The sequence below is a fragment of the Pleurodeles waltl genome, chromosome 8 (genome assembly GCF_031143425.1).
Source record: "Pleurodeles waltl isolate 20211129_DDA chromosome 8, aPleWal1.hap1.20221129, whole genome shotgun sequence".
Lineage (NCBI taxonomy): Eukaryota > Metazoa > Chordata > Amphibia > Caudata > Salamandridae > Pleurodeles > Pleurodeles waltl.
In genome coordinates this window covers 743458891-744035606 of record NC_090447.1, presented here as the reverse complement: position 1 = coordinate 744035606, position 576716 = coordinate 743458891, and the positions used below count along the sequence as shown (strand labels likewise).

The following is a 576716-nucleotide window of genomic DNA, read 5'->3' as shown; positions in this document are numbered from 1 at the left end:
GTGTGCAGGTCTGCCCGGAATCCAAACAATCCCTTTTTTCTGTGGTGGATACCAATGTTCTATTCCAGCATAAAGTATGTTCTGCCTGAAGCACTGATATACTGATATGTTCCTACTGAGGGCTATGATTGAGGATCAAGATTAAGATTTTTTCTTTGGGACAGATGTTCTTACGGAGAGTAATCTGTTTTCGGTTACATAGCCAGTAACCATTTTTGCTCATCTCAGGCATAACTCTTGGGTCCTGATGATGATCCTCTTATTTGCATAAGGGTTTGAAACGTCGTTGACATTCGTACTTTAACTCCCTATGACAGTGTATGATTTGATAGGAGCAATAGTACTGTTAAGCTGTGACTTCTTTTGTGGATTGTTTTATCACATGTCGAATGCCTAAGCAATTGTAATTTGTTTTTATTTATTAAGGCTATCTCGTTTTCCAACCACATTGTTTTTTTTAATTTTGCTGAGAATAAATACTGTATATTAATTTATTACATTCTTTTCATAGACTTTATTGTAACTCTATGGTGTATTTAGTATAAAGTTACCTTCCTAAAGGATCTATATTCCTTTGAAAAACAGGATATTAGCAATATGTGAAGACTCCTTGAGTACCTACCTGCAGTAGCTCCCATCACATACCAGTATCATCTATGACAAAAAACACACAACACAACAAATCGAACTCCCCCACCCGCTTCCAGTTAGCATCCGATCAGTACAAGGAAGTGCACATCCAAGAGCATCCCCAGGTCATTTACCTTCATGGCAGACTTTGTGTATCCATTACCTCACCCATCGCAGCAGGCCCAATGCCCACAGCAATTTTACCACATGCCTGTCTATAACTTGCGCAGTACAGTGTGCAATACATGTAGCTGGGCGTGACCTCCTCCAGGGGTCTGCCAACACCTGCATCATAACTCCCCAAGAGAGCAGATCATCGACTAACTTCTCATCCTACTGCAACTGTTGCATGTGTGCTTCTTCTGCCCCAGCCCATTCCAGAAGGTCCCTCCTCCAGTCCCGACACTGGTACTGTGTCGGGACTGGTTTTGGCCAACTAATAGCAATACATCTATTAGCCAATATGAGACCCAATACCCTGAACCGTCTTGACATGTTTTAAACAAAAAGCAAAAAAGCAAAAAAAAATATCCCGGTGGGGAATGCTGCTCTCATCCCACCAATGAAAAGTTATATTAAATACATTTTCAAAAACTGGTGCAAGGGTGTGTGCACGACAAATTACTAAATTTGGCTCTATATTTTCATGTTTACCACATTCGTGGTAGATGTTTGAGAAAGGCTGTATGTTAAAATATTGAATACAAAAATGTGAACCTGCAACCATCTAGAATAATAGCTATCGAAACTGCATAATATCGTGAAGGTAAGAATACAAAGAGGAACGTGAATTTACTGTTCTAACCACATATCACTTTGCCTTGAAAATAATGTGCAAATCTATATATTGCAGTCGATGATGATGGAGGTCGATATTTAAAAGTCTGTGTTGTGGCGCCATACCTTTGAGGGAATGCTTTTGACTTGTAGAGTAAAGAGGTCTCATTAGGCAATAAACCGCTCACAGAGGCAGGGGTGGGGCATTAATCATTGCCAACGGCAGGTGCCAATCTCCTTCTGTCCAGTGCAACCATCTTCAGCCTGCGAGAATGTCTAGAGATGTGAGTGTGTGTCTCAGTATCCTGAGAAAGGCCCAGGCACCGCAGCCCATTTATCAACCCATGCATGCATGCCATAAAATACAAGGGAATTTGTAGTAATTCATTTCAAACCCAGGAACCGAAAATCCATGTCCAGTCAGCAGAGGTGCAAAAAGAAGGATGAAGGGTGGAAAGACGATTAACTCAATCATCTCTCAATACACAATACCTGTTGTAGCAAACACTGCCTTCCTCAAACAGGAGTACAGCAATCAAACACTCATATGTGACAGTAATTTTACCTTACTCGCTTTGGTGTGCATAATTTTATTAACTAAACCCTCTAGCGCTCTGAAACCACTTCAAACTGTCGACATTGACTGACTTCAAGTTATGACTTTCCTCTAGTGTTCATTAAGAAACAACATGCAACTGAGATTCTACTGAGGAAGAAACGTGCAAATTCGGGGCTGGAGGAGTTCAAGAAAGGGAACCTTGAGCGAGAATGCATGGAGGAGCGGTGCTCATACGAAGAAGCCCGAGAAGTCTTTGAGAATGACGATGCCACTGTAAGGTCAAGTAAATAAATAGTAAATAGCCCACAGTGTCCATTTAACAGTTGCCTGCACTAGATGTCTCTATTTAGAGGACAATCAAGTATTTGGTCCTTAGTTCATTCCGTTGTGGGGTGATGGAGGTGATCCCTGTCATGACAGAGGAGGGCACTATTCCTCTGTAATCTGCTGTGGTAGATTTTGCATGTGAAATATGCCTGTCAAGGTCCTCCATCTACCAGTTGTCCCAGTAACAGAAGTCATTTCCAATGGGCGGTACATTATAGCAGTATGACCCAAAAGGCCCCCTAAATGCCGTTTCATTTACTATACCATGCTAGTCATTAATGGACTGAGATGGATTTAACTAGAGTCAAGGTGCATATTTCACTGAGGGCGGATTTTAGCAAATACAAGAGCACGGATTCTCTGGGTTATTACAGTCAGTCATACCTCACAGATGCCCATTTGACTGTAATGGGCAACATTCTAGGTGGCAGATTTACAAGAAAGTGGCACATCGGTCCCGATGTGCCACTTTTCTTGTGTCCTCCTACCAGCAGCACATAACACCCTCGTTGCTCCGTGTTTATGAGACGGCACACCATGGCGGTCGTTAGCACAATTGAGTCAACATTTTTGACACTTTTGTGGCACTTTGCTGCCGTAGTGTCAAAAATTTGGACACTAGTGCAGAAAAGCACAAGGAGGCCCATGTGTTATTATGGGTGCGTCATTTAAACGCCTGCCTTGAGCAGGCATTAAAATTGATGTAAATTTCACTGAACCATTTTTTCAGGCCTGCCTGTGTGGGAATGCCCCCCTTGCATATATTATGCCTGGTGCAGGCATAATGTGGCGCAAGGGGTTACAAAGTGGCACAATGCATGCATTGCTCCGCTTTGTAAATGTGGCGTAGGAGAAAGACCTACTTAGCGCAAATACAAAATGATGCTAAGGCAATGCTAAGAGGCAATAGAGGTTTGTAAATCTGCCCCTAATATTCTAATGTGTAGATTGATGACTAAAATATGGTAGGTGCAGTGGCTGCAAGGGCTGCCTCAAAGTGTTGGTATAAGCTTGGGTCAGCAACTCCTCAAAAAGAAATGGAGCTAAGTGTGATTCACGAATGTAGAACACAACGGAGAAACATTAAAGCAACCAAATGTATGGTTCTGCACAGAGATAGTATTATTTTGTCTGTTGGTGAGAAGTGCGTGTATAACAGCCATGAGCAGCTTTTTCAAGTGTCTGATATTTTAGCTTTGTCCTGAAGATAGCCTTTAAAATATAGGCATTGCTCAAGAGCGTGGTTAGCAAGCAAGAGAAATGCTCACCGTGGTCCTGCTTCATAAATGGCATGGTGGAAATGAAATTGTATTGTAACGTAATTGCATTAATAGAGGGCTGAATAGCCATTGGCGTAACAAAGACCCATGCATCCCCTGCAGTGCGAGGGGGAGCAGGCTACAGGGGGGCCCTTCAGCACAGTACCCTGGCATAGAGCTCCGGAGTGAGTCTGGAGTGGGGACCCACCAAGTACTTTGCAGTGGGCCCTCTTAAGTTTTTTTGTGCCACTGCAAGTAGCACCATCTTACTGGGGACAGGAAGCACAGGGTGATCAGAAAGAAGTACAGGGCATATTTACAAAGAATTGGTGAAGCATGCAGCTGCACCAAAATTGGCAGCGCCGCGCTGCGTCAGTTCTGAAATGCAGGGATGCACAGTATATACAAAAATACAGCGCATCCCTGTGTTTCCCCCATTCAAAATTAGCTGCCTAGTACCAACGCAGCCACCCTTGCGCCATGGTGCAAGGATGGCTGTGTAGCGGAGGAGATTGTTTTTGTGCAGGAAGGGGCACCTTCCTGTACAAAAACAATCTTGAATGGCAATTTGCTCTTTCTATCTGCAGCACAAATAGAAAGAGCAAAAAAGGAAGAGAAACTAAAGCATTTCTTCTCATTGGGCCATGCTAGCCACCCTTGGGGTGGCGTTAGATTTTGTCGCTGCCACAGATTTACGATATCTTGTAATCTGGGACAGTGTCAAAATGCAATTGGTGTGCTGTGGAACGCCCACAGCAACACTCATTGCACGCCCCTTCCACGCAAAGTGCTGCATGTGAAGGAGTCGTATTTACAAGGTGGCGTTAAGCCACATAAAGTAGCTTAACTCCGCCCTGTAAATACGGCACAGTGCGCAGCGCCACCGCTTTGGTGGTGCTAGGGGCTTGTAAATATGCCTCTATGTGTCTCTGGTGTGGCTTATGTCGGTAGTGTTTCAGTGTTGTCCATAACAACCAGAGTATGCTCCTATTGTGTTTTCGTAGCTGCACCTTGAAGATAGTGAAGCAAAATGATTTGGAGGTCTGGGTTGTATACCACTGTTTCTCCTAGCACATTTTCAGATTCCATAATTAAGGATTTTTTATTTCGAATTTACACAGTTTTGGTCTAGTTTTGATATTTTTCCTTCTTAACACAATCATTGTTTTTTTAGCTTTTTTATTTTGTTGACATTTAATATTTTTCAAGTGTTTAAGTGTAACGTTTTAGTATTGTTTAGAAGGATGGTCTGCGGGGCTGCATAGTAAAGTAGATCTTTCTTTTCTGGGATTATCTTTGCAGCTCTAACTTGATAAAAAAAAGGCTTTTGCCAAAGACGGCCCCCATGGTTTACGCAATGTCATGAAAGCTGAGCGTCTGAAACTATGAATCTAGCTGAGCGCTGATTAAAGGTTTCTGACTTATTATGAATTCTAAAAGAATTCCAGGAGTACTCCTGGTAACGTATGACATGTGTAGTTTACACAAGCGCATATTCACATTATTTCTACCTAATTGATACTGCTGCATATAGGAATGCAAAACAAATTTGTGGTAACATAATTAACATTTTTTTCCCTATTGAAAAGTGTTTTTCACCACAGAAAAAACACTTAAATTGTCCTCTTTCCAATAAAATATTGGTGTGACCACACTTCCACTGCAGAATTGCATTTACTCCTGCCTTTGACAAGAGTAACTTTGCAAGTGTTCCCTGGGTGAAAAAAACCTTACTTTGTTGTCTTATAGGTATGAGTGTGAGGGTGTTGACCATTTTACACAATCTGACTACCCAAAAAGACATTCAAACTGAGCCTTAAAACTGATTAGTAAATACAAAATTCTATACTACTGGTGGAATTTCCATATTCATAAATGAGCATCGAATGAGCATCTCCATTATTTTAAAACAAGGGTTGGTAAACTCCACAAGCCAAATCATAATTTTAGTGCACCTAAGTTGAATGTAAGTGCACAGGATCATCTGTAGATTTGGCCAACTTTACACCGTACCAGACTTTGCTATAGCCTTTAGAATCTGGTAGATTCCAGCCATAAAATACTGCCAACATCGTTATGATATTTGTGGCCAAGGTTCCACACCGCCATTCATATCTTTCTGTTGGGCCTCATCTCATTAAAAGGTCGGAATATTACTCACATGCCTCCAACATACATATAATAAGTTGAAGTCCCTTCTCAAAATTAATTGCAAGAGATTTCAATGTGACCCTAAAGTGCATAGAAGGAAATCTAGAGGGTGTGCTTAACTAGGGAAGAACATTTGCCAAATGATGATGCTGCACTGAAAGTGCAAGGAACTTATCAATAGGAATATTCCTACTCAAATAAATTTTCCAGAGTGGAGACTAACAAGAATAGGGAGGCTAAAATCAGGGCAAGCATTGCATATCACGGCGTTCAGTGCAAGGGAGATTCAAAATGGACTTTATTCATTTTTTGTGCAGCAAGAGCACAGCCAGTGACACAGCAAAACATTATCTACAATAGGCATGCCATGGTCAGGCAATTGTATGCAGTTTGTGGACTTCAAAACCATTTGGAGTACTTAATGGTTTCCGTACCCTGTCAGACTGTGATGACTTGTGCCTGCCTATTAGGCCCCAGTCTTCTAAAAAAATACAGTATGAATTTCCGCATCATCAATTTCAGTTCAGGGCAACATCCATATTCAGGTTCAGTGAGAAAATGATTCTTGAGTTACAAAATACCCCAAAGGAACAATCCAGCCAGCTATGCAATTCTATAGTTTCTCATCCTTCATAACTAATATGAAGAGTAAATCCTCCTCCTTGGTGAATTTTGGAACATCATTCTGTCAGCTTTGTCTTTCTTGAAAATCTGGACAGAGCCAATTTATGGTAATTCAACGTTTGTCTAAGAAAATGAAAAGTGTTGCTTTTTTGGAATGAATCAGTAGACAGTAGCCATGATTCACATGTCTTCCGCACTTGATGCCTTGACTTGTAGCAAACTAGTCAATTACCTCTTCTCGCAAACTGACGATCTTGGCACAGTCACACCAGATAGAAGATGGTAGCTTGCACTTTGGCTAAGTACTGTCTTTATTTGGATCATTTTGTGCACAGTATAAACATGATGCAAAAAGTTAAATTATGTAAATGTGCACATACTCACAGCCATATATTAATCTCTGTCAGCTCCAGCGTACAGTCTATCTCTCATTTGCCCTTACAGTCTAAGGTGTCTTAACAATCTTTTGCACCAAATAATAATGGGAAATCCCCCCACTCCAATAGCGGCATACAAAGTATAGGGCATGAGTGTTGGAAATAATTGGACAATCAGGAAATTATTTCCATTTGTACCTAATAACATTTAGCAGTCTGATATATTGCATAAAGTGTTTTGTGAGATGTCAGATATTACCTTTTCATCCCTATAATGTGGAATTCTATGCAGAACATTGATTATTGATCAAACAACAGGACATTTGATATTTCAATAATCCCGTTTAGGTGCGTGCTTCATAATTCCTTGATCCACCAAGTGTGTTTTTGTTGTGATAATCTTTTTTCTGGTGCCACCCTACACTAGGGAAGGGATATTATCTATAATTATCTTAGAGAAGAGATGAATGATGTCCCTAGGAAAAATGACTTGCTGTAGGAGAATTAAAGGATTTGCTTCATACACAGTATCTGTGTTCCATATAATTAATTCCCATTGTACTTTTTGTTTGCACTAAACAATAGCACTCGCAGAGACAATGAACCATAAAAATAACATAACTCAATTCACTTGTAAGGAAATATTAGATGTAATACTTTTTAATTTTTTCTCCAAAACCACAGTGATCCTCGTGGGTCAAATCTAAAATCATCTGATATAGCCTTCTAGCCATTAGTTTCCTCAATATTTTACCACCGAAGTTTAGCATGGAAAGGGATTCATAAACTGTAAAATGTAAGGTTTTTTTTAGGTTTCACCTGCACGCGCGCTTGCTCGCTGTGCTTGCAAACTCTTGTGGATAAAAAAAAGAAAATCTTAAAATTGGCTTAGAACCCGCCCGTTACTTACCTGAACTTACCATTGGCTTAGTCCTACATCTCTGTTATTTACATGCTTCTGATTGGCCCGCACATCATCTACTTTGTCTCCTTTCACTTCCTGATCTCTCCTTTGCCATGCATGCCATCGGACCAAGTATTCCTTCCGATCATGGCTCACTGGCTTTTGCCCAGTGTCCTTCCTCTGACCACATGCTTCGCAAGCTACTTTTTAGAACTTTTATAAATGCACTCTCTAGGAATGCACACATCTTCAGTCCGTCTGCTCTCGTAATACTTTTCTTGTTAGGTTTCACCTGCATGTCCTTGCTACTTTTCCCCCTCAGACTCTTCCCTCTGCAAAACTTGTACTTTTTTGCAGTTTCATGTAGCCTGAGCTGAACCCAACAGTATCAGAGTGTATTGCAGGAACATCAGTTACATTACAGGTGGGCACATTAATTTACATTAAAACCTTTAACTAGAACCCAAGATGTTGAGCCTTGGCCGAGACTCAAACTGGGTGACTGTTGTGACATCATAGGAGGGAATAATCAGAAGAGGAAAATAGTATTTGCGGTGAGTACAAGAACATGTCAGCACTTTACAAATCCCAAAAAGGATTGACACCATTTTCAGTCTTTAAAAGAGCGGAAATCCCAAATAACCACACTTGTAATGCCACTCAAAGGAGGGGCATTTCACGGACACACTCGGAGAACAAGGTTACTTTAACCTTACACAACCCCACATACTCGGAACACAACCGGTAGAATCTTTTGTTGTTAGTGAGTGCAGCAACACAGTGAGAAAGCCACAGCCAGACACCCTTTTGCTTGCTTTTTGATATGCCTGCCAAGACCGTTATCTGTCCTCTCCATAAATATTAGGCTTATCTCAGTGTCACATGCCTTCGCTCGCGAGGGTGCAAGCCAAGTCAGTCGAATGAGGTCACAGTAAAACACATAAAGGAACTAGGAGATATCAGGAAAAATTCAATTGTGAGGCCCAAAGATCCCTGCAAAGTGATGATTTTTTGGGGTTCAATTCCTTGGCATCACTTTAGCATTTTCTGATAAACATCTTATCCGATATGGTAACCGTCTCTGTCATCTTGGAGGCTGTAATATGTTCCTTTTGTAGCAGCTGATGTGAATCACAACCTTTATATATAACCTTGTGCCTCAAATGTAGTGGGCCAGGCAGTGCTCTAATCCTATCCAAACATCTGCTCATATGTGTATAGCCCCTAGAAGCCCCATTCCAGTCCCGCACAAAAAGTAAAAGCTTTTCCAAACAGGTCTAATGTGGAGTGATGACACAGCTTGAAACAGAGATGCCTTCTATAAAGTTCTCATTTGACAAGAGTTTGCCATGCCATTGTAACCATTACAAGACTATGGGGGTCATTACAACCTCGGCGGTCTTTTCACAAGTCCGCCGAGGGACCGCCGTGCTGAAGACCTCCAGTGGTGGCGGTTTTCCGATTGGCGAATTATGATTGCTGGCAGCCCTCCGTCCTTTTCCGGATGGAGAGCCGCCAGCAGCCACACTGGCGGTCGGCGGGGAAGTGGAGGTTGCTCCACCTCCACTGCCCCGTCAACATAACACCAAGCACCGAATCACGTTATGTGATTCGGCGTGGCGGTGTTCTGTTGACGGGGTGCTGGCGGCAGAGCAGCCCCTATGGATCCTGTCCCCTCCTGGAGGATCAACGGACCAGGTAAGTTGATCGTCCGTTAGGGGAGGGGGTTGGGGGGTGTTGTGTGGTGTGTGCATGCATAGGAGTGTGCATATGAGTATGAAGAGGGTGTGTGTGAGTGCGTGTATGGATGCGGGGGTGTAGTGTGTTTGGAAATTTGTGCGTGTCTGCCTGTATGTATGTCTGTATGGATGTGTACATGTATGTCTGAATGTGGCTGTGCATGTATGACTGTGTGTGTGTCTGTTGGCACGTTTGTCGTGTGTGTGCGGGTATGTGTGTTGGTGGTGTCTGCATGTGTGTCCGGTGTGTATCTGTGTAGTGATGTCTGGGTAGGGGTGGGGAGGAGGGTCCTGCCACCTTTGGAGGGTGGTAGGGGGTGTCGGGGAAGGACTTGGGGTGGGGGAGACCCCTATCAGTGCCAGGGAAAGAATTCCCTGGCACTGATAGGGCTTACTGCCATGGATTTCATGGCGGTGCCCAACCCCATGAAATCCATGGCGGTCAGCCGGGTCATGATACTGCTGACGGTCTTGTGACAGCCGCCGGGCTGGAGACCCAAGTCTCCAGCCCAGCGGTCATCTCCGCCCTGGCAGTCGGTTCGGAGAAGTGGCGGATGACCATGGCGGTAACCGCCATGGTCATGATTCCAATTTTTTTACTGCCAGTCTGTTGGCGGTAAGACCGCCACTTCTCCACCAACCGCCAGGGTCGTAATGAGGGCCATTATCTCATGATGGGGCCTATGCAAAATAGGCTAGCTTTATCAATGTTCTTTTTACATGTTGCAGTTGTGCTGCTGTGGAACATGGCTTAAAGTAAATATAATACGCTATGACGTGGTCAAAGCTGGCAACGACATAGCACTTTTGTTTGTAGTTTAAGCCATGTTATACAGCAGGTCAACTGCTGTGCATCATGTTAAAAAACATTGACAAAACCAGTAGATTTTGCATAGGTGCAACCTACTGGCTTTGCCAACGCTTGTTTGGGTTTTGGCATCATCACAATTCCCTCTTCACCTCTGGATTTGAGGAGAATGTCCTTCCATCACCTACTGCAATGCCACTAACAACTTTCATGGATGTGACACAAAATCTTGACAACAGGCTGCCTCCACTAGGATTCTTAGAGGTGGTGAGCCCTTAATACCCTTCAATGCATCCTTACCTACAGGAAGCTTATGAATAACCAGGACATGCTTTCTAAATGTGGGTGTGCCTTTTACAAACTTCACAACTTTAAAACATTTCTAATGGTTACAGCCGTGATTAAATCTCATAAATAAGAATTTCTACAGGTTTTAAATGAGTTTATTGAAACTGGACCAACTACTTATAAGGTTCTAAAGGTGTTAATGCTGTAACTTTATAGTAAACAATGAAAATGTTTTAAAAACAAACTATACACATTATTGTGCATTGAAGAAGATGATTTATTGAAAACGATTAATGTTATGTCCCAGAGAAATAAAAGTAATGTCTATTACTGTAAAAAAAACACAAATACAAGAAGCACAATTTTTTAAAAAGTTGTTTGCTTTCTGCAATGGGAAGAAAGCAGCTACAATTTGCAGTTCTTTATATTTTACTGAACACATCACAAATTCTTGTATTTACTAATGTTTCTCAGTGATCTAGACAAGGCCCAAACTGACTGATCTGAAGTTAGGTGGGGTGAAATTGAATGTTGCCATTGAACTCAGGTCCTCTTCATCTTAGATGGACACCATACAATTACTGTGGAACACCAAATGGCCACTGGCACCAAGTGAACTACATCATCAATAAGCTTATACTTCTTAGTGACAGATTTGTATACATATATAATTTTAAAATGCAACACTTTTACCCACAAACATCAGCTAGCCAATCTACAAACATAAGAACATTTTCTTGGCAAATGAATGCTTTCCATTTAAAAATTAAAGTAAATTTCTGATAGTAAAGGTTGTACTTTTCACGAAAACCACTATTCTGGGGCTTAAATCCCTGACAAAAATTTGACATTTTCATCAGCTGCTCACAGGAATCTGCCTTATATGTCTATGTATCACCATCATATGCGAAGAATGCTCTTCATACTTCACAAACTCTATTCATATGCTAGATGTAAACAACAAACACAAAAATACCCAGGTTCGTCCACTGACGACATTTGCTGTCACACAGTGATGGGAGTTACTGGCTCTGACATTGTCAAGAAAGAACTCCTTTAGGATGCAAACCCTCGCCCACCATTAGGTAGCATGCTTCATCATAGTGTCCCTCCTCACACCACAACACCCTGATGTGTTGTGGGCTACCACTCCTAAAGTAGGTGGAGCTCTTCTAGATAATCAGAATATCCTATGTGAATCAGGAGTGTGGGTGATGGTGCAGAGTGTAAAATGACAAAAAAAAGAAAACATAAGAAAATGCTACATTAAAACTATCTCTGGGAGGGACTCCACTGCTTTATTCTGTCTTCCAAGGATAGGATTAAAAACAACCAGGCAAAAAAAGGAAAAGACCAGTCCCTTATATGAAAAACTGGTCAACCTGTTTCTGCCCTAATATTGGCCTTGATGTGGTGTTGAGGCATTTGTCAGGGCCATAACAAGTTAATCTGCTAGTATAGATTATATGAATTGTAATATGAAATGATACAAATGGTGGTCATTGGAGCAACAATGGAGATCTTTCTTTTGAAGTATATGTCAAATAGGGAAGATATAGAGACAGACCATCACATCATGAGTAGGTATTTATACATATGCATCACTATGCATAACACTCCATTTGTGTATCCATGAATCAACCTCACTCCAGTGAATAGTGAGAAACACACAATTCTTTTAACAAAGAGAAGCATGATAAATGTTTACCCGCTTCCATCGGGTAATGTACCTCCACTTGGGGCTACCTGGCAAGAGAACCACATGCAGAACAATGTTTATCCTGAATTCAAGTAAAAACCATAACAAAAAAAAGGTTGGTATATAAAAAGCAGAAAGATGCCAGCAACTATGTCTGGTTAAGGGGAACTATCAAACTCCAAAAACACATGTGGTTGAGGGACCAATTAGTTGATATATTGGCTTCCATTTTTAAGGAAAAAGGCCATAGTGTGAAAATAGTGACACCCGTTCTTGCACCTAAGGTTTATCTTAAAACAGGCTCAGCCTGTTGTTTCCAAAACCAAAACAACAGCCAAAACACATTATTTAAATGCAGTCTAGACTCTACATGAGCATGTATACAAACACTGGAAAACACAAGTTGACATAACCATTGCCCTTAATAGTGGCATTATTCTTGTAAAAACAAGGAAGTCCTTTGACGCAACTCCCACAACAGTCCCAATCTCACACTCACCTGTGCTTAGCTGCTGTGTGGCAGCCCTTGCTGGGTTAGAGGAATCTGATAAACTGTGTTTCTGCCATTACAAAGCCCATGGGAGCGGCATGGAGAGCGGAATGACATCAAGGCGCGTCAAGTCGGGTTGCTGGGAAATGTAGTGTGGAAAAATGTCTTCTACTTTTGTTACGGGAGCCCAAGTAATGGGTGTTATGAAAATATGACCTTATTATTAATTGTCTTATTAAGCAGGTGCTATCTTCCACACCACTATTACTATATAGACACCTTCATAACATGGATGCCTACAGCATATAAAGAGATATCACTGTTATGCCAAAGCCAGTATTAAACGTGTAGACTCTATTACAAAGTGCCAAGAATCACTGTCATCGTGTCAGCATTAGTATTACTCTAGTAAGCCAAATAGCACAGCTATGCCAAGTGTGAGCACCATCAACTCATGAACACCGACAACATACCACATGTTATCACCATTAATCCGGTAGTGGGCTTCATAAAGCCAAAATGTCCTCTACTTAATGGGGAACACAGTAAGCAACGGGTGACTGCTTGGGGTCAGGTCTGCATCAGGGAGAACTCATTTAGGTAGAATTACACCGCAGATGTGAGTAATTTGCTCTCTCCCTCATACATACACTCTCACAGAAGCACTCACACACATACAGAAAGAAACACATGCAGAGAAGCACATCCTCGCATGCAAGTCCACACAGCAACTGAGATATTTTATTTTCCTGCAGTTGTGTATGCAATATGCCCACGCCCTTTCTGCATGGGATATGTCCATTCCATCTGGTGTACATGCAACTACAAACAACAACTGGATTTACCCTTATTCCAGATGGGAACCTGGATGGACATTCATGGAAGAAAAAAACGATGGTTCCCAAGGGTTCATTCAGATGTCAACTTTCAATACATTGTAGTAAATGCTACTGAATTGTCAAACTACAAAATATACTGAGGAAACGCACTTCCCTTTTATTACAATCGTTTTAACTCAAACAATTGAAACTGCATGAATACAGAAGGCTCACTCAAGGGACAGAAACAAGAAGATGTTTCTGTTTATATTAGATCCCTTATATATTACTATTTTGCATCTTTATAATAATTACTCAAACATCTGTTATTTGGTTCTTTCTTCAGTGCATATAGACTCCTGATAGCTCAGTGACTGGACCCTTTGTAAGTGGGTTAGTGAGTACATGTAAATAGTGCTCATATGACTGGAGATATTTTGCACCTGGTAGCATATTGCTCAAAATTGTCTGGTTTGTTTTCTCAACAAACGTATTCTAAAGCCCTTCAAATGAAACACTACACTCACATCCATACGGGGTGTCTGCTTTGTGTCACCCCATCTTTTGGCATTGATATATAAAAGTTGGGAATGGTTCCAGCTCATATAGAAAAAAAGTCAGCTGTGTCTGGGTGCTGCTGTAAATTGGAGGTGAGTTAAGCGGATGCTCAAGTGTAGTCCCAAACACTAACATTAGAATGTAATAAAATATCATGTAGTAAATAGCGCCTCCACTATTTGAATTAAGGTTATTATTGAAGGCTCTTAGAGACTTATAGACCATTTATAGTACTACACCTGTAAATATTCTGGAGAAACCTGACTGTATCTACAATGTCAAAAGCATCATCAGTAAGGTGTATGTCAAAGAGAAAGGATTACCGATTTTGGAATGGAAATTTCAAACAAGCCTAGCATAATGGTTCACCTAAATTCCCCAAAGCTTGGTGGATGTTTTAGAGGCACAGACAATGCCATTTTAAGCAAGGTGAGTCAGTAGCTATGACGTTTTGTAAGGCTGTCACATAAAAAAGGTTGTAAAGCACAAAAAACAGTGAAGAGTGTCCATCAAAAACATATCACTAATGATGAAATGTCAGCTGAAAGAGGATTTAGAGAATGCATGTAAAGCATATGTTTGAACCCTAAAGACATTTCAGATCGGCTTTCGTCCTTTGTGATCCCAAAAAAACTGGTAGTAAATTAAGAACTTGAAAGTCCTCAATAGACAGTTATGGATGGATGTAAGCTGCTTCCTAAATAAAGTAAGTGATAACTACTTTTTATAAGGTTCAAGCGTCTTGTTAGGTAGCCCTTTTCCTGCATTCTTTCAAGTAGTGTTGTTTGAGAAGTCACATCACACCCTCCATCACTCCTGAGTGTACATACAATTTACAAAAGATGAAATTTAGTCCAACTGTCACGTTGGCGGTTTTCAAAAAATAATTTCTTTAATGGAATGAGCTTTGATTTTTTGGCTTGGCAAAATAATGCCTGTCCAGAAACTGAGCAAGTTCTGAAAATCCTCCAGGATAACGATTTTAGAATGAGACAAAAGAAATACAAATGTATGGTCAGTGACTATTTTGTATAGAAATCCTCAAAATATTGGGTTACTCCTAAGAAAGGAAAGGTTTAATGTGATTAATGTTTGGAAGACTTCATGGAAATAAACTAGAACATGTGTTCATTACTTACATTATTCATGTTTGACATACAGGGGAAGTCTTTTCTGACCACTAATCTGAATGGGTACAGATAGGAGACAACCCTAGTCTCGTAGAGGCAAGACGAAAGAGACAATGTTTTTGCTTGTTAATTATTAACAGAGGCAGGTTGTATTATTGTATAACAGAGAAGGCCCAGTTTGTATGTTGGTTTGCGTATATTACAAGAAGTATGTTTTGAGAATGTCTTTCATGCTGGATCTAAAACTTAGATATACCTAATCTCCATTAAAAGAAGAGAGCTGTAAGAACATGCCAGGTGTTTTCAGGTGGTTGTGTAATTTGCAATGGAACGATGTATGCGAGAAAAGAAAACTGTTACAGTTATCACAGTTATCTATAAAAATATTTACCTGGAGAAGAGGAATAACAGAAGTTCAGTGCTAGGAAATGGGGACCTAAGAAACATTAAATGTTCTGAGAGAAGTGGGGGAAATTGTGGGAATACATTACAGTACTCCAAGATAAGCACATTTACAATGAGGGTTGACAATACATGAGTAAATGCTGAACGAGTTATGTTTTTATACCCTAGTGAGACTGGGTAAAGGAAGCTGAGGAAATTAATAGTGATTCTGGCCAATTAGGGCCCAGACCTACTGTCCTCCGTGCAATGGGAGTGCTGTCTGAAAACATTCAACTCTGCTTTGCACAAAACCGCAGAACCAAGTATAGGAAGAGACTCCTGCCAATGTACCTTCAGGTGCGGTTGCAGTAAATCTGCCTGTCTTAAGTCATGCGGAGCCTTCCGCTGTGGCACATCTCCTTAGTCCTGCATGGGTTTTTCAGTGGCTGGCACTCCCTCCATTACAAATTCCTATAATATATAGACACCAGCATAGGGGTCAGATATGTAAGATGTGTGCATTAGTGTAGCACACACGTTTCATGTTGTTGAGTAGCAAAGATTGTGACAGTTTAAAAAAAAAAAAAAAGTTTCTCGTAGCAAATTGTGACTGCCTTTTGCAACAAGAAAGTTAGTACATCAGTCCCTGTGTTTATTTTACTCATTCATGAATTGGTCAAAGAGATAATCGTTAGTTTCTCCTAAGTGTTTTTTTTTTCTAGATGTCACATACTAACTTAATTCCAACACTTTTTCTTCCAACAGAGACAATTTTGGAATAAATACCAAGGTAAGAAAATATGTTACTACTTAAACTAGTTTGTTAAAAACAAACGCTTTGGTGTGTACTACATTTGGACCTGATAGTGCCATTGTCGTATATGGGTGTCGCCCTGCTTTTGAGAACCATAAGTGCATCTCTTGAAGGAAGTGAAATCCTTCCACTTCCGAGTTGGCCCTCATACATTAAAAGTCTTGTGTATTTCAAGCATGAGCAAGAAAAAGCATGTTACCTACTCATTTTATCATGTCTATAAATAGTTCTGTGTGTATGATAACTATCTTTAAAAGTGTGCTTCTGTAACACTCAAGCGTCCCTTTGGTTTCATTTCAACTATTCTTCTAATCATCAAATATAGATAACAATATTTAAAAAAAATAAGTCTTTTCGCTATCAGCAATAAATATTGGATATCTGTTGTTGTTCATACTTAGAGATGCCATCCAGGGGGCACTCTCAGTGACACTGTGCAACCAATGTTTGTGTTGCGCCAGACTAGCGCTAAACTGCAAAGACTCCATTCTGAATTGACATTCCTTGTTTGGCTGATAACAGAGGAACAGATGTACAGAGCATTTTTGTGGTCACAAATGCTCCAATGCGGAGCTTGTGGCAGCAAAAATGCTTTTTGGTTGGTTCTTTCTTTTTTAACTCAGAAAACTGTTTAGTAATGTATATCACTCCTTGGAATGGATGTTTTATAGGCATCCCTTCCAAACAGTAAACATTTCTTTCTATACGCAGCCCCTTTAAATGTTTACTTTATTGAAAGCCAATCACACTCGTGGTGGTCTGTTGTCCCTAGTAGGCCACCATTCCTGCGATGGCCTTCAAACATAGTGAGTTGCAATTTGTGACCTACCTCAATAATATTCATGAGGTAGATTGCATTGCGACCCATTACAATTCGTTTTTTTAGGAACCATCCTATTTGTACCTAGGTATCTTCTGTAGATCTTTACTGTTTGCGACAGTACTGGTTGCAATTTAGCAGGCAGTATTTTGCAACCAGATAGATATTCGTGCATCTGGCCCAGGGTTTCATGCTGAATTGGAAATTACAGCTCCAGTGGCAATACTGCATTCCCAAGAGTTGCTCTGGGAATATAAAGTAGCCAAAAGCTGGTAACATGACTGAGGGGGTCATTATGACCCCGGTGGTGAGTGTTAATGTGGCGGTAGTACCGCCAAGAGGCTGGTGGAAGATACCACCACAGTATGAGATTGGCGTGTTGGCTGCAGCCAACCCGCCACTTCTTCACTCATACCGCCATGGCGGTATCAGCCGCCCCTGGCTGGAGATATAAATCTACAGCCCGGTGGCCGGCACAGTACCGCCGGCGGCCTTATGAGCCTGCCTACCACCATGGTTTTCGTGCATTAGCAATGCCACAAAAACCATGGTGGTAGGCCCTACCGGTGACAGGGAATTCCTTCCCTATCACAGGGTAGGCGGCTCCCACAACCCCCAACACACACCTGACACCCCTCACCCCCTCTATCCAAAGCACCACCCCTACCCCGATCCAAACCTCCAACCCCAATCCAAACACCCCCACCACGATCCAAACACACACTCCTCACCCCGATCCAAATACACCCCACCCACCCCTGATCCAAACACACCCCTACCCCCGATCCAAACACCCCACCCCCGATCCAAACGCACACCCCCACCCCCGATCCAAACACCCACTCCCACCCCCAATCCAAACACACACATCCCCATACTCGCACACACCCGCAGACTCGCACCATGCATACATCCAATCACTCACACTGGCATACATGCATTCATACACACACTGGCATACACACATTCTTACACGCATATTTCCAGACATGCTTGCACACATTCTTACATAAATCACACTGACATGCAGACATGCACTCACTTCACCATTCTTACACCCATTCACTCACAAGCATACAACCATGCAAACAGCACAACAAACACAGACAAATTCACACACACACACACACTCACACATTCATGCATACACTCAGACGCAAACACACAACACCCCCCACCGACCACCCTCCTCCCCAGTCAGAAGCCTGACTTACCTTGGTTGAGGAGGTCTTCCGGCAGGCAATGGGAAGGGGCACTGCTACCGCCAGCCGCGCCCCAGCAGCAGAACACCACCAGGCCGTATAACTGGTCATAATATGGTTGGCGGTGTTCTAGTGCCATGGCGGTGCTGGTGGTAGCAGCGCCAGCTTACCACCGTCTGCCACCATGAACACTGCCGGATTTCCGCCCTTATTGTGGCGGAGGTCCGGAAGTGCTCATAATATGGCAGATGGATAGTAGCTGCAGTGGTGGTATTTTGGCGGCTGTCACCACGGCGGTAGGCGGTTTTTACCGCCAATGTCGTAATGACCACCTGAGTATTAAACTGCCTGAACATGGGAGGTTTTTGCAGGATTCAGGTGTGGTACCTCCAATTCCCCGCTAAGCCTCAATTCCTAAATGTACACTTACAGTGCAAGTTGCAATACTGTGATATTCTGGCTTTCCCAAATTACTGTTACTCATGGCATGAGTAATTCCAGATGCACAAATACTGATGCAGTCAGAAAGAGCTCTCAGAGACGGTGCTGTTTGCTCCTACCTCTACATCATAATCATTACTTGCTCTGTTTCATATTAAGTGTAATTGCTTACAACTAGCTTCAAATTAGTATGCAAGTCTCTTCATTCACAATGTTCAAAATAATGACATTTCCTCATTATCTATGACTAGAACATTTTTTGCTACTTCTATAACTGATGGAATGTGTTCTTTCCCTTGAAAGGCTTTTCATAACATCCAAGATTTTAAGGTTTTACCTCTACCCTCTCGGGGCAGGGAGTAGTGAGAATCCTGACAAGTAGTTAGGATGGGATGAAGAAAGCACTTGACTAGCTTTTCCACATGGTAGTGGCGGCAGAGTCCTCTAGCCACATCGACAGATTATGGCACTGCTTATTGCCATCCATCATCCTTGGGCACTGCAAACAGGTTATGTTGCTCTGATATTATTGAAGCACTCTTGGTGTTTCCTACTGTCAGATTTCTCCTCTGTCACAATAGGTGAATTCCTTTCAAGACCCTTGTGGCTCTGTGGCCAGGAGTGTAGAGTGGCACTTTCTTAGAGGATCCCTTCTCACATGAAATGACTCTTCAAATGCTTAGTTTCATGAGTGCACTAAGCAACACATTTTTGCCGTGTATAGGTCTGTTGGTACCATATACCTCTTACAAATTTCAATCTCAGACTTTTGCCCTTCATATTGCACTTTGAATACTACTAAGTCACCATTTATTTCACACAGCCATGTTTGTCAATTAAGCTGTACTTAAATATGGACCAGGAGTTCATCATGCTGGCTCTTGAGCCATGCTCATTGTTCCACCTTTAATAGTGAAAAATATCTCTAAATGACATATGTGTATTGATTAAAGATTTTATCTGTAAAAATAAGATCAGAATAGTCAGTTTAGTTCATCCCAGTGAAGCACTCTAACCTCATGCTGACCAATCACCAATATTAAGCCTACAATAATCATATTTGACAAACTACCAGAAAGTAATTTTTCATTAAATGGGACTCAGACAACCACAGCACAGCAATACTAAGGAAAGAGTTCTCCTACAGCAGTTCAACATAAGCTCTTACCAACAATATAAAATTGATAAAAGCTGACCAAGGATGAAGGAAATTAGTCTGGAATGGCAACTTTGCTACAAAGAAGAAGTATATGAGCAATGCATATGTGCAGTGTACAATAGCACTGTGTTGAGGCTTCAAAATTAAGCCAGTTCATATTTTAGAATGTGCACAAGGCCACATGGCCTGTACTTGAAAAGTTGAAAGGGGGAAATGAAGCCACCAGTTATAACATGGCTGCATTTACCGTTCACCTACTATTCTGGCTTTAATTCGGTGACTAGGAATGTATTCAAGCATCGTAAAACGAAGCAGGTTATATTGATTAGCATAGTCATCAAAATGTTTTTTTTACATTTTTACTTATTTATTGAGGTCCAAAACTGAGAGATGTATGCAACAAGAGTAAACACGCCAAAATTAGCTAGGATGAAGTGCAACATAAAGTGTTAGTCAAAGTTTTGTATTAGTGGAATCATACAATGTCATTAGGTAGCAGACCACTGTAAGAAAACTATACTATGTAACTGCACATAATACCTTTTTTCTTCAGGTTGAATGTAGCATTTCCGTGATAGCATGGCTAAGCATAGCATTAATTCATATATTTATATTTAAGTTAGATCTTGTTTTAAAAATTTAGGGAGTACTCCTTTTGCTATAGTAGTCTTTATACTTGATGGTGTTTTTCTGAGCACTTTATTTGTCTCAGTGGTATTTTCAAATACCCCTACAGGACTCAGAAAATTGCTTGGAAGATTCTCAATGTGCTGTGCTGAAAGGGGGCTCAGTATTAGCAAAGCAGAAGCAAAATATAAGGCTATCAACCCGAATAGCACTTCTAATCTATTATCAAGTTTTATAGTGGCTTGCAAGGGTACTTTAATGTATAATCTTGGGTTCAACTCAGCGAAGATATGAAACTGCATAAGCAAGAAAAGAGACGTGTTGTAGCAATGTCTCAAAGAGTAGATGTAAAGTACTTTTCTTCTAGATTTGGGGAACATTAATGATCCCTTCAGTAATTTATTTTATGTTTAAGAATTATATTTTGTATAAGAGCACAACAATAAAACATAACAATATTTGCTGTCAAAAACAACAATAACATTCATTTACATATTCAAATATAAACCTAGATATTGTACATTCATACATATAGGGATATAGGGGTCTTTCTGCACCCGACATGTGGAGAGGACAACAGGTCCCAGACTACATCAGAGCCCCAGGACGCGGTCCCTGCGTGGGAACCAGCGCAAGGACTTGTCCCGCTGAGAAGGAATTTCTGTGCGCGGCGTGTGGGGAGGACTACACTTCCCAGGCTACATCAGGGCACCAGGAGGCTGCACTGGAAGCAGCTGCTGCTTGTTCGGTGCCATGTAGCGGAAGGACTTATCCCGCTGAGCAGGTCTTTCTCTACATGACATGTGGGGAGGACTACAGCTCCCACGCTACATCAGGGCCCCAGGAGGCAGTCCCCGTGCCAGAAGCAGCTGCTGCTTGTTGGGCACTATATAGCGGAAGGACTTGTCCCGCTATGCGAGTCTTTCTGTGTGTGGCATGTGGGGAGGACCACAGCTCTCAGGCTACATCAGGGCCCCAGGAGGCGGTCCTTGCACCGAAACCAGCTGCTACTTGTTGGGCGCTATATAGCGTAAGGACTTGTCCTGTTGCATGGGCCTTGGAATGTGGCACTTGGAGTGTAGTGAAACTGTTAAAGGAGTGCAGAGAGGAAGTTTTTCCAGTTGTGAATCTGACTGCTTTTGGGTTTTTAAGATCCCATGAGGAAGAGGAAAGTAGCTGGGGGCAAGGCCCTCCCTGTCAACAATCAAACTAATGGGTCAACTTCAGACTCTTTTTTAACGCAGGTAGTCAGTGTTATCTCCAACGAGATTGAGCTAGCAGAGTGGCGGCTCTCCTGGGATTTTGGTGTTGTCCCTTGCGAATTGACTTCTTCAGCTAACTCGCCTCACGCTTCGGCTGCTATCCCATTATTGAATGCATTGGAACCACTGTCTGCTTCCGCTGCTGTAAGGTGCTTGCTTGTGGCCAAGCCACCAAAACCCCTTCACTGTGACTCTGATGCTTTGTTTTTCATTGATACCATCCCTTGTAAAAAGCACTAAAGGAAAGTCAAATATGGGGGCTCCGTACGAGCCGGCATTAGGAGCAGGCAGTGCTGTGGCTTGTTGGAGCCGACAACTTTAACCCCGCAACAGCCTTATAAGTCTTACCATATTGACTGGGGCATCATCTAGGACCAGTTTGAATCAATGGTGCGAAAATGTTTACTCCCCCCGAATGAAAGGCTTCATTCTCTTGAGCTTCTTATTAGGCAGGGGGTTACAGAAAGAAGTTCTGTTGGGCCCTCGCATCCTCCTACTGATGGCCAATCACCCATGGACCCAGCAGGGGTGGTGGCTCTAGCCCACCCTGTCGGGTCCCCAGGGACCTGAGTGCACAGCAGGTTTATAGGGTGGGGGAGAGGACTAGCTCTTCTCAGTCAGGAGAGAGGAGCACATTCAAGCATACCAATGGGCAAAATGATCATAGTCAAAGAGTAAACCGTCACAATGGAGGTTACCTGTATGTGGCTGTTCTCATGGGAGCTCCTCCTTCTGAACCCCCTAACAAAGAAAAAGTTTCTGTCTTAAAAAATCAAGTTAGTCACTAGTTGGCGGGTAATACAAATTTTGTCATTTTAGAGTATGATGATGTTCTGTTTGTGTGGAGACTGGGTTGGGTGGGCCCAAGCCCCAAGTCTGTAAATGGAGACTGTGTTGTCATTAGTCTTAGGAGTTTGCAACTAACTAAGCGGCTGCTTACACGTGTTGGAGGGAATGGGGTGAGGAGTTCTGGTATAACTTTGGTCCCCTTGGGTTTTTTTTATAGGCCGTGCAATCGTAGCAGCAAGATTCCCCACGCTTTCAGTCTCACAAGGCCACCAGTTTGTGTAGACCGCAGTTTCTATCTATCAACAGGTGTTCAGCCTTATCTGACTTGGATGGCTTGGATTGATGCCATGAGCCAACTGTAGGCTCCGTTGGCTTTAGTGGTTCTTTAGAAGTCCACTTGTCTGGGGTTGGGAAGCAGCCCATCCGTCCATCTCCCAAGCATACATCTTCAGGGCCATCGCCCAATCCCTGATACCTTTGTTTCCGCTCCATTGCCAGATATTGGCCATACTGCTTCAGCCATTTCCCATCCTGGTTGTCTGAATTCTACGACCTTATTGACGTGGAATGTAGCTGGTCTGGTTTAAAAACTTTCATGCCCTCTGTAGGGTGCCTTAATAGACAGCTTTGACATTTGTGCATTCCAAGAAAACATGGGCTGTGGCCCCACAGTTTCATGCAGGGTTTGTTAGTGGCAGCTACTACCTAAAGGAAAGTTAGGCCCTCGGGGGGGTTTTCCACCTGGGTTAGAACTTTCCTGCGTTGTAGGCTTAAGGACCTAAAGCTGGACAGGCTTGATGACCAATGTGTTGCATTAATCTATCCATCAGGTGGGGTGTTTCATTTGTACAACTATACTGCAGGCCAGGGGGAGTTGCTGTGGAGTTGCAGGGAATTAACCTGCTCAGCTGGCTTTTGTCTGATGTGGCTCCCAGCATTTTTAAAGTCGTTGTTTGGGATTTTAACTGTAAATTTGAACTGCTGACATTGTCTAGAGAGGATTTTAGCAATGATGAAGACCTTGTCTGGGGTGGTCCCTGGAGTTTCCCTCTATCTGGTGAAGAAATGGACCACTGCTGTCTTGCAGTTGATTGGTTTTACTATGGATAATGGGCTTCATGCATGTAATGGGGGATCAAAGTCAGATAAGGAAGGGAACCATACATTCAACTGTCCACATCTCACCACTCTGATTGATTTATTTGGCTTGATATAAAAATTTGGCCTCTAATGGTGGATATAGTGGTTACCCCCAGGCAGGATAGTGACCACAATGCACTGTGCCTTACTCTAATGTTGTTAGGAGATTCCCTTTGCAATGCCCCTAATGAGATCCTCAACAAGATGCTAGTTCCAGCGCGTAACAAGTGCAGGGTGAAATAGAAGGTGGTGGTTGAGTCTGAAGAAACCGTTAAAAGGATTTTAGATGTCCTGGTTGCTGGTTTGGTAGAGGTGGGACCTGTTTTAGTGAAGTAGTCGCCCCGGCCTTATAGTAAACATAAGTGCCATTCACAGCGCCATGTTTGCCTCGTTACTCACAAAGGAAGCATCAACAGCTGTTCTGAGAAGGAAAGCGGCTTCATGGTATACAAAGGCATGCAGGGATACTAGGTCTGCAGTATTAGAATCAGTTAAAGCTGGGGATAGGGCTGCCATCAAAGAGCCAGATAGCTTTATAAAACTACTATCACCCAAGCAAAAGAGTGGAAAGATAACAAATGGGCTTCAATGTTGGCCGCCTTAAGGTGCAAAGATTTTTGCACTTTGTGGCTCCTTGTAGCAGTGGATAATGGGGGGCTCTTGCTGCTTTAGACACAAATATCACAGCAGAGGATTGGATTGACCATTTTTCACGGCGATAAGCGGTGGTAGATGATGTGCAGCATCCGATCTCACTCCTGAATCTAGACACCCTGAAGTTGACTCCTGAGCCTTCCCTTGTCTCAATGCTGCATCAGGCTGAGTTTGTGTCAGCCGCTAAGGTCTCCATGGCTTTGGACACTATCACCTAATAAAGCTCCCTGGCTGGATAAAGTGGCAGGAGACTTGTTCAAAATGTTCAAGGACAACTAGTGTCCCTAATATTGTGTTAGTTTTTAATTCTCTTTTGACTGGTGCCCCTATCCCATCTATGTGGGCAGGGGCAGAAATAATTCCAATCTGTAAGAAGCGTTTCCGGTCTTCTCCAACCAACTATAGACCAATTAGTCTCACAGATACTGCGCAAAAGTTGTTTAGCTGAGTTTTATTAAGTAGGCTACGGGATTGAATGATAGACACCGACGTCCTTACCCCACTTCAGGCTGGGGTTCGTGATGGCATTGGCACCATTGAGCAGGTTTTTTGACTACAATTGTTATACTGGAAGTATGTGACCTTGGGGGTGGTCAGCTTTATGTAATGTTTGTCGATCTCAGAGCCGCTTTTGATCGCATATCTAGAGGATCCTTTTGGAAGGTTTTGGTAAAGTTAGGGGTTTCTGCCCACTTGTTAGAGATGATCATTCAATTACATTTGAATAATTATGCACAAGTAAGGTGTGGTCCACAGGGCAAAACTTAGGCTTGAACAGTATTGTGGTGGTATCTCGAGAGCCAAACGTTCCTCAGCATTTCGACCCCTTTCCCCAGCCCTCAAGATGTTCAAGTGCCGGTGCTGGAAGCTTCTCTTAAATGGTGGTGAATTATAGGATCACTTAGAAGTCAGGCACCTTTAAATAGCGGAAAAACAATTCTTAAGGAGTATGCATAATCTTGCGACCAGTACTCCATTGTACCTGCTAAAGTTAGATCACGCTTTGAGGAAAATAAGCGACAGGGTGAGATTGAAACCTCTGCTGTTTTGGCTGAGATTGTGGACAGCTCCTGAGCTGACCTCATTACATAGGGCTTTTGAAGAGGTGTGAGACTGGTTAGGACAAACAAGATTACCTGGGTAAGGGCAGTGAGAGACTGCTTAGGGCAGATAGAGCTTGACGGTCACTCTCTTAGCCCTGGCGATTTTGTGGCAGTCTCCTAGCAGGCACTAAAGAGTGGTTATTGCCATTTTGTAGATCACTGTGACTTGTGCCTTCCCAGAGTGGGCTCTCTTATTGCCCCCTTTCTGGAGTGTAAAGTGGTGTACTCATGGGAATCCCATCTAGACAAGGTTGCGTCTCCCTGTGCTACATAAAATTCCATCTTGGGATTTTACCCCAAGTTCCTTTACTCCTATATGGGAGCGTTCTAGCCCTACCTCAATTTGAACATATCCTTTCTGCCCAGATGAAGTGAAGGTGCCTGAACATGTTCTACTATGTTGTCCAGCTTACCATGGGAGTATGAAAATATGGATATTGCCATTGTGTTGTAACCTGGGGCTTAGGAATTTTAAAATTGCGTTCAGAATACAAATAAATGATTCCAGGAGATGCATTGTATTTGCTGTTTCTAGGTTTTTGTTGTGCATTTGGAGGCTTAGAGAGAAAAGGATGATTTCAGAATGAACTGAATTCTCTTCCCATTTTATATTTTTATACTATTTTAACCTATTCTTATTATACGTATGACTCTATTTCGACTGTTTTAATTGTTCTCTTTATTATGTTAATTTAGGACCTTGGGCAGAAATAAAGGGTTTCTGACTGACTGACTGGCATATAGGAATAGCATAGAAGACTATCAGGACAACCATAATTATAAATACTCCAAAATTAAAGGGAGGGGAAACGTTTAAGGGTGCCAATAAATAACATATATAATAAATCAAAAGTAATTAATCAATACAGTACATGACATTAAGAGCAATGCAGTGAATCTGCTAGAAACTTTGACCTCAGGAATAAAATCTATAAACAACATTAACAATTTCATCAGGTATGTTTAGTAATTTCATCATTCCTCTTTGCACAATTATATGTCAAAATATATTAAGTAACTTGAAACAGTTAACCTGACTCTATTATTTTTAATGGGCAGTTGAAATGAAGGGCAATCAATTAATAAATTAATACTATTAATTCTATGAACCATTCCAACAAGTGTTGTAAGATAATTTAGAACTATTCTTCCAATTTATCAAGATTTGTTGTAAAGCTACTGCAAAATAATGTTGTTCTGGTTACCTTTAAAATAAATTATTTCAACTCATCCACTAAACTACCAAGCACAACATTTTACAATGAAAGTGGAACATTAGTTTGAAAGTTTTTAATATTCCAGAAGAAAACGTATCAACTATCCAACATCCTGAAGTTGGATTTTGGCAAATTAATAAGTACAATGATTAAAAAACATAAAACTTTTGAAGAGATTATAATTTTAATAGAAAGCAATTACCCCATCAAGATCAGTGGACACCATTTTTTAATGAATAATGATTTTCTTTCTCAGGGTGAATGAAAGCTAAATGTCAATGAAACCTTTACTGACCTAGATATTCAAATACCTAAGTGTTCAATATTTGATTTGCACTTGATTAACTCTTGTCTTTTAAATATACCTTAGAAACATAATTTATTCTAAGGAAGAACCTCTCTTTCTTTTAAACTAGGTTTATAGACAGAAACAAACATTTCACAAAAGAAAGCTAGTACTTAATGTCAGTATAATTACCATATAGCAAAACAGTGTCAGCAAAGGCAGAATATTTTATTGCTTCATTTAGAAAGGAAAACCTTCAGTAGCAACGGTATATTAAATTTAAGTTAGGAAAGGTTTGAGGGATAAGATGTAAAGAAGGAAAAAATGAGACATATTTTACTGTTTCTTCATTAATGGTGAAAAACGAGGAAGTAGTATTGTTAAGAACAATTTATGAAAATTGATATTTGTATAATAGAGAATCCATATTTAAAAACCTGGGGCCCATATGATGCCATCTTAAAGCTAATAACATAAGGTCCTGAATGAACTATTCAAAGGCTTTTTCAGCATCTTAAGGATAAGGTAACAGAAGGTGACTTCATCAAAGTAGCTTTACTAATTATATTTAAAAATATTCTGGGCCTGATTTAAGAGTTTGGAGGTGGGTTACTCTGTAACAAATGTGACAGATCTCCCGTCCACCTTTTTACTAGAGTATCATCTCCTATCCTGTTTGTAGTAAGGCGGACAGGATATTCATTGCATTTGTGACTGAGTACCTGTCCACCAATCTCTAAACTCTAAGTGACCCTATGGCATTATCTGATGCTATTCTACCTTTTACAATACCTAGGTGTTCCATTTTAATGAATTTGTGGATGAAGTTTTCTAAACTAAGAACTAAATTGATTGTAAATATTATGCAATCAATATTGATTAATGACATTGACTGATAATTCTTGCAAAAAGATGCATTATTCCTAGCTTGAGGAATAAGGCATAATCATAGCCTGCAAAAAACCTACTCTGAGTTTTATTAGTAGTATAAGAATGGTTATGTAATAGATTAGGAGCAAATAAATCAGAAAAGTGCAAATAAATACCTAAGTAAAAACCATCTGGACCAAGGGTTTTCCCTTTTGTAAAGGTAGCTGAATTGCCAACTTCTTTTCTTCCAGTTAAGGACTGAACCATACATTTTAAAGCCTTATTTTTATGGACACAGTATTTTTGCCTTACTAATATATAGATTTTCACATGCTCTTTTAGTGATATATATCCTTTAGTGTGAGAGAAATAAACGTTCATCTCTTATTATCCTTTCTTAGAAGTAGGAGATCAAAATCTGAAATAACTGGTGCGTGATCCGAAATCAAGATTGGACGGATTTCAGAATGTAATATATTAGCAGTAAGATTTGAACTTGAAATAAATGTAATGAATCCTTGTTGTACATGGCCCTTAATAGGCGGATTTTCCTGAAACGTTTTGTTTTTTCCTCCAAGTTTTTGCTGACTCCCTTTGTGTGGCTTTAGGACTCTGTGCTCTTTTTCACCTTGCTGCAGCGGGAAAGTGTGTGCACTCTTCCTACACATGCCAGGAAGGGTGTGCTCAGGTGCATGGTTGTGGGGCTGCACCCAAGAGTGCCCTGTAAAAAGGTACACCCTATACCCAAGGCGCGTCCAGCCCTGGCTACTACTGGGACGCTACACTGAGTGTGCCACCACATGAAGAGCCTGTCAACCATGTCTTAGGCGTGACAGTACAGGCCTGTGGGAGGCGCATGTGTGCCTGCACTTAAAGTGGCCTCTCTCATGCCCTGGACAACTGTGAGTGGGCCTTACCCTTGCCAGGGCAGATACACCAAGCTGTGCCCTACCCTGGTAGGGAAGAACCCCCATGTGGGTTTTATCTACCTAGGGGGTCGACCTTTCCAATAGGGTGGCCTGACTCCCTTGTAGTGGCCTTAGTGCCCTGGGCACTATCCCCTGGGTATATAGAGTGGAAGTGCACAGGCCTTCATCCACTGGGTAGGAAGTGGCGCTAACCAGAGTGTCCTGAGTCTGTGAGTGCAGGCTGCTGTGTGTGCACTTGCACAATGGTGTACAATAAGTTGCTGAGCCTGCCATTGTTTCACAGTTGTGCACACTTCAAGAATTGTGTTTCCATATATACTGAACCTAGCCTAGCTTGCCCATATGTACACACTTGCACCCTGGTGTTTTCATATATACTGGGCCTGGCATGACTTGCCATGGTGTGCAGAATTGCCCAGTGGTGTTTTCACCTATCTACTGAGCCTGGCACAGTTAGCCAATATGTGCACACGTCCTGAGCGTCATACAACTTTTCAGTGTGTGCTCACATGCACACAGGTGTTTTCATATATACTGAGCCTGTCACAGCAGGTCTGCATGGGCACATTTGCACCTTTTCAGTGATCCTAAACTTGTATCCAGCCTGCCCTTGCAGGTTTGTGCGTGCACCAGGGCACATGTGCCCAGGGAGTGCAGAATACCCATGTATGTGTTTTCACTGCCCATGAGAGCAGCTGTGCACATAAGTTTATAATTAATCATGGCTGCAATAGTGGGTTGCAGTAGGGCAGCCTCATGATATTTATTATCATTGGATCCTCAATGACAAACCCAATTCTCATGGTGAAGGTGACTTTGGCAATAATACACTAGAAATGCCACTTCTAGAAAATTGGGCATTTCTATGTTCTAAAATTTCTTTGCGTGTGTTTTTAAATTCAACTTCATTCCACTGGAAGTTAGGGCAAAGCACATCTGTGCATTTCCCAGCGACAGATATAAAACTTAGGCAACTGGAACAACAGACCTCTGCCATTTGAGTGCCTGGCTGTATAGATTGGAGGGAGAGATGCTGACACTTAGACTCTCATAACGGGATCATGGCACCACTAAAGTTAAAGATATAAAGATCTGCATTCCATGGCCCCATGGTAGACAGGACTGAAATTTAGGGGAGACATCTGTGGATCAAAGGGGAACTCTTTGAACCACCCCCAACTTCAAAGGCACACTTGAGTATAACTACGAGTACCAGACTTCAGCAACTTAGAGATAAACTAGCAGGGACCTGGGACAGGTACAGCTGGACTTTGCAGTGCACACTGCATGAGGAATCTGTTGTGCACTGGAGTATTTACTGCCCTTAGAAGTAATACGTGCACCCTTCCTGCATCATGGCTGGCCTGGACAGAATACCTCCTGCTGTGTGGCACTCTTAAGTGTGCTCTCCAAGGGCTTGTTGGCTTTCTCCCTTTTCTGTCTTGAGGTCTCAGGGACATCAAAGACCTCCTGTGAGGGACCTACACTGTCTACTGGTGTCATCTGGAGAGCAGTGCCCTCCTCCGTGCCTAAATCGTCTGCTGGACTCCACCTAGTAGCAGCAGTGTGAGCAGAGAATAAGTATTGCACCTGGAGACACTGCATGCCTAAATGTCTTGTTTGTTGTGAGTGGGTACACTGGTTGCAGGACCCCGTGTGGTCTCCTTTTGTCGAACATGTTGTATTTCTCTCGTTTAACACCCAACTGCATTGTGTGTTGTGCCCGAATCATAGTTTGTGACCCTCGGAGGTAGTGGTGCATCTGGAGCAGTGCTCCATTCTAACTTGTGTGGCATCTCTGAACTTGCGTCTTTGTGTGTGACTGGATAGTCTGGTGCAACTCAAGTCATTGTGCACCAGATGGTGTGCCTTATTCCAGGGAGGTATGGGAGTGGAGTTCTTCATGTGTGACCGGATTATTTGGTGCGACTCAAGTTATTGTGCACCAGGCCTTGTGCCTCATTCTGGGGAGATACTAAATTGGAAACATGTGTTGTGTGCATCGAATTGTCTGGGCCGACTGAAGTTATCGCGCCCCAGATGTTGTGCCTCAGTCCTAGAAGACGTGGCTTTGAGCACTTTGCGTGTGGGATCGGCATAATCCGGTGCGACCCAAGCCATCGTGCATCACACACTGTGCATCCTTCGGAGGAAGTGCAGACCTCTTAACTCTGCATGTACAACTGGAATTGTCGGAGCTGCTCAATTCATCACACCCCCATGTGTGCCTCCTTCCCAGGAGGTGCAGAATTAGTAGGTATTGGGATTTTGGAATACCTGGCTGGGCTGGGTGCTGCTGTGACTAGTGTGTGGCCCCAGTGACCCTCCCTCCCCTGTGCTTTGCAGACCTCTGAGTGAACCTCCCAATTGGTGCCCGAACCTCCATTTGTTAACTGTTGTCTGATCAGCCATTATCTCTTTCTTCCCCCACTTTGTCCCTGGGATCCTGAGAAGTGTGACTTCGGCCATCAGTGGGCTATTATCCGGGGAAAAGGTTGCTTTCATCTCCATCTAGTGGTGGGGGCAGGGTAGCAGGAATTGGTTGGCAGGTGGAGGGCAGTTTGGGCCTCGAATGTCTGCGAGCACACTGACTTTAACCGGCCGGATATCAGTGCACTGCATTAGGGTGTTCGGAGTGTGCGTGTGAGAGTGCGTGTGTCTGAGTAGCCTAATATCTGTGGCACCGCATAAGGGTTCAGAGTGAATGTCAGAGAGTGTGTGTGATTGTTGAAACAACACAATGGTGTTGCCGTACACATTATATCTTGACAGGGGACTCTAATGGTTGACATTGAGTTGTCCTTGTGTGGCCCAGGCTGCTGAGCTTATTAAAGTGCTGCAAGTCTTTGTATGTTCATACTGCTACTAACGTTGTGAACTGGTGTGCACCCTGCAACAAAGTGTATTTGAATTGAGGTAATCTCTAAAATGGGTCTTGTGCTGACAATGGTTGGTACCACATGAGGGTGCTGGGGCGGAAAGTGTTATTTTTCTCACGTATACATACTGTTTATCATGTTTAACACAATTGGGCCTAGTACTCCGAGTTATATTTCTAAATGTGATTTGTGCCCAGATTTACATGATAACAATACTGTGTTAATAATGTGTGTTGAGTTTCCCTACACCTCATGTGAAATCTCCTTTGTGACGCTCAGTGTAATTGTTGTATGGAAGTGCTGTTCAATTACTTTACACGTTGATTCTGTGATAAGCCTGACTGCTCTGTGTCAAGCTACCCAAGGGTGAGCGCAGGTCATACAATGAGTGTAATCACTCACCCCATGACGGGAGTGACAGGTTCTGCCTGGCTAGGGCCTAACCTCAGCCAACAAGAACATGCTGCCTCCAATAATCCTACAGTGTCGAGGAGATACAAATTGATTTTGTGTAAGGCAGGATTGCAAATTCTATAAGAATCCTAGAAGACCCTATTCATTAATAATGGTTTTAATCATTGGATTTTATTAGTCAGTAAATGCTCATTTAATGGCCCTATGGCATCTGTCTACTTTAAGAATACCTTAACACCTAGGGTGCCTTGGACGAGGTCACCTCGTCCAAGGCACCGGTTCCCAGGTGCCTTGGACGGGGTCACCTAGAGCCCCCGCCATGTGCACCCCACCCAGCCCCCCCAAGTAAGGGATGGAAGGGGAAGCCCTCCCCCGACCCCCCACCCCACCTGTGACGTCAGCGCACGATTGCGCACTGATTTGTCACAGGGTCTCCTCCGATCGGAAGAGAAATGCTTTGCATTTCTCTTCCGATCACGTGGAGGAGGCCGAGAGAGGCTTCAAAGGGAAAGGGAAAGTTATTTCCTTCCCTTTGAAGTCTCTCTCTGCGTTTTGGCAGCCGGATTGAAAGCAATCCGGCTGTCAAAACGCCCACTAGACACCAGGGATTTTATTTTTTATTTCTGAAAGTGGCATAAGGGAGAGTCCCCTTGGGCAAGGGTCGCTCCCAGGGGGGGCATTTTTTTGAAAAGGCCTCTTCTTCCCCCCCTGGGGGCAGATCGGCCTATTATTAGGCCGATCTGCCCCCAGTGGGGGCAGAAACCTCTAGGCACTAGGGATCATTTTATTTTTTTTCCTTTTTGTTTTGTTCTGTTTTTTAGGAGGTGGGGAGCGACCCCTTAGGCAAGGGTCGCTCCCCTAGGGGGCAAATCATATTTAGGCCATTTCTGCCCCTCTTAGGGGCAGATTGGCCTATTTTTATGAGGCCAATCTCCCCCCAAGGGGGACAGAAACCACTAGACACCAGGGAGCTTTTTTTTTTACGTGAATTTCACCCAAGGGGAGCGGCCCCTTAGGCAAGGGTTGTTCCCCTGGGGGGCAAATTTATTTTAGGCCATTTCTGCCCCCCTCGCGGGCAGATCAGCCTATTTTGATTAGGCCGATCTGCCCCCAAGGGGCGCTGAAACCACTAGGCACCGGGGATTTTTTATTTTTTTTGTTTTACAGATGGGGAGCGACCCCTTGGACAAGGGTCGCTCCCCTGGAGGGGAAAATTGTATTTATTTTAGGCCATTTCTGCCCCCCCGGGGGCAGAAACCTCTAGGCGCCAGAGCAAATTTTTGTTAGTGTTTTTGTTTGTTTGTTTGTTTAATAAGAGATGGGGAGCGACCCATTGGGCAAGGGTCGCTTCCCTGGGGGGCAAATTGTATTTAGACCATTTCTGCCCCCCCTAGGGGCAGATCAGCCGATTTTAGGTCAATCTGCCCCCAAGGGGGCAGAAACCACTAGGCACCGGGGTTTTATTTTTTTGCGCCAATATCACGCAAGGGGAGCGACCCCGTAGGCAAGGGTCGCTCCCAGGGAAGGGGTGGGGGGGCAAATTTATTTTAGGCCATTTCTGCCCCCCTGATGCCGGCTGAGCTAGAGGCCAAAATCCACAGGTAGGCACTTTGCAAAAAGACACCTCTGTTTTCTGTAAAAAAATGTAATGTGTCCACATTGTGTTTTAGGCCATTTCCTTTCGTGGGCGCTAGGCCTACCCACACAAGTGAGGTACCATTTTTATCGGGAGACTTAGGAGAACGCTAGGTGGAAGGAAATTTGTGGCTCCTCTCAGATTCCAGAACTTTCTGTCACCGAAATGAGAGGAAAAAGTGTTTTTTTGGCCAAATTGTGAAGTTTGCAAAGGATTCTGGGTAACAGAACCTGGTCAGAGCCCCACAGGTCACCCCATCTTGGATTCCCCTAGGTTTCTAGTTTTCAAAAATGTGCTGTTTTGCTAGGTTTCCCCAGGTGCCGGTTGAGCTAGAGGCCAAAATCCACAGGTAGGCACTGTTTTCTGTGAAAAAATGTGATGTGTCCACGTTGTGTTTTGGGCCATTTCCTTTCGTGGGCACTAGGCCTTCCCACACAAGTGAGGTACCATTTTTATCGGGAGACTTGGGGGAATGCTGGGTGGAAGGAAATTTGTGGCTCCTCTCAGATTCCAGAACTTTCTGTCACCGAAATGTGAGGAAAATGTGTTTTTTTAGCCAAATTCTTGGCCTCCTTCAGGGGAACCCACGAAGTCTGGGTATCTCTAGAATCCCTATGATGTTGGAAAAAAAGGACGCAAATTTGGCTTGGCTAGCTTATGTGGACAAAAAGTTATGAGGGCCTAAGCGCGAACTGCCCCAAATAGCCAAAAAAAGGCCTGGCACAGGAGGGGGAAAAGGCCTGGCAGCGAAGGGGTTAAATCAAAGCTACATTTCTTCAATATCTTTTAAAATTGCTAAGTGGGGTGCCATGATACAAAAAAAAAAAAATATTTGAGACCTATTGGGCATTGGGATTTGGTCCCTCCAGGAACAAATGTTTCTCAGGATTGTGCTGTCAGAAACACTGACAGTTTATGCCCCCAGACAGTGAAACAATATTGCTTCCCTAATCCGATTTTGTCCGTATTGTGTTCAATTCACAAAAGAACTCACAAATCACTTTTTTTAAACAAACCTCTTCTACCTCACCTAAAATCTACACAGATCTTAACATTCAGCCCTCACATGCCTATGTGCTAGCTGCTTCCAAATCTTAATTTTGTCACTAAAAATGCCTTTCACCTTGGCACCACCATTCCCAGCCCTGTACACATTTGCCTGTCCGTCTACAGTTGTAAAAAAATTGTGAATTACCTTGGTGCACCAAAATGTTTACTTCTTGTATAATGTTTCCTTGGTACCGTTCCTTTGCACAAAATACTCATGGAAGTCATTTAGAGGTCTCAGCAGTGACCCCTAATGTGCCCTTAGCAACCCCTGGCATCAGAGGTGGCAAAATCAGTGACAGAAACACAGGAGCGGCTTGGTTGGGGTTCCACTTCCTTGTTTGCAGTTTTCTTTAAGTACATGAAGAGCGTGTAATAGTATGTTATTCAATATTTATTATAATACAAGTGTAGTACAGTAGCTAGAATATGACCCTCCTTGGAGCTGGGGGAAGTAAAAATACTTAAATGTATGTTGTGTTCATGCTTGGGGGTGAGAGGAGAGTGTGCTTATATAAGAGAGTGTATGGTATGAATGAATGTGGAAACATGTGTGTGTGAGTGAAAGTAAAGATGAAATGGAGTGTGATTGCACTTCTGCTACCCCAGGCATTTTGGTGAATTGACGTCCATAAGTGTACTCTGCTGCAAGCAAGAGGCTTGAGCTGGTATCAAGGCTAGGCAACCTTGGTATTCAACAACTCTGCATTCGGCAGCAGATGGACGTTGTCTCTGCGACCCCCAGCCTCAGAAGCGGCAAATTAAGTGCCAGGAACACAGTGGCAGTTCGTCCTTATCGACGTGATTTCGAGCCTCCGCTGTCCTTGCTTTCTGTCTTTTTTTATTGCACTAATACTGTATAATAATACTAAATAATAACATATTATTCGCTATTAGTGTGATAAAAATGGAGTACAAGTAGATGGCATATGATCTTACATTGCAGCTGAGGTAAATAAAAAATGCTTTAAAATGTATGTTGTTTGTGTGCTTGCTGGTTAGAATGTGTTTATGTGAGAGAGTGCACTTAAGTGTGACTTTGTGTGTATGGGTAAGTATCTGTATGTGAGTAACAGTGAAGGTCAAAAGGCATTTGATGTCACTTCCGCTACTCCTGGCATTTCAGTGAATTGACGTCCATGAATATACCTACCAAATTTTCATCAGATTCTAAATCGGTGTCATTTATGCTTCTGTTTTAGTTGAAAATTCTTAATTTGTGCATACCCACATATTCTATTTAATTATTTTCAAGGTACTTTTGGTAGCCTTTTTTAAAATGTACATTTAGTTTGACACACATTTGCTTATCAGTTTTAAATACCTGCCACCATTCAGTTTTAATTGACTTTAGAACCTTAATATTAGACTTCGCTTAAATGTAACTAAAATAGTTATTGTATATTACTTTTAACACCATTTTTATCACATTAAGTGCACAGCATTGCTTAAGATAGTATTTCTTCACACAAGCCTGAGATCCTTTAAATTTTGACTTAACTTATGCTACTACACATTGTATTTATTTATTTTTATTGACTGTTTAACTTCAATCACACTCCAGTGAACTCATAACATTTATTAACTGCATGATAGTGATAAGCTTCAAAGAAGGAGTTGCACCTGCGATTCGAAAAGCATCTTTTAAGATATTTCTCTTTGCAAAAGTTAAGTGATTCTGCCTTTACAATCAATGGCCCACAAAGAGAATTTGCAGAACCATTGGTTCTATTTTCATTTTAATTCTGAGGAAAACACATATCCCTTAATAAAGGATTACCTGTTCCAGTAATCATTCCCGTTTACTCCATAGAGCTAAAGTTGATTATTCTGGGGATGTATTATGGGGTTTTGGGAAATAAGAGACAGGGATCAGTGGAATCCGTTTTCCAGCTCCTTTTCTCTCATGTTTTTCATGTTAACTCAATGGACATGTAATGCATGTTATTGGTCCAATCGGAATTACCAGGCCACTCATAGACAGGCCTATGAGAGGACATGGTGTGAAATGCCTATGAGTGCAGGAGAACCGAGTTACAAGATGGACCTGCAAATCTCACCAAATGTTGACTAAATATATATTCAGTCTAATTTGTGTTTCTTTCTGTCATTCATAACTGTATGTCCTTGCAGATGGAGACCAGTGTGAGTCAGTCCATTGCAACTATGGGGGCTCATGTGTTGATGGAATCGGCGAATACACATGTCTGTGCTTGGAAGGATACGAGGGAAAAAACTGTGAAATTGGTAAGTTCTCTTTTAATGAAAATCAGTAAATGACTAGTGTATATATCTATGGGCAAGAAAAGCTGATAATAGAGTTTGGAAGGAACACATCCAGGAAGCTAAAAGAGTGTTGATCAACAAAGTGGAAGCCTTTTGTTAGTCAGCAGCCAAAAAGCTATGTAGCAATGGAAGCATCACTCTAGGTTTATGAGAAGGCTAGGTGCTTCCTGCAGGGATAAATGGTGCTGATCTTGTCGAATTGAGGATGCATCAGTTGTTTATAGAGCAGAAGAGATATTTCTAAACACCTATCGTACAACAGCAGAACTGGTAGGCTGAAAAAACGTTCGCACATTTAATGATTTTTTAGGGTCGAGCCTGCGTTGCATGAGCTCGCGCATGCGTATCGCAGCAAGACGCTTTAGTATTTAGAAAAGGGCTCGGAGCACTGCCAACTTCACATCAGTGTTTTTTATTGGTTCGTGGGCTTGCCTAATAAAATCTTCTTGCTTTCATTAGTCGAAGGCATGCATAGAGTCATGCCTTTTCCGGTGGCTAGCCCTCCTCGAGCGCAGCGACCAAGTACAGAAAACATGCGAGGCTCGCTGTTTTCCATCGGGCTCGTGGACTTCTTTTTCTCTAATTTACAAGCGCAATCTTGCTTGGCAGAAGTCGAGCACTTTACATAGTTAATTTCACTTTTTCGGGTTATGTACATAAATGCACTTTTGCCCGATAGGTGAAAAGTCGGGTTAGGAGTTTACAACGCGATCAGCTCTAACATGAGCAAACGCGAGACCCGTTGCATTGTAAATGCTTGTTTTATTTGGTCCAACAAGGTCAAACCAGGATTAAGGTTGCTTTTCTTTCCGTTATGAGGTGACAGCCTGACAGCTTGAACTAGATTGTTCCTACTGGAGCAGGACCGAAAATGATTTCAGATTGAACCCTGTCTGAATTGGCACAATGAGCTAAATATAATACGCTGGAATGTGCCAAACGTCAACATAAACAGTTTTTTTGTATTTGAGGATTTAGGGCCTGATTTAGAACTCAGTGGACGTGTTACTCTGTGACAACGGTGACAGATATCCCTTCTGCCAAAATCGAAATCCCATTGGAAATATTTGGATTTCGATTTTGGCCGACGGGATATCCGTCACCATTGTGATGGAGTAACCTCTTGTCTGAGTTCTAAATCACGCCCTTACTCTTTATTTGATTTGCACCAATAATAATTTGTATTTCATATAGTGTTACCATAAGTCTGACGTTTCTTAGAGGTGTAACCCAATTAAAACGTACTGAGTTTTGTATTTTAGACGGACGGAATTCTGAGCTGGCCTTGCCATGATTGAACTCACCACCTTTAGATAGGTGAATGTTCATCAAATTCTCAATTAACTAAACCATCCTGCTGTCATACCTAAATATTATTGGGAGCCACATCCCGAGTGTAAAAGCGTTTGTAGAACAAATAGCAGCCACTGGCATAAAACGTAGGACATAATGGATCCCTTACAAAGATTAGACAATCTGCATCAAGGAGGGTAGCCAAGAGTGTTTATATATTTAAAATAATTTGCACAGTATTGAGCTTGATGCATTCTCCGTTATTATCAGGAAAAACTGAACTGGAAATCTAAACTAAATTGGTTATATTCTATGAGAAAACGACACCCCAGTAAAATAGACTTGGCAATGGCTTAGGTAGCTGCATAGTACGGGGAAGTTGGCCAAACCTGGAACATGTAATCAGAGAACTCTTGACAGGTGTTTAGATCAGTGTTGTTGGTGTGTGTGGAAATACAGAACATGCAAGGAGAGTGAGGTAAGAAAAACTGTTGTCTGGGCAAGTTACCCAAATCGTCCTTGCTGGAGACACCTGCTGACTGGTTACAAAAGGTTTCTACTGGATCCTATAGCTGGCATACTATTTAAAAATTATTTCGCCATCTAGAATCGATTAGAAGCCATTTCTAACTAGTAAACTCAATTACAAATAACGTCTGGTCTATGAAGAATGAAGTTCTCTCTAGCCGCACGTTCTGCGTGGCTCCACAATCTTCCCCTTTTTGCCACACAAAGACATTTGAAGCCTACACTTCTTTGCTCTCAACTGTTCTGTTATTTAAATTCACAGTCATGTACACCCTTTCCCATCTGAAGTCATTGCCTTTATTTTAGCTTTGTTAAAAGAAATAGTGAAAGAGTATCCGGAATCAAGGTAAGCATGGCTATTTTCAAGAAATAAGCTGGTACAAACATCTTTCCCTCATTTCTGACTTTAACATTGAGTTTTCATGGCTGCACAGGACTTGTGCGATTCATCCTGAAGCTAGTTTCTTTGTAATTTTGATGAAAGTGCATTCCCATTTCTTCGGTATATCATTATATGGAGTTTGGGTCTTTCCAATAAGGACTTCCCGTCTACAGAGGAGCCTTGTTCACTATGCTCCCCTATAAGTCATAGTTATGTCTTTGAAAACGATGCAAGGCCTCTTCAGAAGTGCACGTTCCAATGTACTTGTGACATGACAGGTTCATAAAGTTTATTTTAACTGCAACTGTATTACACTATAAAGGATTCCTTCTGCTTTCTACTATGGTAATTTATCAGTTGGAGAGAGAGAGAGAGAGGGGAGAGAGAGAGAGAGAGAGAGAGAGCTGAAGGAAGACGAGTTTGAAGACTGTTAGGGAGAGTAGGGAGAAGGAGCAGGGGGGTCTGTTTGGTGAATCAGTGTTCTGTATTTAGGAGTGAGCCACCATGGGCATAGGGGCAGCATGTAATTGTCCTACTACATATGGAGAAGGAATGGATTTCTTCTTCTCATGGATATGTGACCTGTTTCGGCATTCTAGCTGCTATATGTTATGCCTGCTTAGATAGAAGGAGAGAGACAAGTACGATGAGCAAGGACAGACATACTGTACTGGGCATCGGGTAGTTTCCTGGGAGGCTGGAAGGTTGGGAGCTGCTTTTGTTACTTTGGTGCCCGTTTTGTAGCAGTACAGCAGTTTTAAAAGCACTGCAGAGTTCTTTGTATAACCAACAGTTTTCAGGCAACAATGAAAGTGCCAAGATAACTATGGTGATTAATGTACCTTCCAGAGAGATTGGAGTTTTGTCTCGTGGCAATTTTGGCTCATCTATGGTAGCACAGAGGGTTAATATGTCTGCTGCAAAGCATGTGTACTGTGCTATTTTATGTGCAATGGTCAGTGGGCTACTGCTTTTGTCACAGAGGTCCTTTTGTTACTGTGCCCTTCATAACTTACAATCATAATCTAGCACAGTTCACTGCCATCAAAGAGAGCAAACTGCATGGTACAGGCTAGAAAGTTATGTCTTGTCCCAGTCTTTGATTATCATAACTTTGCTAAAAAGTTTTATTTGGGTAGAAACATTTTTTATTAGCAAAGTGTTACATTCTGAATCTTGAGTTTATGCTTCTCCAGACCAAGCACTCTCAAAAAATGCCTACCAGTATGGATGACAAGTGGATCCGATCCCTTGTAGTCCTCTTGCCTTCTGTAACATTTTCTATACAACGATTTATACATGTATGATGTACTGTTTCTATGTGTTTGTGATGTAAAGTGCTCCAACACCCTACGCTGGCAAGAGAGGTGCTATAAAACAAATTGAATGCATCTGAGAGAGGGGCGATGGAGAGATGAGAGGCACAATTAGAGGGTGATGGTGAGGGAATCACTGAAGAGCCCCAATAAAGATTGCTGTACCCTGATGAATTGTAAGGTCATCATTTACTATGCTTTAACAACTTATACAATTGCATATATAATAAAAAATGTGATTCCCCCAAACCCATTGAAGTGGTCAGACTCTCTCACTATGCGTCTTTTGGGGCTGGTCCGACAAAATGTGCCAATGCTACTTTGGGTTCTCAGTCCGACCCTGACAAAGTGTGTGTCTAGCATTAATCTGCAGCACCAAAACTCACTTCAAATTCGGGAAGGGATGGCCACCTGACTAACAGATGTTAGTTCCTGGACATAGAGGTCGAACTGGTAGTCCCAGGCCGACCACAGTAGGTACCTGGGCACCGTTCACAGTCCCTCCATGGCCTTCTTCTACCCTGACTAACTGGCTGTCCGAATCAGGACTCCATTTAGCTGTGGTCGCAATGACTGCTGTATGAGGTAGTAATGTCGTTGTGTGCTCATGTACGTGTTTCAGTGTCTTTAGACATTACTTTAAAAATCTAATTCCATTTTCACTTATGCTTTAGGTCAAATCCATCATTTACCACACATTTCAAAAAAATTCCCATAGGGTTAGAAATAAAGTCCCCTGTTAAGCCAAGTATACTTTTTTATATTTTTTTCCCGGTAAATGTGCTTATCTTCTTTTCAGACATTTTCTCAGGCGACAAAGTGCAATCTCCAGTATAGCTGAGTATATAAATGCCATTTAGTTTCCACCTTTATTAATGTTCTGATTTGCCCCAAAATTTGCTGATCATTTCCCTGCCCAATGTCAATGGGCAAGGCCCTTAAAATGTCGTTCACGTGAAGTAATCTCATTATGTTTGACCAAATGTTACAATTCCAGTGTATTCAACATCATTTGCATTATCATTGCACCTCAGTCTTCTTGAAAATCCACCATTTATCAACAATTTTCCCAAATACCCTTTGAAGTAATGCTGATAATGAAAAGTGACAGTAAAATAGACGCACTTTAAAATGTTAAGTTGTTGTTCTATTTTCTACCATATTTCCAATAGGAAATTCATTCACCACCCTCTTTTAGTTTGCAGTAATTACTGGAGATCATGCCCTCCAAAGAGTACACTCCTGTCTATAAGCCTGATTACGCACACAACTGAGTAAAAGAATTCCCAAACATTCACCTGATGAACACAGGCAAAACACATTCTAGGGAACATTGATGGCGAGACACTTAATCGATTTAATACGATTAAATGTATGTATGCTGAATTACTAGCATTTGAAAACGTGCTATTGCAATTTAAGCTAGGACAAATAACATTATGTTAGTTTAGAAGTACTATTGATATGTGTTATTGATATATGTGTTTTTCAAACTACTTCATTCTGATGAGTGATTTATTTGACTCATTTCCAAATAAACCCGAACGACTGAAATTTCATGGTTGGAACTGGGAAGTAAGTCACTGACCTTTTAGTGTCAGTCCGCTTGTACTGTTTCCATTCATACGTATAACATTTGACTTTATCACCGTTGTGATATGCACATTTGATTGGAATTTTTCTTCTGCAGTTACTCCCCAGCTCTGTAGCTTGGACAATGGAGGATGTGAGCAATTCTGCAAGCCCGTTGAAAGGAGTGTTAAATGTTCATGTGCCACTGGATACATCCTAGGTGAAGACCAGAAGTCGTGCGTGCCAACTGGTAAGCCAAAACAGGCACCTTGCATTTTGATTTTTTTTCTAAATAGACTAGTTCCGGTATGTATTAAGTCTTATCAATGTACACAAGGCGAGTTCTACTACAAGACAACTGTACGCTGGTATCAAAGTTCCAACAGAAGTGGGCAGTGGACTACCACTGCACTCATTAAACATGATCACACGTACTTGGTATTATAAGACCTATCACTAAGTAACTGGGATAAATGCATGCATGTTTTTCAGGTGAGCACATGACTAACTCAAAAATAACCACTGGATTAACCACTAACCTTGAGATTCGAAGTAGGATGCTTCTCACTGTAAAGCGATTCAATGCCTCGTCAGGGAAAGTAAGAGTCACATAAATGCAATTCCAATTACAATTAAACATGGTCTCTTTGCTAGAGAAAGGTGCAGCAAAATGTCACTGTGCATAGGGTGAAAAGAATTGTTACACCAACCTTGGCTCCGCCGCATATTAGAAGGTATATTTGCTATCAGACACGTGCATTAAAGTCTACCACTCAATATTCGCATGGCTCTTATTTCTTCTGTACTAGCCTGAACCCCCAGAATATAATAACTCGAGATAACATTATTATTGCTGAATGTAGCTTGTGCCGGGGCTCAAAGGTGTTTCTCAGAAACCCACAGCCTGCTCTGAAGATCGGGGTGCTGAATACCAAGGCTACTTAGTCTTGATTCCATCTGATGACTCTTTGATCCACCACCAGACACTACCTCCCCCTTTATCTCAGTAATACACTTTTTTTTTTATCCCTGCTCTTCCCTTTGCCACTGTTTTTACGTCTTTCTCTTCCTTCTTCTCTCTCCCTTTTGTTTTTTCTCAATAGAAAAAAGAAAAGTAAGTGCCTGGCCCCATAAATTAGTGTTTGCTGGCCCCACCTGCAACCACCGGTTCAAATTAAGCACTTGGATGGATATGCAATCAGCAGTGACAGAACCTTTTTACTTATCCAATTAGGGATGGTCTCGGCGATCTCCATTCCCTGACCCCATCAAGTTAGCATCTGGATAGGGCCAACCCATGATAGCCAGTACATGTAATAATTAGAATAATGTCTGAAGGGGACGTTAATTGGAAATAAAGAAATGTTTGTTAACATGCAACATCTTGAAAAGATGGCAGCAACACAAGTAATTAGGCTCAACATAAACATTCAGTTTATGAGCATTTCACAGAGACTGAGGAGTAGTGCTTTTTACAGGCGAAGGAAACATACACCAATGTGAGATACATTTTGAGGCCTCACACAGTCTAGACAACAATCTAGCAATTTTATTATCATTTTTATTTTTACTGCTTTTCAAAGATGGTGTTCTCTTAACAGTAGACATCATGGAAGTGGTAACAAAGGAGCGACTTCCTTTGCAGGCACAGTTTGTCATGGTTCTCCACTGAATTATTCTCCGATGTTCACAGTTGTGACACAATTTATTCGTATTGTACTCAGTTTGGCCACCTTGAAGCAGTTATTCTGCACCACAAGGACACCCATATCTCTATTTTTGTGCTCTGGACATCTCATATTAGTTTCTAGACACGCTTGGAACTTCTTACCAGACTCCTGCAGGTGCTCTCCCCCTGAAACAGAAAATATATTTTTTCGAAAAAGCTGCCACAACTGGCAGTCTGGTAAATTAACGCTGTTTGTGTACAAATATATGATATGGACCAGTTGCCCTACTTTTAACTATGGGATGCAAGCCTAAATGAGTGCATTTTTTCCACTGGCGCCCAGCAGAGAAACATCTATAAAAGGTAACACACTCAAAAGCCCAGGTTTCTGCAGCTGCCCGAAAAAGTCTGGCTTTGAAAGCGTGACTTGGATGCAAAAACTGATTTCTTTATTTATTTTAGGAAAATTCTACAAAAGTTCGAATATGCTACGAAATCAACAGTAACAGAGTTTATGTCCCTGAAGTCCAGGTTTCTGCAGCTGCCCGAAAAAGTCTGGCTTTGAAAGCGTGACTTGGATGCAAAAGCTGATTTCTTAATTTATTTTAGGGAAATTCTACAAAAGTTCGAATATGCTACGAAATCAACAGTAACAGAGTTTATGTACCTGCAGTATTTGTCCTTGTTTTAAAGTTTTGAATATTGTCTGTCTGTCTTTAGCCACGGTGTTTAGCAAAAGCCTATGCTTATTCCCCTGTCTGGCCTTACCTGTTTCAAATAACATTGTCTCTTCTCGCACACAATCTCGCATGGAGCTGAGGTTCCCAATTGGCTGGCAAGTCACACAAAGGAAAGAATGAGAACTTCCTCAAGTCATGCCCAGTTCAAATTTTCATATGAATGCCAACCAAGGAAACTGGGACCCATTATCTAGGGAGTCGTTCATTAGACAGGTGACATGGTATGGAGAGTGGGTGACGCATGTTGGACTTATATTTCCTTTGATACTTGGCAGAAGTAATTAGAGTTTTGAAGATGGGTTTTGAGAGAGGATGCAATGTATATTTGTGACAGACTTGTGGCCCTCCATGTATCCTTACACCGTGACTAACAAATTCGATAATTTAATAAATTCGTAGGCACAAATTGATGTAAAAAGACTTAGAGTAAAAACACTTGGGCCTTGCTTATGAGATCTGTGGTAATAAGAAAAACCGCCAATCCTACACTTTCAATAAATATAGATTCCAAGGGAGTTGGTAAATAATGTGTGCGAATGACGCAGATTATGACTTTTCCCCTTGCTCCGTAGAATTCAGTATACACCACGTGGAATAAAAAAACAACCTTATGGCATCGCACATGCTAAACATCGAACATGTATTATTTCCAAGTAATAGGAAATACTGTACCCTCAAATGGCACAAGTAAAACATCTGTAAATTCCCGTTTTGGGGCATTGGAAGCCAGGAGAAAGAGGAAAAAAAAACCTAGAGAGCAGAAATGAACAGAACAGAGAAGCATCTCAGCAGACCAACACATACAAATATGTCGCTCCTGGGTGGGAGTGTGCAGACAGTCAACTTGTGTGGTCAAAGTACCTTAAACTAGTCAAACAGAATTCATGGTGTTCTGTTATGTTTGGAGCTGTACCATCAGCAGGGGTCTCGCCGTAGCTCAACCCACGTTTCCCCCTTTTACAATGTATGGACCTGGTAGGCTCCTGACGTAATGAGCAGAGGAAATAAAAGTGTGTGTGGGGTTCGCGCCACACAGCAATATATCACCAGTGCTCAGTGTCCGTGTGATCTTTTCCAGTGGGTTCCATTCCTAGCCGATTCCCAGGGAACCCAACAGTCAACCTCTAACATCAGTCAGTCCTCTCAAGCAGAAACCTGCCTAAAGCTTTGATCTGGAAGTTCTGGATAAGGAAGTAGTAAGACACCATGACCGTTTGAAGGGCCATCTCATGCTGATGACCCTACTGAAAAACAGAATATGGTAGTAAAAATGGAATAACTTACAAAATAAATGACATATCCACATGATGTTGAGGATCTCAAAATGAGTTTCAATGACTAGTCCACTTGGTGGTGTCCGTTGCAAATAATCATAGAACATTTTCTGGAAGGGGAATGGCAGTGTAGATCTGTATCTTGCGCTTCCAGTTATTCCTTAACGATGCAAGAATGTTTTATACAGTGCTTATATCGAGTTTGTATGTCCTCAGTGTGAGCACTGTGGTGTATTATATGGTAAGGGTGTGATACCTTTTTGAGTGATACACTCGTAAAGCTGTTGGGTCCAGTTAGGCTCATTTGTAAAACCTGTAGCTCAACCTGGGTAAACAAAGAAACTAGTTTAAATAATTTAGAAACACCAAACAACAAAATATGGAAGTCGCACAACATAAAAGAAATCCCACACCAATTTATAAAAACAGAGTATATTTTTATGCACTTTTAGACATCAAGATGAGCAACATCCACCAGAGGGTTCCAGAGACATAATAATTTAAGAAAATTAAAATCTTGACTTTTTATTCCAAAGCAAAGACAAGCAATGGTAACTGTAAAGTTTACAAACTTGAAAAGTATGAAAGAGTTGTATTTGACTACTCCAGCCCGAGTGAGTGACACTCCCGGGTTGAGCAGATCAGGGTACAACTTCAAGCCATCCAGAGTTGTTCACTTGGGGTGCCGAGCGGTGGTCAGCAGCAGTTTGAAAAAAGCGGCAACTGACTTGCCAAAATGGGCATCTTCTGTATTGATGTCCTTGGCGCTGGTTCTAATGGGGTCAGCTGACTTACCCTTGGAGTCACTTCTTTGGTCTGGGCTCAAGAGTGACTTTTCCATGAGCCAGGAGCCACAGATACCATCCTCTCTTTCCTAGCCTAAGGTACAGCAGGTGCAGTCCTGCAGACACTGCAGCCTCTCTTGCCAGGTCTAGTGATCAGCAGGGCATTCCTTCTTTTGTAATTTTCCAGTTCTGGCATGATTTGATATTCAGGGTGACAGGGGTGCCATACGTATGCCCAGAAAGAGCCATGGGAGATGATGTTGTCTCTAGCCAGGACCCCTCCGCCCTGTGACAACTTCCAACTATGTGTGGCATCCAGCATTTCCAGGGTGCCCGACTGCGTCCACTCTTAATACGTCTGATCCCTTGTTTGGATGTTAGAAGGTTGGCAGCCTACCTGAAAGGTGCGGCTACTTGGGGGATACATGCCATCAGGAAAACCGGTTTGGGCACTGGTCTCCCCTCTGTTCCCACTGCCAGCATGTCTCCCTGACAAAAGGGCAACATTTCAGGAGAGTGATGGTCATTTACCCATCAAAGACAGCTTTGCCTTTGAAGCTCACCTTTTGGGCCAACACTCTGAGTGGCTTCATGCTAGAGGGAGGTAACACCTCTCCTTGTAGCAGGCTTCCATTGTTCCAGGGTCTGGGAGTCGTTCACACTATTATTCAGGTGGGCAGAAGGCTTCCTGGTGGCCAGTAACTGTGTGAGGTAACTAGACAAACTAGGCAACAGAGTGGCAACTTTCTAAAAGTTGCCTTTCTTTTTAAGTGACATTAAATTCGATTCAGTCATCAAGTCGAGTTTAATGCCATGATTAATTTGATACCTTGAAGTGCCCATTTGCACACTCCCATTCAGAAGCTGAGTGGTCAGCCGATAACTCTGTGTTAGCCAATGTGGCTACTACCTTTACCTTTAGAAGTTTTACTGTCAGGACATATTTCCTTCTTCAGCTCCCTGACTCAGTGCTCTATAGACCTTTTTTAGGGGAGACCTACATAGTCTGTTAAGAGAATTGGGGATTTGCCATTGATTCAAATGGCAAAGTTGAAATAGCAGTTTAAAATTACTCTTCCAGGCTTCTGTGTCAAGCTGGGAGCCATTTCGTACTTAGTCAGACACAGGATAGCACAACCAGTGATGCTGCCCTGGGGAAAACTGTCTTACGTACCCCTTGGTACCATATACTAGGGACTTATAAGTTAGTTACCTTATGCCAATTAGGCATAGCAAATTCAGCATACATTTTGTAAGGGGTTACAACACTGGCACTGAGATCTTGTTAGCAGGCCTTAGTGCACTCTCAGAGGTGAAAAATCACCAGGATCAGTTTAAAACTTTGGGAGTGATCATACAAAAAGCATCATTTCCTCACACTCAGGATCTCAGGTTGACTTGTATTTAGGGGTTTCAGTCTTAATCTGTCAAATATACAGTTGCTATACCCTTTGAGGTTGTGGCTGGGAGGCTTAGTTTTCATCCTCATGCTGCATAGCAGGTTGTAACAGAACATGAATCTAGCATAGCATGATGTAGTGGTCTAGTGGTGCTGCAATCATGATGATATGCTGCGGAGTAAATGTGTGAGCTGCTACAATAAAACTCAGAGTATTTCAGCTGTAAATGTCTTTTTATGCATGTCCAAAACTGGGGTGATTTTTTTCAGCTCAAATAGTACATTTTCCCAACTATTCCTACACTTTAGGCAGTTTAGAACCTACATCTGAATGGAAGTGTTTTTAGGTGGCATTTTTCACTAATATCCAATGACCTTTCATACTTGTAATTGGGTTTTATTTACCATATGTGTTATTTTTCATTTGCAGGTAATATGGCATTGAATTCATAGGGGATGCAATAATTAACACACATGGACAACAGATATGTGATATTTAATGCACACAGTAAACACTGCATGCATTTTTTTAACATACAGGTCTGTAAATTCGTGCACTATTTATTTGGGTGTGCCAAAACTACATGATATTTTAATGTCGAGGTTTCATTATTTTTATTCTGAGGTGTCATAGATTTGAAGTGACTGTTATCCGTGCCAATAATTTGGAATCCTTTCAGATGCACTTTCTTAAACCACCAGGACAAGATTTTGTTATTTAGAATTGCTGTTCTTGGCCCCAGGCTGCAATGAAGGTGACCTTTGTTGTAGTAAAAAAAAAGTGAAGTGAACAACCAATGGATGAATTTCCGAAGTTTTAGTAAAGAATAAGTTGAAGGATAAGACACTTCTGCCCTCATTATGACATTAGCTGTCTTTTTGGAAGACTGTCGTGCTGGCGGCCACAAAAAGACTACCAGTGTCGGCGGTCTCACAACGAGTCAGAGACCGAAGACTGCCAGATTGCAGCCACAGTCCAGCGATTTGCTGCCTCCTAATATGGCCTGCGGTGTTAGGACTGCCGCTGGCCCGGAGGAGCTCACTGCCGGCCGTGCGGTCCGACCGGACCGGTGGGACTGGCGGCGTTGAGGCGGTTTGGCTTCAGCCTCGTGATCAGGCAGTCTTTAGCACCGGGTCTGCGGCGGTTAAAACGCCACCGTGAGTGTGGCGGTTTTAAGACTGACACGCTCATAATGAGGCTCTGAATAATTCATTCTGTGAATATTATCACTGTCTAAAATCTGAGGTCCACATGCATCCAGCATTATTTGCTCATTAATAAATACAATCCTTTATTGGTTGTTTTTGGATGTCTAAGTCATTGGGTACTTGCTTTCTAGTGATCTTGCTTCCTTGGCTGTTTCATTGGACTTCTTACTACAAGAATTTGATTCTTTAATTTGTGGGCTGCTAATTGGACACAGTTCTGATCTCATATTTGGTGTACTTAATGCATGCAGTGTGGCATCACTATGATGGGAAGTCAACTAGTGTGGTTGTATTGTGATTTATGTCACCAATAAAGCGGTGAGGTGGGTTTTAGCCTTTAATGTGTCACACACAAAATCAGTTTAGTCCTGAATGATAAATAAGGGCTCAGTACTTTTGAAATAAATGCACATCACAAACTACCTCTCAGATAATCAGGGCATCAGATAATGATAATTTCGCTGCTCAGCTTCTGAGTCACGAGTTAGCAGCTGAAGTGAGGCTTGGCAGGTGCCACTGCCATCCCCTCTCTCATTCCAGCATTCAAGGCTTAGCTTCTCTAGTGATATATCAGGTTGCAGCAGTCTCATAGAATGAATAGAATGATACATTGATAATGAAATGGTTGGTCCAATTCAGCAGGGCTGCGTCCCTTCCAGGGACACTACCAATCATTATAATTTCATAAGTGCTGTCTTTGAAATTGCTGAAAAATCCAGCACACCTGTCATCTTGGTAGCTTAGAATGTATTTGACAAGATCTCATGGGCATTTCTTTGGGTTACCCTAACATTTGGCATTTGGCCTACATTTTATAAAGTGTTCAGGCACTCTGCTCTGGGTTATTGGCTCAGACTGAGCCACTTTCATCCAAATCCCCCATATCGGGAGGGACTGAACAGGGCTGCCCATTCGCGCCCTAATCTTCACTTTATTCTTAGAGCCATTTTCACTATAGCTATAGTCTATGGATAATATTACCCTATTGACTTATAATGCAGCTGCCTATAGGATTAGTGAGTATGTTGATGATATTGCAAATGTAACTTCCTATCCACATTTTGCTGTAAAGTCTATTGAAGAAGAAGCTCAATAATGTAAAACAGTCTTTGGGTCTTTTTTGAAACAAGTAAGAGACACATATTTTTAATCACCATAGTGATGACTCAGACAATCAATATGTTTGCGCAGCTGCATATTTAGAAGTTAAAATATCTACCCAAGTTGAAAACATATTCAAGCTTTAGTATGATTTTTTTTTCTTCCTTTATTGCCCAGCTACAGAAGAGGAAGTGTCTGCAGCTATGTTCTATGGGTTTATGTAATGATATAATAATGGTAATATTACTGCAACTTCCATATCCATTTTGAGCACTGCCACTAATAATAGCTCCTCATTTTTTTCACAAAGTAGAATCCTCATGGAATCCATCTACCCCCACTACAAAAAAACACGTAGAGCTATTAAGCTACTTCAGTGCCACGAAAGTTACGTGGTTGTACCGCACCATTTTTAAAGTTTTAGAATTGGGGCCCACACAAGATTAATGATGCTAACATGATTTCATTATGTATGAAATTGTGGGTTGCAACATCAACTTAATCAATTGTTATGATCTGTTGATGGTTTGGGTAATCTTCATAAGAAACATATAAGAAACATACATTTTAATTAATTATGGTGTTGGGGCGCGTGCCTCAGTGGGCTAATACATCCATTCCAGACAGCGGGGTTTGGATTCATGGCCATTGGTTCGAATGCCAGCAGGTCTACTCAGTCTTTCACCTGTTCTACATCAATAAATTGAGTACCATTGAGATGAGTAACAATAAACACCTGTTATTCAGTGTGAAGAAGCCATTCGGGGTGAACGTGTGCTTTACAAGTACAGGTATTATATTACGGTATGTGAGACCTGCTTCCACTTCTTTCCCTCTCAACTCTTAAAAAGCATAAAACTACTAATTAAATACTGTATCTATGGAAAAGGACAAAACTATTCATAAACATAAACTGGTTTACTTGCGGTGTTGTGTTTTTTCAGTGAAAAAACAAACAAACTGCTACTACATTGTACAATTTTTTCAAAATACATTCAGACATTCGTCAGAATATTGCATAGAGAAATGATGTGTCAGAAATATTGTGTTGTAAACATTTTGTTTACAAATATAGTCACATGTGTAGATTTTCGATGGTTAACCGCAAAGGGGGAATATTTTGTAGGCGATATTTAGAATGCATGATTCATGTCAGACAATATTTTAGCAACAATGTTCTGGTACCACAGGAACAAATGCATCACATTCCTTTATAGATTTTTCTTTCCTCCTTTTTCAAGGTCTAACTTTTAGCAATACGTATTTCACTTTGTGTTTTCTACTACAACCTTGCATTCCTAAACAACATTTTCTTAATTTAGGGGAAACATGCTTTTAAAATTCCTATGTTTTTACCAACTTGTTTTGAACCTTTTACTTTCTTTATTTTCTTAACTGTTGTTAAACTGATTATATGGCAAAAACATGTTGTTTCTTAAAAAAATATAAACTATTTGTTTAAAAGGAATTTATTCTTTAGAATTAAAAATCTATTCATTAAAAATTAGAATGATGAGATGCAATCAACATACAATTGACAAAGTATATTTACAGCTGGAAGAAGAACCCTGATTTGCTATGTAGAGAATTAATTGATATTCGGTATACATTCAAGTCAAGTCAAGTGAAACTTTATTCAGACGGAATACTTGGCCACAAAAGCACATATATAAAGTTAAAAACAATCATCAGTTAAAAACTTTTCACAGAGATCTTTAAAAAAATAACTAATTTATATGCCTATAATTTTTATAAAACAGGGACTCTCGCTTCTCAATAGTAAATTCCAACATTACAATGCATAAACTTTTCTTATTGTAATAGCAACACTTATATAACTAAGAACTGCGGTACATATATGAACAGACGACATAGAATGCAAATAAATCAACTCATCTTTATGTGATGTAAAATATTTGTGCAACAAAATGGGTTGCAAAAATCTCAGCCTTGGAGAGGCATACAAAATGCAAAATAGGATAAAGTGCAAAGTTGATTGTTTAGTTAGCCTATCACAGGGGCATGGGGGTAGAGATGCGTGCCAGGTACCACAGTCAGGAAAGGCCACTATTTAATGGACTATATTGAGCCTTAACCTTGTTAGATAAAATCTGTGTTCTGGTTTCACTATTCATGCAAGTATGGCTCCTTATTAGATGTTGTGCAAATCTGCATATATCTCATAACTGTAGTCATAGCTAAAACCTCCACAAACCTCGATTCTTCTCTCATTGAGCCATATAGCTGTAATGACTTGATTTATCAATAGCAGGATTATTTCCAGGATTATCAAAAAGAGTTCTACAACCTAGATTATAAAAGGTATGTTTTTACAAAAAACATCAATGGAATTAAGTTCATATTATCCAATCTTAGACAGTTCTAGAAAAATGGGCTTAAGGGTACACAATATTATCAGCTAGAGAAGTAGGGGCTCAAGCTTTATAAGGTCTTCAATAAAACCCAACCCCAATTCCGTGTGATCAATGAAGCTCGCAGTTGCCCTAGGAATCGCCATCAGTCTACACAAAACAGTTTTCAGTGGGTTGGAGTATCCCCACAGATGTATACTCCCAAACTCCAGCTCCATAGGCTCCTATGGCTAGGCACTTGCTCTTATAAAGTTGGATCATCTCCTGCACTGGTTTTTCTGATACATCCATGGTGTGAGTAAAGAGAGTTCCTAGGAATCGCAATCTGTTGATTTAGTATTCTGTCTGGTGTGCAGGTTGGGGCAGGGTCATCACATACTATCTGATCTCACTCATGTTGGTGTTTTATGTCCGGCTATGTGAGCATAGGTGAAAGCTCTCTCAGCCCTGATGTTCCATTTATTGAGGCAACTGGTCCTCCCATTGTATTGTCTGTGAGAGGCGTATGCAAATCTGCTAGTATTGTGTCCTACTAGATTGCTACGTGGTATTTGCGGAGACCTAGTGTATCCTCCCTGCAGAGCGCTACGCTATCCGCTTGCGCCCATGCTGTCGTGGATTGGGACCAGTCCTCATAACATGGCGCCTCAGATTTCTTCCACCTTTGGGTAATTTATCATTTGGCTAGTATAATTCCTAGGTCTAGGAACCTGGAGGTGGCACGGTTATGTTTAGGTCTGTGGATAAGGCCCAATATACATGTTTCCCATGCGTTAGTGATTGAGCGGGCCATACCATGACGCAGTCGGTCCACCACTTCCTCTCAATAGTCCTGCAGAGCAGAGCAGGTCCATTCCATGTGTAAAATGTCAGCATCTAACAAGTGACACTGAGGACAACTCGCATCAGTTCTGTGAAAGAAGCCATTCATTTGCTGTGGTTTCAGGTAAGCCGGTGAATAATATAATATTGGATGAGGCGGAATCTAGCATTATGCTGTACTTTCAATGGGCTCTCCAGTATTTAAGACCATTGCTTATCCGTGTATGGCGCATCTTTAAGGGCCTCCCAATGTTCCCATAGTCATGTGAGCAGACAGGATCTGTGGTGTCTCAGAGATTCTGCTAGCCAGTGTACCACGTGTGTTCCTGCACCAAGCAGATGCAAGTATTGTAGTGTCAGGTGTGTTGGAGGTTGATGAGTTATGTCCCCTCAGGCCAGTCGCAGTGCACCATGGAGGGAGAGGTGTAAAAGGAAGCCGCCAGGGGGTATATCACTGTCTTCCTGAAATGCATCATGAGTAAGAAGAACGTGGCTATCATATAGGTCCCAAAGTGTATGAATCCCAGCTGCTTTCCAAGCAGTCAGTGCTGATGTTGACGTGATGTGTGTTCCTCCCGGTGTTCCCACCAGTGCCATCGTTGACACATAAGGGATCACTCCCTTAGAAAGGTATAGACTTCAGCAATAGCAGTGATACACCTTGTAATGGGGTATCTATACCTGCCTGTTACATCAGCCCCCACAATATGTCTATGTCTACCAAATCGAAGGCACAGGAAAGGTCCAAGAAAGCCATATGGAAAACACCTCTCATGGCCGTCACATATTTACCAAAAAAAAGGGTAAGGTTTTGTGCCTGCTCCACAGTTCCTAAACCTGATTGGAAACCATACAGTACTGGGCTAAAGAATTAAGTTTTCTCCACCCAGGACTCTAATTTCCCCAAACGTACCCAGCCCAATAGCTTCAATCTTGTGTCAATCAAGGAGACTGGGCGATAGCATATTGGCAAGTTCCGAGTGACTTTCTTATGGATAGGGAGAATTATTGCTTCCTTGAAAGATAGAATCAGACCACCTTTTACTGCTGCCCTTAAAACATTTATAACCAAAGGGGCCCAAAGGTCTACATTAGATTTGTACAAGTCATCTGGGACCCCATCTAGGCAGGGAGCTTTACCATTAGTGACAGTCTTTATGGAGCAAGAAACTGATGCTAAATCTACCAATTCAACCACCCATCCATCCTCGAACTCAAACCCACCTTCATTTCTGGTCGATCCTTCCTTATTCTCGGGATTAAAAACTATGGAATAATGGTCAACCCAGTCTTGTTCCGGGATGTGACATGTGATCTCACCAGACAAATCGTCTTTGAAACATGGGCGGTTGACTAAACCCCAAAATTGTTTAGAATCCTTAAGTTGAGCTGCCTTATGTAAATCCTTCCATGCTTTTACTCTGATTTCAAATTTCCTCTGTATACGGGCTTGTTTGTATTTGTGTGCTAGCCTGATATCTGCAGTGTTACATGGAGTACAATTGGTGGTTTATCTGGGTAACTGCAAAGCTGCTGTGCATTCATGAGAAAATCATGAATTACCCATTCTGACTTTAAAAATTGTTTTGTAATTAAGCCCACCAAATATTGATTTACATAGTCCATTACTATTATTCTAAATATTTATAGGGTCCTCTGAAACGGAAAGTCAACCCAACACCTCCTTACAATTTTTGACAACCGAGTTTTCACAAAGCTTCTTTCAATAAATAGAACTTCATTGCAAGTGAACCCCCCCATTTGGGTGTATAAACTATTGGTGCCATAGAATTTCAAGATGAACTAGGCACCCGGTAGAGGCACTACCTTAAAACAACAGGGTTATGGTTCCTAAACAGAAGTGGGAAAACCTCATAACCAAGGGCACACTGGACCAGATCTCTTGATAACAATATAAAATAAATCTTGGGTCCCCTTCCTGTGAAAGTGGGCAAATTTTGAAAAACTTCCTCCTGGATATCTAACACAAAAGGTAAATTTAACTATAAGTCAGAAGGTTTAATGCTTTACCATAGGTTGAGTGCATTCTCATCCTGAAGGTCAGCATATTCACATATATGCTGCCCGTTATGAGGGCATTTGGAAATGTTAAAATCACCAGCCCAAACAGCTGAACTAGAAGAATTCCCTCTTTCAACACACTCAGCTATTTTCTTACCCAAATTCAATAATGCACATTGGGTGTGAGGTAAAAAAATAAAAATAATTAATTAAAAAAAATAAACTGACTAGGAGAAGGGAGCTTTACATTTTGAAAACAAGGCCCTAATTCTATTAATGTAATCTCCACATGCCTAAAGGACATTTTCAAAAACATTAATAATCCCCCCTTGGCTCTACCCACAATACCAGGAGTCACTTTCAAACAGTAACATTTATAACCATTAATGGCTAGGATATCTAAAGACCAGGTTTCTTAACAACAACTCACATCATATTTGCCAATAAAAGTGAGCCAGTCCTCATTTTGCTATTTATTTTGAATCCCTGCATCATTCCAGGACAAAAAGGATACACCTTGTCTGGCCTAGTGGACTCTCACATATTGGGTAATCTCATCCTTCTCTTGCAAACCCAAGTCCCCCATCTATCCCATGACAAAGTCATTTGTTTGTCTCTAAATCAGACAACACAGATAACTGGTTCTCCATTCGGATCAAGGGGTCTGATTGCCTACTGGCCTGAGTGATGTTTGCATGCTTCATCCCACTATCCTGAACGGTGGATGAGTGTAAATACCTGTAAAAATAAAAACAAAACAACGTCAAATCATCAATGGGTCAGATTTGTATCATACCTGTATTAACTTTAAATAAAATGTTCCCTGCAGTCCTAGGCCTGCAGAAATTCACAATCACTGTATCACCAGAATAGCTTTTCTCAAGAAGGCCAATGCCACCCACTCTCATTATGTATAAAATCTCACTGGGAAAATCCCACTGTGAATTTACGAAATCCCACTGAGAATTTACTATACAGTTTAACCAGAATAATACCTTACTCTTAAGAGAGGCTGTTGATTCCAAGGAGCCTAGTGATAAAGGTGTAACATTGGCCAATATTATACCATAAGGGCATGAGGCTGGTGGGAGATCAATGACAGGCAGAGAATTTGAATGAGTAACCTTACTTTGCCTCTTTGGTTTCCTATGTGGTACATATGCTAAAAAGCTATTCCTTTGATGGGGAAGTTAGGATGGGTGCACTATTCCTGCTGACCTAATATGCTGCCTTATATTATTAGATACCCCCTTAGGACCTCTAGTACTTGTATCACCAAAATGTTGCACCTCTTGCGGTGCTTGCTGAGGAACCGTAACTGTAGGGGGACATAAATCTAATGAAACTAAAGTCCCAGGCCCAGATAGGGCTATTGATGTTTATACCGCCTCCTCCTGCCTTACCACAGGTTTCCCAAAAATTGGCAGATTAGATAGATGCATTGCTTTGGTTTCAATACTAGTTAAGCACTCATATACCTTAATGAAGCTTAGTGTCCATAATCTCACTTACACTAGAGTTCAATAGGTTCCCAAAACCACTGGTGATAGACAGAGATCGTGCATCCCACTCGATTCCAGCAGCTGCTTCCCTTTAATTGAATTTGGCTTCAGCACTCTTTTCCGCCACTTAGACGGTCTCTCAGTGTCTACTTCCGAGAGGTTGATGTCAGGGCCAAGGGGGATAATTATAATGTTGCAGTCTTCTTGCTGTTTAACAGCAAAAAAAAACAGTTCACTGTTATTGCACCTTCCATCTCCTAATGCCTCATTAGTAATTACAGGAAGCCTGACTGGTAGAGAGTGCATTACATTGTAAGCAATTTTCCTCCACAGAAACCCCCAGTGGCAATAAAGGGGATATAGGAGATACCAAAAGCACCTCTGCGGTTAATGACAGCCACCGCTCTGCAAGCTTAACTTCATTGGTAACCAAATCAACAGCCATTACCAAAAAGTTATCAATTTGTTGTGCAAGATTGATTTGCTTGTAGGGCTGACTCCCCTGCTTGGGTTATTTTTTGTTTGCCCATTACCAGAAGCCAGGATCCAATGGCCCAGAGAAGGGGCCCAGCCTCTTTTGGGCTATGACAGGCCTGTCTTGGCCCGGTCTTCGCCCAGGCGCGTCCCACATGCATCTACGCTGCAGGGAGCTCAGGCAATTGTTAAAGGACGCACCTCTGGACGCAAAGGAAAGCATTGGTGGCCTTTCCTCCCACAAATACTGACAGGAAATGCAGTCCGGTCCATGCCCGCTCCCACCACTGCAGCCCAAGATTTCTGCGCTTCAGGGAGCTCTCGCAATTCTTAACCCCTTGGGTGCCCCGGACGAGGTGGTCTTGTCAGGACGAGACCACCTCAGCTGGCTGTGGGCCCCCGGAGGGAGCGCTAGCGCTCCCCCAGATGGCAGCACACCCCCCCTCCCCTGGGCAGAGATGGAAGGGGAATCGCTTCCCCTTCCACCCCCGCCCCCTGTGACACCCCTGTGGCATCTGATGACATCAGTGCGCATTCACTCGCTGAGCTCATCAGAGGCCTTCCCCCCGGCGCTGGAAGCTCAGCTTCCAGCACCGATTGAAGGAGAAATGCAAAAGCATTTCTCCTCCGATCACGTGGAGGGGGCAGAGAGGCATGAAAGGAGAGGAAAGGCCATTCCTCTCCTTTCATGTCTTTCGGAGCATTTCTGCTGCATGATCGCGATGCAATCGTGCAGCAGAAATGCCACTAGACACCAGGGAATTTTTTTTATTTTTACATTTACTGATAAGGGGAGCGGGCCCTTGGGCAAGGGCTGCTCCCCAGGGTGGGCAATTTATTTCTAGGCTATTTCTGCCCCCCTGAGGGCATATCGACCTTGCGATCTGCCCCCGGGGGGGGCAGAAACCACTAGACACCAGGGATTTTTTTTATGTACTTGCGCATAAGGGAAGTGGCCCCTTGGGCAAGGGCCACTCCCCAGGGGGGCAAATGACTTTTAGGCAATTTCTGCCCCCTCTCCTAATATTATTAGGCCAATAAGGGCAGAAAACCACTAGACACCAGGGATAATGTTTTTTTTGTTTATTTTTATTTTTTTTATGTTTGGGGAGCGACCCCTTGGGCAAGGGTTGCTCCCGGGGGGGCAAATTATTATTAGGCCATTTCTGCCCCCCCGGGGCAGATCGGCCCTGCGATCTGTCCCCGGGGGGCAGAAACCACTAGACACCAGGGATTTTTTTTTTTGTACTTGCACATAAGGAGAGCACCCCTTTGGGCAAGGGCCACTCCCCAGAGGGGCAAATTACTTTTAGGCCATTTCTGCCCCCCTCGGGGCAGATCAGCCTAAAATTATTAGGCTGATCTGCCCCCAGGGGGTGCTGAAAACCAGGGATAATTTTTTGTTTTTGTTTTTATGTTTGGGGAGTGACGCCTTGGCAAGGGTCGCTCCCGGGGGAGGGGGAAATTATTATTAGGCCATTTCTGCCCCCCCCCGGGGAAGATCGGCCTATTTTTGTTAGGCCAATCTGCCCCCAAAGGAGGCAGAAACCTCTAGACACCAAGGATTGGTGTGTGTGTGTTTTGTTTTGGAGGGGCAGCCCCTTGGGCAAGGGTCACTCCCCATGGTGTCACGTTACTGTTGTCCATAACTGCCCCCCTTTGGGCAGATTGGCCTATTTTTGGAAGGCCCATCTGCCCCCAGGGGGGCAGAAAGCACACCAGAGACCAGGGAAGATTTTTTTGTCAAAATAAGAGGTTGGGGGTATGGCCATACCCCCACCCCAAATAAATGGGGCCAAAGTTGTTCTGCCCACCAGTGGGCAGATTGGACAATTACCCCCGATCCACACCCCGGGGGGACAGAAAGTCTACTAGATGCCGGGGAATAAAAACAATAAAAGAAAATAGTGGGGTGGTGGCTACCAACCAGTATGGGCCTGGTTATGCCCCCACATGAACTGAAGGGGCTAACAGTCATTCAGCTCTCCCCCGCACACCAAAACATCTTATTGCATGGCAAGCAAGAGGACTTTTGATTATTTTTGTTTTTTGTTTTACATTTGAGCCACAAGAGCTTGGTAACTCTCAAAATCGTCCCACTTGGAATGGTGAGGGCTGCACTTTTTTTTTAACTTTAGGAAATTGCCATGTAGAAAAATCCACAAGAACTAGACACATCTGAAAACGAAACATCTAGTTGATTCCAGGGTGGTGTGCTTCACATGCACCCGCACCATTTCCTTACCCACAATGCCTTGCAAACCTGCAACTTTGTTGGATAGCACACATTTTTCCCACATTTTTGTGATGGAACCTTCCAGAATCTGCAGGAATCCACAAAATTCCTACCACCCAGCATTGTCTCATCTATACCGATAACATTTCTGCTGCACTTGTCAGCCTAAAATGTTTTTTTCGAACTGCCCTTTTGTACCCACTTAGGTTCCCCCTCAATTTCGATGTGTTTTTGGCTCTTCCCTGTCACAAACACTTGGCCCACCCACACAAGTGAGGTACCATTGTTATCGGGAGACTTGGGGGAAAACTGGGTGGAAGGAAATTTGTGGCTCCTCTCAGATTTCAGAACTTTCTGTCACCGAAATGTGAGGAAAAAGTGTTTTTTAAGCCACATTTTGAGGTTTGCAAAGGATTCTGGGTAACAGAACGTAGTGCGAGCCCGACAAATCACCCCATCCTGGGTTTCCCTAGGTCTCTAGTTTTAAAAAATGCACAGGTTTGGTAGGTTTCCCTAGGTGGCGGCTGAGCTAGAGGCCAAAATCCACAGGTAGGCACTTTGCAAAAAACACCTCTGTTTTCTTTGAGAAAATGTTATGTGTCCACTTTGTGTTTTAGGGCATTTCCTATCATGGGCACTAGGCCTACCCACACAAGTGAGGTACCATTTTTATCGGGAGACTGGGGGAACACTGAGTGGAAGGAAATTTGTGGCTCCTCTCAGATTCCAGAACTTTCTGTCACTGAAATGTGAGGAAAAAGTGTTTTTTTAGCCAAATTTTGAGGATTGCAAAGGATTCTGGGTAACAGAACCTGCTGAGAGCCCCACAAGTCCCCCCATCTTGGATTCCCCTAGGTCTCTAGTTTTCAAAAATGCACAGGTTTGGTAGGTTTCACCAAGGTGGCGGCTGAGCTAGAGGCCAAAATCCACAGGTGGGCACTTTGCAAAAAACACCTCTGTTTTCTTTGAGAAAATGTTATGTGTCCACTTTGTGTTTTAGGGCATTTCCTGTCATGGGCACTAGGCCTACCCACACAAGTGAGGTACCATTTTTATCGGGAGACTGGGGGAACACTGAGTGGAAGGAAATTTGTGGCTCCTCTCAGATTCCAGAACTTTCTGTCACTGAAATGTGAGGAAAAAGTGTTTTTTTAGCCAAATTTTGAGGATTGCAAAGGATTCTGGGTAACAGAACCTGCTGAGAGCCCCACAAGTCCCCCCATCTTGGATTCCCCTAGGTCTCTAGTTTTCAAAAATGCACAGGTTTGGTAGGTTTCCCTAGGTGGCGGCTGAGCTAGAGGCCAAAATCCACAGGTAGGCACTTTGCAAAAAACACCTCTGTTTTCTTTGAGAAAATGTTATGTGTCCACTTTGTGTTTTAGGGCATTTCCTGTCATGGGCACTAGGCCTACCCACACAAGTGAGGTACCATTTTTATCGGGAGACTGGGGGAACTCTGAGTGGAAGGAAATTTGTGGCTCCTCTCAGATTCCAGAACTTTCTGACACTGAAATGTGAGGAAAAAGTTTTTTTTTAGCCAAATTTTGAGGATTGCAAAGGATTCTGGGTAATAGAACCTGCTGAGAGCCCCACAAGTCCCCCCATCTTGGATTCCCCTAGGTCTCTAGTTTAAAAAAATGCACAGCTTTGGTAGGTTTCCCTATGTGGCGACTGAGCTAGAGGCCAAAATCCACAGGTAGGCACTTTGCAAAAAACACCTCTGTTTTCATTGAGAAAATGTTATGTGTCCACTTTGTGTTTTGGGGCATTTCCTGTCGTGGGCACTAGGCCTACCCACAGAAGTGAGGTACCATTTTCATCGGAAGACTTCGGGAAACGCTGGGTGGAAGGAAATGTGTGGCTCCTTTCAGATTCCAGAACTTTCTGTCACCGAAATGTGAGGAAAAAGTTTTTTTTTAGCCACATTTTGAGGTTTGCAAAGGATTCTGGGTAACAGAACCTGGTGCGAGCCCGACAAGTCACCCCATCCTGGATTTCCCTAGGTCTCTAGTTTTCAAAAATGCACAGGTTTGTTAGGTTTCCCTAGGTGGCGGCTGAGCTAGAGGCCAAAATCCACAGGCAGGCACTTTGCAAAAAAAAAACTTTGTTTTCTGTGAAAAAATTTGATGTGTCCACTTTGTGTTTTGGGGCATTTCCTGTCGCGGGCACTAGGCCTACCCACACAAGTGAGGTACCATTTTTATCGGGAGACTTGAGGGAACATAGAATAGCAAAACAAGTGTTATTGCCCCTTGTCTTTCTCTACATTTTTTCCTTCCAGATATCAGACAGTTTGTAAAAAAGACGTCTATTTGAGAAATGCCCTGTAATTTACATGCTAGTATGGGCACCACAGAATTCAGATATGTGCAAATAACCACTGCTCCTCAACACCTTATCTTGTGCCCATTTTGGAAATACAAAGGTTTTCTTAATACCTATTTTTGACTCTTTATATTTCAACAAATGAATTGCTGTATACCCGGTATAGAATGAAAACCCAATGTAAGGTGCAGCTCATTTATTGGCTCTGGGTACCTAGGGTTCCTGATGAACCTACAAGCCCTAAATATCCCCTCCCCGCCACCAGAAGAGTCCAGCAGATGTAACAGTATATTGTTTTAAGAAATATGACATTGCAGGAAAAAGTTACAGAGTAAGACGTAGAGAAAAATGGCAGTTTTTTTATCTCAATTTCAATATTTTTTTATTTCAAGTGTTATTTTATGTAGGAAATCCTTGTAGGATCTACACAAATTACCCATTGCTGAATTCAGAATTTGGTCTACTTTTCAGAAACTTTAGGTTTCTTGGATCCAACATTGGTTTCACACCAATTTCTGTCACTGACTAGAAGGAAACTGAAAGCACAACAAATCGTAAAAATGGGGTATGTCCCAGTAAAATGCCAAAATTGTGTTGAAAATTTGGATTTTCTGATTCAAGTCTGCCTGTTCCTGAAAGCTGGGAAGCAGGTGATTTTAGCACTGCAAACCCTTTGTTGATGCCAATTTCAGGGGAAAAAAACACAAGCCTTCTTCTGCAGCCCTTTTTTCCACTTTTTAAAAAAAACGAAATTGTCATTGTATTTTGGCTAATTTCTTGGTCTCCTTCAGGGGAACCCACAAAGTCTGGGTACCTCTAGAATCCCTAGGATGTTGGAAAAAAAGGACGCAAATTTGGCGTGGGTAGCTTATGTGGACAAAAAGTTATGAGGGCCTAAGTGCGCCCTGCCCCAAATAGCCAAAAAAAGGCCTGGCACCTGAGGGGGAAAAGGCCTGGCAGCGAAGGGGTTAAAGGGTGCACCACCAGGCATGAAGGAAAGCATTGATGGCCTTTCCTAACGTAAATACCGACAGGAAATGCAGTCTGGGGTGCCTGCTCCCGGTTACTGCAGCACAAGATTCAGTATACATTATGTAAGGCTTAAAAATATAGACAAAAATTAATTAAACCCCTTTTGTTATGTTTGTGTATCCAACTGTCATTTCTAAGATTGGGGAGTGAAAGTTGATAAAACTGGAAAGTTTTGTACGTATCAAAAGCAATATTAGTAGTCAAAAATGAACAACAGTTAACAAAGAAAATTAAAACATTTAACATTGTCATGGTTCCGCTGTTAAATTCATAATGACAAATAGAAAGTATAATAAAAATAAGAATTATATTAATATTAATATGAGGATTATTGTTTATGTTACTGTTATTGTTATGTAAACCTCTATTCAAAACGGACATACACGTTTCAGCATAGCATTTAAGTTTCACATCAACATTTGCTAGACACATAAACAGATGCTCACATGAGTATCCAGATGATTGAAATGAAGTTGATGATATACACTGTTGCCACTATACCATTTGAAATCCACATGGCTCGTCTGCAGCAGAAGCCATATAGCAACCATGAAAAACATCCTGAATAAATTAACACACTCTATGAACTCATCAGAAGTACACCCAACAAACAGAGGTTAAGATGTACTATTTATTTATCGCAAAATAACTGGAACTAGTATTTTTGCAATCAGTAAAGAATACTACGAACTAACCTATATAGCAATAGATCAGTTTAAAAAATACAGATTTGGAGTGGGTCGTAATCCAACCTATTTCTTGAATAGCCCTGAGGCAGGTTCAAAATTGTGACTCATTCCGATTAGTGGCCATCATAGAGATGCGTCAGGTTGCAAGGCAGTAGGAGAAACAGGGGAAAGGGAGCAAGGAAGTAGGTAGAAGGGAAGTGAGGCTAACCTGTATTCCAGTCATTTAAGACCAGGATGTTAGTGGATGTCTCTTTGACAGTGTATGAAAGCCAACTAAACTGGTGTCTAATATGGATGAAGCTCTTTCTTTCTCTTGTAGTGTAGCCATTTTTAATATAGCCTTTGCACGTTTGCTTAAAGCATTAGGCCTCTGTGCACTTTGCCCTAGATGCATTTTATTCAGCCTCGCACTGTTATTTTTCAATAACCAGTTTTACGGTCTTGTTTTATTTTCTTCTATCACACTGTTTAGCCTACTTCAGCACTGGAGTTCTCAAATAATACATTCTTGCTTACTCTGTGCTTTAGTCAAGGATACAGTCTGGTACATTGCCGATAGACGTGGTAGGAGTTTAGTCTTTTGGCGTAGACAATACACATTCTTACGTAGGGACGTTTCTTAGCACATCGACACGTTAGTTATAAAAACACTTCCCAGTCCTAATACACGTAAGAGGGAGATTCCGACCAGGGAACCACCACTAGATGCTGACTGCCCTGTTGCAGATGCTGATCCAGATCACAGGCCTTTGCTCAGGTATGAGGGTTGATGTCCTCCTGGGGAATCTGAAAGGCAAGCTTAGAGCTTAACATGCTGTGCTCAAAATAGAACTTAGTAGAGAGAACGTAATCTGATAACACTATGATAGCGTTATTTCTATGTTTCACTCTCATCGTTACTATTTCAATCCTGCTGTGTTGTATGGTTCTGGTTATTGCGGCTCACGCCTTATTATCTAAAATGCAGTTGTTTAATTAAATCAATCTGTAAAACTTAAACTGCCTTTGTCATTTGTATATGAGACCACACTTGGTATGAGAGAGCTGGTTGAGATTTGAGTGACCACGATTTCCCTGAGAAGCTATAAGATGTCATGCGCTGGGCTGCCCAATCATCCCTTCCCTTTGGGAGAAATGAGGCACTGCTAGTTAGCCGGGGCAAAACCGGATTGAGGGTGACAGGGATCCTTCTACGTGGGTTCGACTTAGTCCCCCACACTGAGAACGACCCTGATACCCAAACATCCAGTAGTCTCATTTAGGATAATGAGAGCCAACGCGACACTCTATCTACCAGCTGGTTGTGTCTGGATGACAGCAGTGGGAGCCAGCTGAGGGTGTCTGTGAGTGCAGAAAAGGTCATTGAGGGCCTGCTGAGGGTGCCTGAGGGGTGTATCAGGGTCTCCCGTGTGTAGCTGCCATGAATAAAGACAAGCAGGAGCTAGCTGAGTGAATGGGAATGGTTTTTGATGGCCAATTGGGAGCATGTAAGGACCAGATGAGTTTAGGTGTCTCTGAGAGCACACTAATGGAGTCTTAAGGGTATGCCAGATGAATCTGAGGGCACACCAAGAGACTTTGAGAGCACAACTGGATTGTTTAAGTAACATTTTGTTATGTCTGAAGGTGAGCTAAGAGACATCTGGCAATTGTGAGAAAAATGGGCTGTTTGTGTAAGCCCCCTCACTATTTGCCCCCATTTTTAACTGATACTGCTGTTTCTGACTCTGATTGTGCCATGGGCACTGCTAGTCAGTCTCAGGGCCAGTACAATGTTTAAAATGGTATATGCAAATTAGGCATAATTATAATTGGCTCTGACAACCTATCTATAGGTCCCTAGTATATGGTAGGGCATGCAGGTTTAGAGACCTCAGTGTAGAAAGGGCACCCAGGGGTGCACTGCTGTGATCTCTGATGTCACTGTAAACGCAATCAACCACAAAATCGACGTTGGAAGTAAAAGTACATCAAAAGTCCTAAACTACCTTATTTCTATTTATAAGTCCCCCCTAAGGTCTGCCCTAGGTGCCTCAAGGGTTGGGTGCAGTGTAAATATAATTAGGGACTTTATAAAAGATGTTTTATAAGCCCTTGTTAAGAAAACAGCCAATTTTGTTTTTCCCCATTGTAGTGCATTAGCTCAATAGGCTAACACTGGGAGGCTTTATTTAAAATTAATAAAGTCTAATTTCCGCTGGAAAAGTGCTAAAGCTGTCATGTGTGGAATCAAATTAAAAGTTAGAATATGTTCAACAACTTGCCAAGTGGCCTTTATTATAACTAGTACAGGGAAAGAGTTTTAGAACTCTTTCTGAAAGTTACAAAATTCAGCCCTGTTTCCTGATTGGTAAGTCTCTGGCAGCCTTAGTGAAGTGTGAAGTGACCTGGGCTGAAAAAAAGGAAGCATCTGGTGGGAACTGCAGCAGATGGCAGAGCAGGTGGGGGAGAGTGGGCAAACTGGTTTTCAAAGGATGGAAAGCCACTTCGGATAAAAAAAAAACTAATAATTAGATTAGGAGAGGGGCTGGAAGGGGTGTGTTAGGGAAACTTAGCCACACCAGTCAGATGTGACCTCTAAAGAGAGATTTTTAAAGAATGTTTCTCTCTCGGATTTATTTTTGCCACACTTTGCAGGAAATGGTCATCCCAGAGGGTTCCCCCACGCCTTCTCCCCTCCTCCCCTGCCAACCGAGGCACAAGGATAAATATGGCAGAGCTGCCCAGCACTTCAGATCCCTGCTGGAAGAAGATACTGGACAAGAAGGACTGCCCTGCTGAACCCCTGGTCTGCACCTGAAGGACTGCACCCACAAAGACTGCACCAGCTGCACATGTTGAACTTCACCAATAACATGACTTTGCCTTGCGTTTGCAACACCAGGAGTGGACTTCCTGTAAGGTACAAAGGAGCTAACCAGATTCCCCTTTATCAAGCCCTGCAGGAAGAGTCCAGCTAACCATTGTCCATTGGCCATTTGAGGATTCTGACCAGATGCACTCTGAAAACTGTAGTCCCAACTTCAAGGAGCAACTCAGAGCTTCTGGAACTTTGGATCAAGTTTGTGGACATTTCAAGGACCAAAAAGGACTGCTGGAAGAAAAGTAAGTGTTTGGAGAAATTTGGATCAACTTTTAAAAAAAGCTCCATAAGTGGACTGACCCAACGTCGTGAGTCAAGCCGACTACCTTTAACCACGAACCTGCCTGAATTTCAGGTTTGACCTGCTGAAAGCTCCGAAGCTCCAGACTTCCAGAATTTGACTGGGGGCCTGTGGAAAGGCAATCCAATGAGGTTGCATTGAAATTGACTTGCTTGAGAAGACGCCAAGGAAAGAAAACTCCAGAAAAGTTTCTAAGTGTGAAGGTAAAACTTTAACCAAGGCCTCCCGCTCAGTGTATCTGACTAGGGCTCCATCATGGTTGGCTTGAACTTCTAACTTTGCCGTGATCAAGCGCGACCAGAATTCCCCGTTTGGCAGTGTAAAGAAATGGCTCCCTGTTGCAGTTACCCCCCCACTTTTTGCCTGATACTGATGCTGACTTGACTGAGAAGTGTGCTGGGACCCTGCTAACCAGGCCCCAGCACCAATGTTCTTTCACCTAAAATGTACCGTTGTCTCCACAATTGGCACAACCCTGGTACCCAGGTAAGCCCCTTGTAACTGGTACCCCTGGTACCAAGGGCCCTGATGCCAGGGAAGGTCTCTAAGGGCTGCAGCATGTCTTATGCCACCCTAGGGACCCCTCACTCAGCACACACACACTGCTTGCCAGTTTGTGTGTGCTGGTGGGGAGAAAATGACTAAGTCGACATGGCACTCCCCTCAGGGTGCCATGCCAACCTCAGACTGCCTGTGGCATAGGTAAGTCACCCCTCTAGCAGGCCTTACAGCCCTAAGGCAGGGTGCACTATACCACAGGTGAGGGCATAGGTGCATGAGCACTATGCCCCTACAGTGTCTAAGCAAAACCTTAGACATTGTAAGTGCAGGGTAGCCATAAGAGTATATGGCCTGGGAGTCTGTCAAAAACGAACTCCACAGCTCCATAATGGCTACACTGAATACTGGGAAGTTTGGTATCAAACTTCTCAGAATAATAAACCCATACGGATGCCAGTGTTGTATTTATTAAAAAATGCACACAGAGGGCATCTTAGAGAGCCCCCTGTATTTTACCCAATTGTTCAGTGCAGGACTGACTGGTCTGTGCCAGCCTGCTGCTGAGAGACGAGTTTCTGACCCCATGCGGTGAGAGCCTTTGTGCTCTCTGAGGACAGAAACAAAGCCTGCTCTGGGTGGAGGTGCTTCACACCTCCCCCCTGCAGGAACTGTAACACCTAGCAGTGAGCTTCAAAGGCTCAGGCTTCGTGTTACAAGGCCCCCGGGCACTCCAGCTAGTGGAGATGCCCGCCCCTTGGACACAGCCCCCACTTTTGGCGGCAAGTCCAGGAGAGATAATGAGAAAAACAAGGAGGAGTCACTGGCCAGTCAGGACAGCCCCTAAGGTGTCCTGAGCTGAGGTGACTCTGACTTTTAGAAATCCTCCATCTTGCAGATGGAGGATTCCCCCAATAGGGATAGGAATGTGACCCCCTCCCCTTGGGAGGAAGCACAAAGAGGGTGTACCCACCCTCAGGGCTAGTAGCCATTGGCTACTAACCCCCCAGACCTAAACACACCCTTAAAGTTAGTATTTAAGGGCTCCCCAGAACCTAGGAACTCAGATTCCTGCAACCTAAGAAGAAGGGGACTGCTAAGCTGAAAAACCCTGCAGAGAAGACGGAGACACCAACTGCTTTGGCCCCAGCTCTACCGGCCTGTCTCCCCACTTCTAAAGACACTGCTCCAGCAACACTTTCCCCAGGGACCAGCGACCTCTGAATCCTCAGAGGACTGCCCTGCTCTAGAAGGACCAAGAAACTCCCGAGGACAGCGGCTCTGTTCACCCAAGACTGCAACTTTGTTTCAAAGAAGCAACTTTAAGACAACTGCGTTTCCCGCCGGAAGCGTGAGACTTGCTACTCTGCACCCGACGCCCCCGGCTCGACTTGTGGAGAAACAACACTTCAGGGAGGACTCCCCGGCGACTACGAGACTGTGAGTAGCCAGAGTTGCCCCTCCCTGAACCCCCACAGCGACGCCTGCAGAGGGAATCCCGAGGCTCCCCCTGACCGCGACTGCCTGCTTCCCAGATCCTGACGCCTGGTAAAGACTCTGCACCCGCAGCCCCCAGGACCTGAAAGATCGGAACTCCAGTGCAGGAGTGACCCTCAGGAGGCCCTCTCCCTTGCCCAGGTGGTGGCTACCCCGAGGAGCCCCCCCCTTGCCTGCCTGCATCGCTGAAGTGACCTCTTGGTCTCCCATTGATTTCCATCGGAAACCCGACGTGTGTTTGCACACTGCACCCGGCCGCCCCCGTGCTGCTGAGGGTGTACTTTCTGTGCTAACTTGTGTCCCCCCCAGTGCCCTACAAAACCCCCCTGGTATGCCCTCCGAAGACGCGGGTACTTACCTGCTGGCAGACTGGAACCGGGGCACCCCCTTCTCCATTGAAGCCTATGTGTTTTGGGCACCACTTTGAACTCTGCACCTGACCGGCCCTGAGCTGCTGGTGTGGTAACTTTGGGGTTGCTCTGAACCCCCAACGGTGGGCTACCTTGGACCTAAACTTGAACCCTGTAGGTGGTTTACTTACCTGCAAAAACTAACTAACTCTTACTCCCCCTAGGAACTGTGAAAATTGCACTGTCTAGTTTTAAAATAGCGATATGTGATTTATTTGAAAAGAATATATGCTATTGTGATTATTCAAAGTTCCTAAAGTACTTGCCTGCAATACCTTTCATTTGAAGTATTACATGTAAAATTTGAACCTGTGGTTCTTAAAAATAAACTAAGAAAATATATTTTTCTAAACAAAAACGTATTGGCCTGGAATTGTCTCTGAGTGTGTGTTCCTCATTTATTGCTTGTGTATGTACAACAAATGCTTAACACTACTCCTTTGATAAGCCTACTGCTCGACCACACTACCACAAAATAGAGCATTAGTATTATCTCTTTTTGCCTCTAAGGGGAACCCTTGGACTCTGTGCATACTATTTCTCATTTTGAAATAGTGCATACAGAGCCAACTTCCTACAGGCACTTATGGGTTTTAGGCACTAGAAAGTTTGAAAACATTTGAAATGTAAAAATTCAGATTTCTGGTTCCCTACATTGGATTTGTGTCGTTTTGGTGTAATTTTAAAGATAAAAATATTTCCAATTTTATAAATGGGTGTCAGATTCTTATTGTGTGTTGTATTATACTTATTCACAGTTTTTTTTATATTAAATTCTTTACACACCTGTCTCTTAAGTTAAGCCTAACTGCTTGTGGGCCAAGCTAACAAGGGTTGGGCAAGGATTAATTTATTGGGACCTTGACTGGACCTAGTGGGGGATTGTGACCTATTGCTAAGTGTAGGTATCTACCTGCCCTTACCAGTCATCCACTTTTCAACAGTAATGTCCAAAGCATGAAATAGAGGGGTCTCAATGGCACACTGAAAGTCTTCTAGGGGATTCTGAGAGCCAGTCAGAGGTTTCTGAGAGTGGTCTGGGATATCTCAACAGAGACAGAGCATGTAGCCTGCATAGTGGCTGGCTAGGGTCTTCAGAAGGCTTGCCAAGGATGTCTGAAGGCAGACCCAATGTCTCTCTGGGACATCAGATGGGATCAAATGGCCACTTTAAGCTGTCTGAAGTTGATCAATGGCTGACTGAGGTAACTAATAATCAAAAAGGAATGTCTGAAGTGTTTCTGAGCCTTAAGGTCCCTGAGGGATTACTGATGGCCAGTTTATGGATTTTGACCATGGGACAGATGTAATTGGGAATGGGCTGGGAGTGTATAAAGGAAGACTGAAGACTTCTAGTGCTGCTGCAAGTATGTGAAGATGCTCTGTCACAGTTTGGGGGCATTCTAAGAGTCTCTAAGTATATTTGGAGGTGTTGAAGAACCATCAGGGAGTGTCTGATAGAAATTGATGACTCACCACGGGTGGCGTGACATTCTTGAAAGTATTTATGTAGTTAACTGATGCTCATTTTGAGGTGTCTGAACATTAATAGTGTCTAAATCTAAAGTACTGGTCTGCCTGCCTGAATCCTGGTGGAGGTTTCCTAAGGGCCAGGAAGTGGTATCTGACTTTGAGCTGACAGCTGGGGAAGAGCCAATTCTGGATCTCCTTATGACACCTGCCTGTAGCCATTCTGCAGCAGCTTGCCCTTTGCCTGGTAGTCCCACCACCAAGATCATCAACATCAACAAATCCTGTGGTATAATGCCTAGAAGGTGGAAAGTAGAAGTAGTCACACTAGTTTTGAAAAATTACAATCTTGTCCCCGGAGACCGAGTAAATTATCAACCAATCACAGGTTTGCCAGCATGGGCAAAGTGAAGGAGGAATCTGTGGCTAAGTAGCTATCTAGTTTTCTTAAACATTCTAATGCCCTCAGTTTTGCATGGTTCAAGTCATTCCCACGTGACTGCACCCTGTTCCGGCCAATCCCCCCAACTCTTAGATCTGACAAATATTTACTCACTGGACAGTAACTCCAAGGATATCTCTATCACTAATGGCTTTAAACATCTAATGAGCATCCCTCATCAGAGCATACCAGAGCCAATGGAGCTTTGTGCTATGTTGACAACACTTATGTCACCAGCAGACTCACTAACCAAGCTCCTATGTTTAATCCTAGTTAGAGAGACTCTTTGGCATCAATTTGGTAGCAGTCACAATTTGTTAAAGCTCAAATCTGAAAAAAACAGATGTTTTCCTCCTTTTCCTCGCTCACACTCACTGGGAAGGTCATTTGTGGCCCTTGATGGTGGGACTTCCTCCAGCTGCTGTCCCAAAAGCCAAGATGTAGGCATGTTAATTGACCAGAGACCTTCCCTAAAATCACAAATTAATTAAGTGAATTTATCCTTTTTCCTTGTCCTTTGAAACCGGGGAAAGATCCTGCCATTTTGTCCCACTGACAATCACTCAGTTGTTATGACTGTCTTCTTTTTATCTAGAATTAATTAATCTTCACACCCAGGTGAGTAAACATTTCCATTGGATTGTGGCAAAGTACATTCCCACCCCCATCCAGGACACTGTGAGACTGATGCAAAGAAGAGTACAAAAGGAAAACAAGGCAACATGTCCAAGATCTCAAACAACAACTCTGTATCCATCAGGATCTAACCGAACCCTGCTCCAGTGTAGGACACAGCTGAAGACTGAATTAAAGAAACCTATATTACAATGCAATATATTTCTACATCTGCTCCCAGAATCCAGCTGCCTCTTCAATTGTTGACAATATCTTTATCTTTGACCCTGTACAGTCATGTGTTGACTTTTGGCTCGGTTTGTTCTACTTGAATACGTCATGCATACATAGACTGGATTATTGCAACATCCTCTGCTTGAGACTGCCCAACTACTTTCTGCTGACACTGCAATGTAATGACAATCTGGCAGTGCATACCGTCCTCAACCTTCACAGGTTTAAACATATTTCAGCTTCTCTACAAGTGCTTCATATGCTGGAGGTTGAGCAAAGGCTGCACCTCAAGTCTCTCTGTCTGACTCACAAGACCTTTAAAGGTGAGAATTATCAGAAATTGAGGGCCCGATTTAGAGTGCATCAGATGGGTTACTCAATCACAAATATGACAGATAGCTTGTCCACCATATTACAAGTACATTATATCCAATGGCACTACTACTACTACTACTACTACAGCTACTGCTACAAATACTACTACTATTACTACTACTACCACTACTACTACAAATAATAACAATAAAATGATGATGAAGAATAAGAGGAAAACATATGTTCTCAATCCGTGTAAATCTGAGGGGCTGATTTAGAGGTTGGAGGAGTGTGTACTCCGTTACAGCGGAGATGGACACTCTCCTCTACACTGAAGGTCTGTCCACCTGGTTTACAGACGGCCAGACCTTATATATGTCAGCTACAGCGACTACTCTGTCTTCATCTCTGACATAATCCTTGACTGCCTGACAGAGTAAGGGCCATCAGAGGTTTGGCGATTTGGGCTGTCAAATGGCCAGTTTTCACTGCCTGTAAACTCCACGTAAAACCTAAAAGTAAGAGGCAATTAAAACCCCAAAATGACCCTCCCCAACCTTTGGGAGACAACTCCCATGTGGGGATTATTAGTTTATATATTTTCAAAAACAAAATTTCTCTGTGGGATTTTGTTATAGAAAATACAGAAACATGTTAAAAGTTTGACAGACAGTACCGTCATTTTGGCTGTATAAATAAATCACGTCCTTTTTGCATGAGAGCACAATAAACCGTAGGCACATATTGCCATTATTTGACCTCATCATTGAGCTGCATGCTCAATCCCTTGTCATTGAAATTGTTGGTGCATCCACGCGGCAGTAAGAAAGATCTATCAAGAAAGAGTTACTGATTCTTAACTGATACTTCAACTTTAAATCAAGCTAACCCATTCTTTTTTACCTTGTCTGGTATGTCACCAACTATATGTACACATTTTAGCTTTAACCCATTTGAGAATTCCAGTCAAAACTGCCATGTATCATTCGCTTTACATTGGCAACACAAACATATCTGTCATAAGAATTTCCTGAAATGCAACATATCGATTAACCACACAAATGCCACTACTAATACAGTACACTCATAAATTCAAGTATCAGTTCCATTCCTAACCAATTGGGAGTCACTTGGACAAAAATTAGTAATAAAATACCATGATACATAAAGGATACCATTGTTTTTCAGTGGCATTTGATTGACATCAAAATGTATCCATTTAGAAAATACAGAGGCCCAGACTTTACAAAGTTCTTGTGTCACTTTTTTGATGCAGTGCGAAGGAAAATCCCTTTTGGGATTTACAAAGCCACACAAATGTTGATTTGTGTGGTTTTGTAAAAAAACAAATGCAAGATAGCAGATTTTGCTGCCTTGCATTACCTTGCAAACAGGAGGCATTCCATGGGTGTGCATGGATGTTTCCCTTCATACATCTAAAGAGTTTGACTCAAACCCATATTTACAAAGAAATGTATAAATGGGTTTGATCCCAAAATGGTGCACCTCCTAGAGGCTGGCATAACAAGAAAAAATATATTTATTTATCCTTGTTGTTCGTCTTTGTATGTGTGCTGCATTACGCAGCACACATCCAAAGAAGAAATAGCCTCCAAGGAAAGTTTATGTGCAGAAAGGGACTTATCACTGCACCAGTGCAGGGAGAGAGCAGAGCTGCACCATTTCTTTGAAAATATGGCAAAGTTCTGCTCTCCCCTTTTCACACAGCTCAATACAGCGACTTCACTTGCTGCTCTGCTTTGCTTGAAATCTTTCTATATATGCCTCATAATGTGTAATTTGGACATTAATGCATTTAATAATAGAGTTACACTTAAAGAGTGAGTAATATGGGAAAGGAAAGAGTGTGAAAAAGCTTAATTTTTTTTTATATTTTACATTTCACACTTTATCATATATGTTGAACAATGAAGAATAATACACTGGGGAGGAACATTGATGGATTCTTGCGTTCTTGCAGACGTATGTGGAATAGTTCATGTTTAAATTTGAAAATTAATTCATGCACAATAATCAGCGACTGTCCAGAGGCTTGCCTTGAAACTTTCTGTTCATTGATGTTTTTTGTTAAGAAGAAAAATAATTACTATTGAATAATACAGAGTTCAACTGAAAACATTAACTGTTCACATTTAAAACTGCATGTGGTTTGGACGGAATAGAGTTCTTTGATATACTGATTGTGTAGACCAACTAAGGATGGAACATCTCATTAAATTCAAACTCAACCAATAAAAATGTATTGTTTTTTTATAACCAAGGGTTAATTAAAACTTTGCCATTTTTAGAATTCATTTCAATAAAGATAATAGTGTCAGAGGCCGAGGACCATGGATTGAGCAAGCCGAAGACATTTTTGAACCGAGACTGTGGCCAAAAAATACTAAAAAGGAGCAAATAGAGTAGAAGGTTTGAAATGAGATGAACATTTAAAGGATTAACAGGAAAATGATAGCAATCGTTGAGTGATAGTTACAGAATTCTTGAGGCCACCCGTAAAGATCAAACTGAAATGGAGTCAATAGTTAGTAGAATATATCAAGACAAAAATTATTTGCACAATAAAGAATCCATCCCATCTAAGATATATGAATGAAAACCAAGAACAATTAAGAAAACACATTAAATGAAAAAAATTACAAACCTACCTCTAAATTGTGGACATTGTAATTCTGTGATTAGAGGGAACATTGTTATATATCCATTGTCAGAACCCCTTTCAGAGGGACACGGAGCACGCAAGGGTTACTGGGCCTAACTGTGGGGGTTGAGGCATTTTACTCCTGATCACCTACTATGGATCCTGAGCAACTGGGCCAAGTACCAGTTCTGCACTTGATTCTCAGAGGTAGCTATAGTCAAGCAGTCAAAGGCTTCCTCATGGAGTGATATAGATTTAGATGAGTGAACAGGACTCATAACTCAAAGTGCAAACAGTGTGAACAATAAATCTGTGTACAGCCAAATACTCAATTTTAAACTACAAAGTAATATTTAATTTTTACTCCCACCCTTCTTTGTGGAATGTGTTCAGAGTTATTCCAGATTCACTGGTGTTGCATCTAGGGAATGCTCACTTTAGGCTGTACTCAAGAGTTCCCCTTTGACTCATTTAGGGTTTAATCATTAGTCCATGGTGCTGCCACACGGTAAGCATCGACTCCCTTGGGGCCCATTCAGCCCAGTTCATGTCCCACAGTATGAATATTTCAGCAATGCAGCTGGTGCCTTCATTGTGAGCAACTGCGAGTACTGCTTAAAGAAGTCAGACTATACATGGCCCACGTGGCAGCATCCGGCAGTGCAGACTTTCTCTTCTGAGCGGCACTGCCATGTTCTCTTGGAGGCTGGAGCAGCTCCATGTTGGCGAAGATGTAGTAAGTTGGCTTTCTTCAATAGGTGTAGGAAGAATATTTCTTTCACTCCCAATTGGAGCCAGCACGGGTGCAACATCATCCATGGCACCCTCAGACGTCCTCAGTAATGACATTGGGACAGTTTCCTCAAAGTGTGTGCATGCCCTGATGAACATGACCTTACTCTCTTTTTCGAGCGGTGTCCTAAATCCTTTGGCAACATTGGTACCAGCAGCCCTTCCAGGCATACAGGGTTGCTGTGATACTCAGTGATATAGGTGCAGGCTCCACCTGCACAAGTGCCCCTGTCCAGACGGTCACACATCTCAGTGGTTTTCAAAGTAGCAACTTTACTGGTGGCCCCTCTGTCACTGCATCATGGCAGTGCAGGCTTAGCAAGACCCGCACAGTGCTTAACATGGCTCAGTCCATGGTGGCACTCTCTTGGAATACTGGGGTTGCCTAGCCAATTCTGTACATGGTAATAACTTTATTGGTGCACAGCTGAAACCCCACATCTTGCATAGGAAGTCCTCACAATAGGGCTCTCCACTGCGATTCGCTCTATCCAACACTCTTTTCCTTCTCACTGGCAAGCAGTCAGGCACTAGTGCTCCAGGCTTTTGAGCAGGTGATCCTGATTTCCCTAGGTGTTGTCTCCTCACCTAGCAGGGAGACTAGCAGGCCTTCGCCCCCAATCCTAGTCAAAGGCAGAAGTCTTGCAGAGCATTCCCTTCTCACAAACCCCTTCTGGCTGCTAGGCAGAGGACAAAGGTTGGGGTCACAACCTTCCCTTCTTGTAGTATATTTCCAGACATAAAAATGTAATTTAGAGTCTGAGTCTTTGACGTTTTTGTTGAAGTTCTCTCCTCATGAAAGGCTTTATGTCACAGCAGGCAAGGATCCGGAGCTGATTGTCCCACAACACAATTCATGGGAGTGACCAGAGTTCACAACTTGATGTCAGCCACAATGATATTTGCATCAAAAGATTAATCCCAGAACACCAAAACACCAACACTACTCTTTAGAATTCCCTTATCAACCCAGTCTCCTTTCCTGGGATGTGTCCAGGCCCCTTCTTGAGCTCTCACACTGAATCAAAGAGCAGTCTTTCGATGTGTAAAGGGAGTCCCTTTCTTTTTTCCCCTCCAGTATGTATGTGTTCTATCCAGCTCACAGGAATGCAGCAAAACACAAATCTGGTCTGGGGTAGGGGGGGATTCCTCTCCTCATCATGTCTTCATGCATCAAACCTGGGCTTCGCAAAATGGTAACCAGGGTCCTCCATTTATCATACCATTTCAGGCACACTTACTCTGTACATTCACAGTGCTCTTACTGTCCAACACTGTTACCTCCATGTGTTGTACATTGTACCCTTTCAAGTACACATGCATTTAGCACCCACACTTTGACTGCATGCACTGTTCAGCACAGAAGCTTTCAATATTTAACCTGGATGTGCTCTTCTAAAAACACACACTATGCCAGCACACACACTCACTATGTGCATGCTGGACAATACTTCACTCTTCATGTATTGTACTTCACGCAACCACACATACACTCAGCACATGCTTTAAGTGCTCATGCAGTGAACAGCATCTCATGTAATATACTCCTCTCAGGCACACCCAATGCATGCATTATATACACATGCACTACACCATACTGATCTATCCCTGTACTGTACCCTTCACAGGCCCACATACATCCAGTTTAGAGTCACTATTCCTGTGCTGCTACTCAGCACTCCATATCTTCCTGATGTGGGCCCAGGATAAGTGAAGCACACAGCAGTAAAACTTTTAAAATGTGGGTGAGGGTGTAGGCTTTTCTCCAGCAATACAGGATAACAAGCATTGGCAATACGAATAGGTCTCGCCTTTAACATGTGATTGATGATGTTATTGTAATGTGGTGGAATGTGTTTGAATGTGTGTGTGTTGTGAGTTTTGTAATTTTTTGTGTTCTGTGTTTTACTAAAATGTTTTGCCCTAGTATTATTTGTTTATTGTTCACAGAAAATATCCAATATTTTTTTTTTAAATAATCTACTCTTCATTTTTAAAAAAAGCAAGTGTTTATTAAAATGTATGTTTGTTATGTTTATTAATTATTTACAAAGTTGTGCATTGTTTTATTATCTTTGTAATATATCTATTACAAAATATAACTTCACAGATAACAAGTAGTTGACTTATTAACTTGTCTGCTAAGTAGTCAATATGTGGACTGATGAGAAACCAGTCCATGATGAGGTCATTACTAATGTCCATTGGTTGAACGTTTTCAGTGTTAATCACCATGTGTGGTTAAAGTTAGTACTTCCTGATTTGCCATAGATGTGAATAGTTATGGTTGCTGGTGGTGGTTGTGTGATCTGTAGAAAATGATAATTGTACAAAAAGGATTCATCTTTTATTTTTATTTTTTATTGTTATTAATCCATGTAGATAATTGGAGTCCTACTTATAGTTGTCTGTGGTTTCTTGAGTTTAATATTTTTTCACCATTGCACTCATGTACAGTTATATGAGTTATTTTAATATAACCTCAAATTAATGGTATATTTAAAACTGGTTGCTTCTCTCCATAGTGTTATTTGTTTACAGTCTGTTGAGTCTTTGAGTGTAATTGATTTTAGAGCAGTTTCTTACTGAGCTAATAATACAACTTTTGGTGCTTCTTCCTATAAAAAAGATAGATTTTGTTTTATTGCGTTGCTGTTTTATGATTGAGTGATTGAATGGAGTTTACATATATTAGTAATTACTATTAGTTAAAGATAGTAGTTCTAAAGAGAAAAGTAGTTTGCTAGGTTGAAGGAGAGGACTGAAGAGAGAAAGTGCAATTGAATGCAGCACATGATCGGTAAAGAAAGCAAAGGAAAGCGACAATGAAGCCAACTAGTGTTAAGCAGCGGCTTTTTTGGAATAATTAAAATGTATGTATTAGCTTTTTTAAATTTGTAAACAACAGGATTTTCTTCATCTTATAACAGTTACTGATACTGTCATAAGCCTTACTGAATCTGTCATTTTGATAGTTGTAATTGGTGATGTTGGTGCAACAGGTGGTTGTAGTAAATATCCAGCTTGTTGTACAATTGTTGATATGTAGATTGGTGGCATCCGTGTGACTTTTCTTTGCTTTGTAAAGATAATATTTTTGTATTTGACACGGTCATTCCACATGAGTATTCCATAACTTTCTTTTGTCCGCCTATAATAGAGTTCACTGTAGCATGTTGCTTTAATACTTCCTGTGTGGTCTGCTAAAGCCAGATGATAGAGTACTTTGCAGTCTAGTTTTTAGGGTCGAGCCTGCGTTGCATGCGCTCGCGCATGCGTATCGCAGCGAGACGCTTTTGTATTTAGAAAAGGGCTCGGAGCCCTGTCAACTTCACGTCAGTGTTTTTTATTGGTTCGTGGGCTTGCCTAATAAAATCTGCTTGCTTTCATTAGTCGAAGGCAAGCATACGTCATGCCTTTTCCGGTGGCTAGCCCTCCTCGAGCGCAGCGACCAAGTACAGAAAACATGCGAGGCTCGCTGTTTTCCATCAGGCTCGTGGACTTCTTTTTCTCTAATTTACGAGCGCGATCTCGCTTGGCAGAAGTCGAGCGCTTTACATAGTTAATTTCACTTTTTCAGGTTGTGTACATAAATGCACTTTTGCCCGATAGGTGAAAAGTCAGGTTAGGAGGTTACAACGTGATCAGCTCTAACATGAGCAAACGCGAGACCCGTTGCATTGTAAATGCTTGTTCTTTTTTGTAGTACATTTTTTCTCAGCATTGTACTGTGTTTGCTTTAATAGGTATTTGATACGGTTTGTTGCTGATGCTTGTGTTGTTGATTATGTCTTTGATTGAAAGCATCAGAAACAAAAGAAAGCAAAACGTTATTTTGAAATGTTACAGTATTTTATAATTTTATGTGTGGAATACATATCCATAATGCTTTGTGGTATGGTTCTAATATTCCACAGTTTGTATTGTATCATTAGAATATAGGTGATCTAAGACAGATTTGTAATTAGTTTTATAGTTATTTATTAATTGAGAATATTGGAGCTTTTGTTTCATACAATCTCGCCACATTGAAGTTTGCTGGCATTTTTTGTTTATATCAATGTTGAAGTCAACTAAAATGATATATGTATAATTGTGGTAAATGTTAATAATGTTTGTAAGTATTTGAAAGACCATTGGTATTGGTGTTTGTGGAAGTGTTTATAGGGTCACTAATAAGTAATGTTTGTGTTGTGTCTGCAATGTAAAATGCAATATATCTATTTCTTCTTGATTTGAATAATTTGGTAGCAGGAACATGTTTTTAAACTAAATGGCCATACCATGTTGAGTATGTTGATTATGGTATTTATGATTATATTCGGGGATCAAAAAGATTGAGTGTTCTGTTATGTTTATTTCTGCTACACAAATAATGTCAGCATTCATCATATTATTATCAGATGCTATGGATTTGAAATGTTTTTGAATTCATCATATATTATTATATTTATATATAAATGTGTTTACTTGGGAAACGGAAATTTGTAAAGGCTTGTTATTTCTTAATCTTATCATTTTTTCTTCTACTTTGAAGGGTATAATGATCTTTTTATTAAAATTGAGAAGGTATATATTATTTATTGGTTTTGCTCTACCTGAGACAACATAGTGTAAATTATGTATTTTGCTATTGTTAAAGTGTATGTAAACTGACTCTGTAGTTTCACCTCAAATTCTGAGCATTATTTGATGTAATGGTAATTGTTTGTGTATAACAGTAATACATTTCTTTGTGTATTGAAATTGTTTTGAAGTAGGTTATATGGGCGTCCAACCTTTAGAAATTGATGTGTGATATAAGTTTTGATTATGCTGCTGTTTAATTTTATCAACTGTATGATTATCATAAGCAATCCAAACAATAGTGCGCGTATTCTTAGTACTTTCTATGAATTGAACTATTCCTGATGTTCCATTAGTTAATCCATCATTGTCTACTACATTACAAGAAAGATCATAGCGTATGTGTACTGCTATGTGTACTGCATGTGGCACAGCCCCATAGTTTTGCCTTGATCTTCTCGTAATTTTGCCAATATTTTTTGTTTGACCTAGTCTGTAATATCTGAACAATTGTATCACTGACTGTTGTAGTAAAGAATGGGTATATTTTTATATGTTGCATTAAAACTGCATTGTTAATTTGATTGACTTCATTGTTAATTGACATTATATATGGACAGTTTTGCTGATGTTGCAGTGTGGTTTGATTTCTCTTTGTTTAATAGTTAAAATATCTTCTTTTGTATGTTTTCCTTCTCGCAATCTGTTTAGTAACTTGGCCAATGGAAGGTCATTTAGTTGGCTCATAATTTTGGGCAATTCGTATAATTTGAAGTATGACCATATTGTGGTCCTTAATGGTCTGGAAGAGTATGTTTCATTTTTCAAAGATATAGGTGTCAAAAACAGGTTTTAATTGGTAAAGATCTCAAATTGCTAAAATTGAAATTCCTCTAAATGGTTAATTAGAACTTTGAACTTTTGTAATCTGTTATGTATAATATTGAACATATTTGCACCTTTTCATCAATTATTAAAACTTTGAGCTGCATTAGCTGATTTTGTAGAATATGTCTTTGTTCATGGGAGTGGTGTGTATTGGTAAACCATTGTGATGCAGGTGCTTTGAATGTGCTGTGTAGTGTTTTCCCATCAATATAACTTTAACTATAACATATGAATTTCTATAGTTTTGTATGAGTAAATTCAGAACCTAATTATAACATCCCTGTAACCTTTGTTTTTTTCAGTGAATTTGTAAGGCTCTTTTCATTCGATTTCCAAACTATAATGTCCCTGTAACCTTTGGTTTTTTCAGTGAATTTCTATGTTTTTTAAAATTCTATTTCCTAACTATAATGTCCCTGTAATCTTTGTTTTTTTCAGGGAATTTCTATTTTTTTTAAAGTATAGTAATTTTCATTATTATACGTTAACCTAACCACCGACACACTCAGCCTTAGGACATGCGCTACAGTGGTTGGCCACAGGCCAATCTCCTATAAGCACCCAACCTTGCATGGCTTTCACCCGTGTGCAGTAGGTGTTGCCCGCAAGGCATGGCCTGCAGTCGGTTCCCTAACCACCCAACCCTTCTCTGCATACAGCCGTTTGGTCATGTGCTGCAGGAGTTGGCCACAGCCTATCTCTCTGGGTGTGTGAAGAGGTGTAGGAGGGTGTATGTGGGGGTGAGAGTGCCTGTGAGAGTCTGGGTGTGAGAGTGTGTGCATCAGTGTCTTAGTGAGTGCGTCAGTGTCCTCGCAGGTCTGTGAGTTTGTGCAAGAGGTTGTCAGTGGGTCTGTGTGTGGGTGTGTGAGAGTCTGAGTGGGTTTGTGAGTGGGTGTGTGAGGGTCTGAGTGGGTCTGTGAGAGGGTGTGTGAGTGTTTGAGTGAGCCTGTGAATGGGTGCGTAAGGGTGTGCGTGAGTGAGTGAGTAAGTGAGAGAAAGAGAGAGAGAGAAAGAGAGTGAGAGGGAGATAAATAGAGGTTTTTTAGGCTTTGATGGATAGTATACTTAGAATAAGATACTTCTGCACAAATTGAAAAGAAAAATGTATTTGTCAAATAAAAACAGTAAGATCACCTTTCAGTATGAGTCTTAAACATTTTGGGTTTAAAAAAAAGAGGAAAATGACCAGGGATACACCTGTACTCGAACCCCTATTCTTTTTATTTTTTTTATTTTGCACTGAATGGGATACCTGGGTCCACTTGGGGAGCCTCAAGTACCTTCCCATGGTTCCCGACCATTTTTTAATGTATTTTATTATATGCCTTTTACTGGCCTCAAGGCTTCTCCTGGGGTCCCATTGCTCCAACAGGCAGGCTCCCTGGTCACTGTAGCAATGCTTTCATCTCTGTTCCCTGAATTCATACCTGCGTGCAGGAAAAAGAGATCAAAACTTTGTTTCTGGCAGCTGGACCTGTTTGATAGGCCCTGCTGTTAGAAAGCACATTGTTTGTTGTGACTTGACTGCAGCAGTCAAAGCTGCAGCAAATCCACAGCAAAAACCTATGTCCTGGGGGTGTCGGTCCCCAGGGCCATCAGTGGCTCCTCAAGGGGGGCTACGCAGCCCCCCTCCAATGTGCATGGCCCCGGGGGTGGTGGTGGTCCCTGGGGAAAAGGAGTTCCAAAACGGACCCCCTTTCTATTTTTTTCAGGTTGCCATGGGGAGATGGAGGTCCCCAAGGCTGCGGGAGAGTCCAACAGGCCTCCCCTACACAATTAAAGCATTTTGCTCTGGGGAGTAGGTGGGCCCTGAGGTGTGGGGGCTGCAGGGGCCGTGGGCCCTCCCATGTATATCACAAAAATCGCCCCCAGACGGTGGTGAGGGTGTGTCCCTGTGGCGGTGAGAGAGACAGACAGGCCTCCCCCACACATTTAAAGCATTTTGCCCCAGGTAGGTGGTGGTGCCCTCTGGGCCATGGGCCCCCCCATATATCACAAAAATGGCCCCAGAAAGGTGGTGATCCCCGGGGCTGTGGGAGAGGCCGGGATGCCCCCCCCAATTATATATTGAAACGAAACACGTTGACAGACATCACACTCAGGACTCTGTGTTACCTGTATAAGAAAATAAATTCATGAACTAAATACGAGCGCATTGGATTTAATCGATTTCGAGATTTGGGAGATACTTGATGGGATCGGTGCAGCCGTCAGATGGCTATCAGTCCATCTGTTGAAGAAATACATATATATATATATATATATATTTACACATATATATATATGTATATATATGTGGTGATATATTTTTACAAAAAGTCAATAACGCAGCACTCACAGGATTCTTGATTATCTTCTTTAATCTGTAACTGATAACACCAACACCATATATATATATGTGTCGTACTCCAAAGTTCGATTCACAACGTCTTTAATAACTTTCAGCAACCACCAACACATTTCAACTCTAGAGTGCAGTGAATTATTTTTGTGAAAATGATATTTCCAGGAACAGTCTCACTTGTCACCAGCAGTAGAGTTTGCTACCAGGACTATTTTGCCCGAATTGATATTCAAATATATAATATATATATATACATATATATATATCTATATATATATTACTTTGAAAGTGATGGCCTGACCAGAAGCATAGCATGCACCTGGACTGCTTATGTGTAAAGAAAATATGTGTTAATTTTGCAGAATGTTACTTGCACTTTAAAGCACAAGTGCTAAAGGTGCATGTTCTCACTTCTTAAGAGTGAGTTAACAGCAGAATGGTCCTGTAGTCTGAAGATTTATTAATGAAAGTTGACAAGTTGACACAGAGACTGAGCTGTGAAGGCCTTAATTTGAAACTTTAACTGCAAATGTAAATCAAAAAGTACATTTTTGCCAGGCAATTGGGTTGACATGCTAGCATGTCAAAAATACAAATATTTTTACTTTATTAATTATGTTTCTAACTATTATATAAGGATGTAGGAGTGTTACAAATAATCATGTTTTGAATACTCTTGTGTTTTAAAATGTATTAGACTTAGGGCCTCATTCCGAGTCTGGCGGTCTTATGACCCCCAGACACGCTGTGGCGGTTGAACCGCTGCCATTGTGGCGGTCCGACTGCCACATTAAGACCGTGGTGGAGACTCCACAGTCGGACCGCGGACAGCCTGCCGGTCTCAATCTAGTAGGGCAGCGCTGCTTGCAACACTCCTCTGGAAATTATGAGTGCCCTTTCCGCCAGCCTTTGCATGGCAGTAGCCATCCACCCGCTGCACCGCCACATATCTACCGGCTCGATTACGACCCAACGTCAATGTTAAGGCCCTGCACACTGCAGAGGTGGTGGGCGGAATCACTGTTTCTGCCTGCCGGCCCTGCGGTGAACTCTTTATAGGGCGGACATTGTTCAGACCGCAAAGGCAGTCTACTGGTGGTTTGAGTTTGGTGGGCAGCCTCTGCCGCCCGCCAAACTCAGAATGATGGCCTTAGTGCCTCATTATAAGTTTGGCGGTCATGAGACCACCAAACTTGCTGTGGCATTCAGACTGCCATGGCTGTGGTGGTCTGACCACCAAATTACGACTTTGGCCGGTGGACCCGTCTGAAGACCTCCATCCCCACCAGGATCATAGTGCCTGAAGGGGTGACGGTGGTCGGGTTTGTGATCAACCATGGCGGCACTGAACTCAGCACCGCCTGACTGATTACAGCCCCACCTTCCACCAGCATTTTCATGGTGTGGAGCCCATCATGAATAGGCTCGTTGGAAAGCCAGTGCGAGGGCAAGAGGGGAACCCTGCACTGCCCAGAACACTTGGAATGCGCACTGTCTGCTTTGGAGACAGTATGCATTCCGAGGGTACTGGAGTGTTAGGACATTGATCAGAGCTCCCTTAATACACTCAGGGGGAACTTTACTGCCATGGCAGTGGCGTCCTCCTTGTGAGTTTAGTAGTCCCGTGGTGGGACCGCCAAACTCATAATGAGGCCCTGAATTAATTGAAGCATGTGACCGGAGTGCTTGCCTGAATAGACCATGGGAGTCAAGTTTCAGACTTTGGTATGTGTCAAACACACGCATACTTTGTATGCACAGAGAAGAAGCATAGCTATCAAACACATTCAGTCACAGACTGTTCTATTAATCCTTGGCTACAGTGTGGCTATAAATAAAGTCTGTAGTTTATTGCCTCAAAAGTGCACTGTCGGGGTTATATCTGTGTTAGTAGAGTCTCTTTTCAAAAGTAAATATATTACGTACACAGTAGTGGTGCCATCAACTGGATGTTGCTTTCCGTAGATTACATTGTAGCATAGGTAAAGTATATGTGAAAGCATTGTTGTAAGTCATTATTTTATTCTTTCAGTAAGGTGCACCGTGCAGGGGGATTTGTTTTATGGAAGTGCACCTTGCAGCTATTAGCAACTTGACCAGACCCTCGAAAAAGTTTAGAAAAATATTGCATCCATAGTAGTATTGCTGTCATCTGGAAGCTCCTCTAAATGATTTCCATGGATACATTGTAACAGAGGCAGAGTACCTATGACAGCACTTTAGGAGGAACCGCAATTGAGTTTTGGTTGTACAGGAGCATTTTTATCCAGACAGCGCTGGACAGCATTTTGGAATGAACTTAATGGAAAGAGATAAACATACTGCACATGAACAGTCTATCTAATTATATTAATTAAATTCATTTGTGTCAGTGGTCCAGGGACTTTAATAGATGTGCTCAGAATCGGAGGATGATTACGCGGCACCGGTTTTTAACCGGGTAGTATATCCTCAAAGTCATTAATTGTAAAATCAAAGGCAACAAACGCAGCCTACAAACAGTTGGAGTCAGATGGACTGTTTTAATAGTAGCAGACTGGCCTGGAGTGGAGCATGTGACTGGACTGCTTGTGTGACAAGAATGTGGTAGGTGAGTTTCAGACTAGTGTACATTTTAAACTCACACATACTTTGTATGCGCAGAGAAAACGCGCAGCTACTAAACACGTGCACTCATGGACCGCACTCTTAGGCCCGTATTTATACTTTGTTTTTGCAGCATTTGCGTCAATTTGTGATGCAAAAGCAGCTCAAACTTACAAAATATAATTATATTTTGCTAGTTTGTGCCGCTTTTGTGTAAAAAAATGGCGCTAATGCGGCACAATAATGTATAAATACGGGCCTTAGGGCCTGATTTATGAAAAGTTAGCGCTGCCTTTACGTCATTTTTTTGACACAAAAGCGGCGCAAACTTACAAAATATAATTATATATGTATATATAAATAGCATCACAAAATGATGTAAACGTGGCACTAACTTTTCATAAATCAGACCCTTAATCCTTGGCTACAGCATGGGAAATAATGTGTGTAGTTTAATGTCTTATTAAAGTGAACCATGCATCTAGGGCCGTATTTATACTCCGTTTGCGCCGAATTTGCGTCGTTTTTTTCGACGCAAATTCGACGCTAAACTAACGCCAACTAACGCCATATTTATACTATGGCGTTAGAGGCGAATAGCGCCAAAGTTCCCGGAATGTGCGTCATTTTTTAGCGTGAACCTCTTCCTTGCGTTAATGATATGCAAGGGAGGCGTTCCCGTCTAAAAAATGACTCCCAGGCCTTTACGTGGTATTTATACTCCCGGGCAAAAGAGACGCCCGGGAGTGGGCGTGGCTAAAAACGGCGCATTTGCGCCGCTTTTTAACGCCTGGGTCAGGCATGGCGTTAAGGGACAAGTGGGCTCAAAATGAGCCCAGAGTGCCCTCCCCTGCCCCCAGGGACCCCCCCTGCCACCCTTGCCCACCCCAGGAGGACACCCAAGGCTGGAGGGACCCACCCCAGGGACATTCAGGTAAGTATTTTTTTAATAATTTTTTTTGGCATAGGGGGGCCTGATTTGTGCCCCCCTACATGCCACTATGCCCAATGACCATGCCCAGGGGACAGAAGTCCCCTGGGCATGGCCATTGGGCAAGGGGGCATGACTCCTATCTTTACAATGATAGGAGTCATGTTGATGGGGGATGGGCGTCGAAAATAAATGGCGCAAGTCGGGTTACGACGATTTTTTCGACGTAACCTGACTTGCCCCATTTTAAGACGCCCATGTGCCATTTTCCCCCTACGCCGGCGCTGCCTGGTGTACGTGGTTTTTCTCGCGCACACCAGGCAGCGCCGGTCTGCTTGCGCCGGCTAACGCCATTCAATAAATACGGCGCCCGCATGGCGCTTCAGAATGGCGTTAGCCGGCGCAAAACTTTTTGACGCTAAACTGCGTTAGCGCAGTTTAGCGTCAAAAAGTATAAATATGGGCCCTAGTGTCTGTGTGAGTAGAGCCTCTTTACCAAGAAAGTATATTGTGTATGTAGTAGTGGTGCTGCCTACTGGATGTTGCGTTAAAGCACTTTCCATGGATTACGTTGTCATAGAGGCAGAGAACATATGAGGCCGCTTTTGCAAGACCAATTTTTGTTCTCTTATTAAAGTGCCCCATGCAAGGGGGACTTGTTATATTAAAGTGCACGATGCACCTACTATCCGTGTGAGTGAGGGCTCTTTACAAAAGTAAATATATTGCGTACCCAATAGCATTGCTGTGAACTGAATGTTGCTTTAAAGCGCTTTCCATGGACTACATTGTACATATAGAAGCACTATAGGAGTATTTTTATTCAGATGGCGCTGAACAGCATTTTGGAATGAACTTTGTGGAAAGAGATAAACATACTATACGTGATCACCAAATTTAATTATGAAAATTAAATTAATTTGTGTCAGAGGTCCATTTGCTCAGAATCAGAGGATAATGGCATGGCATGATAAATACATTTAAAGAAATTAACATCAAGCAAAATGACGATCGGAAAAAAATGCCACTATAAAAAAAGATAGAAAAATAAACAAGTGCAGTCACGCGGACTACTTTAATAATCCATAGCATTGAAAGAAAGTGATGTACAACAAAGTGAAATGTGGAAACATTAAAAATGACGACAATGGCAATTCAATGCTGAGGCAAATAAAATTCTGATTCGAAAGGAAAAAAAAAATTGGCAACAATGAGTTCTCAGAAGCACAGAGCCAGTAGCGGAAGGACACAAATTATACAAAATGTGTTATTACTTTTCCCATTCTCCTGAAAAATAAAAGGAAGGGATGTCAGACATCTGGTAGCCAATTAGGAGGCAGCTGCAAAGGTTGACAATCAAACCTGCATATGGTAAGTGACTTTGGGGCTCCAAGCCTTTTACTGCATACAATGCCCCTTGCAGCAACAGCGCATGCAGGCTATTAGGCAAGACCTAAAAAAAGGACTTGTTCACTACTACTGATCACTACACTGTATGCTGACACCACCACGCTCATGCTTCTTAAATCCTGGTGAAGGCAGTGACCTTCCACCACCTTGAGGGCAGTGCTTTAGGCACCCCTCCTGTTCCAACAGGACTGCAATCCATGAGCAGACCTATGTCATGTCGCATAGTCATGATCTGTGCTCACCTATGGCAAACAAAATCAGCATTAGGGATCCAGAAAACAGTACAGTTGGGCACTAATGGCAGGGGTACAGTCTTTACCATGCAGAGGACTTCTAGGGCCCAACACCCGTGCACTTGAAAAATCATGAAGCAAAAATCTTATGTTACATGTGAATTACAATTTTGTGTCTAGAGGCTTAAATGTCTCAGTGAGAAAGTCTATGTAGCGAATTGTAAACAAAATATAAAACAACAACATTTTACAGATACAAGCCCAATATTAAACAGCAATATTTAAAATCAGTAGTACTGAGACATTTTAAAGAGATGAGTCATAATAGAAGACAATTTCAGTTTCAGAGCTCATAATTTATTAATGATATGAAAAATGAAGGCAAAGAGGCAAGGATTTACTTGAAAGAGAAGCATGCAATACACACTGAATAGACATCTATAAACTAAGAATGTGAACTATTGATATAAATTGGGTTGGTATGCATAATGTGCTTACAATAAAAATGGAGAAAAGGCCAGATTGACCAGCTTGTTACCTTGGATGAAACTACAATAGTCATTAAGGAATGGGCAACATTGAGAATATATATGAGATGGAAGGTTAAAGGCTTGGGCCTAGTTTTGCTAAGATTTTGCGTCAGGGTTGCGTCACTTTTTTGGCATAGCACCAACGCAAAATCAATATTGAGATTTACAAAGCCACCATGCGAATCCTGATTATTGTGGCATTTTTTTTTAAAAGTAACTCAATGCAGCGCATGACACTGCCTTTCTCTACTGTTCATCAGGTAGGTGTTTATATTTATTTTGATGCTAACCCATATTTACAAATTCTTGTAAACATGGGTTTATGCCAGAAATGGTGCACCTATCATGGACAGGGTAACAAGGAGAAATATCTTTGTTTCTCCTCATTATTACCTCTTTGTGTGTTCGCTGCATTCTGCAGCACATATGCAAAGAGAAAATAACCTCAAAAGATAGCATTTGTGTAGGAAGGTACCCGTCTCTGCACTTAAATTAACCTGACCAAAACACAAGCACCCTACTGGCATGAGGCAAGGGTTCCTGCAATGGCGCTAGGCAGCCACAAGTGCGCCAGTACTAGTAGACAGCAGAACTACAGCATATCTTTGAAAATATTGCGCAGTTCAGCTTTATCGCTTTCACACAATGAAGCACAGCAACTTCACTTCCTGGTGCATTGCTTGAAATGTTAGTAAATATGCCCCTTGATTTCCTTCAGGCTACGCTTATCAGGATTTCATGTGCATTCACCCGATGCAAGTTGTATACACAGTCACAGTACGGGTTGTATGGAGTGTACAGCTATCCTATTTATTTAGATTTTCCCTTCATTCATTTTTTCTACTCTGTGTCTTCTCATGTGACTGATAAGTGGATTTGATCCATTGCGTGCCTCGAATAAGGCACTTTCTGTGAAGCCTAAATATGAACCGATGTCTGAAGATGCTACTTGAGCTGTTAAACACGATCTCTGATCCTCGGGATGCTGGTGGCACGTCTGCTGTGGTCATAATGTGGAGCTCGAACCTCATTGGCCGTAGTCCAACCGTCACCGTCAAGTGACCACCAGACTCGTAATGACCCAATAGTGTTATGCCTGGTGTTAATATTTACTTCCTCTGTATTTTCTGTTGCCACATAAACATTTAAATTTAATATTTCAGTGGCTTGTATGAACAGTTGCTTTTGTGTCTATTCAAAAAATGCTTTGATGTCTTAAATTGTATTGTAGCACACAATGTAAAACAAAAATGCACTTCATGGTCATCTTACCTCATAATTACCTGATTTTATTTAAATTTTTTAAGGGGCATTTCCATGTGGAAAACGCCTTGCCATCAGACGAAAGAGATCAGTCACACCTGATGAACACAATGCGATTGTCTCCAAAAAAGGTTCAAAAATTGAAGTTGAAAAGCAGAACATAACAGCTTATGATACCGCTGCTGCATATTATTCAGATGTTGAGGAGGATTCCGACGCTACTGACGTTGATACCAGGATAGTAGGAGGGAGGGCCTGCTCTCCCGGTGAATGTCCCTGGCAGGTATGCTGAAGTGATCTTCAATAGCTTAACTAATAATTTAGTTGTCAAAGTGTGCTGTTGTTCTCTTATTGTCTCAAATGGGCCCTAGGATTTGAGAAAATATCACACATTAATCCAAATGTACGAAACATGTTCTAGTTCTATACATGAAGGGTATCAGTAAAAATTTGTCATCTGTACAACACAAAATGTCACATTTTAAATGTTTCGCAGCAGGAGAACATGTAACAGCAAGAGTAATAGCCAAAAACAGTAACGAAGCTCTCTACAGTCACAGCCAACGTGTCTTGTTGCACTAGGAGCTGCCTTTGAACATCACAAAATTATAATAAATGTCATGTTACTCAATGTTTCCCCATGTGTTACCCTATGGTATCATGTCAATAGGCCTGCAATATTAATAAATCTGCCTGCACATATATTAGCCCATATCCTCATGTTAATAAACCTGTCTGTGAACATCACACAGTTATAACAAAGAACTAGTGTGATAACCTTGTCAAAGAATGTTGCAGTCATAGAGGTATGCTGGTGGTAATACGAGAGTCAAAATCTATACGTGATGGAGCTATTTATTGTAGAAATGTTCATGTATGCTTCTAGATGCTGAAGGAAACCAATTTGACTGTGCACTGAGGTCAGATTGAAAAAGGAGTGCGGTAAAAAGGCCACACCTACTCAATGGAAATCTTAAGAGTCTCAAAAGAAGACATATAAACTACAATAAACTGTAAAATTAGAAGAAATCGCCCAATTGATTGAAAGTCAGCTCAGTCTATAAGAGTGGCTGTGGGAAAGAAGATGCTTTGTTTGAGAGAATGGGGGAAGAATACCAAAATAGCTATGAAGCTGTAAAGTCAATGGTATGTTCTTCAATGGTACCAGAAAGAATATATCCATACATCTAATGAGGGCTATGACATGGATAACAAGCAAATACAGAAACATATCCTGTTGCTGCATTGCCACAGCCGAGACTTTGAGTCAATGACTGGGAAATTAGGCATCCATTATCTTCTCGTGCTTTTCAAAGTAAATTAACAATAAAGGCCAGGAATATAAGATACTCCACACTTTGATAATGCAGAAGATGCCATCATTGCAGTTGGGTGAGTCGACATCATCCCCCATAGCACTCTGCATGAGTCCAGGAGAAAGGTCTCCAATGTGTAAGCATTACTAAAGTGCTGAGGAAAGCCCGCAGTGCGGGACGCCATCATTGCTGTTGGGTAAGGGGATTCCATCCCCTAATGCACACTGCATGAGCCTAGGATGATGGGCTCCAGCGTGGAAATGCTACTAAAGCACTGGTGAAACCCTGCAGCGAGAGATGTGTCCAGGCATGTCCCAGGTCCAGGAGCGGGCCATTATGCGCTCATCGTCAGCCAGAAGGAGGCTGGGCTCAGCCAACCCCCTTGGTTCTAAGAACTGATATGGAAGATAATTTGCCAAACTAATTCTAAGATAGACTATTTTACTTCAAATAACATTGATAGCTGTGACAAGGGCTGATAACAATTCTTATGTCTAAGTAAGCTATAAGTCTGTACCTGCATAAGTAGAGTGAGCGCTAAGCTCTCCAAAATAGCCAATTGATAATTATGGGGAAAAGAAAAGCAATGGAGGCACTTCCAGGAATGACAATGTCCAAAAAGTCAGCTAAAATAATCCTCTAATACTAGCATGCTGAGAGAAATCGGTGGTTTAATTGAGGAAGTGGACACTATTTTGATTCTGACTAGCAACTTGTGCTCCCTCTTCACAAACAAACCAATAGCGAAGTTATTCACTCAGAAGTCCCATAAGGCATCCATTCTACAAAGAAGCTTGCCCTTCTGTTGTCAAAAATAGGATTGTTAATATCGAGCCTCCTCTGTCGGAGTCAGAGCATATACCTCTGTCACTTCCATACAAACCAACTGTACTTTGTGAAAATAGGTTTGACACTCTCTGGAAGCTGTAGAATCTGGCACACAGCTTTGTCATAACAATGTAGTCGTATGCCCGCCCCTCTTTTAGCTCCAACATATCTCTAGCCCCACTGTGATTTACTTCCTTGTAAGTGACCTTAAAGCTGAAATAGTTAAACTCAAGGTCATGGCAGGGATGTGGAATTCCTATTGCCTGACACCTGGGACATCTTGTTTGGGGTCAAGGGCAACAAGTTTTTATATTTACTTTGTCCTTGGGACAAGTAGACCCAACCCTCTGTAGCACAAACCCTTTGGCTGCCTGTTTACAGAGAGGGGAACTCTCTGCAGTTGAGGTAATGTGTATCTAAAAGATAATGCTGTTTGAACTTGTATTTATGGTTCATTATTTGAAAGCCTTCATTATTAGGTTGAGTGCTGTAAATAAATGTTTTAAGGTCACACTTCACTACTGACGTTGGTTCCAGTACAAAAAAAAAAAAAACGTGTATACACATGTTTGAAAAGTTTAGGCTATGAGGCTTAGTATAATGCTCCCAGAATGCTCTCTGATTAGATGCAAATGAAGTGTCATTTAGTAAAATGTGTTGATGCATGCTAGTATTTCCCAAAAATATTTCTAATGGAAAATCAGTGTAACCATTTTCAACACGAATATGGGAAGCATGAAAATAAACAAACACTGACAAAGCCAACTGGTCTGACATATTTTTATAAGTCTTTTGGTTTCATCAATGCGTGTCTTGTTTTGACATGGCTTTTGTAACACTTTATTGTTGTGGGAGCTACCAGGCCCTCAACATTGTAACAAACACTGGCAAAAACCCCACAAAAGGTTTTTGAACTCTAAAAGCACACGTTGCCACCAGTGGCATAACAAAGGCCCCGCAGCCACCCTCCAGGGGGCCCCTTCAGCACAGCACCTGCCTTGAGTAAGTCTGGAGAGGGGGCTCCTCCATGTTCTTTGCAAAGGGGCACCCTCCAGTTTCGTTACGTCACTGATTGCCACTGTAGTTCCTGACACTGAACAAAACTACTTTGTGTGCCAATATGCTCCTTGTGGAAGAGCAGATGCGATCACTCACAGTAAATCCAGCCGAAAGAGAGAGAAATAGAAGTTTAATAAAAACAAAATGTCTTTGTTAACACCAGACCTAATTAGGGACCAAGACCCATATGTAGGTAGCTTTTTGCATGTCGCAAACATGGTTACCGAATCACAAAACGGGTTTGCGACTTGCAATTAGGAAGGGGTGTTCCCTTCTTAATTGCGACTCGCAGTGCAATGTAGGATTGTTTTGTGACCGCGAACGCGGGCGCAAACAAATTGCAGTTTGCACCCATTTCAAATGGGTGCTAACACTTTCGCAAAAGGGAAGGGGTCCCCATGGGACCCCTTCCCCATTGTGAATGTCACTGTAAACATTTTTTCCTGCGGGCCACTGCCTGCTCTGAAAAAATGAAACGAAAACGTTTCATTTTTAATTTTTGTAATGCATCTCGTTTTCCTTCAAGGAAGCAGTCACAGACATGGTGGTCTGCTGTCTCCAGCAGGCCACCATCCCTGTGAGGGCCACTATTCGCAAGGGGGTCGCAAATTGCGACCCACCTCATGATTTTTCACTAGGTGGGCATTTGCGAAGCCCTTGCGAATCACAGATGGTGTCAGGGACACCATCCTACATTCGGATTTGCGACTCGCAAATCTGAACCTACCTACATGTGGCCCCAAATTCTTAAAGAAAGTCAAAAGTGCACCCATGGTATATGTCGTACCCCTATAAAATATTTGTAAACTGTATTTTAGCATGGGTAGATTTGCTCATGTGAAAATCTATTGAGCATTTGCAATTTCATTTTCCCTCCGGCCACTTTCTTCCCAACCCTGGAAGAAGTTCTAATTCTGCCATTGTCGGGAGTAAATGTCCATGCTTTCTTATTATGGGAAAATATAAGAGAGAAGCTGGTGAAAATCTTGAAAACATGCAGGTTAGTAGGTTTGCAGACTCAAAGGCATTCCAGCCCTCGAACTATTGTTTACTGCTTCCTCCAGCCCCAGTATGCAGATCTGCAGAAAGGTGGCAAAATAAGGAAATTGCTACAGTAGGGATTGAAACTGCAAGTATTCAAGCCCTACTATGGTAGCAGCCCTGGCATAATCAAAGAGGCTATTATCAGAGCTCTTACATAATGAGATTGCTGCCATAATTTGTCGCTACACTACATGGCACCAAAGGGACAAGTAGATCTTTTTACAGGACAAGTAGATTTGAGAAGCAACCTGTCCCATGGACAAGTAGATATTTTAATAAATTCCACACCCCTGTCATGGTAAAGATACTTCCCACAAAGCTTACATCAATTGGTTTTCTTTCTCAAGAGAAAATAAGATATGGCTCTACAATGTGGTAGAGCTGTTGGGACGGGCTCTTCAGATAATTGCTGCCATCATTCTCTTGGGAAATGGGGGCTTTTGGAGCAACCCATACTGCACCTGAGGGCCAGGAAGCCAGTGATGAATTGTTTGAGTGAAAGATCCAGCAATTGAAACAGATAAGATGCTCAAAGAAACTACCATACAACATGTAGTGAGAGAGCAAACCAAACTGTCAAAGGAAATTAACCATACTGTCCTCACCTGCCAATATCAGCCACTCAGTCTACCCTCTGACCCCCATATGAGGCTGCCAATGGGGTGCAGCACTTCCTTGTATTCTGGCAGAACGTGTTCAGTAAAGCTCATTGAAGGCCAACTACATTATTGAAAAGGGATTATGTACATGGAGAAAGTGGCAAAGCTTCTTGGGAACACAAGGGAAGACGAAGACTCATTGATTAACATAGTGATCAACTGAATCCATGACACAAGCAAATGTAAATCAGTAACTTGCTCAGATATCATGAAGGCTATGCACCGCCCAGTGCCTGGAGACATGTATGACTATATTGAAATTTCATTACAATCACAAGATTTGTCAGATGTGTTCATAGCTATGGAGATCTGATCCACATCCCTCATATCATTGTATATTTGCTTGAAATATAATCCTCCCTTGCCAAAAGATGGAAGATCAGTAGTTGAAAACGCCATCCACCAAGAGCCCCTAGAGGAATCTCACCAAGCCTTAGAGAGAGTGGACTGATTTGTATGCAGAAACTTAAGGGCCTAATTCACAAAGTGCCTCCGGACTTCGGGCGTAGGCTCCACAGTCATAGGGGAATCTCCACAGTCGGGGTGGAATCTCCTCAATGAGAATTCTCATTGTAGAGATTCCACCCTGAGTGCAGAGATTCCCCCACAACTGCGCTCCCTCCTCCACAAGTCCGGAGGCCCTTTTTTGAATCAGGCACTAAGTGTTATTCCCTGCTGTTCCATGTTAAAATGTATGTTGAAGGGATTATACTCTTATGGAATACTATAGGTTTAAAACTGAAACTAACAGATACCAGCTGGGGGACCTTTATTGACTCTTTTGATATATATCTATTCCAGATGATCTGGTGCATAGGCCAGGTCCATAGATCCTGCTTCACCGATTTTTATATTGAAGCTGTTTCACAGGGAAGAGGGAAAACACCTTGGGGCTTGTGATTTGTAGAATCAAAATACTTCCCATAAATTTTCTTTATATCCTTAGGATAAAGATTAGCTGTCTTGACAGTCATGATCTTCACATCTTTAAAGTTTATAATTGAAATGATGGACGTAATATGGAGTCACAAAAAACATCTCAGGTTGAGCATGTGATAGCCATTCCCCTTCAAATATAGTTGACACACATACTCTCAAGAGGTTAAAGTAATCCTGGAGATTATAGTATATTATGCTAAATCTCCAACTGTCGCCACATATGATGCACATGATAGTCCTTAAGTGGAGTGACGGCGACCATAATGCCCTCCATCTCACAATGAAAGGGCACTTGTTAACTATTCCCATCAAACAAACAACTATATATCATGGTGAGATTAGTGTCCCAAACAATAAGTGGGCACTAAAATGGTGTTCTGTAAAATGTCAACCTCATTTAATGTCCCAAATCTATAATAATGTTGGAGACACTATAAATTAAATGGGAACTAGTGAAAAAACAGATGAGGAAGTTGCAGACATGCTGAAGGCCCACAAAACGATATTCGATTTCTTAAAAGAAATGTTTACTAAAGATTGTAAGTTTACATCTAAACAGGGATCAAACACATTATTTGTATAATAAATAGTTTAGTGTAGCCAAGTCAGCTCTTATAACCTCCATTAAAGATAAAAATGGTGAGTAAATAAAACTCACCAGGAGAAACTATAACCGTATACAAAATGCAGCTAGTTCTAAATGAGAGAATGAATTATGATGGGATCTGGAAGTTGCATCCAGCGCAGGGGATACTAAAATATTCTGCCACATAGTAGCGCCTGAAATCCACCATTCCATGACTAAAATTGACTTCCATGCCCAGCCTAAGGTCTGTGTTAAGCACTGCAAAGGCTTATATGTGGAAGTTGGCAAGGTGCTTATTGAGGTACATTAGGCTTTGCCCCACATGTGATAAAAGATACACCAAGCTTATTAGTGATCACATTAGAGGACTCCTATGATGCCATCAATGGGATAGTTGTGGGAAGGTCCCAGATCGCAGACCAGGAGACGTGGACGCCTCTTGAACCCCTTGTTTGGGCCCTATATCTTAATTAGCTTACTAATTGCATCCTGGAAGGTGCCGAGTTATCAAAATCATGGCATGATGCTTAGATTGTACCAATCCATAAGAAGGGCATCCACGAAAATCCTCATAATTATAAGCCTATTAGTCTTATTGATTGCCTGCAGAAGCTTTTCTGCTGACAAATACTGGGTAAAGTCATAGAGTGGGCCATTGAAAATAAGATCCTGTTAGATTTAATTCCATTAGATAGGATTCCACCCCAAATCAGCACAATCAATCAGATCTTTCGATTGTGTGAAATACTCTGGCAAACTGAATTGCTGGGGAAGAGCCATTTCTATATATGCCATTTGTTGATCTTAGGTCAGCCTTCAATCTCATTCCCCGTCCCAAGGTTTGGGGTGACCTGGGCGCCATGAGTGTTCCTGACAATATTCTATATATATTAATAAGGGTACACAAGACCAACTATGCCCGGGTGAGATGGGGCAATGAGGGTGAGGTGACCAACCACATCAGAATAAAGAAGGGAGTTCAGCAGGGTTGAATCTTAGCCCCAACACTCTAGATTTCCCATGTAATGATGTACCAAAAATAGGAGCTTTAAAAGTACCAGCATTACTGTTTGCTGATGATATGCTCCTTATTTCCAAGAAGATGTCTGGTTTGCAGGCTCTGATTGATCATTTTTTGACATTCTGTGCAGAACGGGAATTGGAGCTAAATACATCAAAACCAAATATATGTCCTTCAACCCCTCTAAATCCACAAAGGTTTATATAAAGGCCCACAATGAAATGATCAAGCATGTTTTAGACTTTGATTACCTTGGATTCAGATTGACAATTACAGGAGTGGCTCACGGGGACACTTGTGGGGGGGAAATAAACATTCAAATAAATTAAATAAAAAAATAAACACTTACCTTCTCCACCGCTGGACCACTCCTCTTGCTCCCATCACTGCTGCAGGCACAGGCTCCCAGCCTGCCCTGCAGCCAATTGTGACGCTGCTCAGAGCAGCATCAGGATTGGTTGGGAGTGCCCTGCCAGGGCACTCCCAGCAGACTGGTAGCCTGTGCAGGCTCTCTCCAGCCCAGCAACTGTATTGCCGGGCTGGAGAGAGCACACTGTGCATGTGCGGTTGGCCAGCCTGAGACAGCCGGCCTAGCATACATGCGCAGTGAGAGGGAGTGCTGTACCCTCCCCTCACTGCTCATCACCCCAGTGGCCCTATCCCATTAAAAGATAAAGATAATAAATAAAGTTTATTATCGTTTTCTTTTAAAGGTTTTGCAGCTGCTGGCAGGGGGCAACGCTCCTCCACCCTAATGGAGGAGCCGCCCCGTACAATTAATACATCATGGACAAAACAGATTAACAAAAGTGCATTAAGATTACAACACAAACCCACGACTGCTTTAAAACTATATAAGAAAACCTAATTGAAAATAGTCTCACCTGCCTCAGAAATTTACAATGTTAAAGCTGAGGATACGACCCTGTATGGTTTCTGAAATATACAGACAAGTCAGGGACACTGGGTTAGTGGAGGTTGAAAATAATTTTTTGCGATGTTTACTAAATCATCCACAGAGACTACTAATTGACCTAGGCATGTATCCTATTAGCTACAATCTAAGACCACTTCTGTACTGGCGCAAACTGTGGCTGAGGCGCTACGTCTATAAAGGCTAGGCTTTGAAAAATACTGCGCTCAAATCATCATGCAGGAATTCCATGGTTAGCATATACCAAAGACATGTTACACAGTTTAGGTCTAACTACCCTTTGGGAGACCCCTCCAGATGCTCATGGGTGTCCAAGTTTGCAATTAAAGAAAAGCTTTAGTACTATCTATGGGAAGAGGGGCTGTGTAAAAGGAAATTGGGCAGTCTGACGGATAAATGTTTTGAACACAAATTCACTCCACCATTTGAGCCCTTCCCTATGGCCAAACATTGATATACCAAATTTAGGTTCGATATCTTGGCCACAACTAGTTTTTGTATGTGTTGGGGCAAATAATACTGCTCTGGCAGTAGATACCCAGTATTTAGAACTGAGACTGAAACGGTTACACACTTGCGTTTATTTTGCTATGTTTATGCTGCCCCTCACAAGGAATGTATCTAGCTTGTGTGTTGTCTGTTATGGGGTCAGACAGTGTGAAAAAGCATTGAGAATTATAAGAACTAGTACAGCTAGAGTAATTGCTTAAAGTGTTGTGAAATATTTAATTTCCACGTGGGTAATGAGAAAGGAATTGTGCCCCTCAGTATAATCTTAATTTGATTGCAATTTGACGAATTGACTGCACATGTTTTAGCATTTTTTACTACGAATGTTTGAAAGGAAAATTTGTTTTTAATTTAATATATCTGGGTGGCGAAACAATGAATTACTTGTCCTGAATATCAATTTAGTCCATGTTAGCTGATATTAGATTTATATATATGTGAAGGTGAATTTTGTTATACTTTATTTTCATTTTACGTACATTAACATACAGGCAAGTATAAATGACATCTCCCGCAGAGACGGGGTACACTGAAGAAATATAACAATGGTGCAGGCGCATGGCATACATGACAATGGATCAAGCAATAAGTTCTGTACAACGTAGTACTCATGTCGAGTTGTGCAAAAACTTTGAACAATAGCTTTGTATGTACACCTCATTGGTCAATGCGGTAAAAAAAGAACTGCAGTCCACAAATGTGTGCATACTACATAACAGTGGTGCTTGTGTCTATGGACAGGTCAGTCGTGGCCCCACACAACAGCCACGATCCCCAAACATCCATCCAGCAAACAAAGCGGATACGTGTGTTCCTTTAGACATCAACATTCATATCCTCACTTGCTTCCTTATCGTTCTGTACACGCACTAGGTATTCCTGATAAGGGCCCTAAATACTCTTGGGGCGACTACATACAGGCATGAGATTGCGGTATACGTCTATTTGAGATTTGCAATATATCATGTCACTGTGCCGCTCTGGCATGGTTGGCAAGTGGCCCTCCATCCACCGCAATGCTATTCTATGCCATGCCAGTAGAAGACCTATTGTTGCGAACCACCAGCACCCCCTCTGGACTTCTTTATCATAAGCCTAGAAGACTATTAATGGGATATGGGTACTGCCTACCTAGTGATCTCCTCCAGGACCTGTAATATCTCAAGCCAAAAATATTGCACTCTGGGGCAGTGCCACGCGACATGGGCAAAATCAGCTTTGTCCGCCCTGCAGTGTAAGCAGCCAGCATCATCGTGTAAGCCATAACAGCATAGCGGGCTAGGGTGTAAAATAGCCTGTTAAGGTAGTTGAAATGTACAAGACAATGACAGTCATTCAAAGACACTGTGCGAATTACAGAAGTGCAGTAGGCCCATTTTGCGTTGCTAATTTCTATACCTGTGTCATCATGCTAACAGCATTGAGCCTTAGTAATACCTGTGCATCGTTGAGTCTCCTGCAAGAAAGTATATAGCGTCGCCTAGGCTGGTAATGATTCCTGTAATATGTATGTCAGAGCTGGTACCTCTGATGGTTCTATCAGCGCATCCACTTACAAAGGTCTCAGCATGTGTCGCGCTCTGTAGGAGTGAAATTGCGCAAGTGTTGAGGGCACTGCTTTCTGGGTGCTAACTTGCGACCAGCCATACTGGGCCTTGTTCTCGAAGAAGTCTCCCATGTATTGTATTCCTAGTTAATGAAGTGCTGTCGCAGCGGCCTGTTCCTGACCCAATGGAAACCATGTGCACAAGTCCAGTGGGAGCTAAGAAGAGTAAAATAAGGATCCAGGGTGCAGGTCCAGCATTTTCTTCGAAAGGTATCTCGTAGTACCTATCTGGTCTATGATACGAAATCAGCGTACCGACCTGCATTAGTGGCGATGATTGTATGCAATTAGTGTAAATGTAACTTGTTTATGCATTTCTATGGATGATTTAATCTGAAATGAACATTTTATGATGATGATAATGCAGATGTACTATAATCGTGTATCATGAGAGTTGTAGACAAACTCGTAGATGCAGCTCTAAACTACATTTACCGAATAGCTGTGGATGACAGTTGAGGCATGAGAATGAAGGTCTTCTTTGAAGATGAAGATCCTGCACATGGATAGCTTCCAAAAAACTTGCCCAGCCCTTCTGAACCATATATTTGTAAATGCAGTAATTTCTATAAATTACCAACCCATTCTCAAAACTAACCATACCATACAGAATTTCTTCATTTGCTTCTGTTGTAGGCAGAATTTCCTTTCCATGTCCATTATTTTTTCTCATTTTCGGTCTCTCATCCTGTACAGTAGTATTTGGGGACTACATTTCTTGGTAAAGAGTAATCTAGCCATTCGCAAACCGAACAAAAGCCAAAGTGGTTGAAGGGATAAACCGAGACAGGCCTAATGCAGATAAATATTGTACACCTAAAACTAACAGCAATGTAATTTGCTAAGTGATACATTTTTTAAAACCACTAATAGCTTTCTTACAAATACCTTTGGTGAATTCTATGCTTATTGTGTTTTCTGTGGTTGCCTCGTTTTAGATATGATTGGGTGCCCCCTTTGAGAAGCTCAATAACAAAAACTCGCAATTTATTTGCTCTTGAAAGTGAGCAGTGAAGCAGTACTCAAGCTTGCAGTTGTTATGGCGTCTGACCCTAATAAGTAAACATACAAGGGGACGCGAATAGGTTGATGAACCTTTTGACTTGCAATTAAGATGTTCTTACCATAACTCCAGTACATGCAGATCAATAATCAATAACCAATACTTGATATAAACAATCAACAATAATCAATAACATTAATAATCAATAGAGTCTATAATTGTCACCAACCATGACGTTTAAGTCATGAATAACCACACATGTTAGTAAAAGTTAGAATATTTTTTCCCTCTAATAACAATGCAAAGGTCATGTAGATTAATCTCAAAATCAAATTAAACTCATACAGGAACAATGCTGGCTGTCCAAAGCGGCAGTGCAAATTAGTAACAAACTCAACTGAGTCAGAGTGATTACATACATTCGATTTCAGCAGAGAAATTCATCAAGGATTTTTCCCTATTAGTACAATTTCCTCAGTGAGGATCCTTAACTAACACCAGATTAGCATCAACATGTTGGGCTTCATGCAAAACAATTTACTGACATGAATTTGAAAAACATCTCACTATGGCTCTATCAAAACAGTGTAGTTTGTATCTAGAAAGAAAAAGCGAATATGCATGGCAATCAATATTCTAATTCATAATACCTATCCTCAATGTGGATCAGCAAGCAGAGTCAGTCTTCGTCCTCAGGACATCAGTCGATAAGCAAGGCATCAGGATTCAGTATCAAAGTTCAGAAAACACAAAGGTGGTCATTACAACCTCGGCGGTCTTTTAAGAAGACCGCAGAGGGACCGCCGTGCGTAAGACCGCCAGTAGTGGCAGTTTGCCGCTCTGCGTATTATGACCGTTGGCTGCTCTCTGTCATTTTTCCGACGGAGAGCCGCCAACAGCCATACTTGCGGGCGGCGGGGAAGTGGATGTTGCTCCACCTCCACCGCCACGCCAACAGAACACCGCCGAGCTTATCACGTCCTGTGATTCTGCGCGGCGGTGTTCTGTTGGCGGTGTGGTGTTGGCGGAGCCGCCCTCATGGCTCCCGTCCCCTCCCGGAGGATCGACGGAACAGGTAAGTCGATCATCCATTAGGGGAGGGGGGTGGAGGGGTGTTGTGTGTTGTGTGGGTGCATGGGGCTGTGCGTGTATGCTTGCAGGGGTGTTGCGTGTTTCGGAAATGTGTGCGTGAATGTGGGTGTCTGACTGTGTGTGTGGATGTTGGCATGTATGTCGGTGTGTGTGCGTGTATGTGTGTTGGTGGTGCCTGCGTGCGTGTCGGGTGTGTATGTGTAAGGTAATGTCGGGGTCGGGGTGGGGAGGGGGGCCCTGCCACCTTTGGGGGGTGGCAGGGGTGGTGGGGGGTGTTGGGGAGTGAGTCGGGTGGGGATGGGGGGTGGGGGAGACCCCTATCAGTGCTAGGGAAGGAATTCCCTGGCACTGATAGTGCTTACCGCCATGGATTTAATGGCGGTTCCTACCGCTGGAAATCCACGGCGGTAAGCCGGGTCACAATACCGGTGGCGGTATTGTCATGGCCACCGGGCTGGAGACCTAGGTCTCCAGCCCTGCGGTCGTCTCCGCCCTGGCGGGCGGAACGGGGAAGCGGCGGATGACCATGGCAGTAACGGCCATGGTCATAATACAAAAAAAAAGACTGCCAGCCTGTTGCCGGTCTTACCGCCGCTTTAACACCGTCCGCCAGGGTTGTAATGACCCTCAAAGTTTCTAAGCAATAAAGTTAAGCTTGTCTCCTGTGAAGACGCAAAATGGGCATGAATGAGCTATGGCAATGCTTAAGGCGAAAATGCTAAATGCTGAATTCTGGGTTCTTCTCAGTGCAGTCCCGTTAAATCAAAACCAGTAAAACTATGTCTCAAATACCTGTTGGTCAATGAATCGCATATTCACACTTTGTCCAATAAAACTAAAACTCTAAATCCATGAATTGTACTACTACTTCGTTCACATGTCATTGATTGGTTGTCCTGCAATGTCCGCATCATCAGGTTCATCAGGTAACAATATTGTTGCAGCTTCTACTCCAGCCAGTACCAGTATCTCCATTGTTCTCCTCCTGAGAAAGTCAGTCTCACACACATCACACACACAGTTATATTAGCATGAACAGCATCTTCTAGCAGTCGGTTCTCATGAGAAACTTTTCAGCTAAGAGATCATTTAAACAAAGCAATGGAAAATCACACTTTAACTCTCTAGGACAGCCATTCATTAAATGTTAAGAAATACAGCTTGACATGAGGCCTGGCAACTAGGCCAAGACCTTTGCTAAATTAAGACCTACAATTAATAAAGCTAATACATTATGCATATCCCTTAATATGGCATATTACTACAATAGTCAAACATATATTCAACATTTTATTGTTTTAGAATATTAATAAGTACACTTTGTGAACATTGGCAGTCACTCACCATAATCACATTTTCAAATGTGTGCATTATTTTTCTACGTTATTATATTTTCGACACAAATCCATTATTCAGAATACATGAATAATCATTAATAATCTTTATTAAAACACCTGCGCTAGCACAGTACATAAACCAAACTACTTCTGGTGTTAAAATATTGGGGCTGATATTGCCTGCTGCATATTGGCTCTCCACAAACAACTGAAAGACTGTGTTTCATTTGTAAATTTCATGGAAAAATGTTCAGGGGACCAAGGGCCATATTTATACTTTTTGACGCAAAACTGCGCCAACGCAGTTTTGCGTAAAAAAAAATTGCGCCGTCTAACGCCATTTGGAAGTGCCATGCGGGCGTCAAATTTATACTTTGACGTACGGCGGCGCAACCAACAGGTGGGAGTCATTATTTCGTGACGCACACAGCGTCGGTCTGTCGTAAAGGAAACGAACGTAAATGCGACGCACATCACTGTGGGTCGATTTACGATAGCGCAATCGTGAAAACGCCGTTTTTTTTCACGCTATTGCGTTACATTTTTGCGCGAAAACTGCCCTTTCAGGAGAGGAGACCCAAAATGGATCCTAGATGCCCCAACAGACCCCAGGAGGATGAGAGCAGACCAGGAACCAGCCAGGAGGAAGCATACAGGAACCAGGACATTTAAAAAAAAAAAGAAAGTGTCGCTTCAGTGCAGAGGAGCAGGAAATCCTGGTGAAAGAGGTGACGGAACACCAGCACCAACTTTTCATCTCCTCAAAATTGCCACTCAGTAGGAGAGAGGCCATCTGGAAACAAATTGTGGACAAGATTAACAGTGTGGCTGAAAAACGCCGGACAGTCACTGAGTGTAAGAAACGCTGGCATGACTGCAAACGAAGGACCAAAGAGAAAATGGCCAGGAACAGGAAGGCAGCAATGTAGACTGGAGGGGGGAGTCCAGCACAACAGGAGGCCCTGGACCACATGGAGGAGATGGTCGCAGCCGTCATCCCGGAGGAGATCGTCACAGGGATTCAAGGACTGGACAGCGCAAACTACCACGACACAACGCACATGCAGGGTAAGTCGCATGGGGAATTCAAATGCAATAATGAGGATTGTAATCGGGGGGGATACCTACTACACAATGCATGTAAGTCAGCACATATATGAAGTGGCATGGGGAAAGGGGCACGGCAGGGAGGCATGCCCAGTACTGACCGAAGCTGGGGCACGACAAAATACAGCAACCACAACAGTCCCACGGGGACATCCTGTAATTACAACAAGAGAGCCAAGGGAAAGCAGTGACAGGTGGGAAGGACACTACCTCAAATCCACATCCAGGCACTTGTCTTGCAAAATCTATTCCCCATCAACTAGGTCCCTACCTGTAATGCTGTAGCAAATACAACAACTGCAACTTAACTGCCACCACAGTTGACAATAACACCTCTCGTCTCTGTGCAGCTATAGCACCAAATGGCAGGAACCCCACCCTGGAACATACATACCTAAAATAGGGGGTGAGGATGACATCTGCAATTACTCCTAGAAATAAGACAAAGGTACCAGTACACTCGAATGCCGAATGTCCATAACTGACACATACATAACCCTAAGTAAACAGCAATAGGAGCCACACAGCACTAACGACACACACATGCTGCATACGTCAGGGTCCCTCACGTGCCTGGCTAACAAGGCTACATCACTAATGTCATACTTATCAGACAACAACATTGAGGAGGGGACACAGGCAACTGGTCACTGAAACACATCTGCACAGTCTTACAAAAAAATAGGACATTCATACGATAAACAGGCCAATCCAGTAAGACACACATTATACCCCATCATATACAAACATCAACAATGTTTACATCCATACCACATCCTAACATTGACATGCATAGGTAATGCCACGTAACATGTACAGTTCATGCAATGTGAATAAAAAGTGTATGGGGCAGGGCCTGAGAGGCAAGTGTGCTGGCAGGGCAGTCACAACACCCACAGTCAGTCAAAGTGTAGTGTGGCAAGTGAAACGTATACTTTGCGCATTAGCCTCAGGCTGGAGGCCTTTGTGCATCTTACCCTGAATGTACTAATACTCATTTGCTCACATCTAAGAGCCTCAGAGCACTTTGCACTAAATGATTCTCATTGCCCTTCCTATCAGTTAATGTAGCAAATAGTCAGTCCTAGGGTGTTGTTAATTAGTCAAATCACCCTGTTTTGCCTACTTCTGCACTGGAGTTTGCCAGAACATATTCACTCTGTGCCCCAGTCAAGGATACCGTCTGGTACGTTGCTGATAGATGTGGTAGGGTTGAAGGTCTGGCATTCCTGCGTAGGGAAACCTTGTCATCACCATGACATATGTCTTTTAAATTCACTTCCTCGTCCCAAGACACGCATGGGGGAGTTTCCAAACATAAATTCACAACTAGATGCTGCCTGCCTTGCTCCAGATGCACAACCAGATCCCAGCCCATTCCTCTGATATGAGGGATGATGTCTCCCCTGTGATTCAGACAGGCAAGCTCCAAACTGAACATGCTGTGCTATACATAGAACAAGCAGAGGGAGAGTAGAAACTGTTAGGCACCATGATAGTTGTGTACTAATGTATTAGTCTCCTGCGGACTATTTCAATTCTAACAGTGTGTATTGTTTGGGTTATTGGGGCTCACACCTAAATTCCTACAAGTCAGTTGTACAATGAAACTTCATATCAAACAAATACTGTCTTTGTCATTTGTGTATGGGAACATACCGGAAAAGATAGAACTGTGTAGGACCTGAGTGACCACCACTTCCCTGAGAAGTTCCAAAGATGTCATGCGCTCGGATGTCTAAACATTCCTTTGATGTGGGAGACCAGAGGCACTGCTAGTTAGTCTGAGCTAAATTGAATATCTGGGTGACAGAGTTATATACAAGTGGGCCAAACTTAGTCCCCCACACCATTAGCTATCCTGCTGCCTAGAAAGCCAAGAATCACATGTAGGATAATGAGAGCCCACCCAACAAAATGTCCCTCCATAACAATAGTGAAACACCGAGTGAGGAGTAGGACAAAAAAACGCCTATTTCTAAATAATTACAAAGCAACACCTAGAGGCGACCTGGCAGACATGTCTGAAAGATCCATATCATACATGTGACACACAGGTGGGCCATAGGCCTACAACAATGCCCTATGACGGACAGCAGATACCAAGACAAACACAGAGTACAAAGTTAAGGCATCCAAAGGCTTGTATCTTAAAGCAAAATTGTCACAACACAGACACACTAATTATACCCTGTTTCATTGCAGAGGAACACGGATCTCCTGCCGATATGCCTGTCCATGAGTTCCCTGATGACATGGATGACGAGACCATCAACCTCCCACAAGAGACCCTTGACATGGTCCTTGAAAGCCTCCAAACCCCACCTTCAGTCACAAGGAGGAGCACAGAAGAAGCAGCCACCACAGTAGAACCACCCGCCACCCCAATTGTAAGACCTGCCAGCTCCAACACAGCTGAGGACTCTGACGACACTGGCACCAGCTTCGAAAGAACTGTCGTTGGGGTCCAGCGGGAGCTGGCCAAGGAGGTGCGGGTGGGGATGCAAACTATGGCAGCCAGCCTTGAGGGGGTGCGTTCGTGCATGTTGTCAACTGCTGATCAGGCAGCTGCAATGCAAGCCAGAACATCGCTCTTGGAGGAACTTTTAAAAACACAGAAGGAAATCTGCACAGCTGTCATCCAGTTGACACAACAACTCCAACTGCAAGCCAGTCAACGTGTGCACGAATGCAACATAGAACCCCTCAGGGCCGACCTGGCTGCCTACCATCGGGATGTGGCTGCCATTCTGAAAAACCAGCAGGCCCTCCTTGCTGCAGTACTGCCCTTCATTACTCGACAGGGATCAGCCCCCGGGATGTCTGCCTCCATGTCTTCTAACACTGAGGTGTGTGTTGCCCCTTCACAACCAACAACAACAAGGATACACCAGGCAACACACACATCAGAAGAAGAAGACATGGAACAGATAACATTCACACGCAAGAGTACCCGGAAGCCCTAGTCCCTGCACCATGGCCTACTCTGACCAAGGTCCTACGTTTGGACACAGGCCAGTCTCACTACAACTACCCTCAATGACTGTTCGGCAATCCACTGTATGACTTGTCCCCATTGCCAGTGAATGTCTCTCTCCTACCATTTGGCAATTCATGTTCCTCTGCACCGTCTGTGACCTCACCCCAGCATGTCAGGAGCATCATCCACACCCCGTCTGTAGGATCACCATGTAAGAATGCACCAGAACGGACTCAGCTAACATTGTGAATGGACATTTTGCATTACACCACCTACAAATAAATATCACTTGCACACCTATTGTGTCTCTGTGTCATTTCACACTTCAACTGTGCAGTAGATAACTCCAAAGTGGCTGTGTGGCAACCATGTAGATACTCTATACTACTGTCCTGATTTCATGTATACTGAAACATCTGTGCAGTGGCCAGGATTGCATCATAGCTTTACTATACTGAGGAAAATAACTGATGAAGGGACAAAGCACACACAATCATGCTGTGTTGGACAGAATGATGCACCATCTACAGCTATTCTAGACAACTAATGGTGGCTGAGAAATGTAGGCACCATGCGATACTAAAATTGGAAATTATGCTGTAAAATGAAAGGAATGATAAACAAATTACACTGCATCAATCACCCTTACGGCGTATACTTCCATGAAGGAAAGTCATGCTGAATCAGTACACACATGATGTAGGTCAGCAATGACAGCAACAAGACAAGAGTGTGAACAAATCCTCATCTACAAAGCTCTCCCAGAACTTCACAATGCTGTCCGACCTATCTATTTACCTACAATAACAAGTCGGGAAGCACTCTTTGTGAAGTAGGATACATACCAACCACAAACCTTGATGATCAATGCACACTACCAATGTTGGCTCTCCCACATGGTGGATACTTACCAAGTTAGCACACGGGTAGCTGGCATGTTAAACCTCATTAGCCTGGGGATAGCGAGCATGGAACACAAATGTCATACTAAAACTTTCTGCTACACTGTTGTCAAGGCTATGAAAAGGTAGCAACTAACGCATCAGGTAAAGGGTTAACAAATTTTTTATTTCAAAGTAGTAATAAAAGAGGCAACTAAGGGAAAGGTAAACCTACACTGATCTAACCTGACTACTACTAACCCACAACTGTCCCTAACTAACCTAAGCTAAACTTACTCTACACATGTAACGAAACGATCTAAACATCAACCCCCCACCCACCATTAAGAGACAAGACACATGCAGGACAACACTTACTAACCTACACACATACTATACTATCCTAAACAAACATATATTTTTTTGTAATATTTTATTTTTTTATTTTTTTTTATTTTTTTTAATTAAACAGGAATCCCAACATTGCCCCCCACCCACCCAGCCACACAAAAATATTAGATAGAAAGAATAAGGACCCCCCACCCTCTTACCTAACACTAACTAAGCTAATTTCCTAATTTCCTATACTTATCCTATAACTAACCCCCCAAACCCAACTAACAGTATGAAAAAGGAAAGAGGTGAGAGGGGAGGGGTAAAAGTTCAGGAGGGCAAAATGACTACTTATTTGCCCTCCGTAGTGTGCGCCGGATGGAGCGCACCTTCTTCTTCACCTCATTCATGTCCTCCGCAAGGTTGTCAACCTTGCGGATCAACCTGTCCAATTTTCTGGACAATGCCTGGAAGGCTGCAGGGTCAATAGGAGGGTCAGTGCTGGTCTGGGTGCCGGTGGAGGTGGAGGTTGTTGCTGGAGTGGAGTGGCCACGGGACAGCCCTGCTCCCAACACACGGCTGGGTCCAGGTCTGGATGAAGATGCCTGGTCCGTTGCTGTGTCCCCTTGGGCAGACCTGGTGGATGTAGTGGCGGTGGTTGTTGGTGGCACCGTTGGGGGAGCCTGTGGTGTGGCATACCACGCCCCGGAGGCCCGATCCGAATTATATCTGCGGGCCATCCTCCGATACCCACACCGCACCTGCCGGATGTGTTTGTACCTCATTGCACGGCGCTCGAAATGGTTGCGCTCTGCGGCACTCAGGTTTGCAGCTGTGAAGAGAAAAGGGAAATATTGAGCATTGAATTTACAGTGGGTTGAATACCACCATGGGTCATTTGTCCATTACTAGGAATGTATTTTTTGCAGCAATTGTTACAACATAGTTCACGGAAAGGCTCAGAGGAAGTACATGTGAATCCTGCATACCTAAGGGCATATCACACCTAGCATATACATGTCTCTACATGATGGATGACATCACCCTAAACTACTCAACCAAATCATACCTAAGGCATGAGACATTATGGCACCAGCTCTTCCGCATACTGACTTCACTACATATGTCATTCTATGTGATAACAATCACACTCCTCACTCAATGGCATTTGGAATTAGTTGTGTGCTAAGATTGAACCCCTGGCCCAGAATCATATGTCCACACTAGGGGTCAGATGTAGGAATCTTGAAATAACAACGAGCAATTATGCAAAGCAGAACGGTGTCTCTGACACCGTCTGCGAGTCGCTATGGGGTCCCGAAAACCCACCTCATGAACATCAATGATGTGGGTTCCAAGTTGCCCCACCGTAGCGACTATGGGCACGCACGGGGATGGACGCCTGCTGGTACCAGCAGAAATCCATAGACGTGACTGCTTTTAAATGAAGCAAGTAATTTTTCCCCAAGTGTAGGCCGTTTACCTGAAAGGAAAATGAGCTGCAATTAGTTTAAAAACACAACAATTCAACTAGGAAATTTTCACGGTAATTATTGGTCCCTTAGACCACTGGCTGTTTTGTGCAGGATTATTTTGGTCCACTCACAAAGGTGAAGGTTTACAATGAGGACCCCTTCCAGTCAGCAAGTTGGTTACCATCCACTTCAAGTGGATGATAACAGCTACTCACTTTGCAACCACGTACTCGGTTGCAAATTGGATTGCCTACCACTGTGATTTGCAAGTAGGTCTGGTAAACCCCTTTATCATTTCCATTTTGAAAAGCATTTTCCTAATATGTACATGACCACCAAATACATTTTGGAATAGGAAACAGACGTTTGCAAATCACAAACATATATTTATGCCATTTGCAACGTGTAGACATTTTTCTCACTCTGGCCCTAGGTACTAACTCAAGTCACAAAAGGTGCTAAGTACGTGTAACATACTGGTTGCTACAGTCCTAGGTACCCTGTTTCACAGTAACATCCCAGTCTTTGTGGGTGGTGTGGGAAGAACAACCAACAATCCCATGTTCAATGCACACCCAGGAGTGTACAGAAAGTTCAACAAGTATGTGCCTTCACACACAACAACTATGAAGGGCTAGCAACACGTTGTAGTCAGCCCAACCTTGTCACATCCCAGGTCCACACATGTCAAAATGATATGACTTAGCCCAACATAACATACTATTAGTGAGGCATGTTTAACAACACACACAGAGGAGGTAGAACACCCATTCACATGATTCAACTGAACACCTAGGCCATTGCACTCAAGGCACATACACTTCGAGTTCACCTTGTGGAAGTACATGGCCCTGGAAGATCCGACCTACAGTGTACACAGTCCATCCTCAACTAGGAAGAAACACTTGTCATCAAAGCCATGTGCCTAAGCTATCTGGGAGACTGTCAGTCTGATATGCAGACTCAGTTGATGGCAAGTCCCTGACCAAGTCTAACATTGACCAGTGTATTCCAAATGAGTCATACCATTCCCAATTGCCGCCCTAATTGAATGGGCTACAACCCCTCAATCTGAGAGATGACTAGGTATTGCTTTACAGAAACATTATTCAAATTTGATATCACACTAAAACAACAAAGCCAATGAACGGCCAGCACATCAAATCATGAATTCTCTTGAACACACAGTAATCCATCATGCTTCATTACCAAACAATGTAAATAGCACTCAGGCGACACTCACTGTAGGTATCGGGGTCGTCAAAATGGGCCACCTCTCCCACGGTGTATGGGGCTGGTCCACCTGTAAAGCATGAAACAAAGATTATACTCAGACTGGGTGAACGGACAAATAATTTCTGTTACAATGACACTGTGTGAATATGACATGGTAATGATAGACTTTCACACATGCTCATCCTGCATGGATGACTTTGTATTCAACATTATCATTGGATGAGTCTCCTGCTCCAGTGTCACACCCTACTACACTCATGCAGTGGCCAGGACAGTCATGTGTCGTCCAAGTTAATCCTCCATTAGTATGCCCCAACAATAATGTTAACCATACATCTCAGCATGTGCATCCCAGAGAGACATTCCAAAACTGGTTCCATGAGGACTGCATGACCACTCACAATCAAACAGGCTATGTGGACAGGTTCAACACACAGCAACCAGACACACATGTGACATATGTGTGAACAACATGACTAACTTCATGTGACGTGAAGGCAACACACATGTATAGCATCATCATGTGTTTCCAATTTTCTGTCTAGCTATGGCGTCTGCATATGTAGGTATGTTGTTTCTACATGACGTACTCACTGGCCATTATGACCAGTGGAGTACAAATAGAGCAGTTCACGTGTTGCTTTTCTGACACAAATGCAACACTACATTACATGCAGCTACAGGCATCTGGTATGTGTTGCAAAAATGAGCCATCGGACTGGTAGCATAGGTCTTCATACACATTCTGCAACAAATACACATTAGGACACATATGTATACCTTTGTAGCGCAGCATTTGCAACATTTTGTGACGCAGAGAGGGGGCGACTTAGCAAAATACAAATAGATGTTGGATTTTAATGCTGTTATTGCGTGTACATGTGTTGCAAAATATGGGGATTTATGTGTATAACCATGGGCCTAGGTTTCCCTAGCATTACACACAGTCAGCTACTTATTTTGCAGATTGGCTAACAATCATCACATGTTCACACATAGATTTCTATCATTCCCATTTAATAGATTTTTACTCACCAACATGGCCACCAATCCGGAGTCCCAGGTGGTCCAGCAGGTCCTGTTCCCTGGTGATCAGATCTGCCCAGCGGTGCTTGAGTTGGTGTACATTTCTCAGACTCCCGTAGACCCGGACCAGGTGATGGTGCACCTTCTCCCACCGGATTTTCCTCGCCTCCGTGTGATACCCCTGTATCACACGGCCCCCAGCTTCCAGCATTAGTGGGAGGAAATGGCTTACTAGCCATATGAACCCCCCCAATTCGTCTTCACCCATCCTGGACAGGCGAGGCCTACCTGACATATTGAGAGGACTAATGCTGGACAAAATAAATATGAAAGTAAAAGTGGGAAATGGGGAAAGGTAGAGGTGTGAAAGAAAAAGAAGAAGGAGAAAAATAGCCCAACTAACCCCCCAAACTATGCTACCCACAACAGACTCCCACTGACAATACAAACTATCACAGGTATAGACAAAATAACACTAAACAGACTGAGACAATGTTATACAACAATAATAGATTGACACTAAGACAAAATACAAGGCACACAGGACACAAAAGCAGTAAAACACAGGACAACACCTTTCACACAACCACACAGTCTAGATAAATCTGAGACTGCAAAGTGACAGTAAAAGTTAACTCCCAGTACAGATTTTGTAAACAGGATATCCTATTACATCACTTCCTGCAGAAAATGGCCGCTGTTTTTATTTTCCCGTTTTGCGTCATATTTTCACGCATACACAGTTGTGCGTCATTTTTTTTGGACGCATTACAGTGCACATGATGCGGAGTGAAAAAATATGATATGAATATTAATATTTTATAATGTACATGAGATGACCAACATATTGTCCATGTAGCGTCAATTTTACCACGCATACAGCATGGGCGTCATTTTTTTTACACGTACAGCAGTGCACATGATGCGGAGTGAAAAAATATGATATGAATATTAATATTTTATAATGTACATGAGATGACCAACATATTGTCCATGTAGCGTCAATTTTACCACGCATACAGCATGGGCGTCATTTTTTTTACACGTACAGTAGTGCACATGATGCGGAGTGAAAAAATATGATATGAATATTAATATTTTATAATGTACATGAGATGACCAACATATTGTCCATGTAGCGTCAATTTTACCACGCATACAGCATGGGCGTCATTTTTTTTACACGTACAGTAGTGCACATGATGCAGAGTCAAAAATATTGTGGATGTAAATTATACTTTGAAGGCGAAATATTAAGACACTTTTGGATACATTTGTATTTGACTCTGCATTGTGTGCACACATGTACGTGAACAAATTATGACGGCCATGCTGTATGCGTAGAATATGGAGCAAATTTATCCTTATGTCTTCATGTTTTTAGCTTTGGAAAGGAGATTTGTCATGGTCAAACGGTGCGATGTGATACACATATGTGTTTGTATATGACACATGTCCGTTGTTTTATGTATAGAAGGCATTCACACTGTAATGTTTGGGATATGTTAACTAATGTATTGACCATATTTGACGACATATTTGGTGTAATTGCTGATGGCTATTTTGAAATGATGGATGGGATACCATTATGTATTCCGTCTCCAAAATGTGTCCACATTTATGATGGTGATGCTTTTATCTGCAGTCCTAACAGGGAGTGGGAGAGTCACTTTCAGTTTTTATGGGGCTGAGCATGTCCCATTATGATTTTGTGTTTCAGATTTGTGTTGGACTTGTGACATGGAGGCCACACATGTGCCTTATGCATGTGTTTAGTTCACAAGTACATGATTCTTGTATGTTTTGGGGGCGGTAGAGGTGGACTTAGGCCCCCAGCACCCTAGGATTTGACCATCCAGAATAGCTACTGTATCCATGGAGTATATTTATTATATCATGGCAAACCTGCAGCAGCGGGCTAATGTAAGGCCATATGGTATGAATGACTGTTGACCATTCATTGATCTCATTAGCCCATTTGACGTTTGCAGTAATGATGAATTGGAGCAAACTTGCATACCATTTTCCTATGACTATGTTTGCAAGACTCTCAGCGTTCCCGATGTGATAATGAGAAGAATATTTTGGTTGTCTGTGTCCCTTTCTGCATAAACTGGTTTAGTGTCATGTTACAATCTTCCTGCTAGGTTCAGACTGGGACACAACTGTGATGGTCTACTTTCAAATATTAGATTGATTGTATGACATATGTGTACATGTGTGTGGGAATGTGGATCCACTATCACCTGTCTGGGTGTATGTTGTCACTGTAACTTCAAGGTCTCCTCCTGAGTTAGTGGCAGCTGATGTTGTAGCTATTGTGTATTGCTCATATCACACACTTGAGAGAAGCCATTGATGACATGGTCACGTACACATGGATGGTCCCACCCAGTCTCTGAACACGTGTAATGTGACTTTCAAATGATCTCCAATTTTGGGCTGGATGAGAGACTGTTTCAGTTGTTTGGATCCCGCATGTGTAATTGTCACATTTGTACTCTTGTTGGGCTCTGTGTATGGTAATGTATCATGTCACATCCTACCCTCTGTGCATACAGTTGTGATGTTTATTTTTGGTGTGATGAATTTTAATGGCATTCTTGATCAATGAGACGACATTCATCTTCAGCTATTTCAAACTAAAGGTGGTCAGAAATGAATAGGCCAAAGCATGATGTGGTGTTTGTTATCTGTGTTTATTTACAAGTGTGGAATACAAGTGATTATAATAACTTAAGTAAAAAAATTGTTCACAAGCTGTTGGCGCCTACGCACTCCTGCTGCCGTGTTAGGTTGTTCCCCCTCCTGTTGCAGGCCAGCATCCTCCTCATCATCATCCTCAGGCATGTCTGGGTCCGGTTCAAGGAGGGGAATGTTCCTTTTTACACAAATATTGTGTAATATGGCACAAGTGAGTATGATCTTACAGACCATCTCTGGGGAGTATAGTAGGCTTCCGCCAGTGATGTCAAGGCAGCGGAACCTTGACTTTAGGATCCCAAAGGTCCGCTCCACAATGCTGCGTGTCCTCTTGTGGGCGTCATTGTATGCCCGCTCAGCAGCAGTATTTGGGTTCCCATATGGTGTCATTATCCAAGTCTGGATGCCATACCCCTGATCAGCTGAAAGAGAAACACAGAATGGTATCAATTAGATGTAGGAGGCACTGTTGTACGTATCTTTGATGGAAGTAGTTGTGTTGTGTTGTCTGTGACTATTTTGTGTACTAATGTGACAACCTATGGTTGTTGGTGGAAACTTTGGCATTGTTTTTTTTCCTTGGCTGAGCAAGTGTTTGTTGGCTAACTGTTTGTCAGCAGGATGTATCGGTTTCTCAAGTACAGTGTGCCCTCCCTTGCATTGTGACTTGTGACACAGGTGTCCGTGTGTCCTCACTGGGGGTGTGATGATAGTTCCATGCAGAGTTGAAACATGAAAGTGTATTAGAAACGTTCAATTGAACATACCCAGGCCATCCCATCCCTTAAAACTTATGCATTGTATTAGTGTACAGGTTATTGTGAGACTTCCAATTTGCAAGGTGACATTTAGGCAACCACAGTCATGAATGTCTTCACACTAAGCTGTAGAGTAAATTCCAGTGTGTGAGAGGTTCAATGGTGACTTGTGAAACATGGCTAGTGATGTGAGTACCTCAGTGTGTTCCTGTCTAGGTGTTGCTATTGTGGTGTATGGGTTGTTTATCCTAGAGGGTTTCTGTGCAGTGAGTATATAAGTAGATTTTTGTCCTTACCAACAAGTAGTCCATTGCCATACCGTCCATCCTGGAAGTGTTGGTTGATGGTGCTGTGACGGAAGATGAATGCGTCATGTACACTCCCAGGATATTTAGCCACAATGTTGCTGATCAGTCCTTGGTGATCGACTATGGCCTGCACGTTGATGGAATGTGTGTGCTTCCTGTTGCGGTAGAGGTGTTCACTCGCAGCAGGTGGCACAAGGCGTACGTGTGTGCAGTCGATTGCACCAAGGACGTGCGGAAAGCCACTGATGGCGTAGAACCCCTGTTTAGTTTCCTGCTGCTTCTGCACTGTGTTAGGGAAGCAGATGTGGCGGGGTGTCAGTCTAATGATGGCATCCAGTACTTTAGGCAGGAATGCGGAGAAAGATGGTTGTGAGATTCCACCAACCAGGGCACCAGTTCGTCTGAAAGGAGCCACTTGCCAGCATGTGAAGTACGGCAAGCAGCTTTGTTTCTGTTGGGATAGTGCGTGGAGTCACTAAAGTGGGGGCCAATTGCTGTTCAATATTTGTCAGCAGCTGCTGAATGGCCTGCCAGTTCAACCGGTACCTCTGGATGATGTCTCGTTCCCTGAGGCCATGCAGGGTTGTTCTTGGGCGGAATATCCTCTCTTGCCTTCTGCGCTGTCTTTGGGGTCCCTGCTGTTGTTGTTGTGGCTGCTGTTGTTGCTGCAGGGCTCTGCGTCTACGTGCACGCTGAAGAAAAAGCACCTCCATGTCTCCCTGTTGCTGCTCTGCTGCTCTGCTGCTCTGTTGTTTGTTCTGTGTGTTCTGATTAAGTACAGGTGTGTTTGCCCCATTTTAACGCCTGCCCTGACCCAGGCGTTAAAATTTCACGATATTCGTGCTTTGCGTGATTTTTTTGCGACGCCTGCCGCGCGGGAGTGATTTTTGCCCGGAAGCATAAATACGACGCACCGCTATGTGCGTCTGTTTTTGGACGGGAACGCCTACCCTGCATGTCATTAACGCAGGGCGGGGTGCCGCTTCCAAAAACTGGCGCACATAGCGCCATTTTCCTGGTGCGCTGGATCGGGCGTCAGGGTTTAAATATGGGGCAACGTTTGCGCTGAAAGTGCGTCAAAATTTTTGACGCACATTCGGCGCAAACGGAATATAAATATGCCCCCAAATGTTTTCTTTTTAACTTGCCGCTGGTGTTGCAGAATTCTGGGGTTTCCCAATGCCAAGCCTGCATAGTCTTGGTTCCGTCTCATGCCTCTTTCTTCCATCACCCTGCACTTCCACTCTCTCTTTATTTCAGTCTTGCATGTTGTTTTTATCCATAGTTTTGCCCTTGCCTCTGTTTGTCTTTTTTTCTTCCCTTCTTCTTTCTTTTCTGCCTTTCCCTGTCTTTTCTTGGTCAAAATCTAATGATGAAAAATATGTTCCGAAATATGAGTGGTGGTGCCCACCACCATAGCCACCAACACCACTACACACTAGTGAAAGACTGTCTAAAGAAGTCGCTCTTTTCATGCCGCATCAAGAAAACAAGCATTCTGATGAAGGGTTTGAGCTTTCACAACTTTCCTTTACCCTTATGTGACCTGATTTCTGTGTGAAACCTAGAATGGCGCTGCAATCTGCAATTGCGCTCCCTCTTTGCCTGACAAAGTGTAATATTAACAGCGGACATGTTTGATTTTTCAGGCTCTCTTAGTGAATGAAAATCAGGAAGGATTCTGCGGTGGGACGATTCTGAACGAATACTTTATACTAACTGCAGCTCACTGCATGAACCAGTCTAAATATTTTGAAGTTGTTGTAGGTAAGTAAAAACACGTATATAACAATGAGCCATACTTTTGTTATTATGTCCAGATGCTGGATTGACCTACATGTATTCTTTGTCCGTTCAATTTCAAGCTTGCATACGAGGTTTCTCCTCAGAGGTACTCGCAGTGCCGGCCTTAAGATATTTCGGGCCCTGTGCAGAGTATACTGTGGGCCTTAACACAAGTCAAATTGTTTTGCATTTCTACTCATTTTATTTTAGTAGATTGTTAACAACTACAACAAGTAAAATTTAACTACATAAGTGCACCTGTAGTAGAATTATATATAATGCTATTTCTTCATAAAAAGAGAACTTTCCTTGCTTTTTGCCCTGCAAATTCTTTTATTAATTCACAGTAGTCGAGAGTTTGCCCAACTTTATGTTCAACTGATATCAGGAGTCTATAGAACATTGACAAAACATTGGAAATGTGGCAGGATCTGAACTACACTGCTCGGCAGCCGAGGATGGGTAAAGCCTACACCACATTTGACAGTTCAAGCTCCTAACCTCAGGCACAAAACAGCTGAACACTTGCAGCCTGCACTTTAAAACAAGTGACACCTCAGGCTACAATTTAAAACAAGATACGTGTCATCTCTGACGCACGTTAAAACAAGTTGCTTGGACTTCTCACAGTGCAGATAATGGGGAAATGTTCTTGCTGGATATGAATTAATTGAGAAATGCATTCACAAATCGCTCTGCCCAGTGACAGGATGCCATACACAGTGTTCGGCGCACACAGCTGCTTTTTTTTCCTGCTGTGCATGCTTGAAAACTCACACAGGGCAATGTAAAGGAGGCTGCTGCCCTTTAGGCTATCCACATATTATGACAATGACGGTAATCCACGGAGGCACGTTCTGACAACACTGTGCCCTTACGTTACCTGCTACTGTTCTGTAAACTCGTAGCAAGCAGTGGCATAGCCTCTGTTTACAGAAACCATGAAAAGTCTCTCACTTTCTGTGGGACGTGTCAGTTTACAGGGCTTCTGAGGTGCAAACTCCCTTCTGCCTCCTTGCCCCATTGTTCTTTTATTGCCTCCATAGCTAACTGCGCCCAGCTCTTCTTCAGCTGACAGCTCTGTCTAATGAGAGCACCAGCACTGAGGGGCAGACACTCTGACTTCGATGGTAAATTTCTGTGAAATTTTCATAGACATTTTTGGGCCCCCCTAAGTCATGGGCCCCTATGGCCTGCATTGGCCTTGTTCCCGTATTCCCAGGTGCTAAAATACTGCAGCAAACAACAGACAACTCAAAATGAGGCACATATTGTAAGAATTGCGACAAAGATGATATGGTCTCTTATTAATGGTTAATCAGGGGATTTGACTTCCTCAAATTTAAGACAAGTCAACATTTGTATAAATCGTATTGGTAGGGTTTCAAAGCCTTTCGGACTCACTTCAAATAAACAGACACAGACCATTTTTTCACTTCATGACCAGCCTAGCCTTTCATATTATTTCCTTTTCGTAGTGTTGTTCTGTTTAGGAACGAAAGCCATTTTGGGTTAAAATAATGCAATTCACACCTGCAAAACAGAGATATAAGTGTGCCTTCAACATGGCTTCAATTGAAAACCAAGGTCTGTCATTGGCTGTATTTATTTATGTATTTACATAGGGCCAGATTTGCAAGAAAGTGGCACATCAGTATTGAAGCGCCACTTTTCTTGCGTCGCCCTTACCCCTCCTAACAACACCATGTGTGTGCCATATTTATAATAAGGCGCACCTTGGTGGTCGTTAGAGCAATAGAGGCAACATTTTTGACAATATTGTAGCTCTTTGTAAGAATTGCGCCAAAAATGTTGACGCTAGTGTAGCAAAGTGCAAGGAGGCCCATTGATTTCAATGGGTGCGCCATTTTAACACCTGATCTGAGCAGACATTAAAAATGATGCCAAAAAGGGTGCAGTGAAATCTTGTAGGTTTCACCGCCCCATTTTGTAGGGCCTCCTGACGCTGGAATGCCCCCCTTGCATACATTATACCTGACGCAACCATAATGTGATGCAAGGGGTTAAATGGGACTCAAAGTGGTGCAATGCATGCATTGCAACACTTTGTAAATATGGTATGGCGAAAATTGCCTCCTTGAGCCACATTAGCGTAAAAAAAATGATGCTAATGTGGCACAAGGAGGCGCTAGGGCCTTGTAAATCTGGCCCATAGTTTTTATGTTTGATAATTCGCTTTTTTCCACTTAAGGTAGCTTGGATGCAGTTAATTTTATCCAGTGGTGTAAACCTCTCTGCTATACTACTGATTTATGAAACTCTGCTGTGATTCCTATGTGTCAATTTGAAGGATATTGTTAGCATGGGTGGGAATGATATTGCTGATAAAGGCATTTATAGGCTGGTTTAAATTTTCTGATTCACATCAAGAAAATCAGATTCCTCACAAGAGAATGTGGATTTTCAATTTTTTTAATGTAGGAAAGTCACAATTGTGTTAACAACACAGCAGTGAATATTATAGATTTTGTGTCTACTTTTAATTAAACAAGCAGCCAGAAAAAACAGTGAAGAAATTGATAGCATGAAGGTAAAGAAACAACAGACAGTATAGAGACAAAAACTACAGGCGAGGACTTTCTCAGTTGTCAAGTGTTACTACTATGCAATATGTAGAGCCCCTGCACCATTTTCAGCCCTCTTTTCTTAATGCAAAAATACATCTTAAAGTCTGTGAAGAAACTAAGCCACCAGAAAGCCAAAGCAAAGTCTGAAGAGGAGGAACACAGACATCCAGTGTTTAACTTCCAAACCATCCTCATGAAAAAAAATGCTAGATAATAGAAGTAGTGACAAAAGAGAAGATAGTGAAGAGCACAAAACAATTTACATAAAACCAAACCTTTCACAAAATCAAACTAGAACGGGACAGAACAGAATCATTACAATGTCATATATAAAGATTTCAGTGCTGGAGGAAGGATCAAATTCACCTTTTAAAAAATTGGACTTTTCTACATTTAAAAACAGGGAAATGCTGCATTTTATGTCAGGACCAGTAGCTCAAATTATGTATCTATGTATCTAGCTCAATGATCACAGGAAAAGACGCTAGGAGGATAGGCTTGTGATAAAATATTTGCAAGGTAGAAACTGAGGACTAGGCTTAAGCTTTTAAAATATCCTCTAGTCTAGCACCAGAGTAAAAACCCTTTGATGGCATTGCACCCCACAAAGAGAGGGCCCCAAAACAGGTAGTATCTATTCCAGCTAGATGCATGACCCACTTCCCCTCCTGGAGAGCGTGGAGGGGGGCAGGGCCTAATATGTTTCCTAAATGAAATGAGCAGCTTAGGCAGATCACAATTCACACTCTTTTAAACCTCTAGTCTAGTTTTGGATGATCAGAAAAACAAGCATACTCTCCACTGGAATAAATAATACTGGTTCTTTTAGAGACAAGAAACAAAACTCCTTTAGGAGTAGAGTATCTGGCAGACTCATTCAGAGCCCCAATAGCCAAAAATATTTCAGTGGAAATCAAACTTAACAACATTGTCAGTTTAGCATACAAAACTTTCAACAAAGGAGAAGAGTCATCAATCCATGATTCAAATATCTGAAAAAACAAAAGAGCATCTATAAAGACTTGCATTTATGCATTTGGAGAAGGAGGAGTACTCAACCTAATTCTGCCAATAAGTATGCAAATTACTTGATGTGCAACCTACTGGCGTGCTGCTCACAAATTAATGTCGTAAAGAAATTGCAGATCTGTAGGTACCTACTGTCATATAACACTTACCTGGCAAAGCAGAGAGGCTAAGAAATTTGCCACACGTGGAGTCTGCCAAAATGGATTATGTTTGATTCTAAACACCAGCTAGATCGAGGTGACCCTGTGATTTGTAAATCTTGTTTGTGCCAGGGGCCCAGGAGATATTAGTAAAAGAGATAGTTTTTTGGAAAAGTGTGGGACTTAGCTATTTGCCCCACCACTTTCAAAGTCATTAGCTTCACGTGTCCCAAAATGAGGTGGCGAAAACCTGTACGATTGGTCAGGCAAGGATGACAAGAAGGAAGGTGAGTGGGTAATCAACAGTGGTGGCCATCACAATTCTCAATGGGTGTGATGGAGTGTTGAGGAACATGGGAAATAATAATAATTTTTAACAAACGTACTTGCCACTGCCGGCCACCTCAGTCCTCTTCTCACTCCTGATGGTGTCCCAGCAGTCCCTGGGGCACTCCACACAATCCTGGTGCTGCTCTCTGCTACACCTTGCATGAGAGCAGTGCCAGGATTGATCTGAGTGAGTTGGTCTGCTGCTCAGATAGTAAAATGGAGTCTGTGCCGTTTCTTCAGCCCAGCTCTGCAACACAGCTGAACTGGAGAAACCTAAGTGCGCATGTCAGTTTGGCCGGCCTGAGATGGCCGACCAAACTGGCATGCGTTCGGACGCTCTTTAGGCCGATGAATCTTTTGACTAAGTGGGAACTCTCCGTACTCTTAATTGATCAATTTCATCAAATCAATAATCAATAACGAACATAAGCAATACCTTGATCAACATAACACTTGACAATTAATCCAGAATACATTTCGGCGGACCCTGACCTTTCAGTCAGGAATAATCACACCAGTTTATTCAAAGTTAGTGAATTTTATTTCCCTATATTAACAAAGCTAGCACAATATAAATGTGTCTCAACACCAAATGATAAACATATATGAACATTAATAGCTGTCCATAGCGGCGAAACAAGTGTAATCTATGTAGCATTTGAATCACAAGGCATTCGATAATAGCTATGCAAATCACTAATACGATAATCTGTAATGAACTAATGGCATACATTTAGTCAGCATAACAAGATCTCAAATTGCATCGTGCGACATATGGGATCCTCATCTAACCTCAAATTAGCATCAGCATGTGGGACTTCATGCAAAACAATTTAGCAACATTAATTTAGAAAAAAACTCCTAACTAGGGATCTTATCAAAATCAGCAGTTGGTTACCTAAAAGAAACACAATGCAATTTTACAATTTCCTTTCATATTTACCAATTACGATCAGCAATCAAGGAAGTCTTCGTCTCAGGTACCGTTTCTCGATCAGCATGGGTACCGTTTCGATCAGCATAGGACGGGGCAAAGGGGCAGGGGTGGACGGGGCAATTGCCTCACGGCGGCAAGGTAAAACTACTATTTCATGCAAGGGATCAAATCAAAGTTAAAGTCTCTAGGGCAAGAATCATTTAAAGTCTCTTTCTCTCGATTAGAGAAAGCATCAAAGTCTCTCAAAATGGCGTCGCAGCAAAGTGGGCCATAATCGCTGCAATGTCCGAATGTTCGTAATCGCGGGCAAAATGGCTGTAATGGCTACCTTCTTCTCGTGCACCTGGTTTAAATAGACAACAGTTCAAATCCAGTAGGGTCTTCCATTGGAGGGTTCATAGGTTAGCTTCAAATTGTCCAATCAAAAACGACAGTTCTCAAGCTTTTACTTAAGCATACATTATCCTTGGAGATGGGTACGCAAGTTGCAACATTTTATGCCAATTAACTCACTTTCAGAGCTTCCATTGTCCGCACCTGCAAATCGACCTTGGAATAAAGAGAAATATGCCAGGCTGGCACGAAACCTTAAGATAAGCATGTGAACGGTTTCTGTGGAAAAGTACAGCTTCAAGCAAAAATACACGTTTATTAGCACAGTGGAAAAATACGAGCATCTAAACCGTGAGACCAGGCAACTAGGCCAAAGCCTGCACTAGAGTAATGCTAAGCTAAAACATTTCAAGCAAGCAAATCGTAGCACACGTTTATGATTATGTCGGATTAGTGCAATTCTAATACACCACGTTATATAAAGCACGCTTATAAATGTTGGCAAACTACTCTGAGGACACATTTTGTCCCCGTACAATCTTTATTAGTTCGGTTAAAGTCACACATGATTATTTCACACTACGTTTACGCTCTAATAAATGTAAAACCTTCATTTTCTGCTTCATCAATCCCTCCTCTGATGACTACTTGTCATCACACCAAACCACGCCCACAAATTTTATTCCATTAAAATTCTGTCAGTTCTCTTTTCCTTTTAATTCCCCTAGTTTGCGCTTTGTATTCTTCTGCCATTCTTTTCATAATTTTCTCTTCTTTTCTTCTCTTAATTCTTTCCATAATCATTATTATTCCCCTTTTTATTCCCCAAATTCCAAATATGCAAATTATAACTATTAAAATTCCCTCTATTATTTTTAACAATATTCCATTCCAAATTCCCCCAATCCAATGTCCCACTGAAGCAAGTCCTTTTCCAACCTTCTCCCACACTCCTGGTTCTTTCAGTTCCTTCAAATCTGCACTTTCTTTTGTTAGATTAGCAAGCATAGTTTTAATTTTCACACTATTGTCTGGAATATAAGTACAACAGTGGCGCGCACCAAGCATTTTGCAAACGCCACCATCCTTTGCTAAAAGAATGTCTAAAGCAAGCCTATTTTGAAGAGTCATAGCTCTTTCCGCTGCAAGTTCAGCATCTATCAGGATTATAGCACCTGAAAACTTCGTCAACATGTTATCCACTATAGTAGACAACTTTCTTATTTTGATGGAATTCAGCACAACTCCCAACGAAGGAATCATGGCTCCAAATATATCTCCTACCACAGCAGCTGCGGTCTCTCTTTTCTGGATACCATGGGATCCAGATGTCTTTTGAATCATCGATAGGTCATCCAGTTGATAAACCTTTGGGAACACTATACCCAAATAACATCTCCCCCACCATCCCTTTGGAAGACGATAATAGGCATTATACCCACAAATGTAATATACACCTGGAATGACAGGGTCAAGTCCGTCCATCATGAATGTCCATTTGGCCTTAAAGATAAACGTATGTTTACACTCACTTGCTCCTTCAAAAATATTGTCATAATAGGATTCTCCTCGATATATACAAAATTTCCCTACATGCCAAGCATCTAAAGCTATTTTCCCTTGTGTCTTTATTGCAGCAAAATCATAATTATCTACTGAAGTCCTCTTATGTAGCTCTTTTTCTAATTTCGCCTTCATTTGTGCCCTTCTATCATCTGTGCGATCTAAAAAGCTTATTTCTATTGCAGAGAGCGAGCAGGTAAGGTTTTCCCTATGAGCGTGAGCCGTTTCAAAAGGTTGCATTGGCTCGAAAAATTCCCTCATTATTTTAGCATCCCAATCTTTAGCAATCTGGCTTAGCTGCGCTATTATAGGAACATATGCAAAGGTAACATCATAATTCGAATAAAAATACTGTATGTTAGTTTGACCATAAAACCTAGACATTACTATACTACATGTAATCCCGTATGTAAGAGGCATGTGGTGATAAGTCACCCCTTCCTTTACTGAGGTCGGTATCTGTGTACACACGTAACAATCCTTCGCATCCATAGTCTCAACATATTCTGTTAGCAAGCGATAGAAAACGTTATACGAAAGCTCTTTCTTATCGTGCAAGAGCCTCTCATCCAATGCTAGTCTTTTCAATGCGGTTAGTTCAGTGACAGTAACAGGAGCAAAAGTAGAAGCCTCAATATTCTCATTCTCACCCTTTCCATGCATTCCAAGCACAATTGCCATTATTATTAGTACACATGTAATTACCAAGCCTATACACACATATTTACAATATTTCTTTCTATTGTTTTGCGTCATGATCTATATAGAATCAGAGAGCTGGAAGCACCTATAAAATAAAACTATTTAGCAATTCAGTTACAAAGCTGAGCGAGCGCAATGTTCACACCGTCTTCTTCAAAAAGGCCAGTCACTGATCGGTTAGCAGCTTTTGTCTCAATTCGGCAATAGTTGGCATTCAGGTTTTCAAAAGTCTTATCAGGTTAGCAAATGTCTCATCCGGTTTAGCAATGTCTCAGCTGGTTGTTTGTTTCACGTTAGATTGAAGCAAGCAATATCATTTATTACCCTTTCAATCAACAGAGTCCATAAAACTTTTCTTTTCTATTGGTATCTCTTCTTCTTCTTCGTTCTCAATGCTTAGAGATACAAACTCGTCAGTCCAATCGTCATTGACTGCATATGCCCATTCAGGACCGGAATATCTTCTGTTCGGTATCCTTTTCCTTTTCAATTTTGCTTCTCTTTTCGATTCTGCTTCGCTGGTACTTTCCTCTTTTGTCGAGTCTTTTTCTTCACTCGGGGATGACGCCCCGACAATTACTTCTTTTCTTTTCTCTTTCACTTTTGGCCTTCCTCCCTCGTTCAAACTTTCTTCAGTCCTTTGTTTTATTGGTGATATGCTTAGTCTTCTCTTTGCACCCTGTCCATTTGATGGACCTGCGATCTTTTCTGTGGAGGCTTGAACCTTTTCGTTCAGTTCTGACTTGTCCCCTCCTTCTGGGGAATCAATCACGTTCTCCTTTTCTTTTTCTGTATCGTCTGCTTCTGGGAAAGCCCTCCTCTGATCAGGCTCTCCAGCTTTTTCACCTTTTTCGAGCCCTTTGTCACCGTTACTTTCGTCAGGCTCTTTATCACTTTCAGCTGCTTCAGGTTCTTTGTCACCTTCAGCTGCTTCAGGCTCTTTGCTACCCTCAGCTGCTTCAGGTTCTCTGTCACCTTCAGCTGCTTCGTCGCTGTCTGAACTTTCTCCTTGATCTCCCCCAAGCAAGTTGGTCTCTTCGTCCTCAGAGAATATCTCTTTCTCTCCTATTTCTGCCCGTTCGCTTTCAGTTCGGTTTTGCTCTGTCTCAGCACTCAGCACTGTTTTGTCAGACACTGGCAGTTTCAGCGCTTCAACTTCCTCCTCTGTGGGACACAACACTTTCTTTGTGTGACTGGCGTGAATCCAGTTGGGAACCCCCGCACACTTCACAGCGGTAGTTGTCGTCAGGATCACTTGGAAAGGGCCTTTCCAACGGGGTTCCAGACACGACTTCCTCACGTGCTTCTTTACCACGACCCAGTCACCTGCTTTCAGTGCGTGTCCTGGACCTTGGATCGGTGGCAAGGTGGTCGCTTCCACCTGGTGAGAGAAAGAGCGAACCACGTCAGCCAGACCCTTGCAGTAGTCTAACACCATATCATCTGTAATATTCAAAAGCGCGTTTGCAGGAACTGCAGGAAGTCTCATAGCCCTGCCCATGAGAATTTCGTGCAGAGACAATCCAGTCTTTCTATCAGGAGTGTTTCTCATTGACATTAGCACTAAGGGCAATGCGTCAGGCCATTTCAAATTTGTCGATGCACATATTTTTGCCATTCTCGATTTCAGTGTACCATTCATCTGCTCCACCAGTCCTGAGGCTTCAGGGCGATAGCTACAGTGCAGCTTTTGCTCAATGTTCAGCGCTTCGCAAAGTAACTTTATCACCTCGTTATTGAAGTGACTTCCCCTATCTGATTCTAAAGAGATCGGGAATCCGAAACGTGGTATCAACTCCCTCAACAATAGCTTCGCAAAGGCTGTCATTTCTACGTGTGGGGTATGCCTCAATCCAGTGACTAAAAATGCACACAATCACCAACACATATTTCAAACCTCCATGCACAGGCATCTCAATGAAGTCCATTTGCATTCGACTAAAAGGCCCGCTTGCCCTACCAATGTGGCTCGCGTTCACAACTGTACCCTTTCCTGGGTTCATCTGCTGGCAAGTGACACATCGATGGCAAACTGCTTCTGCAGCTTGACGAAATCTGGGGTTAAACCAATCAGTTTTGAACAATCTTATCATGGCATCTCTCCCTAGGTGAGCCTGCCCATGATAGAACCGCGCAAGCTGTGATAAGAGACTGTTTGGCAAAACAAATTTTCCCTCATGTGAAACCCATAACTCGTCTGGTCTCTTTATACATTGTGATTTAATCCAGGAATCTCTTTCATCCTCCCTGACATTATTCTGTAGTGCTTTTAGTTCATCTATTGTATCTACGACCTTCAAGGCAAATGCTTCAGCTGGTTCGAGTTCTGGCTCACTTATTGAATTCCATTCATCTCTGAGTAATATACAGTTCAAGGCACAAAATCTTGCGACTTGATCCGCATATGCATTTCCCAGAGAAACATAGTCCTGTCCTTTCGTATGAGCACTACACTTTACCACTGCAACTTCGGCTGGCGCTTGAATGGCGTGTAACAATTCCCTTATCCTCTCCCCGTTCTTCACTGGGGATCCTGAAGAAGTCAGGAAACCTCTCTGTGACCATAGTTGTCCAAAGTCATGCACAATCCCAAACCCGTATTGACTATCAGTGTAAATGGTGACTTTCATCAATGCAGACAGTTGACATGCTCTGGTAAGGGCTACAAGTTCTGCTACTTGTGCAGAATAGACTCCTTGAAGCCATCCCGCTTCCAAGACCCCTGTTACAGTACATACAGCATATCCTGCTTTCAAAATCCCCATCCCGTCTCTTAGACATGAACCATCAACAAAAAGAATTTGGTCATTTTCATCAAGCTTTGTATCCTTAATGTCCGGTCGAGGTTTTGTGCAAAATTCAGTCACCTGAAGGCAGTCATGCTCGACGTCTTCAGCGTTCTCAATTTCGGCATTTTCTCCAGGGAGCAATGTTGCTGGATTCAACGTAGTGCACCTTTTCAGCTGCACGTTCGGTGAGCCCAGAATTATCGTTTCATACCTTGTGAGTCTTGCTCCAGTCATGTGCTGCGTTCGGGAGCGGGTCAAAAGTATCTCGACTGAGTGAGGGACCATGACTGTTACTGGGTGTCCCATCACTATTCCTTCACTCTGAGTGAGGCTGATACCAACTGCTGCTTTGGCGCGCAAACACCCTGGGAGTGCTGCTGCGACCGGATCCAGAGTAGCTGAAAAATACGCTACTGGTCGGTTTACGCCACCATGGGCTTGAGTCAAGACAGACAGAGAACATGCATCACGTTCATGACAAAACAATGTGAAAGGCTTTGTGTAGTCAGGCATACCTAGAGCTGGAGCCCTACACATGCATTCTTTCAATTCAACAAAAGCATCCATCTCATCTCCTTTCAGTTCAATTTGATCCAAGGCATCCTTCTGGGTCAGTTTCAGTAAAGGCTTTGCTAGAGTCGAGAAGTTGGGAATCCACTGGCGACAGTAGCCCACCATTCCCAAAAACTTCCTCACCTCCCTCCTTGTCTTTGGTGGACTCATTTGAAGTACGCTTGTTATTCTTTCCTTCATTATTCTCCGTGACCCTTCCTCTATCTGGTGACCCAAGTATTTCACTTTCTTCTGACAGAACTGCAATTTGGAAGGAGACACTTTGTGTCCATTCCTTCCCAAATGATTCAACAGAGCAATGGTATCGGCTGTGCAGCCACTTTCTGTCTTTGATGCAACCAGTAAGTCATCAATGTACTGTACTAGGGTTGACTCGAATGGCAATTCTAATGCTTCCAAATCTTTCTTTAGAATCTGATTGAAGATTGACGGTGACTCAGAAAACCCTTGAGGAATTCGACACCAACTGTACACCCTGTCTAAGAATTTGAAACAAAAGAGGAATTGGCTGTCCTCATGAAGAGGCACCGAGAAGAATGCTTGTGACAAATCAATGACTGAGAACCATTCAGCATCGCAAGGGACTTGAAACATTATCACAGCTGGATTTGGTACGACAGGGCAGCATTTGACTATGATGTCATTTATTTTCCTCAAGTCCTGTACAAGTCGGACCTTTCCGCTTGGCTTTATTAGTCCCATTATTGGCGAATTACATGGACTGCTTAACACTTCTTTCAGTACCCCCTGTTTTACAAATTCGTCAATAAGTTGAGCAACTTTCATAAGGGTGTCTTGTGGCATGTGGTATTGTGGGGTCTGGGGAAAGATTGCATTGGGCTTTACAGTCACTTTCACTGGTTCCACTCCTTTCATCAATCCCACCTCTTTCCCTGTCATGTCCCACACTTCCTTTCCGACTGTCTCCCGTAATTCGGCTGGAATATCTTCTTCAGTTATCATCGGGAAAAGACAAATCAGAGGATACTCTTCATCTACAGTTTCCATCTCGTCCCCCTCTACACTGTCCTCTTCTTCCCCATCACTGCTCGTCTGTATTGTTTTTCCTTCGTTCGAACACATGATCGAACAACCCAATTTGCACAATAGGTCTCTCCCTAATAGTGCTATCGGGCTTGAGTCACATACCACAAACTGATGTACCCCTTGATAGTTACCGATGCTGACTGGCACCGGATCTGTAATTGGGTTCGTCAGATGTCTGTTTGCTACTCCCACCACTTGAACTGTCCTCCCTGAGAGTGGCAAATTTGGTACTTCACTGCTCTTAACAGTTGAACGTGTGGCTCCCGTGTCAACCAAGAATGAGAGACGATGACCCATTACTCTTCCCTCTACGTACGGACCCCTTTGATCAACTTCCAAGGATGCTGCAAGCACACAATCTCCTTCTTCTTCTGAACTTTCACTCTCCCATACATTGTTTATTCCACTCTCACTGTGTAATGGGAACTGTTGTACGGTGCCATTTGTACTCATTACCTGCCCCGAGACCTGTGGAGGAACCATCACTTGCTGCTGACCCATTGGTGCCAAGGGTATTTGCATTTGCTGATTAGGTACCATAGGTAACTGCTGTTGCATTGGCTGCATTTGCGTCATCTGTATACGAGGCATCTGCATCTGCTGCGGCTGCATAGGTTGTAATCCCTGCAACTGATTTATGGTCTGAAAATTTGGGCTTGGACCTCTCATTTTCGGTCCCCTCATTGTCTGAAATGCATTGACATCATTGTTTTGCTGACCAACACCTGCACCTGCACCTTCCTGCACCACCATCGGGCACTCGCATTTCCAATGACCGACAATTCCGCACACGTGACATGGCATCACCTTCTTCATTGCCTGCACACCCGTCACAACAGTGTTCAAATCCGGACCATTATTCACAAAACCTCCTCTGCCTCTGCCTCTCGCCTGTAGCTGAAACGCCATGTTTCCCTGCAACTGCGGCTGCTGTTGCGGTACCTGCTGTTGGAACCCTTGCATCCCTTGCAAACCTTGCAAACCTGTCTGAGCTGCTTTAAGCTGCATCATCATCACCTTCTCTTTCAGCTTTTTCTGTTTCACTTGAATTTCGTCACTACAGTATTTCGCATAATTCAACACCTCATCAATCGGTTTCGATTGCCAACAAATCAAATGCGACTTTATCATCTGACTTATCTCTGGTCTCAGCCCTTCCACAAATCTGAACACAAAATGAAGCATGTCCTTCGCCTCGATTGTTTCCGTGCCACTGTAATTCTTAAACGCCTTCAACAACCTCTCATAGTAACTATGGATCGACTCTTTAACCTTTTGGGCCGTTCGATCGATCTTCTGCCAATCCACATTTTTCGCGGCTACCTTCGTCTTCAAATGCTCAATCACCTTATAGTACATGCTCATCACCATAGGCGATGGTGCACCCGTCTCCCTGTCTCTCTCTGGTTCACTCGTCGGCCAACCTACAGCTCTTTTGCAATCCTCCCACAAATCTGCCGGAACCACAATCTCAAACAGAGTGTTCAGGTCTTCCCAGAGACATTTTGCAAGCTTCACAAACCTGTCAGTCTGCTGATACCATTCAATCGGTTTCTCTCTCAGTTTGGGAAAATCATCCGTAAAAGACTGAATGTCGCTTCTGTGCCATGGTACATGTATTAACTTTCCCCCTGCTGTCTCCCTCATTGGTAACATAGTTACTGTATCACTACTCTGCGGTCTTTTCTCATTGTGCTCTGTAGCACTGTCCCTCCTCTTTTCCTTTCACTTTACCCACCTGCTTTCCCACTTGTCTAAACACCTCCACACTTGTGCACTCTGTAGCAGTTCTCTAAGGTGCGCCTTCATGCCTGCTGACCTCATGTGTTCAAAATCTGTGGTCCCAAAATCCAACCTGTAGCTTCTGCTCAAGTGTTTCATCTTGTCTATGTCAACCCCGTTTCTGTCAGCTGCTTCCTGCAAACTTTTATGTACCTTGTTCACTTCCTTCGTAATCCTGGGACATAGATACCTCAGCTCTTCTTCCGTGTAGGACTCTAACCTATTCACACCCATAGTCCCTTCCACCAATTCTTGTGCTTCCATGTTCAACCTGACCCTATTCATATAATCTTCTCCCTTCCCACTGGCTGTGCTTTGTGTGGAATTCAGACTGTTGAACCATTGTGTCAGCTGTTGCGCATTCACCCCCATCAGCGTAGCGTTCACATCGACTGCCATTGATGGTTGCGGCAACTTTTCAGTGTTCGATGTTAGAGGTATTATCAGTGGGGGGCTCGACCTCACCAGCGTTGACTGAGCACATATGGGACTAAACTCCATCAAGGACCCAGATCCATTTGGCTGAGCCGCTATCGGAGTTATCCCTGGAGTGTTTTCTATGCACCTCCTTTCGGTCCCATTCTGCAGCATTGATCCCTGACCGCTCATACCTAAGTTAGGCTGACTGTACAGAGGTACCGGTGGACCTACAGTAATGGGTAGCGATATCGCATCTGGGTTCTGTCCATTCCCCATGTTCTGAGGCATGTTCATTCCCACACCATGGGTCATCATTGCCGGCATGCCCATCTGGCTCCCCGTCATCTGAGTATGTGCGTTTCCCCCTTGTATCTGCTTTTGAGGCATCAAAAACTGAGTTGATTCGGCTTGTGACAATATCTGGTTGTAACCATTCTGTACTCCCCTTACGGTTGGATCTAGAATCATTCCTGCACTGTCATCACTGTTGTAGTACCCTGGCATCTGCGGCTGATAATTTTCTGCTGGTTTCAACACGGGCACATCTGGATATATTCTCCTAACCTGCGGTATCTGCGGGGTGAACAATAAACTCGGGTCCTTAGACCCCGATGATGCTCCTGAACTCTGAGTTTCACTGTTCTGTACCGATGCCGGAGGGGCAGAACTGGTACTTGGACCTTGTCCATTCTCCGCATAAGGTGGTGGACGGTCGTTCAGCAATTGCATTATTAACTCCTCATCCTCTAACTCCTCTTCTCTTCTCAACTTTTCCTCGTCCTCTCTATCCTTGGAACACTTCCTGTCTGTCTTACAGGTAGCTTTCTTACCTGTCTCCTCTTCTTCCTTAGTAATTGCTGGAAACAGTTTTATCCCCTGCAATACATCTGACCTCCACACCTTCTGTGCATTATCCCACCTAGCGTCCGCTAGTGTCTTTTCTACCTTCCTCATCCTTGTTTCAAACTTATTTTTCTGTTGCTGTCTAGCCATTAATTCCCAAATCGCTAGAGCCTCAAACTGGGCTGGCCTTGGAGGCACCTTCATGTCATACATCGTAAATCTCAAATTCTCTAGGATCCTTATATTGAATGTCCCATGTATCGGGAATGCTACGCTCCCATGTTTCTCTGTCAACTTGTGCCATTGCTTTAGCCAAAGGCACGGAGCTACCCCCTTCTCTTCCATTACAATGTAAGCTAGTGTACCTTCGGGTGGCGTCTCCTCTCCTACGCTCGCTTTAATGTAAGACTCCCCCTTCATCGCACTCCTAAATGCTTTAAAGAATTTCATTTTCTCGTCTTTTTATTTCACAAAGTTTGTAATCAATAGGTGACTTTAATTCCCGGAATACTCTTCGCTTGCCTTTCCCCCTTCCAATCGAGCCCCACGGACTGCGTCCAATCCGTGCGCGACCCTTCTCGGCAACCAACCTATCCCAGCGCGGCTCCTAGTGACGTCACACTCACACACACTGCGGCTGACAAAGCCTCGCGGCTAGTCCTCCTTCACTCACCTCCTCCCGTAACAACTTCTTGCATGTATCGCGAGCTACCAAAAACTAAAACAGATCTGTCAGTTTACTACAGGAAGGGTAACACAGTCGCTTCAGGACCTTAGGGACCTTTCACTAGCCTCGGCCGCTATTCCGTCTTTCTCGGTCCCCACGTTCGCAAGCAAATCTGACCTGTAGACCTACTCTCAACTTGTCAATGATCTATTCTAGTGCACTTAGAATCTTGTCAAAGCCCGAAGTCGAAGTTTCTTTCACTCCCTAACACACGTACCGACTCGTTGACCACGCCCGATCAACCTACTAAACCGCCCAGACCACAACATGGATCAACATACTCCGGAGTCTCTTGACCTCGCAGGGCCCGTCTCAACAACAACAACCACGTGGACCTTTTTATGCACAAAGCGCCACACGCACATGAAGTTCGACGACTTCCCTACTCTCACACTCGGAGCCGCACCTCCGCTATTTCTATGAAGTTCGACGACTTCTCTACTTCTACACTCGGAGTCGCACCTCCGCTATCCTCTAAAAGAAAAAAATCCCTCGCAACCTTTTCACACACCCTGCGGCAATAAGCTGTGCAAGCGCAAAACCCTAACTTCACTCATACCATCACTAGTACCGCCAACGCTGATCTCACACCTCCATTCTCTTCATTCGCAAGCTCCGAGATCCCGGGAAAGTCGCGGTGGACCTAGCCCATCATCATTCTGTCAATCAGTTTTATCCAAGAAAAATCGAATTCAACTTCTCGAGTGGGGTCTCAAAATGCGTAACCGTTAATTCAACACCATGTACTTTAAGAGTACAGGGTCCCAAAAGACGAACCATCCTCTGCTACCATCTACTGATAGAGCGGTCCGTAGTAATAATTTACCTGTGTTCGGACGCTCTTTAGGCCGATGAATCTTTTGACTAAGTGGGAACTCTCCGTACTCTTAATCGATCAATTTCATCAAATCAATAATCAATAACGAACATAAGCAATACCTTGATCAACATAACACTTGACAATTAATCCAGAATACATTTCGGCGGACCCTGACCTTTCAGTCAGGAATAATCACACCAGTTTATTCAAAGTTAGTGAATTTTATTTCCCTATATTAACAAAGCTAGCACAATATAAATGTGTCTCAACACCAAATGATAAACATATATGAACATTAATAGCTGTCCATAGCGGCGAAACAAGTGTAATCTATGTAGCATTTGAATCACAAGGCATTCGATAATAGCTATGCAAATCACTAATACGATAATCTGTAATGAACTAATGGCATACATTTAGTCAGCATAACAAGATCTCAAATTGCATCGTGCGACATATGGGATCCTCATCTAACCTCAAATTAGCATCAGCATGTGGGACTTCATGCAAAACAATTTAGCAACATTAATTTAGAAAAAAACTCCTAACTAGGGATCTTATCAAAATCAGCAGTTGGTTACCTAAAAGAAACACAATGCAATTTTACAATTTCCTTTCATATTTACCAATTACGATCAGCAATCAAGGAAGTCTTCGTCTCACAGGTACCGTTTCTCGATCAGCATGGGTACCGTTTCGATCAGCATAGGACGGGGCAAAGGGGCCGGGGTGGACGGGGCAATTGCCTCACGGCGGCAAGGTAAAACTACTATTTCATGCAAGGGATCAAATCAAAGTTAAAGTCTCTAGTGCAAGAATCATTTAAAGTCTCTTTCTCTCGATTAGAGAAAGCATCAAAGTCTCTCAAAATGGCGTCGCAGCAAAGTGGGCCATAATCGCTGCAATGTCCGAATGTTCGTAATCGCGGGCAAAATGGCTGTAATGGCTACCTTCTTCTCGTGCACCTGGTTTAAATAGACAACAGTTCAAATCCAGTAGGGTCTTCCATTGGAGGGTTCATAGGTTAGCTTCAAATTGTCCAATCAAAAACGACAGTTCTCAAGCTTTTACTTAAGCATACATTATCCTTGGAGATGGGTACGCAAGTTGCAACATTTTATGCCAATTAACTCACTTTCAGAGCTTCCATTGTCCGCACCTGCAAATCGACCTTGGAATAAAGAGAAATATGCCAGGCTGGCACGAAACCTTAAGATAAGCATGTGAACGGTTTCTGTGGAAAAGTACAGCTTCAAGCAAAAATACACATATATTAGCACAGTGGAAAAATACGAGCATCTAAACCGTGAGACCAGGCAACTAGGCCAAAGCCTGTACTAGAGTAATGCTAAGCTAAAACATTTCAAGCAAGCAAATCGTAGCACACGTTTATGATTATGTCGGATTAGTGCAATTCTAATACACCACGTTATATAAAGCACGCTTATAAATGTTGGCAAACTACTCTGAGGACACATTTTGTCCCCGTACAATCTTTATTAGTTCAGTTAAAGTCACACATGATTATTTCACACTACGTTTACGCTCTAATAAATGTAAAACCTTCATTTTCTGCTTCATCACTCCACTCATCCTTTCCCTTCCCTTGGCCCAGCCTCGCCTCTCCCTGCAATGCTGGCTGAGCCAGCAGCTGAAAAATAAAACAATAATAAAATATTGTTTTATTTTTCAGCTGCTGGCTCTTAGCCAGTGGGGCGACACTCCTTCGCCATTGAACAGGAGCTGCCACTGGTAATCTATGGCCCTTTCCAGAAGGTTCAGGAACCAAGGCCCAGATTACCAAAACTTTCTCATAACTCGGCGCAACACCCAAATTTGCTGTGCCGCATTGCATGAGAGGAAGAGAGCAGAAAAGTGCTATATCTACAAAGATATGACACTGTCCTGCTCTCTTCTAAGCACTAGCTCACAAGGAGGCTGCAGAGTGGCAAACACACACCTTTGCATCACAGTGCAAATGTATCTACGTGAGTCTAGCATAGGTTTAGTACTGGAATGGTGCACTACCATTACAAAATATAGTGCTTTGACTAACTTTAAAACTTTTACTACCTCAGATGTATGCTATACAGTGCAGCACAAATGTTAAGAGAAATACATTAATTTCTCCTTTTTAATGCTGCTTTCAAGGGACATTTTTTGGCACAAAACCATGTCTGCTATTTTGAGTAGATAGGGTTTTGCATAAAAAGCATGGGTGGTTGCATGGGAATGCCCTGGTACCACCCATGGAACAACCCCTTGATGTAGGGTAAATAAGTAAGTGAGTTTAAGCTGCCAAGGTGAGGCGTACCTCACTCCAATGAGGTTGTCCATTTTGAGAAGAATTGGGCCACAGATGTGATTATTTGCATAGGGCTGGATTGCAAAGTAACTATTTCTTATCAATCATAAGAACATTGTCCATGTAGAATAACAATCTAAACAACACTCGGATCTGAAGGAAAACAGGTTTGAGAAGCTTGGTCAAACACCAAGGAGCTGGAGAAAGGCTGAAGGAAAGTATGGAGAATTTACGAGAGGGAGCTCACCAAGGAAACTGAAAGCACTTTCTGTGAGGGTGGAAATGTAAAGCAGAAAGATGTGTGTCTTTCACATCTAAATGAGCCAGCCAATACTGTGTTTGAAGACAATCTCTCATGATGGGAATGATCTTCATTTTGAAAAGACAATTAACTACAAAGGAACTGAATTAGTGAAGATTTATATTTGGACTGTTTTGTTTGTTTTTACGAAAAAAATATTTCCTAAGAAGCTACGAGGATGCAAATTTGTGAGTTTGATAACTCAAATGAGCATGGAAAATATTTTTGTAATTGCCTCTGAGTAGAGTTAAATATGAAAACATAATTTGGTCTGTAAAACCCAATGGCATTTTGAAATTGATCATTAATTTTATAAAAAATGAAGCTTTTCTACCTCCATGAAAGGGAGTACCTGGTTGAACACTAATCTGTATTATTAGAGGCTGTTTATTGGTCCCTGCTCTAATGATGTCTTCACGTTCTGTGTCATTGGGGAAAGAAAGGCAGTTTTGTGCAATAATAGTTGAGGTTGCTTTTGGAGTTATTATTGTTGGTATAGAGGAATTGGGACATGTTGTTGAGTAAATACTGGCTGCCAAATTGGCGCCTGGGTCTACCGGCCTAAGCAAATGCTCAAGGACCTAAAACTTTCCTCAAAGAAACCTAGGTTTTATCTATAGAAATAACCATTGTCACATAATTGGCTATCTCCCAGATAAAACTTTCTCCAAAGAGGAAACCTCCAGCCTTAAGGCTCTCTTCAGATTAAGCCAGCCCATATAGTTTTGGGTCTAACTATAGAAGCATTCTTGTCAACCTGCAAAAGTGGCATTGCCAATAAGAGTGATACCTTTTTGTATCCAGTTTGATAATTATGAAGGATAAGTGGGAAAATGTGTTTCTTTTGAGTGAGCAGCCAATTCAGAAATGTGTAGTACAGAATCCACGGCATCTACCAGCTTGTCTTGGTAAGATAACCAAACTCTATCTAGCCCTTTTTTGTGATATTTGATTTACTTTTATAAAAAAGGTTACCAATTTCGCATCCAATAAAATAATTACCAGCTCTTGGTCCGATATCATAGGGAGAGCACTCTTATTTAAGTTTATTAAGGACAGGCTTATCCAAAGATTAACAAATGTGCGGTCTCTCATACTCAGCAGTATGATTAATGAAATGACATTCTATGTCATTGAGCAAATGATTAATGAAGAGTCAAACACCCAGTCATTGGATTCAAAATCTCTTTGATGTTTGCATCGCCTTTACTTTTCTTTTAATTTTCAAATGTAGATAGCTGTTTTCCTATTTTATGTGCGGTCCAAACCAATTCATAGTAGAATATCACCCATTTCAGAATCAATGTCAGGATTATATTCTTGGGCATCACTAGCAACATCAAGCTGATAATCTATGTCGCCTATGGTCCTTTCTCAAGCCTAAAAGGTCTGCTACTTGGTCTGAACCCAGAATCTTGGGAAGTTGAAAAACACCCATCCATAATGCCTTAATTAGACTATAATTCACAGAAGGAGCCTGGCTCATTGTAGGAATATTTATTTCTTTGGCTGCATCCGTCAAGGAAAATACTTTTGTAATCAACATTGTAGCTTTAGAGCACAAATGAGAACCCAAGTCCTCATCAGAGTCCTGCAGCCAGCTGCAGATATGGTCTGGGAATAATAACATCCATAATGTTCTTGCCAATGCCAGAAACAATGGCATGCATTGAACTGTTTACAGACGTTCTGACAGATGTAGACACAGAATGATCAATATGTAAAACATTTAACGACCTATTGTTCTTGGGCTATATCCAGCTCATACTGTGTTGCCACATCCTCATCATTATTATATTACAACTTCGCTGAGGAAAGTGAAATTAGCAGTACCAAGCAGGAGGAGTCTAAATGCACATCTGAACAAAAAAAGCAATGGCCTTGCCCTTGTCATTTAAAACTGCAAAGGGAACAGAAACAAGGGAGATTAGTGTGAGGCCAAGATGCTGTTACAACCCCTGACAGCAAACGGAGTACCCAGTGAACCAATGGAGAACTTGTGTAAGCGAGAAGGACCGGAGAAAAGGTATCAGAGAACAAATCACTGAGACTATGTGAAACAAATGCACAATTAGTCATAGGTATTGCAACGCAAGCAGTAAATGCAAATTCTAAAATAGCATATAAGTGAAGAAATACATTTATCGGACTGCCATTGAGCAGAAAGAAAAGAGAACCAATTGGATTAATGCTGCATTTAAGTCTGATTTGGGTCCAAACTTTCTTAAGGACTCCAGGGTCACTAACCTGCCATAACAACCTTCTGTGGGGCACATTGTACCAATCCTTCTATCAAGGCTGGTACAGGGTTAGAATTTTCTGAGGTACATGCAGTGCTGGGTCTCTAGTCGAGTATTGTAGTGCTTTGTCAATATGAACTTCAGAAAGTCGTATATGTAATCTACAGATTTGGGAATACCCAGAGATCCAGAAAGGTAATCTTTAGTTTGTCAATAAGGTCCCCAAAGAGCGAAATCTGTAATCTACTGATTAGAACATATGATCCCCAGAGATCCAGATCTGTAAAGTACAGATTCTTCGAAATTGAGCAGTCAGTGTGGTCACAGATCTCCTCATAGATATTACCCATCTATGTAACATCCTGCAGTGAAAGTAGGAATAACATATTATTTTGACACAGAGGACCACATTGCAAGCTGCCCTGGGTTAAGAGGTGGAGAAACCACCACTATCCCTGGGTATTCTTAGTTTTAGTCCCTAGAATTGCAAACATTCTGTTTGACCTGGAATTGACTAATTCCAAGGTCTTTTCTACCCACATTCATCACCTGCTCTAAACAGGTGGTAAATGTGAGCAGTGGAGGCATGGTGTATTTTTGTGTGGGAGCCAAGGGTCAACTGGGTTTAGGAGCAGGGCAGGATCGGAGCTGCTAGTGGGAGCTTGTTCTGATCCCCTGTTGCTGTAGGTGGGGATTAGCCGGGCCCTGTCACTAAGTGCCAGAGCCTGAGAAATGTTACCAGTTGTGTTTCAGGACCAATTAACACTAAACAGGGGTTTTCTGCACCAGTAATCCCATGTGCAGGAAAACTGAGCCATGCAAAAGCAACAGTTAGTATTCCCCTGGGATACTACCCTGGTTTACTGGTAATGAGGGCTACTAAGGCCATCTTTGACTAACTTTTGGGCAACTCAGCACGGTACAGAAATACAACAAAAGCATGGTTGTAAAAAATACTGCAGGGCTGTATTTACTGTGTATTGGGTACCTATGTCATCAGTTGCACTCAAGCATAACATGGCATTGTAGTGCACCACTAAACATGCTTTCACATTGTGCTGGGGTGCAGAGGTAAGGTACACACTCCAGCACAAATCTCTACGTGTAGACAATCGCCAAGTGTTTCTCATATACCATATGCAATTTCACAGAAAATACACATTCTATCCATAGGACAATCACATAATTTTCTTTGCACTAGCGTTAATTTTCAGTGGAAAACATTGTGAGTGCTGAAAGTCATTTCACACTGCCAATTGCACCACTTTGTATCTTAGCTTCTTACGGGTGTTCTCACTTATGTGGTAAGAGCTGCTGTCCTTTGTGTATAGAGCAACAATCTACACCCTGGATTATCACATTCACTCAGCAGAATTAATAAAAAGCAATAAGAAGGAAGACACTCAAACTTCACTAAACAAAACCATGGAACGAACAGGACCAAGGTCTGCAGGGGCCAGATGAGTAGCTTGCATTCAAGCTCATGATCAAAATATATTTTTTCTGATTCATCAAAATTATGAGTGATTGGATGCCCTACACTATTTTTAAAGCCATAGTTTCGACTGGTAATTATAATGTTATGTGGAGTAGGCCATGGTAGTAATCACATTTCAATTGTGTAGACAACTAAATACGCATAATGCTAGATAATGGCTGGTTATTGTTATTTTTAATTTTGAGCAACACGTTCTTCACCAATAACTTCAAAATGGATGGGACTTTTTTCTGCAGGTCTATATAGCGAACACTCAACCACAGGGTTTGTGAGGCTTTACTTGTGCACCACTTTAGTCAACATGCTAGGCTGAGGGGGCCCCTTCCATATCTTGAACCCAGGAATACCAGTGACTCCAAGGTCTAGTTGGCTGGCCTCCTGATCAGATCCTCAGTGACAGAAAATGCTCCAAACATCTAGAACCCGTACCTGGACCCAGCCTGAGTGAGTCCCAACTCTCCAAGTGGTACCTACCACATGACCCTTTGAAGTGGTGTTGAGGGTACCCAGATAGCCAAAATCAAAAACCTGGGACTTAGAAAATGTTTGGCTAAAAACTGCACTGAGAACCGGGAGGAGACAAGAACCTGCGTATTCATCTATCCACACTAGGGGCATTTCCGGTCAGCTTCACTTTACAGCAGCTCCAGCTACATTCTTCTTTGCAGCAGCAAATCTTTTCAGCAGTTCTTCGCAGAAGGGGAATCCGGCCTCGTGGAACCCTCATCTTCTACATGCTCCAGCTCGTCACATTGGAGGTTTTTGAGTTCCAAAAAATAGATGAAGTCCAAATGTAGAAATCTTGACTGCAGCTTCATCCACAGCTCCTCGAGGGTGACGCCTCCTCCTTCGACATTGCTTCCAGCCTTCACCCACTGAACTTTTACCTTCTGAGATAATTTTTGTTGAAATTCCGAAGGTAAGCACCAATCGGGCCCAATCCACTTCTTGTACCTGACTCGTGCTCCATTGTGGTCCCCCATATTTTTTAACTTCGACATGGTGTCGCCGAGCCACAAATGGTGTTAGGCAACCTGCCGCACGAACATGGCAGTCCTGCACTGACAGTCAGCTTGAAAGAGTGTTGCACCAGGGAGGAGCGTGTGGCAGTATCAATGGTCCTCCCACCGGTAATTTGCTGGTGTACAACTAACCTCTATCGTTTGGGAATCAAGATATGGCCTTGGCAGCAGGTGCAGAGTGACCACTGGTGAAGTGAGCCTGCGGTGAGGACTGAGGGAAGGGTGCAACAGCACTGCTGCGAGAAGGCCTGCTTGTGGGTCCAACATGCATTAGGAGGACACAAATAGGACTCTATTGGGCTTTCCTGAGCCCTAACAAGGCCACAGTGAGGTGCTGCATCCCTTAGTCCACAACCACATAGGGGCAGGAGCCCAGCATATCAGGGGGCCGGCTTCCCCCTCACCCCTCTGCTGGAATCTAGGAGGGGTGATGACTTGGGGGCACCATCAGTCTCCAGCAGCAACTGCATCCCCTAATAAGGGTGAGGAATATGTACCGCTGCCAACAGGCAAGGGGCTGCCCATCGCTTCAGAGTGACCAGAGCAAACAAGGGACTCAGTGAGGCCCCATTCTGCATCTGGGGAGTGAATTGCAATGCGGCTGCCCAACGCAGGCTGATAAAATTGTCAGTCAGGTTGTGCTGCTTGAGATTCAGACTGGCCCTGGGAGACGTGGCTCAGCTCCGTAAACTGCATTGAAGGTAGGTGTCATGAGGCCTTTGCAAAAGAGAAGACTCCTATTCAAGGAGGTGCTCGCCAACCTCCGGAGTGACCCAGAGTGGCGCAGATGAGGAGGAGTTTGATAGCGAGGCCAAACATGAGGAAATGCAGCCCATCCCAGATGAGTAGAAATCTTCACTGCAACTTCAACCAGCAGCTTGTCTACAGTGACCCCCCCCCCACCTCGGACACTGCTTCCAGCCTTAACTCGCTAAACCTCCTGTTAGTGCTGCTTGGGACTCGGTCTCATCCTGGGACAAGCCATTCAACACTAAATACTACATTGAAGGTAGGAGTCATGAGGAGGCCTTTGGGAAAAATACCCACTAGAGGGCTCCTGCTCAGCTGGCAGGCACCAGCCAACCTCCCAAGTGGCCCACATTTTCGCAGGTGAGGACGAATTTGATAAACAGGCCAAACATGGGGAAATGCAGCCTGTGCCAGACGCAAATGAAATCAACTAATTTACAAACCCTGATGGGTGCTGCTACTAAACCTAGGGGTGATGAGGAGGCAATACAGTGCACTGGCCCACAAGACACTACATAGATCCTACAGTCCATTCAAGCCTCACGCACCACGCTGGAGACTACGATTGGAGAGGTTGGCATGGTTGCTGCTCTTGGGGGAAGTGCGCAACACCATGGATGGGGTTGCTGGGACTAAAGGGTACATTTCCAAACTTGGGGACTGTGTGACTGTACTCATGAGGGAAGTGGCTGACCTGATCTCTAAGTCCTGAATCCTGGAGAGCATGTAGAGGATGCTAAAAATTGTGCCACAATTAATAACTTGCAACTCATGGGTTTCCCGGAGGGTGCTGAATCCCTGAAACAATGGACTGTTACCTGAGCCCAGAGGGAGAAACTATTACCCTATTTTATAATTGTACAAGCCCACAGATGCCTAGCGGTGAAGGTCCCTCAGGTACACCTCACCACATCATCATAGTCAAGGCGTTAAACTACGGAGACAGCAATGCAATCCTCAGGGTAGCCATAGAGAGTGTTGACATGATTTCAGTCCTCTAATTCCTCATGTTTCCAGAATACACCAGACAAATGCCACAACAGAGTAAAACCTTTTGGTGTGGTTTAACAAAAGTTGAGGACGCTGAAACATCAATATATGCTTGTGTTCCCCTTGAATCTCAGGGTTAGTGATGACTCTAAATCATTCTTTTTTGACATTACAGAAGGAGCCTGAGAAAAGGTGACAGAACAAAGGCCCCTCTGCAGCCACTTTCTCCCATGAGGGGGTAATTGTCTCAGAGGGATGGGAACAGGTCGAGGCCCACCCTCGAGGCCTTAACAGCTACATATGTTTCCATAGGAAGTGGGAACACCCCAAAAGAGCCTCTAACTCCCTGGGACTGGACACTAAATAAGAAGGGCCTAAGCACAAGCCCAAACTCACTATGACCATTAGTGACATGGGCCCTGCACTGGATCATGGATTCAGTGGCTCTGCAGGGGCTCTTTTGAAAGGCCCAGATTGAAAGATGTGCTTACAGACACAAGAGGGAAATCAATGCACAGACCGCCTGGCTGGGGCCAAGGACCACTTAATTTGCTTTGCCACCAACACTGTATTCTGCTTTTAATGATCTTGCATTTGGGAGGTGTCAGAATGGACAAGGTAGCCTTGATTGTAATAGTTTGATATGTGTTGTGTTGGGGCAACAGATGCTTCTGAGTTGGAAGTGGAGGGAGGGGAGGGTGGGGTTTTAGTTGGCGATATTCAGCAGGTGGTTCATACAGCAGGGCAAGCATGGGTCAAGGTACTGCTTAGTTCCTTTCCAGAGTATAGGTACTTAGAGGCATGTGCCAAGGTGAGGTGGCCCAGGTGGAAACCACTGGGGGGGCAGCAAGACTCCCTGCCACTTATTTTGTTTTCACAAGTCTCACTAAGCCTGCCTAAAGATTATGACAAGATTATGTCAATGGTCTGATTGACCACGTTAAATGAGGGGCAGTTCTCATATGTGAGGGGCCGGCGCTGCCAAGCCCGTCTGTGAAGGCAGCATGTGCTGACACTGCCGACTTCAAACCGGAAGACGGAACCACCAGTCCCCTGGAACTTTCGGGACTCAAGGGGCAGCGGTGAATGGTTCGCGCGCCCGAGAGCGTAGAAAAGGAGAAGACCTCGGCAGACATGGGGGAGAGCGCGGAAGCAGCAGGAGAGACGAGCAAGGAAGATGGACGGCGGTCACAGCAACTGCTGAAGATCCAGAACACAAACGGAGGCAGGAACCAGACGGAGAGTGCCCCGGCGATATCTGCAGTTCTGACAGCGGCGCAGGAGGCGCACCGCGAAGTTTCCAGGTTCGTCCATAGTATGGTTTAGGGGAAAACAAGGGTGTTTGGGAGGAGGAGTGGGAAAGAAAGAAGAGGGGGAGTGGGAAGGGAACAAGAGGGGGAGCAGGAAGGAAATAAAGGGGAAACCAAGCGGGGGTAGGTAGGAGATAACAAATGAGGACGACACAAAACAGAAAAGGGACAACAGGAGAATAGAAAGGAAGCCAACAACCAGAGAAGGGCTTACAAGAGACAGGAAGCCAAAACGTGGTTAGAGAGAGAGAGAAAGACTCAAGAGGTTAAAAGATAGAGAAGAAGGATAACTCAAGAGGGTCAAGAAAAAGAAATAAACCACTACAACAGGGAATTGTGAGGAGAGAGACAACCCAGGAACCAGCAACGAAGAACAGACGAGAACAAAATGGATGACAAGGAACAGGAAAGTAGTAAAAAGAAGGCGAGGAAAGCCCTCCAGACAACAGAGATAGAAAATAGGGAAGAGGAGTAAGACAAAGAACAGGGAAGAACTAGAGAAGAAGAAAAGAAACTTACCAATGCTTTATCTTGTTCTTCCCCACATGGAGCCCTGGAAGAAGGAGAAAAAAGGAAAGAGAATTGAAGGCCATTGGATGTCAGATGAAGACTGAATAGTACAGCATATGTAACTTATACGTCACGCCAGAATAAAAAGAATTGATAAAACTCACCTGAACCCATACCCCACTGCCTTCGCGTTGTCACTGACATACCCAGCGACATCGTATTTGCAAAGTGACAAGCCCCTGATGTTCTGCTCATGCAGGGACTTCATTTGTCAGGCACCAAATGCTCGCTGCTACCCAGATATGGGATATGAGAGAACTGTTCATAGAGGCTACTCCAGGGGATCCTGCTGAGTGGCTATTCTCATAAATAAGCGCCTACCCATGGAGATATCTCACACAGAAGCAGTGGCACAAAGTTGATACGTGACAGTGGAAGGGATAATTGCAGGGAAGGCCTATAACCTGATCAGTGTGTATTTTCCCCCACAGCTGATAGTTGCAGCTCTTAATGCACTGAAGTCCATAATGCTGTGACTCTCTCAGGGATGTTTTATTTGGGGGGATGACTGCTTGAATGTAGCTGGGATCACCTGAGGGATGGAATTGTGTTTAATGTCATGAGCTTCTAGCCTCAGTGTTTGTGTCGCATGGCCTTTTGGAACTCATCTGTGTGAAAATATGCTCACACCTCTGCCACTCATAAAATGAGGTCTTGCATTGATCTCTTCTTCTTACCAGCCACAGACTTACTCCTTACGAAGGGTTCACATATTTTGCCCAGGGAGATTTCTGACCATTCGTCTGTAGTGGTCCATGTGAGGGTGGGGCCAGTCCTCCAGAAATTGAACAATCTGGCAGGCCAATGCATGACACCTTGCAAATAGGGATGATACATTCTTCTTGTAACAGGAGTTGGGGAGCCCTCTGGGAGGCTTGTAAGGCCTAAATGTGGGTGGTGGCATGGCCGCTCTTCAAGGAAAGAGAACAACAGACTCTACTTTGGGTAACTGAGTTGAAGGCCCATATAGCTTGTCAATAATGGGAGGCAGGTCAGGACGAAACTGAGAGCTGACAGGTGGCGATTGACAGAACGTCACTGAGGTAGCTCTGCCTCAAGGAATCACAAGTGCTGGATCATCTCTAGTAGTATGAATGGAAGGACAAGTCCAGAAAGCTTCTCTACTGGCTGGCCACCCCTGGCGCATAGGAGAGAGTGGTCCCAAGCATTATGGAGCATTTGCAGAGTATAACTGGGCTCTTTATGCCAAGTGAGAAAGTGAGGTATCTGTGCCCAAGATTTCAGACTTACCTCTGCCATCTCTATCGGCATCAGAGAGAAAGGACTTAGACCAACCCTTCACACTGGAGGAATTTGAAGAGCTGCTCACAGATATGAACCAGGACAAGACACCAGATATGTTCCCAATCAAATATTACCAAAAATTATGGGAAGTCACTTCCACCACCTCTGGTGGCTACGTACAATGAGAATACAAAATAGTGATGGATGGAATGCTTGAACTAATCTCAGCCACTAGTAATTACTCGGGCAGCATCACAATCTGTAATTATTCTGCAGACCGTGCCTTGTTAGTTTGGACCAAGCCATATGCAAATCACTCTTGATCCTGCTCCACACCCAACCTGAATTGCCAAGCCAGGTCCTGCCTGAACCAGAACACAAGCAACCCAGGACCTTTTTTGCCCTAGTTCTCAGCTGGGAACTGCTTGGTTTCAATGATGTAATGTGCACTGGACCCACGTCCTGTCATACCCATCCCACTTATGGTAGGAATCTAAATTATATAAAGAATTGATGGATGGAATGCTAGAATTAATCTCGGCCACTGGTAATTACTTGGGGCCACATCCCAGTACATCATTATTTTGCGCACCTTGCCACCTCAGTTTGGACCCAGTGTTAGAAATTGGGGTCTAGTTGGCTGAGGTATGCATCCTGTCCAAGTAGAAATCACAATCCAGGGTTGGGTAAGACAGATACATGGAAAAATTACCCTGTGCTCACTCTCTGGTAGCTTGGCACAGAGAAGGCAGGCTTAACTTAAAAGGCAATAAGTACGGTATTTGTGCAACACACACCCACAGCAACCCAGTAAAACACCACAAGAAGACTCCACACAGGTTTAGGAAAATAGATGAGGTTTATTTGATTTAAATAAGACCAATATGATAAAAATCCACTTAGTGGTCCATGAAATACAATTGCTACAAAAATAAATGAAAGAGCAGAGTTTAGTTCCCATGGGCTCCTTTTAGTGCCTTTAAAGTAATTTGATTTAGTGGTGAAAACACTGAGAATTGACTACAGGACTGAACACGCCCCTTTTACTCCAGTAACTCTGTAGTTAGTTGCAGCCACGGGGCTGTCAGCGTGCCTCGCACATGGGGCATGTGTTGCAGAGAGCGAGTCGCTCCATGTCAGGCAAGGCACTCTGTTGGTCTGGTGTCCGCCGGCTTCACACATGGACCGCGGTGCGGGGAAGCAAGTCATATTGAGCTGTAGTCAGTGAGCGAAGCACGACAGCACCAGGGTAACCAGGCAGGTGGGACCAGTGCACCTGGAACAAAGTCAGCATGCACGGCACGGGGAAAGCTTGCCACTTCTTGGGTACTCGGCAAAAACTTCAGTCACACTGAGTGCTGGTGGTAGTTGGAGCTAGTGGAGAGGGAAGCGCTGCTTCTCAGGCACTCGGGCAGGGTAACGCTCCTCAACAATCCCCATTCTGACGATCAGTCTGAGTGCGGCTCCTTGGCACTGAGAAGTGAAATGTTGTAATGTGGAATGCATCTGCCAGACTTACGGCTTGGCAAGGTCCTGCTGCATCCACATGGGGAGAAAATCTTTGCTATCTCTCAGTTTTCCAACAGAATAGGGGGACAAGCCATCAAGCCCTTGGAGTCACGTTAGGCGCAGTCTTGTGCAGAGCAGAGATTAGCAGGCAGCTAGGCTGCACAACAAAGCAGAGCAGCAGTTCCTGGGAACAATCAATCCTTGTAGAGTGGCAATTCTGGCAGCACAGCAGTCTTTTCTCCAGCAGAGTGTTGTTTTGGTCCAGAAGTGTACTGTCTGAGTGGGTCAAGACTCCCAGTACTCATATTGACAAGTGCCTTTGATATGGGGGTGTCTACAAAAAAAAGCTCTTGTGAAGTGCACAGGTCCCCATTCTAGGTCATCCTCAGCTCCAGACGGCCAGTGGGAGGTAATCAGCCCCTTTGTGTGGCCTCAAGTCACTACCCTTTCAAATATAAGTGTGAGGCCTTCCCAACCTCCTCATCAGGAAAACCCATGAGTATGTAGATGATTACAGATCTAGCTCAGTATCCTGTGTTGTGGGTGTCTGAAGGGAATGCACAAGTGTAGCTGTCACCTAGCCCAAGCCAGACCTGTATTGGAGATAGGCTGTAGACACACAGGGCAGAGAGAGCAGAGAAATGTCCACTCTCTAAAAGTGGCATTTCTAAAATAGTAATAATAAATCTGACCGTAAAGAGGATTTATTGTTACGATTCCAATGCTACTAAACATGATGCAGCTACTCCTCTCAGATCAGGAATTACAGCTTAAAGATTTCATAAGGAATTCCCAATGCTGGCCTACGAGAGGAGCAGCCCTAACAGTAATGAAAAATTAATTTAGGAGTTTTTCATTACTAGGACATGAAAAACATAAAGGCACATGTCAACATTTTTGCTTACATTGCACCCCGCCCTATAGGTCATGCACCTTGCTGCACTATGACTTATATATTTTACACAGTGGTGAGATTATTATTGGGGCAGGACCCTGTCACACCTTTTCTCTAGTAAATACATTGAAGTAGCTTTTCCCCCCCGATTGCAGTGATAGAGGATAGGCCGTGTATTCAAACTGAAACTTTATGGCCCTAGCTGCTCTCAGTATTTGTTGCCAGTGGCCCAAAGCATCTGTTGCCCTGCATGTGTGGATGAGACACTGCATCGGAATACAGCCTTATGAATGGCCCCTAATATTTGGACACTGAATTCTACTGTGTTCCCATTGGTACTCATATGGTTAATTTACTTTAACATAGTTATGTGATGTGAGGCATACATTGTTTAGTCCTGATGCTGATCCACACATCTTATGTGGATTGAAATGCCATGGACTCTAGCACTCTGACCCCTTTCGTAGGGTATATGTAATGTAGTGATGGGTGGAGTAGTGGTGTTTCATTAAAAGGAAATCGTGGTCATGATTGTTATGGTTTTGTCACTTTTATTTTGCCTGTATTTGTTCTGTACCTGTAGAAAGGTTCCCTTGGGAGGGTAGTACCCCTACTCCTAGAAAAAAAAAATTAATAAATAAATTGATGCTTTTATATACTTGACTTATTGTTTCTTGGGTTAGATTTGTTTTCCTAGTGCATTTGATACTACTTGTCTTTTGCTTAGGACCCTTAAAGCATGTTACTACCCTTGGTCTCTAACTTTCCTTGGGGTTTTCCTTGTTTTTTCACCGCCATGGGCTACGGGCCTACATTAGGGGTGACATATATGTAAGAAAAGGGGAGTTCTGGGCTTGGCAAGAGTTGTTAGAGGCCAAGTCGGGGGCGGGGGGCAGTGAGACTGCACACACAGGCTCTGGAGTGGCAGGCCCGAGACATGTTTACAGAGCTACTTAAGTTGGCGGCTCAATCACTGCTGCAGGCCCACTAGTAGCATTTAACTTACAGGCCCTGGGTATATGGAATACTATTCTACAAGGGCCTTACAGGTAAATTAAATATGCCAGTTGGGATACACCAATGTTACCATGTTTTAGGGGAGAAGCACATGCACCTTATCAGTGATTTGCAATGGTAAAGTGATCAGAGTCCTAACGCAAACAAAAAGATACATCAACAAAACAGGAGGTAAAGGCGAAATGTTTGGGCTAAGACCACCCTAAGTATGCCAGGTCTAACACGTGTCCCCCCAGCTGAAAGCGCAGAGAGCTACCCAGCCTGTAGGGTGTTCTCGTCTCTAAGGCGGAAGAACCTGGACCGTCAGCTTTAGCGTGATCTACCAAAGGTCTGTGTTTCACGCTGAAGTTCCTACCCTGTAAGGAAATGGACCACCTCAACAGTTTTGGATTTCGCCCCTCATTTGCATCAGCCACCCGAGGGGCCTGTGGTCAGTCAGAATGAGGAAGCAAGTGCCAAACAGGAATGACCTCAACTTCTTCAGGGCCAAAACCACAGCAAAAGCTTCTCTTTCTATAGTACTTCACTTTCTGTTACCAGGGAAGTAACCTCCTAGAGTTGAAGGCTACAGGTTGAGCCAGGCCATCTTCATTGAGCTGTGACAATACTGAGGCATCAGTTTGTACAATGAACTCTTTGAAGAAGTCAGGGGCCTTGATCACAGGAGCTGTGCACATGGGTTGCTTCAAGGAGTCAAACGCTTTTTGGCATGCCTCTGCCCAAATCACATTCCTGAGCTTCTTCTTGGAAGTCAGCTCAGTCAAGGGAGCAACAATGGTGCCATATCCCTTGACAAGGCCCAAGAAGTCTCTGACCTCAGCCTGAGTTGTGGGGGCCTTCCAGGCCATAATAGTCTCAATCTTGGCCTGGAGGGGCTGCACCTTACCCCCGCCCACAAGGTGTCCCAAGTACACCTATGACCCCTTCCTTATTTGACACTTACTGGCCTTGATAGTCAGGCCTGCCTGTTCCAGGGCCTGAAGCACTTCCCAGAGGTGGCAGAGGTGTTCCTTCCAGCGGCTACTGAATACAACTATGTCATCCAGGTAGGCAGCAGAGAAGGTCTCCTACCCAGCTGGTTTACCAGCCTCTGGAAGGGGCCAAGAGCATTTGTAGACCAAAGGGCATCACCCTAGTAGTGGTCTTCTGGTGAAGAAGGCTGAGGTCTCCTTGGCTGTTAAGGCAATCTGTCAGTACCCAGAGGTGAAATCAAAGGTACTTAAGTATTAGCAGTCCCTAACAAGTCAGCTCATCCACCCATGGGACGGGATGAGCATCAACCTTAGTTACAGAATTGAGCCATCTGTAGTCCACACAGAACCTTAGTTCAGGCATGGTGCATGGTGGGGAAGGTTTTGGGACCAGGACCACAGGACTGGACCAGGAGCTACTGGAGGGTTTCGTAACTCCCAAATACAGCATTTGAGCAACCTCACTCTTGATGCTGGCCCTCTCCTTGTCTGACAACCTGTAAGACTTGTGCTTGACAGAGAGGTTGTCTTCTGTGTCCGCATTGTGGGTACACAGGTGGGTAATTTCCGGCATAGGCGAGAAAAAAGAGGAAACCTGTTCCAGCATTTAGCAACAATCCCTCTGCTTTTCAGGAGTCAAGGTGTGGGAAAGGATCACTTCTTTCACAGACCCATCCTTCTTAGAGGCTAAGAGGCCAGGCAGAATTTTGCTCTCCTTCTTATCAGCCCCATCAGTCACCAGCAGCATGGTGACCTCTGACCTCTCAAAGTGGTGTTTGAGGAGATTGATATGAAGCACCCAATGGGGTTGCCTAGGAGTCTTAAGGTCCACAACATAAGTGGCCTTACCCTTCTTTTTAACCACCTTATATTGGCCAGACCAGTGATATTGGAGGGCCCCAGGCTCCATCCGTTCCATCACCCACACTTTTTGTCCCTGATGGAATTCTACAGTGGTACAAATTTGGTCATACCACTCCTTCACCACAGCCTGGCTGGCTTCTAGGTTGTCAGAAGCTTGCTTCCACAACTTAGCCATTTGGCTATGGAAGGCCAGCATGTAGTTCACTGCATCCTGAGGGACTTTCTTGGGAGCTTGCTCCCAACCGTGCTTAACCAAGCTAAGAGGTCCCTTGACAGAATGCCCATGCAGAAGTTCGAAGTGGCGGAAGCCCACCCTCTTCTGTGGTACCTCCCTGTAGGCAAAAAACAAACAGGGCAAGAGGCTATCCCACTTTCTCCTGAGGGTCTCAGGAAGACTTCTGATCATGCCTTTGACGGTCTTGTTGAATCTCTCAACAAGCCCGTTGGTTTGGGGGTTTTAAGGAATGGAGAACTTGTAAGATACCCCACACTCTTTCCACATGGCCTGCATATAAGCAGACATAAAGTTGGCGCCCCTATCAGACACCACTTCCTCGGGGAAACCCACCCGGGTGAAAATCCCCATAAGGGCTCTTGCCACTACAGGTGCAATGGTGGTACACAGAGGTATGAACTCTAGGTACTGAGTGGCATGATCCACCAGAATCAGGATGAACCTGTTACCAGAAGTGGTCTGGGGATCCATAGGCCCAACAAAGTCAATGCCTACCATTCAATGGGGGTGCTAATGACTGACAGTGATTCTAAGCGAGGCATCAGTTTCTGTCCTGTCTTTCCATTGGCCTGGCAGGTCACGCAGGTCTGAGGAGGTCCGTATCTTAGGCCAATAAAAGTGAGGGACAAGGCTTACAAAGGGCTTTTTCTGGCCCAAGTGTCCCACCAGAATTATCCAATGAGCCAGCTCCAGTAGGAATGCCTGTAGCATTGGGGGACCACCAGGGTCCTAGTTGTCAAATGCACAGGAGCCATAGGCTCACTATATAGGAGGCCGTCCTCACAGTAAATGTGATAACTCCCAGAGGCATCACCTGATGCTTTGGGTACGGCCTGTCGCGTCATGCCCTTGAGTGTTGGACACTCCCATTGTGCTATACAGAACTCCTCCTTGGCGGGTTCTCCTTTCACCTGCCAACCTGCAGGTGTAGGCAGTACACTTAGGGAGGTAGTGCCCCCCTCGGGGGACTCCGGGGTGGCCTCAGAAGGCATCCCATCCATCTCACATGAGGTTTACTCAGGGGCACCCCTTCTGCCTCTCCTCTTTTTAGCAGCTGGCAGCCGGGCAGCACAGATCTAGTCAGGTAACCCCAACATCTCCACATGAGCCTTGAGTTCTACCTCCTTCCAGGGAGAGGACTCTAGATCATTACCTAACAAGCAGCCCACAGGCATGGAAGGGCAGACAGTAACTCTCAGATGACCTGAAACCCCTCTTCACTCAAATGGAACCAGGCACACTGGATAATGACCCTCTCTATTGTCAGCCACCACAACTTGGTGGAATGCATTGGGAATCCCCTGCTCTGGGTACACCAGTTGATTCCTTACCATATTCATACTGGCACCCGTGTCCCTCAGAGCCTCAACACCTTGCCCATTGGTGGTGACCCATTGCCTATACTTGGTAGTATTTGATGGCACATGGATCTTTGGAATCTCCTCCAGCTCACCCAGGGATACTAGGGTAACCCCACTAAACCCCCCTCCCACATTAACTGAGGCAAACTCCCACCCCCCCATCACTTTGCTAGACACCCCATGGTTCTTCCCTGCAGTGGGAGGGTGTGCTATTTTGGACACTTGAGGTCCCCTTTGCAGTATCCAACTTGCTGCACTTCTAGCACTTGGCCGTTTTGGGCTGCTGACTTTTGTCAGGGGAGTTTGTTTTCTGATGGCCAGATTGGGAATTTGAACCAGACCCTTTCCCTTGTGAGTTTTTTGGGGGCCTTAAGAGAACTACTTCTTTTTTATCTCCCCCCTCTTTCCTTTGGTGGGAACCCTGGCCACCCTTTTGGGAGTCTCCCTTTGTGGACATTCTGGTGCTGACCCAGGTGTCCGCCTCCTAAGCGAGCATCCTGGGATCTGTCAGCTTGCTATCTACCAGGTGTTTGCGCAGCCCTGTAAAACAACTATCAAGCATGTGATCCTTCATAAACAGGTTGTACAGCCCATCAAAATCATTCACATTGCATGTCTTCACCCAGCCCTTCAGCACCTTGCCAGCTTAATCTAGGGAATCCACCCAGATTTGTGTGTTGAGTTTGCGACTAGTCCTGAACTTTTGCCTCTATCTCTCAAGTGTCAGACCAAACCTCGTGGCTAAGTTGGCTTTAATGGCAGGGTAATTAGTCTGGTCCAAAGTGAGAAGGGTGCCCCTGCCTACTGGGGGCATATACTTATACAAATTACCTCCCCAGAACTCTGGGACCTTGTGCACTCTTAAAGCCACTTCATAGACTGCCAACCACATATCTATGCCATGCCCCACACTGAAACTGGGTAGCACATCATTTGAAATGTGGACTCTGGACTCACGTGAGAGCACTGCTGGTATGCTGCCACCATTTCCATTGCTGGACCCTACTTCCAGGGCTATTTTGTCCAGCTCACTCAAACTGAGCTCATGGCCCAAATTCCTCTCCTCAAGAACCAACTTTCTTGCCTTCTCCAATCTAGCAAGGTCTAGTCTGAGTTTTCTCTCCTCCTTCCTGTCTGCTAGCTCCTCTTGTGACATGTTCTTGGAAGAGTCATTACTCCCTGGTCTGAAACCACTCTTGTTCCTTGCAAACTGTTGGCCTTTTCCACTAGTGGTTCCCCTTCCTCACGAGAATCCAAGATCATGTCATCCTACTCAGGGATTTCCTGCTCCTCCTCTTGGATGTGTTCCCCTGCAACCTAGGCCTCTTCCTTGGCCCTCAAAGCTTTCTGCAGTTCCCCCTTCCTGGTGAAACCTATTGTAGACACTTGAAAGTCCTTGCAGAAATCTTTTAGTTGTTGCACAGTATAAGATTCTAACCTGATCAGCTCAAAGTCAACTACTTCTGGTGCAGGTATAGCTACAGCTTAATCTGAAACAAATCCAACTCCAGTGAAAAGCTTCCCACCTCGAGGAATCCAAAGGACACTCAATCCAAGAGGAACAGAGAACACACAAAGAGAAAAAAGAAAAAGATAGAAAAAAAGAAAGAAAAAAAAGAAAAAAATAGCCATGAACGTAAATAACCAATAAACAAAACAAAAAACAAGAAAACAAACAAACAGACAAATGAACCAACAAACTAAGACACTAAAACTAACACTCAAAAACAAAACAAGCAAGACAACATACAAAACAGCCAACAAACCAACACCTAAATACTTTCAATTAATGTATACATTTAGAAAAAACAAATGTTATTCTTCTCAGTAACTCCAAAACTCCAATGATATACAAAAATATAATATAGTAAATAGAACTGATATAACAATATTAATTGATATAAATCCTGGGAACAAAACATAAAATTATTAACCACTCACACTCACCAATCACACATAACACTGCTAAAATATAACCCAGACAGAATAATATTCAACAGGGACAAAGGACAATGTGAATAATAGATGGCCTAGAATACAGGTCATACCCTATATAAACATTCTATAACAAAACAAAACAACAATGGGGATCCAGAAAATAGTGTCCATATGTTGACCTAATTGATATTCTTATGCACCAAGTAAATTCAATGGTGTCTAAAAAGGAAATTCTTTACTTATTCCTTAAATTGGTTATAATGATCGAAACCTCATTGTGTTCAAATAATTGGCTAATAAGGCCATAGGTGGTCATTACAACCCTGGCGGATGGTGTTAAAGAGGCGGTAAGACCGCCAACAGACCGGCGGTAAAAAAATTGGAATTACGACCGTGGCGAAAACCGCCAACAAAGACAGCCACTTTAACACTCCAACCGCCGGCGGAGGACAAAGTACCGCCCACAGTATCACAACCTACCAATCCGCCACCTTTTCCGGGGCGGATTCACCATGGACAAAAAACGGCAGAAACAGGACTTCAAAGGGAAAACGCTTACCTCTACACACCCCACGAGGAATCCAGACGCCATGAAACCAGAGCTGCAGATCCTGCCAGCCTTTGTCTTCTTGCTCCTCTACCAGGAGCACGAACGCCGGCGGTGAAGACCACAGTGAGTACTGCACCTACGACACAGGGGAGGGGGGAGGGAAAAAACAGGGACACAGACACGCAACACCCCCACCCTCACACACCACAACACACACACTAATACAGCATGATACATTACAGTTACACCCCCTAACCCCCCCCAGAAGAATGCAAAGAAAAAAGGAAATGAGTATAACCATTGTAATATATTAAAATCCAGTACGCAAAAATATATATAGACTCCTAACAAATATATACACCAAGAAAGTAGTCCAGGTAATGCTCCATTGAAGTCCGTGGAACACTGGGCCCACACGGTATGGGCGAGGCCCACACAAGATCCCCGACCATGACGGAGCGAACAGATAGCAATAAAACAGGCACCTCAGGGGGAGGGAAAGGGGGGGCACATCAGCCGGTTGAGTGCACGGCGCCAAAGCCACAGTCTCTCAAGTTTCTACAGTGGGTGGTTTGCCCACTGTTCAATCCTGGGGAGTGCAAAGCCACAGACTCTCAAGTGGATGCCTTTTTCCACTGGTTCTGGAGGGGGCTTTGTGCCCAGAGTGCTTCATCCTGACAAGTACTGAGGTAGTGGATGCCTTTCTCCACTGGTTCTGGAGGGGGCTTTGTGCCCAGAGTGCTTCATCCTGCCAAGGACTGAGGTAGTGGATGTAAATCTCCACTGGTTCTGGAGGGGGCTTTGTGCCCAGAGTGCTCCATCCTGCCAAGGACTGAGGTAGTGGATGTAAATCTCCACTGGTTCTGGAGGGGGCTTGGTGCCCAGAGTGCTTCATCCTGCTCGTGACGGACTCAGTAGCGTCAGTGCCCTTGGCGCTCATGGGCCAGCGGTGCATGTGGCTGCGGTGCCCTGTTCAGCGGTGCATGTGGCAGCGGTGCCCTGTTCAGCGGTGCTTATTGCGGCGGTGCCCTGTTCAGCCGTGCTTGTTGTGGTGGTGCCCTGTTCCGCGGTGCTTGTTGCGGCGGTGCCCTGTTCAGCGGTGCTTGTGGCGGCGGGGTCCTTTGCAGTGCCTCAGCTGCTGGTGGTCCTTCATGGCCCAGCGGGGCTGGCGGTCCTTCATGGCCAAGCGGGGCTGGTGCTGGCGGTCGTGTCTGGCCCAGAGGGGCTGGTCCTGGCGGTCGTGTCTGGCCCAGCGGGGCTGGTGCTGGCGGTCCTTCATGGCCCAGTGGGGCTGGTGCTGGCGGTCGTGTCTGGCCCAGCGGGGCTGGTGGCGGTGGCCTCTTGGGCAGCAGGGCTGGTGGTCCTCTCTGGCCCAGCAGGGCTGTTGCTGGCGGTCCTCTCTGGCCCAGTGGGGCTGGTGCTGGCGCTCATGTCTGGCCCAGCAGGGCTGGTGCTGGCGGTCTTGTCTGGCCCAGAGGGGCTGGTGCTGGCGGTCCTCTCTGGCCCAGCGGGGCTTTTGCTGGCGGTCCTGTCTGGCCCAGCGGGGCTGGTGTTGGTGCTCCTCTCTGGCCCAGCGGGGCTGGTGCCGGCGGTCCTGTCTGGCCCAGCAGGGCTGGTTCTGGCGGTCCTCTCTGACCCAGCGGGGCTGGTGCTGGCGGTCCTCTCTGGCCCAGCGGGGCTGGTGGCAGTGGCCTCTTGGGCAGCAGGGCTGGTGCTGGCGGTTGTGTCTGGCCCAGCGGGGCTGGTGCTGGCGGTCGTGTCTGGCCCAGCAGGGCTGCTGCTGGCGGTCCTCTCTGGCCCAGCAGGGCTGGTGCTGGCGGTCGTGTCTGGCCCAGCGCGGCTGGTGCTGGCAGTCCTCTCTGGCCCAGCGGGGCTGGTGGCGGTGGCCTCTTGGGCAGCAGGGCTGGTGCTGGCGGTCCTCTCTTGCCCAGCAGGGCTCCATGCTGGCGGTCCTCTCTGGCCCAGTAGGGCTCGTGCTGGCGGTCGTGTCTGGCCCAGCAGGGCTGGTGCTGGCAGTCCTCTCTGGCCCAGCGGGGCTGGTGCTGGCAGTCCTCTCTGGCCCAGCGGGGCTGGTGGCAGCGGCCTTTTGGGCAGAGGGGATGATGGTGGTGGCCTCCTGGACAGCGGGGATGATGGCGGTGGCCTCCTGGGCAGCGGGGATGATGGCAGTCTTCTCCACCTGCTGACTTTCTTGTGGCCCTTCCCCACCTTGGAGGGTGTCGCAGCAGACGCCACACTCCCACCTGGACCCCTTGGAGCGGCTTTGGTGGCTGGAGTCTTCCCCCTCTCCCGCCGGGTACTGCACAACTTTTGATGTTTCACAGGTGGGGGCTGTCCGTGCTGTGGCTCCGTGCACACTGGCTGCCCTGGTGGCCGGTGCACTCCAGATTCCGGTGACTACAGGCACCACTAGTGGCGGAGATGTTGTGGCTGAGGTGCTAGGTTGGGACCTGGAGAGTCGGGCCCTAGGAGACGGACGGGGTGGGGGAGGTGTGGGAAAGAGGTCAAGGTTGGACATGAAAAGTTTTTGGGAAACACTGGGTCGGGTAGCTGGAGGGGATTTGGGAGTGGAGGAAGAGGTTGTGGTTGTAGGAGGTGTTCGTTTGGTGACTTTGGGTGAAGGTGCAGGTGCTGGAGGCTGTCGTGAGGTGGATGGCTGTTGGGTGGGTGTGTGCCTGCGTTTGTATATCTTGGGAGGTGGCGTCACAGGCACACTGGGAAAGGACACAGGGGACGTGTGAATGGAAGTGGTGGTGGTGACTGCACGTGAGCGGAGTGTGGTGGTGTGTGTGCTGGTGATGGCAGTAGTGGCTGTAGATGTAGTCCATGCAGGTGTGAGTGTAGACGAGACTGGGAGGGAGGAGGGAGACGAGGAGGAGGGGGACACAGTGGAGGCAGTGGATGTTGGTGTGTCTGCATGTGTGTGATGCTTGCGTGAGTGCCTGTGGGATGTGTGGTGCTTATGTTTGCCAGAGCTTCCCTTTTGTGTTGACGTGTGTGCATGCTGGTCTGAAGGTGTGCTTGGGATAGGCTGAGGTAGAGGGGATTGGGTCTGGGTGGAGGAAGTTGGAGGGGGAGGCTAGACACGGAGACAATGGCTGCCATCAGTGCTGAGGCCTGAGTCTGAAAAGCTCGCTGAAGGGCTGCCTGACCAGAATAAATGCCCTCCATGAATGCATTTGTTTGTTGCTACTACCTTTCTACACCATGGATGGCATTCAAAATGGTAGACTGCCCAACAGTGAGTGACCTGAGGAGGTCAATGGCCTCCTCACTGAGGGCTGCAGGGGTGAATGGGGCAGGGCCTGAGGTGCCTGGGGCGAAGGTGATGCCCACCCTCCTGGGTGAGCGGGCACGGGGCAAAGGCTGAGGGGCTGCTGGATGGGCGGTGCTGGTAGGGGGGTGGCGGCTGTACCTGTAGATGCGGGGGACACAGATGTTGCCGCCACCACAAGGGAGCTCCCATCAGAGGACGAGTCTGTGTCGCTGGTGTCAGCTCCTGTCCCCGCCGTGGATCTCCCCTCGCCCTCCGTCCCACTGGTGATCTCCGAGTCCATAGTCTCGCCCTCCAGGGCCATGTGGGATGCAGCTCCCTCCTGCTCCGGTGCCACTGCTCCTCCGCCTGATGATGCTAATGCACACAAGAACAGAGAGACCACAAAGAGGGGGGGGGAACGACAGAAGAAAGACATGTTGAGTGCATGCATTACCTCTACCGTTGGCGGACACGACAGACACAGAAGCCCCCAGCACTACGCCGCGCACTTGGGCTCCACTGTTCAATCCCTGGGACATGGCCTACAAGGCTATGGACGACATCTGCACACATGGATGACACAGGAGCATGACTAGGTGTCCTTGGCACTGTACACAGGTGGGGTGGGGTGCCACATGGCCTGCCTTACGGAGGGACCTTGCCTACTAAACTCGCCCTGGCTTAGGGAAACCCACAGCCCACCTCCCTCACCCAGACACCTCCACTGCACGCAAAATCAGCAGGATGAGATTGTACTCATCACCTTGTGGCTGCTGTGATGCCCCCAAGCGCCCATCCAACTCCGGGTACCCCACCGCCAGGATCCTGAACTTCAGGGGGGTCATGGTGAGACGGGCACCCCTCCCACGTTGGGAGGCCATCCCCATCTGGGCCTCTGCCGTCTTCTTGCTCCAGCGGCGAATGTCCTCCCATCTCTTATGGCAGTGGGTGCTCCGTCTGTGGTAGACCCCCCCAGGGTCTGGGCGTCCTTTGCGATGGCACTCCAAATATCTTTTTTCTGATAGGCGCTGACCTACATGTATTGTACAGGGGGAAAAGAAAAGTTATTACCAAATGCACCGTCACAGTCATTGGCCCCCATCCCTACCCTTGCCATGTGGCACATGCACTCATCGTCATTTCATGCACGCCTCAATCTCCCCCCCACCATCTTTCATCCACCCCACTCCACACAGGCATAGCCCATGCAGCATGCTCCCAGTGTACTTACCTGTTTGTCTGGAGGACCGTAGAGTAGCGTGTACTGGGGAGGACCCCATCCACAAGTTTCTCCAACTCCTCCGATTTGAAGGCAGGGGCCCTTACCCCAGACACTCAAGCCATTGTCTCTTCCAGACCGAGGTCACAGCAGCACTTGCAGTGTAGGTCCTCTCCTGTCGAAGATCAGGTATCGAGTGATTGAACAGATAGAAAATGGCTGTCACGTACGTGGCAGTGCGTACCGTCACCGCCGCCGTACATCATCATTGGCTCCTGGGACCCATAGGGTCCAATGTTAACCAATGCAGCATTGCGCCGCGGTCTTCGACCGCCTAACGCGACGGTGTACAACGCCAGCGCAGTTACCTCACATCCCATTATCCCACTTTACAGGTCAGGCAGCCGCCATTTTAGGGGCCCACATGGCTTAATTTTTTACTGCGTCACACATACCTAGGCCTAGCCTCAACACACATACAGGCCAATTTTCGGATTATGATTAGTGTTCTTTGTAAGTTGTGGGTACGTACCTCTGAGTTGGTTGACTCTGTGCTCGCTGTTGTCCTTCATAGGCACTGTCTGCTGGGGCAGGTGAGGAGATGGCGGCATCCTCCGGTGTACAGACCACTGGTGGACCTGTCGACAATGGAGGAAAGACATGTGATCATCACCTACAGACTTGACCGTGCCACAATCCAGGAACTGTGTGCCCAGCTGGAGCCAGACCTGATGTCAGCTATCCGCCATCCCACAGGAATCCCCCCTCAAGTGCAGGTGCTGTTAGTACTCCATTTCCTTGCAAGTGGGTCATTTCAAACAACAGTGGCCATAGCATCAGGGATGTCCCAGCCTATGTTTTCCAACGTGTTGTCCAGAGTGTTGTCTGTCCTGCTGAAACACATGCAGAGCTACATCGTTTTCCCTCAGGTGGAGGATTTGTCTACCGTGAAAGGTGACTTCTATGCCCTGGGACATATCCCCAACATCGTAGGTGCCATTGATGGGACCCATGTGACTTTGGTACCCCCCCGCAGGAGTGAACAGGAGTACAGAAACTGGAAGAGTTATCATTCCATGAATGTGCAGATGGTGTGTTTGGCAGACCAGTACATCTCCCATGTTAATGCCAAGTTCCCTGGCTCAGTGCAGGACACCTACATCCTGCGGACTAGCAGCATCGCTTATGTGATGGGTCAACTCCAGAGGCACCGTGTGTGGCTATTAGGTGAGCACCTGGAAGCAAGTCAGTGGGAATGGTTGTCTGGGTCTGGGGATATCCCTACAGGTTAGTGTGTGTCTAACAGTTGTCCCTCACCATTTGCAGGTGACTCTGGATACCCCAACCTGTCATGGCTACTGACCCCAGTGAGAATCCCAGGACAAGGGCAGAGGAACGCTACAATGAGGCCCATGGGCGAACTAGGAGGATTATAGAGAGGACCTTCGGCCTCCTGAAGGCCAGGTTCAGGTGCCTCCATATGACAGGTGGATCCCTATTCTACTCACCAAAGAAGGTGTGCCAGATCATCGTGGCCTGCTGTATGCTTCACAACTTAGCTTTGCGACAACAGGTGCCTTTTCTGCAGGAGGATGGTCCAGATGGCAGTGTTGTTGCAGCTGTGGAACCTGTGGACAGTGAAGACAAGGAAGCAGAAGAAGAGGACATGGACAATAGGAACTCGGTGATCCTGCAATATTTCCAGTGAGACACAGGTAAGAACACAGACCTGCCTACTACATGTACTTTAACACTACTACCTCTCTACTGTCTGTCGTTTTCACCCAGTGTATGGTCACTGAGTTGTCACTTTTCCTTACGATTTCACAGATGTGTGTCCCACAGTGTGACATCTGCTTTATTTCCTCATGGACTAGAGCTGTGTGACATAGGTATGTTGACATTACAATTGAAAGAGCATTTTGTCACTGTAATTGCTAATACACTTTTCGAAATCACAGACTGACTCCAGATTGTTTTGTGCTTCTAGGGTGTTTATTTAAGTACTCAATATTGGAGGGGGTTGTAAAATGGTGAGGGGTGATGGTGGAGGAATGTCCGTGGCAGAGTCCAGTCTATTAGTCTCACAGGTGCATTGCCCAAATGGGCATAGGAAGTGGAGCTGGGGCAGTTTGAGGATGGACAGGGTGACAAAGTGGGACAGAAAGATGACATTCAGGGTGGTCTCATTTCTTGGCGGGGGTCTTGGCATTGTTCTCTGTCTTTGTCCTGGATCTCAGGGACCGTTTGCGTGGTGGTTCTACCTCTGCAGGGGGTGGGGTGCTGGTGTGGTGGTCCTGTGGCGGTGCCTCCTGTCCACTAGCGCCGGCGGAGGTGGTGGGCAGTTTATCGTCCAGGCTAGTGTCAGGGGCCCCTTGTTGTGCCACAGTGTCCCTCCTTACGATGGTGCCCAGGGTGGAATTGATGGTTCTGAGTTCCTCCCTGAAGCCCAAATACTGTTCCTCCTGCAGGCGCTGGGTCTCCTGAAACTTGCCAGTACCGTTGCCATCGTCTCCTGGGAGTGGTGGGAGGATCCCATGATGGAGGAGAGGGCCTCGTGGAGAGTGGGTTCCCTTGGCCTGTCCTCCCCCTGTCACACAGCAGCCCTCCCAGTTCCCCTGTGTTCCTGGGCCTCCGTCCCCTGGACCGTGTGCCCACTGTCACTGCCCCCAGGTCCCTGTAGTTGTTGGGTTGTTGGGGTGGTGGGTTAGCCTGGGTTCCCTGTAGTGGTGGACACACTGCTGCTTGACGTGTCCTGGGGACAGAGGTATAGGCCTGCTGGGTGGGTGCTGTGCTGGTGTTTCCAGAGGGGGTAAGGTCTGTAGTGGCCTGTGACTGTGTGAGGGGAACTGACTGTCCCGAGATCCCCGATGGGTAGGGCTGGTCATCTAGATCCAGTTGGACAGAGCTGCTGTCATCACTGTGGGCATCTTCTGTTGGTGGTGTGGACATGTGTGGACCCTCCTGTCCGGTGACGTTGGGTCGGGGTCCTGCAGGGGTATAAAAGGATGTTTATTACCTCTGTGTGTTCCATGGTGTGCAATAGGTTGGTGATCGTGTACCCCAGTGCTTGCATTCCTGTGTGGGACCTTGTGTGATGGTGGTTTAGGGGGGTGTATGGGTATGTGCAGTGGCCATGCTTTGGTGATGGGTGTCCATGCTTTGTTGTTGCATGAAGGGCTTGGTGTTGGGATGGGTGGGTTGTGATAGTGGGACATTTGTGAGGTGTTGGGGTGATGGAGGTGAGGGCAAGGGCGGGGGTATGTGATAGCAGGCAGGTAGGGTGGGGCATGTAAGAGAAAAGATTTGACTTACCAGAGTCCATTCCTCCATCTACTCCTGCGAGGCCCTCAGGATGCAGAATCGCCAAGACCTGCTCCTCCCATGTTGTTAGTTGTGGGGGAGGAGGTGGGGGTCTGCCGCCAGTCCGCTGAACCACAAGGTGGTGTCTTGAGACCACGGAACGCACCTTCCCTCGTAGGTCGTTCCACCTCTTCCTGATGTCATCCCGATTTCTTGGGTGCTGTCCCACTGCGTTAACCCTGTCCACTATTCTTCGCCATAGCTCCATCTTCCTAGCTATCGAGGTGTGCTGCACCTGTGATCCGAATAGCTGTGGCTCTACCCAGACGATTTCCTCCACCATGACCCTGAGCTCCTCCTCCTGGGGTGTCTTTGCAGTGCCATGGGGTGGTGTGGGTGATGTGTGGGGTGGTGTGTATAGTGATAAGTGGGGTGATATTTAGTGGTGTGTTGTGTGAAGTGCGTGGAAGTTATGTGGGTGATGGTATTGTGTGCCTGTGGATGCTTGGTAGTTGTTTGTGGTGTCTCTCTCTGGCCTTCTTTCGGTATTTTTGGTAGCAAGGGTTTGTGGGTGATGTGGGTGTGTGTTTTATATTGTATTGTGTGTGTGGGAGTAGTGTGTGTATGTGTATCAGGTGTGTGTATTTCGAATTGTCCAATGTGGCTGTGTTTTGTAAATGTGTGTGTATTTTGAGCGCGGCGGTGTGTACCGCCAATGGAATACGGCGGTTGAAAGACTGCCGCGTGGATTCGTGTGTCGTGATAGTGTGGGCGTATTTCTGTTGGCGTGATGGTGGAGGTTTTGTTTTCAACAGTTTATCACTGACCTTTGGTGTGGCGGACTTGTGCGGGTGTCTGAATTTTGGCAGATTCCGTGCTGTGGGTCATAATAGATGTGGCGGAATTCCGCGGCCGCGACGGTGTGTTGGCGGTCTTCTGCACGGTGGTAAGCGCCTTTTACCACCAATGTTGTAATGAGGGCCATAATGTCTTGATTGCCAACTTGTCCAAGAACAGGAATATCTTGGTCCGGGTCAATGTATGCCTCTCCAGCACGAGACATAATTTAACAGGAAAAATGCAAAAGGCTAATTAGATAGAATTGAGAAAGAACTAAAAAAGGAAACTTGCCAATCGGTACAGGCCAGGCAAAAATAGGAGTAAGTCTCTAAGTATGGAGTTGTAGTGTGCATTGAGTCAGTATGTGGTATTGCACAAACAGAAGTCCTATCCTCACCGTCATATCCTCAATGCACCATCATATCCTCAATGTTAGAAGTGCCTGCCAGGAGGAAGTGTCGGAAGGGTGCTCAGTGGGCCCAGAGAACCCATTTGGGCCTGTGGTGAGGAGTGGGGTGCCATCATTGTGTGGAAGCTGACTTCTGGTTTCAGTGGAGCAGTCAGCGCAAGCTGCTTGTCGGAGTTGGACTTGCAAGGCCAGCATGAGCGCAGCTGGGAGCATATCAAACCGTAGCGGAGCCAGGGCCTACTCACTGCCCGATGAGCAGTCGCCCAAATGGCTAGTGTGCCTTCTCAAAGAGCAACTGAGCACGACCACCAACGATCTCAAGGTGAGATAGAGAGGGTCCTGTTTCCCCCCTCCACAGTGACAGAGCACTACACGACTGGTGCCCCCGTCTTAAGTAACCAACCCAAGAAGGATGCTTCAACACTGACCCCCGTTGTCTTTTGGGTTTGGGGTACCTGGAAACCTTCCCCAATGCTGTGTGGCCCCCTTAGTGGCGCTTGGGAGTTCGAAATTTGATTGAATGCATATCTGACTCTGGAGGGGATATTAAGAATAATCCTGCTGTCAGTGCACCATTTCAGCTTGGACATCTGGTCGATCAGGCCTAATAGCACAGCAGTTCCCCAGCCTGCTAGCGGGGAAATCGATCCATTGGCATCATCACACCTAAGCTGCAACTGTTGACACACCCTCCCCTTTGGGGTGGGTCTTGTGGTGACTTTAATAATTAACGAGCAGCACCCGCCGGTGTCCTCCTGGTCGAGCCGCTTATGTTGAGGGGCACTGCAGCCACCCATTGCTTGGAGCTGGTGCAATCATGGTGGGCCCAGGCAATATTAGAAGATGTGCTTCCATAAAAGACCTCCTCACCAAGCCTTCAAGCAAAAAAACGGAAACCATGGAGAAACCTAACCCTTGAGGTAATCTGCAGTGGACGGCACCAGCTCTGCATCTGCCTGGGGGACGAACCGGTCACTTGCACCTTTCTAGAGACCCTTTTTGGCACCCTGTGGGCAGATATTGTGACCTTTAAGCAGGATGTGACTGCAGACATCAAGGTCTCACAAAAGAAATGAGTGAGCTGGGTAAAGAGTTGCCAGCATTTAACAAACCAGAGTTGCACATGAAGAGGAACTTGATGCATATAGTCGTGAACTGCTGGAGCTGCAAGATAAGAACGCAGAGCTGTCCTACCAGGTAGAAGACCTTGAACATAGGTTACAGAGGGCCAATATAAGAATCAAAGGTGTCCCGTTGCAGGCGGCAGTGGGAGGCCTGGAAGATTATGGGGGTCATTCTGACCCTGGCGGTCACCGACCACCAGGGCCAACGACCGCGGAAGCACCGCCAACAGGCTGGCGGTGCTTCCATGGGCATTCTGACCGCGGCGGTACAGCCGCGGTCAGAAACGGGAAACCGGCGGTTTCCCGCCGGTTTCCCGCCGGTTTCCCGCTGGTTTCCCGCTGCCCCAGGGAATCCTCCACGGCGGCGCTGCTTGCAGCGCCGCCATGGGGATTCCGACCCCCTTACCGCCATCCTGTTCCTGGCGGTTTTCACAGCTGGGAACAGGATGGCGGTAACGGGTGTCGTTGGGCCCCTGGGGCCCCTGGGGCCCCTGCAGTGCCCATGCCAATCCTGCCAATGGCATGGGCACTGCAGGGGCCCCCTAACAGGGCTCCACATTGATTTTCAGTGTCTGCCAAGCAGACACTGAAAATCGCGACGGGTGTCACTGCACCCACCGCACGCCTTCAACTCCGCCGGCTCCATTCGGAGCCGGCTTCCTCGTTGAAGGCGCTTTCCCGCTGGGCCGGCGGGCGGCCTTCTGGCGGTCGCCCGCCAGCCCAGCGGGAAAGCCAGAATGGCCGCCGAGGTCATTTGACCGCGGTGCGGTCATTCGGCGGCTCCCGCCGGGCGTGCGGTTACCGCCGCCGGCGGGAGTCGGAATGACCCCCTATGTCTGCAGGCTTTTCCGCCATGTTGCATCAGACCTTACACCACAGGATATCCTGTTGAACTGAACACACATAGCAGGCAACCCACTAAATCCCCTGGTCTACCCCAAGACACTTTAAGATGCCTGCACTATTACAACCAAAAGATAACCATTATGGCAGCAGTGCAAGACCGCAACACCTTAGGTTTTGAGAGTATCAAAGTCTGGTTGTACCAGAACTTGTCTAAAATTACCCTACAATTTCGTCATCTGCTCTGACCTATCACTGAATTCTTGCAGGAGAAAGGAATACACGACTGGTGGGGGGCACCCATACTGCCTCACCATTGTGTGGAACAGTGAGACGTGAAGAGTGTGCACCTTGGAGGAAGTAAAATCGGTTTTGAACACTGATAATCAGCAAGAGGCAGAGACCTCTTGATCCACCCCGATGAATCCCTGGCACTCATCACCAACCTCCTGATATTCCACCTGAAATAGGAAGGCAAAATCAGCCATACCCACCGAAATAGAGAGCCGTTAGTAGAGAGCAGCTCTCATTTGCCAGCTTCATACTGCCCCAGAACATGAAAATGATTGACTCACAACATTACTGCAGTATGAGCACCATAGACCCTCTACCCTGGCATGCCCGAAGTTGAAGACTCTCCTGCCATGATGAGTGGACTGATTCAGAACCTAATTCCACTGTGCTGGTTTAACTTGTGGGGCTCTATGCTCTGTGGTTTGATGCATAATGGACCTTGGCTGCTGCAACATGAACCCCACTCAACTTGATTTTTACGATCTCCAGGAGGGACTACCCTGGGTCTGTTGTTTATTATAGTTTTTTCTGTCTCTTTTCTCACTCTCTTTCCTCCTTCTATCTATTTATTGCACAGGATGCAACATGACCTTCACTCACTGTCACCATGCAGGTCGCAATCCAGACCTGCTATAGCTACACCTTATGTTAGCTTCTGGTCCACTAAATTAGTTATAATGTTGCAGACCTCAATGCAACAGCGAAACGCTTGGCATTCCTGTCTATGTTACGGGAGTCTGGGTGTGACATCTGTCTCATCCAGGTGACACATCTCCTGAAGGCAGATTGGAGACGCTTGCCACCTCGATGTTTGATCGCCAATATTTTTCATATGTCACAGGGAAAAGGGCAGGAGCAGCGATTCTCTTAGCCACCCACCTCCCTAGCAGGGTGATTCAGACACAAGCTGACGTCCCTGGTAGACTTTTGTCTCTGCGTATCAAAATGCAGAAATACACATTTATGCTTGCCACTCTATGTGCTCAAAACAACCACCAGGAGGCTTTTTTTCCTCTATGCACTAGATCAGTTGATGGCCACCACAGCTACTGATGTCCTAATTGGAGGGTATATTAACTCAGTTCCATATACCAGCACAGATAGGGCCTTCCAATGGATGAGACAAATAGGTTTGTTTTCTATACAAGGCCAGGAACAACTGACCACACACGGGCTCATGATATATGGCGCAAACATCACACCAAAGAGAGAGACTATACCTTCCTTTTAGCGGCCCACAAAACCTACAGTAAGTTAGACCTTTACCTATCGACCCCAAGACTACTGGCATCCACCACCACAGTTGATATTGGAGAAGTAGCACTATCAGACCACTCTCTACTCACTATCACTATACATCTGCCAGGCTTGACCCCCAACACTGCACTTAGCGCCTTAATTATGTGCTCTTAACATACGTGGCCCATATCATAGAAATAAAGGGAGTATTTAATGACAATGATAACTATGACACACCCATCTCACTGTCAAGGGATACCTTCAAAGCAGTGCTCCACAACTGGCTGATCACTTTAGCAGCACGCTTGAACAGGCATAGAAGGGATGAGAAGACCACACTTGAGGGGCAGGTAAAGGAACTATAGGAAGCACACAAATAAACGGAATCACACAAAACATGCCACTAATTCACTTCGGCGGGCAAACAGCTTAGGGCCCTAGACATGGATAGAGCAGAATATTGCCTAATACGCACCAAACAGAAGTACTATGTAGGGGGGTAACAAAGCAGGATGCCTTTTAGTCCATCGCTTATGGTCCCAAGCTGTTTGAAGATGGGTGACTGAAATCAAAGGGACACAAGGCGAGCGATTACTCCAAGAAGAACATATTGCCCAGTCTTTTGAACACTTTTATGCCACTCTATTCCGCTGAAGACTTGGCAGAGGAACACTTAACACCACAAGATGTCTCACACTTGGACCATGATGTTTAGTTGCACAAGGTGCTGGCAGCAATTTCTCATTTGCAATTTGGCAAGGCTCTGGGTCAGAATGGTTACACTCCTGACTTTTATAAGCTCTTAGCTACCTCCCTTGAACCTAAGTCCTTGCCCTCTCTCATGGAGGAACTGGAGACTTTCGGAAAAGCTTCTGGGTTCAAAGTCAACCTCGAAAAATTGCAGATACGTAGTTTAACAATCCTGACAGCCGACCAACTTACTCTCAAGTACCTCATTCAACTCTAATGGGCCAAACAGGGAGTGATATAATTAAGACTCCAAATTAACTCCACACCAGCACGAACTGTGGAGACCAACGATGGCACCTTTCTGTCAAAAATGCCCTCTGACCTACAGACTTGGAAAGTTCATACACTCTCATGGCTTGGACGCCTTGCAGTTATTAAGATGACCTTGATGCCTAAGATTATGGGGGTGATTCTAACCCTGGCGGTCGGTGATAAAGCGGCGGCCAACCCGCCAACAGGCCGGCGGTCCAAAAAATGAAATTCTGACCCTGGCGGCAACCGCCAACACAGCCCGCCACATTAACACTCCGACCGCCACCGCAATACAGACAAACAGCGCGGCGGTCACCGCCAACAGGCAGGCGGCAGACAATGTACCGCCCACACTATCACAACTCACCAATCCGCCACCTTTTCCGGGGCGGGAGCCCCGCCGATAAAAACACGGCGGAAACAGACTACGGACGGGAAAACGCTCACCAAAACACACTCCACGAGTACGGAGGACAGCATGGAACCCAAATTAAACATCCTACCTGCACTCGTCTACCTGCTCATCTACCACGAGTACGAACTCCGGTGCAGACGACAACGGTGAGTACTGCACCTACGACATACGGGAGGGGGGAGGAGGAAAGGTTACGGGCACACACATATGCGACCCCCACCCCCCCAAACTATGTACACACCAATGCAGAGCAACAATGCACAGTGACACCACCCAAACCCCCCTGAAAAATGCTAAGACATAATTAAATCGGGAACCAAAATTTTATATAAAAAATAGACTCTGAGATGTATCGGCAACTATGCAAAATATCCATAACAAAATAATACTATACACACTGCCATGGAGAACCGAGGCAATTAGTCCGCTACATCAAAGTCAAATGGAACAGTCCGTGGGCTACAGTGTAGCGACACAAGGGCAAAGCCCACACAGGAGACCTGAGTCCTTTGGAGAGAACACTGCAGGGGCATCTGATGAAAATACTACAGGCACCTCAGGGGGAAGGGAAGGGGGGGGCACCACAGCCACATGAGTCCACGACGCAAGATCCACGAAGGGGCCACCATGCCCACTGTGCCATCCTGGGGAGTGCAAAGCCACAGTCTCTCAAGTCTCCACAGTGGGTGGGTTGCCCACTGCTTTATCCTGGGGAGTGCAAAGCCACAGTCTCTCAAGTCTCTACAGTGGGTGGCTTGCCCACTGTGCCATCCTGGGGAGTGCAAAGCCACAGTCTCTCAAGTCTCTACAGTGGGTGGGTTGCCCACTCTGCCATCCTGGGGAGTGCAAAGCCACAGTCTCTCAAGTCTCTACAGTGAGTGGCTTGCCCACTCTGCCATCCTGGGGAGTGCAAAGCCACAGTCTCTCAAGTGGATAACAGTCTCCACTGGTCAAGGAGGAGGCATGGAGGGCACAGTGAACCATAAACAGTGCTTGAGACGGCGGGGCCCAGCGGAGCGGTGCTTGAGACGGCGGGGCCCAGCGGAGCGGTGCTTGAGATGAAGGGGCCCAGCGGAGCGGTGCTTGAGACGGCGGGGCCCAGCGGAGCGGTGCTTGGGATGAAGGGGCCCAGCGGAGCGGTGCTTGAGACGGCGGGGCCCAGCGGAGCGGTGCTTGGGATGAAGGGGCTCAGCGGAGCGATGCTTGGGATGAAGGGGCCCAGCGGAGCGGTGCTTGGGATGAAGGGGCCCAGCGGAGCGGTGCTTGGGATGAAGGGGCCCAGCGGAGCGGTGCTTGAGACGGCGGGGCCCAGCGGAGCGGTGCTTGAGACGGCGGGGCCCAGCGGAGCGGTGCTTGGGATGAAGGGGCCCAGCGAAGCGGTGCTTGGGATGAAGGGGCCCAGCGGAGCGGTGCTTGGGATGAAGGGGCCCAGCGGAGCGGTGCTTGAGACGGCGGGGCCCAGCGGAGCGGTGCTTGGGATGAAGGGGCCCAGCGGAGCGGTGCTTGGGATGAAGGGGCCCAGCGGAGCGGTGCTTGAGACGGCGGGGCCCAGCGGAGCGGTGCCTATCTTCACGGCGGGCCCTCTTCAGCGGTGCTCTTCTGCACGGCGGGGCCCTGTTCAGCGGTGCTCTTCTGCACGGCGGGCCCTGTTCAGCGGTGCCTATCTTCACGGCGGGCCCTGTTCAGCGGTGCCTATCTTCACGGCGGGGCCCTGTTCAGCGGTGCTCTTCTGCACGGCGGGGCCCTGTTCAGCGGTGCCTATCTTCACGGCGGGCCCTGTTCAGCGGTGCTCTTCTGCACGGCGGGGCCCTGTTCAGCGGTGCCTATCTTCACGGCGGGCCCTGTTCAGCGGTGCCTATTTTCACGGCGGGGCCCTGTTCAGCGGTGCTCTTCTGCACGGCGGGCCCTGTTCAGCGGTGCTCTTCTGCACGGCGGGGCCATTGTTCAGCGGTGCCTATCTTCACGGCGGGGCCCTGTTCAGCGGTGCTCTTCTGCACGGCGGGGCCCTGTTCAGCGGTGCCTATCTTCACGGCGGGCCCTGTTCAGCGGTGCCTATCTTCACGGCGGGGCCCTGTTCAGCGGTGCTCTTCTGCACGGCGGGCTCTGTTCAGCGGTGCTCTTCTGCACGGCGGGCCCTGTTCAGCGGTGCACATCCAGTAGGTTCAAGGGAGCCAGACCTGGCCTGGACTCCGTGCTCAGACGCCCTCCGGCCGTGATGTTCCTGGGCCCTTCGGTGACGGAGTCCTGGGCCCTTTGGTGTCCTCCTTTACAGCTGGGATGGGGCATGTGGGGCCCACCTGCTCCGCGCTCCTGCTGGCTGACGTCTCCGCCCTGCTGGCCTTACGCTCCTTAGATGGGGCTCTCGGGCCCTTGCTTCCCCTAGACATTGTGGCTGGTGAAGTGGGCGAACTCTGCTCCTTGGGGGCAGCCATGTCAGTCTTTGCACGGCGGCCCTTGTGTTTCCTGGTCCTCTTGCCGGGGGGGGGGCTGGATGTGTCCTTGCTGCTGATGGAGGTGTAACTGCTGGCAAAGGGTGGGCTCCAGAACCCATGCACAACAGTGACACCCGAAGTTGGGCTGGTGGTGGCTGTGGTGCTCTTGGGACTCTTTGCAGATGGAGGGGGTAGGTCATCGGAGGGGAAGAGGTCAAGATTAGCCAGGAAAACTTTTTTAGGGCCAAGGTAAAAGGTAGGAGAAGTGGAGATGGAAGTGGAGGAAGAGGATGTGGTTGTAGGAGAGGCAGGTGTGCTGTCATTGGGTGAAGGTGCAGGTGCTGTAGGCTGTTGTGAGGTGGATGTCTGTTGGGTGGGTGTCTGCCTGCGTTTGTGTGTCTTGGAAGGGGTGGTGACAGACACAGTGGGAGAGGACACAGGGGACGTGTAAATGGCAGTGGGGGTGGTGACTGCACGCGTGCGGACTGTACAGGAGGGTGTGGTGGTGATGGAAGCACTGGCTGATGTTGGTGTGCATGCAGGTGTGAGTGGAGACGTCACAGGGAGGGAGGAGGGAGACGAGGAGGAGGGGGACACAGGGGTGGTAGTGACTGTTGGGATGTCTGCATCTGTGTGTTGCTTGGGTGAGTGTTTGTGGGATCTGTGGTGCTTGTGTCTGGATGAGCTGCCCTTGGGTGTTGAGGTGTGTGCAGGCTGGTCAGATGGTGTGGATGGGATAGGCTGAGGAACAGGAGACAGAGACAGGGTGGAGGCAGTCAGAAGAGGGAGGCTGGAAACAGGGACAATGGCTGCCGTCAGTGCTGAGGCCAGAGCATTGAACGATCGTTGATGGGCAGCCTGACCCGAATGAATGCCCTCCAGGTAGGCATTGCTCCGATGCACCTCCCTTTCTACCCCCTGGATGGCATTCAAAAGGGTAGTCTGCCCAACAATGAGTGTCCTGAGGAGATCAATGACCTCCTCACTGAGGGCAGCAGGGGTAACAGGGGCAGGGGCTGAGGTGCCTGGGGCGAAGGAGACGCCCGCCTTCCTGGGTGAGCGGGCACGGAGCGTAGGCTGAGGGGCTGCTGGGAGGGCGGGGCTGGTGCACTGGGTGGCGGCTGTACCTGTAGAGGCGGGGGGCCCGGATGTTGCCGCCACCGCTAGGGAGCTCCAATCCGAGGACGTGTCGCTGTCGCTGCTCTCACCAGCGGTCCCCGTCGTGGTGCTCCCCTCGCCCTCCGGCTCACTTGGGCCCTCAGTGTCTGTTCCTGTGCCCACCGGGGCCTTGTGGCTTGCAGCGCCCTCATGCTCCGATGCCAAATCTCCTCCGCCTGATGATGCTAATGCACACATGCACAAAAAGATGAAGAAGAAGGGTGGGGGGAGAAAGAGAAGACCTGGTTGAGTGCATGCAATGTCAACACCGTTGGCGGAGAGGACAGACACAGGAGCCGCATGCACTAAGCCGCGCATTCGGGGCACACTACTCAGTACTTCTGACTTGGACAACAGGTCAGGAGACGACAAACGCGCACATGTGTGAGGCTGGACCATCAATAGCTGGACTTGTCACCCTACGGAGGTGGGGGCCGGGAGCACAGGCCCATGCCTAAGGGAGAGGACTACACTACAGAAAGCGCCCTGGCCTAATGTCACCCCCAACCCTCCTCCCCACCCAGACGCCTCCACTGCCCAGAGAGATAGCTGAATGTGCTGATACTCACCCCCTTGTGGCTGCTGTGATGCTCTCAAGCGCCCATCCAAATCAGGGTAGGCCACCGCCAGGATCCGGGACATCAGGGGGGTCAGGGAACGACTGGCACCCCTCCTAGGTTGGGAGGCCATCCCCAGCAGTGACTCGGCGGTCTTCCTGGTTCCGCGGCGGATGTCCTCCCACCTCTTGCGGCAGTGGGTGCCCCGTCTGACGTGGACCCCCAGGGCCCGGACTTCCTTGGCGATGGCACGCCAAATCGCGACTTTCTGATGGGCGCTGACCTATGTGACATGTACAGGGTGGGAAGGAAACATTCATCAACTTACTGCATGTTAGATGTGATTGGCCCCCCCTCCCCAACCTTGCAATATAGCACATGCTCTCATCTGTCGTGCGTTGCACTCCTCATTCGCCCCCCACCCCACCAACTTACATCCACCCCACTCCACACAGGCATCGCCCATTCCATGTGCACCCGGTGTACTCACCTGTTGGTCTGGAGGACCGTAGAGTAAGGCATACTGGGGGAGGACCCCATCCACGAGCTTCTCCAACTCTTCAGACGTGAAGGCAGGGGCCCTTTCCCCAGTCGCAGCAGCCATTGTCACTTCCAGACCGAGTTCACAGCAGCACTTGCAGTATAGGTCCTCTCCTGTGGATGATCAGGTCTTGAGTGATTAAGCAGATAGAAAATGGCGGTCACGCCCGCGGCGGTGCGTACCGCGGCGGTGCGTACCGCGACCGCCGGCACATCGTCATTGGCTCCTGAAACCCATAGGCTTCAATGTTGTCCAATGCGGCTCCGTATAGCGGTCTTCGACCGCCTACCGCCACGGTGTGCTCCGCCGGCGCAGTGACCTCACATCCCATTGTCCCACTTCACAGGTCGGGCAGCCGCCATTTCAAGGGCCCACATGGCCTAATCTCTACTGCGACACACAGGCCTAGGCCTCGCATTGCCACACATACACGCCTTTCAATACCTAGATAACCGTGTGCCATGCAAGCAGTGGTGAACGTACCAGTGATTATCTTAACTCTGTGCTCCATGTTGTCCTTCCTAGGCACCGTCCGCTGGGATTTGCGAGGAGAAGGATGAATCCTCACGTGTACCGACCGCTGGTGGACCTGTCGACAATGAAAGAACGCCACATCATACTACGATACCGACTTGACCGTGCCACTATCCATGAACTGTGTGCCCAGCTGGAGCCAGCCCTGATGTCCCCCATCCGCCAACCCACAGGAATTCCCCCTCTGGTGCAGGTGCTGTCAGTCCTCCATTTTCTTGCAAGTGGCTCATTCCAGACAACAGTGGCCATGTCATCTGGAATGTCTCAGCCAATGTTTTCTAAGGTTTTGTCTAGAGTGTTGTCTGCCCTGACGAAACACATGCGGAGATACATCATATTCCCAGAGGAGGTTGATTTGCCCACTGTGAAGGGTGATTTTTATGCCCTTGGACATATTCCCAACATAATTGGTGCCATTGATGGGACCCATGTAGCCTTAGTCCCCCCAAAAGACGATGAGCAGGTGTACAGAAACAGGAAGAGTTACCATTCTATGAACGTCCAGGTGGTCTGTTTGGCTGACCAGTACATCTCCCATGTGAATGCAATGTTCCCTGGTTCAGTGCATGACGCGTATGTGATGCGTAATAGCAGCATCCCTTATGTGATGGGACAGCTACAGAGACAACGTGTGTGGCTAATAGGTGACTCTGGTTACCCCAACCTGCCTTGGCTATTGACCCCAGTGAGGAATCCCCGGACCAGGGCTGAGGAATGGTACAATGAGGCCCATGGGCGAACTAGGAGGATCATAGAAAGGACCTTTGGGGTTCTGAAGGCCAGGTTTAGGTGTCTGCATATGACAGGGGGATCCCTGATGTACTCACCAAAGAAGGTGTGCCAGATCATCGTGGCCTGCTGTATGCTTCACAATCTGGCATTGCGACGTCAGGTGCCTTTCCTGCAGGAGGATGGTCCAGATGGTGGTGTTGAAGCAGCTGTGGAGCCTGCGGAGAGTGAAGAGGAGGAAGACTCAGAGGACGACACAGACAACAGGGACAGTATTTTCAGTAGCACACAGGTAAGAATCAAGCACGCCATTTTACTTTTCCTGCAAGCCTCCTGCTTCTCAGCTTTGTCTATGACCCCCCAGTTCTTTAAAACTGATGTTTGATTTTCCCTTCCCTTTTCAGTGCTGTATGACCCACTCTGTGACTACTGCTTGGTTAGCCCATGGACTAATGCTTATTGATCTCGGTATGTGTTCAGCACAAAGTTAACAGAACATAATTGATCGGTAATGTGTTATACATTTGTAAATAATACAGCCTGACTCCTGTTTGATTTAAGTGCATTGAGTGATTTATTTTTTGTGCTAGATAATGTTACATGATATAAACACGGTGATGGGTGGGGGTGGAGTAATGGCCATGGCAGAGTCCAGTTCTCAGTCTCACAGGTGCATTGTCCATATGCCTGTGGAAGGATGGAGCAGGGGCAGTTCAAGGTTGGACAGGGTGGCAATGTGGGACAGTGGGATGACTTCAGGGGGGGTCTCATGCTGGCGGGGGTCTTGACATCCTACTCTGTCGATTTCTTTGATCTCAGGCTCCTCTTGCGGGGTGGTTGTTCTTCAGCAGGAGGTGGGGTTCTGGTGGCCTGTCGTTGTGGTGGGGCCTCCTGTCCACTAGCGCTGGCGGAGGTGGTAGGCTGTTCCTGGCTAGGGACAGGGGCCCTGTGTGGTGCCACACGGTCCCGCAACGTGTCTTCTATACGGTTGAGGGCCTGGACTATGCTCCCCATAGCGGTAGAGATGTTGGTGAGTTGATTGGTGAACCCCATGTAGCGTTCCTCCTGCTGTGCCTGGATCTCCTGGAACCTGGCCAGTACCGTCGCCATCGTCTCTTGGGAGTGGTGGTAGGCTGCCATGATGGTGGTGAGGGCCTCTTGGAGAGTGGGTTCCCTGGGCCTCTCCTCCCCCCCCTGTCGCACAGCAGCCCTCCGAGTTGCCCTGTTTCCCTGGGCCTCTGTCCCCTGGACGGTGTGCCCACTACCACTGCCCCCAGGTCCCTGTTGTTGTTGGGGTGGTGGGTTAGCCTGGGTGCCCTGTAGTGGCAGACACACCGCTGATTGACCTGTCCTAGAGACAGAGGCATGGGCCCGCTGGGTGGGAGCTGTGCTGTTGGTCCCAGAGGGGGTTGGGTCTGCTGTGGCCTGTGTGTGGGGAACCCACTGTCCAGAGGTCCCCGATGGACCGGGCTGGTCGTCAGGTTCCAGGTCGACAGAGCTGCTGTCATCACTGGGGGCCTCTTCCGGGGGGGGATGGACATTTCTGGACCCTCCTGGCCGGTGTGTTGGCGTTCGGGTCCTGCATGGGGTAAGAGAGTATGGTTATTGTTTCTGTGTGTGCTATTGCGTGCCATTGATTGGTGCCCTTGTCCCCCAGTGCTGCCATTCCCTTGGGGGAGGTGTTGTGGGGGTGTTTGGGGGGGGGTATGTGCAGTGGTCATGCTTGGGTGATGGGTGTCCATAGTTTGTGGGGGCATGCAGGGGTTGGTGTTGGGTGGGTTGTGCTGGAGAGACATTCTCAGGGAGGATGTGTGATGGGGGGTTGGGGGTGAGGGTGGTGGTGGGGGTTAGCATGCTGGGGGGGGAAGTAGTTGAGATTGTACTTACCAGAGTCCATTCCTCCGTGTACTCCAGCGAGGCCATCAGGATGCAGGATGTTTAGTACCTCTTGCTCCCATGCTGTGAATTCGGGAGGAGTGGGTGGGGGTCCCCCGCCAGTCTTCTGCACTGCGATGTTGTGTCGCGAGACCATCGAGCGCACCTTTCCCTTTAAGTCGTTCCAGCATTTGCGGATGTCGTCTCGATTTCTGGGATGCTGTCCCACCGCGTTGACCCTGTCCACGATCCGCTGCCATAGCTCCGTCTTCCTGGCTATGGTGGTGTGCTGCACCTGTGAGCCGAAGAGCTGCGGTTCAACTCTTATGATTTCCTCCACCATGACCCGGAGTTCTTGGTCCGAAAAGCGTGGGTGCCTTTGGGGTGCCATGGGGTGGTGTGGATGAGGTGTGGGGTGGTATATATGGTGATGAGTGTGTTGGTGTGTGGTGCTTTGTGCTTCTATGTGGTGTGTGTGATGTTGTAGTGTGCCTCTGTGTGATGTAGCTCTCTATTCTGTGATGTGTCTCTCTCTCCTTCGTCTCAGATCTTCGGTCATAGGGGTTTGTGGGTGATGTGGGTGTGTGTTTTATACTTGTATGGATGTGTGGGAGTGTTGTTGGTATGTGTGTCAGGTGTGTGTATTTCAAATTGCCCAATGTGGCAGTGTTTTGGAGCTGTGTGTGTATTTTGACCGCGGCGGTGTGTACCGCCAATGGAATACCGCGGTTGAAAGAGCGCCGCGTGGATTGGTGGGTCAGAATGGCATGGGCGTATTTCTGTTGGCGTGGCGGTGGAGGTTTGGTCATCTCCAGTTTTCCGCGGACCGCTGATGAGGCGGCCTTCCTTGGATGTCGGGTTTTTGGCGGATTCACAGTTGGTGGTCAGAATGACCGTGGCGGTTTACCGCGGACGCGGCGGTAGTATGGCGGAGTTCTGACCGGCGGTATGGCCCTTTTACCGCCAAGGTCAGAATGACCCCCTATGTATCTTATGCAGACGTTACCCCTGCAACACCCCCCGCATACTCTGAACAAACTACAACATCTTATAGTAGATTACATTTGGGTAGGTAAGAAGCCATGCATAGCCAAAGTCCAAACATACTTATCCCTGACAGGAGGGGGCCTTCGGATCCCCCATCTCATGCATTATTACCAAGCTGCGCAACTGTGGTACACAGTGGAATAAAACAGGCCCCTTACAGAGAATCACTGGTGCGTTCATATTTGGAAGATGCCTTGGCTGCCTAAACACCATAGACACCCTGGGGTATATATTTCACCAGTTAACAGAGCGACACCGAGGATCTGGGACAGGGTGCACATCTCGAGGAAATTATCCACGCGCATCTCACCTCAAACACCGATCATTGGAAATCCTGATTTTCCCCCAGCATGCCAGAGCTACAGGAACATACAATGGCAACAGGCAAACTGCAAAGGAACAGGTAATTTCTTTCATCGCACGGGGCTATTAGAGTTTTCACAGAACCAATGCCATTCAAGGATCCCCCACCACCCACTGGCAGTATTTAGCTATACACCATTTGGTCACTCAGCCCTCCATCCGCCCCCATGCTAGCCTTCTTTGATTAACATTTAAGAAATTGCTTCTTTTTTTTGCTTGCATCTTTTTATTTAATTTTCATAGAGAAAATACAAATACATATCATGTACATCAGTTACTGTATGGGAGCTAGAGTTACAACATCTATTATTTCTGTGTTCCTTTGCTCCCCAGTCATTTTGGTTGGTAGTAAATCCAGCATTTATCAGCAGTTAGGATATACAATCAGGGCTAAGGTGGTGGCATAGTAGGATTACGATATATCAGTGCATCTTTTCAGTGGGTGGAGATAAGATTCATCATAAATTTTATATACAACAATACAGCAACATAACAGGAACCTTGGCTAGAACCCGCTCCCTGGTCACCCGCTCCACCCCGCTCCCTCCATATACCATTGCATCTTTGCTCAGTCATTCAATTGAAGCACACCGGTTCACCACTGCAAGACCCCATGCCGCTTGCTCCAGCAAGCCGTAACCCCCCACAGGGGGGGAGGGCTAGGCATCTCACCCAGTGGGGGCACTATCGATCCACCACGCCTAACCAACGCGGCTCCCTGCCGCCACCATGGTCACCCCATGTGCAGCATCTGTATCAGTTAATTACTCCTGTTCCTGGAGTTCCTGCAACATTACATCCCAGCTGGAGGCCAAGGGAAATTGACATAGTCCCAAGGTGCCTTCCCTCCACAATGCCACCCCCTCTGCCTCCGTTCTTTCGAAGGGGGCTCTGCAGATTTCCCTCTCTTGGTGATGAGTCGCTTAGCCATCAAGAGGCCCAGATCTAGAAATCTCGTGGACGCCTTACGCTTTTTAGCTCTTGGGGAAAGGCCCAAGATACATGCCTCCCACATGATTAGCTGTGGGCGTGTCGTGCAAGTCGATAGTTGCGCCGACACTGCACGCCAATGAGTACCTAAAGAGGGACAGAACCATAACATATGCAACAAATCGGCCGGCACTAATGCGCAGCAATGACATGCTGCATCTGTGTGCTGAAAGTATTAGTTAATCTTCGCTGGCATAAGGTACGCTCTATGAAGGATATAGAATTGGATCAGATGAAAATGTGCATTACAAGGAATATTAATGTGCCTTTTCAAGGCAGCTTCCCATTCCTTATTCGGATAGGGCCTATCCAGGTCATCTTCCTAGCCAGCCTACAGCAAGGCACAAGTGTGTACTGTGTGTGTTCGGAGTGCATCTGTGAGCCATCGTACTAAATGGCTACCACGCCCCATAACATGCAAGTATTGTATCAAGAGGTGCATTGGTGGTTCCGTGGAAATGTCCCCCCAGTGCCAAGACAGCAACACTATCAGGGAGGTATATAATAAAAACTGTCCCAGCGAGATGGCTGCCTCCTCTGCTAGTGTATCAAGTGGGATTAGTACTCCCTCTGTGTATAGGTCTCCCAGCGTATGCAATTCTGCAGCATGCCAAGACTCCAGCTCCACTAAAGTTTTACATTGTGCTCTGCACGGCGTGCCCAGTAGGACCAGAACTGGTGCATAAGGAGTGACTGCATCTACCAGAAGAAAGATTTGTGCTTTAGCTCGTGCAGCCGGGTGGAATATATGCAACACCTCCGAGAGCGACCAGGGCTGTGTCCCCGCTGCTGTGTCTGAAAGCTGAAGTCCAGAAAGCCACTTGGCTATCCATTGCAGCTGGGAGGCCAGATAGAAGGACTCCATGTTAGGTACCGCTAGTCTGCCTTTTTCCAGTGGGGAATATAATTTTATTAGTGCCACCCTGCAGCAGCTTTTGTTCAAAATAAATTCCCTAATTCTGGACTCCAGTTCTCTAAAAAATGTGGCTGGAACATATAATGGTAGGTTGGAGAAATAGTAAAGCATACGGGGAGGCCAACCATTTTCAGAAGCGCTATTTGCCCCATCACAGAGAGCAGCAGCGTCTGACAAAAAGTCATTTGGGCACCAATAGATGACACTGCTCGCTTAAGGTTTCACCCGCAGGTCATCATAAATGTGGTAAACATTAATGCCCAAGTATTGAAACGTCCTGGGCTGCCAAGGGATGAGTACTCCTGATAAAGCGAGACCAGGGTCTATTGGATTGGGACTAAAAGGGAAAAGGCACGACTTCGCCCAATTGACATGCAACCCTGACATCATGACAAAGTGCTGCAGTATATCTGCAACTTCCTCAGGAATATTGGAAATGTCTCTGAAATATAGGAGGAGATCATCTACGCTCAGGGACACAGTAATAGGATAGTCCTGGCAGTTCCTAGTCGGCGGAGTTCTGCCACCAGGGGTTCTATCTCCAGTGTGAACAGCAGCGGGGAAAGGGGGCAACCCTGCTGAGTAACCCTGCCGACCTCAATCGGCTCAGAGATAGTTGAGCCAGTTCTAACCCTGAACTGCGGACGTGTATACAGCAGCTTTACTAGTCTCAAAAAGCCTGGGGCAAAACCCAACTGGCGCAGCACCGCCAACAGGAAAGGCCATTCCAGGGAGTGGTAGGCCTTCTCCAAGTCCAGCACCAGGCAGCCCGCTCTAGGCCAGTCCTGCACGGAGTACTTCATGACCCGGAACAGGCCTCTGATATTCAGGGAAGGGTTTCTCGGCGGCACAATGCCTTTCTGGTCATTGTCGCTCAGGTGAGGTACCAGAGGCAACAGCTGCATCTCTAACAGTTTAGCCAGGATTTTATATCCTGTATTAAGCATTGCTAAGGGTCTGTGTGATCCCAGCACCATTGGGTTTCTGCTCAGTTTAGGGAGGGAAATCAACAGCGCTTCCCGTTGGGATGCTGTCAAGGGTGCCGCTGACAGGGCCTCTTCAAAGAGCCGCAGCAGGCGAGGTGCAATCATAGAGGAGTATGCCTTATAGAATTCCAACGGTAGGCTGTCAGGACCCGGGGTTTTGCCAGTAGCTAATGCACGTATACTATACTGTATCTTTGCTAAAGTTAACGGGTCAACTGATTCCTCCCGCTGCTCCTCTGTGAGGCAGGGCAGCGGAAGCAGGGAAAAGAACTCCATTAAGTTTAAAGACTCCGCCAGCACCCTCGACTGGTACAGGATTGCGTAGTAATGTGGCAGCTTGTTGTGTATCTCGCCCTAGGTGTACAACATATCGCCCGTCGCCGAACGTAGCTCTAGAATAGGGGTGCGCTCATGCTCTTGGTGAATCAACCAGGCCAATAACCTGCCCGATCTATCAGCTGCAGCATGCGTGTGTGCTGAATGAGCTGCATAATTGAGACAGGGAACCCCAGGGACGGATGTGTCCCACCCATTTGTAGGATTTGGGGATTGTGATCGGAGTGTCTGCGGCCAAGGTAATCTGTCTGTAACATCGTGAAGCACAGGTTATCTGAACAAAGTATTCTATTGATTCGCACATGTAGCTGGTTTGGGGGCTGAGAAAAATGAATAGACTCTCGCCTCGGCATTGCGGAGCCGTCATAAGTCCACCAGGCTCCAGTGCTGGAGTCACTCTCACAGTGAACGCGCAGCAGCCACCGTGGACGCAATAGGTAATGGTGGGAAGGACCGGTCAAGATCAGGATCCAGGACACTATTAAAATCTCCTCCCACAAGCCACGGGAGGCTGCTCCAGCAGGAGAGGACTCCAGACAGTCCGTGGAGAAAAGAGGCCTGGTCTGTATTTGGTGCATAAATAGACCCCCAGCAGCAGCACGCACCCTTCTAAGTGCCCACGCACAAACACAAACCAGCCCTCTGTGTCCGCTTCCCATTCCTCCATCACAAATGGGTGCCCGGCCTAATCCGAACAAGGGCTCCTGTGGCATATGAGAAGAAACGAGTTGCAAATAGTTGTCCCCGCCAGCGCCGCTGCAGACTGATGCCCTCCAACAGCGTGTGGGTCTTATGCCTCCTAATGTATGAGCAAATGGAATACCTGCTCACTGGCTTGTGTATACCTCTCACGTTCCATGTGAGAACGTTCGTGGGAGCCATAGTTGGGTAATTGGAAGAAAGTCCCTGAGCCCACGTCTTCTCAAAGCAGCGAGCACTGCAGGATATTCCAGCAAGCCCTCGGTGGGAGGGGCACAGCAGGGACTGGGACCCCAGCCAACAACCAATAAACCCTGTATAAAACAGCTGCAACATTAACACAATGAAATTCCATTTGAGCAGAGGGACAACAGGTATCTATCCAAACCATCTAACTCGCCATTCAGCGTAACTAGTGCGGGGAAATAAGTTGCCCGCAAGCAAAAGGGTGAGAGGGGGGTTTCACTTCATCCAGTATGCTCAGTGGCAAACGCCCTTGGCACTTCTTATGTGCAGACAGAGGCCAGGCCAAAGCACAGCACAGTCCGCAGCCGCACCACAGGCCATCCCCCCACCCCTGCCAAAGGAGGAGGGAGGACCCTGTAGGGCGTATGTTCAGTGGAGGGGCAAGTCTAACCCAAGGACACAGCGCAGTCACAAGCACGCAGCACAACCCAAGTCATCAACCCTCCATGGCAAGGACAGTAAGTATCAGAGAAATTAGCGTGCAGCACCATTATAGGTCTAAATCATGTCATCTGCTGTCTGAGGCGTCACAGTAGGAAGGGTCATGGACCAAGTGTCTGAGACGTTTCCGCCAAAAGAATCACTGTCTGCATCAGTCATCTAGTTCTTTTTCAGTATCTGAAATAGTCATCGACTCCCTGATAGCCGCAGCTGTCTGCAACGCACAACGCTGTTCCTGGATGATCTGCTCTAAATCTGGAGCATGGCCTTGTCGCCTAGGGGATATTTTGCAGCGTCGGCGGCTTCTACGCCTGCAAGGTTTTGGGTTCCATTTTTCCTTCCGCTCTGCTGTTAATTATTGTTGGTTGACCAATCCTGCCAACTTCAGCCATTCCCACGCCGCTTCTGGGGTGTCAAAGAAACGTGTCTTCCCCTGCATTACAATGCTCAATCTGGCAGGGAAGAGGAGGGAGTATGTCAGGCTGAGTGCCCGCAATTTACGCTTCACAGATAATGGTGTAGTCTGGAAACATCATCACTTTAGCATTGTCTACCTGAAGGTCCAGGTGTGGGTGCACCACTCGCAGTATGGATCCGCACATTCGGTCGGGGTGTCATCGGGCCTCGATGAGCACGTTTGACTGAGAGGAATTGCATAAGTGTTTCAGGTGGAACCAGTTCCATTTTTCTACATAGGCGACAGCATAAGCACCTTCTGCTCTTCCGGAAGGCCCACCACGCGAATGTTATTCCTCCTTGTGCGTCCCTCCGTGTCCTCCTCCCGGTGCTCCAGTGCCACGACCCTATCGGCTAATTCCCGTAGTGAGGTGTCCATCTGATTAGTCTTGGGAGTGAGATCACTCAAAGTGCCCTCCAGCAGGCGAGTTTTGTCTAGCAGTTTACAGTGGTCTCTGTGTGACAGATTGAGGTCACTTGTTACTTTATCGATTTTATTCTCCAGCGGCATTAGTGTCTGATCAAGGGCTGCACCAATGCGTTCCACAGCTGCCAGCACCGCATCCAGTTTGTGACCACTGGAGGTTAGGGCATCAGGCCTCGGTGCCTTTGAGATGCTCCCCGTCCCAGAACGAAGGCGACCCAATGCGGGGGCGGCAGGGGTCCGGTTACCTCAGGCCGCAGTACCAGATGAGCAAAATTGCAGCAAAGCTGTTTTAATTCATTGGGCGCACAGCTTCTACCGCTCTTAAACTCTCAGTTTGTCCCTCTGTGGCTACTGCACGGTGGCAGGTGGTTCACAGATATTTTCTCGCTGAAGGTGCACGCCAATAGGGAGGCGGGCCTTACAGCGTGGGAGGTCCAGAGCGTAGGGAGCCCGCTTGTCTGCACTGCACGATCATCAGCAAGTGCAACAGCTTTAGCAGCCCCCCTCTCCAGTTGCCCCAAACTCAGATCGGACCTTGCATTCTCCACGTTGCTCTCTCCAGCCGAAGCAGTCGCAAGGCTAAGGCCCTACTCTGCTGTAATAACAACTGCCCGCTAGAGTCTTCTCCTACAGGAGCCACCCTCGCCAGCCCAGGGGATTTCTTAGGGTCACTGGCTCTTCAGTGGCTTCTTCGCATCTCATCTGCCCCTCAAAATCGTGTAATCAAGAGTTCATTCAGCGGGGGGCAATCGGTGGTGAAAGTCATGCCACTGTAGCCACGACTGCTAACGTCGCAGCCAGCCAATCAGCCCCTGGTGTCCCCCTCACCATCAGTTCACAAAGTAAAGGGTGGGGGGAGGGAGCAGAGGCACAGGGCCTGTGCATGGGAGCCCAGAGCATTCCTCAGCTCCTCAGTCTGACAAGGCCCCAGCACGCAGGCCCCACTTCAGGCCCACACCCGCTGCACACCACCACTCCTCCCAGAGGCCCACTCACTGTCTCTCTGCCATCCACTGGTCACCCGTCCTTCCGCCGCTGGTCCGGATCAGGGTCACAGCGGGACCGCGTCCAGTTACTGCCGCGCACGGGAGCCCAGAGCAGCCTTTAGTGCTGTCCTCGCTGGCTGTGTGCGTGCAGGTCACGCCGCTCCTCACAGTCAGCAGCTCTATCCGGCTCCTCCTGTCTGCAGCTGGCAATGATCCGGTCCCGGGGGTACCACCGCGCCCGATATCGCTCTCACAGTTTCCCACTGCCCTTCGATAAATGTCAGATTAGCAGGGCTGCACCGCGGAGCTGTTCTCAACCACAAACGCCATCTTGGCTGGCCAAGCCACGCCCCCACCATTTAAGAAGTGGCTTCTTACTAGAAATATTGGTAAGCATCGCCTATCTGACATTTATGCCTTTCTCATTGCTCCAGGCCAGACCAAAGACTGATTCCCGCTAACACTGCTACTGAACTCATCTTCAGGATCTGAATAGGTGACACCCCTCGCCCATATGTTGAAGGCCATCGTCTCAACTTAATAAGTAGTTTTCTTCCCCCGTAATTTATATCTCACTTTCTTTATGTCTCTTCTAGTTCCTAACTTTCACCACCTGCTGTTCCACACAGGCCAGTGGTTGTAAGTGAGCTGTTTTTTGTACTGTTTTACTTCAATATTAAAACCAATAAAAAGATGTAAACCTAAAAACTCAGCTACTGATGCGGCCCCTGGGGCAGGGAGGCATTTGCGCATCTATAAATCCTTAGTCACCAGTACACCAGATCTGTACAACCCAGTGATGGCCAAATGGGAATCATGGGTGGCTTTCTTGGAAAACAGCGAGTGTAAGTAGGCCCTGATGGTGCAGATGGACCTGGCAATTTTCTGAACGTTCAGATTGATTCAAATTAATTTCCTGCGTATCTCCCACCTGACCTCAATGCGCTTGTAGAGAGCTCTCAGTGCTCCTATCCTGTTTTCTCCCATTGCAGAGACAAAGGTGCTGACTTCTTTCAAGCGATCTAATCCTGCCCTATTATCCAACACTACTGGTTTGCCATCTTCAACTCCCTTTCACAGATTCTGGAGCAACTGTTAAAACATTACCATGTGTCTCTTCTAAGTTTATTGGAATATCTGGGAGGGAATGGAGGGGAGAACTTCTTAATAGGGCTGGGAACACTGATTGCTAAAAGCTACTTTGCTTAGGCTTGGAGCTTAGCTAACCCACCCACTGGTGCAAGGCAATGGATTGGTGTGCAAAGGTGGAGCAAGTAACATGTTTGGCGCAAGGTTGCCAACACAAACTCAATAAATTTTGGGGCAAGTGGTGGGGCTACTATGGGCTGGAAATATCTTTTGGTTAACAATTATTGTGAGGCTTTTCCATGTGCTGTGCTTGAGTATGCGTGCTGTAAGAATGATTTTCTTTCTGTACAAGATCGATAAAATTTGGTTTATTAAAAATTACTTTTACTCTGAATTTGCTAAATTTTAGTGCATATTAACAATCTTTTTTGGATGCTGTTTTAGAAATTAAATAAATAATATGTTTTAAAACATTTTTTTAAAGTTTCCCTTGAAAATTAAACTATTCTTAATAATATTAAACCTTTTCTTTTAAAGTTCCTTGCTAGTCATAAATCTATGAGCTGATAATACATTTTCTAAATCATTGGTTTTGTGAGGTTTCTGAGCATTTGAGATTGGCCAGAATTAATCTGGACATTGTCCATGAGGATCAAACTAGACATATGCCTAGTCAGTTGTTGCCTAATTGAAGTGATAAATTAAGCAGAGATCAGTAAGACACTCTTGATGCTTCTTTGTTTGATCCTGAGGAGGATTTTGCCCTGGTGAACTAGGACGTCTTGAAAGATGTCCAGATTCTTATGCGTTTCTCCTTCCAGTTCACCAGGTTATTTAGATCTTTGTGTGAGGGTACCAAATCTAGCCCGATCATTGAGGGAAGTATAAGTGATGGTTTTTTGACTGGGCAAGCTATATGGTTGACCTGTCCCTTTTCACCTCTCTTATGTGAATTGAGTACCTAGTCAGTAAAATAAGGGATAATCTTATAATCCTTATTAGTCCCAATTTGGATGACGTGGCTGTCTTTCTAAACCCCCATCAAGAAAACTTACCTAGAGTATTTAGTGTGCTAGATTAATGCTTCTCTGTTGCTGGCTGTAGGATAAATGTGCTGAAAATCAAAGTGACCCTCTTAAACATGCTGAAGGCTGCATTTCTGCTGCCCTCTTATTAGATTACATATCTCCCAGTCTGTCTGATAGTTCAGGTTGTTATGATCAACAATTGATTCAATATTTTTGTACAAATTAAGTCACCACAGCCTCTTGACAGATGTCTCTAAGTAGCTGCAAACTGAGAATACTATTTCAATATCACTAAGAAACAGGATAAATCTGATCAAAATGGCCATTAGACAACAATGCTTGCTTCTCGTCCATGCTCTCTGTCTACATTAATCCTCCTTTTTCTTATACGATGAATCAAATTACATGGAGTTTTTTGGTCAACGATAAAGACTCATGGGAAAAAATGGAGGCAAGGGCTAGTATTAAAATGACTGAAGAATGATGCCAAGTCCTACTGGAGCTGCATCAGTTTGCAACTGCTCCTGATAACAGAAGAATGCAATATTTCAGTATCATTTTTACTATATATTTATATGTAATATGTATATGTAAATTACAGAAGATGCGTGGAGAACCATTCCGAGATTAATATCTGTGCAATGGGGACGCATGATTTAGGATTGTCCCCAGGTAATGATATCCTGGCAATAGGTGTTTGGGATTCATCAGAATTATTGGATCTACAATGAAACCATACATGAAGTTATCCCTAACTTTAGACTGTGGAGTATAGGCACACCCCACACATCACATAAATTAATTTTCTTGGAGTCACTGGCTGATTGGTCCTTCATTGCACAAATTTAGAGATTCTAACAAATTCATGATAATGAAAACTGAAAAATAAAAATGCAATAGATCATACAAAGCGAGACGTGTACCTAAAAGAAGGTAGGTGAGGTCAAGAAATCTGTAAAGACCTTGGGGCACATGTGTGGAATTCAAGGGAGATTGAGTAACCAATTAATCTGATTAATTTGCATAACACGTCTTGTTTCCAGAGTTTTACATGATTATTGAATTACTAATATTGGCATATTTAATGAATTGCAAAACTATGTATGGTGTTTTATCTGTTTGCTATTTTTCTACAATTATTACAACTAAAAAGAATGGAAAACAGTTGTGCAATGTTTGTCTTAAAATAATGTTCAGGTTGATTCCATTCCCACTCGCAAATGCTAACTATGTTATTAAATATCCAATTAGGGGAAGTTGACACAAAGAAGAAAGAAGGCACAGAATCAGTCCATAAGGTTGGCAGAATAATCACTCATCAAAAATTTGTCTTGCAAACTTATGATTATGACATTGCGTTACTGAGGTTGAAAGAGCCCATAAATTTCACTAAGTATGTTATCCCAGTGTGTATCCCAGAGGTGGACTTTGCTGATGATGTACTCATGGCTCAAGAGACTGCAACAGTGAGCGGCTTTGGGGTCCTCCATCAGAGGGGGCAGCAGGCCACCAAACTACAAGTTCTCCAGGTTCCGTACATTGACAGACAGCAGTGTATTGAATCCAGCACCTTCGCCATCACAAAGAACATGTTCTGTGCCGGCTATGACACAGAGGTCAAGGATGCATGTCAGGGGGACAGTGGTGGACCTCATGTTACCCCGTACCGAGACACCTTTTTTGTTACAGGAATAGTGAGCTGGGGAGAAGGTTGTGCGCAGAAAGGAAAGTATGGAGTTTACACAAAGGTGTCAAAGTTTTACAAATGGATAAGAGCTGCAATGAAGGTTAAGTCATAAAAGTAGCACGAAAATAATTAAGAGAGGTAAAATACCTGCCTGATAACCGCTGCATGTAAACACACAGATCGAGCATACAATAATGGTTTGTGTCTCATGATGAGTCTCAATAAATCAAGTGCCATAGACCTTCAAAAAAACGTGCCACAGTGTAAGACACCAGGAAAATGCACTTTTAAATGGGAGGCTTGGCCCATCTGTATACTGATATTGTATTTTTTAACTTTATGTACTTGGAGAGTATTATACGTTTATGAAATAAACTGAAATAAAAAGCATTGAAAGCCTGTTTTTTTCTATCGGGGTATGTTTTTAAAAGGACAAACACTTTTCTCTGATCATTAAAAAGCGATAACATAGCCTGAGAAAGCATACATTAATTTAGATGTGCTACTTGAATTAAGCAATATTATGCAAAGGGGAGGGCATTCCCAGTTAAGTACTGACTGGGGTGTAGTCTGAGGTATATCAAAAGGCTCTGCTCCACACTCGTGAATACCTTCCTGGAAGTGCTCTACCCCTTGGATAATACTGCTATTGTAACTCAGACCCTTTACATTTAGGGTGAAATCTGCATAACGATTTGTTTAGATGTTGTGTTTTCATGTGGCTATTTATATTCAAGGTAACAAGAAAATAACTGTTGTTTTTTTGTTAGTGAGGCTCTGATATTTTGCCCCTTTAAAATGCATTGTGTTGAAGGCCTGGTTTTAAGGCTTTGACAAAGGTGCATAAATAAAGGTGAGAACAAATTTTAGTCATAACATAAATCATTCGTTGGTGTAGCCATACCAATTTTAAGGATTGTGGTGAGTTCTAAGGTGATAGCACTATCTAAAAAAAATGCTGACAACCTGCTGGGATTTGATGAACTGTGACGAACCATGTTTTAAAGAAAACTAATTTCTCACATGATATTCTCACAAAAATGATGGCAAATGGTACTGAATTTACAATGAGGACACATGTTATCTAAATTCACTGATACTTTTCTCAGCCTTTAGAAGAAAAAGTCTGACATGCCAATTAAAACATACATACAAGAAGCAGCAGTCTGACAGATGACAGATGATTTCTCAGTGTTCTACTTCACCACAGATTTGCAATGAAAAACTAGAGCACTGTCAATCTTCGCTCATGGCAAAAGTGTGGAACACCTGAAGGCCATGTTGCTGAAATAGTAGCTGCAGAACTCAAATCAATTCCATAGAGGAGACTGCAGTAAATTAACAAAACGACCGGTTTTCTTACAAATTTTGGTTATTTCTCTGAAACGAAAAAATAATTACACATTTTCTATAAGTTCTCAAATATTTTTTTCATCCATGTCAGGTAAATGCCTGGAAAGCTGAGCGCAACGTACTTTGGACAGTAGAATTTTGTCTGTTGAATCCCTAGTATTTTATTGCAGCTTCACTATACATTTCTAATGAGCCACTACAGAGCTCATATATTATACTCATGACAAAACGAATACTATATTATTAAATAGGAGAAGATGGGTTTAAAGCCTTTCCTTGGGAGTGGCCGGAAGTAAATTATCAGGTTAAAATATGTGAGAGGAGGTACAGATTTTAGTCATTTATGGCATGATATACTTTTCAAGGGCTACATATAGTTAATGAGAGATGTCAGCCTCCATCCAGCATCACCTTTCCGCTCCTCTTTCTTCAGACTATCCATCCTCTCTCCCTTAATATTTCCTTAATTTTAACATGCTAACACTTTGGTAGATATAATAAGTTTTTTAGTCTTCCATTTAAATATGTGGTAGTAGGTTTTAGGAGCTGCAGCAAACTATTTTCAGACTGATTTCATATTTAAAATGAATAGATTTGAATTCCTATGAGTAGTTAGACCCTTCAATTGAGTTGCTGGTTTGATATTTAATTTTATTTTACTTTGTCCATCTTCCTAACTATAACTACCTACTGGCGACCACCTGTAGGTTTTTTAAATATATATCTATAGTTATTTGAAAGGACTCTGACTATAACTGCTGAATTTTCAACTTGATAGCATCTCTAATGGGGCAGCGATTTTGTAATGGTGTTGAGACTATCCTAAGACTACTAAAGGACTATTCTAGCCCTTATACATGTGTACCAATAACCACCTTGACTCAGAACAATTTAAACTCTAGCAATAGCCTGATGTAACTGGTGGGCCGTAATGCATTTAAAATTAAATGCCCCCCTAACATATTAAAACACAGCCAAGAATTTCAAACATAAACTACTCAAACGGAACCCCGAAATGTTCATTTCAGATGCCTACTTTGTACTTCTAAATGAGTTGTGGTTGATGACTGAGGGCCTCATTACGAGTTTAGCAATCAGCCCACCAGACTGCCATAGTGACGGACAATAAAAGGCCACCTTGTTGGCGGTCATACAGACCGCCGTATTACAAGTTACACAGGCAGGACTGCCAAAAGTCAGCCAAAAACTCAAGACCACCAGTCCCGTGGAGGACGGCAAATAGGCAGTCCGACTACCAGCACCGAGAGCTTGTCGTCCAACCACAGACTGTATTACAAGTCAAAAGTCTCAGTGGCGGTCTTCCAATGGTGGTTTGAACCACAGCAGTTTGCGGTCACCCCAGTAATACAGAACACCACGTTGGATGGATTTGAAAACAACACAGCTGACACACATTGCCACATTGGACACACCTGCAAAGTACACTATAAAATACATCCCTTCACTCAACACAATCCTTTGCATCTACAGTGCAACACACTGTAGCTAGAATAGGCATCCCTGCAATTTTTCTCACATACCACACCCTTCACACTTTTTTCCAGTCGCATCCATTTGCATTTTCCAAATTCACAAACTCACTATCATCTGTTAATTTCAATGCTTTCCCTTAGCACCACCATGTCACCTCAGAAAAATTCCCCATCTCATTTACAATAAGTTAAGAGTCATGGTGGATGAAATCATAATAGTGGAGCCACAATTATTTGGAGCACAAGTCTCTACTATTGCTAGGAAAATGGAAATGTGGCAAAGGATAGTCAATATAGTGAATTCTGTAGGCACCACCCTGCGCACAAGGGATGACATCAGGAAGAGTTGGAACAACCTTAGGGAGAAGGTCCGTTCTATGGCCGTTCTATGGCATCCAGGCAGCAGCTTAGGTCCAGAAGGCTGGCGGTGGTCTCCCACCTCCTCCCTTACAACTCACATCCTGGGAGGAGAAGGTTTTGCCGATCCTGCATCCTGAGGGCTTGACAGGAATACATGGGGACGTGGAGTCGGGTAAGTCACAACAGTAAAATATCTCATCAAAATATATTGTCATGCATGCTCACTGATCACCTTTGGCCACCTTCACTGTCACCCTACTCACCAGCCCAGTGTCCACCTGTCCATAGACCACTGTCTGGCATCTCACACGTGAGCTAGACGGACCTGGGGGAACAATAGATGTGCATATTGTGTAGTACAGTGTTTGACAGTGCTACAATTCCCAGAGGAGCACTGTTCCACAATTCCAAAAACCAGAACAGTGTATCATATTCAATCCCTAGTAAAGTGTACCCACCTGGGAGGATGGCATTTGTATAGTGTGTGGGTAATACAGATACTGACAGGACTGCTAAGGCCAGGAGGCACTGCAACGTCACTACAAACACCAGAACTGTGGCTCCTTCCCTGAAGACAACAGTATTTCAAGGCTCATATGTTGTGTCCTCACTGAGGTAATTGGCAGCTGACAGGTATTGTGAAGCAGTGAGAGTGACAGGACGTGCTACTTACAGCAGGCACTGCTCCCCCAAACGAAAGACTCCAAAACTGTGTCCTCCCCAAAATACCCCTGTGTACCAAATCATCACTGAAGTGTACCTACCGGGGAGGATACCATCAGTATAGTGTGTGTAATACAGGGAGTTACAAGGCTGCCACTCACAGGAGGCTCCCTTACTGTCACTCCAAAAAACAGTCCAGTGCACACTTGCCAAAATATCCTTCTTTGGTAATCCACACATGAAGTGCACTCATCTGGAGGGATGACTTATAACAACTGCATAGAGTACAGGGACATGACTGCTAAGGCCAGAAGGCTCTGTCCCACAAAATCCAAACACAAGCTCAGTTCATCTGTCCCAATATCCTTGTTTGTGAACTCACAAAGGCAGTGTACACAATTTGGAGGATAACTTATGTATACTGTGTAGTACTTGGAGCAACATGACTGTAAATTCCAGGAGGGCCAGTCCCTGTAACTCCAATCACCAGTCAAAATGCATCTGTCTGTGAACTCACAAATTAACTTTACTCACCTGGGGGGGACCAAGAGATAAATCATGGTACACTCTGTGATGTGGGTAAATGCCTAGATCCATTCTGAGCAGCTAAGCCAATATGAAATTATAGTGGACAGGAAGGACAGCTCAACCTGTGTGTGCCAAAAAAAAACAAAGAACCAAAGGCCTCAAGATGCGTCACCTGAATGGTATTGGCAGCAGGCACATTCACAATAAACAGACCACATGATGACTACATTCACATATATAACAATGTATAGGGCCTGCCTGCATAACAGTCAACTAGGACTTAAAAGGATCAAAGCCACATCCTGCCCAGCCACTGTTTTGCCTGCACGGCTGGCAAGATGTACTTCTATGCCAATCCTCCCAAGTGTTAGCGAACGGAGACATTCTGCAGATGGTTGATTGAAATGGAATTGGCATAAGTCAGAAATGTCAGGTCTATACAATTAATTGCATGTGTACCAGTCACATGAGAAAAACCTGCCAATCTAATGTGTACACGGCCTTGGCTAAATGTCACTGCAATCTATTGGAGGCAGATGTCTCAGTACAACCTGTAACATTGTATCTCTCACATCAACTCAACAGGTTGAGCTGCAATGGGGTCACCAAGACCACTGAAGAGACTGTCACTACCCCCATGGATGAAGCCCTCGGTGACAACACAATTCCTGGACATTGAGGACAGTTCTGGCCCATCAGGGCAGCCTGGTCAGATGATACCAGTGAGCCTCACCGTTACCAAAACAACTCCTCCCAGCCCTGTTGCATCTATATCTAAGGCAGCCATTCGCCCCCCCCCCAACCTGTGTCCTGAGGACAGTGACAACTATCTTGTGCCTCCCAGTCTAGACACAAGATGGCCTGTTCAGTCCACAGCAACCGTGGATGGTTTGGGTATGCAGAGTCCCCTGTTATGGAATGGAACATATGTGCAACTATGAGTCATTTCATTGGATTTATTGCAGCAGACATTGCTCACACACAAATAGGACAGATTTGACTTACCAACCAGTCAGGCCCTCTCTGGGTACAGTTGTGACATCAGTTGGGGGATTGCGCACAATGAAGGCACCATGGACTGAACCCGGATAATGGGCACAGACTTGTGAAATGCAGAGATCCCCCAAACAAACAACTTGGACATTGATGGAATGGAAACACGCTCTTTCTGTTGTTTTACACTTGTTCATTGCAAAGCAGTGGGGCCAAGGCAACACGTGTACCATCAATGGCTCCCACCACACGTGGGATGTGTGCCACACCATAGAAGTCAGCCTTCACATGGGTCAAACGCTCACGTTGAGGAAAGTGGATATAGCTGTTCAGATTTTTCAACATTGCTGAGAGTACATCCTTCAAAACCAGACTAAACATAGGCTGGGACATCCCAGCAAATAGGGCCACTGTATTCTGGAAGGACCCTGTGGCCAGGAAGTGCCAAACTGCCATAACTTGTGCAATGTTGTGGTATGCTGTTTGGATGACTAGTGGCAGGCATCATACCTGGGTTCAACTGATGACATAGATCCACAATTGTTAGCTGATTCAGACTTTAGATCTGGATGATGTGGCTTTGTTCCATGGTGTGAAGGTCTGGCCGTGGACGATAGGCAGGACGTTGTCTGATCCTTCCCCTCCCTGGATACCTATGTATGACAAGAAATGAGTATTGCCATTATTCGATGCAGGATGCATTTCAGTGTTAAAATGTGACAGGGCATGCATTGAGGTGAGGCCATTATACACAGTACACATCACAACTGATAATCACACAGCAGTCACATGTCACACCCTTCCTTTGCCATACTTGTGTACACATCATTTAACTGGTCATCACCAATTGTGCAGCTAAACATGCCCCTCGACTGTGACCTGATGTCCCAAGCATTAAAATTACCTTTGTTGGGAGGGGGGGGGGCTGTACCCCATTTCAAATTGCCATTTAAGCCTCGCAATGTACAACAATGGTGTTTGAATAGTAGGAGCTACATGACAGGAAAAGACAGGCAGTTCATCATGCAAAACCTAACTAACTTGGAGGTGTGGCGCATTTGTCAGAGCCATGAAACACATTTCCGGCCTCTAAAATGGCGGATGCCTGACCTATTCCATAGGACATTAGGAACCACCTGCAACCACCGGCGGAAGTCATCATGGCAGTAGGTGGTTGCAACTGTGGTAGACACAGCCATAGGCTAATGATGCCAGTGGCACTCGCAGGTCAATGCCTGTGTCCGCCAGTGGTGACGTCTGTATATGTGGCAGACGTGACCGCCATTTCCGGCAAAATCTCTCACTTGACTCCTGACACTGCTGCCAGCAAGACCTCCACTACCTGAGCTTCTGTGTACTGCCTCTGGGAGCAATCATGCCACGCCCAGCAGGTGATAGGGCCCCAGCTTTCTCACCAGAGGAGTTGGAGAAGCTGGTGTATGAGGTCCTATCCCTGTATGGACAGCTCTATGGTACACCAGAAGAGCATCAACATATATTCCCTCCTCACAAGCTAGAGTGTGACCATGTGTTGCAGAATGTGAACTCAAAGCCCAGTAGGTGCAGTCAGTGTGCATCAATGGGAGAGTCCATGTACATGTATTTGTGTTCAGTGCCAGGTGTTGTTGTTCTAATACGTTGTGGTATGTGTGTATTGAGTTTTCTCTGATCCATCTTGTGTTGGTTGTGCATGACTTTGTGGGGTGACATAACAACCATCCCTGACATCTCTTACCTCATGGATGTTATCATTGTGAGAGCACATGTATTTGCATGACAGCAAGAGCTGTGTATGCATGTTGTATGTGTCAGTTGGATGTAATGTGAGCTATGTGTATGGTGCCACAGACATTCAAAACCACATTTGCCCTTGCTAATTTGTTGTTTGAAAAGCATATCCTGACTTGCTCTGCCCTTCAGGTTGGCAGAAAAACACCACATGCCAATTGACTGTTGGCTACATGATGAACTGTCATGCATGGAAGTGTTGGGAATGGAGTTTCATGTAGGTCTGTCTGCTCAGCCTGCAAAGACTGGGGCGTGTAAAATGGATCTCACTGTATTTGTCCAAGTCTGGGCTGGTGTCAAATCACTTTTGTTGAGCAACTCTGGCACTGTCCCCACTCCCTGTATCCCAGCACATCATGTTATAAGGCCACATCTTGCCTCAGTACTAATATGCAGCGTATTGAGGCTCTATCATCTGATAAGAATGTAAGAATGTAAATGGCATTAGGAGAGAGCTTATGATCTGTGGCTGATGTGCACTTGGTATATTGTCAATGTGTGTTTCAGAGCCTTGACAGGTCCCTTGATCCCACATCCTTGTTGTCACCTTCATACAGGTCACATGTGTCCTGTGCATGCTGATTGCATTTCTGGCATTGCATCAGTGCAAACAGTGTGTTGTTTATTGATAACCCATGATATGTGACTCAGTTGTCAAGTGACATGTATTTGACTAAGCCATTTTGGATGGGACTTGTTGACATCATTTCTTGTCTTGTCTTTTGCATCCATGCAGGTCAACGCCCATCAGAGGAACGGGATTTGGAGAGCCATCACCAAGAAGGTGCAGACCCTTGGAGTCCACTGACGGCGGAGCACCCACTGTTGCAAGAGGTGGGAGGATCTGAGACCCTGGGTCTGGACAATTGCGGAGGCCCAGCTGGGACTGTTGTCCCAATGTGGGGGGGGGGGGGTGCCCGTCAGACCATGACCCCCCTAATTGCCCACATTCTGGCAGTGGCCTACCCGGAGCTGGATGGGCATTTGAGGGCAGCACAGCAGCCACAATGGGGTGAGTACACGCAAATTCCTGCCTGTCCTATTGCCAGGTGATTGAGTGAGGTACTGACTGCTCCCACTGACACTGAGGGGTGAGCCATGTGTCACACAGTAGGTGGGGATTGTTTGTGTTGACATGTCACGTGTATCAAAATGGTGTGCCTTGCCTTTTGGACCAGGGACCTGGGACAAAACTGGGGGGAATGCTCAGCAGGGACCACAAATGACTCTGTACAGTGATCAATTATTTACTGATTGTTGTTCTAGTGGGTGTAATTTCTGTCCAACAGATCACTATTCCTAAAGGTTACAGGCCAAAGGTAAGTAGGTTGTGGATCACTGTACTCTGCCATGTGTCTGGGTATATGTGTATGTAGACATCTGCCACCCAGGAGCTAGTTATCTTCATTGCTTGATGGGTGCTGGTACCTCACTGCAGTCTGTGATGTGTAGGTGTCCATCATACATACGATGTGGCTTACATAACTATTTGTTTGCAGCTGTAGCAAGCTACTTTCCCTTGAAAAGTGGGGAATGTCTATTGGCATGAATGATGTGTCATCACTGTTTCCAACATTCCTTGTGCCTACATGTCAGCATGTGTTCCATGCATGTTCTACCTATGTTGATGGGATGACGTTTGTATTCCCTCACAAATATGTGCATGGAAAACTGTTAGTGGAATAATAAATCTACAATGGGTGCCCGTTTCATGTGGTGCCAGAGACAGGAGTGTGTCACCATTGTTCTTTGTTTGACATGTACCTTCATGTGTCATAGTATGTTATTCGGCATGTATTACTGCTGTAGCAATGAGGGACACGACAGGTAGGCCCAGAGTATGGAACCACTTTGTGTTTATCTAAGTTCTGGATGTGAAATCATGTGGAAAGTGTACTGCACATGTGTAATGGTAGAGGATTGTGCCCTGACAGTTTACATGCATCATTGAGTGAGTTGCAGTGATGTTAACATGTGTTTGGGTACAGGAATTCATCCACAAACATACACCAGGATTGGCATGTTCAAGATGAGGTTAGTGATGTTGGTGCTCATTGCGCAACAGGTTGAGGGGCTTCTATTATTCTTTTAAATGTCTGCGTCTTTCAATATGCAAAGGACAGATGTCTACTACAGAAACACTGAGAAGATGTCATTGCAATGGGTGTCAGACATCAGGTGTGACTATCCTGGGTATCGCTAATTCATTGTTTTGTTAATTCTGGGGACATCTTTCCCTGACATTTTGAACCTGACGTCAACGGTGTTCCTTTCAATGCCACATGTGAGGCCTGTCTGAGTTACATTGATACTACCTCCTTGAAGCTATTGTGACAGTTGTCACTTGGTGAAGTGTACATTGCTGAAACGTTTCCTGTGTTACATGGTTATTTCTATGTCACCTGCTCTAGGATATTGAACTTTTGTGATCCAGATAACAGCCTTTCAGGGCAGCATTTCTAATTGTTGGTCCATTATGTATGTGCCAAATAGATGTGTTCATGACCTTGTGTGGTACATGTGGGAATGGAACTTACAATGGGATACTGTTGTTTGCCATTAGTTAACTGAGGTCTGCTGCATGTGGGATAGCTTTGAGGATGAAGAGGACTCCTAGCTGTTGTATGGTTAGTGTGGTTCCAAGTCTTCACCCTTGCAATTGTAGTTGTCTGATGTTCTGATTTTACTGTGGGCCACTTTAGTAAATCCAGATGGCATGCGTGCATATGTCATGGCACATGTATGCACCACTTGGATGAGTAGTTTTGCTGGGGTCTACTTGACGTAGTGATATTGTTAGTCAATCTGAGTTGTGGTTCAGGTGTTATCATGGACATGTGATGATCATATTCCTCTTTGACCTTGCAGCATCAGCACAGGCAAGCGGAGGAGACAGGGCTGAGCCAAGTGGGGACGCATCTGGCCACAGGACCTTGGGTCAAGAGATAACTGACATGGAGGGACCCAGTGGCCTGGAGGGCAAGTGACTGCCACAGGGTAGACCGAATCTGCATCATCATCATCATTATCCTTGGATTCCTCTTCTAGTGGCCACTCCCTAGTGATGGCGGATACATCGGAGTATAGCCCAGCACCATCCTTGTCCGCCACCCCCGTTCTATTCTATCACCGCCCTCCCTGTTGCTCCCCACCCATTTGGAAATGCCTGCTCGACCAAGAGGGTGGGCATCTCCTAAGCCACAGACACCTCATCCGTAGCCTCTGTTACCCCTGCTGCCCTAAGTGAGGAGGCTATTGACTTCCTGAGAACAATCTCTGTGGGGCAGTCAGCCATTGTGAATGCCAGCCAGGGACTGGTGACCCAACGGGAACAATCAATCGCATCCCTGGAAGCTATTCATGGTGCAATGGCTGGCCTACAGAAATCTTTTCAGGCTCTGGCCTCTACACTGATGGCAGCCAGTCACCCCCCCCCCCCCACCTTCCACCCCCTCCATCTCCCTCTTTCCAGGCCCTTCCTTCCACCTTTATGGCCTCCCTTGCCCCCCCTGCAAGTGCCCATACCCCTCCTCCCACCAAGAAGGAGCCCATCCCTCCTAAGAAGAAGCACACCCCTCCCAAGCCCAAACGGACTCCCAATTCCAACCTTCCCCCTTTGTCTACCTGTCACCTTGATGCCCCTCCCTATGGAGGTTTCATGTCAGCTGGGAAACACATTTAGGGACTGTGCAATTTGTTGACTAATTTGGACTCGCCAATGGTCTTTGGACTTCAAACACTTTCAAAGTTAATAAACCCAAACAGTTGTTTTTTTGGGTACACATTTTCCTGTGATTCCTTCAACATCATTATGTTGGTCCTGAATAATCTGTGTTGTGTGCCTGCAGTTGTGTGTTTGAGCCTGTTTGCTGCACCATGTGCTGTTGTTTGCAATATGTGAGTTTGTGGGCAGTGCTGGTGTCCCCCGAGAGAAGGGTATATGTTGTGTGTATAGGTATGTGTGTGTGTAAATACAATGTTAGTGTCATGGCATTGTGTAGTATTTACTGTAAGTAAGTGTGTCCATTTAGGTGTTTGTCCCTTGTAGCTAGTTCCTGTAGGGGTATGTCCCATAGAGTAGGATTTGTATGTGCTTTGATGACTTGCCCTTCCCCATTGTGCTGATGTGCATGACATTTGGGTTTAGTATTGTTTGCCCCTGGGACCCATGTAGGACCATTTCCTGTGCACATGTTGTTTCAGGGGCCTGTTCGAGGTGAAGTATGTCCTAGTGCAGTCCCTTTCCCTGGCTATCTCAGATGCCTCCCCTCCCATTTGTGCAGGTATAGTTGTCATGTTGTTGTTTGCCTATTTGTCTCTCTATGTTTTGTGCATGCTATTGCAGTTCCTTTGTGCTGTGATGTTTGTCATGTGTGTCCTTTGCAGGGTTGTTTTATGGTGGTGTTGTTTGTGTTCCATGCTACTTCAATACATGTGTGTGGACAGTCCCTCGCCAGTGGTGTGACAATGTTGTGCAGCCTTCACTGTCCCTGTACTTGAGCTGTGTGGCCATGTGTATTTCTATAGTGTTGAGGTGCAGTGTGAGTGTGCTGCACAAAGGGGGTGTGTAGTGATTGTGTGCGTGTCTTTGTTGATGTATGTTTGTGGGTGGGTGTGGGTCGAGACGTGTACCTGCTGCCTGTTGAGTGCCCCCCTATGATGTGTAAGCAGGCGCAACATGCTGTTTTTAAGGGTTAATGGTACAGGTAGGTGTGTGCGTACTTATGGTTATTGGCATCCATAGCAGCGTGGATTTTGTTGTCTTTTGATGAGTAGGAGCAGCGGCATGACGTTTGTGAAGGGCTTCATGGTGGCACCGGACTTGTAAGTCTGCCACCAGATGAGTCTCTCCTTTTGTACTGTCTGTTTCCTCCAGCTTGTAAAAGGTGGTTGGACCGCCATGGTTACAATGGCAGTGTGCAACCTCAAAATGAGTCCGGCGGCAACACAGGCTCTGCTGTCATGTTTGCTTCCTTGTGACTGTGGCTGTCTGTGCAACCTGGCGGTACCGGCGGACCATTGGCATACTTGTTATACAGTAGCTCCAACCACCAGATCAAATGCGGTTGCACTGCTGCTGCCACCATAGCTGTCCATGGACCGCCAAACTGGTAATGAAGCCCAATATCTTCTTTACAAGAAGAAGTCAATGGAGGAGAGCCATAACCTCTATGCTCTGGGTTAACACAACTAGGAAAACCCCGCATGGTTTACAAATCTCCATAATATCCTCACCGGACTTCCACTGATGAGATTTCCTCATATTGGTTTTATTACAAAGATTATGCTACATGGAATACCTTTACACTTTCAGATGAAGCTGAGCTACTCAAAATAATATAAATAAAACCCTCAAAAAACTTCAATGATCCTCTGCCCACCAAACTCATCAAGGAGCTTAGATCTTCCCTACTCCCACTTTGGTCTAAGATTGTAAATGCATCTCTCTCCCAGGACATGATTATTGACAGGCAAAGATAGGACAAGTTACCCCAATCCCAAAAAAACCTAATGCTGACTTGTCTGACCTCATTAATTTCTGTCCAATCACTAACATCATGCCACTAGCAAAAGTAGTAGAGAAATGCATATACCTACAACTCAGCAACAACATCGAGCAGTTTCAACTCCTTGACCATTGCAATTAGTTTCAGACCAGGTCATATACTGAAAAGGATCTAACACACTGTATAGATGACACCCTGAAACTACTTGATCAGAACAAGCCTTGCCTGCTATATAATTATTGATCTCTCCTCAGCATCCAAGATAGTGAAACATGACAACAAGATTGACCTTCTTGAGAAAAGGACGGAGTTATCTGGTCCCGTTTTAAGCTGGGTTTCCTTGTTCCTTCAAGACAGTGCCCAAAGAATCAAAGTCAATCATTCCCTTTTAGACATTACGCTGATCTGAATTGGAGTGACTCATGGATCTGCACGCTCACCCACGCTTTCAACTTGTTCATGGAACCTCTCACCAAAACTTTGAATCACTCCAGCCTACATTATTACATGTATGCTGATGATACTAAATTGTACTTGTACCTGAAAATCTCCTCATATGTAGATATTAAAGGTACCAAAACTCTTAACTGTGCACTACTGAAAACCCAACAATGGCTAACCCACAATCACCTTATGCTGAACACACACTCAAAATGGGATTTCTACTGATCGCCCCACACAATCACTCTGCCCCAACAGAAGAATAGCTCAAACAACTGACAGTGCTCAACTGCCCACCACATGTTGTTGATCATTAGGCATAACATTGGTCAAATACCTGAATATGCACAATCACATCAGTGCAACCACCAGAGGAGGCAATTTCCAACTGAACACACTAAGGAAAATCAAACCATTTTTGCCCTGGATGACTTTCAGTTAGCCGTCCAATCCCCAGTTATCTCCATTTAGATTACAGGAGAGCTACTTTGGCAGGATTACCCAAAGCTAGGCTGGCTCTATTAAAAGCCACACTGAACTCAGCTGCGAGGCTCATCACAATCAAATAACACCAGATCTAAAAGACCTCTGTTAGAAGTGGGATCTTTGGTTGGCAGTCAGGTTACCCCCTCTCCAAGCAAGGACCCTCACTCTAGTCAGGGCAAAGGAGAAACACACCTGATTAACCACCACTCACCCCCTTGGTAGCTTGACACGAGCAGGCAGTCTTAACTCAGAAGCAATGTGTAAAGTATTTGTATGAACACACACAGAAATACAGTGAAAACACTACAAAATGGGCACCACACAAGTTTAGAAAAATAGGCAATATTTATTTAAATCAAACAAGACCAAAATGACAAAAATCCAACATATAAAATAGGAATTTTCAAAAGAATAAGTCTTACTCCATAGAAAACAATTCAAACAATGATGTTGCACAAAGTACCTGGTTAGCATAAAAAATAAAGCCGCACAGGCGAGCGTGCGTCAGAAAAGGCAGCGATGCGTCGATTCTTTCCTTGCAAGGGAGGCTGTGTGTCGTTTTTATTCCCTCGCAAGAGAGCGATGCGTCGATTTCCCAACAGGGCACCTCAGATCCTTGCAGAGTTAGGTTGACTTTGATGCCCACGGACAAGGTGTGGGGAAATCCTGTTGCACAGTGTTAGAAAACGGCTCTGCATGGGGTTTGCGTCATTATCCGCAGCCGCAAGCGGGTATTGCGCGGCATTTCTCCAGCCGCGATGCATCCATCTCCCAGCCGCGATGCAGGTGAAGCACCAATTTAAGTCGTTAAGCTGGCGGTGTGTCATTTATCAGCCATGTTGCAGATGGTGCATTGGATATTTCCCCGCACGGCGTTCTGTATGTGGATTTTCAGCTCTTGTCTGCTAAAGTCACCTTTCAAGGGCCCAGGGACTGGATAGAACACCACTTGGCAGGGCAGGAGTCTCAGCAGAGAGTCCAGATGTTAGCAGAGGAAGTCCTGGCCTTGAGACTTCAAAACAGGAGGCAAGCTCAGTTCAAGTCCTTGGAGATTCTTCACAAGCAGGAATATACCACAAAGTCCAGTCTTTGTCCTCTTTCACAGGCATAAGCAGCAACTGCAGGATAGCCCAACAAAGCACAGTCACAGGCAGGGGCAGCACTCCTCCTCAGCTCTTCAGCTCTTCTTTTTGGCAGAGGTTCCTCTTGGTTCGAGAAGTAATATGATTTTCAGGGGTTTTGGGTCCAATACTTATACCCCTGTCTGCCTTTGAAGTAGGCCTACTTCAAAGGAAAGTCTCTGATGTACACAAGATCCTGCCTCACCCAGGTCAGGCCCCAGACACACACCATTGGAGACTGCATTGTGAGAGGGTAGGCACAGCCCATTCAGGTGTAAGTGAACACTTCTCCCTCCACTCTAGAACAGATGGCTCATCAGGATGAGCAGGCTACACCCCAGATCCCCTTGTCTCACTGTCTAGAGTTGATTCACAAACAGCCCAACTATCAAACTGACCCAGACAGGCAATCCACAAACAGGCAGAGTCAAGAATGGTTTAAGCAAGAAAATGCTTACTTTCTAAAAGTGGCATTTTCAAACTAACCTCACTAAAAGATGTATTTTTAAATTGTGAGTTCAGAGACCCCAAACTCCATACTTCTATCTGCTCTGAAAGGGAGTCTACACTTTAATAATAATTAAACACAGCCCCCATGTTAGCCTATGAGAGAGATAGACCTTGCCACAGGGAAGACTGAAAACCACACAAGTCCATGTCCCACCTTTAACATATATTGCATCCTGTCCAGGGGGCTACCTAGGGCCTACCTTAGGGATGCCTTACATGTATAAAAAGGGAAGGTTTGGGCCTGGAAAGTGAGTACTCTTGCCAGGTCGAATTGGCAGTGCAAGACTGCACACACAGACACTGCAGTGGCAGGTCTGAGCCATGTGTACAGGGCAACTAATGTGGGTGGCACAACCAGTGCTGCAGGGCCACTAGTAGCATTTGATTTACCGGCCCTGGGCTCCTCTAGTGAACTTTACTAGGGACTTACTAGTAAATCAAATATGCCAATCATGCATCAACCAATTTACACATACATTTTACAAAGCAGCACTTGCACTTTAGCACTGGTTAGCAGTGGTAAAGTGCCCAGAGTATCATAAAAGCAAAAACAGAGTCGAGCACACATCAACAACCTGGGAAGCAGAGGCAAAAAGTTAGAGGAGACCACGCCAAGGATGCCAAGACTAACAAGTGTCCCCCCAGCTGAAAGTGGGGAGCAACTACCCAACCTCATGGGAGTTTTCATCATTAAAGAATCTGGACAGACCACTGGTCAGTGAACTGCTCTGCCTCCCGTAGCTCCACCTCTAAGTAGAGCCCTTGTTATTCTGAACTCCTGACCCCTTCTGCCTGCGCCTCATTCCTGGTGTCTAGTGGGAGAGCTCTGCTTTCCTACTAGGCTGCCCTCTGCCTCTTTCCTCCTTTTCTCTTTTCCACTCTCTGTGTGCTCTCTCTCCTGTGTCTGCCCCTCGTGCCCCTTATGCCATTCAATCCCCTCTGTGCTTCTTCTGCCTTTTTGCTTTCCAATTTTTCTTCGCTTTTCCCTCCACTCCTTGCTTTTCCCTCCACTCTGCTCTCTCTCTCTCACTCTCGCTCTTCCCCTCTCTCTCTCCCCCACCGCTGCTGCCCCTGCAGCCCCACCCCCTCTTCTCTCTCACACTGCATTCCCTCCGCTGCTGCCCCCACAGCCCGCTCCCTTTTTTGTGCCATTTTCAACCCCGCTCCCGCCTCCCAGCTGTCCTCTCCTCCCCCCCCACCCTACTTAATAGCGGCCACTGTGCGGTAGGTCGAGCAATACCACTGACCTGGTCAGTGAACTACTCTGCCTCTCGTAGCTCCACCTCTAAGTAGAGCTCTCGTTCCTCGGAACTCCTGACCCCTGTCAGGAGTTTGAGGCCCTCCTCCTCCCGCAGGCCCCTGCCTGCGCCTCCTCCCTGGTGTCTAGTGTGAGAGCTCTGCTTTCCTACTAGGCTGGCCTCTGCCTCTCTCCTCCTTTTTCCTACGGCGCTCACTGTGTGCTCTCTCTTCCATGTCTGCCCCCTTGTGCCCCTTTTGCAGTTTGCTCCCCTCTGTGCTCCTTTTGCCTTTTTGCTTTCCACTCTTTCTTCGCTTTTCCATCCACTCCCTCGCTTTTCCCTCAACTCCGCTCTCTCTCTCTCACTCACCCCCTCTATCTACCCCGCCGCTGCTGCCCCTGCAGCCCCGCCCTCTTTTTTCGTGCCGTTTTTGACCCCGCTCCCACCTCTCAGCTGTCCTCTCTTCCACCCTCCATACTTAACGGCACCCGCTGCTCAGCGGCGCGCAGCAGGCACACCAAAGGCAAGTCCATTTGCGCCCGTCTTCACCTGGATCGCACCCAGCGCCTGAACCCCTGGTTCTCGCCCTCCCCATCACCGCTACGCACATCTTCGCTATGACGCCACCACCCTCCACACCCACAACACTGGCCGCTCACCCACCTGCCATCAAGCCACCCCGCAACTCACCCGCGGACCCTTCTCCTGCCAAAACTGAACCTTCAACAGCCTCCACGCGGACGACCCACCCATCAAGGCAGGACACAACCACCTCAGATGCATACTGCTTAACACCAGTCTGTCCACAAACACGCCGTTGAACTTTGGAATCTGCTCGACACAGCTTCCCCAGACGTCCCCTTCTTGACTGAGATCTGCATGAACCCCCCCTCAGCACCCGACATAGGCATAGCAATCCGGACGGCTACAAGATCACCCGAAGGGACCGCTCTAACAAACCAGGAGGATGCATCTCCATTGTCCACAAGAACACGCTCAAGATCACGACCAGCACCAAAGACACCCTCGCCACTGCCGAACACCTGCACTTCCAGATCCACACCGACACAAACACCACCCTCAGAGGGACCCTTGTTTACAGACACCTTTGGCCCCCAACAGCAGTTCAGCGACTCCTTCACGGACGTCATTAGCACATATGCTCTTGCATCCACAGACTACATTCTCCTTGGGGACTTGAACTTCCACCTCTAGAACTCCAACGACAACAACTCTACCACCCTGCTCGACAACCTCTCCAACCTCGGCCTCAAGCAGCTCATCAGGACATCCACCTACTCCGCAGGATACACGCTCTACCCCATTTTTTCCGCCAGCAAACACGTCTCCTTCAGCCACACCAACGAACTCCATTGGGCCTACCACCGCTGCATCCACTTCTCCTTCAAGAAACCCACAACACACCATCACCCGCAATGGAGTTCCCACCGCAGATGGAACAAGGTCACCGAAGACCAACTGATCACTACCCTCTCCCGGAACCCACCATTCGACACCACCAACACTGACACAGCAGCCTGCAAGCTCAGGCAATGGATCAACGACTGTGCCAACACTCTCGCCCAATCAAAAATCCTTCCAACAGACGGACTGACAAAAAGCCTTCTGGTTCGCGGCCGACCTCCAAGAATCCAAGCAAACATGCCGAAGACTCAGAAAGAAGTGGCGCCAAGATAAGACACTGAACAACCACACAGCCTTCAAGAATGCCATCCGCAGACACCACCAACTCATCCGAACCGCCAAGAGAACCGCCTTCAAAGAACACCTCGACAACAACGCACACAGCCACAAGGAGCTCTTCAACATTGTGAAGGATCTCTCCAAACGAAGCCCATGGGAGACCATGCCCAGCCAATGCACTAACTAGTCAATAAGGCCACAAAGCATACCAGATGACAGGAAGGGGACCCCCCATGGGCCTATTGGGACCACCCCAAACTTGCCCTCACACCATTTCAGGGAGTTTAAGGGGGCAGGACTGCAGGAACACACCTGTCCAAGTGCCTGACACTAGAAAGCATACATACCACAGCACCAACATACATCCATCAAAGCAATATAACAACAGTGTTGGTACTCACCCTCTTGTGGCTGCTGTGCTGCCTTCAAGCGCCCATCCAAATCTGGATAGGCCACTGCCAGAATGCGGGCCGTTAGAGGGGTCAGGGTCTGACGGGCATCCCTTCCTCGTTGGGAGGCCTTCCCCTGCTGGGCCTCTCTGGTCTTCCTGGCCCAGCGCCTCAGGTCCTCCCACCACTTCCTGCAGTGGGTGCTCTGCCGGTTGTAGACCCCCAGGTTCTGAATCCTTGGCGATGGCTTGCCACAGGCCTTTCTTTTGGTGGGTGCTGACCTGCATGGGACACACAGAGCAAAGAAACAGACGTCAGTATGTGTGCACCGAATACAGATGACATGTCGTTCCCTATGGAACGGCCATTGTTGAAAGCCATGTCAACAACTCACATACAGTACATGCCAGACAGTCAACACCTGGGCAGTCACTAATTGAACCCACATGCATACAGACATCCGCCACAATCATACACATCTAAGGATGACAGACGCCAACTCACCTGCTCCTCCAGTCGCCCATACAACTTGGCATACAGGGGTAGGACCCAGTCCACCAGCTTCTCCAGCTCCTCTGCGGTGAAGGCCGGGGCCCGTTTTCCTGTAACCTGCACCATATCAGGTACCAGAGTCAGGACACAGCAGCACAAGTAGTAGAGTACTACCCTGCACGGGAATCAGGAGTCAAGTGTCAAGGGTCTGACGACATGGCATAGGTACCGCGGCGGTGTGCTCCGTCACCGCTAGTGGCGATCATGATTGGCCCAGGTTCCCCATTGACAACCATGTAATCCAATAAAAGGGTGCACGGCGGTGAACACCACCTTCCGCCATGATGACTAACACCAGCGGAATGAAGTCACTTCCACTCTCTCATACCTGGATGGCAGGAGGCTACCATTTTGCTACCACCACGTCACCATAGCTTGGCCCGGGGCCTCATCCAGGCCCTAAATATCTCCGACCTTAGTCACTTCCTGACATGAGTTTAGGATCCTTACATGCACCCATCTATGGAATTGTGTCCACACTGGAATGCCATTATCACAGAGTTTACTCAGCACACATATGCCTGACGGTGTACTTCATAATGTGCGTCTGTGTGTGTTACCTACGTGTCGCACTTACATTAATACAGTGACATCATGTGATGCAGGTGTATGTTTACACTCAATATGTGCTCTTTCCTCCACCATAGGTACAGACCCATGTGGCGAAGTAAGGCCCTATCTGTTTACATACCTCTGGTTGATTTGGAAACTATGGAGGAACATCACACAATTGTCACCTACAGACTCAATAGAGCTACTGTCCATGACCTCGGTGCTTTAAAGGATCCTGTACTGAAACCAGCTAATTGGTATCAGCATGCCATCACTAAAACTGTGCAAGTGCTATCTGTACTCCATTGTTTGGCTACAGGCTCATTTCAGGTGACAGTGGGCATGGGTGCAGGGTTTCACAGTCAATGTTCAGCCTCATCCTGTCAAACTTCCTGGATGCATTCGTCCAACACCTGCAAACATATGTCCAGCTCCACCAAAGGGCAGAACTTCCTGCCATCAAATCTGGATTTTATGCCTTTGCCAACATCCCACATGTGATTGGTGCCATTGATGGAACCCACATAGCTCTCATACCCCCAAGAGTGAATGAACAGGTGTACAGGAATCGAAAGAACTATCACTCCATGAATATACAATTGGTGTGTACTGCTGACTAGTACATTTCACACGTCAATGCCAGGTTCCCAGGCTCAGTCCGTGATTCCTTTGTCCTGAGAAACAGCAGTGTACCACACTTGATGGAACAACTGAAGGGGGAAAGAGGATGGATCATAGGTGAATGTGTATAACACTGGATCTGTACGTAGCTGACAGCCAGCCAATATGCATGTTAAGTCAGTTTCTTAGGGTCCTGTTTCACCCAATTTTGCAGGTGATTTTGGCTACCCCAACTTGCAATGGCTCCTGATACCTGTGAGAAATCCCAGGACAGATGCTCAGAGGGATTATAATGAGGCCCTTGGACTTACTAGGAGGGCGATATAGGGCACTATAGGTCTCCTGAAGGCTAGATTTTGTTGCCTCCATCTCTCTGGGGGATCCCTGGGCTATGTCCTTGACAAGGTGTGTAAGATAATGGTGGCCTGCTGCATGCTGCACAACTTGGCTGTGAGGAAAGCTATCCCCCTTCTGGAAGAGGAGGGTGCTGTCCAACCAGCCCTGCAACCTCAGAAAGGGGATGAGAGTGATGGTGAGGAAGAAGATGGGAAAGATCTCAACTCCAGGTACAAGCTGATCCGCCTATACTTCCAGTGACTATGAGGTACTGTTCACTGATGTCTTCACTGCATAGTTTCAGTCTGACACATGTAATTGGTAATGTGGTGTCTATAGTCATTGACACTGTTAACTGATGACTGAAGTGACATGTGCCGGTAAACCAAATAGTGGGTACAGTGTGACATACTTCAGACACTACAGTGCGTTGAATCCCATGCTGCAATAAAGGTATGATTATGAAATTGACTGGTTAATGCATACACACTCACATTTGATATGTCATATTGACGGGGACATGCAATTTGAGTGCATAGTGTATTTATTAAATGACAAAATATACATATTTCATGGAACAGTGATAGGGACACATGGTGGCACATGCTGCATATCCATACTCAGGTACATATGCTCAGATGTTGGTAGCACTGGATTTTGTTCCTTGTGGCCATTGGTAGATGGTGTGATGGCAGTGGCAAGTCAACAAGGGAGCACAGTGGCACACAAGAGAGAAGGTTCAGGGCAGAGTCACTTCCTAGCGGTGGTCTTGGTCTTGGCTGGTGTTTCTGTGACATGTCTGGGTCTGAGGGCATGTTTTTCATGACTGGAGGTGGGCTGCAGGGGTAGGGGTGCTGGTTTCCTGTGTGACCTCTGTCAGTACCACCAGTCCAGTAGCTGCTGCAGATGTAGATGGCAGGGCAGTGTCTTGGCTAGTGGTAGGGGCTTGCAGGTGGGTGGAGGTCTCAGATTGGCTGTGGTACTGGTGCTGCAGAACCCCTGCAATGGTGGCCATGGTGGCAATGAGCTTCTTTCCATTGCTCCATGCCCTCCTGGTAGTGTGCTACCTGCAGCCTCTGATTCTGCTCCGAGGTGGCCAGGATGTGGCTCATCCTGTCCTGGGTGTGGTGGTATGCTCCCAGGGCCTCCTGGGCTGCTGCATCCATCCTTTGGCTACCCCACTGGGACACTGAAGTCCTCCCACTGGCCCTAGCCCCCTGTGCCTGTGTCGCCTGCACAGGTCTGGCAGTCGCACTTGCACTGGGCCCTTCATCATCCTGCCTGTTGGTGGGTGGAGACTGTGACCTCTGTACATGTGGAACACCAGTCTGTGGCTGGGAGACACTGGTGTGGGGTCGTTTGGCCAGAGCTGATGAGGGTGTCTGCGTGGTAGGGCTGTCAGTGGTATCCTGGGTGTGGCTGCTGGAGGGTGACAGTCCAGGACTGTGTGATGGGGCAGGGTATTCCTCAATTTCCATACATCACTCTGCACTCTCCTCTGTGGGGCCTCTGTCTCTGTGTGGGGCACTGGCACTCCTTGGCGTTTCCGTCCGGGTGGCATGGGTGGTGGTGCCTGTGGGGGGGAATGGACATGTGAGTGTCTGGTACTTTTTCGGCAATTGATGCACAGCTCTATCCTTTTTTGTGCTTATATTCCCCTGTCGTGGCATGCAAGGTCCCTTTGTGTACATATCTTTGCATTTTATGTGGGGGGTGAAGGTGCATTGTGGGTGCTGTAGTGCCACTGGGATCCATGCAGGGGTTGGTGACTGTGCACAGGGGGCAGGATGGAGGTCTGTTTGTGGGATTGCAGGCATGCAGGGTAGTTGGATGTGGGTGTTGTGGACTGGGTGGGGATGGGGTCCTGGTGGTAGTGAGAGAGGTGGGGTGATGTGTGCATTATAGGTGTGGTGACTATGGAAATATTGTAGTTGACTTACCCAAGTCCAGTCCTCCAGTGAGTCCGGTGAGGGCCCTCTGGGTGCAGGATAGCCAGGACCTTCTCCTCCCAGTCGGTGTAATCGGGGGGTGTAGGTGGGGGACCTCCACCAGTCTTTTGTACGGTGATGTTGTGCCTGGATGCCATTGACCGAACCTTCCTGTGCAGGTTGTTCCATCTCTTCCAGATGTCCTCCCTTGTGCGTGGATGGTTTCCCACTGCGTTGACCTTGTTGACTATCCGCTGCCATGGCTCCATTTTCCTGGAAACGGGTGTCTGCTTCACCTGTGACCTGAATAGTTGTGGCTCGACCCTGAGTATTTCATCCACCACAGTCCTTAGCTCCCTATCTGTAAAGCAGGGGTGCTTAGGGGGTGTCAAGGGGTGTGTTGTGGGTGTATTGGTGAGGGTGCTATTGTGTGGTTAAGTGTGTGGCTTGTGAAGGTGTTTTGGGTTTGTATGTGTTTTGGTGGTTTATTTGTGTTGTGTTGTGTTCAGTGTATGCGTGTTGTGTTGTCAATCTCAGTTGTACTATTGCCAATGCAAAGGATTGTGGGGTGTGTATGTTTGTGTTTTATAGTGTTGTGGATGTGTGTCAGGTGTGTGGGTTTCGAAGTTGCCAATGTGTGCATTTGTTGTTGGTGGGTGCCATTGCTGGCTGTGGTGATCCGTACCGCCAATAGCCGTTCGGCATCCACTATCCACCACGCTGATTTGTGCTTCGTTATTTTGTGGGCGGAGGATTTGTTTGCATGGCGGTGGCGGGGTGGGGTGTACTGCCTTTCCGCTGTTGTTGGCCCTGGCGGTGTGTGGAGGTTGCAGGATTTTTGGAGGTTTATCTTTTTGGCATCATTATTCGGCGGTGTGCAGTTCACCGCCACTGGCGGTCTTTGGTTCACCGTCAGCACGGCGGTCGGAGGTGATTACTGACAAGTTCATAATGAGAGTCTTAGATTGGAGACTCTTCCTGCTAGAGGCGCATCAAAGAGACATGAAAGACAAAGTGGAAGACTTAAAAAATGTGTTTCAGGATAAATAATATCAGTGTGTGAGGTGTCTTGAAGGACAACGCTGCTGCAGATTTGGAAGATTATGTACTGACAATCTTTCTCCACATCCTCCTGACACCTCAGCCCCATTCTTTGGGCTTGACCACATATGCAGGGTGCTCTCATTGTTTGAGCGACAGAACATCCTAACCTGCGATGTGCTCACCAAAATCCACTACTTTAAAAACAATGAGACTATCCTTTCTGCAGACCCTAAACAAGAACCAATCATTTTCAGGGGGTTCTACCCTTAAGTGATTCCAAGATTTGTTGCCGTTCACCTTGGCATGCTGCAGGGGGGTTGTCCAGGTTAATACATACAGTTGTGAAAATATCCCTTACAGATGGGGATTTGCCTTTCGCCTGCTCTTCAACTACAAAGGCAAGCAACATAGAGTACCTGAGGTAGCTGAGGGATTGGAGATTTTGGGATTGGCAGACGGGGGAGAACCCTCTGGCCAACGGGGGTGACCTGGGAGAAATTTGGCAATGACTCAACTCTAACAGGGCATGTAAGAATGCAAGTGGCAGCAGGAGCGATGAGAAAGGGAAGAACGAACAGCAACAACATGTGCAACATTCCTAAGGTGCATCCATATCATGGGTAGGGGCCTGGGATTCACACGCACATGGCTTAGACTGTCTAATGTACTCCTCTGAAGATTGCAGGACTTTGTCTATTGTCACCAAAATTCAAACTAAGGCTTACATAAGCAAAGAGGGGGTACAATGCTTACTGTTCGGAGCCTTCCCTACAAGTCTCTTTCAATCCCAACTCCCACAGAGGGTTTCTAATGGTGATTCTATGATGTTTTTGTTATCTATGCTAGTTTTCTTCTTTCAGTTTTTGTTTTGGTTAGATTTAACTGTTCTAATTGTTGCTCACAGTGCGAAATACTTCTGCATCAGCCACACCTGATATTGCATGGCCTGTTGCCATTCTAGTGTGGTGCACACAGGGCACATTGACATCCACTGGAAGTAAGAACCATGGCATGCCTCTCCCCTACTAGGGCTCTATTCCTCCAAGAGATCTCACCCAGGGTGGCATGGCCACTATCACATTAAGGGGCATATTTAAAAGCTCCTAGCGCCATCTACCGACACATTAGCGTCATTTTTTACGCTAATGTTTCATTAGATGGCCAAAATCCCCAAGACATATTTACAAAGTGGCTCAATGCAATCATTGCGCCAATTTGGAGCCCTTTGCACTACATTAAGCCTACGCCAGGCATAATGTATGTAAAGGGGGCGTTCCCCCGTTGGGGGGGGGTGAAAAATGGTGCAGGAAAATCTAAGAGATTTCCTTGCATCATTTTTTTCAGAACGTTTACTGCCCACTCAGAGCAGGCATTTAAAGGGGGCACACCATTGAATAGAATGGGCCCCATGTACTCTGCAGGAGTAGCACCAAAATTGTGGAACTACTCCTGCAGAGAACATCAATAGCATCAATAATAATTATGCTATTGCCCCCTACCCTGTGCCATGGTGCGCTGCATCTTAGATACAGTGCACACATGGGGGCAGTAGGGGGCGCTAAGGGGTGCAAGGAAAACCTTCCTTAAATCTGCCCCTAAATGTCCCAGAGCTTAGCTCGCCACTTAAAAGTAGGGTGTTGTTACAATGGCTAGCAAATAAAAGAGATCGGTGTGGCCCTCTTCCAAGAAACCAACTTAGTCACCTGCATGTACTTTGACTGCATTCCAATTGGTTCCTAACCCAATTCCTTGCAACCAGTAGCACAAAAACAAAGGGTACATCAGTACTTGGGCAGAGGAAGCTGACCTTTGATTTAGTGCACAGACATATTGACAATGGGAGTGACGTGGGTGGGAGTACTGGGGATCCTGCTTCTGCCACTGTACTCTGAGACACAGCAAAGAAATTGCTTTCCAGTAAATAATCCTGCTATAAAAAAAGGACAAGCTGGCTAGGCCACTACCCTATAAACTCAGACAGGCCTCCATGAGAAATCACATCCACAAAATAGTGGGTACACAAGGCACCTCACACTCAGATACCAGAAATGCCCTTAGATGTTTTACTGCCAACTACCAGCCTCTGTTCACAACCAAACAGTTACTTCCGGCTGCACAAGAAGGCTACTTAGCAGATATCCTAACCCCGCAGACCGACACTGACTGCCTCCCGCTGGGGTAAGGGATATAGGCGAAAGAGGTCAAAGCAGCCATTTGCAATATGCCTGTGGGGAAAGGCCCTGAGACCTGACTGTTTCCTGGCTTCCTCTTACAAGGTCATCATACATCTTCATGGAACACTCACAGCAGTCAGACAACAATACTTTAGTCGATTAAAAAGTATAAGCATAAAAGTAAGCATAAAGGCATATACATAATAAGGCTAAAAAAGCTGGAAATAGCGTACTGTAATAAGATGAGTAATAAAATAAAAAAGTTAAAAGGAACAATTTGTAAAATTTCATAACCGAATTTAAAATGGAACTCACTGGAAAACAAATGTCGTTCCAATTTAGTTGAAAACACAGAGCTAGCCTACCTGAACAAAGTTATATCTTTTCAACAAAGAAATTAAAACATGTTTTGAGTATATACAACATTTGCAGAAAAATACTAAGTGCAGAAGTGTCTGCTCAAAGAGCCCGTAGCAAGGACAAATGCGTATTTTAGGATTATAACACTTGGCCTAAAGAAAAGCAAATTAGAGAATAAATAATCCCAGTCAGAAAATGAATAAGCAGTGACCTATCTCAACACCCAGTCACCTTCAGTAAATAGGATACAATTCCGAGGGATGTCTTAATGGTAACCTAAGACCTAACAGAGGGTTTAAGTAGTTCTTCTTTCCTTTTCATACCTGTTTACTTTTATGCCTGTACGATTTACGAATAAAAGCTGGATCTGTCAACAGATGAGATCTTCCCAAGATCTCCAAAGCTTCCTTAACATAAGGCAGCCAAGGAATTTTAAGACTCTTCCTACAGTTTAGACAGTCCATAATAATGGTTTGATTAACGGTGTCGGGAGGACTGGACCATGCAGAGAGCCAGAGTGATAATGGAGCTGGTTTAACAAGATCTTCACTATACAGAGGGTTGAGCTCCTCATGACAAAAACAAGTGGAACAATAGGGAGAAGTCCCAAAAGGCAATGAAGGCAATAACTCACAGCATTTTTAATGACATTGTAACATAAAGGGGTGGTTACAGACACAATGGTGCAATCCCACTTATTACTTGTCCTAAAACCTGAAAAAGATTTAACACCATGTTCTGCATACACCCAATTGCTTTGTGCAATAGAGACATGAACATTTTACCTCTGTGTCGGTTTCGTAACTACACGGGAACTGGGTGAGATTAATCTCCAAACGACAAGCTGGTTTTATCAGGGAAATCAAGGAATGTCACATAAGGAATAATATCAGGTTGGTGGTCTTTTTGCTGAAGTACATTGAAAGAGGCCGCAGTCTACTGGTTCCCCTCTTTCTCAGTGCAAGAAGGCCTTCAATAAGTTGAACTGGCAGTATATAACCAAGATCCTAAATAAGACCACCCAATGGCTCTGAATGAAATGATTTATACTGGCAAACTTTAGAAAACTGACCACATGAATAAAAGTGAATGGTGTGTACTCGTCCCAGGTCCCGGCACTAGGCAGGGCTTCCAAGTGTCCCCATAAATTTTTGATCCCACAACAGAGCCTTTCATCCAAAACACAGAGAGCAACCCAGCTATAAAATGGATTCGGGTGGGTGCACAAGAGTTTAAATTAGCTGGTTGTGCAGATTATGCATTACTGATTTTCACACAACCTCTATTCCTGCACTGAAAGAGGATATAACACTCTTCGAGAAGGCTCTGTTTTCTGTATAAATTACATAAAATCCTGCGGCATGGGCATAGTGAGCAATGTCAAGAACATTCAAACACTTCTAACCCAATAGAGCTTTGTATGTACATCGGTGCTCTTAAAGAATTTCATCATCAATCTGCCATACAATACAACCAATCACTTTCTGGGCAACATGTCACCCTTACTACCAGTCCTGTACAAGGACCATTATCAATGGGGCAAATGTGAAATTAACTTCCTACATCAGCTTCTCTTTACAACCCAGGCCCCCCCCCCCATTGCACTTCCTTGCCCTTTAACGGATCCTAAATAAAAACCTTTCCTTTGTTTAGACAACTCATTCTTTTAGAGCCACTGGAGCTACTCTGTGTAAGCGGACGGTGGAGGGAGGATTGTACTTTCCAAACATGAAGACCTATGTACAGGCAGTCCAACTCTCCCCTGCCCTTGACTGGAGCCATAATTCTGGTGGCAAGGGCTGAGTGCAGGTGGAATACAACGTCTCCAAGGTACCACTACGCATGTTCCCCTGGCTCCCACAGAGGGCTCTCTCAGGGAGGCAACATCTACTCCCACAACAAAGATCTTATTAAATTACTGGCACTACATCACACACAAGAAGGGTTCCACCACATATCCTTTACTGCTCACTCCCATCATGCACAACCTAGATTTCCCATTCAGAGTTTACCAATCACCATTTTAGAGACTAGAATGACTGCAACACCCCAACCCAACACTTGGTGAGCTTTATCAAGATGGGGAGCTGCTCTCCCATGGGGAGACCCGGGAGGGGCCGTGCCGTACTGGGTCAGATGAGTTTAGACTGACCCAACTATACCTTTTATGACGGTCCGGTGGCACATACTGGAGATCCATACCTACAAAGCCACATAAAGCCACACAGTGCAGCAAGAAGGCACGCACTGCTGCCTTGTGCCAAAAGTTTGTAAATGAGACCCCCTCGCTCCATAAGAAAACTCCAATAGAGACTATGGGGTTTATTTACAAGGAGTTTGTGCTGATGTTGCACCATTTTCTTTGATGCAGCGGCAACATTGTGCCAGCTCCATATTTTCAATGTGGCACATTTCCTCAAATGTATCACTTTTCCTGTCCCTGCATTAAAAAAAATCTGTCCGTGATCCAGCTTCAACATGAACATTTTATTGTATGCAGAGTCGATGTTCTGTTGGAAAAAGTAAATTACAACTGATGCAGTAGTATTAACAAGATTTTCCTCATTCAATGCTGCTTCAAGATGTGTCACGCATAGCGTCTAATGCGTCAGAATTCCAACGTCACCAAAACCCAGGAGTAGGAACTGTCGCAGTGGCTTTGAAACAGGAATCTGGCCATTTGTAGTCACTTCACACCATGGAAGATGTCTGTTTTGCACCTCCCCACTGTTTGTAATAGATCTACACACATGCCTATCATGTTGTAGGACCCCTGGTTGACCAGCCTGGACTCAAGGCACCTATGATCTCACCATCCACTGAAGACAATGTGATGTTATCCAATTTGTGCACTGCGCAGGCCAGGATTGTCTCTTCTTCATGGAGCAAGGGGTCCCCAAGTCCAGGCCTGCATACTCTGAAAAGACAACAGGTAAGTGCACACATAAGGTAGGTAATACATATATTGTCATTTCACATTACAACATATATTTGTATTCACTTACATTACAATGTCACTCACTATGTCACACACACACACACACACATAGGTTTCTACATACACATCAGTAGACTATGCGCACTGTAATGTCACACATAGCCATACTTCATCCATTAACTCTTGCATCCAGGACCAATGTAAAAGTGTAGAAGGTGGCATTCCACCATTTTACAGTCTTTTACATTGGTCCTCACACATTAGGCTCCATGCAACAATCTGAACTGATGCATCACCTTATATTTTTGACACATTGATGAAGTTGCAATACTTCTGACACCAACTTCTGCAATGTGTCAGTTTATGAGTGGTGGCATGGTGGCATCCTTCCCTCAGATGCATCAGTACTTCTGATGCATCCTGTAACCCTTCGCTATAGAGTGCCCTATTGTAAATACGATGCATCCATGGCATCATAAACTGTTTTCCCTCAGCAAAGCGATGCGTCAGTTTTTGTAAATGAGGCCCTCTAATTATGAATAAAGTACTCCAAACCTAAACACAGCTACACTCAGTGCTGGGAAGAGGATCTACGTCAAGAGATATGTGATGCTATATGAAACTAAATATGTCAGAGGGCTGCAAAGTCTTACATCTGTACATCACACAAAGAAAAACTCTACAAGCTCTTCACAACTTGGTATCTTTCCCTGGCACAGCTCCAAGCGGTGTTTGGTAGCTCTGAGTCGTGCTGGAATAACTGCAGTGCGATGGACAACATTTCTCACATGTGGTGGTCCTGGACACATAGACAATATTACTGGTCGACGATCACTTCCGACCTCTGGGCTATTACGGGCATAACTCTTGACAACTTTGAGGAGATGAGCATTTACCCATTGACCACTGCATAGGAAAAAGCCCTCACGCTACTCTTGAAACAATCTTCCTACCACCCCTATAATATTCTTCTCATAGGGGAAATTATTGTTAATGTATGCACTCGAGAGGCTAACCACACTGCTGTGCAACAGGATAGATACATTCATAGCACTTTGCTTCCCTTTCAAACTTTTATGAGTAATATGCGTTGTACTTAATGAGTATTGTTATTGTAATAAGTGAAGATTTCAAAATAAAGTTGTTAAAAAAAGAATCCATCTGAGGAGAATTGTCTTGAGGAAGACTGAGTTAGTCAAATTCCATGGTGAAGAGATAGCCCTTTACAACTCATCTGAGTGTGAAGCAGTCATTTCCCAGTCTCAAATGTAATGGAACATGAAAAGATAAATCACCCAAATCTCTTGTATCTACTTGGTCAGTTAGACAAAGGACACCTTTTGACAGACCTGAGGCATTTGGTCTAAATTTGAAGGGACAAATAGTTTTGCAATGTAGATCAATGACCGTCCATAGAGCACCTTGTGTAAAAGGTAATGTGTTTTAAAGGTTGCCTTTTCTTTTAATGAGAGCCAAGGGAGGTATTTCAGGACTGGGGTAGTGTTTTGTATATTAAATCGAACAATAGGTGAGCTGCATAGTTTGGAAATATCTGGAGTTTTGAGAGATATGTTGGGGAGATTTGTGTATATGTGGTTGCAATAATCCAAGTGAGGCATGACCACAGAGACTGTGAGAGTGATTTTCTGAGATCTATGGGTCAACATTAGAAACCCTCTTAGACGACATAGATGATGGAATGCTGTTTTTAAAGGCACATTCTGGGGGGCAAATAGCAGGTGAAATCCATTAGTAGAACACTACAGTTGCCTATTCTCAACGTGCTCTCATAAACTTTCCTTTGCTGTACAGAGAGAAACATAATTAGAGGGACCATTGTATGAGATCTTTAATTCTTGTAAGACGGCCTTAATGCTTCTTTTTACCCAATGACCATCCTCTTATTCTATGCCAAGCACAGAACATCACAACATGCTGAGACACAGCTTGTTTCATTGCACATACATTGCTTGTTTTTTTTTTTAAAACCACATATACATCTAACTTGGCAGTTAGTATCAGACCATGCAAAAACACATCTTAATAAGAGTCACTGAGCAGATGGTGACTACGTCTGTGGGGTATAAGCTTCAAAATCCAGTGTTACTCAAAGATTGCGGGCCTTACCAATGACAGTTATAGTGTCAAGGGTCTGCAAGAACTGGTGGGAAGGTATTCAAAGGGAAGAGTATATTGGTAACAAGCTGTCTAAGTTCACACAGGGAGTCAAAAGACCAAGGGATCTAACGTGGAGTCTTTGAAAAAGGTAACAAAGAAAGTCAGTGCTTAAAGAACAGACCCCCAAGAGGCAATTTGACATTCAGAATAACTAACACTCAATGTGTGCAAAACAAACAGAGAACAACAATAATAGTAATGGGGATGTTGGGTAAAGTACTCTGGAGCTCTTCTTGGTAAGTTCTTCAATCACAACTGCTGTTACAAATACTGGCTGTGATGCTACAAAAGGTAACACGGAGACAATACTTGCAAAGTAATATTAAAGGAGGAGAACTCAACAAACTGCCCAAAAACAAGAAGATAGAGGGGGACAGTGAATAACAGGAAAGAAGAGAAAAATAGGCAACATTTGGCAGAATACAGTCAAGCAATTCAACACAGAACCTGAACTATGGCAACATGAAAATGAACACTGCACACACTACGGAAGCTGGGAAAGAAAACAAGGACAGAGAATAGGGTGACAGCAGAAAACAATGGAAGATCAAGGAATCAGGATTCATGCCATAGTACTAACTCAGGACAAAAATAAACCCTTGCAGTTCAGCATATTAGTATACATTGCAAATTACTTCTCTTTGAAGAAGCATGGCAGACTGATAAACAGAGCAGACACAGGTAAAAAGAATTTGCTATGGCTTAGGAATCTCTGGTAACAGAGGATCAGCAAAACTGAAATTCTACATTAAAGGCCAACACTAGACTCAAGCTAGCAGATATTTTAAAAGAGCTCACTAATGATAATATGCCTCAGATGTGATCATGCTAACACCTGCTGGCCGTACGCCTACAGATTATTCCACCCATTCTAAGCCGGGGATGATGATTCTCCATTTACCATGACAGGATAATCTAGACACGTAGGGTGGCATTATGCAATAACCTTTTTATTGCTGCATGTTGTCCTTTAAAGAACAATTATGCATCATAAGCACAGTATTCAATTCTAGAAGCTTCACAAGGAGTATATAACACTCAGCCATGCAATAAAATCCCTCTTTAGGCCGTGATGATCAAATGAGCCAAGAAATTTTCAATGTACTTCTTCTAATGTACTTCTCAAATACCATATCTTTCTGCCAATAATGTTTTGTATGATGTTACATCTAAAATAAAACATAATTATAAAAACTATCTTTAAAAACATTGTTCTCTACAAAACAGCACACATTAGTCCAAAATATTTCTTATGAACCCACAGGTTGTTTGTATTGTTTAATATGTTTAAACTATAATAAACAAATAGGAAGAGGTGGATGAGATAATGCTAGCCTCAGTGTCTGTTATAAAATGTAGATTCTCTCTTCATGGTCATTGGAGAATTGTCATTTAATTACAAGTCTGGAGGATATTTTTATGCATATTAAAACTTTGAACAACCTTACTGTTACTGCTGATACATGGTTCATTGGTTTCAAATACAATTTTACAAAATTACTTTAATTCAACCAATCCGTTTTCAAAATGTCATTTAAATTACATTCTGACCAAAAAACCTTGCTTGTCATCCCATCCTTAGATTAATATACACCATTTTCTTAAGTCTGCATCTGACTTTTTCATTACACCTGACTTTTCCATTACTGTCTTAACCCATCTTGCTGTAGTAGATGAGATAACTTTACATGATTTCACCTACGAAATCACCAGTTGTTCCCCACCACTCAGCCTTAATTCTAGCACTCTTTCTTCAGCTACCTTCACACTGTTTTCCACACTTAACTTCATGCAGTTATCAAATATTGGGTAAAAAAATTCTGTAACATTGTTTTTCTTCTTTTTCAAATCTCAAAGCGTACTCCATTCAGACTACAATACTTGTTACAGATATCAAGAGCATGATATTACATACTCTGATAAATGAAATTAAACAAAGTTGCTATTTTTTAGATAATTGCTTCATAGACAAATAAACATAGGTTGGTCATGAAATAAACAATTTTAAAAAAATCTATTCACATCCCATAAGGTATCATAAAAATATCTCAGTGGTATTTTAGGTCTAATCTCCTGATCCCTCTACAGATTAAAACATCACTTCCTGCTGCACAACCATCACCAAAATACTTTGTGCTGAATCACCTGACCTGTAACAATTAATAATTCTGTAACTCAGACCTGTGTCTGAAATAATTCCATTCTGAAATGTGGCACTTCTATTAAAGGAGAGTCCAAGGGATCAAAATCTTTTTTGTGCACTGATCACTTAGGGGGTCATTCTAAGTTCGCCAAACTTACGCCGCCAAATGACCGCTCCGTGGTCAAAAGACCACGGGGGCCATTCAGACTTTCCCGCTGGGCCGGCGGGCGCCGGCCAAGAGAGCACCCGCCGGCCCAGCGGGAAAGGCCCTGCAACACAGAAGCTGGCTTCGAATGGAGCCGGCGGTGTTGCAGGGGTGCGACGGGTGCAGTTGCACCCATCACGATTTTCACTGTCTGCTATGCAGACAGTGAAAATCATGCTGGGGCCCTGTTAGGGGGCCCCTGCACTGCCCATGCCAGTGGCATGGGCAGTGCAGGGGCCCCCAGGGGCCCCAGGACACCCGTTCCCGCCATCCTGTTTCTGGCTGTGAAAACCACCAGAAACAGGCTGGCGGGAAGGGGGTCAGAATCCCCATGGCGGCGCTGCTTGCAGCGCCGCCATGGAGGATTCTCCCAGCCGGGTCTAATCCGGCGGGAAACTGCCGGACCCGGCTGGGCGACCGCGGCTTTACAGCTGCGGTCGGAATACCACATGAAGCACCGCCAGCCTGTTGGCGGTGCTTCCGTGGACAGCCACCCTGGCGGTCTATGACCGCCAGGGTTGGAATGAGGGCCTTAATGTTTCCGAACTCCTCCATATCTATTTCTGGTTTCTGGTGCCCAGGATTCATCCAATAAATCCTTAGCATCTCCTGTAAGTCCTCCGTATCAGTTTGATCCCTGATTTTCTCCAAACAAAAAAGTTCAATGTCCCTTCTACTACCAAAGAACATTCTTCCCCATCTGTCCGTATCAAAAGTGGTTCCTCTATCGCTAATTCTATTACCCCTGGAAAACATGCCAGTGATGTCAAGATGAGAGTCACAAAAATAATTCTGCATCTCTCTCTCACACTTTCTACATCACTGTTTGTACCATTACAAATGAAGGAAAGCATACCTCTTGCCTAACTTCAAATTCTGTTGAACAGTATCCACTGCTATTGCTTTTGTGAACTGGTTTCCAACTGATGTATTCCCTCGCCTGAAAAGTTAATTTGCTTACAAATAAATCTTTCCCTTTGGACCTCAGAGCTGCACTATCTTTCTGAAATAAATAGGGTTCAACTTCCAATCACTGCAGTCTTTGAGATAACTCAAATTCCAATCTGCAATTTGATTCTGTAAACCTGGTAAATATTCTGCTTTCAAATTAATGTTTTGTTCCATACAAAATTATCAAAGTTGTTTGGATAACTCTGCTAATTATTTTGATCCAGGAAATCTGTGGTTTATGTCAGAATCAAAGCACATTGTTTCACATTTACGAAGAAACCTAAATACTCTAGAATGTCTCTTGTATAATCTAAATGTTTCTATAACTCATTTTTCCTGTGATATTAACAGGATGTTGTCTAAATTAATAAACAATTGGGCACCTATTTCCCTTAAGAATAACACTACTGGGCGCAGTGGTGCAGAGTCCCTTCTCATCCTAAAAAGGAAGTAATCAGCTCTGGGTACAGATTTGAGGCATACAAATCCTTTTATCTGTAGCTGGCCTTGAGAACTCTGCTCTTGATACATCTCGAGTTTCTTCATCTAATGTTTGAACTATGAGACCATCTGGTTGAATTTGGGTTGAACTCCGATAGGATATTTAACTGTCTTTGAGTTTAAGGGACATTGTAAGTTCTCATCTAGACGTTCCATTATATTGACTTATTATGACTCCCACTTGGGGGTCAAAAACATACTCATATAATTCATTTTCACGATTCTAATCAAATAAAAGCCCAAATTCATCCTCCAAATCATAGAACTCCATTACTTTGTTTGTGCCACTAGGGCCACCCCACTCTCTTGAGGTGCTAGGGCCACATTGCTCTATTGGTGCTAGGGTAACCTCTCTCTCTATTGCTAAGGACACCTTCTTGTTTCTTATAAATAGATACAATTGTATAAATAGGTTCTCCTCTCTTTTTTGTTTGCTTAAATCTGTTGCTTTCCAATGTGTTTTTTTTTTACTCTGCACCCTACCTCTTTTTTTACTCCTACTCACATTGTTTGACAAGGACCAAAAATCCTCCCCCATGGAATAATGTTTTTTTGTATAAAGCCGCTTGTACTGCATCATTGGTTGAAGTTTTGATGCCTTCCTCAATACATTTTCTAATTACTTATTGATTTAGTTTGTTAGAAAATGTAATGGATGCTTCTACCCTTTCTGTCATGACAATTGAGATATACCACTGGACCAGCTCCAATACAAACAATATGTTAAAATCTGTAAAAACGTTAATGTAAAAATATGCCTTTTAGTAGTATTATGAAGCAGTAGCAGACAAAGCTTTGTTAAAAAGGCTTTGGATCCAGTAATTATCTCCTGGCAACATGTGTGCCACTGCGCCAAAATCAGCTACATAGTAGCACAAGAAGACTATCCTACAGCAAAATAGCAGCCAACCTTGTGAGTTCAAGAGTGATCCCCTTATCACTTCATCCAACCTGTGTTTAGATCCATATTCTCATGCTTGAATCAAGAGAAGTTCTGGGACTGTTGTCCTTCCAACTAAATAAGTCCCAGGGGGTTTGTTTATGGGAGATCAGTTTGGCTGCTTACGCATAAAAGGAAAGACACACTGGAAAAAAAAACAGTGATCAAAACCGGGTTGAGGTACTGCCTGTGAGTCAAGGGAATCGTTTGTTTAACTCCTGGAGGTTTAGAAGTAAGAGCGGGGATAAATACAAGCATTCACAAGCAATAATTCTACATAAAAAGTCACCAGAAGATAATAAAACATGAAAAAAGGTAAACAAAATAGACGATAATTTCATAAATTGAATACAACAAGGAGTATACAAAACAGTGATGGATGGAATGCTTCAATTAAGGAGGCTGAACCTGATGAACAAACAATTGATTTGATAAAAAAGCTTCTTTAAGTTGGTCTATCATCTTTTCCTCAATATTCATCATTTCTTCAAGGTCATAATATTCATTAACACCCCCTTGGAAATGTTCTGACAAGGGTTCATTCAAGGGTGGACAGTATAATAGAGGAAAATGCTTCACAAAATCTGCCAGAGGGAGCATTTCCCATTCCTAATGAATTACACCACTGTAATTCAGTGCAACATCATCAGCTCAGTTGAATGATGTTTCTTACGGCCAGTTATGTTTCAGGGCTCTGATAGCCCTCTAGGAAATTACTTTCTGTAGGTGGTATCCAGCAAATTAAGGATACCCTTAGCTTGGTTTCAAAAGCTCCTCTCATCCCTGAGTCATGGTACTAAAAAGATGTTTGCTTGCTTGCTTTTAACATTCTGAAGATAGGTTTTGCTTCTCAAAATTCCCCCTAAGTTTTACTGTTTTGCACAGAACAGTCAACATTTAATTTTTCTTCAAGCGATCTTGCTTGGCTCCATGGTCCCTGGAACAAAGTCACTGTCCTCTCCCACCAGATGATACTCTGTTATGCTTAGGTATCCTAGCACTAGATACGGTGAGGTAAAATGGTGCCCCTATCTGGTTCATAGCCAGTGCTTCAGGCGGCAAAGGGCTCTGCATCAAGGAACCTTGAAGAAGGTTTACCTGTGATGGACTAATGCTGCCCTAATGCATATATAACTAAAGACGCTGATGTCCTGGGCTTAGATAAGGAACATCTTCTAAATGCAGAATTTGGACACTATCAGACAGACTTAGCCAGTGCTTAATGTGGAAAAGATATGAGGACAGAAGCACAGAGTTTTCCTTGGGTGCCCACTGTAGTTGCCAGGGTTGATGATTACCAAGGCTGCCTTGCCTTGATGGCAGGGGGGCAATAGGGCAGTCGGCACACCGAATGCTGCAAGGAGCACTTTATGCGCTCAGGGGTAGAAACCCTCTGTGGTGCCTTGTGCCTCATTTACTATCTGTTGTACACTGGGGACTTGGATGACCCTGAATGGTTATCAGCATGCTTGTGGTTGCTGTCACTGGAAGCGGTGCTGCCTGTCTGGGGACGGGCCCAGCTTGAGCTTGAAGGCTCTGATCAGCTGACCTTAGGCATGCCTTGGGGGTCCCGGGTGGTTCAGGCTGCTTGCATTCACAACCGGTCTTGGTGTCCCAACAACGGTCGATGGGAGCCTCAGGAGCTCAGGAGGTGGATGTTCCTTTTTTGTCAGGCTGTTGGAAATTGGATCTAAATATAGGAGTGTCTCACTTCTGTAGCTGCAAAGAACCTAGCCCAACAAGGGAAAATGCATATCTTCATTGAACACGACATGTACAGAATACTCATAAAACTTCTCAACTTAATCAACGACCTCCATGTCCATGAAATCTATGTTCAAGAGTAATCTAAAAAAGATTTGGCCGATGAAAACTAGTGCAATAGGTTCTCTCAGTTGAAGAAGAAATTATTACATTTATTGAACCAGAAAGGACGTTGACAACAAAACTTTATACTGTGAGAATGGTGCTAAAGAAAATCAAGAAAAACAAAAAAACTATTGGACATCAAATGAAAACTGTCCAACACAAATGCGAGGACTTAAAAGGCCATTTACTTCACTTTAACCTTTGGTGCAGGAGGAGGCGGCGTCCCGTACCTTTAGGGCAGGAGCCCTTTAAATTGAAATTCGCGCTCCTGCTACCGCGGGAAGCGCTTTGGTGCAGGAGGAGGCGGCGGCGGCCCGTACTTTTAGGGCAGGAGCCCTTTAAATTGAAACTCGCGCTCCCGCTACCACGGGAAGTGCTTTGGTGCAGGAGGAGGCGGCGTCCCGGTGTCCCGGCGTCCTGGTGTCCTGTACTTTTAGGGCAGGAGCCCTTTAAATTGAAACTCGCGCTCCCGCTACCGCGGGAAGCGCTTTGGGGCAGGAGGAGGCTGCGTCCCGTACTTTTAGGGCAGGAGCCCTTTAAATTGAAACTCGCGCTCCCGCTACCGCGGGAAGTGCTTTGGTGCAGGAGGAGGCGGTGTCCCGGCGTCGCGTACTTTTAGGGCAGGAGCCCTTTAAATTGAAACTCGCGCTCCCGCTAACGCAGGAAGCGCTTTGGTGCAGGAGGAGGTGCGTCCCGGCGTCCCGTACTTTTAGGGCAGGTGCCCTTTAAATTGAAACTCGCGCACCCGCCACCGCGGGACGCGCCCAGGCCAAGGGCGGGCCCGTCTTGCACCCATCATCGCCCATCAGAGGCTGGGCTGGGCCACCCCTCTTTCATCTCCAGTGGAGGGTGACTATATCCACTAATATTTGGAGTGTATTTTGGAGTATTTTAGTGTTTTTTTAAATAGTTTTAATCTCTTATTTATTAGTCTGTTTTGTCTGATGTTTTGTTGTTGAAACTTTTATAAATGGGCAGGAAAAGAGGCCCGATAACTGGTCCATTGGGGGGTGGTGGGGGTGGTAGAAGACAGGGAAGTGGCACCACTACATTGGATTCCTTCATCGCAAGAGCTGTCAGGGTTGTAACGAAGGAAATTGATCTGGCAGAGAGGAGGTTATCCATGGAACTGGAGGACTGGGGTCAGGCCCCAATAGATAGTGGTCCCCGTGAGGATGTGGATGTGGAGGTGGCTTATCCGGGGGGGGGCCAAGGTGCTGTTATCGCTGCTGATGAGCCTGCTCAGTCTGAGCCAACAGAGATAATAGAGGGTTCTGGTGGACAAGGCCCCTCCAGAAGAAGTAAAAGACTTTTATTATCCTCTCCCCCGGCCTGCTCCATGGATAAATGTAGCCCTCCCCCGAGGAAAAAAAAGGTCTTAAAGAAATTGATGCCCAAAACGAAAACACCTCTCTTGGGACTCCCTAAGGGTACAAGCAGTGACCCTGCACCTTGCCAGCATCTGGGTTGTGATGTTACTATTTTATTGTCAAAACTTCGTGAAATGATCCAGGAGATTGTATCCCCCGTTGTGGCAAAACTATCGGCCATAGAAAAAGTAGTTTCTCTGTTATCTGTGCAAGGTAATCAAGGGAGGCACTGTGTAGGTGGATATGTGGCCCCGACCAGGCAATCCCATCCCAGTGAGGAGTTGCTCCAGCCGGAGGAAGCTGCGGGTCGCTGGGGCCTCTGGAGAAAACTTCTCAGTCATTGGTTAACCCTGGAAATTCTGGTGGGGCAGGGAGCTTGTTCTGAGATTGCTCCGGCTGCATCGACTCCCCTATCAAGGGCAGATAGGACTGCCAATAGGTCTAGTTGTAGTAGGCAGCCTAATCCTGATTCTGTGGCAGCTGGGGGGGTCGGCCAACAGCTGGTTGGGAACGACAATCTGAATCCGTCAACGGCCAGGCCTTCTTTGGCCTGTTTAGATCTCCCCCCAGCCTGTGCCCCTTACGTGGTGGTGTTGACGAATGTACCTGCTCTTGCTTCTGGGGCAACCGTGTCTACGGCCCAACTCATAAATAAGGCTGGATATTGGTTGAGTAAGAACTGTGATTTTCCATGTAAGGATTTCAAGGATATTCTGTTTGCCAGAAGAATTGGCTGGGTTGGGCCCAAAAATAAGGTGGGGAATGAAGATTGTATTATCATAAATGTTAGATATCCTGCCCTGGCTCAAAGGCTCCTCTCTACCTATCGTCCTGCTGTTCTTAGAGCTGGTACAATAGGTGTGGTCCCTCTGGGTTATTTTTATGACCACATGCGACTGAGTGCTGGGGTGTCTCTTGGCTTTGGTAGGAATCCCCCCCTGGGTCAAAATAGCCTGCAGGCAACTAGCAGAAGAACTGTTACCAACAGTAATTTATCCTTGGAAGGGGTGGACTGACTATGTGCCGAGACCCTGGCTATACGGGAAGAGGTGCCCCCACAGTGTAATCTTATTTCATGGAATATTGCGGGCTATGATGCTAAGTTATCTGATCAGGCGTGGGTTGAGTGTGTGGTTAACTATGATGTCATCATGCTTCAGGAAACCTGGTCAGAGGGGTTGTCTGTGTGGGACGGGTATGACAGATTTGCGATTCCAGCTGTGCAGTCTCTTGGTGGCCACTCGAAAGGTGGCCTGGTTACCCTAATTCGCCTCTCTAAGATAGTGGGTGCTTTTCAAATTAATTGCAACCACCAAGGTATATTACTGGTATGGGTGATTTTTTCTAATAACTTTAATATTTTGCTCGTAAACTTCTATAACGCTGTGTGGGCTTTGGGGTGCCAAATTGGGGCCCTGTTCTCCGTTCATCAGGTTCTGAAATATAGAATGGAGGAGGTGGGGCTAGAATTCTGTGCTATTGTCTCTGGAGATTTTAATGCTAAGTTGGGAAGGCTCAGTACTGTGGTTAATCCCTTTATCTGGGGCTGCGAGGTTTATTCAGAGGATGGTCTGCAGGACTCCAGAGGCAGGGTTCCAATTAAGGAACTCAGGAAGATGGGCCTTCTGAATGTTTGTGATATAGAAGCAGTAGGCACTCATCAACTCACAACCTATGTGGGAAGAGGATTTGGATCCACTATTGATTATATTTTTGTGTCTCCACCTATGAAAGACCTGGTGATTGGGGGTGAGGTGCTAGGGGAGTGTTTCAGTGATCATAATCCCCTTATAGTGTCCTTTAAACTCCCTGGGGCTCTATGTAAATTAGGACGAGGTAGGCCTGTAGCAGTGGAGATAAAGGACCTGGGTAGGCGGCTTGGGTGGAAGCAAGTGGATCCCCAAAAAGTTGTAGGAAGGGTGGTGGGGGAAAAGTTACATTTATTTATGGATACACTCTTGACAGAGGCCCCTAATCCTAAGGCTGTTATGGATGCAATAACAATAGTAAATGCAGCAGTGAGAGACAGCCTTTTTTCAATAGGCAGCCACCCCAATAAACGTAAATGTGGCTGGTATGATAAGGCCTGCTATAATGCAAGGGCAAACCTGAAGATGGTCACTAAGAAACATCCTAGAGATTGGGTCCGCGTAAATGAAACTAGAATGAAGTATAAAAGGGTCCTGAGGTATAGCAAGTTAAAACAAAAAGATAAATCTTGGGAAGAGTTACAGCGTGCCACAGCTCTGAAGGATCCTGGTCTGTTCTGGAAGGTGGTGAATAGAGGTTCCTTTGGAACAGAAACATCTGAGGGCCTTGGCTGTAACATCGCCCCGGAGGTATGGGTAACTCACTTTTGTAAAATTTTTGAGGGTACTCCCCTAAGAAAAAACCAGGAGAACGAGTATGATATGGCTCCGAATCTAGCAATTAGGTTTTCGCTCCAGGAGGTTATGGACGCGATACAGAGTAGTGCGAGTGGTAAAGCTCCGGGCCCGGATTCGATCCCTATGGATCTGTATAAAGCTAACCCCCAGTTATGGGCACCTATTCTCTTAAATGTCCTCAATGTAGCAGTTACTGTGGGCATTCCTGCTTCTTGGAGACTGGCATGTATTGTCCCAGTGTTTAAAAAGGGTGACCAAATTGATCCTAAGTCTTATCGCCCTATTTCTCTCCTGGACTCTTCTGCGAAGATATTGGGACGGATTATTTTAAGGCATCTGGAGGCCTGGATGATAGGAAATTATATTTTAAGCTGGGACCAGTATGGGTTTAGGGAAGGCCTCGGTACGCGAGAACAATGTCTCAACCTATTAATGATGATTGGTAAATACACGCAGGCCAGGAAAGGTACCCTCTATCTTGCTTTTATGGACCTTAGTTGTGCCTTTGATAAGGTGAACCGGTCAATTTTATGGGAGAGGTTAAATCAGTTAGGGTTGGATCCTAATATTGTAGAGCTGCTCCGATATCTCCATTCTGGGACGATTGCAAATGTGAGGGTGGGGCCTAATGGGGAATGCTTAGAGGCTTTTAAGCTTTCAAGGGGTGTTCGCCAGGGGTGTGTTCTGGCTCCTACTTTGTTCCTCCTATATACAAATGGACTGTCTGGATTTTTGATGGAACATTGTAGGGATGTCCCAAAGGTGAATGGTATTGATATCCCTGTGCTGACGCACGCTGACGATGCGGTCCTTATGGCCCGCACTATGAATGGTCTCCGGGAAATAGTTAGAGATTATGCCTCCTTTATGTCAGCTTTGGGTTTAGAGGTCAATTTTAAGAAATCACATTTTATGGTTTGTGGAAGACCCTTAAGCAGGGTGGGGGAGCTAAGGGTGGAGGATCAAATTATCAGCAGGGTCCATGAGTTTCCATACTTAGGAGTTATTTTTGATGAGAAAGGATCTTGGAAACCCTGTATTGCCAGAAGGGGTGTGCTTTTTCATGCAACAGTTGGTGCGACTTTTGACTTTGCTGTAAGGGTAGGTAATAAACCTATCAAGCCTTTGCTTGAAATCTATAGGCGGAAATGCCTCCCTGTCCTGCTGTATGGTGCGGCACTGTGGGGGTATAGGGATACCCGAGCCCTTACGGTGGAAGAAAATCGGTTCTGTAGAAGGCTTTTGGGAGTTGGACAAAATATCCCTGGTTTTTGCCTTCATCTGGAACTGGATCTTGAGTGTGTGCAGGACACTATCCAGTTGGCTCCCCTTCTGCTATGGATCTCAATCTGGAGTAACGAACATGCCACTCTTAATAGGGATATCTTAAGGGATTGTTTGGCTTGCGACAATGCAAAGAATATTCCCTGGTTGACGCATATAAGGAAGATGGCTCATGATCTGGGGCGGCCTGATTTGTTTGACTTCCCTGAGGGCCTGACTAGTTGTGATAAGAAATGGGCTAAGGACAATTTTTTGAGAATCCAGGAGACCAAGAGGGAGGGGGAGGCCTTAGGGAAAAAATCGATCAGGGATTTTATCATGTTGAAGATGTGGGTGGGTCCTGAGCGCTATCTCTTAGAGAGAAAGGATGTGAGGGAAAGGTCTCTTATAACTCGATTCCGTTTGGGGATCATTAGAAGTAATCTGTGCTTCCCGCCAGGTCAGTATGGGGAAAAATCTATTAGACCTTGCCCCTGTGATGGGGTGTCCCAACAGACGCTGTCCCATTTTACATTGTTTTGTGTTTTTTATGCACCGTTTAGAACTCGATTTCTATGACCTCTCCTAAGGCCCAAGGGTTTCGTGCAATATCGTCCTGCTTTTATGTGGTTGCAAATGGCCTCTGATGTATTGGTGTGGAAGGGCCTGGGATCATTCCTGAAGGGAGCTATTACTTGGCGTAACAATGTAGAGTTTTTACAATGATCTTACTGTTTTCTATGAATTGAGGTTTTATATGTTTATATTTTTGATGGATGCTTTTACTATTTATGGTTTTACTGTTATATTAACAATTGTATTGGTGTTAATTTGTTGTAATGGATGAATTTTTTCATACCGAATAAAAGTCTTCTTCTCTCTCACTTTAACCTTAGAATAGTGGGGATATCAGATGGTACCAAAGATACAAATCCAAGTATTATATTCTACTGCTAAAATTATTTTTCAATACGTATTGGGCAGTATGATGGATACTGTTGACCAATCAGTTTGCTTCCTCTGCAAGAGTGTACATCCCTAGGATCTCTCAGACTAGGTAGAAAGCCATGCACCAATGTTCTCTTTTTTCAAGACTGTAACATAAAAGAAAAAATACCCACTATTGCCAAGAAACATCAAAAGTTTTCTACAGTTAAGGAGGACTCCTTACCCATTTTCCAAGATCTTGCATGGGAAACTGCATCTAAGCAACAAGAGATGAGGGCCCTGATCGTGCTCAACAGTATCGTTTGCAACTGAGGCATTTATAAAAATATGTTATCAAGGATATTTTGCAACTTTCTGAGACCCAATGAATGCCAAACAGTTCCTAGCTGAGAGAGCTAAAAGAGGATAATGGAAATCTAACCCAGAGTAAGAAACTCAACTGAGCACTGAGCAATTGGTTTTCAGAGATACGGAGTAGCCAAGGATGGGGAAATCAATCCATTCATATTTCCTGGATGGCTATTGTGACATCCAAATAGCAATGTTTGGCCAAATGTATCAAGATTCAAGTTAGCGATTCTCAAATTGCAATTTTTAAGAAATTGCAATTTAAGAAATTCCAAAAGCGATGTGGCAAAATAGAAAATCGCTAATAGCGATTTCTTAAAATTCTCAAACGCAGTTTGTGAGATGCAAATACTGAATCTCAAAATAAATTGCGATTCAGTAATTGAAAATCACAAATTGCAAAAACAGCCAACCGGAACAGCCTGATGACATCACAACCAGGAAGAGAGCCATCCCATGCTGTTTCCAGGAGCCACACCCACAGGAGCAGGGAGCGAGACACAGCCCAGCACCAGGGAGTCAGCACTGTGAGTAAGCCAGGACAAAACTGCAACATGGCCAATGCTGGAAATGGGAAGAAGGGAGACAGGAAGAGGAAGCAAAAATTTAGTGAGGCAGAATTGGAGGTGCTCATTGAAGAGGTTGTTGGAAACCATGATAGACTTTTTGGAAAAAACTTGCTCCAAGTACCTGAGAGTGAGAAGCGGAAACTCTGGTCTGACATACAGACAAAAATATGTGCAGTGGGTGTTGCACAGTGCTCTGTGGAGAAGATACGCAAGTGATGGTACGACTTGCGGTCCCGTGTCAAGGAGAGGGTGGCCATCAGGCTTGTGGAGGCAAGGAGCACCGGAGGCGGACCATCCACCCAGACACCGTCCACCCCTATGGAAGACCTGGTGGAGTCCACATTGCTGCCAGAAGCTGTCAGTGGTGTAACTGACATTGACACCTCAGGGACACCCAGCACAAGCAAAGGTAAGGCCAGTAATTATGTGTATCCCCACATGTGCATGTACAAATGTCCCTTAGGGAATAGAACATAGCTTGATGCACAGTGAAAGGTAGTCCATGTCACATCTTACATACAACATAACAGCGCCTTATGGGAGTGGTAGCACACAACCTTAAGGTGAATACACAACATAAATAGCAAGATAATGGTCAGCCACATAGAGAAACACCACAAACGACTTAGGGTGACACAATTTAATTGTACATTTCAAGCCATACTGTTGAAATCTGTGAGAAATGCCAGAACTGACATGCTGCACATTGTCCTTGCAGATGACTCGGTCCCTGCTGCTGCAGGATCTGAAAAAGTGGGGGAAGCAGAAACACAGCCACAGTCGGACTCTAATACCAGTGAGTCACACAGTATTGTTCCGACTAGACGCAGGGCAAGGGTGTTACCACTGCCAGAGTATAACATGGACACGGATGAGATGCCAGAACACGAACCCACACCACCACCAGAGGCGATTCCCACAGGGAGACAGCAGTCTCTGCACCAGCGCCAGCACCAGTCAACTCCCCTCAGGAGGCGCCACGATGCAGGCAGACAGTGCACAGTAGAAGGAATGGGCCCATCAATCTTTGGCGGCCTTGAAGCTTCCATGCTGAAGGTGCAGCGCCTGAAATGCAAACAATTGAAGTCACTGCACAGACAGTTTGTTCCCACAATAGCAATATGGGGTTACTACACAAGCAGTTGGAGACTCTGATTGAGGGACAGCAAACAGCTGCTGAGAACACCAAGGAGTTGACACAGGCCTTGGGGAACTCTGCATTGAGATACCGCAGGAGCGCATCAGCTAGCGCAGGCGCCATCACCAATATTTGGGGAGGTTTGATAGCTTCTGTAAATCAGTCAATCGGCCAGCAAGTTCTACAGCCCTGATAACACGGCGTGCCGTTGCAACACAGGTGGAGATGGCACATTGCAGTCGGTACATTGCACAGAGCTTGGTGCAAATTACCAACGTACTGGATGCCATGCAAACAGCACGCAGTGCCACAACCAGAGAACTGGGTGTTGGGGACAGTGAGGAGTCCTCTAGCCTCAGCAGTCTGACAGTCCCTGTGATTGATCTGAGGCATCGCAGTGCCAGACACAGTACTGCATGTGAACCTGCAACTAGAGGTGCCAGCGAGTGTGCAGAGCACTCAAGTGGAGTGCGTGGACGTAAGAAGTGATGCTGAGAGGTACAGGGAACCACCTACACATGTACAAATACAGTCATGATATGATGCTAATAGTGTGACACTGTGAATTGTTCATGTTTTCCCATTGTGAATAGCTATGTCCTAATTACACATTGTTTACCTGAAATCAAGCTAATAAAGATGGTAACTAAAGAAATACATTTCGTTTAAGTAGTTTTGTCATTACTTACATCAAAAATGGTTGCACGTGATGTCAGCACGTCTTTGCCTGCCCTCTGCTGCACTGGTCCTGTCTGCTGGTAGAAGGGGTGGTAAGGGATCATCATTCTCATCTGAGTCAGGCTCCGTGAGTTCCACTGGTATGCCCCTGGTGGTTACTATGTTGTGCAGGATAGCACAAGTGGCCACAATTTTGCATGTCGTCTCTGGACTGTACTGTAGTGTACCTCCACTCTTATGTATGCACCTGAAGCGGCTCTACAGCAGCCCAAAGGTGCGCTCCACCACATTGTGGGTTGTCCTCTGTGCAGCATTGTACCTCATCTCTGCTGGAGTTGCAGGGCTCAGGTAGGGCATTAGCATATAGGTGCGCACAGCGTAGGCACTGTCTCCTGAATGCACAGAGAATAAAATGAGTACATGTGCTGTCTGAAGTCACGCTTACATCAATGCATTATTCTGAACTATCAAATTACCTAGTAGGTATCCTTCCTCAAACTCCCCTGCTAGCAGTCTTGTGTGTATCCCGGTGTGGCAAAAGATGTAGGAGTCATGTGTGCTCCCTGGGTATCTGGCCACGAGATCTGTAATGATGTAGGAGGCATTGCATATCACCTGTATGTTCAGAGAATGATGTTGTTTTCGGTTGCGATACACATACTCGCTGGCCAATGGCGGACAAATGTCTACATCGATGGCACCTAGGACATGTGGGAACTGTGCTATCTGGTAGAAATTAACTTTAGTTTGTTGTAATGCCTGTGGGGTGTTGCGGAATCTAATGTACAGTTGTATTCTGCTCAGCATGGCATTGAGAAATGCATTGAAAAATCTAGAGGGCACTCTGTGATACCCCTCCAACTGCTGCTATGACCCCCTGATAGCTCCCTGAGGCTAGTAGGTGCAGGGAGCATAATACCTGCACATGGGTGGGTGTGCTATTGGTCCTGTGTGTTGTGCGCTGCAGCATGGGTTGCAGCTCAGCCATCAGGTCAAGTATCATGGCTGAGCTTAACCTGTACTTCTCCTAAATTTCCTCCTCAGTCTGATCAAATAGAGTTATGGGCACTCTGAAAATGCCCTCCTGTCTCCCCCTCTCTCTCCTCAAACCTGCCAAAATCCTCATTCTCCTCGCCTTGACGTACAGTGAAGCCATTGTGGAAGAGGAGCTGAGGCATTCGGGGCCTCTATATATAGGTTGCACTGGTTACCACCTGGTTTCAGTTCGTGGTAAATTGCATGTGCAAATGGCCATTCTGCGAATAATCGCAAATTGCAATTTTTTGATGCATCGCATTGCGAATCCATTTTTGCATGTCGCTATCTGCGTATCGCAAATAGCATCACGATTTTGCGGATCGCTATTTGCGATATGCTGATTGCGACACGCGAATTCATGTTAGATTCGCAAAAAATCGTTAGTTTTGCAATTTCTTATTTTCGCCCTGCAAATGCCTTTCATACATCGGAAAAAGCCTTTTTGCATTCGCAAACGGACATTCCCACCGTTTGCGAATGCAAAAACGCTTCATACATCTGGCCCATTGTCCTTTGCTCCCTTGTAAGACTGAAACAGGGCTCATTAGGAAACAAGAGGAATGGGGCAGAGGGGAAAGGGGTGTAAAAGGAATTTGCAAAAAGACCTATCTCACTAAATCAGAAGCAACAACTAGTTATTTACCCAAATGTACAAGAAGATATTGAATTCCCAGAATTTATGATTCAACCAGTTGCTATATTGCTGGACAGAGAGAAGTTCCCATGTTGATACTCAATAACACATTGAACAATAAGGCCCTCATTACAACCTTGGAGGTCGGTGTTAAAGCGGCGGAAATACCACCAACAGGCCGGCGGAAAAAATAAATGGAATTGCGACCGTGGCGGAAACCACCAACATAGACAGCCACTTTCACACTCCGACCGCCAGGGCAGTACAAACAAACAGCGCGGCGGTCACCGCCAACAGACAGGCGGAAGACAATGTACCACCCACGCTATTATGAGAGGCCAATCCGCCACCTTTTCCAGGGCGGAACCAACGTGAACAAAAACACGGCAGAAACAGGACTTGGAAGGGAAAACACTCACCTCTCCACACCTCACGAGGAACCAGGACGCCATGGAGCCAGAACTCCAGATACTCCCTGCAATGGTATTCCTGTTCCTCTATCAGGAGCACCAAAGACGGCGGCGACGACCACGGTGAGTACTGCACCTACAACACAGGGGAGGGGGGGAGGGAAAAGAGTGTGACACACGCACGCAACACGCAAAACCCCCACCCTCACCCACAACAACATATACACAAATACATGCTGCAACATTACATTTACACCCCCCACCACCCCCTGGAAGAACACAAGGACAAAAGGAAATGAGTTGAACGATTGTAATCATGAAAAAAACAGTAGTCAAAACTCGAAATACAGTATATACAAATATGTACACCAACTACACAAGTACTGATAGTGCACCAATTATTGTCTGTGGACCACTGGGCCCAAAATTCATGGGCGAGGCCCACACTAGATACCAGACTTCAAACGGAGAGAACACAGCAGGGGCATCAGATCGAAATGAAACAGGCACCTCAGGGGCAAGGGGGGCACCTCAGCCGGATGAGTGCATGACGCCACTGCTCCACGAGGGGGCTCAATGCCCACTGCTGTATCCTGGGGAATGCAAAGCCACAGTCTCTCAAGTCTCTCCAGTGGGTGGTTTGCCCACTGCATTATCCTGGGGAGTGCAAAGCCACGGTCTCTCAAGTCTCTCCAGTGGGTGGTTTGCCCACTGCTGCATTCTGGGGAGTGCAAAGCCACAGTCTTTCAAGTCTATCCAGTGGGTGGGTTGCCCACTGCATTATCCTGGGGAGTGCAAAGCCACAGTCTCTCAAGTCTCTCCAGTGGGTGGTTTGCCCACTGCTGCATCCTGGGTAGTGCAAAGACTCAGGGGGTCATTACGACCCTGGCGGTCATGGACCGCCAGTGCCGGGGACCGCGGATGCACCGCCAACAGGCTGGTGGTGCATCCAGGCCTATTCTGACCGCGGCGGTAAAGCCGCGGTCAGAAAAGGGAAACCGGCGGTTTCCCGCCGGTTTTCCCCTGGCCTGAGGAATCCTCCATAGCGCCGCCATGGGGATTCCGACCCCCTTACCGCCAGCCTGGTTCTGGCGGTTTTGACCGCCAGAACCTGGTTGGCGGTAACGGGTGTCGTGGGGCCCCTAGGGGCCCCTGCAGTGCCCATGCCAATGGCAATGGCATGGGCACTGCAGGGGCCCCCTAACAGGGCCCCACCAAGATTTTCAGTGTCTGCATAGCAGACACTGAAAATCGCGACGGGTGCAACTGCACCCGTCGCACCCTTTCCACTCCGCCGGCTCCATTCGGAGCCGGCATCCTCATGGAAGGGGGTTTCCCGCTGGGCTAGCGGGCGGCCTTCTGGCGGTCGCCCGCCAGCCCAGCGGGAAACTCAGAATTATCGCGGCGGTCTTTTGACCGCGCAGCGGTGTTCTGACGGCGGTACTTTGGCAAAGTCAGAATGAGGCCCTCCGTCTCTCAGGTGGATGTCTTTCTCCACTGGTTCCGGAGGGGGCATTGTGCCCAGGGTGCTTCATCCTGCCAAAGACTAAGGTAGTGGATGCCTTTCTCCACTGGTTCTGGAGGGGGCATTGTGCCCAGAGTGCTTCATCCAGCCTAGGACTGAGGTAGTGGATGTGATACTCCACTGGCTTTGGAGGGGGCTTTGTGCCCAGAGTGCTTCATCCTGCCAAGGACTGAGGTAGTGGATGCCTTTCTCCACTGGTTCTGGAGGTGGCATTGTGCCCAGAGGGCTTCATCCTGCCAAGGACTGAGGTAGTGGATGCCTTTCTCCACTGGTTCTGTAGGGGGCTTTGTGCCCAGAGTGCTTCATCCTGGTGGCAGGTGTTTTCGTCTTCTCCCTCTGGGATGTGGGCAACTTTTTTACTTTAGCAGGTGGCAGAATGTCCTTGCCCTCGCTCCGTGGCACACTGGCAGCCCTGATGCTTGGCGCACTCCAATAGCCCGCAGTTGCTGGCACCACTGTGCCCGGTGATGTGGTGGCTGAGGTGCTGGATTGGGACCTGGAAAAGCCTGGCCCTAGGGGACGGACGGGGGGGGGGAGGTGTAGGGAAGAGGTCAACACTGGCCAGGAAAAGTTTTTAGACACACTGGGACGGGTAGATGGAGTGAGTTTGAGAGTGGAGGAAGAGGTAGTGGTTGTAGGAGGTGTACGTTTGCTGAATTTGGGTGAAGGTGCATGGGCTGGAGGCTGTTGTGAGGTGGATGGCTGTTGGGTGGGTGTGTGCCTGCGTTTATGTACTTTGGGAGGAGGGCTCACAGACACACTGGGAGAGGACACAGGGGATGTGTGAATGGTAGTGGTGGTGGTGAGTGCATGTGAGCGGTGTGTGGTGATGGGCGTGCTGGTGATGGAGGTGTGAGTGGAGACGAGACAGGGAGGGAGGAGACGACGTGGAGGAGGGTGACACAGTGGAGGCAGTGGATGTTGATATTTGTGCATGGGTGTGATGCTTGTGTGAGTGCCTGTGGGATGTGTGGTGCTTATGTTTGCCAGAGCCACCCTTGTGTGTTGAGGTGTGTGCATGCTGGTCTGATGGTGTGCTTGGGATAGGCTGAGGTACAGGGGATTGGGTCTGGGTAGAGGAAGTTGGAGGGGGAGGCCTGACACAGGAACAATGGCTGCCATCAGTGCTGAGGCCAGAGCCTGAAATGCTCTCTGTTGGGCTGCCTGGCCAGAATGAATGCCCTCCAGGTATGCATTTGTTTGCTGCAAATGCCTCTTGACACCCTGGATGGCATTCACAATGGTAGAGTGCCCAACAGTGAGGGATCTCAGGAGGTCAATAGCCTCCTCACTGAGGGCAGCAGGGCTGACTGGGGCAGGGCCTGAGGTGCCTAGGGCGAAGGAGATGCCCACCCTCCTGGGTGAGTGGCCACGGGACACACGCTGAGAGGCTGCTGGGATGGCGGTGCTGGTGGGGGGGTGGCGGCTGTACCTGTTGATGCGGGGGCACAGAGGGGCCCGCCACTGCAAGGGAGCTCCCGGTCCGTTGTCTCGCGCTCCAGGGCCAAGTGGGATGCAGCTCCCTCCTGCTCCGGTGCCAGTGCTCCTCCGACCTGATGATGCTATTGCACACAAGAACAGGGAGACCACAAAAAAGGGGGGGGGGAGACAGAAGAAAGACATGTTCAGTGCATGCAATACCACTACCATTGGCGGACACTACAGACACAGCCGCCCTCTGCACTACGCTATGCACTTATAGCTCCTAGATTAATCACATGCCCATGGGATACAAGGCCTATGCCCGATTGCTGCACACATGGAAGTCACAGGAGCCTGACTAGGTGTAGATGGCTATTACCACTGGTGGGGTTGGGGTGCCACATAGCCTGCCTCACAAAGGGTCCTTGCCTACAAAGTTCGCCCTGGCCTAGGGTAACCCACTGACCACCTCCCCCACCAAGACACCTCGTAATGCACGCAGAGTCAGATGGATGTGACGGTACCCACCCCCTTGTGGCTGCTGTGATGCCCTCAAGCACCCATCCATCTCCGGATACGCCACCGCCAGGATCCAGAACATCTGGGGGGTCATGGTGCGACGGGCACCCCCCACGTTGGGAGGCCATCCCCAGCTGGGCCTCCGCCGTCTTCTTGCTCCAGCGGCGAATGTCCTCCCATCTTTTCCGGCAGTGGGTGCTCTGTCTGTGGTGGACCCCCAGGGTCCGGACGTCCTTGGCGATGGCACGCCAAATATCCTTCTTCTGGTGGGTGCTGACCTAGAGGAATAGTACAGGGGAAAAAAAAAACTTGTAACCGTCCGGAGGGTCACAGTCATTGGCCCACGTTCCCACCCTTGTCCTGACGCATATACACTCACCGTCCGCTCATGCAGGGCTCAGTCCCCCCCTATGTATCTTCCATCTGCAACACTCCAAACAGGCATTGCCCATGCAGCATGCTCACAGTGTACTCTCCTGTTTGTCTGGAGGACCGTAGAGTAGCGTGTACTGGGGGAGGACCCCATCCACTAACTTCTTCAACTCCTCCGAAGTGAAGGCAGGGGCCCTATCCCCAGACACATGAGCCTCCGTCGCTTCCAGACTGAGGTCACAGCAGCACTTGCAGTGTAGGTCCTCTCCGGTGGAAGGTCAGGTATCGAGTGAGTGAGCAGACAGAAAATGGCGGTCACGTCCGCGGTGGTGCGTACCGTCACTGCCGGCATACATCGTCATTGGCTCCTCAGACCCATAGGGTAAAATGTTAACCAATGCAGGATTGCGCTGCGGTCTTTGACCGCCTACTGCGACGGTGTAGAACGCCAGAGCAGTTACATCATATCCCCTTGTCCCACCTTACAGGTCAGGCAGCCGGCATTTCAGGGGGCCACATGGCATTAATAATAACTGCATCACACCTATCTAGGCCTTGCATACACACAGTAACAGGCACATTGCGGATTGAAAAATGTGTGCTAATGACTTTTTGTAATACCCCAGTGTTACCTGACTCTCTGCTAGCTGTTCTCATCCATAGGGCACGTCCGCTGGGGCAGGTGATGAGATGGCGGCATCCTCCGGTGTACAGACCGCTGGTGGACCTGTCAACAATGGAAGAGAGACACGTAATTGTCACCTACAGACTTGATCGTGCAACAATCCATGAACTGTGTGCCCAGTTGTAGCCAGGCCTGATGTAAGATATCCGCCATCCCACAGGGATCCCCCCTAATGGTGCAGGTCCTGTCAGCACTCCATTTCCTGGCAAGTGGGTCTTTTCAAACAACAGTGGCCATAGCATCAGGGATGTCCCAGCCTATGTTCTCAAACGTGTTGTCCAGAGTGTTGTCTGCCCTGATGAAACACATGTGCAGCTACATCGTGTTCCCTCAGGTGTAGGATTTGCCTACAGTGAAAGGTGACCTCTAGCCCTGGGACATATCCCCAACATCATAGGTGCCATTGATGGGACACATGTGGCCTTGGTACCCCCCCCGCAGGAGTGAACAGGTGTACAGAAACCAGAAGAGCTACCATTCTATGAATGTACAGATGATGTGTTTGGCCGACCAGTACATCTCCCATGTGAATGCCAAGTTTCCTGGATCAGTACATGACGCTTACATTCTGAGGAATAGCAGCATCCCTTATGTGATGGGGCAACTCCAGAGGCACTGTGTGTAGCTAATAGGTGAGGACAAGGACCCTATACTCTGTGAATAGTTGTCTGGGTCTGGGGTTGTCCCTAAGGGTTAGTATGTGTCTAACAGTTGTCCCTTGACATTTGCAGGTGACTCTGGGTACCCAAACCTGTTATGGCTACTGACCCCAGTGAGAAATCCCAGGACAAGGGCAGAGGAATGCTACAATGAGGCACAAAGGCGAACTAGGAGAGTGATTGAAAGGAACTTCAGCCTCCTGAAGGCCAGGTTCCGGTGCCTCCATATGACCAGTTGTTCTCTCTACTACTCACCAAAGAAGGTGTGCCAGATCATAGTGGCCTGCTGTATGCTGCACAACCTGGTTTTGCAACGACAGGTGCCTTTTCTGCAGGAGGATGGTCCAGAAGGGCGTCTTGTGGCAGCTGTGGAGCCTGTGGAGAGTGAAGAAGAGGAGGCAGAAGAAGAGGATATCGACAACAGAAACAACGTTATCCAGCAATACTTCCAGTGAGACATAGATAAGAAGATGTCACTGCCTCACATATCTCATACTATTGTTTGAGCTAGCATAAGTTTGTCACTTTCACCCACTGTATGGACCCTGACTTGTCACTTTGCCTTTCCATTTCACAGATGTGGGTCCCACTGTGTGACCTCTGCTATATTACCTCATGGACTAGAGCTGTGTTACATTGGTATGTTGACAATACAATTGACATTGCTATATTCCATAGTTGTTGCAAATACACATTTATAAAAGCACAGACAGACTCCAGATTGTTTTGTGATTCAAGGGTGTTAGTTTCAGGGCTAATTAGTGGAGGGGGTTGTAAAATAGGCAGGGGTGATGGTGGAGCAATGTCCATGGCAGAGTCCAGTCTATTTGTTTCACAGGTGCATTGTCCAAAGGGGCATAGGAATTGGAGCTAGGGCAGTTGATGGATGGACAGGGTGACAAAGTGGGATAGAAGGATGACATTCAGGGGGGTCTACTTTCCTGGCGGGGGTCTTGGCATTGTTCTCAGTCTTTGTCCTAGATCTCAGGGACAGTTTGCAGGTGGTTCTCCATCTGCAGGGGGTGGGGTGCTGGTGTCGTGGGCCTGTGGCGGTGCCTCCTGTCCACTAGCGCCGGCGGAGGTGGTGGGCTGTTCATCATCCAGGCTAGTGTCAGGGGGCCCTTGTTGTGCCACAGTGTCCCTCCTGGTGTTCACAAGGTCCTTCAGCACCCCTACAATGGTGGCCAGGGTGGTGTTGATGGACTTAAGTTCCTCCCTGATCCCCAGATACTGTTCCTCCTGCAGCCGCTGGGTCTCCTGAAAGTTGGCCAGTACCATTGCCAACGTCTCCTGGGAATGATGGTACGCTCCCATGATGTTGGAGATGGCTTTGTGGAGAGTAGGTTCCCTGGGCCAATCCCTACCCTGTTGCACAGCAGTCCTCCCAGTTCCCCTGTTTTCCTGTGCCTCTGTCCCCTGAACCGTGTGCCCACTGCCACTGCCCACAGTTCATTGATTTTCTTGGCGTGGTGGGTTTGCCTGGGTTCGCTGTAGTGGTGGACACACTGCTGCTTGACGTGTCCTGGGGACAGAGGGATGGGCCCGCTGGGTGGGTGCTGTGCTGGTGTTTCCTGAGGGGGGAGGCTCTGTAGTGGCATGTGCCAGTGTCAGGGGAACCGACTGTCCCGAGGTCCCAAATGGGCCGGGCTGGTCATCTTGATCCAGTTGGACAGAGCTGCTGTCATCACTGTGGGCCTCTTCTGTGGGGGGAGTGAACATGTCTGGAACCTCCTGTCCGGTGACGTTGGGTCGGGGTCCTGCAGGTGTGTAAAGGCAAGATTATTGCATCTGTGTGTGCCATTGTGTGCAATGGGTGGATGACCCTGTACTCCAGTGCTTGCATTCTTGTCTAGGACCTTGTGTGATAATGGTTTGGGGTCTGTGTGGGTATCTGTAGTGGACATGCTTTGGTGATGGGTGTCCATGCTTTGGTGTTGCATGCAGGGCTTGGTGTTGGGATGGGTGGGTTGTGATAGTGGGACATTTGTGAGGTGTTGGAGTGATGGGGGTGAGGGTGGGGTATGTGATGGCATGCAGGTAGGGTGGGGGATGTAATAGTTAAGATCGGACTTACCAGAGTCCATTCCTCCTGCTACTCCTGCGAGGCCCTCAGGATGCAGTAGAGCCAAGACTTGCTCCTCCCATGTTGTTAGTTGTGGGGAATGAGGTGGGGGTCCGCCGCCAGTGCTCTGTACTGCAATCTGGTGTCTTGAGACCACGGAACGCACCTTCCCCCGTAGGTCGGTCCACCTCTTCCTGATGTCATCCTGTGTTCTTGGATGCTGTCCCACTGTGTTGACCCTGTCTACAATTCTGCGCCATGGCTCCATCTTCCTAGCAATGGAGGTGTGCTGCACCTGTGATCTGAATAGCTGTGGCTCTACCAGGACGATTTCCTCCACCATGACCCTGAGCTCCTCCTCAAAGAACCTGGGGTGTCGTTGAGGTGCCATGATGTGGTGTGGGTGACGTGTGAGATGGTGTTGGTTGTGATGTGTGAGGGGATGTGTTTGTGTGTGTTGTCTGAGGTGTGTGGATGTTGTGTGTGTGATGGTGGTGTGTGCCTGTGGATGCTACTGTTGTTTCTGGTGGTGTCTCTATCTGGGCTTCTTTCTCAATTTTGGTCGTAAGGGTTTGTGAGTGATGTGGGTGTGTGTTTTATATTGTATTGGGTGTGTGGGAGTGGTGTGTGTATGTGTATCAGGTGTGTGTATTTCGAATTGTCCACTGGGGTTGTGTTTTGTAAATGTGTGTGTATTTTGAGCGCGGCGGTGTGTTCCGCCAATGGTTTACCGCGGTTGAAAGACAGTCGCGTGGATTCGTGGGTCGTGATAGTGTGGGCGTATTCCTGTTGGCGTGACGGTGGAGGTTTTGTTATCGCCAGTTTATCACTGACCTTTGGTGTGGCGGACTTGTGTGGGTATCTGGATTTTGGCGGATTCCGGGCTGTGGGTTGTAATAGCTGTAGCGGAATTCCGCTGCCGCAGCGGTGTGTTGGCAGTCTTCTGCATGGAGGTAAGCGGGATTTACCGCCAATGTTGTAATGAGGGCCTAAATGTGCAAAACATACAGGGCAAGTAAGTGAGTATTAGCAAAGAAAATAGACTCCCAAACCAATAGGCAATTTGCTTTAGTGTCTCTATATGCCCCTAAATATGAATGATCTAAATTTTTCTCAGTAACAACAATGACAACAAGGTGATAAATGAAATATGTGGATTAATCTCAGCCACTGGCAGTCACTCCTGGAATTCAAGTATGCGAAACAGGAGAGAAGTTGGGGAAGTTACTCTCCTATCTAAGCCACTGTGAGAAAAACACTCAAACCGTAATTAAAATTAGAGATGAAACTGGCAATACTAAACAATTGCCAGGAGATGTTGTTTGTATTTGAAGGATACTAACCCAATTTATATCATTATAACCAGAAAAAAACACCTCTTTGAAGTTCATGAATATTTGGTAAAGGTCGATTTTCCTAAAGTAGGGGCAAGCGGAAATGTGGTGCCGAATGTGGAATTCATCTTAAAAGAGGTTGCAACTGCTATGTCGAATATGCTGTCTGGTAAATCCTTGGAACCTGACCATATTTCTGACGGAATTCTTAAAAATTAATCAATTTTATTGCCCCTGTATTTTTGGAAATGCTCAAAGATATTCAAAGTCCAACTACTAATCAACTGCCTTCTTCGTGGAACAATCCAGCAATATCAGTTTTCAGGAAAAAAATAAAGATCAGCTTGATTGTCAATTACATCACCTACATCAAATTTAAATGCAGACTCTAAAATATATACTAAACAAATCAATAGTGTTATTTCATCATGATCTCGGAAGTTTTATACCTGGCACAGATACCACTACAGATAATAACATTGTTTGACAAGCAGAGATACTAAATGAACTCCTCAATATTGTATACTGTTTAATGTGGAGAAAGCCTTCAATGGGGTACCCTGGGAATTGTGTTGGCATTTAAAAAAATATATATATAGACCCAGAATTATGAATTGATTAGACCAGCATATCAATTATCCACAGCTCGAATCCAAATTAACCACAACGTCTGCATCTTAATGACTATTTCCAGAGGAATCAGGTAAGGGTGTCTGTTTTCACCTGCCTCTTTCGCTCTTTACATAGAACATTAGATAACTTCATATGTGAATAACTTCAATCCCAAATCTTAAAAAGTCTTCTCCATTAGCAGTATGAGCAGATTGCTAATGCGTCCCGTTTTATATAATTTAATTAGTCTGGGACTCTTTTTAGGCCAATGAATCTTTTGACCTTGATTGGAGACTCCTTAAGACGAGATAACTAATCACCATACCGATCAAAGACCAATAACCTCATCAATATTCACAATGGCAAATCAATCAAATTAGTTAATAACATTAGTAAGAATCGGAACCCACCATAACCTTTCAGTCATGAATAACCACCCGAAATTTTGTAAGATTTATGATATTTATTACCTATTGATAACACTCTACTAGCAAGTTTATTAGTCTCAAAACCAGAAAGCACATCAGCAATGTCACAATATGGCAACTCGAATAAGATTTCATCAAAGCAAAGATCCTAAAAATTAAGACAAAGCTCGACGTCAACATGGATTAACCTTAGCAGAGTATCATTAGCGCATTATTCAACAAAGCATAGATTCAGTCATTTGTCTATTTGCGTCTGTCTAGTGAATTCCTTTACTAACCTCAAATCAGCATTGGCATGTTGGGCTTCATGCTAAACAATTTAGCAACACAAATTTAGAAAACATCTATCTATGGTCTCTATCAAAAGAAGCAGTTGGTACCTAGAAAGGAAAGGCAAATAGACAATAACAATTTCATTATCATATAGTTACCCTCCGTAATGGGTCAGCATACAGTTAGTCTTCGTCCTCAGGACATCAGTTGATTCGCCATCGGCCAGGAAACACAGCAAAGTTCAGCAAGACAGGCTATATGGGACACTTCCCTCATAAGGAGGAAGGTATGAATCGGGCATTACAAAGATAAGGATGGGTCGAAGAATCAAACAGCAAAGTCAGAGTGACAAAGTGGCTTGGGGACAACAAAAGGCACGTAATGGCTGATTTCCCCCTGTGTCAGAGGGTTATATCATTCTTGTCGTATAGTCCCCTAATTTCCAATTGTGTAACTTTTGGTGCATCATTTTCTCTCTATCCAATGATCAGGTAGTCACCACATTAGGACTGTCACTTTAGAACAGTTCTCATGTAGTTTATTGGCTCCTGTAATTGACGTCTCCAACGGGTAGAATGTCAGGTACAAGTTTTTATTCTCTCAGTCAGTAGTCCCATTGTCTTTACCAGTTCAGGCTGCCTTGTACCTGTTGCAAGTTTACACTGTTGCATTCGGCAAGAATGTCTCCTTGAGCAAGTCGAGTCTCATGAGAAAGAATTTACTACGGTTACACACATCTTCTAGCTTCTGGAAAAGTACGGCTACATGTCCTTCAGCAAGTCAGCACATTGCACATTAGAAAAACACATTTAATATGAAACCAGGCAGCTAGGCCCCGGCTCATGCTAACTAAGGCCTAATGATTAATTCAGCAAAACCTTAACATATAACTCTCAATGCTAGTACAGAATCATACATTAGTACATTAATAATCCATTATTAGTAAATTTCACTTATCATTGTATACATTAGTGGCCAATCCCCGTGGGCACATTTCAAACACACATTTAGTAAAAGCACATTAATACATTTTCTATGCGGCATCATTAGGCATTAATTTGCAACTATTTCATGTTAATTTTGATTATAATAACTACACTCCAACAATCCCTCCTCTGATGACACTTGTCATCACACAAATCTATTATCCAACAATCCTTTACCTTTTCATTTCCCTCATTTCAATTTCTTCCTTTTGCTTTGCCTTTTCGTATTTTGCTCTGAACATTTTCTCCCTTTTCTTTTCCTCCATCCTCGCTTTATATTTTGCCCATTTTACTTTACTTCTTTCGCAAATTTTGTTCAATAACCAGAGTCCGAATAAACAAGCTAAAATAGTTACTATTCCCTGTACCAATTTACCCAAGAACCCATGCCAAAGACCACTAAACCAACTTCCCACACACGCAAATCCCTCTCCAACCTTTTCCCAGACTCCTGGTTCTTTCAGTTCCTTCAAATCTGCACTATCTCTTGTTAGGGTAGTAAGCATACTTTAAATCTCATTACTATTATCCGGTATGTAGGCACAACAGTGGCGCTCATTAAGCATCTTATAGACTCCACCACTTTTCGCTAAAAGAATGTCTAAAGCAAGCCTATTTTTAAGAGTCATAGCCCTCTGAGCAGCAAGTTCAGTATCCATTAGGAGTATAGCCCCTGTGAAGTTTGTCAGCATGTTATCCACAATAGTAGACAACTTTTGAATCTTTATGGAGTTCAAAACAACTCCCACTGAAGGAATTATTGCTCCAAATATGTCTCCTACTACACCAGCAGCAGTTTTTCTCTTTTGTCTAGCACGAAGTAATTCTGTCACTTTCGGACATTTCTTTAAATTATCTAGTTAATAAATCTTTGGAAAAACTATTCCCAAACAACATGTCCCATACCATTCCTTTGGAAGACGGTAATAAGCACTAAGTCCACAAATGTAATAGACCCCTGGGATCGCTTGATCCATTCCATTCAGCATGAACGTCCACTTATTCTGAAACAAAAACATGCTAACACTCACTCGTTCCCACAAACACATTATCATAATATGACTTTGGTCACGTAATGCAAAGCCTACCTACATGTTTTGCATCTAAAGCTAGCTTCCCTTGTTCCCTAATGCCGTTAATACTGTTACTAAGGAATGTTTGTTGCTGCAAGCCCTTTTCTAATTTTCCCTTTTAAACTCTCCTTCTATCTTAAGTGTGATCTAGAAAACTCTTTTCTACAGATGTAAGCAAGCATGTCAGATTATTGCGGTGTGCATATGAAGTACTAATAGTCATTCTAAGCTCAAAGAATCCTTTAATCAGCTTTATAGCATAATACTTAGCTACACTATTCAAGTCTTCTATAATAGGTACATAAGAGAGTACTAAATCATAGTTCGAGTAAAAATATTGCACTTCCTCCTGGTTATAGAAACGCGTTAAGAGCAGAGTACAACTAATCCCGTAGGTTAATGGCAAACTGTGATATGTAACTCCCTCTTGAACTGAACGAGGAAATTGTATACCCACATAACTAGCCTTCGCATCCATAGTGTCAACATACTCACTCAGCAAGCGATAGAAAACGTTAGTAGGCAGCTCCCCTTTTGTATTAGTTTCATCATGCAAATATTTAGTATCTTGCTCAAACTTATCCCTCGGTGTTAGTGTAGCAGTCTCAGAAACTGTAGCATTGTTAGCTTCACTCTCCTCCACCAAACGCATTTCCACAAACAAAGCTATAATGAATATCACACACATAATACCCAAAGCAATACCCAAATATTTACAGCGCTTATTCCCCTCAACGTCATCTCCTGACCTAGGCATGATCTGTAAAGAATCAGAAAGTAAAGTACTATAGATATAATCAACTAATATGAGGATGGTTAAAAAATTATTTTTCTCTTCGAAGCTAAGCAAAGTCTTTCTTCAGCAGGTATTTACAGCTTTCTCATTCACTCCAGGGTCTTCTGTCAATCCAGTTAGCAGCTTGTCACAATCGTTTTTCAAAAGTCAATTCAAGTTAACAGTGTCACATCCGGTAATTTTTTTATCAGTCTCTTTTCTCAGGTTTCCCTTTACTCAATTTCAGCTTAACACAGTCTCTTTTATTTGTTGCCAACTTCAAGTGCCATAATATTGACCTGGAACTTCACGATCAAAACAAAATGCCAAGAACTCTTGTTGCCACTCGGCTAACGTTGCATACGCCCATTCAGGACCTGCGTATCTTCTGTTTGCTATTTTTCTTTTCAACTTGCGGTCACCCTGCAATTCTCCTTCACTCAGATCTTCTTTCCTTGTGGTATCGATCTCTTCCTCTATTGTTTCATTGATAACCACTTTCTCTTTTGCAGCTTGTGACTCGGGCCACTTATCTCCTTTAAGTGACCTCTTGCTGTTTGGCTTTTCAGGTTGCTGGTCAATGCCCTCCTCTTGTGCTATGATGTTTTCTCTTGATGGATCTGCAAGCGGCTCAGGAGGAGTCTGATCACCTTGACTGTCGTCTGCCTCAACTCCTTCGCCTTCTGGGTCTGTCAGGGGTTCAACTTCAAAACTGTATCTGTCTGCTTCAGGAAGAACCTCTCTTTGGGTCGGTCCTCCTGGTGCCTCAGTTGAGATAGGCTCACTGTCACCCTTCTGGACCTTGGTTGCTGTTTGAGTGACCAAGCCGTTTTCACCGGGCTCTCCTTCAGTCTCAGTTCCCCTTTGAATACTCTCTGGCCCTGAGACTTCCTTCTCTGTAGCTGTTATTTTTGCCAACTCAAGTTCCTCATCAGTTGGACATGTCACCTTCTTTGTGTGACTGACATGGATCCAGTTTGGAATTCCCGCCCATTTCACAGCAGTAGTAGTTGTCAGTATCACTTGATACGGCCCCTTCCAATGTGGCTCCAAACACGACTTCCTCACGTGTTTCTTGACAACAACCCAGACACCGGCTTTCAGATTGTGACCTGGATCATCTATCGGTGGCAGTGTGGTTGCTTCCACCTGGTGAGAGAAAGAGCGGACCACGTCAGCCAGACCCTTGCAGTAGTCCAACCCCATATCATCCGTGATATTCACAAGAGCACTTGCAGGCACTGCGGACAATCTCATAGCTCGGCCCATGAGAATATCATGAGGAGACAGTCCTGTTTTCTTGTTGGGTGTATTTCTCATTGACATTAGCACTAAGGGCAATGCATCTGGCCATTTCAAATTGGTAGCTGCGCACATTTTCGCCATTCTCGACTTCGAGGTACCACTCATCTGCTCCACTAGTCCTGAGGCTTCAGGACGGTAGCTACAATGCAGCTTCTTTTCAATGTTCAATGCGGCACACAAGAGCTTAACCACCTCATTGCTGAAGTGACTTCCTCTATCCGATTCTAAAGAGATCAGAATCCCGAAACGTGGTATCAATTCCCTAAGCAGCAACTTCGCTACTGTGAGACTGTCATTCCTATGGGTAGGGTAAGCTTCAATCCAGTGGCTGAAGATGCACACAATCACCAACACGTACCTCAAACCTCCACACACAGGCATTTCAATAAAATCCATCTGCATTCTGCTAAATGGACCTCCAGCTCTCCCAATGTGGCTCAAATTCACCACAGTCCCTTTCCCCGCATTCATCTGTTGACAGATGATGCACCTGTGACAGATTACTTCTGCAGCTTTTCTGAATTTTGGGTTGAACCAATCAATTTTGAAGAACCTGATCATGGCATCTCTCCCAATATGTGCTTGCCCATGGTAAAACCTTGCAAACTGTGACAAGAGACTGTTTGGCAAAACAATTTTCCCCTCATCTGAAACCCACAAATCATCGGGTCTTTGTACACATTGCATTTTATGCCATGAACGTTTCTCTTCTCTGCTGGCATGTCCCTGCAACAATTTTAACTCTTCCATTGTGTCAACCACCCTCAATGCATAACCTGTGCATGTCTCATTTTCAGTTTCAGGTAGCAATTCTCACTGATCTTTGAACGATATACAGTTCAATCACAAAACCTTGCGACTTGATCTGCATATCTATTTCCCATTGACACAAAGTGATTTCACATGAGCGCTGCATTTCACCACGGCAATTTCAAGAGGTAACTGAATTGCGTGCAACAACTCCTTAATTCTTTCACCATTTTTCACTGGAGAACCAGAAGAGGTCATGAAACCCCCCTGCGACCATAGCTGGCAAAATCATGAACAACTCCAAATCCGTATCTGCTGTCGGTATAGATAGTGACTTTCAGTTGGTCAGCGGCATGGCATGCCCTAGTAAGCACAACCAATTCAGCCACTTGAGCAGAGTACACTCTTTCGAGCCAAGATGCTTCCAGGATACCAGTGATTGTACATACAGCGTATCCGGCTCTCAGTACTCCTACTGAATCTTTCAAGCATGAACCATCAACAATGATAATGTAATCATTTTCCTCCAATTGAGTATCTTTAATGTCAGGTCTCGGTTTGGTGCACAGTTCGGTTACCTTAAGACAATCATGTTCTACTTCCTCAGCCTCATCAACATCTGTGTTTTCATTTGGAAGCAAAGTTGCTGGGTTTAACACAGTACAGAGCTTCAATGACACATTAGGTGACCCCAGTATAATCGTTTCATATTTTGTTAGATGAGCATTTGTCATGTGCTGGGTCTTTGTTTCCGGTGAGTAGTATTTCGACTGAGTGTGGGACCATTACTGTAAAGGGATGTCCCATCACTATGCCTTCACATTGAGTAAGGCTTTGACCAACTGCTGCAGCTGCTCGCAGACAACCCGGTAAGGCTGCTGCAACTGCGTCCAAAGTAGCTGAAAAATATGCTACTGGGCGGTTTGCACCTCCTTGGACCTGTGTCCGGACAGACAAAGAACAAGCATCACGTTCATGACAAAACAATACAAAAGGCTTTGTGTAGTCAGGCATACCTAAAGCTGGAGCCCTGCACATACACTCTCTCAGCTCAATGAATGCCCTCATCTCTTTCGCGGACATAGTTAGGGTATCCGGGCCATCCTTAACCTCCTTGACAGTCAACCTCACCAAAGGCTTAGAGATAATTGAAAAGTTTGGAATCCACTGGCGGCAGTAGCCCACCATTCCCCAAAACATCTAACGTCTTTCTTGGATGCCGGGGGATTCATCTGTAATATGGCTGTCACTCCCCCTTTTGGATATTCTCCTTGACCCCTTCTCAATCAGGTGGCCTAAGTACTTCACCTCTTTCTGAGAGTACTGCAGCTTCTTTGGGGACACTTTATGACCGTTCTTTCCCAAGAATTCAGTAAGGCAATAGTATCGTACCTGCAGTCATCTTTTGTTTTGGACGCAATCAACAAATCATCAATGTACTGTACTAGAGTTGAATTAAAAGGCAGTTCCAATGATTCCAAATCCTTCTTCAATATCTGATTGAAGATGGAAGGCGATTCTGAAAACCCTTGAGGAATTCAACACCAACTGTAAACCTTGTCCAAGAATTTGAAACTGAAGAGAAATTGGCTGTCCTCGTGAAGAGGCACAGAAAAGAACGCTTGAGACAAGTCCACGACTGTGAACCACTCTGCATCACATGGAACCTGGACCATGATCATGGCTGGATTTGGCACTATGGGGCAGCATTTTACCACTATCTCATTAATTTTCCTCAGATCTTGGACAATTCGAACTTTCCCACAAGGCTTTCTCAATCCCATTATTGGTGAATTACATGGGCTGCTCATCACTTCTTTTAAGACCCCTTGCTTCACAAAGCCCGCAATTATCTGCATTACCTGTATGAGGACATCCTGTGCCATCTGGTACTGCGGTACCTGGGGAAACACAGCATTTGGCTTCACATCTACTTTGACTGGTTCTACGCCTTTTATCAATCCCACTTCCTTTCCTGTCAAGTCCCACACCTTCTCTGTGACTGTTCCCTGTAATTCGGTCTGCAAATCGGTCCCTGTGAACATCGGGAAAAAGCTTATCAAAGAGTACTCCTCATCTGTGGTCTCCGTTTCAGGCTCTGATATCTGACCATCATCCCCCTCATCATCACTGTTTGTCTGTACCGCAATTCCCTCATTGGAACAGGTGATCGAACATCTTGTCTTACACAGCAAGTCTCATCCCAGTAGGGACACAGGATTTGAGTCACAGACTACAAATCTGTGCAATCCTTGAAAGGTACCAATCTCAACTTGGACCGGATCAGTGATTGGGTTAGTCAGGAGCTGATTTGCTACTCCTACCACTTTTATAGTATGCCCTGAAAGCAGAAATTTCGGAACCTTTGCACTTCTGACTGTAGAGCATGTAGCTCCTGTGTCAACCAGGAACTAAACCTTGTGACCATCACCTTTCCTTGCACATAAGCGCCCATTTGATCTACTTCTAGGGACGCTGCAAGCCTGTACTCCTCACTATCCGAACAGTCATCCAACCATTCATCGTTTACTCCATTCTCACCAAGCAATGGGAACTGTTGTAGTGCATTATTTTGACTCATTGTTTGGCCTGTGACCTGTTGAGGAACTATCACCTGTTGCTGTCCCATCGGAGCTAAAGGCAACTTCATTTGCTGTCTAGGTACCATGGGAATCTGCTGTTGCACTTGCTGCACATGCACTGGTTGTACACGTGGCATTTGCATCTCTTGCATGGGCTGAAGACTCTGCATTCTGGAAATTCGGATTTGGACCCTTCATTCTCGGACCCCTCATATTTTGAAATGCACCGACATCATTGCTTTGTTGAACAACACCATCCTGCACCATCATCGGGCATTCCTGCTTCCAGTGTCCCATGCCCCCGCACGCATGGCATGGTGACATCTTTTTCATCCCTTGCACATCATTCTGAACCACAACAGTATTCAAGTCTGGACCACGGTTCACAAAACCTCCTCGACCTCTGCCTCTCGTTTGCGTTTGAAACATTCTGTTACCTTGCGGTTGCTGCACCATCTGCTGCACTCCATTTCCCTGCATCCCTACTTGAGCTGCCTTAATTTAATTTGCATCACCATCACCTTCTCTTTCAGCTTTCTCTGCTTCAACTCAATCTCATCACTACAGTATTTTGCGTACTGCAACATCTCATCAATCAGCTTCGCTTGCCAACAGATCAAATGATTCTTAATCATCTGGCTAATCTCTGGCCTTAATCCTTCAACAAATCTGAACACAAGGTGATTCATGTCCTTATGTTCTATGACCTCTGTGCTGCTGTAGTGTTTGAACGCCTTCAACAACCTCTTATAGTAAGCATGTATCGACTCCTTGCCTTCCTGTGACGTTCGATCAATTTTCTGCCAATCAATATTCTGTGGCGACACCTTCTTCTTCAAAAACTCAATCACCTTATAGTAGTACTTCATCACCTCAGGAGACGGTGCTCCTGTAGCTCTGTCCCTTGCCGGTTCTGCTGTCGGCCAATCCACACTTCTGTTGCACTCAAGCCACAAATCAGCTGGAACTATAATCTCAAACAGGGTGTTCAAGTCTTCCCAAAGACATTTAGCAAGCTTCACAAACCTATCCGTTTGCTGATATCACTCTATCGGCTTTTCCCTCAACCTGGGATAATCATTGGTGAATGACAAAATGTCACCTCTAGACCACGATACATGAACTAGAACCCCTCCAGCTGTCTCTCTCCTCGGTAACATCTTTATTGTTCCTGTGTCTGGCACAGCTTTCGCCTGCTGTTGTTGCAGGCAGTCACTTTTCCTCTCATCTCTCTTCTTCACCCATCTGCCTTCCCACTTCTCTAAAGCTCCCCAAACTTGAGCACTCTGTAGTATCTCTTTAAGGTGTGCCTTCATCCCGGTAGACCTCATATGATCATGATCTTTAGGTTCGAAGTCTAGCCTATAACTCCTCTTCAGGTGCTTAGTATTGTCTAAGTCTATACCGTATTTGTCTGCTAGATTTGCTAACCTCTGGTGTACCTTACTCACTTCTTTGGTTATTTTCAGGCACAGATACCTCAATTCTGCTTCAGTGTATGATTCTAATCTATTCACTCCCATGCTTCCTTCACCTAACTTAGCTGCTTCCACACCCAACCTCACAAAATTCAGGTATTCCTCTCTCTCTGACCGATCTGCTGTCGCAGGAGTAGTCTGTGGAGTGTTAAGCTTGTCTAACCATTCGTTCAATTGTTGTGCGGTTAAGCCTTGCAACAAGATATTTCCAGCTTGTGCCATCGGAATTTGCGACGTGTTTGCACTCATTACCTGTGGAGTCAGTAGACCCAAACCTGCTTGTCTCATGGTTTCTAGAGGAACCCTAATCGGACTGAAGTCCAACAAGGATCTAGACCTTTCGGCTGTCTGTTGTCCCGGTGTTATCCCTTGGGAGCTTCCTGTGAACCCTCCTCTTATCACCTCTTGAGTCATTACTCCTTGGTCACAAACACTAGGCTTCGCCTGCGCATACAGCAGCACTGGCGGGCCAACGGTAATTGGCAACGATATAGCAGCTGGTGTCTGTCCATTTCCCATTCCTGGTGGAGCATTAACTCCCTTACCTGGATTCATTGCATGTGCTGTAACTGACTGCGGTCCTGTGACTGAGGTGTAATTCGGAACTACCTGTGGCTGCGGCTGGGGCAGCAAATGTGGAGTTGGCTCAATCTGCACTAACTTTGATCTCGTATATACTGGATCAGGCGGCACCATCAAACTCGTAGTCGTTTCTAATACTGGGACATCAGGGTAGAGCCTCTGAATGGGTGGTGGCTGCAACTGTATCTGCGTCTCGGGTGCAGTGGATACACTAGCACCATTCTGTATCGGAGCAGATGTGGTAACATTATTTGCCTGTGCTGTACCTGTGGCTCCCTGACTCTGTGTCGAACTTACAGGACCTGCACTGGTACTCAGTCTGTTGTCATTTACGGCATATGGTGGTGGTCGATTGTGTAACAACTGATTAAGAAATTCATCTGCCCAAGACTTTTGAGTCTCCTTTTGCTTACTAGAGCCCTTGTCTGTTTTACAAGTGGTCTTTCTCCCCTGTGTTTTGGCTTCTTGAGTTATTGCCGGAAACATCCTGACTCCGTCTATTATTTCCCTTCTCCACATCCTAGTCTCACTATCCCATCTAGCCTCTGCTAGAGTCTTTTTTTTTTGCTTTTCTCATTCCCATCTCGAATTTCTGTTGCCTCTGTTGTATGGCCATTAATTCCCAAATCGCTAACGCCTCAAACTGAGCTGGTCTTGGAGGCGGCTTTTGCTCATTTAATGCTTTCCACAAATTCTCTAGAACCCCTATACTAAAGGTTGCATTCTCTGGAAACACCAAACACCCATCTTTCTCTGTTAATTTGCACCATTGCTTTAGCCAAAGACATGGCACAACTCCCTTCTCCTCCATTACGGCATAAGCGGGAGTATCCTCTGGCGGTGTAGGCTTCCCCACACTCGCTGTAATATACGCATCTCCCCTCAAAGTGCTCTTTAAAGCCTTGAAAAACCTCATTTTGCGTCTTTCATTTTGTTTTAGAATCTAATCAGGAAGTTACTTTAATTCCCAGAACACCCTTCGCCTACGTTCTCAACCAATTGCCTCTCATGGACGGCTGCCAATCCGTGCGCGCCCCTTCTTACTAGCTGACCTGTCCCAGCGCGGCTCCAATGACGTCACACTCACACACCCTGCAGCTGACAAAGTCTTGCAGCTTGTCTTCCTCACTCTGGATCCACACAAAAACTAAGGCAATATATTGCGAGCGCCTTAACTACAAACTCAAATTTGCCGGTTTACTACAGGAAGGGTAACACAATTGCTTCAGAACTTTACAGAGATTTCTCATGAAGCCTCGGCCGCTACTCTCTCTTTCTCAGCTCCCGCACCTGCAAGCAGAATTCGACCCGCAAATTCTACTCTCGACTTGACAATGGCTTGTCCTAGTGCACTTTAGAACTTACCAAATCTCCATCGAAGGTTTCACTCACACTCTTTGACTCAAACATGACTCGTCAACCACGCCCGATTGACCTATTAAACTGCGCAAATTACAACATAAACCAAGTGTCTCATACACTTATCAATATACTCTGGAGTCTTAGACCACGCCGGGTCCGTACATCACCAACAACCACGTGGACAATTTTTGAGCAGAAAGCGCCACACTCACATGTAGTTCGCCGACTTCCCTACTCTCATACTGCAGAGTACGCCCACTCCTACTAAAACATTACCTGGCCTAAACCTCACAATTCACCTGCGATATGCATAAGCTGAGCAAGCGCAAATCCTACTTCACTCATGCCATCACTAGAACGCCGAGAACATACCCAACTCACTTTGGCAAGCTCCGAGATTCCAGGAAAGTCATTTGGGACTTAGGGGCACATCATCTATCCAGTTTGCATTATTTCGAAAATACTTCTAAAACAATAGTCCCTCGCCCTAGGGCCCCAGAGGGCCTAAACCACTCTCTGGTACCAGAGCTGTTAACGCAACTTGTCTTATATAATTTAATTAGTCTGGGACTCGTTTTAGGACAATTAATCTTTTGACCCTGATTGGAGACACCTTAAGACGAGATAACTAATCAACATACCGATCAAAGATCAATATTCACAATGGCAAATCAATCAAATTAGTTAATAACATTTGTAAGATTCGGAACTCACCATAACCTTTCAGTCATGAATAACCACACGAAATTTTGTAAGATTTATGATATTTATTCCCTATTGATTACACTCTACTAGCGAGTTTATTAGCCTCAAAACCAGAAAACACATCAGCAATGTCACAATATGGCAACTCGAATAAGATTTCATGAAAGCAAAGATCATAAACATTAAGACAAAGCACAACGTCAACATGGATTAATCTTAGCAGAGTATCATTAGCGCATTATTCAACAAAGCATAGATTCAGTCATTTGTCTATTTGCGTCTGTTTAGTGAATTCCTTAACTAACCTCAAATCAGCATTGGCATGTTGGGCTTCATGCAAAACAATTTAGCAAAACAAATTTAGAAAACATCTATCTATGGTCTCTATCAAAAGAAGCAGTTGGTACCTAGAAAGGAAAGGCAAACAGACAATTACAATTTCATTATCATATAGTTACCCTTCGTAATGGGTCAGCATACAGAGTCAGTCTTCGTCCTCAGGACATCAGTTGATTCGCCATCGGCCAGGAAACACAGCAAAGTTCAGCAAGACAGGCTATACAGGACACTTCTCTCATAAGGAGGAAAGTATGAATTGGGCAGGACAAAGATAAGGATGCGTCAAAGAATCAAACAGCAAAGTCAGAGTGACAAAGTGGCTTGGTGGCAGCAAAAGGCACGTAATGGCTGATTTCCCCCTGTGTCAGAGGGTTCTATAATTCTTGTCGTATAGTCCCCTAATTTCCAATTGGGTAACTTTTGGTGCATCATTATCTCCATCCAATGATCAGGTAGTCACCTCATTAGGATTGTCACTTTTGAACAGTTCTCACATAGTTTATTGGCTCCTGTAATTGACGTCTCCAACGGGTAGAATGTCAGGTACAAGTTTTTATTCTCTCAGGCTCAGTCAGTAGTCCAATTGTCTTTACCAGTTCAGGCGACCTTGTACCTGTTGCAAGTTTACACTGTTGCGTTCGGCAAGAATGTCTCCTTGAGCAAGTCGAGTCTCATGAGAAAGAATTTACTACGGTTACACACATCTTCTAGCTTCTGGAAAAGTACGGCTACATGTCCTTCAGCAAGTCAGCACATTGCATGTTAGAAAAACACATTTAATATGAAACCGGGCAGCTAGGCCCTGGCTCATGCTAACTAAAGCCTAATGATTAATTCAGCAAAACCTTAACATTTAACTCTCAATGCTAATGCAGAATCATACATTAGTACATTAATAATCCATTATTAGTCAATTTCACTTATCATCGTATACATTAGTGGCCACTCCCGTGGGCACATTTTAAACACACGTTTAGTAAAAGCTCATTAATACATTTTCTATGCGGCATCATTAGGCACTAATTTGCAACTATTTCATGTTAATTTTGATTATAATAACTACACTCCAACAAGATGAAGTACTCATACTTTTTTAAAGTTAGTTTTCTGCAAACTTACAAAAACAAATACAACTCAGCCAAAAATGCAGTATTTTTGCCATCATTGTACCTAAGAATCATAATCAGACAAGAGACAAATTTAACCTGTGTATAGTAACAATTCTCAGCCCAGTCTAGGATAATGCACTCATACTTACTCGTTCTGTCACCTTTTACGTGAAGATAATAGAACAAATGGCTGCAAATGCTAGCAGCCTGTCCAGATACAAATTAAACTCCAGCAAGACAAACATTGTTATAGAGCAGGGGTTCCCAACCTTTTGACTTCTGTGGACCCCTACTTCAGCATTATTAGAACCTGGGGACCCCCACTGAATCACTATTGAAATCTGGGGACCTCCCACTGAGCCATTACTGGAAGCTGGGAACCTAATCTGTTAATGTTATTTAATTTTCTGAGCAGTCGCAGACCCCTGAGGAGGCTTTGTGGACCCCCAGGGGTCCCCGGACCACTGGTTGGAAACCACTGTTGTAGAGAGTGGGCCCACAGATACAGACATCAGCAGCAAGCTATATGGGTGTTATGATTGCGCCGAAACTAAACCTTTCAAATGCAATTGTATATCTCTATTAGAAGGGATCAAATCTTATTAACTAAATGGACCAACCTGCAGATGTATTTAAGATTAACCTGACAGAGATAAATATCTTACCTAAGCTATCATATTTTTCAGCGAATCGCCACTTTTTGTTCCTAACATTTATTTTTAACAGTTTGATACTACTGTTTCCAAATTTGTTTGGCGTTGCAAAGTATCTTGTAGGGCCATCAAACAGTTGAAGCTATTATTAACTCCAGGAGGTTGGGCTCTACTACATTGGGGGCTATATTAGTGAGCTACCACAAACCCTATCACACTTCTGCATGATGATACTCATACACAGCTTTTAACATTCTGAGAGATAATTTGGCAGCACAGGAATCTTCAAGAAATTAGATTAAAAGCCATTCAGTAATTTTGGTTAGATTTGATATCAAATCAAGCATTTTCTAAAGTACCCGTTTCTTCAATTAGCACTAAGAAACCCTGAATTATCTGAATGCTTTGCTATTTATTATTCATCCGACTGACACCAATTGTGACTCACCTAAATAAATGACTTATTTGAAACTGCTCTCTAAAATCTTTCTTAGATCCACAAAATTAATTTTACTTGCACTGCCATGAATTTTTCAAATGTTTACAAATTAGGGCTCAGATTTACTAAGATTTTGTGTCAGAGCTGCTACATTTTCTTTTGGTGCAGCCTGAGGGAAAATCCATTTTGCCATTTACAAAGCTAGGCAAATTATGATTTGCCTGGCTTTGTGCAGCTTTGTTAAAGAATAAGTCATGCAAAGCAGTGCATAGCGCTTTCTTGTGTTACCTTACATCAGGAAGCATCATATGTGTGGTGTGACCCATGTATTTTGGCGCAAACCCATATTTATAAAGACATATGATTTTTAAGTTACCCCAGCCAAACTCACTAACTGGCACAATGTAGCTCATGCTTGCCCTTGATGCTCGTGGATTTCTGCAGATGCCACATACTAGGGCAGTGGTCTTCAAACTGGGGGGGCAACCCCCTCCCCAAGAGGGGCCTCAAGTGATCCCAGGGGGGGCGCCAGACTCTGGCCGAAAGAAGCACTATAAAAATAACAGACCTTTGTTGTAAGCAGAAGCATATTATTGTATTTCTAAAAAGGTAACAGCACTTAACAGCAATGTTTAAATAGGTCTAGATGTATTTAAACATCGACATCTTTATAAAATAATTGTGAAAAATTCTGAGGGGGGGGCCCAATGATTTCAATTTTTCAACTTGGAGGGCCCGGCATGAAAAGGTTTGGAGACCACTGTGCTAGGGCATAATGCATGCCCCTGCAGCCCCCGAGGAGCAGGGTGCCCCCACCCTATTGGGGGTTCGCAACCCTTCAAGGGTGCCCACATTTAGCCAAGGACAATTAATACGTGTGAAATATAGGAGACTTGTGGCCCTCGTGATGTTCTGCGGGGGCATCATTTTGCATTGTGCCACTGCTGCATACATGTTTGCTAGATGCCCTAGTTTGAAATAATATTAAGGATTGCAAGATTGATGATTGCTAAGAAATGGAAATCAGACACAGCACCTTAATGCAATGAATCGTGGTGGGCAGTAAATACCTCATGTAAACTGGAATACTACCTAGTGAAAATAAGAGGGCCCCTAGTAAAGTTACAATAGAAATGGGGAAAGTTGCTGTTACTTTTCTGTTTGAAAACACCCTTCCATTTTGTAATCTGTACTATCACAGGTGAGTAAATGTGTGTGAATGTTGGAACTTTTATGTTAGCTTTCTCGGATATCTTTCAGTTTTTGTATTGGAATGTGTGCTCTGATCATCTACCATCTTTCCTTGATCTAATAAAAAGGCCGCCTAGTCTGGATTTCAACTCATGCCTCTTTCTTCTACCACTCAACACTTCCTGTCTACTCATGCAAGGACTTTCTCATTCCTTCTTTCTCCCTTTCTCGATGTTTTCACGTCTTTCTTTTCTCACTCTTTTTCCTTTTTTCTGCCTTTCCTCTGGGGCAAGCACTGATGATGAAAAGCATGTCCCAGTTCCCAACAATGAGGTCCTGTGCACTCCACCAGCAAACATGTATACAAATTGGTGTCCAGCTATCCTAGAAGATAGATCATATTTGCAAAGCAACATATTCTCGAGACAAAACTATCATGTCCACAATATGTTCTAAACCCGTTCAAAGAGTATTGAAAAAATGTTCTTTTTGTAAGGAGCATCAACAAACCTCAAGAGGGTTTAAAGTGCCTGGCCTACAGTCGACTCATTTGTGGAAGAATCTGAAGACGGGCAAGTTGAAATAATTGTTAACTTTCCTTTTTAACTGGTGGTTTCATCTCCCTTGCTTTCTGGTTGGAAATGGTTGGGTTCTGAACTCTTTATCCAGTAAATACAGAGTAGGTCACACCCTCTTGATGTGATTATGACATGGCTTTAACAACACTGACCATGGAAAAAGCCACAGAGCAAATTGTGCTGGGATTACAAGTCGACATGAGCTGCCCCCCTACTCCTCCTTGGGCAACAAAAACTAGGTCATTCACAGTTAAGAGGACTACAGGAGTAGTTTGCCTACAATAGACACAGTGTAGACAGGAAGTATATAAAGTCTACTAGCAGGAAGATGGGCACATTCTTCCTTGGCATTTAAGTAAATGGAAAGTGTTGGTTGGAGTCCAAAGAAATTATGTCGACTCGCCAGATGCAGAAGTGACATCTCCGACCCTTACACAACAGGTTTGACCACTCACCCCACACTTTGCCATTCAATGGCTTCCTATGTTTTCCTTAGAGGCAAAAACAGAATACTGCCAACAAACTCCTAATAACTCTTTGCCCATATTTTTACAGATGGATAAGAAATGTTGGCATGTGTTAACCATAGGCAAGATAGAATTGTTTTTAAAAAACTCTATTTGCTTTTGAAAGACACTTGATATGAGCAATCATGTTGTGAGAGCTAATTCTTATGAAGCCATGGAACTGCCAATCACACCAATGTGGAGCCTTCCACCTCTCCTGGTGCATTTCAAATGTGGTAAATGCAGTGCCTGGACATTTCCATGTATTGCCAGAACCCTTACTTACATTTCATGTGCACACTAAAAGACATCACAAACTGTAACAGTAAGTGTCCAGTTTATGTTACTGAATCTCCCTGTGAAAAAAATGTAAACAGGGCGGATCACAAGGCATGTAAAGTGTTGAATTTTACAGCATAAGAGCAGAATTAACTGTAAGATTGTCACAGTTGTCACAAGTGCTCTTGTAACTCGTTATCTTTCTCACAACCACACTGAGAAGAATATTTGCTGGTAAGAGATTGAAGCACTATACCAGCTTCTGTCAGACAGCACTAGCCTTGTACTCTGAATCCGATGGGAGAACTGGATCCTTCCACAATTCAGCGTATCCTCTACCAAATCAATGCAGTTGTAATAAGTTGAGTAACTTGAATAGAGGGAAGGGAAATGCTGTAAGAGAAAGAAAACAGATGCACATGTAAATGCTACTTTTACTCACCAGTTCTGCTGTTCATTGACTTCAACTGATCATAGCAGTTATCTAAAATAGATAACACTGTTAAAGCCCCATAAAATACACTGCATCAAATACTCTATAAGTGTTATTTTTCATTTTGGAGTTGTTTGGCCTGTAAGTGTCATCACTAAATAGCTGCTCAATTTGGTAAGGCTCTCATATTACAGCTATACTGGCCTGATTTCTTTTAAAGTATTGGTTAAAGTCCAATCCAAAAATATTTTGATTATCTTTGCAGACAAGATCTGGTTGGACTCAGCATTTGTGTGATCGGGAATGCGGATTGCCTGCTGTAAGTTTTAGAAAGTGCACTTTTCACACATTTTTTCTTGTAGTAAATTTATTGAGTAATGTAAGTTATTTGGATCTCATGTTTTATAGATGATCTTTACTGATTCTCAGTCCTGGTGATGACCTTTAGACCTCTAATGTAATCCGGGGAAGAAAAGTTGACTATTTGTAGTGGAAGAAAGTGTTATCACACCTAAGGGCATTAGATTACCAAAGGAAAGGATGACTCCTGGTAGCCCCAATGCTAACCTACACAGAATAACATGTGTGGAAAGGTGAGAGGTGTCTCTTTTAAAGGGTCACAACTAGAAAGAAAAACCTCACTAAGGGTATAAGCTCATATCCTGATTTGCAAAGAGAATATTTGAAATGTCGAGAAAAAAATCAGAGGCAAAAAATGAATAACAAGTGAGCGCTGAGCGTGACAAAAAAAGCAGACAACAAGAATTACTGCAGTGATTTGATATAATTGAAGGCATTAACACACTCAGCATCCCACATAAAATCCACACGTGATTTCAGCAACAATGAGAGTTCTGACTCTTGAAGCTAAATCTGGGATGAACCGCAAATAGAATTCACAAAGACCCATGAATGATTTGACACTTGTCTTATCTGTTGGAGGAGGTGCTTTCATAATGGCATCGATGATCCCTGGTTTTGGCCTCACTCCATCAGATGAAATCACATGTCCTCAGTATTCTACAGACTCCTTTAAAAATACACATTTATTTCTTTTTAAAGCAATGCCAGAAGATTTGAAAATAGAAAGCACTTTTCATAACACCACATCATGCTCCTCTCGCTGTGTGGCGTATATCAATATGTCATCCTGAAAGACAATTACATTAGAAATACCTTTGAGCATTGTGCTCATCAGTCTTTGAAAAAACGATGCTGCGGATTCTAGGCTGAATGGCATGCGTCAATACTGATAAGTACCCCATAGGGAAAAAAATGCAGTAAGATGTCGACATTCTGGTTCTAACTCTACTTGATGATACGCTGCAGCCAGGTCAAGTTTAGTAAAGTACTTTGCTCCTGAAATGGTCGACAACACTTCACTAATCCTGGGAATAGGGTGAACATCAACCCATATCTCTCTGTTTAGTGCTCTAAAGTCCACACACACTTGTAGTTCTCCATTTTCTTTTCGAGCTATAACTAAAGGAGAAAACCACAAAGAAGATTCAACTGGTTCAATAATATCTTTGCAGCATAATCCCTCCAACTCTCTTTCGAAATCTTCCCTGACACTAAAAGGTACTCTTTTGATTTTGTGCTTAGTAGGTATAATATTGTCTTTGGTCTTAATCTTATGCTGAAAACCTTTAATCGTTCCAAGTTCTCCAGAAAACACCTCAGGGAACTGATTTAATGTTTCCCTAATGGTGTTCTTATCATGTACAACAGATACTTGTTCACTCGTACCAGGCTGTGAAATCATTCCAAAAAGCCCTTGGTTAAACCAACCCAATATGTTAAGACCTTCAACTGCAATATATACTTTGCCAAAGATCCTCCTGCCCTTAGAAATCAAGATATCTTCAAAATATCCTTGCAATTCTTTTTTTCATCCTTCATAGGATACTGGAGATCTATCCGGTGGCATCAAATCACGTTCACCCCATTTTTGCAGAAAGTGACCATTGTGATTCCGGCACCGGAATTTACCAGTAACCTTGTAATTTTGTCACCTGTCTGAACCTCAACATAAGGATCTATACAATGTTCAGGATCACCCTGCTTGACAATTTCAGACCTTTCTACTCTCTTCCATATCATTCCAGGTATGCTTATGTAATCATGGATTAATACTCTAAGTGGCCACATGTCAAATTTATGAGTGAACCTAATCCTAAATCCGTGATAACATTTTTAAAATATGTATTCATGGATGAGGGTTTTCCAGAAGAATTGGTTTTAGATAATAGAGTTCAGTTTGTGTTGGCTGATATGGAAGAATTTTTAACAGAGAGCTCTATTAAACATTTAAAACGTTTGTTATATCATCCACAAACCAATGGTTTGATTGAGTGCTTTAACAGAGTGCAGGAGAATGTATGAGATGGGCTTTACTGAATTAATGTGTAGTTTCTTCTGCGGTCCGAAACATGTTATGGATTTATGGAACAACACCTCATTCCTCCACAGGTGTATCTCCATTTGAACTTTAAAAAACAGAAAAACAGCTAAACGGTACAAATCAGCTTAGATGGCCAAGTTATTGAAAAACCAACAGAATCCAAAAGAATTAGAAGCTTTTGCACAATCTAATGTTGAAATAGCTCAAGCTAAACAAAGAAGTTGTTATAATCAAAGACATGGGGCACAGGAAAAACCTGTTGAGAAAGATGAGATGGTACGCATAAAAAAACCTGGGTTTGTAAAAAAAAGGTGAACAAAAATTATATGAACCGACGGTGGTGGAGTGTGCGGATCTGCTGTGAGGGTGTTAGGTCGTTACTGGTGGAATAAAGCAAAGGTAACTAAAACTTTACACAATGAAAATAAAGAAGATCCAATGGGTATTTCTGATGGTCTGATTTATCAGGATAATGTGGTCAGTGATGGAACTAGCCAAATTCAAAAGAGTCAAGTGCCTGTACGCAAATGTGCTAGGTGCTGTCTAGTGCCTTTGAGGTCCAGATAACTCATTTGAAGTCATTTTTATTTAACTCCTCCACTTAAATATTTTTTTTGTTGTTGTTTATTTGTAGGTCTTGTTTTTTTTTTTTTTAACACATATGTAATATTTCATTATTATTATAATTGTGTGAATAATGGCTAAAAGTACTAGTGGCCTTCAAGGCCATTTGTTGTGTTCCCTTATGGAGCCTCTACGTTGGCATGAGTCCTAGGAACGTTGTGGAGCAGGACAGCTGGGAGCTGACTGTGAGCAGCTTGGGATGACTGTTGACATCTGCATAAGGAAATAAATACAAAAACAATTGTTCATTACCTGCATGATTATTTCCACTTACCACACATTCCGTTTGTACTATGGAGTTCTGGGACTCTCTTGTTGCCTCCTGGTTTCTGTTCTAGTTGCAAACAGCAAGAAACATTGGGGGAGTGTGAGCTTCAGTCACGCTGGCACATAATGTCAAAATATGTTATATGACAAGCAGGGCACATAAAGGGGTCTGAAGGGGCTCAAAAGGCAGTGGAAAGTGAAGCCAATCTGGATTGGTAGGGGTACTAGGTGAGAGAAACCAGAATATTGTGTAAAGTAACCAACATTTTCTAATGCTTTCCAAGCAGAGAAGGAGAGAGTGTGTGTGTTTTTGTCTATGTTTATGTTTTGTGAAATCCAACAGACACCTCACCATACCCGACTGAAAACACCTGCCCCCAATTATTTTTCAGAAAATACATGTATTAGGGCGGTGTAACACCCCAAATACCCCCCCTTAAGCTAAGCTCCTGTGGTCCCAAAACGGAAACATTTTGAAAAAATAAATAAAAACAGCAACATTCTCTTTAATGGACACAGGTTGCTTTGTTTCCCATTTGGAAATGCAATTGTATAGATGGAAGTCTGTTGTCCCTTACAATCCTCCATCGCTGTATTCTCAGCCAGTCACTGAAAGTCACAAATTGCAAGTTTTCTAGTTGATATTTATATGGTAGATCAATGTGCAATGGCCTTGTTAATGTACAGTTTGTGATGTGATCTTGTGGTGTATGGGTCTCGTCCCAGATTCACTTTTTAACCAAACTAGCTGGTGTGCAAATTTCACATTTCTTGTTTGTGAAAGGAAATAGTGCATAACAGCATTTGAAAATGCAATAGGTCTCGCATTTGTGAGAGTTAGAGCAATTGGTGTTGTAAATGACAATGGGGGTCATTTTGACCTTGGCGGACGGCGGAGGCCGTCCGCCAAGGTACCGCCGCTGAATGACCGCACCGCGGTCAAAAGACCGCGGTGGCCATTCAGACATTTCCTCTGGGCCGGCGGGCGCTCTCCAAAAGAGCGCCCGCCGGCCCAGAGGAAATGCCCCTGCAACGAGGACGCCGGCTCAGAATTGAGCCGGCGTAGTTCCAGGGGTGCGACGGGTGCAGTTGCACCCGTCGCGTATTTTAGTGTCTGCTTAGCAGACACTGAAATACTTTGCGGGCCCTCTTACGGGGGCCCCTGCAGTGCCCATGCCATGGGCATGGGCACTGCAGGGGCCCCCAGGGGCCCCGCAGCACCCCCTACCGCCATCCTGTTCCTGGCGGGAGACCCGCCAGGAACAGGATGGCGGTAGGGGGTGTCAGAATCCCCATGGCTGCGGAGCGCGCTCCGCAGCCATGGAGGATTCACAAGGGCAGTGGTAAACCGGCGGGAGACCGCCGGTTTACCCTTTCTGGCCGCGGCTGAACCGCCGCGGTCAGAATGCCCTCGGGAGCACCGCCAGCCTGTTGGCGGTGCTCCCGTGGTCGGTGACCCTGGCGGTCACCGGCCGCCAGGGTCAGAATGACCCCCAATGTCTTTTACCTATGTGTTTTGGTTTGGAGTGCAGTGGATGTATGCCAGGTTCCACAGCAACCCTCCCAGGCCTGTCACTGCAGGATAGAGAACACAACAAGGCCACCATCTTGGGAGTGTGTTGCCTCATTCCTACAGGCTGGCTGTGATACCCTAGAAATGCAACCCTTTCTATTATGTTTACCTAAACTTTTATAGCACCAAACAAGCCACAAAGAAACACCTTTGTGGCATTTAATCCGAAGAATGATGGGGTCTAAAGAGTTAGGAGCAAAGAAAAGGGAGCAGTCATATATTTCTGTGTGTTAAACTTATGAAGGAATTATTCCTTTACACTGGCAATACCAGCCTAACTTTTTAAAACATTGACTGTATACAAAGAGAATAACAGAAGAGGCAGCTTAATTGAACTGGAGGCTTCAAATGTGTGCAGGTTGGTGAAACAGAGCTTCATTGTTTGATGGGCTGATAGGATAGGTTCCAGAAGTAGCGACATCTGTGACCTTGGGTCAGTGTTTAAATGGAAATACAGAAGGGCTGGAACTCTGTATTCATTAAAAGCACTGCCTTGGGTTCATAGTCTCATGACAGCCCTCAGCTCAGGACTGGACTCTGTAGAACAGACATGTGTACCTGAATCTCCTGGACCTTGATGGTGCCTTTTCAGTGCATACATCTGTGCACAGGCTGATAGTTTTGAAGTGAGAATTATCTCTGTTGGGGTGGCTACTCAAAATTTTAAGTCTTGGCCTTGCCATGCGGATCCCTCCGAATAGAGAGGGAAGCCTGGGTTTGGACAATAGAGTGTATTTTCACCTAGACCAGTGGTGCCCAGTGAGGATCCTACAGCGCTAGTTCATTGACATTTTTTCAGGCTATGAAAAGCATTCAAATTAATATTTTTCTTGGGAATCAAAGGCAGGTCCTGGACCATGTCAGAGTTTCTTGATTTCCACATAAGATAAATTACGTAAAAATAATTTTTATGGAATTTACCTACCTAGTAATTACCCTGCAAGCCTGGCATGGATCCTGTCTTCCCAGTCCTTCAATGGACATGCGTGTTCTATACTAACATGCAACAAAGTGTTCTAATAACCTCAACTTATGCCTGTAATATGTAAATTGCACATAGGAACCGTAACATAAAAATGAAATAAAAAGCTTCTGTGCAGTGTACTGTTTCCTGTGTCACCTTGTGTTCTATAAATAGGCAGCTCACTCCATCACCTCGTGAGATCACCAACGTCTCTCCTCTCTGAGTTAGGAGAATGATAACAGAGGCCCAAAAACAATCATTTCCAGCAAGTAAAAAAATCCATTGTTCAAAATATTTAAAAAGAAAGTACTTTAGGCTCATACGAATTATGAAGTGAAAAGTTACCAAGCCTGAAGGTGCTATGAAGCAGCCATGGCTTCAAAGTATGAAGTGAAAAGTTACCCAGCCCGAAGATGCTATGAAGCAGTCATGGCTTTGCAGCCTGAGCCGCAGATGACTGTTGAATTTCAAAGACATGCAACTAGCAAATTAGGCCAAATTTCTGTGTACAGAAGCAAACAAAGACTGCCTGACCATAAATCACTGGCTTCATTTTAAATCGCAAGTTAGAATAACAGAAGGAAAACAGTAACATGAATATTCACAGGGAGGAGGGGGTATTGGGTTGCCACCCGGCATGGACTCATGGCTCCAGGCCGGGTGGCAACCCAATGCCCCCTCCTCCAGTTACGTTCTATGCTTGTGTGTGTATTTGTTTTCGGACACAAGGGGCCATGTTCACTAAGAAAACCTACAGGTTTAAGTTCACTCCTACATTAAGGGAAAGATTTTTTTATTCTGATTTAGGAATTCTCAAATAATTCCAGAAGTAATCATGGGAGCCTGCAACAGTCACAACTTTTCAGAAATACTCAAATCCAAAGCAGCTACACATATATAACTGCTCATGGAAACAATTTCATATGAGAAAAAAATGATTACTAAGACATTTACATTTTCAAACTTTTTCCCCTATTTTCCACCAGGAAAATGTTTTTCCCAGTTTAGAAGTCACAACTCCACACATTTTAGGGATGTTTCCCCTCATTCTGATACTGAGAATTGATTTACTCCTGTCTGTGGCAATAGTAAGTCTCTTAACTTTTCCAGGCTGAGAATGTTTGTGAGTAGTTACCAATTTATACATTTGGCAGTGTGCACAAACACTCTATGGCATCCCCACCGTGGAATGCACACTCCACACCCATGAGAGCAGATTTATTCCAACCTAATGTTACATAATAGAGGTATGTAATATATGTGTGTAAACTGAGTTATAAGCTCAAATTCATATTTCACTTTTGTAAATCAAGCCATTTACACAAGTAAGTTGAACCTATACATGCAAATGACTGTGAATTATCAGACAATGAGTGCTATGGGGCACATAATTCAAACTTCCTGCTTCCCGGGAAATCATTTGACAAGTAAATCTCATGGTGCCCAATTAGGTGCTGGCAAAAGGTTTGCATTTAAAATATACTTGCAGACCAGGGTGTGGACATTGATCCAGCCAAAGGTGGCCACTGTCCATGTCACTGTTGTGGCACTGGATAGCACAGTGGTTGTCCCTTGTATTACATCACACTGATGCTTGGTCCCCTTTCTGGTTTTGACACAGTTTGGTTGTGTGGTACATCTGTAAATAAGAAATCACACAGACTTATTCCAGCTGGCAAGCAGCTCTGTGTGAATTGTAATATTGAATACAATATTCTGAAATATGGTGAGGCACATTCTGCTCCATCATTTTTAGCTTGTCTGTGCCATTACAGCTTGGGACAAACCATGTGAAAATTAATGTGGCCCAGCCATTCAATGGACGTGGTGTTGGAACAGCTGGGCCAGGGAGCGGTGCAATTTCAAGCTCCTCAGGCAAAACAGAACTGTGCCAATAGTGCAGACCCCATATAGGTTTTTAAGGTAAATTGGCGATAATTTTACCTAATCACTAAGCGACTCCATAAGGCACCTTCCTTACACAGTAGGGCTTGGTTAGACCATATAACCTCTGAAGGGTGAACTTTTGCATCCCCAAATGCAATCAAATATAAAGCATACAGCATTAGTGTACTTCTAGTATGTAGAAATAGAACACACAATGAGAATAAGTTAAGACAGTCATGTCCCTCTCAGGCAGTGACTCAGCTCTGACCTCACTTAAAGTCAAAGTAGATGTCCAGAAATAGTCTGGAAACGTGACAGGAATATTTCTGTGTATTGAAGATTTTGTGAACCGCTGTCCTGAAACATATCAATGTTGTGGAGATGTTGAGAGCGGATGTGTCCAAGTCTGTGAAGCATAAATTGATGTTGCACCAGCCACAAATCCTTAGTGTCTCGCAAGTCATAAAAAGGAACCATGTATTTCTTTAGAGAAAATATTAACTCCTTTGTTGGAAACCTAGACTGCATCATGTATACGTAGTACAGCCATAAAGATGCATTTCTCTTCATAACCCCATCACACAACTAATGCAATAACATACATTATAAAGATAATTTATGCAGTGTCTCCTCTTGGTGCTTGTTAGTAAGAGGAAGGGCCACTGGAATTATGCAGTTCTTTGACTCGGGCATATTAGAGAGGCAGACCCTTTGCAGAGGTCATCTGGTCACTTTTTAGTTGCGTACTCTTGTGGTCATACGTTAAACTAGTAGTGATAAGGAGAAATCTTTGCTCAGACTATATTAATGTGTGTTAAATGACAAAACAGCATTGAATGTGCAGCATTAAACAGCATAATTTGTATTTTCTAGCCACATAACTCAGGCACTTCTGCCACATACTTTTGCCCACCATTTGTTGCATAATTCTAGTGGCCCTGATAATAGGTGTTCTGAAGAGAAGACACAGATGAACAGCACGAGGCAGGCAGATAGATGTGTTGAAGCATTTATAAACCATGTAAATCAGTACAGAAGGTAGGTGATAAGTCATGTATGTGGCATTGTCCCATCAGCAACGTGACTTTATCACCTCATTTCCTGAGTAGCTTCTCCTGTTTAAAGCTGACATACAAAATCCTTAGGAACCACATGACATCACACACAAAACCATGATAGGACATGACTCCAGGACAAGGAAAGGACCGAGAGACAGACACAAGATAAAACATATATGGTATCGTCCCACCGTTTGTTTTGCACACTTTTGCCTCCTGTATGGCGTCGTCTAAAGCTGTGGCACCCCTTCCACTGGGTTCTGAAAGTTCACAATGACTGAGATAGTGGTCTGGGCTCAGTGTGTTAATTCAGTGACGGTCGGTCTCTTCCATGCAGTGATGGTGATATATCATTCAACGGCTCGGGTGGTATCACCCCGAATGATGAAAGGCCAAGCTAGATCCTCAGGGAATCAAACATGTAAATCTAGCTGCCACACAGGTCTTTGCTGAGGACATATAGGGCCCGTGGGCTACCTTAGCCCATAATCAGGCTACCTACACTTAAATGCCAGGACCTCAAATTTTGATTATTTGTAATGTGAACTAAATGTGTGATGCAATTATGTAAAAAAAACACTTGATGTACACTAATTATCTAGGGTCTTTCCACCATGGCTCTGTGCAAGCCATATTATAATATAAATGTTGTGCCAGTGACAAATCTGGACTCTTCATAGTTTCTGTTTGTAATCTTTCTTTGTTGTCTTATACAAAAAAAGACTTATGTCACAGCAACACATTTGGGTTTCATAAGTACAAGAAGTGGATTGTTCTGGTGGCCACAGTTTGTGATACCACAGTTCTCCTGTTTAAAACATCTCCTGCCCATGGAGTCTTTACTGTTACTGTCCAGGATTGACTTTGAGATGTAGTCCTTGGGGTGTGTACCCAAATAAGCAAACACACGTATATGCGTCTAGACATGGGAAGGCATGGTGAAGCACTGAGACGAACACCAGCAGAAGCAGGAGTGAGAAAAGGACCACTTTATAGGGTCAGAAAGATATTTTCTTGTCATTGATTTTCCATGTACTTGGTAACCACAGCAATCAGAAATAATGCAAAGAGTTTACATCAAATGATGCAAACTTCCTGCTTCCCGGGAAATCATTTGACAAGTAAATCTCATGGTGCCCAATTAGGTGCTGGCAAAAGGTTTGCATTTAAAATATACTTGCAGACCAGGGTGTGGACATTGATCCAGCCAAAGGTGGCCACTGTCCATGTCACTGTTGTGGCACTGGATAGCACAGTGGTTGTCCCTTGTATTACATCACACTGATGCTTGGTCCCCTTTCTGGTTTTGACACAGTTTGGTTGTGTGGTACATCTGTAAATAAGAAATCACACAGACTTATTCCAGCTGGCAAGCAGCTCTGTGTGAATTGTAATATTCACACACCATGAAGCATGGGGATGGTAGAGAGGAGAGCAGGTTAAACATTACTGTATTGTGACAGACAATACGTGGATAATTATACACAGGAGTCCAGAGGGTGATGAGGAAGTGCTCTGCACCTGTGATAGCGACTGTGGGGGGTATTAGAGGGAGGGCCTTTTCAAATAGGAAACTGTGCTATTTGAGCGCTGTTTTGGACAGCGCTTCCAGAAATGGCATCAGCAAGGTCGCAGTAGGTGTGAGGGGACTGCAAAGCCATGACACGAGTGAATTCTGAGCGGAGGAAGTGAAGGAGTGCTCTCCACTTTTATGCCCTATGATACTCTGCTCCTCTCACTGTGGCACCTTGTGTTAGCTTCTTTGCACTACAGAGTTAGGAAAACGGCTGCCTCTACTACTTGAACTCTACTTGATGAGGACCAATTTACATACAAAGGCTAGATGTTTTTGTTATCAAGCTTGAGGCCATGAAGTGCTTGGGTCTGGAGTCACAACTCATTTTCTACCATTTTGAGGGCAACACCTTTCGCTGTCTTCTTGCCTAGAACTCACCTCTGTGCTTGGTTGGTGACCCTTCAAGAGCATGTGCTATTGCCTAGTGTTAAGCTCTACTCAAGTCAGTTGGTTCATGCACCCACTGCAGAGGTCTTGACTAACGAGAATGTCACCTTTTACAATCCTGACATAGCTTTGACATGCAAATGAATTATTGTGATTTTGTTAGGAATGGCACCTGCCCTGCAGCGCTATGTAATGGCAGAACCTGTATTACCAAGCACTATATAAAAAAGAAACAAGTTATTCCCAAACTGCCCCAAAACGCACCAGACAAAGAACCCTAGGGGAGAGAATGAGGCATAAGGACCAGAGCTGTCGACTTTGGAGCAGGGGAACATGGTTCAAGTCTCTGCGCCATCCTGTGATTCTAGGCAAATCACTTGGTCTCCTCATGCACCCAAAAATGAATGTGTTCTTGTGTAACGTAACCAGTGCTCATGTAAAGTGCTGTAATACTTGTGTACCGAGCTTGTGCTATATAAAACTGCAAAAACATAAATAAATAAAGTGCTCCAATACCTTTGTGTCGAGTTTGAGCTACATAAAACTGCTAAAAAATAAATGATTAAAAAAGCCCCCACAGACATTGCAAAGAAACAGCAAGATGGTCAAATACTAGGGAGAGGAAGAAACAACATACCAACATGAGTGCAAAGCAGCAAGGCAAAAGAATAAATTGTGTGCCACACTAAGGTTCATGCCCGATTGTGCAATTATCCATGTAACAGGGACAGTCTCCAAGGCGGTAACAAAACAGCCTCAATGTGGGACAATCACAAAGCATTTATCAATAACATCAAAGGATTTTTTAAAGGGAGGCCCAGGAACAAATGAAAGTGATGGGCATGAGATGGGCATGGTTAAAGCCCACAGAATAGATTATAACAGAGAAGAGAAGAGCTTGCACGCTGCTATGCTCGACCTAAAAAGACTGGTCATATGTGCAATCTACGAGCAAGATAGAAAGAGAATAGAAAAAAAAGCAGGGAGGCGGCCCAACAGTTGTTCTCCTGTACATCCTGCTAGAAACTGAAAAAATCAATAAAACAAATATGACAATGAAAAGTCCCGAATCCACCTCGTATAAATAAGATGTTGAAATATTGATAGTAGTCACAGTGAACTCGTGCTATCGTTGGCAGCCATCAAAATGTATTAGGACTCAATTAATTTAACGTTCCAAGATGGCGAAAAAACTTTTGCTATGGTAAATTAAGAAACAATGTATGTGTAGGAATACTATATCAAGTGCAGAGAAGCGAGCAGTGCAGTTGACAGGCCGTCTAAAACTAATTTGAAAATTAATTAAAACAAAACAATAAAGTGGTAGGCAGGAAAAGGAGAGGTAGTGAAGTAATGAGCTGTCGGGGAAATGAGAACCATTGTAGCAAGGGCTAGCTGCTGGGCTCTCGCAAAAGCAGTTTGATAAAAAAACTTTTAAAAACAATGAAGCAGGAGGAAGGAAGAGGAGGAGAGGGAGGGCTGTGGTGGGGGAGTAGAGTGGGACAAAAGCAAAACTAGGGAGGAAAGCCAATAAATCAGGAGTACTGAATTGAGATAGTCAAGAAAGTCATCCAATCAAGGGCAAAAGTCTGACTCAAAGTCCACTTGATGTGTTGTATTGGATGCAAAACATGTCTTATCTGTTTTAGAACATTAGTAAATTTTGGCTCATCGTTGGTCTCATTTTTTCGAAAGGTGTACACCAAAATACATTCTACCAGTATCACTTGTTGAGTGTATAATTTTTAAGAGATGCTTTTCTTAAAGGTTTAGCATTGGTCTGCCACCAGTGGCTGCAGAGAACATTAGAATACTTTGACCAGAGCTGAATCTTTAATCAGCCGTCTCTTTAAGTGTTCAGATCTCAAAAGGCCAGTTTCTTGTTCACCTTTACCAGTATGAGACTTGTCATTGGGTCCGAAGAGCCTTCAGCATTCTGTGTTTGGGGTTCTAAAGTCCATTTCCTTCAGCATCCAGCTGAATGCCTTCAGCATTCTGTGTTTGGGGTTCAAAGTCCACCTCTTTGCCCTTTTTGACTATTGAGATGTTCTTGGCAATTACCTCAGCCAGGCAAAATGAAAGGTGAAATTGAGGCTGTAGTAATCAACCATCCTTACCTTCACATTTTCCCAGATCAAATGATTCTATGTCCTGGTCTTTGGTTTTGTGCAAAGATCCAGTCCATATTTCATTAGGAACAAGATATTGTTTCACTTACTTTCTTTCAGAATCATTGTTCTATAGAATAAGAATTGCATAAGCTAGATATCAGAGAAGCTTTGTTAATTTATCTTGAAAGAACTGTCCGGTGTCAATATTCTCATTCTATTTTAGTCAACCTTCCCTCTGAAGAGGAGGTTTGAAAACTTTGCACTTCCAATATCAGTAGTTGAATTGGTTAATTCTACTACTCATAAAGCAATAGGTCACAAAAGCATTCAGGACCATCCACAAGTCGTACTGCAGCCTCCGGTGAAGAAGCAAAAAGGACTTTTTCTCAAGTGAAATGTGTGGGGCAGCCGTGTGGTCCATTACTCAAATTCAGCACTGTTGTCTAAATTGTTTAACTGTCCGGGACCTTTTAGCAAAACAGCTCTATCATCTTTTTTCTGTTGATTCTTGGATTTAAATGTATATATTGCGGTAAAGAATTGTATAGCATTGATTAATGCCTCAACATCTTTTGTATTTTTGTTGTCAGTATATCAACAAGTAGGTATGATTTTTTTGGCAAAATAAGAATACACAGTAATGTGAATAATATCTAGCAGGATGCTAGGATTCTTATACCCAGATTTTTGAAAAATTGGCGCATCATCTCTGATGGCGGTAGAATATTAGCATCAATATTTTTCACTCTATTGTGGTGATTTGCTACACTAGCTTAAAAAATGTTGATGCTAGTGTAGCAAAGTGCAGGGAGGCCCAATGATTTAAATGGGTGTGTCATTTTAACACCTGCCCTGTGCAGGCGTTAAAAATGACAGAAAAAAGAGCGTAGTTAAATCTGTTACATTTTACTGCACCATTTTTTCGAGCCTCCTAGTACAGGAACGACCCCTTGCATACATTATGCCTGGTGCAGGCATAATGTGGCGCAAGGGGTTACAAAGTGGTGCAATGCATGCATTTGTAGTGGGTACCTTGGGTCCTGACACCTTATACCAGGTCCAGTTATCCCTTATTAGTGAAATGTAGTAGTGTTCTAGCAGCTTAGGCTGATAGAGGTAGATATAGCAGAACAGCTTAGACTGAACTAAGAGACATGCAAAGCTCCTGCAATACCACTTACACAAGTAAAGACAATACTCAGTGTTACCAAAAATAAAGGCAGTTTATTTGGGTGACACAAGGCCAAAAATATCTTAGAGGCAATACTCCTTCTGGAGGTAAGTATTATACACAATATATACACTAGACACCCAAATAAAGTAAATAATTAGACATAGGATAGTGCAAACAATATTAAATGCTATAGAATGCAATGGGAGAAAATAGGTCTAGGGGCAGCACAAACCGTTTACTAAGAAAGTGGAATGCGAATCACGAATCCCCCCTAGACAAGTGTAGTTTGCAGAGAATCACTGGGAGAGTAGGAAAACCACAAAGGTGAGTAAAATACCCCACCCCAGTGCCCAGGAAAGTAGGAGTAAAATACTGCAAGTACCTCGGGCCTCTACTCAGACTGAGGAAGCAGACGGGGCTCCCAAGACTGGAGGAAACCCACAGATGACCAGGCAGTACCCACGGAGGTCCCAGGTCACGGAGACAAAGAAGGTGCTAATTGTGGTTGATGCAGCACTACAAAAGAAGGTCCCACAACGCCGGAGGACAACTCAGCGAGTTGAGCGCCACAGGATAGAGTGCTGGGGCCCTGGGCTAGGCTTGTCACGACTTACGTGCTGCTTGCGCCAGGAAACCGCAGATCTAGTGGCGTGGGTCTTGAAGGTTCGGCTTTGGCCCAGAAAGGGGCGACTCTTTCTAGTAGCCACGGTGCTGTCGGCAATGGAACCGCCAAGAACAGACCGTGCCCTTTAGAAATAATGCCAGAGGGAAAAAAACCCAAAAAGGGAAAAAAAACTCCAAACAGTGGATTCCTGAAAACAAGAACAAAAACAGGAATCAAAAAGATACAAAAATGCTGGTAGAAACAAATTTGACAAGATCCAGAACCGAAGGCTAAGAATCAGGAGCGAAGACACAATCAGAGCAGATACTGTTGCAGCGCAAGGAAAGAGAGAAAACAGAGCCCTTATATACCAAGAAACAGGAAGTGACCAACAGGAAGTAAAAAGACACCATCTTAGATAGGGAAGAAGTACATAGGATAGAATAGAACAGGAACCATAGAAAAATAGGGAACAAGGAATGCTGGGAAGAAAAAGGTAACATGGGAAGGGGGAAAGACATAAAGAAAGGACAGAAAAATGCCTCAGAAAGGAAGGAAGAAAAAGAAGAAAAAGAAACAGGTAAGGAGGGGTCAAGGGAAAACGGGGACGCAACAGAAGGCAGAGCGAGGCCCCAAGTAAAATCTGGGGCCTCGCGCTGTGCAGAGAAGGCTCGGGGCGCGCCGCGTCCTGAGAACGCGCTGTGCAGCGCGAGCCGAATGCTCGGCTCGCGCTGCACGGCGCGGCGCGACAAGGCTGTGCACGAAGGAGTCTTGAAAATAGTGCACAGAGGCCCCACGAGGTGAAGATGACGAGGTGCACTGGGGTACTGTTGCTAATGGGGAAGGCAAGCTCTTACCTCCTCCAAATTTGGACAGCAGGACCTTAGGGCAGACTGTGTGGAAGGGGTCCACCCCCTGTGTTCCAAGGAGCATGCTCGTCACCAGGAGAGGAGTCCAAGAGAACCCATCTTTGACTTAGAAGGTGCCTGAAAGAGCAGGGAAGTGCTCCACAGAAGATTTCTTCGGTCCTTCTGGTGCAGGGTGAAGACACCATGAAAACTGTTGCAGTTGCTAGCTGGAGCTGAAGTTGCAGAGGAAAAGTAGCCCTTGTGGATACTTTGTTGCTGTTACAGAGGTTCCTGGAACAGTCTGCAGTCGATCCGAGGATGAAGTAGTAGTTGCAGAGGATTCCTGAAGGAAACTTGCAAGCAGAATCTGAAGAGAAACCCACAGGAGAGACCCTAAATAGCCCTGTGAGGGGGATTGGCTACCTTATCAGGTATGGACCTATTAGGAGGGGTCTCTGGCGTCACCTGCTGGCACTGGCCACTCAGAGGCCTCCAGACTGTCCCCATACCTTGGAAAACAAGATGGCTGAAGTCTGGGACACACTGGAGGAGCTCTTGGCACCACCCCTGGGGTGGTGATGGACAGGGGAGTGTTCACTCCCCTTTCCTTTGTCCAGTTTTGCGCCAGAGAAGGGACTGGGGGTCCCTGAACTGGTGTAGACTGGCCTATGCAAGAAGGGCACCAGCTGTGCCCTTCAAATAATTTCCATAGACTGGGGGAGGCTACCCCTCCCCATCCTGTAACACCTATTTCCAAAGGGAGAGGGTGTAACACCCTCCTCCCAAAGAAAATGCTTTGTTCTGCCTTCCTGGGACTGAGCTGCTCAGACCCCAGGAGGGCAGAACCCTGTCTGAGAGGTGTCAGCAGCTGTAGCTGCAGTGCAAGCCTCGGAGAGCTGGTTTGGCAGTACTGGAGGTCCATGGTGGAGCCCCCAGGATGCATGGAATTGGCTCCCCATTACCGAATTTGGAATGGGGGACACAATTCCATGATCTTGGACACCTTACATGGCCATATTCGGGGTTACCATTGTGAGGCTATATATAGGGATTGACCTATATGTAATGCACGCATGTAATGGCGTCCCCGCACTCACAAAGTCTGGAATTGGCCCAAGACTGTGTGGGGGCACCTTTGCTAGTGCAAGGGTGCCCTCACACTTAGTAACTTTGCACCTAGCCTTCAGTAAATGAAGGTTAGACATATAGGTGACTTATAAGTTACTTAAGTGCAGCGAAAATGGCTGTGAAATAGTGTGTGCACTATTTCACGCAGGCTACAATGGTAGGCCTGTGAAAGGGTTTTTCTGAGCTCCTTATGGGTGGCAAAAGAAATGCTGCAGCCCATAAGGATTCTCCTGGAGCCCCAATGCCCTTGGTACCTAGGTACCATATACTAGTGACTTATAAGGGGGGTCCAGTGTGCCAATTGAAATTGTTAAATGGAGTCACTAGCCACTAGTGACAAATTTAAAAGCAGAGAGATCATAAGCATTGAGGTTCTGGTTAGCAGAGCCTCAGTGACACAGTTAAGCACTATTCACAACACACACATTAGGCCACAAACTATGAGCACTGGGCTCTTGACCAGCAGGATCCCAGTGAGATAGGCAAAACATACTGACATACAGGTAAAAATGGGGATACATGCCAAGAAAGATGGTACTTTCCTACAGCTACTTTGTAAATATGGCAGGGGGAAATACCACTTTAATGCCACATTTCCGTAAAAAAGAATTACGTAAATGTGGCGCAAGGGCCAGATTTACAAGGCCCTATCACTACCGGAACATCACTTTTATTGACACTCCAGTGGCACTATGCACTTGCACCTAGCCTTCACTAAATGAAGGTTAGACATATAGGTGACTTATAAGTTACTTAAGTGCAGTGAAAATGGCTTTGAAATAGTGTTTGCACTATTTCACGCAGGTTGCAATGGCAGGCCTGTGAAAAGGGTTTTCTGAGCTCCCTATGGGTGGCAAAAGAAATGCTGCAGCCCATAAGGATCTCCTGGAACCCTAATGCCATGGGTACCTAGGTACCATATACTAGTGACTTATAAAGGGGGTCCAGTGTGCCAAATGAAATTGTTAAATGGAGTCACTAGCCTGTAGTGACAAATTTAAAAGCAGAGAGATCCTAAGCATTGAGGTTCTGGTTATCAGAGCCTCAGTGACACAATTAAGCACTATTCACAACACACACATTAGGCCACAAACTATGAGCACTGGGCTCTTGACCAGCAGGATCCCAGTGAGACAGGCAAAACATACTGACATACAGGTAAAAATGGGGATACATGCCAAGAAAGATGGTACTTTCCTACAGCCACATTTTAAACATGGCGGGGGAAATGCCACCTTAATGCCACATTTGTGTAAAAAAAACAATTACTCAAATGTGGCGCGCGGGCCAGATTTACAAGGCCCTATCACTACCGGAACATCACTTTTATTGACACTCCAGTGGCACTATGCACTTAACACCACCTTGCAAATACAGCCCCTTCATACATAGCACTTTATGTTGAAGGTGCGGACAATGTTTGTTGCTGTGGGGGCTCCACAGCAACACCCATTGCATTTTGACGCTGCCCCAGATTTACCAGATTTCATAAATCTGAGGCAGGTCCAAAAACCAATGCCACCCCAGGGGTGGCGTTAGCATGCCACAACGAGGAGAAATGTTTTAATTTCTCCTTGTGTTTTGCTCTTTCTATGTGTGCTGCATTCTGCAGCACACATAGAAAAAGCAAAAGGCCATTGAAGTTTGTTTTTGTGCAGGAAGGTGTCCCTTCCCGCACAAAAACAATCTCCCCTGCAGCGCAGCCATCCTTGCACCATGGCGCAAGGGTGGCTGGCGTAACACAGGAGTGCGCTGTATTGTTGTTAATATGGCACATCCCAGCGTTTTGAAAATGACGGCACACAGCGCTGCCAAATTTGGTGCAACGTCGCGCTCCTTCATTTTCTTGTAAATCTGGGCCTTAGTGTCTCATCTACTGAGGTAGGCATAACAGAAGGTTGAAATAACAGCAGTTATTTTAACGTGTGGGAGGGGTGAAGGGGGTCTTGCGTGTGCACACGTAATGGCTAGATTAAATTGTGAGACGAATCAAGGGACCTGTTTGATTTTTTTAAAAACTTAATTGACTGCACTGTTGTGAGACACGAGCATTTAGATGATAGCAAAATATTCAGTGATTGAGGCTTATTCCTTCCCTGTTAAGCAGCGAGTATACGGTACTAAAATCTAATATAGATCGTTGTGCTAATATGATTTTTGTTTTTCATCTTTCGTCCAAAAAAATTATTTTTAAAATCTAAACTATAGGGTGATCCTTGAATGGCAGAGCTCTATCAGCGAAAGAGTTGGCCGCGGCTGGTTGACCTCGCATGTGTTTATTGTAACGAGAGCTTTAGACTTTGAACTTTAACCTTTGTGTTTATCCTCTACTTGTCCTGAAAGCAGCTCTGTAAACAGAACAGTGCTGAAAGATGAAAATGGCGAATCAAGTCACAGCAAAATGGGTGCTTTTCCTAATGTTTCTTCACGAAGCCGAACAAACAGGTAAATCGGCATGTTATATATATAAATATATAATGCATTTTGAAAACATTTTTTGTAAGTCATTATAGGTTTTTGCTTTGAAGCAGAGGCCATCCAGGACTCAAGAATAGCTTCACCATGTAACAGAGAATGAACATCTCTACTGTAGTTTTCAAATCCGTCGAATCTTCTAAAAAAATAAAATAGTGAGAGAGATACAGAAAGAGGGTGAGGGAGTGAGAATGAGGAAAAAAAGAATGGACATGAGAGAAACAGTGGTGGGGGAGAGAGAGAGAGTGCGCGCGAGAAAGAAAGCGGGATACAGATGGCGATTTGAGAAAAAGACAGAGAGAGATTGTGAGGCCGAGAGAGGGAGCAGGCAAGCTATGTGTATAGACAGACAGAGAAAGGCTTTGTAAGAAAGAAAAGGAAGGAGGGGGAAGAAAGAATCAGATAGAAGTTAATGGGTGTGTAAGAAAGATTAACGTAGAGTGCAGCGACAACTAAACAGAAAAACAACGAGAGAAGTTGACGCAGATAAGTTGTTAAATATATATAATTAGTTGTGTAGTGTAAAAGATAAGAGAGAGGGAAAGAATGGGAGGTGGGAAAGAGTACATAGGGAGGGAGAGAGATGAAGAGTGGGAGAGAGCGAGATGAGAAAGAAATGTGCGTAACAGTGAAAGCTTGAGACTGCAGGGAGAGAATGAGAGAGAGTGAGAGGGGAAAAAAGGGAGAGACCAGGAACATATTTAAAAAAAACTCCTAATAGAAGGATATTCATATATACACACAGAGAATAAATTAATGAAAATAAGGTACATAGATAAACTGGTAAATATATAGGCAAAGAGAGACGGGCTGGAAAAAATTGGGCAGACAAAGAAAGTGGGAGAGGGGTATGGATAGAGAAATAGAAAGAAAGCGCACAAAGAAGGAGAGAGGGGAAAGACAGAGGAGGGAATGGGAACAGGCCAGACAAAGTCAGTAGGTAAAGCAGCTGTGCATGCAAACGTTAAAGCCACACGTATTGGCTTAGCCAATTACCTCAAAGGGTGGGGGCAGGGTGGTTGCAAAAAACGATTGCTTTCTGTACATAATGCATATAGGAGATACAACTTGAATGTGGCAAACAGTGTGATGGTTCGGTATATTTTTCAGATGTAATATACCCCACCCTGAATTCTAAAGGAAACACTTCCTAGAGCGTGGCATAATACACCAAACAGCATGAGGTGAGAGAAAAATACTCCTATCGGTGGAGTAAAGGCCCACTCATCGTATATTTTAATGAGTTTGTTAAACCAGATAATGGAGAAAGCTGTGATTTCAAGACAGACCTAAATAAGCATAGGCAAAGCAAATGATTCTAACTTTAATGTTCTAACACATGCAGACGTAAGCACACGTGCACTTTGCCTTTATTGCTTGCACAAACGCAGTTCAGAAGGGTAAAGCCAGTCTTGTTGGCTTTGCCAATGCTGGGAAAAATATGAAAAACAAATTGTTTTCTTTCTCGAGCACAAACAATTGAATATGGTTGTGTCATGATTATTCTTTTCAGTTTTAAAGATCCTCATGCATTCAAATAGAAGCACTTCCAAGAGGGTGGAATCTCACACCAAACAGCCAATAGCATTACATGAGTGAAAAGGTCTTCTTTGGGTGGAGCGAAAGCTTTCTATGTGTGTATTCCAAAGAATTAACAACATAAATCAAGAGGATGTGTTGTTAAGCTAGCCTTAAACACATGATTTACAGACAGAAAGGTAATCTGCAAAAATATAAACACAGTGATATTCTGGTAAAGCTAGAGATAGACTAGGATATACAGTGCAGACTGACAAACAGAGAAAATCAGAGTCCCATATTAAATGAAAGGAACACAACGTGACAGCATTCAATACAGATATGTGCGGGATTTAAGAGGCCGACAGGCTGTCAGTCTGATCGGAAAGGAGTATTTGTAGGAATGATAAAAGCAATCTTTATATTGATAATTCATTCTCAAGTAGAAAGAACATGCATGTGGTAGGTAGCGACACCTTTTAACATGCTTGGCAATATAAGTAAACCAGTGCAATAGGATATGATCTCACCATCTCGAAAGTTAATATTTATGACCCATTTTGTATACTTTTTTTCTTGTTAGGCATCCACGCCCAAACTGCACCAACACTGTTAAGCACTCTTACAAATACATAAACCAAGCAATTCATGAATATTTGTTTCTCCAGACAAAGTTAATGTTGGCTATTTATTTATTTATTAAAATATATGCAGGAATACTCTTACAAACTGAATCTAAAAACATGAGTAACTGCATGCAAGCGTCTTTGACTTTCACAGAATTACTCTTTTTTATTATTTCCAAAAATCTACAGAAGTATGTTCACAGATTTATGAAAATAGTAGATTTCCCGACAGATATGGATCCTTTCTATTAAAGAATATCACGCATCACTAATATTGTAGACAGACTATCGAGGGACAAAATAGTGAAAGGCGAGTATGTACAGATGTTTATACCTAACTCCATATCTATATACCTTGACAATATCTACATGGATGTGGATTATAAATAGTAAATCTATACTTTCATAGATGCACTTACCTTTTAATATTGTATACCTCAATATTTTTTCTATTATATTAGTGTGCCACAATATTCTTGTACCCGAGTACAATTCCAGGATACTCATACTTTCCCTGATTGCAGCTCTGTGTAAAATCAACATATTGGGAAACCGTAGGTTCAGAGTAGGATACATTTGTGTTGGACCTGGCTTTTTGACAGGGTCATCCCCAAACTTTTTCCCTCCTTCCTCCTATTTTTTCTGACCTTTTGTTGTTGGCTTTTGACCTCTGGGCACTTTACCACTGCTAACCATTGCTAAAGTGCATACGCTCTCTGTGTAAATTGTACTGTTGATTGGTTTATCCATGATTGGCTATTTAATTTACTTGTAAGTCCCTAGTAGAGTGCACTATATGTGCCTAGGGCCTGTTGATTAAATGCTACTAGTGGGCTTGCAGCACTGGTTGTGCCACTCACTTCAGTAGCCCCTTAACCTTGTCTCAGGCCTGCCATTGCAAGGCCTGTGTGTGCAGTTTCACTGCCACTTCGACTCGGCATTTAAAAGTACTTGCCAAGCCTAGAACTCCCCTTTTTCTACATATAAGTCACTCCTAATGTGTGCCCTGGGTAACCCCTAGGGCAGGGTGCTGTGTGGGTAAAAGGCAGGACATGTACCTGTGTAGTTATATGTCCTGGTAGTGTAAAACTCCTAAATTCGTTTTTACACTACTGTGAGGCCTGCTCCCTTCATAGGCTAACATTGGAGCTGCCCTCATACATTGTTGAAGTGGCAGCTGCTGATCTGAAAGGAGCAGGAAGGTCATATTTAGTATGGCCAGAATGGTAATACAAAACCCTGCTGACTGGTGAAGTCGGATTTAATATTACTATACTAGAAATGCCACTTTTAGAAAGTGAGCATTTCTTTGCACTTAAATCTTTCTGTGCCTTTCAATCAACGTCTGGCTAGGTTTAGTTGACAGCTCCTTGTGCATTCACTCAGACACACCCCAAACACAGGGTACTCAGCCTCACTTGCATACATCTGCATTTTGAATGGCTCTTCCTGGGCTGGGAGGGTGGAGGGCCTGCCCTCACACAAAGGACTGCCATACCCCCTACTGGGACCCTGGCAGACAGGATTGAACTGAAAGGGGACCTGGTGCATTTCTTAGCCACTCTTTGAAGTCACCCCCACTTCAAAGGCACAATTTAGTATAAAACAGGGCCTCTGCCCTACCTCATCAGACACTTGCTGGAGAAGAAACCTGAACCAGAAACTACATCCTGCCAAGAAGAACTGCCTGGCTGCTCAGAGGACTCACCTGTCTGCTTTTCTACAAAGGACTGCTGCCTTGCTGTTGGCCTGCTGCCTTGCTGAACTCTTGTCTGGCTGTAAAAGTGCTCTCCAAGGGCTTAGATAGAGCTTGCCTCCTGTTCCCTGAAGTCTCAGGACCAAAAATACTTCTCTTTTTCATTTGGACTCTTCGTGCACCGAAAATTTCGACGTACAGCTTGCTCCGCGGCGAGAAAATCGCCGCACACCGTCGCGACGCACGGCCTCGCAAGGACAACGCCGCCCGACTTCCAGAGGGGAAATCGACGCAACGCCTGCCGTGAGAACGAAACTTCGACGCACAGCCTCGCGGAACGACGCGCAACCGGAAAACAAGCCGAAGAATCCACGCACAGACACCGGGACATCTGGTAATCCCGCGACCCACAGACTGTCCGCGCGCCGGAAAATGACGCACGACTTCCCCGCGTGAAAAATAACGACGCAAGTCCGTGTGTGCAGAGGAGAAATCGACGCACACACCATTTTTTCACGTATCTCTTCTTCTGCGGCCCTTTGCGGAGATTATCCACTCCAAACCAGGTACTTTGTGCTTGAAAGAGACTTTGTTTGCTTTTTAAAGACTTAAGACACTTTATATCACTTTTTAGTGATATCTTTACAAATTCATATTGCATCTTTGATCGTTTTGACCTGCAAATACCCAGATAAATATTATATATTTTTCTAAACACTGTGTGGTGTATTTTTGTGGTGCTATATTATGGTATTGTATGATTTATTGCACAAATGCTTTACACATTGCCTTCTAAGTTAAGCCTGACTGCTCGTGCCAAGCTACCAGAGGGTGGGCACAGGCTAATTTTGGATTGTGTGTGACTTACCCTGACTAGAGTGAGGGTTCTTGCTTGGACAGAGGGTAACCTGACTGCCAACCAAAAACCCAATTTCTAACAATTTGGATTTGCACTTTTTGGGGGTCATTACAACCCTAGCGGTCCAAGACCGCCAGGGCTGTTCTGACTGAAGCACCGCCAACAGGCTGGCGGTGCTTCCCATGGTATCACGACGCACCACCGGGACCAGCGGTTTACCGCCACGTTGGTCCAGGCGGATTTAATCCGGCAGGGCAGCACTGCTAGCAGCGCTGCCCAGGGGATTACGAGTCCCCCTACCGCCAGCCTTTTCCTGGCGGTTCAGGCTGGCGGTATGGGGAGTTGCGGGGCCCCTGGGGGCCCCTGCACTGCCCATGCCACTGGCATGGGCAGTGCAGGGGCCCCCTGAAAGAGCCCAGTGCAGCTTTTCACTGTCTGCTATGCAGACAGTGAAAAGAGCGACGGGTGCAACTGCACCCGTCTCACGGCCGCAACACAGCCGGCACCATTTGGACCCGGCTCCTGTGTTGTGGCCGAGATCACCGCTGGGCCGGCGGGCAGAAACTAGGTTTCCGCCCGCCGGCCCAGCGGGGATCTCCTAATGGCCGCGGCGGGAGTGCGGCCGCATTGGCAGCCGTCCGGCGGTCCGATCTTGGCGGGCGGCTTCAGCCCCAAAAAAAACCCAAAGTGGCCCTCAAATCCACCAACAAAATGTTCAGTAGGGACCTTTAGAAGCTGAAATGTGCCAACTGAAAACATGAAGGGTAGTGTGGGTAAACAATCTAAAGAGGACAAACCCACTACAAGAACATAGGAGAAACTATCACAAAGTGATCAACGAGTCAAAAGGCTTACTTAACCACACACATTTACAATGCATACTAGGATTTGTCCAGTCAAGCAACATTTGCGTATCTCTACAGCTCTGCAAATACCTTCTTTAATTCATTAAAGCCAAAATATGTGACTCTGTCATCAATACAACAGTTGTTTCTTTTTGCCCTCTTTACATTTCTATTGAACTTCCTACACTACAGTTTATTTTCACCTCCTTCAAACCTCTGGAAACTGCTAAGATCCTAAACTTGCCACTACCAAAAAAGCATCTATTTATCCAGTGATCCCATATTCAGCCACATGTCTCAGTCAACTCTTCTCCTCTCTTGGCTAGCATGATCAATGTCGCCATTCTCTCAGAACCATTCCTGTTGTGCTTAACATGAAACAGTCACCAACGTCTTGAATAAGTCAATTTGCTAAGCCAGTATTTGTGGCCAACTACCAACCTATTTCTATTTTCAATACAGTAATCAGATTATATTATATACACAAATTATACAAAGATAATTCAAAATTATACAGTTTAGACATCCATCAAATATTATCCTATTCTCTAGGTTTCCCAAAATCCAAAACAAAATATATAGTTCCTTTGTTGTCATATCCTCAGTCCCAAAGTATATTGTCCATCAATCCGTTATGTGTCTTGATGTGGTTTAGTTCCAAAGTTACCAATTTGTGTCCTTGTGTGAACAGTTTCGAAATTATCATGCCACAGTTATACCAACTAATGTATATGGAATATAGGATTATATTAGGAAGTCCTGACGAAGTCCTGGGGGTACTCCCTGGATGAAACACGTGTTGACAAAGGGACTAAAGACAAAGAAAAGAGGAAGTTGTTGGATGGAACTGATAATTTCGAAACTGTTCACACAAGGACACAAATTGGTAACTTTGGAACTAAACCACATCAAGACACATAACTTGGATTGATGGACAATATACTTTGGGACTGAGGATATGACAACAAAGGAACTATACAGGGAGTGCAGAATTATTAGGCAAGTTGTATTTTTGAGGATTAATTTTATCATTGAACAACAACCATGTTCTCAATGAACCCAAAAAACTAATTAATATCAAAGCTGAATATTTTTGGAAGTAGTTTTTAGTTTGTTTTTAGTTTTAGCTATGTTAGGGGGATATCTGTGTGTGCAGGTGACTATTACTGTGCATAATTATTAGGCAACTTAACAAAAAAAAATATATACCCATTTCAATTATTTATTATTACCAGTGAAACCAATATAACATCTCAACATTCACAAATATACATTTCTGACATTCAAAAACAAAACAAAAACAAATCAGTGACCAATATAGCCACCTTTCTTTGCAAGGACACTCAAAAGCCTGCCATCCATGGATTCTGTCAGTGTTTTGATCTGTTCACCATCAACATTGCGTGCAGCAGCAACCACAGCCTCCCAGACACTGTTCAGAGAGGTGTACTGTTTTCCCTCCTTGTAAATCTCACATTTGATGATGGACCACAGGTTCTCAATGGAGTTCAGATCAGGTGAACAAGGAGGCCATGTCATTAGATTTCCTTCTTTTATACCCTTTCTTGCCAGCCACGCTGTGGAGTACTTGGACGCGTGTGATGGAGCATTGTCCTGCATGAAAACCATGTTTTTCTTGAAGGATGCAGACTTCTTCCTGTACCACTGCTTGAAGAAGGTGTCTTCCAGGAACTGGCAGTAGGACTGGGAGTTGAGCTTGACTCCATCCTCAACCCGAAAAGGCCCCACAAGCTCATCTTTGATGATACCAGCCCAAACCAGTACTCCACCTCCACCTTGCTGGCGTCTGAGTCGGACTGGAGCTCTCTGCCCTTTACCAATCCAGCCACGGGCCCATCCATCTGGCCCATCAAGACTCACTCTCATTTCATCAGTCCATAAAACCTTAGAAAAATCAGTCTTGAGATATTTCTTGGCCCAGTCTTGACGTTTCAGCTTGTGTGTCTTGTTCAGTGGTGGTCGTCTTTCAGCCTTTCTTACCTTGGCCATGTCTCTGAGTATTGCACACCTTGTGCTTTTGGGCACTCCAGTGATGTTGCAGCTCTGAAATATGGCCAAACTGGTGGCAAGTGGTATCGTGGCAGCTGCACGCTTGACTTTTTTCAGTTCATGGGCAGTTATTTTGCGCCTTGGTTTTTCCACACGCTTCTTGCGACCCTGTTGACTATTTTGAATGAAACGCTTGATTGTTCGATGATCACGCTTCAGAAGCTTTGCAATTTTAAGAGTGCTGCATCCCTCTGCAAGATATCTCACTATTTTTGACTTTTCTGAGCCTGTCAAGTCCTTCTTTTGACCCATTTTGCCAAAGGAAAGGAAGTTGCCTAATAATTATGCACACCTGATATAGGGTGTTGATGTCATTAGACCACACCCCTTCTCATTACAGAGATGCACATCACCTAATATGCTTAATTGGTAGTAGGCTTTCGAGCTTATACAGCTTGGAGTAAGACAACATGCATAAAGAGGATGATGTGATCAAAATACTCATTTGCCTAATAATTCTGCACTCCCTGTACATTTTGTTTTGGATTTTGGGAAACCTAGAGAATAGGATAATATTTGATGGATGTCTAAACTGTATAATTTTGAATTATCTTTGTATAATTTGTGTATATAATATAATCTGATTACTGTATTGAAAATAGGTTTTCTTTTATTGTCACGTGTGCAACTGAATTTATTTTCATGTTTTGACAATAGGTGGTTGTCGTTTTGGGTTCTTAGAGGGTGTGACCCTAGTCAGCTGCACCGTGAGACATAATAGGATTCATGAATATAGAAATAGAGTAGGGAGCGCTCAATTCTCACTATTCACCCTCCTATTGTATGTATACCAACCTATTTCTAACCTGATTTTTTTCTCAGAAAAATAATGAAAATGGAGATTAAGAGATATCCTCAAAAATCACATGGAACTTAACCTGCAGCCTATAATACTGTCAACTACAAAGACATATTGAAATTCTCAAACTCTGGCCTCATGCTGCAAAGTGTTTAATCATGTCTGTTGGAACTGGAGCCTCTAGTTGGCAGTCAGTTTACCCTCTGCCCAAGTAGGGACCGTCACTCTAGTCAGGCTAAGGGGGATACCCAGCTCAGATAATCCCTACTCACCCCCTTCGTAGCTTGGCACGAGCAGTCAGGCTTATCTCAGAAGGGTTATATGTTGAAACCACGAGTGCCTTAAGCACCCATGGCTCAACAACGAGTTCGGAACAATTAACTCATTGGTATCACTAATGCCTTTACCATGAATGCCTTTACAGTGATTTTTCGTTGTAAAGGCATTCCTGGTAAAGGCATTAGTGATCAGCATACACGGTTCCAGCATGCTTCCCCCTAACCCCCCACCCCTAAAATTGACTGCGACCCGACCCCCACAACCACCCCAACCGCCACCCCCAAAATTACCACAATCCCAACCCCCTCCATAAAGCCTAAAGCACCCCAACCCACCCCTTAAACCTAAACCTTGACCCACCCTCCCACTAAACCCTAATCACCCCAAGCCCCCCATCCCACCCCCAAAAACTAAAAATACCTGAGTCCCCACCCGCCCCTAAAACCTAAAGCACCCCAAACCCCCAACCCACCCCTAAAACCTAAACCTGGACTCCCCCAAAACCCTGACCCCCCTAAACCCTAATCACCCCGAGCCCCCACCCCACCCCACCCCCAAAAAAACAACCCCAGTCCCAGCCCAACTTACCTCCTCCTTCACCGCGTCGACTCTCTTCTTCTATGCCTTGACCATGCATGTACGTGGTTCACACATGCGTGGTCAAGGCACGAAAACCAGGAAGTCGTGGAAAATAAAAACGTTGTTTCGCTTTCGTTTTCCATGACTTCATGGTGCTTTCTTTTTCCATGACTTCGTGGTTTAGGAGTCGTTGTTCCGGGTGTTTCCCTCTCTGAAGCAATGTGTAAAGCATTTGCGCATAAAACACAATAAAACAGTAAAAACAATACAAAACGACACCACACAAGTTTTAGAAAAATAGCCAATATTTATATGTGTAAAACAAGACCATAACAAGAAAAATCCAACATACAGTACTAAGATATGAATTTTGCAAGAATTAATTTAAAAATACACTTTCTTGAAGTTGATAGCTCCATCTGGGACTATCACGGCGTTATGAACCTCAGATCCAACAGTTCAGGCTGACTGCAGGGTCGCTGGCCAGCTACAGTGTCAGGAAGACCCACAAACAGTACCTTGGAAATGTAGGGTGTTGTGATCCTCGAGATGAGATCCAAAGTGTAGCGTCGCTGGTGTTGGCAGGTGTTACCGGGCGTTGGTTCCAGAGGTCAGTGCAGGGGTCGGGGGACCCTTGAAGTCACATGCATTGCAGATCAAACTCTGGGCTGATGATGAAGTCAGGAGCACTGGCGTTGATGGCATCGGGCTGCAGTTCGAAGCAGGTCGATTCGACATGCAGTGCCCACAGGTCACGTGCAGGCAGTGGTGCCTCGGTGACGGCATCCTGTGGCGTCTGTGAGACCAGGGATGTGGTGTGAAGCGGGGCGGTGCGACATGCGGTGCCTCCATGTTGCGGTGCAGGCAGCATTATTGCTGGAGTAAATGGCACTGGCATTGGTGGACCGGTCCTGCGGTGCAGGATCGGACTGTGCTTTGTGTACCTCATGACCGGTGTTCTCTGGCCATGGTGCAGGCAGCGTTGGCGGAGATACCAAGGTTGCAAAGAAGCAAGGTGATGTGGATTGCGGGACCCCAGGTCACGGTGCAAGCAGCGGCTCAGTGACAGCGTCAGGTCGTGGCGTCCTTGAGACCAGGGTTGCGGTGAAAAGTGGGGCACGGCTCCGTGCAGCATCGTCAAGTCACATTGCAGTCAGCAGTGCTATTGACGGCATTGTGGTGGTTTTTCTTGTGTTGCAGCACAAAACACACAGTTCCCAATGCTGTAGGCAGATGCACCTCAAGTCTTTGATTTCACTGAGACTTCTAACATGAGGCAAGCTCTACTTCAAGCCCTTGGAGAAACTTCACAAGCAGGATAACAGCAAAATCAAATCTTTGCCCTCTTTAAGGCAGAAGCTTCAACTGCAGGCCAACAGAGCAAAGCACACACAGCAAAGGGGCAGTACCTCTCCTCCAACTCTTCCTCTCTTCTCCTTGGCAGAGGTTCCTCTTGATATAGAAGTGTTTTAAAAATCTGGGGTTTGGGGTCCACTACTTATACTCATTTCTGCCTTTGAAGTAGGCAAACTTCTAAGGAAAGTCTCTATTGTTCACAAAATCCTACCTTGCCCAGGCCTGGCTCCAGGGGATTGGAGACTGCATTGTGTGAGGACAGGCACAGCCCTTTCAGGTGTCAGCTCCTCCCTTCCCACTCCTCCCAGGAAGACACATCAGGATATGCAGGGCACACCACAGCTCCCTTTGTGTCACTGTCTAGAGGGACTTCACAAACAGCCCAACTGTCATTCTGACGAGGATTCCACAGGCAGGCAGAGGCACAGAATGGTTAAGACAGAAAATGCCCACTTTCTGAAAGTGTCATTTCAAACAGGCAATCTAAAAACCAACTCTACCCAAATATGTATGTTTAAATTGTGAGTTCAGAGACCCCAAACTCCACATCTCTATCTGCTCCCAATGGGAAATTACACTTAACAGGAATTTAAATGCACTCCCAAGGTTAACATATTGGAGAGTAGGCCTTACAATAGTGAAAAACAAATTTGCCAGTATTTCACTATCAGGACACGTAAAACACACTAATACATGTCCTACCTTTTAAATATACTGCACCCTGCCCATGAGGCTACCTAGGGCCTACCTTAGGGGTGACTTACATGTAGTAAAAGGGAAGGTTTGGACCTGGCAAGTGGGTACACTTGCCAGGTTGAATTGGCAGTTTAATACTGTACACACGGATGCTGCAATGGCAGGTCTGAGACATGTTCACAGGACTACTCATGTGGGTGGCACAATCAGTGCTGCAAGCCTCCTAGTAGCATTTGATTTACAGTGCACTTTACTAGGGATGTATTAGTAAATCAAAAAGCCAATCATGGATAAACAAATCACCAATACAATTTACATAGGGAGCACTTCCACACTAGCACTGATCAACAGAGGTAAAATGTGCAGAGACAATAAACCAGCAAAAACAGAGTCTAGCATACCATAAAAACAGGAGGTCAGAAGCCAAAAAGCCAGGGGAAACATGCCAAAAGATGCCAGGTCTAACGTCTCACCAATCAAAAAGTGTGGATCAAGCCCATTGAATTGTTATTGCCAGACTCCAAAGAGCTTGAACTAGGAAGCCAAATTGTGTCTTAAAAACTTTGTTAGTGGGATTACATTAAGCCTCAAGCACTCCATTGACTCCCTGTAGATGCTACGGCTTAATTTAATATCTTATGTACTGTCACCAAGACAAAATGAGATAAAGCATTCATGGTAAAGAAACACCAAGGGAGTTCATCGGAAGTATAAGGGCTAGGACTTTTGAATGCCCTGAACCTTAATTTAATATGTGAGCACAAATACATGTGGTTCAGGATACTATTGAAGACTGGACTATTCAACCCTGCTTTTTTAAAAACATCGTATTAAGTTCATTATAGTCACAAATACAGGTCTCTTCTGCAGATCGAGTCATAACTTCAAGTTACATAGATCGTATCTGCCTTGGAACTGTCAAGTATCACATTTGACAGTTTAGGCACATACATATCTCATTCACCACTAATTTACAAGTTACAGATCAATATTGTGAGTACGAATCTCCCTTGCTTAATTAACTGTGTGTTAAAAGTCTGTCTCCACAACTCTAGATCATCCTCTAGACTTTGGTCATTTCTCACTGCCTTGCTGAGGAGCTCTTCTGCTCTGACCACCTGTGGCTGGTGAAATTTGAAAATGGTTAGGCAAAAAGAACCAAAGGGAAATGAACAAGCAAGTGAAGCACATGACCCCAACACTATAAAGTAAGGTTGAGTGGGGGAAAAAGAGGGGTGTTTCTCCTACGATAAGTACAGTTGTAGTGTAGGTAGTCTATATCCAGGCTAGTATAGGAAATAAGCAAAAGCTACACAGTGCTGTTTATACACATTCGGGTATCTGCATGTAAATACAAAGGACAACTGCATTTCAACTCATGCTATAACAACAATTTCATGGAGAGTTGATGACAACATGCATTCATTACATTCAATTTTGATACAACTAAACATTAGTTGCAACCTTTCAGAAGGTGGGCTGTTTGATTACTACAGTACATCGAAACAACTGCATTTCAAAATTTTGGTTAATCAGAAATAATCTATAAATAAGTACCTGATGTGGCGGCATTTATTAGAGGTTTCTGATGCGGCACAACACATTCTAAGCATGCAGTCTGCCATCTATGAAAAACTGATGAGGGACTGCTGTAAAACATGTATTCTCTTTACTTAACAAGTGATGTGCAGCATGACTGCATGAAGCTGGGCTTTGGTGTGGAACACCCTGTTAGACTGAATTATATCAGTGTGATGGTGTGACTCCTGCACCACATTTTTCATGATAATCTAGGGTTGTAAATGGGGTAAGCCCTAATGTAGAAATTCTGTTACATGTGCAATGGTTATCCTGTTATTGCTTGGCTTTGGCTGTTCGGATGCTCGCACGAAAGGTGTGGAAGTCAGGGTAAGATTGAGGGAACATTTTAGGCCTGAAAATCAAAGGGTGTAGCACCAAAGTCCTAATAGAGAAACTGCTGCTGCTCACCACTCACATTTCTCCGCTAGAAGGCTAAATCAGCCCCTTGGTACAGTTCCAATTTACTGCTCTATGCTATCTGTCCCTCATTAGGCCCACTGCAGTCAGGCGGCGTTGCATACGCTTCCACTTTGGCTTTGGGAGCTTGAGTTAACCACAAGGCCTCCTGGTTTCTGTAAGTTAGAAAACATTCAAAACCTCAATTCGCAGACTCCTCTGCACAACTAGGCCATGCGTATTAAGTCCCTCTCATCTAATTCACATCAAGACATTCAAAAGATGTAATTTGGTTACTTTTATGCAGCACAATATGGGGGAAATATGTTCTATGTAAATATTTAGATGGAGTAAGGAAGAATCTTGAGTTGCTGATATGAGAGAGTAACATAAACTAATAAATTAGTGGCCTAGAAGTAGCATTTGGCAGCTAATAAATGGGTAGTTTCAGGGGCCTAACAGAGAAAATGACGTAGAAATTAAAATGTACATGATTAACTCGTGGTGGATATTTGTGACTACCATTCTTATTTTGACTTCACATTTAACATAAAACTATTGTTCATTCATAAATGTGTGAATTATTAATGAATATTAATGTGAAAGTATTATTTTTTAGGTAGAAATAGTAGAAATAAAATGTATTATTAGTGTTAAAGGAATATGAGTTAAACACACTTGTAGTGAATTAAATGAATTCCATTAACATGCGAAGAAAAATAAATATATGTTTAAAGTTGCTTTGACATAACATGAATAATATTTGAAATAAAATAATTTGCGTTGCACATATGATTTGAATTGTTAAGTGCACAAGAGGTTTAAATAATGTATTAATGTGCATTTAGGTTTCTTGATTTGACTAGGCCTTAAGGTTCACTTTGCAAGTAGCAATGGAAAACCACTTGTTTATTCTGTCCCCTCTGAACTGAATTCTTTCCTAGGCAGTTAATGTAATGTTGAATGTTCTATTGCATTGCAGGAAAAGAAGATGTTTCAAATTTAGTTAATGTAACAGTATTTATTTTAGTTGTTGAACCGAACAGGAAATCACAGTGTTCATGTGAAAGAATATTCGTTTACTTTATTGAGGATCATGTGAAAGGGACTGGAAGTAGGAAATCATTAGAAAATTTAATATTTCAGCAGTATTGTGTGACATCATACAGTAAACAATGCACTTTTGCTGAGAAGATTCTTAAAAGTATCAGAATTTGGTGGTGCCATCGATTATCATTGGATGCTGAAATCAATGCCCAGAGTGTGCCCACCTGAAGAGCCAATGAATTAATTATACATATTTTAATTAGTGAAGAACTTTGGAACTGAAGTCAGTCTTCTTCTCTGCTTGGTATTGTTTAGGACTCAGATTCTTGTTTAAGTCTGCTCTCACATATTTTCTCTGAGCATCCTGATGAGTTTCCTCATCATAGTCTTAACTGCCCTATTCTGTTATGAGGTTCAGTACTAATACGGCCAACTATTTCTGAACTGCTGATCTGTCCTCTGTGCAGCTCATGTTCTGTACCATCCTGATGCTGCTATCAACTGACGCCAGAAGATGGTGACTGTCCTGCTTGATGAATCATTCTGTATGCTGTCCCATGAGGACCCATAAAAGTGGTTTCTTGTTTCCTTTTCTAGCTTAGTTATTTACATCAGCATATTTCTATAGTGAATTATCTTAGATGTTTTCCAAATTATTTTTGTCTTCCTTTAATTTTGCTTTTAGCCTGCATGTGTTAGCCTGTTCCCACACATGCAAGTCCCAATTTTGGTTAGTATTAGAAATGCCCTAGCTCTGAAATTGATTGTTAAAACTGTATTTTGATGATTTACTGATGTCACCATCATCTGCTTTGAAATCTGTTAGTAATGTTTATATTGTACTGTTGCTAATCTATACTATTCTTTTGGAGGGTCTAACAATATTGATGTTTAGTAGGTTGAATCTTTTTAGACATTTAGGCCCTCATTCTAACCCTGGCGGTGTAACACCGCCAGGGCAGAGGGCAGAGGAAGCACCGCCAACAGGCTGGCGGTGCTTCCAGGGCCATTCTGACCGCGGCGGTAATGCCGCGGTCAGAAAAGGGGAACCGGCGGTTTCCCGACGGTTTTCCCCTGGCCCAGGGAATCCCCATGGCGGCGTTGCAAGCAGCGCCGCCATGAAGATTCCGACCCCCTTACCGCCAGCCTGTTCCTGGCGGTTTTCACTGCCAGGAATAGGCTGGCGGTAACGGGTGTCGTGGGGCCCATGGGGGCCCCTGCACTGCCCATGCCACAGGCATGGGCAGTGCAGGGGCCCCCTAACAGGGCCCCACCATGATTTTCACTGTCTGCTGAGCAGACAGTGAAAATCGCGACGGGTGCCACTGCACCCGTCGCACCCCTGCAACTCCGCCGGCTCCATTCGGAGCCGGCATCCTCGTTGCAGGGGCATTTCCGCTGGGCCGGCGGGCGCTCTTTTGGAGAGCGCCCGCCGGCCCAGCGGAAATGTAAGAATGGCCGCCGCGGTCTTTTGACCGCGGTGCGGTCATTTGTCGGCGGGACTTTGGCGGGCGGCCTCGGCCGCCCGCCAAAGTCTGAATCAGGCCCTTAGTCAGCCAATGGTTTTTATGTATGTTTATAACTTTGTTTTGCGCCCCTTTTACCTGACATTGATTTTGGGATTGTAACCTTTGAAACTTAATTTGGTTTGGAGTTTGAATAAGTGTTTAAATTGTTATGGTGTTTAGAATTGCTCATGATGTAATGTCATTTATTTGTAACTGAATGATTCTGACTACTACACTCTTCGCCAAGTCAAAAGATTCACTTAACCTCATAGGTGAGATAAAGTGATGTGTCTCACCCCGAGCGCTGGTGGTTGTTGAGCCGGAACTGTAAAGGAGGAATTTGTTGTGCCATACACTGTGCCCACCATCCATTGAGAACAGCCAGCAACCATTGGCTGTTCATTCCTTTGCTAAAGTCTCAGGGCAGTGAGCACAGGATGTGGCCAGAGGTCACACTCTGTGTTAACTGAGCACAGGTGAAGGCAAAGGTATTACCCTGCAGGATCTTGGGCTAAGTGCACTGTGCACATGATACAGCTGAAGACACTGTTTTGAGTAGAGAAGCAATGTATTGAAGAGTTGCTTCTTGTAATCAGCTATGTGAGTCTCCTTTCAGACACTCTACATCAGAGATTCGTTTTATATGGATTCAATACACAGCTGTCTTGTATGGGTGCATAATTGGATGGGCTGAATTATGTATTGGCTAGCTAAAGATGTTTCTCTTTTCATCTGAATTAACTGAGTTTTGTGAGCAATGACAACATTTTATGAATGTTCTTGACAGTTCTAATAAACATTTTAAAACAACAAGTATTACATTTCTGACTTTTCAACAGCAAGCTTTTTGAATCAGGCAATGTATATATTTCTCAAAAGTAGGATATGTGTTCCAAAGGTATGAGTTATCTCACAAGAGCAAATTTTAGCTTTTCAAAAGTGAACTTTGTTAATGAGTCCCTGTCGGAAAGTACCATCTGCCTTGGCATGTTCCCCCCATTTTTACCTGTATTTCAGTATGTTTTTGTCTGTCTCACGTGGATCCTGCTGGTCAGGACTCCAGTGATCATAGTTTATGGCCTAATGTGTGTGTATGTATAGTGCTTGACTGTGTCACTGAGGCTCGGCTAATCAGAACCTCAGTACTTATGCTCTCTCTGCTTTTAAATTTGTCACTGTAGGCTAGTGACTTCATTTACCAATTTCACTTGGCACACTGGACCCCCCTTATAAGTCCCTAGTATATGGTAACTAGGTACCCAGGGCATTGGGGTTCCAGGAGATCCATATGGGCAGCAGCATTTCTTTTATCACCCATAAGGAGATCAGACAAACCCTTCCATAGGCCTGCCATTGCATCCTGCGTGAAATAGTGCACACACTATTTCACAGCCATTTTCACTGCACTTAAGTAACTTATAAGTCACTCTATGTCTAACCTTCACTTGCTGAAGGTTAGGTGCAAAGTTACTAAGTGTGAAGGCACCCTTGCACTAGCAAAGGTGCCCCCACACAGTTTAGGGCCATTTCCCGGGACTTTATGAGTGCGGGGATGCCATTACATGCGTGCACTACATACAGGTCAATACCTATATGTAGCTTCACAATGGTAACTCCGAATATGGCCATGTAACATGTCTAAGATCATGGAATTGTCCCCCTATTCAAAATCTGGTATTGGGGAGCCAGTTCCATGCATCCTGGGGGCTCCACTATGGACCCCCAGTACTGCCAAACCAGCTCTCTGAGGCATGCACTGCAGCTACAGCTGCTGCCACCTCACAGATAGGGTTCTGCCCTTCTGGGGTCTGAGCAGCTCGGTCCCAGAAAGGCAGAACAAAGCATTTCCTCTGAGAGCAGGGTGTTACACCCTATCTCTTTGGAAACAGGTGTTACAGGCTGGGGAGGGGTAGCCTCCTCCAGCCTCTGGAAATGCTTTGAAGGCACAGAAGGTGCCCTCCTTGCATAAGCCAGTCTACACCGGTTCAGGGACCTCTTGTCCCCTGCTCTGGTGAGAAACTGGACAAAGGAAAGGGGAGTGACCACTCCCCTGGCCATCATCACCCTAGGGGTGGTGCCCAGAGATCCTCCAGTGTGTCCCAGACTTCAGCCATCTTGATTTGCAAGGTGTGGGGGCACTCTGGAGGGCTCTGAGTGGCCAGTGCCAGCAGGTGACGTCAGAGACCCCTCCTGATAAGTCCTTACCTGATAAGGTAGCCAATCCCCCCTAAGGGCTATTTAGGGTCTCTCCTGTGGGTTCTCTTCAGATTTTGCTTGCAAGTTTCCTTCAGGAATCCTCTGAAACTACTACTTAATCCTCTGACCTCGGATCAACCGCAGCCTGCTCCAGGACCCACTGTAACAGCAACAAAGTATCCACAATACTTTTCCTCTGCAACTTCAGCTCCAGCCAGCGACTGCAACAGTTTCCATGGTGTGCAAGCTCTGGGGACTTCCTGTCTTCATCCTGCATCAGAAGGACCGAAGAAATCTCCAATGGGGTGACGGAGTCACTCTCCTGCTCACTCAGGCACCTTCCAAGATGACGACCAGTACCCTTGGACTCCTCTCACAGCAATGAGCATGGTTCAAAGGACACAGAGGGTGGCCCTTATCGACATAAACTGTCCTGAGATCCTGCTGACACAATTTGGAGGAGGTAAGACCTTGCCTTCCCTGAGAGCGACGGTACCCCTATGTACTGCGTCTTCTTCATCTCCTGAGGCCTCTGTGCACTATTTGCAAACTTCCTTCATACACAGCCTGGCTCAGGTCCCCAGCACTCCATCCTGCGACGCTCAACTCACTGAGTTGTTCTCCGGCGGCGTGGGACCTTCCTTTGTTGTGCTGCACCAATCGTGTTTTTCACCTCCTTTGTCCCTGTGTCCCGGGACTCCCGTGGATGCTGTCTGGTATCCTGATGGCTCTCTAAACTGCTGAGAGCCCCCTCTTTCTCCTCACATAGAGTTGAGGCCCCCAGGTCCGTCCTAGGTCCAGCCAGCACCATTTTAATGCAAAACCCACATATGTCATAACAAAGGCTTGTTGGCAACTTCCAACACAAACTCACATCTGCATCCATCTTCACGTCATGGGACATCCATTGCATCATGCAGGAACCTGCTGGCATCTTCCTAAGGTGCATTTCTGCAGTCTTCGTCCAACCAAGGACTCTTCTTTTGCACCCTCTTCTGGGTTGGCAGGGGCTCCTGTCCTTCCTAGAACTTCTTTTGACTTCTGGACTTGGTCTCCTTCTTTTTCAGGTCATCAGGTCTAGGAATCCAGCAGTTGTTGTTTGCAGACTTGGTTGGTTACTGCAATAATCCATATCATGAGGTGTAGTGTGTCCTAAGGAAACTTGCAGTACTTTACGCCTGCCTTTCTGGGCTCTGGGGTGGGGTAATTTACTTATCTTTACTGTATTCTTACTCTCCCAGCAATTCTGCACAGACTACAATTGCCTAGGGGGAATTTGTGATTCGCATTCCACTTTCTTAGTATATGGTTTGTGTTGCCCCTAGACCTATTTTCTCCCATTGCATTCTATAGCATTTCCTATTGTTTGCACTAGTCTTTGTCTAATTACTTACCTTATTTTGGTGTCTAGTGTATATGTTGTGTATGATACTTACCTCCAGAAGGAGTATTGCTTCTAAGATATTTTTGGTACTGTGTCACCCAAATAAACTACCTTTATTTTTGGTAACACTGAGTATTGTCTTTACTTGTGTATAAGTACTGTGTAACTATAAGTGGTATTGCATGAGCTTTGCATGTTTCCTAGTTCAGCCTAAGCTGCTCTGCTATAGCTACCTCTATCAGCCTAAGCTGTTAGAACACTACTGCTTCACTAATAAGGGATAACTGAACCCGGTATAAGGTGTAAGTACCCATGGTACCAACTACAAACCAGGCCAGCCTCCTACAGTCCCTGAATGTCTAGCCTCAGCATTGCTCTCAGTTGGGGTCCAAAAAGAAAGACTATTTCTGAACTATTTCAGTTTTCATTCCATCCTAAGGTTGGAGAGGTAAACGTTTAAGAAGCTCTGTTTCCGAAGTTCTACAGAGATTTGAATAGCACACCAGTACCTGACTGGCCCTGCTTTCAAGAAACAGTGTTAGTTTCACTGGAAGGGTAGATGGGTTCTAACACAACTCTCCCTTTGTAGCTTCAAACCCCATTGTGACCCCCTTCCTTAAACTATTCCTCCCTCTACTGTTACATTTTAATGAGTCTTTTTATCACGCAGCCCAAATATGAACTTGACGAGCAAATCACCAAAACGTCCCGAAGGATTTTAGTGAACATTTACATCTCACGTTTGAGATGTTAACTTCTTAGATATGTACACTCTGTCATTTCAGAGGGTCTTATCATGACATAGTGGATAAGGTGTTTCATTTTCAATATAGATCATGTGAAATACAACTGGGCTGCTAAAGAAACACATGTGGAAGCCCTTCTTTCTTTAGTAAAGTTAGTGCTATATTGTGAACACCTGGATATTAGCTGAGATATGCAACTGTGTGTAGGCCACGCACCTGTTGGCATTTGCACAATCACCACCAGGAAGAAGTAGAAAGTTAAAAATGGTACTCACATTTGCAGCAACTGGAGGGACTTGTGCCAAAGTGACTTAGACCTCTCATGCCCATGCCAGAGTATGGAACAGACAACTGTGAAAGCAGAGAAGTCCACTTGAGAGGTTGGTGCCATTTCATAGGTCTAAGACTACCTTAAGAGGCCGTAAATTAGTACAAATTTCACAGTATGCTAAATTCTGGGAATCTGACAAGAATCACTTGAACTATCAAAGGAAAGTAATCTGGACTCACATGAAAGGCAGGATGAGAATCAACAACAGGATAGTTCCATGGCATATCTGAAGGAATTTGCTTCCTGAAATTTGTGGAGTATGCATGCTTGTTTTAAAAAGTGTGAGAGACATTGTATGCCAAATAATTTGACCCATTTTAGATGAGCAATCATACAGTGTGTGGCTGGTTGGAACATTTTTGCCAAGACTGGTTTTGGTTTCCAATCAAGCTCTGGATAGAACCCAGCAAGTTACAATCGAACTACTTATTTTACATTACAATAAGTTCCACTTATTTTTCACTCTTTTCCTGAAAACAGTGTTTTTAAAATCAAATTAAAAAAAGAACTTTCCAGAAAAACAGTTTTTTGCAGGAATAATGTAGCCAGAGGCACAAATTAAAACAGTTCTAAACTTTGCAACTTCACTGAGGGCAACTTGGAGCTCAAATGGAGGTCGCTTTGGTCATGATGGAGATCAAATAAGAATCATCTTGGGGATTATAGTTGACATCTAGAGCATATGAGAAGATGGCTATCCTAGGAAACAGATAAAGACTTTTCTTGTGATTAAACAAGGTTATTAAGTGGCAGCAGTGGTGGGTTTTTTTGAGGGTCCAATAAGAAAGTGTTCTGCTAAAATAAAGAACATACTGGTAATCAAATTATTCTGACCCACTGGGGATGTGCTGGCATCAGTCATGAAGAATTGTATGTGACAGGCTATCCCCTCTATTTGAGGGAAGCTATCAACCCCTTGTGCGCATCTAAACTCTGTGACTAAGCTCCTGCTTTCTACCATGTACAAGGGCACAATAAATCTTTGATGTAATGTACAAGTAAGCTGTCTATTTTGATTGGATCACATTCAGAATCGGTCCCCATAGAGGACACAGATATTTTAGAAACATAGGAGGAGTTCGTGCTTACATCCTATACAGTCTGACAAAGCAGTGATAAAAAGCTTTATATTCTTACAGATAATAAATATGTTTCTGAATATTTTTCAGTATTTCTATCAGCAGAAAATGCCAACCAAGTCATGCAAAGATACAAGCGTGCAAATTTCATGCTGATTGAGGAGATTCTTCCTGGAAATTTGGAAAGAGAATGCCTAGAAGAGAGATGCAACTATGAAGAAGCAAGGGAATATTTTGAAGATAAAGGCAAGACTGTGAGTAATTTTGCTATGGTTTTGGGTACAATAATTCATATTCTTTTCCAAGCTATCCTGAAATCCTTAAGAACTGACAAAGGGTTGTTAAGAATATAGTGAACCACCGTTTAGAAGAGTAGCAAGTTACCTCTTTATCAATATTTTCACCCAGAGGTAAAATCACAGTTACCAGTGCGAAAGGGGCAATGTCAATAAAATATCTTGGTGCTGCTATGCAAGTGATTGGTTTGGGTGCCTGGCAGGCATAATCAGGGGGGAAGTGCTTTAAATTTTTAAACGAAATGTATATGGGTAAGTACTATTCATTTGTCAAAACATGGTAAAATAAATGGGTGTTTTAAGGAGTGTTGTGCATTTTTTATGACATTAGTCTAATAGTCTAAAAATACCACTTGCCAGTTTATTAGAAATTTACAGGAAAACGGAAGTAAACTACGCAGACATTTCTGCTTCTCTTGAAAGAAGTGGACGTCTCTCTTATTGTTGCCATACCATAATTTCTTTTTACACTAAGGCGGCGCTAAAGTGGCTTTTCTGGTGTGCTGTAGGAGGCTGGCCTGGTTTGTAGTGGGTACCTATGATACCTACACCATATACCAGGTGCAGTTATCCCTTATTAGTGAAATGTAGGCAGTGTCTAGCAGTTTAGGCTGTCTAGAGGTAGCTGTAGCAGAGCAGCCAAGGCTGAACTAGGAGATATGCAAAGCTCTTGCAATACCACTATCGTCACACAGTACTTATACACAATAAAAGTCAATACTCAGTGTTACCAAAAATAAAGGTACTTGATTTTAGTGACACAAGGCCAAGAATATCTTAGAGGCGATACTAGGACTGGAGGTAAGTATTATACACAATAAATATCCAAGTAACCAAAATCAGGTAAGTACACAGCAAGAAATAATTCTAACACTGAAAAACACAATAGGTTGCAATTGTCCTAGAGGCAACACAAACCATATACTAAAATAGTGGAATGCGAATAACGAATTCCTCCCTAGGCAAGTGTAGTGTGTAGAGGGGCGCTTGGAGTGTAAGAAAACACCAAAGATAACTAACTTTTCCTGGGCACCCCAGAGCCCAGGAAAACAGGAGTAAAGTACAGCAAGTTTCCTCAGTACACACTACAATTTGTGATGAAGAATTATGCAAGAACCAAGCAGGACTGCAAGCAACCAACAATGGATTCCTGGACCTGAAGATGTGTGGAGAGAGGAGACCAAGTCCAGAAGTCGATGAAGAGTCCTGGAAAAACAGGAGCCCCTTCCAACCTGGAAGAAGGTGCAAAAGTGGATTCTCCGGTTGGAAGAAAAGTACAGAACTGCACCAAAGAAGATACCTGCGGGTTCCTGCTTGGTGCAGGAGATGTCCCACCTCGGGTAGTTTGATGTAGGCTGTTTGCATCACTAGATTCCACCAACAAGCCTTGGTTCATGCAAGAACGAGTTTTTGTGTCAAAGAGGAGCTGCCCGGTCCCAGGAGGGACCTGGGGGTCTGAACTCAGACTGAGGAGACAGAGGGGGCTCTCAGCACTTCAGAGAGCCCTCAGAAGACCAGGCAGCATCCACAGGAGTCCCAGGACATGGGGACAAGGGAGTTGCAAAGAGCGGATATCGCAGCACTACACAAAAGGATCCCACGCCGCTGGAGAAACCCCAGGGAGCTGAGCGCTGCAGGATTGAGTGCTGGGGACCTGGGCTATGCTGTGCATGAAGGACTTTTGGAAGAAGTGCACAGAAGCCCAAGGAGCTGTAGAGGACGCAATGCACACAGGTACTGTCTGGTTCGGGGAGGCAAGCCCTTACCTCCACCAAATTTGGACAGCTGGATCTTTGGACAGTGAGGATCACTTTGGTCCACCACTTGTGTTCCAGGGATCATGCTCGTCAACAGGAGAGGAGTCCCTGCCTACCTGTCGTCATTGCAGAGAGGTGCCTGCTGAAGCAGGGAAGTGACTCCGTCACTCCACAGGAGATTTCTTATGTTCTTCCGGTGCAGGGTGAAGACAGGCAGTCCTCAGAGCGTGCACACTGTGGAATCTGTTGCATTTGCTGGCTGGAGCTGAAGTTGCAGTTCACAGTAGCCTTCCTGTATGCTTTGTTGCATTTACAGCTGGAGCAGTCTGCGGTTGATCTGACGGTCAGAAGCTGAAGCAGAGGATACAAAGGAGTCCTGGAGGAGTCTTGCAAACCGAATCTGAGGAAACACCTAGAGGAGAGACCCTAAATAGCCCTGAGAGGGGGATTGGCTTCCTACCCAGGTATGCACCTATCAGGAGGGGTCTCTGACGTCACCTGCTGGCACTGGCCACTCAGATGCTCCCAGAGGGTCCCCACACCTTGGAATCCAAGATGGCTAACGCCAGGGACACTCAGGAGGAGCTTGGACAGGGGAGTGATCACTCTCCTTTCCTTTCTCCAGTTTCGCGCCAGAGCAGGGACTGGGGGTCCCTGAACGGGTGAAGACTGAGTTATGCAAAGAGGGCACAGTTTATGCCCTTCAAAGCATTTCCAGAGGCTCTGGGAGGCTACCCCTCCCATGCCTGTAACACCTATTTCCAATGGAAGAGGGTGTAACACCCCTCTCCTAAAGGAAATGCATTGTTCTGCCTTCCTGGGATTGAGCTGCTTAATCCCTAGGAGGGCAGAAACCTGTCTGTGAGGTGGCAGCAGCTGGGGCAGCAGTGGAAACCTCAGAGAGCTGGTTTGGCATTACTGGGGGTCCATAGTGGAGCCCCCAGGGAGCATGGAATTGGTCCCCAATACCAGATTTGAATTGTGGGGTTCAATTTCACAATCTTAGACACCTCACATGGCCACATTCGGAGTTACCATTGTGAAGCTAAATATATGTTTTGACATATATGTAGTGCACGCTTATAATGGTGTCCCCACACTCATGAAGTCTGAGGAATTGGCCCTGGACAATGTGGGGGCACCTTTGCTAGTGCAAGGGTGCCCTCACTCACAGGAACTTTGCACCTAACCTTCAGTCAATGAAGGTTAGACATATAGGTGACTTATAAGTTACTTTAGTGCAGTGAATATAGCTGTGAAATAGTGTGTTCACTATTTCACTCAGGCTGCAGTGACAGACCTGAAGAAAGGTTTGTATGAGCTCCTTATGGGTGGCAAAAGAAATGCTGCAGCCCATAAGGATCTCCTGGAACCCCAATGCGCTGGGTACCTAGGCACCATATACGAGGGACTTATAAGGGGGGGTCCGTTGTGCCAATTACAATTGGGATATGGAGCCACTAAACTATAGTTTCAAATTTGGTACATAGAGAGAGCATAAGCACTGGAGTTCTGGTTAGCAGAACTACAGTGACACAGTCAAGCATACCAACAACACATATAGGCCACAAACTATGAGCACTGGGGTCCTGACTAGCAGGATCCCAATGAGACAATAAAAACACACTGACAAAGAGGTCTCAAACTATGAGCACTGGGGTCCTGGCTAGCAGGATCCCAGTGAGGCAGTAAAAACACACTTACAAACACTGACACACAGGCCAAAAATGGGGGTAACCATGCTAGAAAAAGGATAATTTCTCACATAACCCCTCCCCAAACGAAGGACAACAAGGCTAACCTTGCCCAATTGAGACTTTATTGTCTAAGTGGTGATAACTGGAGAGTAGACCTGCAATAGAGTGGTTACTCCCTTTATCATCCACTGTATGGTTACTCCCCTGTGGGGATGTAAACCACACAGTTTAAAGATTTGTAACTAGAAAACAGCGCAAGTGTATATTCTTAGATTCTCTATTTGTAAGTTTTAAAGTGGGGCAGGGGAACTGTTCCACTGAGCCTATGTCAAGACAGGGTTGCTGTCCTAAGGATGAGAATGCTAGACAGGGCTGCTGTCTCAGTAAGGCCATAGCTGGGCAAAACGTTTGTCCATATGGCTGAAAGAGAGAACAAGGTTGCTGTTTCTCTTGGATTGGAGGGGTACTGTCTGGTATGGGGAGGCAAGCCCTTACCTCCACCAAATTTGGACAGCTGGACCTTTGGACAGTCAGGACCACTTCGGTCCACCACCTGTGTTCAAGGGATCATGCTCGTCAACAGGAGAGGAGTCCCAGAGTACCGGTCGTCATTGCAGAGAGGTGCCTGCTGAAGCAGGGAAGTGACTCTGTCACTGCACAGGAGATTCCTTATGTTCTTGTGGTGCAGGGTGAAGACAGACAATCCTCAGAGCGTGCACACCGTGGAATCTGTTGCATTTGTTGGCTGGAGCTGAGGTTGCAGGTCACAGTAGCCTTCCTGTATACTTTGTTGCAGTTACAGCTGGAGCAGTCTGCGGTTGATCCGATGGTCAGAAGCTGAAGCAGAGGATGCAGAGGAGTCCTGACGGAGTCTTGCAAACCGAATCTGAGGAAACACCCAGAGGAGAGACCCTAAATAGCCCTGAAAGGGGGATTGGCTTCCTACTCAGGTATGCACCTATCAGGAGGGGTCTCTGACGTCACCTGCTGGCTCAGATGCTCTCAGAGGGTCCCCACACCTTGCAATCCAAAATGGCTAACGCCAGGGACGCTCAGGAGGAGCTCTGGGCACCACCCCTGGGGTGGTGATGGACAGGGGAATGATCACTCCCCTTCCTTTCTCCAGTTTCGCACCATAGCAGGGACAGGGGGTCCCTGAACGGGTGTAGACTTGATTAGGTAGACTTGATTATGCAAAGAGGGCACCGTTTGTGCCCTTCAAAGCATTTCCAGAGGCTCTGGGAGGCTACCCCTCCCATGCCTGTAACACTTATTTCCAATGGAAGAGGGTGTAACACCCCTCTCCTAAAGGAAATGCATTGTTCTGCCTTCAGCTGGGGCTGAAGTGGAAACCTCAGAGAGCTGGTTTGGCAGTACTGGGGGTCCATTGTGGAGCCCCTAGGGTGCATGGAATTGGCCCCCCAATACCAGATTTGAATTTGGGGGTTCAATTTCACAATCTTAGACACCTCACATGGCCCTATTTGGAGTTACCATTGTGAAGCTACATATATGTATTGACATATATGTAGTGCACGCTTATAATGGTGCCCCCGTCCGGGAATTGGCCCTGGGTCACAGTAACTTTGCACCTAGCCTTCAGTCAATGAAGGTTAGACATATAGGTGACTTATAAGTTACTTTAGTGCAGTGAAAATGGCTGTGAAATAGTGTGAGCACTATTTCACTCAGGCTGCAGTGGCAGTCCTGAGGAAAGGTTTGTCTTAGCTCCTTATGGGTGGCAAAAGAAATACTGCAGCCCATAAGGATCTCCTGGAACCCCAATGCCCTGGGCACCTAGGTACCATCTACTAAGGACTTATAAGGGGGGTCCAGTGCGCCAATTAGAATTGGAATATGAAGTCACTAAGCTATTGTGACAAATTTGGCACACAGAGAGAGCATAAGCACTGGAGTTCTGGTTAGCAGAACTCCAGTGACACAGTCAAGCATACTGACAACCCATATAGGCCAAAAACTATGAGCACTGGGGTACTGACTAGCAGGATCCCAGTGAGACAGTAAAAACACACTGACAAATAGGTCTCAAACTGTGAGCACTAAGGTCCTAGCTAGCTGGATCCCAGTGAGGTAAGAAAAAACACACTGACAAACACTTGCACAGAGGTAAACTACGTGGGTAACCATGCTAGAAAGAGGCTACTTTCTCACACGGGCCATATTTACAAAGGCGTGCAATGCATGCATTGCACCACTTTGTAGCCCCTTGCACTACATTATGTCTGTAACAGGCATAATGTATGCAAGGGGGGCATTCCCACGCTAGGAGGCCCGTGAAAATGGCGCAGTAAAATTTATCAGATTTCACTGCACCTTTTTTGGCATTATTCTAAATGCCTGATCCGAGCAGGCGTTACAATGACACATCCATAGACACCTATTGGCTTCCTTGCACTTTGCTTCGGTAGCGTCAACATTTCTGACGATAGTGTAGCAAAACACCACCATTAGCGTAAAAAATGTTGACGCTGTTGTACTTCGTTTTTTTGCTTTTGACGCCATAAGTGCGCCGGGTATGCCAAGACGTGGGTCATGGGCTCACTATGCCACTGAATTCAAGCTAGCCTGGCTGATGAAGGGTGATACCCTGAGACCGGTCCCAGGATGCTTGTTTCCGGTCCAGGGAGGACCTGGCCTGGCAGTTCGGGCTGGACTGTTCCCATGGGGATCAGGGTCAAGACTGATTTGCATATGGCTGGGTCCAAACTGGGGTGGCATGGTGAGCAAAAGAATTGATGGATTAAACCCAGATCTGTGACTGGGGTGAATGTTTGATTGGTTCTGCATTCCGTCCATCATTTGTGTTTGTTTGCTCTTGACGCTATAAGTGCGCCGGGGATGCCCAGACGTGGGTCCCGGGCTCATTATGCCACTGGATTCAAGCTAGCCTGGCTGATGAACGGTGATACCCTGAAACTGGTCCCAGGATGCTTATTTCCAATCCAGGGAGGACCTGGCCTGGCAGTTCGGGCTGGACTGTTCCCATGGGGATCAGGGTCAAGACTGATTTGCATATGGCTGGGTCCAAACTGGGGCGGCATGGTGAGCAAAAGAATTGATGGATTAAACCCAGATCTGTGGCTGGGGGTGAATGTTTGATTGGTTCTGCATTCCGTCCATCATTTGTGTTTGTTTGCTCTTGACGCCATAAGCGCCGGGTATGCCCAGACGTGGGTTCCGGGTATGCCCAGACGTGGGTTATGGGCTCACTATGCCACTGAATTCAAGCTAGCCTGGCTGATGAAGGGTGATACCCTGAAACCGGTCCCAGGATGCTTGTTTCCAGTCCAGGGAGGACCTGGCCTGGCAGTTCGGGCTGAACTGTTCCCATGGGGATCAGGGTCAAGACTGATTTGCATATGGCTGGGTCCAAACTGGGGTGGCATGGTGAGCAAAAGAATTGATGGATTAAACCCAGATCTGTGACTGGGGTGAATGTTTGATTGGTTCTGCATTCCGTCCATCATTTGTGTTTGTTTGCTCTTGATGCTATAAGTGCGCCGCGTGTGCCTAGTCGTGGGTCCCGGGCTCATTATGCCACTGGATTCAAGCTAGCCTGGCTGATGAAGGGTGATACCCTGAAACTGGTCCCAGGATGCTTGTTTCCAATCCAGGGAGGACCTGGCCTGGCAGTTCGGGCTGGACTGTTCCCATGGGGATCAGGGTCAAGACTGATTTGCATATGGCTGGGTCCAAACTGGGGCGGCATGGTGAGCAAAATAATTGATGGATTAAACCCAGATCTGTGACTGGGGGTGAATGTTTGATTGGTTCTGCATTCCGTCCATCATTTGTGTTTGTTTGCTCTTGACGCCATAAGCGCCGGGTATGCCCAGACGTGGGTTCCGGGTATGCCCAGACGTGGGTTCCGGGCTCACAATGCCACTGGATTCAAACTAGCCTGGCTGATGAAGGGTGACATCCTGAAACCGGTCCCAGGATGCTTGTTTCTGGTCCAGGGAGGACCTGGCTTGGCTGTTCAGGCTGGACTGTTCCCATGGGGATCAGGGTCAAGACTGGTTTGCATATGACTAGGTCCAAACTGGGGTGGCATGGTGAGCAAAAGAATTGATGGATTAAACCCATATCTGTGACTGGGGGTGAATGTTTGATTGGTTCTGCATTCCGTCCATCATTTGTGTTTGTTTGCTTTTGACGCTGTTGTACTAACTACCGCCATTGTGTGCCGCATTATAAATACGGCGCATCAATGGTATTGTTAGGTGCTGGTGGGGGGGGCGCAGAAAAAATTCGCCCACCGTAGCTGATGCACCAAGTTTTCTTAAATATGACCCTAAGTACATACATGTTCCTATAAGGTAACATTGTGCAACATTACAACTTTGCTAATAACAAGAGCTATTAAAACAGTACTCAAACTAACAGCTGCAGAAAAAACTGCACCAGAGAAGCAATGAAAATATGATGCACAAGCCTAAATCTGATGCGCTTATTCCCATAAACACTACATCCCCACTGTACAAGTAAATCTACTCCGCCCCATTACACACGTGGCAACTGACAGTAAAGATCCCATCATAGCAAAACATATCACACACCAGATCTAAACGATATCTGCTTAGAAGATCTTGCAAAGACATGGCAAGAACCATGTCATTTCTGTTTTAGTCAACTGCTTATGCATCTGGGACTGGCTCTAGGGTGGTGCGACCGGTGTCATCGCAACTGGTGCTGACTTTGGGAAGGTACCTTGTTTGCAAGAATATTATAGTTTTAAAAGCCCCTACGGCAGAGTCCCTTGGCTCCAACAATTTTCACGCCACAAAAAAAATTTCAAGATAACTCTGGTGATTAATGTTCTGTCTGGAGTAAGTTCAGAGTTTTCACTAATGGAAGTTTTAAGGGGTTAATATGCCTCCTGCGAAGAACATGTACTATGCAGAACACAAAGCACATTTAACACAGGTTATTGCTCTTGTCAGAGAGGTAATTTTCTTACTTACAGTTTATAAGTTAAAATCCTAATGTAGAACAGTTAACTACTAACTGTCATCCTAGAATTTCATGCATTTCGCAAGGTATAGATACAGTGTTATTATTTTTTTCCCATGTCTTTCATTATCTTAATGTAGGAAAAAGTGTTTGATTGGGTATAAATCAATTGTTACTAAAGAAACCCCCCAACCATGGTGTTACATTTTAAATCCTGAGTTAATGATTTACCAGACCAAGCATTCTTAAACTATACAGCCTACCTGTATGAATGACATGTGACTCCTACATTTTGTAGTGCTTTGTCTTATATAACATTTCTTATACACTGATTTACACACAATGATTGATTGTTTCTATGTAATGTGTGTGCGATCTAAAGTGCTCTGACACCCTACACTGCAATGAATGGCGCTACAAAACTAATTAAATGCATCTGAGAGAGAGTGTTTATGGAGACTTGAGGGGCACTATTAAAGGGTGATAGTGAAGGAATCTGTGGCTGAGGTGGTCAGTGAGAGGCACCACAACCAATGTCTCATATGGCACCACCACCGCCAAGGCCAGCCCTGAAAGCATCCCTTGAGTTGTGCATTTCAGCATGATCATTCCTCTGCGTCTTCAGCACGATTTTGTAGTATTATGGTTCTGTGTAAGAGATCTTCCAACCACTGTACTAGGGACTTACCAGTAAATCAAATATGCCAATCACGGAAAGCCAATTACACAAACATTCTATATGGGAGCACTTGCACTTTAGCACTGGATAGCAGTGGTAAAGTGCCCAGAGTAACAAAAACAGCAAAAACAGAGTCCAGCACACATCAACAACCTGGGAAACAGAGGCAAAAAATTAAGGGAGACCACGCCAAGGATGCCAAGTCTAACATGTGTCCCGCCCAGCTGAAAGTGGGGAGCAACTACCCAACCTCATGGGAGTTCTTATCACTAAGGCAGAAGAATCTGGACAGACCTTCAGCATTGACATCTTCTGTGCCCAGACCACAGCAAAAGCTTCACGCTCTATGGCACTCCACCTAAGTTCCCTGGGAACTAACCTCCTGCTAATGAAGGCTACAGGTTGATCTAATCCCTCTTCATTAAGCTGTGAGAGTACTGCTCCTACACCCGGCTCTGAGGCTTCTGTTTGCACAAGGCAGCTTTCAGGGCATCAAAAGCGGTCTGGCAAGCCTCGGTCCAGATCACCTTCTTTGATTGCTTCTTGGAAGTCAACTCAGTCAAGGGGGTAACAATGGTGCCATACCCCTTGACAAATCTCCTGTAATAGCCAGTGAGGCCTAAAACGGCTCTCACCTCAGTCTGGGTCTTGGGAGGCTCCCAAGCCAGAATGGTATCAATCTTTGGCTGTAGGGGTGCCACTTGGCCACTCCCCACCTGGTGTCCTAAATACACCACAGAACCCTGCCCTATTTGGCATTTTGTTGACTTAATAGTGAGGCCTGCCTTTTGCAGGGCCTCCAATACTTAGCAGAGGTGTTGCAAATGTTCCTTCCATGTGGAACTAAAGACAGCAGTGTCATCCAGGTAGGCGGCACTGAAGTCATCCAGTTCAGCCAACACCTGGTTGACCAACCTCTGAAAGGTAGCAGGGGCTTTCTTCATCTCAAAGGGCATCACCTTAAACAGGTAGTGCCCATCTGGGGTGGAGAATGCAGACCTCTCCTGAGCCCCCTCAGTCAGGGTGATCTGCCAATACCCAGAGGTACAATCAAATGTACTTAGGTATTTGGCAGCTCACAACCAGTCAATGAACTCATCAGCTCGGGGTATGGGGTGTGTGTCAGTCTTGGTGACCACATTGAGTCCCCGGTAATCCACAGAGAAGCTGAGTCCTGGAGTGGCACCAAGAGCAGCAAGCTTTGGGACCAACACCACAGGGCTGGCCCAAGGGCTGCTGGAAAACTCAATCACTCCCAACGCTAACATTTTAGAGACTTCGGCGGTCATTCTGACCCTGGCGGTCAAAGACCGCCAGGGCGGAGGACCGCGAGAGCACCGCCGACAGGCCGGCGGTGCTCCAATGGGGATTCCGACCGCGGCGGTAAAGCCGCGGTCGGACCGGCAACACTGGCGGGCTCCCGCCAGTGTACCGCCGCCCCATTGAATCCTCCAAGGCGGCGCAGCTTGCTGCGCCGCCGAGGGGATTCTGACCCCCCCTACCGCCATCCAGATCCCGGCGGTCCGACCGCCGGGATCCGGATGGCGGTAGGGGGGGTCGCGGGGCCCCTGGGGGCCCCTGCAGTGCCCATGCCACTGGCATGGGCATTGCAGGGGCCCCCGTAAGAGGGCCCCTAAATGTATTTCACTGTCTGCTGTGCAGACAGTGAAATACGCGACGGGTGCAACTGCACCCGTCGCACAGCTTCCACTCCGCCGGCTCGATTCCGAGCCGGCTTCATCGTGGAAGCCTCTTTCCCGCTGGGCTGGCGGGCGGCCTGAAGGCGACCGCCCGCCAGCCCAGCGGGAAAGTCAGAATTACCGCCGCGGTCTTTCGACCGCGGAACGGTAACCTGACGGCGGGACTTTGGCGGGCGGCCTCCGCCGCCCGCCAAGGTCAGAATGAGGGCCTTCGTCTTTAATGTTAGCCCTTACTCTGTCAGTCACTCAGTAAACTTTGTGTTTAACAGGAGGACTGTCCCCAGTATCCCCATCATGTGTACACAAGTGTGTGACCCCTGGGATCAGAGAGAACAGTGAGGCAAACTGACCCAACACATGGCGACAGTCCCTCTGTTGCTCTGGGGTCAGGGAGGGGAAGAGGATATCTCCCTCCACAGACCCATCTTTTTCTCCAGCAGACAGGAGGTCAGGAGGAGGCTCAGTCTCTTCCTCCACCCAATCATCTGTTGCTAGGAGCATGGACAATTCAGTTCGCTCAAAGTGTGGCTTGAGCCGGTTCACATGCAGGACCCTTAAAGGGTTTCTGGGAGTCTGCAAGTCCACCAGGTCGGTGACTTCACTCTTGTACTCCACCACCTCAAATCCTCAATTCGGCCAGTCCACTTGTGCTGGAGCGCCCTAGGCTCCACTGGCGCCAATACCCACACTTTTTGTCCAGGGTGAAACTCGACCAGAGTGGCATTCTGGTCATACCAGCATTTCATGTCTTCCTGGCTTGCTTTCAAGTTCTCCTGTGCGAGACCCCTGAAGCAGGCATTCTGGTTTCTCAAAGCCAGCATGTAACTGAATACATCCTGGGGAGGTTTACTAGGTGCTTTCTCAAAAGCCTCCTTGACCAGACTCAAAGGTCCCCTTACAGGGTGGCCATATAACAACTCAAAAGGGCTAAATCCAAGCCCTTTTTGAGGCACCTCCCTGTAGGCGAACAGAAGGCATGGTAAGAGGACGTCCCTTTATGCCTCAAGGGCTCTGACAGGCCCATGATCATGCCTTTCAAGGTGCGGTTGAATCTCTCAACCAGACCATTGCTTTGGGGGTGGTAATGAGTGGTGAACTTGTACGTCACCCCACGCTCCTGCCACAGAGACTTCATATAAGTAGATATAAAGTTGGCACCCCTATCAGATACCACTTCCTTGAGGAACTCCATGCAGGAGAAAGCCCCATCAATGCACGACCCACCACAGGGGAAGTGATTGACCTCAGAGGAATGTCTTCTGGGTGCTGGGTGGCATGGTCCACCAAGACCAGGATGAACCTGTTACCCATGACTGTCTTGGGAACCAGAGGCCCGACAATGTCCATAACGACCCTTTCAAAGGGGGTACTAACTACAAGAAAAGGTTGGAGGGGAGCCTTACATTTCCCCCACCTTGCCACTCTCCCGGCAAGTTGAGCAAGACCTACAATGAGCATCTAAGTGCCTGTGCATTAGGGACCAGTGGAAGAGGGTGACAAGCCATTCAAAGGTCTTGTCATGCTCCAGTGTCCTGCTAAAGGCACCTCATGAGCCAAACCCAGTAGGAAGGCCCTGAGGCACTGGAGTACCACCAGCACACGGGCTGACCCAGGCTCAGAAACCTTAGGCTCATTATACAGGAGTCTGCATCAGGTGATATCCTGGCTCCTTGCCAGCCGCCTGGTCTACAGCCTGCTGCCGCAAACCCACTAGAGTAGGGCATGTCTTCTGTGCCTCACAGAATGCCTCCCTGGTGGGTCCCCCTTCCTGCTGCCAATGTGACAGCTCAGGGACCTCACCCAGTTCAGAGCTACCTGTTATTCTTTAGGCTCTGGGCGTCACCCACAGGCTCCACCTCCTCCCGGACCTTGGGAACTTCTGGGGCCGGTTTACCGCACCCCCTGCCTTTTCTTTTTTTGGCGGTCCCCTGGGTCACTGTTTCAGGCTCCAGGGGCTGTTGACCACCCTGAAGAGCTGCCATTGACCTGGTAGATATGCATGCTCACCCAGGCAGACCCAACATCTCCAAGTGCGACCTGGGATCCACCTCTTTCCAAGGGGAATCTTCCAGGTCATGGCCAAGCAAACAATCCACAGGCATGGTTGGACTTAGAGCTACCTTCAATTAACCTGAGACCCCCCCCAACATTCAAAGGGAACCTGCACCACTCAGCACAGGCACTCTGAGTGGTCCACTGCAACTACTTGGTGAAGTACCTGGGGATCTATCTGCTCTTCAGACACCAGGTGACTCCTCACTGTAGCCACACTGGCTCCTGTGTCTCTCAGAGCCTCCACCCTCTGTCCATTAAGGGTTCCCCAGTGCCTGTACTTTTTAGTGTTCTCAGGCACTAGGGTTCTCTGGACCATCTCACTGTCCCCTAGTGAAACAAGGGTCATCTCAGCTGGCTCCGAACCACCTAGAACCAACTCCTCCCCAAGCGCTACACTAGTCATACCCTGGGACTGCGCACCAGTGGGTGCCGGTGTACTCTTGGGGCACTTGGGGTCCCCCCTCACATGACCCAGCTGGTCACATGCATAACACTCACGTGGGGGGCCCCCTTCTACAGGTTTCCCTTTAGAGAACCAGGGCTTCTTTTCACTGGGGGGGGTCTGGGAATCCTTACCCTGGGAAATAGGTTGGAGCCCTTTAGCTAACTCCCCCTGTTTACCCTTACCCCCCCCTTTCTTCTGAGAGGGACCCTGCCTACCCTTGGTGTGGTCTCCCCCATACCTCTTTTGGACCCTGGTGCTCTCCCAGCGGTCCGCTTCCTGCGCAAGCTTCCTGGGGCCAGTCAGCTTGCTGTCAATTAGGTGCTGGCACAGCTCTGTAAAACATAAACTGTACAAGTGCGCCCAAGCAATTAAATTGGAAAGCTACTCATAAGTTGTTACCTTACCGCCCTTCACCCAACCATCCAGTGACCTACAGAATGAATCAACACATTCCAAACATGTTTGGGATTCCTTCCTCTTATACTGAACCTTTCCTTATACTTCTCACAGGTGAGACCATACCTTGTGAGTAGGGCATCCTTCATGATACAGTAGGTGAGCCCTTGAGGATCCCCTAAGGATGTCACAGTATCCCTCCCCTCTACCTCAAAGTGCTTCCACAGACCCGCCCCCCAATGAGCTTCAGGGACCAGATTCATATGGAGAGCAGACTCATACCCCTTGAACCACAAGAATATGTCATCCTTCCTTTTGTAATTCTTCACAAGATAGTTAGATTGCTGCCACCATCTCTACTAGACTGGCTCCTCTGATCTAGCGCCCTCAAGCTAAGCTCATGAGCAAGCCGTATCTTTTTGTACTCAATGGCAATCCAGACAGAGCCTTTTTTGCAGCTTCTGAGTTGATGCAGCACCTGTTTCGCCATGGCTCCACCAACACAGCGTGTCTTGATTTCCTGTGCATCATCTCTGGGGCATCAATTTGTCATTGATCCCACATCACAGGAAGGAACCGAGGCTGCGTGTCCAGAAATCAACGCATCGCCATTCCTGTGAGGAAAGAATCAACACATTACCCCCCACTGCCAGTAAGGAACCGGCAGACACATCGGGGGTGATTCTGATTCTGGCGGGCGGCGGAGGCCGCCCGCCAGAATTCCGCCCCCATTATACCGCTCCGCGGTCAGAAGACCGCGGAGGGTATTATGAGTTTTTCCCTGGGCTGGCGGGCGGTCTCCAAAAGACCGCCCGCCAGCCCAGGGAAAAACTCCCTTCCCACGAGGATGCCGGCTCGTAATCGAGCCGGCGGAGTGGGAAGGTGCGACGGGTGCAGTGGCACCCATTGCGTATTTCAGTGTCTGCAAGGCAGACACTGAAATACTTTGCGGGGCCCTCTTACGGGGGCCCCTGCCGTGCCCATGCCATTGGCATGGGCACGGCAGGGGCCCCCAGGGGCCCCGCGACCCCCCCTACCGCCATCCTGTTCATGGCGGCTTTCCCGCCATGAACAGGATGGCGGTAGGGGGGGTCAGAATCCTCATGGCGGCGGAGCGCGCTCCGCTGCCATGAAGGATTCCCCCGAGCAGCGGTAAGTCGGCGGGAGCCCGCCGACTTGCCGCTTCTGACCGCGGCTGAACCGCCGCGGTCAGAATGCTCGTGGGAGCACCGCCAGCCTGTTGGCGGTGCTCCCGTGGTCGGTGGCCCTGGCGGCCACCGGCCGCCAGGGTCAGAATGACCCCCATCGTCTCTCCTGCAAGGAAAGACTTGACGCATCCCCTCCCCTCCGCAGTAAGTAACCAACACATTGCTTTGCTTTTTGGCACCTCAACTCCCCTGAAGCCCGCCTCATCTTTGTTTTTGACGCATCCCAGATACTTTGTGCTAAAAAGGTATAATCATTGATTCCTATGAGCTAAGACTCATTTAAACCTTGAAAAAGTGGTATCTTTACTTGTGCATGTTGGATCTTTGTTGTTTTAGTCTTGTTTTATTCAGATAAATATTGTCTATTTTTCTAAACTGGTGTGGAGTCCTTTTGTAGTGTTGTGTTACTGTGTGTTTATGTACAAATACATTACACATTGCCTCTGAGATAAGCCTGACCGTCCATGCCAAGCTACCACAGGTGTGTGTGACTCCCTTACCCTGACTAGAGTAAGGGTCCCCACTTGGACAGGGTGCAAGCCGTTGCCAATTAGAGACCTCATTTCTAACAATGGCCCTACCCATGTGGGTTCTTTAATCACTGCAACAGCAGTCTTTGTAACGCCATTATCTTCCTGTGGTTCTGTAATCTTTTTAGGTCTCACCTGACAGCACCCATGCGCTGTTGCTGTAAGGGGTATTGTATAAAGTAAAGAGCTTGGAGCCTACCTATTACATATCATTTTTGGCTTCATTGTCACTCTTCTTGGCAGCCACCTAATTGACCTCCATATGTTACATGTCACTTCCCTTTATGTCTCCAGAGCATGGACCAAGTACTAATTGATTTAGATAAGTGTCCTTCTACTGCTTACACTGTGATTCATGTTACTTTTTTTCCATTGTTTCTTTCTGTCATTTCAAACTCTATGTTACACCTTGGGTTGCCTTTCCTCCCGTACCCTTCCTTGCATGAAGGCTGTTATTTTAAGAGTTCCGTACAATCACACACATAAAACAAAATATTGTTTGTTGTTGCCTCAGTTTGTTATTTTTTTTAATTTGGAGCTTCTTTTTGCAGTCCAAAACAAATAGCACAGATTATTAAATCAGTGTTTTACTTTGTTTCATAGTTCGGCTCTTCCTTTTATAGCACCAAACAAATGATTCGGAATATTAAAGCAATCTGTGTGATTGCATGTGTTTGTATGAGCAGAGAAGAGGTGCAGCTTTCAAAGAATGCCCCTTAAAGCACTATCCTTTTGTGCAGCACAGCAACTACCAGATGTGGATCTCTGAGAGCTTCTGTGTCCAAACCTCAAGGGAAGTATGAGGCTGAAATACTTTCATAAACAGTAATCTCAGACAGTAAATATGCGTAATTATAAAGTCTTATCCAGTAGTATTCTTGTTACAAACGTGAGGAAGAATGACTGATGTCTATCTCCCCATCACTGCTGCTTGCCAGTGGTGCACATGGCGCTACGGTTGGCACTTACCTTCTGCATTTTGAAGCCTACATGCGCATGGCTAGCTAAACCCTCAATAGGTGCGCTGCTCCAAACGTGTAATGCTAATTTTAATTTACCGATTGAGGTGCTTAAGGACATTGCCCTTTGCAGAATTAACTGGTTTTCATTTCCATACAGTTCTTTCTAACAAGGCCAATCCAGTCAGAAGCATGATACAAATAAAAGGGCTAATCATGGTATCCTGGGCAACAAAACCAAACTGCCTGCGTAAAACACAGCGAAATCACACCCCGAATAAGTAGCATCATGTCCAGAATTAAACAACCAGAGCTGGCCTCTGCTCTACATCTTAAGGCACTACACGCACAGCGTTCCTGAGGCAGGCTGCTTTAAACAACATGAGCAAATGACATAGGGTCAGATATGCGAACCTGAAGTTGTGATTACATCATAGAAGTGATTCACGCAGATGCTAGAGGCAGGGTTAGAAGTCCTGGCCCCAGGGCTACTGATTCATTAACACGAAAACAAAATAAGCCTACTCATATGAAGGAAGGTCAGTCAGTCAGTCATAAATTCTTTATTTGGCATCAACCTTAAAAGTATAAAAACAACAGGTTATACAAAATTCTTTAAAAGTTACTTATTGCATTATGCAGTCATATACACAGTTCCAAATGCATTCTAGTCCTTATCAACCAACTCTATTTACATAATTCATTAAGTTGTTCAACCTTAAATAAATTTAATTTCCCTACTAAACCTTCAGGGTACAACATACCTATCAAATTGACCCACATATGATTCTAATAAGGTTTACATCCTTACAATTTCATAAAGTGCTTTTTAATATAAAATGCTCTGTATTTTACTTCTTGCCTTGCTACAACTTAGCAAGTTTTCTATGTTACCGGCGGCCCATAGAATTTTAAATAATCAATTTACATCCATTGAATCTCTTCATTCACCATTATTACCTACATTACACCGTGCCCTGTAAGACCCATTAAAATCCCTCTTAATCCAATAAAAAATCGACCTAGTGCGCAAGTTACATTCAAAAACCTCATATCGACTAGCAGCTTGAGCGTTTGATTCCCATTAATAATATTTTACTCCTTAAAAATTGGTCTTAAAAACTTTTTACGCACTTCTTAAAGCCAATAACAATCTAAAAGTAGATGTTGTGTGCTACATTTCTGAAGTAAACCGCACGTACAAAGGCCCTGGGTGTTCCTGAGAAATACTTTTACTTTGGAATCCCTATAACCTGGATGTAACCCAATTCTGAATTGTAGCACTGTGTCCCTTAATCTTGGGTCTGGAAGAGCCTCTATATAGGGGAAACTTTCCGGGTGCCTCTATCCACCCACCATAGCCTGGATTTAAATTTTACCTTCCAGGTACTTCAGATCTATTTCTCTTTCCCTTTCCTTCACCATTAATCTTAGGTTCTGTTTCGGAATTTGTTCTCCACACCACTGGTTACTAGGTAAGCCTAAGCGGGCGCAGACTGTTTCTAACTGTCCTTGTTTTTGTTTCGTCCAGTATAAATCGCTTGTTATTATTTCTTTTTTACACAATCTCGCAATCTTACAAAGCCCCTCATCTCTTATGCTTAACCAAAACTTCAGTGCCGCTTGCAATCCACGATAGGTCCATGACGTAATCTGACATTCTGCTCTTATGCTTGTATCATACTTGAAGGAGGCAGCGGTAACATTTGCTTTACTCAAATTCCTTCTTCTGTCTCCCAATTTAATTTCCCCAAGAATGTTAAAACTTCTAACCCATATTGAAACTGGGGGCTTACCATAGCATTAAAAGCTGAAATAACCAGCTGGAGGGAGGGTCCCCCATATTTACTACTGAATTGTCTCAAACCCCAGACCGATGATAGTGATTTATTTTTTAGGGCTTCAATATGATTTTTCCATTTCAAATCAGAGTCGAACCACATGCCTAAATACTTATATTGTTTTACCTTCTCTATTTTTTCTCCTCCAAGAAGGTAAGTAAAGGCTCTCTTTTCTTTCCCTATTGACATTATTTTGTTTTATCCATAGTTACTACCATTTTTTTCCTTTGGCAATAGGAATAAAACACATGCAGTTTCCTTTGTAGCCCTAGCTGCGTCATATCCATTATCACTAGATCATCAGCGTGTAATAGACAGGAACATGCATTCCATCCATTTTTGGGCATAGACCTTTAACCTCCCTCAGCAACTCTGGCAAGTCTGACAAACATAATGTAAATAGTATTGCGGCCAGCACACAACCTTGGCGAAGTCCATTTTTTATAGGGATCTTTTTTGAGAGTGAACCACTCATATCTAAAATTACTTGGGCCCAGTTTTGAGAATGCAGAACCTGCAGGAGAAATAATAAGTCAGAACTAATCCCTTACTGTTTTAGCATATCCCACAATAGTTTCCTATCGACCAAATCGAATGCGGCACGAAAATCAACAAAACAGCAAAACAGGCTTCCTCGCATTTCAATTTATTTTTTTGCTAATGACCACAGGCTAAAACAGTGCTTAATTGTTGAGTGCCCTTCTTTAAACCACCCTTGTTCTACTGGTATCAAATAATTTTCCTCAGCCCATTCCTTGATCAATCCCAGCAATATTATCGTACATACCTTTTCTCCTACATCTAATAAGCTTATCAGACAGTACTTTTTTGGTTGTGTAGGGTCCTCCTTTTTATGAATCAGTCTTATCATAGCCCCCTTCCAATTCTCTGGGAAACATCCGTGATCAAGAATTTTCCAAAATGTAGTGTGAATTTTTTTTACCCACCAATCAATGTTTTTTTATATTATTATTGCTGGGAGATTGTCTGGGCCAGCCGCTTTAGTTAATTTAAGTGCTACGATAGTTCCTTTTATTTTTTGTGGGACAAACGCTAATCTCATATCCTTACCAATTTTCCTAATAGCTCCATATTCTTCGTCAGCATCAGAACCTTTATATACGGTAGACAAATATGCATACCAGTCCTCTTCTCCAATTAAACTCCGCAAAGTTCCTAACCTTTTCCCCTCCCTTACTAACTGCCAGAAGCCCCTGATATCCTGTGTGCTTATCACCTCAATCATTGCATCCCAATTCTTCTTAATATGTGCCTGTTTCCTCTGTCTTATAATTAGTTTATAACTTTGTTTTGCCTGACAAAGCTTTTCTTCTGTAGTCACAGAAGGTCTTTTCTTATATTCCCTTCTTAATTTTCGCATCTTTCGCTTTTTGCACCTACACTCCCAGTTGTACCAACTATTGCTGTTATTAATCTTATGTGCTTCTCCCTTCTTCTGTCTCTCTTGCAACATTTTTAATTTAGTTTTCAAGCAGTCCACCAATCGCGCAATGCACCTATTGTAACCTTTGAATATATCATTTAGATCTTCTTCCATGCTAAAATTTGGATAGTTTACTATCAGTTCATTAAGTGCTTTCAAATTACTTTCTGTAAGTCGGGTTGTTATCCTGTGAGGGTACTCAACCTGCACTATCAGCACCTTTTCCCTTTCTTTTTGTTTTTTATCGGCTGATCGAATTGTTAAGCGGCCAATGGTCGCTACCCTCTATATATTCAATTCCAAAATCAAACACTTCTCCAAAAAAAACAGGTATTTATGAAAGCATAATCAACAGGGCATGCCTGATTGCCTATACGAAAGGTCTGTTTTGCCGGGCAATCCGTATTCATACGACCGTTTAGATAGAAAATACCTAGTGAATCTAAAATTTTTACTAAGGACAAATCGCGGGCAGAACATTTTACATTAGGAAAGATGCTATTTGAGATTTGTGCAGCTACCAGTAGCTCCTTGTACGGCTTATCACTACTTTTGGGGTCAAGTTTGTGATTAAAATCACCCAGCATCAGTGTCATATATCTAACTTTACCAATACATAGTAATTCCAAATCTTCCACAAACAGCCCCCGCTGGGTCTCATAATCATGTATATACACGTTAATTATCATAAGCTGTTTCAAACCTCCTATTGTATTGTAAAGATCTACATGACCTGCTAATAACCAGCGGCTTTTGGTTTTTATTACTGTGAGCTTATTCGCTATTCTAGTTGAGGCTAAGGTTATTAAGCCCCCGGATCGGCGGCCTAACCCTTGCTGTGTTGCTCCCCTAAAAAGCCGCATAAAACCGTCTACTGGCTCTGGTTTCTCACACGGCCAAGTTTCCTGGAGACACAATATATCGAACTTTTCTAATCCTCCTTTAAATAGGTCATGTTTAAAATGTTTTTTATAACCCCCCCAAGTTCCAGGAAAGAATCAAATGGCTGTGCTCAGGGCTTAATTCCTAGTCCACATCGTTCAATTTCCCCCACTATAATTGTTGAGGGGCTCAGAACAATTCCTCCACTGTGGTTCATTACACTCAGTAACTACATTTACTCTTAAACTGCCATTTTTTTATCCACACACCATCTTTGATTTTCATTACATAACAAATTACACTGCACTTGATTTGGCCGCAGGCCTGCATGGCACCTAAGGGCCGTACTGTTTCGTTCCTCACCCTCTAGCTCACTTTGTTGCACTAAACTTATTCCCTCTTTTAATAACTCCTTCTCTGCATGCAGTACTAATCGTCTGATACATTCAGAATAGAAGAGTACTTTGGACACCTCTTCCCCCTCCTTATTTTGTATACATCCTATTTGCTTTAAATTTTCTGACTCAATCTCGCATAAACCTGGACACAAAGCCATAACTTCCAAAAGGCGTGTACAATTCAAGGGTTTTAGCTTCCTTTGCCATTTCCTACCAATCTCACTTCTCCCGGGCTCCAAATATAACCACCTACATTTACTTCCACTGGGATTATCCCACTCCCTCTTTTCCCTGGGATATTAGGTGAAGACAGAATCCCACTCTTCGCTGGGCAAACTGGTTTATCTAATTCTCTACTTCCCCTACTTCTGGCTGATCTCCTAGTGTTGTTCTCTCCCCCTAGCCCACTACTTACCCTTCTATCTTCCCTTTCGCCTGTTACCACTCCTTGGCTGCCCTTCTTTCTACCCTTCTTTCTTTCTCATTGCTGACTCTCTTCTCCCAAGGATGTGCTAGGAATTTTTTGTGACATGGCCCCTCGCCCTAGGGCTACAACGTCCCCCCAATGGCCTTGGTCAGCCCTTAAGTTGATGGCCAGGGCTGCCTGTGCAATCTCTCCTTCACTCACTACTGATGTTCTGCTCCCAGCATTTCCTAACTTACTTCGCTCCCTAGATTGGGATTTGTTGTGGGGTCTATGGAATCCATACCCCCTTCTCCCCCATCTGCGATTCCTCTTTATCACTAGCATTGGTTGTTTGGAGACATATACTGAAGGTTGACTTGTTGTCTGTATGAAGGCTGGTTCCCCACCTCCCCTATTTTGTTCGATAGTATCTGTTTCTTGATCCTTTTTTCCAATACCGGGCATACTAGCGCTGCCATACTACAATTAATATATTTTAACTCCTCTGTTATCCCTTGTAATTGGTTTTTAGGTAGCTTCCCTAAACTATTATTTGCTGTCAGCACTTCTAAAATTGCCTGCTGAGTTTTTTGCATTAGGAACATTACATCAAGTATGTGATTCAGCAGGTACAGCACTAGTATCCAAGGCAAATGCGGATTGTCTTCCCAAAAGGGAGGACGGCCGGAGTGTGTCCGGATCTGCACCCTCTGCAAAACTCCCTTCCAGCCCCCCAACAAAACCCATCCTTTCCGGGACTGGCGGGCTTCTTTCCTCTTATCCTATACTCTCCCATTTTTGAGGCGGGGGAGGGGGATGAAGATTGTCTAGGCTCTGGCAAACCCTTACGCCCCGTAACCCCCTCTGACTCCCTTCCCAGGAGCAAGTCTTCCAACTATAGTGAGTCTGAGTCTGAAACCAGGAACTCATTCTTTGTGGAACGATCGGTTCCGCTCTGGTTAGCATAAAACATATTGTCCCCCTCTAGCATCTGTGACGTGTGGTGGGCTTTCTTGAAATTTTTCCCCACAAACTCTCTGATTGATGCTCCAAGTGGGGTCCCTGAAGGTCTCTCGCAATTGTCCCTATTGACTTCGGTTTCTCCAGTGACTGTCTGAGTGTCCTCCTGTCCCGACAGCTGAGGTACTTTTCCTCTGCCACTTCCTTCTTCATCTTCTTGATTTTCCTCAGCTAGCCTTAGAGACTGACAGTCCCCCGGAGACTCCTTTGCCTTAGGGCCTATTTTTGGCCCCTTTTTCACACCACCACGTGATCGCACTTTGCTCACCGGCATGCCGAGAACTGTGCTGTTTCTGAAATATATAATCAAGGTAATGTATATGAATATCAAATTTCCCACTTCTTGGGCGTCGCTCCCACAGTAGACACACCCCACCAATCTCAGTTTCTAATCTAGTTCACTGATTAATCGTAGATGAGCTTTTCAGGGGCCCTTGATAGAGATACTATTTAGGGTCTTCTACTTCTTAGGGGGTCCCAACACGCACCAGACTACTCCAAGGGCCACCTGAAGAGGATATCCAAGGCTTTCCAAGGCTTACAATGAGCACTCAGTGTGGCGGGTCACACTGGTCACACTTGACTATGCCAGCCGCCTCCACCCCACCACCACAAAAATGGAGCTACACACCACGGGAAGCTGGACACTTGACTTAGGGTTCCCCCTCCTATGTTGATCCAGAACCTGGGAAAATCTTCAGGTGCTAGGTCAGAGCCAGCAGTTAACAATGCGCCAAGCACCTCTCCCGGGGGGGTGTCCGTCTGTCACAAGTGGCCAACCTGGCCGCGGTTTACTACACGGCCCCTGCCACCCAGGGCCTCCAGCAGCAAAGCGCAATGAGAGCTGGCCCAGGAGCGAACTTGGGGCCAGGGGTCAGCTGATGCACCTAATGGCCAAAGCACCAGGAGGACCTAAGGGCTGGGAACTAGAAGGCCGCGGAGCAAGTGGGGGGAAGGGCAGCAGGGGACTCCTCACCTCACCACTCGGCTGCTCAGCTGCTCAGCTGCACCCAACCGCCACCTCCCTTACCGCAGCTTGCAGCTTGCAGCTTGCACTGGCATCAAAAGAGAAGAGTCCAAATCCAAGAGAGCCAGGAGATCAGGAGGCCTGTTCACGCGAGGATCCTTGTTGCAGCTGATATGCCCTGGCCACGGCTGTGTGGCTCCGCGAATCCTGCCCCGTGCAGCGTCTCGGCGGTAGCATATCAAGCATCAGTCCTCCTGCTGAGCGCTACTGGGGAACAGAAATCATCCGCTGTTAACCGCTCCTCTTTCCTCAGGCCAGAGAGCTGCAGTAATGCGGTAACGCAGCAGCGGGGACAGGAGAGTTTATTCCCTCTTTAGGCCTCTCCCTCGCGCTTCCCTCTCTCAGTGGCCTTTGCAGCAATGGCAGCCCGCGTCTGCGTCTACAGTGACGTCTCGTCAGTGCGTCTCCACCTCGTAACAGGAACAGATCCTGGAATCGTGTCTCTACCGGAGGAGTTCCGACGTGCAGAAGTCCATGAGTATTATTAGTATATGAAGGAAGGGAAACCCAAATTTCTGCTTGCTTGTGTTCCATACTCACTAGTGAGAAATTAACTGCTGCCTCAGACAAATAAGAGGAATTTTGCGCTTTTTCTCAAAGTTGCAAAGTTTTCCAAATTCTGTTTGTGCAGTTAAAAAATTGCCCACCACTAACTACACGCTTAATAAACACAGATAATCCTCATTCCATGTTGCATATCAAGAATGACAAGCACACTCTTTAACAAGCACTGGCAAAGCCAATAGGTCTCGCCTATGAGTTCTATTGGCTTTAGAAATATTTCACAGCTGTGGTGTACAGCAGAGCAGGTGCTTTGCAGTGTGGCTAAAACAATTTAAAAGTCTATCAGCACTGGGTGCATCAATGTCTTTCTTTTTAATAATTTTTAGACACATTGCTATGGCTCCAAATGATTGCCAAAATTGTCAATACACATGCTGTTGAGCATGATCAAAAGGCAGTGGCAGAGTGAATCCTATAAAAGGAGAGACCTAATGGCTTTGAAAATGCCTGTTTTTCTTGCAACTCATTTCCTCTCAGATCGGTATCTTCCCTCCACAGCGCACATCAATGGTGCCAGATAGGCCACAGTCTCATTGCTGATATCTTGCTATCTGATACTGTATTGGGTGGAGGGGAATCATCTCAAGCCTCAGATAACACCCTGTTCTCTGTAGTACTCCAAGGGTATTCTTATGTTTTCATGTGTAATGATGCTTCCTAACTGTGCTTCAATTAATTCTATAGCCAAATGGAGGATTTAAGGACAAATAGTAACATAGACTCGAAAAAATACTTTTCGAAAAACTAATTTGTTACAAATTTTGCATACTTGCATTTGCATATGTGGCTGGACATTGACTTGGGTTGAACACTGAAAAAGTATTGGACTCCATGCAGCTATTTTTCTTGAGTTAACATTGTGATAGTGTGGCTTTATTCCTCCCACCTTACAAGGTGTGTCTGACACCATTTGGCTAAAATAAAAATGCCTCATGTTTGTTTATATGGTTCAGAAAGAATGTACATGTCCTTTCCTGACTGTTCTCCAGACACAGACTTTGTGTAGAGATACCACTCACAGTGGGGTAGACTCTAGCCTGGACCATGCACAGAGAGGTCGGAGGTCTTTGCATTTGCCTGTAATCCAGAAAGACAAAGGCTGAGCCTCACCGAAAGGATCTGTAGTCCAACTAGCCTCCTACCATTCACCAAAGTGCAGTGCTTCAGGAAGTTTAATAAGCAACCCCTTACTAACAAAGAGTTTGTTTAATTTGTAAAGGGAACCCAGTCACAATGGCCTCACCTAGGTGTCTGGATCTCCAAACTCCAGCAACAGTAATTAGGGGTTGTCAGTGAGCTCTGCTCCGCTGGTGGAGTTAACTCTGCTAGCCGCGGAGGGGAGCTCACTGGCATATGGCCCAGGGCACTGTGCTGCACTTTACACTCGGCCCAAAATAAAGATATTTGCACTGCACCAGCCACTGTTCCAGCACCTCCCTCTTTTCACTGTCCTCAGCAGCCCAGGAGTAGGGGGCAGAGGGAGGCAGAGAGCCAGGCCGCTGGCAACGGGGACCTGGGACCCAGGCAGCATTTAGACCCTCATTTCGCTTTCTTTTCTCTGTGCACACAGGGGCCGGCACTGGGCAAGGAAATTATTTGCATATTAGGGAGTGTGTGCCAGGAAAAAATTGAAACTTGCAGGCAGAGCTCCTCTTGAAAAGATCCTGTCTCCCCAGAGTCCAGGAGAAAGGAAAGGAAGTGGTGTTTGGGGGTACCGTGCTGAGGCCAGCAGGAAAAGCTGGAGACCGGGAAAGTGCCAGCTGGCCTAGTGCTAAGCCCTAAAGAAAGGGAGGTCTGAAACTGTCTGTAAGTCCTGAGGAAAACATTGCAAGGCTGGTGCAAGACTTTGGGTGTGCTTGGCCCTCCGTAGTGAGTTTGTGAAGGAGGGCAGTTGGTGAAGGGAAGTGTGAAGGTGTGGTTAAGAGCAGCGTGCTCCAGACTGGGGGGCTGTGTCAGAGGCCGGCAGATTTCCCTGCCTAGGGCCCTGACTTGAATGCACCTGTTCTCGGAAGTGCTAAGCTTCTGAGATCGGGTGCATTCTGGGCAGGGTGTTATGGCAGGTGGCACTCCGCAGCATGCGGCATTCCATTGAGTTGTTAGCTAACTTCACGGAATTCCGCGGAGTTGAACTCTGTGAGCTCCGCCCACCCCTAAAATAAAAGCAATACACTTCCCCTCTCTAGGGAAGTTGTCCAAGCTACAACCTGGGTGCATCTAATAGGATCCTGTTTTCCTTCTTATAATTAATACAGTGAACCACACTTTAGAATAAACATCACCAGGCATCCACTCCAGTATTTGTGGAATCTCCTTTTCAATGTTAGCACTATTTACCTATGTAATTTCTCAGATTGTTTTAATCATAAGGTTTCTGCTTCCTTCAAGAACAGCCTAAAACTCTTGATATTTCCTAGTATAGGCATCCAGGCATTGCTTTATGCTTTGCAACCCCTGTGCTGATCAGCTCACTTTTCTGTAGTGGTGGTCTAGCAGCAGGCATGCAGTAGGTAGACTGTAGGATTCTAGTCTATCAGAAGTACATAACAAATTACTATGGGCCTGATTCTAACTTTGGAGGACGGTGTTAAACCGTCCCAAAAGTGGCGGATATACCACCTACCGTATTACGAGTTCCATAGGATATAATGGACTCGTAATACGGTAGGTGGTATATCCGCCACTTTTGGGACGGTTTAACACCGTCCTCCAAAGTTAGAATCAGGCCCTATGTCTGCATACAAATAAGGCTGATACTCTCTACATTCTTGCTTTCTCAAATTGCATACTGTCTCAAAATCATATCAATATTTCTAAATCTGGCATGAAAACTGTTCTTTACTTTGAATTTCTAATTGTCACCTCTCCTCCTCTCTTTCAAATGGTCCTCCTCTTATTTTCCATCCTCTGCATGACTCCTCTCTGAGGGCAACCTCCTCAGAGTCACATGCATGTATGCCTTAATATCTACGATTGTATTTCTGAAAATTGTCCACAAATCATATGAAAGATCACAACCTCTTCCAGGTTGAAAGTAATACTCCTGCAAAATAACAATACTTAGGGGGTCATTATGACCCCGGTGATCGGTGTTAATGTGGCGGTTGTACTGCCAACAGGCTGGCGGTACATACTGCCACATTATGAAATTGGCGGGTTTTCTGAAGCCAACCCGCCAATATTCCACACCACCCGCCATGACAGTAGCAGCCTCGGGGCCGGAGATAACAATCTCCAGCCCAGAGGGGGCTACTGTACCGCCGGCGGCATTTTGACTCTGCCTACCCCCATGGTTTTCGTGCCGTTCGTAACACCACGAAAACCATGGTGGTAGGCCCTACCATTGACAGGGAATTTCTTCCCTGTCACTGGTAGGAGGCACACACTCCTCAGACGTCCCACACCCCCCTCCATCCACGCTCCCCCGTTCCAATCCCCCCCATACACACACACTCGCAGACGTACACCATGCATTCACCCATTAACTAAAACAGGCATACACACATTCATACACGCATGCATCCATTCATTCACGCACACATCAGTACACACATTGACACTGACACGCAGACACGCATGCACATTTCCATTCATACACGCTTTCTCACACATACACACGCACATGCAAAAAACACTATATACACATTCACATTCACGCACACACTCACACATTCATGCACACGCCCCCACACACAAAACACCATCCACCTCGTCCCCTGTCGGACACCCAATTTACCTGCATCCAGGAGGCCTTCCGGCAGGGGACGGGGTGCTGCTACCGCCAGCAGTGCCCACCATCAGAATACCGCCAGGCCGTATTATTTGACATAATACGGCTGGCGGCGGTCTACTGGCGTGGCGCTGCTGGTGGTAGCAGGGCCACCTTAACAGCATCCACCAGTATGGCCACAGCCGGATTTCCTTCCTTCTTGTGGCGGAAATCCGGCTGTGGTGATAATTTGGTGGATGGATGTTAGCCACGGCAATGGTCTTTTGGCGGCCGTCACCACGGCTGTAGGCGGCATTTACCGCCATTGTCATAATTAGGGCCTTAATCTCTTCAAACGTATCTACTAACCGCACCAGCCATGTGCATGAACTCACATAACCCCCTACTAATGAGCATACCTAACTCAAGTTAAGGTAGTCACAAAGAAACTCGAATGAATGCATGAAATGGTTTGCTGAGCGCACAAGACAAATTTCAATAGCTAACACTAACCAAATGCACTTAACTAACCACTAACCTTGGGTTCTGGTGCAGGGTGATGCACAATGTAAAGCGCTTCAACACCTCGTCAGGGGTATTAAGCGCTATATAAATACAATTACAATTACAGCGCTATTTATTTCACCATTAACATGGTAAGTATGGCCTACAAGTCATAGTGCACAGAATGCTTTTTGCAAAAAAAAAAAAAAAGATCAGGACTGGCGAAAGATGTCACACGTGGAATATGACCACTTGACTGTGCTCTGGGACAGTTATTTGCGTGTCTGATTTTAGAAGGGACCAACAGGTACAAACGTTAGTAAAAGCAGGACAGGCCCTTACCACACAAGTAAAACTCTCATTTACATGCTTTCATTCGAGAGCACCTAATACGGAAATTTAGAGAGCAAAATGAGGGAGTTGAATTTATCCATTAACTTGCAGGGTCGAGCACGGTTTAAGAGTGAGAAAGTTAAAATGACATTATATTTAGTTTAAAAACTGGGGGCCCCTTCCACCTAGATTGGGAATGTTGCCACACGCAATAAGGCATATCAAACGCAGCACCAGAAAAGCCATTAAAACGAAAAGACTTAATCAGAGTGGGTAGGGTGCCATGTGCACCACATTGAAATGCACACAGATTTTAAAGATAAACCCGGTGTCACTGAAAAAGTTCCTCTGACAAAAAAATACATAAAATCAAATAACAGTAGTGATTTGTTTAAATGACTGAAAACCACAGCTATACCTTTTTCAGAGGTGCAGATGAGGAGCTCCCAGGCAGCAGGGTCTCCAAACAGCCAGTGGCTAAAAAGTGAAAATGAAAAAACCCAGACTTTAGCAGTGCCTAGCTCAGGCACACATTTTAAGCAACATTTGTATTGTATGTAACATTCCTTGTTGGCACAGCCCCTATGCCAGGAGAAAGAGGGGGTTTGTGCGCTTAACCTCTGCTACTGTTCTGAATCTGATTGTTAATCACAATTCCACGGCACTAAAACGTGTTCACACGGGGAAAATCTGGGCTGGACTGAGAACCCTGGCAAAAATGTTCATACTGGCCCACTTCTCTCTCTCTCTCTCTCTCTTTCTCTCTTTGTTCCCGATACTTTCGCTGTGGCTGCTTTAAGAAATTGCCATCTGGTACTTAACCTGCATTTGCTTTCAAAGACCCTTGTTTGCCCACAGAGACCTCTAGCTTGCCATTTAAATCTTTGAGAGGGGGTAATCAGAGACCCTCAGAGAGTTCACAGTTGGTACTTAAACACTCCCAGTAGTCCCTCTGACAATATTGGTGTACCATCAGATATTTATAGCTTGCATTCAGCAAGCGCTGACTTTGTCTTTGATCACTCCCACCACCCCCAGCCAGCCATTAGATACCTTCATTGTGCTCTGACACCTTCAGGAGGCCCGCCGCAGATCTGTGGCGCACCCTCGCAGACCTCAGCTGGGCCTCAGAGCTAACTTCTGGATACAACCAGCTGCTGTAAAGAAAACATATAAACATGGATTCTAGGCACAATAAACAGTTCAAAAAGCACTAAAATAACCTCACTTACAGCTCCAAAAACAACCTAGAAACAATGTATCCAGACAGTGAACAGCTCCCTGAGGACGGGGGTTCACATGCATAAAGAAAATACAAAAGATAAATTCTTCATGACTCCTATGACTGTATACAAGGACAGGATATACTGAACTTCTTAAAAAACAGATAGGTATCTTCATTGTGGTTTCTACTTCAGATTTTCCAGAGACCAAAAACCTCTTCTAAGGCACCTAGTCACTAAAGCAACATTTCCACTTGTGTCATTCCCCTAATGCACACTGAGTGGTTTCAATATTAGCCAAAAACTGAAGCTACCAATTCTTTTTATTTGGACCCCACTTCACTGCGACGCAGAGACCTGGGCTTGCCCAGAGCCTCTTACGAATTTTTGAGGTCTGTGGCTAGATAAATCTTATAGTTATTCCTTAAAATTATAAGTGGAGTGAAATAGACTACAGTGGCATAGAGCAGAGTGGGGTACAGTGGAATAGCATATAGTGGGGCGCTGTATAGTGGAGTGGTAGAAAGTGGAGTGGCATATAGTGGAACAGCATAGAGTGGAGTGGTATAGAGTGGAGTTGCGTACAGTGGAACAGCGTGGAGTGGTGTACAGTAGAGTGGTGAATAGTGAAGTAGAGTAGATTGGGCCAAAATGGAGTGGTATAAAGTGAAATAGTGTATGATTTAGTGGCGGACAGTGGAGTGGCAGAGGGTGGAGTGGAATACAGTGGAATAGCATAGAGTAGAGTGGCATAGATTGGAGTTGTGTATAGTAAATTTCGTAGTGTTGTGTGGCATAGAGTGGAGTGGCGTAGAGTGAAGTGGCATAGAGTTAAATAGTGTACAGTGCAGAGGGGTAGACTGGAGTGCCATAGAGTGGAGTAGTATGTCATACAGTAGAGTGGAGTGCAGAAAAGGTGAATGCTGTAGAGTGGATTGCCTTAGAGTGGAGTAGCAGACAGTTGAATAGCGCAGAGTTGAGTGGCATAAACTGGAATAGCTTACAGTGCAGTGGGGTAGACTGGAGTGCCACAGACTGGAGTAGCATGACGTGCAGTAGAGTGGAGTGCTGTCGAGTGGAATGCTGTAGCGTGGAGTGGCATATAGTGGAGTGGCATGCTGTGGAGCAGTGTAGAGTGGAGTGGCATAGACTGGAGTGGTATAGAGTAGAGTGGGGTACAGTGGAATAGCGTATAGTGAAGTGGTGTACAGTGGAGTGCAGGAGAGTGGACTGCAATTGAGTGGAGTCTGGTACAGTGGAATAGCGTACGGTGGAGTGGTGTTCAGTGGAGTAGAGGAGAGTAGAGAGCCATTGAGTGGAATAGTGTAGAGTGGAGTGGTGTAGAGTGGAATGGCATACAGTGCAGTGGGGTAGACTGGTGTGCCATGGAGTGGAGTAGCATGTCATACAATAGAGTGGCGTGCCATAGAGTGGGATGCTGTAGAGTGGTGTGTCATAAACTGGAGTGGTGTAGGGAGGAGTGGGGAACAATGGACTAGTCTACTGAGGAATGGTGTACAGTGGCGTGGAGGAGCGTGGAGGGCCACAGAGTGGAATGGCATAAAGTGCAGAGGCATAGAGTGTAGGTGCATACTGTACAGTGGAGCAGCGCAGCATGGCATACAGTACAGTGGCATACAGTGGGGTGGCATAGAATGGATTGTGTTAAAATGGAGTGGCGTAAAGTGGAGTAGCATAGAGTATAGTGGTGTACAGTGAAGTGGCTTAAACTGGAGTGACATAGAATAGCATACAGGGGAATAGAGTACAGTGTAGTGGCATACATTGGAGTGGCGGAGAATAGAATGGAATACAGTGGAAAAGCGTAGAGTGGTGTAAAGTGGAGTTGCATACAGTGGAATAAAAGAGTGGAGTGGTGTAAAGCTGAATAATGTATAATGCAGTAGCATAGAGTGGTGTGGCATAAAGAGGAGTGGTGTACAGTGGAGTACTGTAGAGTGGAGGGGTGGATAGTGGAGTTGCATAGAGTGTAGTGGTGTTGACTGAAGTGGCATAGAGTAAATAGCGTACAGTAGAATGGTGTAGAGTGTATTGGCATAGGGCGGAGTAGCATAGAGTAGAGTTGCATACAGTGGAATAGCATACAGTAGAGTGGTGTACAGTGGTGTGACACAGAGTGGTATGGAATACAGTGGGATGTTGTATAGGAGATTTGCTTACAGTGGAATAGCCTAGAGTGGAGTGGCATACAGTGGATTGGCATACCATGGATTGGCATACAGTTGGGTGGCTCAAAGTTGAATAGCATACAGTGGAGTGACGTGTAGTGTAGTAGTGTAGAGTAGAGTGGTGTAAAGTGGAGTAGCATAGAGTGGAATGGTGGAGAGTGGAGGCAGAGTGGAAAATCATAGAGGGGAGAGTTGTAGAATGGAGTGGCACAGAGTGGAGTAGCATAGAATAGAGTAGCATATCGTGGAATACCGTTGAGTAGAGTGATGTAGAGTGGAGTGGCATAGAGTGGAGTGGGGTAAAGTAGAGTAGTGTACAATCAATATAGCATAGTGAAGTGGAGTAGACTGATGTGGTGTACAGTTGAATAGTGTGTTGTACAGTATAGTGAAGTGGTGTATAGTGTAGTGGGATGTCTGCCTTTACAAAACTAAAAGGTAGCCATGCTGTTTTTAACACACTTTGGGCCTGATTTATTCTTTTTTAGTTCCGCATTTGTGTAATTTTTTTATGCAAAAGTGGTGCAAACTTATAAAATTCAATTATATTTTGTAAGCTTGTGCCGCTTTTGCATAAAAAAATGATGCAAATACGGCACAAAAAAGTATAAATCAGGCTCTCATGTTCTGGGTTAGGTCCTTAGATATATGTAAGTAGTAGGTTTTATTGTTCTCTAAGTATTTCCACTTTATTAAAGAGTTAATAGGCAGGAAAGTTGTTTATATTTGTCTAAACAATTTTCAGAACGTTTACACACTATCATAATAGTACCTAGAAAGTACCAATGTAGTTATGTAAAAAAAAAAAGAAAAATCTCTTAAAAACTATAAATACACTGTAGTACATGATATTAGTTAATTATAGTGTTACACAGTGTATTTTTAATTTTCTAAGATAGTTTTTTTCCCATTTTTAGTAGCATGGTAATTGCCACGTATCATCACTGTGCTCTGTAGCATTTTTTATAAAAAATCAAATGTGTGAACTACAGTGCAGTACAGTGTATTTTTAGTTTTCTTTTAAATATATTTTTAAATGTTTTTAATTACTACACTACTTTCTAGGTAGTACCACAGTACTCTGTAATATTTCTTTAAAATATATAGAAACTTATTTCCCCTACATATTACTACTTAAATAAAGTGTTAATAGGTAGGGGGAAAATATCAAACCTACTACGTACCTATAGCTAAGGCCCTAGCCCAGAATGCAGGCAAAGTATGAGTAAACCAACATGTCTGCCTTTCAGTTTAGTAAAACAAAAATTATATACTGCACTGTCATCACCATGTATTGCAGCAGTTTTGTCAAATATTGTGGAATTTCATAAAACTACTGTGGAAAACGGTGGCCATGGAGATCATTAAGATATAGGTCCATATTTATAAGCAGCCTGCGCCGCCAATGCATCACTTTTTTTGATGCAGCGCAGGCTGCTGACCCTTATCTACTAGGCCATGCAGAGCCACTTTGTGTGGATTTACATGGCCTTATAGATATGGAGTAAAGAAATGCAGCACAAGTCGCTGGGTTGCCTTACTTTGTGTTGGGGAAACGCTTCGATGAGTGTTGTGTGGGCTTTCCCATGCAAAACCCATGGATTTTGACGAATTCCGAGATTTACAAGATTTTGTAAACCTGGGAATGCGTTAAAACCCATGCCACCCCAGGGGTGGTGTAGAAGTGACACAACGGAGAGAAATATCTTTATTTCTCCTGTTTATTTCTCTTTCTATGTGTGTTGCATTTTGCAGCACACATAGAAAGAGGAAAACTCCTCTTAGGCTTGTTTTTGTTCAGGAAGGTGCCCCTTCCTGCACAAAACAATCATCCCCTCAATGCAGGCACCCTGAATTGGCACATAGCAGCATTTTCTGCGCCAGCACAGGGGAAAAGGACAGGAATGCACTGTATCGCGTAGATGAAGGGTAGCGCAGCAAGAAGGTTTGTGGCACTGCCCTGCGCCAAAACATTGCAAATATGCTCCTTAGTGCCTTATAACTCCAAAACGGCTGAACATATTTTCAGGAAACTCAATAAAGTTCCTTTCCATATACTAATATATATTCCTGCCACATTTAATGAACATACATTTAGCTATTTTGGCACTACTTTTGTTTAAAATGTCCAAAAAGTAAATTGAAAATGGATTGAGGAAAACGTGTTTTGAGACTACTCCTTTTTAGGTCGAGCCTGCGCTCTCGCTTACCAGACTCTTGTGTGCAATATTGGGCTTGAAACCCCCCGCCCTCCACAGCATACTATTTGTTGGCACCATTCTCGCCTTCTTATTCAGCAGTGCTTGCCATGTGTCACATCCTTTTAGTTCTGTGGCGCAAGGACCAAGTACAGATTAATTAGTTTATATAAGTGCTCCTCCGTTGGCCATCTGATGCTCGCACTGTAATTCAGGTACTATTTTCTCTATGACGCGGTTACAACACTGGTTGCGTCACAACTTTGTTTTTTAAAACTTATCCCTATCCCTCCCTGTTTCCTCCTCTCTATGTATGCTCAGAATCCAGCTGCAAAAGGAGCCCATTAGCAGGAGGACCCTCTCTTCATGTTTTAAAGTCAGCCCCATTGTGTTTCTTTTCCGCTATGTATAGGAGGATGCACTATGGAAACTATCTGTACATGAAACCATCAGCGGGTAAGAAATACCATACATTTCGCGAACCTATAACGCTTTCCTCAGCCTCTGAAACACCTATTGCATCCAAGACTGTTAACCTTGGCAATTGTTTGGAGAAGGTGGAATTTAGGGCTATCATTACAGTTGATTGACACATAAAGCGATCATGTCCTATTGCTTTCTCTTTTCCTAATTGCATAGCTTAAAATATCTGGAAGGCAAGTTCAAATGCCCACTTTCACTTCCCCACTTCAACTAAATCAGTGAGCCTTAGAAAGACATGTTATCCTCATGTGCCACAGTTCCCTCGTCTGCCAAAGTTGTGAGTGCTTTGATGCCGCACAGTTCGACATCAAACGCTATATAAACAGCTCTAATCACAAATCGGCCTATCAAAGGCACTGACCTGTTGGTTTTGGGCTGCTGGCAGTAGTGTAACAAAACTTGAGGGGCCCCCCGTAAAGTACATGGGGTGCCTCCCCCTTCCTGCCCCACCACCTATCACTTTTGCTGAGGGTCCCCCCCCCCCCCCCCGGAGCTCAGGGACCCCGCACAGTGTGGGCTGCATGTGGCTTATGTTACGCCACTGGCTGCATGAGGAAGCTTCTGATCTCCCTGCAGACTAGGTTTACGGGTTGTTTGGCTGCAGAGTGTTCAGTTTTTTAGATGTACAATTTGGTAACCGATCGTTTGTGAGACATACTCATTACTGGTCTATTTTGCTGGCTTTGAAATGTGGCTACAGTTTGCCCAACTCGTCAAGAAAATCTCTCCTCCTCTCTGTCAGTTAACAAAAGTAAGCTTCCAGTCGGCCATTTATTGGCCATTGCTTCTGTCTGCACCACGTATGCGGGAGATCCATGCATTCCCAAACTGTCACCAGAAAACACACTGCCATGTTATTACTGAGCCTCTCGCCCCTTCCCCACATACCCATCATGTGGCCCAGTTGGAGCATTGCACGATGCAGTTTACTGTACTTGGTTGACATTTTTGCCATTTAGAATTATGCATTATGTTATGGCAGGTTAAACAGCGAAATGGGCTTTAAAGCATTGAAGCACAAATGGTCTTTGCGCACAGTACTGAGATTGCTTTTGCACGTAGCGCTGCTACCCCTAGTCCCTTAGTGGGTGTGCAATTGGCGTTTATCACAATATCATGGATGCAACATAATAAATGCTAGGACAACTTTTGTGGGTATAATATGTCGCAAGTTTATTATTTACACAGGTTGGGTTAGCTTACGGGCGATCCCGGTGTCGGAGATGGGTTTCTTAAACATTGGCCGACACCCATCCTGAGAAAGCTAGAGCTGTTCTGTCTGGTGTTCTCTGCACCAACACTCTTATCATCTTACAGCTCGTTCCTTTATTGTGGTTTACCACTTTATCAATTTGTCATGCTCCTGACAAGTCAGAGCGAGACCCAGGCCAGTCTCCACAGTTGCTCAGGATTCCAACTGTCCCTTGCGGGATTAAGGAGCGCCGTCGCGTCATCCCAGACCCCGCCGTAAAGGCTCCAAGTAGCCTGAGGAATACCTTTTGGCTCCAGGAATCACCATCTGGAGGCCTTTTAATCATTTATCAAGCTTTAGGATCGCCCTGTAACTCCGCTTTGCGACGTTTTTTGAGGTTCCTGTAAAGAAATTCACAGGATGTGACCATCTCTTCATCTCTGCATGCCTGAGCTTGTTTCCATGTCGTAGGGGCGGGTGGGCGGTTGCTCGCCTTTCGGAAAAAGAGGCCCAGCCCTGCGAGGTCACCCCTAAATGGACCTCCTGGCCTCACTCCTCCCTCCTTGCACCTTTTGGGGCCATAAACAGGGGTGGACCACCCTCCCTAGGTACGGAGGCCCCTCCTGGCCATTTTCCCTCTAACAGGGGAGCGACGCTACGAAGCTGTCCCCTTTATTGTCGCCCTACGTGCGACGTGGCCAGCCACAATAACTCCAGCTGCAAGCCGTGAGGAATAACATACCAAAATGGTTTGTGCACCGATTTTTTACCTTATATTGTCTGTCACACAGATTCCATATGCAGTTTCTAAAGCACAGGCAAAAAGCAGGAATGTGTGGTATTTGCGTTCAAATCGTAGTAGGTGCAAAGTAAAAACCTGGGGTAAAATCTTTTGGTGTCTGATTTTTAGGTTGAGCATGAGCTCTCGCTTGTGAGAGTCTTGTGTTGAATGATGGCCTTGGAACCTGCACATAGCTTACTATTTGTTGGCATCATTGTCGCTTGTCTTTGATGCCTTCGTGTTGAGCAGTGCTTGCCCTGCGTGACTTCCATTTTCATGGCACAGGGGCCAAGTACAGTGAAATTAGTTATAATTAGAGCCCCTCTGCTGGCCGGCTGATGCTCACACTGTGATTCAGGTATTATTTTTGCTATGACCCGGTCATAACACTGGCCGTGTCATAGCTCTTTTTTAGGTCATTCATTTGTGGGCTTGCCTTTCAAAAATCGCTTGAGGTCATTGGTAATTGCTTTACGTTTGTCCTACCTTCGGGCAGTTTTGTTACCGCCTTGCAGACTGACCCTATTGCACGATTGCCTAAACACTTCAGCCTGGGCAAACTAGTTTTTTCTTATATCTACTCTCTGTGGCTTCCATGTCACTCACAGAGCTCAGAGTGCGAACTCGATCAGCGGTATTGGAGTGCTGTTCACATTGTTTACACCATTACCTAACAAGAATCATTTCATCTGTGCTTTTGGCTTTTATTCATGTGATCTGTAGGTTACCGGATTACCTTCTCGGATATTGCATGTATTTGGTTTTTATTATGACTAGCTCTTCCAGGCACATCGGAAAGCTTTTTTTCTTTTGTCTGCGCTCTGTGGCTGCCACAGCACTCACAGTGCTCAGAGCGCAAACTCGATCGGCAATTTTGGAGCACTGCTCACACTGTTTACACTGTTACCTAATAAGAGTAATTTAATTTCTGCTTTTGGCTTTTATTGGCATGATCTGTAGGTTACTGGATTACCTTCCTAGATAATGCATGGTAAATATTTATGTATTTGTTTTTTATTAATGGTAGTGCTTCCAGTCACATCAGAAAACATTATTTTCTATTGTCTGCACTCCCTGGCTGCCATGGTGCTCAGAGCGCAAACTAGTTCAGTGGTATTGGAACGCTGCTCATATTGTTTACACGGTTACTTAATAAGAGTCATTTCATTTTTGCTTTTGGCTTTTATTCACGTGATCTGTAGGTTACCGGATTACATGCTCAGATAAGGCATGGTAAATATTTATGTATTTGTTTTTTATTAGTGCTAGCACTTCCAGGCACATCGGAAAGCATTCTTTTCTTTTGTCTGCGCTATGTGGCTGACTTGGCGTTCACAGCATTCAGAGTGCGAACTCGATGTGCTGTATTGGAGCGCTGCTCACATTGTTTACATTGTTACCTAATAAAAGTCATTTCATTTTTGCTTTTGGTTTTATTAGCATGATCTGTAGGTTACCGGGTTACCCTCTCGGATAATGCGTGGTAAATATTTATGAATTTGTTTTTTATTCGTGCTAGCGCTTCCAGGCACATCGGAAAGCATTTTCTTTCTAGATCCTGAGGTGTTGAAAACAACGTCGCCCGGGCAAGCTGTAGGTGAGTGTCACTGTTTCCAGTCAGGGAAATGAGGTCTCTATAAGTCAGAACAAGGGGGTAGGGAGCGTGGACAAAACAAAGGGTAACCAGGACACACAGAGGGGCCCTAGAGTGACTTCATAGTCGAGATTTGACCCGGAGGTGGAAATACAAAGTCGTTCTCTCTCCAGAAAGAACATTAATCACCTGGGTTATTTTGACATTTTTACAGTATTTGTACTCTGATCTGCTTAGTGCATGTTCTTTGCAGCAGGCATATTAACCCTCTGCGCTACCTTATACAGACTCCAAGCTTACACTAAACAAAAGTATGTTCCCTCTCCAGAAAGAACATTGTTCGCAAAAGTTATTTTGACATTTTTACATTATATGCTCCTTGTAAGCTGCCTAATACACGTTCTTTGCAGCAGGCACATTAACCCTCTGCACTACCTTATGATGACTACAGGCTTCCACTAGACAAAAGTATGTTCTCTCTCCAAACATTGATCACCAGAGTTATTTTGACATTATATTCACTTTGTGATTTGCCTAGTACAGGTTCTTTGCAGTAGGCACATTAATACAGTGTGCTACCTTATCGTGAGTCCACGTCTCCAACAGACCAAAGTACTTTCTCTCTCCAGAAAGAACATTAATCGCCAGGGTTATTTTGACATTTTTACATTACATGCAATTTGTGATTTGCCTAGTACATGTTCTTTGCAGCAGGAACATTAACCCTCTGTGCTACCTTATAACGACTGCGAGCTTCAACTAGACAAAAGTACGTTCTCTCTCCAGAAAAAACATACATCGCCAGAGTTATTTTGACATATTTACTTTATATGCACCTTGTGATTTGCCTAGCACACATTCTTTGCAGCAGGCACATTAATCCTGTGTGCTACCTTATGATGAGTCCAAGGCTCCACTAGACAAAAGTATGTTCTATCTTCAGAAAGAACATTAATCGCCAGAGGCATTTTGACATTTTTACATTAGATGCACTCTAAACAGAAAAACGTTACAAATGAAAAAAAACAGCTGTAACAGTGAGCTGAAGGGGCTGGAAGTGGCTGGACATGGAATAAATAGGCGCGATACAGCTTTAAAATTACTTTGCCTCAGTATTTAGTGCTTTAACATTTATATGCAGCAGCCATGTTACTGCATAGTGCTTTAAAGCTATTATCTGCTTTGAAGATGTTTGTTTTTTTGGGTCTCCCGGAAAAATGACTTAATTGTTTGAGCGCAATATTACAACTTTACTCAACTCCTTAATAAATACCTTTGAAATTTGTGAACTGCGTGCACTTCCAAACCCTGTGCAGGCAGCCAACCCCAGTTCATGAGCTGTAGCTGCAGTCTGTGATGATAACAGTCCTGCAGGGTTCTGAGATCCTGGCTTTGCCATATTTTTACTATGATACATTACTATTCAACAAAGGCATTCCAACTGTAATATCGTAAAGTTGGGAACTAGCCCTTGGAGTAGTATTTGTAGAGCTGTCCAGCTCCCTAGGTCAAAACGTGATTCGCTTATTTAGTTTAAGTTTCTGCTTTGCATTCTGGGACTTTTAGTTTTATTTTTATAACGTGATACAAGCCGGAAACCAGCCCTTGGAGTAGTATTCATAGAGTTGTCCAGCTCCCTAGTTCGATGCGTGATTCACTCATTTGATTTGTTTCTGCTTTGCATTCTGGGGCTTGTAGTTTTATTTCTATAACGTGATTCAAGCTGCAAATACAAAGCAGAAAACTGACTAGATGAACTACACACGGTTGAGTCAGTGAAACTTGAGCTGTGTGCATGTATTTATAAAACTAACTTTGAGGACAGCTTACAGTTGATTATGCTGTACAATGGTCAATATCTATAACTAATACATCAGTTCAAGACTAACTGACGATCATTAATATCATGTGAGATGGCTCTCCTCAAATGTGCGAAATTTCATGGCTGTTTTGTTCAACTCCCCAGACTGCAGTAAAGGGACAGTGATCCATTAAGCATGCATTCTTGGAGTACAAATATTTATTCATTGCCCCACGGGTAATGTTGCCTGTACCAACTGTCAAGTATATATGTTTTGCACCTGGGAGTAGTTTGTGTTTTAAGGGATTGTTTAAAAATATATTCTAGTATGCCTACTAGTAATATGCAGGGCCACTGGAATTATGTGGCAGTTTAGGACCAAAATATGTGGCAGAGTTGGCCAATTAATGTGGCAAAAAAGTCCAGTTATGCATTTACAATGCCAATAGTTGCAACTCAAGTAAATGCCAGACCTATTGCATTTCAAATGCTTGTTCTCTTTGCTGCCACTTGATGAATCACTGGAAAACTTTGCATCATTTGCCAATGTAGAAAAGGCAAAGGCAATATGTCTGCAAGGTTTCATGGAGATTTATCAAACGGGCAAAGTTATTAGCAAGCAATAATCTGAGGGATTCCTATCTCTGGGAATACTATAACTATAGAGTGGCTACCGCTACTCTGTAATATATATATGCAGGAGAAACAGGTGCTCAGCTCTGTGCTGCACCAGAAAAGCCCATCATATTATGGCCCAAGGTGTGTTAGATAAAAAAAAATTGTGAAAGAGGGAGCCTTTTCAAACTAAACGGCATATTGCATATATAAAGGGGCACAACAGAGCACGTTTTATTAAGCCAGTAGAGGAAGAGCTCAGGGGAAGCGTTTAATTTGTCAAAATCATCAGCAGCACTCTTGTCTAACTAAGTAGTGGGCCCTTCAAGTCTCAGGCCCTGGACCAAAGACCGTTTAATCTATGCCTTAAAATGTCTCTTAGTTTCACCCTAATATCATAACTGACCACAATATACTTTTTGTATAGTGAACGTTGGCTAGGTGAGTACCACTGAGTCCTGACATGCTTAAAAGACACCGGGCCCAAGTGGACTTGAAATACACATGTGACCATGGGGCTTTCTTAAATGGCATCATAATATTTGTGACAAAATATAGAGGCCAAGGACCAACAGGTGCTTGGTGGACTAGCAGAAATGAGCAAAATTAAATAGGATGTGAAAAAATTAGTTGGTTAATATTTAAGTTTTGTGCTGTATCCATGTGTGTGCAGGTGCATGCATGTGCTGCTACGTCTGAAGAAAATATTTGTTTCTGTAAATATAATTTAGTTTCTGCGCTGTATCACTATTATGGCATTTGATATTTACCAGGCACACCCATAAAAGAAAATGTTTGGCAATGGGATACTCAGTCAACACGTGACAGGTATCTTGTCAGCCATATTAAAATGCCTTAGACTTTAATGCCCTTGTAATCGGGTGGATGGGGCATCAGCCACGTTTGCGATGGAGTATGTCATTCAGCAAAGTCTAAGTAAGGCCCATAGATCTCCCCTGAAATCATTGGAATTGGGCACTACATAGTCTCACCAAGGTTTAGTGAGTTTCCTATCTTTCACACATCGCTTTACAATTAAATGCATGGGAAGCATTCTGTCTGCATATGAAAACGAATGCCGACTAATTAAAATCCTGACTAAAAAAATGTTTATTTATTAGGAGCAAGGTAAAAAAAGAATTAGTAAGTCCAATAGTCCTTTCTTGTATTTACAGTTATAGGCCAGACATATTGGCTTTGTCAGGTCTGCTCAGCATACTGGGTTTTGTATTTTTCAGCAGTAGCCTAGAAGCAGGAGCAGGCTTGTTGCAAGCAATACAGCATCTTATCAGTGACCCAGGAGCAGAGCTGAAGGTGGTTGCTATGGAGATCATTAGTAGAATTAAACTGTGGCGTTTCTTGCAATTCATTTATTTAGTCTGTTTGCACTAACGCTGGGAAGCCCTGTTAGGGCAGCCATGGTTTTAAATCATTTCAAATCAATGAAGTGAACACCAATGAGCCTTACACAGCAAACAAAAAAGATGCTTTTTATAGCATGCATATGTGAGATAAAGAATTAAATGTCACAAAAATTGTGATGATTGAGTGTACTTTGCAGACAAAAAATAGTCCCTCAAAGCTTTGCAATGCAACCACATCATAGGAGGGGGGCGAACGTTTTACTTAATAGTTTGGTTGAGTCTCAAAATATTTATTGACCAATAGAAAAACAAATAGTATGTGAATAGCAATTGAAACTGACCAGGAGACCCCCGGATAAAATGATTCATAAAGGCAAGCTCCTCAATTAAAGATGAGACAAATGTATACTCTACTACACATAGGCCCATATTTAAGAAAAAATTGAGAATCAGCTATGATGCATCACTTTTCTTGCATCCCCCAACCGGGACCTAACAACACCATGGTTGTGCCGTATTTATAATATGGCGCACCATGACTGTCGTTAGCACAATAGCGTCAAACTTTTTGACACTATCGTGGCTCTTTGCTACACAAGAGAAAACAATGTTGACACCACTGCAGCAAAGTGCAAGGAGGCCCATTGATTAATATGGAAGCGTCATTTTAATGCCTGCCCTAAGCAGGCCTTAAAAAGGACGCCAAAAAAGGCACAGTGAAATCATTTAAATTTCACTGTGCCATTTTTGCGGGCCTCCTAGTGCTAGAGCACCCCCTTGCATACATTATGCCTGGCACAGGCAAAATGTGGCACAAGGGGTTACAAAGTAGTGTAATGCATGCATTGTGCCACTTTGTAAATATGGTATGGCAGAAAAGCCACTTGAGCGCAGCCTTAGAGTAAAACAAATACGCTATGGCAGTGTTAGAGCAGATCTAAGGGCTCTTAAATATGCCCCATGGTTTTCTAGTCTCAATCACATGGCAGTTTTCAGAAAGAGCACAGCCAGACCTTTGCTGACCTCATGAGAACTAGGGAAAGGGCCTTCTAGATTTCCGCCTGATCATCTTGCATACACAGCATGGTTCCACATCAGAGACCTTGTGGGGAAGGTTAACAGAATTAGATGAATATGGGTTAGGCAGGGTACAGTTACAAGAAAGCAAAACTTGTTTACATTTTTCACACACACCAAATAGCTAGTGGAAGGTGCACCTTGGTTTTGTCAAGCAGAACGGATGCATGTACAATATAGGCCATTCTAAACATGTTATGTATTAAATGGGGGGCACATGCGACATCACCCTATGGACATGTACTGCACATCATTTCCCTCTGCTGTACATCACCATAAGCTCCAATGTACATCACACTATGCCTGTCGAGCACATCACCATGTGCCCCTATAATGCACACAATATTATACCAATTGTTGGAAGTGACTATCTTTTGTGTAGTACTATCCCAGATTTGTTCCTTGACTGTTTGTGCTGGCTGTAAAACTCTGTGCACTTTACCGGTGCTAACCAATGTGTTTTATCTTTCAACACGGTGAAATTGGCAGAACCTTATTTGGAATATTTAACATACCTAATATATGGGATTTCAGGTTACCTTGGGTCTGTAAATTAGAAGTCACAGATGGACTGCAGCACTTATTATGCCATTCACTGTGGTGACAAAATAAATATTACTGCAAGCCTGCCACCAGTAACCTGGTTGTGCAAGTTTAAACTGCAAATTTGACTTGTCACAATAACCAATTCTTACAGGCCTAAACTCTCCTTTTAAATATTAATGACACCCCTAAGTAGGCTTTACTACCCATTAAGACATGTTGCATGATATTTAAAAGCAGGACATGTAAACGTTTAATGTGAAACATGTCCTTACAGTGAAAAGGCCATGTTCACTGTAGCAGAGTTCTGTGACATACATACCTACATACTGTGCATTTATGAGCATTGTCTATGTGTGCACATATGGTAGGTGCCTCTGTTTGCGCTTGCTATACCCAAGCTCAACCTATTTGCTTTGCCAATGTTTGTTGTATGAACACAACATTAAGATAGTTTATAGTGTGCTAAGGGAAGGAGTGTTTATGAATTCAGGATTTTTTTTCAATTCTCATGTAGGCTTGAAATGATAAATGTTTAGGTATTAGCACAATCTTGTAATATCTGCTTTAATCGTGTTCATGCAAAATGAGTCCAAGGAATTGAATCCATGGTATACCACTGTTTTCAAACCACATACCTAACAAGCCGTAGTTACTGAAGATAGCCCTAAAAAGAAACTCCAAATTTTCCAATAAGTAAGAGCCTTAGCAGTATCCAGGAGTTTCACAACTATGCAGCAGCAACTTGCACGGAGCAGGAGGAAAACTGAACATTGTGTTTCGCTCCCTGAGAGCTGCTTTCAGACCTGTATGAAACAGCCTTATTCTCATAGTCCATCTTGGCCAAAGAGCAGTCTGCTACCTGTCAGCCAAAGGGGGTTTCCCTCCAATTAGATCTTTGCATTGTCCTTAAGCCCGAGTTTCTATGCGTCACGGAAGGCAGATCCAACCATGCCATCATAAGTAGACTTGGGGTAATATTCAGATGAAAAAAACAGTGACCCATATTTACAACAAAGTGGAGAAGCGCGCTGCTGTGCCACTTTTAAAATGCAGGGATGCACCATATTTACAGGAATACGGTGCACCCCTGTGTTTTCCCCTGCGCTGGTGCTAAATTAAGCTGCCTGTGCCAACGCAGGCCTCCTTGCACCATAGTGCAAGGGCGTCTGCGCTGAGGGAATAGATTGTTAATGTGCAGGAAGGTGTCCCTTCTTGCACAAAAACAATCTACAATGCCGATTTGCAACTTCTATGCGTGCTGCAAAATGTAGCACACATAGAAGTACCAAAGCGCCATTTTGGAATTATTGTTTCTGTGCAGCAAAAAATACCTTCCTGCACATACACAATCATTCATGGCCTTTTGCTCTTTCTGTGTGTGCTGCTGGGGTGGCTAGATTTTGGTGCTGCCTCAGATTTACGAATTCTTGTAAATCTGGAGCAGCTCAAAAGCAAAGGTTGTTGCGGTGGCACACCCACCGCAATACCCATTGCACGCCCCACTGGTGCAGAAAACTGCGTCGGAGGGGCCAATATTTACAAGGAGGAGTTCAGTCACAATAAGTGGCTAAACTCCTCCTTGTAAATATGGTTCAGTGAAAAGAGCCACCAGTGGCGCTAGGCCTTGTAAATCTTGCCCATTGCATTTATCTTATTTTCTTAAAAGAAATTACGTTCCGTTACAGAAGTTAGATAAATCACACATATCCTTGAGAAAATGAAATAACACATTTTTTCACTTAGGTCAGAACAATTTGAAGGCAGCTTAGAGACACTCCGTTCAAACGTGCTTTTTGTCCTGGGCGGTTAAAAAAGCTGCAGACGATGTATTTTTCCAGTATCCGTTCCGGAACTCATGTTCTTGTTCTTCGCTGGAAAAACAGGAAATCTTTTCATTGTGCTCCCGCAGCCCTTGTATCCTGTGCTTTTTTGCAAACTTAAAGGAACAATAGCAAAATGTGCCGGGCCTTTCCAGAAGTCGATTTGGAAACTGGCCATCACTCCCAGCGGCTACATTCAAATGAATTTCTTACATAAACAGGCTGAAGAGTGTGCAGTTAATAACTGGAAATGGAATGCCCTCAGCGTCACTTCCGGTCTAAGCAATACTTGATATATTGGTTTTCCGAAGGTTAAAAACAATTATTTGTTATAACATTAATAGTACTTCAACCAATAATGCAACATTTTTCAATGTATTCTTTGCCTGGGGAAATATCGTGTCTCGGATTAATGCCCAATATTTTAATCTTACAGGACATGTTTTGGCCAGCTTACTTTGGTAAGTAGAACTAGTTATTTGTTTTAATTGTTGTAAATATGGTTTACTGTGAGTAATTGTGTTTAGGTAAACATAACAAGCTGTGTAGCACACTACATGGGTGGGTAGATGCTTTAATGCTTCTAAAGGTGCTGTGCACAATAGTGGTGTATTTGGCAAAGATGTCCTAATGAAGTGTTTTGATGCAAAGGGATATTATATTTGTGGCTGGGGTCTCTGCCACTGGATCCAAAATCGCATTTAGCAAAGCACTGAGCTGGCACTATCGGATGCAAGTGTGTGGGGTCTTGCAGTCTAGAACCTTTGTTCGTCCAACTTCCCAAGGTGAAAAGTGGGAGTGTTAGAAATGGTGTCAATGGTTGGCAGTCAGGTGACCCCCTGTCCAAGCAAGGACCCTCAATCTAGTCATGGTAAAGGAGAATCACACTCAGTTAACCCTGCTCACCCCCTTGGTAGCTTGGCCCAAGCAGGCAGGCTTAACTTCAGAGATAATGTGTTAAGTATTTGTACAAACACACACAATAATACAGTGAACCTCTACAAAATGACACAACACAGGTTTAGAAAAATAGTTATTATTTTATCCTATTAAACAAGACCTAATACGATAAAAATCTACAATACGTAGTTAAAAATATGAATTTAGCACTTAAAAGCACAAAAATAGTGCCATGGGGCACAAATACTGCAAGTTGATATTAAGCGGTGTAGTGATGGAGTCATTTCCTTCAGTTGGATGCCACTGGCACTGTTAATGGAGTCCTTCGACCCCCAGGTACAGTACCTTAACAAACAAATAGAAAACAGGTCGGTGTATGGAGTTGGGGAGAGCGGTGTCGCTGGATTTGATGCAGCGTCAGTTCCGGTGCTATGGGGCATAAGGGCAGAGGCGTCACGCAGCGGTGTTGGGTCCTTGCCGCAGAGTGGTGGAGGTGGAGCGGCGTCGCTTGCAAAGTGGGTCTCTCGGTTCTGGCAGGCACAAAGTCTGGGGAAGTCACGATGCTGCGGGACAACCTCATGGGGTCGCAATGTTGTCACAGGGCTGCAGGCGGTGCAATGGCATTCGATGTCACAGACATCAGACTTGTGACACTCCGAAGTCAGCAAAGTCGGGTGAGATCAGCGGGTGCAGCAACACGAAACCTACAGGGTTGTCAGGGTCATCACATTTCTGCGAGGTACACGGCATAAGGGCAGAAGGTATCGCAGTGCCGGGCATCAGCGTCCTTTACGAAGTCGCATGGTGTCGTCTGGCATTGTTAGACAGGTTTTTCTCCAGAAATTCACTTCCAGGGGCCCAGGAACTGGAATGGCACCCTCTGGCAAGCTAGAGTTCACATCAGGCAGACTCAGAACTGCGTGGTGAAGCCTTTGCTGTCCCTGAGACTTCAAAACAGGAAGAAAGCTCTACTCCAAGCCCTTGGAGGTATCTCTCAAGCAGAAGTGCAAAATAAAGTCCAGTCGCTGCCTCCTTGCACAGGCAGAAGCAGCACCTGCAGGATAGCCCAACACAGCACAGTGACAGGCCAGGGCAGCACTTCTCCTCACCTCTTCTCCACGCAGAGGTTCCTTTTGAATCCTTGAAGTAATCTAATTTTCAGGGGTTTTGAGTCCAGTACTTATACCGCTTACTGCCTTTGAAGTAGGCCTACTTCAAAGGAAAGTCTCTGTTGTTCACAAGATCCTGCCTTGCCTAGGCCAGGCCCCAGACACACACCAGGGGGCTGGAGACTGCATTGTGAGAGGGCAGGACAGCCCATTCAGGTGTGAGTGACCACTTCTCTCTCCACTCTAGCACAGATGGCTCATCAGGATATCAAGGCTACACCCCAGCTCCCTTTGTTTCACTGTTTAGAGGAGATTCACAAATGGCCGAACTGTCAAACTGACCCAGCCAGGCAATCCACAAACAGGCAGAGTCACAGAATGGTTTAAGCAAGAAAGTTGCATTTTCAAACTGACAATCTAAAAACCAACTTTATTAAAATATGTATTTTTAAACTGCGAGTTCAGAGACTCCAAACTCCAAATTTATATCTGCTCTCAAAGGGAATCTGCACTTTAAAGTTATTTAAAGGCAACCCCCATGTTAACCTACGAGAAAGATAAGTCTTTCAACAATGAAGACTGAATTTAGCAGTATTTCACTGTTAGGACATGTAACACACATCAGTACATGTCCCATCTTTAACATACAATGCACCTTGCGCAAGGGGCTACCTAGGACCTACCTAAGGAGTACCTTACATGTATGAAAAGGGAAGGTGTAGGCCTGGCAAGTGGGTACTCTTGCCAAGTCGAATGGACAGTTTAAAACTACATCTACAGACACTGCAGTTGCAGGTCTGAGCCATGTTTACAGGGCTACTAATGTGGGTGGCACAACCAGTGCTGCAGGCCCACTAGTAGCATTTGAGTTACAGGCCCAGGGAACCTCTAGTGCACCTTACTGGGGACTTACTAGGAAATCAAATATGCCAGTCATGGATAAACCAATTACAAATACAATTTACACAGAGAGCATATGCACTTTAGCACTGGTTAACAGTGGTAAAGTGCACAGAGTCCTAAAGCCAACAAAAACAGGTCAGGAAAAAAGGGAAGGAGGTGAAAAGTTTAGGGATGACCCTGCAAAAAGGGCCATTTCCAACAGGGAGGAAAAGGAGTAATGATGAACTGCATAGGGAGAGATACATACTACAAAATATGGGGCCCAGCTATAAAATGTACATGAAATGGAAGAAAAAGAGTTTAATCCTAAACTGTAACAAGCATTTGCAATGCAATCGGTCTCACATTTGCTCGAGTTAGAGCTTTTACTGTTGTAAATTCCTAATTGGACTTTTCTTGCCACTTAAATGGAAAATGAAAAGTAAAACAGTTGACATAAGCTAGCTGATTCAAAGTGCCATGGCCGCCATGAGCATAAGCGCAAAGGAGAGAAAAAAAAAGAAAAAGAAGTTCACTTGCAGTCAAACGTATTGGATATCGTGCAATTATCCATGTAACATGGGCAGTCTGCAAGGTGGTAACAAAACCACCTCAAGAAGGGACAAACATAAAGCATTTACCAATGATAACAAACTATTTTTGAACGGCAAGCCCACAAACAAGTGAAAGTGATGGGTGAGCGGTGGGCGTGGTTAAAATCCCACAATATTTACCACAGGTTGAAGCGCCTGCGCATTTGACCTAAAAACAGTAAAAAAATGGAAATTGACATACGTTTCGCCGCATCCACATTTGGAGAGGGCCAACCACCTTGAAATCTATTTCTCCCTGAATCATGCCAAATTCATTTGATACAATTCAATAGGGTCAAAAGGCCAGCAAACCCTCTTCATCCTTCATAAAATAGTTTAACTGCTTTGACTTCAATGGGCTGCAAGAGCTCCAACATGAATCAACTTGACTTTATAATGCTTTATTTCTAGGTGCACCTACATATCTTCTCAATCACCTTTACCGGATGCAAGCTGCAGCTGCCAAGTTGGCTCTCTCTTTCCCCAGGTCCTCCTCCTCTTCTGCTACACTGTATAACCTACATTGGCTCCTGGTGCCAAAAATAATTCTTTTTAAATCTCTCTGTATCTTCCACAGGACAGCACACAGGGTAGGCCCTAGTTTTCCCTTTTGCAAAATTCACAATTATATGTCTCAGAGGGCTCTGCATTCAGCCACCAGTGGTCTCTCATTTGTTTCTAGGTTTAAGAGATCCTGAGAAGGTGGACATGCCTTTTCAGTCCGGGCTGCTTGGCTGTAGAACAGCCTATTCCACTCACTAAGATCTATCTTTGAACTCCTTGCTTTTAGTAAGGTCCTGGAGAGATGAAAATTTAGAGATTAGGCCCTTTTTTGAGCCTGACCCATGATTTGCAAGTCAGTGCTATGATTGCCACTATTCAACTATTTTTATAGAGAGGACATTGTCCACCTCATCTGGAGGCTGGGGAAGAAGGTAGGTGAATATTTTCCACTGTAAACCGTAGTTCTACTTTGTGGCCAATCACCAACACCATTCACACATGCTATCAGAGCAAGCCATAACTAAGTTACATACTCCAGCAGTGTGACCTCGTTGTGTATTGTAACTTCCAAATCCCTCCCAGCAACCTCTTTAGCACTAGGACTAGGCAAGACAAACCTGCCATTAGAACTCTTAGTGGCTGAGGAATGACACACCATTGACCCTTTCATAGTAAGGTTAGCACTTGATTTGAGCTCTTCAGTGCAGTGACAACTGCAAAACATTAAATCATCCATCACAAGTGGCACTATGCCTCTAGGAATGCAATATTCCAGTACAGTTTTTTTGTCCAACACCATCATACTACCAAAGGTTTGTTCAGTTGATTCAATTGAAGGACTCCAGCTTCTAGAATGTATTTAGGGTATTGGAGTATATGAATGGTTTTCATTGTGACAACTGGCTGCATTCCATTGTTTGTTTGTGAACTGTACAGTTGCACAAAGGGACCAACCATATGTGAAACAGTCTTTGTCCTACCCAAAAAAGGCCAGTACAGCAAGACTGCTGTGCCATTTCCTCTAGTTTAGTACTAGATTTTCTCCAATATCAGCTCTAATTGCCAATGTTATAATATAGAGCTTCACTGGAAATGATTCACAACTTCTCACCCTTTACTACAGGACTTACATACAGCCCAAGGTACCTGAGAGGTAAGAAATAAGGGAGGCAAAAGAAAGAAGACGGGAAAGAGTGAGGGAAAAAAGTAAATGCAAGAAGAAATAAAGAAGGACAGAAAAAAGAAGAAGCGAGAAAAAAGAAAGAAAGTAAAAAAACAAGAAATGCAAAAAGAAAGAAGAAAGAAAGGAAGGAAAGAAAGAAAGAAGAAAAAAGAAAAAAGAAAGGAAACAGAAATCAGGGATGAAAAAGAAACAAAAAAGAGGCAACAAAGAGGAAAGGAACAGAAAGCCAGGATGTGAAGCAAGAATGAAGGCAAGGAGAGAAAGAAGGAAAAAACAAGTAAAGAAGGAAGGAGTAAGATAGAAAGAAAAAAGAGACAAAAGAAAGAAGGAAGGACAAAAGAAAGATGAAAAAAGGAAAGAAAGAAAGAAAGAAAGAAAGAAAGAAAGAAAGAAAGAAAGAAAGAAAGAAAGAAAGAAAGAAAGAAAGAGAAAAAGAAAGAAAGGAAGATAGGGTTGCAAACATAGAGCACACTCATTAGCTTCTATTCAGAGTTCGTATGAGTTTTGTTTTCTGTTACTTTTGTCTTGCTGAAGGTTGTGTGCTCCACAACATTTACAGACTAGTTAAATAGCAGCAGTCAGTTAAATAAAGGTCACTCTTAAGGAATTTACAACAACAGTGGCAGGAGACATACACTGATAAAGCTGGAATGTGTCCTGTACAGCAAACTCCCTCTGCTGTCACACCAAGCTCTAAACAAAAAGGGTCTGATTTCCAAAGGTACACTTACACTTTTGTGTTACTTTGTTTTTGTATTCACAGTACGTTTATTCACTAGTAAGTTTATGACTGTGCAGACTCCGCAGTCGGGGCAGAGAACGCTGCACCTAAAAAGATAGTATATGTGTATCTTTTTATGTGTGGTGTTCCCAGCCCCGACTGCAGAGTCTCTGCAGTCGTAAACTTACTGTTAACTCCGTTTGTGAATACACAAAAGTGTAAGTTTAGCTTGTGACTCTAGTTTAAAGGCAGCAGGAAAGCAACTGTAAAGTAAAAACAAAGACAGTGGCGCTGGAGGGAACTAATTTGTGTGTGATGTGCATATTGCGAGAGAGCAAAATACAGTCACTCAAAGTGAAATTAAACCGGGCTTAAATAGGCACCTGAATCATAACCAGTAGTACCTGTCTTTAGGATTCTCTGAAGCTAAAAATCACTCTCAAAAGTTTCTGATGGTGCGGGCACCAAAGCAACCAGGGACATCCACTAGACATCAAGACTGCACTAGTTCATTCTGTTAACTAGACTTTAGGGTTGGTGGTCAAACACCAATCAAAATGACAAAAACTGTGAATCTGAACAGGCTAGAGGGATGGTTCAGCCGTTCATGGATTCCTGATGACCTACGTCAGTCAACTGGATCAAGCCTCTCACTCAGGGTGTGAAGATACAGAACCTCCAGAGCCTTCTGGAACTCATGCGAGCAGATACACACAGCTGGGGGGTGACAGGGATACTGCAGGTTCATGAGTGATGGTCCAGGCAATGCTCTTCTGTGGTCTATATCATTGTATTGCTTCTCCAGGCCACCTAGAATGTAGGCCTCATTGTTCATGGCTTCATTATTGTATGCAGTTTGTAGACTACCCAGTTACCTGGTCCCACTGCATATCATTCTAAGATCAGAACCGCTTCTCTACTGGCAAGGTGCAATCCAGCCAGAGGCATCTATAGTCATGACATTTAGGGGTCCAAGCAAGAGGAAACACATTATATAAAAGGCTGCCTACACTCTGTTCTGAAGTCTCTTTGTTAGACGTTTATGCTCCTTTTCTTCTCATATCGTTCTGAAATATTTAATCTGCATATCTCACACCTCATATTTTTCCCCTTCAGGATCTTCTTTTCACACTTCCCTGTATATACTTCTTTATGTGTCATTCACTTCACCCATCCCCACACCCACAATCCACCCACTCACCTTTAAGCACTGCAATTTCTCTAATGGTTGTGCTGTCATTTTGACATCTGTGTTCCAACTTCAGACTTTCACATATCATCACAATTACAATTGACCCACCTGATCCTTACTCTGCACACAATAATGAGAAGTCGATTTATGAATTTTCGAAGAATACGTGTAAAAAATAGTGATTAGAAGGAAATAGCGCTTTAGGAATTACTTGAGGTCGCGCTAGAGCAGGGCATAGTCAACAGTTCAAGCTGACCATGAAGGAACCTGGGCAGAGTACAGGTGCCACGGAGGCCCGGGGAACAGATTACCTTGATCCTGGTTGCAAACATGAGATGTGGGATCCATTCATCGGTAGATGTGTTGATGTCACTCCAGCAGTTGAGGGATTCGTTGATTTTTCCCATGCGTTTCTGCCAATGCACTGGATAAAAAAATGAGAATCAAAAACTTTGATGCGTTGATTTTGAAGCCAATGAGTCGGGTGTCGTCACACTGTCGAAGGGATGCATAATTTGTCCTTCAGAAATGGCAACAATGCAGTGGTTTCAGTTTTACATTGATGCCGATGTGACCGGTGCTGCTTCCAGGGTGCTGTGGTTCCGGAGATGCTGCTCGGGCCGCAAATGTGATGTGCCAATTTTACTCCCACAACAAAGGTTGATGCATCGGTTGCCATTTCCAGCAGGCAAGAGCTGCATTGATTTCACTGGTGCAAGTATCTAGGTCCACTTCCAGTGAACCAGGCACAGGAGCAGGGGTAGAGACTTTGATATCCCTGAGTCTCTGGCAACAGGAGGCAAGCCAATAAGGCCTTGGAAATCCCTTTGGGTTGCAAGGCTGAGTTCACCTCTCCCTCAGCAAGATCAGAGAGCAACAGGCAGCATGGCAGCACATCAGGAAAGCAGTCCTTCCAGGTCAGCAGCCCAGCAGAGTGACAGTCCTTGATGTAGCAAAATAGTTCTTCTGACAGAGTCAAGCTGTAGGTCCAGAAGTGCCTGATTTGGTGGGGTCAGAGACACAGTACTTATACCCAAATGTACCTTTGAAGTGGGGAAGACTTCAAGGAAGGGTCTTTGAAGTGCACAAGTATCCTTTCTTCCTGAGGCCCGACTTCATACTATCAGTAGGGGGTAATCAGCCCTTTGTATGGGGACAGGCACTGCCCATTCAGTTGTAAGTGTGAGCCCCTCTCGCCCTTCCTATCCAGGAACAGCCATCAAAATGCAGATGAATCAAGATGAGCATTCAGACACACCTAACCTTCCTGTGTTTGTGGCTGCCTAGAGGGAATGCACAAAGTGTAGCTGTCACCCACCCCAGACATGTATTGGAGACAGGTTGCATGCACACAGAGCTCTAAGAGCATAAAAATCCCTACCTTTTAAAAGTAACATTTCTAAAATAGTAATGTTAAACTTGACTTCACTAGTAAATAGGATGTATTACCATTAAAATGATATGATACATCAGGAATTACAGCATCAATATCACTACTAAAACATGCAAAACTTGAAAGCACATGTCCTACCCTTCACTTACACAGCACCCTGCCCTATGGGCTACCTAGAGCCTACCTTAGGTGTGACTTATATGTAAAAACAAAAGGGGTTTAAGGCTTGGCAAGATGTTACCAGCAGGTCAACGTGGCAGTAAAACTCCACACATAGGCCCTCTAGTGGTAGGCTTGAGACATGCTTAAAGGGCTACTTAGTGGGTGGCACAATCAGTACTGCAGGCCCACTAGTAGCATTTAATTTAGAGGCCCTGGGCATACATAGTGCACTTTACTAGGGACTTATAAGCAAATTAATATGCCAATTCTGGATAAGCTAATGTTACCACATTTTAAGAAGGGGGAGAGATCACAAGCACTTTGGTGCTGGTTAACTTTGGCAAAGTGGACAAAATCCTAAAGCCAGCGACAGAGAGTCATGAAAAAGAGGAGGAGGAAGGCAAAAAGTTTGGGGTGACCCTTCAAAAAGGGACATATTGCAACAAACAAACATCTCCAATTTTAACGGATTGCTTTACTCGTTGAATACTAACAGAAAATGTATATTGTAACCATGTCATGCTATTATTAATTGTCATCTGTTGGGTTTAGTTGTTGGCTAAATGAAGATTATACAGCTATTCTGTCCCTGTAAATTTTTCTTCAGCCTTCGGGTAGTCCTTGCAATAAAATATGTAAAGGTTGCAAAGTTCAATGTGAATTTGGATTATGGATGGAAAGCGGGTCTTTGATGAGGTTTTTTTACTCAACTGTATTTTGTGTTTGGTCATTTGTAAGAAAAAGACGTGTGCAAAAAAGTCACTTACACTCAAAATTCTAGTGAGTTTCTTGCAAGAAACAGTTTGTGAGAAAATGCTAACCAAGATAGGCACTTGAAAAGGTACATTTTGGCAAATATCCAGCTATTGGGGTTAGAGTAAAACTCGATAAAGAACAAATAGCCCAACATTTTGAACCTCACAAGTGAAGTTGCACATGTAGTAAAAAAATGCTATTTACTTGACTGCAGATAGCCACATGAACTCCTCAGACCTTACTTCCCTGCTTCCACAAAATCGAAATCAAAGCTCCTGTGTTCCAGTAGAACTAAAATTCAACTTAAAATGTGTTGCAAATACACAAAAAGTATAAACACTATCTGAAATTATGCCCAGCTCGACTTGTGAAGAGCAAACATAGCACTCCCATCAGTATATGTTAAAAAAAACATGAAATGATTGCTTGCCAGAGAGGATGCTGCGCCTAGGCTAAACAGCCACCACTCACATTTTGCTCTCAAGCATACCGTACCTGCCAAGCAGATCTTGACCCCAAAGGACTTTTAAAATTAGAAGTGGGCAAGCAGGTGAAAGCTCAAGATCCTCTTGGGCCCAAGCAGAGTAGCCTTGGCTTTCCCTCACCAACACTATCATACATTCCCCAAGCCTGACTTGGGACAGCAGAGGAGAGGCTCGCTGGGGCGTAATGATTGCCCCCGCAGTTGGAGAGAGGGGTCGATTGGGGGGCGGAAGTTTGTAGGTGCAAGGGAGAATGTGAGAACAGGAAAGAAGCAGAAGCAAAAATAAAGAGAAACAAGGTGGATAAAGGCATAGTTACAATTGCGTTGAAATTTTGGGGACCAGCACTTATATTTTGTCATCAGTCATTTACTGAGAGCAAGAGAGGGAAAACACACAAAGGGGAAAGAGAAGGAGGAGAAAGACAGAAAAACCATCACAAAGGGAGAAAGAATGAACGTGCAAGAGTTTGTTTTAGGGGCAGGGAGTGTCTGCTAGTGCCATCATAGATGCAAAAGTTTGATTCACGACTCTACGACCCTGGCACTTAGGGGCAGATTTAAGAGCCCCTAGTGTCTCCTTGCTCCACATTAGTGCCATTTTTTTAAAGCTAATGTGGCCCAATGAGGCCAAAATCGCTGCACTAAATTTTAAAGTGGCACAATGCATGCATTCCGCCATTTTGTAACCCTTTGTGCTACATTATGCCTGCGCCAGGCATGATGTATGCAAAGGGTATGATTTATTTGTGTCATTTGTTTCGGCACTTTTAACGCCTAGATACGGCGCACACATGGTGGCGTTAAGGGGCGCAAGAAAAGTGGCATTGAACTCAGTGCCACTTTTCTTAAATCAGGCCCTTAGTGTTCAGACATTTGGTAGCACAGTCGGTGAGTTCTGAGCAGAACTTTGGGCACCAGCACTCATTCTTTTACAAACTGAGTACTGCATAGGTAGGTAGAGTTGAAGAAAGATTAGATAAATAAAGAGAAAGAGAAAAAGGGAGAGATAAAGGAGAGCAAAAGCAAGTCAGTGAATAAAAAGTCAAGCGAGAAAGATACAGAAGAGAGAGAGCAAGAGAAAGAGAGACCAAGAGGAAAACAGAGGCAAGGATATGAAGAGCGAGAGAGAGCGACGGAATGAGGGAGTGAGAAAGGTGAGACATATAGCAAGATGGAGGGACTAGGAGAGAAAGTGAGAAAACCTCTACCTGACAATGTATTGCCAGTTTGGCTTGTGTTTTAGCTCTTAAGGCCAACCCAGAACCCTGGCCAATGGCCTTTACCTGAACATGAAGATGTAACACACACAAAAACAAGCATTGGCAAAGCAAATAGGTCTCACCTATGAAAGAGCATAGAAGTCCCTCATTATAACATTGGTAGCAAATACCACCTACCGCCTTGGCGACGGCCGCCAACATACTGTTGAAGTGGCTACCGACCGTCCACCAAAGTATGACCGTAGGGGGAGTTCCACCAGAAGGCTGGCAGAATTACGGCTACGGTCATGGCGGCGGACAACCGTATAATGAGCCATGATGCGTCCTGGTGGTGTTTTGCCGCGTCTTGTCTCCTGCCGGAGGACGCCCTGCAAGCAGGTAAGTCGGGTTCGCCGACAGGAGAGAGGGGTGAGGGTTGTTGTGTGCATGTGTGTTTGTGTGTTTGTGTGTGTGTGACAGTGTTTGAATGCGTGCATACATGTGTGCATGAATGGGTGTGTGTGTAGGTGCATGTTGTGTTGTGTGATTGCGTGTGTGCCTGGATGTATGTTCGTGAGTGTTGCTGTGAGTGTGTATGAATGTATGCATGTGTGGGTGAATGTGGGTATGCGTGTGTGTATGGGTGTGTATGTATGTGTGTATATGTGTGTAAATGTGGGGGAGGGTGGGGGAGAACTCCGGGGAGGGGGGAAGAGGAGACCCCTATCAGTGCCAGGGAAGGAATTCCCTGGCACTGATAGTGCCTACCGCCATGGTTTTCGTGGCGGTACAGTGGGCAGTGGGCAGTGGGCGGGGTCAAAATGCCATGGGCCATTGTAGTCTCCAGCCCGGTGGTCATTACTGCCATGGCGGTCGGTGTGTTAACTTGGCGGTTTGGCTTTGGCCAAACCGCCAATGTCATAATAGTGGCAGTATGTACCGCCAGCCTGTTGGCGGTACTACCGCAACTATTACACTGACTGCCAGGGTCGTAATGAACCCCAGAGTGTCTTACAGTGGAGGGATGTAGAGTGGAATGGAGGGTTGTGGAGTGTCATAGGTGGAAGCATCAGTGAGTGGCGTGTCATGGAGTAGTATTGTGTCATGTTGAGTGAGGTGGAGTGGAGTAGAGCGGAGTGTTGTGGAGTATAGGGGTATAGAGTGAAGAGGTATAGAGTGTAGTAGAGTATCACAGAGTGAAGTGAAATAGAGTGGTTTAAAATGTTGTAAAGTGGAGTTGCATAGATTGGAGTAGAGTATTGTAGTGTTGAGTAGAGTGGAGTGCTGTAGTGTGGCACAGAGTGTCGTAGAATGGAGTATCATTGAGTAGAGTGTCATCAAGTGAACTGTCATAGAGAAGAGTGTTGTAGAGTAGAGTACCGTAAAACAGAGTGGAGTGTAATAGATTGGAGTGTCGTAGAGTATCTTAGAGTAGAGTACTGTACAGCAGAGTGGAGTGTCATAGATTGGAGTGTCGTAGAGTGTCTTGGAGTAGAGTTGAGTGTAGTGGCACAGAGTGGAGGAGGGTGGTGTGGAGTTGAGTAGAGTAGGGTGGAGTACAGAAGGGTAGAGTGGTGTAGAGTGGAATAGAGTGAACTGGTGTAGAGTAGAATAAAGTCTAGTTAAGTCCCTAAAAGTGGAGTAGAGTATTGTGGCATAGTCTGGCATAGAGTGGAGTATAGTGGCTTAGAGTGTTGCACAGTGGAGTGTCATAGAGTGGAAGATCATACAGTGGAGACGTTTACAGTGGAGGGGCGTAGAGTGTTGTGGTGTGGAGTGAGGTGGAGTAGATCGTGAGAGTGGATTATCATAAGGTGTCATAGAGTGTTGTAGAGTGGAGTAGAAGGCTCTGAAGTGGAGTGTTGCAGAATGGAGTCTCATAGAGTCGAATGGCATAGAGTTGTGTTGGGGAATGTAATAGAGTAACATAGAGTGGAGTGGGATAGCATGGAATGGTCTGGAGTCGCGTAGAGTAGCCTGGCATAGAGTAGAGTGAGGTAAGTGTTGTAGAGTGGAGTAAAGTGTCATAGAATGGAGGGAGTAAAGTGGCGTAGAGCAGAGTGGAGAGACTAGAGTGGCATATAGTGGAGTGGCACAGAGCAGAGTGTCATAGACTGCAGAATAATGGCAAAGAGTGGAGGGGTGTAGAATGGGCTAGAGTGAAGTAGAGTGGAGTAGAGTATTGTAGATTGGCGTTGTTAGAAATGGGGCCTTTGGTTGACAGTCAGGTTACCCCAAGTTCAAGCAAGGGCCCTCACTCTAGTCAGGGTAAAAGAGAATCACCCTCAGCTAACTCCTGCTTACCCCTTGGTAGCTTGGCAGAGTAGTAGGCTTAACTTCAGAGTGCTAGGTGTAGAGTATTCGTACCAACACACACAGTAACTTAATGAAAACACTACAAAATGACACAACACTGGTTTCGAAAAATAGGAAATATTTATCTAAACAAAACAAGACCAAAATGACAAAAATCCACAATACACAAGTTCAGTTATCAATAAAAATGCAAAAAGAGTCCACAACCCCCTTGCATCCCTCTGTCTGGACTTCTGCATCCCCTCATGAGGAGTGGTACTGCCAGACACCAGAACTGGTGGGATGCTGGCTACAGCCACCCCCCCCCCCCCCCCCCCCCCCCCAGTTCTCCTGACACTGTGGGATCTCCTTCAACAGATGGCCCTCCGGTACAGGCTCGGCTCTCCTCCTGGTGTTTCCTCATGGAACCCTCCAGGACCAGGGATTGAATCTCGGGCACCTTGGGCCTCAGCCCATCCCCATTCCCTCTCCTCTGAGACTGGTCATGGGGTCTCTCACCCACCCATTACATTGGGACCTACCTGGGACTCTACAATCCTTCAGGACAACTGTCAGGGATGAGAGCCCAAGCTCTGGCCTCTCCAACCAGTGTGACTGTAGAGAGTGGGGGGGTGGTAGCCCCAGGTGCCTGGCACCCTTTGACCACTCTCTCTTCCACCAGGTCAGGGATGACAACCTGACCCTGGTCCCCCCTCTGGGGATCTGTACCCTCCCTGCAGGAATGGCACCACCAGAGTCCAACATTGTCAGGGTGCTTGTAGAAGCAGTCCTGCACAATTCTTTCATCAGTGCAGTGATGTTAACCTGCAGCTGATCCTCCAACCTGGGGTCTGTACCTTCAATTTGGACCAGGCCAGGGGTGTGGCTTCCCTCCCCCTTCCCTCCCTTCTGGGGTCCTGCACCGCCCAACTAGAAGTGCCCCCCCCAGAAGACAATATGGTAAGGGCACTGTTAGCAGTAGCCCCTTCCTCCAGGTTAGGGAGAACACCCAGAACCTGGCCTTTCAATCCAGGGTCTGTACCCTTAGATTGTACTGGGGTCAGGAGTGAGACTCTCTCTCCCCTGCCCCTACTCTCAGTGTTCTGAACCCCCCCCCCACAGGCAGAGTACACCTTGACATTGAGTGGTACTGCCAGACACCAAAACTGGTGGGACACTGGCTACAGCCATCCCCCCCCCCAAGTTCTGCTGACACTGTGGGATCTCCCTCAACAGATGGCCCTACGGTACAGGCTGGGCTCTCCTCCTGGTGTTCCCTCATGGAACCCTCCAGGACCTGGGATCGGATCTCGGACACCTTGGGCCTCAGCCCATCCCCATTCCCTCTCCTCTGAGACTCACCCACCCCACTGCAATGGGACCTACCTGGGACTCTACAAACCTTCCCTACCTCACCTGGTTGGAAAATACCTAGACCACTCCTCTCAGGAGCACCCCCAAATGCCTCTTCAGACTCTCTGGTACTCACCCAGATGTCTGCCTCCAGTGTAAGTTCCCTGGGGTCAAAGAACTCACACTCCACCTGGTGTTGGCATAGCTCTGGAAAATAAGGACTAGACTTATGCTCTCCAGCAATTACATCACTCAGCCCCTCACATGAATTAAGTAAAGTTCCCTTCACCCAACCATCCAGTAACTCAGCCTTAAAAAAGTACCCCACATCACCCTCTTGAGACTGGTGAAACAGTACCTGACTGTCCCCGACACTCAACCCACGCTCTTCTGGGAAGTCTTCACACTCCATAACCAGGACTTCAGCCTGGAGGGAACTGTCACCTAGAGTCAGTAGAGTGTCCCTCCTATCACTAGGAATATGACTCCCCATGCCAGTTCCTCAATCCACCTCAGGGACCCTGTGCATTACTGGAGCTACCTCATACCCCTTAACCTCCTGGCGTGTGTTAACTCCCTCCTTCAAGTAGGGCACCACATCTCTGGGCATGTGCACTTCTTCAGCAGCACTGGATATGAAATTGTTGCTGCCACCATTCCAGCTGGACTCAGCCCTTATGACTTCTAGCTCTTTCACCATTAGCTCACAAGCTAACCTCAGCTCTTTCATCTCTAAGTCCCTCCTCATCTTGCTTAATTACAACTAGTGAGCCCTCTCTGTCTGTCTGTCCTGCAACTCTTCAGGAGTCAGACCCTCAGAGGACCTACTGATACCTCTCCTGGAGACTCTCCCCCCAGGTGTAACAGGTACCACCCCTACACGAGTGTGTACACTCTGCACTTCCTCATCCTCATCCTTTGTGTGCCCCCCATCCTCCTTGACTGTCACCCAGGCCCTCAGTGCCTTTTGCAGCTCCCTCTTCCTGGCAGAGCTCTTAACGGGACAGTGAAGATCTTCACAGATCTGTTTCAATTGAGCAACTGAGTACCTCTTCAGTTTCAGGCAAAAAGATTGGGGATGACCCTGCATAAGCAAAAAAGTCCAACAGGCGTTATATGTCAAAGAGTCAATTGGGGTGTCATAAAGCGGAGTGGAGTATCCTAGAGTAAAGTGTCTGAGTGGTGTAAAGTGTTGTAAAGTGGAGTAGAGAAGAGTGGCATAGAGTGGAGTATAGTAGAGCAGAGTGGAGTAGCTTAGTGTGTTGTGAAGTGGTTTGGAGAGTTGTAGAGTGGCACAAAGTGGAGTAGAGAAGATGGGCATAGAGTGGTGTGGAGCGTTGCAGAGTGCCATAGGGTGGCATAGAGGTGAGGGTCATAGAGTGGAGGGTTGTAAAGTGGAGGGTCATAGAGTGGAAGGTCACAGAGTGGAGGGTCATAGAGTGGAGTTGCATAGAGTGGAGTAGAGTAAAGTGTTGTAGAGTGGAGGGGTGCAGAGTGTCAAAGAGTGCAATAGAGTCCCATACAGTAGAGTGTTATAGAGTGGAGGAGTAAGAGTGGAGGAGCATAGAGTGGTGTAGAGTCGAGTGGATTGTATTAGAGTGAGTATCATAGAGTGGTGAAGCATAGAGTGCGGGGCCTAGAATGAGGGACATAGAGTGGAGTAAAGTGTGATAGAATAGAGTGGCATAGCGTAGAGTGAAGTGTAGAGTAGAGTGGATTGGCGTAGAGTGGAGTAAAGTGGTGTAGAATGATGTGGCATAGAGTAGCATGGGGTGTCATAGAGTGGAGTGGCATAGAGTGGAGTGGAGTAGATTTCAGTGGTGTAGAATGGAGTAAAGTCCTAGAGTGGAATAGCCAAGAGTGGAATAGAATGACCTAGAGTTAAGTGGCATAGAGTGGAGTAGACTGGTGTAGAGCAGTGGTTCTCAACCTTTTGACTTCTTCGAACGCCCAATGAATCATTATTGAAACCTGGGGACCCCCACTGAATCATTATTGGAACCTGGAGACCCCCCACTGAGCCATTACTGAAAGCTGGGGAACCTAATCTGTTAATATTATTTAATTTTCTAAGCAGTTGTAGATCCCGGAGGACGCTTCGCAGACCCGCAGTGGTTCCCGAAACACAGGTTGGGAAGCAATGGTGTACAGTGTCCTAGAGAGGCATAGAGTGGCATAAAGTGGAGCAGATTGAAGTGGTATAAAGTGTCACAGAGTGGTTGATATTGGATGGAGGGGCCTGAAGTGGAGTGTCATAGAATGGAGTAGTGTAAAATGGAATGAAATGTTGTGGAGCAGAGGGGAGGTGAGTAGAGTACTGTGGTATGGCGTAGCAGAGAGTGGCATAATCTGTCAGAGTGGAGTGGCGTAGCATGGAGTGTTGTAGACTGAAGCAAAGTGGCATGGAGTGTAATAGAGTGGATTGCTGTAAAGTGGCATAGAGTGTTGTTGAGTGGCATAGCGTGTTGTGGAGTGTCATAGAGTGGCGTAGAGTAGAGTGGTGTAGAGGCTAGTGGAGTAGCAAAGAGTGGAGTGGCATAGAGAGGAGTAGTGTGGCCTAGAGTGAAGTGGCTTAGAGTATCATGGAGTGTTCTAGAGTGGAATGACATAGAGTGGAGTAGATTGTCATAGAGTGGAGTAGCCTGTTGTAGACTGGAGTGGAGTACAGTGAAGTGGAGTGTCGTAGATTGGCATGTCATTGAGTAGAGTAGCATAAAGTGGTGTAAAGTGAATTGGCACAGAGTGGAGTAGAGTGGCGTAGAGTAGAGTAGAGTGGCATAGAGTGGCAGAGAGTGTAGTAGAGCGGCTTGGAGTGGAGTAGAGTAGAGTGGCGTAGATGGAGTAAAGTGGCATAGAATGGAGTGGCATAGAGTGTCATGGAGTAGTATGGAGTGGAGTGCAGTGGTGTACCATGGGGGCAGAGAATGGCATAGAGTGAAGCAGATTGTTGAAGAGAGGAGTGGCATAGAGTGGAGTATGCCTCATGTGGTACTGCACTGACATTACAGGCAACACATTTTGAATTGAAATGACCATTACATTTGCACAGACATAGAGCTTTACTGATAAAACTATTCTGCACACAAGCAATAATGTGTGAAAATGGTATTACCTAGTGTATTGATTTGTTTTGACCATATTAAGGTATTTGCTTTCACCACACTTCAGAATAACAATCTCCATCATTTGTGCTTTCCTCATTATTATATATTCTGAAATATTTGCACAGTTCCCATACAGAGATTTATTTTGTTGTGTGCTAGGAAAAAAACTTTCTTTTTCACATCCCAAGATTGCTACATGAATCCTCTCACTTTCAAGTCAGAAAAAGAAAAGTAAACACCAAGCTCCCTCGGAAGACAGAGCTTGACATTTGGCCTCTGTCTTTGAATGCACAGCAACTGTGACATAATAAGACCAACATTTAAAGGCCTGTTTACAGAAAGTGAGCACTCATGGAAGAATACAGTAAACAGGCTATGCTCCACGGGAGGGGCAACAACATTATGGATGGCCTAAAACAAAAAAAACAGCAAATAGAAACCAAAGAAATATGAGTTACAAAGACAATGGTAACCAATGTGCAGAATGCATTCCCAAGGAAGTTTTCAGAATGTCTCCGATAAGGCTTTAGAAGCTAAACTGATGCACTGTCTGGTAAAGTATGACCTAAAAACGTGTATCCTCTAAACTTGAGAGGGTTGAACTTGCAGTTTACTATAGTATATGCTCTAAACCCCACCAGCCATAAAATCTGGAAGCGGGAGACATAGCATGAGCAAGAAAATATATTGTTTATGTGGCATGTTTTAAAATACATATTTATCCTGGACGTAAAACCTATGAAAACATACAGACTCCCTGAAGAAGATGAATATACTACAACATTTGTGCTGGATAGACACTACTAGGTGGGCATTAAGGAAACACTTGTTTTTGAATTCAGAATTAATACCAGTGTTTTAAATTTGTTATCCATACCTATTGAAAATAAACGCAAGGATTCTGTAAGAATTTCAATAAAAGAAACATAGGAAATCTAATCTGAAAAGGTGGAGATTATGGAATAGTATGATCCCTCAATTAATCAGACTTAAATTTACGCGCTAAAGTATAACCATTGTTTCTCATTTCTACAGTCTCAGGAAATGGTCAACACTTTGGAACCATTATAGAGGATAATATTTGCATATGCATGTGTGCCATTGATTGTGACAGTTTCGTTTCTATCCCTGTTAGGTGGCAGGCAGTGCTCATCAAGCCCATGTCTAAACAACGGAAACTGCACAGACACCATTCGAAGCTACAGGTGTAACTGTGCTGAAGGTTATAAAGGCACTGTCTGTCAATTTGGTAAGTTCCATTTACCTCGTGATACCGAGTTTGCTACACTGAAATCCCAAATTGCTTCATTCGTTTGCTTTGAAGAGAAAACAAATAATCTCTGTCAAACCAAACAGGCATGATGTATTTCTAAGTGAAATTGCTCCTTGCTATATACATTTTAAAAGCTGACGACTGCAACCGTATCTCACAAATCACACCAAATTTACAGTCTGCGATCTATGACAGTCGTGCTGTCCTGTAGATTACAGACATTTTATATGTTCAAGTATTTGACAGCAAATCTATCCTGCAAGTTATAGCAATCTTGGAGGCTCTGGGCTAAGATTGTAGAGCTGACTTTCACGTTACAGAGATCTTACAGGCTCAAACGTTTGACGCAAAGAGATCCCTAAGATTACACAGATCTCATAGGCCAAGATATATGACAGCAGAGATATCACTTGGAATGCATAGTTTTCTCAGGCGCATTTGGCAGCAAAGTGATCTTAGTTTCCACAGAATATACAGGCATAGGCCTAATACAGTATAACTATTACTCAGTTTACATGGTTCTCCCAGGCATCTGACTGCAGAAATATCCCTCATATTACACAGATCTTGTTGGTTGAGGTTCCTGCAGAAGAGGTATCACTCATGCTACTAAGCTCTCACAGACAAAGGCTTCTAACACCAAACTTATCCCTCAGGTTAGAAAGATCTTACTGTTGCAGATCTTCTACAGGAGGAGTATTCCTCCATTTACAGAGAACTCACAGACCCTCATATCTAACAGCAAAACTATTCTCCAAGTTATAGAGATTTACTGCATCAGACAATCACATGCTTGTTTAGAGTCTGGGGAATGCAGAGCACCTGCCAACAACCACCGAAGTCGAGCCTGCCAAACTTGTGTTCCATATCACCCCATTTAGAAGGACGAGGAGAACCTCTAGGGTTTGGTCAACGGAGTCTCAGTTTGGCTGTGCTAGGGGAACCATTGACATGATGGTCTGTTCATCACTGGGCTTGCAAGTAACACAGATGTCACCCTACCCAATTTAGGGTCATTTTTTTACTTCCTGGGGCTACCATATGAGGAATGTCGATCCTGGAAAAGAAAAACTTCTAATTTCACTGACATGCTAGGAGAAAACTCCACTGCTTAATTTAAACCAGTGTTTGCAGGTGGTGCCCAGCTCTCATTTTTTAGGACCGGCACATTTCTTTTCTTATCAGACGTTGAGGAAGAGAAAGAGAAACCCATTCGGCACCCCTGACATTGAGTAGAGCAAGCTATGGGCTGCTGGTCAAATTAAACTTAATACATATCAGGAATATTTGCACTTTACTTCCTGCAAAGCAAGACAAACCGTATCAGCATGTTGATCCATTCAGCGTTCAATACTGTGCACATTTTCTGATTATTACAATTTTTCAGCAATGGTTTATGTCTGTTCCAGTTTGGCCTATCTCACATTAATCGTTAGCGCATGTTTAAAGTTGCACTACTATTCACCAACCCTCGATAGTTACCAGTGCTTAATTTGTAAATAAAAAGGTGCCGGTGCCCAAAGCCCTCCTCTTAAACACGCGCCTGCTGCAATTAAATGTGTGAACACGGAATACTGAGGCGGCGTAATCCTGAAGCCATCTCGGGCCTCTTCAATCCATATAAAGCCACTCACTGCCCCTTCAGCTCACTCTTGCAGCTTTCTACTTTCTCACTTTGTGACGCTTTTTCGTTTTTCCCTTCCCCGTGTCTCCCATATGTGTCTTTTGCTCGCAGCAGATGCTTGAGGCAGAAGAATAAGCCCCGGCCCTCAAAAATAAGTGTCGGTGCTCAGCACCGGAAACAACAAGCACAAATTAAGCACTGATAGATACCCATGTTTTTACAGTTACTTGATAGGAGAGATCTTGAGTGTCTGCCCAGATTTGCACCATCTCTCAGATTTGTTGCCACATCTGCACCATCGCTCGATACTTTTCAGTGCAGGCTCAGATTTGGACAGTAACTCTCCACTAATACTCAGAAAAACATGCGCTACAGGCATTGCTCCTCTGCTCGCTTCCCTTTGTCACACAACGTAATGGTATGGTGAGAAAAGCCATTTTTATTTCAGGTTAAAGTCACTCGGGAGCTGTGGGCACAGGAGTGTTTATGGGAGACTTCCTTCCTCACATTTTCTTAGACAGTAGGCTATTGACTTTTGTAAAGCAGCTTTCTTTAAATCTGGGCCAGAAACATGCTGCACAATCAGAGGTAACAGGTAGTGAAGGCTCAAAGCCATCTCTCACCGGGGCAGAAATGAAAGCAGTCCCACCAGACACAAATGACTCAGTGGGTGGAGGAGGCTCCACTGCCCTGGCAGTGAATGGAACTCCTCCATTTCTTCCTCCCTTTCGACAGTGCCTGTCGATTCCTGTTGCATAAAAATAAATTGCTCATGCGTGATTAGAAGCACGTTTAACCTTCCATCATTTGCCTGATCCAGTGTAGAAAGGAGCTTTGCTCTTTAATGTGTCCTTAGTGCTGTGAAGCTGCTCTAGGTGTGGAGGGCAGGATACTCAAGTGTCTTGGAAGCTGGATATGCAGAAGGCTAGCCAAAGGTGCACTGACTTCATCCTTGTTATTGACACTAGCTACTTACAATAGTATCCGGCCAAACACAGCTAGTATAAGGGCACATACATTTTTAATATGTAGCACTAATGAAGTAGCAGATCCCAAATTAGAATCTCCAATAACATAATACTTGATAAATTACAATTTCAATCAACTAGTGACAGATGAATGTGTGCTTATCAATATATACATGACATGTATAGCAACCAGTGGCTGAAGGGGCCTAGTTTTTGCTCGATTAGCTCTTTCAGCCAGCTCTGCTTTACAAAGTAGGCACAAAGCTAATGCAGCTTATATTTTGAGTCGAGTACTTCTAATTCTATTGGTTGTAAAGCAGATTGGTACTGAGGCAGGATCCATAGTGGGGCTAAGGACTCAGCCAGGGAAGCAGTACGTACAGAATAGAATGGGTTCTGTTAGCAAGGCAGTGATAAGGACAGTAATGGAACACTGGACCTGATCCAAAAAGGAGAAAGAAAGACTGAATACTATCTTCACTCATTGTAATAAACACTTGCGTATGTTCTTTATGAAGGAGGGGCATAGGGTTGTAAGAAAGACTTTGACCTTCAGAGGTTTGAGACTTGTAGCAATGAGTCAATGATTGCTAAAGACGTGATTGAAACATAGTTTTGAATCTGCTACTGCACTAAAGGATACAGCTACTCAGTCATCTATGGATGCTGTTCTCTGGTCTTGGCCCTGCCTTTTGATTGCTAGGTAAAGTGATGTTTTGTTGCCCAGACTCTGCCAATTTTACTGGATTTGATGCTGCTAAGGGCAATCTGACTTTGTTTAGCTGTTCGAATTCCTACAGGGATGCTTAGAAATGCCTAGCGGTACCATTAACCTGAATACACAGAATGTGTTTGGAACCTGGATGCTTCAATAGCCTTGAACTCAAAGTTAACCTATGATTCCACTTTCAGCAGTTATGTGTAATGCAGCATCTTCTGTTGCTTCGTTTACCCATCATGGTCTCATTTGTGTTCATAACATCACAAGTCAATTTGGAATATTTTCATTCTACTATAATGTTACTAAGGAACCAGCCCAAAAAGTCTCGCTTAAAGGTTGACAAAATACATTCCAAAACATCCATTCTGCTGAGACCTGTGAATTACAAATTCTGTACTTTCCGAGCAAGACCCCAGCATGTGGAACTACAATCTTGCTTTCTCATACTGTACTGTAGACGTCCCTACAGTGTGGCACTGTTTTCAGTAATCCTGTCTGAGATAAAGAACGTAATACTATTCGCTGCATGCTATCTCGAATTTGAGATGCTCTCATAGCACTAAACAGCAGCAAAAGTTTTCTCTGAAATACAATTCTTCGAAGGGGTAGCTTTGTGTATTACCAAATACTCAAATGTAATACGCTTGCTAGCCTTAACCAAATTGGGTTCTATACCAACCTTCAGAGCTAGTTGTTGGCATCATTCAGGGGCAACAATACTTGTGTTCATTGTCAGAACTCATTGGTTGGGGTTGGGGGTCAGGGCATAAAACAAGCAGGGGGTTTTGGGCCCAAACCATGGCCGTGGGATCATTTACCAGTGGTGCCCTGGGGTCTGTCCTACTTTAGTGCTGCAAAGTGGGTCATGTAAACCACTACTACACTTGAATCTCAGTGTAGTGACGATAAGTATTCACATTTATCTCAAAGAGATCATTTGAGGCATAGTGACTCAAAACTCAAGCAATCACACAATAAGAACAATAAGCAAATGCTGAGAGACAAGAGAAGTACTTTACTCACACTTAAATGTAATACTGCACATACAGAATAAGTAGTGGTCTTTTTTTCACATCTTTAGCTGACACCATGATTCTGAAAGAAGACACTTAGTCAAGCCTATGAAGTACCCTTACAAAGATGGTGGACTCTCAAGAAAACTGTCCTGCTGTCCTGGAGATTCTCCATCAAAGATGAAGCATGAGTCTTTCCTTTGATGCCAGTTCGTGTGAGAATCAATCTAAAAGGAATTCATCACAAGGGGAAGTTGTGTCACAACTATTTTTCATTGTGTTCATCTCCCACATGTTCTCTACTTTTATTCTTGTAATTCGCTTTTTTCTGATGGAATCCACTAGAATTCTTCTTGTGGATTACTTTCTGATGTCTAGGGGAGCAGGGGGCTGGTTATCTACTGCAACATAAATCCCCATCTTCAATTAAGCAGTGTCAGATTACCAAGAAAGTTTTTTCTTTTTGTTGGATTTTTCTCCCACCTGGAACCCTCTTATGGAGACACTTGATGCCTTTCATGTATACTATCCTGTGCAGGGTGGCACCATGGCTACTGGAAGTCAACAGTTCTTTTGCCAATCAATAAGGAAATTGAAGACCTTTGCCGCCTCTAGTCTTTGAAACTGATGGGCCTTGCTTTTACCTAGATATTGGTCACTTGCTAACTGCTTTTCATTTAATGCTTTGTAAGTGATCCTTTATCTTGTCTGTTAATTGTAAGATGTGCTAACACCATTCCTGGGGAAGAACTGCCCTATCTAAAACCTTAGCTAAATCACTAATCTTACAATGTAGATACAGCCCATCCTGCCCTTTCCCTGTGGCGCAGGGCAGAGCAGCAAGGTCACCCAAGTCTTGGGCACACTTTAAAGGCTGTTTATGTCTGAGTAGTGCTCGCATGACCAGTCTTCTAAAAACAGGGGGCCTCATTTACAAGAGTCCTGCGCTGCCGGAGAGTCACTCGTTATGATGATCTGGTGGCACAGGCCTCTCAATCATATCTATGAGACGACACAAAGCCACCCCGCATGGCTTTGCATGGCCTCATAGACATGGAGTAAGGCAAGGTGGCTCAAAGCGCTGCCTTGCCTTACCCTGTGTCACGGAGGCATTCTGTGTGCCTTGCTATGGGTTTTCCCACACAACACCCATGGTTTTTGACACATTCCCAGATTTACAAGAATCTGTAAACCTGGTAATGCGTCAAAACTGTGTACCTCTGCAGGGGAGACGTAATGAGGAGAAATAACTTCATTTCTCCTCGATGTTAACTTTTTCTATGTGTACTGCAGTATGCAGCACACATAGAAAGAGGAAACACCTCCATTGATTGTTTTTGTGCAGGAAGGTGTGCCTTCCAGCACAAAAACAATCATGCCAACAATACAGACACTCTTGCACCATGGTGCGGGGGTGCCTCTGTGTGTGCTAGGCACCAATTTGTGCGCTAGCGCAGGCAAAAGGACAGGAATGTGCTGTATGTCATTAAAACAATGCATTCCTGCCCTTTCCTTTTTATGCAGGGCAGCTCAACGAGAAGACTTGTGGCCCTGCCTCAAAAAGTTGTAAATGAGGCCCAGGAAACCTGAGGTGTAAAGTGGGGTCTTTGCTTGCTATGAAGCAGCTAATTAACCTGGGCCTTCAAACAGGAATCTCATCCTTCTAGCCAAACAGGAACAATTCGAGCTACATAGTTACAGGCCTACTTGTGGCTAGTCCATCTCTGATGATTGGAAAAAAATACCCTATCCTCTCCACGACTTGACGGCTGCCGACGAGACACCTCCCTCTATGGAAAGCCAAGGGTAGTAAATCTGTTGTTTTTTGACAGACACAGTTACCACCTGACGGCAAGCAGACTTCAATCAAACATTTTTACTGTCACAACAGGCATTTCGCTTCCCCAAGAGACCATGCTATTACAGAATTTACACATATACAAAAGCAAGGAAAATGCATTATTTAACTTGAGCAGTGGCGTTTATTTACTCAGACTTGATGTATGTAAAGTTCCCTGACTTACACTACCCGCCACTCCTTCTTTCAGGACTATTCACAGCTGTGTTTTCTATATTCCTTTTGCTTGCATGGTTTATGTTTATGATTGTGGTTTTGCCAGAAATTATGATACAGGAAATACTACATGCACATAGAAAATAATGTACCTGATTTGTGATACACGTTGCTACTAAGACTAAAAACTAAGATTTGTCTAATTTCTGTGTTCAGCTAATAACGAATGCTACCCCCAAATGAGTGATGGATGCCAACATTTCTGCACTCCAGGGTACGACACCTACTATTGCTCTTGCGCAGAAGGGTATGATCTGGGGAAGGATGACAAGTCTTGTGTTCCAACAGGTAAGTATTCAGAAGTGAGCAATTCGCTATGATGGCTTCAACGTTTATGTCAGATTTGTAAAAACATAGAGCATGGGCACGCAGGCATAGCGCACTTTGTTACTGTTTGTGGCGGTCATTGTAGTCTGCATCTGGCCTAAAAAGAGATAGGAATTCACAATAATTCCTCTCCTCCCCCATTAATACGTACTCCAAACTAGTAGAATACAAAGAAGGGAGAATATGGTGCCACCACCGCTGGCCATATGTACTAAAGTTTAGAAAGACGCAAAGCAGTCACAAACTGGTTTGCAAAAGCTAAATGGCATTTACTAAGAATAAAAGTGGTGTACTTCCTAAACTAGCACACTGAATCGAACAAGTAGGAAATCACAGTTATTGTGACTTGATGTAGCTATTTCTTAATTGCACTTCCCAAATAGAGAGCAACGAAAGTTTTATACTAAGCACTCACCAATTGAGAATGGTCGCAAAACAGTTGGTTTGTATTTACGAAGTAACACCAAATGGAAGCAGGATTTAAACAGGTGAGAATTATAAAAGGACGAGCTGAGATTTTTTTCCTTCCTATATGTGATCACCAGAAGGATGAGGCTGTTGGCAATGCAGCAGAGAAGAAGGATGCGCTAAGAAGGTAATTTTAGCGTCAGAATCACAATATTTGATCAGACACGGGAGTTAGACGCAAGCTCCGGTTTCAACAAAGTATGGGAGTTGTGCTTGATCTAGGCCCTAGGTGAGTTTGACATCTTCTAACAATTGTGTGCATGTGCTGGGGGTCTGTCCTGACAGTTGTTTTTTGAGGCTGTTGGGGTTCTCTTATTTCTCCCATTTTGAAGTCTATTGGTGGTGTGGGGATAGGAGTTACAACAGCAGATGTTTACCCTCTCTCATGATCACTATGAACTTCCTTGATCACATTTTTTTCCCCATCTATATTCACCGTGTTCATGGATGACATCTGTGGAAGAGGGATTGTGTAAGCTGGTGGTACAGGGCATGTAACTTTTAGCTTATGATACACTTGTTGGTGAGCATAATTTTTGCAGAAATAGATGTAGGTTGTCCTAATGCACTTATAAATGTACATCTAAAATAACTTAACATGTAACAAAACTTAAGAGTACTGCGTTTCTCATGATGCATTTTTCTATTCACAAGGAAATTTGTTAATGCAATAACCGTAACAATTCATTGGGTAAGGTATTACACGCACTTCAAACTCTCATATCATGATGTCAAACCTACAGTATGGAGTGATGGGGGTAAATATTACAGACACATACCTGTTGTTGATGCTGTTGATGTGTCTATATCACTCTCTCTATCTCTCACTATCAACCTCAGATGCAAGGGATGATTCATTTTATGGGCTTCTTGAGTGGTATTGATGGTGACTTTGTTGAGAAACCCTCTCCAATCCCATCTGCCTCCTGTTAGCAACCCTGTTCTTAGTCCTGGAGCTCATATCGTACCACACTTTTGAGAATTTCAATGATGTAGTGAAGGGCAACTGCAACTTCATATATTATTTCTTGCATCCTTTAACTGCTTAGGTGTGGGCGTCGGCCACTGGCCGACGCCCACACACCCTCCCTGGTGCGGGTCACGACCAGTGGCCGACACCAGGAAGGGTACGCACCCGAGGATTTATTATTTTTTTTAAACCCCCCCCCCCGGGAGACACGGAAGCTTCCGTGTCTCCCCCCGCCCCCCCACCCGCCCCTTTGTGACGTCAGCGCGCCTCGCGGCGCGCTGACGTTGCAAAGGTGTTTTCCCCATCAAAGCAGGAAGCAGCCTTGCGGCCGCTTCCTGCTTTGATGGGGAAAACGGCCTTTCTCACGTTCGGGAAGGCCTCGTAAGAAAGGGGAGTGTCTCCCCTTTCTTACGAGGCCTTCCTGAAAGTGTTTCCTGGCCCCCGATCGCAGCACAGCTTTGAGAAGGCCTCGTAAGAAAGGGGAGAGTCTCCCCTTTCTTACGAGGCCTTCTCAAAGTGTTTCCTGGCCCCCGATCGCAGCACAGCTGCGATCGGGGGCCAGGAAACACCACTAGACGCCAGGGAATTTCACTTTGGGGGGGCGCCCCCCCCCCCCCCAGGGGATTGTTTTTAAAAAAAAAAAAAAAAAAAAATGACAGGGGGTCGCCCGTGGGCAGGGTGACCCCCTGTGGGGGCAATTTTTTTTTTAGATGTTGTAGGGTTTCCCTGGGGGCCATTTTGGCCCCCAAGGAAACCATACAACAACTAAAAAAAATAGATCTATATATAGATCTATATTTATATATCTATGTAGATAGATATATCTATGTACATGGATATATCTATAGATATATCTATGTACATAGATATATATATATATATAGAGGTAGATCTATATATACCAAAGAGATTTATAAAGTGTGCTACTCACCTGTGAGGGTCTCAAGGCGCTTGGGGGTGGGCGGGGGGAGGGAAAGGGGCTGGGAGGTTCACTGTTCGAAAAGCCAGGTTTTGAGGCCCTTCCTGAAAAGAAGTAGGTTTTGGGTCTTGCGAAGGTGGGTTGTGAGGGCGTTCCAGGTTTTGGGTGCAAGGTAGGAGAAGGATCTGCCCCCGGTGGTGGTGTGTTTGATGCGGGGGACAGAGGCGAGAGAGAGGTCAGCTGAGCGGACGTTTCGTGTGGGGGTGTGGAAGGTGACTCTCGTTGAGGTAGGCAGGGCCTGTGTTGTGGAGTGATTTGTGTGCGAGGATGAGGATCTTGAAGGTGATCCTTTTGTCAATGGGGAGCCAGTGGAGGGATTTGAGGTGTGGAGAGATGTGTTCGTGTCGGCGGAGGTCGAGGATGAGTCGTGCTGCTGAGTTCTAGATGCGTGTAGTTTGCGCTTGAGTTTTAGAGTGGTGCCGGCGTAGAGGGCGTTTCCGTAATCAAGCCTGCTGCTGATGTGTGCGTGAGTGACAGTTTTTCTGGTCTCTGTGGGGATCCATTTGAATGTTTTTCAGTATACGGAGTGTGTTGAAGCATGAGGAGGTGAGAGCGTTGATTTGTTGGGTCATCGAGAGGGAGGAGTCTAGGATGATGCTGAGGTTGCGTGCGTGGTTGGCGGGGGTGGGTGCAGGGCCTAGCGTGGTGGGCCACCATGAGGGGTCCCAGGTGTTTTTGTGTGGGCCAAAGAGGATTATTTCGGTTTTGCTTGAGTTGAGTTTCAGGTGATTGGCTGTCATATATATATCACTTTTGTCAATATGTGTGTGGTTTCCCTGGGGGGAAAAGGGTCCGACTTGTCTAGTGGCAGTTTTAGTGCCATAAAGAAGCGCAGAAGGTTTATATGCCTACTGCAAAGAGCAAATCTGTATTTTATGTAAATAGCTGAGTACATTAGCAAAGTCTATGGAGAGATGAAGGGCACTTTTGCTGGGTGGTAATGAGGGAATCCGAGGAGGAGGGAGTGGGAGCACCAATAATGATTGTTGGACTGGGCGCAGGAGGTGCTAAAGACTGTGACGAATGGTATGTGACAAGGTGTTTTTTGAGTGTATTGAAAGTACGTGCTGATTGAGGGAAGAAGCGCAGGTAAGGTGGCCTCTACTGTTGCACGTATCTCACACACCATCGATTTTGTGACTGTCTACGTAGGCTAGTGTTTTAGAGCAACAGTTTAGCCAATAGCAGAGATGGCATCTTGATGGATGACTGCTGCCTACACTCGGGTTATAGAGGACCGCTCTGACATAGGATCAGAGACTGAGACATCAGATACTGAGACAGCATCTGAGGGATAGGACAATGGCGCAGACTCTGGGAGTGATTTTTCAGTCAGAGGAGTCCCATTCGATAACTCCTCTTCCAGTACATTATGAGGGAGGTGATGAGGACAGTCCTGCTGTCCCTTCGCAAGCTGTTTGTGCAACTGGGTAATAGTGGGTTAGGCCAACCCAGAGAGCAGGTGAATGCGGCGGCAAGCAGAGAGAGAGTGCTCTCTTGGGAGCTCCCCAATTTAGTTCAGCCCCAAATTCCACCACCCAAATCATATTGTGGAGACATCAAAATTATCCATGGCAAAACAAACTGGTTTTGTAAGGCAGGCACCTGTGTTTTTGGTCCTGGATTCGGCGGCCATATAGAGAAACACACTAAACCCAAACATTTCTGGAAACTAGACATTCGGGGGAGTCCACAGAGGTGTGACTTGTGTGGCTTCCCCAAAGTTTTCTTACCCAGAATACCCTGCAAAGCTGAAATGTTGAAAAAAAACTCAATTTTTCTTGCATTTCTGTCACACAAACTACAGGAATATGTTGGGATCCACAATATTCCTACCACCCAGTGACTCCTCACCTGTCCTGATAAAAACTCTACCCCACTTGAGTGCCTACACCTAGTGTCTGTGTCAGGAATGGATCACCCCAGGGTCAACAGCTGCCTCACGTAAGGACCAACATTGACCGTTGTGTGATCTATTCCTGTCGCAGGCACCAGGCCTAACCACACAAGTGAGGTATCATTTTTATCGGGAGGCTTGGGGGAACGCTGGGTGGAAGGAAATTTGTGGCTCCTCTCAGATTCCAGAACTTTCTGTCACCGAAATGTGAGGAAAACTTGTTTTTTTAACCACTTTTTGAGGTTTGCAAAGGATTCTGGGTAACAGAACCTGGTCCGAGCCCCGCGAGTCACCCCATCTTGGATTCCCCTAGGTCTCTAGTTTTCAAAAATGTACAGGTTTGGTAGGTTTCCCTAGGTGCCGGCTGAGCTAGAGGCCAAAATCTACAGGTAGGCACTTTGCAAAAAACAGCTCTGTTTTCTGTGATGTGTCCACGTTGTGTTTTGGGGCATTTCCTGTTGCGGGCGCTAGGCCTACCCACACAAGTGAGGTATCATTTTTATCGGGAGACTTGGGGGGACGCTGGGTGGATGGAAATTTGAGGCTCCTCTCAGATTCCAGAACTTTCTGTCACCGAAATGAGAGGAAAACTTGTTTTTTTAGCCACTTTTTGAGGTTTGCAAAGGATTCTGGGTAACAGAACCTGGTCAGAGCCCCGCGAGTCACCCCATCTTGGATTCCCCTAGGTCTCTAGTTTTCAAAAATGTACAGGTTTGGTAGGTTTCCCTAGGTGCCGGCTGAGCTAGAGGCCAAAATCTACAGGTAGGCACTTTGCAAAAAACAGCTCTGTTTTCTGTGATGTGTCCACGTTGTGTTTTGGGGCATTTCCTGTTGCGGGCGCTAGGCCTACCCACACAAGTGAGGTATCATTTTTATCGGGAGACTTGGGGGGACGCTGGGTGGATGGAAATTTGAGGCTCCTCTCAGATTCCAGAACTTTCTGTCACCGAAATGAGAGGAAAACTTGTTTTTTTAGCCACTTTTTGAGGTTTGCAAAGGATTCTGGGTAACAGAACCTGGTCAGAGCCCCGCGAGTCACCCCATCTTGGATTCCCCTAGGTCTCTAGTTTTCAAAAATGTACAGGTTTGGTAGGTTTCCCTAGGTGCCGGCTGAGCTAGAGGCCAAAATCTACAGGTAGGCACATTGCAAAAAACAGCTCTGTTTTCTGTGATGTGTCCACGTTGTGTTTTGGGGCATTTCCTGTCGCGGGCGCTAGGCCTACCCACACAAGTGAGGTATCATTTTTATCGGGAGACTTGGGGGGACGCTGGGTGGAAGGAAATTTGAGGCTCCTCTCCGATTCCAGAACTTTCTGTCACCGAAATGTGAGGAAAACTTGTTTTTTTAGCCACTTTTTGAGGTTTGCAAAGGATTCTGGGTAACAGAACCTGGTCCGAGCCCCGCGAGTCACCCCATCTTGGATTCCCCTAGGTCTCTAGTTTTCAAAAATGTACAGGTTTGGTAGGTTTCCCTAGGTGCCGGCTGAGCTAGAGGCCAAAATCTACAGGTAGGCACTTTGCAAAAAACAGCTCTGTTTTCTGTGATGTGTCCACGTTGTGTTTTGGGGCATTTCCTGTCGCGGGCGCTAGGCCTACCCACACAAGTGAGGTATCATTTTTATCGGGAGACTTGGGGGGACGCTGGGTGGATGGAAATTTGAGGCTCCTCTCAGATTCCAGAACTTTCTGTCACCGAAATGTGAGGAAAACTTGCTTTTTTAGCCACTTTTTGAGGTTTGCAAAGGATTCTGGGTAACAGAACCTGGTCAGAGCCCCGCGAGTCACCCCATCTTGGATTCCCCTAGGTCTGTAGTTTTCAAAAATGTACAGGTTTGGTAGGTTTCCCTAGGTGCCGGCTGAGCTAGAGGCCAAAATCTACAGGTAGGCACTTTGCAAAAAACAGCTCTGTTTTCTGTGATGTGTCCACGTTGTGTTTTGGGGCATTTCCTGTCGCGGGCGCTAGGCCTACCCACACAAGTGAGGTATCATTTTTATCGGGAGACTTGGGGGGACGCTGGGTGGAAAGAAATTTGAGGCTCCTCTCAGATTCCAGAACTTTCTGTCACCGAAATGTGAGGAAAACTTGTTTTTTTAGCCACTTTTTGAGGTTTGCAAAGGATTCTGGGTAACAGAACCTGGTCAGAGCCCCGCGAGTCACCCCATCTTGGATTCCCCTAGGTCTCTAGTTTTCAAAAATGTACAGGTTTGGTAGGTTTCCCTAGGTGCCGGCTGAGCTAGAGGCCAAAATCTACAGGTAGGCACTTTGCAAAAAACAGCTCTGTTTTCTGTGATGTGTCCACGTTGTGTTTTGGGGCATTTCCTGTCGCGGGCGCTAGGCCTACCCACACAAGTGAGGTATCATTTTTATCGGGAGACTTGGGGGGACGCTGGGTGGATGGAAATTTGAGGCTCCTCTCAGATTCCAGAACTTTCTGTCACCGAAATGTGAGGAAAACTTGCTTTTTTAGCCACTTTTTGAGGTTTGCAAAGGATTCTGGGTAACAGAACCTGGTCAGAGCCCCGCGAGTCACCCCATCTTGGATTCCCCTAGGTCTGTAGTTTTCAAAAATGTACAGGTTTGGTAGGTTTCCCTAGGTGCCGGCTGAGCTAGAGGCCAAAATCTACAGGTAGGCACTTTGCAAAAAACAGCTCTGTTTTCTGTGATGTGTCCACGTTGTGTTTTGGGGCATTTCCTGTCGCGGGCGCTAGGCCTACCCACACAAGTGAGGTATCATTTTTATCGGGAGACTTGGGGGGACGCTGGGTGGAAAGAAATTTGAGGCTCCTCTCAGATTCCAGAACTTTCTGTCACCGAAATGTGAGGAAAACTTGTTTTTTTAGCCACTTTTTGAGGTTTGCAAAGGATTCTGGGTAACAGAACCTGGTCAGAGCCCCGCGAGTCACCCCATCTTGGATTCCCCTAGGTCTCTAGTTTTCAAAAATGTACAGGTTTGGTAGGTTTCCCTAGGTGCCGGCTGAGCTAGAGGCCAAAATCTACAGGTAGGCACTTTGCAAAAAACAGCTCTGTTTTCTCTGATGTGTCCACGTTGTGTTTTGGGGCATTTCCTGTCGCGGGCCCTAGGCCTACCCACACAAGTGAGGTATCATTTTTATTGGGAGACTTGGGGGGACGCTGGGTGGAAGGAAATTTGTGGCTCCTCTCAGATTCCAGAACTTTCTGTCACCGAAATGTGAGGAAAACTTGTTTTTTTAGCCACTTTTTGAGGTTTGGAAAGGATTCTGGGTAACAGAACCTGGTCAGAGCCCCGCAAGTCACCCCATCTTGGATTCCCCTAGGTCTCTAGTTTTCAAAAATGTACAGGTTTGGTAGGTTTCCCTATGTACCGGCTGAGCTAGAGGCCATAATCTACAGGTAGGCACTTTGCAAAAAAACAGCTCTGTATTTTGTGAAAAAATGGGATGTGTCCACGTTGTGTTTTGGGGCATTTCCTGTCGCGGGCGCTAGGCCTACCCACACAAGTGAGGTATCATTTTTATTGGGAGACTTGGGGGAACATAGAATAGCAAAACAAGTGTTATTGCCCCTTGTCTTTCTCTAAATTTTTTCCTTCCAAATATAAGAGAGTGTGTAAAAAAGACGTCTATTTGAGAAATGCCCTGCAATTCACATGCTAGTATGGGCACCTCGGAATTCAAAGATGTGCAAATAACCACTGCTCCTCAAAACCTTATCTTGATCCCATTTTGGAAATGCAAAGGTTTTCTTGATACCTCTTTTTCACTCCTCATATTTCAGCAAATGAATTGCTGTATACCCAGTATAGAATGAAAACCAACTGCAGGGTGCACCTCATTTATTGGCTCTGGGTACCTAGGGTTCTTGATGAACCTATAAGCCCTTTAAATCCCCGCAACCAGAAGAGTCCAGCAGACAAAACGGTATATTGCTTTCAGAAATCTGACATCGCAGGAAAAAGTTACAGAGTAAAACATAAAGAAAAATGGCTGTTGTTTTCAGCTCAATTTCAATATTATTTTATTTCAGCTGTTATTTTCTGTAGGAAAACCTTGTAGGATCTACACAAATGACCCCTTGCTGAATTCAGAATTTTGTCTAGTTTTCAGAAATGTTTAGCTTTCTGGGATCCAGCATTGGTTTCACACCCATTCCTGTCACTAACTGGAAGGAGGTTGAAAGCACCAAAAATAGTAAAAATGGGGTATGTTCTAGTAAAATGCCAAATTTGTGTTGGAAAATGTGGTTTTCTGATTCAAGTCTGCCCGTTCCTGAAAGGTGGGAAGATAGTGATTTCAGCACCAGAAACCCTTTGTTGATGGCATTTTCAGGGAAAAAACCACAAGCCTTCTTCGGAGGCCCTTTTTTCCCATTTTTTTGGAAAAAACTAAATTTTCACTGTATTTTGGCTATTTTCTTGGTCTCCTCCACGGTAAACCACAAACTCTGGGTACCATTAGAATCCCTAGGATGTTGGAAAAAAAGGACGCAAATTTGGCGTGGTTAGCTTATGTGGACAAAAAGTTATGAAGCCCTAAGCGCGAACTACCCCAAATAGCCAAAAAAGGGCTCAGCACTGGGGGGGAAAAGGCCCAGCAGCTAAGGGGTTAACAGATAAATTGCTTGGTAACTTATGGAACACTAAGGGGCAGATTTATAGAAAGTGGCGTTGTACCGAGTGCAATGCCACTTTCCCTGCACCACCTTGCACCCCCTACCGCCAACATGAGTGCATCATATTTAAGGTACGGTGCACCATGGCGCAGGGTAGGGGGCAATAGTGTAATTTCCTATTACGTTATTGATGTACTGTCCGATATTGGCGCTACTCCTGCAGAGTACATAGGGGCCCATTCTAAAGAATGGAAGCCCTGTTTTAACGCCTACTCTTGAGCAGGGGTTAAAAGTGCCGTAATAAATTTCGCAAGGAAATCTCATAGGTTTCCTTGCACCATTTTTCCGGCTCCCCCAACCGGGGAACGCCCCTTTTGCATACATTATGCCTGGCGCAGGCATAATGTAGCACAGAGGGTTACAGAGGGTTACAGAGTTACTCTGTAAATACAGCGCAGGGATTATGGCCTTGTTGTGCCACATTAATGTCAAAATAAATTATGTTAATATGGCGCTAGGGGCCTATACATATGCCCCTAAGTGAGGATTTGCCAAAGAGTGTGTCACTGTTTGCAAACTACTCTTCAGCTAAGATGTCCAGCTCGTTATCACTTTTTCATGTCCTTTTTCTTCCATCTCCCCCTCTACCCACATCAACTTTATTGGCAATTTTCAAAGTTCAATAGGCCTTTCTAGCAGCACAGCTGCTTTGCACACAACTCCTCTATCCTGAGGTGCTACAGAATGGGTCCACAACAATAACACTTGTCATATTGTTTGAATGCCCAAAGATTTCCTTAAAATGTATAGTTAGGAACCACAGATAACGAGAGTCAGGTTCCTGCTTGGATTTGATCAGCATTGATAATGTTTTGGTAACCAGAGACCCCTAGAGTAGATTACTTTAAGATAAGAGAGAGGCAGTTTCCTGTATAGATCAGTGGCAAGAATATGTCCTTACAAAGGGCTATATGCAACTGTGCCCACACAGTGGAAATTTGGCATTATCTGACCAGTTGAGGCCATCATTGTGAGAAAGAAAGAGAGAAGAGCAGCTGGATGCCATACATGACAGAGCAGAGGGGAGTAAATGTTAGGGAATTAGTCATTTTGTGAAGGTATTTTGGAAGGTATGCCATATCTGACAGATGTTTTGGGATTTTTACCTTCAATTCTCAAGAGTAATCCTGTAGTGGGCATGCACATGGGATTAGAGAGCAGGCTGTGGTGCCATTTCGAGACTTACTTTGGGTGAGTAGGATGCAACTGTAGACTCTTAGCCACACACCCTGCATTTCCTATAACAAACTTTAGTCCAATGCATCAGAGCCTCTTACACCTAATTCAGTTTGTTGCATTCAGAGTCACTGTAAGTCCATTCTTTATGTTGGGGAACTGATTACTTCCACTAGGTTGAGTTCTTTCATCTCTGTTGGTACTTTTAAAAATATTGGAGCTTGCCCTGTCAATATCAAGGATCTTTCTTTTAATGATCCTGTGTTGCTAACATATTTAGCACATCCTAGAAGGCCTTGACACTCATCTTCTGTACATTCCTTTCCCTTTTCTTATTCCCTTCCATTCCCAATGTGTAGACTGTGGTGGTATCTATTAAGTTGTGGAACAGGAGATGAGACGTGGATATCTGGGTGCTGTGTGTGTGTGACTGGCAATTGCAGCCGGAGACGGCATACGCACATAGGGGTAGATCTAGCTATCTCTACTTCATCTATTGAACAATATAACGCTAAAGGCGACCCCTACTTGGAGAGCAATCTCTGTTTTGCACCCAAATCTGGATTTTTTCAATGGTGCTAATTGTGCTGCCGTCAGGTGTTTGCCTGCGTAATATTGTACTGTCATATCCAGGCACAAATCGTGCAGGCAAACTTACACAAACTTCGAGTCTGCATCTGCATAGTTAGCTTGTTGTCCGCTGTCCCAGGTCCAAAACCTGAAATGATGTGTAAATCGGGCATCTGGTACATAAAATACACTGCAGTATCAGTATTTCCCACAAGTACAATTAGTACCTGCGATTGGTGACCCTTAGAATCAGTGTGTAAAACACTACTCAAGAAACTCATTACTGGTACTTCCACTCCTAGATAAAATATGCAAACATCTGATAGGCAGTCCGGTCTCAATAAGATAATGTTTGGGTTTATTGGGCATGCAGTGTTTCTCATGCCTGGTAAAGCCTTGCCTCATTTGTACCTAAAAATGACTTCTTTGTATCTTTTCTAACTCTTTAGTCTGGAGACATTGTTTTGGGAATACATGTTTAACAATCGGTCATTAGGCAACAATTTTAGAACACTATTGTAATCTATTGCACTTACAATAGATGCATGTACGTCTGCTGGACATCATTTTACTCGAAACCCAAAATCTATGCAGACCCACATAATATGTGACATTCCTGCATGATTTGGTGGGCACGTTGAGTGTAACTGACCATGAAGGTCCCGAGTGACAGTGGCCTCAAACCATCAGGATTATTACTTTGAGGAGACGTATTCATTACGATTCAATGTTTGGATGTGATATAATCACTAAAGAACCTAGAAGATGCTATCATGCATATTGAGTAATTCTGGAAGCCCCTGGGCCTAAAAAAAAGTATGAATAGTTTGTTTAGCATCACCTTTGCACCCAAATGCATCCATAATCTACTGAATCAGAACTATGATTACCACTAGATACAAGTGCTTTCAATGTTTTAAGTAGGGGCAGGGTGAATTTGCGGAGTTGCACTACAAGGATGTCCATGGAGTTACTGGAAATCTCAGCAGGTTTCCGCTCTGAATTTTTTGTGCCGGGTGCTTGTCTGTGTGAGAAATCAGTGCGAAAGGCACCACACAGTGCACCAAAGGGAGCTGCTGCTCAAACTGGTTTTGCTTCCGGTTGAGTAGATTTTCTAATTGAGTGCCAGCTTTCTCAATGAGAACAGTTGTGACTGCCTGCATTGGGGAAATCTTGCTAGTTGCTCTCCCAGTGCCACAAAATCAGGCTAGGGAATGCCAATTTTTGCCCATGCTTGCCATCTGTCAGTTGGCGAGCCGCACGTGAGAAAGACTTCCGCCACGCGGCAGTCAGTGAAATTTGGCTTGAACTCATGTAAGGCTGAGTGGCCAACATTCCACCAACTCCGCCAGCACAGCGTAATTTGTTGGCCACCCATAGTTTTAAGGTGAATTGTTTACCATCCCGAATTCAAAATTCTTGTCTTAGGTGGCTGGCAAACTGATGCTAGAAGATAGCTCATGGATTAGCATTAAATACTTTCTTGAGAAGGTATGATAAGAACACATAGTAGGTAAAAAGGCAAAGAAGTAATAAAGGGCACGCTGGTGATGTCTCCAGCTAAAATGGTCTATGCATCTTAAGATGACTATAAATATTCTTTCTTTCTTCATAGCGAATCATTGCTGCATACTTCTCAAATTCTCTTGATGGTTATAGCCGAACACCAGTATATCCAGCAATACCCACCCTGCATTTTCTCTACAGGAATAGAGGTCACACCATCATAAAGAGAGACATTTATTCAGTAAAAAGCTTTCCCCTTGGAGTGATGGATCAAAATTAGCTCCGGTCTCTTAACAGTTTTCGGACAAAATATCAGATAAAAAATATTGTGATAAAAAATATCATGTCAAGAATATTAGGATGTAAAATATCATTGAAAGGAATAGCAAAGGTAAAATATAATTTTAAGTGTTTTTTATATTGTTGTGAAAAATATTGATTCAGAATCTGTCATTTCTCTGTGTTATTTTGTGTAGTTTATTGTAGTGTGTTTTATTCTGCATATTTATTATGTTTTTATTTCTGTGTTAAGTAAGATAATGTATTAATTGTGAAATTGTTGAAATTAGTTTTTTAGTTGTATTAATGTATAGATATAATGGCTGTATAACTGTTTTTAGCTGCTGGATGGTGGGCTTTTCGGGGATAAGGGTGGGGAGACATTTAAAAAGTGGATATTTTAAAGCAAATGTAATGTTAAATATTTAAATGATATGCAAATGGTAATTGTAACAGTTAAAAATTAAAGTTACAATAATATTTTTTTACATAATTCATAACTAAGTAAAATAAATTTGAATTCTAATACATTTTACTAATTTGATTGTGAACATTAAAATACATCTTTGAATACATATATCTAAAATAATACAAATATACAGAAATTGCATTTCATAACAAATATTTTAAAAATGTTTCGGAATAAAAATCCAGATGTTTTATTTTTTTAAATATTATATTTAAAATAATTAAAAAAAATTATGATTGTTAATTTTGGTTTATGAATTATTTTTTGTATTTTATGGTTCAAAGTTTAGGAATGAAGTAAACAATTAAAAACATATTAAAGATTAATACTGTGAAAATATTTTTATAAGTTAATGTTTAAGTATGAATATATAGGTTTGTAGTGTTGGTTAGTGTGTTATTGGATATATGTTAGATTATTGTATCTATGCTAAATCTTATTTGAGTAGAGTAAAGATTGTGAATAAAAACTTTAGTTTGTAGAAGCTTGTATAAACTGTTTTAGATTGCATTGAAAATAGTAAATTTCACCTCTTTAGTGTGTTGCCTGAATGAGAATTTACCTTAAAAACAAAAGATAAGAGGGGTCTGGCAAAACAGGAATGGTTTGTTTAATTAAACATTACGGCCGGGAGACCAGTTACAGAAGCAGGGTCTGAGGACTGTCTCTTGTACAGCAGATTGAAGCAGCTTTTTATACATTTCTCTGCATGCCATAAAGCCATTAAAGACATTCTTTTCTTGGTAAAGAATGCAAACTGTTGTCATAGAGGCATAAATACAATTTCAGATAGTGAACGCATATGGGCCTTGACCAGACGTGGACACAATGTGGGCCAGGGAGTATGTGTTCAGATATCCTACCTGAGGGGTACGTGGTCGCTTTGTGTGCTGTGTGTGCTGTGTCCTGATTGGCTATGTGTTCCTAACTGCATGTAGTATCTAACCTTATTGTGTGCTTGGGAATGCATGCATCCCTCTGGCCATGTGTGCTTTATTGGGGCCAATCTCCAGGGACCACTGTGGTGTTGCTGTCTATCTGTGAGATCTGATCTAAGTTTTCCTGGTTGTGCGTTTAGATGCCAGCTAAGCATTATCTCACCTGTGACCTGTCAATCATTAACCTCAGGCCTAGGTCTCAGAGCCTGCCTGACCATGTGCCTACTTGTCAGGGTTGATGGAGAATTCACGATGGGGAATCCAGTAGTGGTGATGCGACTTCATTCATGTAGATACATGTACTACTGCGTGGACCAACATTGATTAATCCAATATTAACAAGTGTCCAACACCTTCCCCAAATTGGTATAGATTGGAGTTGGAATAATAAGTATCACCCCTTTGGTGTCCATCACTTTCTCCAATCGATATACATTGGAATGGAAATAGTAAATGCCATTGCTTTAGTGTCCAATATCTTCCCCAAATTGGTATAGATTGGAGTGGGAATAGTAAATGTCACCCCTTTAGTGTTCATCACCTTTCTCAAGTTGGTATAGATTGGAGTGGGTATAGTAAATGTCAAACCTTTAGTGCCTAACAGTTTCCCCAAAGTGATAGTGAATGTCACCTCTTTAATGTTCAACGCGTTCCCCAAATTAGAAATAGATTGGAGTGGGAATAGTGAATGTCACACCTTTAGTGTTCAACACCTTCCTAAAATTAGTATGGCTTGGCATGGAAATATTAAACGTCAACCCTTTAGTGTCTAACACTCCCTTTTAGTGTCTAACACTCCCCAAGTTGGTATAGATTAGAGTGGGAATGGTAAATGTAACCCCTCTAGTGTCCCACTCCTTCCTCAAATTGTCATAGATTCGAATGGGAATAGTAAATGTCACCCCTGTAGTGTCCAATACTTTCTCCATATTGGTTTTAGTTGTTGTGGTAATAGTAAATGTCACCTTTTTAGTGTCCAACATCTTCCCGAAATTGATACAGATTGGAGTGGAAATGGTAAATGTCACCCGTTTAGTGTCCACATTTTTTTCCCTAAATTGTTTTAGGTTGGAGTTGAAATACTAAATGTCAACCCTTTAGTGTCCAACACTCTCCTAAAAATGGTTCATGTTGGAATCTGATTATTTAATTGCAAAAAATCACCATGAAACCCTGTGTTTCAATTGTATTTGTATGTAGTATAAATAGTTGGTGTTGTTTCATTAGTATTGTTGGTGTTTAGAACTACAGTAAAAAATAATTGTTGTATGTTTCAAATAAATAATTTTAAAATTACATAATATTATTAAATAAAGACATGCAACATGTTTTTCTAATTTCATTTGTTTTCAAAATGTGTTTAATGTATATTTTTACCCATATAAATTTTAAATTAACAATAAACATGTATATAGAGGAATAAATAAAACACTTTAATATGTTTTCATTATGACATAAAAAGGTAATTCGTATTTAAATTGTATTACATGTTGTACATTTTCTACTTTTTTACTTTGTTTAACATTTTTTAAACTTTTCTTAAAATTTTACTATACTTACTTTCAACAACATGTTAACATAAGTTTTTTGTATGGATTAATTAATTTCATGTATTTTATACCATTATTTAATTTACACTTTACAATTTTTAAACATTTTCTCACAACATTTTTGAAATTTTGTAAATTTTTTAATATTTTCTAACTTTTGGTTCAGCATTTGTACATGTTTTTCTATTTGTTTCTATGGAGAGTATTTTTTAGCTCCATTTAGCCACCATTTTCTTTTACTGAAAACTTCTATCTTATATTCTATTTGTGTAATTTTTAGTCTAATTTCAGGTGTCCAGGTTGCAGTAATGGGTTGCTGTTCATCAGGATTTTTTCAGGGTTTTGGTAAGTCTAAGGGGGGGGGGGGGGTAGCCTGGAGGCTAGTTATAGTGTTTGTAGGTTTTTGTGCATTTAGTTGTGTTAAATGTAGTGTTTTTTTTACTAATATGTAGTTTGTAGGTTTTGCACACTATTATTGTGTTACATTATGTTATGGAACATATTTTATGATGATTAAGTGTAATGTATATGTATTTTTTCAGAATGGAATGTGTTTTGTGGGTGGGTTTTTCTACCTTACTTTACAGGTTCTTGTCAAGAGCGTGTTCTGTGGGGATTGGGAGTTACCATTGTTTTAGTAAATCACATTTGCTTTATAATGACCCAATATTTATAACTTTGATTTCCTTTTTTTTGGTTTAGAGCAGTGTTTATTTTTTAAACATGTTTACAGGACTTTTGGGGGGGTCCTAGGTACTTTGGATTGCTTTGAGGAATGTCTAGTGGATTTGGTTTACTGTTGCATTTTTTCAGGCTTTCTGGAAAATATTTTTCCTGCTTTTGGTGGGCTCTTATTTTTGACTACGTGGATATAGAAGAAGATCAGAACCTATTGAACAGTAAGTTCTATATATTTTATTTCTTCTGGGGGAAATGTTATACTTTATTGTTTGTCTAAACAGTATGTGATTGTTATTTGGAAATGAATGGTTTATTTGTTGTACTTATTTTATTTTATTTATTTTGTCTTTGAGCTTTTTAGTTGGTTGGGTTTACATTTTTCATGTGAATAATTTATAGATTATTTTATTATCCCAGTCTAATTTAATAGTGGAGTTTTATTTCATGTTTAAACTAATGTAATCAAATATTATATTTATTATGTATATAACAAAATGATTTGTCTTCTGGTTTAAATTTTTGGGACTTTCATAGGTTACTATACATTTTGTAATATCATTTGGTTATTATTTCTAAGTTATCTATTCTATTGTTGTTTGTGAAGATTTTCACTTTACATTGTAGTAATGCGTACATTATTTTAGTTTGTTTGCTAAGTTTAAGTGCAATTTGGGTTACTGGTTCTTCCATTTGTGGTTGTTGGCAGCTTTTCTCTTTTTCTAATGCTTCTATAAATTAATAGGGTGTAGGTTGGGTTCTGCCTAATGTAGACTATAAGGCATTGTGCCATCCTTCCTCTGCGATGTTTGTTTTGGCTTCCTGTGCCAAGGTGCTGTCATAGACATTCCACTATGGTATTTGGAATTTGGGTTACCACCTGTGTACGGAACGATGTAGTCTGCCAACCCAAGTAGCTTTGCAACAATCTATCAGGGAGCTTAGTTTTTCTTTATTTTTGTTGGTAGGAAGGGCTTTCTACTATTACATTGTAGTAGTTGCTACCTCTGTGACAAGGACATAGGCTAGTGCCATCATCTTGGTTTTTATTTCAAAGGCAAATTGGCTGCTTGTAGCATACGCTATCTTAGTGCAGATTGTTAGATGTGTTTCCTTATGCTTTGATTGAAAAGATAGTAATAGCCTTGTGTGACTGTGTAGGGATACATTTTTAAACTGGTTTGAATCATGGCCTTTTCAAAGTCTGTGATTTTCTTTGTGGGTAGTAGCTATTTATTTTATGTTTAATGTTGTTTAACAGTTTGTAGTAAGTGCTGCTTTGTGTTTTTTTGATATCGGAGCAGAGGCTAAGGGAATATTTGTGTTTTGATATTCATCATGCATGGCGTGTATCTGAGTGAATAGTTTGGGACACGTTATGAAGGTCACATCCATCATTCAGGTTTGACCATGGCTTAGTTTTAGTAAGTTACTTGCTGTAGAGAATATTAGGATTCATATTTTGTTTAGGTTGTCATATAAAAGGAAAGGTTCCTTATTATGTGTCAATGTTGAAATGTATAGGTATTTCTATGTATTGTTATCTTCTAGGGTCAGGAGGAATATCACTGGTGGCTTTCTTAGTTCATGCAGTGTTTAGACTAGGTATAGGTGGCAGTTGTCATGTGGTGTGCTTGGGGACTTTAGGCAGTATATCTTTTAGAATTTTGGTAGTGGGTTCCTGCTTGCCTCTCCTGACAAACCTCACTTCTATTTCTGTCACATTTGGGGGGAGATTGTATTCTTTTACATGAATTACAGTATCATATTTTGTAGTGGCCCTCCAAAACCATTTGTTAGAATAGTATTTGGTGCATTTCCAATTCAAATTTTTCTGCAGATGCACTTTCTTTTTTTGCAGGTGTAATCCATGTACAGTAATTGCTTTCCTTTTTGGGATGTAATATATTTGGCTTGCTGTGTTATTGTATCTAAAAGTTGGGTAATAGTATAAATACATACAATTTATGCAACTATTTCTATATTTTATTCTTCTGTGTATGTTCCTTTTAGAGGTTTCACACAGTTTTGAAGCTTTTCTGTTGGGGGTGTTGTAATGTGGAACAGGTGCTTTTTTTCTGTGGGAAGAAAAAAAAACATTGGCATCGTTATGAATGTTTATTTGTTTGTAGATTGGAGAGGTCGAGGTTGTTAGGTTTATTTATACTCACTATTTAGGTGTGTTAGAAATTGAGGCCCTCATTACGAGTTTGGCGGTCCGAGTACCACAATAGCGACGGTGGCAATCACACAACTGACAGGCCGGTGATCCAGACCACCATATTATGACCATGGCGGTACCTGAGGGGTCTCTGCAGATGGCGGTAGCCATCTCCAGGCTGGCAGAAACCATGCTCCCACCAAGAGTATTGCACACCGCCAGGTTTTCCGGGGTGGTCGCACTGTCACCAAAACCCTGGCGGAACCGAACACAATAAAAGGAGACACTCATCTTTGGGAACGCAGACACGTCCTGAGCCGCCATGGAAGGAGAACTTGAAGTCTTCCCACTGCTCCTGATCGCCCTGCGTCTCAAGAACCAGTTACAACGAAGACGACAACAACTGTAAGTACACCCACCTAGCACACACTGGAGGGAAAGGTATTAGAACACACACACAAAAACCACACACAAATTAGGGACGGCTAGTGACTGCCACACACACATGCAACCACACAACCATACCAAGACTCAAATACACACGCACACACAAAACACGTACACAAACAATACACACTCCATGGCCAACACACACATGCAATACACACCCCACTCCGCACACACATCACTGCCACAGGCTAACACACATGTACACAACACCATCGACTCACACAACATCACAATCACAACTACACAAACATGTTGGCAACCCATAGAACTGGACACCGACATATGACAACACTTACTAACAACAACACGCAAAGACTACTCACAACCAATCAACAACACACACCCATACAACGTACCAAATGTCACACCATGCCTACACAACATGCTACACATTAGACATAGCCATCACCAAACACATGGACGCACACATAACAACCATACAATGGCACACAACACCACCACAACACATCACACTATAATGCACAACTGTGCAACACACATGCATAGAGCTATACAATCATATCACAGACACAAAACCAACCAGTGGCAGTGGGACCAATGGCAGACCTACACACACACATGCAGCCCAGGCACAACAGCTGGTGCAACCAACACACACAACTCACTCACACATAAAACAAATCCCACAAACACAACACATCTATGTCGAAGGAAAGGCAGGACAAGTATGTCACCAAGGATACCAACAGAAGGTTGGTCCAGATGTATTATAATAAGTGCAGATTTGCAAAATAACTATTTACAAAATTGTGCCATTGGGCAGTCCATACTCAATTTTACCCATGGCACATATGGCACAACACAGTGCCCAAACTTGACTCCTGACTGCAAAGTGATCTCCACAGTGTAGGGGCATAAAGGGAGCAGGCAGGCACCTCAGGGATGTTTGGGGAGTGGTGATGGTGGGGGTCTGGGCTTGGGAGGGGGTCTTGAGTTTGGGTCTGGGGGGGGCTTCTTGGGTTTGGACAGGGGAGCCTTGGGTTTGGGTTTGCTAGGAAGCTCCTTAGTTTTTGCCTTGGGAGGGGGGAATCTGGTTGGGGGGGTCAACCTCTTATTAGCGGGAGGGGCATGGGCCACACCAGGGGTGACAGGGGAGAACTGGGAGGTGGAAGGGCTGGACTTGGGGAGGGACTCAGTGTGCTTTGGAGAACAATGGGGGAGGGGGAGGGGTAGGGAACAGGGAAACTCATAAAGGAAAGTTTCTTAGGGACACAAGGGCAGTTATGCGTAAAGCGTTTGGGAGTGGAGGGAGAGGGAGTGGTTGTAAGATGTGTTCTTGTCGGTGTCTTGGGTGCAGGTGCATGTGTGGATTGAATATGTGTGCTGGGTGACTGTTGGGTAGGTGAGTGCGGGTGTTTAGGTGTCTTGGGAGGAGGAGGGGGGAGGTGCTGAGAGATGCCATGCTGGATGGGTGAACTGTCAGTTGGGGTGGTGTCTACAGGTATGGTACATTTGCTGCATGTGGGAGTGTCTGTGGTTGTGGTGAGTGCTCATGTGGTGAATGGGGTGGATATGTGCGGGTCTGTTAATGTGTTGACTGTGGGTATGATGGGACATGTGGCTGGATCAGGGAGTGTTGGTGTCATGCCAGGAGGTGTGAGTCGTGTAGTTTTTGTGATGGCCAGGGCACCGTGAATGCCTTCCAGGAATTCATTTATCTGTTGTACTTGAGCTGCCATTCCCTGGATGGCATTCACGATGTTGGACTGACCCACAGAGATGGACCTCAGGAGGTCAATAGCCTCCTCACTGAGGGTAGCAGGGATGACTGGGGAAGGTGCAGAGGTGCCTGCGGCAAAGGAGATGCCCACCCTCCTGGGTGAGCGGGCACGGGCAGCTGGGTGGGGAGTAATAGGGAGGACAGTGCTAGTAAGGGGGGTGGCGGACAGTGATGTTGTTGGGGTGGTCCCAGATGGGTCCGCCACTACCAGGGAGTGTCCATCAGAGGAGGAATATGAACATGATGTGGTTGATCCTGTGTCCCCGTGGCACTCCCCTCGCCCTCTGTCCCACTGGGTCCCTCGGCCTCACTGGTATCAGCCGCCTGGGTCCCGTGGGCTGCTGCTTCCCCACTCACCTGTGTCCCTTCTCTTCTGCCTGATGATGCTGATACACTCAAAGAGAGAGAAAGAGAGGGAGGGAAGGAGGGAGAGAGAGAAAGATAGGGTGCATAAGGGTCAGTACATACCTCCCATATACACATATCAACATGTATATCTCTGATATAACACATCATGGCAAGCCAGGTCATTACAATTATATTCCAAGTCTGCCACTACCTATTGGCCAAGGCAAGCCGTAATGGTAATTGAACAACAGATGTGCACACAAGTTTACATAGTGACATGATGAAGGCTGTGACTCTGCATTGCAGCATTGTAATTGCCAGGAATATGTTATACATGACATGTATCAATCAATCAGTTTTTATAAAGTGCAATAACTTATCTGTGAGGGTCTCAAGGTGCTGGTGGAGGGTCTGGGCCTCATTTGAAGAGCCATGTCTTGAGGTTCTTCCTGAAGATGATGAGCGATGGGCTTTGTCTGAGGTGCATGGGTAGGTTGTTCGAGCTCTTGGCTGCGCAGTAAGTGAAAGATCTTCCTCAGGCGGTGGTTTTCCGGATGCGTGGATTGTGTCTAGTGCCCTCTGGGAAGATCAGAGGGGTCTGGCGGGGTTATGAAAGGAGATCAGGTAGGCTGGTCTGTTGTTGCGAAGAGCCTTGTAGGCGTGGGTGAGTAGTTTGAAGTTGATTTGCTTCTCCTCCGAGAGCCAATGGAGGAGTCTCAGGTGATGGGAGATGTGTTCCTGGCGGGGGAGGTTCAGGTCAAGTCTGGCGGTAGCTTTCTAGATGAGTTGTAGTTTCCTGATGTTCTTTATCGTGGTGCAGACGTGTAGTCAGCTTGCTTGTGGCTAGGGCGTGGGTGACTATCTTGCAGCAGTCGTCCGGGATCCACTTGAAGATTTCTCAGAATTGTCAGCAGGTGTGCCAGCTGAAAGAGGTGACTGTATTTACCTGTCGGATCATTGTTAGGGAAGAGTGGAGGATGATTCCCCGGTTGCGGACGTGGTCAGTCAGAGTAGGTGGGACGCTGAGTGATGTAGGTCACCAGGAGTCATCCCAGGCTGAAGTGGAGTTTCCTAAGATGATGAGCTCTGTCTAGTCTGAGTTGAGCTTGAGGCAGCTCTCCCTCATCCAGGCGGTGACGGCTTTCTTTCCAGTGTGAAAGTTCCTCTTGGCTTTATCCGGGTCTTCAGTGAGGGATATGATGAGTTGTGTGTCATCGGCGTATGACACAATGTTCATTCCGTGGCCTCAAACGATGGCTGCAAGCGGGACGATGTAGTTGTTGAAGAGCGTTGGGCTCAGGGAGGACCCGTGAGGGACTCCACAGCTGACTTCTGTTGGTTTGGATATGAAGGCTGGAAGCCTGACTCTCTGTGTTTTTCTAGTGGGGAAGGAGTGAATCAATTGCAAGGCTTTTCCGCTGATTCCTACGTTGTGGAGTCCGGTGCATAAGGTGCTGTGGAAGACCGTGTCAAAGGTTGCAGAGAGGTCGAGGAGTATGAGTGCTGCTGAGTGGCCTAGTTGAGGAGTCTGCAGATATCATCTGTGGCTGCAAGAAGAGCTGTCTCTGTGCTGTGGTTGCTGTGGAAGCCAGACTGGGAGGTATCCAGAGAGTTGTCTTCGATGTATTGTCGCAGCTGTGAGTTTATGGCTTTTTCCGGGACTTTGGCAGGGTAGGGTAGTAGTGAGAATGGCTGGAAATACTTTAGCTGTGATGGGTCGGCTGTGGGTCTCTTCAGGAGAGGGCGGACTTTGGCGTCTTTCCGCAATGTAATGTAAACACAATGGTGACACATCAGGGACCTCCCAGGGGACTTACAACATCCAGCACAATCCCATTGTTGAAATGTCAAGTCCAGACAATGATGGGTTAATTACAGATATTGATCTGCAATGTGCCCTCATTGATTCACATGTAGCAGTATCCCATCGTTGATTCTCTGCACATTTCCTACACTCCGAAGTTAACATATAACTGCACAGTCAGATACAATGGCAATGCTCCTGTCCCATTGAGGCCCATCATGTAGTGGAGCTGTGATGGTAGCACCACAATCAGTCAATGGCAGGTACAGTACAATTTCCAGATTGTTTCGGTTATTGCCAAAGACAACTACTGATGGGATTGCACTTACACCTCTGATACACTGATGCAGATGGATGGAGCTGGTCAGCCACAATGGTTAGGGTGTCCAAACCCACCCATCCATGGAAAATCTGAATAGTACATCCACTGACAGCATAGTATTGTCACACATCAGCGATAGTGAGCCTGCCAGGGTGACTGATACCATTGTCGATTTGGATGTACCATTGATCACAAGCACATCTAGTAAGCCAACCAATCCCAACCAAGGCCTGTCATTTGTGAGGTAACACTCAGTACTTACTCCCTTGTGGCTGTTGTGCTGCCCTCAAGCTCCCATCCACCTCAGGGTAGGCCACCGCCAAAATGCGGGCCATTAGGGGGGTCAGGGTCCGATGGGCACCCCTCTCTCGTTGGGAGGATGTCCCCATCTGGGCCTCCCTGGCCTTCCGGGCCCAGCGTCTCAGGTCCTCCCACCGCTTGCGACAATGGGTGCTCTGCCGGATATGGACCCCCCGGGTCAGCACTTGCTTGACGATGGCCCGCCAAATCCCCTTCTTCTGATGGACACTGACCTGCATGGGTGACAAAAACAGAAGGAGAAAGTCATGTAGAGTGGCACCATTGCAACAACAGTGAACTACATACATCAAACACACCACTTGCCCACACAAACCTATTGTCACGGTACAGACGCTTGTATTCTATGCACCCTGCATGCATCCACTCCCTGTCAAGTGTGGCAACGCCTTTCACCCTTACACACACCCCTATCACACAGGATAATGGCATTGTGCTCACTTGCTTCTCTGGTACCCCATACAGGGGTAGGACCCCATCCACAAGTTTCTCCAGCTCCTCCTGGGTGGAGGCTGAGGCCCTATCATCTACAGGATATGGCATAGTGGCTCCCAGAGACAGTACACAGCAGCTCATGTCGTTGAGGTCTTGGTTGGAGGAGTGTCAGGAGTCAAGTGAACTAGGCTGCAGACAATGGCGGTCACGGCCGCCCTGTACATGACCGTCACCACCGGTGATGATCAACATTGGCCACAGTCTCCCATAGGCAGCAGTGTTATCCAGTGAGGAGTTGCATGGCAGTTGCAACCGCCTGCCGCCATGTGTGTTGTGTGCTGAGTGTTGTGTGTGATAGTGCGTATGGTGTACAAGAGCAGTATCTTTAGTTTGTGTGTTCCTCGCTGTCAGTGATTGTTGTTTTGGTTGTAGAAGATTGTGGGTTGTGTGGGAGGGTGTTTTATAGTAGTGTTTGTAGGTGTATCTGATGTGTGTATGTAAGTCAGGTGTGGGGTATTCCATTGGTCCAGTGTGGTGCTGTGTTTTGGTGGAGGTGTGTTTTAGAAAGTGGCGGTTCGCACCTCTAATAGTTTTCTGCCATTCAATGACTGCTGTGCTGATTTGTAGGCAATAATCTGGAGGGCGGAATGTGGTCAGCATGGCGTCGCTGGTGGTGGAACTGCCTCTCTCCTGCCTTCGGTCTTCCTGGGGGTCTCGGATTTGTGGCTGTATTGTGGAGGTGTTGAGTGTGTTCCTTGTAATACGGCGGTCGGATTACCACCTCCATTGTGGTCTTTTGGCGGCTGCCACCGCTGCAGTCTTAGGTAAAGGCCACCAAACTCGGAATGAAGGTCTGAGTCGCTAGTTGGCAGAAGTATGTACCCTGTCCAGGTAGGGACCACAATCCTAGTCAGGGTGAGTCAGATACACAACCTAAATTAACCTGTACTCACCCTCTGGTAGCCTGGCACAGAGCAGACATGCTGAACTTAGAAGGCAATGTGTAAAGTATTTGTGCAACACACACTCACGCAATCACAATTAAAATCCCACAAAAAGACTCCACACAGTTTTATGAAAAAAGGGGGGCGTTATTTATCTGTGTAACTCAAGATCAAAACAACTCAAATCCAATCAAGAGATCAGGATTTATGTAATTTAATAGGACTTATGTCATGAAGCAGTACTAGACTAAAATATCAGGAATCTAACTAATAATTCTGAGTAAGTCTCTATATGATCCTCAAGATAACAGAGTACTGAATTCCATGATAACCAGCTAGCATCGCTAGTGCATGGGAGAGCATCTTTGTGAGTCCTACGCTGCCTGGGAATAGAGCAAAGAGCTCCGATAGTATTGCTGTCTCTGAAAAACAATGTGTGTGCTCCCTTTACGGGAGTTATGGTAATCTCCAGGTTCACCACACCGGCCATCTCGGAGGGTTACAGTAGCAGGCCTCTCCCACTGGGCCCGCGTCTCAAGACTGAAGCAAGTTACTGATCAGTTTCCTGCTCTGCAGGAAGGGCTAGTGGCTGGAGTTCTGGTTGCCGGCAGTCTTGCCCACAAAATTTGCACTGCTGTCCTGTGTCCCACTAGTGCACAGCTCTTTCAGGGATAAGTGGGCCAGCAGCACAGCGCTGTCCAGCCAGTCGGGCTGTCCCCCAACTCTGGGGGGAGGACCCGGCAAGTGTGCGCTCGGTGCCTTGGTAGAGTGCAAGCAAATGAGAGAGGCCTGCGTGCTGCCTTAATTCCCAGCAAGGTGGGTAACACGTCAGAACAGCATGCCTGGCCCCGGGGATAGGCACTCAGTTGCATTGGTCACAGCGGGAGAGCCTTGAGATCCAGTACAAGAGTGGTCAAGAAAGGCTGCATTTTGGCTCCTTTCCCGTTTCTATACTACATAAATGCCCTTGAAAATTTCCTTGGTTCTTGCAATAAAGATGTATTCCCAGTACTTCTTTCTGCGATGGTGTGGTCCTTTTAGCTTTAACAGCAAACGGCTTGCAGAGACTCTTAAATGGTTTTAATGCTTTTATATCTAAACTTAATCTTAAGGTAAATCATAAAAAATAATTTATTATGGCATGTGGATCAAGGAAGGAATACATAATCAAAACAGTTTTACATGGACAGCATCCCGATATCCAAGGTATCCTCTTTCAATTGTATTGAAATTTTATTGGATGTTAATGGCTCTTGGGTCAGGTTAGTTTCATAAAGAGCGCAGACGATAGAAGCAGCATGCAATGCAATTTTTAGATTTGCAACAAGGTTAAACCATAAGCCTGTTAAGGGTATGAGCCTGCTCTATAACAGCAAGTGTCTGTTGGATGGTGTTTATGGAGCTGAAGTGTGGAGTTATGCTGGCTTAGGAAAACTACAGTCAGTAGAAAACAAGTACTTGAATAGGCTTTTAGCCCCCCCCCCCCCAAAAAGAAAACACTGCATATCTTGTTATACATTTAGAACTGGGTTTAGGCTTCCTGAACGATCGAGTCACCACGGCCTTGCTTTTATTAGGGGTTAAGTTATGGAATTCTCCAAAAGCAGTTTTTTCAAGGAAACTCCTGGTTCACTGTTTCCAACCACTGTTGGCTGGCATCTGTAAAAAAAAATAAAAAAAACCTTTGTGCCTTGGGACTGGGCTCCCTCTATGATAATCCCAATAATATTGGTCCACAAACAAAAGAGATGGTAATTAAAAAAATTATGTCATATTGAGAGGAGAACAGACTCAAGAAAGCATTAGATATGAGACAGTCTTGAACTATTTTATCTGTTACCATTACCTCAGGTATAAAACCCTAGTTACTCTGGACTAATAACTTCAAATCAAGATTTTATCTGACTAGGTTATAATTAAAGAAGATTAATTTGTTTGTGGCTTTTCCTCTAGTGTGTAGCTGGTTTCCAGCCTCACCATGTAGTCCATGTTATGGTGTTACATCCCAATCCACTGAACATTGTATGCTCTTTTGCACTTTATACTGCTCTCTACAAGGCCATTTTTTATGCCCAATACTTCTACATGAGCGTTTAAATCTTACAAAGAGGGTATGAGATTTTTTACAAAGTTTATCCTCCGCGTAATGGTGCTTTGCTGTGCTCAGTTACATTGTTGGTGCTATGAAAGTTAGGAAGAGATATGCCTCAACCTAGTAACTGGGGATGTTCCCTTTTATTGAATCAGTGTAATAGATTGTAAATTCTAATGCACTTTTTTAATAGTAATGAGTTTTTATATGTAATATGTGTGTGTTTTTACTTTGTGCTTTTATGGTTTTCTGCCCGAATAAAGATAATTTGATTCATTGCATGCTAATGTGAAAACACAATGAAAATGCATGCTGAGTTGCCAATATATAAAAGAGCATATTTGGGTGTATCCTTCTGCATGCCCAATCCAGGGGATTAGCCTTTGCCTCATACCTGAAACTGGTGTCAGGAGTCTGTCTGTGTGATGAAAAACAATCCTTGTCAGGAGGCTGGTGGATCAGCACCAGTAAAGCTCCATTGTCAAGCACAAGAGTCCCAAGATGGTCATGGCTAAAACGCCCCTCTGACCCTTCCGTTCAGTGCATTGCTTATATAATAAAACTGCACTGTGTTAGGAGATGCAGCTCTAATGTGATGCTCTGTCTTAGTCTTAGAAACTCCCACCTAAACTGGCAATACGGCTCTCAGAATATCTCATTCTGTATGTAGTTTTGGACAGAGTATTCCTGATTGTGTGTCAAGAAAGCTCACTAGACGCAAGCATCACGTATCCTCCCTTCTCAGAATAATATAATGTAAGCTTGTACATAAAAAATATTATTGCTGAAAATGTGATAAAGCTAAAATGTACAACATGTAAAATGTGCAATGTGAGAGAAAGCTAAGAAACAGGGGGAACCAAACTTGGTCCAAGACGGACATCACAACACTCTCCCCTTGCTAGTGACAGGGACAGATTTGAAAAACCCTATAGGCTAAAATTATGTAAACCAAAAAAAGGATAAAATGTTCACTTTAACAAGCAAAGCAAACAAGCCAAATTAAAAAATATGTCAATTTAAGAGAGAACAAATTTAGATAAAAAACAAATTCTGATGTTCATGTAGGCATCCAAATTGTCAATGTCAGTGAAATCCAGGATGGATACCACTTCCGCAGTCAATACTACTGCCAAAACCTCAGTAAATAGATCGAAGGAACACACATGATCTGTGGCCTGAGCTGCCACTGAGACAGTAGCGTTCTATGTAGTGCCCGCTGATGATGTGCCAGCAGGAATTAATCCTGAAATCATATCCACAAGTAGTGGCTCATGAAAGGCATCCTAAAGCTATCATATTCTCATAGGACAACCCCGAAAATGGACTCATAATGGAGACATCAACGGGTTCTTGGCTGTAGATAGTACCAATTGTACTGAAAGACAAATACTCACTGCCCTTTCATAAGGTCACCAAAGACAGCCAAACACAGACTGAATGCAATAGGACCATACAGGTCGAAATGACAGGGACAAGTCTTCATTCAGTTCCTCCAATAACGATGCGCCAAAGTACTGTACATAAATTTACAACACAGGCTGACGTGTGTTAAGTGTATCAACCTTTGGCTTAGAGATGAGACATCCATTACAGAGCAGAAAAACAAGACCAAAATGCCACCTATTAGAGCCAATATTAGTGGCAAGCCTCCGAAGTCCCTCAAAAACAAAAAGTGAATTGCCACAGAAATTACTCCTAAAACATTCTGAAAGGTATTGACAAAGCCAGACCCCACCACAGTGTTTGACACATTAAAAATGGGACCCACAAGTTCATCAAAATGTCCCAGAAAATTGGTGTTTAAGAGTGTCTGTATTTCAAAAAACAAAACTGCAACCACCAATTCAAATGTTTCACGAGCGAATAAGAGCACCACGTTCTTCCGAAACAATAGTGCTTTGAGTCAGCTCAGCTTGTTGGAGCTGACATTAAATGTTGAAATAGAAGAAAACAAGCTGGCTACTCTAATCTCATGCTTTTAGGAAAACGTGTTACCCCAGCAGGTCACTATCTGAGAAACATGAACTACATACAGGATACCCGCTCTCATCCCACAACAGCCTTGATCATTCAGAATCAAGTAACTTTCATTTGAAAGTAAATGAAACACTGGGTGAATCAAGGAAACTGGGGCCAGATGTAGGAAAAATAAAAATTGCGAGTCGCATTTTGCGAGTCAATGCGACTCGCAAAATGCGACTCGCAAAATGCGACTCGCAATTTGGTATGCCAGGAAAATAACCGGTCCGATTTAGCAACTTGCAGCCAGACTCGCAACGCTGTGTGCGAGTCCGCAGATTGCGAGGTCGCTGTTTGCGAGTGTGCAAAAAACGAACTCGCAATTAGCGAGTGGGTGTCGCAAATTGCGAGTACCCTCAAAATTGCTTGCAGGTGCAGCAGAACACTCCAGAAAGCACACCAGAACACTCTGGAAACACTTCCTGGCACATGATGATGCCATCACAGCCAGGAAGTTAACAAATACACCTGGGAGGAGGCAGGACCACACCCTTTTATAACTGCCAGTCTTCACACTGAACAAGCAGCAGCAGCCATGGAGGGAACCCCCCGAAAAAGGAAAATGAAATTCTCTGAGAGGGAGCTTGAGGTGCTGACCGAAGAATGTTGTCAGCACCATGATGAGCTCTTTGGGAGAGCAGCCCACACTGTTCCTGAGGCCACCAAAAAGAAAATCTGGCAGGAAATGCAAGAGAAAATTAATTCCCTGGGTGTGAGCCACAGGACAATTGAGGACATAAGGAAGAGGTGGTATGACCTCCGCTCCCGGACCAAGGAGAGGGTGGCAGAAAGGCTCCGGGAGATGAGAGGCACTGGAGGGGGACCATCATCTGTGCCACCACCCACACCCCTTGAAGACATGATTGAGGAAACCTTTGAGCCGGAGGCAGTGTGTGGATTTGGGGACCTGGACACCTCAGAGCCCAGCACATCAACCGGTGAGTACCATGTGACATGCCTGTACCCCTATCAATGTCATACCCCACCCACCATGTACACAGGTGCATGCACAACCAAAATAGCTCCATTTCAGGGTAGAAAAAGCCAGAATGATGCATTATGGGAAATGTAGTCCAATAGGCAGTTAATAGGCAAATGTTTATTAGGAATTGTGCAATAGATACTAGACACTGACAGTGTGTTCCCCATGTTCCACAGGTCTCCAGCAAGACACCCCCTACACCCCAAGCACCCAGGCCCAGGAGGACACCCCAGGACCCGCCAGCACCCCCACATGCACAGTCAACAGCATTCCTGCAGTGGTAACGCCTGCTGCAACAACAACGCCAGGAGCTGCCCCAGCAACAGCCAGGGAGGATACAGGTGGGAGCACAGGGCAGCCACCACAGTGCAGGCGTCGCAGGGCAAGAGCGTCTGGATCCCGGATACTTCCTCCAACCAGCAGTGAGGCACATCTGCTGCGGGGTCAGCGCCTGCAGAACACAATATTGGGCAGGATTAGTGGGGTGCTGCACCGCTTTGTAAGACACAACCATGCAAGCGTGCAGCACCTCAACAGACGCATGGACCTGATGTGCCAGAACACTGGGGACATTGCCTCTGCCATCAGGGAACTGGCGGCCGGACTGCTGGGCCAGGCAGAGACTGGGCGGCGCAGAGATCGCCAGATTATGCTAAGACTGGACAGGATGGCCACATCGATCGGCAGGCTAGCCATCAACACAACAGGCCTGTCGAGGAGGACAGTTGGCCTGCAAATAGAGATGGGCCATTTTGCTGGGGATGTTGCCAGGGGCCTGGGACGTCTCACACATATAATAGAACTAATGGAGACACAGGAGATGTCGAGGGCCACCGGGGAAACACCCCAAGATAGTGAGGAGGGCTCCACAGTGAGCAGTGTATCTGCTACTGACAGTAGGGTGCTAAGGAGTGGGAGGCAGAGCACCATGGACGCAGCAGGGACCAGCCAGGCTGGCAGGAGGGGCAGGAGAAGCTAGAGAACAGCCCGGAGAAATAAATGTGGCACATGGCGTTAATGTGCCACATGACTGGTTGGCATTTCCCTGCCCATGGACAAATTCATCTTGTATATAGTTCATTCATTACATTATTAAAACAGTTATTTTTCTTCCACTTAACTAAAGGAGTGTTTGGTTAATGGGTGAGTATGGTGGGAGTTGACACGTACCGTCCAAAATATTGCGTTGCAATGTGTTCCCGTCTCAGTCTGCCTTGATTAGCTAGACTCCTATCCCCATGATGGCGATGTGGTTGTTCTTGCTCTTCCTCATCAGGATCTGGCTCTGCAGGGGTGAGAGGTAGCCCACGTCGGGTGGCTATGTTGTGGAGGATGGCGCATGCGACCACAATTTTGAATGCGGTAATGGGGGTGTATTGGAGGGCGCCTCCACTGCGGTGGAGGCATCTGAATCTTGCCTTCAGGAGTCCGAAGGTCCGCTCTATCAGGTTCCTGGTCCTCTTATGCGCACTGTTGTATTGCCTCTCAGATTCATTACTTGGTGTTAAAAAAGGAGTCATGATCCAAGGCCTGAGAGCATATGCACTGTCACCTGTTGGGAACAAAAGTACACTGTTAGTAAGTCCAGATAGTCGTGCACAGTGACCTGTGTGTATGTCTGCAAGTGTCTGTGGCTCTACATAGGAGGTATCCGTCTCCAAATTCCCCACGTTCCAGGCATTGATGTATCCCACTATGCCTAAAAATGTATGAGTCATGGGTACTGCCTGGAAACTTAGCAACGATGTCCGTGATGACGTAATGGGCATCACAAACAACCTGTATGTTGAGTGAGTGGGTACACTTTCTGTTGCGGAAAATATGTTCCAGATTAGCAGGGGGGCATATTTGAATGTGTGTCCCATCTACACATCCAATGACATGGGGGAAGAGGGCAATGCGGTAAAAGTCCAGCTTGGTGCTGTTAATTTCTGCCTCATTCCTTGGTAAGTATATGAAGTGAGACCTGTGCGTGACTAAGGCATCTAGGAAGGCCCTGAGGAACCTTGACACTGCACTTTGGGATACCCCACCTGCCACGGCAATGACCCCCTGATAGCTCCCTGAGGCCAAGAGGTGCAGTGCGCATAGTACTTGCACATGCGTAGGGATGGCGCAGCCACGCAGAGTCTTGTGTTCTAGCTGTGGTTTTAGTAAATCTATTAATTCCAGAATGGCTGCGCTGCTAAGGCGGTATTTATCATAGATCTCCTCTTCAGTTTGCTGGAAAAGGGTCTGCCTGGTTCTATATATCTTCTCATGTCTGTGGCCCCTCCTCCTCCTCTGCTGGGCTGCGTAGACTCTCCTCCTCACTGCTATCAGGTATATGTCCGCCATCTTGAGTAACCCAGATGCCTTCTGGGTCTCCTTTTATACTTTGGTAATGGTTACCACCTGCTCTGAGTTAGTGGTAAATGCGACATGCAAACTGGGCTTTTTGCGACTAGTCGCAATTTGCGACTTGCAATTGCATATTGGTTGCGAGTCGCAAAATGCGAGTCGCAATTTGCGGGTCGCAAAATGGGGTCGCAACGGATGCGACTCGCAAACGGGTCCCATCGCTTTTTGCGAGTCGGAAATGGGCTTTTTGCATCCCATTTCCGATTTTGCACTGTCGCAAATTGCGAATCGGCCCGTTTGCGAGTCGCAAACGTTTGCTACATCTGGCCCCTGGTACTTCATTCAAGTAACAAGCCAGATTGGCCACCGACACATCGTAGATGCCGTGCAATGTCACCTGTTTACAAAGCATGGGGTGGCTTAATGAAGTTTCACAATTGTTTCCACCTAGGAAAACTTCCCTTTCTCCCCTTATAAACTTGTAATCGAAAGGCAGTTCCCACACCAGGTGGATGAAAATCTCCCCTAAAGACTCATATCTGCCCACGGAAGATGGATCAAACATGCAGTGAATTGAAATGAGGAGATAGGCAATGAGATAACTTTGTGTATTAGCCATACTGGTGAAAGTATTTCCTCCACAGTGAAAAGCATTTTTTCTAACTGCTCTATGTTAAGCATCATCTATGTGGAATCCTTCTTAGCCATGACTAGATGTTCCATGTCAAATTAAAGGGCAAAAACAATTCCGTACATTTGGTGTGCTTCTAGGGCATGCAGTTTCCCTTTAGTACTTGTAATATCTACCCCAACTGCATAATAGACCTCAGCGGACTCTGCCCATGTTGTAAAAATGACATAGGCCCCAATTAGGACCCGGGTGGACAGGCTGGTGGTGCTAGCCACCGGGCTGGAGACTTGAGTCTCCAGCCAGGCGGCCGTCACTTGCCCGCCTGCGGGATTATGACCCCGCTTACCGCCTTGGTTTTCGTAGCATGCTTACTGCCACGAAAACCATGGTGGTAGGCACTATCAGTGACATGGAATTCCTTCCCTGTCACTAATAGGGGTCTTCCCCGCCCCCTCCCCAGGTTTCCCCCATTCCCCCTCCCTCTCCAGACCTACCCCTTAACATGCACCTTCACGCACCATCACACACACTCATGCACACACTTATACCCACATGCACCCACTCATGCATTCATCCATTTACACACACATCCAAACACACTGACATACATACAAGCACACACGGATTCACACAATACAACATTCACGCACTCAAATATCCACACAAGCACACACATACCACATGCAATGCACACCCGCATTCACGCACACACAAACATACACAAACACCCCCACATACATACATAACACCCCCCACACCCTCCCCTGTCAGAGGACCCAACTTACCTTATTTCAGGGGGCCCTCCAGCAGAACACCACCAGGCCGTATCATGTGTCATCTGCTGACATGACCGCAGCCGGAATTCCGCCATCCTTCTGGTGGAATTCCGGCTACGGTCATAATATGACAGGCGGCTGATATCCACAGCGATGGTCTTTTGGTGGCCGTCGCCGCAGTGGTAGGCAGTTTGTACCGCCATTGTCATAATGAGGGCCATAATTTTGTATGATGTCAGTTGCAGAAGACACAATGTTATTAAATGTGAGTGGTCAACCATGCTGTCTCTAAATTATCCTGCTCTATTTTCCTTAAACGCGCAGCTGCTTCCATTTGCAAAAGCTTCCATATTTCATTGTAAATGGCATACAGGACTCTTTTCAATCGTGGTGACCTAGGCCCTAACAAGAAATCTTGAAAGTCAATGTCGTTAGAGAGGAGAGAGAGGTGCACATTTATGAGTGACAATGTAGAGTGTTGCAACCATTGTTGACATAACTTCATCACGCTGTAAGCTTTAACTATCCCTTTGTGTTGTGAGATGTAATGAGGTTCCGGTCTACTTACCTTAAAACCCTGCGAAGAGTTCAAAAAGAGTATGACAACCATTTGTGTCCAATTACCACAATAACCACCTGTTGGGAGCTGAAAGTGTAGAATTAAATCTACCATTTTGAATGACGATAACAGAACATTTCTCCATAATTGCCACTGTTCATATGCATAACTTCACTTTCAAATGCAGTATAATATTCAAGCTCAGATAGTATTGAGTTAACTGTGCTTACATCCCAATTATCTGGCAGCACACTAGGAGTAATTACATTGTCAATTGAAATCTTAAAGACTTAGAATATTTTAATTGTTTCTGTACGGCCAAATAGATCCAATATATCATAAGGTACTTTATCCCATACAATTCCATCAGGAACTGGAATAGCAGAAATGTTCATGAGGGTCAAGTCTCTTTGTACTTTGTGAGAAGATGAGTGATGCTTTAACACATCAGTTCCCAGTTCCACTGTTGAGCGTTCAGGAAAACAGTCATATCTATAAGCAGAAAGAAAACTGTCACAAATTCAGTCCATAAAAGTACTGCAAGCAAAATTGGGTGGACCAGATAGGCACGTTTTAACCAATAAAGAAATCTATGTATGCCATGAAACGAAATGCAGATGAATCAGAAGAAAAATCATCAATGTCAACAATGTATCCAGAAGCAGTCTGCATGAAGAACAGAGCATCAGCAGATACAAGGGAACTGGTAGACACCTCCAAAGGTGGTTCATCATAAACAGCTCTGTTGCTTTCAGTAGTAGTGATAGAAAATTGTACACTTACGTCTGGTGTTGCAGTAGCAGCAGTAAATGGAATCAACAAAAGTTCATTCTCTGCCCTCCCTAGCCTAGGGGAAACAATGTTGGTGTTGTTCAATGATTGAAGAGGTATTTCCTGTATGGTAGTGAGAGGGGTTAGGTAACTACCAAGGAAGTCTCTTGGCCTACTATTCAGTATTGGCCACATGGTGAAATTTAACTTATTCAATAGAGACAAAGTGAATATCTCTGCAGCCAGCAAGCAGTGGTGATATCACAGTTCTGATACCGTGAATTCCAAGGACTGGCACCGGTGCATGACATTAAAGACCAAATTCCTTCTCCACTGGTATTTTTTCTCAAAAAGGGCCTGATTTAGATATCAGCAGATGGGTAACTCTGTCACAATGGTGATGGATATCACATCTGCTGAAATATAAATCCCATAGAAAATAATTAGATTTATATTTCGCGGATGGGATATCTGTCACCATTGTGACGGAGTAACCTGCTCAAATCTAAATCAGGCCCCAAGTCACCAACTTTTGTAATCCAACTGGTAGATGTTTGCTGCTCCTTCACTCCATTAGCAGTGGCATGTCATAAAACTTGTGTTGTGAAATGCTTGTAGCTCTTGTAAGACAGTTAGATGTTCATTCATGTCAAAAAGTATTTTTGCCACCACTGTGCCAGGACCATCTAGATCTGGGACGTACATCTGAATGCCAAACAGGACTTCATAAGGCGTTCAGCCACCCAAGGATATTCTAGGAAAATTACTTAGGGCCAGATGTATCATCACGGCCCATTGCGATTCGGTAATAGCGATTTTTAAGAAATCGCTATTACCGCTATTACCGACTCGCAAAGGGCCATGTATCACATTTGCGAATCGGTAATAGCGATTTCTTAAAAATCGCAAATGCTATTACCGAATCGCAAATTGCGATACCGGCCCCATTTGCAGCTATGGGCCTGTTGCCCCATAGCTGCAAATTTTTTGCATTTCCAAAATTGCGATTTCTGAACCAGAAATCGCAATTTTGGAAATGCAAAATGCCAGGGTGCTGGGGGCCTAAGGCCCCCTCTCCTGCACCCCAATTTTTTTATTTTAAAATGTAAGGTACACACATGCCAAAAGGGCATGTGTGCTTTACATGTTCAATTTAAAAATGCTGTTTTACTGCATTTTAAAATTTTGCACCAGGTTACCACCTGGTTGCAGATCATGGTATTTTGCATGTGCAAAATGCCATTCTGCGAAAAATCTCGATTTTTGATTTTTTGCAGCATTGCCTTGCGACCTGGATTTTGCGAATCGCAAATTGCGATTCGCAAAATCCAAGTCTCAACGCTAGAAATCGCAATTTTAGCGATTTCTACTTTGTGGTCTGCGAATGCCTTTCAGGCATTGCAGACCACTATTTTGCACTCGCGAGTGCAAAATATTTTCATACATCTGGCCCTTAGTGCTTTCTGGACCCCATATAGGTGGATGGACCAAACTGCGACCTGAACCTTGTACTCTAGCTCAGTGGTCTCCAAACTTTTTAATTCCGTGCCCCCCCAGTTGAAAAATTAAAATCATTGGGCCCCCCTTCCGAATTTTTCACAATTATTTTATAAAGATAGCAATGTCTAAATATGTCTAGACCAATTTAAACATTGCAGTTAAGTACTGTTGCCTTTTTAAAAATGCAATAACATGCTTTTGCTCAAAACAAAGGCCTGTTATCTGTATAATGCTTATTTTGGCCAGAGTCTGCCCCTCCCAGGACCACTTGAGGCCCCCCATAGGGGGTCCGCCCCCCAGTTTGAAGACCTCTGCTCTAGCTGGTAAGGACTGCTTTAAGTCACAGTTCTTCCTCTCCACAATGGAACTTCCCTTAGGATCATATGGTGAGAAATAATACACAGACACACCCAAAGTTTCCATGGTGTCCCTGTAACCCTAAGAGACGAAAGCAGGGTCCTGGTCTGAGTGGAATGCAGCTACTGCATATGTCCAGATGAAGCCTTGCAAGTCTTTAATAACAGTGAGATGATCAGCCGATCACTGTAGCCAACCCCAAAGGAATGTGGAGCATGCATCTACCACAAGTAGAATATATTTGAAAAACCGTCAGTGTTTAGGGGGCTGCAATGGTCTAGGTGTAGACATTGAAATGGTTTATTGGAAACTAGGAGGGGTCTGTGGTGGGTGTCTGGCAGTGGAACCTTTAATTTGATGGCAGATGTCACAGCTAAGGACATACTGCTTGGTCTGTTTGTGCAGATCATGTCACCAATAATGTTTTTGTGATAAAAAAGGCTGTAGGCACCACACCCGCATGGGCAAATGCTCCCTCATATGCTACTTTTATTAATTCTTGCCTGCGGTCTTGTTTGGGGTTAACTCGATCACCTACCCCTGGTACTGTTGTATATAGAACCTGTTTGGCACTTAAGAGCTAGGAATATTTTGCTGGATATGCTTTTGATGATGCAGTGTTATTGTCCGAAGCGTTAACAGCTGCCATACTGTCTTCATTTACTCTCGTATGAGAACAAGTAATCACAGCTATTGTAGCATTATTGACTGCACTTTTTCAGCTTCCTCAGCCAGTGAATTCCCGACAACATGAATTCCAACACATTAGTGGCTCAGTGTATGGATAACATGAGCCAGTGGAGATCTGCCACCTTCCCCCAGAGCAATGTATGCTTGATAGTATTCCTTTTACAGTCTCTGAATCCATTTAGGCACCAATAATAGATGTTTTTGTTAAATGACTGGACACCATAATATGAATCACACACTATTAAAGTGGGGAGTTCAGGATCTGTATGTTGCAATGCCAGAATTAATGGTTTTAGTTCAGTAAGGTGTGCTGTGCAGTCCCTAAGAGCCTGTGTGTATGTTTGTTGAGGGTGGAAATCACCATCCTTATTACTCCATATACGGCTGCACATGTCACAGAGTATTGGTGTTTAGTACCTATAGCAGGCTTGGTGGACACATCAGTATACATCATATATTTATACTCTTCAAGAGGCAAGATTTTGGTGGGCATGGGGTACTCCTGTTTGTACTGTAAAAATTCTTAAGTTTGTAGTGTAGGGTCAAAGACATAATCTGAATCAGTGAAAATGAAGGAAGTGGACAATTGTATCCATCGTGGATGTAGGGCTTTAACATTTGGTACACTAGATTAGTACAAGCCTCCAAAGCTGGGACAGGAGCTATAACAGTTATGCATGCGATTCCCTTGAGCGAATGGTCTTTCCTTTATGACTGCCATCTGTACTGCAGTCAGTATTTTTTCAATGGATGCAAAACGCAATTCTGCTGAAGAATAGAAATGTGATTTATATGCTATCAGCGCTGTGTCACCTTCATTAAATGTGACATAGGTGAAACCAACTGCACCAAGAACTATCTGGATGACTAAATTTGTTTTGTTTACACATGTGTGTTAATGTTGTACTGCAAGCATGCCAGTTTGTAGTGATCTGAGTATTTGTGTATGTTCTGTAGTCCAGTACTTACTGGAAAAATCTGGACAAATTAAATCGTAGAATGGTTTATGGTTTATGCATTGCTCATAGTCCGGAATGTAAATTCTGCCAAAATTAAAGAATCCTAATAAGGATTGCAATTTTTTAATTGTGCTTGGTGGGTGTAATTGAGCACACTTCTCTAGGAAATGTGGTACCAGGCTCCTTCCCTCATTTGATAGTTCATAGCTCAAAAATAGGGCACTGAAAAAAGCTAATTTTTCTGAAATTGAATTTGTATCCATGTTCCGCAAATCCCAGAACAATACAATCTACCCTGGCTAAATGTGCATTTAAGTCATCGTCCATTAGATATCTATCATCAACATAGGACAATGCTTCTTGGTCAATATCATGCAATATTGATGTTACTCAGGAGGAAACAGTCCAGGACTGTAGTTATACCCTTGAGGGACTCAGAAAAAAGCGACACTGAGAGACTAATACAGGAAGAGCACTTAAATCTCTGCTTTCAGGCACTAGAGTTTGGCAGAAAACCCCTTTGGAAATGTCCTGGTTTGTTTTATTCTTTTTTTATGCAGACTATGGGCCTGTTTTCGATATTGGCAGATGAGTTACTCTGTCACAACGGTGACGGATATCATGTCCGCCAATATCGAAATCCCATAGGATATAATGGGATTAAGATATTTCCAGATGGGATATTTGGCACTGTTTTGACAGAGTAACTCGTCCACCGATTTCTAAATCACACCCTATGTTGTTCATTAGAGCCATACTGTGTGAAGTTTGCATTGTAACTGTGTGTTTGTGACTATTTAAGTGTTTATAGTCTAAGTCATTTCTATAGGAATGATCCAGCTTTGCTACAGGGAATAACAGGTTATTTATTGGAGATACACAGGGTTCAGTTGCTCTCTTGTACTCAAGTTGTGAGAAACTTTCTCTCACTAGAGCTTTTGCTTCATGTTTAATTGGGTTTTTTGGTTGTACTTGTGGGCTGGACCTTGCAGGTATTACATGATAAGGTAAAAGTTCATCCCAGCTTACATGGTTGTGGAACAACTCTGGGGTTTGTGCAAAAGCCCACTCTGTGGCTTGTGTAAAAGCCCACTCTGTGGTGTATGCCTCTTTTACTTGATCAGGAACTAGGACCGAGAAACATGGTAAGACTACCTCTTCCCCTTGTGGGAGAGTTCTAACAAACTTCGGTTGCCAATCCCTTTCAGCTGGGAGAATGTCATACCTTTGTGTCGAATTTTCCCAGAAAATTACCTTAATTGTGCATTTTATGTCCCCCTCAATCTGTATATTTTGTTTATACATCCTATTTAGTGGATCGACTCGCTGTTCTCGGGTTTCTACTTCTATGAAGTCAGTAGTTGCTTTCACATCCAGAAACTCTTGAAGATTCTGGCAACTATTGTGACCTCTGCCCTGCTGTCTGTCTGAATCACTGCCCATGTCCTGGTTTGAAGCAATGTTCTCAATATGTGAGGCATATTTTGCTGAAATCCACATAACCACCTTTTGAATTGGGGTTTTTGTTGTGGAAGTTTCTCTTCCTTTTTTATTATTACGTCAGACGAACGTTTGAGTCCTTCTTTGGTTTCACATACTCTTCCTGTTGACGTTCTGACTGCCCACCTCTCTCACTTCATTTGCCAGATGAGTCCTGAAAAGAACGAGATGGGTGTGTCTCAATATACTGATACCTGTCAGGTTGTTTCAGTGTATCACAGCTGCGCAGGTTGTAGCACCTTTCAGAGGTCTCCGGCAGTGGAAAATCCCCCTATGAATTTGTTTTTTCTTCATTATTAGTTTTTGTTTATCCCAGCATTTTTAGAGGACTCTGGTGTTTGCTTTGTATTGTACTTTTCAAAACTACTCTTAAGCTCTGGCTTAATTAGTCTGACACCTAAATTCTCTCGACCTATACGAGTATAGCTTTGTGCAATAATTTTTGGTAACTAGTATTCATTCCTGATCTACTAGTGGAACTTGTGCGCGTCATTGGTATATTGCTAAATGAAGCTGCTTCCACTTTACTGTTTCCTAAAATAATTGAGGATATTGTGGCAAAATTGCCAAATAATTTCACCCCCCAAATCCAGGACTGGGGCAGCCCCATATTCCTTTTGAATTTGTTTAAGCACTTCTTGTAAGACAGCAAGAGACTGTATACCATGTGTTATGATACATATTGCAGGAAAGACTGCACCCCATGTGGGACAGTCGTCTAATAGGGTACCATGGCAAGCACATTGTAACAATTGTATGTTTATCTTGAGGACCCATGTGGGAAAACACATTTCAAGCTGATTTGTTTTTTTGTGCAATCCAAAACGGGATTCCCTCATGTTTGGTGGGTAATTTACCCATAATAGCATTTATTGTTACTAGGGTTGTCTCAGACATAGCCAATTGCGGTTGTACAGCTTGAACAGCCCTCGTTGTTGCTGTAGTTAGTGTGTGCATCTGTTAGAAATAGGGTCTCTAGTTGGCAGTCAGTTTGCACTCTGTCCCAGCAGGGACTCTCACTCAAGTCTGGGTAAGGGAGATACACACCTAGGATAACCCCTGCTCACCGCCTTGGTAGCTTGGTGCAAGCAATCAGGTTTATCTGAGAGGCAATGTGTACAGTATTTGTACCAACACACACAGTAACACAGTGAAAACACCACAAAAGCACTCAACAACAGTTTAAAACAATGGACAATATTTATCTGAGTAAAACAAGACCAAAACGACAAAAAGTCAACATACACAAGCAAAGTTATGAATTTTCAAAGATTAAACTTCAATATAGCGCTTAGAAAGACAAATGATCTGATTTGGTGTTAGCACAGCATCATGACGAAGTCATTCCCAACAGTCTGACGCCAATGGCGCTGGTCACAGATCCGCACAGGCCCCCAGGTACAGTACCTTTGGTAAACGAGGAAACAAGCCAGTGCATGGAGTCGGGGAGATGAGGTGTCGCTGGATCCGGTGCAGCGTCTGTTCCATACTGCAGGGCAGGGGAGGTGATGCAGCATCTGTGCAAGGTGTTGATTCCTGATGACCCTGCGGGGTCAATAAATCTGGTGGGACAAAACGCGTTGGGTGACCTCACGGGGTTGTGGTCCCACCAGGGGGCTGCTGGCTACGTGGTGGAGTTAGGTATCACGGACATCAGTGGCACAGCACTTCGGGACTCACAGAGCTGCAGAACTTCAGCGAGGCTACCTCGACGTCAGGCCTGCACGTCGGTTGGTGTTGTCGCACTCCAGCGGGGACCACAGCTTTGGGATGCAGGCAGCGACGCTGAGTTGTACAGCGGTGCCAGTTCTGGAGTCATCCGGAGTTGATGTGCCTGGATCTCCTTGTTTCTCACCAGAACTCACTTCCAAGGGCCCAGGAACTGGATTGGCACTACTTGGCAAATCGGGGTCCTCAGCAGAAGTACCCAGGTGCTGGCAGGTGAAGTCTTTGATGTCTCTGAGACCTCTTAACAGGAGGCAAACTCAGTCCAAGCCCTTGGAGAAACTTCATAAGTAGGATTTCAGAAAGCAAATTCTAGTCCTTTCCCTCTTAGGCAGAAGCAACAGCAGCAGCAGACCAGCACAGCAAAGCAACAGTCAACAAGCATCAAGCTCTTCTCCTTGGCAGAGATTCCTCCTGATCCTGATGTATTCTAAAGTCTGGGGTTTGGGTTCCACTACTTATACTCCTTTCTGCCTTTGAAGTAGGCAAACTTCAAAAGAAAGTCTCTGTTGTTCATAAGATCCTGCCTTGCCCAGCCCTGGCCCCAGACACCCTCGAGGGGGTTGGAGTCTGCATTGTGTGAGGACAGGCACAGCCCTTTCAGGAGTAAGTGTCAGCTCCTCCCTCCCCACTCCAGCCCAGGAAACTCCTCAGGATGTGCATGACACTCATCAGCTCTCTTTGTGTCACTGTCTAGAGGGAATTCACAAACAGCCCAACTGTCAGTCTGACCCAGGCATGGATTCCGCAGGCAGGCAAAGGCACATAATTGTTAAGCAAGAAAATGCCCACTTTATAAAAGTGGCAGTTTCAAACAGACAATCTAAAATCCAACTCCACCAAAAGATCTATTTTTAAATTGTGAGTTCAGAGACCCCAAACTCCACATCTATATGTGCTCCCAATGGAAAACTGCACTTAAAAGATATTTAAAGGCAGTCCTCATGTCAACCTAACCTATGAGCAAGACAGGACTTGCAATAGTGAAAATCAAATTTGGCAGTATTTCACTATCAGGACATGTAAAACACACCAGTATGTCCTACCATTTAAATAGACTGCACCCTCCTTATGAGGCTACCTAGGGCCTACCTTAGGGGTGACTTACAGGTGCAAAAAGGGAAGGTTTGGGCTTGGCAAGTGAGTGCACTTGCCAGTTAGAATTAGCAGTGTAAACTGCACACACAGACACTGCAGTGGCAGGTCTGAGACATGTTTATAGGGATACTCATGTGGGTGGCACAATCAGTGCTGCAGGCCCACTAGTAGCATTTAATTTACAGGCCCTGGGCACCCATAGTGCACTTCACCAGGGACTTACCAGTAAATCAAATGTGCCAATCATGGAAAACCAATTACTCATATCCTTTAGACAGAGAGCACTTGCACTTTAGCACTAGTTAGCAGTGGTAATGTGCCCAGAGTATTAAAATCAGCAAACATGAATTACAACACAGGGTCCAAAAACAGGGGGTCAGAAGCAAAAAGTACAGGGGAACCATGCCAAGAGCTGCCTGCTCTAAGCATTACAAATTGGGTTCAACATCTGTATAAATTGACTAATGCCATATGTCACCTACTGCCAAATTTTGTATATTTGGATATGGTGTATATTCAGCTAACGCTGGTCAGGTGGCCTCGTCATTGCTGAGGGGACCCTGTCTAACATGTTCTATGACATGTGGTAGGGTGCCTTGAAACTTGGTGTTCTTGATATTCTAATGGTATTTTTAAATTATGATGAGGTCTGTATTGTTGTGGTACATTCACTGGTATGAATGTATGAAATGTAAAAGCTTTAGCATCACCTACTGAAAAAAGTGACCCAGGAGTAAACATCTTCAGTTCTGTAGCTGTGTGTGCCTCAACCACAAGCATAACATCACCACCCCTATTTCCTAGCCCACATTGATGTAAATGATTTGTAACTGCAGGTCTGCAAATAACAGGGATATTAATTGGATTTGCCATTTTATTTTGAACCCAGAAAAGGGAAATAGTACAGTGAGGTATCCTTTTAAAGGTTCAAGCTTAATGAACCAGAAGACAAATATAGGTGCTTCCTATACAACTGAGGAGGAAAATGTCCCTAACACCACAGACATCTCCATTTTACGGTGAACAGGGCACCTTTAGCACACAAGAAAAAACTACTCAGGAGACCTGTTAAATAAGTACCTGATATAACATTGGCAACGTCATGTGTTGTGGATCCAATTATGAAACAGGACTGCACACGTGGAAAGGCAGAACTTCAGAATGTGGGGGGCTGAGTCTTTCTACACCATCAGAAAATGTCGGCCCTTTTCCTGGTAAGCTCACAGTGCCTCACCTGAACCCGAAACCCTACAGGAAGAAGGTGATTTGTGGCAACCTGAAATATGAAACTCTAACTCCCCAGGGAAGCCATGGAAACAGATCTCACCCTTTCCTATTATTACTCGTGCATGCCAAGGCAAAAACACAAAGAAGATATGTGCTGTGTTTTCCATATATTTATTGAAACTAATATAATCTTATATAGAGAGAATGAGCTGCAATATTTAGGCAGATGAAACAGAGCAAAATAATCACATTATAAACAGGGTGAAAGCAATGAACGTTCCCACAATTGTTTTTTGGTTCTAGAAATTCTAGAGATTCCTACTTGGCCCTAAAACCCTAAAGAGAGCGTATTTGGGTGTACCCTTCTGCATGCCCAATCCAAGGGATTATCCTTAGCCTCATACCTGAAACTGGTGTCAGGAGTCTCCCTGTGTGATGAATGGCATTCCTTCTCAGAAGACTCGTGGATCAGAGCCAGCAAAGCTGCATTGTTGAACACTGCAGTCCCCAGATAGTTGTGGCTGGAATGCCCCTTTGACCCTTCTGGTCATCACATTGATCATATACTAAAACTGCACTGTGAGAAGATGCAGTTCTGATGTGATGATTTGTTTTGGTATTAGAAGCTGTCACCTAAACTGGCACTACGGCACCCAGAATATCTAATTCTTTATGTAGCCTTGGACAGAGTGTTCCTGATTGTGTATCAAGAAAACTGACTAGAAACAAGCATCATACCATATCCTTCTCAGAATAATATCATGTAAGCTTGTACATAAAAAAAATACCGCTAAAAATGCGATGTAGCTAAAATGTACAACATGTAAAATGTGCAATGCAAGAGAAAGCTAAGAAACGGGGGAACCAAACTGAGTCCAAGACAGACATCCCTACAAAACTGTAGAATAGCGGTTAGAAGCAAGAAGCTTCAACCGGGGAGTTTTAGTCATGTTGGACAGGAACTAAATCAAAAGTTCAGGCCGACTGCGATGAAGCACAGGGACCCAGTTGGGTCCACTAGAAAAAAAGTACCTTAAATCCTGGTTGCAGAGCATTGCGTGGATCCGAGGCGAACATGTGTTGCATAGCTGATGTATTGCATTGGTTCTGAGATGTGGTGAGGCTATGGTGAACATCCTGTTGTGTCGTTAGCGACGATGCCATCAACAGCGTTTGCAATGTGAAGGCCGATGAGCGGTGAAGCTGTAATACGGAGCTTTGATGTTATCGTCAAGGCTGCAGTTGACGAGGGATACAAGGACCTGCTCTGGAGTAGTGTTGCACAGTGGCGGTTCTGTTGGTGATGCTTTGGACCCAGGGTGCGGGATGTAGTGGCAATTCAAGTGTGTTGCATTGCTTCAGACCCATTCAGTAGCGCTGATTCTTTTGTTCTGCTCCTCGCATCAGAGGATGCAACACCTTAGGCCCACTTCCAGGGGTCCAGAATAGAAGTGGCACCACCTGGCAGGGTAGACTCACAGATGGCAAGGTACAAAAGCAGGGTGATTAAAAGTTTTTTGTGCCCCTGAGACTTCAGATCAGGAGACCTGCCATCTAGCCCTTGGAGTCACTCTGGGTTCTGGGTTGGACAGTTGCAGGTCCATTCCTTCTCACTCCCAGTCAAGAAGACATCAGAGTGCCGTCCAGCAGAGCGGCAGTCCATCAGCAGTATAGCAGTCCTTCTTACTGGCAGAGTATCCACAGGTCCAGAAGTGTACTGAAGTGGTAGTGTCTAAGGTCCAGTTCTTATACCCACTGGTGCTTTTCATGTAAAGGAGCCTTCAGAGACATGCCTTTGAAGTGTTCAGATGTCCTGCCCTCCCTGCCCTTGCTCCAGACTCCATACAGGGGGGTCTGCAGCCCTTTGTGTGTGGACAGGACACGGCCTATTCTGGTGTAAGTGTGGCTGTTTCCAGCTCCTCCTACCTATCCTACCCAGAACGGCCAATCAACGCCCATCAAGTCACACCTGAGCTCCCATTGTGTGTGGCAGTGTCGGGAAATACACAAAGCCCAGATGTCATCCACCCTAGACAAGTGATCAGGGACAGGTGGCAGGCACCAAATGGCTAAGGCAAGAAAATGCAAACTTTGTAAAAGTGGCGTTTTCAGAATATCAACTTAAAATCCGACTTCACTATAAGTTAGGATTTAAAAGTGTGATTTCAGAGACACCTAACATGGGGGTTTATTCCTTCCCATTTGGAAATTACACTCATAAAATGTAATAAGGTAAGTCCAATGTCCTACGGGAGAGATAGACATGCATTGGTGAAAAACAAATTTAAGAGTTTTTCACCACTAGGACATGTAAAGCTGAAAGGAACATGACCTGCTTTTCAAATACATTTCACCTTACCCTCTGGGCTGTCTAGTGTCTGGGGTGACTCATATGTGTTGAAAAGGAAGGCTTGGGCTTGGCCAAAGGTTTATTTGGCCTGGTCGACATAGCAGTCTAAAACTGCACACACAGGCTCTGCAATGGTAGGCCTGAGACATGTTCAAAAGGCTCCCTAATTCTGTGGCACAATCAGTGATGCAGGCCTACTACTAGCATTTAATTTACAGACTCAGGGCACATGTAGTGTACTTTACTAGGGACTTATAAGTAAATTAAATCTGAGACTTGGGGGTAAGCAAATGTTACCATGTGTTAGGGAAACAGCACATGCACCATAGCACTGGTTAGAAGTGCTAAAACGTGCAGAATCCAAAGGACAGCAAAAATGATGTCCGCAAAAACAGCAGGTCTAAAGACAAAACATTTCAGGGACACCACGCCAAGTATGCCAGGTCTAACACTCACCCAAAGTAATAGAGGTTTGAAATTTATCTGAAAAATGACATCCCTTTGACTAAATTTAAAAAAGGTAGCAACACAATGCTGTTAGCAATATTTGGTATCTTTCTAAATAAGTTGCTGTCAATTAGTAAGAGTTGACCGTTCAAATGTCTTCACATTTCTACCGCACACAGAGAGGATAAGTGAGTCAAACAATCCCCACATTTCCAAGATCTCAATGGTTACATCTCCCCAATTTTCTATTAAACTTAAGAATTGCTCTACACCTTCTTCTAAGTGACAATTTACTCTTCATGCACTGTGGGAGCAAGCTAATCTTATCCGATATATCTATCTAAAAGTAATCAAATAATTCCCCCCTACTCCGCTTTTTAGGTTGCATCAAGCTTAAACGTGTGCCTGTTACCACCCAGAAATAAATAATCATGATCTTTGTATTCAACAAATTGTTGACCATGCCTCTGAACTACAAATATTATTACAAACCTTTAAGGATTTTTTACAGCCTAGGAGCAGCCAAGACATCAGTGCAGAATCACATACAAAAAGTAAGGTAGGATACCCGTTTCCACACAATGTTGTGAGGTTAAACCATAACGTCAATAAACAATCTGCCATTGTACATATGAAGAGTGGAAGACACTCCGAGCCTTACAGGAAAATCTTCAATACATTTTCCTGACTTAAAGTATATTACAATGGCACAATTATTGCAGCTCATGTTAAATAAGACTGGGTGCACGCCCATAGATTCCAATACTTCCTATAATTTCACTCAATCTACATTATCAAAGGCACTCGGAAGGCTGACATAAACACAAATGTCAACTTCCAAATTACTCGATTACATGGAGATTGGAAACGTGCTTACTCGTGCCATGACCACTAATAAATCCCTCCTGTAGATAAAAGAAATTGTGGCTTTCTTATAACCAGGAACAAAAACAATGCATTATCACGTTGCCAGTGATTTTTGCAAACACATTTAGAAAAGATCTTAGGGGCATACTTACAAGAAAGTTGTGCATGGGCCCCAATGTGCCACCTTTCTTGCGTCGCCCCTGCCCCACCTAACGACACCATGGTTGCACCTTATTTACAATATGGCGCACCATGCCGGTCGTTAGGGCAATAGTGTCAACATGTTTTATGCTATTGTGGTGCTTTGCTGCACTAGCCTAAAAAATGTTGACGCTAGTGCAGCAAAGCGCAGGGAGGTCCATTGATTAAAATGGGAGCGTCATTTTAACGCCTGCTCTGAGGAGGCGTTAAAAATGACAGGAAAATGGCACAGTAAAACGGTAGTAAATTTCACTGCACCATTTTTTCAGGCCTCCCTGTGTCGGAACGCCCTCCTTGAATACATTATGCCTGGCATAGGTATAATGTGATGTAAGGGTTTACCAAGTGTCAAAATGCAAGCATTGCGCTACTTTGTAAATACAGTGCAGGAGAAAGGCCACCCTTATGCTGCCATAACGTAAAAAAAGAATACACTAGGACGACACAAGGTGGCACTAGGGGCTTGTAAATATGCTCCTTAGTCTCTAGTTCCTTAATCATATCAATCCTCCTTCTTAAAAATAAGGACAATATCAGCTTCAAGACTAGAACTGGGAACTACTGCTTTGAGCGAAACTGCCTTCACTAGTGTGCAATGTAGGCAGCCCAAATTTTCAGCTCACTGTGAAGAAAATTAACTTTAACAATATTTAGACCTTTTCCTAGCACCAAGGAATTAATACAGAGTCAGTTATATGACAAAGTACAAGCAGGAGCCAGACTTTGCACTAAATTGGCCACCAGTGGTGCATTCCATAGAAATAGTCGAGGCCTGGCATTCAATATGTAAAAATGTAAACTGATTTAACCATTTGCTGTGTGGAATGGGTACATCTAACTCTGTCTGCATTCTTACTTCCTATTGACTTCCACCCGTCTAATAGCATTTTAACAACTCATAATCTGGTTTACAAGGAAGGGAAACGATAACTGTAGATTTGAAGAGGAATCAAACTTTACCCTTTAGCTTTCTAATTGTAGGTAAAGATCATATGAACTGCTTTCAGCACTAGTCACATACAGATATACATTTCAATCATGACCACATCTTGTCTCATGTTGACGACAATACCCAAGCTTATGAAAGCGACACTCTGTACAAAATGCACCCACCACATCATTAGACCTCTGGCACCACTCAACACGTCCCATCTAGTCCAAACCACAAACACTCTTTCAACCATGTACACCGAAGAGCATCTAGGAAAGCGATGCAAATCGGGGTACTTGACAACCTCCTTAAGAGTATGAAGCGCTACATAATTATACACGCGGGCCACCCTTGAAAGCACTATAGGCCTCGTAAGGGCTATGGAAAGCACTATAAAAATAACCAACTCAATACAAGAATCAGATTATTGAATCAAGAGTTTGGTACACTTGTGAGACTAAATTCATGTCTAGGGCCTGATAATGAGTTTGGGTTCATTACCGCACCTGATCAACAACAATATCACTGTGTACATTATTTATTGGGTATGATAAATAACACCTATTATGAGATTTTAAGGAATAACATCTAGATTTAGCATGATTCAATAAATACTGTATGCTTTTCCCCTGATAAATTTTGGCATGTTGGACCAACCGAAATTTAAGGAAGGTTGATTTATTTAACCCATCCGATAATTATCTGATGTGTTAAATACCATCAAACTCGGAATTGTGACCCATGCGTAAATAGGGTTATAGCATGGTCGGAATTAACTGACCCACTCGTAATCAAGCCCTTAGTGTCTTCGTGTAAAATTCTCCCACAGGTATTTATTGCAAGTCACCTATGATAAACAAATCTTGCTTCAATTTTAAGCATTATAAAAGTCACCTCCCCTTAGTACAGAAGTATTTTTTGAAGAACGCTATTCATGTAACACAATTTTCAGAGACCACTGAAATTCCTGGAATGAATTGACCGTCAAAGGGGCTTTATGTCAAGTTCAAAAATTCTCACGTCATGACTTTCATTTGACATTTCAGAGCTAGGCATGTAAAGTAACTTTGATCTGTGATGTCCACAGAGATGTAAATCTGTCAGATGAAGAGAAATATAGACAGGGGTACTAATGAACTGAGCATGTTGCAAACCTTCATGCTCTGTCCGCCGTATTACGAGTTCCAAAGGATAAAATGGAATCGCAATAGAGTGGATGGGATATCCATCACGTTTATGATGGAGTAACCCATTCGCCAAACTATAAATCAGACCCAAAGTCACAGTAAGTAAGACAAAGGATAACAACACATGACCATTCTACATCGCAGATAAAAGAGGCAAGACAATGTTTTATGAATCTAGCTTAGAAGGTTAAAAGTTGAATAGATTCCACCCTTATAAACAAGTGAAAGCCAGATGAACTTTTATTGAGGATACCAGACAGGTAGCAGTCAATTCTGTAATTCTACTTCCATCTACCCATAAGAATGATACTTTGGTAAAATAAACAGCATACTCAATAAATAAATGAAGGGTACAATTCTGATGTGTTGGAAAAGGGAAACAGTTCGAAAATCTAGTACACCATGAAGGAATGGGAACTAAGATGTTAACAGTTGGGATTAGGGTTACTGACCTGATACAGACGTGCACATGAAGGCAATGTCTAAAATGGGCTTGATCTAGTCTTCACTGCTCATTGATAAATCTTCCCTCTCAACTCCTAGGTTAAGGAGATCCCTTTTCCACAGCTAAATACATTAAACCCAGAGACTGGGTAAGCAGAATCACAGGTTGAGGCTTAATCATCACAACATCATCCTACATTGATGGCATTAAACCCGGTTGAATAAGAAGTGGCTTAGCCTTGCTGGCTCTAAAAACTGATTTTCTTATTAAGGGTTCTGCTAGTATGTTGTGTCAAACTCATAACCTATATAATAGCATGCAGAATGAAAACCTTATCATTAGCCCAGGTAATAAGGTAAAACATTGAGTAGTTTTTGATTCCACTTTATCACTGGATAAGCAAGTAAACTTTCTCATATTGTTTTGTTACTATGTGAAACATTATTGAGGGGTAACAGGAGAATAACTTTATTTCTCCTCATTTTTTCCTCTTATGTGTGCTGCATTCCGCAGCATACACAGAAAGGGGAAAATATCTCTCAGAATTGTTTTTGTGTAAGAAGGTGTCCTTTCCTGCAGAAACATAATTCTGCAGGCACGCAGGCACTCTTGCACCATGGTGTAAGAGTGCCTGCATCGGCGCTACGCTGCCAAAAGGTGGAAAGGACAGGAATGTACTGTCTTGGGTAAACATAGTGCATTCCTGCCCTTTCCCTGTAACGCAGGGCAGCTCAGCAAGGTTACTTGCTGTGCTGCCCTGTGCTACAAAACTAATAAATATACCCCTAGGAGTTTTTTCTCCTGTGGGTTAGGGGTATTTTTTTTTACATTTTCTTGCCTGAGGAAGCTATGCCATACCAAGCATGCTGTTCAGGGCAGTAAAAATCTGTGGTTGAAACCCAATACTAAATCGGGTTGGGCAACATTCGATGTAACTTTATTGTTCTGTGGTTGAAAGGCCGCTGTAAAAAGGGCTTCCAAAAGTGGAGACAGCAGAGGCTCCATCATCGGAAACATAGCAGTTCCTCCATCTTTAAATGAAGTGAAACAACATCCGGTTTGGGGTGTCTCGAACTTCACCAAGCTCTACATGTGAAACTAAACCCCAGACCTGACAACGAAAAGATTTATATGGATTTGCTTACAAAAAAGTGGAAGTTGCATAATCTTGCTAAGACTTTGCCCTCCTTTGGTAACTACCTCTTAGGATAAAAAGATTCTGTTTGTTCAATTGTATAATTTGTCTACTGTGTCGGCAATTTATGTCAAACATTAAGACCTTCCAATTCTGGCTCATTATTTGCCTGTAGTGGAGTTCTGAGGCTTGCATATCCTGTTTTGTTCTTTCGTTCATTATAAAAGAGGAGATGATAAAGAGTTTGTGATCTCATTGGTATTTTTGAACAAATTTCCAAAATGGGTGATAATTCTGTCTGAAAAACAGTATTGACTGTGGAAGTCCTGACCACATTAAGGCAAATATTTATCAATTAACTTCGGAAATTCATAAAGTGTTCCAAAAAAAGCTAAATACCTTTCCTGAAGTAAGTATTGCTGTAAATGCTGTTAAGAAAGAGATATTAGGCAAAATAAGACATTTTGACATCTGTTGTTAAAGACTCTAAGGTGACACAGCAGCCACCTTCCATCGCATTAGCCATATCTCTACTGGTGTGAGGATAAACAAAGATGACTGCTGCTGCTTTTCTCAGTGTATTTTTCAACTTCTCTGGCGTTTCAAGAGACCTAAAAGAAGAAGAGGAGATACAGCTCTAGCTGGGCTGTTTCTCCTGATCTTCTATGTGTCTCCGAGCAACTCCACAAGCATGAACAAAGTAAATGAGAGACTGGTGCTACCACGTATTAACGACCCCACATCAGATTCAAGAGTTGAAAAAGGTAGATGGGCGACACCTATAATAAAACATGGTAAATGGTAAGTATCACAAAGGGAACATTTCCTACTTCTATTTTCCATTTGACGTAGAAAGTATGTGCTATGCTTTCATTGCCTCTTAGAATGCTGGAATATTGAGTGCTCCATTAAAGACAATGGAGTGGCCCATAGCAAATAATGGCATTTGTAGGCCTTTTGCTCCAACACTCCTATCTTTGTTTTTCTGTTTCTCTCTGATTAATTTAGAACATTCAACCTTCAGTGGGTGGAATGTTCTAATAGCGTTATAGCACTTCTGCTTTAGCCTATCCTGGTTGTTAAAAGCCCTCTCCCTTATTATAGGCCTTTGTCTGAGGTTAGGGTCTATAGCTCTGGTTTAGGGCCTATAACAACAGCCATAATCCTTGGCAGTTGGCAGTAATGCCGTAATAGATCTCAATATGTTGAAATGTTTTTTTTTTAGAAAGTGTTAGCTAGACATCAGATTAGACATAAACGTCTTCTTGTCCAAGATGGAAGTCACCATTGTCACTCAAGTCTCTTTCCCCTGCCCACCTTTCCTACTTGCAAACTCTGCCGCGCAGTAATGCTGACATGTACTGTTTCACTGTTATTATTGTCCTGCTCTCCATGATCTTTCAGTCACAACTTCCATTTAATTAACAAATTAAACTTGTGATTTTTGATGCTTTGGGAGGTGCCTTAACGCAGGAATACATTGCCTCATGAAACTGAGGTTTAACATTGTCTCCAATCCAGTAAAACATGGGAATTTTGATTGACATCAATTTTGGGTGTCTACGTTTTGGGATACCTTTTTGCTCCCACAGGTAATCAAAAGTTATCAAAGTACGATTTTACATTCTGTTGGCTATTTCAAGCGCAGTGTGTATAGTTTGTCAATCTTTGAAGAGCTGTAAATGTGTATTTACTTTGAAACACCCACAGAACCATACGCGTGTGGAAGAGTTTTTGATCAGAATGTGGAAGCGCAAGGAAATACCAATAATGAAACTGAAACACTCAAGGTCCAATTCCCATGGCAGGTACGTGAAAAATTATGTGATGTCTTAATTGTCTCGTAACAATTTGCATTTATTTTGAAGACTTTTCAATCTTCTTACTTGGTTTCTTCACTACTGACCAATGCATTTCTTACGACGCATCAATTAAGTTAAGTATTTTGTGCACCGAGGACAACTTAACAGGCCACTGATGTTTTACTTGTGACTCGAACGTTTGTCTGCTTGGCCAAATAATGGAATGATGTGCACATAAACATATTTGTTATTGTAGAGAAATGTGGAAAACCTGTACTGTGTATTTACTCTGAATCTACAGTCTACATTTATAGATGAAAGGTTTGGAATTAAATGAGACTCATAAGTACTGTTTCATCACAACCCCTCAAATCCTGCCCTCCACCATCGTGCCACCACCAGCAATGTTTGTTTGGTCGACTCTCTCGGTGAATGCAACTTCGGAGCAACTAAGATTCTGAATAAAATGTCCAGTGTTAGTCCGTAATAACTGAAAAGTCCCTGAACTGTGTTCGTTTGTAAATGAATTAGTGCAGTGGGCCAATTCGCTGGACTCTGTGAATGGCGAGGTCACCGAATGCTGAGGCCCAGATTTACTAAGGCTTTGCGCTGACATAAAGTGATGCAAAGTGATACATTGGTATTTACTCTCCAGGTCAAAATGTATTTCCTACTGAAAATGTGTCCTTTTCTCAGTGCAAAAATGGATTCTATCCACTTTGGACCACTTAGCATCAAGATGTTGCTTTGGCGGACCAGCATATACACCCATAATTTATCACGCAAAGCCAAATCTTCTTAGATACCTAGACTAGGTTTTGCGTTAATATCTGTTTCCTTGAAGCAGGTGTTACTGAGAGGAAGCCATTTCAGTTTTCAAATACACCCATGCATTGTTTGTTTGCTGAAGTGCACAGCACACATCCAGTACTTGGGATCCCTGTGAGTTTTTCTACTCATAGGAGTTTGTAGTTTTTTTTTAACCAGTACAAACCGTAAGCAATACAGCACGTGCTCATCTCTGCACTGTGATGTGAGGCTGTATATCATGCAAGGCACCCTGATACCAGTGCCAGAGCAGAGGGTATCAGCAGCAGGGCAATCGTAGCAGAAATGGCTCAGCACTGCATTGCCCCCTCCCCATTGCAGAATACAGCGCAGTACAGAAAGTGTGACTGCAACACTGCATCACAAGAAACAATAGTGAATATGCCAATCAAGATGTTGCACCACTGCAAAGTGAAGCAAAGAGACACACATTCTTGATAAGGTATTTACTTTGCAGCACAAAATCTTTTTTGCGCCGGTAAAACACTCTTTGCCTAATGTACATCAAGTGTCAGCCCATGGATGATATTTTAGCGTTCTAACGCCACTACTCAAGGTTTTCCATACAAAGCCAGATCCACAAAGATTGTCAGATCCCGTCATGTGTCATCATTAAAACGTTTTTAAGGCAGGCACGCTTGTGTGAAATGTTTAAAAAATGTCAAAGCATAATATTTTGTACTGAAAGAGCATCCTTCCACTACAAAGCCTATGCTGGACAGCATGTCCTGACGTGCACTGTGGTGCAAATGTATGTGTGTGGCGCTAGGTAGCCGTAAAGAGCACCAGTGCATGGGAAGAGACCAGCAGCAGGCCATTTTGTAAACATGGTTCTGCGCTACTTTCACTCCCAACCACAGTACTGAGCAGCACCTTTGGTTGCTCTACTGTGTTGTACTATAAACATGCACATGAAATGGATACTTAAACTTGAAATTCACCGATCCAGACAATGGAAGTTAATAGCAGCAAAAAACTCTACATTCCAAATCATGGGTTTGAATTGATGATATGTAGTATTTGCATGGCACAAACCTAGCCAAAGGGCAGCTGTTTTAGAAACAAACTGAAATTTGACCCTCTCTAAGCATTCTGTAACTTCTCCTCAGTCATGGAGCACCGCAAAACAATTCTGCTCAAATGATTTCACTAAGCAGGCCTTCTCAGACACTCTTTCAGTATGCCTCAAAAGGTGGTATCTTCAGACACGGACAGAACCATGATCATTGGGCACTTGTAGAATTGATGCCAGTGCTCTTGGTGACACCAGTCTTTAATTCATGTCTCTTGATGTTTGGAACTATATGAGAGTAATACATTTTGGTCTTTAAAATGCAGTGTAGACGGTACAAGGGAAACTGCAGAACACTAGCCACATCTTGACAAGGCAGCACAAGGTGCGTAGTCTTTCAACTGGTACTTGTGTGAACCTGTATAGTCATCCTAGGATTGCAGAAATTGGCAAAAAATATACACAGAGAACAGTTTTCTGCCTGCCCAATGCAAATACTTCCCGCACAGCACCAGTCAGTTTTGGTATTGGAATTGGGTCCACCTTAATACAGGAGAGGAATGTGCACTGTCCTCTAAAAGGATTGACCATCCTGAGCTCTTGGCAGTTTTGTGTTCGATGTGTCCCTAGTGCAAAGGGTAAATGTCAGCATAACACCATCAGCTATCTGGGCCAAGGTAACCAGAGTGTCTACAAGCTACTGTTAGATTGCATTAAGCTAACATGATTCCTCATTAACTGAATAATGAGGAGTCAGAGTGCCCATCAATACATTTACTTTTAATTAGATAAAAACCTCCCATGTGATCATAATCTACAACAGCTGCCCTTTCTCCTGTACCTGCCCTTGTTCCCTCCCCTGTGGAAAATGAAAAATTGACCTCTGTTAACTGATATATGTGTAGGGAATGTGTACATGCGCAAGTTGGACCACCCTTAGAGCTACATCAACTCTTGCGAGATTTAATGAGAAGATGCAAACAGAAGTTCTCCCTGTCTAAGAAGAATCTGGACTTAGCTGGCACTGAAAACAGCCCAGACCCTCTAGTGACCAGTGAGGGTGGTTATCACCTCTCTATTTCAGCTTTTGGGACAAGATGTTCTACCTTAGAAAACAAGAGTTGACATTAGATTTCTATCAGACTGAGAGATCCAAACTTAAGAAAATCCAGCTCTTGAAAACGAGGAAGGCTCATACATCTTGAGAACGCCAAATAGGTGTGCCTCTCCATTCAAACAGAAATATGCCTTTACTTTTACGTCACCCATCAGAATGTTTTGCTGCCATCCCACTTCTTTTTCCCAAGTCCCTCCATGGGTCTAAAGATGTGAAATCTTGACTGTAGCACAGAGTGCAAAGTGCTGTTTTGCCTTACTCAGGAATGCGGGGGCATTACATGGTGGTACATGGGTATTCCCATGCAAGGACCCATGCATTTTGATGCAAAACTTGATTTGCTAACATAGTACACAGAGGGGGATATTTATGAAAAGTGCCACTTTTCTTGCCCCCTTAGCGCCCCCCTAGCGCCACCATGTGTGCGCAATATTTATAATATGGCGCACTATGGCGGTAGTCAGGGTGACTAGCATCATCATTTTTTATGCTAGTCCGGCGCTTGGCAGGATTAGCATAAAAAATGATGATGCTAATCCTGCAAAGCACCCCGAGGCCCATTGAAATCAATGGGAGCCTCTCTTTAACACCTGCACTTAGCAGGCATTAAAAAATACCAATATAAATGGCACAAAGGAATCTCATAGATTTCTTAGTGCCATTTTTACGCCTCCCCCCAGCTCTGGAACACCCCCCTTGCATACATTCTGCCTTGCTTGCAGGTGGTGCAAGGGGTTACAAAGTGGTGCAATGCAGGCATTGCACCACTTTGTAAATATGGCGCGCGGAGAATGCTACTTTAGCGCCGCCTTAGCATCAAAAAAATTATGCTATGGTGGCGCTAAGGTGGCGCTAGGGGCTCATAAATATGTCCCAGAGTTTTATGCCAAAAAATAATGCTGCTGGAAAGCAGGTGTTAAAAAGAGAAATGCTTTCTTTTCTCCCTTCATTTCTGGCTTTGCATGTGTGCTGCACTATAAAGCTCACATATAAAATAGAAAAAGTTTTAAAACTTGTCTAGTCGTAGAATTTTGTACTGGAAAGGTACTCTTTCAGTACCAAACCTATGCGACACTCCTGCATGCCCACATGCACTACGATTTATTGAACGGTGCGTGGTACTCGACAGCAAAATTCAGCGCTGACGCCAGGGAGAGAAGAGTGCCTTAGGTCTGTAGGTATGGCCTTCTCCTGCCCTTTCCCTGTCACACAAAGCAGTGCAGCAACTTTGGGTTGCTGCGCTGCCTGAAAAGATACAATCAGGATCAAAAGGGAGTATCAGGGTGTCGAATGCAAACGGACTGATGAATCAGCCAGTACGGGCCTGTGCAAGCATTCAACAGAAGGCCGGTACTAAAAATATACATTGAATGCTGTAGTGGTGGTGGTGGTGTGTTTGTGGCAAGTGCATTTGTTTGCGTTTGTATGTGTGTGCATGCTGTGTGTGTCAGCATTCATCTCTGCGAGTGCATGTGTGTGCACAAGTGTGAATGGTCTTCTCACAGTTGCTATAATGTTGGCACTAGCATAGTGGAAATAATTCTTAGGATCTTGTGCATATCTGTGGCATGAAGATGCCCTCCCCTGGTAAAATACTGGCTGACCTTTGCAAACCCGCAGTAATTCTTGGCCAGTAATGAGCACTTACGGCCAAAATTTGTCCACTGTTTTAATTATACTGGCCCTAGCATAATGACGATGACAATCAGGAGAATTTGTGCATCAGTAGCATGGTGGTGTCCACATCCTACATGATGCTGGCCCTGGAATACGTGTGGTAAATCTCTGCAACTACCTCTGATTTAGGGAAGATTTAAGAATGAACATTAACATCGACTACTACATGATAATGAGGGGGATCAAATCAATTCAAACAACTGAACCAGCCACTGGTGCATGCTTATGAACTGGCTACCAAAGACAGGGTTTATGAAGAAGACCCACTGAGATGGGTCTTCCAATGAACATTTACCTGAGGAGGAAATACAAACAGCATGTCATGGCCACTGCTTTTTTAAAATTTTCAGAAACAAACCCCCAATTTGGGGGTGGGAGGGGGTTGTTTATGAAAATCAAATCGAATTGAACAAAATGGCAACTGGTCAGCATTACATTTTCTGTGAAAATGGTACTAATGGGCCAGTGGCAACACTTTCGGCGGGGAGATCCTTAAGAAGCTGGCAGGAATCCCCACCATGGAAGAGTGGCAGACCACATGCTAGTGTCTAAATGGCCACCGCAACGAGAAAACTGGTTTTTGACCACACAGTGCGAGGTTTGGCTGGTGATGTATTGCTATTTGTTTTTGAATGCACTCATTTTGAGTGCATCCAAGGGTTTTGTTTTGTTTCTTGGACTCATCTTTGTTTACATAGCTTTCTTTCTCTGCATGGATTGTATTGAACTAATCCACGTGCCTCAGACGTAGCCAGAAAACAAGGATTTATGCGGGTAATTCAGACTCCAACTGGTGAGGTACTGATGCCTTTTATTGTGAACACTTTTTGCCTAAGGCAATATCTCATGTCTCATTCCTTTGTGTTGCACAAGAAGTATAGAGACTGAATTTAGAGCACAAACGTGAAAAAGTGATATCATCTCCCATACATTATTACTAATAAATTAGATGGCAAGGTTTAGACACTGTATGTAACTTCCTTGTCAGAATCATCCATTTTGATTGTAAATTGTCAATTTTAATTGGAAGTCTTCAGCCCAGATGCTTCCTCAAAGTGTGATTTACATTTTCAAAAGCGTACTAACGTTCATCAACGTGTAACTGTGGTCTTGTAGTTCTCCACAAGGTTCCAAAAATAACTTCAGGATTTCCCAGTCTTGCATTCCCAGACATTGACATAGGGATGCTGGATTTTCAGTTCCCCGGAATATGGCTAGGGTATTCCAAAGAGCTTTTCCCAATTGGGTTAATGTTTTGCTTTATTTTGTTCTTGACCCTTTAAGGGTCTACAGAACCTTTTTTTCTTGCTTCGTTTTTTCCACTGCAGTGCAGTGCCCCTTTTCTTACTTAAAAATACACTTTGTAGTTAGCAAAGTGGGCCAATATTTTAAAACAGATGTTGAAAGTTGTCACCTTCCAACTTCAGAACATTATACAGCCTTTCTCTCATCCACGTCAACATTGATGCAGTTCTGGGCCTTGGCAGACAGTCCCTAGAGTCAACTTTTGGCAGGGAAACTCTTCTCTGTGTTATGATATGTGTATACACTGATGTGAGGCCAGCAGTCAGTGAGAACAGACTGGAGAATTATCTCAGCACTGCCATACACTCTGTTGCTCAGTGATCAAATTAGGACAGACAGCTCCCTTTAATGAGTCATCCTTAGGTTCTATTAAGACTCATGTAGTAATGTTTTCAGTGTCTTTGTTGTTCTTTCCTCCATTTGCCAGAAACTCAGTCATCTTCATACAGTTCTCAAAGCATTGATGAGAACCTGATTCAGCTAAATTGTATACTTCATTGGCCTCCAAATCAGTGAAGAGGCTGCTTTTTCATCCTCCAGGCATCGAGTATTCACATGCTTTGTGATCAGTTTTTCTTCCACTTCCCTATGCAGCCAGGGTCCATTACTGTTCACTTCATTTAGTTAGAAACTCTGGGCTTGCCTGAATACTTTCTTTCACTCTCTGAGACATCTGTAATTTCCCCGGAGGCTCATCAAATAGTCACCCATGGCATGCATCGAATGTCTTTATCTGCCCAACCATCCTTTACGAAAGTGAAAGTGCAACATACAGGGTATCCATGTGGATGTTCAAACTGGCAAAACGCCTCTCACTTCTGGAGAACTTCCTGATAGATAAAAATCAGCTATAGCAAGAGAATATCCACCTTACTTCTTCAAGTTTCTTCAAACCACTTGTCATGCTCTGGAGAGTTGTAATAAATCGTCTAAACCATCCATTTGCTTTAGAGATATATGAGGTGAAAAATATGATTGTTACCCAACTCTATCCCATATAGTCCTCATGTAGTTTGACATTATGCTATTTCCAGTTTTAGAGACCACCTGTGAGGAAGAACCAACCTCTGAAAATATACCGGTCGGAGTCTTCAATATCATGAAGGCAGTGATTTTCCTTGAAGGAACTGTCTTTAGATATCTTGTCACATGGTCCATGATCACCAAGATATATTTGCTCTAAGAGGTAGTAGAATGGTCTAAATGACCAACAACATTGAGACCTACTCTCTTGGTAGATTCTGATGCTATTGGCAGTGGAGCAAGGGAGGCCTTGATCTGCCCTCTGGACTTGTCACCTAGTTGAAATTATAGGTAGGTTTTGAAAACACTCTTAACTGCTACATTTCTACAAGATCAGTGGAAATGATAGAAAGTACTCTCCTTGGCTTTCTTGACCTCCAGTTGTAGAACATGGGATCCTTGTGTGGTGATGCCATTAATACTACCAGTTTCTGTCTGCCTTTAGGTTCTGGTTTCAAGTGCTTATGGTAGAGCTCTCCCTCTCGTACTGCAGCTTTGAAGAAGCTAGCTTCTTGTCCTTTGGCCTATGCCAGGGTATTTGGGCAAAGCCCTTCTGAATTAGGACACTAAAAACAAGATTTGGCAACATATCTTTACTAGAATGTCCAGGCTCAAAGAAACATTTGAAATCCCAGTATGCTCTACATGTCCCTTATAGGTTCTGACTCCTCCTCTGGAGGGGTAGGCAGCTCTGACTGCTGTAGTGGTCTCTGCTATATCCAAACCATCCAAAGACACTCATAGGGGTATTTTTTTCTCTATACTTTACTTTGATGGTAAAATTTGCCCGGATTAGCAGAATCAGTTTCCAGTATCCCACATAATTCCCCAGTAAGCAGTCCATACTGAAGTCCTCCCTTAGACCAATCACAACCCTCCTGGAGTCACCTTCTACCTTTAGGTCCACCTTGATGAGGGGCTACTTAAAATAATACCTTGTTTCTCTTGCGTCAGCCAATCATAATAATTGGTTGGAGTCAATGCCGGGCTGTGTCACGCTGCACAGAGAGAGATGCGGGGAGATGCATTGAAGTACAAAAAGTATGTTATGTCCCTGTGGCCTGAACAGGGGGCCTGCCAACTGACCTGTGGAGATTTCCTAGGGTTCAGGGTCCACACGGGCAGGCTGGTTTAAGCAGGTCAGCTCACAGCAGCAGAGGAGTCCTGGTGCAGCAACAGAGGCCTTGGGCCGCAAAGCAGTCCTTGGTCAACTAGCAGGTCAGCAGGGCAGACTTCACAGCTGGGCAGTCCTTCTTCCTGGCACAGTACACAGGTACAGAAGTGATGTGAAGGGTGGTGCCTGAGGTTCCAATATTTATGCCTGGTGCCCAGTATGAAGTAGGAAAAGCTTGTAGAGTCCTTCCTCTACAGAGGTATCTGAAATGTCTTGTCCCCTTTTAGGACTCCAGCTTATATGGGGGCATAAAGGACTAGTGTGAAACCTTTGTAAGTGAGCGGAGCCTTTGTGATGCCCAAGTGTAGTAGGTGACAGCTCCGCCCGCCTATCAAATCAAAGATGGTCCATCCTGCCAACACCTGTTCCCCCTTTATCTCACTGTTTAAGAGTAATACACAAAGACCAGCTGCCAGCTACACCTAGTCATGTGACCCAGGATACAAGTTGCAGGCACTAGATGGTTAGGACAAATACATGCCAACTTTTAAAAAGTGGCATTTTCAGAATTGTGACTTAAAATCCAACTTTACCATTAAAGAGGTTTTTTAAATTACAACTATTTAGAGACCAAACTCTCTTTTCCTACCTGCTCCCAATTTAAAGTTATCACTTATTAAATGTAATAAAGTAACACAAGGTTATCCTATGGGAGAGGTAGATCTCACAGTATTGAAAAACACATTTAGGAATAGTTCACTATCAGAACATGTAAAACTTAAAGGTGCATGTCCAACTTTTTATTTATGCTGCACCTTGCCCTATAAGCTCTGTATGGCCTACAACAGGGGTAACGTGTATTAAAAGGGAAGTTTAGGCCTGGTAAAAGTTTTAATTTGCCAGTTGAAAATGGCAGTTTAAAACTGCACAGACATTATGCTGGCTATGGACCTTACCTTGGTTACCCAGACTCAAATCCTTGCCCGTGGCATCTTCAATCATGCGCCCTTACTCCTAGGTCCTCCTGAAGCCCAGACCTACCCAATGTGGTGCCTCAATGCCTGGAATCTACAGGACAAATCCTACATACAGGACCTTTGCTGAAAGCTGGAAGCTTACTTCAGCGACAATACAAACATGGCTTCTTCTAAAGGCACCCTGTGGGCAGCAAGCAAAGCCACGGTATGGGACCATGCAAAAGCCCTCCTCAGACAGAAGAAAAAACCCAAGCAGGACAACATTGCTCAGCTAGAGGCCCTGGGAGCATCATTTGGAAGCACACCTCACTCTCACTAATCAGGCAGAAGCAACAGGTGCCCTAGCCCTGTTGAGAGAGGAAATTAGAGCCCATTCTTTAGAGACAGCAAAACAAATTTGGCAGGCGTCCCAGACGCGGATCTATGGATGGAGAGACAGAAATAGCAAACTACTATACTGGCTAGTATACAAACCATTGGCGGGATGGACCATACCTGAAATCAAGTGCTCCCAAGGCGTGACATATGCTGCCTCAGGATATATATCAACCACTTTTGCAGATTACTACGCAGCACTGTACAATGGTGTCCTTCGCCCGACAGCTGAGAGGGCGACTCCCCTTCGTGAGGAAATAGCTATGGCCTCCATGTTGACATCTGCATGACACACCCTGGATCAGGCCGGATGAGATTGGGGAAACACTTTCAGCCTTAAAGCTTGGCAAAACACCAGGCCCTAATGGCTAACCTAATTATTACCATATCAAATACTGAGACGTCCTTATCCCACACCTGCAGGACAAATACGATGAGGTGAAAGAGAGAGGTGCCTTTCCCAGTGACCTAGATCAGGCTACAAAAGTAGTTCTATATTATATCTAGGGACTCCCTGTAACAAATATAGGTTCCTGAGGCAGAAAAAAAATCAACAAAAGAATTTCAAACAGAACAAATCCCCACGAGCAACCAAAACACATTATTATCCAATAATCATGGCTCAAGTCAAGAGATCAAAATGCACAGTTTGCCCACTTTTATTTCATTTTGACATATCATTCAATAATCTAGTCAGATATTTTCCTACTACCAATCACCTTATCTTGTTAAAAAGAGAGCTAAGAAAAACAACAATCCATTCTTTACTATCTAATCAAACATCCTTAAACTTGACACAAACATACATCCGTTCTTCAATCTACATACATTTCATATCAAAGAAACCACTTAAAATGTTATCACAAAATTCTATGCACATTATACACTAGAAAGAGACCAAACAATCCAATTACATGAACTCACTAGTTGTAAATACACTCTTGTAATCATTTAATTACTCAAACAGAAAGTAGTTGGACTGGATTCCTCAAATTATAAATTTTGTAAGTTCAAATCCTGTTAATTGCCCATTTTAGCTTTCAAAAATATTCATTTTACTTCATTGCTATCATTTATATGGGAACGAGCAAAAAACAGGTGCAAAAATGTAATAGAAACAAGTTTGAGAGACACAGGGAGAGGGTGAATTCTACATGAGAGTTGCAGGGGTAATAAGACGAACAGAACAGAAAGAAGAGCTGAAACAGTGGTGGAAAAAAGCCCCCCGCAAACCCCTGCAGTGTTGGGGAGGGCAAGCTCCAGGGGGGGGGGGAGGGGGCTCAGCACAATACCTTACCCTAGAGCTCCCGAGTGAGTTGGAAGGGATACCTCTCCATGCACTTTGCAGGGGGCCCCCTCAAGTTTTGTTACTCCGCTGAGCTGAGAGTGTGTTTTGTGTTAGAGAGCATGCGTATGTGTTAGTGTGCATCCTTTGGTGAAAGCGTTCATCTGAGAATGTGTGTGTAAGTAAAAGTAAGTGAAAGAGAGTGAGAGATAAGTAGTGAGTGAGATAAAGTGTGACTGAGTATCGTTGTAGGAGTATTATTGAGTCAGAGCAAGTAAAAATATGAAAATGACTGAGTGAGAGAATATTTACTGAACATGATTGTGAGCGAGAATGAGTACGAATGAGTGTAAAGTGTGTTAGAGAGTGTGACTGTGAATGAGTGTGAGTGGCAAAGAGTGAGAGTGAGTGACAGTGAAGGAGTGTAGCTGTGAATAAGAATTAACGCATCAGAGTGAGTTTGAATAGGTGAGAATGGGTGAACGAGTGTAAGAGTGAGTGCAGTACAAGTGAGTATGAGTGAGTTAGAAAATAAGAGTGAGTGACAGTAAAAGGGAATGTTTGTGAGAGTGATTACAAATTAATGAGTGACAATAAGTGAGAGATAAAAAGTAAGATGGAGAAAGAATGAGTGAATGAGAGTGAGAATAAGTGTGAGTAGATGTCTGTGTGAGAATTTATGAGTCCAAGTGCGAGTGGGTGCGATAGAGTAAAAATGAGTGAGTGAGTGAGTGGGTGATCCAGTAAATCAAAATAAGAGTGAGCAGAGGAGAGTACATGAAAATAAGTAGGTGCAATAGAGTGAGATTGAAGTGAGAATGAGTGTGAATGAGTAAATGTATGGGAGCGTGAGTGAGTGCGTTGTTATATCTGCAAGTCAACAGTTGGCACAGGCATACTAAAGTTAATTCCTGGCTTATTGAGGCACCCATGTCAAAAAGCTGGCACTACTATACTGGGGGCAGTTCTTAGCATGACAAGCACATGTGCCAAAACTCCACCACTACCATACTATAGGTAATACTTGGCATATGGGGATACCCATGGAAAAAAGCTGACCATAGCAGACTGGAGGACATTGTTGGCAAGGGGGACCTATGGACACATCCTGGCACTAGCACATTATTCTTGCCAAAAGAAGGACAATAGTAGCATATTCGAGGGAGGACAACCATGACACAATTCTTGCCTTGACATATTGGAGGTATTTTTTGGCCCAAGGTTCACCCTTGATATGAATAGAAACATTTGAGCACTGGCACATTGAAGTTAATTTTTTTCTAAGTGGTCACTTATGGAATATGTGGGGGAGGGGTAAAGGGGATTCATGCATGACACAATGCTACCTCTGGCCGAAAAGCAGTCATTTTTTGACATTTGGGGATGCCCATACCATATATCTGAAAAAACGGGGTCAACTCATTGAAAGCGTCACTTTTCATTGGTTATGCACCCCATGAAAGGACTTAACCATTTAAAGGCTTCTCATTCAGAGCCTATTTATTTTTGGCAAATGTATATGATAATTATGTTTTAAAATGCACTGTTTGATCCTAATATTGTTTTCAAAATATTCTCGGGGGAATTACCCCCCTCCTGAAATGCCCCATCCTAAGTACAGGCCAGGATCTCTCTTTGCTCCCTTGCTACTATTCAAGGTCGAGTATTGCACCCTATCACTTGAAAGATCACCAAGCAATGCAAAACAGAAGGTAAACAGAAACTTGATGAGCATTGTACACTTCCACTGGGATATGCCACTTTAGGTTTTGGAAAATAAATATTTTCAGAAGTGCAATGCACACTTTTCTATTCAAATAAAAAAGATGAACTAAAAACCAAACACACTTTAAACAAGTTTATAAACCAGTTTTATTATTTTACATCAGTTTATGTGGTACAAAGACTGGACACCATTTGATTATAAATAAATGTCCAATATCTATACATATTGTTTCAAGGGGTTTCGCCACATTACATTTTACATCATTTAATAGCAGGGGATATTGATTCATAGTATCACAATCAACTAAAAATGTTCAAAAATATCAGAACTAGCAGGTCAGATCGTACATCAGTATATAATACTTTTACATGTTGTAGCTGCAGGATGTTCGGCTCTGATTGGGGAAGATTAGATGTTCAGCAGCAGGTCGCAGCAGGCAAGTAGGTGCGGTCTTGAATCCCTTACGCGGGGGTGGGATGACCACTGGGTAACCGGTACGCTAAGTGACAGTCGACTACTCCTTGTGGCAAAGGGGTACCCACTGAGTGAGAGAGGAGGGAGGAAAGGTACACTAGTGTGGGGAGGAAATAGAAGTCTAGCTTCCCTCGGAGAGGATATACAGTTCAAGTAGGGGTGTATCCAATTCCAATGCAATGGTGATCTTGCATAACCCTCTCACCTCCTCCCCCCATAGGTCCACCGAATCTGCTTTGCCCCATTTCAGTGTAGTTTGTAGCTGCAGTTCAGTGTGTTGTGCCTGGAAGATTAGTATCCTTTCATCTCATAGGGATGGTGCTCCTGACTATAAGTAGAGCTACATCTATGAATCTGTTAATGACGGGCCTCAATTTAGTGCACTTAAGTTATTCTAGAAAGCCAATTTCTATGCTAAACAGATTCTCTCTTATCGTGACAGCTGTCAGGGTGTCCATAACTGCTGTCCATAATGATTGTACTACTGAGCATGTTCAAAACGTGTGCTATATCAGCAGGTTGGGTGCTGACCCTCGGGCAGTTGTACAGACTGCCATGTATTCTGTGCAGATGTGGAGGCATGAGGTACGTCCTGTGCAAAATAATATGTTGTATATATTGAAATTTAGCATTTTGTGTAACTTTATATGGGTAGAGGAGTATTCGGTCCTTTTCCTTCTGTGTGAAAGCATGATGAACTTCACCCTCCCAGCATTGTCTAGTGGGTTTTAGAATATCGTGTGGTTGTTGTGCCAGTGCGCATGTAAACCATGTCACCAGGTGTATACCACTACCCATTACATGAAGTGCATGGACCCAGGGATGTGTATCAGGTTCTGTGTCTACAAACCACCAGTTTCTCTGTAGTTCCGCTAGTAGGGTGCGGTATGCTTAGAAATGACATACTGGTAAATTAGCATTGGTACTAAGTTGCTCAAATAGCATGAGGACGGTGTCTTGAAATAGTGTGCCTGATGTGTCACCCCCTCTGCCTCCCAGAGTTCCATCACTTTTCTCCCAAGGAGTTTTCCAAATGGGCATATTGAACCAATCACGGATCTCAGGTGAGTATGAGTTCAGTGTTGGTGCAACCCGAAGGCTTTTCATATAAATGTGATATGCAATGGAAAGAAGGTGCTTGGGTTGTGGAGGGAGCTTCCCAGTGAGGAGTAACAATTCATGCATCAAGCAACATGCATGCTCATGTATAGATAGACCTAATTCCACCAAATGTCGACAACCAGCCATCAGGACGGCCATTGCAGCTGTTTTGCCAAATAGTAGTGCTCGAAGTTAGGAGCACCTAGCCCACCCCATTGAAGGGTAGTTGGAGCCTGTGTAAGGCAACAGGCTGTGGCACTTTCTTCCATATAAAGGTTCCCTGCATGCTGTGCAGTGTGTGCAAGGTGGAACTCTGTACATGTATCAGTAAATTTGGAAATAATACAGAAGTAATAGGAGGGTCACCATTTTGGATAGCTCCACTCAACCCTGTACTGTGATTGAGAGGGTGCCCTAGATTGCCAATTGTGGTCTCAAGGATGGATAAGGTTGCCATCAATCAAGTCGCGAGGGTCATAGTATATATGGATGCCAAGGTCACAAAATGTATGTGGTTCCAACTTCACTACCTGGGAGCCTACCAGAAGAGGTGCCGTGGGCAAGCTGGATGAATGAGAAAAAGACATGTCTTCGCCCAGTTAATGCCCAATCCAGAGGCCGTATAAAAATCAGTCAGGTGTGTTGCTATATTGCCTAGCCCTTGTCAGGTGTCACAAATATATATGAGGATATCATCAGCATATAAGGACACAGCATGCACTTCATCTATCAAGTGGATGCCCCTAGTTTTGCCTTCTTGCCTCAAGTCCTGGGCTAAGGGCTTCATTGCTAGTGCAAGCAGAAGTGGTGACAAGGGCATCCTGTCGAATACCCCGGCTTATTTGGATTGGGGCAAAGATCTAACGCGGGTTGTCAGAACAGTGTAAAATAAGTGAATAAGACGCTGTTAGCCTCCTGGCAGTCAAAAGCAGAAGAGCACAGTAAACATGTAGTCCCAGTCCACTATGTCAATGCTTGCTCCAAGTCTATCACTAACCACGCAGCATATGGCCAAGGGGGTGGGGCCTGAGCTAGTACTCAATGAAGCCTACACATGTTTAGTGTGGTGGAGCAACCAGTAATAAAACCATTCTGATCAGTGTGCACTAGTTGGGATACATGTTCTGCTAGGCGGCCTGCGAGGTTCTTAATGAGAATTTTATGATCTATGCCCAATATGGACAGTGGGCGATACGATGTCACATATAGCAGGTCTTTATCAGGTTTCATTAAGGACACTATGAGGGACTCACAGAGCATGGCAGGCAGTTCACCCTCCGTGAGGGCCATCTGATATAATTTCTTCAGTTTGGGTACTAGGATATTATCATAGACTTTGTAAAACTCCACAGTCAGGCCATTTGGCCTAGGGTATTAGCTGTAGCTAACCCTCCAATGTTTGCCCTCAGTTCCTGCTTCATGAGGGGCAATTACAGTTCTTCTCAGGCTAATTGATCTACTGTGGGTAGCTCCATGTTACCCAAGAAGGCTTGTATAGCACCAGTTCGATTGATAAGAGGTGGGTCATATAGAGTCTCATAGTAGGAGGTGAGCTAGGCATGGATTTCCTGTTGGCTAGCGACTTTGCAAGTCGGGATTCGGTGTTTTGCAGTAATCCACGCAACAGGATGTGGGCTACTGACTAGCCAAGCAAGTAGGCAGCCTGATTTGTCACCCTCAGCATGCATCTTAGCCTGGTAGGCCCAGAAAACATAACTACGCAGCTGGGTTATTAATTGAGCATGGCACTCCTTGGCAGTCAAAAGTGCATGCCTATTCACTGGTGTTGTAGGGGAGTCTGCCTCCAGCTTGGATAGTGATTGCTCAAGGGTTTATTAATTCTTTATGTATGTCTGCCCGCACCCTCAATACTGTATTTATGCAGTAGCTTCGGAGTACAACCTTCAGTGCTTCCCATTTTATGGGCCTGGTCATTGTCGTGCCCCAGTTTTCCAACATATACCGGGTAAGTACTGCATGAGTGGATTCATGAAAAGCACTGTCATCCAAAAGCCCCGATTGGAGATGCCAGATGGGGATGGATGGTCGAAGTGTCCCCCAGTTCAGGTGGAGCTCTAGTGGTTTGTGGTCAGAAAAGGTCTTGCTGAGATATTCCCCAAATTCTACTTTTGCATCTATGACTGGATGACGTAATATCCGGTCCATTCGCAAATGCAAATCATGAGGTGGGGAATAATAGGAGTAGTCTCTAACACTTGGGTACAGTGCGCCCAGCTGTCAATAAGTGACCAATGGGTGATCCACTACAATAGGTCCCCTGCAGTTGCTATTACTGGGGAGGTCGGAAGTGAGGGGTGTAAGTAGTCAAGAGGGGGGTCAAGCACACAATTAAAATCTCCACCAATCAGCCATGGAATGTGTTCCTATTTCGTATTACTGCGAACTGAGCTAGGAAGGCTTGTAGGGCCACATTAGGTGAATAAATGCTGCCCAATTGGAGTGGTTGCCCATCTAGCTGGCCTCCCACAAAAACATATCTACCTTCGGGATCTATTTCTGTGGTAATGCATTTGAAGGCAACAGGAGGGTGGACCCAGACTAAAGCCCCCAGAGCAAATGAGAGATAGCACTTTTCGCACCATCTCTTTTATAAACTTACAGCTTATCTCCTGTAGAAGTGCAATATGAGTGTTGTGCCAGCACATATACTGTTGGATTAAATGTTGCTTGTGCACCATCCCTGAAACATTCCAGGTAAGGACTTGCAATTTAATCATGGCAGTTGTGTGGGGGGAGGTGCTTTGAGCCAGTGCCAGCAACATGAATGAGATATAATAAGTATAATACAACCCCTACTCCCCTTCGAGGGCAATCGCAGGAACAGGGAATACCCAAACCTTGAACAGAGTGGCCCATATGAAGTTTAACAGCTGGGTCGCACGCAGGACTACGGCTAACAAAAAATGACTGTCCAGTGGGGGGGCGCGGGCAATGAGCAATTACACAATTCTAAGTTCAAGTGAGCTCCCTAGTGTGTAGTAGTTCACAGCGCTCAGCTTGGGCACACTATCCGAGCATCAGTACACCTGTTCTGGCTATGTAGGCGTACTGTGAAAGTGCAGGCCAATACAAATGAGTGGAAAGATGACTGGCCCCCAAGGAGGCGGCTGCAGCTGTGGAGGACGCATATGAAACATAGACACTAAAGGGGAGAAATGTAGATATTGTCAGTGGCATGCGGTGAGTGTCAGCCAATAGGCCTGCTGTTTGGTGGTGGGTTGTGGAGGGTCATAGAGGACTGACAGTGTAATGAAGCAAGTGAGACAGAATTCAACTGGGCATCCTCCACGAGGGCCATTAAAGGGGGAGAGCAGCGCTCTGAGGCAAGATGAGTAATCACTGTCAACGTGTGCTGCTGTTGGTCTTTCGCCTGCACAGGGGAGGGTGCCCCCCACCTGTGAAGTTACTGCATCCCAGCTGCGTCACTGCTGCCTACATCAACATCTCTACATGCTGGATCCCCGCACCAGAGTAGTGAAAGTGAATGGTTCATAGCCACGCTGCTCCACCCAGTCCCAGGCATCTGTAGATTCGGTAAAAAAGTAGGTAGTCTGGTTTACTAGCACTTTATTTTATTGGGTACAGCAGGGAGTAGGTAAGCCCAAGTTGATGCAAGCGCTTCTTGACCCTCAGGAAAGAGGCCCTCTGATGTTGCACCTGCAAGGTGTAATCAGGGAAGAGAAAAATATGTGAGCCATCATGATGAATGGGGTCTGAGAGGCAAACTGCTTTTAAGATAGTTTCCTTAACTTTGAAATTCAGGAGTTGAAATACTACTGGCCTAGGGGGCGATCCCACTGGGGGTCTCTGCGCCGGAACCCTGTGTGCTCGTCCCACTTGATAGTGTGTGGACATATTTACTAGGACTGTTTTGTGGGTTAGCCACTGTTCGAAAAATGACACCAGATCATGGCCCTCCGCCCCTCGGGAGAACCAACAATCCAGAGGACGACCACAGGGCATAGTATCTTACGGGTGTCGTCAGTCTGAGTAACATGCCCAAACTGTTTTTATGATCTTCTCACAGGAGGCTGACTTCGATGTCCACTACTTACATCCTAGTGCACAGGTCTTGTTGGGTATCTGTTATGGCTGTCAACATTTGATCGGTTTACCACATGGGGGAGGGATGTCACCTTCCTGGGTACAGGGTGCTGGGGAGTCGGATGCTTGGCGATTCACGGTTTTAGGCTTCTGACCCCTTGCTTTCCCAGAGTTCTCATATTGCCAGCAGTGCACATGTGGGAATGCGTAATCCAAGCTGGGAGTCCGGGGCAGAATGTGAGAATGGGTCAGCACCCCTCACCGAGGTCACACCATGCCCTCTACTTCTTGCACTCCTTGGCAGGAGCACTGAGTTAGTATAGCAATGTTGCTCGGTTGAGGTGACCCACCTCACCTCTCAGATGCGTTGTGGAAATAGGTAGAGAAGAGGAGCAGGTGCAGTCCCTGGTCATCGCTGCAGGCTATGTGAGTCACCTCGACTTGCCGCCAAGGATGAGGGAGCTCCAGGGACGACGGTCAATGCCCAAAGTGTGAGGGGTAACCAAGGAGGGAGGAAGGGCAAGAGGCTCAAATACTATACCCATCCTGCCTCTACACTGCAGCAAAAATTTACAGTTGAGGGAGGGGCATGAGCAGTCCAGCCCTCCTCCCAAGTGGTGCAGGTGGTATGGTGTTCTCTGTACTGCAGGAATCCTTCTGTCAGGAAGGTTCAAGATCCCTGTGTGCTCTTCCTGATGAGGATCAGGTCAGCTATTCGCCTGCAACAACTTAGAAGCTGGGTCCGGCACAGAGAACACTCTCTCTGATGTGAGTGGTCAGTCCCTCAGGCTGGGCCCCCCCTTTATTTTGTTGCAGTATAAGCAAAGCGCTTAGTACAATGCCTCAGCGGTGAGGTGTCATCTCCTATAGCCACTTCTGCCCCAAACCCCTGTGAAGCTGTCTGAGCTGACTGGAGTTCCTGGGGGATTGAATCTCTTAATTGGCAGCCTTACTTGGCACGGTGTGGAGCGGTGGCAGCCGCATGGCAGTGTGGGCTCAGCTGCTCCACTCCCTCAGCGAACACAATTCTCTATGCAGTTATTTGTGGTTGTATGGGCCATTCCCAGCAGCGCAAAGCAGCAGCAGCCTTACATCTCTGCAGGCCTATGCTGTGCTGCTCACCACGCTGGCCTGCCCTCATTGCAGTGCTGCGGTGCTGCAGTTACCTGGGTCCCCTGCTGTAGATGCCACAGCTCTCATCCATGGCAACCCAGTGAGAAGCAGGAGGTGAGAGAGGGAAGACTGGACTCCTCCTCACCTCTCGCAAAGGGCTCCCTCCTCACAGGCTAATGGACCCAATGCGACACAGGGACTCTGTCGGATCAGGCCATGGTTCCCTGCTCCTACAATGGGGCCCAGGTAATGGCGGCAGGATAGCAGCCCCCAGGGACCGTCCAGCCTCTCTCACTCTCCCAAAGCTGTTATAGGGGTCACTAGGCACTAGTGCAGCGAAGGCCGCAGATCATGAGTCGGGGGTACGAGCAGCCCCAGTTTGTGTCTGGATCTTGTCGTACTTGGCCACGCTCCCCACATTTTTAAACTAGTTGTCGCTATGTTTTGTGAATACATGGAAAATTATATTCTTGAATAAAATCTTCACCTTTTTGCTTTGGATAAATGATAGTGCCTTGCAAATGATCATAAATCAAAGTGCATTAACAATAAGTAAAAGTTTAAGATAATAATTTAGTTCATATTCACTGTAGGATGTCTATTATATTCACTATAGGGTGCATATCAATTAATATATGTAGCTATTTTTCTTTTTCTTCGTCATATAAATAAGTTAGCTTCCAGTAATGTTCAGTGATTTTTAGCTCTATATCTTCTTCAGACCAGCGTAAGAAACACATAATTTTTTATTTAATACGAAGAGAAAGGAGTGAGGATTACCTGGCATATAGTTTCAGCTACATAACACAGGTGTATATAAAATAGACGTGTGTTATGTTAATCATGAAGTTATTATTTAACTTCTGTTATCAATGTCATTGGACATCACTTCCTGGGAAGAATCAGGGACACAAAGTTACAATGATGTAACTTCCTGTGATGTCATTATGGTTAAAGTGTATATGATGTCACTTCCACTCTCCCTGGCATTTTAGTGAACCCATCATGCCTGTGGTAATTGAGAGTTGACCCTGACTGCTAAATGTGTGTCTCACTCGTGATAGGCAAGACTTTCTGGTCCATTGGGAAGCCAATAAAGAATTTTCAGAAAATGCAACGGCGCTTTTCTGACGTAGTAATACACAATAGCCATATCTGGCAAGGTTTTAGATCCATTATGTGTGACATTTCCATGGTCGTGGCCTGCTTAGGTTTGACATTTGAATGAATTATGTGTTATCACCTGCAAAACCAAGCAGTCACATCCAGGATAAGAGAAATATTAAAAATCACCATCTTTTGCTCAAAGAGAAGTTCTGGAAGTTGCATTGAAACAGCTGCACCACCCCTGGAGTGCTTATGGATGGTCATTAACACAACTGTTGTATTAAAACACAATTTTATCAATCGATCAATCAGTACTCTTAGAATGCAGCACTGTCACCGCTGGGGTTATCTGGGCGCTAGGGGGGTGAGGTCTCCACTGAAAAGCCAGGTCTTGAGTGCCTTTCTGAAGTCTGCAAGGGAAGGTGCTGTTCGGAGGTGAAGGGGGAAGTCATTCCAGGTATTGGTGGTGATGTAGGAGAAGGAAGAGTCACTGCTGCGGCTGCGACAAAGTCATGGGTGTGTGTGAGGGCAGGTCAGGAGGAGTGCAGGTGTCTGGCGGACCAGGCGACAGTTCATTATAGCAGGCATTATGTAAAGCTGTGTGACAGAGACACAAAGTTAGCAATGTCGGGCCTCAGGTATGTGCACTGACACAAGGTGAGTTAAACACGAATGTGTGTATTCTGCCTTGATGCACACAAAAGGTCAAGAGCTGCAAGAGTGTTCTGCAGACAGAAGAACTTATCAATGAGAACAATTAATAAAATAAAAATAGGGTAATGAATCGGCAGAGTCTATATGTAGTAAACAAAGTCTAGGGGATAGAGAGTTGTATGTGAAAAGATATGTAGTGAGATAGTGAAGCAAGAAAGGACATATACATATATGTAAATAAAATATTTACATATATACACATACACACACACACACACACACACACACATTTACATTAGAAAGCGAGAGACAAGTGTACTGGGCTGGCGGATAGATTAATGCCCATATGATGCTGTTCCTATGTGATGGACATTCAGCAGAATTATTGATACAAGTGTGTCCATTCATTACCAGTTGGAGCACACCCCACACTGAGGACGTCCCAGATGAGGGGCCCCACGAGATGAACACTGTTGATTCTCCTCAAATAACTAAATACAATATCATACCATCCTCCTGTATACAGCCAGAGCCCTGTGTGTCTGACTTGAGCCTTTGGTCTCAGTCATCATCATGGAGCAGGTGATAAGCTGAACCCAGTGCTCAACTGGAGCTAGTGGTTTCCGGTGCTCGGCACCGGTACTTAATTGTCAGCACCAGCATTTATGATAGTCTGCTACACATGGCAGTGTTTGCCTAATTTAGAGATAAGCACCACAAGAGTTGTGTATTTATTCAATATACATTAATAATGCTTAATACCTACCACCCAAGCCATTTTTCTAGCTTTGGCAGCCTAGAAAAGTTTGAACTATCACACTTGTAGGAGTGTGATTGGTAGCAGTTGTTTTGGTACTGAGATTGGTATCGCTGCTAGGTGCAATAGGTGGTTCAAGCTGCAGTGGCCTCATACAAGGGTCCTGGTACCTATATTTGTACAAATTAAGCACTGATTGAACCTCTGGCGCCACCTACTGCCAGAACTAATTTGTTGCCTCCGTGATATCTGTGTTATGTGTAGGAAGGCATGTGAAAGTTTAAAAATTGAGATTATTTATGGCTTTTAGAAACTGCATATGACAATTTACCCCTCCAGGAAGTCTGTTTTTGCCTGTAATGCTGGGTTATAGAACATATGGCTTCATTTTAACATATAATTGCTTTGGGTTTCTGTAATAGTTGGGAAACAGCCTTACAACACGGTTTGAACCACGATGTGCCTTTAAAGCGCGGCCCGAACCACAAATGCATCTTTACAACGCATCCCTTCTACACGCAAGTCATAACGGTGACTTGTCTGAGGAAAAGCGTTGTTGGACTGATGTTGCACTGTAAGTCCAACACTTTCCATACTGTGGTGCAGACTGGAGTTAGAATAGTAAATTATAGTATTCCAAACTCCAACGCCTTCCCCAAGGCAAGTCATTGTAATGGCTTGCGTGGTGAAGGAAGAAGGAACGGGTTGTAGAGACGCATTTGTGGTTCGGGCATGTTCTTAAGGCAGGTGTCGTAAATGTCTGCATTGTTCTGACACACAGCCGTAATTGTTCATTAATGATGTAAGAGGGCTAGGATGAGCTCTCATATTTGCTTGACAATAGGGGTACCACTTGTCCGTAAATTTCACGGACCATCCATTATTTGGGCCTAATTCCTTAAACACCCAGGGGGGCCCGATGACACTCCTTCTGCGAACTTCAGAGTCTGCAGCAGCCCCTCCCCGAACTGGCATAGACTGCTATCGCCCTATTGTCATTCTATTTGACGGCGATTGTAAAATACAGAATGATAATGGTCCTTTCTGTGCAGGCACAGTATGTGCTGGGCCTCTTCCTACCCCACCTAGGGCATGTCTTTCTGATTTTGTTCAGATGTTTGTATTACCGCACCAGGGCCAAGCTCTTTTGGGGGGGGGCTGAATTTTGACACTTCTTGCAGGGTTAAAGGTACAGACTCCAGAGTTCCTCTCTGCCAGTAATTTATAATGAAACCATCAATTTAACTCTGGAAATAATGCATCTGTTGAGAGATGGAGTTTTGCCTAGTCGAGTATTGATTCATCTAAAAGTAGGGCAGAAGGATAGTGTTCTTACAGCAAAACAAAATGTGTATCATGCAATTCCAATAATCGTTTTGTATGTAGATAGTTCAATGGGTTACTGTTTTTGTCCCTGACATACGTTTGTTAATTTCAGTTCATAAGATACAGTCTTAATAAAGCACAGTGAGCTATGAACAGGGCCACAGGAATTATGTGATTGTGCAGCCACAGCGTTTTTTCACATAAGTGTGGATTTGCTACACATGCCACATAAACCATCATCTGCTGCATAACCAGCAAATTTTAACCAAAAAAAAAGGATTGGGATTCTAGCACAAACAGTAACGTATTGCCGCACAGCAGATTGTCCTTTGCAAAAGTTGACTGGTCAGTTTTGTCTTGCTAATTACTATATTTGGGTACATTGAACCATTATTACTGAGGTACAATCTATGCCCAGAACATTTTAACAAATGTAAGAATCAGAAAATAATGAAGTAACATTATCACAAAATATGCTGCATTATGCAGTATCATTTGTCTTTTCTTCCCACATAATTTAGCTCTTGCTATGAACGAGAATCAAAAAGCAGCGTGGAACCTGCATTCATTCCAATCTTATTGTTTTCCCTAATCTTTAATTATTCCAAGGTTGCTGAATAGGATTCCTTTGGATAATAATAAATATGTATTAGAAAAAAACAACCTCAACCACTATGTTATGTTTTAAATCCAGCATTAGTATGTCACCAGACAAAGCACACTTATCAAATAATACCTGCCAGTATGGATGACATGTGGCTCCTACATGTTGTAGTCCTCATTGTGTTAAGCAGGGCCACTTGAATTAAGCTACATGGCCAAAGGTTTAGCAAATCATGTACTAAGAAAAGCTAAACTATGCTGTGTAATGTGGCAAATTTTCTGATAGTATTACTAAATCATTTTGTCAGTTTCAAAACATGTCAACACTGTCTGGATATTAGTTGCACCTCATTAGTACAAGTTTAACACCCAAATATAACAATAAGCAACAGAAAGGTGACCACCTTTGCAAAGGGCTTACCACTGCACCAAAGCATGTGTTGCTGTGTTTTTAGTAATATTTGAACCGTTTAAGCTGAACTCTGCACATTATGCTGCAGATGATGGATTATGTGGCAAATGCAAAAAATCTATAATTATGCAACAATCATCACATCTGCACAAATGCATAATTCCAGTAGCCATGGTCTTGAGTATCATTTCTTATACACTGATATACACACTTACACCCCATTGTCTCTGTATAATATGTATGTGATATAACTTACCCTGACACCCTACTCTACCCTGCATACTTGGGATGAGCAGCTCTGTAAAAGGAATTACATGTACATGAGAGCGGGTCTATGTAGAGATGAGGGACAGCATCATGGACACCAAAAGGCCGGGAGTAGCAGAAGTCATATCACATGCCCTTGGACCTCTATTTTCACTCACACACACATACACACAAATTCACACTTACAAACACACTCTCTCACATGAACACACCCGCAAGCAAGCATGCAAGATACATTTAAAAACATTTTTATTTCTATTAGCTGCCATGGAAGGGCATATTCCCAGCTGATTGGACTCCATTACTATTACACTTATAGTGAATAATATATTATAATAATACATATAATGTATTTAATATAATATATTATTATTCACTATTAGTATAATACAAATTGACAGAAAACAAAGAGAGTGGAGTAACAACTGACAACCGCATTAAAGCATTAAAGCCAGCCCTAATGGGATGAAGCTATGATTCCTGCAGCCTTTGCATTACCCAGGCCCTGAGGTAAAAGCACTTCAGCTGATTGTGGGATGGACTGGTAGGAAGGCTCTATGAATGGAAGGATTCAATTTTATTTTAATTTGTGTTTCTGTAAAGTTTTTATTTCAACATTTCCAGATAATGGATAATGAAGAGCTAAGTAGAAATGCCTGCGTATCCAGACCGACGTGCTCTAATCCCAGAATCTTCTAGTGTCACACTGTAACCTGACACTCAAATGCTCCGGACTGGAACCTAGAATGGATTTCTCCCTCATTCTTTGAAAAATAACATAGTGATTTTCTGTCTGTCTGTATATGTTGTTTCTTTAGTGGCACCCTAGCCAAATGGAAGCAGAGCACGTTGATGGTCCAAGACAAGTCTGGACACCTGTGCCAAATCTTTGAGGGTTATATTTACTAACACTTCAAGCAACAAACACAGCAAGTGAAGTTGCTGTGCTGCGTTACATGAAAGCCAAAGAGCAGAGTAGCACTATATTTTCAAAGATATGGTGGTGCATTCGAAATGGGATTGAAAGGTCCGCTATGCACGTTTCAAAGTGAACCCTCACATCATCCCTGTTCATTTCTTTTTCAGCCTCTTCATCTCTCAGTTCCCTTTTTTCTCTCTGTTCCCTCCTCTCCTATCTTGCCCTTCGTCTCTGCATCTCACACTCCCCCACATGCTTTCTATCAGTTCCTTATACCTTCCATTTTATATGTCCCCTTTATGTTTTGTTCTCTTTTCAACCTTCTATCTGTCACCCTCAGCAGCTTTCTGTATCTGTTTTGATCCTTCCTATGCCCCATCTTCTGTTGCCTTTTTTTGCTCTTCTCACTATCTGCTCTTTTCTCAGTTTGAAGACCCTCACCTGCGTTATTCCTTTTCTCTCACTGTTTATTCTCACTTTTCAAAATTTCTGTCTCTCCCTCTAATTATATAGCCTGCTCCTCCTTTCTCACCATCATTTCTCTCTTTTTTCACACACTCTATTAGTGCTGCTGCCTATGAAATCTAAGCCTATGTTCAGTAACAGAGCGATACCTCTAGCATTATCGTTCATGGTACTGGGGTAGAATTGTGAAAACTGTCCCGTATGATGGCTGCTTGGAGTGTATATGTTTGCTAGTTTTTCTCATCTTTAATCTGTCCAACTATATGTGAATGCTTGCTCAACACGCCAATCAATATTTAAAACAAACTAAACATAAAACAACTTTGGCTTGTACTTCTGTGAGCTGTGTATTTTAGAATTGTGCAACATCCTCCAATGTGTCCGTAAAATTGACCCTTTGTTCTGAATTTCTGCCCTGCTTTTTGACCCTTTGTCCTGAATTTTTACTGTCGCTGTCCTGAATTTGCCTTTTTAACAGGTGGTTACCCTACTTGACAATATGGTGCCAGTGCAGGAATGATGGAAAGTCTAACAATTGATGCGTGGCACTTGGCAAGGCTGAATAGATTACACCAGTGCCAGTTTGTATGAAACAATGCTTTTAAAGTCAGAATTGGTTTTGTTTAAAGAATATGAAAGATAACCAAAATCTATATGGGCTTGAAGACCACGTTGATGGAATGTGTACGTAAAAAAAACAAGCATTTGCAATGTAATTGGTTTGCATTTGCTTGAGTTAGATCTATTGGCATTGTTAATTAATAACTGGACTTTTCTTGCCACATAAACTGGTCAACCATGCCTCATAATTTGGTTTTTTCCCACCACATAATCCAGTGGCCCTGCAAAAAACTGAAGCACTTCCATTTACTCTCTTCCTCTATCTGCAGCAGAAAAATGAAACTATTGCCATTTAGCATCCTAATATAAATAATGCTAATTCCAATAGAATACTACTTTTACCATCTTATCATCAGAGTTGCTGGCTGGCAAACAGAATTTTCCCCCCAAAACGGCACAAGACAGCCAAAGAGTAATGAGAGAAATGAACTAGAAGGGTCAGACAAACATATCAAGAGTGTTCAAACAGTCATAGTGTAATAAGGATGTACGTTGGCCTAAATTACAGTCATAATTGCAATAAGGAGAGATTAATGAAACATGCAATTATCATATAAACCCAATAAAAACCTTTTTTCAGAAATAAACCTTTGGCATTAAACTGTAATGCTCATAACAGCCCCTAGAGAGCACCATAACACAAATATGATCTGTAAGAAAGATGGCAATGTAATCATACAGTTAGCCCCTAGAGAGCAAACCACATGTAAAAAAAAGCAGATAGTAACACAGTGCAACCATGTATTTAGCTCTTAGAAAGCATAGTACATTACACATCTTCAGGACTAGCATACCTACTAGAATATTATTACAAAAACACAAACTACTCCAAGCTGTAAAACAAAAGTCCCAGACATAAGAGACCTTAAAAAGGCATTCAATGGTGGGAGGGGTTATTATTTTGGGGTCACCACGAACCTAGTGTGGGGACCCAGAGATAATCTAGACAGAAAGAGCATCTTGTGGTGAAAGTTTTGAAAGTGGTCCCATTGTCCTGGGACCACCACATGTTGAGTTGTGAGCAAAAATGTTTTGTAAAAGTAATGCCCTGCAAAGCATTATGGGGCAAGTTTTCATGCCGAATATTGTAGTATGTTGACTGCAATGCTCAGAACAGTCCCTAAACGACACCACAATAAAAATAGCATTTAGAAGAAACATGGTCATGTAACCATGCAGTTAGCCCCTAAAGGACATTATCAACTGAAAGCAGAAAGTAATGCAGTCTAACTATATATTCACCCCCTGGGGGGCACAGTGCATTACACTTTTTCAGGGCTAGCAAGCCTACTGCAATGATATTACAAACAAGTAGGCTGAGCCACTGCCCCCGACTGTATACTGCACTGAGTGGAAGAAATGTGAACAACACAACAGAACAATGTGTAGATGATAATATCAAAAGGTTTGGCTAATGGCAAACCTACAAATGGTTCAAAATAGAATGTTACAACTGGCAACCTTCCCGAACAAATACAGGAGGCTCTTACGAGAAAACAATTAGTGGATTCAAACACAGCTCTAAAGCTTTAAAATCCTGCTGCTTCACTACATTCCTAAGTGCAGCCACAAGTCTGCTGTGACTGGACTGGAGCAGAACTTCAGACCTCATGCACAACACACTCAAACTCTTTCCACTCGTGCTAATCCATAAACCCAAACTACCACCACGTAGAACAAACAGATTTGCCTCTGAAGCCCTTCTGAGTCTCATAAGGGGTATGGGGAACTATACAAATGCTTCAAAGCATATATATTACAGAGTTGGCGTGAGCAGCTATGTAGTTTTAATTACATCACCCTTCCCCTTTCTACTTAACAACACTCAAAATAACTAGAACACTAATAATAATACACTAATACACACTAATAATAGTTATATAAAACTAAACGTAATGCATTTCTGCAGAGACACCTAAGTTCTACGGATAAGGTCAGCTGTTTGTGCCTGTTGCACTGTAAAATGAGGTGACAAGAGTCAAACCAAGGTATCACCATATTTAAAGCTGCTTCACTACTTGGCGGGGTCAAAAATCCAGGCTGTGTTCCTTTTGGCTGTTCTCACATCTGTTTTTTTGATCCTAAGAGTCAATGCCTGTTCTCTTTTTTTTCTAAACAAATGTTACTTGCTGTAGGTACAAATGAATCAAGGACAACACAAGAGACTCTTGCACTGCTCATGGGATGAAGCTTGCAGAACCCCCCCTCTCAACTCTCTGTGCAGATGTTTGTGACTCATTCATACTTGGGTGTTTCTGGCACACACCAAGAGGACTAATATGTGATACTGGCCAATGTGAGTAAATACAAGAAAACCAAATTACCTCCCACCTTCATCAGTAGAAAGAAAACAGCTAAGATAGCAATGTCCGTTAATGCTATTGCTGCTGGGGCCTGTGAGCTACCTGCTAGTAAATGGTCTGAATTTGTGTGAGGGCCCTTTATCAGTTTTAGAAAAGGTGTTCTTAACAGCCCCATATAGTGCTGGGTGAATGTAACCAGCTATTCCAGCCATTTTCAAGTATATTTTGGGGCACATTTTAAACATTTCTAGCAGAAAAACTGTGGGCCAGATTTATACTTTTTGACCCAAAACTGTACAAACGCTGTTTTGCGTAAAAATGTTTAGCGCTGGCTAGCGCCATTTTTTATCACCACCCGGGCATCATATTTATATTATGACGCTGGATGGTGCTAAAAATGGTTAGAGTCAAAAAAATGTATGTTAACCAGTGCATCTTGTCATAAGGCAAAATGACATTAACACCGGAAAAATTACTCCAACCTGTTTTACGACACGTAAACATGTTGCAAAATGGAAATGCACCATTTTTACCCGCATTAGCGTCAAATACAGACGCTAATACAGAAAACAGTGGAAAGGAGAGGTAAAATGGACCAGAAAGCCAGGAGAGACCCCAGACAACCAGGAACCAGCCATGAGGACACACACAAGTCCCAGGAGAGGTAGAAAACACAAAGAGAAAGGGTTGTTTCAGTGCGGGGGAGCATGACATTTTTGTGAGAGAGGTAACAGAGCACCAGTAACACTATTCGTCACCTCCAAATTGTCAATTGGCAGGAAAGAGGCAATCTGGCAGCAGATAGTTGACAAGATCAACAGTGTGGCAGAGGTGAGGAGAACTTAACTGAGTGCAAGAAACGTTGCATGACTTCAAGAGAAGGACAAAGGAGAAAATGGCAAGGAACAGGAAGGCAGCACTGCAAACTGGAGGTGGAAGTTTAGCACCACAAGAGGACCTGGACGGGATGGATGAGATGGTTGCAGCGGTCATCCTGGAGGAACTGGTCACTGGTATCACAGGACAGCGCAGACTACCAGAAAACACCACAATTACAAGGTAAGTTGCATGGGGGAAAATAATGCAAAATTGGCAAGTGCAAAAAGGGAGAGGCAGATAGGACACATTCAATGCATGTCAAAGGAGCGCAGAGGGACACATTGCACATGAAGCAAGTTGCACCATTCAAACGTAAGCAACATATGTACATACGCCTTGGTAGTGCCATTCACCACAACACATACACAACCTGGACATATGTTAACCACCAGGGATACATACCTACGTGTACATATGCAGCACATAGGATGGAAGGCACGTCTAAGGACTGTGCCCCCTGTTGTGTCATCACAACATCCCTTGCATATAGTCAAACAAACCCTACCAACAAGACCAAGACATCAGAGACTAGGAAGTCAGTCAATACCATTCCTAGGGTTACATCATGGTTGTGTCCCTTGCAGAAACACCTTGCAACAGCCTTGTCTTATTGCCAAAACACATGTGTGCTGCATCTTACAGCACACAATACATTGAAACCTTTCCCAACAGTACCCAGACATGTGGCGGAAGCACCAACACCCCGCACATAAACAACACATCCCATAAGGCAGCCACTACTCCATCATGCAGTAAGGATTCCACTCTAGGTGCAGGAAAAATTTGTCTGGGCAGGTGCTGGGGAAATAGCAGGGTGGTCCCATATCACAGGAAACATGCCTCTAGCCAGTGTAACTAAACTGGTGTAGTGTGGAGCCACACATTTTGACGCTGATCAGAACTGTGCCACTAGAGAAAATATGTACTACAAACTGCAATCTGTAGGTCACAAGAAAAAGAGGCTGAGCCCACAACTACTCTGACACAACCATGTGAGAGACAGTAGGAATGGGGATATAATCACACAAATACAACACATGGTGTATGACTGTGAACATAATGGTGTACAATTTCACACTGACTGGTGGGGGATGGAGCATGCTCAAGCCTGATGTTGGTAAGACTGCCAGTGCAGTGTACCCTTTGTGGGTGGCAGTATGAGTCACATGTTGGGATGGCGGGTGGAAACCTGTCTGCTCATGGAAGTTCTGTGGGGCACTTAGCTCTACATTGTTGATGGATCAAATAGAGTCAGTGCCAGTCTTGGGGTGCATTGGGTTGACAGAACATGTTGCTCTTAGCCCTGCAAATCAGGCAGTGGAAAGGGCAAAGGGGCAGGGCAGGGCATGTGTCCCCCTTTACTGCCCATGCAAGGTGCATGGGCTGTGCAGGGGCACCCAGGGGCACACCACACCACTTCACCTCCAACCTTTGCATGGAGGTTTCATCGCCATGCAAAGGCTGGTGGAATAGCAGGAACATACCTGGAGGGTAGCGCTGATTGTAATACTGGTCTGGTGTCACAACACAGGTGGCATTGCCAGTCAGTAAGCTGCAGGCAACCTGCCAGTGCCAGGCCATTGGCCCATTGGGCATTCCACATTGACAACATGTGTCACTACCACCTGCGCTGCTGGGGATGGTCATATAGACAATGGAGGTCAGGTGGTCATAGGACTGTCAGACTTGTAATGAGGGTCTATGCACCAGTATGACTACCTGCAAAATCACTATCAAACTAGCTTGAGGCCCTGACCCAAGTTCAACTCTAGTTAACTGGTTCTGTCCATAAACTAATTTACCATCAGGAACTGTCATATACAAAATGATGTACACAGCAACAAATGATGCCCATGCTGGCCATCCCTGGGTCCACCCCTGTGCCTGTGTCAGTTTAGCTGCACTGCCACTATGCTGCATCTCTTGCATCAATGCTGCATTGAGGGGTAGACTATAGTTGTGCAGGAATGTGCACCTTCCAACACAGACAGAAGATGAAATGGAAATATGCTAGGTCCATGTGTGCTGTGCAGTGTAGCACACACACATACATCAACGTGAAGCGCTATCATAGGAAACCATAGCATAGTGTCTTGGCAATGCCATCCCTGGGGTAGTGCAAGGTTTCAGTACCGCCGGGGTGTATGTGGAACATGTAAGACTGGGACAGGGGCATATTGCCATGTGTGTTGCTGTGGCTTGACCACTGCACCACCCATTGCAAGGCCCTAACATGCAAATGGATCCATAGGGAGAGTTGACAATAACTAGATGGTGTCAAGCCACAAAAAGAATATACATCACACCTAGTAGATATGATGCAGCCAATTGCGTCACCTGAGCTTCCCCTCATGCGACACTCAAGTGGAGCAAAGGGCTGATAGACTGCAACCATGATACTCAGGAACAATGTTTGGGAAGCAATATGACAATGAGCCTCCAATAGCAAATCAGTGACGTGACATGTCAACTACCACAACACAGAAAGATTGATTTTACACCATCTCATTACAGAGGTTGATGGCTTTCATTGGATCTGCCTGTCCTGGAGTCCCCCGATGACCTGGATGATCAGCTGACAACCATCAGCCAAGAGACCCTCCAAGACGTCCTGGTACCCCTCCAGGCACCACCTCCAGTCGTAAGGAGGACAAATAATGTAGCAGCCATCCAAGAAGCCCCATCCAACACCCCAGTAGTACGACCTGCTAGCACCAACACAGCTGAGGACTCCGAGAACCCAGGGACCAGCTTTGGGAGGACAGTGGTAAGAATCCAGTGGGGGCTGGCCAAGCAGGTGCAGGTGGGGATAGAGACTGTGGTAGCCAGCCTAGAGGGTTTGCACACGTACCTCGTTACAGCCAATGAACATACTACAGCTAAACGAGGCACGCACTCCCCAGTGCATGGAGTCCAGCAGTGTCTGAGGGACAAAGCTGCTGGCATGAGGGAGAGGCCACAACAACTGCCCTCTCAAACTGACACCAGCGTGCTTGAGAACAAGATGGACTCCATGCACCGGGAACTGCCTACCTCAGGGCAGACATGGCTGCCTACCACCGGGATGTTGCTGCTATCCTGAAGAATCAGCAGCTCCTCCTTGCTGCAGTGATGCCATATGTTGTTCCACAGGTGGCAGCTGCCGGGAATTGGATTTTCACATCACCAACCGCTAAAGCGTGTGTGGCCCCTTCTACCTCCCCACTACCACCATCAAGGGCAGAAGTGACACCACACACATCAGAGGATGAAGATGTGGAACAGATCATCTTCACGCATAAGAGTTCCCGGTAGCACCAGCCCATGCCACATGGGCAGTGTTCTCCTTTGTCCTGTGCTTGAGATCATGCAAGTGTTAGCACAATTGGATATGTGGACTCTTCACCCACACACTGTTGACCTGTCTGCTATGGACAGTCATTGTCTCTCACTTAACAACTGGCAATTATTGTTCCAAACTTCACCCAAGCATGTCTCATGACATGTCCCTCAACCCTGGACTTGTGTTGTGTCACGATTGTATGGATTTACCAAATGGGGTCACTGACATGGACATTGTAAATATCGCACTACAACACTTGTAAATGAGCACCTCCTACGTAAACAGCATGTCTTTGTGTATTGTGATACATCTACTATGCTTAGTAATTGTAATGTGTGTAACCATGTCATTAGTCACAGAGTGTCAGTACAAGGGTGCTGGACTATGGGGGAACATACCAACACACAAGGTCCCAACATGACAAATGTCAATGCTTGTCTCATCCCCTACAAGAAATTCACTGAGTATGTCCAAAATGAAGAACACATGTATGCTTCACTCACAACATACGGCATGAATGGCTATATAGGAGTACCTGTACAACACATTGGTGTAATACGGAGGTACCTAACCTCATTAGTGCTTGCCACAGGTCAGTTTTGCAGTATAGAGTTTAAAAGTAGGTTGTTGTCAGATGCACCACAGTTCCCAACATTACTACACAGTACCCCAACACTGACAGCTGAATTACCACACCTGCCTTTCCAATGCAAAGTAAACATAGTCACCTTTAGCGGTGGGTACACTGGATGGCAGATGCATAGACAAGTACATGTGTTTTTGCTGTCAATGTGGCAGCTCAGTTGTCAATAGGTGATGCACATGTCAAGAAAGTGATTTGGAGGCAGGACGAAATCCCTAGACCAACACACAATTTGCACTGTGCACTCATGGGAAGACCCTGAGACACAACCATATGACACGAAATGTATAGGAGTACGCAAAAATGTTTATCAAGTATTAAACTAAACTAAAAACATTCATGAAACCTACCCTATCCTAAACTAACCTATTCTAACTATACTTAACCAACAACTAAAGCTAACTGCCCTATGCTAAATTAGCTTACCGAACACATTTAACACCAAACTCTACAAGACATAGGACAACATACACTAATACTACACATATACTAACTAAATCTTAACAAATATATATTTTTTTGTATTTTTTTTGTTTGTTACCCTAACATGACCCCCACCCACCAATTAACATGTAATAAGTAACTAACCCATCCCCCACATCTACTTATTCTATCTAAGCTCATACCTATACTAACCTAACCTAAAACCCACAATGAAACATAAATTAAAATCAGAAAGAACAGAACTTGGATTGATGGGTTTGAGCATCTTGGTCTTGGCGGCCACCTCCTTCTCAAAACTGTCCAAATGTTTTAGGACCAGGGAAACGTCCCTCTGCAGATCCTGCAGCACTTGCGTGTCCATGGCAGGGGGTGGTGTGGGCTGTTGCAGTGACGTTGAAGCTGTTGCAGCCATGGTTGTGGTGTGGTGCCAGCTGTGCCCCCCTGCACTGCTGTGGAGCTGGGTGTCTTCTGTGCCGTCTCGGCTAATGTGGGGAACCCTTGTGGGAATGCCCGCCATTTCCCTGTTACCCTCTCTGCACAGTAGTGGCGAGCCATTTTTCGGAACCCAGATTCCACTGCCAGGATATGGCTATACCTCACTGCCCTCTTTTGAATCGAACGCAGCTCATCATTGGTCATGTTGGCAGCTGTTAAATGGAGACAGGCACCCATCAGTGTCAGAATTGTGTGGAGTCTCTACAGATTAGTAGCTTACACTGCTGTATCTAATTACACATGCACTCCAACTCACATTCCAGAAAAAACAATGGCTCTGACAAATATAATGACAACGCTGCCTTAGCATCATTTTATTGACACTAAAGCGACGCAAAATGAGGAAATGAACCAAACATATAGAGGTGCGCATCGCTTTTGCGTAATAAATAATAATGCAAAGGCAGCACAAACTTTACATAGAACAGGCCCAAACTTCCTTATCATCTGTGTCTATTTCCAACCATAACTTGGACATGGTAGTAGGAGTATGGGATGCTGTTGATAACCATAAGGGGTCAGAGCTGATAGGTACGCATGCAAGCCTGATCAATATGACTGTCACCTACACTGTGAGCATCACATCTACCTACAAATTTGGTATTCCTCTTCCCCTGAGCCTAATGGGGGATGGATATGCAATCCATCATCTCAACTGTCCTGGTCATCCACTAAGGCATGCCCACTCATACATGGAGTCAAGGAGTGGACCATATGTTAGGATGGCTGACAACTAGGAAACTGGTATCCATAGGTCCATCACATCTACATTCATGTGTCCAGGTGTAGACACCCATCAATATCTGATCTACCACTACTATTCCTTACACACCCATTTCCATGCCAGCACACGTTTGGCCTTGAACTGCATGCAAGCCAATTACATTACACATAATTGTAACATACATGGAGTGCAAAAGACGGCGCGCCATGCTGAGGGACAATTTCCAGCCCAGTCCTCCATCTTCATGACAATACAGGATGTCATATTTGGGCCAAATGGCCATACATGTGGCTTGTCATCTCCTTGTGTACATGATGCTAGCCATTGTGTACAATGAGCCTCACAAGATGTGAATCTCTGGTAGAGCATGGGGATCCTTTAAATGGGCCATAATGTCAACATCCAGCCTACTTTTATATCTGATCATTGGACAGCTTGGCCTCGGTCCAGTATCCCTGGTTGACCTGGCTACCCATCTCCAGCATCTTAGACAGGTAGTGGGATACCAGGCACACAAAACCACGTAGCTCATCCTCTGACATCCTCGTCAACCTCCCCCTACCAGACATGTTGTTAATGGTCAAAGTTGACCCCAAATATAAAAAAAAAAGAAAAAAATGGAAACCTAACTCCACTAACTAATCCCAACTATCCCAAATGACTAACTACCCCGGACAAACACCCAACAGTATAAATACAAATATAGATTAAAACCACAGAAAATCACAACTACTGGGATAAAATGCACACAATATATAACAGGACACAACAGGAGGGACACCACAAACTTCAATACACAACCAAGACACAACCACCAGCTCCAAAACACAACCACACAGTCAGAAAGGAACAGACTGTAAAGAGAAAGTGAAATTACACCCACTGTACCATGCTTGTAGACAGGATTTACTATCACTTCCTGTCCCCGTGCGTCATGTTTTTCAGTTGTGGTGTATTTATTTGACACATTTGACATTTGCGTAGGTTTTTTAGACGCAGAACGTACGTGCATCGTTTATATTGACACATGGCGGTTATATGTTGATTATACTGAAGGCAGCATTGAGAGGAGTGCGAAGGTGGAATTCACACTAAGGCCCATGTGTCATTTTCTTTGTGTTTGCGGATGTTTTACATGCATTTGCGTCATACCTTTTGACTCAATTCTTGATTGCATGTTTTTTTGCATTGTCCTTAGATGCACCCTGAATCAACATACATTTGACATGGGCTGTTATGCAGTGTGGCATATTGGGTATGGCCACATTTGGTAGTCCATGCAACAATGTGATAAGGGTGTGGTTGGTCTGTTCCATCAATGTGTGTATTACAGAGTCAACAGCATGCAAATTGTTGCACGTCGTGCAGATATATATACATGTGTGACAACAGTGTATCCACATATGTTTGGCATTCAGTACAAAGCAATAGTTCTGATTTGTGATTGTGTATTGTGTTTATGCTGTCACACAGAGAATAATATTTTAAGCTACATGCAAAGGTCACGAATTGTTGATGATGGGTGAACCATGGCTACCTAGGAAATATTACCCAATGTTAGACCTGACAGTCTTAGAGTGGTCACCCCTAACATTTTGCCTGCCTCCCTCCACTTTGTGGACACTGTTTTTGCTGGTTTTGGAACTCTGTGCACTTTACCACTGCTAACCAGTGCTAAAGTGCACATGCTCTTTCCCTTAAAACATGGTGACATTGGTTCATACCTGATTAGCTTATTTAATCTACTTGTAAAGTGCACTACATGTGCCCAGGGCCTATCGATTAAATGCTGCTAGTGGGCCTGCAGCACTGGTTGTGCCACCCACCTAAGTAGCCCATTAATCATGCCTCCGGCCTGCCATTGCAAGGCCTGTTTGTGCAGTTCCACTGCCACTTTGACTTGGCATTTAAAAGTACTTGCCAAGCCTTAAGCTCCCCTTTTTCTACATATAATTCACCCCTAGATAGGCCCTAGGTAACCCATAGGGCAGGGTGCTATATAGATAAAACGCAGGACTTATACCTATGTAGTTTATATGTCCTGGTAGTGTAAAACTCCCAAATTAATTTTACACTGCTGTGAGGCCTGCTCCTTTCATAGGCTAACATTGGGGCTACCCTCATATACGGTTTGAGTGGCAGGTTCTGATCTGAAATGAGAAACAGGGTCATATGTAGTATGGCCAGAATAGTAATACAAAATCCTGCTGACTGCTGAAGTTGGATTTAATATTACTGTTTAAGAAATGCCACTTTTAGAAAGTGAGCATTTCTCTGCACTTAAATCCTTCTGTGCCTTACAGTCCACATCTAGCTGGGTTGCTTCACAGCTCCCTTGTGCATTTCACTCAGACAACCCCAAACACAGGATGCTCAGTCACACCTGCACACATCTGCATACTGAATGGGTCTTCCTGGGCTGAGAGGTTGGAGGGCCTGACACTTACATGTCGAAGGACAGTGGCCTGCCCTCCCACAATGGACTGCCAAACCTCCTACTGCGACCCTGACATACAGGATGGAACTGAAAGGGCCCTTGTGCACTTCTAAGCCACTCTTTAAAGTATTCCCCACTTCAAAGGCACATTTGGGTATTTAAACAGGGCCTCTGACCATACCAACTCAGACACTTCTCGACACAATACCACTGGTGAAGAAACTCTGAACCAGACCCTGCAACCTGCCAAGAGGAACTGCCTGGCTGCCCAAATGACTCACCTGACTGCTTTTCTGCAAAGGGCAGCTGCCCTGCTGTTGCCCTGCTGCCTTGCTGCCCTCTGGCTCTGCTGAGAAGTGCTCTCCAAGGGCTTGGATAGAGCATGCCTCCTTTTCCTTGAAGTCTCAGGACAAAAAGACTTCATCCTGCAAAGAACACCTTGTGCGGCAAATATTTGATGCACGGCCTGCCAGAAACGATGCACAGCCTACATCGCAGTGAGAAAATCACTGCACGTCGAACCCGGAACGACCCAGCCCGCTCCCCCATAGGAGATTGATGCAGCACCAGCGTTGCAACAGTAACTTCGATGGACGGCCCACTGGATCAACGCATAGCTGAGCTGGAAGAACACAGCACGACTTACTGCAAGAAGAATCGACGCAGCGCCTGCCGTGCAACAGAAATTTCCCTGCATCGCCCACCGGATCAACGCAGCTCCTCTGACTTGTCCTGCATGCCCAGGATTTCTCTGCATCATCTCCGGGGCATCCAAATTTCCCGCAACCTGAAGAGGATCCAAGTCTTCGCGACGGAAATCGACGCAAGGTCCGGTCTGTGTGAAAAAATATCGACACATCGTCTGTGTGGGCCCGGAGAAACTGACGCACACCGCCCCATTTTCCACGCATCACCTCCTCTGTGGCCCCACGCGGAGAATTTAGATGCTGTCGAGACGGGGCCACTCACCTGAAAAGCAGGATGTCTGCAGGGGCGATAGTATGCCCCCCGACCTCCTGGAACACCTCTCGGCACTTCCTGGTGGATACCGAAACCCCGGCAGGTGTCCCAAAAGGAAAGGGGAAGTGGAAGAGAAAGAGACAAAACACTGCCACGTCTTCCCGGTCTAGCCAGGCACCCTGTATCTTCGTGGGGCAGGTCGTTGTTGACAGTGTGATGTAGAGTTAGTGTGCTCAACTTCCTTGAAACTGAATCTCACTTTCTGATATGGGAATGGGAGCGGTAGAAGAACACCGGGATGCTCCAGCACTTTTCTTGGATAATAATAACTGTTGGCACAATTACTAACACTGCATTTCCAGAAACCCAAACTGAGTACCATAACAATAAGTATTGCGACACTAGGGCTGGCTTCACAGAGATTCACTGTTGCACACTACAACTAGAACTGTGGTTGCACTTATCATGCACAAGAAAGACAAACAAGGGCATTAATTATATCACGTATAACTTTCCTGCATGCATAGGGTTAAACTAAAAGGAACAAAAACAATCCAAGAAATACAAATGTCCACTCTGGCTTTAAACAGTTAGGGTGGCACAGCTTGATTTGGTTTCACTGTGTGTGTGAAAAACCCTTCAAAAGCAAATTCCTCAAACCTGAAACACAGGCAAGATTGACACAATTTAAATCCAAGAGTTATGCTATTAGAGAAAGAAAAGTCATGTAAATGCTCTTTTAAAATTGCACTGTCACTTTTTGTAGTACTTGAGCTCAAGCAGATTTCCTGAAGCACATTTAGGCAAGTAACTACAATAATAATTTAGAATGTTCAGGAAAGCATTTGTCTCTTCAAGATAAGCACTCTGCCAAAATATGAGGTCTGAAATACACCAGCTGTTCTAGGAAAGCGCGGTGCTCAAAGAACAAACTCCCTGGAGAATACTAGTCACTTAGCTGCAGTCTTTTCCGGAGTGCTGGAGGAATGCTTGGTGTCAGCTGGTACAGGAACGAAGAAAAGAAATGCCTCAAAGGTCCTCAATATGAGGATAACAGCAGGGGCTGGACTGCCAAATCAGATGCTGAGATCAGGAAGCAAAAAAAAGCCAAGCACGGAGGAATGCTTCACTCTGCTATTTCTAGCCAATCAGGAAAGCTGTTGAGTTTCCACATGTGGATGAGTCACCACACCCAATTCGGAGCACATGTCTACACCACACCCAATTAGAAGCACATGTCTACACCTGCTCACATTAACAAACAAGCATTGGCAAAACAAGCATTGATAAAACCAATTGTGTAACACAGCACATTATGTTTACTTAGAACCATGAAGGTTTCACCAAGAACAGAGATATGATTTAACCCTAATTCCTGGGGATGCTGGCAGATAATGCAGGAGGCACCTTGAGGATACCTGACAGGCGCAAACCAGGTACTTTGTGCTTGCAAGAGACACTTGTTGCAATTTTAAGAATTAAGGACTCTTTTTATCATTTTCTAAAGTGATATTTCAACGTGTTCTTATCAAATCTTAATCGTTTTGACCTGCATTTAACCATATAAATATTCTATATATTTCTAAACACTGTGTGGTGTATTTTTGTGGTGTTATACTGTGTTATTGTATGATTTCTTGCACAAATACTTTACACATTGCATTCAAAGTTAAGCCTGACTGCTCAGTACCAAGCTACCAGAGGGTGGACACAGGATAATTTGGATTGTGTGTGACTTACCCTGACAAGAGTGAGGGTCCTGGCTTGGACAGGGGGTAACCTGACTCCCAACCAAAGACCCCATTTCTACCATTGGTGATGAGTGGTGAGGATAGGACTTGTATTTGTGCAATGACATGTAATAGCTAAGTGTACACTACCTACCCACAGTTGAAGGTCAACTTGATTTTTTATCTTTTTTCTGTAATTTCATTTTCTGCCTCACATTTCTAACTAAATCCTTATTTAACATGTCTCTGGCTGGGTCTCAAGCAGGAGCTGAAGATTTTGACCTAGCCAAGCTGGAGACATACACTGTTAAACAGCTGAAGGGGTTTCTGCAAAGGGATGGGAGTACCTACCCAGGGTGCCTCCAGAAAGGAGGAATAACAAAAGGCGATGAGGGCCTGGGCAAAAGCCCATTCAGATGAGAATGTTGAAGAGGAGGAGCAAGAGGATAGCCCCTCAGAGGATTTGTTGCCAGTAGTGGGCGATGTTACCCCTGAAATTGTGCACCCTGCTAAACAAGGGAGCAGTGTCTCTAGCTATGGCCTGAGCTCAGAGGAAAGGAGGGAAGAGAGAGAGTTTCAACTACAAATGACAAAATTAAAAATTGAAGCTAAGAGAGCGGAGGCAGCAGCTGAGAGAGCCTTAGATGAAAAGAAACTTTTGTTGGCTCATGAACTGAGTCTCAAGGAGTTGGATATTAAGGCAAGACAGGCGGAGTCCAGCAGTGATAGTGGCAGCATAAATGCAGGACCTGCTGGGGAAAGGAAGGTTCATATAACCAAAAATGTTGTGCCCAGTTATGTGGTGGGAGATGACATTGATAAGTGGTTGGCTGCAATGTTGCTCTAAGGGCTTCTGGGGTCTCTGAAGAGTAATGGGGAGCAGCCTTGTGAGGCTATGTACCAGTAGTGGGGAGGGACACACTTGTTACACCAGATCCAAAAGATAAAAATGTATATGCACCCAAGAAAACAGCTTTACTTGTCAAGTTTGGGCTGACTCTAGAGAAATACCATCAGAGATTTAGGGACAGCACCAAATTCTCCATACAAATTTGGGTAGACTTTTTTTTATTTTTCCAGTAAGGCACTGAATGGATGGGTGTGGGGCAGCAAAGTAAATGAATACGCAGGGTTATATAATTTGATTCTGAGAGAGCATATGCTAATTTTCGTTTTACAGAGTTGCACCAGCACATGGTAGACAGTAAGCTGACTGATCCTAGGAAGCTTGCTGAGGAGGCGGACCTCTGGGCAAGCACCAGAGTGTCCAAGAAGGTATCTGGGGGGACACCCACAAAGATGGTCAGAGTTCCCACCAGAAGAAAGAGGGTGGAGAAAAACTTAAAACTAAGGAGTTCTCAAAAGGGCCCCAAAACAATTCCCAGAGGGTTGGTGGTACCCAGTCCTAGCCTGAGCCTGAGAAGAGGCCAGCATTCTTTGACAAGCAGAAAGGGAAGTTTATCCCCAAATGCTTAGAGTGCTTCAAGCATGGACACTCTAAGGGTGACTCCCAGTGTCCCAAGAGGGCACAGCCCACCACTGGAAGGCAGACCCCTGGGTTGGCTAGTGTAGTGCTCGTTGGGGAGATGGTCCCAGTTAGTTTGGTGGAACAGATATAGGTGTCATTAGTGTCCCTGGGAGATAAGGAAATGGTGCCAAAAACCCTCATGCCTGCCAATACTTCCAAATATAGGCCGTAGGTCACCATTTATGGGCAGGAGAGTGGCGGCTCTGCGTGACACAGGAGCCAGTATGGCTACTGTCAAGAGCTAGCTGGTGTCCGTAGAGCAGATAATCCCTAATATGTTTCACCAGGTCATAGTCGCTGACAATCGCAAGAGCCACCTACCGGTAGCTCTGGTTCTCTTTAAGTGGAGGGGGATATCTGTTACTCTAAAAGTAGCTGTGAGTCCTGTCATGCCTGTAGATTGTCTGTTAGACAATGATCTTGAGCACACTGCCTGGAAGGAGGTAGAGCTCAGATTGCACCTGGAGATGTTAGGTTTGCATGACCTCACGGTCCACGGCTGCCCCGGGCAGGAATCAAGGGCATCTGGAGCCTGGAACAATGGCCCAGACAGCTGCACAAAGGAAGGGCAAAGAGTGTGGGAAACCGGCCCCATGTATTCCTGCAGTGGTTCATGGGGTCCCAGAAGAGGAGGCCCCTGAGCCAAATGGGGAGGATGTTGCTGACCTGGGTAACCTGCCTGAGCTTGCTGGCTAGTGGAGGGAGGGCCAACCATGGAGGAATTCTGCTAAGCGCAGAAGGAGTGCCCCACTCTTGAGGGTCTGAGGCAACATGCCTCAGCCCAAGCAGCAGGTGAAACCTCTGGCGATCACCACATCTATTGAGAGAATTATCTCCTCTACAGTGAGCCAAAGGTACCAGCCGCTGGGGCAGCACGTGTGCTGGTGCTCCCCCAGTGTTACCGGGCCCTCCTACTGGGCCTGGCTCACAACATCCCCCTGGTAGAACATTTGGCGCAAGACAAGACCTTTGCAAGGCTTGTCATCCACTTTTATTGACCTTGAATGCAGGTAGCCTCAGATGCATTCTGTAGGTCCTGCCCAACCTGCCAGGCTAGTGGGAAGACAGGGAAAAGGCTCAAGGCCCCCCTGATACCACTCCCCGTCGTTGGCACCCCCTTTGAAAGGGTGGGCATTGACGTCATTGATCCCTTGGACCCCAAAACCGCCCTAGGCAATAAGTGTATCCTGGTTTTGGAGGACCATGCCACCCACTATCCAGAGGCAATCCCTCTAAGGACGGTGACTACACCGGTGGTGATCAGAGCTCTGATTGGGATATTTACCCGTGTGGGGTTCCTAAAGGAGGTTGTGTCTGACAGAGGCACAAACTTCATGTCAGCGTACATGAAGTCCATGTGGGATGAGTGTGGGGTAACCTACCGGTTTATCACCCCTTACCATCCTCAAACCAGTGGGCTTGTTGAAAGATTCAACAAGATCCTAAAAGGCATTATCACTGGCCTGTCTGAGGCCATGAGGCCTAAGTGGGATGTCCTCTTGCCATGCCTTCTCTTTGCTTATAGGGAGGTGCCCCAGAAACGGGTGGGGTTAAGCCCCTTCAAACTTCTATCAGATTACTCTGTCAGAGGACCACTAAGCATAGAAAAGGAGGGATGGGAGAAATCTCCCAAGAAACCTCCTCAGTATGTGGTCATTTACATGCTGGCCCTCCGCAACCAGACACAGCATTTCTGGAAACAGGCCAATAGCAACCTTGAGGCCAGTCAAGAGGTGATGAAGGAGTGGTATGACCAGAAATCCACCCTGGTAGAATTCTCACCTGGAGACAAAGTATGGGTGATGGAGTCAGTAGAGCCTAGAGCTCTCCGGGACCACTGGACTGGCACATTTGAAATCAAGGAGCAGAAGGGGGAGGCCACTTACCTAGTGGACCTCAAGGCTCCTAGAAACCCCCTGAGGGTTCTCCACCACAACAGACTGAAGCCTTATTTTGAGAGGACTGATGTCAGTATGCTCCTTGTGACAGATGAGGGCATGGAAAAGGAGAGCGAGCCTCTCCCTGACCTACTCTCTGCCAAAGAAGGTGATGGGTCAGTGGAGGGTGTCAATCTCTCTGACTGCCTGACTCTAGACCAGAGGGGAGACTGCTACGAGTTGTTGGAGTAGTTTTCTTCCCTGTTCTCCCTCACTCCTGGACTCACACACTTGTGTGTCCACAACATTGACACAGGAGACAGTCCACCTGTAAAGAATACAATTTACAGGGTGTGAGACAAAGTGAGGTCCAGCATCAAGAATAAAGATTCCAAGATGCTGGCTCTTGGGGTGATAGAGCAGTCCAGCGGTCCCTGGTCCAGCCAGTGGTGTTGCTTCACAAGGCTGCTGCCCCCGGTGCCATGCCAGAACTCAGGTTCTGCGTGGACTACCGGGGTCTCAACTCTGTCACGAAGTCAGATGCTCACCCCATCCCCAGAGCTAATGAGCTTGTAGACAGGCTTGGCGCTGCCAAGTTCCTTAGTACCTTTGACCTCACATCAGGGTACTGGCAGATCGCCTTGACTAAAGGGGCTCAAGAGAGATCTACTTTCTCTACTCCTGAGGGCCAGTACCAGTTCAAAGTAATGCCCTTTGGACTGAAAAATGCTCCCACTACCTTCTAGTGGTTGGTTAACGGGGTCCTAGCTGGCAAGGATGCCTTCTGCGTAGCCTACCTAGACGACATTGCCGTCTATAGTTCAAGCTGGGAGGAACACCTGCTCCACCTCAAGGAGGTGCTTCACACCCTGCAACAGACAGGCCTGACCATCAAGGCCAGTAGGTGCCAGATTGGGCAGGGTTTCATGGTGTACTTGGGGCACCTAGTAGGTGGTGGCAAGGTGCAGCCCCTCCAGGCCAAGATTGAAACTATCAAGGCCTGCAACCACCTAGAACCCGAACCTAGGTGAGGGTCTTCTTGAGCCTCACTGGTTATTACCATAGGTTCGTCAAGGGCTATGGAGCCATTGTGCCACCCTTGACAGAACTCACATCCAAAAAGCAACCTAGGTTGGTGAATTGGACAGAGGCTTGTCAGAAAGCCTTCGACTCCCTGAAGGAAGCCATGTGCACGGCCCCTGTTCTCAAGGCACCTGACTACTCCCCGGTATTTATTGTGCAGATGGACTCTTCAGAGCATGGCATAGGGGCAGTTCTAGCACAGCTTAATGAGGAGGGCCTAAACCAACCAGTAGTCTTTATTAGTAGAAGGCTATTACCATGGGAACAGAGGTGGAGTGCTATTGAGAGAGAAGCATTTGCTGTGGTCTGGGCACTGAAGTAGCTGAGACCATACCTGTTTGCGTCTCACTTCAAGGTTCAGAGAGACCACAGGCCCCTCAGATGGATCATGTAGATGAGGGGCGAGAATCCTAAATTCTTGAGGTGGTCCATTTCCCTACAGGGGATGGACTTTACGGTGGAGCATAGACCCGGGGATTGATCGCGCCAATGCTGATGGTCTCTCCAGATACTTCCGCTTTAGCAATGAGAGCTCCCAGGAGGTTGGGTAGCTCGCCCCACTTTCAGCTGGGGGGGGACACATGTTAGAACTGACAGCCTTAGGTTGGTCACCCCTAACTTTTTGCCTGCCTCCCTCCACTTTTTGGACACAGTTTTTGCCGGTTTTAGGACTCTGCGCACTTTACCACTGCTAACCAGTGCTAAAGTGCAAATGCTCTTTCCCTTAAAAAATTGTGACATTGGTTAATACCCAATTGGCTTATTTAATCTACTTGGAAGTCCCCAGTAAAGTGCACTACATGTGCCCAGGGCCTGTAGATTAAATGCTACTAGTGGGCCTGCAGCACTGATTGTGCCACCCACCTAAGTAGCCCCTTAACCATGCCTCAGGCCTGTCACTGCAAGGCCTGTGTGTGCAGTTTCACTGCCACTTTGACTTGGCATTTAAAGGTAGTTGCCAAGCCCTAAACTCCCCTTTTTCTACATATAAGTGACCCCTAAGGTAGGGCCTAGGTAACCCATAGGGCAGGGTGCTATATAGATAAAACGCAGGACTTATACCTATGTAGTTTATATGTCCTGATAGTATAAAACTCCTAAATTCGTTTTACACTGCTGTGAGGCCTGCTCCTTTCATAGGTTAACATTGGGGCTACCCTCATATCCTGTGTGAGTGGTAGGTTCTGATCTGAAAGGAGAAACAAGGTCATATGTAGTATGGCCAGAATAGTAATACAAAATCCTGCTGACTGCTGAAGTTGGATTTAATATTACTGTTTCAGAAATGCCACTTTTTAGAAAGTGAGCATTTCTCTGCATTTAAATGCTTCTGTGCCTTACAATCCACGTCTGGCTGGGTTGCTTGAGAGCTCCCTTATGCATTTCACTCAGACAACCCCAAACACAGGATGCTCAGTCACACCTGCACATATCTGCATACTGTGGTTCTTCCGGGGCGGGGAGGTTGGAGAGCCTGACACTTACATGTCTAAGGACAGTGTCCTGCCCTCACAAAATGGACTGACAAACCCCCTACTGGGACCCTGGCAGACAGGATGGAACTGAAAGGGGACCTTGTGCAATTCTAAGCCACTCTTTGAACTCTCCCCCACTTCAAAGGCACATCTGGGTATTTAAACAGGGCCTCTGACCCTACCAACGCAGACACTTCTGGACAAGATACCACTGGTGAGGAAACTCTGAACCACACCCTGCAACCTGCAAGAGGAAATGCCTGGCTGGCCAAAGGACTCACCTGACTTATTTTCTGCAAAGGGCTGCTGCCCTGCTGTTGCCTTGCTGTCTTGTCGCCATCTGGCTCTGCTGAGAAGTGCTCTCCAAGGGCTTGGTTAGAGCTTGCCTCCTGTTCTTTGAAGTCTCAGGACCAAAAAGACTTCATCCTGCAAAGAACTCCTTGTGCAGTGAAAGTTCGACACACAGCCTGCCAGAAATGACGCACAGCCGGCATAGCGGAGAGAAAATCACTGCACGCCGAATCAGAATGATGCAGCCCGGCTCCCAGAGAGGAGATTGACGCATGGCCCACTGGATTGACGCATAGCCGAGCCGGAACGATGCAGCCTGACTTCCTGCAAGAAGAATCGACGCAGTGCCTGCCGTTCGACAGAAATTTCCCTGCATCGCCCACCGGATTGACGCAGATCCTGTGACTTCGTCCTGCACACCCAGGATTTCTCCGCATTGTCCCGGGGTGTCCAAATATCCCGCAACCTGAAGAGGATCCAAGTCTTCATGCTGGAAATCAACACAAGGCCTGGTCTGCGTGAAAAAATATTGATGCATCGTCTGCGTGTGCCCGGAGAAACCGACGCACACATCCCCGTTTTCCACGCATCACCTCCTCTGCGGCCCCTCGCGGAGAATTTAGATGCAAACAAGGTACTTTGTGCTTGCAAGAGGAACTTGTTGCTTTTTAAGACCTAAAGACTCTTTTTATCATTTTCTAAAGTGATATTTCAACGTGTACTTATCAAATCTTGATCAATTTGACCTGCATTTAACCAGATAAATATTCTATATTTTGCTAAACCCTGTGTGGTGTATTTTTGTGGTGTTATACTGTGTTATTGCATGATTTATTGCACAAATACTTTACACATTGCCTTCTAAGTTAAGCCTGACCGCTCAGTGCCAAGCTATGAGAGGGTGGGTACAGGATAATTTAGATTGTGTGTGACTTACCCTGACTAGAATGAGGGTCCTTGCTAGGACAGGGGGTAACCTGACTGCCAACTAAAGACCACCTTTCTAACTCCCGACAACTGTCTCCGTATATAGATTTTGAGTTTATGGAGACTTGTGTGAAGCCTGCATATTTGTCTGACATGTGTATATCTTTGGTAAAGAGTGTATATGACACACTCTGCCTACATTCCACCCAGAATATGTTTTGATCACAAAAGGTTGATTAAACTTGTTGCAATTACCAATGGTTGTTGGTTTTCTGTGGTGGACCTGCAGCCCTAGCGTCATATGGTCTCATCAACACTGATGTGCATTCCACAGATGTGTCCCTGCAATGTGTGAGGTTATGTGTACCCTTTGTCAGGATTGTGCCCCATAGCTGTGGCAAGACAGATTACCCTGGGTATTCTGCACAGGCCCAACTTCTACCATTGGTTGTTATACCTGAGAAAATCATCATGACAATAGTTACCAATGATGTCCCCTCCTTGTCACACATGTTCTGTGCAGCCATTGCCCAGTACTCACCTGATCTATTGGGAGATAGCCCCCTGTATAGTGAGCCTAAGGTTTCGGAGCCTGGGTCAGCTCATATGCTGGTGGTACCCCAGTGCTTCAGGGCCTTCCTACTGGGGTTGGCTCATAATGTACCTTTGGCAGGACATCTGGGGCAGGACAAGACCTATAAGAGGCTTGTCTCCCACTTCTATTGGCCCCAGATGCACAAGCATTCTGCCGCACACTGTAGGTCTTGCCCAACTTGCCAGGCAAGTGGCAATAGTGGGGGGAATGTAAGGATCCCCTCCAACCTTTACCTGTGGTTAGTACTCCCTTTAAGAGGGTAGGTATTGACATTGTGGGGCCTCTGGACCGCAAGACAGCCTTGGGCAACAGGTTCATCCTGGTCTTGGTGGACCATGCCATCCGGTACCCAGAACCCATTCCTCTGAGGTCATTTACTTCCCCTGTGGTGGGACATGCACTGATGGGGGATTTTACCCGCATGGGGTTCCCCAAGGAAGTGGTATCTGATAGGGGTACCAACTTCATATCCATGTATATGAATGCTCTGTGGAAAGTGTGTTGGGTGACCTACAAGTTCACCACACTTTACCACCCCCAAAGTAATGGTCTGGTTGAGAGATTCAACCGCACCTTGAAAGGCATGATTCAGGGCCTGTCAGAGCCATTGAGGCGGAAGTGGGACGTCCTCTTGCCGTGCCTTCTGTTCGCTTACAGAGAGGTGCCTCAAAAGGGACTTGGGTTTAGTCCCTTTGAGCTCATCTATGGCCACCCTGTGAGGGCACCTTTGAGTCTGGTAAAGTAGGCTTTGGAGAAAGCTCCTAGTAAACACCCCCAGGATGTATTTAGCTACTAGCTGGCTTTGAGAAACTAGACTGCATGCTTCAGGAGTCTTGCACAGGAGAACCTAGAAGCATGCCAGGAGGATATGAAAATGTGGTATGACCGGAAAGCCACTCTGGTCGAGTTTCAACCTGGTAAAAAAGTGTGGGTGATGGCACCAGTGGAGCTTAGGACGCTCCAGGATAAGTGGACTGGGCCATTTGAGGTGGTGGAGCGCAAGAGTGAAGTCAGCTACCTGGTGGACTTGCAGTCTCCAAGGTACCCTTTAAGGGTCCTGCATGTCAAACCTCACTTTGAGCAGACTGAACTGTCCATGCTCCTTGGGACAGATGATGGGGTGGAGGAGGAAATTGAGCCTCTTCCTGAACTCCTGTCTGCAGGAGAAAAAGATGGGTCTGTGGAGGGAGTGATCCTCTCCCCCTCCCTGACGGAGGTGCAGCAGGGTGACTGTCACCCCGTGTTTGGACAGTTTGCCTCACTGTTTTCCCTGATCCCAGAAGTCACACACTTGTGCATACATGATGTGGACACTGGGGACATTACACCCATTAAACAAAAAGTTTACAGGGTGACTGACAGGGTCAGGGCTTGCATTAAGGATGAAGTATCCAAAATGCTAACCCTAGGGGTTATTGAGCACTCCAGCAGTCCTTGGGCCAGCCCAGTGGTATTGGTCCCAAAGGCTGCTGCACCTGGTGCCACTCCAGAACTCAAGTTCTGTGTGGACTATCGGGGACTCAATGCAGTCCGCACGAATGATGCACACCCCATCCCCGAGCTGATAAACTCATTGACTGGTTGGAAGCTCAGTACGTTTGACTTAACATCTGGGTATTGACAGATTGCCTTAACTGAGGGGGCCAAGGAGAGGTCAGCCTTCTCTGCCCCAGATGGACACTTTCAATTTAAAGTCATGCCATTCAGGATGAAGAATGCCCCTGCCACCTTTCAGAGGTTGGTCAACCAGGATTTGGCTGGGCTGGATGAGTTCAGTGCCGCCTACCTGGATGACATTGCTGTGTTTAGTGCCATGGGAGGAACATCTGCAGCACCTCTGGAGAGTATTGGAGGCCCTGCAAAAGGCAGGCCTCACTATTAAGGCAACAAACGGCCAAATAGGGTAGGGCTCTGTGGTGTACTTAGGACACCAGATGGGGAGTGGCCAGGTGGCACCCCTACAGCCGATACTATTCTGGCTTGGGAGCCTCCCAAGACCCAGACTGAAGTGAGAGCCTTCTTAGGTCTCACAGGATACTACAGGAGGTTTGTCAAGGGATATGGTACCATTGTTTACCCCCTTGACTGAGTTGACTTCTAAGAAGCAACCCAGGAAGGTGATCTGGACAGAGGCTTGCCAGACCGCTTTTGATGCCCTGAAGGCTGCCATGTGCACAGCACCTATGATGAAGGTACCTGACTACTCCAAGGAGTTTGTTGTGCAAACAGACGCCTCAGAGCATGGTATTGGAGCAGTACTCTCACAGCTTAATGAAGAGGGCCTAGATCAACCAGTACCTTTCATTAGCAGGAGGTTACTTCCCAGGGAATGTAGGTGGAGTGCCATACAACGTGAAGCATTTGCTGTAGTCTGGGAGCTGAAGAAGATAAGACCCCACTTGTTTGGGACTACCTTCCGGGTTCAGACCGACCACAGGCCCCTCAGATGGTTAATGCAGATGAGGGGTGAGAATCCAAAACTGTTGAGGTGGTCCATTTCCCTACAAGGGATGGACTTTATAGTGAAACGCCGTCCTGGTACAGAACATGCCAGTGTTGACGGTCTGTCCAGGTTCTTCCGCCTTAGTGATGAGAACTCCCACGAGGTTGGGTAGTGGCCCCCACTTTCAGCTGGGGGGCACATGTTAGACTTTTCATCCTTGGCGTGGTCTCCCTTAACTTTTTGCCTCTGTTCCCTAGGTTGTTAATGTGTGATGGACTCTGATTTTGTTACTCTGGGCACTTTACCACTGGTAACCAGTGCTAAAGTGCAAGTGCTCCTTTATAAAATTATAAAAAAGTAATTGGCTTATCCATGATTGACATATTTGGTTTACTAGTAAGTCCCTAGTAAAGTGCACTAGAAGTGCCCAGGGCCTGTAAATCAAATGCTACTAGTGGGTCTGCAGCACTGGTTGTGCCACCCACATAAGTAGCTCTGTAATCATGTCTCAGACCTGCCACTGCAGTGTCTGTGTGTGCAGTTTTAATTGTAAATTTGACTTGGCAAGTGTACCCACTTGCCGGGCCTAAACCTTCCCTTTCCTTACATGTAAGACACCCCTTAGGTAGACCCTAGGTAGCCCCAAGGGCAGGGTGTAGTGTGTGGTTAAGGTAGGACATATAGTAATGTATTTTTCTATGTACTGACAGTGAAATATTGCTAAATTTGTTGTTCACTGTTGCAAGACCTGTCCCTCTCATAGGTTAAAATGGGGGCTACCTTTAAATCTGATTAAAGGGTAGATTCCCTTTGGGAGCGGATGGACATATGGATTTTGGGGTCTCGGAGCTCACAATTTAAAAATACATCTTTTAGTAAAGTTAATTTTAAGAATGTGTTTGAAAATGCCAGTTTTAGAAAGTGAGCATTTTCTTGCTTAAACCATTTCTGTGACTTTGCCTGTTTGTGGATTCCCTTTCTGGGTCAGTTTGACAGTTGGGCTGGTTGCACCTCACACTAGACACAAAGGGAGCTCGGGAGTAGCCTGCATATCCTGATGAGCCATCTGTGCTAGGAGGGAGAGGAGGAGTGGTCACTCACACCTGAAAGGGCTGTGCCTGGCCTCACACAATGCAGCCTCCAACCCCCTGGTGAGTGTCTGGGGCCTGGCCTGGGCAAGGCAGGATTTCACAATCATGAGAGACTTTGCTTTGAAGTAGGCCTACTTCAAAGGAGAAAATGGGTATAAGAAGGGCACCCAAAACAACAGACTTTATAACACTTCTGGAAACCAAGAGGAACCTCTGCCTGGAGAAAAGCTGAAAAGCTGAGGAAGAAGAGCTGCCCTGCCTGTGACTGTGCTTTGTGGAGCTATCCTGCAGTTGCTGCTTCTGCCTGCGCTAGAGGACAAAGACTGGACTTTGTGTTGCCTTCCTTCTTGTGAAGATCTCCAAGCGACCCTGAGAAGAGAAGCTGGCAGTCCAAGAGTGAGAAATCCACACACAGACCAATGTGCGGGGAAAAGATAGACGCAACTCTGATCTGTGGCTGAAAAATCGACACGCCGCTGGCTTCGCAGCTGAAAATCGCTACTCGCCTCCAAGATATCCGGAAGATCGACGCCCGCGGCTAAAGAAACGACGCGCAGCATCGCTGGCGGAAGGTGGTGAGATCGCAACCCATACTGCGTGGTTTTCAGACCAACGTGCGGCTGAATTTCTGACGCAAACACCGCTGGGCTTCTAAAAACGACACAAGGCCTGTCCGGACCCGAGAGTGCAGACCGGATTGATGCATCGCTCTCCTGCGGAGAGCAGAAACGACGCGCACCGACCCGACAAAAGGAGAATCGACACAAGGTCTCGCTCGTGAGTGAAATCGACGCATCGTAAGCTCTTTTTGACGCACACTCACCCGTGCGGGTTATTTTTGAACACCCAAGGTACATTTTCACGCTAACAGTGTAAGTGTGTGTTTAAAATTTCACAAAGACTCTTTTTGTATTTTTAGTGATAACTTGACTTGTGTATTATGGATTTTTGTCGTTCTGGTCTTGTTTTGTTTAGATAAATATTTTCTATTTTTCTAAACCTGTGTTGTTTCATTTTGTAGTGTTTTCATTAAGTTACTGTGTGTGTTGGTACAACTACTTTACACCTAGCACTCTGAAGTTAAGCCTACTGCTTGTGCCAAGCTACCAAGGGGGTGAGCAGGGGGTAGCTGAGGGTGATTCTCTTTTACCCTGACTAGAGTGAGGGTCCTTGCTTTGACAGGGGTTAACCTGACTGCCAAGCAAAGACCCCATTTCTAACAATGGACAATTGGTTCTTTCTGTGTGAGCAGCAGTATGCAGCATGCATAGGTGGCACATTCATTTGAGGTCAAATCACAGTCTATATCCTTATTGCAACCTGCAAACGGCACCCCTGCAGTGGTGTTTGATGTTGGCACTGCCTCAGGTTTTAGGTGACACCTACATCTGAGTCAGCGTCATCATGCTATGTATCCTGTGGTGACAGACCTGCAGCAACACACATTGCAAGCCCCTTCCACGTTAAGTGCTGCGTGGGAGGGTGGCTGATTTACAATGTGGCTTCAAGTCACAAAAGAGTGGTCATCCGCAAACGTGTACATACAGTGCAGGCCATGACAATGGCACTGGGGGCTCTTACATAGGGCCCTTACTGATTCTGAGTGGCAGCTGAAGTTTGTGCCGGCCATCAGGTGTCCAAGGGTGTGTATCCCATTGTTTCAGGATCATCAACATTACTACCAGTGTCTCTCATAGCTTCCAAAACATGAATCAGCATTCATACTGTCCACACATGCCCAGTGCAGGCTATGGGATGGAGCTTAGCTACTTAGCAAATGTGTCACTTAGCACAGTGCATGTAAGGTCAGTAATGCCCTAAATACTCCTACTGGGTCCCACTATGGCATCCATGATCTGCACTGTCTAACAGTGACTCTGCCCCATGGTGGGCCATTTATTGTGTACGGTACAGACATGATGGTGTTGTGGGTCAGTAAGTGGTGCACGTGAGGTGGCACTACAGTAGGTGTGGTGCCCCTTCTCACAAATCTGACACATAATATGTGATGGCCATTAATGTTGTATTCCTATGTGTGTGACCCAATGCATCAGGCAGATGTATATGCACACTACAGGTAAGTCAGGTATGTTTTAATGAAATGTAGTTGGTATTGGCATCAGCTGTCTGTCATTTGATGTGTGTTCTGGCAGAGACTTGCATGGCATGATTTGAGGGATCTTTGCCTATGTGTGAATTATGTTACATTAGCATGGTGTATGCCATTGACATTGCTGTGCTATTCTTTGTGTGTTGTACTGTATGTGTGAAGTGTACGTAGTAGGCAACCTGGGGCACTTGTTGTGGTTTGTGTACATCTTCTGTTTGCAAAGGGTACATATCTGCACCTGTCCTTCACGTGAGGTGCCTGTCAAGTTGTTGTTGTGTTACGTACATGTGGGTGTATGTGTTTGTGGTGTGCACTGATTATGCTGTACTGCAGCATGGTGCATATGTGTGGTTACCTGCACATCTGTGTTACCCTGGCCATGTGTTTTTGGAGTGGTGTATGTTTTGTGTGTCCTACAGGGTTGGTGTGTTGTGTGTAAATTGCTAGGTTTGTTGACTTACCCACAAGTAGGTCATTTCCAGACTGGCTGCACTGCAAGTGTTAGTTCATCCTGCTGTGCCTGAATATGTAGGCATCATGGACACTCCCAGGAAACTTGGCCAAAATGTTTGGTCCACTATGGCCTGCACATTTATGGATTGCGTGTTTGCGAATCTGTTATAAATGCTCTGTTGCTACAGGTGGAACAAGTTGGACATGGGTGCAGTCAATTGCACTGAGCACATGCGGGAAGCCATCAAATTGGTAGAACTCCTGTTTTAACTCCAGCTGCATTTGTTGGGTGTTGAGGAAGGTGATGTGGCAGGGTGTCAGAGAGATAATTGTGTCTAACACCTTCTCCAGGAACACAGAGAATGACAGCTGTGACACATCAGCAATCAGGGCATCCATTGTTTGAAATGAGCCACTTGCCAGCATGTGCAGGACAGCTAGCAGTTTTGTCACAGGTGGTACATTATGTGGGGTCTGCAGGCTGGCTGTGATCTGTGGCTCAATGTGGTGCAGCAGAAGTAGTATGGCTTGCCAGTGGAGTCTTTATGTCTAATTAATGTCTTGTTCCCTGAGGCCAAGGAGGGTTGTCCTGTTTCAGAATATCCTCTCCTGCCTTCTGCGTTGCCTTTGTGGGCCCCGTTGTGGTGGTAGGTGATGTTGTTGATGTCCTCGGTGTCATCTCCCAAGCTGGAACAGTAGCACTTCATCTTGTCCTGTGGGTTGGTAATGTTTCTTCTGTGTGTTTTCCTTAAGTTGTGGTTTGTGTGCCTCATTTTAATGCCTGCTCTTACCCAGGCCTTATAATTTGACGCAAATCGGAGTTAATGTCATTTTTTGGTCCCGCCTCCCACCCGTACATCATTTTTGCCTGGGTGGATAAATATGGCACTAGGGAGTTACAGTCATTTTTTGGACGGGAAAGCCTACCTTGCATCTCATTGATGCAAGGTGGTTTTGTGCATCCATAAAATGATGTTAACTCCAATATTTTGACGCTAGACGGGTCCAACGCCAAAATATAAATATGGAGTTAAGTTTGCGCTGAATTAGCATAAAGAAAATGACACTAATTCAGCGCAAAGCACGTATAAATCTGGGCCTGTATGTTCCCTTAGAGCAGTTTCTTAGGGTGGATGGTCCATGCGCCACTCATAAAAGCTGCTCGCTGGCTTCTACAAGTGTGTTTCTTCTGTGTCCTGTGGTGCCAGTCCAGCCTTGCACCCACAGCATGCTGCCCTAGCAAGTGAATTAGCCGCTGACAAGGAACCGCTCAGACGTTTACCAGCATTTTATGGGCACTGTTTCGTGCCTGTGGTGCGGACTGGAAGGTCCTTCAAGAGAGGACTGTACTTTGTCCTCTGAAGACGTGATTCTACAGCAAAGAAGATGGCGTTTGCTGAAGTGCTGAAAATGCTAATTTTCAGTCCTGCTCCACTACAGCAGACAACCCACTCAGCAGAAAGATTCCTGGCAGCTCTGCTGTATAAGGGCTTAATGTACAGAGGAAGAGCTGGCACAGCCAGAAGTAAATCAAAACCACTACTAGTGATTGTGTGTGTGAGCGTGTTTGTACAAGCTTCTGTGTCTGGGAAGGGAGTTTGTGTGTGTTTGTGTGGGGGGGAAGGTAGGCACACGTTTGTGGGTGTGGGCGCTTAGTTGTCTATAGGAAGGCTGTGTGCATCTGTGCGCTTAGGTGTCTCTGTATTGAGACTGTGTGCGTTTGGATGTCTACAACTCCCTGTAGATGCATGTGTGTGTGTATATGAATGTGTTGTATGGTGTCTAGATAGGGAGTTCGTGCATGTGGGGAGTGTGTTTGGGTGTCCGTATGAGGAGTGTGTGTGTAGGCTTGAGTTTCTATATAGTTAGTTAATGGTGTTTTTATGTATAATTCTGTGTTCTTTCTCTGTGGGTGTAAGAGTACTTGCATGAAAAATGTCATTGTGCGTAGCTGGGTGCCTGCGTGTGTATGGTTTTGTGTGCGTAGCAGGATGTGCCTAGGTGTATAGATTGTCAGTGGGAGTTGATTGGGTGGATGTGTAGTGCTTGTGTGTGTGGAAGACTGATTGCTTGCATATATACAGCATGTGGGCTTGGGGTGAGTGTACGAGATATTTGTGTGAGAACGGTTGTGTGTACGTGTTATAAATTCGTGTTTCAGGAGACTAAGGCTCATATTTTTGGGAAAATGACAGAGCGTGACGCTGCGCCAAAATTGGCAGCGCCGTGCTCCGTCTTTTTCACAACACAGGAATGCGCCATACTTAAGTGAATACAGTGCACCTATGTGTTGTTCCCCTGCGCTGGCACTAAATTTAGCTGCCAACGCAGGCATCCTTGCACCATCGTGCAAGAACGTCTGGGTTGTGGGGTGTGATTGTTTATGGGCGGGAAGGTGTCCCTTCCTGCACATAAACAATCACTAATGGCGCTTTGGCACTTCAGTGCCAAAGCGCCATTTTCAAATGATTGTTTATTGTGCAGGAAGGGACACCTTCAATTCTGCCCATGAATGAGTGATAGTGATGGACGTGTGGTGGACGTGGTTAAAAGCCCAGACACTTACCAACACGTCAGCGCTTGCACGCTGCTATGCTCGACCTAAAAAGGAACAAGCATTTACAATGCATCGGGTCTCGCGTTTGCTCATGTTAGAGCTGATCGCGTTCTAAACTCCTAACCCGACTTTTCACCTATCGGGAAAAAGTGCATTAATGTACATAACCAGAAAAAGTGAAACTAACTATGTAAAGCGCTTGACTTCTGCCAAGCGTGATCGGGCTCGTAAATTAGAGAAAAAGAAGTCCACAAGCCCGATGGAAAACAGCAAGCCTCGCATGTTTTCTGTACTTGGTCGCTGCGCTGGAGGAGGGCTAGCCACCGGAAAAGGCATGACATATGCCTGCTTTCGACTAATGAAATCAAGCAGATTTTTTTAGGCAAGCCCACGAACCAATGAAAAACACTGACGTCATGTTGACAGGGCTCGGAGCCCTTTTCTGAACACTAAAGAGTCTCCCTGCTTTACGCATGCGCGAGCGCATGCAACGCAGGCTCGACCCTAAAAAGTAGTTCCCCAGAGTAAAACATATCAGCAATCCTGCAATAAACCATGTAACTGGGGCAGTCTGCAGTCCTCCCACCCCCCCCAGGCGGGACACACGTAAGGCATTACAAATGACATCAAGGGATTTTTGAAGGGCAAGCCAATATACGAGTGATAGTGATGGGTGTGCGGTGAGCCTGGTTAAAAGCCCAAATACATACCCACAGGTCGGAAACGCAGCGTTTCCTCGCTGCTATTCTCGACCTAAAAAGGCGCTCTAAACTAAATTGCGAGGACAGCTGAAACATTACATTTTTTATGAATTAGTGACATCTCATGGACAAAATCTAGATTGCAGAGGAGTTGTTCAACCAATGTTTTCCATAGGCCCGAAGTCTAGTTGTAAAGCTGCACTACTCGACGTCATTAAACGACGCATGTGCGTTTACGAGATTTTAACTACTCGACTGTGCATTTTTGACAGTGGATTCTGAAACAAAAGCCGCAGTGAGGCAACAGCGCAAGGTTAGGCCAGATTTGTTAACCTTCTATTTTTTGTTAATAGGAACATTTTAGGTAGAGGTTTGAACGATCATATAAGAGATGATCTGGCTGTAGAGCTCTAAGCTGTAATAGTCCCATGCAAAAAAATAAAGTTGTTAAAAAGGGGCCTTTGCTGCATTCTGGACAGCATTCACATACCCCAATCTCCCTTTCTGTGTCCCTGGGATACAATCTTACGCAGGGTATATACACCTGTAACGTGGGAGCCATTCATTTTATTCTCCCAGGCATAAAACGTTAAACGAAACAGCCAAACAGTGAGGCGATCCCCAAAAATTTTGAAATCCACAATAATATTTCCTAACAGTATCCTGTGCTGACATCGAATAGGACTTGGACCACAATTTACGAAAAGCTTGCACACATGCCTGAAAACCGGCAGAGGGTGAGTGCAAAAAAAGGTTAAAAATTGCAAAATCTGAGGACAGATTTTGAAAGTCACACGCAAATATTGCTCAATAAAGCCATGTTGCGTAATACACATTGCATCAAGGGAAAGGTAATTGAGAGCTAGCGTCAAAATTATGCTTAACGGACACACTCGTGAAAATGTTTGGGAGCAGACTACCACCCAGGGTCAAATCTCACAATATATGTCAGTTTGCAGAAATTACATGCAGTAACCTTAAAAAAAAAAAAATCCTTTTAACCTTTTTTGCCAATTCTTTCACGTGGCCTTAGAATTTCACACAAAGGCAGTTCGCACAATGCTAGTTAGCTGTGGCTTAGCATGTATCTCCAAGGGGTGTTTGACCTAGTGCCGCCCCATTACACCATCATTGCAAACATTGGCAGGGATCTGGCTCTGTCGAGTTTAAAGGCATTTTGCAATGCACTTGCGTCGACATTTGCACCAAAAAGCTGATAGATTCTGCACTTTGGCAGCTTTGTGTCGTACATGCACCAACACGAAGGGGTAGTAAATCTGGGCCTCGGTTCTATCTACTGTTGCAGAGGAGTAGAAAGGATATCTTTTGCCCCAATGCAAGGAAGCAGTATGGGCCTCCTACTTCCTGTTTGGGTTGTAAAAGCCATAATTGGGGAATAGTGGGCTCCGCGCACCCCTAGGTCAAGGGGCTTCTGCATCTGCTACATTGACAAGATATGCTTCTGTGAGAAATTGCTGTTACGTGCTACCAGCAACTGCTGTGTTTTTTATTGCTCCGACTTCTAGATGAAAACTGGTTGTTTCTTCAATGCAGCCATCTTTAATTGTTTCCCTTTTCAGCTACACATACTTCGCCGTATAAAACTCAGCAGGACAGCCTTTGTTTCAGAACTAGTGTATTTTCCTTCACAATGGATTCTGCTTTATAGATTCTGGTTTATAATTAATCTTAAGTCTCCTTTATGATTTAGGAAACAGTGAAAAATGTTTTTTAGATTAGTTCTGAAAGTGAGTTCCCCTTTATATATTGTGGGAGCAAAACAGCACCCTGAAATTTGAACACACACAAAACTACCTCATTCAGTTCTCAAACAGTTTACTGGATTGGAGATGGTATTAAAGCTCAATGTCATGAGTCAATGTGTCCTCTCATTAAAGCACATACCAGAATATCAAATTAGCAAAGTTAAAAAACAGGTTAATAAGTAATGGGGTCCACGCAATTACTGAGTTCCAGAAGAATAAAAGATAAAATAGTTTTACAACACAAATTCAAAATAAGCAGTACAGAGTCATTGCCTTGAAGGCTCTCAAATGTAAAGTTATACAATTTTTGTAAAATGAAAAAATATTATAAGTCCAAATGAGCAGCAAAATGAGAAATAATTTGGGATGCATTCCTAGTAGTACGGGAAGGTCTTCGTGTTCACCCCACAAATAAAAGGGTTCTTATATACAATTCTTGTATAGAAAATTAGTACTCTTGCAAAACCTTCATGTTGTGTGCAAAAGTATTATTTCTTTGGCAACTCAGAACTCAAAACCAAGACACATCATTACCTTAACACCCAACACCATTCCAATTCTTGAAAGAAATTATTCAATGCCCTCTATGCTAATTTCACTAAGTAGTGTTCGGACAAATCTGAAACATTAAACCTTCTCTCAGTGATAAAATCCAGTGAAGAAATAAATGAAATACATACTTGTTGCAATCTTACATCTGCACCATAGAAAAGTGATCATGAGAAATACAATACAGCAATGGAAATAAACTAATATGACCTCAGTTTGACGGAATGCTGCAGAGCCTTTGGGGAGAGGATGTACACATGGGGTAAAGCACAAGTGAGTGTTAGAGATGGCATCCATGTTGTCCAAAATGGCATTTTACAGAGAAACGTGACATAATTAAGACACATGAATAAACACACTTCTACACATCTTTGGATTTATTTTCAATTGCATTCATGTTAATTCAGTCTGTATATGTAAAACCAAGAATGAAAAGGTACATTAATCATCATTGTTAATGGCACAAAGTATAGAAACTATTCCACAATAAATCTCGAAGAAGAGCAACAAATTTCTAACCTTGTTACCCCCTATTTTATCCAAAAAGTCCCGCCTTTAAAAAAATAAAAAATAAGGAAGTCCACAAGCATTCAAACAAGTATTGTAAAATCAATCAAATGCCACATGAATTCATCATTAGTTTCAAATGTATTTATAAACTTATAGATGACACATATGTTAATTTGTGTAACTTATTATGTGTTCTATAGGATTTGCCTGGGATGCCTTACTTGCCGACAGCGTAGCCATAGCCCCCCTGCCAGGACCATTTTCTGCCTCTGCCACACAACTCTGTAGGCTCCTGCTTGGACCTAGGAGACCCCATTCTCTTCTTATGGCCATAAAGGTACACTGTTTACGCTGATGATGCCCAGGCCATAGGGAAGTGGGCAATTCCTTATGTGTTATGCTAGCCACTTTGACCATACAATTGGTTTGGAGGGGAGAACCTCAGTCCTACTTGGCAAGGACATGGTCCAGTCAATCCAAGCCAAGAGGTCATGTCACACTCTCAAGGGAGTTAATGAGTATTCCCGTGTAGTGCAGATTACATTCCCAGGACAAATGGATCATTTGCTGCCTAATGGAGTTTGCTGGGCACAAAGTACGTCCACTTGAGGCTCTAGTACTGTTGTGTAGCGATTTTAGTTATAGCTCCCTGCACATTATTTTAGCATACCAGGCCTGCCACTGTGCACTTTAACCTAGATATATTTTATTCAGCTTCATTTTATTATTCTTACAATAGCCACTTTTGCTGTCTTGTTTTATTTCTCTCTATCAAGCTGTTTTGCCTAGTCCAGCACTACGTTCTCAAACAAGACATTCTTGCTCACTCTGTGCTTCTTTCAAGGCTGTAGTAAGATAGGTTGAAAGTGAACGTGGTACAAGTTTTGTCTCTGATGTTCATAGAAAACACACATCCTTACGTAGGGACATTTTCTCAGAACATCAGCTGTTTTATTATAAAAACACTTCCCTGTCCCTTACACGTTAGAGGGAGATTCCTGCCAGAGAACCACAATTGTATGCTGATTGCTGAACGCTTCCCTACAGCTGCTTATGCAGACTTCAGGCCTTTGTTTAGGTATGGGGGATGATATCTTCCCAGGGGAACCTGAAGGGCAGAATTAGAGCTTAACACGCTGTGCTCTATAAATAGCCTAGGTAGGAATTAGTCTATTGACTCTAGTGACAATATGGTAGTGTTATTTTTATACTTTACTCTCCTTATCATGATTTTAATCTTGTCATGCTGTATCGTCCTGGTTATTGTAGCACATGCTTTGCTATCTAAGATGCAATCACTTAATTCAAATCCTATCGAAATATATACTGCCTCTGTTTGTCATTGCGTATGCAAGACCAATGTAGGAGAGAGGAACGGATGAGACCTGAGAAATCAGTTATGTCATGCGTTCGGCTGCCCAATCATCCCTCCCCTTGGGTAGAGATGAGGCACTGCTAGTTAGCCGAAGCAAATCCCGGAGTGGGGCGACAGGTGTCACCTGTAGTGGGTAAGACTCAGTCTCCCACACCGCAGGCGATTCTGCCGCTCAATATCCAGTAGTCTCATTAGATTAATGCGAGCCTACGCGACAGTACAAGAAAGCCCAGTTCCAGGTTTGGCAAAATGTCAAGAGACATAGAAAAGTAAATAGGACAGGACACCCATCCATGATTGTTTTCAATGATTGGAATCAAGGGTCAGGTGTCCAGTCAATATCACTAGAAACCGCCAGAACACTCTACACAACAACACTTTTTTGGGACTGGAGAACCATTTCACAAAATACACACTTGCAGCACCATCATCAACACATTGTGTAGCCTTTAGTATGTCACATTGGCTCTGCAGGGGCTGATGCCTTACAATTTTGCTTCAAGTGATCTCAGCCTTCCTGCGCACCATCACTTTCTCCAGTGATCTCAATGTGTACTTTCCCTGCTAGGACTGTATTTATTGAGCTCTTGTGTGAACCTATGCAAAGTTGCAGCTGATATGTTTTTACTAATCATTCTTTTTATCTTAATGCTAGTTAATAAATTAATGTTGCTTATATTTCACATGGTAAAGTATTACCAAAATTGTTTACATTTCTCTTAATGCATATATCAAGCCATAACATTATCCCAATGTACTTTCCACACTAAAGTTCTGACAACCAAGGTATGGCACAGCCACCACACACATTCAACACTGTGGCAGTAAATTCTGTACAAGCTTCCTGGTAAGAATTTGGCAACTCCCCAGTCATTTCGTGTTCCTGCCTCTAGTCGCTTTTCAACAACTTGGATGTAAAGCAAGAAATTCATATTTCTCCTTCTGCTTTCTCACTGATCACATAAATCCCACTATAAAATGTTCCTACCCTTGGGGGCACTATCTATAATTTGGTCCCCAAGAGAGAGGTAAGGGGGCCAACACTTTGGGACAGATTTTACTATTCCTGTGCACCACTGTTGTGTCAAGGAAACCTGCAGTCAGCAGATTTAAATTAGCATTAAGGTCTCTTTGCATCGCTTTTTGATCATGTATGAAGCAAACCTTTCTTGAACTGTGCAGAATCCTTTTTTTAATGTTTACAAGGTTGGTGTAATGGTGACAGACCCTAAGCAAAACTCATGCAAAGCAATCTATATTCATGCAAGGTCACAAGGTAGCACAAATGCTGGTTTGCTTCGAGATATTATATGATCGGAGTAGGTGTGACAATCTCGGCTCACTTCACCAGCAATACATAAGGAAGACCCCAATTATAAAGTCACATAGAGGTATTCTTTCTTTTTTACATTACTCCATCAATGATGGCAACTAACAGTGACTTGTTAAAGTTATGCCAACACGGGGGCGTGGTCTGGCTATGTCGGGAAATGGCTGCCTAGCCAAACCGCTCCGATCGCCGGCAGGCCCCAGACCGGGCAGGGAGATGCCCTGGCCTTAGGTGCCCCCCAGAGGAGCTGCTGGGAGCTCGTGAGGGGGGAGGGTCATTGCAGAGCCCCTTGGTTCAAGCGATGGGTGACCCGATCCAGCCTCCCGCGGTCCAGACGGCGGGTGGGACCTATGCCCGACCGCAAAGCCGCGGCCTCGAGGGAACTTCCTGGGCCGGTGGGCCGTGGGCGGAAACACAGTGAGAGAGTGGGGGTGAGGTGGCCTGGCTGCTCGAGCCACGATCACGCCAAGCGGCCACCGCAGGAGGGGGCTGGGCTTTAGGCCCCACTTTGATACTTTACCCGAGCCCTGGACGCCCCCTGCCATGTCATAAGTCCCCTGGGAGGACGTATGGATGGGGAAGGCACCCACCGCCCTCGTCTACGACGGGAGAGGCACGGAGAGGGGCCGAGGGGCTGAGGGGGAAATCGAGGCTACTCGGCCCCAATTGAGGAGCAGTTAACGAAGGGTACCTCCACCTGAATACGCCATCGCTGGGACCCCCACTGCGCACTCCCCCATAAGGGATCCAGACTGAATGCACTTCTGGATTACAGGATTACAGGACATCTACACTGGGGAAGAGCATTTAAGACCTCATTCGCTGCATGCTGCACGGGCCCATGGCTTCCCCTGCTTGGACAATATCATTCTTCCCCCCTTGCCCCTTCTCTCCTCCCCTCCTCCCTGCCATGGAGAGCTCTTTCATACTGCGTCAGGAGGGGACCCGATCTGGCCTCTGCATGACAACATCTGGTCACCACTACTGCAGGAGGGGAGAGCTGTGGACATAGCAAGACAGCTGTTGCCGCGTCTCTACCCCATGGAGAGGAGATCCTCAGCACTCTGGTACACTGTCCCCCCCCGCTGCCCTCCTCATCCTGCTTCGCTGTCCAGGGCCTGGGCATGTCTGTCACCACATTTGGAAGTGCGGACCAAGACCTGCATGAGCCTGTGACGACCACAGCAGTGACCCCTTGACGCTGCGGGGTGTGTCCACCCACTGATTGCACAGCCTACCGCTGAGGAGATGACACCTCGCCTGCAGCCCCCCCCCGGCCCATAAACCAGTGATGCCAGCGGGCAGATCATCAAATAAACACCTGGGTAGCCAGCGAGACAATTGCTCTTCTTGGAAGCTCTGAGACAGACCAGAGCCCCATCCCCGGCACCCCAAGAGCACTCAACCAACCAGTCTTGCGCCATGGCGGATGCTTCGCAGGGTGCAACAATGGACCGTATCCTGCAGGAGATCTCGGCAGTGGGCAGCAGGCTTGAGGAGATGGATAGCATGATGACCTCCCTAACAGAGGATACAAAGTCAATGCGTCTGGACATTGCGGGCTTCCAGTCGAGAGTGACCACACTGGAGCAGCAAGTGACAACTGTTGAGACGCAAGCCGTGTTCGCCTCGCATAGGGACCAGGAGCTCTTGTATTTCCCCAGCAAGGTCATCGATCTCGAAGACAGAAGTCGTAGAGACAATGTCCGCTTCCTTGGCTTCCCGGAAGAGATAGAGGGTGCGGACGTGCAGTCTTTTCTAAAGAATACTCTACCTCAATTCACTGGCCTCACCTTCGACCCTCCCCTGAAGTTTCAAAGAGCACACAGACTGGGTCCCAAACGTCGAGAGGGGACCAACCACCCTCGGCCTATCATTGCTTGCTTCTTGTGACACACGCAGGCTCGGCAGCTTTTGCAAAAAGTGCGCATGCAGGGTCCATTCCGTATGAACGACCTCCAGATACGGATGACAGCTGACTTCTCCAAAGAGACTAGTGAGCGTAGAAAGGCATTTCTAGCCCTGTGTCCCCTCCTACGACAGCTGGAGATCAAGTTTGGTCTCTTCGAACCGGCAAGGATGTGGATCACAAAGAATAATGTATCCAAGGACTTCTACGACCCGACAGACCTGAGCCTTTACTTCAACATCTTCTCAGACTGCCCTATGGACACGGCCAGCCGGCTCCCATCCCAGGCCCTGACCACGACAGCCTGGAATTCACTACAGATGGAATCTGCTCTCGAACGACTAGACCATGACCCCTCAGAGACTTCCAACAGAGGCAGAGACCTTGAAAGACTCTCTAAGAACCACGACGACAGGGGTCAAATATTGCATGCAGTGGCAAAGCACACACAGGTGACAGACAGAGACAAGTCCCGCTCTCCTCTAAAGCCTTCTCCAGCCCCTACCTGAGAGGGAAAGAACTGGATGTATAACCTACAGGTTGCAGAAGGTGACGCCGTCATTCTCCAAGCACCGAACTTACCTGTCCGAACTTACCGCCACGACAAATGGCAGATGAGTGTTGAATACTGTTCTTCCATTGTGATCTATTTTCCCTGTTTATCCTGTTCTGAGCCTGGGTTATGTCTCTACTGGATTACACACTAGCCCCTGGTACCACTTTGATGTTCTACTCTTTGTCCCTCCTCATAGCCATCACATCCTGCATCCAGGTCGGCTCTGTGCTCTTCTTCCTCGCGGCTCCTCCCATGGAGAGAACGGTCGATAGTTCTAAACCCTCAGCGACTGTTAGATGCTTCCCCCACCAGCGTTACTTTTATAGCCTATAAAAATTCTTCCCCCGCCCCTCCCCCTCCCACGCCTGCACACCAAATTGCTGTACAAGACACAACTGATCCCCCTTTTTTTTTTCTCCCTCTCCCTCCTTTCCTGTACTTTAAAGCAGATGTTGCACACTTTAAGAGGGTCTCATTGTAATAGCGGGCAACGTGATTATGGCCCAACCCTATGAGGCGGCTCTTCCCTACTGAGAGCCATGTCCCTTCCTCCCGCCTCCTCCCCCTCTGCATGGACCCTCTGATTTGGCGCCCCTGCGGCTCTCCCCATACAAGTCCTCTCCTCCCTCTCCCTTTACCCGGTGCCTCGCCACCCTTTTCCTCTCTCCTCCCCTGCAGGTACTCCTTGACTCCTTCATCACCGCGTACTCTCATCATCCCCCCCCACCTCCCACCCTCCGCCCTCGCGACACTGTCAAACTCCTGCCTGCCTACTGGTGCTTCTTCTCTGGTATCACCACAGGGCTCCTGCTGTAGGACGTTGTTGTTGAGGATGGGAAAATGAAACAAGGGGGCTCTGATGTGTTTGCTACCCCAAAGGCGCCTACCCTGCCTGGACGTGGGGCCCGCTGGTCGGGATGTTTTTTTTTCGGTCTGGCCCTAGACCCACAGACTCCAGACTCTGAAGAGCGGAGCTTTAGTGCTCTGCTACAGCTCCCTTTATCCCTTCTCCCCCCCTTCTACCCTTTTCTTTTTTTCTTCTTTTCCTTACTTCCTGCTAGTTACTACTAGTTTGTGCAACCATTTGCAACCCCCCCTTTTCTCATAGCTCTTTGTTCCTACTCTCCCCGCTCTTCTTTCCTATCGTTATCTCTTTCTCTCCCTTCCCTCTTCCTTGGTCGTCCTATCTCTATTTTGTCTTTTGGTTGCCCTTCCTCTGGATCATCTCCGCCTTGTGCTTTTCACACTTTGTGACTTTACCCCACCCCTTCATCTTCCACCCTTCCCACCCACTCCTCCTGATCCGTGTCCTTGTCTTCCGTCTCGCCTGCCTACTTGTGCTAGTGCAGGTACCCACCTTCTCTTCCTCCCCATAGCTCACTTATTTTCACTCTTAACCCTCTAACTGCCCTTGTATCATCCCTTACTTTTTGCACATACATTTGTTACTTTTTACCGATACTCAGGCGCGATCCACACAGTAGTCCTCATATGGCGGGCTCTCCCCCAAATACATCCACCCCCATGCGGATCATCTCCTGGAACGTCAATGGCCTGACCCATTTCATTAAGCGTAAAAAGATACTCTCATACATCCAATCGAAGCGTGCAGATATTGCTCTGCTACAAGAGACCCACCTAGATAGGGAGGAATCTGTTAAATTGCACCGGGACTGGGTAGGGACAGCGTTATATAGCTGTAGCTCCTCTTCCGGCTAGAGAGCCGAGGGTACCCCACGAAAATACAACGTCGCCATACTAGGGCGGAAAGGTGTCCCCTGTTCGGTTTCCAAAACATGGATAGACATGGAGGGTTGTTATGTGTTTGCTAAACTCAAGATGGAGATTCCTCCCTCTGTGTGGGATCAGTCTATGCTCCCACGAGTTCCAAGCATTTGTTCTTCCTGCGACTCAATCGCCTGCTGTCAGAAATAGGGGCCACCAGATATGTTATAGGAGGGGATTGGAATTTGGCCAGGGATGCAGTGTTAGACAGGACGGGCCCCTTGGATGTGGCCAACAGCAGGGATAGGGCCCTTCAGTCTGACGTGATGCAGGGCAACAGTCTGGTGGACTCCTGGAGAATGGCATACCCGGCTGATAAAGAATACACTTTCCTGTCGCCGGTCCATGGTACTCAGTCCCGGCTAGACTATTTCCTCATCTCGCATGGCTTTGCAGCACAGGTTACGGACGCCCTGATACTGGAGGGTGGTCTATCGGACCATTACCCAGTGCAAATTGCGGTCCAGATAGTCTGTCGTCTCCCGGTTGTAAACCCTGGAGATTGGCAGTCCACCGATATCACTCCCCACAGGGCAAGGAACGATTACGAGAACATGTGTCCACATACATCCAGAACAATCAGGGCTCTACTGACTCTCAGAGACCCCTATTGGCAGCGGCCAAGGCAACTATACGAGGGCAGATGATGAGAGACGCTGCACTGGCAAACAAGGACAGGAAAGCACAACAAGCGAGCCTGGAGGAATCGGTATGTCAGCTGACACGTCAATACACAGACCCCCCCGTCCCTCCCCGTGCGCAGACGTTTGTAATCCGCCCGCATGGCGCTCAATGACTTGCACACCACCCGGGCCAAGTACGCTCTTCAACGCATACAGGGTAGACACGACGAGCAGGGGGAGAAAGCGGGGAGGCTGCTTGTGGCTCAACTTCATCAGAGAACAGCAGCCATGGCCATACCAGTGCTGACAGGCCGCCCCGGAACGGCGCCTACACGTCCGCAGGACATAGTCAACTAGCTTCTTACTACAGTCATCTCTATACCCCCGAGTTGACAACTACACTGAACACATAGAGACCTTCTTAAATGGCATAGCGCTACCCTCCCTCACCGCGGAATGGCGCGCCCTCCTAGAAGGAAACATTAGCTGACTAGAGATATCACAGTCATACCAAAACCTGGATGTGATCCCTTACTTTGTAATAACTATCGGCCAATCTCCCTCTTAAACGGAGACATTAAGGTTCTAGCCAGCGTTCTAGCGAACCGCCTACGTAAAGTTATACCCTCACTTTTACACCATTCCCAGGTGGGATTTGTGCCGGGCTTCACCTCCAGAAATCACTTGCGTACCCTTTGCCACACCCTGTGGACATCCAGAAATATGCAGGAAGCCGCCCTAGCCTTATCCTTAGATGCTGACAAGGCGTTCAACCGCATCGAATGGCCATACTTATTTGCGACCTTGAAAAGGTTCGGCCTCGGGGACCAGTTCATCTCCAAAGTTCGCCTCCTATACGATAACCCCACAACGCGGGTTAATTGTGGGGGCTTTCTCTCAGACCCCTTCCCCATTTGAAGAGGGACCCGCCAGGGCTGCCCCCTCTCACCTCTTTTAATCTTGCTGGCAATGGAACCGCTCGCAGCCACTATCCATACTTCCCCCTCGATAACAGGACTCACTTTGCCCGGTGGTGTCTCAAAAACTTACCTCTATGCCGATGACATCCTACTCACAGTAGCAGACCTTGGGTGCTCCCTCCCTGCACTGCTGGAGACCATCAAGACTTTTGCTCCTATCTCTGGTTTCGAGTGAACTGGGGGAAGAGCGAGGCCCTCCCCCTCTTGCAGATGACGACAAAGGCCAACATACACGGGTATCCATTCCGATGGACGCCAAAACACCTTAAATATCTGGGAATACTGGTCAATAGAGGACTGGAACATATGTTGACAGATAATCTTACCCCTCTGATTACACGAGTGAGGCTGGACTTTGACAAATGGTCCCATCTAGGCCTCTCCATGCGGGGCAGAGTGCAGGCAGTGAGAATGGTTACAGAACTGCGCTTTACCAATGCCCTTGGCCTCCTACCTCTCCAGGTACCTCTCCCGTTACTTTGATCTGCGGATGCAGTGATTAGAACCTTTGTATGGGGCTCCATGCAACTGCGCCTTGCCCCTACCAAACTCAGGGTGCTTCGTTCCTACGGGGTTTTTGCCTCCCTTCAGTGGAATACTATGCCCTAGCCTTACATCTGTCGCCCTTGGCTACACTAACATCGGACGTAATGGAACCGCCTCAGTGGGTAGCAATCGAGAAAGCTCTGCTCTTTCATAACGGCGGCCTAGAGAGTCTTTATTGTACTAGCTCATCCTCCTCTACATCTACAAATCCGATACTGAGGGTGACACGAGCAGCATGAAGAAGGGCCCACCTCCTGCTTGGAGTTCACCCTTCTCTGCATACCGAGGCACCCTTGTGGAACAACGATGGCCTGCGGATAGTGGGGGGGGGGCTTCACCTCGCCGTCCTGGAGGGAGGCTGGCATCGTCTATCTAGGCCAAATCCTGCAGGACGGAGCGATCAGGACATTTGCCACGCTACAGGAGAGTTTTGGTCTCCTCCTGCGACAAGAATGGCGGTACCTACAACTTCAACACTGCCTGCAACATAATGCAGGCATTGCTCAACAAGGATCACAATCTTCACCTGTGATTCTCTACCTCCGATCGTGGGGAAAGCACAAAGGTGTTATGGCAGGTCTTTATGAGGTTCTCACGTGACATAAGTTCTCGCAACCCCTTCTAGAAAATCTCCGTTTACAATGGCAAACTCGCCTGCAGAGATCCTTTGATGCAGAAGACTGGGTGGACTTACTGGAGGCGCTGGACAGAGGCGTTTGCGAGGTTCCCTTGAACTTCTGCCTCTTTAAGATTATCCATGACTGGTACTGGACCCCGTTGCGACTACATAGAGCAGGATTCCTCCCGCACGTGACATGCTGGCGCTGCTCGGAGTTGCACTGTGATTTACTTCACATTTTGGTTGACTGCCCATCGGTCCACCCTCTATGGGAAGCCGATAGCCTCACCCTCTGCACCTCAATTCCGCTCCCAGCATGGCTATCTCCCTCTCTGATCATCGTACACGATATGGATAACCTTCCGGCACTATCGCGCCACTCCCAGAGACTGCTGCAAACTGCACTCGCCATGGCGAAGATATGTATCCTTCGTCATTGGAGTTCAGAGGACCCCCCCCCACACCGGGTGAATGGATAACGGCGATCACCCGGATAGCAGCATGTGAGAAGATCATTTATAACCTCCAAGATAAGTCTGCCCTGTTCCACAGAATATGGGCTCCGTTCCTTACTGACCCTCCGTCACCGTAAACATTGATCCGCAAATAATGATCCCCGCTGTTCCTTATCGTTTTACCTATAAACTGTATTGCCCATAGTTTAGTATCCACACTCACCCTCTTCACCTCCCTCTCTCCCCTTCACTACCTCAATGTTCCCACCTACAAATATACTTTCATGTCCCTACCCATTGCGCTTCCCCCTTTAGTCATTCTCTATCTTTCTCCCCTCCATACCTTAGCCCCCCCTTTCCCACAAATACCCTGTCCCCCCACCTTCCTGTTTTCCATTATTTCTTCCTTATCCACCCCTCTCCCCCCTCATGTCATATTTTGTATTTCATCTTCTGTATGCGCCTTCTTGTTCTTGGATGACCATTTCTCTTTTCATCTCTTCTTTTCTCTTCTTTCTTTTCTTCTCTCTTTTGTTTCTTCTCTTCTCATCTCTTCCCTCCTCTTTCTTCTTGCTATTCCCTGACCATTCACTCTGGACCTCTTATGGACATGCTCACCTCTTCTCCCCCCCACCCTCCCCCTCATGTCATATTTTGTATTTCATCTTCTGTATGCGCCTTCTTGTTCTTGGACAACCTTTTCTCTTTTCTTCTCTTCTTTTCTCTTCTTTCTTTTCTGCTCTCTTCTCTCTTTCGGTTCTTCTCTTCTCATCTCTTCCCTTCTCTTTGTTCTTGCTATTCCCTGACCATTCACTCTGGACCTCTTATGGACATGCTCCCCTCTTCTCCCACCCCACCCTCCCCCCATACTCTTTAACACTCACCCTCTTTCTCCCCACGGTCTACTGCCTAGCCGTACAATTGCCTGGGCGACACGTTCTATATTGCACATTCCTCTGTAACCCTCGCACCGTCCCACTAACACTGAGCCACCCTAATCGCTCGCAATTATGTTCAACAATGACCCGTGGCCTTGCTTGCGTTTTTCTCAACCCTTTCTCTCCTTACCCCCCCCCGTCCACTGTCTCCTCAATATTGTTAAGGTCTAGCACCTACGAGACTGCGATTGATGATGTTTAATCAAGACTATATCCTATACAATATGATCTGCACTTTTTATGCACAGATATAGGACACATGTATATGCATAAATATATGCCTTTCCTTCTGTAAACAGTACTGTATAGTCTGCAGTTGGCGACCCATGTTTTTCTCCTTTCTGTTTCAGTCCTTTCTGTTTTGAACCTTTGTTGCTAATAAAATAAATACAACACAAAAAAAAGTTACGCCAACACAACATTAAATTATTGTTTCCATCACACACTTGCACAACTTTAAATGTTCTGAAGTTGATTTACATATGTACTGTATGGTGGACCTCCTGCAAAATTAATAGTGTCCATGAGTAGTCAGCAATGAAACTTCAGACAATCAAGGTATGATTTTTTATACTATTTTTTAGTTGACAGTTTTGATTGTATAGTACATTCCAGAGCACGTTCAATGTGTAGCTAGATCTTTGTACTCCATATACCATTATTAGCCTCAGCATTGCCATGCTCATTTAAATACAGTCTGGACCAAAAGTATGGGTTGCAGGCCCTTATCTTCAAATATTTTACTTTGTGTATCCTTTATGCTTCGTATTTCTTCCTTAATTTTACATAAGACTTATTCTATCTTTCTACTGAACTCCTTTCAGGACCCTCAACTTTTATTGCATTTGAGTGGACAGCCTCTTGTTTGGGACACCATATCTCTACATATTATTGTTCCATTGGCTCATTCCAGGAGTGTGTTGACAGCCACATAGTCTGATAATGTCTGTTCTTGCCGCCAACATTACTGAACAACTCTCTGTATCCACGGCCGTGCATTGGCTCAATCGTTTCATTCCTGAACACTCACACACTACCACATAGCATGGATAAAGCATGCATCATCATCCACTTAGCCCATCTTTAGCATTACAACTCTAGTAAAATATATTTGGTGTAATGTCTTCAACTGGACCAATCAGAAGTCTCCCCCTAGGGCCAATTCTCTTGGAGGCCTACACAGCTCAATCCTATAATCTTCCTCCTACATTCATATATCTTCCTGCCATTCATCAGTATCTTACGCAATTGTGATGACCCTTTCCTCCACAGAGGATTGCCTGCACTCTATATTGAAGTGGTTATTCAAGTTGTGATTCTTCTCCTGTATCTACCAGGTTGTCATAATGTGTGTTTGACAACTCAAACTTCTAATAGAGCTCCTGGAAAGACTATTACTTGCGGTACACTAGATGTCTCCTACGTAGGAGAGCCACAGTATCTCATATTTATTTTAGCCTACAGATTTATAAGGTCTTGCAACAGTGTGGAATCACACACTGGCGTCTCTAGCGTAAGTCTATCTTTTCAACACATCTTCCGGTAATCAGCCTTCCATGTGTTTTCTATCACTGCAGGGTGACCTGGGAACGACCTGGGTTGTCCACTTCCATATAGCACCTTCAGTTATCCACTCTAACCCATTAACCTTTTATCTATCCTCTGGGTCCTGCTGACCACTAATAATGCAGTCTTTAAAATGATCATAAAGTGGGAGGCCCAATAGTACTTCCTCAAATTCAGAAGAGCTGTCCCTTTTTCATACATCCTTGTACACAGTGTCACAAGTGCTATCCTTGATGCACCCCCGTTCTGCCTTGTAATGGTCAACAAGTGTCATTGCATTTTCTCACATATTATTCCTTGTTTCTACTAATGTACATTCCCAAATATGAGAACTCTTGCATCATGGCCCTCAATAGACTTGTCCTGCCAGTGGGTCCCAGGTTGTGAGGGGGGGGATATGGCTGATTTTGACAAATTATGTGTAGGCCTGAGCTGTGGCCAAAGTGATTATTATTGCAAAATCCTACTGATTGATTGTTCGGGGTCTGCTCATATAAAAGGATTTCATCCGAGCAGATTCCGTAATGATGTCTTCCCATCTGAACACTCTAAGTAATATATCACCCTGGATCCAATATATCAGTGGCTCAAGAGCCAACATGAACAGTAGGGTGCTGTGGGTAGAGTCCTGTTGCATTCCTCTTCCCACAGTGAATTATCTAGACAGCCAAATAACTCTGAATCTTGCCCTAGGTCAGGGTTCTGCAAAGTCGGTCCTGGAGAGCCGGGTCCATGCCAGATTTTTAGCATATCCACATTTAGAAAAAAGATGTTTCAGAAATATACATTTTTCTAAATGTGGATATGCTAAAAACCTGGCACCGACCCAGCTCTCCAGGACCGACTTTGCAGAACCCTGCCCTGGGTTCTGTATAAAGGAATCTCAACCAAGATATAAAACTTAGGGGCTGATTTAAGAGCCCCAAGTGCCTCCTTGTGCCACATTAGCGTAATTATTTTTACAGTGTCGTGGCCCAATGAGGCTGAAATCGCCACGGCAAATTTATAAAGTTTATAAAGTGCATGCATTGCGCCACTTTGTAACCCCTTGCACCACATTATGCCTGCACCAGGCATAATGTATTCAAGGGGGGCGTTCCCACGTTAGGGGGGCTGAAAAAATGTCAAAAAGAAATCAAAGAGAATTTTTTGTGTCATTTTTTGGCACTTTTAACGCCCAGAGCAGGCATTCAAAGGAGGTACACCATTGTTTACATTGGGCCTCAATGGGCTTTGCAGGATTAGCGTCAACATTTTTTATGGTAATCCTGCAACACTCCGAACTAGCGTAACAAATTTTGACGCTACTTTCTTAACTACCGCAATGGTGCGCCGTATCTTAGATACGGTGCACACATGGTGGTGTTAGGGGGCGCAAAGGGGTGCAAGAAAAATGGTGCTGCACTGGGTGCTGCACCACTTTTCTTAAATCTGGTTCATTTGTCTTAAAATAGTTATCAAGAAGGGCCATTCGGTTGAACCAAATGCCTTTTCAGTATCCAGTGAAATTATCACTGCTGGTTCTCGAATGATATAGATCCTTTTCAAGAAGATTCTCCTCAGGTTATGTCTTGCAGACCTACATGGCATGGAACCTGATTTATCAAGATGAGTCAGCTTATCAATGACCTTATATTGGCAGTTCACTTAGACCTTGGCAAGGATCTCCACCGTCCTATTCAATTAAGAAATCAGCCTATAGGAGGCACAGTTCCTCAGGCAGCTTTCCTTGTTTGTGAATCAGCACAATGTTGGCTACCCTAAAATCTAAGAAGAACTTCTTCTTTTCCATTGATTTGAACAATACTTGATTAATGGCTTCCTAAGCTTACTATTCAAGCATTTGAAGAATTCAGCTGCAAGACCATTTGGGCCCACAGTTTTGCTTACTTGAGTTCTTTAATTAATTCCCCAATTTCTTCTGCCTTTAACTCCTACTCAAGGGCCTCTCTGTCTTCTTGTTTGAGGGGTTCAATCAGGAAATCTTGAACCATTTTGTCTATTTCCTCAGGTGATACTCTAGTCTGAATTTGTATAACATGTAGGTAATAGGTAACTGCCTGTGCACTCCCTTCCGCAGAGTGCTTTAGCTCCTCGTTGGTTGATTTAATTTGGTGCACCCTTCTTTGGCACTCTTCCATACTGGCCAACCGGGCTAGTAGCGTGCCTTCTTTGTTCCCTGCCTCATATACCTGATATGATTTGTGAAACTGCACCCTTGCCTCGTCTACTGCCAATTGCCTATATTCGTCTTAAACTATGCCTGTATTGTGAGATATTTTCTGTGATATGGTTTGCACCAAGTCTGCTTCCCAGCCTATTATTTGCCATTACATGTTCCTTAATGCTGAGTCCTTCATTCTATGTTGGCGTGTGACCTCAATTGTTGCCTGACCTTTGATCATGGTCGTATACACTTCCCACAATGTGATTACAGACTGCACTGATTCTGTGTTTTAAGTAAAGTAGCAGTCCATAGCTAGTCTCACATTCTTTAAAGCATTTGTGTTTTTAGCTCCCATGGGTCCCATGCAGTGCTTAATTTGTGCTGGTGTTTTCCTTTGCTTGGCACCGGCAATTACTTGTAAACAGCGGTACATATGTATGAGAAAAAAACATTTAAATAATATTCATTAGTTAAGCAATAAACAAATTATTATATGCTAGAAAATAATAAAACTGAACTTAAACTTGAAATTTAAAGTGATGTGTGTTATGCCAGCAGCAGTAAACCAGTGAGTAATACCTTGGACCCTGACACTTAATTTTTTCAAAAATTAGGCATTGGTCCCATTGGATTTTTTAACTCCTCTAGGTTTTTTTTTCACTCCCAAGAGTCCAGTTGCTAACCCCGATCTTTTATCTGTCTCCATTACCAACCGGTAATGGTAATGGCGACAGATACAAGAGTGGCCAGATATCACTGTTGACACGTCTCTGGATTTGAGAACTTGGCACCAGAATATAATCAAACTTGGAACGCACTCCCCTGGAGCTCATAGCGTATGAAAATTGGCATATGTTGGAATGTGCTTGTTTTCAGACATCTGTCAGGCCTAAAGCTCTACAGAAGTTATGTAAAAATGTCTTTCTTCTATACTGCTACCTTCTTTCAGGAATTCCTTCCATGTTATCGTTTGTAGTTAAATTGAAGTCCCCTTTCTTAATCAAAAGGTGGTTTGTAAGTAACTGGTATGTTCCCCATTAGCTCCTGTGTGGGGGATCGTAATCCCGGTGGAAGATATACCAACATTATTTAAGTTGTTCCCCATTCCATCACCATTTATTGTAGCACATCTAACTCCTATTCCCAACATGTGTGCAATACCACTAGGGGAGTGACCTATGCTTCATAATTACCACCTCGTTGACCTCAACATGAATTTTGCATGCCCCCTCTCCCACTTTCCTCTACTTAAAATGAACCACTCTGAATCTTCGTCTGGGGCAGAAATAAAAATAGGTCACTTCTCGCAGTTGAGCAGAGAACAGCATCTTGTCCTTTATGCTCACTTGCTCAATTCTTTTTTGGGTTTGTAGAATTCCTTCCCTTTGGCTTGTATCTCGTGAGTGTAGTCTGGAAAAAGCTGTATTGCCATGCTTCAAAACTGAATGGGACCCTGGAGTAAGAATGTGGGCAATGATGGACCGGGTGCGGGAGCTTTCAAGGTTTAGGTAGGGGACTCGAGACACAATGGGCTTCCTCAACTGCAAATAGACCTGCAAGGTCTTCTGGTATAGTCATGTCCGTGATTAGCGCTTCTGTGAAACTCACTGTAGATGCTTTCTCTTCTTTCTCTGGAATTTCCACTATGTAAATGTTACTTCATCAGGTGCACCCCGTGTGCACCATTTTTGAGTTGCCCTATTGCTGCTTTTGGAATGTGTTTCCTCTGAGTGGGTGCCAGAGAGCTCACTCTTTTTGAAACCTTCTTTAGTTCTGTATGTAGTAGACTAATGTCCATTGCCACTTTGTTGACATTTTGTTACAGCAAAGTCATTAACTCCCTCACTGCCAACAGAATCTCTTTTCCAGGTGGGTCTGAGTCCTCTCCTATATTGTGCCCGCTTGGTTTTATGTAATGGGGTTCTTCCCATCTTTTGTTGTACATCCATGGAAGGATAACATCTCTAAGTTATTAGATTGCAATGGTTTTCATATCATGCACCATTTCTCATGTTTAACAATGGGTTCTGCAGTCATCCTAATCTCATTTATTTGCATGATGTTCCTTAGTCTTACTCATATTTTCCAGGTTCAGGATATCCTCACTATCTCCTCTTCTCCTTGGGTACCTCCGAGCTACAGTCCACCTAACTTGGCAAGGACCACCTCACCACATAATATATTTTCTGCCCATTACTACAATACAGGGCCTACTCTCTGCTCAAAACCAAGTAGGCAAAAGGCCTTTAGTATCATCTCACGCCCCTCTAAGTCCACTCCTTGGAATTATCATGAAGTCTCTCCTAGTCAGTCTGAGGACGCCATACTGCTTTGGGCATCCAGCAGGCTTCCTTCCAACAGGGCCATCCAACCGCCCACGGGCTGTCTTAGTGGTGCTGCCATGGGTCCTTTCAAGCTTCTAAACAGCTCACAAAAGAAAATGGCCACAGCATACCCATTGCACGATTTTTAAATGCAATCACGTCATGAGTAACAGTTGCGTTATTGACACAGTGGGACATTTGCATTGTTTTTATTGAGGCAATCCGATGCATGACATTGCTTTAGTTTGCACTGCAGTGAGTCGCAAAAAGATGCCATGCACAACTCAAACGCTTATTTTGGTAAAGTGATACAAAATGTTGGAACAATGCAAAAAAGAGATGCAATTATATATCACACTTTCAAGGCCATCACCCATGTGGGCTTGCAGAAGCATATAGGATATCACAAAGCCTTTTTTTCCTAAAAAACACAGTCTTCAATACCACAAAAAGGTTATTTTTTAGCACTTGATTTTAAAGTGTGAAATGTGTTTTAAAAGTCGAAATTAACTATTGTCAAACATTATAATTTAATAAGATGATGCACAATGAAAGAGGCCTCTACCTCCTGTAATCTATTCAGTCTGATTTGTATTAATGCTTTGTTTTTACTGTTTCATTCGCACAACATCTTTAAGCCAACATCACAGCAAGGGGCATTACGCAATTGACAAAGACAAAACTGTCACAAGCTGACAGTTTCACCCTTGGTTGTAATGTTTTTGACCTCAGTGTGAGAGTAACCGTAGTCCGTGGAATGACTGCTTGCTTCGACAAATGATTTCTTAAATGCAAAAAAAATTTATTTGGTGAGCAGTTTCTGTTCATTTTCTGAAACCGATGCTTAAGAAAACACTTTTATAAAGAGTTTTAAGTTATGAATGTAGAGTGTAGCGTCCTGCCCAGACTGGGCAGTTGTAAATGAATACGCCACACACGGAGCTTGATCTTGCAAGTCTTTATTCTTCTGTGTGCAAGCGCATACTCAACATTCCAAATATGAAATCTATTCACCACACCCTAACTCTTATAGTGATATGGAGTCCATCAGGACCCAAAATGGTCTTGTCATCGCAAACTCACTAGACACTACATCATCCCCCTTGCTAAATGAAAATACAAAAGAACAGATTATTGACGGAATGCTGAACAATGCAAACGTTCACCCCCAGTCACAGAGATCTGGATTTAATCCATTGTTTTTTTGTCTACCATGCCACCCCAGTTTGGACCCAGCCATATGCAAATCAGTCTTGACCCTGTTCCCCATGGGAACAGGCCAGCCCAAACTGCCAAGCCAGGTCCCCCCAGACCTGAAACTAGCATCCTGGGACCTGTTTCTGGATATCACCCCTCATCAGCCAGACTAGCTTGAATCCAGTGGCGCTGGGAGCACGGGTCACACTTCTGGGCATACCTTTTCCACTTAGGGCGACAAAAGCTAAAGGAACAGATAATGGACAGAACGCTGATCAATCAAACATTCACTCCCGGTCACAGAGATCTGGGTTTAATCCATTGATTTTTTTGCAATTCCTCGATGAGTCATCATGGAGCTCTGACCAAATGCCCACATTGTGTCCCCTGAGAATGGAAAGGGAAAAGAGAAGCATCCATGACTGATAGGGGTGATATAGGGACAAATGCAATCAGATGGCGCTCTGTAGTCTCAATCGAACCAGTCTCATCTCTGACTTTAGGAACTGGCGATTGATGAGGCGGATGTCTGAAGTGTGAAGAATCTTGCGTAATGGACTTGCCAGGATGGTGAACAGTCACCATGTGTCCCTTGCTAGTCACAGCTTCGAAGGGTTCAGCATCAAAGGGAGCATCAGATTTACATTTTCTATATTGTCACACAAATACTGGATCTCATTCATTGAAAGTAATAGTTTTTGTCACATCAACGTGTTGGCATATACTTTCATCTTTTGTTCATGACACAAGTCTTTTCAACAAAGTTCACCATCTGTTGCAAATCTCCTGTTGGGCCATTGTGGTAACCTGGTCGTCATTGGCTCTCCTAGTCATCAGTTTGGCAGTATTTTCACCTGTCATTGAATGAGGAGTCACTGATAAGCTGACTTCATATTAAGCTTCTCCAATTTAGCATGCTGGACAGTCTTTTCAAATGTTCTCAGAAAGCGTTCGACTACACCACTTGCTTGTGGCCAAAGAAGTGTGATTGTCTGATGCTTCATATTGAGAAGAGTAAGAAAGTCTCTGAATTCTCGACTGTTGAAAGTCGGACAATTGTCAGGCTTTAGGATTGAAGGAACATCCCATATTGCAAAAATGCCATCTAATCTCTCAATGACGTTTTCATGAGTAATCGACGAGAGAGCTTCTACTAGTGGAAAATGGAAATATTCATCAATAATCACCATCAGGGGTTGTCCATTGTCAAGAGGATCAAAGAAATCAACAACAATTCTTTGCCATAAATGTTTTGGTAAATCTGACATGTTCACAGTATGTTGATTGATGGGAGACAAGCAATTGCATAAATGATAGGCTTTTAATTATTTTCAACTCTCACCAAGATGAGGAAACCAGACTCGGTCTTGAAGAGCTCATTTAGTGGCAACAATTCACGATGTCCTTCATGGCCTACTTCAGTTACTTGTAGCAGACTCTCTGGTATGACAATTCTTGAACCTCATAAGACAATACCTTCTTGAGTAATGGACAGTTCATCCTTTATAAAATTGAACTTCTGATATTTGCTGTCATGTGTGAGAAATAGCAGCAGGTATGTTTGACTTTACGATGAAGTAAATGTAGGCTTCACCTGCTTTGGAAGGGGTACTGTGACACTGTACAGGCACTCGTGAGAAGTAGTCTTCAGGGTTTTGATCTTTCCCTGGTTGATGCAAGATTGTGTTGCCATATTCCTGTAGTTGCGAACCCCAACATTCAGTTCTGGGAGGCATCTTGGCTTTTAGATTGCCAAAGATGGTAAGCAATGCTTGATGAACAGTTACAAGAGTGAATGTTTTTCCATATAGGAGTATGAGGAAATGTTCAGACCTACATTACTGCTAAACATTCTTTTTCAGGTTGTGAATAGGCATGTTCAGTTTGTGACAAACATTTACTTGCATATGCCACAATATGCCTTTGGGAATTTGGGTGTTCATTGTGTTGGCCAAGGATCGCACCCAGCCTAACCAGGCTTGCGTCAACATCAACTTCTATATGCAGCTTCAGATCAAAGTAGGCCATTTCAGTGGCATTCTCCATTGCATGTTTTATTTTCTTAAAAAATTGTCACATCTGTGTGACCAGTAAAATTGAACATTTCTTTTTGTTAAGTCTCTTAAGGGAGCACTTACTGTACCAAAGTCACATATGTATCTAGAAGAGTAACTGGCCATGCCAAGGAATAAGGTTTACATGGTAACATCTTGTGTGGGACTAGTAGCTGACAAAGCTTGTACCTTAGCTGGTTCTGGTGTCATTCCCACTGATCAGAAAATATATGGTCAAAGAATTGGAGTTTTGGTTTGTGGAACTCACACTTCTCTGCATTCAAGATTAGGCCTACATCAGCAAGTAGTCAACAGACTTTTATAAGAGCTTTATTATGTTCTCTTCATATAGCCCCAAAGACTAATATGTCATCACTGTGATTGAAACCATTCATGTCAGACTGTATTATATGCTGAATGACATCTTGGAAACGTTCTGCAGCTGATGACACACCAAAACATAGGGGGTTATTACAACTTTGGAGGAGGTGTTAATCCGTCCCAAAAGTGACGGTAAAGTGACAGATATACCACCAGCCGTATTACGAGTCCATTATATCCTATGGAATTCGTAATACGGCTTGTCGTATATCCGTCACTTTACCGTCACTTTTGGGACGGATTAACACCTCCTCCAAAGTTGTACTAACCCCCATAATCTTTTATATCTGTACAAACCAATGTGAGTAGAAAAGTTAGTAATGTACCTGCAATTTTCTTCAAGTTCCAATCAATGATATCCTTTGTTCCGATCAAGACAAGAGAAGCTTTTATCACAATTTAACTGTGCCATCATGTCAGCAATGTTCAGGCTGGGATGGTGTTCTCTTTTAATTGCCGTGGTAGCCTGACGCATATCAACACAGATGCTTACAGCTCCTTCACTGACCTTTTTGGGTATTTCCACTATGGGTGAAACCCATGGAGTTGGAGCAGTAGATAGCTCAATTATATCATGCTTGAGAATTTTCTCAAGCTCTATATCAACAGCTTCTTGTAAATGAAATGCAATTTGTCTATGTCTGAGCAACAGGAAGAACATTCTCATTTATATGCAGTTTCACTTTCATGGTCTTAAGCTTTCCTAATCCATGAAACAACAAAGGGAACTGACTTACTATTTCAAGATGAGCATTCATGTTGTAGCTCACAGATATCAGTCCAATTTCAGCAGCAGCATTGAAACTCAGTAAACGGGCACTTAAATGGGTACTTGTACCTTTTTCTTTGTGTATTTCATGGTTGCTACAAATGAGCCTTGACTTTTTAATGGCATCAAGGCAGCCCACATATACATTTTAGTATTTGACAGAGTGAGATGGGGTAATGGAGATAGCTCATTGTATTTCTCTTCAGGTATAATGCTTATCGATGCACCACTGTCAATAATAGTTATCTTTATAATTTATCTTTATTTTAATGTTGGACAATGTTTGAATGTTTTTTGTGATTTTTCTTGTTGACTTTTCTTCGAAAAGTATTTTACTTCGCATGCGGCCAGTCCGATATGTACATGTTTTTCTGAAGTGAACATCAACATCGCACATCTATCTTCCTCACTGTCACTTGACATTGAAACTGAAAAACCCTTGGACGAAGATTTAGATGATGGTCAACTTTGTTTAGTGTAGATTTGCCTCTGCTTATGTTGCTGATTGGCATTGTAGACACACGTATAACGTCGCTTCTGGAACATTTGGTGTTAGAAGACGGGCTTCTAGTTAGCAAGAGTATCTGCCCAGTCCAAGTAGGGACTGCTGATCAGTGCTAAAGTGCAAGTGCCCTCTGTCTAAATGCTACTGGTGCTTGGTTTATCCATGATTGGCAAAGTTGATTTACTAGCAAGTCCCTAGTAACGTGCACCATGTGTGCCCAGGGCCTGTAAATAAAATGCTACTAGTGGGCCTGCAGCACTGATTGTGCCACCCATGAGTAGCTCTGTAAACATGTGTCAGACCCACCACTGCAGTGTCTGTGGTTGCAGTTTTACATGCCATTTCAACCTGGCAAGTGCACTCACTTGCCTTGCCCAAACCCTCCCTTTTACTTCTTGCATGTCACCCCTAAGGTAGGTCCAAGGCATCCTAAGGGGCAGGGTGCTGTGTATTTGAAAGGTAGGACATGTACTGGTGTGTTTTACATGTACTGACAGTGAAATACTGCTAAATTCAGTTTTCACTATTGCAAGGCCTATTTCTCCCATCAGGTAACATGGGGATTGCCTCAAAATATCTTTTAAGTCTAATTTCCCATTGGAAGCAGGTAGAATATGGAGTTTGTGGTCTCTGAACTCACAATTTTAAAATTAATCTTTTGGTAAAGTTGGTTTTTAAATTGTAAGTTTGAAAATATCGCTTTTAGAAAGTGGGCATTTTCTTGCTTAACCATTCTGTGCCTATGCCTGTCTGTGGAATACACATCTGGGTCAGGATGACAGTTGGGCTGTTTGTGAATTCGCTCTAGACAGTCACACAAAAGGAGCTGAGGTGTGCCCTTCAGTTCCTGCTGGGTCTTCCTGAGCTACAGTAGTGGTAGGAGCTGACACTTGCATCAGAATCAGGCAGTGCCTGTCCTTACACAAAGCAATCTCCAACTCCCTGGATTGTGTCTGGGGCCATGGGCAGGAAAGTCAGGGCCTTGTGTACCACAAAGACTTTTCTTTGAAGTTTGCCTACTTCAAAGGCAGGAATGGGTATAAGTACTGGACCTTTGACTGCACAAACTTAGAAAACTTCTGGACTGACGGCATTTTGCCAGGTAGAAGAGCTAGATGCTGTAGGAGGGAGTGCCACTCTGCCTGTTACTTTGTTGTGCTTGCCTGCTGCTGGCTGGTCCGGTCCTGTGAGTGAAAGGACTGGACTTCGCTTTCTACATCCTGCTTCCCAGGGTTCTCCAAGGGCTTGGACTGAGCTTGCCTCTTGTTAAGAAGTCTCAGGAACACCAAAGACTTCATCTGCTAGCACAAGGGCTCTCTTGCTAAGAGTTCTGACTTGCCAAGTGGTGCCAAATCCAGTTCCTGGGCCCTTGGGAGTGGGTTTTGCTATAACAAAGAAGAAACCAAGTACATCGCACCATGGTCCCGGCTGAGTGCAATTACCCCGTTCAGCGCCACAGGCCCAATGCGGCAGCAGTGCCTCCGAAGTCCCACCACAAGGTGAGTGCCAAGTGCTGTGTCACCGACATCCGTGACACCTCACTCTGACTCCGCCGCAGCACCTGTGGCCCGTGGTGTGTTTGCGACACCGCAAAGTCGACACCCCGCATCTTAACCTGCTGAATTCATTGACCCCGCTTTGTCATGAGGAATCGATGCCTCACCACTGATGGCGCATCACCTCCCCTGCAACTGTAAGGAACCAATGCCCCTCCTCCCCTGCCTCGCATTAAGAAACCGACTCCTCACCTCCCAGGTAGCAGTAAGGCACTGATGCTGCACTAGGTCATGTGACACCTCACCTCCCCGACTCCGTGCAATGTCTTTGTTTCCTTGTTTTCCAAGGTACTGTGCCTGGGGTCCGTGCAACTCCGTGAGTGGCCCACACTCCCTCATGAGTGGTGTTGGACTGTTGGGAATGACTCCATCAAGATGTTGTGATAGCTCCAGTTGGAGCTATTGTGTTTCTGAGTGCTTTAATAAGATTTAATCTTTGAAAATGTGTATCTTTTATGTTGGATTTTTGTTGTTTTAGTCTTGTTTGATTCAGATAAATATTGGGTATTTTTCTAAATTAGCATGGAGTACTTTTGTGGTGTTTTCACTGTGTTACTGTGTGTGTGTGTGTGTGAGACATATACTTTACACATTGCCTCTGAGATAAGCCTGACTGCTCGTGCTGCCGTACCAAGGGGGTGAGCAGGGGTTATCTTAGCTGTGTGACTCCCTTTCCCTAACTTGAGTGAGGGTACCAACCTGGACTGCAAACCACTTCCAACTGGAGACCCCATTTCTAACACTGAATTTTCAGGGTAAGTCTTTTTTTCACCATTTTGAGTTGAAGACCAATGAATCATAGCCCTGAAGTGAGAAGAGTCTCTGGTAGCAGAATTCCCAGGGCACTGGGTAGTTACCATGTGTCCTTTGGTAGGCACTACCTGAAATGGTTCAGCATCATATGGAGCATCAGATTTTCTTTTGCGCATTGAGTGGTCACCCAATCACTTTTTTAAAGGCGATGTCCTTTGCATGTCACCTCTGTTAGTGTAAGCTTTCATTTTCAGCTATTTACCAAGTACCTTGTATTTATCATATTCTCACTCTGGTTTCTTTTGGTGGTCCTTGGAGGTAACTTGGTTGTCATTGCTCTCCCAAACATCAAAGTCGCAGGACTTCCGCCGTGGTCCAGTGAGGTGTTGAATGATAAGCTTGCAGAGGAGAATTTAGTACTGTTTCCAATCTGAAATTCTCAAGAATTGCACTCTGTACTGCTTTCTTTGCCGTACTCATAAAATGCTCAACAAGTCTATTGGCCTGTAGCTATGAAGGTATACTCTCTTGATGCTTTATGTTCAGATGCTCCAGGAATTCTCTGAATTCTTTACTGTTAAAGGGTGGGCCATTATCAGATTTCACAATGGTTGGAATACCCTAAATTGCAAAGATGACATCAAGTTTTTCAAAAACTCATTCATGAGTTGTAGATGAGAGATCTTCAACTAAGGGGAACAGTGAGCATTCATCTACAATCACCATCAGATCATGTCCATTGTCCAGTGGACCGAATAAGTTGATGGCTATTCTCTCCCATGCTCTCCCAAGCTTGCTTTTGGAGTCTGACATGTTCAGTGTATTGTGCGTAACATTGGTAGAAAGGCAGTTGCATATATGACAGGCCTTGAGTTCCTTTTCAAATCTTTCATCTGAGTAGGAAACAAAACTCTGTTTAGGAGAGCTCTTTTTGTGGCAACAATAGCAGAATGTTCTTAGTGAGCCACTTCAAATACATTCTGTTGCAGGCTCTCCATAATCAGGATTCTTGACCCTCATAGTATTACTCCTTCTTGAGTTATGGACAATTCATCCTTGACATTTTAGATTTTTTGATATTCACTATCATTAGTGAGAGACCAAGTGTGTCGGTTCCATGACTGACATGTAATTATGTCCTTTAACTTCAGCGTGTCACTAGCATGGGTCATGGCAATGACAATGTAGGCTATCGAAATAGCAGCTGGAGTATTTGACTTCACATTAAATTAGTGCAGGCTTCAGCCATCTTGGATGGAGTATTGTTACTTTATACTCTCCCTTCGTCGACAATGCACAATCGTATAATTGTGTTCTTGCAATCTGAGTCCCCATCGTTCAATGCGAGGAGGCATCTTGGTCTTTTGATTGCCAAAGATGGTCAGTAGAGCTTGATGATCAGTTACCAGCGTGAAAGGCTTTCCATACAGGAATCCATGAAAATGTTCACAGGCCCATACAATGGCCAAACTTTCTTTCTTAGGTTGTGAGTAAGCATGTTCTGTTTGGGATAAACTTCTAACAGCATAGGCCACAATATGCCATCAAGCATTTGTGCATCCCCTATGCTGTGCAAGGATATTGCCAAACCCAACCGTGCTGGCACCAACAACAACCTCTGTATGAAGCTTTGGATTAAAGTATGCCATTTCAGTAGCATTTTCAGTGAAATGTTTGAACCACTTGAAACTTCTCTCACATTCTTGTGACCATGTTTCTTCGTAAACTCTCGTAAAGGAGGACTAAGAGCGGCACAATGACTCACTGAAGCGGGATCAGTAAGTTATGTATTTCCTCCTTTCTGCACATCAGTTTGCTTTTTGTGACACCTGGTTGATCTCTGCCTTGCAGTGCTGCAGTTCGCAACTTTCTTTGGTGAGTTATAATTATCTTTGATTGCACTCTGTAAACTTGGTTGCATCCACCTTTAGCGTTAACGCTTTATACTATGTGCAACTTTATTGTGCGCTGTACCTTTAATATGGCCTTGGTTGCAGTTTCTTGACCAACGATGCATAGACTTCTCAATGAAGCTTTCTTTATTTTCAAATAGTTCACTCTGGCTGGAGTTGCGCTCTGACTCCACATACGTCAACCATCGACTCAACACTTCAATGCAGTGGCACACACAAGCTGTTTGATTGGACCATGGCTAACTCTCTGGGAGAGCATTGTACTTTTATTTGAGTTACTTATCTCTATCTTGTTACCAGGTGTAGTGCCCTTCCAGTTTCAGTACCTGCCAATAACTACACCACAATCGAAACTGTAAAAACACATCTTTATTCCTCAGTGTGTACCTGTGAAATCCAACATTCTAAACCAAGCTTTACAATCTGTTATAGCGATTGCAAAACTTGCACGAAACAACAATGTTGATTTTTCTCATGCGTTGATGGCAATGCATTGGTTTCTGAAGACGAGCGTCAAAGCTGCAAGGTGTTGATTCCACAGCGATACTATGGTTTCAGTGTGGCATCAATGCCGATGCACCGGGTTCTGCTTCCAGCAGGCAGAATGTGCGTCTGTCAATGTGGCGGTTCCGAAGATGCTGGTCAGGCCCCCAAGTGCTATGCACCAGTTTTTACTTCGGCAACAGGGTTGATGCATTGGTTGCCGCTTCCAGCAGGCACGAGATGTGTCGATTTCACTGGTGCAAGTATCTGGGGCCACTTCTGGTGAACAAGGCACAGGAGCAGGGTCTGATATCCCTGAGTCTCTAGCAATAGGAGGCAAGTTAATAAGCCCTTGGAGATCACTTTGGGTTCCAAGGCAGAGTCCAGCTCTCCCTCCTCATCATGGTCAGAGAGCAGTAGGCAGCACAGCAGAAAAGTAGCCCTTCCAAGTCAGCAGTTCAGCAGTGTGACAGATCTTGATGCAGCACAGCAGTTCTTTTTATAGACTCCAGTTTTAAGTCCAGATGTGTCTGATTTGGTGGGTTCAGAGACCAGTAATTATACCTAAATGTGCCTTTGAAGTTGAAGTGACTTCAATGAAGGCTCCCTGAGGTGCACAAGTATACTTTCACCCTCAGCCCTGGCTTTAGATTATCAGTAGGGTATAATCAGCCCGTTGTGTGAGGACAAGTGCTGCCTATTAAGCTGTAAGTGTCATCCCGTCCTGCACTCAGACACACCTAATCTTCCTGTGTTTGTGGCTGTCTAGAGGGAATGCACAAAGTGTAGCTGTCACCCACCCCAGATGTGCACTGGAGACAGGCTGCAGGAACACAGAGCTGTAAGAGCACAGAAATACCCAATCATTTCTAAAAGAGTAAAGTTAAATCCGACTTTATCAGTAATGAGGACTTATCATTAGCATTCCATAAATATAAAACTTGAAATAGCTACTGTTTTCTAATCAGGAATTACAATTTAAAAGTGTATTAAGGAATTCCCAATGTTAACCTACGAGAGGAGAAGGGAAATTACTTCGGGAGTTTTTCTCTACCAGGACAGGTAAAACTTAAAAATGCATGCCCTACCTTTTAGTTACATATCACCCTTCTCTCTGGACTACTTAGGGACTACCTTAGGCGTGACTTGTATATAATAAAAGGGGAATTTCAAGCTTGGCAAGGGATTTTAAATGCCAAGTCAAAATTTCAGTCAAACTGCGCACACAGGTTCTGCAGTATCAGGCCTGAGACATGTTTAAATGGCTTCTTCAGTGGGTGGCACAACCAGTGCTGCAGGCCGCCTAGTAGCATTTCATTTATAGGCCCTGGGTGTATATGGTATACCACTTTACAAGGTATTTACACGTGCCACGTAAATTAAATGTGCTAATTGTGTATACACCAATGTTGCCATGCTTAGAGAAGAAGCACTTGCTCTTTAGCACAGGTTAGCCGTGGTAAAGGCCAACAAAAAGGATCAACAAAAATATGATTCAAGCATGCACAAAGTTTGGGGGAAGACCACCCTAAGGATAACTGATCTAACATTCGGGCATCCGTTTTCTTTTCTCTGCATTACGCACGTAACTTTTTCTTCGCCTTACAAATTGTTTTATAATAGTTCTCTTTCCCACAGCCTTTGCATATTTGTCCAATTGCGGGACATTTATTCTCATGTGGAAACTAAAATCCACACCTGAAGCACAGTTTCTTTTTCATTGAAGACATCATTTTGCGTCCTTCAGCCTTGTGTTTCTGCTTACTTTTCATGTTCATGATTTATTCACTGTGGGCACTTCTGGCCTCCATGTCAACAGCTTGTCGATCTGCACATTCCTCAGCTGTGGCAGCCATGAGTCTAAGTCTAAGGGGTTCTCTCAGCATTTCTCGTCTGAATGAATCTGACAGACAACCATCAGTAAGGCTTCTTCATCATTGAATTAATTGAATTTACAATGTTTGATAACCGTATCAAGTCTCTTGACAAATTCATCGATTGTTTCACCAGCTCTCTGCCTTTCCTGACTGAAAATATATCTTTCATAATCGACATTCCACAGGGGATTGAATTTGAGATTTAGTGCTGTTTTGATTTGACTTCATCTGCAAGTGGTATTTTTTTATTACTTCTCTTACTTCATCACTGGCAGACTCTTAAGGTATTTGACAATTTTTTTGTTATCTGTTTCTCCCAGTGCATCAATAAAATCATAAAAAGTTTCTATCCAGGCAGTCCATCTGTCACCAATATTTTGCTTTTCGGTGGTATAGAATGGAAGTGGTGGTTTCAAGAAGGAGGCAGCATTATAACCTGTGCAACTTTCTACAGCTCACTTTGACAACACCTGCTAGCCACTGGTATGGGTAACTTCGTCAAGAACTAGCTGCGTGCTACCACTTGGGTTGTTGTGCCTGCTCTCTGGCTGTGAGACTCTGTCTTATTCTTTAGCGGTGAGTAACATTTTTGTTTCATGCAGGGGTCCTTCAATCTTCTCACCTTTTTGCATTGTGTGTAATGTACCTGGTTTTCACTGCCTTTAGTATTTTTATATACTCAGCTGTCTCTCCCGCTTCTCAGTACCTGGTGGTCGCTGTTTTTAGGGTTATTGTTCCATATATTTTATAGCTCTGTGTTGCCTTGTGATGCGATATCTTTTTTCGCAGCCTCACCAGCAGGTGTCTGGCCAATAATACTCTGTAGGGCTTTCATATTCTTCAAAAGCTTGACACTCGCTGGAGTTGCGCTTTGACTCCACATATGCCAAACATCGATCTTTACTTCAACTGAGGCACGTGTGGCATGCACGAGCAGTTTGCTGCACCACAGCAAACTCTCTGGAAAAGAGCACTGTTGGTTTTTTGGGTTACGTATCCCCTGTCGCGTCTCCAGTTGTAGCATCCTCCCCAGCCTGGGTAGTCGTAAAATAATATGCCACACACGGAGCTTGGTCTAAAATGTCTTTATTCTTCTGCATGCAAGCACAAACTCAACATTCCAAACATGAAATCTGTTCACCACACACTAATGCTTACTTCATAGTTTTAACGACTCCATCAGGAACCAAAAGGGTCCCGTCATCGCGAACTCACAAGACACTACATAGATATTGGTGTCTGCAGTACTGTTAAGATCAATAAAGATGTGCAATATAAATGTGTAATTTTAGTTTATTGGTAACTCCAGCAACAGACACAGAGCCTTTCTGACCAGTACTCCAACTACCAGCCCTTAGAACCTTCACTCCACAATATGCCCCCCAACATTCTGAATATACCCAGTGTTCTATAATCAATAGTAACAAAAGACCAAGGTGGTCATTATGCCATTGGCGGTGACTGTTAAAGTGGCGGTAATACCGCCAACAGGCTGGCGGTAATTACCGGCAAATTATGACCATGGCAGTGATAACTCCCATAGACAGCCAATGTACCACACCAACCACCAGGGTGTTAACATCACTGACCACGGCCGTAGCTATAAACAGCCAGGCGGAAGACAAAGTACTGCCCACCATATTATGACATAGCAAACTGCCACTGGGCAGTACGAACGCCATCAAAAGCCTGGCGGAAACAGAACACAGAAGACGAAAGACTCATTATCAGAGACACAGAGAAGATCAACACCGCCATGGAACAGGAACTTCAAGTCTTCCCGATGCTCTTCTACGCCATGCTCCACCTGGAACACCAACGCCGACAAAGATGAAGACGGTGAGTACAGCTGCTTAGCACACAAGGGAGGGAGGGAGGAAAAGGAGAGTGACACACACACACACAACACACACTAGACACACACACATCATACACACAACCAGCTGCAGGGGAAAACCAATGTCACCTGACCCACTTCATAATAATGCAAGGACTACATCATTCCAGAACTGATAGTGTAATTGGATGCAAACAGCCACCACATTGTCCATATGACAAAAAATACATGATTCACTGTTCCGAAAGGGCCGATGGCCAGTCCAAAGTACAAAAGGTCCACATGACTACAGGGCACAGTCCAAGGCCCAACTCGTTCCCTGACGTAATCCGCAAAACACTGTGCAGGGGCATCATGTTGGGAATGGCCAGGCACCTCAGGGAGAGGGGGGGGCACCTCAGCTGAGTTGGGGGACTTGCCCACTGGTTCTGGAGGGGGCTGCATGCCCATTTCCCTTTGCTGCGGAGTGGAAGGTCACAGTCTCTGAATCGGGGGACTTGCCCATTGGTTCTGTAGGGGGCGCCATGCCTATGACAATTAGCTGGGGAGTGCAAGGTCACAGTTTCTGAGTAGGGAGACCTGCCCCCTGGTTCTGGAGGGGACTCCATGCACATTTCCCTTTGCTGAGGAGTGCAAGGTCACAGTCTCTGCGTCGGGGGACTTCCCCACTGGTTCTGGAGGGGGGCTCCATGCCCATGACAATTAGCTGGGGAGTGCACGGTCACAGTCTCTGAGTTGGGGGACTTGCCCACTGGTTCTGGAGGGGGATCTGTGTGCACCAACCTCTGGAGGGTGGCCTACATGCCCTCTGCTGGAGGTGAGGGCTGCTGTGTCCCAGCTGGAGGTGAGGGCTGCTGTGTCCCAGCTTGAGGTGAGGACTCCTTGCCCACTGCTGTTGGAGGGGAAACCTTACCAGGCTCAGCTTGAGGTTAGGGCTCCTTGCCCACTGCTGTTGGAGGGGAAACCTTGCCAGGCGCAGCTTGAGGTGAGGGCTCCTTGCCCACTGCTGTTGGAGGGGAAACCTTGCCTCTCTTAGTAGGTGAAGTGGGATCCTTCCCTCTCTTGGCTGGTGGAGTGGGATACTTCCCTTTCTTGCCTCCACGATTAGGAAGTGCCTCCACTGTCCCCATGGACTGTTTGGCTGAGGTGCTGGGCTGGGTTGTTGTGACCCTGCTCTTACGAGCAGGATGGGGGTGGAGCTGGGGAGTGCACGGTCACAGTCTCTGAGTTGGGGGACTTGCCCACTGGTTCTGGAGGGGGATCTGTGTGCACCAACCTCGGGAGGGTGGCCTACATGCCCTCTGCTGGAGGTGAGGGCTGCTGTGTCCCAGCTGGAGGTGAGGGCTGCTGTGTCCCAGCTTGAGGTGAGGACTCCTTGCCCACTGCTGTTGGAGGGGAAACCTTGCCAGGCTCAGCTTGAGGTAAAGGCTCCTTGCCCACTGCTGTTGGAGGGGAAACCTTGCCTCTCTTAGTAGGTGAAGTGGGATCCTTCCCTCTCTTGGCTGGTGGAGTGGGATACTTCCCTTTCTTGCCTCCACGATTAGGAAGTGCCTCCACTGTCCCCATGGACTGTTTGGCTGAGGTGCTGGGCTGGGTTGTTGTGACCCTGTTCTTACGAGCAGGATGGGGGTGGAGGGGGAGGGAAAAGGTCAAGTTGGTCAAGGAAAAGCTTCTTAGGGACGGTGGGGTGGGATGAGGGAGGAGGGATGGGAGTGGAGGTTGAAGAATTGGTTGTTGAAGGTGTATGTCTGCTGACTTTGGGTGCAGGTGCATGGGCAGTGTGCTGATGTGAGGTGGATGGCTGTTGGGTGTCTGAGTGCGTGCATTTGTGTCTCTTAGGAGGGGGGAGACAGGCTGGGAGAGGACACAGGGGACACATGGATGGATGTTGTGGAGGTGTCTGCAAGTGAGGTGTGATCTGCTTGGTGTGGTGATGGTGGTGGTGGCTGTTGATGCAGTGCATGCAGGTGTGAGTGCGGATGTGACAATGAGGGAGAAGGAGGAAGAGGAAGAGGAGGGGGAGACAGTGGAGGCAGTGGATGTTGTTGTGTGTCCAAATATCTGTTGTTTGTGTGAGTGCTTGTAGCCTGAAGTGTGCTGCCTGTGTTTGCCAGTGCCACTCTTGTGTGATGTTTTGTGTGCATGCTTGTCTGTATGTGTGCATGGGATGGGTTGGGGTTGAGGAGATTGGGACTGGGAAGTGGTAGTTGGAGGGGGGATGGTAGGAGCAGGGACAATGGCTACCATCAGAGAGGAGGCTAGAGCCTGGAATGAACACTGTTGGGCCGCCACTACACCATGAATGCCCTCCAGGAATGCATTGCATTGCTGCATCTGGGATGCCAGCCTCTGGATGGCATTCACAATGGTTGACTGTCCTATATAAATGGATCTCAGGAGGTCAATAGCCTCCTCACTGAGGGCAGCAGGGCTGGCTGGGGCAGGGCCTGAGGTGCCTGGGGCAAAGGAGATGCCCACCCTCCTGGCTGAGCGATCACAGGCAACTCGGTGAGGGGCTACTGGGAGGGCGGGGCTGGTACGAGGGGAGGCAACTGTACCTGTAGCTGGGGTGGTCCCAGAGGTGTCTGACACCACCAGGGAGCTTCCATCGGAGGGGGTATCAGAGTCAGTGTTGTCACCTCCTGACTCTCCTGGGGTGCTCCCCTCACCCTCCGTCCCACTAGGCCCCTCGGCATCGGTGGACTCTGCCTCCTGGGTCCAGTGGGCTTCAGCTCTCTCTGTCGCTGGTGCCCCTGCTCCTCCGCAAGATGATGCTAATGCCCACATGGACAGGAAGACAGAAGAAAAAAGGGGAGAGAGAGAAAGGGAGCAGTGGTTCAATTACAGCACCAACACCACAGATGGCATACACATTACAGTCATACACAGGGATCAGGATTAAGCACCATGCATCGTACTGGCATTACATTTACTAGGTACCCCAGCAAGATGAGAGCAAAACACCGTCAACTGCACCCCTCCTTGGAGTCACTAAGCCCTGTCTGACATGGAATGCAACCTAGCTAGGTTACCAGATTTATCACCACAACCATTACCCTTGAGCTGGATCACGCAGCGTTCTCTGAGCTGGCATTAAGGGGCACCCACTAACTGACACCCACCACCAGGTTCCCATGCCACCTACCAATCATAGTTGTAACGCATACTGTACTCACCCCCTTGTGGCTGCTGTGATGCCCTAAAGCGCTCATCCAGCTCTGGGTAGGCCACTCCCAGTATGCGGGCCATCAGGGGGGTCAAATTCCGATGGTCACCCCACCCTCAATAGAAGGCCACCCCCAGCATGGCCTCCGCGGTCTTCTGGGCCCAGCATCTCAGGTCCTCCCACTTCTTCCTACAGTGGGTGCTCTGCCTGCTGTAGACTCCCAGGGTCTGCACGTCCTTGGCGATGGCATGGCTCAATCCCTTCTTCTGATGGGCGCTTACCTGCAGAGGAAACACAGGGAGGAGGACACCATTAACCAAACAATCCAGCCTGTTACACATTTGGCCCACAAATCCCTTCCATCCCCATTGGCAAACACATCACACAGTGCCCACCATGTACACCACCACCAGACATACGACCCCCCCAAATGGCACAATGCTAGCACACACAGCTCCATGCAACCTTGTCACATGCCTCATGCCCAAGGTGTACTCACCTGTTGGTCTGGAGGTCCATACAGCTGCTCATACTGGGGTAGGACCCCATCCACCAAGAGCTCCAACTCCTCCACAGTGAAGGCAGGGGCCCTTTTCTCAGTCACACGGGACATGGCAGGATCCAGACTCAGGTCACAACAGCACACTCAGTGTAGGTGTTGTCCTGTGGAAAGTCAGGAAACAAGTGGGGTTATAGACAGAAAATGGTGGTCATGTATGTGGCGGTGTACACCATCACCGCCGACGGTGATCCTCATTGGCCACTGTACTCCATAGAGCCCCATATTATCCAATGAGGAATATCACGGTGGTGCAAGACTGCCTTCTGCCATGACGTGCCACGCCGGCAGACTTACCTCACTTCCACCTGTCCCTACATACAGGACAGGCGGGTTGCCATTTTATGGTGGTGGACAAAATTCTGATAATCGAGAACTGCATCAATTCTATCAGTTGCACATACATTGCCATTACCAATGTCCCATCATGTTACTGCTCTATGTACACTGAGGTGGTGGTTCCATTGTTCAAATTGTGACAGCCTACTCACTCTTGTGTCCCTTAGATACCTACCACTGTGGATAAATAGGAAGAGGAGACAAACCCCCCCTGTACAGAACCCTTGTGGACTTGGCTACACTGGAGGAGAGGCAATAATACTCACCTACAGACTGGACAGGGCCACAATCAGTGAGCTGTGTGCTCAATTGAAGCCTGATTTAATATCTGAAATCCGTCATCCCACTGGGATCCCCCCTCTTGTGCAGGTTCTATCTGTGTCCATTTCCTGGCAACTGGCTCTTTCCAAGTGACAGTGGGCTTGGAAGCAGGAATGTCACAGCCAATGTTCTCACTCGTGCTGGCAAGGCTTTTGTCTGTCCTGGTGAAACACATGTGCAGCTACATTGCTTTCCCCTAGGTGGAAGATTTGGTCACTGTGAAGGCTGGATTCTATGGAATGGGACATATACCCAACATTATTGGGGCGATTGACTGTACACATGTTCCATTTGTCCCCCCCACCCTAATGAACAAGTGTTTTGGAATCGTAAGAGTTTCCACTCACTCATTGTGCAAATGGTGTGCCTGGCTGACCAGTACATCTCCCACATTACTGCAAAGTATCCTGGGTCAGTGCATGACGCCTTGGTCCTGAGGTATGGCAGCATCCCAAATGTGATGGCACCACTACAGAGGCACAGGGTGTGGCTAATTGGTGAGCCTGACTCCCCACTCAATGTATGTAAGTGTATGCCTTCTGGTGTTGACCCTATACCATTGTGCAAGGCTAATGTTTGTTCCTCAATACTTGCAGGTGACTCTGGCAACCCAAACCTATTGTGGCTCCTGTGAGGAATGCCAGGACGGGGGATGAGAATCATTATAATGATGTACATAGGCGAACCAGGAGAATTATTGAATGGACCTTCGGCCTCCTGAAGGCCAGGTTCAGATGCCTCCATCTGACAGGTGGATCCCTGTGCTACTCACCCGAGAAGGTCTGCCAGACAGTAGTGGCATGCTGCATTATGCACAACCGTGCCCTCAGATGACTTGCGCCTTATCTGCAGGAGGAGGAGACTGGAAATGCCCCTGTGACAGCAGTGGACCCTGAGGACAGTGAGAATGAGGAGGCAGAGGATGAGGATGTGGACAACAGAACATCAGTTATACATCAATACTTCCAATAACACATAGGTGAGACAGTGGGACTGACCATTCCTCTGATTATTGATGTTTTCTGTGTGGCTGTAACAGGATGGCATTCACTTCCTTTGCATCTCTACTTACTGTCACCTATGGCTTCTCATTTTGCAGATGTTGCTGATATGACAACAGTGTACTGATGTGATGAATACAGACAGATACAGGTCATAAAATGTATGCTATCACAGTGCACATGATGTAACGGTTTCCATATATGCACATTTTCTTCACAAAAAACACTTTCACTTAGGTTGTGTTAAAGGGTGTTTATTGTTGTGCAAATTATTGACGGAAAAGTGCAATGGAATGGGGTGATGGTTGAGGAAAGTCCAGGGTATTGTTCCAGTCTGTTTGTAGCACAGGTCCAGTGTCCAAGGGGCCATTGGAAGGCAGTTCAAAATGGACAGTATGACAAGGTGGTACACAAGGGGGACATTCAGGAGGGTCTCATTTCCTGGCGGTGGTCTTGGTCTTGGCAGGTGTCTGTGGCTTCTGTCTGGGTCACAGGGAACGTTTGTGGGGTGGTTCACCTTCTGCAGGGGGAGGGGTGCTGGTTGACTGTGGGTCCTGTGGCAGGGCCTCCTGCCCACTAGCTGCAGCAGAAGTGGTGGGCTGGTCAGTGGACTGGCTAGTGGTATGAACCCACTGGTGTGCTGTCCATTCCCTCATGATGTTGGCCATATCTGCCAGCACCCCTGCTATGGAGACCATGGTGGTGTTGAGTGCCTGCAAATCCTCACTGATCTCCTGATGGTCTACCTCCTGCAGCTGCTTGTTCTCTTTCATGTTGGTAAGGATTGGGCCCATCTTGTCCAAGGATTGATGGTAAGCCCCCCAGGACATTAGTGAGTGCCTCCTGGACAGTCGGTTCCCTGGGCCTATCCTTGAGCCGCAAAGCGGTCCTCCCAGTGTCCCTGTTCCCCTGTACACATGTCCCCTGAATGGTGTGCCCACTTCCACTGACCCCAGGTCCCTGATTGTCTTGGGTGTGAGGTGTGCACTGGGGTCCGTGTACAGGTGGGCACACTGCTGATTGACGTCTCCTGGGGACAGAGGTCTGGGGACGTTGGGTGGGTGATGTGGTGCTAAATACTGATGGGGGAGGCTGTGTGAGTGGGCTGGGGTGGGCGACTGACCAGTAGTCCCTGATGGGCCAGGTAGTTCATCCACATCCAGAAGTCCAGATTTACTGTCAACACTGGGGGTGTCTTCTGTTGGGGGACTGGTTTGTCATGGCACCTCCTCGCTGCTGAGATTGGCTTGGGCACCTGTGGGGATGTAAGTGATGTATTATACTTCATGTCTGTGACATTTTGTACATCCCTTGCTTCCCCTTTATTGTTGCTGCTGCCCTGCAACCTTTGTTTGTGTATGGTGATGTATTGTGTGCATGTTAGTTCTCCATGCTGTGCATGCTTTGGTGATGGGTGTCCATGCATAGCTGGAGGAATGTGCATGCAGTGGGCAGGGATTGCCATTTAGGTTTGGCAATTGGGGTGGTGCACTGTGTGGGATATAGTGGGGGGTTTTGGGAGTGAGGGTGAGGGTGATGGGGTGGGATGGCATGCAGGTATGGGTGGTGATAAATGGTAAATATTGACTCACCAGTGTCCAGTCCTACGGCAACTTCAGTGAGTCCCTCAAGTATTGCCAACACTAGCTCCTCCCATGCTGTGAGCTGTGGGAGAGGAGCTAGGGGTCCACCACCAGTCCTCTGGATGGTGAGCTGGTGCCTTGCTGCCTCGGAACGTACCTTCCCCCGTAGTTTGTTCCACCTCTTCCTGATGTCGTCCCTTGTTCTTGGATGCTGTCCCACGGTGTTCACCCTGTCCACGATTCTCCGCCATAGCTCCATCTTCTTGGCAATGGATATTTGCTGTACCTGTGCTCCAAACAGCTGTGGCTCTTCCCTATTTCCTCGACCATAACCCGCAACTCCTCATCAGTGAAACGGGGGTGCCTTAGTGGGGACATGGGTGTTGTGTGGTGTGTGTTGTGCAGAGGGAGTTAATTTATGTGGTGGGGTGTGGGATGTGGGGTGTGTGACTGATGTATGGGTGTTTGTGGTGTGTGTGTGTGTAGTTGTTTTCGTATTAGTCTTGTGGCGCTTATTGGTATCCGTAAAGGGTGGTGGGTAATATGGGTGTGTGTTTTAAAGTGCTATGGGTGGGTGGGTGTGTGTATGGGTGTCGGATGTGTGATTTTAGTTTTGGCCAATGTTTTGTTGTTTTTATTTGAGTGGCCATTCTGAGCGTGCGGTGTGCACTGCCAATGGTTTACCACCATTGAATGTCCGCTGTGGTGATTCATGGGTCATAATGTGATGGGCATTGTTTTGCTGGTGTAACGGGATTGGTGTTCATAATGCCACTTTAGCACTGACCTTTAGGCTGGCGGATTTGTGTATGTGGCAGTATTCTTTTGGTTTGGTGTGTGTGTGTTATAATATGGCAAATGGATATTCGCCACCACTGTGGTATGTTGGCAGCCGTCATCGTGGCTGTAAGTGGCATATATTGCCAATGTCATAATGAGGACCTAAGTGCAGTACTTCAGCCCTCAACAAGTATCTTGCAGCACATCATCACTGCATGCAAAGTCAATCATAGTGGTTCACAAATTGCAAGGTGCATATGAAATAGTCATATTCCTATGCACTATATTAACAGGTATTCTTACTACATCATAACTCAGATTTTGAGGTGTAATGATACAATTGTTGAAAAACAGACATGTGAGAGAATAATGATGATCCATGCTTTGTGTTATAAATGCCATGATTTCTGTGAACTGGGTGACAGTCTAATGATAATTATCATGGTAATTGTAATGGGGGCATGGCTTGGCTGCTAAATATGCTGGATGCAAGCTGAGTGAATTCCTTAACCCATCAGTAATTCTTCATGATTATAGGGGTTAGTTTGGTCCCCCTTGCAATCTACACAGGCTGCCAGCACTGACAGGCACAGACAGCCCTCTCCCCAGCTGAATCTGCAATGAGGAAGCCACCCAGTGCCCGGGAACTGAGGCGAACAGAGCATCGTGCGGTTGAGGAGCCTTTGCCTTGCGACCGTCTGGACCTCTATCCTGTTGCGGGAGGTAGAAGACCTCACCCTTACCCAGACATGACAACTGGGAACTGGGGGCTGGCTGTGGCATCCTAGACTGAGCTTGAAGTACCGCACCACTTCTGGGGGATCCAGTGAGCCGGCCCTTCTTCTTGCTTCTCTCCCAGCTGGGTTGGGACTCAGGTGCCAGGCCTTCTTGTGGAGGTTGTTAGCAGTGCTGCGGCACAGGGCCGAAGGGAGCACCTAGCATTTATGAGCTGTGCCCTGATACGTGGGTGTGGCCTGGATCTGAAGCACATGACTGCGTGCCCCTCAAAACCATATTAACTGGCCCTGATTTATGGTGATGAACGTGGGCTGACTCTGCCCCCTCTACTTTTCCACATTCTCTGCAGAATTGCCACCTCTTGCCTTGTTTGCTGTAGGGGTGTTGGTGAGGGTCAGACCAAGCGATAGCTCGTGGCCCCAAAGACAGGAAACCGATGGGGGACCCCCTTGGACTGCAGAGCTATTGGACACTTCGATACATCAGGAAATAATATTGGTGAAGTCAGGGCTGCCATTGGAAAACTTTCTGGGTGATGGTGTGGTCTGCCCCTGGTGCCCCTTGCATGGATTTAGAGTAGACCCCTGATGCATTTCACACGCCTGTGAAGTCATTGGACCAAGGTGAGGCTGTTTGTGCCCCCATACTTGTACTGTACATGGGTGTGCAAGGTCTCTCGCCCTCCATGTTACACAGACACTCACTACTGGATCCGTGGGGAAGCCGTCATCAGCTCATCACTGTTCCTGAATCCTGCCTGCAATAAATCTAAGGGCAGACAAAGAAGGCGCCACATGGAAGTAATGTCCCCGGGATACCACACCACAGCTATCATACTTACCATCACCACTCGATGAAGCAAAGACCTTTCTGATGGAGCCGACCTGGGACACCCTGGTGGTAGGGCTCCTTGCCCACCAGAATCCTCCAGAAAAACCAGCAAAAACTCTCAGAAAGAGTCCATACGAATGCTGAAGCTGTCAAGGAAGTCGACCAACCACTCAAAACACACAACCAAATCTAGAATATCTACTCACAGTGGAGAGTATGTTGCATGATGCAGAGGGATGATCCTGTCACAATAATATCCAGATTATAGGCCACCTAGAGGCACAAAGGAAACAGATTCAGTAGCTTTCTTGATACACTGAGTATAGCAAAATGTAATTCTTTCCACGCAACACATTTTGTTGTTGAGCTGGCACATAGAGTACCGACCCAGTGCCCTCCTGCTGAAGCTTCACCCAGACCCATGGTGGTGATACTCTTGAATTATCGCAACTCGGATGCCATCCTGGTAGCTGCACATCAACTGGAAACTTTTTGCCTTGACAACACAAAAGTGATGTTTTTTCCAGATCATCCTTTCTTCAGGTCAAGCGAAAGCTCCAGGTCTTTGGTCTCAAATACGCATTGATATGCCCCACCAAGTTGCAAATTATCAATGGTCAAACTATTAATTTCTTTACGCACCCGGAGGGGGCATAGGTCTGGGTGGCATCCTGCAACAAAAAGGGTCCTGTTTGATCCTTGTCCCCTGCCTCTGCCACACCTAAGATGGAACATTTAACCAACACAGTCTGGAGACAGCAATGCTAGAAAACATGACGTGGCACACCCTTGTTAGCACAGAACCAAAGGGAACAAAAGAACACAATTGTGACAGTGGTTTCCTTGCAGGGCCTCTCGGTGCCTCCACAATTGCTTTCTTCAGAATTCCCGATGATGGAAGTCAATCCTATGTCTAAAGAACACTATATGCACATGCCCACGCCTCTGACATGTACAGTACAATCGATTACTGGCTTAGGATAGATAGTCTCCTTCTGTATCAGCAAGCTCTTCCCGCTATGCAACATCTCCTTGCTTCCACTGTTAGGTGGGGAACAGTGCTTCTTCAAGTTGGAGAATGCAGACCAGGCAGGATCGGCCTGCTGCATACTTAATTGAAGCACGTAGCTGGGGTCTTAGTCCCTATTATGCATCCTGTGGTATGAGCCAGGTAGAATGTCTCATCTTCACACAACCACAGACCCCTGCCTGTTTGATTGGTAAGTGTATATATTTTTTGTTGTTTATGTTAGACTGCCCAGTTTTGATCTGTCTTATGGATGCAAGGTGGATCCATTTAGAGCTCTGTTAATGTTTGTACTATCATATTGCAATTAGACTGAAACAGTGTTCCCTATTGAAATGAGCACACATGTGCTACCAGCAGACTGTCTTGTCACTGCCCCAGTCCCTCCCATGACTAGACAATTTTTTACAATTCACTGACCAGAATACCTTGACTACCTAGAATGTCAGGAATGTCAGGGGTATGCATTTCGTGCAAAAATGATATTGGATGCATGTGTCTGCCTCCGCCGGCAGACACACATTGTTCTGTTGAAAGAGACCCACCTGATCCCTGCGGAGGTATTCCGCTACAGACTAAATGGAGGGGCCAGGTGACTGGTACAGGTTTCTCTGCATACTCTAGAGGCATGTCATTGTGGATAGGAGCAGGGGTCCCCTTTAGGACTGATAAAGTTCATATTCACCCAGGAAAATGCTACATATTAGCAAAGGGCACCCTTAACAGCCATTACTATAGCGTAAGGGTAATTTACACTACCCACACTGACCAATTAGCATTTTGGTCTCGTTTGACGGCCGTCATTACAGACTGCCCAAATGCCCTGTAGGTTATTGGGGGAGACGTTAAAGCAGTCCTGGACGCACCCGCAGACTGTTCGAAACCCCCTCTCCCACATTCCCCTGTGTTTCTTAACACTACCCTGCTCTAACAGTGGTTGAATTATTGGGACTTGGATGATACATGGCGTCGCACACATCTGACATACTGAGAATTTTCCTTTTATTCCCTAATTCACAAAATCCACACCTGCTTAGATAGATTTCTCTGCTCTACATCCCTCCTCACATTTGTAACAGACATCTGTTATCAGCCCAGAGCAATATCAGACCATAATCCTTTAATACTGACAGTAGCCTGGAGTACTCCTCCTTCACTTATGCCCACATGGTGATGGGCAGTTTTGATGCAAGACGATGCAGTTTTTTGACAGACGCTACTCAATCACATTAATTCATTCTTTCAGGAAAACACTGCACTTCCTCCTCCTTTCTGATAGAATGGGATACTTTTAAGGTTGTCACCAGAGAACCTTGTATAAAAACAACAGTAGATGTGTGCTTAGTCCTAGCTCAAGGTGCAATAAACACTGAAACCTCTCTCTTGAGGCTGGAGCAAGCAGTCATTCACTCACCTGATAAAATAAATGAATGACAGGAGGCGCGCACCACTTACTATGACATGGTGCTCCAATGTCATGAACGTTCTGCTTATCTAGCTAAAGCCCATTATGAAGGAGACATGTCTATTGGCACAACTCATTACCCCTCCATCTGACTGATTCCACCTGCTTTCTTCCAGCTGGAGGCGGGGCCCACATCCATCTGGCTTTTAATACTGCTTTCTATGGCTATCACAAGGCACTATGGCCCATGCGTATGAAAATTTGGATTTGGCTTTCCAAATAGTGAATCCGTAGAAATTGTTGTTTGGAAATCACAATATGGTATATATGGAACTGTTGATTTTCACAAATAGTGATTCCTACTGATTTGCATTCGCAATTAGGAAATCGCAAAATAGGAAATAGAGTTTTCTGGATGCAGATTTTTGTCAGCTCAGAAAGTTTACAAATGTAGGGAGTGGCAACAACCCAAAGGCCTTGGCTAGAAGTAAGGAGTGCTCCTGCAGAGAAGGGACCCCACAACATTGGAGGCCAGGGCACACAGACAGCTCAGAGGGTAAAGATCAGCAGGCCGTACCGAGAAAGTGTTAGATGATATATTGGAGAGTCCTCTTGAGTATGGTGGGTAAGAGAGAGGTCCATCATCTCTGTACAGCGCCTGCAGAGAAAACAAATATGTGCTGTCAGTAGGCAGCTGCAACAAATGTCTAAGTCGCAGCAGAATTTGGAGAAAAGGCAGGACCGTTGGCTAGCGGAAACGGAGAGGAAGCACTCTGTGCAGAGACAGAGGCACAGGAAGTACCTGGCAAGGTTTGATTCATCAATCCGGTCTTACATACTTTGTTGCATTTTTGTAACACTATTACATCCACAAGGATACACTTGATCCTTGATCGAAGCAATGTTGTTGCTACCTGAATAAAGGATAGTCTCTCAGTTAGGCAATTAGCATTACCATGTGCTGTCTCATTATTAGACATTTTAATTACTCTTCCCTCTGAAATAGTTGTTGGTGATCTCTGTGCATCGTGCTCAGCCCTCTACTGCACGTGTACCCTCCTGCTGCACCTGTAGTGGTGGTAACTCATCTTCAGAGTCAGAATCAGATTCTATGGGGATGTTGCCCAGACCCTTCTTCATGACAATATTGTGCAGAATAGCACAAGTCAGAATAATCGTGCTGCACGTCTCTGGTCTGTACAGTAGTGCACCGCCGGTCTTGTGTAGGCCGTTAAAATGGGACTTCATGGTCCCAAAGGTTCTCTCTGTGATAGCATGTGTTGTCTTGTGTGCCCGTTGTACTGCTTTTCACTTCTTGTCCTTGCAGTCAGGTATGGTGTGAGTATCCAGGATCGTAAGGCATATGCACTGTCACCTCAAGAGCAGGAGAAGGGAAACCATTAGGTCACATCACACACATATGCAATACTGACCACTGTATTTATTGAGTGTGCAATTCTCTTACTTAGTAGGGAAACTATTGCCAAATTCAACCTGTGAGAGTTGGTTGTATATTCCACTGTGGTGGAACATGAATGAATCATGGGTGCTGCCTGGGAATCTAGCTATAAGGTCTGTTATGATACAGGAGTCATCACACACTACCGGCACATTGAGTGCGTGTGAGCGTCTCCTGTTCCTGTAACTGAACTCATTTGTTGAGGGTGTATATATCGCAATATGTGTTCTATCAACACAGCCTATGATATTGGGGAACTGTACTACCCGGTAGAACATCAATTGGGTTTTTTGCAATAATTGGGCCGAAGCACCAGGGGCCAAGGAATTGACAAGTATTTTACACCACTGGGGAAAAACGTCTGCCACAAACGCCTCTCAGGAGAAGCATTCCCAAAACCATAGCCAAACAGAAGATCCTTTAGCGATAGTGCCATTACACTGGGCACCTCCTGGGAAACCGCTCCCCTGAGGAAAATGGCACAAGAATCCATGCCGAACTTGTCCATCCCAAGCACGTTAAGCACTCAACCCTTCCATTTTACTCATGACAATTCACTCGAGCACATCATCAAACCTCAAAAGTGGGAACCCCCTGTATCTCCTATCATAGTGATAAAAGGCAGGGGTAGGGGCCAGACACCCAGAAACCACAATCCCAATGAAAACAGCACAGATGGAAATCAGGAAAAACCGAGTCCAGCATCACCAGCCTCAGCAAAACACTCAACCTCCCTTTGCTGGGATGCCACACTTACACAGGAAGAATTAGAGGAGGTCTTCAACAAAAAAGGGGAGCAGTGTACAGAGGAAGGGGTAGAGGACACCCTCCTCGCACACACAGAAAAAAGCGTTAAACATCCCAGCACTACAGGGGAACAGTCACTTAAAACAGCACAAACCCATAACCACACCCAAGCCACACGGACACGAAAGATGCCCTGCGGACAGGTTGGGAAGCCCTAAACAACACACTGACGTCCACAACCAATGCAAAGATCTTTAATGCATACAAATTAGATATTCAAATCGAATTTGGCAACCACCACAATGGAAATAGACAATAAGCTGGACTAGTTGAAAGCGCTCATTCGAAGAGGACAGTCCCACATGGAGGCTGACAAGGGCAAGGTAAATCAGATTTACAAGCGTCACTGTAGCCCAATTTTAGATAAACTCCAAGAACTGTAATCAGTCATGTCCACATCAGTGACAGATCTAAAGCAGGAATTGCTCTAGTGGGGAAACGTCAAGCAGCTCCCACAGAGCCCGCAAGGCACAAACAACGCACAAAAAAAGAATATCCATCCATTCCACCCAGGACGCAGCAAGTCCAGCAAGCCTAGCAAGTCTAGCACATGCTTTAGTATCTTCAGTCGAAGGCTAAAACTAGGAACACACAGCCAGGAATGTCCCCTTTATCCCTGCTCTTTCCAGGAAAAACAAAAAATGCCTCAGGAAAATGCACAAGAAAACACTGATGGAGTCGGAACATAAATACTCACACCCCTCCAGCCACGGCAATCGCAGCTCACCAGGAGGAAACTCCAGGGAAAACCAAAAGCAATACACAGCCACCCAACTAGGTGACTCAAAGTCACCAACCAAAGCAGTCCAGCGGCTGCCCCTATGGCCAAGGAACAATCCTACAAGGCTGCAAGAAGAAGGAAAAACAGGACAAACCTGACACAGGATCATGGGGGCACTGGGCCCAAAAATCACAATAGGAGACTCAGACGGATTAGAATCCAATTACACAGGATCCATAACCCCAGAAGCAACCACACAGCTTCCATCAATGGAGAAGATGGACTATTCTGGAATGAATCATAGATCCATCCCCAGCCCAACAATACACCGGAAAAGAACATGTGAACAAGAACACAGCAATAGCCAGCTCTACTCAGACCAACGCAAGGCGCCTACACAGGTATCCTTCCCCAGAAGGGGCTCAGAGGGCACCAGCAAGCGGATCGGTGATCCCAACCATGAGGGGTCTACACACTGGACTCCAAAATCAACAATGTCCTTCCCAAACCCTCCACCGCACCAGCAACCCACAAATATCATGAATTGAGTGATAGCCGAAGTAGAACAAAAGGCAACCATAGACGCTGCAGTTACAACAGCCCTGCACACCACAAACGGCGTGAATTCAATCTGACACCCCCAAAATTTGGGGCCGTTAACACCCTTACTTTTTGCCCTTCCTATAAACCACTGGGCTCTTGGAACATCTTAATCGTGGCATTCTTATGAGAATCAACAGCGCAATCCAAGGACTGGAAACAATAAGTAGTAAAGATTTGCAATACGTGGTCTTCATAACACCAAAAATAGACAACACTAGTGAAAACACCGAAGTCTGCTTTACCCGCACAGAGATAACACAGTTAGTACGGTCCAAATCAGAGACATTCGAAGACTGGGGCATTGTGCTAAAGAAAGCTTGCAAAGCAAAATACCTCTTCTTTCTAATTCCGCAAGAAGAGACCAATAAAAGGGACAACTTTAGGACAACTATCTCCTAAGCAGCGAATCAGCAATCTGTTCTGCAACACACTAAAGGGACATCCCCTACATTCACTGAGAGCCCAAGAGATCCATCACCCAGGGCATCTCACAGAAAGGGCATTGTCAGGAAGGTGGACTGCAAGATGAGGGACGCTGCTGGTACAAATCCACTTATCGATCCTGACGGAACCCTGCAGCATAATGATAGATCTGGAAGTTGCACAGCCAAAACTCTCCCAACTGGACCAATGCTGTCCAAAAGCAAGTTGTGGGTCACAAATATAATATCATGGAACATTGCAGGGGCCAGCAAAGTCAGGCAAGACCCAAATTTGGAAGCCTTTTTGAATGACTACGACATCATCTGCCTGCAGGAATCCTGGAAAGTATCAGAAAATCTGTTAGCTGGATTTGAAGAATTCCTAAGCCCTGGCAGCTAGACCTAAACCCAAAGGGCGCCCAAAAGGCGGCCTCTCAATCCACATAACCACACACAAATCTTTCAATGCCAAGATCATAGACCTGAAGTCAGCTCATATGTTAGCCATTATTATCGAAAACTGGATGTTGGAACAAACACTGATGCCCATAATAATAATAAATATTTACATCAACTCTAACATGACCCGTAACCAGCACTTACTAGACACAACAGAAAAAGAGTTGCTAGCTCTAAAAACGGTATTTGGAAACACCCCCTGGATCATCACAGGTGATTTTAACCGTAACATGGCCAATCATGGCAAAAGAAGCTTGCGGGAAGGTGCCCTGGACCAGGGTCTGGGCATCCCACCACAAGAATCGCCCTTCAAGGACAAGGACAAATGTGATCACCCCCTGGTCAGACTCCTAGAGGCCCTAGGACTAAGGGCCCTAATCGGCAGACTCCCTAAAGACATCCCAATGAATCCAAGCCACATCGCCAAGAAGTCTGCTTCCATCCTAGACTACACCTTTGTCTCAATGGACATCTTCAAGTACTTCCAGGATTTTAGCATAGAGGTGAGATGCAAAAGTGACCACCACCCACAAACAATGAAAATAGCAAACAATAACGCTCTTGCTACTCCACTACCGAGGATTGGCGAACAAGATCCAGGAAGCCACCTTTATCGCATAAGATACAAGTGCATGTAGAAATATGAAGTATGGACAGCCAACTTAACATCGGATCAAACGGAACAGGTGGACAACATTTTCTAAATGGGAGGCCACATTAACATCATTAAGGAACCAGCTGGAGCCTAAACAACCATTCAAGGCCGGCCCACTACTGAGCAGAAATGGCTGGTTCACGCAGACATTAAGGCAACAAAGACAACAGCTAAACAAAATTGTCGGATGCCTAAAGAATCAACCACCAGGCAACAGCTACCAGAGTACCTTTCAGGAACTAAGAAAGGAATATAAGAAGGCAATATGGGAAGCAAAGCAAGCTCACATTGATCAGGAATGGATCAGAATTGTGTAAGCCACTAAAGAAAAGAACAGCCGGTCGCTGTGGTCTGTAGTCAATCAGCTGGAGCGCAGGACAACCGGGACCCAAAGTAATGCAGTCCCGGAGAGAAAGTGGATAGAACACATCTCTAACCTTTACGGCAGCCCTAACACAGTGGAGCCATCTTCCACCGGAAGCAGTGAGGCAAATCCATTATCTTTCGAAATACAAAACATCAAGGAACAATTACGGCGCTGCAGACATAGTGGGGCTCCTGGGCCAAACAGTCTCCCAGCAGGAATACTAAAACATGACCCTGCCCTATGGACCGGCCTGCTCTGCAACCTTTATAATGCCAGCAGCACGGAAAACAAAATTCCGGATTCTTGGAAAGGGGCAATTTTCCACCCAATCTATAAGAAGGGCCCATAGGGGAACCCAGACAGCTATCGACTAATATCACTGCTTTACATTGATGTAAAAATATTTGTGGGCCTCCTGCTCGAGGATCTCAAAGAATGGGCGAGCAAATTCAATTTAATACCTCTGAATCAAACCGGCTTCCGGCCATCTGCAAGCACTTCTGACAACCTGATAACGCTGGCCATGCTCCCTGAAAGATATACAAACAAACAAAATGGCCCTTTACACCTGCTTTGTGGACTTGTCCAATGCCTTCTATTCAGTGGACTGGAATAAACTGTGGGGGAAACTAGCAAACCTTAAAATACCGCCAGAGGTGCTAAAAGGAATACAGCTTCTGTATTCAGAAAATTGGGCAAGAGTGAAAGTTGGAAACAACGGAAGAGTGTCGGTCAGAATCCAGATAGACTAAGTTGTTAAGTAGGGCTGTGTCCTGGCTCCAATGCTTTTCAACCTTTATCAGGCAGTTGTGTGCACACAGCTAAACATCATTGGCTCCCATCCTCCCAAACTGAGCACCTATCCCCTAACAGCATTACTATATGCAGACAACATCGCCTTAATGAATCTCTCAGGATCAGGATTCCAAAAAGTGCTAAACACCTTTAATCAATATTGCACGACTAATGAGTTGGTGGTAAACACAGAGAAAACCAAGGTAATCATTTTCGACAAATGGGTAATCAAGAAAATGAACTGGTTCTGTGGTAATCAATCCGTGGAAAGGAGCGAAAGCTATAAATACCTCGGCGTCACGCTACAGGAGCGCTGGTCGCATCACCTGCACCTAAATACCTTGAAAGCGAGGTTGGCATCACTGCTTGCATCAGTCCTTGCCCTGGCCTCAAAACTACAAACCCCAATCTGATGCCCACTACTTACAGTGATAAAAGCAAAATTCCTCCCAGCCTTAACATACGGTTCGGAAATATATCCAAGCAAACTGAACGATTTCATGAACATTGCACAAAGCAAGGTGTTTCGCCTTCTCTTCCGCCCCCCACACAGCTCCTTGCCAGCGCACATTACGTTGGAATTTGGATTACAAGATCAAACATTAGTTCAAAATGGGGCATTACTCAAATATGCATCGATATTAAGACTGGCCCAACCACTCTAACGGCCCTGATTTGGGAGGAAATCAACATAAACCAGGCGGAATTCCCAAATCCCTGGCTAAAGAGAATTGCTCTCGCCATAAAGCACCTGCAGGCATGGGGAGTTATGGCAACAGTTTTTACCCCATACAAATTTTAAGCAACTTCTAAACAAACAAATCAAGATGATCTCCTGGAGCAAGGACAAAAATGAGTTCAGAATTCGATCTCACGCTTGGAGGACAATTAACACATATAAGGCTCCAACAGCTCAACCTTATATGGCAGAAATATTAAAAACATCACTAAAAATAAAGGTGCTACACGCCAGACTAGGACTGCTACCTGCATTGGAGACTGAACCTAAATGGCTCAGACCCACAAACAATAGAAAATGAAGACTTTGCGCACATCACCAGGAAGACTTCTTACATATCCTTTGTATTTGCCCTGCTATAATACCATAGAGAAAACTGTATCTGAAAAACATTTTTAACACCAATGGTATCAGAACATGCCAGCAGGCTATTCTGTTTAGTCTGAAAGGATTGACTCCACAACACATGGCCTGTTTTGAAAAATGTATTTTAAAAACAGAACATTCCTTAAAACATGCCACAAAAAACCAAGATCAGAAAACAAGCCCTCAACTGCCATATAAAATGAACACTGGCAGCCCCAGGGCTTAGCTGGACTAACAATCACAAAGAAAGCAAGAATGTATTAATTGTTTTATGGTGTTTCTTAACGTCTCCGCTTGTCCGGTTGCAATGATTTTAAGTAATTACGCAACAAAGCATAAATTCTCACAAATTCCATGTTCCTTAATGTGGAATTGATGGACTTTTAAAGTTTATGGCAGACTGTGAACTCCCACCAGGGTAATATTCGCCATATGAGCATATTCTACTGTCTCTCTTCATGCTTTTCCACACCTGACAAAAACTGCCTCCGATACTTGAGGTATACCGAACACTAAACATAGTAGGTACCTGGGGTAAACTGGCGAGGTGGATCTACAGAGCATTTCTGCAGCAGATTGGTAGCTCTCGATGACCTTTCCAAAATACTTGGGAGGCTGATCTAGCTGGACCATTTCATGGTACAGAATGGGCAAAGGCCTTGTAGTATCCCCAAAAAGTATCTTGAGCGTCACAATTCAAATACATATAATTTAACATCCTAGACAGAGCCTATCTAACACAGGCCCGTCTTAATAAGATATTCCCGAGCTCAAAAGTGAAATGCCCCCGATGTGAATTTCTGGACGTGGACCTTCTCCACAAACTGTGGTCCTGCCACTCACTGCAGACATATTGGTCTCGAGTGCTACAAGTATTATCAAGCACAACTGGCCTCCCTGTCCCAGCTTCTTCAATGCTTTACTTATTGGGCTATTCCTTCGTCCCAAACTGGAGTGATCAAGCGCTTAGGTTCCAAGACCTTGCTCTGCTATTAACAAAACATGCCATCACTTTGCTCTGGAAACAGCTATTTACCACTACCATGGCAACCTGTGCTCGAGTGGTCGCTTTGTGGAATGCACTCTATTACACATAGAGCAGCGGCAGGCCAGAGGAAGTATATTATTGCAAATACATGGGACATGATATTGGAGAAGTTCAAAGAAAACTCTATGGGAAATATTTACCCACCACGCTACCTCTTCTTACCCAGATATACAGAACTACATGCACACGATGTAGATTGCTTGAACCAGTGGCTGGATGGGAAGGGACACAGCACGGGGGCAACCCTAACTGACCCCCGCAAGTTACGGTGGCATCTGGGTACCTCATCATGGATATCCTTGGATTTTAATCTGCAAATTATTCTGATAACCTAGATAGAAGGGAACGTGGTGGATGGGGTACAGGGTTCTATAGAAGCTGATGTTCTATTTAATTTGTGATAGGTTATGCAGAAAACTGTATATGAAAAAAAACAAATGGTTGACTACCTGCCCCACGCAGACAACAGGATTCTAATGTTAAACGACCAGTGCAAACTTTACTCAGCATATGACTGTCTTGCATTCGTACCAATGTGTACTTCAATAGAAATATAAAAACAAATCTTGGTACTTGTAATCTGTAGGGGGATTATGTCATCACTATCTATTGTTATACATGGTCCGTATACTGTAATGGTTTGCTTTTGTTACAATGATAAGTATGTCTGCTGTTCGTTACACCAAACTATTCCAGTGAAGCAATATTATATGTACTTCCCACAAGACAGACTATTCAGAAAATTAGGACGAACCAAATGACAGAAATGAGCTAAAAGTATTTCTTATAATTTGGGACTTTTCCACACAAAATTAGGAAATTTAGAAGTTAAAATGAATACATATACATTTATTGAGCCACTTTTGGATCACTGGAGATGCAGGGGTATGAAGGCTGAAGTTGACTGAATATGGGGTGGATGTATTTTACAAAAAGATGTGGATGCAGTTGAACAACATTTTGGTCACGTGGAACCACCAACAACTTTGTCAACTCGCACCATTAATAAGGTCATTGTTATTGCTATAACATGCAAGGCTGTAATAGGCTGATAGAAAGATGGCATGAATACAAATGTAGAACTCAGGACAATCACCATAGATATACCTCATTCAGCTCTTCTTTTGGCGATAGAGTGGCATGACATTTCCTCTTCTTCACATTCTCTCTGTGTTGGAGGCTGTAAGCACAGAAAGGTCTCTCTGTCTTGTGGACAGTTCCTTTGTCAAGAGGGTCAGCCTTGTGCCATCCAAGACATCAGCAAAGTGAATTGAACGCTGCAGTTAGGTTTCTAGCAAGGGGGTTGTTGTGATTGGATGACTTGTCATATGTCATATTGGCTGCCTTTCTTATGTTTGTGTGTTAACTAGGCCATTAAAATGCATGCCATGAATACAAAAATGGTTGCGTTACACAGGGATTACTCAGGGGGTCTCAAAATAACAAAATATGGAGTGCTAGCACAGTTCTTGGTCAAATAATCATCAGACTGGCACAGACAAGCATGATGGGTTCAAGTGCACAAAGTTCTCAAAGTTTTTGAGAGCACAGCCGTTTCTAAACTGTAAAGAGAAATTCTGAACATGGCTAGACTGGTGTTGGTATGGACAACATGTGGACCCCCTACCTTGATTTCCAAACTGCATCTGAAATGGGATTCCTGACTTGTATGTAAGTCCTGGTTTTAAGCTAACATGGCTTGTGCACAGAGGCTTAGGCCTGTCACAATATTTGTGAAATCTAAATCTGTGTGGAGACTTGGAGGGGCAATGTACTGCCATTTGTTAAATTTTGTTTTGACCAATGACTTTGTGTTTCACCACTGCGCATATTAGTTGCTCAATGTTCACCAGTAGCACATGGTATGTTTTGTTCAGTTTAGCCGCCTATGGGCTTTGACATTGCATTAGTCATTACATTTTGTATTCTGCCTATTGGCTTTGCCATGCTGTATCCAGTCTAGCCGCCTATTGGCTTTGACATTGCATGCTGCCTATTGACTTTGACATGATGTATTCAATTTAGCTGCCTATTGACTTCGACATGCTATTAGATATTCTGCCTATGGGCTTTGACATGATATTATATATTGCATTTTGTATTCAGCTCCGCTGCCTATTGGCTTTGACATGATATTATACATTGCATTTTGTATTCAGCTCAGCTGCCTATGGGCTTTGACATGATATAAGACATTGCATTTTGTATTCAGCTTAGATGCTTATTGGCTTTGACATGACACTAGACATTGCATTTGATATTTAGGTTAGCTGCCTATTGCCTTTAACATGACATTGCATTTGATATTTAGGTTAGCTGCCTATTGCCTTTAACGTGGAGTTAGACATTGCAGTTGAGAATCCAAGCTGTATTTTTCCAAGCTGTGTTTTTGAACCAAGATGTTTTTCTCACAGTAGACTAGACCTGATAAGAGAGGGTACATGGTGTTGTTCTCTCTGCTTGAGCTTGGGAACAGGAGTAGTCTTGGAGACCTGGCCAGTCTCCAAAAGGCTTGCTCAGTTTCCCAGGTCTGAGAGGAGGGGGCACACCTTTGTAACGAATGTAACAGGCTGCAGAGAGTCAGATTCAAATCTGCCGGACCTCGTGCTGGAGCTTGGCGCCAGCTGCCAGCAATCCCGTGTGGGTAGATGAATCTCTTTCTCGCGGCTGACAGGGGTCATCAGCTTGCAGACCTTAGAAAGATGAAGCTGTAGATAGTTTCCCACACGGTGAAGTATTTGTTTTGCTTTGCATTCAATATCTTATAAATATAACCTGCTGTGTATATTGCAAACTGATATATTTTGTTTGATTAACGCGGACTTGAAAGCTACTAATTCGTCATACATAAAAATTGGGGTTGGGGAAGAATTAACAACAATAAAAGTCTTCTTTGACCTCAGAAGTGCATTTCTGGTGTGTTATGTTAGTGCTTAGAAACTAAATAAGAGGAAAGCACTACAATTGGTACCAGAAGGCGTGGGGTCGGTCATTAAGAGGTGATTAAGAGGGTGTTGACGAGTTGGTAGATTTCTAAGTGCACACTTTAAAAGTGTAATTGTTTTTGTTGTTTGGAGAATTACAGAAATTGTTTTTTTGGAGAATCACAGTAGCACGGCAGACCATGTCTGGGAATGCATGTGTTGATAAACTGCCTGATGGTGCTACGAAAAACTGTGAATTGTTTTCTGTTTGGGGAATTACAGAAGCACTGCAGACCATGTCTGAAAATGCATGTGTAGCTAAAATGCCTGATAGTGTTTTGAGAAATAATTTCTGTTGTACATATGTAGAAAAAGTGTCTTTTGGAAGTAATGATGACAGAAAGGTCTGGATACCTTTATCTGCTTACAGAGAAATGCAGGAGAAATGTAGGCAGTTGGAACATGAAAATAGGAATTTACGTGAGCAAATTAGCCAGGATACAATAATTCAAAATAATGCTGAAAGTTATAAAAATGCTGTTTTTGAAGAATCTTTCTTGTCCCATTCCAGTAATGAGGGGGTTAAGACAGCTCCGAGCTGCACTGAGTTTTCGTGTGAGCTAGGGTTTTTGGCAGACAAAATGCATTCCTTAACTGATAACACGGACGAGAGAGACCAGAATGTGATTTACGAGTTACCGTTGCAAAATGCCCAAGTAAAACAAAAGATTTTAGGGAAAGAGACACCGAGTTTCATTAGCTTGTTTGATTTTTGGAAAAAGAATAGCTCTCATTTGAGTGAAATCCTAACACTTTTGTATATGGTCACTGTGAAAAATAATATGCAGCTGCGCGCTTGTGATTTGGCAAATGAAATAATGCAGACTTTAGGTTTTTGCGCAGTGCAAGAAGGAAATACTTATGTACATTTAAATCAAGAACAAGGAAAGAAAATAGTGCCCCTAGCTAGAATCATACAATGGATCTGGTACTTGCAAGACAGGGCTAGAGTACCACAGATAAAAGAATTACCAATGAAATTGTGTGCACCATTTGAATTCGTGTCCACTGAAGATAAAAAGCATGTTTGTTTTACTAATGATTCATTGACTGAAATGTTGCTTTCTGGCACAGTAGAAGGAACAGCGTTGTATAATGTGTGTCAGATTTTAAAGCAAGAGCTACGTGAGATGTGTCATTTTTACGCTGATTTTTGGTTCATTGCTAATGTTTTAGCACCTAACTGGTTCAATTACCTTGCAGATGTTAATGAGAAAAATGCAGAGAGAGAAGTGTACACCCAGAATTCTGCCTTAGTGGGGTATGGCTAAGTGGGTGCCCCAGAAATGTGAACAGCTGAGAGAAAAAGCCACTTACAGGTGGACAGAGATGAGAGAGGTGCACATTCCCCTAGATTTCATAAAAACTGTGCAGCACGCACAAAAGCAATCTGTCATGCAAGCAGTCACAGAGCAGTTGGGGAGAGGAAAGTTACCAGGACAGAAATGGCAAATTGATCAGGTTTTAGGGAGAGTGATTGTTGCAAATTACCAAGGAAAAATCGAAATTATGCTGATACCTAGAAAAGAATCTGATTTATTCATACAAATTGGAGACGGAATGGCCCAAATTGGCAAAAATGCAGTGAATGGAGGTTTGGTAAAGAATGAGTCTGCCCCAGCCCTTCTGACAGTGCAAGAAAAGGGAAGCTGTGGCGCAGCAGATAAAAACCTCAGTGCTGATGTGTGGGCTGAAGCCCCAAGTGACCCTCCAGAACCTGCAGAGAATATAACAAAGGGCCCCAAAAACGTCCTGCTGATAATAAAACAGGGAAAGAAAGAGGAAGGGTGCAGTTTAAATGAAAAATGTTATTTGCAAGAAAAGTCATACTTGTTTCTTTTGCAGATCCTACCACGTTTCGCCACTGTCCCTGAGTGTGCTGTGTGGTCCCCCTTCCGGTGTGTGCGTGTGGGGTCGGGGAAGGGACCGAATCCCCAACCTGAACCTGGCTGAGTAAAGTGCCAGCACCATGGATCCATTTTGCGCAAACTGCGCCTTCAGTTCAAGTTCAACTTGTTTGATTGCATTCTTCCACTGGAACTAAGCTGTGTTTTTTTTTTTTTTTCCTTCTCGTATGGAACTCTGACTTTTGCTTATCTTCCAGCAAACCTTTCAGGTGGACCGTGCACCTTTACATGAGTAGAACTCATGCCACATCAAATTGCTAACACTGTTGAATTAGAGACTCATTCAGAGTACAAATTGCCCAGTCTTTTCTATGTAGATGTATCTGATGTGAAAGGTTATGAAATCTATATGTTAATTCACTTCTATTGCTTTACAGGGATCATTCAAATCTGATTTGCTGATACTGATGTTTTTTGTTTTTGTTTGAAACAAGAGATATGTGAAACAAAAATTCATTGGTCAAAGGGCGGAATGTACTGCCATTTGTTAAATTTTGTTTTGACCAATGACTTTGTGTTTCACCACTGCGCATATTAGTTGCTCAATGTTCACCAGTAGCACATGGTATGTTTTGTTCAGTTTAGCCGCCTATGGGCTTTGACATTGCATTAGTCATTACATCCTGTATTCTGCCTATTGGCTTTGACATGCTGTATCCAGTCTAGCCGCCTATTGGCTTTGACATTGCATGCTGCCTATTGACTTTGACATGATGTATTCAATTTAGCTGCCTATTGACTTTGACATGCTATTAGATATTCTGCCTATGGGCTTTGACATGATATTATATATTGCATTTTGTATTCAGGTCCGCTGCCTATTGGCTTTGACATGATATTATACATTGCATTTTGTATTCAGCTCAGCTGCCTATGGGCTTTGACATGATATAAGACATTGCATTTTGTATTCAGCTTAGATGCTTATTGGCTTTGACATGACACTAGACATTGCATTTGATATTTAGGTTAGCTGCCTATTGCCTTTAACATGACATTGCATTTGATATTTAGGTTAGCTGCCTATTGCCTTTAACGTGGAGTTAGACATTGCAGTTGAGAATCCAAGCTGTATTTTTCCAAGCTGTGTTTTTGAACCAAGATGTTTTTCTCACAGTAGACTAGACCTGATAAGAGAGGGTACATGGTGTTGTTCTCTCTGCTTGAGCTTGGGAACAGGAGTAGTCTTGGAGACCTGGCCAGTCTCCAAAAGGCTTGCTCAGTTTCCCAGGTCTGAGAGGAGGGGGCACACCTTTGTAACGAATGTAACAGGCTGCAGAGAGTCAGATTCGAATCTGCCGGACCTCGTGCTGGAGCTTGGCGCCAGCTGCCAGCAATCCCGTGTGGGTAGATGAATCTCTTTCTCGCGGCTGACAGGGGTCATCAGCTTGCAGACCTTAGAAAGATGAAGCTGTAGATAGTTTCCCACACGGTGAAGTATTTGTTTTGCTTTGCATTCAATATCTTATAAATATAACCTGCTGTGTATATTGCAAACTGATATATTTTGTTTGATTAACGCGGACTTGAAAGCTACTAATTCGTCATACATAAAAATTGGGGTTGGGGAAGAATTAACAACAATAAAAGTCTTCTTTGACCTCAGAAGTGCATTTCTGGTGTGTTATGTTAGTGCTTAGAAACTAAATAAGAGGAAAGCACTACAATTGGTACCAGAAGGCGTGGGGTCGGTCATTAAGAGGTGATTAAGAGGGTGTTGACGAGTTGGTAGATTTCTAAGTGCACACTTTAAAAGTGTAATTGTTTTTGTTGTTTGGAGAATTACAGAAATTGTTTTTTTGGAGAATCACAGTAGCACGGCAGACCATGTCTGGGAATGCATGTGTTGATAAACTGCCTGATGGTGCTACGAAAAACTGTGAATTGTTTTCTGTTTGGGGAATTACAGAAGCACTGCAGACCATGTCTGAAAATGCATGTGTAGCTAAAATGCCTGATAGTGTTTTGAGAAATAATTTCTGTTGTACATATGTAGAAAAAGTGTCTTTTGGAAGTAATGATGACAGAAAGGTCTGGATACCTTTATCTGCTTACAGAGAAATGCAGGAGAAATGTAGGCAGTTGGAACATGAAAATAGGAATTTACGTGAGCAAATTAGCCAGGATACAATAATTCAAAATAATGCTGAAAGTTATAAAAATTCTGTTTTTGAAGAATCTTTCTTGTCCCATTCCAGTAATGAGGGGGTTAAGACAGCTCCGAGCTGCACTGAGTTTTCGTGTGAGCTAGGGTTTTTGGCAGACAAAATGCATTCCTTAACTGATAACACGGACGAGAGAGACCAGAATGTGATTTACGAGTTACCGTTGCAAAATGCCCAAGTAAAACGAAAGATTTTAGGGAAAGAGACACCGAGTTTCATTAGCTTGTTTGATTTTTGGAAAAAGAATAGCTCTCATTTGAGTGAAATCCTAACACTTTTGTATATGGTCACTGTGAAAAATAATATGCAGCTGCGCGCTTGTGATTTGGCAAATGAAATAATGCAGACTTTAGGTTTTTGCGCAGTGCAAGAAGGAAATACTTATGTACATTTAAATCAAGAACAAGGAAAGAAAATAGTGCCCCTAGCTAGAATCATACAATGGATCTGGTACTTGCAAGACAGGGCTAGAGTACTACAGATAAAAGAATTACCAATGAAATTGTGTGCACCATTTGAATTCGTGTCCACTGAAGATAAAAAGCATGTTTGTTTTACTAATGATTCATTGACTGAAATGTTGCTTTCTGGCACAGTAGAAGGAACAGCGTTGTATAATGTGTGTCAGATTTTAAAGCAAGAGCTACGTGAGATGTGTCATTTTTACGCTGATTTTTGGTTCATTGCTAATGTTTTAGCACCTAACTGGTTCAATTACCTTGCAGATGTTAATGAGAAAAATGCAGAGAGAGAAGTGTACACCCAGAATTCTGCCTTAGTGGGGATGGCTAAGTGGGTGCCCCAGAAATGTGAACAGCTGAGAGAAAAAGCCACTTACAGGTGGACAGAGATGAGAGAGGTGCACATTCCCCTAGATTTGATAAAAACTGTGCAGCACGCACAAAAGCAATCTGTCATGCAAGCAGTCACAGAGCAGTTGGGGAGAGGAAAGTTACCAGGACAGAAATGGCAAATTGATCAGGTTTTAGGGAGAGTGATTGTTGCAAATTACCAAGGAAAAATCGAAATTATGCTGATACCTAGAAAAGAATCTGATTTATTCATACTAATTGGAGACGGAATGGCCCAAATTGGCAAAAATGCAGTGAATGGAGGTTTGGTAAAGAATGAGTCTGCCCCAGCCCTTCTGACAGTGCAAGAAAAGGGAAGCTGTGGCGCAGCAGATAAAAACCTCAGTGCTGATGTGTGGGCTGAAGCCCCAAGTGACCCTCCAGAACCTGCAGAGAATATAACAAAGGGCCCCAAAAACGTCCTGCTGATAATAAAACAGGGAAAGAAAGAGGAAGGGTGCAGTTTAAATGAAAAATGTTATTTGCAAGAAAAGTCATACTTGTTTCTTTTGCAGATCCTACCACGTTTCGCCACTGTCCCTGAGTGTGCTGTGTGGTCCCCCTTCCGGTGTGTGCGTGTGGGGTCGGGGAAGGGACCGAATCCCCAACCTGAACCTGGCTGAGTAAAGTGCCAGCACCATGGATCCATTTTGCGCAAACTGCGCCTTCAGTTCAAGTTCAACTTGTTTGATTGCATTCTTCCACTGGAACTAAGCTGTGTGTTTTTTTTTTTTTCCTTCTCGTATGGAACTCTGACTTTTGCTTATCTTCCAGCAAACCTTTCAGGTGGACCGTGCACCTTTACATGAGTAGAACTCATGCCACATCAAATTGCTAACACTGTTGAATTAGAGACTCATTCAGAGTACAAATTGCCCAGTCTTTTCTATGTAGATGTATCTGATGTGAAAGGTTATGAAATCTATATGTTAATTCACTTCTATTGCTTTACAGGGATCATTCAAATCTGATTTGCTGATACTGATGTTTTTTGTTTTTGTTTGAAACAAGAGATATGTGAAACAAAAATTCATTGGTCAAAGGGCGGAATGTACTGCCATTTGTTAAATTTTGTTTTGACCAATGACTTTGTGTTTCACCACTGCGCATATTAGTTGCTCAATGTTCACCAGTAGCACATGGTATGTTTTGTTCAGTTTAGCCGCCTATGGGCTTTGACATTGCATTAGTCATTACATCCTGTATTCTGCCTATTGGCTTTGACATGCTGTATCCAGTCTAGCCGCCTATTGGCTTTGACATTGCATGCTGCCTATTGACTTTGACATGATGTATTCAATTTAGCTGCCTATTGACTTTGACATGCTATTAGATATTCTGCCTATGGGCTTTGACATGATATTATATATTGCATTTTGTATTCAGCTCCGCTGCCTATTGGCTTTGACATGATATTATACATTGCATTTTGTATTCAGCTCAGCTGCCTATGGGCTTTGACATGATATAAGACATTGCATTTTGTATTCAGCTTAGATGCTTATTGGCTTTGACATGACACTAGACATTGCATTTGATATTTAGGTTAGCTGCCTATTGCCTTTAACATGACATTGCATTTGATATTTAGGTTAGCTGCCTATTGCCTTTAACGTGGAGTTAGACATTGCAGTTGGGAATCCAAGCTGTATTTTTCCAAGCTGTGTTTTTGAACCAAGATGTTTTTCTCACAGTAGACTAGACCTGATAAGAGAGGGTAAATGGTGTTGTTCTCTCTGCTTGAGCTTGGGAACAGGAGTAGTCTTGGAGACCTGGCCAGTCTCCAAAAGGCTTGCTCAGTTTCCCAGGTCTGAGAGGAGGGGGCACACCTTTGTAACGAATGTAACAGGCTGCAGAGAGTCAGATTCAAATCTGCCGGACCTCGTGCTGGAGCTTGGCGCCAGCTGCCAGCAATCCCGTGTGGGTAGATGAATCTCTTTCTCGCGGCTGACAGGGGTCATCAGCTTGCAGACCTTAGAAAGATGAAGCTGTAGATAGTTTCCCACACGGTGAAGTATTTGTTTTGCTTTGCATTCAATATCTTATAAATATAACCTGCTGTGTATATTGCAAACTGATATATTTTGTTTGATTAACGCGGACTTGAAAGCTACTAATTCGTCATACATAAAAATTGGGGTTGGGGAAGAATTAACAACAATAAAAGTCTTCTTTGACCTCAGAAGTGCATTTCTGGTGTGTTATGTTAGTGCTTAGAAACTAAATAAGAGGAAAGCACTACAGGCAAACAAAGAATAACCTCATAGTAGGCAGTAGACTACTTCCCATGCTCTGTGTGTATCATACAACATAGTGGTGGCTACATACCTGTTTTGTGAATCAGCAGTGTGACCAGACCTTTTTCTCTGTGTCGAGGAGTGCCAAGCCATTGACTCCTCTTATGAAAAGTTCCAGTGTTACGGGAAACCCAGACACTTGCTATGATATCCTGTGTGCATGTTGAGTGCACGAATGCGGAGTAAGTGCGTAGCAGGTTTATTGTAGTTGGACTCTATGTGATGTATTAGTCTGAGTACTTAGGCAAAGGGGATCCATTGTGGATGTGCCTGTTTTAGCATAGCTACAGATGGAGGATGAGAACAACTTCCCCAGACAATGAAAATATATTTCATGAATTCCTGTAGTTAGAGGGTGGAGACACGTACACTAAAGTGAGGGAGGATGAAGACTGGAAAACCTTTAGAAATTGATGGGCGTGTTAGCCAAGGACTGTTGATTAATCCTTCTTGAGCATTGCCATTTGGTGGATTATAGGAGTGAGGTGTGGGACTGCAGTATAGTTTGTTCAAAGTGACAATATTTCTAGGCAAAGTCTGCTCTTTTGGCTCTCTTTGATTAGTGCTTCAATAAGGCTGATGACAGCCTGGTGTGGAGATCTCACTCTTCACTGTGCCCATCTGTTGGATAATCCTGCTTCAGCTACCCTTAATGCTCCCTGCTGTGAAAACCATCACTTTGTACACAGGCTGAGTCTGTGTGGCAGGCCGTGAAAGACATTTGAAGAGACCTGATCCAACCCAGTTCTGAAGCTTTAAACAGTGGACCCACATTCCCTGTGTAAAAAAATGTGTATACAAGTGGGATCCAACCGACACTATGTTGTTTCAATCTCACGTTCTTCTTGACAAAGGAAGTTCACAGTGATATACAAAATATTGTGGCTCGTAAAGTGAAAGTTAATGAGAGGCCATGCAGCAATTCTATTGATGGCCTTAACACAACTAAATAAGATATTAATCAATAAAAAGATAGATACTCAGTGCACTGAAAGTCCTACATAGGATCATTGACCATGGAAAGGAGTCTGATACATTGCATAATTAACCAACAGTGTAGAGGTGAGAAGCAGTCTGAGTATAAGACCTGCAGTGAAGAATTTCTGCTATCAAAGCAGAGCTGTGGATCAGCACTCCACTCATTTCTGACTATGTCTGCACTACAGGAGTCTATATACATACATACAGACATACCAGCCCACAGCAAAGAGGAAGCTGACTCTGCTGAGTGAGACATTACCTTAATGGAACATGTGCACCATTGGACTTTTGATGATTAAGAGCTTCCTTTCCACCTCTGGCTCAAGGAAAGAAATGGTAATCCCCTCCGCATTACTAATTTCTTCTGGGAGATCCTGTAGGAGCCAGCAATGAGAGAGCTTCTGAATCCAGCAAGCCATGAACAAGCCTGCACACCTTTTATGAATGCTGATCCACCTGAGAATTGGAAGTAGATTCTCCAAATGGCCAGCAGAACAGATATTTAGAGGGAGCAGATGCCACAGAAGTTTTCCCCTTCTGCTTCATCTTTGATAGAATGGACAATATGATATCCTGTGCGAGTATCCGAGCAATTAAAGAAGCTCTGCAGGAAAAAGGCTGGAATGAAAGTGCCAGGCACTCAGCATGGCATCAGCTTCAAAAAGTCTGAGTGAAAGACTGAGGGTGTAGTAATCAGTTACCGTCAGGGGTGTACTTTATACAGTGAAATTCAAGGGGTGTGAAACTCAAATTTCTCACCTAAAAACAGTGCTGGGCCTCAGAGTGAAATGACCAAGGTTTGTAATTGATTGTTCGCTTGAAGAGCAGTGTCAGAACTGATCTGCTGTAGAAGGGCCTCTGGGTTTCATTTAGAGTTTTGTGCATAGGTTATTCCTTTGCAACAGTGATGGAGTTCCCTGTCCAGCAAGCTTTTATCGAGCTTTGAGTCACATTGACTGCAGGTTCTACACCAATAAAGCAAAATGTACTCTGTCAATGTACATCTATCTCCAGTGGCCCAAAGGAGTAGGGGCTGTCAGAGGTAAACCATCTTACCATCTGTCCTATCTAGAGTGGCTTTTTTCTAACTGTTCATCACTGCCAGGATGAGTATCCTAGCGGTGGGGTGAGGGACAGTAAAAAAACAAAACAAAAAAAAAGCAAACTCCCATGGTGTAAGGTTTAGTCGCTTTTTACAAAACTAAACTCCTGCATTAGGAGTTTGTTTTAAAAAAATATAAAACTTTGAAAAAGTTTGAAGCCTGTCAGTTATGTTTAATGGAGCCATCCAGAAAAATGTTCCTACACTGACATCAACCGCCATGTGTTAGAATGTCCGCTGGTGGACACTTCTAAATTTGGAGGCTGGGGTAAAGACAAGGTGGCAGATGTAAAGATCTCCACTACCCTGTCTACCTTTATTCCATCCACCAAATCCTAAATCAGCCTCTCTGTCTAGAGTGGCACAATGGATGAAAAACAGTTGGAATGCTACGCCAAGCGATTGTCAGCGGTTAGACCGTTTTCAAGCATTCGTCTCATCACCCTTTGGGGGTTTGATTGCCAGAAGAATACCTGGAAATGTGAGACTAGCACGGCTTTCCAAGCCTACTACTGCTAATGTTTGTGAATTCCAAAAAGTAGTAAATTTGCATCTATTCAAGAACTACTTCTGTGGGCCCTGATATACTTCTTCTTTGGTAAACCAGTCACTATTTAAGTTCCAGATCCAAACAATGAACAAGTTAAAACCTCTTAGAGATATCAGGACGATGAGAAAAAAAAACACCGACATAGCAGACTTGAGCCAGAGCCCCCAGACCCAACTACCAAGCTAAGAATGCATTTAGTTGGGAGCTGTAATACTCCAGACACACACCTGAAGCTACCCCCAGTATTGGCACAAGTTGCTAAAGTATTTGTGCTAATCTGAAACCCCCAGGAATACTAATTGGTACCCAAGAGACTATGATGGCTCAGTTGAGCATCCAAGAAGAAATGGAAGGATATCACTGCATGACAACAACTCAGGATAGTGGCTGTAACATTACTATCAATTACAACATGCTGTATAAAAGAAAATAGAGATCTCCCACTGAAACCACTGGATGCACTACCTTTCTGCAGCATGGCAGCAGAATTCTGCCTATTTCTTGGATATGTGAATCTCTGCACCAGATTGCTGAGAAGGATCACGGATCACAGATTTTGACCAATAATTCACTACACCAGCTCTGGTCTGTTTCCTCAGACAGTCAAAAACCCAACTCAACAATGTACAGCTCAACTGTCAGGACCTCTTTGACGCAGTAATGAGACGATTGTCATTGCACCACCTTCAGTGGAGAAGCTCATAGTACATCAGAATTTTGCTTTTCATCCTGCCTTGCAAAGAGACCTGCAACCTGTTGGATTTCACAGAGAATACAAAACACTTCCTATTTCCCTTCTTCTGTGCCAGGGAGATTCAAGAAGGGAACACATTTGTACCTTGTTCATGAGTGGCAGGCCATCTATGCTGTGATCTCCATTTCCCAAAGACTGCCAAACCGTTGCATTTACTATGATTATTATCTGGAGGGCTCTTGTGTTTCAGACAACTTTCTTCCTCGATTCCTATCTGCTGCAAGAACCCACTCAACTGTCTAACATCTCTATCCTGTGTTGGCTGTAAACCTACCAGTCTTTCCATCTGTAGCAGCCATCCTTCAGGGCTTCCATACATTTTGTGATTGGTGCCAAGGTAGCTGTTTCATTATCCGCAAATACTCTACAGCCTTTCGTCTGTCTCCCCTGTTAGGTCAGAGGACTCATGCCCTCCAGGCTTTATTTCACCTACCTGGACTTCCCAGATCAGTACTACTTTCTGTAAGTACCTTGTTGTGCATGCCAAAAGGATGAGGAATTTGGGCTGGAATACATTCCTCGGAAGGCATCTTTTTATAGGTTTTTTTGGACTCTACTTTGGAATTACGTTTAATTGGTGCTCGTTTGTTCTAATAATCCTTCCTTTTCTCCTAATGTTGCTGAATAAAGAAGTGTTTGGTTTCTTTTTGATCTCAAGCTTTCTAGTGTGGTTAGTGTTACGCTCTGGTAATGTGTATGTTCATGGTTGTGCATATTCATTTATGTATGTATTTAATTATTCAGTACAACCAAGATCAGAAGAGGCATAAGAGTGTTTTACATACAGCAAAGGATTAGGACTGGTGATATGTGGATAAAGAGGAAGGGTAGCGTAAACTCATTTGATTAGGACCGGTAAGTAAAGACAATGAGCGCTCCTTCCTGTAGATGCAAACATAATGTCTAATAGAGGTATTTCACAATATAAGAGTTGTATATTTATCTTATTGCTTGTGTTACGCCAAGCTCATTAGTCCATATGTTTGCACCACAGTGGTTCCCAAACCAGCGCTCTAGCACTCTCGCCATACACACATTAAATGCCAGGGTGGGAAACCCTATACAAAATCCTCTGGAGAGGATGCTTACCTACCCTGGCTCTAGTGCCAGATCGCTGCTACGCATACAATATGCTTTAGAGTTCTCTGAACAGGCTCCAGAGAAGTTCTGAGCTACTCTCTGGCCTTCCAGAATACTCTCTTCTAGGCACCTATTATATTCGTACAGATACACAAACCCAATCTTTGCCACATTTCTTAATGAACTATGCTCCTTGTTCATCAAGGGTACTATTGGCCACCATGCATCAAAGGAAATGGGTTCATTGCCCCTGCCCCCCTTGAATGCTAAATGACTATAACTGAGGCGTGGTGGTCCCCTTAGACCGGTGAGTGCAGTACCACTGCCCCAACTACACTAATGATAGCTATCCCACTGACCACTGGTCTCCTAATGTGACGTTATTTAAAAAAAAACAAGCATTTGCAAAGCCAGTAGGTCTGTTGTTGACTGACATCTTTTTGGCTTTGCCAGTGCTTCTTTTGTTTTATCATGGGTTTTGCAAAACATTATCAATGGGGATAGGAACACTGGCTAAAAGTCAAAAAAAGTTTTGATATCAAAAAGCACACATTGTCATAGTAATCTCTGGAGGTGAAGGGAGTTGCTTTGTGTGGGGATGTGCACCTCATGAAAGAACAGAAAGAACTGAACACTGGCTAACAGTAAAGTTAGCTAGTAAATGAAGCAGGCTGGCCCTTTGTCCAATGCTGTATGGTCTAGAGGGTGGAAATAAAATGTGAATAAGACAATAAAAAACTATGGATGAAGAGGGCTGGCTGGTAGTCCCTCTAAGAAACTATATTATAAATATAATTTTAGTAAAATGTAAATGTCTTGGCTAAGCCAGACGTAAGAATAACAAGATTCAATCATCTAAGAACTGCATGCTTCTGCTACCATGGATAAAACTTCTTAAATCACTAATGACCTAGAGCTTCTGTGTCTAGCATTGGTCCTCAAAGCATCCGCATTAGAATTTCAGGTTAACCACAGAGCATCACTCCATATAAATGAATTCTATTTTGATATTCTAAATATTCGATAATTAATCTTGCTTTTGTGGACCAGAACTGGAAACCAAAGAGGTAGAAGATCACACATCTACAATTGGTGGAAATAGATGCAAGGAAAGTACACCTTGTCCTTTCAAAAAACTTTCTCAAGGGGAAAGCAGTCTTGGTTTATGAAAATATTGTTAATCAGGGTTAGACTGGCAAACTTTGGCCCTCATTTACAAGGGCATTGCGCCACCAGAACTTCACTTTTATCAATGTTTTTGTGGCTTAGCACCACTTTGTAAATATGGCCCCTTTACACACAACACTTTGCTTGAAAGGGTCATGCAATAGATGTTGCTGGAGGCCTTCCAGTTCAACACCCGTAGCATTTTGACATTGCCCCACATTTAGGAGGATTTGTAAACCTGAGGCAGCACCAAAAACTAACCCCAACCCAGGGATGGCATTATTTTTATTCTCTCCTCCTTTTATTTCTCCTCCTTTTTCCTTTTATTATGTGTGCTGCATCCTGCAGCACTCAGGAATCTCAAAACACCATTGATGATTGTTTATGCGCAAGAAGGTGTCCCTTCCTGCACATAAAGAATCATTAAATAATGACAATTTGCTACTCCTATGTGTGCTGCATTGTGCAGCATACATAGGATTAGCAAATCATCATTATTGATTGTTTATTTGCAGGAAGGAACACCTTCCTGCATATAAACAATCATTCCCGGCAATGCAAGCACTCTTGATCTATATTGCAAGGGTGCCTGCATTGGTGCTAGGCAGCCAATATTACACAGGTGTGCGCTGTATTGTATTAAATACGATGCATTCCTGCGTTTCTGAAGTGACGCAGTGTGGTGCTGCTAAATTTGGTGCTTCACAACTTCTTAGTAAATGAGGTCCTTTGTCCAATCAGCCCTCATGCTGCACGTAGCGAACAAGTGATAATAGCATTGTTGTGAAGGCAGTGGCGGATGAGCATAAATGTTTCTAAGCTCATGATTAGAATCACTTCTAACTATTGTCACTCAATGCATTGGTATGTTCGAATATACTAAACTGAAATGCATTGCAATGGCCACATTATATAAAAATAGACTGTTTTGAATTTTGAAGTGTCTTAATCATCATATATGTTCTGAACTTTCGGAGCTAAACAAGAGCAGATCTCTCACTTCCCTTCCGTCTAATCCCCTGAATGTCAGTGCTGCTGTGACAACCCTGTAGAAGACAGGCAGGGCTGGCTTTAGCGCTGGTGGCGCCTGGTGCAACAGTCTTTTTTGGTGCTCCCCTCACATGATGACTTCCTCTTTGGATTCCCTCACTACTATCTAGCAAAAGAGCCCCTCATGTCTCCATAGCCACTCTCCCACATACATGTATTTTGTTTGTTTTAAAGCGGTAGTAAAAGCTTTACTAATCCAATCAGCTATTCACATACAGATCTGTTCTTTGTAGCAGGCATTTTAACCCTCTGCGCTACTTTATGACGAGTCAAAACTGCCACCAGACAAACGTCTCATCTTTGTAGAAGGGAAATTAATCACAAGAGTTATCTTGACGTTTTTATTGCTGCCTGAAGGCTGGATGCAGAGGGAACTCTGCAGCAGGTACTTTTAAATGCAATATTATTGCTAAACAGAGTGCCCCTCCCCTGAGGACAGTGCACCCATCCAGGTTCTAAAGCCAGCCCTGAAGACAGGAACCAACCAAATGCAAAAACCAGTGGTTTTGATGAGAGCGTGGTCTAACCACACTCCTTTTAAAACCATTTGTATCGCATTGTTTCTTTTGTAAAGCGCCGAAGAGCTGCCGGCAAGAAGCATGGCTGACCTGGCCCCAACAACAAAACAGGCCCCTGCCAGCAATAAAAAAGTGCCCCCAACCTGCCAGCCCATCTGTAAAACCCCTAGTGCCCAATACAGCCTGTCCGGGCCTGTCTGTAATTTTGATAAGCTCTTGCTATTCTACTATTGTTAACATTTTTTTGATAGTTAAAGACAATGTATCTTTTCTTTTTAAAGGTCCTTCTAGTTGACTCAAGTGGCAAAGAGTTTTGCAGTGGTGCTATACTGAATTCCAAATTTGTCCTGACTACCGCTGAGTGTGCCAGCATGCACCACAATTTCAAGGTAGCAACTGGTAAGTAGGAAGGCAATATTTGTTTCTTTATCCATGTAGTGAGAGAGTGTCATCACACTGAAAACTTTTCTGAAGAAATATTTACTTTTGCATAAGGGGAAATACTTAGGATTGTGTACACATCGACATTACCTTGAACGTGCTATTTCAGTTAGTGATCTATCATTACGCGTCATTGCTATAAACTGATTCCGTGACGATAGGGGGATTTTAAGCCATTTCTCCGCAGTGCAATGAAGCTTGCTGGGCATGTAGTTTCATTTTATTCCATTAACAATATGGAACTGCAAGCCTAAAGTATACCTAAACCCTAATTCAAAGTTTGGCATATAATTAGAGCTGTGCTCAAATATGAGTTTGCACAGGGATTGGAATTAAGAGTTTTGCTGTAGAGTCTGTACAGTCAAATGACAGAATATTTACTACAGATATACTGTGGAAAATATATATATATTTAGCACAAAAATAACAAGAACTACCTCCATGTGGCCACACCAAACTAGAACTGGCGCTCACCAACAGGCTTCAGGTAAAACATCATTCAGTAGCCCTCCCAGTGCATTCTGGTCAATCTGTTTCGCTCTCGGCAAGCTCCTTAGTGAAGCACAACAGCTACTGAGTGCCAGACCCGTACAGGCCAGTGCCTGTAGCTATTCATGAAACTATTCAATGAAACATGATATTACAAGGGACATTTCCATCTGGTCCGTGGGCAGTGTATGCAACGAAAACCTCCATGTGACCACACTCAAAGCACGACTGGCACTCTCCAATAGGTTTTTCCTGGGTTTTTAGAAGACCACAATTCAGTACCTCTTCTTATCATTCCGCTCAATGTGGTCAGTCTATGTCAAGTAGCTGGGGGGGGGGGGACACACCTTCATGATTTGGGGTTTGGTGAGGGACTACAACCAGTCATGTGAGGCCCTCCGGCCACTTTCCTCCAAAATGTAAGTCACGGCTTAGGCAGACTGACGAGTGGGAGCACTCAGAAAAAAAAATAAAACCAACTTGCTCCATTTTGCCCCGAGAACAGCGTTACTCAGTTTGACTAATGCATCAATGCGAGATAGGTTCCTTATTTTCTCATTTTACAAACAGGAAACGGAATGAAAAATAGATATCTGCTTTTTTTGCCATAGTGTAAAACATCATGTAATGTGGCCTACAGGGGTTCTGAATTGATGGCAAGCTTTTAGTGTCACACTTTAGAACGTGGTCTAAATACGGCGCCCCCTGCTACAGCACATAGATGAGCATATCACCCTACACAGCATGCCACCATATTGCAACCCTATCGAAACAGGCAAGTACGTTTTGGAAGGCTTACTGACAATACAATGGAGGCCTATAAGGTGTGTCTTCTCTTATGTCCATTTCCAACATAATTGTACTAAGGTATCGTCAAATCTATCAATAGCTTATCATTTTTCTACATTAAAAGTATATTCCCACGACATTTTGGGGTCTGTGTTGGCAGTGCAGTTGTCCACAAGACGTATTGTTACCAATTAAAAAAAATACATAGAGTGGGCTTTGTCTGCCTCCAGTGGACTTTTATTCTTTCACCGCCTGGTGTGAAATATTTGGCGTATCATTCTCCCTTTGATGGAGTGTATGCTTTACAGTGCGAGGAACTATTTTACATTTCAACATTACACTGAAACACCATACATTCAAAATGCGCATGTTATTTTAATGCAGTAGACTGTTTTAATATTTTTGTCAACAATCCCGTGTAAGACATTACCATCACCAACTTTACTATCACCATTGCTACAAGTACCATTAGCTCTACCATTACCACATCCCATTCTCCTTACCATTGCCACCATCATTGACAGTACTGCTATTACTACCACAACCAGCATTACCACTAGTATGACTACCTTCATAAATACCAACACAATTTCTGACATTAACACCACCACATCACTATCACACCACCATGACCACCACCACTTTTACTACCATGATTACCACCTTCACCACCAGCACCATCACCACCACAGCATTTGTGCAAGAGTGTGTTTGCATCCTTACCACATTGAATCCAGGTGCTTTCACTTGGCCTATGCTTTTCTGATCGATATTTCTAATTGTAGATTCCTCACCTTGTAAATATTCCCCAGAGGTCTAACTGGATGTGCAAACATTAAAGCACTACTCCTGGCGCCAGTAGATGGCATTGTGTGGCTCTGTGCTGACATCATTCTGCTCCACAAGTATCTGCTTCATACAAGCACCATCCATGCACGCTGATTCTGTGCCTTCAGACACATATACAGAACTACTTCCTAGCCTTTTTTGGATTTTTTTGTGCACTATTTCCAAAAATAAATTCAGTCTGCAAAGGAAAATTTCACCTCCCAAAATGACAGGGTTCAAATCATGCAGGGACTGTTGTAAGCAGATGTCTCTGATAGACCCTCACAAGGTATGTCTTTGGTGCCTGCGTCCCACCTCAACTCGGGGGCCTGCAACTGCTACACCCAGATGAACCCGAAAGCCACACAGGACCACAAAACCAAACTTTATGTGGCCAGATATCGGAAGATTCCACACTGTGGCCAGTCAAGATAGAAAGGAAGGTTCTGCTCCCGCTTCCTATGGCAGATGTTCATTGCGGTCAAAGTCTTTGGGTAAGTCCAAAATGAAGCATAAGAAATCTAAGCATGAATTATCATTCTCCCACCAATCTCAAAAGTCATCTGAGCCCATTCTAAGCCTGGTCCTGAAATTTCTGGCCTGCTGGCAATGATGGGGCAAGTTGAGGCCTTTAGGGAGGCCATGCTGAGCATTTTCAGTACTCTGCTTGTTCCCTCTGTTGTGCCTTTGGGCCCTAAGGATCTACAGGGGCATCCATTTAAACCTGCCAGAGAGTCCACCTTCAGAGCCGTCTCTGCCTCTGGAGCCCATTTCAAGGCCAACACCAGTTCTAGTACCAACTTCAGTTCTGGTGCTACCCACTACACCTGTTCATTTCCAAATGCTGCCCCCACTGACATCTAAGGAGGATTTTCAACCCATTGTGTTATTCATCTTCGAGCAGAATCCACCCTGATCTTGATCGAGGCCATGTTCTAATCCTGCCAGAGCATTGCCAAACCACTAACCCTCAGATTCTGATATCCTGCCCTTACCATGCATCAGACTTTACACAACCTTTTTGGCACTGACCCAGATAATGACAGTTACGAGGAAGGGGATGATTTTTGACCCCCTCCTCAACTGCCTCAATATAATGAAACCAATTTAATATGAGCAACTGCAGAATGCCAGTGGCTTAAATACTTCCTTAGCCTCTGGTCTTGTTTCTCCTCCTGCACAAAGCACCTCATTTGATGTAGTTATGTGGAGGGCAGCAGAAGTACTGAACCTACAGGTACCTACTATGGGGTTGTAGATTAATGTTCTTACAGAGGTACTGTCTGGTTAAACACATAGATAACCTCTATTGACTTTAAGCAAAGCCTTCGTAGATACTCTTCTAGCCACTTGGGTGACACTTTTTGGGACCACCACTCAATAGGCAGGTCACTCTGTGCCATCAATTTGGTAATCCTGACTTCCTTACACAGCACCCCACCAGAGATCTTGGTAGTGCAGGCATTCAACAGTAAGGTAACTCCAAACACCTTCCCCACCGACCCACTAGTTCATGATTCAAAACAAATTGAGATCATTAGCAAGCACATCATTTCATCCACAAACCTTGCTTGGCAGTCTGTGAAAGCCAGCAGTCTTCTATGCCTTAGCTCCTATGCCCTATACGACACCAATTTCCCAAATGATACCAGCAGTTCAGGTTGACCTTCAGGCATCCCTAACCTAAGCTATTCAGGAAGGCCACAGTGCAGCAAAAGTTTTGATTTGCTCTGGCTTGACTGACTACTTAGGTCAGGGGATGGGACCACAGCTAGATGAGGTCTACAGGACTCGGTGCCATACCTGGATGAGGTCTACAGGCTTCTTTGTGGATGACCAGCCATCCCGAATGGACATGCCATTTGATAACTCTCCTTTTTTTGGTGAGAAAACAAACTCAGCCCTGAAATGTCACAGAGAAAGTAGGGTAACAGCACATTCCTTGGGCCTGTCTGCTCCCACCAGACAGTTTCATCAACAATTTCTCTCCCTTTGAGGCTACGGTAGGGGTTCCAATACAGCCAATGTCAGCTTCAACCCCGAGCTCAACAGGTCTCCCAAGTCATTTTGTGACCACAGTGCACAGACATAACCCCTAAGGCATCAGAGACAAGGGCAGCTATGTCCCCCAACCCGCCAGCTACTGGAGGTTGATCCAACATTTCCTCCAGTTGGTTATAGGCTGTCACTGATGGAGCACCATCTGTCCTTTTCGCAGATGGACGTGCATGTTCTTTTGGCCAAAGAAAGGGTTCCAGCCTCAGAAATTAGGGGACTGGGTTTTACTCCCACTACTTGCTAGTGCCATAAAAGAATGGAAGCCTTAGACCTATTTTAAATCTCTACCCTTTCAATGCCTTCCTGCAGAAGAACAAATTCAAGATGCTCAATCTAGCCCAGGTCCCGTCTGCCCTGGGGACCCTGGAGGCTGGATGGTTGCTTTGGATCTGCAGGATGCTTATTTCCAAACCCCTGTTCTGTAGAACATCAGCACCCACTGGGGTTCACAGAGGGCAAGGACCATTTGCAGTTTGTAGTGTTCTGCTTTGTCTCACAGTGCCCCTTAGGTGTTCAAAAAGGTGATGGTGGTGGTCACAGCCCATGTTCGGAAATCAGGGGTCCCAGTCTTACCTTGACAATTGGCTGGAGAAGGCGGGTGGGCTCCAGGCAGTTGTCCACCATGTCAAGAGGACTGCAATCTCTTTAGCATCATTAGGGTTTACTATCAACATGTCAAAGTTACACCTGACTCCTTCACAGATGCTCCCGTTCATTGGTGGCAATCTGGGTATAGAAACAGTTTCGTCCTTTATCTGAGGAGAGTTCAGAACATTGACCTGTGATCCTTATGTTGCAGATTCTGCCATAGATCTCAATGCAAATTACTCTGAGAGTCCTTGGATTGTTGCCCTACTTCATCTTCCTGGTGAAGAATGCCAGAATGTCAGATGGCATATGTGATCTCTCTAGTGGGATCTCAAGTCCCAATGAGCACAGCACCAGGGGAATCTGTCAGATTCTATCCAGGGCTTGGAGGAGACTGTAAAAGACCACAATCAGGACATTAGCAGACTCCCCTCCTTACCCAGCCCAGACTTGACAGTGGTGATGAACGCATCACTTCTGGGCTGGGGCGGCCTTCTGTGAGAAGTAGAAATCAGAGGACTCTGGTGGAGACTCAACTCCACATCAATCTGTTGGACCTGTAGGCGATTCGCTTGGTGTTGAAAGCTTTCCAGCCCACCATTAGAGGGATATGACACAGGTGTATGGACAGCACAACTTTTATGTGGTACTCCAATAGGTAGGGTTGGGAGGAGTCAGGAAGCATTGACTCTTGAAGTAGCTAAATGTCAAAGGATTTCTAATGGTGAACCACCTGGCAGAATCTTAAAATACCAGGGTAGGCAACCTCAGCCACAGATGCCTAGCTGGCCACAACTGGCCGTTACATCCGGAGGTGGCGTAAGGCATCTTTCACGAATGGCGAAAACCCTGGCTTGATCTTTTAATTTCTGCAGAGAGCATTCAATGTCAGCATTTATGCACAATGGACTTCCCTAGGAGACTCTATTTCAGAAATGAATTACGCCTAGAAGTGGATGAAGGGGATGATTTTGCAACCCTGAACTGCCCCAATATGCCACCAATCTAGTATGAGGAACTGCAGCATGCCAGAATACTTCCACAGCCACTCGTCTTGTTTCTCCTCCTGACCCTGCCCCCAAACAAAGCACCTCATTCGCCGTAGTTATATGGAGGGCAGCCTAGAGTGGGGCCCATGGCTCCTGTATGCTTTCTGACACTACCTTTCCTGCTTGAAGAAGATCAGGAAGGACTGGGCCCAAGTCCACCTAGTGGTAGTAGAATGGGTAAGGAGAGTGTGATATCCAGAACTCCAGGGCATGAGCATTTGTTCTCTGATGAAACCGCCGCTTTCTGTGTGGATTTTCTGTCACAGCAACAGGGCAGGGTCTTGCACCTGGACATGCACAATCTGCACATCAATGCGTGGAGGTTGAACATGCATGATTGGCTGCATTTGACCTTCCTTTTGAGTTTGTTGATGCCATCTTGGCGACCAGGCATCCCTCTATAAAATCAGTATTCGCCTGCAGATTTGTGGCTTGGTGCAGCACCCACCAAAATGAACCACTACAAGCCACATTGTCTAAAGTTGTGCTAATGGTTTTGTCCCAAGTCAGCAAGGACTTTGACATTGTTAAACTGTATTTGTTTGCTTTTTCTGCTTTTTTCTGTTTACTAGATCAGCCTTCTTTATTTAAACTAACTGTAAATTTATTCTTCAAGGGTTTGCAACATTTGTTTCTACTAGAGCCCGTAGTGATACCACATTGTGACTTGATCTTAGTCCTTACCTTTTTGATGTGCACTTGTTTTGAGCTACTGCACAACTGTCCAGTAAGACTCTTAACATTGAAAACTGTCTTCCTCTTCACTATAACATCGGTTTGACATGTGAGTGACCTTTAGGAGCTCTCTGTCAATCCAGTCTATACAACATTCTTCACAGACAAGTTGGTCTTGAGGATCTGAGCTTCCTTTCTATCAAACGTGGTCACTCCATTTCATGTCAGACAGCCTATTGGACCCCAAGAGATCACTAAGCCTTTACATACCTTGCACTAAAGAATATCAGGTGGATGATCAGCTTATTGTGGGATTCCCTGGGGCAAAGAAGGGCAAGGCTGTCTAAAAGTGAATCCCGATGGATTCCTCTGTACATCAAGATCTGCTATGCATTGACAAAGCAGCAGCCATCAAAAGCCTTACAGGCTTATTCCACCACAGCCAAAGCTGCTACCAGTGCATTGGCCTGCGTAGTGCTTGTCCTGGATGTTTCTTGGATGGCTACGTAGGTGCTGGTACATACGCTCACAAAGTACTTTTGCCTCGGCAGTCAGGCTGTTGAGAGGGGTTTTTGGGGTACTTGGTTCTGCTGGACGTTTTGGTCTGAGTCAGTTCACATACCAACCACCGGGGGAGATACTGCTAAGGTATCTATTCACAAGATGAGGAATCTGTGGTTAGAAATATCAATTCGAAGTTTAAATTACTTTGAGAACCCTAGTTCTGGTGAATATTCTATCTAATTGCAGATTTCTCTGTGGCCCTCTCACCTCCCCGTTCTGTGAATTGGAATGTTTTCTATCTACAAAAGTACCAGGTCTAGAGATCTCCACACTGGGTTTGCCTATCTGCTTATAGGCTCTGCATCCAAGGGCAAAGGTAGCTTAGAAAGCAACTAACACAAGCATGCCTGGGTGGCACTTATATGTGGCTGCACTGGCCACTTCTGGATCAGAGCGACGTCAGCTCGGAGCAGCACAATGTCACGTACCGGCATGCAGGAGTACTGCTTTAAAGTTTCTGTACGCAATCTGATGCCTGAAGAATAGTAACAAGGAGAGGAGCCTGTGGTTAGATAGAATTTCCACCAAATAAGAGTGTTACCAACAATGAGTAACTTGTTCTTGAATACTAACAATGCTTAAGAACATGTTTGGATTTTGTTGCAATGTATCACATAATATCTATAACATGGTTCTTCCTTAGGACTTGTTGGAATGACTGCAGCTGATGACCACAAGCAGATTATTCCTGTGCACCAAATCCATACACACATGAGGTATTCTAAAGAGAAAGGTGAAAATGACATTGCATTGCTTCAACTGAGCAAGCCCATTGAGTACAACATGCACCATCTACCCATCTGCATTCCAGAGAGGGACTTTGCAGAGCACGTTTTGATACCACAACAAGTGGGCATCATCAGCGCCTTGAGGCTTCAAGAGGAAGATGTATTGGATTCATTACCGCTTCAGTTCCAAGTTTCATATCTTCAAAAGGCGATGTGTGAAGCACTGCTGAACATTACCCACACCAACCGAATGTTCTGTGGGTATTCCGAGGAGATTATAAATGGCACACTGGCTGGGGGTGGTGTGTTTGCTACTGAACAAAATGGCACTTGGTTTCTAACAGGCATCACAGGATCGTGGTCAATGCAAATCAGTCACCTCAACGTGGTACTGTTCACCAAAGTTTCACGATACATTACTTGGTTCAACCAAATAATGAAGTAAAACCGCAGTATAAATATTCTAATGGTAAAACAAAGGCTTCCACTGTTTCTGCAACTGTTCGATATAGAACATGTAATACTGTTCATATTATATGTGGTTTTATATGGAATGGTTTGGTTTTGATTTAAAAGAATAGCTTTGTTTTGCCTTACCTAACCTCTAAAACTGTGTAGAATATAGACCATTGGGCCCAGATTTTTCTACACCACAACTAGAAGAATTTTATTTTGGTAGTCATGAAGCATATCATTTCTTTAGTTCCGTGGCACAAATGTTAAAGTATGTGCTCATCAAATCACATCATGATTTGAAAGCATTATGTTGCACTTCATGTTATACAGTTAATCTGTGTCAATCTACATTTCCACATTCTTGAGGCTCAGAGGTGCTGGTCAGTCCTTGTGACCCTATCTTGTGACCTTGTGCTTCTCAATGAAATGCCAAGTTTGGAAACAGCCTCATGCAATCAAAATATCCATAAATACAAAAATACATACAATTACACACACATAGAGAGGCTGTGGATCGGCCTTCTTAAACTGTTGGTCTGTTCAGCAGTCATTCACGTATTGCTTTCACCCATCAAAGCAGAAAGCACAGAACAATAGGTCAGCCCACTTCAGCCATTAGCCCACTTGAACTGCGAGTGATAGAATTTGTCCTTGGGCTCATGCACATCCACTTAAGTATGTATGTGTGACGTATTTCTGTAGTGCAAACCTAGCTAAAACGCAGCAGAGTTCTTTACATGGTAAAAGGTAATGAGAAATAGGCGAGGAAGCTGTGTTGTGGCAAGTTAATCCATTGTGATGTAGTGCTGGTTGTGACAGCTTTGTAAATGATGCAGCTGGATTTGAAGATGGTGCGGCCTGACAATGGAACCAAATGGAGTTCCATCAGGATGGGGATGGTGTGATCATATTTCTACAGGCCCGCCCTGAGATGTGCTGCATCATGTAGAATGTTCCCAAGGGTCGTCAGTGCTGAGTCTTGGTGGCAATGGAGTAGGGCAATGCCACCTTCCAGATGCAAGAGCATGAGGGTTTGAGCAGCAGTTCTGAAGTCACTTTCAGAAAGAATGGTTTGCTTCTACTTAGAAGAAAGAGCTAGTACCAGGCTGTCCTAGTGTGTTTTTTGAGAATGTGTTCTTTGAGGATGACCTAAAAAGAAGTGCGCTTGTATGCCTGGCCAGTACTTTAATTTGCAAATGCTTTTTTCTTTCCATTATTTATCCTTTTCAATTACTTTAGTAATTTCACTATGTTTAAACTATGTCTTCAGGTCCCAGTAAGTCAAAGTCAATTGTGTACCATTTCTTAGTGCCAATGAGAATCATATTTTCCCATGAAAATAAAAAAAAACTGTTTCAATCCCTGCATGACAAAAAGCACCGACACTGATTGTTTAAACTTGTGTAATACTTATGTGTTTTTAGAGCCATGCATGTTTTTCCTTTATTTTTGTTTTTGGCCGAGGCTTACAATAAAAGTAAAAAAAAAAAAGTGACCACCACACCATCTTGCCCATGCCACATCCGTTGGCTTTGCCAATGCTTCTTAAGATTTACTGTAAGGGGAATACCAAGTTCAAGGAGTTAAGTCTTACTGTTGTGGACTGGCTTAGGTTTAGAAACTCAGATTTAATTAATACATGAATAACGGGCAGTAAATTAAAGGTAAGGTCGGTGTTGTTTCTTTTTAAAAAAAAGAATAGCACTTTAAGTACATAAATGGAAACTGGTGTAGTTAAATTGAGCAAAACAATATACTTCTACCAGACGCGGAAATCTACCTCTTTCTGTATGCATTGCTCCTATGTGTAAACCTACAGTCAGAAGGTCTAAGTGCTTTGGTTGGATGAGCATGAATTGGCAGGATATGTTTTAAGTGTTCAGTTCAATAATGTTTTATTTTTTCTCATCTGCATGAGAGGCGGTAGCACTCTGCACAAGAAGTTGGCTGATGTGAACTGAGATGGTCATGTTGGAGTGTGCCAATGCTCCTGTCATGGTGCGAGACACACGCAGATGTGACACAGACACTCATGCCCTACCATGACCTGATTCGAGGATGATTATGGCATGCAAGAGGAGCCACATCCATCCCAAATGAAACCGTCAAACCAGGGCACAAGTCTAAAAAAGAAGTGGGGAGACTAACCAAGTCAGCAGTATGCAAGTGACATCATGGCACGTGACATCACATTGCGTCACATCACTGCACGTGTGGCATCACAGGGAGTGACATCATAACCCATGACCTCAACCCAGGCGCAGAATCTGGACCTAAGCTTGTACATTCATTTGTTAAAACCCTGCCTCAAAGAAATTGACAATAATCAGAAATGTGGCAGTAAATATGGTCTAGTTAATTGTTTCCAAGTCTGTATTTTAAAATATCAAATGGGGTTAAGGCACCTGCTGCAGAGATTTTTGTGTTCCAAGTAAATCTCAGGGAATAGTATTAGAAACAGTAAAATTAATCTGGAGGTGAATGTATTTTCTGAACAAATCTGTTTTTTTGTCTAATCCCAGTTTTAAATTAAAGTAGCACAGAGGGTTAATATATCTCCTAGAAAGTACATTATTCAACACACAGATGACAGATTTATATTTTCTGTAAATAGGTGAGTATTGCTTTTAACTTAGAGATCCTTTTGTTACTTGCAGTTCATAAATTGTAATCATTATAGTAACCACATTAAGCAATGAAGGCTGTGGCTCCTACACCTTGTAATCCTCACTGTATTATGTAACACACCCTGCACATTGATTTACACACTTGATTTATTGTCAATGTATACTGTGTATGTGTGATGTAAAGTGCTCTGACACCCTGTATTGGGATGAGTACCGCCATTGCATTACGAGAGAAATGAAACAAAATAGTGGTATTTAAATTAGTATTTGTGTAAATAATGGGATAGACCAACACATCTGACATTCTTACAGTGCATGCATCTTATTTACAGGGACTGGACAAAGTCAAAAGCATGCCTCTTTTAGGTAGCTGTGAAGTGATAAGTTTAGTGCCTTTGTTTCCCCTCCTTTGCATATAGGTGTGAAGCTCCACATAATTCTCAGCCAGGATACTCCAAAAAAATGAGGCCCAATGCCACTTTAACTTCAGCCTTTCTTATTGGCCTAGCTGGAAGCTGATAAACCCCCACCTCACCTGAACATCGCTGCTCGGAATAAAAGCAGACAATGTGCTGGTACTGTTGAATGTGCTCGGGTGTCTGAAAATTACACCAGGGCAAGCTTAGTATACTTCTGTGGGGCAAACCCTTTTGCAGGGTAGATGGCGTCCACCCAGTGAAAAGAGTGGGTAGATGTTGTCTACCCGCGTGTACCCTCGACTCATGCCCAGCTTCCAACCAAATAGCTCTAGACACCAATAAACAAAAGCTCAACTGTGATTTTGTTCTGTGCACTTTCTGTCCAGAAGGACTGAATTGAGTGGATGTCCATTGAGGAGCCTATATGATGGGGGCCTCTTAAAGCATTAAGTTAGGCATAGGTAGCTGAGAGGACAGCCACAAGAGAGTACTTTCTATCCAGCAATATTCAATAAAGACAGCTGCTCATCTAGAAACTTATTGAAATCTTTCATCAATGGTGCAGAGCAAATGGAGATGAAGGAAACTGGATTTTGTGGATCATTTTTAGCCACTCTGGGTATGTTGCAGGTCTTATGTCTTCTCCTAAACCTGGACACAAGATATTGGGAAGTTGGCACATGGACATGGAATTGTCTATGTCTGAACACATTATCTTAGCCGAGCCCTTCTATAGCATTCTCACAAATGTGGGCGGGGCTTTGGAGTCTCTTCCTTCCATGTGTCACTTTCTAGCAGGCCAAAGCCAGAACTGTTGGTCGTTTCTCAAGTTCTCAACCAGTGAACCCTAATGCCAAGCTAATTTTTCTCAATTATTGTATCTTTTGTGAATAACACCCAGACATTTTTTAAACTCAGTTGAAGTCATCTTCTGATGGTTGGGGAGCTGGGCAATATCTGTAACATGCGTGAGAGGAGCTTAAGAACAGCTACTATGAAGACCAACAACTGTCCTCATTAGCAAACCACATATGAGGGCTACATAGTTTTGGACTACACCCGCAATGACACCAGAAAATGGGTACCATATTCCTTCCTGAACAAAAATATATACATTGTGCATTAGCAACATTCACACTGGGAAGTAAACCAGTTCATCTGTTGACTGGGAAGATCCGCCATAATGATGAAATAACTGGAGGATGGCAAAACTGGATTCTGTGCAAGGAACTCCCAACACTATAATCTGACACAGATTAAATCAGCAACTGTAGTTTCATTAAATTGCAGAAATGTTGTCTGCACCTGGTAATATTGTTATGCATTTTGCATACATAGCCTATAAAACTTCAATACAAAGAAGTAAATGATTATTTTTGCAAACACATCATTAGTACTGCATCAACCAGTATATGGTATGTCATTGTTACAAATGACTTGAGTCTTGATAAAAAAGAGATGGAGTTTGAAATTATTGAATTTCTATCTAATATATATGTTGAATCTACCTTTTACTCAGTTATATATTTTCAAATAGTTCTTTCTCAGTAGACAGAGATTTGGCATGGTGGTGCAGCCAATCAAAACCTAAATAGTGGGTAGTCATTATGATGTTCTGGTGTCAAGGATGGCAATTAACACATTGTCTGGCTTCAAAACTAAGATTACAAAAAACTTTATCCTCCAAAGTCAACACCTATGATTGGTGTTTTAATGAATTATTTTCATTGATTCTCAAATGAGCTAAAACAATTATTTCAAAATCACACAATGAAAAAAAAATCAAGAAATGAAAAAATTGTTTTAGATCATTGACCATAGTGTCATGTACCCACAATAAACTGTTATATGTGAGGTAACCTGCAAGTTCATTCATTGTCAAATGTTAAGTATTCCCAGAGAATACTGAAGTGGGTTAACATTTTTCCTAATATATTTTTTTAAATCAAAGAACTTCTTGCAGTTTATAAACACAAACAAACTTAATTTACAAACCTTCCAGTTACATACTAAGCTTGCCATAGGCCCCAATTCAGGCAAGGAATTTGGGTGCCCACTCCATAATTTAGAGGTAAATAACAGTCACTAACTACTGTGGATGGAATGGGCCCCTCATACCCAGGGGCCCCAGTGCTATTGCACCTGTTGCACTATTGATTGTTAGTTTCCTGAAACTATCGGCCCATTGTTGTGATATTGTGGGAACAGACCTGTACCCCAATATTAGGGAACACCCCAAAATTCAGATTACCCAGATTTCACTTCAGACAGTTCTCTCGACGTTGATCGTGCACAGAAAGGCACCACCTCTAACATCAATTTATCAGAGTATGGGCAATAAATAAATAATTTGACTCCTTTAGACCACTCAAAAATTGAGTTCTAGATCAAGAGAAAGTTAAGGCGATTTATTACAAAAATCTCAGAAATTATGCAGTACATAAGAAATGCCATAAAGGCTTCAATGCAAATTCTTACTGAGTAGTCAAAAAACAGAAATCATTCTACTGCTCAATGAGCAGTCAAATCAGGAAAGATTCAAGCAGCATCCCTAGTAAAAAAAGGAACGTCTATTGTCTCACCCCCCAAAATCAAGGGGTTCTTATACACAATTCTTGCATGACAAATTAGAGAAATAATAAAATCATCATGGCATGCACACAAGTAACAATTCATTGATGGCATTCTTTATTCCTCAGACTTGAGGCCCCACAGTGCTGCGGGGGCCACGGAGAGGTGCAACATAATAACAACTGCTCTCCTGCAACACAGGATCTCTTCCATGCATTGGTGGCATTCTTAGCCCAGGACCTCAGGCCCCAGAGTGCTGCAGAGGCCCAGGTGAGGAGGATTCACTATTTAAAAAAAAGTGCTCTCTAACAGGGCGGGATGCCTTCCATGCATTGGTGGCCTTCTTTGTCCAGGCCTCTAGGCCCCAAAGTGCTGAGGGGACCTAGGAGAGGGGGAGGTGCTATATAACATGCACAGCTCAGGATCTCGTCTATGCATTGGTGGCCTTTGCCCACGACATTAGGATCCAGAGTTCTTGGGGGGCCCAGAAGATGGGTAGACACTATACAACAACAGCTGCTCTCTGGCAATGCGGGACACCCAGGCGAAAACCAGGCCTAGGTGTCTGTGCCCGTATGCGCCTGGATAAGTCTGGGCCAGGGCACCACTTTGTCACCCACTCCAGGTCTCCTGCCTGAGATGTGGAAATGTAGGTCTATTGCTACCTCACAGAATGCGTAGTCGCCAAGTAGAAGCTCATGGCCCAAACCCTCTATTATGTCCTTCTTACTTCCGCTGTGGGGGCTGTAACTGAGGAGAGCATCACAGTTGGAGAAGAGCTATATCTACTTACCTCTGAGGCCAAAATGGGGCATGCAGGTCTGCTGGTGGTATGATTTACCCTCCTCATAAGTCTAGTATTAGGTGCTCAGCCAGTGACACTGGTAGCCTAACTCAGCCTAATTTACTGACTATTGCAGAGGTTCATTTGACATCCCATGAAAGGGCCCATGATGAAACAAATTTCTTCAGCAAAGTGTCCCTGCCAGCATACATGAAGTTAAAGTCAGTACCTTTTTATTATCCATCCACGGGCAACTATTCCAATCCCAAGCTGGGCATTTCTAAGCAGCTTAAGGTGAGATCCAAAAAAGCCCTTGACATTCCAGTTAACCAGCTACTGACCATCCTATACTCTTGGCTTAAGAACTTGGTTGTTGTTTGTTTACAGAATGGATAGACATAATTCTGGCAGTGGAGAAGGCCTTGTACGATCTAGCCCTTTAGCTGAAAAAAACACCAACACCATTGTCTACTAGTGCACAAGGGCTATCCCCAGGGACAACTGAGCCTATAGCTGATGGGCCAGGGACTGCCAATGTTGCTGGAACAGTTGACTTGCGAGGGGGCGGGGGTCCAAAGTAGAGGAGGTTATGCTGGTCCTCAATCCAGGACCTGATAGACCATGGGCAAGAGTATCTCTTTGTCCCCACATCCAGCACGGATTGTAGGCCCTCAAGGCAGTCAATGCACAGAGTTAATATTGTGGCTAGGCCCCCTTATATGTCCGGGTTTGTGTCCCATCTAACTCTGTTATTAACTTACCACGGGAAGCCTACCCATACTTAGTTGTGATGTGCAATGTTCCCTCATTAGGTGAAGGAATAAGGGAGGATTTTGGCAAGCTAAAAAAACAAAGTGTTAAATTAGCTAGGGAAACGGGTATGGGAGGCCAAGTGGCACAACACATTATCAAAGCCAGGAGGGTAGAATGGACTAGCCCTGTTATTAAATCTATCAACGGCAATTTTGAAGTGGTAAATTCTAATTCGCCTGGAATAGTGACTTGTGTTCTGGCGCAAATAGTTGGTCTTAACATGCGCAGCAAAGCTATCAAAGGGCTCCCTTTAGGGTTCTCTTACAGGCCCTGCCCCAACCCTGTTAATGTATCCAGGTTTAAACTGCTTCCTGTCATCAGGCCCCATACTGTCCTGGCCAATCCAGCTAACCTTCCAACCCCTCTGCAGGTCTCATTTTGGGTTCCACTTCTGCAAATTGATTCTCCATAAGCAATAGATTCAAACCCTTACATTTCTGGGCTAATTGTGACTGGTGCCATTCTACATGTAAAATAGATTATCTTTCAAATGGTAGATCTACAGAAAGGGAGGGTGGCCGGATTAGGTTGG

The 576716-nt window shown here is 44.7% G+C and overlaps 2 protein-coding genes across 2 annotated transcripts in view; both read left to right on the top strand.

Annotated features, from left to right (window-relative positions):
- The window catches only part of F10 (coagulation factor X), a 242593-nt gene extending 51327 nt beyond the window's left edge, over positions 1–191266 (top strand). Inside the window, exons 2-8 of the mRNA XM_069204955.1 lie at positions 2079–2239; positions 16288–16312; positions 36945–37058; positions 42307–42438; positions 90734–90972; positions 119080–119197; positions 190441–191266. Coding sequence (XP_069061056.1) covers positions 2079–2239; positions 16288–16312; positions 36945–37058; positions 42307–42438; positions 90734–90972; positions 119080–119197; positions 190441–190988 — 1337 coding nt within the window. The 3' untranslated portion in view covers positions 190989–191266. The remainder of the gene's footprint in view (positions 1–2078; positions 2240–16287; positions 16313–36944; positions 37059–42306; positions 42439–90733; positions 90973–119079; positions 119198–190440) is intronic.
- Positions 191267–285479: 94213 nt separating this feature from the next.
- On the top strand, positions 285480–570473 carry PROZ (protein Z, vitamin K dependent plasma glycoprotein). The gene is made up of 8 exons (XM_069204954.1): positions 285480–285591; positions 307303–307466; positions 353353–353377; positions 371882–371995; positions 378576–378707; positions 431903–432000; positions 560587–560704; positions 568430–570473. Exons 1-8 carry the CDS (start codon positions 285519–285521, stop codon positions 568957–568959), a joined length of 1254 nt encoding a protein of 417 aa, XP_069061055.1. The 5' UTR covers positions 285480–285518; the 3' UTR covers positions 568960–570473.
- The last annotated feature ends 6243 nt before the right edge of the window (positions 570474–576716 follow it).

Coding starts and splice junctions, on each gene's coding strand:
- PROZ (XM_069204954.1), top strand. CDS start 285,519: ATGAAAATGGCGAATCAAGTCACAGCAAAATGGGTGCTTTTCCTAATG. Junction 285,592..307,302: donor TCACGAAGCCGAACAAACAG/GTAAATCGGCAT, acceptor AATATTTTTCAG/TATTTCTATCAGCAGAAAAT. Junction 353,378..371,881: donor GTTTTGGCCAGCTTACTTTG/GTAAGTAGAACT, acceptor TATCCCTGTTAG/GTGGCAGGCAGTGCTCATCA.